Source organism: Carettochelys insculpta, chromosome 1, assembly GCF_033958435.1.
Source record: "Carettochelys insculpta isolate YL-2023 chromosome 1, ASM3395843v1, whole genome shotgun sequence".
Classification (NCBI taxonomy): Eukaryota; Metazoa; Chordata; order Testudines; family Carettochelyidae; genus Carettochelys; species Carettochelys insculpta.
The window spans coordinates 235,354,200-235,901,946 of NC_134137.1; the positions used below are offsets into that span (position 1 = coordinate 235,354,200).

Below are 547,747 nucleotides of genomic sequence, written 5' to 3' on the forward strand. Positions count from 1 at the left end.
AGAATCAACTCCCCCTCAGATATCTGCGTTTCCTTCCCCATCCGCGATTGCCCTCGGGGATATTGAAACGTCTGGGGGGATCTGTCCCTAGGAGTATGCCTATGGTGTCTATGCCCCGCGTGATAGGGGTGACCATGGCAACACGGGCGCTGTTCCGGAGATGGAGACCTGGACCACTCTGGAGGTGCATACCCCCTGCGTCTGGGGGAGCGAGATCGTCTGGGTGATTGAGATAATGGAGAGACTGATTTGTGGCAGTACTCCAGGGGTTCAAAGCCCAGGAAGGGCGATGGTGGTCCAAGCCATGGTGGTGCTGGCTGTAGGAACAGGGATGGGGGCTCAGGGTATACTGGAGGTGACCCCTGCCGCCTCGTTGGAGTCTGCAGCATAAGTGGAGGGCTTAGAGCGAATAGCCCCGCAGCCCTGTCTAGAGAAGGGCTGCGGTGCTGGGTTTTCTCTGCTGCCTTTCCCCTTTCCTGTGGGGCTGGCTCTGCCCCTTTCCGCATCGGGGATCTCGGCCCCGCTGCCTGCGCCGCGCTCGGCACGCTCCGCTGCGGTGCCGCGCGGGTGGTCTCCCCCGGTGCCTGCAGGCCGCATGCCTGCAAGCTCTGCACCGCCGGTTCCCCGGAGGTCGGTGCCCCTAGCTGCGGTGCCGCTGGTTCTGGCGCTTGCCCAGCCGCCGCCCTGCCCACGGTGCGGGGCGGCTGTTTGATTATCAGAGGCTCAGCCTCTGCCACGTGCGTCTCCGCGCTGCTGCGACTGCGGCTGGGGGCTATGCATTCCACCCGTCCCGCTCACTGTGGCTGCTGGCAGGGATCAGGTTGGTGAAAGCTTCCTCCGTTGTTGCGCTGATGGGGTTAGGGAAGCAGCTTTCCTTTTATGGGACCCTGCGGGTCCCTCCTGCTGAGGCTGCTCCGGCGCGTCTGGCTGGAGGACCTTGTCAAAGAGCAGCATTTTCTGCCGCATCTCTCTGTCCTTCCTTGCTCTGGCTGTGAGCTTTGCGCAGAAGGAGAATTTCTGTGCCCATCGGAGGCCGGCATCGCTTTGCGGCATGACTCACACTTTGAATCCTGAAGAGGACATTGTGGTGAGTCTTTGAGTTGTTAATAGGGTACTTAGCACCTTCTCTGTGCCTGTTCCCCTCTCGGACTCAGCCTGCCGTGGCAGGAGGCCTAATGGCCTTACGTCCCCGGGCCCCCGCTGCTCCGCTCGCTACTAAGGCTGTAAAACTTTACTTTTTACTCTTTTCTTTTTTTTTTGTTTTGAAAACAATAACAAGCTAAGCTAAGCTAAAGACTGAAAAAGAAGCTCTAAACACTTTAAAAACATTAAATACCTAACTCTGGCCGTAGCCTGAGCGGATTCCGTCTGCAGCCGATGGTGGTTAAAGAGGAACTGGCGGGGACTGGATCGCGCATGCAGCCGGGAGCGCGCAAGGGAGCGGCGCGTGCCAGCGTATGCGCGGTCCGGCAGAAACTGCTGAAAAGATCCAACCTGCGGCACCGGGGCGAGCCCGACACCTATCGTGGAGCACCCACGGGGACACTCGAGGAAGAATGTCATTTTTTCTTAAAACAGAAAAGAGGGAGGATTCTGTATCATAGCTCCCTATTGATACTAATGTAGGCGAGTTCTCGAGGGGAAGGAGAAAAAAATGAGTACGTCCTACTCAAACAAGTGGAGCACAGCAGAACATAAGTGTGCGGCTGAACCTTACTAAGGGCTTTTGCTTTCCACCCTGGACAAGGTGGCTCTTCTGATGAGCTCCATGTAGAAAAGGTTAGAAGAAACCCATGTTTAGCAGGGAAGAGAAGCAACAGGATAAGATGGGCCTTTGTCACCATCAGTTGATGGTTTTAATCACAAATTTATAACTTGCTAAGTGCTGTCTTATTTTGCTTTTAATACCAATTAGTCAGTGACATAGAAGCCTGTAAACAGAGAGCTTACTAGGAGAGAGTGTGGGACTTTAGGGCAGACATTCTGGTTTTGGTGTTTGCTGTTCCTTCTTTCATGTGTCCTTAGGCTGGCTGGAAGGCTATGACAGAGGCAGCAGTGGTAGTAACTCAAGCAATGGAATCGAAAATGAAGATGACTGGATGTGGAAGCTGGGGATGTTCATAATCCTGGAAGACCTGAAAAGAACTTTATGAAATGCCTCCTGATAGAGCAGATGGAAGAAAAAATACAGGGCTTGGCAGTGTAGGTAGAAACTATATAGTTGAGTTTCAAAGAATTTGAGCAGATGAGGGCAAGGGGAGATAGACAGGGGAAGTTAAAACTAGCAGAAGCCAGCTAAACTGAAGAACTCAGTGGGGAGACTGTTTAGTTGAGGAAAGTGGTTATTCAAAGCATGTGACTACAGGAACCAGGCAGAGGAGAAGACTGCCTAGTGATGGAGAAACAGGACTCAGGAGCAGGCTTCCTGAGTTGGATAATGAAAGGGAACAACAGCCTGTGACTGAAGGAGGGAGGGAAAGGAAGAAGAGCAAATGAAAATACTCAGAGCGCAGAAAATATGGGATGACATGGAGAAGATTACAAGGAAGAATAAAAGACAAGAGGACTTGCAGCCAGAAGGGACAGAAGAAAGGCCAGATAATTGCATCAGCATCAGGAACTGGTAGGTCTCCATAACTGGTGACCTTCTGCTAAAGCAGAGCAGCCTGTTACTAGGGCTAGAAAAATGTGTTGTCTGACAAAAGATAAGATACAGGATGTGGATCTCAGGCAGAAGAGGATCTGAACAGAAGCAAGAAAAAAATCCACCGATTCTTTCATGAGGGAGCATATGATACAGCTAGATTCTTGCTGCAAAGTGTCAAGAAATACTATGCTAAGCTAGGCGAGATGATTATGGTAATAGGAGCTTGGCTGATCTTGAGTGGGATTCTCCTCCCCAGTGCAGAGGAGGCCTCCCAGAAAACTAACAGAACCAAGACCATGCATCCTGGACCTATACAACCAAGGTAAGGGCAATCATGGCCTTACCCACCACCACCTTACCCCATTCAGTGGCTGCCATGGGAACCTGTGGGCAAGCTATTGACAAGGTATGATTTGATGCCAAGCATAACTCAACTATAGGTTAAAGATCTATTACAGGAATGGGTGGGTGAGGTTCTGTGGCCCCAACTAAATGATGGTCCCTTCTGATTTCAAGCTGGAGTCTATGCACAGCTTTTAACCTCTGAATATTCAAAATATGGACCATGTGTTTGCTATCAAGTGTTTGTAGTGTTTTGGGTCACAAGGGCTACGTCTACACGTGCACCCAACTTCGAAATAGCTTATTTCGATGTTGCGACATCGAAATAGGCTATTTCGATGAATAACGTCTACACGTCCTCCAGGGCTGGCAACGTCGATGTTCACCTTCGACGTTGCTCAGCCCAACATCGAAATAGGCACAGCGAGGGAACATCTACACGCCAAAGTAGCACACATCGAAATAAGGGAGCCAGGCACAGCTGCAGACAGGGTCACGGGGCGGACTCAACAGCAAGTCGCTCCCTTAAAGGGCCCCTCCCAGACACTTTCATTAAACAGTGCAAGATACACAGAGCCAACAACTAGTTGCAGACCCTGTATATGCAGCACGGACCCCCAGCTGCAGCAGCAGCAGCCAGAAGCCCTGGGCTAAGGGCTGCTGCCCACGGTGACCACAGAGCCCCGCAAGGGCTGGAGAGAGAGTATCTCTCAACCCCCCAGCTGATGGCCGCCATGGAGGACCCAGCAATTTCGACGTTGCGGGACGCGGATCGTCTACACGTCCCTACTTCGATGTTGAACGTCGAAGTAGGGCGCTATTCCCATCCCCTCATGGGGTTAGCGACTTCGACGTCTCGCCACCTAACGTCGATTTCAACTTCGAAATAGCGCCCAACACGTGTAGACGTGACAGGCGCTATTTCGAAGTTACTGCCGCTACTTCGAAGTAGCGTGCACGTGTAGACGCAGCTAAGTAGTGCTGGCTTCCTGATCGAGTAAATAAAGCCTACAGCAAACAAGCAGTCCTGTAACGAGCTTCTGTGGGCCTACAGAAACTCCCTACCAAACAAGTAAGAATTTTAACTATAAAATTCCAACTCAGTATCTCACTGTAAGCAAGTTAGGGTTCCTGCACTCACCCTCATTTCTTGCCCTCCCTCCTCTAAACCCCATCCCTGTAGCTGCTCTGTCCTTTTCTAATGCAAATCAGATTCATGTTCTCTACCACATTCTCACAAACCACGACTTGGTACAAGAGCAATACTCAGCCCTTTCACTCGAGCATCTTGTAGCTTCATTACATTCTGCCAGTCCAACAGCTCTCCTGTAACATGTGCAATTGCCTACTAGTGATTATAGCTAAAGAATGTTCTTTCTAGCCATCAGATTGATTTTAAAGCCCCATTCTAACAGACCTCCTTAGTATAATCCAACATTCAGTTAGGAAACTGGGAGAACTTTTTAATAGGACAGACCTGGAGCACCATGCCAATCCTGTTCATCTGTACAGAACAGACTTACATTTCAGTACACTAATGGTGGGAGTAGAAAGTGAGCCTGAGAAAGACAGCACAGAGCAAATCCCCACCATAGAATTTACTTGCTGCTGAGCAGCTAAGGGGAGGATGGGCGTTCCAAAAGTTTTAACCACCGCAGCAAAGTTAGGCCAGTGGTGGACACCTGAAATTCTCATCCTACTGCTCTACAGCAACTGGCAACTACTTGATAGCAACTTACTTACCTCTTACGTTTTCTGGTTTCCTTGATAGTGGTGTGATTTTTTTTTAAAGCAGAAACTTAAGTGGAATTCTGCCAGAGCTATTAGCACTCTGCAACCTCTGCAAACTTGTTTGACTTTAAAGTACTGCATCTTACCTGCCCACTCTGCACAGGGGAAGGCAGAAAGGGTCAAATTCTAATTAAAAGGGGAGAAAAGCTTAGGTTTTCCTCAGATCCCTTTATGCTTTTCTTTAAGAAACACAAACAGTTTTGAAGCATTCTTTTTATGAGGAAATGAAATGTTTTACAATCAAAAATAGGCCTGGGGCAGGTGTGATACAATCCTGCCCATTGAAACTTTGTCCCTCACACCCTCCTGAGGAGAGTGGAGAAGAAATACAAAATAGCAACTGAAAACAGAAAACTAAAAAAAAAAGTCTCTTAGCATGGGCTGGATCCTTAGCATTCTCGAAAACTCCTGTGCTGGGTCCATACGTAATGTCCCAGTCCTGGGGAGAGAGACTTCAGGGCTCCCACAATGAATACTTCACCTCATTCTCCAAACTCCTCAACTGAAGTGCTCTAATTAAACCCCCATCTACTAGTCCAATAGGGGTGGATCTGGAGTGAGTGGCCATCACAATGTTTACAGCATTCAAGTTGTACTACTAAAGGAGACAGTAAAGCAAAGCAACTGCTTCTGCCCTGAGCCTCCAGGGCTTGGTACCTGTAAGGATGGCTATTAAACCCAACTCAGAACCACAGTTTACGAGCATTAAGTGGAATGGGAGGTAGCACTTTTAGAGCTAATCCTTAGCTGTCCATCTCTCCTAACATTTGAAATTCACTAGTTTTCCTCTCCCAGCAACACAGATAAGCAAGGCAAGCTCCCAGCATCAGTACTGGCAGTTCCACTCCATGCATCAAATTCTGGTATGGTAAAAAACTCAAAAGAAAGAAATAACTGAGGATCTAACAGCCCCATTGTGGCTCCCCACCTCAAGTCTTGTCACTCCTAGGAGCCTCAGAGGTGGAAGGAAGTCATCTTTTTATCCCCCTTCTCAGAGTTGCATCTTCTCTGGTTCTCCAGGGGGGCAATAGTTTAAAAGAAAGTGAGATGCACTTGAGGAAGGAAAGAAAAATTTCAAGGCCCCAGGTGGGAGTTTTCTCCCCCACATAGCACCATTAAGAGACGAAGACGCAGGCTTCTGAGTGACAGTTTCGCTCTTTTGAACATTCTTTTCTTTAAGCAAGACCATGGGAAATCCCAAACACATGCCTCCAAGGCAGGTGGTTCTACAGGAGGTTGGAGGAAGAAGGGAGACTTCTGGTGCCAGAGTCATTAGGTCTCCTTGAGGATGTTGATCTTGGCACAGATCTTGAGGGCAGGTCCCAGCTTGATGTTCATGGCACTCATGAGGTGCTCCTCCTTCAGCAGCAGCAGAGCCTGGCCATCAATCTCCTGTGAGCGGAACTCCTCTGCGATCTCTTGGCACCCTGCCATTGGGGGACCAAGACAGAAGGCCATGTCAGACAGGTCTCTCTCTGACCCACATACTGGCACTCTATTAAAAATAAGCTCCTGCTCCCAGTTTCCCAGGCCACCATCCCACTCATGCACCCTGGCCTTACTCTCCTGGCAGGCTGCGGAGTACAAAGGGTCAGACTGCACTACCTGCCTCACCTCAGAGTCTGCTTCAATCAGAACCCCCAGAAATGAAGCAAGGAGAATGAGATGGTTATTCTGCTCTCCACATCCTGCACCCGTGGTTGTCAGAGAGGCTACTGGTGGCTCTTTGTGCCCCGGTGTGTCATACTTGGAGGGGAGGAGATGGCAATGGGCTTGTCCTCACCTTGCAGGGATGCAATGAACTCATACACCTCCTCTACACTCCAACGGCTAGGGTTGCTGGACAGGAAGTCTGGATTGATGCCATGTAGGTCTGGGGTAGGTGGGGCCATATTGGAGTTGGCCAGGTCTCGTTCTCCGTGACTGGTCCTCACTGATAGGGGCCCTGGGGATGTGGGGGACAGAGCCTCATCATAGCTAGAATTGTCAGAGCCTCGACTGGAGTCTTCCTGACCCTACAGATATCACAGAGAGGGGTAGAAGAGGGAAAAAAGATGGTTAAAAGAAATCCATGAGAAGCCTGGAGAAATCTGAGCAACTTGACAGAACAAGCAGCCCAAGCAAGTCTTAACAGCAATTTCTCTCACCCAGTTCATTCTCCACTTGCTTTGTAAACAAGGATAACTCATCCCAATGCAGTTACCTCTGAGATAAAATACACAGTTATTCAAATAGGCAGCGTCACACCATTGTCATGGGAGAGAAGTACTCAAATTCTGAGGAGGAGTAGACAGAGTAAAGTTGGGTTGGGACAGAACACCTGGTTCTGATCCAAAGTGTCATTGGATCTTTGCCTAAGACCCAGAAGCAGCCAAGACTTTGGATTTTATCTCAACCAGCAGCAAAGATAACTACAACACTGTGACAGGGACTGAGTACATCCATGGTACAAAAGACAACCATTCCTGCAACGCAATGCCCTGTTATGCCAGGCTCAAGATCTGGCAGGACAAAGGCAAAAGGACTGTTTCCTCACCCGATGCCGCTTGCCCTGGATCTTGGCTCGGGCAATCTCTGAGCTGCTGCGTCGTGGTCCACGTCGACGCACACGGGCATAGTTAGCTTCCTGGAATTCCTTCATCTTCTTCCTTTGCATCCGAAACTGATGGCTGCAGCTCACATTGTACCTGAGACGAAGAGGAGTTGATGAGCCATGAGGAAACAGTTCTGCTCATTCCTCTCCTCCCTCCCCTAGAGAGGGACAGGAGGTGGCACAGCAAACACATGCCCAAGACCAGGGATACTGACTCCTCTTTGTCAACAGCTTCCAAAGCCTGTTCCCCATCTTCTAGCCCCCCCACCCCTAGAAAGCAAGCAGTGTTGACTTTGGCACAAGCAACATTTTAAGGCCACAGCATCCTGGATTAACTCAGCAGCCGATGGACCAACTCAACCTCTCTCTCCATGAGGACAAAGCAACGTGCTGGATTGTGTCTTATCAGGTGGCAGCAGCTCTGGGCCTGATTTTCTCATGTCCCTCACCTCACTGCTCTCTCCACCCCCAAACACACACTCCAGCTCTGGGGTTCCAGAGCTCCTGGGACCAAGACAAGCCAGCAGAGTGCTATTAACAGGCTTTTAAGTGGATCTGACCAATGGTGAGAGGGTTCTTTCAGCGTCTAGGAACAATACTCTCACCATTCTTCCTGGGGGAGTCAAGAGAACTCTGTTTGATGCCTTGACCCACCTCCCCAGAGAATTAGTGGTGGAAAAATACTCAGCAATTACTAGCCACGTTACAGCACGCGGCACACAGAGCTCCCAACACGGCCAATTCAGTGGCCAGAAGGAGTGAGTATTGTATGTAACTAAGAGAAAGGAACATGCCCAGCTGTGGACAAAGTAACCATCAGTGGAGGAGGATAATGTCTGGCTGTTACCTTTTAGCACAGGTCATGGAGCAAAACCTCTTGGAGCCCCGGAACTGACTGGCTGGGGCATATTTCCCACAGTACTCGCACTTCAGCAGGTTTGTCTTCTTGTCCAGCTCTAGAGCAAGATCCTTTGTTACAACCAAAGAAAATCACTCAAACTCTCTCTCTCTCTCTCTCTCTCACGTCCCCATCCAATTATCACTAAGCAACTACAGCCATTTCTCTCAGGAAAGTCTACTGAGCTTTTAAGCTGTGCAAGAGTCTCCCTGAGGGATGAGATGGAAATCCCACTAGCTGAGCTATGGAGAACAAGGACTGGACAAAGACACAAGCAAAACAGGGAGGTTCACTCCTCTAATAATGCTTCTTAGAGGCTCCCTCTTCCCAAGCACAAACACACCTCTCCGCCACACAAACACACCTCTCCGCCACACCAAGACAGGGATTCCCTCAATTCACTCCTCCCCGCTGGTGCTGCACTGCACTGGAACCTTCACACTTCCAGCAGAAAGGCTCCAGATTGTCCATGTTAGGGCCGAGCAGAGCTCTCTAGTTAGTGTGTAAGTACTCTCCTCTCTCTCTCCCCACTCCCCCACCCCACTCAAAACTCAGGAGTAGATGACCCTGGATCCACGAGTTTGAGCTTCATGCTTCTATCGGCTCTCCACAAAAGAGAGAGCAGCAGTAATCACCAGCTGTGAAGTATGGGAAAACAGAAAGAAGAGAAGGCTGAAAAGCTGTTTTCCTGACATATAGGCTTCCTGGAGCTGGCCCTCACCCAGGGTTGCGCTGTCCTCTCCTGGGGAGTTGCTGGACTGGTTTTCACTCTGTCCTGAGGTGGCACTTCCTTGCAGTGACTTTTCAGACTCTTTCAGCAGCTGACAGCAGCCAACCTGCAAAGGGAGAAGGGAACTGGTAGTTGGGGAATGAGCCTCCTTGCCCTCAGCTCCAATCCTTCTCAGTGCCCAAGATGAGTCTCCACACACACCCAGAAGGGGAGACATTGAACTACACAGTGGCCACTCCTTTCCACCCCAGCCTGCCTGGGTCCAGTGCTTGCTCAGAAGCCAAATATCCTGATCATTTATATCCTGGCAGCATCACTGTGGAAGCTCTTCTTGGTCTTTAATTTTGCTAAGCCACTCACCTTGAATAAGTTGCAGCAGTGAGTTCCAAAGGGCAGTGACATACCACATGAAGCAGTATTTATCCTGGTTTAAATTTACAGCACTTTACTAACAGCAGTCCCCCTCTTCCCTGTACTATGAGGTCAGCATAGAGAAGGCTCCCCTTACGTTCCCTGCCCCCTTCATTGTTTCAGACACACCCGGGGAATAATCCACCTGTTCATCTTTGACTTCCATCCTTCCTCCTATCTATTCACCTCTAATCCCTCTGCCTCCTTCCCTGATAATCACACTATAGATCCTTCCCCTCCCGCTCTTCTGTCACTGCCTCCGGAAGGCAAAAGAGAGAGGAGTAAGAAGAAAACTTCTCCAGTAGTGGAAGAATACCAGACCCACAGACAGCAGTTTCTCCTTAGGACAGCTCTGATTCTTTCCCCTCTGGCTCTTACCGGGAATGGCTCTGCCCCTTCCTGGATGACAAAGCCTTCGATGATGTGTGTGAGGATCTGGGGTTTGACGATGGCCTGTGGGGGTTTGGAGTCTCCAGTCTGTCGCGACACCATTGCCAAGGTAGGGGAAGGGGAAGATGTGGTAGTGATGCAGGCTGCTTCACTTGTGGGGGCATTTGGAGTTGTGCTGGGGACAGGCTCAGACTTCTCTGGAAGAAGAAAACAATATAAGGAAGATGGGACTCACCGTAGTGGATCAGATCACTAGTCCATCCTCCCAGCTATCCTATACCAGTCCACACCTTTGGCCCCCCCAGTCCAGCATCCCACTTCACATTACTGACCCATCTAGCCTGGTGTCCTGTCCACCACCACACCCCTCTGCTTTACCACATCAGGCCACCACTGAGAGCAATGAGAGACCTTCTCTATCCACTCACCTCCAAGGCCGCTCTTCTCCTCCATGGTTTTGGGGCTTTCTGCCACAGGGGATGACTTGGCAGGCAGGAGTGCAGTAGCACTGGGTGACTCCTCCTTCTCCTCCTCTGACTCTGCTTTGCGCTTCACCGCCAAGGTCTGGGGCTTGTTCTGTGCAAGGGGAACAAGAACACGTAAGGAGAGAGATGCAACCCAAAGCACAGGGGAAGGAGAACACATATCAAAACTCAGAAAGAATACGGCCAGCATCTCCTCAACCCTCCAGCTCCAGCCTGGTTCCCTCCCATGGTCAATCCTTCATGGTCACCCTCCCCACTTGGATCTAGGCTGTCAGGCATTCCTTTTAGGGAACAAAAATGTTGCAACACTGACATCTCCATTGCTAACAGCACCATCTTGGTGCGCTCTACACCGCTCCCTCCTACATCAACCACATTAGTTTAGCACCACCACGGCACAGAGCTCACAACATCCCAGTTGTAGTGATGGGCCCCCTGAGGAGGAGGAGGAGGAATAGCAACCTTCTGCCGGTTTCCAATCAGGTTGGTTACTGGCCGGAGTCTGCTTCCATCAGTGAACAAGGACGGATACAGCGGTGGGGACTGCCTTGGGAAGGAACAAAGGACTCCAGCGTGTAGGAGCTATCATGGCAGCTCACTGCCTTAACAGTAGAGAAGCAGACAGAGTTTAGAAACAACAGGATCCAAGTCCATCTTTAGCTACCTTGGTGAAACCCAGAGGAAATCAGTGGCACTACAGTAGGGCTCAAAACAAGAGCTATGAGTGAAGTCCCTGTGAACACTGAGACAGGACCCACGCAACCTTATTAAGATAGCGAAAGATACTCATACTGCTTTCTTTGTGGGGCTGCTCTAAATACAGAAGTTCCCTGTCACAAGGGAATCCTCGAAGCCCACAGCTGGCTTTCTCTCAGAGGTTAATACAATATACCAAAGGGTCTCTGATCTGGAGAGACCCACATTTAGTGATGGGAGCTGTTTCTCTGGCCCATGCTCCCCTGGACTCTGCCAAGACTGACAACAAGAAGGCCACTTACTGCTATTCATGACAGGCACACGCCCCATTTGGGGAGGACTAAGACCTGCCAACTCATTTCATAAAGGCCAGTGACTGGCCTCTCAGAGAGAGAATGACCAGCCAAGGTCACTAACTCCTTGGCTGGATTGGAATCAGTGCTCTAGAAGGCAAAGGTTGCATATTCCATTCCCCAACTCATCGCACTGGCATGGGGTCAGAGTGAAAATGGTGCCCTAAAAGTGAATGTAAAGAACTCCCATCCTAGTCATCTGCCCACAGGCATCACTTACAGGTAACTGGACAGGCTGCATGTAGAAAGCTGCTGGCACCTGAGCCATGACTGGGGACGAGGCTGTGTTCTTCACCACATGAGCTGTGCCTTGAACTTGTGCCAAGCTGACCCCAGTAGTAAGTGAAGGGGCTTCCTGAGGAGAAGCTGTGGAAGAAGGAGTGTGGGATGATGGAGAAATGGCGTGGGCTTGGGAAACAGGCTGGACCATTGCCGGCATGCCCCGAGGGGCAGACGCTGCAGGGGTAATCTGAGCTAAGCCCAATGCCTGGGCTTGAGCGGAGCCCTGCTGCCGGCTCCCCACCACCTGCACTGGGATGTGCGGTGGGGGCTGCTGTGCAGCTGACATTTTCGCAGCACCAAGCTGTGGTGCTTTGATGGGGGCTGATGGTGGCTTGGACTGAATGGGAACCGGTGACTTGGTGGCTGGCTGACAGGGGCTGTCCGGCTGGAGCTGTAGGGGCTGAGGCTGTGACTGCAGCATGGGTTGGACCACAAGGGTCTGAGCCTGCTGCTGATTTTGCGGTGGCGAAGGCTGCTGCTGGGGTGGTGCAGCTTGCTGCTGCTGCTGCTGCTGTGCCAGAGGAGAAGCTTGCTGTTGCTGTTGCTGGGCTAGCTGGAGGTGGGTGGCAGTGTGGAGGAGCTGGGACTGGCGGTGCTGGAACTGCTGCTGGTGATGAATGGCAATCTGCTGCTGAATCACCACCTGCTTCTGCAAGTGAATCTGCTGCTGCTGCTGGATCAGCGAGTGAGGCTGGATCTGTGTGTACGTAGCTAGGGAGAAGAGGAGGAGAGTGCACAGCATTAACAATGAAGGTACAGCAGAGAGCAAAGGTAGTTGGACATGTGGGATACAGATCATGTCAATCTAGAGTGCTCGTTCCAACCCACTGTTCTACAAGCCACTACAACTAGCCCTGCTTTTGGTAGTTTCAGCAGAGAACCCAGGGACTGAAAAGGGTGAGAAAGACTGCCTGGGACCTGGGTGGGGAAGGACTTCCTTGGAGGAGTGTGTGGTGGAGGAAAGGTACTTGCGTGGGAAGCTCTTACTGCTGGGCTTTCAGAAGTCAGCCCTCGTGACAAAACTGAGTTAGGGTGCTAAACAGCAACAGCAGAGGGAAAAAAGGAGGAAGTAGAGGTAAAAGCTGGATCATCACTGACCTGAACTGATCAAGGTCTGGCTGGGCGCTGGCGTAGCTGTCCTGGTCAGATTCATGCCAACGGTTTGCTGTCCACTGTCTGTTTCAGCCTTCTTTGTTGCCGCTGCATTCTCTATCTCAGTCTGACTCCCCTGGCTCACTGTCACTGCCTGGGCAGCTGCTACTGGTAATGGCTGCACCACCCCCGTGCCTTTCCTCTGGCAGCTACCCCCAGGGCCAGCCGAGGTTGCCTGGGCAACCCCTGTAGTAGCCTGGCTCCCACTGCCTGCTGCCACACCCCCAGACACACCATTACTTCCTGTTGACCCTTGGCTCAGGTTCAGAGACTGGCTTGTGTTGCCAGAAGAGGCCTGTGCCACTGCCAAGGTCTGGCTGGCATTTGTGGCTTGTGGCAGGCCCGAAGCCTGGGAGTTTCCTGGCAGGGCTGCTTTCTGAGCAGAGTTTTGGAGTTGGGCATTCGTGACCGAAGTCTGCTGGCTCCTCACAGCCAAGTTCTGCACCTAGAAACACACACATATAAAACAACCCATTTGTTTAGATTACCATAACACACATTTATTTCCCTTTCATTTGACAGAGGAAAGCATGGAGCCTGTAAACACCATAAAAGCTCCACTTTGGCTCCATTAGTCACGTCCATAGGCTCTAGCCTCTTGCATTGGGAATTGGCTCATACTTCAGAGTAATGGGAATTGGCTCATACTTCAGAGTAATACTGAAGGTGGTGCATTATTAGAAGAGTCATCTCTTCATAGGAGACATTAATCTGAACTCCCTTCTGCCACAGCTCTGGTGGAAGTTAAAGATCTCATGGCACTTTCTGAACAGAACTTGAAAATAGTACCATTGTCTCAGAATAGCAGGTCCTAGCTGCATGAAAGGCATCGGACAGCCTCCATATGCATCTGCGCTGCCTCCAAGCTGTGGAGATCCACCTCAGTAGTGTATATAGCATGTTGGGATCCCTTTCAGAGTTCAGGCAGCATAAAAACAAGAGATTTTCTATCTTCTCTCCCAGGGCACTCCCCCAGGAGATCCAAATCATCTCTCACTCCTGCAGCCCTCTCTGAGCTCTCCAGTTTTCTTTGCACTTTGCCGCTGCCAATTCTTTGTATTTAGTCCCCCACTAATTGCAATGTTATCTGCAGCGTGATCATGATAGGCTTTACTCCAAAGATGCAGTAGATAAGACAGATGTGAAACAGCTGCACTGGGTCCGGAACTCAGGGGATCACAAAAAGCCTCTGGATATACCAAGAGCAGCTGGGGCAGGCAAGACAACTGAAAGGCAGAACCCTTGCTGCATGTCCTGACTGAATCATTTTATGGGCAAGCCCAGTCTCTGTGGACCAGTCAGTCCTTGGCCTTTTTAAGATGACTAATAAATAGGACACGCCATAATATTGGTAAAAACTCTTTCTTGTAGAGCTTTTGCCTCCTTAGGAACTGGACTATGAACCCACCTATTTGTTTCACTTGTGGTAAGTAATCATGAAGATGGAAATGACCCAACTAGTGGGTCACCCAGAAAACTAAGCAAGAAATGAATCTGGTCTCTAGAGGTGACAAATGAGTACACCAGCATGCAGGAGAGAGAGAATGGAGCCTGCAGGCCCCGACTGTCCACAGTGGGCTCACGAATACAGAAAGGCAGGCAGTGCACTGATAGCCGCCTACAAAGAAAGAGCTTGAACTGGAGAGAGAGATCCAAGAGTGGAGTAAGCATGCATGTGTAGGAGGGGTTGGGAGTGGGAACCCCAGGAGCGGAACATCACTGACCTGGTCTGTGTCTGTGTGGACCCCGGGAGACTGAGCTGGTGGCACCTCCTGCTGCACAGCGGCCACGGCCCCGTTAGGCATCAGGATGAGCTGGGAAGTAAGAGGCACATTGCGGCCCAAGGTCCGGTTCACCTGCAAAAGGTTCCCCAGCTGCGGCTGTGGGGATGGGTTGGGTGATGTGAAGGAGGAAGGAGTGGAGTGGGGAAGAGAAAGAAAGCGAACCACAAGCAAACATATTACAAGCAACATTGGGCTGGGATGTCACAGACTGCAAAATCCCCTACCCTCCCAGCACCATGATCAAGACGGCAGCCTCTGGAACTTGGAAACCAGAAACTGCTTCCTTAAGGAGCTCTCTTCCACCACATGCACAGCTGGACTGATTACCAAAGGGCTGTCCAGGGCTGGCTAAGTGCCCAGAATTTCACTTTTGCACATATGTTTAGGATTGCCTGAGAGTTAGGCATCTCTTTCAAATATACATCCAAGACCAAGAGTGGTTGAAAAGAAGGGAATTATAATATGAATCCTAGACTGGTTGAAAGGAGGGAGAGTTATTTTTTAGCTATATTACTGAACTCCAGAGTCCCTAAGAAGGGGGTTTAATTTTTCACATCTAGCCCCCCTGAGGACTGGGTTAGAGAACATTTTTTCAGACCCATCTCTGTACTCAGAATTGAAGAGAAAGGCAATCATTAATTCTGAATTATGAACCTGAACTGGGCAGTGGCTGAAGAGATTCATTTGTCAGTTAAATATCTGTTCCACAACTGGTCAAGAGGAAGACCTTTATTTTTGCATCTGATCCTGAGATTTGCTGAGAGGAAGGCAGTTATTTTTCACATATGTACACTACTCTAATAAGAAGTGCCATGGGATCTTCAACATCCATGCAAAGCACAGATAGACTGGCTCTTAAAGGTCTCATACACGGGCTCTCCCCTAAACGACAGAATACACTGAACTCAACACACCTACCTTGGAACACTGAATCAACGCTGATCAGAATCAAACCTGTGGACCCAAACGTAGGTCCTTCCAACGTGAAGTTTAAAATATATCAGACCATTCCCTATCCTGCTATATCAGTGACTGTGACTGGTCCAGAGACCGGGATTTATTTTGGTGGCCACATGACTGAGCACTGGATTGAGTAAGTGGGGGTATGGTGTGCACATATCTCTTACCCGGAGATACATCTGGGCCTGCGATTGATTGAGAGGCGGTGAGGTGGTGTTCCCCAGGAGCACAGACTGGGTAAGCGTGGTGGCGCTGGGGGAGCTCACACTCTGTGAGCGGCTGATTAGCTGGGCGGCTGATGTAGTGGCCAGATTGATCTTAAAACAGAGAAAACCCCCAAATCACACAGGAAGAGACAGGGATAAAAGAAATGAATCCCAGCCCACTCCCCTCTGCACACATATATACCCACACACAAAGGAGAAGAAACTGGCATTTTAAAGCCTGGCCTATCCCTGTTTCCAGCAACAGAACTGTACACATCAGAGACAGCATGACAGAAACTGACTTTTGGCACCATTATCCCCTCCCTTTGAGCAGCAGTATTATGAGGGAGGGGAGAAGAGAGGGGAAGCAATTGGTTTTGGACCCCACTGCAGTATGTCCTCAGAAGCTCACAGTAAAGTCCTTTTTCCAAGAGGCTCTGGAATCCTAAGCCAGCTGCAGTGTTGGACACTAAACCACCTGTATGTGGCCTCATCCAGGTACCATGAAACTCGCATATTGGCAGACATACACACTGCTTCTAATGGGATACAAAGTCTAACAAAGGAATTGGGGCCTTGCTCCAGACACTGCCAGCCTCTGACTAGTTTCCCCCAGTCTTCTGCTAGCCACCCCATTTCTACCCCTCCAATTATCTCTGCTTTTTGATCCCACGCCAACTCCTGACTTACTCCCAAACACCACTCTCCCTCTTCCCTACCAGGCATTCATCCACCTGCCTCCTGCTCACCCCACCTCCTCTTCTCTTCATCAGTGAAGTATGATCCCTTCTTCATCTTAATAAACTTGATTTCCACCATCACCATCACAAGAGATCACGTTTTACCTTTCCAGGTGAGACTACCTTCCCCACCAATGGATCTACATGATGCGTGCCCCAAACATGCACTACTGACAGTTTTATGTCATAGCCCGTGGTTTCCTGGCATCCCCAGTGTCTGTGTGCTCTGGCTTGCCTCAGTTCTGAAGGGAAGAGGAGAGGCAAGTAGGGAAAAGAGAAGTTACTTACTGAGGCTTGGGTGGTGGTGGTCTGTTGAGGTGTGCTGGTGTTGGGGGAGCTTGCCTGCCTGCTGGCTGCAATTGTAGCCTGTAAGAAAAATAAAGAGGGAATGAATGAAATAAAGCTTTTAATCCAATACTTTTTTTGCCAAAAAAGAATTCCCATTCCCAACACTTATAAGTATCTGCAGATTCCTTCCCTTCCATCCTATGACGACTCCTTCCCCAATCCAGAGAGCTGGAACACCATACCACACACTGCAACCCAAACTCTACCCCTTCAACCCACTCTTCTGACCACCCTCTTTTATCCCGCCCGGCCCCACCAGTATTAGCTGTGGATGTCTGTGTCAGAGTTTAGTACACGGGGGAGTTGAGACTGGCTTCTGTGGAGAGCAGAGTTCAAGCTGTGGTTCTGCAGTATTTGGCAATTATTATGCTGCTAAACTGTGTGCCTGGTGATGGAGGAAAAGGTAGAATGTTCTGTTTGGGTGACTGCACTTCTCATTTCTTTGCCTTTGTGGTTTTGGGTTGAATGTTTTGTGGATAGCAGCTTAGGTGCACAACTAATGTGTGTGTATACCCATCCACTTTCTAAGTTCTCCTCCCCACTTTATCAAGGCTAGGAAGCAGGGGTCCTCATAGTTCTACTGCAATTGAGGGAGAATTTATCTGTCAGTAAGTGCAGTAGCCTGTCAGCCACCACACACACAATGATTTGTCAGTTTGGAAAACCCTGACAGAAAAATGTAGCTGCCAGCAGAGAATATTGTGTGTCCAACAGCAAAAGAAATAAACATCCATTAAAAAAGAATATACTCCTAACTGCACCAGATTTTCTCAAGATACATCTCACTACTAAACTGTGTGCGGACAGATGCTGGTTTTTACAAAAGATCAGTCAAAGAAAAGTTGGATTGTTATGGATTGATTTTAGCCAGAAACAGATTGCTAACCTTTCCTATTAAAAAAATGATTGAAAAGAAACCAAGCAAATATTACAGAGAAAATGCAAAGGATAAAAAACCTGACTCCGAAATTTCACACTGAAAGGGCCATCTACATGCTCATAAAAAACCTGCAAGCTGCTGCCCATTTTGAGCCCATTTCAGAACGCACCCATGTCCACCGTTTCCACAATAACCTAATTCGTATTTAAAGGGAATGAGGGGCTGGTGAGGTGGCTCCCAGCAGTGTTTCCTATGGAGACCTGGAGGACCTATCCAAGTTCTCATTTTATCTGAAAATTAATTCCATCTCTCTCCAGAGCTCCCAGTTTCTAATTATTTGTATTACAATAATGCTTAGATACTGTAGTCATGGGCCAAGACATCACTGTGCGAGGTGTTGTACAAACAGAACAAAAAGTCTCCTTAAGGCTTACAATTCAAGTATCATCAGATTCCTTCCCTCCTGTCCCATGACAACTCACCTGTTGGACAGCTGCCAGACTGTGGAGCTGGGCGCTGTTGAGCTGCTGCTGGAGCATGAACTGATGGAAATACTGGGCTGCATTGGGCTGTCTCTGCAGTGCCTGAAGGGCCTAGAGTCAAAAAAAAAAGAAAAGAAAACAAACTCTAAAAACCCGACATTGCCACACAAAATGTGCCGATGGAGTGCAGTTAGAGAGAGAGACATGAGAATCTAAGAACTGCAACAAGGGAGAAAAGATTATCCCAAGACCCGAGGATGCAGTGGAGCCATCAAGCACAGGGTTTACTCTGTGAGCAGGATGTAGGACACTACAGTAGGTAGATGGTACAGCCAAAGTGGGATACATAATTCAGTGGACTACATATGTACTCCAGTTCATATTCTAGACATGATAAATGCCAGGAAGTTGGAAGTTAGCATACTAGACGAGGTGGACTAATGCTCTAACCCAGTACCACCAGAGTACCAGGCAGAAAAGTACTATGATTGTTCTAGTATAGCCAAAGGAGCTGGGACACTGAACTAAATGAACCAGTGACCTGTGCTGAGATTAGAGTTGTGCAATAATGTGATTTAATAGAGTAAAGGCTCCATGCTGTACAGAAAAGGTTGTTCCAGTACAAGTGGAAGCATGTACTGGACTGCATGGACTACATTTCTGGCCAGTCTTGGCAACCTTTATCTTCCTCAGCCTGAAACATACCAACTCCTCTGATCACCCTTCCGCCACAGGCGCACAAAGAACGAGTGATGCAGCAGCACCGTTCTCTCTGCACCTTCTTGTTCACCCAGCTAACTCGCAACAGTTAGCACCTCACCTGCACTGCCTGTCGCTCGTACAGAGACATCTGAGATATCTGAGGGCGAGTGCTTCCTCCAGAGCCTGTACTCCCATTGGTGGAGTTGGAGTTCTGTTCACTTTCAGTTTCCATGGTGACAAGTCCCAGGGATCTCAAACTGAAGAGACCGATTCAAGACCTAAATCAAAATAATTAGAAACCAAGTCAGACTAAGGAAAGAACCAAAGTTGTATTCTATTGCATTACTAATGGCTTTTTAACTTGAATATGCCAGTACTGAGTTCCCTTCAATTTTCTCCATCAGTCCCCTGCTACGCTAGTCCTCAGCCCCAGTTCAACTCTGTTGATGCCTCTCATTCCTGCCCTGGAGCACTGAGAGAAGAGAGTCTCAATTCACCCAGGCTGTGGCCACACTTGACCAAAACTTCAAAATGGCCATGGAAATCCCATGCAAATGGCCATTTTGAAGATCACTAATGAGTCACTGAATTGAATATTCAGTGCCTCATTAGCATTAGGACGCTTTGAAAGCGCTGCTTTCAAATGCGCACAGCTCAGCGCAGCTACCCGGGGGCTCTCAGTTGAGGGGAATAAGGGGATTTCGAAATGTGTAGGGTCCTTTCAAAAAGGACCCCCATGTAGCCGCACCGAGCTATGCATGTTCAAAAGCGGTGCTTTCAAAGCACCATGGCCGGAAGCGTCCTCATGCTAATGAGGCGCTGAATATTCAATTAGTAATCTTCGAAAGGCCATTAGCATGGCCGTTGTGAAGTTTATCTTAGTGTAGACACAGCGCCAGTGGCTAGGCCCACAGTTCAGAACCAAATGACACTGTACATGCAGCAGTCACTTAAGCTCTATCCAGGGAGGATATAAAAACTGATGATTTAAATCAAATAGATTTATTTTTAAAAGAAAATGTATTTACAAGTAAATGTGAAATTATGACAACTTATGTTAAGAGCTAAACCTACTACAATAAATTAGCATTTATTTAAATTATAAGTGCAGGCTGAACCTCTCTCTTCTGGCACCCTTGGGACCCGACCAGGGCCAGACAAGAGAATTTGCCACACCATGGGAGGTCAGTATCATCTAGCAGCATTACCAACACTTCCACTGCTTACTGGGCTCATAGAAGACATTGGCCATGTCTACACTAGCCTCAAACTTCAAAATGGCCATGTAAATGGCCATTTCGAAGTTTACTAATGAAACGCTGAAATACATATCAGCGCCTCATTAGCATACGGGTGGCCATGGCACTTCAAAATTGACGCAGCTCGCTGCCGCGCAGCTCGTCCAGACAGGGCTCCTTTTCGAAAGGACCCCACCTACTTCGAAGTCCCCTTATTCCTATGAGCAGATGGGAATAAGGGTACTTCGAAGTAGGCAGGGTCCTTTTGAAAAGGAGCCCCGTCTGGACGAGCTGCGCGGCGGCAACCCACGTCAATTTGGAAGTGCCGCAGCCACCCGCATGCTAATGAGGCACTGAATATGTATTTCAGCGCTTCATTAGTAAACTTCGAAATGGCCATTTGCATGGCCATTTTGAAGTTTGGGGTAGTGTGGACATAGCCATTTAGGGGTAAATTACAGCTAAATAACAGCACAGAACATGGAGAGCCAGGACTAGTGGCTGGAAACAAACTTTATGGGACCAGATGAAACTTGGCCACACCCATGATAAGGGTTGTCCAGCTAACTAAAATCATGCCAGGTTACAGATGTTGCCAGATGAGAGAGTGCCAGACTAGAGCAGTTCAACCTGTAGTACACATCTGCTGATTAAATTTTAAAGAAGTTCAATAAGTACAACTGGTGGAAGTCACTGGCTAAACATCTGAAAGAAGAATTTGTTGAACTGTAAGCCAGTTTTTCCTCAAACCAATGGTCCATTCAGACCAATGTCCCATTTTTCTGACAGCATCCAATGTTTCTTGATTCAAGGGAATGAAAAGTTACCGATTCCATCATCCAGTCCCAGCTTCCAGTAGAGGTTTAGAGATGCCCAGAGTATGGGATTTCATCCCCTAACAATCCCACTTAACTACTGATGGGCCTATGCCCCATGAACCTAATGCTTTTTAAATCCAGTTATAATTTTGATTCAATTAGTTCAGTTCAATGACTAGTTCACTAAAAGATATCAAAGTGACTAGGGCTATGCCTACACTAGCCCCAAACTTCAAAATGGCCATGCAACCATTTCGAAGTTTACTAATGAAGCGCTGAAATACATATTCAGTGCCTCATTAGCATGCGGGCGGCCACGGCACTTCCAAATTGATGCAGCTCGCTGCCGCGCAGCTTGTCCCGACGGGGCTTCTTTTTGAAAGGACCCCACCTACTTCGAAGTCCCCTTATTCCCATCTGCTCCTAGGAATAAGGGGACATCGAAGTAGGCAGGGTCCTTTCAAAAAGGAGCCCCGTTGGGACGAGCCACGCGGCAGCGAGCTGCGTCAATTTCGAATTGCTGCGGCCGCCCGCTTGCTAATGAGGCGCTGAATATGTATTTCAGCGCTTCATTAGTAAACTTCGAAATGGCCATTTACATGGCCATTTCGAAGTTAGAGGCTAGTGTAGACATGGCCTAGGAGTTGAAAAAACACAAAAGCTTGCCCTTCCTCTTCCAATATATGAATTTAAATTTGATGTGAGAGAATGAGATCTGCTAGTTGTAAAATCCTGAAAGACACAAGGACCAGAAATTACCAACTTATTTTATTTACAGCACCCAGGAGCTTTAACCATGGATGGTATGCAGTACTTCTTTTACTTAATAATCAATTTTAAATGAAAAACATGTTGTGATAAACTTTGCTTTTTATATATCCAACACATTGTAGATTGTTTTTGTTACATAAAATAAATTTAAAAATTGTAATTGAGCATTTAAATGGAATTCCAATTGCCATCTAAATAGGGCTTGACACAAATGAGTAAAAAAGTTAATCTAGTAAATAAATATGCCATTCACAATTGTCTAACAATCAAAATGGCAAAAATTAAGATTCTCAATATATGTACTACAGTAGAGGATAAAAACAAAGTTGAGGGGGCGCCACAAAAATCTCTGTTTAGTCACTGTTGTAGGCAGTGTTGTTGTGGCCGTGTTGGCCTCAGGATATTAGAGAGATAAGTGGTAAGGTAACATCTTTTGCTAGACCAACTTCTGCTTATTCATTACATCAGGAGAACTGTTTCTGGTTAAGGGAAGTGGGCCATGTAGGCAAATCATCACTGCTAAAAAGTGCCAGGAAGACTTTAATATCTGTGCCAAGCAGACAGGGCCTTCCCAATCAAATCCTACTGAAACCACAAAACTGGGAGCCCTGGATCACTGTGCAGTAGGTCTGAGAAACAGATAACGGTTCTCTGTGCTCCCATGCTGTCACGCAGGAGAGGGTTTACTATACAACAAAACCTGTATTTTTTTTCCTTTTACTTCACCGCTTGCACAACATTTGAGGAGTATATTTTAGGGCAGGGATGGCCAACCAGTTAGGGCTGAAGAGCCATGCAGATAGAGTGCAAAGAGCCATATGTTATATATTTATTTTTATCTCTCCAGATATAATATATAGCTATATAGCTAGCTAGATAAAAATAAATATATAATATGGGGCTCATTGCCCTCCCCCAGAGCGAGACACCTCCAGTCCTCCTCTGCCCCCCACTCTAACCTACTGCCTTCTCCCTCCCCGAAAACCAGGCACACCCCACACCCCCATTCTAACTCTGTGCAGCTCAGTGGATGACACTCCCAGCACACCACTCTGAGGAGGAGATGCATTTAATGGCTCAGAGAGCCGCAAGGGGCTTAAGAGCCATGGCCTGGACACCCCTGTTGTAGAGAATAAGTCTGCATGGACAGAGTGGAAAAGAACATAATCCAGTCTAAGATCATTTGACTCTCTGAATTCCATAGGCCAATCCCTTCAGTTCTCACTCAGCTATTAAATTGCTTACACTTGGTTGAATTTATTCCATAAGACTCAACTCTGCTCCCACTGATGTCAATAGAAGTTTTGCCACACAATATATGTTTGGCACAAAACTAAGAAAACCTAGGATGTCATGGATGTCACTATGTTGCACATCAGGGTAATCTAGAGCATCAAAACAAAAGCAGGAATATAATTGCTCTCAAAGAAGGAACCCACAGCAACTAAAAGAAAATCTTTATTGAGTGTTAGCCATCTGAGGTCTCCGGCAAACCATAAAACAATTCTGATTCTGTGGGTATGTCTGCACTAGGAAATTAGGTTGAATTTGTTAAGGTCCAGTTTTGTAGCACCTGATTTTGTAAACTTGAAGGTGCATTTCCACCCTGCACATGAAGTTGATGGAGTGCATCCCCATTAGAGTTGGCAGCTTTGACTTTGTTAGCAATGTACTGTGGTTAACTGTCCCACAGTTCCTGCTGCCCCTTGCATTGTGGGTAAAGCTCCCATAGCCTGAAAGGGGGGCGGGGGGAAACGTGCAGTGGGTGGTTCCAGGTGTGTCATCAGCCTCCCACAGTGCACTTATCCCCTCCCCATCCTCTTGGAAAGCAACAGCAAAGAGTTTACACCATTTTTAATGGGGTACCTGTGCACATGCCACTGCAAGGCTAGCACAGACCCTGTCCAGTGCCAAACTGTTGGAGTGAGTATTATGAGCACCTCACACATTGTGCTGTGGTATGTGCAGAATCTAAGCAGCTTTCAGAGCAATGAAGAATCTGAGGAGGACACAGATATACACAAATGTGAGACACTGGAGAGGAGGAATGGGGAGATGTTGGCTGCACTTGATGCTTTGTACACAGTGAAATGCCAGATCATGTGCCATGAAATAAGCTCAGGCTAGTGGAACACTGTTCTGTAGGTCTGAGACCATCAAAAGTGGCTACAAAACTTCCACATGAAACAACTGCAAATTGCTTTTCCCCCAGCCCTGGGGTGCAGAAACACCAGAATGAGACCTGCTCTGACAGTTCAAAAACGAGTGGCAACAGGCCTGTGGAAGCTTGCAACACCAGACAGATACCCATCAGTGAGCAATCAATTTGGAGTGATCAAACCTACAGTGGGGGCTGCTGTCATCCAGGTAACTAAGGCAATCATTACCCTTTTGCTATGAAAGACAGTGGCTCTGGGCAATGTGCAGGACATGTTGGATGGTTTTGCCACAATGGTCTTCCCTAACTGCAGCAGAGCGATAGATGAAACACGCATCCCTATCTTGGCAGAAGACCATGATGCCAGGGTACATAAACATCAATGGTTACTTCTCCATGGTGTTGCAGGTTCTGGAGGGATCATAAGAGCCATTTCACTGACATCCAATTGGGATGGTTCGGAAAGGTGCAGGACATGCACATCTTTAGGAACTCTCATTTGTTCAGAAAGCTGTGGAATGGAACTTTCTGCCCAGACAAGAAAATCACCACTGTAGACAAGGAGATGCCAATACTGATCATGGGAGATCCAGGCTACCCCTTGCTCCCTTGGCTCATGAAGTCATATGCAGGCAGCCTGGACTGCAGTAAGGAACGGTTCAACTACAGGATAAGAAAGTGCAGAATGGTAGTAGAATGTGCATCTGGCCATTGAAAAGCCTGGTTCAGAAGACCCCTGACCCAGTTACACCTCAACAAAAACAATATTTCCCTCATGGTGGCAGCCTGCTGTGTGCTCCACAAGTTATGAGAGAGCAAGGGGGAAAATTTCATACCAGGCTGGAGGACAAAGACAGATCACCTAACCACTAGGGCAATAAGGAGAGCAGAGCAAGAGGAATTGCTAATCAGGGAGGCTTTGTAAAACAGCTTTATGAATGTCTAGACAGCAACATGACCGTTATGTCTCTTAGTCTTAAGGAAGTGCCCCCCCCATGATGTGTGCTGGTCTGTAAATCCCCCTCACTCTCCTATGCAGCACAAGCAATAAAGAAACTTTTTGTGAGCTTAATTGTTTTTATTCATGGGATAGTAAAGGAGTTCATGGCACGGGCTTTGGAGGGGTGGGTAAGCAAGGCAAGAGACATTCTGCCATCAGAGGTGGGAGAATGTCAGCCTTCTGCTCTTGGAGTCGCTCCTGGGAGCGCAAAACTAGGTTGCCCTTGACTTCCCCCTGAATTCTGGAGTGTCGACGGGCCAGGATAGGGAACATGGTGAGATTTCATGTAATTCACCATGGGCTGCAGTAGACCTCTCTGCTCTTGTACCAGACACCTCAAGAGCTTGGTTTGCTGCCTCACTGGTTTCAACATCTCATTCTGGTTCTGGACTTCACCTTCTCTGAACACTCCCCAATGCTTCCGGATCCACCCTCCTCTCCTCCAGTATGGTTCTCCTCCATTTACTGAATTGTGCCCGGTCCATGCAGGCGGTTTGTATGTGTTCTAAGAACATATCTTCCCACATTCATTTTCCCCCCTCGGATTTGTGCCAGTCTAACAGATGGAGGGGTGGCTGGAGTGCTGGTCAACAAGCCCACTGTTAAGAACTCTGTAACAAAACATAAGTGAAGGCCAGACATTAGGGAGACACGTTTACTGTAGGTAAGTTTTACAACACGCAAAAGAATTTCATGAAGGAACATCTGTGGAACACAATATGGATGGACAAGTGCAAGGACAAATTTTGGCTTTTATACAAATTTTGGCTTTTATAAGTCTTCTATACTGCAGGTACTACACAGAGATCTTAGGGAGCCTGAGTGACTTGGTTTGCTTCCAGTCATGGTAAAGCACAGATGGGGGCATGCTTTCAAACCTGTGATTCTGAAAGCAGCTTCTGCAGCTGTGCATGCTACAAACAGCTGGGGGTGGGGGAGGAACACAGATTGGGGCAAGCTTTCAAACCTGAGAGTCTGAAAGCAGTTTCTGCAGCTGTGCATGCAGCAAACAGCTGGGGGGAAGGAGGGCCACAGCCCAGGGACTGTGGCAGTGACTGTCATCACATGTATGCCCTCCCCACTTTGCTGGGGCACTGAGCCTTTTCCTTCCCCCCAGTGGCCCAGGAAAAGGAAGGAAAGATTCTGGGAAGCATAGGGGGAGCGGGGAAGGGAAGAGGCATCATAGCGTAGCTTGTTTGATCAGGACTGTGGGGCTCTTCCAGTTGCTGAGGAATTTTCCTCCCTACTCTGCTTCAACAGTGAAAGCTTCCTTTCCCCGAGGAGCCCAGGGACTGTGGGGGCAAGGCATGGTGCTGTAGCTTGTGCTATCCAGCTTGAGTGGCTCTCACAGTTGCCACCTGTTCCTCCTCCCTGTTCTGCTGGGACAGTGAAGGTTATACTTCTGAGGCAGGTGGGATGGGAGACAGAGCATGGCAGTGCAGCTTGTGCTTTCCTCCTTGTGACTCCTTGTGGGGCTCTCACGGTCACCGCATGCTCCCCCACCACCTCTGTGACAGTGAAAGTTTCCCATCCTCCAGGAGCCCAGAAAAGGGAAGGGAGGGGGTGCTCTAGACATGGCAGAGCAGCCCATACTACAAAAATAGCTTTATGCTCCATCCCCTGCTTTTTCTAGCTTGCAAAGAGATATATCAGCTTGCTTAGAATAACAAACAACGATAAGGAATGGATGCGGATTGAATGTGGACAGAACCTGGTAGGTATGCTGCACTGCTCTGTGGTTGCTTGACAAGGAAAGGTGTCCTTTCGGGGAGGTCAGAATAAGGCAGGCCTCCTCAAAAGCCTCATGAAAACAATTAAAGAGTACCTTTCTGAGATATTTATGGAGACTTGCAGAAAGGATCATCACCCTGTCCCCTAACATGTTAACAATCTATTCAGGGTAGGGGTTGGGATGTATAGCTACAGTGCCCATCACAAATCACACCCAATCCCCTTAACCCAATTGTATCATGATTAAAAAAAGAGATCTCACCAGTGGTGCCCTCCCAGCCGTTAAGGTCCTGCTGCAAAACGTCCAGGGAAAAGGGATGAAATTCAAAGTTTAAAAAAGTTCCTGGCTGTCAGTGAGATCAGCTGCTCTACTTGTCTGCTGACTGTCATCCTCCTCTTCTTCTTGATCCACCATGCCTTCCCTTCTGTTGCCACAGGCTGCCTGAGAAATCTCTTGAGGGGTATCAGTGGACTGTTTAGAGACAGTGGTTGGTCCCCCCCTAGAATCCCATGTAGCTGCTCACAGAAGCTGCATGTCTATGGTAATTATCCAAAATGTCAGTTTGCTTCCTATATCTTCAGTACGCCCTCCTGAGTTCCTTTATTTTCATGTTACACTGCTGGGCATCCCTGGTGTATGCTTTTTCCACCATGCTCTGTGAGATCTTGGCATAGATTTCTGCATTTCTTTTGCTGCTTCATAGTTCTGCAAGCACAGCTTTGTCCCCTCACACAACAGTAAGGTCCTGGGTCTCCTGCACGGTCCATGCTAGAGCTCGTCTGTGATCCTGTGACTTAATGGCCAAACATGCTGCAGAGGTGAGCTATCTGTTCCACTCACCAGGCTGGCCAAACAGGAAAAGGAATTCAAACTTTCACAGGACATTTCCTGAACACCTTGAGAGCAGCAGACCTGAAAGTGGTGGCCAGAGTGGTCATATCAGGGCACCATGGGACACCTCCAGGAGGCCAAGGATGTCAAATTTGACAACGTTCTATCAGCAGTACCCTAAAGTCAACCATGCAAGCTTGATTTCAGTGTTACTTCTCGTGAAAAGCAGGAGTACAAAAGTCGACCTTACAAGCCCTTAATGTCAGTGAAATGGACCCTGTAATGCGGACCGATTGCTTAGGAAAATCAACCTAAGTCACCTAAATTCAACCTAATCTCCTAGTGTAGACCAAGTCAGAGTCGCACTCCCATGGCCACCCAGAGAGAACAACTGAGTACAGCCCCAAAGCAGAGAAAGATAAGTGAGGGAAAATTAACTGAAGTATGCTGGAGGTAGACAATGGGGAAAGTAAGTAAGATTACACAAATATTTAAAACCAAAGACAGCAATGCAGGAAGGAAATTTACACAAAAATCTGGTGCTACCTAAGAGTGGGACAGCAAAGCTAAAACATTAGCATGTGATCAGAATCAATTCACAGCAACAGGTAAATCAAACTTGGCCAATGGCAGACAAGAGGCTATCATTAGTAGCCTCTTTTGGAAATTTTAACAGTTGGGTTTAAAAAGAGTCAAAAGCTGAGATCCTGTAATTCATGTACACAACTCTCACTGACTTCTAAGCATACCCATATATATATTTGAACTGATATCTTTATCGGTAAGCCAAGTAAACCTAGTCCATCCCTGACAGGCAGAGCTCTGCAAATCCCAAGAATGTCCACTTCATATCCACAGATCATTTTTTGCAGATCATGGACTGGATGGTGATACACATTTTCTGTCTAGAGCCCTGAAATCTACATCTCTCTCTGCTTCACACCTGCACATCTCTGATCCACGTCCCATAAATATCAATGGATCATTTTGCAGACTGTAGCTCGGCTGTGGAACTGACAGGCATATGTCCACCCTGTTCTCACAAACATCCACTGACAGTGACTCTACCTTGAAAACCTATTCAAGAGCATAAACTATATGTTTGTAACTCTACGTGCAGAGACCCCTCACGCCGGTAAACCCCGTGTGTTTGCAGGGGTACAACCTTCAGCGCTGGAACCCGCAATCGCATCTGACCTGAGCAAACCTCCGCACAGACCCAGGGACTCTCTCACAGGGCAAGAGCAAACTGCTTCCAGGGGATTTAAAACAAGCGATCTCAGCCGTGCTGTATCGTCGGGGTTACCGCCCCCCTCAGTGCCGGCCGTGCCCCAGCCTGGCCGGCCGAGGGGCCCTTCCCTGGCAAGACAGTGGGACCCGGGACCCCGAACCCCCGTGGCTCTCGGGGGCCAACGCTCACCGCCGGGCCCGTGTGTCGGTGCCACGGCTCTGGCGAGTCGGGGCCGGAGACACAACGGGGCGGGAGCCGCGCACGGAGAGGCACCGCGGGGCTGTTACCTCGATACCCGCCCAGCGGCGCTCCGCTCTCATGGGCAGCGGCCGCCCCCGGGCAGGGCTCTCGGCGGCCGGTCTACCGGGGGTGCCGCAGCTCGGGCCCGGGCGGCCCCGCCTCCGCCGCCCGCCGAGTTTGGGGCGCCTCTTTTTTTTTTCCCCCGTTTTTTTTTTTTTCCTTTCTTTTGGCCTCCCGGGGCTGTCTGTTCTGCGTCGTCACTTCCCGCCGCACGGGGCCACTTCCGGGACATGTGACCCTCCCCCTCCAGTCCGGCCGCTCGCTGTATCCATGGAAACGAGAGCCCAGGCTGAGGCGGGCCCGACGTGGAGTGGGGGAGGAGCGTTCGTGCTGGGGCCGGGCGGGGCTTACACCTAGCGGTCCGCTCCTAGCAGTCCCGTCTAGGCCGAGCTGAGCCCCGCCCCCACACGCAGACGGACCCTCGCCATTGGCTGTCCGCCAGAGCTCTCAACGGCTGGTACCCGCCTCAGAATGGGCAGCCGTCGGGGGCAGAGTAACGCCCCGCCCACGCCGGGCCGAGCGTTGGTTCCGTTGGCTCTGACAGCTGCCTGTCAGCCCGGCACGCGCCCGTCCCCGGCAGTGTGGAAGGAACAGCGTTTGGGGGAAGGGAAAGGGGGAGTGCTGGGTGCCCGGCCCGTGCGCCGTCTGCTGCACGGGGGGCGGGGGCGTGGTCAGGGCTGCCCGCACAGCGTCCCACTGTCCCTTTGGGAAGTGTCTCGCCTTACCTCTTGTGCGCGCCACGGGGAGAGAGCTGAACAGTGTCATGGGGGGTGAGCGCTAGGGGGAAGCCCGTGTTACAGCCTCAGCCGGAGCGAAAGCCACACATTCAAAGCCCTGTTGTGGGGGCATTCATGTGAGGCCAGCAGCCCAAGGCGGGGAGGTGTGCTGCTGCGGGCTGAATAGGGACAGGGAGCCGCGTTAGCCTGTATTCTGCCCAAACAAACCCGCCCTCATGTAGCACTTGAAATATTAATAAAATAATTTATGAGGTGATGAGCTCTCGTGAGACAGACCCACTTCTTCAGATCATAGCCACACCAGAACAGACCCAATATTTAAAGGTTAACAATTTTTGGTTCTCTGTGCCTTAAATATTGAGTCTGTTGGGGTATGGCTGCGGTCTGAAGAAGTGGGACTGTCCCACAAAAGCTCACTGCCTAATGAATTATTTTGTTAGTCTTTAAAGTGCTGCTGGGCTGCCTTTCTGTTTTGGCAGAATATAGACTAACATGGCTATCTCTCTGTTACTGTTCAAAATGGGAGGTTATGCCAGCTCTGGATCTTGGTGCTCAACTGCTTCCCTCTTATCCCTATTCTGACTGCTCCTGCAGGCTCCCAAAGCAGGCGATTGTCACCTGTTAAGGCTTTCTTCAGACTGGGTCTAGGAACAAAAAAGTGAAAAACCACCCTGCTTGCCAGACCTATTAGCATAACACTGAACCCAAGAAAGAGCCAAAAAGTGGTGCTGAAGACATTTCACAGCCATGTGTCATCCCAGAGGAATACACAGGCAGTTTCAGAATTTGCTGACAAAAACAGTTGTGCATTATTAGTGTAATAAAGGGGTGGGGAACTATCTTTGGGCTGGGGCCACTGACTCAGAAAAAAATCAGGGCCACACCTCACTGACATGGCCCCTGACTCAAAAACAGAAAAAAAAAAAGTCTCTTCAGTCCCCTCACACACCAGCCCCAGAGCCTAGGTGGGCTAGCGTTAGTAGACTTTGTGGCCTCCCTTAGGCTCTGGGGTGAGGCCAAGTATGAGAGATTCATTGTAGGAAGGGGCTCCAAGAAGTGGGCTTAGGGTGCGGAAGCTGGGCAGAAGGAAGGGTGCAGGAGTGGACTGAGAATTGGTTATCTGGGAGGGTGGTATGGTGAAGAAGTGGGCTGTAGGTGGGTAACCTGGATGGAGTGGGATGCAGGACCAGGTTGGGGGTGAGGGGATTTAGGTGGAAGGTGGATGCAGGAGTGGCTGAGGGTGAGTGTCTGAGTGGGAGGGAGTGCAGGAGGGGACTGGAGATGGCGGGTAGAGGCTGCAGAAGCAGGCTTGGGGTTGTGGGTCTGGGCAGGAAGAAGGTCACCTGTGCTCATCTATGACCTTGGGACTCTATGTCCAGATGTGCTGCTGATGTGTGCTGTCAAGGTATGCTGTGTTGTTACTCCTTACTGAAATACAGGAGTACCAAAATTGACCTTAGGAGCCCTTAAAATCTGTAGAATGGACCATGGAGTGGGGAGTGACAGCTTAGAAAATCAACTAAGTTTGACCTAAACTACTAGTGTAGAACCAGTCATACTCAAAGATGTGAACTAAGATGGAAAGCAAGAAAACTAGATGCAGGGTTTCTTTGTTCAAAAGGAATACTCCAGGGGCAGACACACTGTGAAAGGGCTGAATAAAGCAATTTATGGAGAAATTTTGGAAGAACTAATATGCATAGTTGAACTAAACAGAAAACACAATAATTGGCTACATGCATTGAAATGTGGTGAATACCCAAGCAGAGGTGCAATTCTTCAGGAAACTCAAACCAAATAAATTAGGATTAAAAGGGCTGAAATGAGGAAAAGTGAAGTGTTTCAAGGAACATTTCTCAACTGTAATGGAGCCTCCAAACTGTAGAGTAGCTCCCCATTAGCCAAGACACTTAAAGCTAGTATTATATATATATTCCTGAAACATGACATCCAGTTCTAGGAGAAACAACTTATCCCAGTGCTACACACTCTCAGCAGCTGGCACTTCACAGAAGCAGCAGGGATGGAACTTACAGGCCTTGACCTAAGCTCCCGGTATGTTGCACAGCCATGTGGTCACTCAGCAGCGCTCAGGGTACCCAGCCCTGGTGGACCAGCAGAGGCTGTGTGACCATGCCCTCTGCCATCCCTAAGCAAGCCCATCCTGGACCTGCTGAGGAAAGGTGCCTATCCTGTGGCCTCAGCCCTAGAACTTCCACAGTGGAGAGAAATGTCTTTCCCGTACTCAGCCCAGGTACTTCTTTAGGGGGCAAGAGAGCTGCAGGGAGTCCTCTTTCCCACTGCAGGCCCGGGGCAGCCTGCACCCTGTACTGCTCATTCCCAGCTCCACCCCAGAGTTCGCACTTCCAGACAGAGCCCTCACACCCCTGACCCAAAGCCTCTGCTCCAACCCTGAGCCCCCTCTGACACATTGAACCCCTCAGTCCCAGCCCTGCATGGGAATTTTGTTATATGCATCAATATGGAGATGAGATAATGTGTCCCACCTCCTTACTAGTGCAGACAACCAATTTCATTCACACACATAGGGAAAAATTAGAGGGACTACTGGCCTGGGCCACTCAACCCAAAGCAGACCCCATTTCAAGTTAGCAGTACTTGGCAAAGCTGAGTGTTTCTGTTTCCATCCCGTAGTGGGCACAGAGCATCTACTCTCCCACAGTTCTGGTTTACAAGTAAAGAACTATCCTGCACTAGTCGCTAACTGGAAAGACGAGGGCTGTCAGGCACAACGGGGCTGAGCAGACCTCACCCCTGGCTGGCTGTGCAAGGAGAGCCCTAGCTGGATGGGACACACATTGGTAGGCCTGAGAAGTCTGTGATCTGGGGCTGAACAGGGATGAAGGAGTTGGGAACAGAGGCATCAGGAGCTGTTGGTCAGGTTGGCAAATTGGTTTATTTGTAATGAATGTTTCTCTTCCCTTGCTGCTGTTTTCTCTCTGTGGGGCCGTCCAGCCACCTCAGCCTGTGCAGGGGTCAAGCTTGTGGGATGCAGGAGGCTCAGCACACAACTCCATCCCTCACATGTTGCTCTGCTCAACTGCCCCTGAGAGGAGAAAAGGAGAGAGAATGGAGTGGGGGTGGAGGAGAGGATTGGTGCTCCTCCCCCAGGCTTGGGCCCAGTGCCAGCAACACACCCAGGGCTGGGAATGGAGCATCTCACTGCCAGAGCCCCAGGCAGGAGATTCCACGGCCCTGAGCTCTCCCCCACAGGGGCAGGGCCCTGCCTCTTCTGCCACCCACACAGAGCGTCCCAGCCTGGGGAGTCCCAGCACAGAATCCAGCACAGGCTGTGCCAGCCTACGGGCCGGCTGCCACGTCTGACTCTGCAGAGCAGGAGACAGCCCAGCTGGGAAGGACCTTTTGGCCGCTGGCTACTCAGTGCCATAGACATGCTGAGGCTCAGCTCAGCCATTTGCTTTGAGAGGTAGGGGCTGATCTGGGGAGCAGGTTCTCTCCCTGCCCCTTTGTTCCTATGGGACCCAGTGCAAGGTGGGGTGAATCCACGTACACAAGAGCTGTCAGTGCCCAGGAAAGTGAAGGGAGCTCCCTGCACTGGGACTGAGCAGCTACCATTGGTTCAGCACCTGAGGGAGGGCTAGGCAGGAGGGTGGTGCAGGAAGTGGTCTGGGGATATGGGATCTGGGTAATGGGGGTACACATGGCTGCATATCCTCCACCACTCCCAATCACCAGCAACCGCTGCTCCTATTGGCCACAATTCCAACCAATCAGAGGGGTGGGGAAAAAGCCTCCAGGCAGCACTGCCGTTTCCTCGGCTGTGAGGAGGGGGCATGACAGTGGCAGTGGCAGCACACAGAGCCACTTCTCTTGGCAGGCAGAGTCCATGGGCCAGGTGTGACCCCAGCTTGCCTGAGTCCAGCTCATGAGGCTCAGGGCTCCCCACCCCACAGCAAGGTGGACGCTGGGCAGGGAAGCCCTGGGCATTAGGTTACCCTCCACTGGCTTAGACCTTGTGGAGCACCTGCTGCTGGGAGACCCTCCACTCTGTCCCTCTGGCTCTCCTGACCTTTGTTTCTCTCATTCACTCTCTAACCCCCACTTTCAAGCACATGTGGCATCTCCAGGCCTAGCCAGAAGCAGGAAGCTCAGGCCCAGCTGCTGGGGAAAGAAGGTGTAGAGAACCTAAGCTTTTAGGACAGGCTAAGCGGCCTTGGGTTCTTATCTGATACAAGCCCAGACAGCCCGTCTCTGAAAAGTTCACAGAAACATGAGGCCCAGTGCGATGACGGGATCTTGTTGGGGCAGGCTGGGCTGGAGCCCTCAGCCTGCTCTGGAAGGGCCTCTCTCAAACCCCTGCAGTGACCCTGTTTCAGTAGGACTCACAAAGCAGAGGCAGAGGAGGGTGATGTGCAAAGTGAGGAATGAACATAGGACATCTGTCCCCAGCAAAAGGCCAACAGTGCAGGTGAGAAACCATGGAGCAGTGGGAAGAAGGCACCATCCTGGACTGCACAGGGGATGCACTGGCTGGAGATGAGCTCTCCCAGTGTGGGGAGCAAGTCTTGGGATGATGTGAGCAGGAAGAGAGGAAGAAATGGTTCTTCACACCCTACCTTTGCTGCAGGGGGTGCTGTACTCTGCAATGGCAAATTCACCTGGAAGCCACAAGGAAAGGGAGATGTGATCAGAACTCTTTGCACTTCCACCAGGCCCTCTGCAGAGACCTGGCTCCGTGCCAGAGAACTCAGGTGGTGGGGGGGACCCCCATCTCCAGGGGCATTGGGGGAACCTCAGCTGGGCTCCGTGGGAGGAGGACAAAGGTTAGCCCAAGGCTTCAGTGCAGCAGGCACCTCCAGCGGGTGTGGGCCAGGTGACCTATGGCTGATTGCACAGCTCATCTGACACACGGCCAGCACGGCTGCTGCTGGGCTCTGGGTTTGTCCCCACAGTTTCCTAGCTGGGGAGGTGGAGGAGTGAATGTACCTGCCCCAAGTCACACACAGAGCTGGGAGCTCAGGGCACGATCAGAACACAGGAACCTCCCAGATCCCTTTGGCACTAATGTACTTCAGTTGGCACCTTCCCTCTACAGCGTGGGATGGTCTGGAACCTCAGGCACTGCCATGTCATGAACATGAGGCCAGAGAAGGATGAGCCGTTGCCCACAATCCCTGTGTCCCCCACATTCTCACTGGGGAGGAGGGAGATGCTTATTTCCATATGCCAGTGGGCTCACTGTGGCACTCAATGAGACTGTTCTCCTCACAGCGACAGGCCAATGGGGGCTAATGTCCCCAGCCCTGCCCCCACACACACCCGTCTCATAGTAATCGTAGACCTTCACCAGTGCCGACTTCAGGCTCTGGACAGTGAGTCCTGCTCCACGGCAAAGAAGAAGCTCTGGGTAGTGTTGCTCACCTGGAGGGGAAACAGACAAGACTCAGAAGGTAACTCTCAGCTACCTCTCCCCATCCTCCCCCATCTCCCCATTCCTCACCCCACAGCCCGAGTGTCTGCCCCTTTGGCTGTAGGGCTTGGCAGAGGTCAGTCCCTCAGGGAGGATGGAGAAGCCCTGCCCACCCACTGCCTTGGGATCCATAGGCTCGGGGAGGAACAGAGCCATGGCTGTATATGTTGCAGGGAGCTATTAGTGCTCCACAGAAATGCTGGGGGTCAGCAGCATATGAGGGGGATACCTGGGTTTGTTTATCCCTGGCCTGGCCAATCCCCTCACCTTAGTGCCTCTATTAAAGGTCTGTCAGGGGGTGACTCTCCCCACCCCACCCCAGCCCCAGGTGGCCACTCACCTGTTCCATGTAGACCAGCATGTGGTTGGCACTCAGTTCTGTGCAGTGGATCGAGTTATGTCCTTCCAGCTGCCATAGGCCAAGAGAGAAGCAGAATGTTACCAATCTATCCTTCAAACAACCCTAGAGTCCTAAGGAATGGAATGCTGAAGCAATCCCATTACTGTTCACAATTAACTTGGGGATCTCCTCGAGGATGGGGATTGTCCCCAGGGACTGAAGAAGGCAAACGCAGAACCTATCCTTAAACAGAGGAACAAAGTGGACTCAGGAATTCAGAGACCAGTCAGGTTAACATTCATACTTGGAATGGTAGCAGAAGAATTTATTAAACAGTCAACCTGTCAGGACTTGGAATCTAACAGGATTAAGAGGTGTAATCAGTATGGATTTGTCAAGAACCAACGAGGCCAAACAAACCTCATGTTCTTCTCCGAGAGGTTTACTGGACTAGTGGATGTGGGGAAGCAGCAGTTATCATATATCTTGACTTTAATAGGCTTCTGACACAGACCCAGATTCTCATAAGAAAATCAGGGATACGTGATCTGGATGAAGTCACTGTCAGGTGGATGTACAAGTGATGGAAAGATCACACACAAAGGGTCATCATCAGTGGTTTGCTTCTACATTGGAAGGATGGATACAGATGGGTACCACTGTTGTTAGTCTAGGGTCTGGTACTATTCAATGTGACTATTTCACATGGATAATAAGGTACAGAGCATGTTTATAAAATCAGTGGATGACACCAAACTGTGAAGGGCTCTGAAAACATTGAAGAGGATTAGAATTCAAACCAAAATTGCTAAAATTAGAGAACTGGTCTGAAAACAACAAGATGATATTCGATATAGACAAGTACAAAGTACTGCACATGGGAAGGAAAAATTAATGCACAGCTACAAAGTTGGGGGAAGGGTAGGGTAATCATCAGTCCCAGTTTTACCAGGAGAGTCCCTAATTTAAACTGTCTCACAGGTGTCCCAACTTTTTTAAGGAAAAAATGGGTTAATTGTTCCCTATTTTACCAGGCTCCTGTTCCCCCGCACAGGGTATCTCAGGGCAGCAGCCTCTGCTGCAGGCAGCTGCCCATTTCCCTGTTGCCCCACACCTTGGGGCAGCAGATGCTGCTGCAGGGGAGCTCCTCTATGGGGCAGCTGCCCCTTTCCATGACACACCACAGCAGCAGCCCCCTCTGCCAGCGAGCTCCACCACAAGGTGGCTGCCTCATTTCCCATCATCCTGTGCCTTGGGGAGGCAGCTCCTGCTGTAGGGAAGCTCCTCTGTGGGGCAACTGCCACATTCCTGGCCTCCCCCTGCCAAGAGGCTCAGAGCCCCTGTTTTCAGCACACATACCCCACCAGGTGCTTGCGGAACCCCCAGTCTTCCACCCTCTCTTACTGGAAGGCTGTGGAGCCTCGATCTCCAGTTCCTTACCATGGGACAGTGGCCCCCATCACCAAGCCCTAACATGGGACAGCAGCCCCCCCTCCATGGAGACTGGTGTCCTGCATTTGCCACCCGAAGGAACTGTCTAGGGGATAATACCACTGACAAGAATCTTAGGGTCGCAGAGAATCACAAAAGTAATATGCCCACTATGTGATGCATTTGCAAAAAAAAGACTAATATCATCCTGGATTGTAAGACCAGAAGCGTCGTATGTAATTGTATAGCTCTACTTGTCACAGAAGGGTTCAGCTGGAGTACTGTGTCCACATCTGGGCACCACATTTTATGAAAAATATGTGGATAAATTGGAGATAGTCTAGCCAACAGCAACTAAAATGACAGAGGGCTTAGAAGACTTGCACTACAAGAAAAGATTAAAACACTGGGCATATTTAGTCTTGAGAAAAGAAGACTGAGAGGGGCCTGATACATAGCTGAGCACTCTTAAGGGAAGTTATGAAGATCATGGTCATCAGTTCTTCTCTAATCTCCAGACAAAGGAATGGGCTTAATTTGCTTAACAGGCTTCCGAGGGAGGCTGTGGCATTCCCACCACTGGAGGCTTGTAAGTACAATTTAGACAGACATCTATCAGGGATGGACCAGGTTGACATGGTCCTGCTTCTGCACAGAGGGCTGGACGTGATGACCTCTTCAGGTCTTTCTCAGTCCTGCACCTCTGTAACTCGTTGCTGGTGCTTCAAGGGAAGAGGCAGAATCCATACTATGGCCCCACACGCTTAGTGGCTTGAGATGGGAAGTGCCCCAATTTGAGACCTGTGGAGCTGGGATTTTATTAAGTCTGACTTGTCCCCTGAGGGGTTGACTGGAGCTGGGGGTGGGGCTCTGGGCACTGCATCTTTGCTTTTTACAGACTTCATTAATCTGCTGGGATCCCACACCAGGGCTACGTCTACACGTGCACCCAACTTCGAAATAGCTTATTTCGATGTTGCGACATCGAAATAGGCTATTTCGATGAATAACGTCTACACGTCCTCCAGGGCTGGCAACGTCGATGTTCAACTTCGACGTTGCTCAGCCCAACATCGAAATAGGCACAGCAAGGGAACGTCTACACGCCAAAGTAGCACACATCGAAATAAGGGAGCCAGGCACAGCTGCAGACAGGGTCACGGGGCGGACTCAACAGCAAGTCGCTCCCTTAAAGGGCCCCTCCCAGACACACTTTCATTAAACAGTGCAAGATACACAGAGCCAACAACTAGTTGCAGACCCTGTATATGCAGCACGGACCCCCAGCTGCAGCAGCAGCAGCCAGAAGCCCTGGGCTAAGGGCTGCTGCCCACGGTGACCACAGAGCCCCGCAAGGGCTGGAGAGAGAGTATCTCTCAACCCCCCAGCTGATGGCCGCCATGGAGGACCCCGCTATTTCGATGTTGCGGGACGCGGATCGTCTACACGTCCCTACTTCGATGTTGAACTTCGAAGTAGGGCGCTATTCCCATCCGCTCATGGGGTTAGCGACTTCGACGTCTCGCCGCCTAACGTCGATTTCAACTTCGAAATAGCGCCCAACACGTGTAGACGTGACGTGCGCTATTTCGAAGTTACTGCCGCTACTTCGAAGTAGCGTGCACGTGTAGACGCAGCCCAGGGCTCCAGAAGGGGCACCTCCCAGCTCCCATTGTCTAGGTTTCCCTAAAGAAATGAGAGGCCCAGGTGGGGGTGGGAGTTGCAGTAAGTGGGGGATGTTATACCTGGGGGAGCAGAGAGGAGCACGGGGAGAAGGGGGCTCCTCACTCGCTCTCCCCAGCACCCCAAAAGCCCAGCCTGACTTCCCCTGAGAGGAGGCCTGCCCCTGGCTGAGGACACTGTGAGATGCCTCCAGCCAGGCCCCCACCCCTGTGCATGACAGTTTATCAGGAAGTCACCGAGGGGGTGCTCGAGGACAAGGGCTGGGCTGGGCTGGGGAAGGAGTGGGGAATCAGGAGAGTCAGAAGGAGGAGATAGGATGAGAGAGACGGGAGGCAACTGAGGGGCTGGATACTGAAGAGGTGATGAGGGAGGGGCCAGTACAATGAAGGATTGGAGTTTGGAGCTGATTGAGGGACAGACATCCCTCTCCTTGGAGGACTGAAGACAAGGAGCTCTGAGGCTGGGGCCATACACAGAATAGGTTGTAACCTTCCTCACTGATGGCCTCACAGGGATGAATCCTGACAGCATCTTAACATCGACAATGACCATTTTGGACACAGAGCATTTCCCTGTGTAACTGGGAGACCATGTGGGAAACAAAGTTTAATACATCTGAGCATAGAGCTGATGCACCTCAACCCTGATCTGCAGCACCTCCCACCTGGCCTGGCTCAGGCTTGTCCAGTTCTGTTCTGGCTCCCTCTCTGCCACTACTTTTAATTCTTGCCCTGCAGCCCCTCTGCTATTCCAGTCCTGGGCTCTCCACACAGCTTTGCCAGTGCCCTTCAGTCCTGCCTCTGGAGCAGTGTAAATTGGCTAAAAGTGCCTCAAAACAAGGCTTCCCAGCCACTAACTAGTTTATTTAAAATATGCCCTTCAGGAGGTGGGGGGCAGGAAGGGAAGCAAATTAAATAAAGGTTTAAAAGTTTGATTTTTTAAAAAGTACAATCCATTTAGGCTACGTCTAAACTAGCACACTACCTCGAAATATCCTATTTCAACATAAGAACATCGAAATAGGCTACTTCGACGTGTATCGTCTACACATCCTCCAGGGCTGGTGCCATCGACGTTCAACATCGAAGTAGTGACAGAGAATGTCGAAAGGAGCCGCCCCGGAAGGAAATGCGTAGCGTCCACACACACAAGCATTCCCTGTCGAAATAAGGGGCCAGCAAAGCCCCAAGCTGCTCCCTTAAAGGGCCCCTCCCAGACATATTTGCCCTGCACAGCATGAGATCCACAGAGCCGACAACCGGTTGCAGACCCCGTGCACACAGCATGGACCCCCAGCTGCAGCAGCAGCAGCGACCAGAAGCCCTGGGCTAAGGGCTGCTGCACGCAGCAACCATAGAGCCCCGCAGGGGCTGGATAGAGCGTCTCTCAAGCCCTCAGCTGATGGCCACCATGGAGGACCCCACTATTTTGATGTAGTGGGACGCGGATCGTCTACACGCGCCCTACTTCAATGTTGAACGTCGTTGTAGGGTGCTATTCCCGTCTTCGGATAGGAATAGCGATTTCGACGTCTCGCCGCCTATTTCAACATCGAAATAGCGCATGGCACATGTAGACGCGACGCGTACTATTTTGACATTGTGCCAGCTACTTCGAAGTAGCCAGCTAGTGTAGACGCACCCTTAATTAAATATAATATGTGGTTGAGGTTTTGAAAACAAGTGTAAGGTCTGTGCCGTTAAAACTTTACATTAAAAGAGCATACTGAACTAACTTAGAAGAGGTGGTGTTTCTACATGATATTACTACTAGGGGGTCTTATTTGAATTTTACAGAACTTCTGGGGAAAAAAAACAGAATACTGGACGTGAAAGGCTACATCTTCACTAGAAAGTTTTGTCTACAAAACTGACTGAGCGTCTGCACAGAAAATGTGTTTTGTCGACAGAAACCATCAACAAAAAAGCTTTGTAGACACTCCAGGGGGCCCTTTGGTCAACAGAGCAGATCAAAAGATTTTTTATGTATGGATGCAATTTGTCAACAGATGTTTTGTCGGCACATTTCTTCCGACAGTAACTTCTGTAGACAGATGCTTCTAGTGTAGACATAGGCAAAGTGCTGTTGCTATAAACTTTTTAGCAGGTGCATAGTTCCAGTCACAAAGAACAGAGGGCCAGGTGAGGAACGTGCTGCACGCACAGAAGTCTTTGCAGCATCCAGGTGAAAAACTATATTTTTATTAAAAAAATAAATCTGTTCTATTGGGCTGCAATATCTGTCACTTCAGATCCAAACTGCTTTAGCGTTAGCATTGGAAAGTTATTTCAATGCACTAGCCCAGCTATTGAGCTCTTTTATATACACACTTTCACAGAATAGGACCTTAAAGTTAGGCTCCTAAACCCATATTTTGGCATTTAACGGTGAGTTTTGTGAAAGCACCAAATTAATGTAGGAGCACGAGTTTGGTTGAACTCAGACTGCAAATCCTGGTGAAAGAGGATGGCTGGGTCAAAGCATTCAGCTGCTTTGGTTGTTGCCAGTTTGCTCTGTGGGAGAGTGGTGATGGTTGTAGATGAATGATGGGTTGCAGGTCTGGTACTTTTGTGCCTGAGTCTGTGTTGCTTTCACACTATTGAAGCATTGACTTGTCCTCTTCTGCCTTAGAAAAACAAGCACAATCACTCTGACCATTTATAGGAGAAAAAATAAAGAATTGTTATCACAGAAAAGCAAAATTTGATTGACATTGAAAAGAACAATTGCAATTAAGAAAATACCACAATTTAAAGTAAAAAGCCAGTTTTAATTTTTGGAAAAATGCTGATTTGTGTCCACTTTTTCAGTGGCTCCCCTCGTCTCTGGGAATTCCTAGAGTTATTCATCCCAGCCGTAGGGCTGTTTGCAAAGGCCTGGCCCTGCAAGGGGATTTACCTGATGCTTATTGGCAATGTCAAAGGTCCTGTAAGGCTTAGGGCTGTCACACATCTGGGGGAACGTGCGCCTCCAGTGCAAATGGCTCTTTATCTATTATGGGGAGCACGTTGTATCTCGGGCTGGTCTGAAAGAGAATGCAGAGTTCTGCGTGTGTCTGTGCTCATCTCTGCTCTGCTTTTCTCCTGTCTCCTTCACTCTGCTCTGTTCCATTCTTTCTTTTATCTCGTCTCTCTCTCTTTCCAACTCCACACCCCTCTTTCTTATTTTCCCTTTCACTCCTTCATCTCCCCTTCCCAAGCCACCCCACCCTGGCATCTCCATGGAAAGAGATGGTCTCCCCCCAGCAGCAGCCTCTCCCCCTGTCCCAGTGCCCCTCACCTGCACGTAGACACACCCTTCTCTTGTCACCTCCATGCTGTAATCCCCTGGCACCTCTGGCAGTGCCACGCACTGGAGCAGAATACGGTTTGTGTGATCCACCTGGAACTGGGCCTGGAACTTGCTTGTGGATTGCAGGGTCACTGTGGAGGCTCCTCCGCTCTTGGCGTAGGTACAGGCTCCATACAGGGACAGTGACAGGGCCTGGAGTGCCACCACCGTGTCCTGCCAGAGAAGAGATGGGCCCAGGCACCCAAGGGGATGAGTTAGCCATTTCCATGGGCCTGGAGTCACTATCCTACCATTTCCTTCCACACAACAGTGTCCTGCTCTGGTGCGGAAGGCACATACAAAGATAGCTTTTCCCATTTTCACCCGATATCTCCCTGTGATTAGCGCAGGCCATGCTCCCTATTCCCTTGGGCCCAGCTCCCCCAAGGCATTTAGGTACCTATCACCCACTGAAAGCATCCAGGGATCTAAATCATAGAAGATTAGGGCTGGAAGAGACTTTAGGAGGACATCTAGTCCAACTCCTTGCTCAGAGCAGGACCTACACCAACTAAATCATTCCAGCCATGGCTTTGTCAAGCCTCATCTTACAAATTTCTGGGGCTGGAGATTCCACCACCTCTCAACCCACTCCAGTGCTTTAGTTTTTATATAAGTAGTTTTTACTAATATCCAATCTAGACCTCCCTCCACTGCAACTTCAGACCATTGCTTCTTGTTCTCCTCTCTGCCGCCACTGAGAACAGCCTCGCTCCATCCTCTTTGGAACTCTCCTTCAGGTAGCTGGAGGCTGCTATCAAATCCCCTTTCATCCTTCGCTTCTGAAGACTAAATAAATCCAGTTCCCTCAGCTCCCTAATCAGTTTTGTTGTCCTCCAGTGGACTCTCTTGAATCTGTCCACAGCCTTTCTGTGGCAGGGGAGCCAAAACTGGACACAGTACTTCAGATGCCACACCAGTGCTCAACAGAGGGGAGTAATCACTTGCCTCCATCTGCTGTGAATGGTCCATTAATGCAGCCCAATATGCCGTCAGCCTTCTTGACAACAAGAGCACACTGTTGACTCATATTCAGATTCTCATCTACAGTAATCCCCAGGTCCTTTTCCATACAGCTGCTGCCTATCCGGTCAGTCCTCTGCTAGTAGCAGCGCATGGGATTCTTCCATCCTAAGTGTAGGAATCTGATGTTGTCCCTTTTGAAACTCATCAAATATCTTTTGGTCCAATCCTCCAATTTGTGTAAGTCATTCCGGACCCCATTCCTCTCCTTCAGCTTATTTACCTCTCCCTCTAATGTCATCTGCAAACTTGCTAATGATACAAACCAAGCCATCATATAGATCATCAATGAAGACATTGAAAAGAAAATGGTCCCAGGACGGACCGCTGGGGCAGTCCATTTGAAACTAACCTGTGGCTCACAGAGGCTTTTGGCGAGGCAGCCAGGAGGTTTAACAATTGAGTATGAGAAAGTCTTATGAATCTTTGGGTACCAAGCTAACTGGGATAGTGGTGGAACATGGGGCGATGATTAGTCCTGTCTAAACAGGTCACTCCCAAAAATTCCAGCCTCCAAGCCCCAGCATGGCCAGCATCTGCTCCAAGGTGGAGGCAGCCCCAATGTTTGGTTGTCACTCAGGGTGGTGCTACCTCCTTCCAAGTATGAACAGCTATGCTGCTGGTGCTTCTCTGGAGAGCCTCAGCTCCTGAGCTGGATTGGCCAGGCTGGATGGGGTCAGTGCTGGGGGAGATGGGGGTTGGTATAGCACTTGTGGGGCTCAGGGGGACACATCTGCCCTCCATACACAGAAGCATCATTCATCCAGTCTCCATCTTCATTAACACCCCCAGGGCCTGTGGGGACCAGATGTAACTATGCTCCATGCTGTGACTATCCCATGATCTATTCTAAACTGTACAATGAGGGGACCCCCCAGGGCATCCTTTTCCTCCCCGCAGGTTACTTGTCTGCTTCCTGCCCTGTCTGCCTCCCATCCCCACCCTTGGTGCCTGTGGTTAGGGCAGGGAGCAGCTCACCTGGGTGAAGGAGAAGCCCCCACTGGGATTCCACTGCTTGATGATCCACTTTGCAATCTGTGCTGCAGCTGGCAGGTCGCTCTGGCACAGTGCCGGGTGCGTGGTGAGGTAAGCGAGGAGCACGTAAGACGTCATCTCCACTTCGGCAGAGGGAGCACGGGGGCGATAGAAGGGGAGATCCACCTCCGGCTGCTTCCCAGGCCTCTGCCAGTGAATGGAGCTGTCTGCAGTGGGACAGCAGGACAGAAGGAAATGCAGATGCTTAATTAATGCCATTTACAAAGGGTTTATTGATCTGCTCCTGGTGTAGGTGTGAGAACAGAGCCCATCCCCAGCCCTATGCTCATGGCATTATAAAAAGCTGACATCAAACCAGCCTTAGGGGAAGGGGACCCAGGCCAAACACTCCTGTCCGGTGATGCCCCCCTCTGCTTGCGGAGCTGTAAGGGATCTCCCAGCATCCGAAAGTGGGCCCCATTGATGCTTCTCTCCATGTAATGCCCCTTGGACCAAACCACCCTCTGCCTCTTCTGCCACTGCCTGAGCTCCTCCCAGACCCACTCCAGCATTGCTGCAGCCAGCAGAGCCTGCAAGGGGATGGAAGAAGCTACCTGCCACTGAGCTGCCTCCTCCCCCTGCAACAGGCTTCCTCCTTGAAACAAGCGACAAAGTCAGGGCATGGGAGGGCAGAAATGGGACCAGAAATTTCTTCCAGGCAAAGGGGGAGAGGAGTGAAGAGAGAGCCTGGAGCCAAAGCAGCCTGGAAAGGGAGAGGGCCTGGGGAGGAGGGAGAGGGCAGGAGAAACCAGGGATAAGAAAAGAAAAGGCACAGATGAGAGATCCTAGTGAGGAGGAGCAGACTGGGAGGAAGAGAATCTGCACACCCGGGTGGGGGGAGACTAAAAGAGGGTGAGAGGGCGGAAAGACACCTCTGAGACCCAGCCAACACACCAATTTTGTGCCACTACCTCTGAGCTGTGTCTACACGTGCACGCTACTTCGAAGTAGCGGCACTAACTTCGAAATAGCACCCGTCGCGGCTACACGCGTCGGGCGCTATTTTGAAGTTAACTTCGATGTTAGGCGGTGAGACGTCGAAGTCGCTAACCTCATGAGGGGATCGGAATAGCGCCCTACTTCGACGTTCAACGTCGAAGTAGGGACCATGTAGACGATCTGCGTCCCGCAACGTCGAAATTGCCAGGTCCTCCATGGCGGCCGTCAGCTGGGGGGTTGAGAGATGCTCTCTCTCCAGCCCCTGCGGGGCTCTATGGTCACCGTGGGCAGCAGCCCTTAGCCCAGGGCTTCTGGCTGCTGCTGCGGCAGCTGGGGATCCATGCTGCAGGCACAGGGTCTGCAACCAGTTGTAGGCTCTGTGTATCTTGTGTTGTTTAGTGCAACTGTGTCTGGGAGGGGCCCTTTAAGGGAGCGGCTTGCTGTTGAGTCCGCCCTGTGATCCTGTCTGCAGCTGTTCCTGGCACCCTTATTTCGATGTGTGCTACTTTGGCGTGTAGACGTACCCTCGCAGCGCCTATTTCGATGTGGTGCCGCGCAACGTCGAAGTTGAACGTCGACGTTGCCAGCCCTGGAGGACGTGTAGACGTTATTCATCGAAATAGCCTATTTCGATGTTGGCTTCACGTGTAGACGTAGCCCTGGTTTGGTTAGGGCTGTGATTTTCCTACTGGTACCTCTAGTCTGGGCATAGTTATACCGGCATAAAGGAGGCCTGTACTGGTAAAACCCCATGGGAACAGTTCTGCTGGGATAAACACCTTCACACGGCTATAACTGTGTCTACACGGGAAGAGTCGCACAACTTTAACTATATCGGTTCAGCTACAGTAGTACGACTTGTGTGTAGACAAGGCATTTGGGTTCATCGACACAGGCAAATGATCTGTGTGAGAAAAAAAATGCATTAAACAGCACTCGGGTAAAGGTGACATGGCAGCCAGCACAGGCAGGGACTGAAGGGCTTATACATGCATTTGCTGTTTGTGAAATTAGGTCATGGGGAGACCTCAGGTGAGCCACAGGCAGCCACGACCAGCTGCTTTTTTCCCCCCTGCCTCCAGGTCTCCTCCTCTTCACTCTGTCTTGGGACAAAACTTCTAGCTGACTCCAGGCGTACCCCAGTTGTTGTCTTTCAGTCTCAGTAGACTTTCTCCACATTGTCTGAGGTCTTCCTCTTTTGCATTTTCCTTGCGAGTTCCATGTGAGAGCTTGATGGACTATGCTGGATGATGGTATTCTGAGTGTGTGGCCTGGCCATCTCCACTTTCTTCTCTTGACTTCAGCATCAGTTGGTTCTTCTCCTGCTCTGTTCCAAAGCTCCTCTTTTGTGACAGTCTTACCATTTGATGTGGAGGATTATACCTCAGGCACCTTTTTATGAATATCTATAGGTTGACAATCGACTGGCTTATGAATAGGACAACAAATGACCACCAATGAGGCATTCAGTGGACACTGTTCAAAAAGCTAGAGCGCATTGATTTTGCTGATGATGTTGCCCTCCTTTCACGCCGACATGAAAACATGAAAGAGAAGGTCACAACACTAGACAACACTGCCTCAGTGAATGGACACAAGGGAAAGACCAAGACAATGACTCATCTTTAACAGCCTGTGAATTAATGCTTTTTCTAACACCTCACTCGCAGGAGGGCTATGGGTGTGGGGCTACCAGTGGAGGATAGAGAACCCAGGTTTCTGCTGTGATGGGAAAAGAACTAGGAATGTGTGTGTACTGGGACACTGAATAACAAGTCAAATGTGCACTGGGTCTAGGGATGGATGGAAGGGAGGGCCTTGCAGGAAGAGGTGCTTCTGTATGTGAGTGGATCCTGAGAGAACAATATGTGTGCTTGTGCATTAGCTCGTGCCTGGGGCAGGCTGCAGTGTGTGCGTGGGGAGAGAGATCTGAGGCGGCAAGCCAGCAGGACAGAATGCCTGTGCTTTTGTGGGCAGGGGAGAAAGGAGTATGACAGAACTTCTGGTGTGGGAGGCGAGAGAGAGATCTGGAGCACCTGGGACAAAGCAGCGCTGCAAGCAGGGAATGGGGAAGCTGGAGAGAGCTGCTGGCTGGCTGCGAGGGCCTGCAGGGTGAGGCCCTGAGATGAGGGCAGAACAGGGCTCTGGAGCCTCATGGGAAGCATTCCAGGGACAACAGACTGCAGCTGCCACGGAGCGAGGGGCTGGAGGGAGTTGCTGGTCCCCCGGAAGGGCAGCACACAGAGCATGGCACAGCTGTGGGGCAATGCCACTGAAGAGAGCACCACGGTCCTGGGAGTGGTGTGGGTCCCGAAATGAAAGCGAAGGCGCCACCACCGAACGGGGCATTGGCAAGCAGAGCTAACCCTCGGGGCAGCCAGCAGGAGGCGCCGCAGCAGTGAGTGAATCCCATCACAGCCGGGAAGAAAGGAGTGCGTGAGGGCTTTTGGTGTGGGAGGCAGGAGAGCGCTCGGGAGACCTGGGGAAGAAGGACGAGAGGAGGCGGAAAAGAAAGGGCAGGCCAGTTATCTCACGGTACAGAGAAGGGACACGTGGACGGAAGGGGACAGAGGACAAGCGACTAAGCTCTGGAGCACAGGGAGGGGCAAATGGCGGGAAGGCCGGCACAGGGGAAGGACAAACACAAGGGAGGTGAGTTGGATGCTGAAGGATGCACTCAATGCCCAGTGTAGAAGGGTGCGGACAGGACCTGCTGTGAGATGAGAAATAAGCCCGGCTGCCTCTCAGTCTTAGCTCATCATGGCAAATAAATAACACTGTCACGCCAGGTCCTGGTCCCTGCTCATCTCCCTGGCTGTGGTTCCCCGCCAAGTACCTGTGTCTAATTCCAACCACATGGTCACCTGTCAGACCAGTGGACTGGGATTCAGGGAAGGGCCCATCAGGAAATCTCACCCTCTTTCACAGCATCCTTGTCAAGCGAGTCCAGCAGGGCCCTGCGCTTCCCCTCCTTCCCCGCCAGGGCGAAGACGTAGGCCAGCAGCGCCCTGGTGTACACGTGGTGTCCTCCCTGCTCCGTGGCCGTCTCCAGACAGAACAGAGCATTACGGACCACAGGGTGCTGTGTGGGAGAGACGAGGGGGACAGGGGCGGTCTGGCTGCAGTTTTAAACCAAAGCCCCAGTGATGGGAAACTGCCTGAGCACGTGCTCGGCAGCCACAGCTCTTCCTGCTGCTCCACACCTTCTCCCCGTGTGGCGGGAACCTTTCCCACCAGCACAGCGAAAGCCGTGCTGCACAATTCCCCGCAAGCAGGTGCAGCTAAAAGCGGCACAGAGGGCACAGGGACGTCTGCCCTCAGTGCACCCCGCTTCTGCCCCTCTGGCCTAACTCTAACTGAACACAAGGCACTGGCACAAGTGGCCTTGTGTCAACCCCCTGCACTAAAACAGCTTTTTTGGCTGCTCACTGGTGACAGAACTTTCACCAGCATGACTGCTGGGCAGGGCCAGGTCTAGCTGCCGGAGGACAGAAATAGGTCCTTGACTGGGACCCATCTGGTGGGTGCCCAGGGGCTAAGTCTCATTTGCCCAGGTATTAAATACATGCACAATTCTGGGCTGTAGGCCTGCAAGAGAGGATCAAACCCCAAAGTTTTACATAAAGATCCTACAAAAGGATTCCCAGCAAGACAGAGCCGGTCTCCTGGCCTGGAACGGCAGCTGCTGGGAAATTCTAATTCTGGACTTGGACCTCAGGATAAAGTCTTTTCTGACTGGACTTCCCCAGGTTTAAAGGCCTCTCTCCTAAGATGGGAGTCTGCCAACTAGGGGCCCCAGGCATGGCTGTGCCTTGCGGGGCTGCAGGTACGTACAGTGATGGGCAGAGCGATCTCCAGCAGTGCGATGGTGATGTAGGCCGAGAGAGTGACCTCATCATCCACCCCGCCCTGCAGGGAAGCAGCGAGAGAGACATTAACCCTGAACCCCTCCCTTGCCCCTCCTGCCAGGGCGTATTGCTGCCCCCTTCTCCCCTCACGCTGGTGCCTTCCCTGTACCTGCCCTCTTCTCCCTTCCCCGGCGCAGGGTTACTCCATGCCGGGTGTGATACTTCCCCACCACTAAGTCCCACCTGCCCCATTGCCAACCCCCTGCCCAGCCCCCTGTGCTGAAGTGGCTGAGCTGCGCCCAGGCGGAGTGACAGGCGTTCTTGGTACCAAGGAGGCCCGTAGGGGTCCCATGAGGCCCAGGGGAGCCAGCTGGGTGGATACGTCACCTTCATGGAATTGTTCAGAGTGTCCCAGAGCTGCAGAAGCAGCCGTTTTCCTTCTGCTTGCCAGCGAGCCAGGTCAGAGCATCCTGGACGTGCCTCTCCTCAATGAAGATGTGGGATCGGGCCCGCGCGCAGGACTTGAGGACGAAGGCCGTCAGCCTGCAACAGAGAGCGGCTGCGGTGAGAGCTCCCTCCTGGCCCTGTGCGCTCTGGTGGGGACGGGGTCCCAGGGCACCACCAGCTGGCAGGGAAGCAGCAGGGCCCAGAGAGCTGGTAGCCATGGGGCAGGGGGCCATTCACTCACTCACCCACTCCCCGACATGCAGCAGAGTCTGGGCACAAGACCCAGAGGTTGTCTGACAGGGCACAGCAGCACTGCCCATTTTAGGGCAGGACGTGAGCCAGTTCCCTGCACTGATGGCAAATGGGCACCATGTGGGAGCTGTCCAGAGCCATCTCAGAATCCTCAGTGCCCAGGAAGGCCCAGGACACTGACTCTGCACTTTCTTATTGCAAAAGCCACAGCACAGCACCCCCTTGCATGGGTCAGAGATCAGTGCTCAGACGGAGAATGCTCCTGCCTGAGTCACCCGCCCTGCTATTTACATTGCTTGAATTTAATTATATGAGAATGCAATAAACCAACTGATTGAGGTACACGTGTGTGTGTTCTGAAGCTACACCTATAAAAATAATATTTGTGGGGAAAAGTGTGACAAAGCGCACTCTGCCGTGCTTATACTGTTAACCAAAAAAAAATCCCAACCACCAAAACTTTTTAAAATATATTAAACATACATGTTTTCTCCTGGTTCATGAAATGTGCAGCTCCATACACTTGTTCTCACTCAGTGAGGCTAGACACAACTTTGATTCTTTTATTCAAATTCAGTATGAATGCTTTCCAGTGCTTAGAATACAGGGCTTCTCACAGTAGCATAGGGACAGTCACTGGTGCTTTTGTATTTTTTGCTGAGAATGACCTAGAAATAATAATGATGATGATGAATGAAGATGTGATCACATTTACAGGTTGCTGTGTCTGGTTCGAGCACAGGTTAGGGGGTGGGTGGCCTCTAATTACCCTAGTGTATGGGGCCCCAACTTTTTTAATTGGTACTAAGCATTGGGGTGCCACCAGCTGTACCTCAATGCCAAGGCAACCCATACAGGTGCTTCAGCAGCTAGGCTTGTGCATGCTAGCCCTGGTGGGGTCCCCAGACCACTTAGACATGTGGTATGGGACAAACTCTATGCATAGCAGTGGCAGGAAAGGGGAAGGCTGCAGATGCCACAGGCACCTTTGACTTAACAGTTAACGTTCACAGTGAGCAATACTGATAAATGGTCAGGTATCTGAGGTATGCCAGTTGAGAATCAGGACTCTGCAGGCCCAGTGCCTGGGTGCCCTCTCCAGTCCAATCTTTACAGAAGGATATAGGATCCGGCAGTTTCCAGGCCAGGTTCACTTAGTGTCTCTCATTACAGCCATTGTGCACTGGCTCCCAGCCTGGCCATTGTTGCGCTCCCATAAACTTCTCACAGACCTGCACCCAGCTGTAACCTCCAGCAGTCAAGTCTGTTCCTCATTCAGCTCTTTGTACTGTTCCTGCGGACACCCCGCTGCCTCCATCTCTCTATAGCTTCTGGCTAGCCCAGCCGCTGCCACTTCCCAAACAGATCCTGGCCACTCCTCATGTCAGGTCCTTCTCCTGCACCTGGCCAGAAGAAAGGGAAGTGCAGTGTGGAGGTGGATGATGGGAATCACAGCCCTCTGCTTAGCAGATCCCTCACAAGAGAAATGTTCCATAGGAGAATGACACCAGCTCTAACCAATCGCTGGCTGGTCCAGGTGGGCCGCTCCTATTTACCGAGCACATTGACAGAGTGGGCGTACAGAAGACAGGAAAGCAGATCAGAGAGGATTTGGAAAGCGGGACAGACTTTGCTGGTTCATCACTTCATGATGTGACTTTGTTACAACAGGAGTTCTGGGGAATACAATGGATTTGAGCCAAGTGACCGAGCAGCCAGGCGCATATTTACAACTGAGGCATTGACTCGCTGCAGGGCCCTGGCCCACAGCACCTGACCTTGTTCTATCAGGAGGGACATGGGTAAACAACCAGGAGCCCCAGCAAGGACGTGCAGGCTGCCTTTGTGCCAGTTGCGTGGGCCAGGCACTGTGCAGAGGCTGCTGCAGCCCCTTCATTCCGGTGCCCACTCTGGCAGGGAGAGAGACCCACACACCCAGCAGAGGGCAATGAAAAAATGATTAGGTGACTGGAGCACATGACTTACGAGGAGCCCTTGAGGGATATGGTCTTTTTTAGTCTTTAGAGGAGTGAAGAGGGGTTTGCTAGCAGCCTTCAACTACCTGAAGGGGAGTTCCAGAGAGGATGGAGAGAGGCTGTTCTCAGTGGTGACAGATGGCAGAAGAAGCAATGATCTCAAGTTGCAGTGGGGAAGGTGTAGGTTGGATATTCGGAAAGGACTATTTCACCAGGAGGGTGGTGAAGCACTGGAATGTGCTTCCTAGAGAGGTGGTGGATTCTCCATCCCTCGAGGTTATTAAGTCCCAGCTTGACAAAGTCCTGGCTGGGATAAGTTAGTTAAGATTGGTCCTGTTTTAGACAGGGGGCTGGACTAGATGACCTCCTGAGGCCTCTTCCAGCCCTAGGATTCTATGACTCTATGAATCCTGAGCCAGGTCTCGCTGATGTTATGAAGACTGCCACACAAGAGAGTGGAAGAGGAGCCCTCCGGGTCAGGGAGGCCTCTGGGTAAAAGTGATGGGAGCAGGCAGAGCTGACTTGTGCAGAGATTCCCACGGGGCACCACCTGCCCTGGCCCCTCCCCACCCTGATTCATCCCCTTCCTGCCCTTGTCCCACCCTTCCCACCCCAATCCACCCATGCCTGTCCCCCTCCCACTCCTGCCCTGCCCAGCCCCCACTCTCTCCCTGCTCTTATTCTGCCCCCTCATCTGCTCCACTCCCACTCTCACCTTCTGATGGAAGCACTGCACCACATTTGCCGAGTGGAGGGGCAGTCCCCTCCCCTCCTCCAGAGTGGTCCAACAGCAGTGTGAGCTGAAAGCTTGTGCTGCTCGTGGGCGGTGCCACTGCTGGGGAGAGGGAGGAGCACCTCCACACTTCTCAGAAGCAGCGTTGATGCTGAATGTGCGCTGGGAGTGGGCAACACTGGGGGGTGCATGTGACCCCCCCCCATACCTCTCCCACGTGTCACCTCTGGGAGTAGAGACTCAAATCTGTGTGCTAGCCAGTTCCACTGGGATCATGTATATGCGAGGAAAGATCCCCACAAGAGCGGTACCATTTCCAGGTATATGTAGAGGATCATTCATAAATAATGGCACCTGATGCAGGTTTGTAAGCTACTTTCAGGATGAGAAGTCTGGCTACAGGCTGTGTTGCACTCAGTAAGACAAGTTCATCTACAAAAGAAGCAACCCAGGTACCATGTCAATCAAACCACTGCTGTATCCACCGCATAAATATCATCAGTCCTGTTAAGGGATATTTCCAACTCACAAATACCTTGAAAACCTAAAGTTTCCCTGAGAAAGATTTCCTTCTGCGAGTCCTAGACATGGCAGGAGGGTATCAGATTTTCTTTTAATATCAGTTTCTCCTCAGCAAAGACCCTGTGCGCTGTGGTGTGGTCCAAACACATGGCATTCCCACCTTATCTGACACAACACACCCAGCAAGTGCCTGTTGATCAACCAGCCCAAGCTTTGTTTGGATTTTTAATCATGGGGAAAATTTAAAAAAATAGATACAAAATCAAAAAAAAAAAAAAACCAAAATCCACCTTCCCTGGAACTTACACTCCCATATAGACGAGGAGCTGGTTTGTTCTGGGTTTCCACGTACCATGGTGCAACCTTTGTGAAGCTTGAAACATGGAAGTGGAAAGAGGTTCCAAACTAGCTCCAGGCATAAAGGGAAACAAGAAGGCTTTTTATAAACTTATTAGAAACAAGAGGAAGACCAGGGACAGGGTAGGGCCATTGCTCAGTGAGGAGGGAGAAACAGTAACAGGGCACTTGGAAATGGCAGAGATGCTTAATGACTTCTTTGTTTTGGTCTTCACTGAGAAGTCTGATGAAAGAGTGCCCAACATAGTGTATGCTAGTGGGAAAGGGGTAGGGTTAGAAGTTGAAATAAAAAAAGAGCAAGTTAAAAAACACTTAGGAAAATTAGATGTCTGCAAGTCACCAGGGCCTGATGAAATGCATCCTAGAATACTCAAGGAGCTGATAGAGGAGGTATCTGAGCCTTTAGCTATCATCTTTGGAAAATCCTGGGAGACAGGAGAGATTCCAGAAGACTGGAAAAGGGCAAATATAGTGCCCATCTATAAAAAAATGGAATAAGAATAACCCAGGAAACTACAGGCCAGTCAGCTTAACTTCAGTGCCAGGAAAGATAATGGGGCAAGTAATTAAAGAAATCATCTGCAAGCACTTTGAAGGTGGTAAGGTAATAGGAAACAGCCAGCATGGGTTTGTAAAGAATAAATCTTGTCAATCTAATCTGATAGCTTTCTTTGATAGGATAACGAGCCTTGTGGATAGGGGAGAAGCAGTAGATGTGGTATACCTAGACTTTAGTAAAGCATTTGTTACGGTCTCTCATGATATTCTTATCAAAAAACTAGGCAAATACAATTTAGATGAGGCTACTATAAGGTGGGTGCATAACTGGCTGGATAACCGTACCCAGAGAGTAGTTCTTAATGGTTCTCAATCCTGCTGGAAAAGTATAACAAGTGGGGTTCCGCAGGGGTCTGTGTTAGGACCGGTTCTGTTCCATGTCTTCATCAATGATTTAGATATTGGCATAGAAATTACGCTTATGAAGTTTGCAGATGATACCAAGTTGGGAGGGGTTGCAACTGCTTTGGCGGATCGGGTCATAATTCAAAATGATCTGGATAAATTGGAGAAATGGTCTGAGGTAAACATGATGAAGTTTAATTAGGACAAATGCAAAGTGCTCCACATGGGAAGGAACAATCAGTTTCACACATACAGAATGAGGAGAGACTGTCTAGGAACGACTACAGCAGAAAGGGATCTAGGGATTATAGTGGACCAAAAGCTAAACATGAGTCAACACTGTGATGCTGTTGCAAAAGAGGCAATCATGATTCTGGGATGCATTAACAGGTGTGTTGTGAACATGACAAGAGAAGTCATTCTTCCACTCTACTCTGCGCTGGTTAGGCCTCAGCTGGAGTATTGTGTCCAGTTCTGGGCACCACAGTTCAAAAAAGATGTGGAGAAACAAGAGAGGGTCCAGGAAAGAGCGACAAGAATGATTAAAGGTCTAGAGAATGTGACCTGCGAAGAAAGGCTGAAAGAATTGGGCTTGTTTAGTTTGGAAAAGAGAAGATTGAGGGGAGACATGATAGAGGTTTTCAGGTATCTAAAAGGGTGTCATAAGGAGGAAGGAGAAAACTTGTTCTTCTTGGCCTCTGAGGAGAGAACAAGAGGCAATGGACTTAAACTGCAGCAAGGGAGGTTTAGGTTGAACGTTAGGAAAAAGTTCCTAACTGTCAGGGTGGTCAAACAGTGGAATAAATTGCCAAGGGAGATTGTGGAATCTCCATCGCTGGAGATATTTAAGAACAGGTTAGATAGATGTCTATTAGGGATGGTTTAGATAGTACTTGGTCCTGCCATTGGGCCAGGGGGCTGGACTCGATGGCCTCTTGAGGTCCCTTCCAGTCCTAGTGTTCTATGATTCTATGATTATCAACACAAGTGACCTCCTGTAGTAATGCCATCAAGAGTCACCACATTTTTAGCCAATGTGACTATAGGCCATTCTATATTGACATGTAGTGTCCCAGGTCAGAACTTATAAATTGTCATTAGGGGGCTCCCAACCAATTGACAGGGGATGAGGGAATTCACTGCTGCAGTGAAACAGTAGTCCAAGCCCTGCCCCCACCTCTGGAGGTGCCTAAAACCTTTACCCCACCTCTGGGCCCCAAGGGTGCACAGCTGAATACACTAGCCTGGTGAGGTAGCTGCCTGCTGTCTGCTCAGTCAGACCTGCAGGCTGGTGGCATATGTTGCTCCATGGCCTCTGCCTGCCCTTGGGACATACTTGACTTTGAGTCCCAAGGGTTGATGTTCCACTGCATCCTCAGGCTAGCATCAACCAACCCTTTCCAAAGGTTTGCACATTCATGTATACAGGTGAACACAGGCCTGACTCCCTCCACAAAGTCTCCCCCACTTACACACTCCAGCTAGACCCCCACCTTCCAGCTCCTTCCAGCTGCCCTGGAGACCTCCTGTCTCAGGACTGTCTCAGCTGTCATTCCTCCAGGGCATGGCTGGTCACACTGGCACTATTTGCAGGGTGATTTTCCTGCCACTCTAAAAGGGCAGGGCTATTGCTGAGCAGTGACCAGTTCCATGCCCACAAACAGTGTCAGGTCCCTTTCCTTCTCTTATTGCCATTCCCAAGTTCTGCTCCCATGGACTGAAGAGGCCACCCCATGCAGAGCTCTTGCCCCAGTGAGGTCTGCTCCTAGGAGGCTCAGGATGACAGTTGCCTCCCCTTGCTGCTTAAACCCTTCTGCAGCTCATGCCGTCGCTAGGGTTGCCAGGTGTCTGGTTTTCGACTGGAGCTGCCTGATCAAAACAGAGCGCTGATAGGGAGATTAAAGGTCTGGTCATGTTGCAGCAGGGGCCAGCCCTAGGGGAAGCTCTTTGCCTGCCCTGGCTCTGTGCCGCTCCTGGAATGTGGCTTCCAGGTCCCTGCAGCTCCAGGGCTCCATGTGCTGCTCCCACCCTAAGTACCAGTTCCACAGCTCCTATTGGTCAGGAGCCACACCCAATGGAAGCTGTAGGGGAGGGGCACAAAAGCAGCTTGGACCAGCCAGAACCCGCCCATGTGCCTAATGGCTGCAGGAGTTAGGGTGCAGGAGGGGGGCTCAGGGCTGGGGTGCGGCGCACTTACTTGGCTGCAGCTCCGGGCAAGGGTTGTGTTGGGACAGAGCTTCTTGGCGCTCCCAGAGATGTGACTCCAGCCTGCAGGGGGTTGGCGGGTAAGGAGTGGCAGCGTGCAGAGCAGCCTCACCCCTCAACACACACACACAATCCCCCAGGAAGGGCTGGCCCAAAGCCTAGTGGCTTTAGTAGCGACAGCCCAGGGTCCCAGCATGAGTGGACTGCAGGGACTACTGCCCCTAAAACCCATCTTTTAATGGGGACACAGATGGGAGAAGCAGAGAGCAAACCGACCCATTGTTCACAAGAAGCAGGAGCAGGGGCGCCCGGAACTGTTCTTTTTGCCCCCACCCGCTTCTGTGAGGACAGTGCCAGCTACACTCTCACCCTCTTTCTTAACCTCGAACTCCTCCGGCTCTTCAGTGGAGGCAAGACAGGTCTATTGGACACCACCAGCAGCTCTAATTGGCTGCTCTTCCACGGGAGGTGGGCAAGTGGGGGAGGCAGCCAGTCAGGGATTTCCCCAGGCAGGGTTTGAAATACACAAAAGCTGGAAACTTGAGTCAGTCTGTGACAGGCTCTGGCTGGGGCCAAAACTGTGTCAATGGCCATGAAATTCTAGGCGTTGGCAGCTATGCTAGGAAGTCTGCAGTGGTGGAGCAGCAGCCCCTACTGTGGATCCCAGGATAAGGTGACTGAGGTGGCAGTGTCTACAGAAGGAGGAGGAGACATCTCCCTCCAGGGCTGGAGAAATCCAGGTGCAAAGGGGTAGCATAATTGCATACAACCTAAGGGAGGTGAGACCCAAGCAGGAGAGAAGCTAGAGACAGACCAATAGCTAAACATGCTGCATGACAACAGGTACAGACAGCTATTAGGTGTGGTTTAGTTTCCCTTTCGGACCTGGTGTCATGAGGAGGAAAAGGCTATTGCAGTAAAACGCTGCTGGAACAGAAGCTCCTCGCTGTATGGCGGAAGCCAAGGAGAGGCTCTTGATGATGTGACCATACCAGGTGGTCCCCAAAGGCCAGATAAAGCTGACTGCCTGTGCCCCTGGATCCTGATCCCCTCCCCTGCTGTTCTAGCCCTGGGCTCTCCTCACAGCTCTGCCACTGCCCCTCAGCCCTGCCCTGCAGCCCCTCTGCTATTCCAGCCCTGGGCTCCCCTCACAGCTCTGCCACTGCCCCTCAGCCCTGCCCTGCAGCCCCTCTGCTATTCCAGCCCTGGGCTCCCCACACAGCTCTGCCAGTGCCCCTCAGTCCTGCCCTGCAGCCCCTCTGCTATTCCAGCCCTGGGCTCCCCTCACAGCTCTGCCAGTGCCCCCAGTCCTGCCCTGCATCAGCTTCTGATGTTAGCTGGGTGTGTTAGGGTAGCCCAGCTTTGTAGAGAAAACTGTCATTAGAACAAATTGCAATTTTCTGGCTTTCGATAGAGCAATACATAACGGGACAGGTACCCCCGCCCCCAAACCACCAACGGGAGATTAGCCTTTGTTTACTGACTCTTCCCAGCAATGATGGATAGACTGTGGCCACTGAACTGCCTGTCATTCCAGAGGAGTTCCCTCAGAGCAGACTAAGATGTGCTGGTGACCCAGGAAGTTGTAGGAAGCTGGCCCTGCAAGTGTACTTGATCTACCTGATACGGCATTAAAAAGAAACCATTAGTAGCCCAGGCTGTGAATCTGGCAGCTTTTGCTGGTGCTATGCTTTAAAACAAAACTAGAACCTGGAGGATACAGACTTTGTCAGATGGCAGAACAAGGACCAATGGTCAGAAGTTGAAGAGGGAGAGGTGTAGGTTAGATATTAGGAAAAACTACTTCACCAGGCAGGTGGTGAAGCACTGGAATGAGTTGCCTAGAGAGGTGGTGGATTCTCCATCCCTTGAGGTTTTTAAGTCCCAGCTGGACAAGGTCCTGGCTGGGATGATTTAGGAGGGGTTGATCCTGCTTGAAGCAGGGGGCTGGACTAGATGACCTCCTGAGGTCCCTTCCAGCCCTATGATTCTGTGACTTTTGATTTGCATGAGGAAGAGAAGAGATGCTGAGACAAGAACCAGGAGACACCTGTTCTATAGGTGCACAGCACACAAGCCTTCTTCGTACAATTCATTTATTTTTCTTTTAAAACAGTAGGGATTGAACCAAAACCATGGAAACAAACTCCCCGGGGTTCTGGGCCAGTCAGGGTTGGCATCTGAACTCTGCAGGTCAGGCCTCTCCTTGACTTCTAAAAAATTTGGCCCAGAGGAAGAAACCAAGGCAAGGAAGAGATTACAGAGCTCCCTCTGCATCTTGAGGTGACCATTTTCTCCAGTTCTTCCTCCTTCTTACCACCTTTCTTCTAGCCGATGGATCCCACCTGGATGTGACCCCCAAGAGCTTTGCTCTCCTCTTTCTCTATCCTGACCCATTACTTTGGCTCTCCTGGGTTACAGTCCAGTTCCACACTTTTGCACCTCAAGCCCGGTTTCCCCCTGAGAAGATGGATGCAGATCACGTGAAGGAGAAACTGAGGGGGAACAGAAATGAGCCTTGCAGGAAAGGCTGGGAAGTTCTTCTGTCGGCGGTAATGCTCAGGTTGAGGAAAACAGGACCCAGAGCCAGGGGGTTCTACTGGGAATCTGCCTTGATATCTGAAGAACAAAGAATAAGAACATCCAAGATGCTGAATTAAAGGGCTCAGGGAATGAGATACTCTGTCTATACTAATACCTGTTGTGGGGGTGGGGGGTCCTAAACTGGGATGGTGTGGGACTGCATTTAAAGGGGGGTTGAAAATGAGGAATAGTTTTTCATCTCTAGGTGGCATGTTCAGACTAATCCAATAGCAAGGTCTCAGGGGCTTGGATGCAGGTCCCATAATCTCTCCATCACTGGCTGAAACTCAGGACTACCTCAGAGAGGACTGAATGGCTAAAGCAGGCAGGAATGAGATGTGCTACTTTTCACCACCAGGGTAAACATCACATGGGAAGATCGAGCAACAGGAGGTGCAGTGTTGTGTCCATTGTCCCCCAATAGTTCAGTGGCGGAGCAAAGAATAGTACACGCTTGCTGTACTGCTGTGTGACGTTATTGGATGTTTAAACTGAATAGGGAAGCCATTTCTGTCACCATTGTATACGGTGGCACCTATTTTTGCACCAGGCAGCTGAAGTGAGGTGTCTAATGAAAGCTGGTAATGCCTTGAGTCTGTTTATGCTACTGGTATGTCTGTGCCGTGTTTGTATGTCAAGTTATAGATATTGTCTCTATAGCTGTGTTAGAAATGTTTTAGTGATGAGTTTTACAACAGGAGGGATGATCACCTCCCCAGTCAGGATGACGGGCTAAACAAAGGCTCAGGCATTGAACACACATCTCAGGAATTTGGGACTTGTCCTCTGGAATGCAGCCCACCTAGTCAGGTGACCTGGGCTGAGCAATGGGATTGAGATCAGATGCCCGGACGTCCATTCCACATGCCATGTAAACGGACTGGGATGTGCTGGTGGAACCAGCGTCCAATGGCAGTTTGCCAAAATGGCACACCTGGGTCAGATGACCCTGACCCTCCAGTGCCTATGGGAATAAGAAAGAACTTTTTTCCCCTTCTTCATAAAAAAAAAACACCCTGTAAGATGGCCCTAGGAGTGATGATCTTGTTTCCAGTGTTCCAGTTCTCCTGTCCCCAGTCTCCACGAACTAAGTCTATGTGACCTGGGATCCCAACCCCTCACCCCCTCCACACACACATTGGGGTCTTTTTTCAGAGACTTTCAAGAAATCAGCATATAACACCGCTGGCCTGCATCAATAGCTGTAATTGATGTATATGATGTATCACTTTCACAATTTTTCTCTCACGCTATTCTTCCTTCCTTTTTTAATAAACCTTCAGGTTTTAGATTCTAAAGGATTTGCACCATGTGCTGTTTTGGGTAAGATCCAAGTCCCTGGGAATATGGCTGGACCCTTTGGGGCCTGGAAGAATCTGTATGGAGTTAATGATATAGATTTTATAACCTCCTACCTGAGAATAGGTGGGTGTTGAACTGGGCATTTTGAAGCAGCTGAAGAATCTGTGGGTTTGCTTGTGTGGCTTCTGGCCGGCCAGTGGAGCTGGCAGAGGTACTTTTGTGGCTGATTTGATTTGCCTTAGTGAGAAGGAAATCCCAGCCTGGGCTGTAAGCGGCCCAGCTGTGAGCAATATACCCTGGGCTGGTTCCCTCAGCTGTGTCCAGAACCCCAACATAGTAGATGCTGGTCCCCAGCTGGAACCCTCAATATACTACCCCCACAAGGGTGTATCCATGCCACACATACCTGAGCTGCAGGGGGTGTTGTACTCTGTAATGGCACCGTCACCTGTGTGAGAGAGAATTCACTGAGAAATGCAGGAGTGCACAAGACCACAAATTGGCTTCCTATTAGGGCAGCAATCCCTAGTGACTTCAGTTTCTTACCTTGTTCTCTTCAGTGCCTAGATGGCCGGGCAAGCATCTTTCCAGCATCTCTTGGGAAAGGAGAGTAAGCAATGGGCACTGGGGTGACTAGACATGAGACGCATAAACTTAAATTCTGCGTCCTGATTGGTCAGGGTTTGTGGGGTTAAAAGTCCTTTTAAATATATAGCTGGGGTAAAGTTCCATACCAATCTCATTAAACAAGAGCCTAATATTGCCAGGAGACCTGAGGAGCTGCAGATAATAGAGCAGATTAACAAATATGCTCCATTTGTATAGAGTCCCGAGCTGAGAGTCAAAGCAGCCCACAGATGCATTATGTGGTTTTCCCCACATCACAAAACCAACCTGATCAAGGCATTATGCAAGTCAAGTCTGGGAGACTCTGTGTGGGGTCTTGAGGTCTGGAATAGCAATGGGTCACAAGGCCAGCCTGAGGGGAAGGGGCAGAGCTGTGGGAGAGGGAGAAGAGGAGAGGTTGGTGACTTTTCCGTCTGACAGTGAGATCCTACCTGGCTGATAATAATCATAGACCATCACTGTTGCTGGCTTCAGGTTTTGCACTTCAGTCTCTTGTTTCACTGAGATGATGAAGCTGAGTGGAGACTTGTCCAGCTAGAGAAGGACAGCGAAGAGAATGGGGAAGATTATGATCATGCTCAAAGCATTCCCCATGGTATGGAATCACGGAACACTAGAACTGGAAGGGACCTCAAGAGGTCATCGAGTCCAGTCCCCTGCAGGACCAAACACCATCTAAACCATTCCCTGTAAGTGTCTATCTAACTTCCTCTTAAACATCTCCAGAGATGGAGATTCCACAACCTCCCTACATAATTTATTCCAGTGTTTAACCACCCTGACTGTTAGGAAGTTTTTCCTAATGTCTAATCTAAACCTCCCTTGCTGCAGTTTAAGCCCGTTGCTCTTTGTCCTATCTTCAGAGGCCAAGGAGAACAATTTTTCTCCCTCCTCCTTGTAACCCATTTTGAGGTACTTGAAAACTGTTATCATGTCCCCTCAAAGTCTTCTCTTTTCTAACCTAAACAAGCCCAGTTCTTTCAGTCTTCCCTCATAGCTCATGTTCTCTAGACCTTTAATCATTCTTGTTGCTCTTCTCTGGACCTTCTCCAATTTCTCCACATCTTTCTTGAAATGTGGTGCCCAGAACTGGACACAGTACTCCAACTGAGGCCTAATGAGCTCTGAGTAGAGTGGAAGAATGACTTCTTGTGTCTTGCTCACAACACACCTGTCAATGCATCCCAGAATCACGTTTGCTTTTTTGGCAACAGCATCACACTGTTGACTCATATTTAGCTTGTGGTCCACTATGACCTCCAAAGTCCCTTTCTGCAGTGCTCCTTCCTAGACAGTTGCTTCCCATTCTACATGTATGAAGCTGATTGCTTCTTCCCAAGTGGAGCACTATGCATTTGTCCTTATTAAACGTCATCCTGTTTACCTCCGACCATTTCTCCAATTTATCCAGATCATTTTGAATTATGACCCTATCCTCCAAAGCAGTTGCAACCCCTCCCAGCTTGGTATCATCTGCAAACTTAATAAATGTTCTCTGTATGCCAATGTCTAAACGGTTGATGAAGATATTGAATAGAACTGGTCCCAAACCAGATCCCTGTGGAACCTTACTTGTTACGCCCTTCCAGCGTGACTGCAAACCATTAATGACTACTCTCGCAGAACAGTTATTCAGCCAGTTACACACCCACCTTATAGTGGCCCATCTAAGTTGTATTTGCTTACTTTATTGATAAGATCATTTGAGATCATATCACATCCCTTCCCACCCTGAAATTCCCCCATCTCCTCAGTCTTATGTCTCCCATTCTGTCATTCCTGCACATCCTTAGCCCCAGCTGTAAGCTGTAGCCCTTAGCCCATCTCTCCCCCTCCCTCCGTGCACCCTGGTCGTCTCCCGTGAACCTGCCTGTTCCTTCTCAGACTGATAGAGCCCTACACAGCACTCACCTCCTCCACATAGATGTTGACCTGATCAGGTTGGATCTCCGTCTTCTTTACCACGGGTATCTTCTCCAGCTGCCAGGGAGCAGGAGAGAGGAGTGTAGTTTAACATGAGCTCATTGGGCTTCACTGTATTGTGAACTCACACGCCAGTGCGAATGAGTTGTCCATGGTGGTATATCCATGCAAAACTGCAGGGAGTGACATCACGCCCACGCCCAATGAGTCTCATTGACTAGGTCCATGGAGGGTGTCGCACTTGAGAGATGCAGCCCCACCCCACCCCCCGCCTGGCCTCCTATGAGTGTACTTCACTGTATTTCTTTGCTCTACTAAATAAACAAATTCTGCCTTATGGATGGGAGAGCAGGCTTTCCAGTACATGAGAGTTAAAATGTGGCTTCCCTTATTATGACAGTACTGGATTTACAAGGAGAACATAGGCTACAAGGCATGTGCCTCTGTCAGGCTTGGAACATACCCCCATAAAAATGCATCCCAGTTTGATCTATTCCAGCAGGAACATGCAAGAGAGGTTCCTGGTTTCCTCCTGGAGTAGCATGGAATGTCCTCTAGTGACTCCCTGGGACTCAGGTTTGCCTTCGGATGTTTCACTAGACATTGTGACATACTGCATGACAAGGCTGACTTCTTGAGATATATGCCTACGCTCCTTTGTACCATGGGTGGCACTCTCTCCACAAACAGTTCTGAAAGGCTGATGGTGGGAGCCATGCATGGAACATAGGGTCCCCATATACTGAGAGAAGGGCAGGTGGAATTGGGACATCTTACCTTTTTCACAGACTTCTTTATGGGGATGAATCCTGAAAGCATCTTAACCTCTATCAGGGCCATGTTGCTGGTTTCCCGATTGCCAACATAGCTAAAGGAAGATGGAAGAGGAGATGCAATGAGTGTCGGGGGGAGGACGTGTCTCTGCAGCAGTGCTGGGAGTGAATGATGAGTGGGAGATCTATAAAATCATGACTGGTGTGGAAAAAGTGAATAAGGAGAAGTTAGAGCTAGGGATCACCAAATGAAAGTAATGGGTAGCAGGTTTAAAACTAACAAAAGGAAGTTTTTCTTCATGCACTGCACTGTCGGCCTGCGGAACTCCTTGCCAGTGGAGGTTGTGAAGACCAAGACTTTAACGGGATTCAAAAAGAACTGGATAAATTCATGGTCCATCAATAGCTATTAGCTAGGATGGGTAGGAATGGTATCTCTAGCCTCTGTTCTTCAGAGGATGGAAATGGATGACCAGAGAGAGATTACTTGTCGATACCTTGTTCTGATCACTCCCTCTGGGGCATCTGGCGTTGGCCAGAGTCAGAAGACAGGATACATGGCTAGAAGGACGTTTGATCTGACCCATTCTGGCTGTTCTTATGTTCTCTCTATCTCCCAGTTCCATAGTAGGTGAAAAATGGAAACCTTGCACCAAACACAGACTGGTTCCACCCTGCATGAGAGCCACCTCATCCCTTCCAGGCAATGGAAGAAAGAGCAAGAAAACCCACCCTCCTGCTCTCTATCCTGCCTGGTCAGTGTGAGAGAGGCTTGCTATGCCATCTGCAGCCAGTGGTCTCAGGAGCATGGACATATGGACCAGAATATGCCTTATCCAGCTTTTTGCAGGTGGGGTGATCTGGACTTCCCTCTCCCTCCCTCCATGCCTGGACAGCAGTGACCTGCCTGTACACTCTGGGCTGCTACATCCCCTGCTCAAAGTGACCCATTACAAGTATGAGGCTCATTGCTCATGGCCCCATGAGCTGCTTTGTGCTGACTGAAATCTCTGGGAGATTACTTGAGAACCTGGGCAAGACGCAAGCTGCCCCTCCTCCTGAGTAAAAGGAAGTCTTCAGCTGTTGTCCCCTAGTTCCCTCCTCATCTTCCAGTTCTGGACACGTTACAAGGGCTGGTGATGTGACATGGGAAAGGAGGTGAAGAGGAGAAGGTCAGACCATGCCTGTCAGACCCCACTGCCATAGAGGTCCATTGGTAGCTTCTGGGGGGTTGCCAGCATGCTGGCCCCAGCACTGTGGCAGGGAAGGGAGCCAGGGAGAGAGCCTCAGGAAGCAGAGCAGGCAGGAGTCCCATACCTGACTTGCACGTGGAGGTCAAACCTTTTTCTGGCATCTTGGCTGCACTCCTCAGGTACCGTCTTCACATCCAGGAGAAAGGTTGCTTTGCTCTCTGGGGGAGGGATATTATAGCGCAGAGTGGTCTGGGGGAAAGAATTTGTCTATGTAGTGCCCAAGGGGCTTGCTATGTAAACAGACCCATCTGCCTCACATGCATCTAACCAGTTTGTCGCCAGCTGGTACCAGGCTGCCTCACACAAGAGTTTGTGTCCATACACAACATGGTCAACATATGGGTCCAAACACGTCCCTGGCACAAGACCTTTGACTTCAATAGCTACACCCAGGATAACCCTGTGGTGAAGCGGCTCATAAGCCCAGCTTTGCACAGCTGTCAGGCAGTAGCTGGGTGCTGAGATGATGGTGTACCAGGTATTGTTGCAGCCATATTGGTCCCAGGATATTTGAGACAAGATGGGTTAGCTTATGCCATGATAACATTTTTAGTCTTTTAGGCGCCACTGGAGTCCTTGTTGTTTTTAGTGAAACAAACTAACATAGCACCTCTGAAACCTGAGTTAATATCTGTTGCCAGATCAACTTCTGTTAGTAAGAGCGAGTCAGAGAAAGATACCTGGTCCTGTTCTACATTAGGAAATTAGACTGGAATACTTATACCGATCAGGAGTATGAAAAATTCACACCCCAGGAGCGAGGCAGGTAAACTGATTTATCCCCTGGTTTAGACAGTCCTACCTGGATGGGAGAATTCTCTTGTTGATATTGGCACTGAATCTTAGGGGAGAAGAATTACCTAGGCTGACGGGAAAACCTTTCCTGTCTGCGTAGGTAGCAACTCCACTGACATGCTACAGCAGTGCTGTTGTAGTGCTTTAAGTGTAGACAAGCCCTCAGAATGTCAGCTAAATACAAGGAGGAGCAAATAGTTTAGCATGAGTCGCTAAAACGTATTTCACAGGACCATTCCATGTGAAGCAGCCTGTTGACACCTCAGCCGTCAGGTACAGGAAAGGAAAAAAAAAAGTGGGAGGGATTAGTGTGTTATAAATGGTTGTAATAAGCCCTAAACCCAGTATTTTAATTCAATGTTTGTTTTTATCATCTAGCAAAGTTATGAATTTAAATTCCCTTGATCATGTTCTGAAAGTGTTGTACAAGTGAGGGCAAGGGCTGGTCTGATATAGAGTGATCACTTTGTCTACGTCTACACTACAGAGATCTTCTGAAAGAAACGCTTCCTGAAGAGCTCTTCCGAAGGAACTTCTTTCAAAAGAGTGTGTCCACACATGAAAAGGCAGATCAAAACAGTGATCTATTTCAAAAAACAGCGTCCACACAGCTCCTGCTCTTTCAAAAGACCGGGCCAGGGACTGAAAAATCAGGACCCATGAGAACTGCTCTTTCAAAAAAAAAGGGCCTGCGGAGCATCTACATACATTTTCTTTTGAAAGAAACTTTCAAAAGGGGGCTCTCTTCCTGAAATGGGAAAAGAAGAGTGATTTCAAAAGGAGCATCGCACTCTTTCAATTAACTCTCAAAAGAACACTTTTTGTGTGATGCTCCATGAGATCTTTCGAAACAGCCCCCACCTTTTGAAAAATCCTTTGAAAGAACTTGCTCGTGTAGATGCAGCCTTTGTGGAAAGTGTGTCCCACAGAAGAGAGTGTGTCTTGCCTTGTATCATTCTGTTTGAGAGTTCATCTGAAAGCCTGCTGATTGTCTGGGTTCGCCTGCATAATTGCTACTGGGGCTTTTAGTGCTCTGGATGAGGTACAGCACATGCTGTGATAACCGTACCTAAGATCTAGGGGTCTTGAAAGGTGAGTTGTGGAGGTTGCTGCACAACAAAAGATACTACCATCTCTGAGCATCTCAGGATTAGACAGCTCTCCTCCCTTCCCCCTCTCTCTATGGGATGACAGGGCCACACAGATGTTGTCAGCCCCAGCAGCTGTTACAAGGACTACTGGGACTTGATGCAAGAACCCCTGGGTGAAACTGTGTGGTCTGTGTTCTGCAGGAGGTTTATCACAGCTGCATAGACTTGAAGAGCAAAGAACTCCCTGTATGTACCCCTGCACTACATGATAGCCATGGAGGGGCTGACAGGGTTGACACATGCTCCTGTAGGAAATGCTGTTGTATGGAGGCGCTCATGCCAGGTGTTCACTGCAGCAATCTCCAGTGAGCAGACCAAAGCCCCCCCAAGGCTCATCTTCTGCTATAGATTGGGACAAAGGCAGATCCAGACTCAGACTAAAGGCAGACAGATACACAGAGTGAGTTAGACCAAATCCTGCTCCTCTGGAAGTTAATGGCAAAACTCCTATTGACTCCAAAGGGCCATCACTCACCTGCACATACACACAGCCGTTCCCGATGGCTTGCACCACGTACTCCCCTGGGACTTGACGTAGCGATGCCTGCTGCAGCACCAGCTGGTTCTTCTTATCCACGTGGAATTCCAGCTGGGAGCCCTGCTTGTGCTTCACGGTCACCTTCACCCCTTCTGCCTCGCGGTATGTCAGGGCTGCATACCTGGCCAAGGCCTGAAGGCCGATGACTGTGTCCTGGGAAGAGAGACAGACGCTCCACTCTGTGCCTCCCCTCTTTGCAATCAGGAGTCAACGCTTTGGACCAAGGGGGTCTGTGCGCTGCGGGGGCATGCGCAGAAGCATGCATGCTCTAGTGTGCAATGCAGTGAGTTTGCATCCTAAGGTTCCCACACCCAGTGCCCAGGCAAACAACTCCTACAACACCCAGGCTACCAGCTGCTGGATTCCTCCCCCAGCCCTCTTCACAACATGATCCTCACCATGGGTCGCCAGCATGGGGACTGATGTGCCAGTCCTCCACGTCCTGTGGGCTACTGGTATCCTACCCTTTTGGGCTTTATTGCCAGGTCAGGCTTACGGACCCTCATTCCCCCAGCACTCTGTGTCTCTCTCCATTACCGAGGGACCGGGGTGGTACCTGAGTGGAGGCAAAACCCCCGTAGGCGTTCCGTTGACTAGTGAGCCAGCGCACAATCTGGGAGGCGGATGCAGTTTCTGCAGCTGACACGTGTGGTTTGGAAATGTGAGCTAGGAGGACATAGGCCGCTGTCTCAACTGCTGCTAGAGAAGATTCCCTTTCCTTTTCAGAGGAGATCTCATGTCCTGCCAGGTACAAGTACCCTCCTGAGAGGGGAGAAGAGCAACGGAGCAGCCTGTACTTCCGTCAGAACAGCAGCTCACTACGGAGAAACTCACTACGTTCTGGAGCCATGAGGACTCTTTGCCCTGTGAGAGTCACCTCTCCGGCTGTGGAGCACTTACCACTGCAGGGACTATAACTCCTCCTGAATCCTTTTTTTATTATATTGCACATTGCTGGGCCTGGTTTCACTTCTCCCTTGAGAGCACCAATCCCTTCCTCTCCAGGGACATGCAGGTAGCTATCGCAGTCCCAAATCCACAACCAATTCCCGGTGATAGTGGCCTCTCAACAGAGGGTTGTCTGTATGTCAGACGCAGTTCTCCTCTGAACAGTGACAAAGTGAAAATGGCCCCTTCCCACACTAGCAGTAACAATAATGTTTTTTTACTCCCTCCCTCCATCAGCCCTGCAGAGCCTCTATGGCTCAGAAGGAGAAATCAGTACTCCAGCCCTTCTTGTGCATCGTCGGAATTGCTGAGGGACACAAACACACAGAAGACTAAGGAGCTGTCTTGGTGTCAGTGAAGGCACAATTTGTCTCACTGGATCATCATAGCAGATGGCAAGGTGGGAGAAGGAAAGAGCCCTGCTTGACTCTCAGAGCCTCAAGGGTCTCCACAGGGCTAGCCAGTTGAAACAAAAACTTTGAATACATAGTAACGCTTAGTCATGGCGAGAAAGACATCGTAACCTAAAATGTAAACCGTACAGTAACTGTTGAGAGCAGGCCATGCACTCTAAGAGAGACAAAACAAGAAAAAAGCTTTTACAGTGACCCATTTAGGTGAAAGCTGTGCAGACCTCACTACAGCAAACCTGAAAGCATAAAAATTGCAGAAGCTGGTAGCTCTCTGGGCTACATTGTGGCTTCAGGGTACATCTGAACCACAATTAAACATGCATGGCTTGCTTGGGTCAGCTGACTCAAGCTCTTGGGGCTATAATACTGTGGTGTAAATGTTTGGGCTTGGGCTGGAGCCCAGGCTCTGAGGTCCTCTCACCTTGTGGGGTCCTATCGCTCAGGCTGGCTGTTTCAAAGGAAAGCCCAGTCACCCAAAGCCCAGCTCTCCCTGGCTTCTAAGGAACACTTCAAGAATTTCATGTGGGTAAAATGAGAATATATGGAATCTGGTAACACCTGGTTTTAGACATGATTAACTGCAGGGTCTTTGGGGTCAGTAGCTATAGTCACACATCAGCCAAGACATGGAATTTGATTACAAACAAACAGAACCCACCAGAGATTTTAATCAGCCTATAGGTCCTTGTAGAAACACATCTCCAATCTGATTTTCATGTGGCCTTTGCTCAGGCGGATTGCAGAATGCTAAGGAGCTGACCCTGCGATGCGCAGAGTACCTGGTCGCCATCCACACTGATGGACATTGAGGGGCCTTTCTACCTTCTAACCTCCACCTTCAGATCCTGACATTTGCATTCAGACAAAGCTCTCACTGGCTTCACTGAGAATTTACCTGAGCGATGAGTAGGTAAAACTAAGTAAAGACAATAGGTCGTGGCCCCCCCAACTCTAGGTACTGTAATTTGTTTATTTATATTTATATGGAATATTTACCAAGGCAACCTAGCCTGCTGACAGGGGAGGTGGTGGGGGCAAAGATGGAATTGCCCCCAGACCCAGCATTTCAAATGAGCCTGGAGCTCTAGCCACTGCTGCAATAGCAGTAGAGGTGGCCTGAGCTCAAGGCCCCTTTGTAACATCGTGCAGTGCTGTGTTGAGGCTCTGTGTGTGGGGTGGGAGACTCACTGCCCTAAACTCCTCCCCTTACACCCATGACCCTGCCCCTTCTTGAAGCAGGGAGCCACCCTCCTTCCGCCTTGCCACAGGCCCTGGAGCAGCTACCAGTGCTGCTGATGGAAACCAATAATGTTCTTGCAGGAAAGATTTGTGACTATTTATTCCCAACGTGACGCAAGCCAAACAATCTTTCCAAGAAGTAGCAGAGGATTTTTTGAAGCTAAAACACCTCTGTACGACTCACAGTTTTCAGTGAGGTCTTTCAGTAAGAGGCTTTGACTTCAGCTGCTTGAGTGCCAACTGTAATAATTTTAATTAAGATAACAGAAACCACCAGAGAGTGAAATCCAGATAGGAAGAGGAAAAGGGTTTTGTTTTAGGACAGCAGTTGTTACATCTCTCAAATGTAGTGTAAGGTCTCTACAAATTAGCCAGGGTAGTGGCAGAAGCACTGAAAAGGTTGGATGGAACAGGCAGCACCCAGAGAGCTGTGGATTTCTCCTCTCACATCTGTTTTACTCTGGTGTAACTCATTGTTCTCGGTGGAGATCTGCACAGTTCACCTAATAGCAAATGAAGCTGAATGCACCCATCACTCTTTACCTATACAGTATATAGAAGCATGCCACATCCTGAAGTCTTTATTCAGTTCTTACCAGGTGGGATTTTCAAAAGCGCCTAATTAGGAATACAGAAGCCTAACTGAAATTTTCCAGTTTCTAGTTCTTACTCAGGCTGAATTCCCACTGACTTCACTTCAATGGTGGCGAAGGCGTTGCCTGACTAATAGCAGAACAAACTGAGTAAGGACCTCAGGGTCAGGCCCAGGATACCAAAGGAATTTGCCAGGGCTCAGAACTTGTCAGGATGAGGTTTTACCAACAGACAGAGTCATTTTCTCTGGCAACAAGTAGCTACCAAAAGAAGCCACCATACCAGATTTGCTGGCCTCTTGGTCTATCTTCTCCAGGAGCTGCTGCCTTGTCTCCATGTCCTTGGCCAGTGTGAAGACATAAGCCATCAAGGCCTGGGCATATGTGCTGTTGACATTGTGTGATGCCTTCTTGAGGCAGAGTAAAGCGTCATCCACCAGGCTACCCTTAGAAAGGAACATGAAGGTGGTTAGGACACTTACAGCTTTCAGCAGCTGTTCTCAGTCTCTCAGTTGTTCTAATGCCCTGGAAGGTTCTCCTCTCGTGACCCTAAATAGAGCTCAGAAACCAATGAACTAGAGCATCTCTCTCTTGAAGGTGGAATCTCCCATTTCGATAGAACACATGCTTTCACTCTCTCATTGAGCTAGCCCACCAAAAATAGCCGTGTAGCCTCGGGGCATGACCGGTCCCCAACTCCTTATCTAGCGTTTCAGATAAGATCATATGTGGAACATACACACAGTGTGGCCCAGGTCACAATGGGAACATGTCTATTTTTAGTACACTAACTTAATTGGAGCCAGGTATGTCTGCCTGAGCTGGGAGCCACCCCCAACTCCACTGTAGACATATCAAGAGACATGAAAGACAAAGAATTACCCTGGGTTTTTCTCAAGAAACACTGGTACAAGACTCAGGCCATGAGTCATCACTTGGGTACAGCATTCACATCAGGGGGCTATACACAGTAACACTACTAGAATAAGATGAAGTTCCTAAATAGAAATGACCTGATTTTTACAGGCACTGAGCACTCACTCTTCCCTTGGAAATCATTGAGAGTGATGGGAGTGCTGCAGGTTGGAAAATGGACCCTTTTTATTGAGCACCCGGACTTTTATCCCCTAGGTTTGGAAGTTCTGCTGGCTGTCTCTTCAATACTGAGTCACAGGGACAGACTTCCAAGCCAACATTAAAAGAGTTCCTGGTTTTGTATCTGCAGTCCTGCAGGCACACTTGAAGCCAGTTGCATATCTAAGAACCTGATTGCACCTACAAAACCAGACATTAGATGTTTCAGTTACAGCTGAAAGGGCACTCCACAGAACCACAGGTGCAAAACTATGCCTCTGATTATTTACACCATAATTTACAGGTGCAGGAATGAAGGCCAGTGCTCAACAATCTGGCCCACAGCCTATTAATTCCAGACTCCCAGTAATGTAGGATAACAACAGTTCCCATATTTAATTCAGGTATTTCCCCCAGAAGTGTGGGTCAGATATTACAGCTCGCACTGGGTAGGTGAGATGCCATTTGTATGTTATTTCCCAAGGACGTCTGACTCCCACACAGAGTCTTATTTCTCATGAGGACCCTGCTGTTTAATACGGATCAGGGGATTTCTTATGGCGAAAGCACGGGACTGTGAGATGGGCCACTGGAATCATTTCCTTTGCAGGTAACTTGTTGTACAATCTTGGGCAAGTCACATCCTTTCTCTCTGTGCTAATTTGCCATCTATATAAAGCAGCTTGTAGTTGCCTGATTGAGCTATGGTTCCTGAGACTGTGTAGACAGGTGCTTGAGATGCTTTGAGATATACAACGTGTTATCACTATAAAAGGATATTTCAGTCAAGTGACCCAGGCAAAAGAAGATCAAATTGTCTTGGTCTTCACAGTCCCATGGGGACAGTCAGCAGCTTTGTGGGGAAATGAGAACCCGGGACTTTGACTTTCACGCTAAATTCATGACGCATGGGATTGGCAGCTTCTACAAAGAGATGCTGCTCTTCTCTTCTGAATCACCAGCCCGTTGCTTTTTCCAGGACGGTGATGTACAAATAAGAAAGTGAAGTGGGAGTGGATTTCCCTCACCTGGGCCAACCAGTCCCTGCACCCTTGGGCTGTGGAAGGAGGGTAGGTAGAGGGTTCCCTCAAACTCTGTGAATGTTCAGGAGCTACTCACATTCTTCTCTGCGTGGAGCTCCAGCAGCGCAGCAGTGATGTAAGCCGTCAGTGAGATCTCGTCATCCACACCACCCTATGGGGCGCACAGAGAGGCAAGAGAAAGAGGCAAAACAGGAGCAAAGAGGGCATGCATCGCTCCCTCGCCACGTGGAAAATACTTGCAGGCATCCCACAGTATGAGAGACAGGGAGAGTTCTATCAGATTAATGGTGGTGCAGAGAGAACAATGAAAAGCGGCCTACACTGTGGCCAAATGTTCATTCTCTGCAAATTGGGCTACAGAAATTGTTACTTTGAGAGGTTAATGGCAGGCATTCAGAGGACACGTCTCAATATCAGGCCTTGATCTCCCTGCATTGGTCTTGGGGGTGCCAGAAAGGATTTGGCTCCAAAGATTCAAATGCTCCATCCACTGCAGCTTGGAGACTTGCTAGTCTCATAAACAATGGAGCTGAGGTTTAAACCTTCTGTCTCCATCTACTTTAGCCTCCTCAGCTCCCTCTCCCTGGCAGCAGAGCTGAAAGGATTTCCTCCTCTGTATGTGCCTGGCGCTGTCTATGCCAATTAGGATGAGTGAAGAAGCTAAAGCTCTGCTGAAGGGTTTGATGGAGTTGGTCTGATTTCCTTACCAGGGTGGGAAGGTTGTAAAAGTTCGATAAAACCTGGCAGATCAGGCCCATTTTGCCTTTATCATAGGACGTCTCCTCAGTCAAAATTCCACTGAAAAACCTCCGTACACATAGATAAGGGGTGGATGCTTTTCTGGGTGCCAGTAACCCATGTATAGTGGGGCTCGAGCCCCAGGTCTCCGTAAGTCTAATGCTAGCCCTGCGACTGCATTAAAACAGAGTCACGACCCACTTTGGGGTCCCCTTCCACAGTGTGAGAGCAGCTGTGGTAGACGTAACCTTGTGTTTGCAGTACTTCTGCTTGCTGTCAGTCCAGGCTTTTCTCATCCTCAAATATGCTTTCCCTAGTTTTCTTTGTAAACATATCTAAGTGTTCTGTGTTAAGTGGTGTGGAGAGCTGAGGTGGAGCTGATAAGCTGGGGTGGACTGTTTCTTTAGGAAAAGTCTACCTCTGAATTCTGCATGTGCCCAGTGGAACAGGGGCCGGTTACTCCAGGGGTATGTGCTGTGGACAGGTGTGTTCCTATCACTAACCTAAAGAGTGACTGTGAGCCCTGTGAAGCCTGAAGGGCCAAAGTGAGCCCCGCATTGCCAGTGGAGTTGGGAGCGGACTCATGCCAAGGGCAGGTAGTACCAAGGTGTTTCATGACCCTGGAATCCCTGGGAAGTATCCCAGCAATTTATGCCTTACAGGAGTTTTGCTTCCCCTGGGGTCTATGGGGAAAGGAGATTGGAGACATAGAGCTCTTTGTGGCTGCGTGCAGCAGGCCTACCTGAACCACCCGAGAGCAGGCAGCAAACTTCCTGCTCAGGTCTCCCCAGGGTCAAGGAACAAGTCAGGGCTGAGCCTGCAGACCCAGTCTGGCATTCAGGAAGCCAGGGAAAGTGGCAGTCACAGCTCCACAGTACTCAGAGAGGGAGAGTGGAGCTCAACTCAACAACTTTTTTCACAGAAAACTGGCCTGGAACCCAAACTGCTGAAACAATTGTGCACATTTTGTTATAAGCCATGCACAGTGAAGGCCAGCTACTGCTCCCAGTGAGATTGGCATGAATCTGCAGTAACTGACTTCACTGACATCAATGCCGGGATTCACACTCACGTGGGAGTAACCTGGTGTAAAACCCAGCTCTGCAGCTCAGGAAACAGCCTCGGCAAGGTAAAGCTGGCTTAGCACAAGGCCGATGTGCTGCTTCATTCCACCAATGCGCAGCCAGTTCTACTACAAATGCAGTTCTACTCCGAAAAATGGCTCCTCCTTTGACCAGCTGCTGGCCTTGTTGCCTTTTTCTGCTAGCCCCGTGGGACTAGCACAGCCCAATGAGAGCTGGATTCTATTCTGGCCTGTGCGTTACCGGCAGCATGCTTTTCGGAGTGTCCATCCTTCACAACCATACAAACGTAATGACAATAAGCTTTGAAGGTGTCCGGGAGAATGTGATGTGCCCTGAAGAACCTTTATGGTCAGTGATGATGTGAGTGAAGGAAAGAGGCCCGAGTCTCCAAGCCTAGGTTGGGCTTTCTGGAGCAGGAGTTAGAAAAAAGTACATTTGTAAACAGAGCCCGTTTGAGCTAGCTTTCCCCGAAATAGCAACGCCATTCTGCTAGTCATTCTTCACAGGCAATCCGCAAAGCAGCACGGGAGAGGATACTGACATTATAAGTCACTCACGTCAATGTCAGTTCACTGTAGCTTGCAAGGTGGTGAGAGGGTGCAGACAGCTGTTCTGTGGGAACTGCCAGCTCCTTCTCCACCACTATAATTTCTCCAGTGTCCATACCTTCAGGGCATTGTTGAAGAGCTTCCCCACACTCTGGAAGCAGCCGCTGGGCAGCTGGTTCTGCCCCAGCCAGTGGATAGCATCCTGCACGTGCTGCTTGTCAATGTATATGTAGGAGCTGGCCTGGCCGAAGGACCGAGCCACAAAAGCTGTCAGCCTGTGGACCGAGAGCAAAGGAGAGAGGATCTTTGTACCGTTGGCCTCAGAATCTGGAAGGCTCATGCCCCTGAGACTCCTGGCCCCCAGTGGGGCTGGACAGCAACAGTTCTGCTTGCTCACCAGGTGTTGCCCTCTGCATCACGCTTCCCAAAGGCGCTGTAGGAACCATTGTCGTGTTTGTAGAGCAGCTGGCGCTGGTAACCTAGGGAGACAGGAGGAATGGAATGGACTCTCAAGCCTGAGGACTTGCCGCACTCCTGAATGATAGCCCAGGTGTGGAATTCCACAGGACAGCTCCATACCTACCGAATGCAGCTTGTTCCCTACCTGATCCTATCCTGGCATGATCTGGATGGTCTGCGCCACTCCAGAGAGAGCATACAGCTGCTGGGCACTGCTGGAGGGGTGTCTGAGAGCTGCTTTGCAGCACCAGAGCAGTACAATAAGCTGGAGCATACCCCGGCATCTGACTCCATTGATTTTCAGAGGTATTTCTGTGGGCCTGATGGGTTTCATGTCCACTGAGTCCATTCTGTAGGACTCTTCCCTAAGGAATCCCTAATTAGCACTCTGAGCTGCATGAGAAGAATGGGCTCTAGTTACAGCAAGTGGAGATACATTGGAGGTGATGTGTTCAAACCCCTTCTATTCCTGGTCCAGCACAGCGCTTAATTTCCCTTCTACTAGATGTATTAGAAAGGAAGCATGTGTCAAGTTCTCAGATACAAATTGCTATCCTTTTTTTCTACTGTTGCCTCCTGCCTTGTGAAAGTGGCCTGGCTCCACTCTGCTCCCTCCCAACCCCTCCTCTATCTACAATCAACTGCTGGCTCCTGGGCAACTCCTCTCTTTCTCCAACAGGCCTCTCTCTGCTCCCGCAGCTGGAGAGCAGGAGGCCCAAAGCTGTTCGGCGGAGCAGGACATGAAGGCTGAGCTGGCTGCAATGCCGGACACGGCACATGCAGGTGAAAGAGCTGCTCTGAGGAGATGGAACATTAGTTTGAGAAGCATGACGGAGCTAAGAGTATGACATGAGGAAACGTGGGTTCGTGCCCAAGCCTTTGTATGAGTAAGGGGAGCTACTGCAGCATGGTGTAGGTTGTCTCGGTAATAGCAAGGCACTGAAGAGGGTGGGGGCTTGCCATGGGAACGGTCAGCAGTGAGGTGGGATCAGAGAACAGTGTGTGGGCTTCATTTTGCACCCTTCCCACCTACGTGAGTTGTGGCTATATTGGATGCTGGAGCCAGTTGGCCGAGGTGTGTTTGTGAGCGGGGATGGAGATGAGTTTGAGGAGCGTCACAGCGCTGTGACTGTAACATGAGAAGATCCAGCAGTGGGGAGAAATAACAGGTAAAGGGCTTGTCTGCACTTCTAGGATTAAAGTGCTGCCACAGCAGTGCTCGAATATCTCTGTGCGCTCATGGCACCATGATCAGCGCACTTCTTTCTTTATGTAAATCACCTCCATGAGGGGAGTAGCTAACAGCACTGACAGCCGACTTACGCTGGTGCCTTAAAGCACTGTAACTTGCTGCTCGGAGCCGGGGGTTTCACACCCCTGAATAAAGAAGTTACAGCTCAGTAAAGTGGCAGTAATACAGGAGCCCTTAGACGGAATCCTGTGATGAGGTTGGACTCAAACTAAGGAGCCGGCTGGGGCAGCTTTGAAGGCTACAGGTTGACCCTCTCTCATCCAGCACCCTTGGGACCTGACCAGTGCTGAATGAGAGCATTCACCAGACGACAGGAGGCCAATATTGTCTGACACATTACCAACATTTCCACTGCTTACTTGACTCTTGAAAGACATTTAGGGGTAAATTACAGTTAAATAACAGGACAGAACACTGAGAGCCAGGACTGGTGGCTGTAAGCAAACTTTATGGGACCACGGGAAACTTGGCCACATCCATGATAAGTGGTCATCTGGCCAACTAAAATCACGCCAGATTACGGAGTTTGCCAGCTGAGAGAGCTCTGGATTAGAGAGGTTCAACCTGTGCTATCCAGCCAGAGTGGGTGAGAAACCTCTGTTCGCAAACGTTCAGCACAAGTCATTAAGTACACCGATGGAATGGACGTGTGAGCCTTAGTGCACCTCTCTGAAGGTGTTTAAATCTGATTTTCCCCAAAGGGCTTGCTGAAGTAACCCTTGAGTGTGGGAGACCCGGTGAAATGAGCTAAGCTCTTGTTTGATTTCTAGCTGTGAGCAAAAAGTGTTGCCAGAACGTGGCAACATTCAGAAAAGCCAATTTTTTATTCTGATGGCTGTACCTCAGGAACGCCTTAGACACAAGGTCCCAAATTTAGATCACACCAAATCCCCATAGGGTTCATTGGGTTTCAAAGCAATCTGTCTATCTCTATGGATTTTAGAGCACTTGAAACAGTCAAGCTTTAAGCAGCAATCTGGCCTTAATCTCAGCTACTGAAGTTGTCATTCTGCTACAAGAATTGCTTGTTAAAAAGTCTTTCCTTCCCTAAGGCTCTCCTAATGCCACTCAAACCTGTCCTGCTATTTGTACCCTGGGATTCCCCACATAGCCCTGCCAGTGCCCCTCAGCCCTGCCCTGCAGCCCCTCTGCTATTCCAGCCCTGGGCTCCCCTCACAGCTCTGCCAGTGTCCCTCAGCTCTGTCCTGCAGCCCCTCTGCTATTCCAGCCCTGGGCTCCCTGCACAGCTCTGCCAGTGCCCTTCAGCCCTGCCCTGCAGCCCCTCTGCTATTCCAGCCCTGGGCTCCCCTCACAGCTCTGCCAGTGCCCCTCAGCCCTGCCCTGCAGCCCCCTGCTATTCCAGCCCTGGGCTCCCTGCACAGCTCTGCCAGTGCCCCTCAGCTGTGATGTAGGGAATCATCCTTATAACAGAAGAGAAGAAGGGGGATGCTGGAAGAATTTGTATAGCAGGGATGCTGAGAGCCATTGAGTCACACTGTGAACCCAGCATATAATGGAAACCAGTTTAAAATGGAAATGTTCTCCTGGTCCCAGCATCTATAGCATTGCTTACCAGTCTTCATGAACTCCGCTGCCTTGTCTCTGATGGCTGGGGTAAGCTGATTTGTGTTCTCCAAGTACTTGAGTACAAAGGTGTTTGGAGCAAACATGACCATGTTCTGTTCACCACAGCCAATGGGCAAACGGAGTAGCTGGTGTAAATTGTGTAAGGCTGTGCCCATAATATCCCCTGAGGATTGAGGATAGAGAGAAAACATGTGAGATCAGCTCTCTCCCCCAGTATTTCTCCTCCTGCTTCTAAACCACACAAGAAATCTGGATGTGCCCGGACATAACACCCCAGGACAGGGAGCTGATAATCTCTCTCCGTATGGAGCCGGAGCTGGTTGCTGACTTTCACGCAACATAAATAAGCACCAAAAATCAAGCCAGTCTCCTTTCAAAACAAGCCAATCCCTAAAAGAACCCCACCGCTCCATGTGACTAGGTCCCCCCAGTGTGCAGTTTGGGTCTGCGGTAGGGCACTGTGCACTCCTGTTTATCCCCTTGCCCTGCTTGCTAGAAACAAATGAAAAGAAGAAGAAAGAAAGAAGCAGCAGCAGCAAGCCCAGCCAAGCAAGGAGCTGCAAGCTAGCTCAAACAAGCCAATTAAGCCTGAAATAAGCCCAATTTCTGAGGTAGCTGTGGACACCACGGCCTGGAGAAATATAAGGGCCCCCAACTGCCACTGCTTTTGATGCCAGTTAGGGGCCTAAATACATTTGGAGCTCTCGGCCCACAGCCCTAGTAACAGACCAGTGGTCTGTGGTGAATTGCGTGAGAAGCAGGGAGGATTCCTGACTCACTGGGTACACTAAACTAACCTGCTGAGAGGCACTGAGCACCACGGCTGCACAGGCCTCCCGGGCACCCCAGCCCTAATCCCGGCCTCATGCAGAAGGAAGGTCTCAGGAGGGAGGTGGGCTGGAGCACAAGCCAGGCCTGCCCTCACCCTGCAGCAGCAACTTCTGTTCTGTGGGACCGGTCCCGGTCCTCTGCTCTGGGCGTTAGGATCTAGGAGCAGGCCACGCCTCGTGGAACAGGAGCTACCGTTGCAGGGTGAGTCACTGCGCAAACCACATGCCAGCCCCGGCCGCCACTGACCCAGGCAAGGAGAAGTGGGCTCCCCTGTTTCTGCACCCTACTTTTCACAATTTTTGTGAGTGCAGTTGAACTCATGAGCCCTCACTTGCCCCTGGATAAAGAAGTACACTGACTATGGGGCTCTTAGGGATTATTTATAAGGACATACTTAAATAACGGTCTCTTTTCTTTGGCTAAGCAAGGGGAGTGGGGAGATAAGAACCCTCTCAGTTATTTGCAGGGTGGCAATGATGAGGAGAGAGAGGATTCGTTTATGACAGGGGTTGCCAGAGACTGAAACCACGATAAAATGTGAACCAAGGGTGGAGTTCTCAGGCTTGCTTTCCAGAAATCTTCCCTAACGTTGAGATCTGTGGCATGGTCTTCCCCAGAAACTGCCTCTCCAAGTCCAACCGTCAGGGGTCCGTTTCATTCTATGGAGTTCCTCTGGAAGGCAATGGCTCCAGAAAAGGTTCCTGATGAAGCCATAAGCATCAGCCATGTCTGACTGAGGCTGACTGGTGCAGCATTAGCGCTAGATGCTGCATGAGCTCTTTCCCCCGGGGGCAAGGGAATGGGGAAAGGGACTTCACCAATGACAGAGACAGAGGCTCGGCCTGATCCTTCCAAGACTACTTCTGGCAGCTTCAGGGAAACTTCTTGAGTAACTGGATCCTCTGCAAGAGACAAGACCCAAGAATTAACAGTGTGGGAGATTGGTGAAAGCTAGAACCACGGACTCAGCACAGCAGGGGGAGGCACCACTCAGAGCATTTGAAGAAGTATGAGCTCAGACATGATACTGAGGGTCTTGTCCTGCCCTGTTAGCATGCACTGTGCGCATGAATGGCATACGCGTGTCCCCCCAGGGAGCTGCCATCACAGGACAGAGCATAACGGCAACATGGGCACGGCACTTGTGGCCTGCGGTGCCTCTGCCTCAGAAAGGGCCAGTGCTTTCAGTGTTTTCTGTCCAAACAGTTGCTTTCACTCTTTGGGGCCCTGAAACAACACGGAAGCCTCCATTACAAGCCAGAGCAATCGTGGGGCTAACCCATCCATACCTGTAGCACACAGGAAGATGTTGTGAGTCTCCTCTTTAAGGACACCACCGGCCTGTGGATGGAAAGAGAGTGGGAGTCTGAAAGGCGATGACACAAAGGCAGATGGCTGTTCCAGTGTTGGCCTGTCTGTGCCTGAAGGGGGACTACTGACTCATTCTCCTCCCTAACCTTGCATCCTGAGTGCCACTATATCTGTGCCCAAGGGGAACTAATCTCTCCCCGACACCTTGTTTTTGCTCCTAGACCCTGCTGTTCCCGTGCTGGCCTATTTGTGCTTGAGGACCTGATGTTCCACTGCAGCCCCACACCCCTCCCTGACCCTGGCGTCCCAGGGCAAGGCCTACCTGTTGGCTTTGAAGCCTGACTGACCTTGACACGCAGGGTTCGTATCACCGTGTCTGTCTGTCCTCGGGGAGGCGTCACAGCAATCTGATTGCCGCACAGCTCATGTGTCTCTTGTGCCTCCGTGCTTACGGAGACATTCACCTTTCCTAGGGAGGTGACAAAAAAGCATCGCTGAGGGATCAGAGCACAGACTGGAGAGGAGAAGGGGAGAGACACACACACGGGCAGACAGATGGACATTCAGATTCTCCGCTGTCCCCTGCTTCACTCTCAGCTGCCTCACCCAGTTTGGTGGCAGTCACATTCCAGGAGAAGGTCTTGGCTTCACTGCTGCAGAGGCAGCTGGTGTATTGGCAACCTGAGCAAGGTTCCACCTGGAGCTCCGGAGACTCAGCCAGGCTGGTGTGCACCTGAACAGGAGGGGAACAAACACACTGAGCACCTGGCAGCTGTCCAAAGGAGACACACCTCTGGTACTATATCAGTCTGCACAACGTGGACTAGATGTGCATGACCAGGGCACTTCAGAGTCTGGTATACTCAGTCCCTGGAACAAGGGTACTTGAGTACATCCTTGCCAGGGCACATGGGGGGTGACATGAGGGGGATGGTGAGCACTCACCTGAATACAGTCCTTCAGATAGTTGAAGACGGTGGCCTTTAGGGTGAAGGTCTCTTCCCGGACCACAGAGTAGGGCAGTGTCACATCCACAAAGAAGGGCTGGAAGACCCTGAACTTGGTCGTCTGAGAGAGTCCAAAACCACTATCCGCAACACAGAACATGTTGGCTTGCCACTCTGTGATGGTGTCAGGAGCAGTGGCCTGCAGAGATGTCGTCCCCTCTTCACTACAATGTGAACAGAGGCAGGAAATCTTTCAGCATCAGCACAGAATTTCAGCCAGTGCTCTGGGGAATGAGGCATGGAGCGTGGTTTCCAACCAGTGTTGGTTGGGACATTGCCTGATTTGGGGGCTAGGACTATGGAATACAAAACCTTTCATCTCTAGGGCACCATGTTTTTTTTTAAAGAAAAGTATTTCATATAAATCTCTTCATAAGCCCCAAAATAAAAGACAAGGAGCAGACACTGTGGAGGATGTGACTTGTTTCCCCCATTTTGAAGACTACTAGAGGGTCTAAACGTTTCAGTCAAATTTTGTGTGCCTGTTGTGTACATATGATTATGACAAATTGCTTGGGAAACATGGAAGACTTACTGGGGATAGATAGAAGGTTCCATTCCCTAAAGCAGGACATATAAATCACGAGGCAGAGTTTTTGCAGCAAAGGCTTCCCCTTAGCTCCTGTGCTGGGGGAGTATTTGAATCACATCATAAAGCATTACAAAGTGAGGCACAGCACTCTCCGGAGATGGCAGAGAGTTTAACGCTCAGAGACCACCAGTGATTTTCTTCCTGGGGGATCTGTCAGGGGCCACTTACCCAACGGGGACCAGATCCCAGATCCAGGTCTCTGGAAAATGCGTCCGTGGTTTTGTCTTTTCCTTTTCGGGGCTTGGTGCTGCACTAGCAATCGGTTGAGGAACAGGCAAGGGAATGACTGTGAGGAGTAAAAGGACGGGTTAGTAGCTGTATGAAGTGCTGTGTTTAGTGTCTGGGGGGAGATTAGCTCTTCAGTCACAGACAACCCAGCACTGGGTTATCAAGTTCTGATAGAGGGTATGGGTGTGCGAGGGCATCAGCCCCCCCAGACTCTCTGACATCAGAAGAATGGGTTCAGTGAGAAAAAGGAGGCATCAGAGGGAGATCGGCCTTCAGGAGCACTGAGTCTGGCATGCAGCCAACAGATTGAGAGCCGGTTTCAGGGCACGGAGTGCATAGGAGTAGAGTATTCCGTTACAGAGCTTAGAAGAGACAAGAGGGGTGAGGTGATATCTCTTACTGGACCAACTTCTGTTAAGGAGAGACCAGCTTTCAAATTTACACAGTGGTCTTTTTCAGGTCTGGAAAAGGCATGCTGTGTCACAGCTCCGTACAAGGTTGAACAGATAGTTTAGCAGAAGTAGTCAGCATATATTCCAAGGGACCATTTAATACGAAATGGCCTGCTAGCACCCCTCAAGTCATCAAACAAAAAGAGGGGCTAGCAGGTTATGAATTGCTGTAATAAACCATCAATCCATATCTTTATTAAGTCAATTATTTGTCCTGTCTATGTTATGAATTTACACTCCCAGGCTCATCTTTGGAAAAAGTGTTACGCAGTTTTCCTTTGAGGATGAGGACTGAAAGGAGTATTTGCTTTGCAAACAGTGTCTCCCACAAGCTTTTCTTACATTTTCCTGTGTGAATTAATTTGAGAGCCTAGGGATTGTCTGGTTTGACCCACATAGCTATTGAAAGAGCATTTCGGGCACTCAGTGAGATACACCACATGTGGCATGATAAGCGCATGTAGGACCCATGGATCTTGAAAGATGTGTTGTGAGGGGGGATATTGATCATTGTAGCAATGGATATGTGTCTGCAGGTTTTGCATCTCTTATTCTGGCAAGGTCTGGTGGTGCTTTGCGTTGTTGTGTCCTGGTCTGTGGGGAACTTCCTTCTGATTATGAACTTGGAGAAGCAGAAGAGTTATTCAAAGGCCATAAGCGAGGGTTCACAAAAGATTTCTTTAAGCAAGGAGTCCTGTGAGCATACAGGTTGTAGTCTGATGATACCTCCGTGTGTGACTGTGACTATCATTATCGTCATCAACAACCACTACCTCAGCACCTGTTGGTGTCTGATGCCGCTCTCACTATTTCTGTCCATCTTTCCCAGTCCAGTGCTGAGTGGCTCAGTTTCTGTAGACGAGCTCTGCACCAACCTACTACATCATCTACCCATTGTCTGTGGGGTCTGCCTCTCCTATTTGAACCATCCATTTTGCCAAATAGCGGGATCTTGATTTTTCATTCGTTGTTAATTCTGCAAATATGCCCGAATAGCTGTAACTTCCACTGTATAACCTTCTGCAGTAGGTTCTCTTTCGGCTGTATCTTCCTATATAACTCCTCATTGGTGACTTTCTGCATCCACCCTATTCTCAGGACCTTCCTGTAACAACTCCTCTTGAACGCCAATATTCTTCTCTTCAAATCTTTCATTAGCGCCCATGTTTCACATCCATACAATATGCTGCTGAATATACATTTTCAATACATTCAGCTTTGTTCCTAAGCTAATCACTTTGCTTTTCCAGATCTTGTCCTTCGCCTTTAAACTCGCTCTTGCTTTCCCTATTCTAGTCACTATTTCCTTCTTACAGTCTAGATCATACATTATGTTGCACCCCAGATACGTGAACTTCTCTAAATTCTCTAGTTCAATCCCACCTACACTGATCTTCCTTCCTATTTCCTTATCTCCAAATACCATTGTTTTTGTTTTATCGATGTACCAGTGTCTGATGGTCGGTGAAAATTAGGCAGTGTGGTAAGAGGGTGTTTGATTCTGTACTGAAGCAGATTCTCCTAGTATATTTGGATTCCTAGAATAATAGAAGATTAGGTTCAGAAGAGACCCTCAGGAAACCATCTACTCTAGCCCCCTGCTCAAAGCAGGACTAACTCAAACCAAATCATCCCAGCTTGGCCTTGAAAACCTTTAAGGATGGAGATTCCACAGTGTGCCTGGGCAGCCCATTCCAGTGCTTCACCATCTTTCTAGTGAAATAGTTTTTCCTAATATCCAATGTAGACTCCCCCTTCCCCACCCACTGCAACTTGAAACCATTGCTGTCATCTGTGACCACTGAGAACTGTCTTGGTCCATCCTCTCTGGAACTCCCTTCAGGTAGCTGAAGTCTTCTGTCAAATCCCCACTCATTCTTCTCTTCTGAAGACTAAATAAATCTAAATCCCTCAGTCTCTCCTCATAAGTCATGTGCCTCAGTTCCCTAAACATTTTTGCTGCCCTCCACTGGACTCTTGCCAATGCACACCTTTTTATAGTGGGGAGCCCAAAACTGGGTGCAATACTCCATATGTGACCAATACCAAATAGAGAGGAATTCCATGATTTAATCTTCTTCTCTGGTGGACAGTCTTTGTTTGGTGAAGGTGATTTTGATTGTGCTAAGGTGCATATCCTGGCCTTCCTTCTCAAAGCATATTCTGTGGTATCTGAGAACCCAGCTGTACATAATAAATTTCTTGGTGTTTTTGTGGTAGCAGTTGGACTTATGAAGGCTGATGTGGAGCTATGTGATTTTTTTTTACATATAGACTTGTGTGTAAGATGCCATTGTTGAAGCTGATCATGGTGTCCGGGAAGTCGATGCTGTTGTGGAATTATTTGATAGAAACTTGAATGAACAGTGGGTAGTTAATGAAGTTGCAGTGGAAGTTTATGAGAGTGTTTAAGCTGTTTGTTCAGAGGATGAAAATACTATCAATGTATCTCAGGCATATCATTGTCTGTGTGGTTCATTGTCAAAAATTCTTCTTCAAGTTCTCTCGCAAAGTGGCTGGCCTATTGCATGACCATCCTAGTACCTATGGCTATTTGCTTGGTTTGGACAGTGTTGTTGGATGTAAAATTACTGAATGAGAATGAGGTGGATGACTTTGGATTTGTGTTTGGGGGTGGATCTCTGAGCAGAACCCACTTTCTTGTAAATATTTGAGGTAGGCTGCCATGCTGTCATTGTGGGGCATGCTGGTATGTAGGGACTTGACGTCCACGGTGGCAAGTATGGTATTCTGAGGGATGGTATTAATGCTGCAGGCTTTCTGGAGGAAGTTGGCTATGTCCTGGAGGAAGGTGGCCCTTTCTGTGGTAAGTGGTTTGAGGATAGTTTCTGTTAAGTCCGGATATTCCATCAGTAAGGCTACGTCTACACTACAGAATTATTTTGAGACAATAGCTTTGCTAGTGTCTACACTATGCACACGCTATTTGGAAATAAATTCAAAATAGCGGGTGCATTATTTCAAAAACAGTAACCCTCCTTACAGGAGGAATAATGTGTAGCTCAAAACAGATATTAAGACACAAGATAGCGCTATTTCAAAGGAAGCCATAATGGTGCCTAGTGGCATTATTTCAGAACAGAACTATGTGTGCAGAAATGCTATTTTGAAGTAGCTGGGTGCTCTTTTGAAATACATTTTGTGTGTGGCTCTGTTATTTTGAAATAAGTTATTTCAAAATGCCTCTGTAGTGTAGCTGAAGCCTAGGAGCACCTTGGCCAGATATAATGGATCTGCGTCACATTCATACAGATTTGTTTATCTTTGTAAGCACATAGAAGGGATTTTCAGCCACCATCTTGTGGTTAGACTTCAGATACTGTATAGCTGTCCTCTTAATGGTGGAAACATTGCAGCAGATGTACATTGTTAAGTACTTCAGTCATTTTTCCCTGGAGCAATCAATGTCATGATCAAAAGTATGATTTTATCCAGTTAGATTATTCTTTTTTCTTATGCCTGTTGGTGGGAACATGGTAATTATGAGTAATTTCATCGCTGTCAAAAAGGAATTCTTTGAGGTGGATATGGTATCTCCATGTGTTAGTATGGCATCAAGTTCTGAGATGGGGCAAAAGTTCAGTCCCTTGGAGAGAATAAATAATTTATCTCTAGTTAAGGGCCATCTTGATAAATTGATGATGTTCAGGTAGTTTCCATGTCACGTGTATTGATGCCATGGTTTTACCCAGAGGCGGCGTTCTGCGAGTTATGGAGTAGTTGTAATTGGCTCCACTTTTTTGTGTGGATGGAGTTTTAGACTTCTGGTGGTGTTTACCACGTTTTAAGCTTCAGAATCCACAAGAGCAGGAATGGGTATATGTAACTGGCCTTGTGTGTTATAAATAGTTAATAAACATAGTTAGCTGGACTCTTCTTTGCCCCATGGCTCCTTCCTATTATATTTTTTGTGTATAAAACAAAGCCGCAATGCAGACAAAGTACTTCCCTCGGGCTACATCTACACTATGAGATAAATTCAACTTTTAATAAATTCAATTTTTAATCTTGTTCTTATGAATTCGAATTTAAGTGTCCACAAAACTTCTGTAAATTTGACCCTCTGTTTATCCACGTTGAGTTACAGTGTTCCCATTGCCTTATCCAAGTTCAACTGCATGAGCAATGCATTGTGGATACCTATCTCAGAGTGCCTTAGTCCCGGTTGCTTGTAGGTGTTTGTGGGTGTTCAATGTCACTGTCCCAGAAAGCAAAGCACTGTCCCAGAATTCAGAGCACTCAGTAACTTTGCAAAAATGAAGGGCAGATCACCCCATTGTCTCCATTACAGTGCTAGCGCAGTCATGGATCCTCAGATGCTTCAAGTCATTCATTGCACACACTGTTATCGCAACTTCATGAGCTGTCGTGCGATTTTTCTTTTGATTAAAAAGGGCGATGATGGTAGAGTATGATGATGATCATGAAGTTTCTGAAGAGGTAAATCCTTCTACTGCAGTCCAAGAAGTCACAACAGCTGGCTGCCCTTAATGCACTGCTGACAGCTGAGTGGCAGTTTTGGACTTGTGAGACCAGCACACACTGGTCAGATTCACAGGCTTCCTGTGACCTCCTTCCTGTGCACCTGGAGAGCAACAGAGAAGGAAGCAGCCATACCTGGTGGGTAACCGCGTAGCTTTGTGGGATACATACAGAATACTTCTAGGGGCTAATAAGTTCAATTTTAAGACATGGCACTTCCACACTGGCCTTTTTTCGAAGTTTTAAATTCAAACTTGATGCTGCACCCAGCCGCGTCTGATGATATTATGCTATCGATATTGGTGCTCCCTAATTCGAACTAATGACATTTACAGTGAAGACAGTAATATTGTAATATCAAGCTAACTTCCTTACATTTGAGTTTACCTCATAGTGTAGACGCAGCCTCAATCACAGACGGTGCAAGACTGCAGCAACAGGTTCAAAGAGAAGACAGGAGAGTGTAAGGTGGGGATTAGCCTCCCTCAGTAAGAGACATTCTGGCAGGAAGTGAGCAGAAGATTGCACTCAATTCTCACCATTATCATCATACTGGGTTCTGGTAGAAAACAACATTATTTTCTCAGAGGTTGGCCGGACACAGGATACTGGCTTCTTCACTTTGGTGTTGGTTAAAATTTTCATTCTCAGTTGCTTTAGAAAATGGAGAGAATGAAAAAGTGATCAAGGGGTAGGAAGGGAGAATAGGGAAAGAAAAAACAAATTGTAATTCATGAGACCCTGAAAGCTAAAGTGTTGTGAAATTCTGTATGTTCCTACAGAGTCCAAATCCCATGTTAGCAGGCCCAGGACAACGTGTGACAAAAGATTTGTGATCATTATTGGACCTGATTCTTCTCACTCATGGGAGTAAATCTCTACCAAAGTCAGTGGCAATCCTCAGGTTTTACCTGATAACAATGAGCTCACAATCAACTCCACTAAATCTATTAAAACCAATTAATGAACCAAATCAGCTTTACAGTGTTATAAATCTATTCCAAAGAGCATTCACCTTTACAATTGGTGTACCACACTTAAAAACAGGGACAGAAATAACCCAGCCTCTAGCTGTGCAGTCTGCCCAGCTCCTATTAGCTGTGGCAAACCCCAGCCTCACTTCTGCGGCTACTGGGGCTCTTCACCACCCGGTTTGGGGTATAACAGCCAAGGGAAGGAACTGAATATGCAGAGATCGACCCCTGAACTAGAACAGCCTTGGGCCTCTATCCAACTCAATCTGGCTTAAGATCAGTTAGACACAGGAAGTCATTAGCAAACCTCCCATTTCTCATTTTCTTTACAAATTCCCACACACGTTCAACACTAGAGATCAATGCAGGCCTAAGAGAAGTTTGGTGCAGGAGCACAGGAGATACCCACCTTAAATAAACTATAGACATCAGCCTCGCTTTGATACCAGGGAGCTCCCATTAAGGAGCGTCTTTTCCGAGCACCAGGAAGGTGGGGAGTGACAGGGGGCAGACAAGGATATGGCTCAAAGTCTTCCAAGCGATAAGCGAATCCTCGGCCGTCAATCATATAATCCTGTCCGTAGTGCGACCTGTACACCTGGATGGGGAAAAGGAGGGGACTGGACAGTTTAGTGTGTGTGCGTACAGGAACACGCATGTCCGAAACATTGCCCTCTACTGGTGAGGAGCAGAACAGCTCATCTTGTGTGTCACAGGCCCCATACTGATACAACCCTCTGGCAAGTCTCCTCTCCCTCAAGAACTTTTGTAGCAGGGGGATTCTAAATTCTATCCCTGCCAGCCCCATCAAATTTGAAGAAGCCACACTCCACGGCATAAAGCCGAAGAAAGCCCTAGGGACTGGCTGGCACCATTTTGTCACTCTCTAATACTTTGCCCATCACAAAAGTCTTTCGCACAAAGGCCTCCCAGAAGCATATGAGCATCAGTGACTTCAGTCTCACAACCCACACCATAGATTAAAAGGGAAACTGAGGCAGAGATGCACTGGCCAAAGGACCAAGGTGCCCCAGCTAATCAATGGCAAAACTTGGGCTAGAACCCAAGTTCTGGCTCCCAGCTGTGTGAGCGACCCATTAGCCCAGACTCCCTCACGGCAGAGAAACATGGTACAGGTGGAACAGCAGGAGCCGCCAGTCAGGTGAGCAGAGGATGAGCAACAAACCCACTCCCACACCCATTTCTTCCCTGGGAACTCTCCCACTGCTCCTTTGAACCTGCCTGTTCCATCTCTCTGTCTGCTCCTCCCACCCCTCCGTTCCAAGAATGGCCCCTGGAGCTGCCATTGTGGGCACCAGGATGAATCAGCCACCTGCCTGGCAAGGAGATGGAGGGAGGCAGAGGGCTGCAGGCAACCAGTGCATAATGAAAGGGGTCAGAAAAGCTGGGGGTGGCTGGGTTTACCCCCCTTGTGTGACGGCCCTGTTCCAGTGCATCAGAGCACACCTCTCACCTGCCACCTCCTGCAGGGTTAGTCTGGCCAGAGTGGGGCCCTTACTGCTTGGGACAGGGCAGGTTTACTCACACTCTCTGGTGTCATGAGACTGTCATCCTTCAGGCGGACGCTCTTGTCCACGGCCCGGACGGAGCACAGAGAGCCAGGGTCAGCCTTCAGGTTCAGACTGACCTTCGACCCAGGGAGGTCTTCCTTCTCTGAGAAGTCCAGTGTCACCTATGGGAGGAGAAAGGAGAAGTTTATCAAACGGAAGAAGGGTGGAAAACAGTGAGGGTATATGAGCAACAGGGAGAGAGAGAGAGACTGGGCGAGGAAGGAAGAATGGAAGGGAGACACTACAAGAAACACAGAAAGAAGGGCACAGGGATTGTTGAGGGTATGTCATCCCAGCCAGACTACCCCTCTGCCACACCATCGCATTTCCCCCCACATGCTGGGACCATACTCACCTTATGTTTGAAACACTTGCTGATCATGAACACATCCACATCGGCTGCCACCTCTCCATCGGCAAATATGGCGTAAAGCAAAAGATTGGCAGAGGGTGCAAGATCAGAGCTGATGGGCAGCGTCAATGAGAAGGAGCCCTTCAGTGCTGCATGAGTGAACACAAAGAGGAGGAAATACTTTTTTAGACCCACAGAAAGAACCTGTGGAACTTATTATTGCTGGATATTATAGAGGCAGAGGATTTCATAGTTCCTGCACATGGTGTGATGCTGGCAGACCAGTGACAGCTCATGCCAAGGCTATGGGTCCCTCTGAACACTGTCAAATGGACAGCTGGAAACTAGTCTGGCTTACCTTTGGGTTTGTGTCATTATACCGGATACTAGTCTTATAAGAATATGTTTAATAGTTTTGAGATTTTATGGTATGGTTTAGTCCTGCATTACACTATCTGCACTGCTTGGTATAGTGTTATATTGAATGTTTGCCTTGTAACACCTCCCTAATTCTGTAACTCACCAAACAGGGAAAGCAGCGCCAGCTGAGGTACAATGCTCACCCTGCTCACAGGATGGCCCACTGCAGGCACATGAGGCATTGTCTCGTGCCAAAGGACAGAGACCTTGTTGATGTCATTCCTTACTCTCTCCAGGAGGAGGAAACCTGTCCTGCGCATGAGCTCATCCCATCAGCTTGGATCGTGGGGTGAAGAGGATGAAAAATCCCTGACAAGGAGAAACCAGTCCTTTCGTGCCCTTTAGACTGAGAGGGGGCAAACATTACCAAGCACAAGCAGGAGATCCTGTTGCTGCTTGGCATGAGTCAGCCCTCGAAGGACATACACAGCTGCTTAATAGAGAAGACTAGAACACATTTGTGTGTGTACCCTTCCATTTTTAGCTTTGCAGATAACTCTCATTTTTTTCTTCATTAATATATTTTTAGTTTAGTTCATTTGTGATGGGATTAGCTACAGACACTGTCATTAGTTTGGGAGCTGAGCACAAGTGATCTGGAGTAGGGCCTGGGAGTAACCTGAATGTGGTATGATTTGGGGGCTAGGTGGCAAGACAGACTGGAGTACGTAAGGGGGCTATCGGTGACTATTCACATCTACTACTCGCTTCTTGAAGTCTAATTACAGAACACACAGCCAGTTCAGGTTTTCTGCCCTGCTTTTCGGCAGTCTGCCCTGAGGTTGGCACTTCCAGTTGTGGGCCATTTTCAGACTGCTTGACATATGGATTAGAACAGCCACTCCAGAGACTTTCTCTCTCTAAGCATCTGCCACTGGCCGGTCAAGGAATCATAGAAACATAGGATGAGAAGAAGTCATTTAGACTGTTGCCCAGCACTGAGGCAGGCCCAAGTATACCTAAGACCGTCCCTGACAGATGTTTGTTCAAAGGTGTTCTTACAAAACTCCAGTGTCAGGGAGGGTACCAGACTGGGCTGACCAAGACAGGAGGTGGGACACTGAACTAGACTGTCCATAACCTGGCATGGCAGCATCCTGCCTACCATGCTAAAATGACCCAGTGGCCTGATCCATTGTGAAGACTTCCATGGAGTTTATTGCAGGTGCACCTTGGGTTTTCTCACTTACGCTCATCTTGGCCAGTTGGCACCTGCTTCTGACCATTGAGAACAATCCTGCCTCTTGAGACAACCTGTGGAGGAAACAGAACAGCCTGTCAGGGGGCCAGGCTTCTGAGAAAGGAGAAAATACAGAGCAGGGAGCATGTGAGAGAAACAGTCAAATGTGCTTTATCTTTAAACTCTTAATGAGCAAGGGCACAGCTGTCTTACACAAGTCTTCTGAATGTGGGAAATCCTAGGCAAGGCCGCCAAGTCACTCACCTGGCAGCTATGCCTTCTGATACCACCCAGAGAGTCAGCCCAGACTGGCAACAGTCCCCTAAGCCTGCCTCAGGACATTCCTAGCCAGATGACATAGCTGTAAAATGCTGTGGGGCTGGGAGATTGGCAAGGGGGTTTCAGAGACGTGTTCCAGTCAGTGAGATGTCTACAAAGACAAGTATAGAGTGGAAACCACAAAGTGCACGTGTCTGTAGATGCCATTACTGTATAAAAACCTTGCAGTCTAACTGCCCCGGAAATTAGGGCTCACCAAGTAATAGAAATCCACATGATCTGCCCCAGGGCCCAGCTCATTCCGGTCCAGGATATAATCCACCCACACTTCCTGTTCCTGGTCACAGGGCAGCTCTTCTTCCACCTGCTGGATCTCCAGGAAGCTGTTGCTCTCAGAGTAGAAGGGTTTCAGCCAGTTGAAAGCCTCTTCTTCCACAATTGCAACGGTATAGAGATCCCCCTGGGTTATATTCACAATGGAGTATCTGCCCTTCAGAGCAAAAATGCAGGGCAGAATTACCCAGTGGAGGAGCTTACAAATGGAGTACCTGCTGGAAACATTCAGTGTAATTCCCAGAGTATATGTAAATGGCCCCACATAATCCACAGAGGCAGGAACAACAGCAGAACCCCCCAGCTGCTGAATTGACCTTTGGAACATATTAGCTTTTCTTTTTAGCTCTGCTTTCAACACTTTTGATTTCAGAGAAAACCAGACGTGAACTGCATGCAGTTTGCAATGCCTGCAGACAGCCAGAGAGGCATGAACTCTCCCATTCATTGCAAAAATGTGTTAACTCAGAAGCCTACAGGTAACTGTTACAGGGCAACATCGTTAACTATTGCATTGCATAAATATCCAACAAATATATTTGTCCCACAATCCCAGCTAGTCTCTTCCACAACCCCAGAGGTCAAAAGTCCCAGTCATCCATGCTCAGCTGCCCACATCACCCACTTTCTCTAACATCTATAATGCAATTATGTGTCCTCAGTACCTTAATCTGCAGCAGACTGAAAAATGGAAGTTATGAGGCACAGTAAAATGAATTTACTATGAAAAGTGTTATCCCTTTTAATCAAAGGAGATAGGAAAAAAAAGCCCTTGGACTCTTCTAGCATGTTCCAATTTAGAGCAGAAACTGGAGTCGGACTTTTCTTTGGTGCAGTGTTTTGTGTTTGCAAGGAATGTGCGAAGTCCTGTTTTCATGAACACAGGAGGAAGGTGAATCACAGGAGATACTTTACTTGCACATAGCCCCCAGCATCTCTCTCTAGAGCTCTCCAAGGGCCACCACACCAGGATCAGTCGAGGCTATGCCTGGAACTTCCTTCAACGCCTGTTTCTATCAGCTTTTCAGCACCGGTTCCTGCTTCTCTCTCCCCTACACATATCTCCCCAACTCCATGCCCCATAAAACCCATATAGTTATAATTCCTGGGTGAAGTAATAGATGTCTTTGTTTCGGGGGTGATTTGGTCCTTCATTTGTTTAGGTCATTATTATTTCTTCTTTGACCCCAAAACAAGGGTGGTCATTAATCTTACCAGCTTCAGCAAGGTTTAACCCCAGCCTATAACAAAGAATGACGTGAGTTGTATTATTCATCCTTGACACTTACTTCAAGCAAATCTACCATTTCCAAATATGGCCTGCACCAGCCCTGATGTTTACAGCTTTCTCCCGCAAGTTGTGGAGGAAACCACGGGGCCTTGCCCTGGAATCAAAGCCCAGTTTGCTGCAGAGCCGTGGTACTAGAAACAGGCTATGGGACATTCTCCTGGAAGACATTGTTTGCTGTCCGGGGAAACGGAATTGAGCTGGGGTGTCAGGGAAGGTTGTGTGGAACATTTCAGCTGTAGAGCACTGGTTCCAATACAGTTCCCAAACTACAGGGAATGGATAGCAATGAGAATCAAGCAAGGGGCTTTGGCCCATTTACCTCTGGGACACCAGTGCAAATCCAGTGACAGGTATGTAGGTGATAGGAAGATATTAAGATGTATTTATTCTAAGAGAAGCTTAGGAGCAATGAGAGAAAAGGCTATTGCCACAGTTACAGGTAGTGAAGGGCAGTAGGAGGCTGTGGTGTGCAATATAATTGTGCTTGAGGGGGTTCTCCTGCTCAAGGGAAGCATTTCCTTCATTGACACATTGGGCTGAATTGTAACAATGGAGCCACAAGTCTTCCCGGGCAAGGCAGGTGGGTAACAGGAAGGGCCCATTAAAGCTGCCAAGGCAGACAGGACAGAGCAACGTGCAGTTCTGGCTCCAGGTGGCCAAGGCTCCACAGCCTGCTTCCACCTCCTCTGTTCTGTCTCCAGGTCCCCTCTAGCTCTGACCCTGGTTTGGCCCCCCCGCGTGACTCACCCTCAGCGACACCAGAGTGTTGTTCCACTTTGCTGTGTCCAGTGCGAAATGGGCTTCACCCTTCTCATCTGTGATATAGGGCAGGTGCGTCTCCACATCATCCACATCCACAGTCAGGTAGACAGTGTGGTTTTGGATGGGAATACTATTGAGGGTGAAGCGCATCTGCAGAGCATAAAGGGAAATAAGCACCACCTCTACCACTCATCACTGTGCTGGGAGGGGGATGGGTTGGGCGATAAGCTACCCTCTACATGCTGGAAACTGGGTGAGTGCTGGTGCTGAATACTAACCCTTTCCATAAAGTGTTCAGCAGGTAAAAGGCAGGATATAGTGGTCCTGGTATCCACTGCTGAAACAATAGCAGCAGCTGTGCCACAGTAACAATGCGTGGGAGTTTAGGACAAGCAGGTAAAATAATGCAGCCAGCAGAGACCACTGGGTGGGAGTTTAAGGACAAGGAAGATAATTATTCTGGCAACAGAGCTTACAACACCATTTCCTTTGAATAACAACATAGGGTCGTCTTTGAAGAATAGAAGTGGTTTAGGGTTTCCATTTTACTTCTCATCTGAAACGCCAGAAGCCCATTTCTTCCTAGCCCACACTGTGGCATTAGATCAGTACTGACCCTGAGGGCAGAAAATCCTCTGCAGAGCCACTCACAGCACTCACTGCAACACCAATCCCTTTTCCACACTTGGGCATTGGGGTCAGAAGTGAATCTATGCATGTCCACTTTATATGTGCAGGTATCAGCGTCCATGGATACAAATTTTGGATCCATACAAGGCTCTACTAAGGGCTACACAGTAGCCTATGCTAGGCCTGAAGTGAACATGCAGAGACCTTTCTAAAAGTAACAGCAGCTCCAGCATGTATGTCCTTAGAGAGACAGAGTCATTGTTGTAGAGCATTGAGAAAAGCACCCAGAAGACCTCCAGAGAACAAAGAACCCATCTTCCAAAGTTAACTCTCCACACTTGGTGACTAAGCTGGGAGAGATGGCAGAATGGGATGGGAGCCAGAATTCCTCATAAAGGTGGACACAGAGGATCTGTTCCTCCAATGGTATGAGTCAGCATATTGCCACTGATGTCAATAGAGCTATATCAGTGTACACCTGCTGAGTATTTCCATACAGCTTTTTCCCAGCAATATTATTCTCTCCCCTCCACCATGCCTGCCGCCGGAGTATGAAGGGGTGGTGCTGCCTGCATAAGGGAAGGAGGAATTGTGTTACCTTTCCTGTGTATGGAAATCCAAGCTTGTAAAAGGGGTTGAGATTGACAAAGTTCACCTTCACTATCTTAGCAACGATAAAAATAGAGGCTGTTCCCATGTTTGTGGCTCCTGGTTTGAGAAGGGAGATAGTTAAATGCTGACACGTCTTAAGTATTCACCACTACAGGAGACAAAACACAAAAGGCAAATATACCCCCATAAAGCTGACAGTCTAAATGTCAGATACATAAGCCTGAACCGCATCCACAGGGACACTGAGATTTGAGCCCAGTACCTTCAGCACCAACCACTACTATTAGAGTTAAAAAAGCAGCTCTGTCACCTACAGATAAGTTGCTCTGGTCACCTCAACCAGCCATGACAGGGTGACTTTGTTATACCCTACAAAATCAGTTGATTACCAGCTCATAAGATGCACTGGGAGAGCTAAGGGACTGTGTTAGGTTAGTAAAACATATATCATGGTTAGTCCCCATGTCTTCCTTCCCATGGGCAGTTGGCCTACAGAGGACTTGTGACTGATGAAGGTTAGTGTCTGTAGACCATTCAGAAGAAGCAAGTCTTCAGGAGGGATTGGACTGAAGAGAGACTTAGGAAGCAGACAGACTGGGACTGGGACATTAGTCCAAGCACAGAGGACAGTGCAGAGAAAGGCAGGCAGATAGCGGAAGGGGGACATGAAGGGCTGAGAAAGAATAAAGAAGAAGATGCTGCCAGAGATGTTGGCTGGGTAGAGCTGTCTCAGGCTCTGAGGGCAGAGAAGGAAAGCTAGAGCTTGATACAGTTAGCAAGAGGCAGCTGATGGAGATTGGAAGCATGACATGCAATGGACGAGGAAGATCATTTTAGCACCAGCATTTGGGGCAGATTAAAGGAAAGCAGTGTTGGTGGTGGGGATGCCAGAGAGCAGAAGCAGGACAGCACTGTGCAAACAAGACTGTCTACTCCTTAGGACAGGAAATGATCAGAGGAACTGTGTTTAGGGATTAACAGTGGGGAAATGTCTGCTTAGTCTATGGCTAGCTACAGCTCTGTGGCTGATTGAGAGTTGTGTTTTAGAAACTAGCGGTCACTTCAGTGGCTGGTCAGTAACTGTTATTAGAGACTTTTTGGGGTAACAAAGAAATCTAGCGAGCAGGGACACTAGAAAGAGGAAATAAAATCTCTTATGGCACAAGACTAGTGAACCCTAAGAGACACCACAACTAAGGCACAAAGGGATTCAGCCCTTCTGAAGATACCAGACACTGGAAATGGTGGAGGCTCCACAAAGGACTGGCTCTAAGTTCTGAGGTTAAAAACAACTTGCACTGAAAATGGAGAACTGCGAGAGCAACCAAACACAAATACAGTCAGTCAAGGGTTTTATAGGGAAAAAGGAGCATAAGCCAAAGGCTGTGTCTCCCCTCTGCTCCCCACCCCCACACATATACAGCACCTGTTCCTTCTTCTTCCAGTTCTGCTGTAATGACCAAAAGGGGTGTGTAGGCAGTATTGTTTACTTCTATGTCATCCATATCGACTGTAAAAGTGGCACAACCTTCTTCGTCCGTCTGGGGATGGAGAGATGGATGGAGAGAGAGAAAGAAAAAGATATGTTTGGGAGGCTGTTGTTTATAGATACTGGGCGTTCTCATAAATCCTTCTGTTTGTCCCCAGCTGCTTAGAAACTATGTACATCTTATCAAAAACATGGTGGACTCCTGATTTAGGGAGAAGAGAAATGTTACTGATTGGCCAGGCACCAATGAGTGATATCCCTGACTGTAGACAAAAGGTATGGTTATTAGAGGAATCACAGACATCCCTAAAGAGAACTGGCTCCAGACACCATGCCCTGAGCTGTAAAACCACAAGCTTTGACAAATTGAGCTAAATGTTGGCTTTGGTCGAGAATCTTTCCTATTCTCTGCCTGTGGCACATAAAAATTTATTGTCTTAAGGCCAAAATACTTTGATTCTCTTACAGTAGTTGAGTTTAGGGTGCATGTGCTGGGTGGTGATGGTGGTGGCCTATGATATCCAAGGCTTCAGACTAAATGACCCATTGATCCCTTCTGGCCTTTGGAAATCCAAGACCCTCTCTGAGGGTATGGCCAGCCCCTCAGCTGCAGGGAACAAGGAAAAGAAGTGTGGTTATTTTGACCTGTGTTTAACATGCATCTCTTTGCTCGTTAGCCCTGCAGAGCCCGTGCAGCAGAGCTGGAATCCAACCTGCCTTGTGCCTCACTGGCAAAGTTGTTACTGGGTTCCAGTTGCAAAGGCTTTACTATGGTTGGGTTGTTAGCTCTGTGAAGACTCCACTGCCCTTTCAGGTCTCATCTTTGAGTGCTGACATTTAGAAAACCCTCTTTTGACTTGTTGACTGAGTGAGGAATGTCTGGAGCCAGTGGGAGAAGAATAATATGGAACAAATTGAACATTTAGGTCCATTGTGTATGGGGGTTGACTATGGACCAGAGTGGCAGATGGCCAAGATGGATCAATAATCTGCTTGGTTCTAGGAGGAACCAGACCAGTGGAATATCCACTTTACACCCATGGGTCTAGTAGATGGAACAACTAGCGGTCTGAGCTGGTCTGATGAGGAGTGAGCTGCAAGAGAGTAGTGGTGTGAGTCCCTGGGTGGGGATGGAGGAGCACTCCTGTGGGATAGGGTCACACAGTACAGAGGACTTTGCAAACAGAATGTCTGTGGTAGCTACCTGTTGATCCATTTACCTTCCTAATCCTGTCTCCCAAGAAATGAGACCTCACCCATGTCCAAGTACTCAGGCCAAGCCAGCCCATCACACTCCCCCCATCATTGGCTTTTATCAGCGAAGGGAGGCCTAAATGCTTTAATGTAGCAATTCAGGTGGGAAGATAGCTGGACAGATGGACTTATGATCTGATTGGGTATGCCAGGAAAAATAATAACAATCTGCATTGCTGGGCCAGGGCGCATTAGAAATGCCTGGATACACTAAATGGAGCAACATTCTGTTCTCACAGGTGCCTCAATTCCCTTTCCTCATCTGCTCACCTGGTTCTCATATGCCACAGTTATCATAGGCAATGTGATGTTTTCTTCTTCTTGTTCATTGAAAAACATCGGAGCCTGAGCCAAATTGACCTGAATTTTCCCCTGAACAGGCTTCCCATAGGTGTACCTGGATCAGAAGGACAGAAAACATGCAGAGGAGAGGAGCAAAAAGAGTAGAATGAAGGGCACCAACAACCCATCTCAAGGGAGTAGATGGGTATTAAAAGCATCTACCTCTTCAACCACTACCCTCAGACCTTTAAATAAGAAAGAGGCTCACAGATTTCTGCAGGACAGACACCCTGAAAACCACCTCACTTGCACTGCATCCACTTTAAATGGGATGAGTCTGTATGAAAAGCTCTCCTGCAAAGAATATCTCCACTGAGGCCTAGGCTTTGCCCTCTAGTCCTTCTAGCAGAGACCTTGGAATGATTTGCTGATGAAAATTCATTTTCTGCAAATAAAAAGAATTTCCTATGGAAAATTTTCCATTTTGCAAGAAAGTTTTGATTTCTTTCACTGGAAAGATATTTCCAGATCTGCGGTTCTCCCAGTTCCCACTCCATCCCCCCAGAGGCAGCCTTCCATGCATCCCACCTCCAGGGATACCTGCTAGGTGAACAGCTGCAGACCAGGATTATCGAGGTTTTCAAGCTTCTGTCTCATCAGCACCCCAGAAGCCTTGGGAGCCCTAGCTCCCAAGCTCCAAGCTGCCTGGCTCATTACGTGGTGGGCTGTCAGGGCTCAAGGCAGCTTGAGGAGCCTCGGAAACATTTCAAAATGGCCAAAATCAAATTTGGAAGCTCTTGTCTTGTGGCAAATTGAGATCGGTTTTGTTCTGTTTTGGAAAAATGGAGTACTCTTTAATCAGGTATTTGTCACAGAACAGGAATTCCAGGTTTCAAATACATCTATTCTGTGGCTCTTCAGATTTGCTTAATGATTCAGCGTTGGAGGAATCTGTCCCTTGCTGTGACTTTGGCCTCCACCATTAGAAGACAGAAGACACCACTAGAGGTCATTGTACTTCTTCAAGTACACAGGCAGCAGGAGGTAGCTCTATGATGTAGAGGGGTAGGACAGTGACAGAAGTGCCACTCACCTGCCACAAACTGTAAACTGAAATTCCTTCTCTGAAGTGGTGACCAGTGGTGGAACATTAAATCGCAGCTCAAACTTGGGCAACTCTGCAGAAGAGAGTTGGGGGAGGGAGGGCAGGTTGAGGTCCACAGCAGACTCTGTGAAATGCTAACTGGAGGGATGTGGAGAATAACCCACACTTCAGTAGGAATGGGTACCAACAGGCTATGAGTCCCACAGAGAGAGCAGTTGAGGGGTGGAGGGGAGCAGGAAGTCAGGACATAATGACTGAATTCCACCTAATCCCCAGGTGACTTGGATCCCTCCAGACTAGGGCAGCACCGACTGTGTGAAGTGAAGCTCTAGCCTGAATGAACATGGGGACTACGTTGCTGGAGAAGCTGCCCGTACAGGGTCAGTGTCCCCTCATGGAAGTTTTGGTGCTGGTACATATGTGTAGAGTTGGAGCCCAGGACTGAATGCACATTGGGGCTAAATTCCCCTCTCCTACCAGGATGGGACTGGAGGACCCCCAGGGAAGCAGTGGAGGTATGGGTGAGTGAAGTGCAGGATGGAAAGCACTGGGACTGGATGGGGGAGAGGACCTAAGTGGTGAAAACTAATTAATAGAAACAGGGACTCCACCAGGGAGGCTCCATTCCCATTACAGGTCCATTCTCCAGTGCCTAATGCTGTCTCACACTCCCTTCCAAGTCTCACCATACTCCTCCACCGAGAAGGTTGTCTCAGCCTCCTTAAGCAGATCCTCATCCACTTTGATGGTGTATTTCCCCAGGGCGGCTTCAGAGGCCAAGGCGAAGGACAGATCCACAATGCCTTGTCTTGGCTTCACATTCACCCACTGGCTAATCCGGTTCCCTCTGGGATCCTGTGGAGGAACACACATGCATAATCACATGTACCCAAGTGTGGCAGCTGTGAACAACTGGAGCCTCTCGGAAGCACATTCTCACACACACTGGGAATGAGCAAGGGCAGCAGCAGAGATTGCTGTCCCAGGCATTGCCCCAGTAGATGGGCTGCCTGAGGGTCACAGCCTAATTCATTTTGCTGATGAACAGGCTGTCTCAGGGATCATAACCTCACCTGAGTCTCCTCATCCTCTTTTATTATTGTTAATTGTGACAGCTGGATATCCCCTTCATTTGCTGTTGCTTTAAGTCATGCCTGTAATTTCACCCTGGACCACTAATCACTGATAATGCTGGAGGAGCAGGGCATTAGGGCAAGGTACAGCCACGATGCAGAAGTGTCATCTCTACAGTACCAATCTTGAGCATGGAGCACTTCTGCCTGATAGAACAGTGCAGAAAGCTCCCAGAGGGGTCCACTCCTGGTCACTCACCTGCAGCAGCACCAGGGGATACTGCAAATCACAAGAGAGAAACAGCATCACCGTTATGTCAAGAGCAACAACGTCCATGTAACACAGAATCACTAACACCCGGATATCAGCCCACCTCAGGAGAGCCTGTCCCTAAACTCAGACCCAAACTGTCCCCATTTCACTCCAAGGTCTCTGTTACAGATTGTTCCCATGGCAAAGGGAGATGCAGATGGTCGGGGGAGGTGATCCCCAGAGGTCTGCTCCACATTAAGTCGCAGGCCCTGTTGGGATCCTTGCGCGTACAAAAATGCCCTAATTGTAAACTCAGCTGTGAAATGATTCAATGTTAATCACGCAAACCAGAGAGTGAGACTGAAAATCAATTAACCACAATTGTATGTTGGAAATTTGGCCCAACTGGGGGACAGGATAATAGGAGGTGGGCTATTCCAGCCCCCACTTCTTCTGGGGGAGAAGAACTGGTGATGGGAGTGAGCTTCACCATGACGGCTGCCATTCTCACCATCCTCTGGGAGCCTGGACCTGCGTTCTCCTAATCTTGAGAGACACCCTAGCCAGACTGGGTCAGAAAGCAGAAACAGATGACACTGCTAACAGTCTGTCACACAAACACAAACCCTAACCTTGACCTCATTATGTATTCTTTTCCTTCACCACCTTATTTCATCTCTTTCCTACCCTCCCCACGTCTCCTTCTGCGTAATAAAGGTAGGTCTGCTCTACCTGACAAAACTCACAGCACTGAGTCACAGAGCACAGCCCAGCTGACTTGGGCTCAGAGGGCTCAGACTCAGGGACTAAACATAACAGTGTAGACATTTGGCTCAGGCTGAGGAACCCACCACTCCCAAAATAGGTTTTGAAAACCTGCGTTCCAGCCCAAGCCGTAAAGTCTACATTCCAGTTTTATAACCTCACAGCCCAAGCTCTGGAAGCCTGAATCAGCTGAGCCAGGCCAGTTGTGGCTGTGCCATAGGTCTTTTATTGCAGCACAAACGTAGCCTGAGAGTCTGTTTTAGCTGGGCAAGACTGTATGTTTTGTAACAGTACTGTAAGCCTGAGACAAGAAACAGGCAACCTAAAGCGATGCCCTAACCAGCCTGATACTGATAAAAGTTGCCAGTTCCTGGCATGACTGACAAACCTTTGTGCCAAGCTTGTGTGTTTTTTCATCAGTGAGGTGGCAAATGAAAATCAACCTCGGAGACATAAGCTACATTTTCTAACTTTGCTGAACTTTTCTCCTTCCTTCTTGTGTGTGTTTGTCTTCTTTGGCCTTAACAGCAGCAGCAGCAGCACCAGCTCATTTCAACTAACTTTTCCTTCCCCAAAAAGGAGCAGTTCTTGCCATCTTTGATGCTACCTAAAAGCCTGTCAGAAGGGTTGGGAGCTTCCTTCTAAAAACTCTCTGCAGCTAAAAGGAAAGAGAACAAGGGATATTGCTCAAATGAAAGCCTTACTTAGTACTTTACATTTCAAATGAGCTAACTTTCTGTTTCCGATATCTGTAGTGAAAGGTTAGTAGGGTTTTTAATTGTGCATTTGCCTTGGTAATCAGCAAGCTGATGTAAATGCCAAACCCTGAACCTTGTCTGATACTGATTATGCTAACACCATTGACTCTCTGGGCCCTTATTCCAGCTCAGTTAGTACACCCATATTATCACAGCCCTGCTCTCTGTTATTAGGGTGTCAAGAGAGGTGTCACCCACAAGTGTAATTCTGAGGGTATCAATCTGCTAATCTGCTGAGATTTGGCACACTCTGTACACTGATGGCACCTACTTCCAGAAAGCCAGAGGGCTACTCACCATTTTATCAATAGCCTTAAAATCCTCATCAAGGCTCACAATTCGAAACTTCACTGAAGGAATATAGAAAACAGCAATTTACTCACAGTGCTGCACACCCTTGGATAGCTCTGTGCCTCCCTTCCCATTTTCAGATGTCCTCTCCCTCGTATCCTCAGAGCTACTGGCCCTTTCCTGCACATCCCCCTGCAATTGCACACACCTGCCTGGGATGGTTAGACATAGTAGAGCCCTGGCAAACTCATCACATACCTCCTGGAATTTATTGTTTGTTTGTTCTAAAACAGCAGTTCCTGTTGGTGCTTCTCACTTGTCAGTCCGGTGCATTTAGACTATAACATTTTGTCTCTCGCTATGTGTTTGCCCAGCACCTACTATAAGGGACATCTTGTGTGGTGTTCTAGGTGCTGCTCTAACACAGACCACAGTAATACTCTGGCCAAAGCTCCAGGGGATGTCCCCTGACCTGAGTAGCCATGGCCTAAGAAATAGACACTCCACCACCACAATGGCCTCTAGCCCCACACTGGGGTCAGCACCGACTCAGAGGGGAGAAGACCTTATGGTGACACACCCACCTCTCCCCCCGCTGTACCTAGTAACTCAGGGACCTGTCTTGCCCTATCCTACGCAGCTTCTTGTGTCCAAGGATACCACCCTCCCCTCTATGGACAGTCCCCAGGTCCCCTCCTGCAAGCTGTACCTGTCGCTTGCCACTCGTACCTGTCTCTCCAGGTTTGTAGAAGGGCTTGTCTGTGTCTATAATGACCCTCTCAATCTGTTTTCTGATCAGCACCTTTTTGCGGCCCTCGTAGCTCACACTCTCCCCACTGCGGATCACTGCATGCACAGAGGCCACTTCATCTGCCTGAGAGATACAAACAAAACTAGCGCCTCAGTGGCAGGACTGAGAAGCCCAGGTCACTTTGATCAGGGAAGCTACTCTACCATCCCATCCAGGGCCAGTTGTAGTAGACAGGGTCTTCATCCCCATTACTATGATGTCTTGACATCCACCCCACCATAGGCTCTTTTCTCCTTCTCTTCTCCCACCCATACACAGTCCTGGGCTTCTCTTGTTCCCCCTTCCCCCCACCTTTGCACCTGCCTCTTATTATCTACGTTTTCATTTTCTATCCTCCTCCTTTTCCTGTCTCATCCCATCCTCCATATCATCACCTCCTTCCTCCCTTTAGCTGTGCTAGTCCAGGGGCTGGGGGACTGCAGCCCTCTGGTTTGTGGGAAAAGAGGGGGTTGAGAGATGCGTGACTTACTAGTCTATGAAACTGTGTTTCCTCAGGAACAAAGGCTGGCACCTGCAGAATGGAGGCAGGATGGGTGAGTTGAGGCAAGCGGAAAAAAGAAAACAAATACATCAGTGAGATTTTATTTCTCTCACACCAGAATGGCAAATGGTCACAGAGCTAAACAACCCCCATACTTCAGAGCACTGGCGATCAGGATCCAAATTCCATGGCTGGAGCCCATTTCTAGCCAGCCTAATACTACAAGGAACATTTAGGCTATGTCTACACCAGGCAAAGTAAGTCAGGCACAGATATGCAATTCTAGCCATGGCAATTGTGTAGCTAAAGGCGATGTATCCGCGCTCGGCTAAGTTGGGTATCTATATTGGGGAAGGTTGATGGGAAAGTTTCTCCCATAGATCTCCCTTACTCCTCGTGTCTCGTGAGGAGTACAGGGGTCAACTCTAAGGCCTGAAAGGTCACAGCACCATCTCCAGATCTGAAGAAGTTGGTCTGCCCCAAGGAAGCTTATCAGTTAATAAATTATTTTGTTAGCCTTTAAAGTGCTACACGGCTGCTGGTTTGTTTGTTAGGATCCAGACTAACACGGCTCCCTCTCTGTTACTATACAAATATTTTAGCAGTATAAATACCATAAAAGAAAAGGGCTGGTTTTCCTGGAGGGCTGAACTACGATTAAGTAGCATGAAACTGGGCAACCCAGTAACTTGTAGTTCAAATAATGGAAACCCATTCTAGTCTATTAAACCATTGGATGACCTGCCCAGGGGTGGTGGCGTGGACAGAACCTCTTTGGTTTAAGAACTCTAGGTAACACCACACACAGCAGAAAATGTAACAGTGTGTGCAGTAGGGGCACAGGGCTCATTTCCAGCGCTGAGGTAAGGGTATTGACTACAGAATCAGGCACAGTGCCTGAGCTCACCTTGAAGCTGATGCACTCAAAGATTCCAGGCTTCTCCACATCTTTGTTCACCAGTGTGTGATTCTGGGTTTTCATCTCCAAGGTGATAGAGAGGTGGACAGTCTCAGGGAAGGAGGTGAGGTGAGTACAAATCTTCTCATGGCCAGGAGAGTGAATGATGGCTGGGAAAACCACCATATAGTAACTAGGAGAAAGCCGGAGAAGAATATGGGATAAGAGAGGATGGCTAACTCAGCGTCTGAGGTGGGCAGTCAAGGGAAAAAGTCTCTCCTGCACCTATTGAGGTAGCCAGGATGGATCAGAGAGGTTTCACAGACCCAGACTGGGGAAACTTGTGGTGGAATTCCCTTCCCACTCCAAGAGGAATCAGCTTGCCCAGTATGGAATCAGAGCATGGCACAATACACCAGCATCAATCTATCGTACCAAAGAGATGGGTGTCTGATTTTGGGCAGGAGCAGTCTAGTCCAGTATGTGTAAACTTTTCCAGCTATAGCCACCCTACCATTCACAGAACGTGGCATGCTTTCACCTTCATTAATTGTAATCTGAAGTAATGCCTTACTTCTGTGCTGCTACTGGCAGCACCACTGCCTTCAGAAATGGGTGGCCAGAGAGAAGCAGCTGCTGGACAGAAAGTTCATGTTGTTTGCAAAGTGGGAAAACAATTATTTTTTAATCCAGATCCCATCCCCACAATACTCATTCTAATTTTATCCTGCTCCAGATGTTATGGCATGGGCTTCCAGTTTCTTCCTTCTCCACCAAAAAAACTCTTATGCCCCTCCCACATCTAGTTTACACACCACTGGTCTAGTTCTTTCCCCAGATCCTAATTTTAAAAAAGCCACTGGCTGTGTCTACACTAGCCCAAAACTTCAGGCCATGCAAATGGACATTTCGAAGTTTACTAATGAAGCGCTGAAATACATAATCAGCACCTCATTAGAATGCCGGCGGCCGCGGCACTTCGAAATTGGGGCGGCTTATCCAGACGAGGCTCCTTTTCGAAAGGACCCCGGCAACTTCGAAATCCCCTTATTCCTAACAGCAGATAGTTAATAAGGGGATTTCGAAGTTGCCGGGGTCCTTTCGAAAAGGAGCCCCATCTGAAAGAGACGTGGCAATATCAAAGTGCTGGGGCTGCCGGCATGTTAATGGGTGCTGAATATGTATTTCAGCACTTCATTAGTAAACTTCAAAATGGCCAGTTGCATGGCCATTTTGAAGTTTTGGGTCAGTGTAGATGTAGCCTAGCTGTTTTGAAATAGGAGCTATTCCTCGTGAAATGAGGTTTACCAATTTCTAAATAAAACGCCCACTAGTTCACATTTATTTTGAAATAGTGGTTGCATTGTGTAGATGCTAGATTAGTTATTTTGAAATAACACCTGTTATTTTGAAATAACTGTGCTGCGTAGACCTGCCCTAACACTTATTTTAAAGAGGGCTCCAGAGGTGATCTTGGCAATTACAGATTAGGCAAATTGGTTAAAACTATAGTAAAGAACAAAATTATCAGACACGTACAGGAACACAGTATGTTGGGGAAGAGTCAATATGGGTTTTGTAAGTGGAAATCATGCCTCACTAATCTATCAGAATGCTCTGAGAAACAGCAAGCATTTGGGCAAGATTGATCCAGTTGATAGAGGCTGCGTCTACATGAGCCCCTTCCTTTCGAAAGGGGCATGTAAATGATCGGGTTCAAAAGATGCTAATGAGGCGCTGCAATGAATATGCAGCACCTCATTAGCATAATGGCGGCCGCAGCGTGGAGATTTCAAAAGTGCAGCTTTTCGAATCGCGTGCCGCCCGTGGAGATTTCGAAAGGACACCCCCCCCCAGTTTTCAAAAGCCCTTCTTCCAATCTGGTGATCGGAAGAAGGGCTTTCGAAAACTGCGGGGTTCCTTTCAGAAGGTCCCATCTCCATGGGGGGAGCGCAATTCAAAAAGCCGCACTTTTGAATCGTCGTGGCCACCATTATGCTAATGAGGCACTGCATATTCATTGCAGCACCTCATTAGCATCTTTGAACCCGCTCATTAACATGCCCCTTTCGAAAGGAAGGGGCACATGTAGACACAGGGAAAGTGTATTTGGACTTCTTCTGAAAGTCTCTGACAAGGTCCCTGACCAAAGCCTTTTGAGCAAAGTAAGCTGTCATGAGAAAAGAGGGAAGGTCTTCTTATGGATCAGTAACTGGTTAAAAGATAAGAAACAAAGGGTAGGAATAAACTGTTAGTTTTCAGAATGGAGAAGAAAATGGAGCTGGATCACCCATGGATCTGTACTGGGATAAGCCTGCACAATGTATTTATAAATAATCTGAGAGACTCGCTGGGCCCCAAACCAGGTGATGTGGGGACCTGCTCTGCACTCCCAGAAAGGGAAGGATTAGGTTAGCCCTCTCCCTGCCCTTCAGCATCACCTTGAAAACACCCCGTGGGGTTCTGGAGCCATGCTGTATGTGGCTCCAGCAGTGATTTAACGCTCCTGGTACTGGGTGAACAGCAGCCCTGAACCCTTTTGGATCACTGAGCCCTAGGGAAGTTGCTCTCTTCACGCCCACCCCTGTCAGCAGGTCTGTCTGCAAATGGGCAAAAGATGTAACACTCAATATGCAGCAGCAGTGAAAAAACCTAACTGTGTGTTCAGAAGCATATGGAAAGGCATAGGCAATAAAACATCAAATATCATAATACCATGACATAAATGCACAATGCACTCCCACACCCGGAATACCATGCGCAGACCTGGTCACCTCGGCTCAAAAGAGAGATACTAGCATTGCAAAAGTTCAAAGGAAGGGCGAGGAAAATGACTGAGGAAATGGAACTGCCTCCATGTGAGGAAAGATTTAAAGGTCTGGGAGAGTTCAGCTCAGATAAGAGACAACTAAAGACAGATGTGCTGGAGGTCAATAAAATCACAAATGGTCTGAAAAAAGGGCACAAGTGAACCTAAGACTTCCTTTTCAGGGCCATGACCAGAGTGATGCAAGTGATGGAGCAGCCACCCAGGATGCAAAATTGCACAGGCAGAAAAATGATAAAAGCACCCAGGAGATGGTGCAAATACGCTTGCTAACCCCAGGCACTGAAATGCCTGATTACAGTTCTGCCCATTTTCATAGGTGCCAAGTATCCACAACTCCCATTATAGTCACGGGGAGCTGCAGGTGTTTGGCATCTCTGACAGTGAAATTCCCAGAAGCTCAGCACTGGGATTACAGCCAGTTCAGCCATCTCCCCTGCGCTCTCTGCGATGACACTCCTGTCTACAGAATCCCAACAAACAAAAGTGTAAAATCTTACGGCGTCAGAGTTGCTGGCGCTGCAAATGGGAGCAGAGCCAGGGCCCAGAGGAGAAATACTCCCTCCATTGCTTGATCTGTGGTGGGCTGCTGGTGAGAGCCACACTTACGTCTAGAGCAGCTGGTTCTCATGTCCACAGTCTGAGTCCTAAATATTGCCAGAGACTCCTAAGTCCACTTGGCACATGAGTTGCAGGGATCTCATCTCCCCTGGGCTAATGACACTGACAATATTTACAGGGCTCCACTAGGAACTTGGCAAAGGTCCCGGACCTTCTCCTACCCCGTTCTGCAGAGTGTCTGCAACCAAGTGCATACAAAGACTTTGGTAATGAGGAGCTGTAACACAGACTGAGCAGGTATCAGGGGAGTAACGTGTGTCTGGCATGGCACATGACTATAACATGCAGTGAGAGTTAAGGACCCATTTTAGTCCCTAACCATTGTTCTCAGCCCCACTGCAGGGGGAAAGCATTGTGAGCTCTGCCATTGTCTGTTCACCTCCACAGTGCTCCACCCTTCGCCCACCTCATCCCCACCTCCAGGAGATGCCACCTTTAGATCTGCTGCAGACTCTTTTCCTTCTCGCTTTACCCCTCTTCTCACATCTGGTCAGACTGGCCCTCTTGGTGGCTCACCAGATTGCTGCGAGGAGACAGCAGCTGCATCATTGGATGTTTTAACCCCCGCAGAGTCTGAACAGAAGCCCAGGTGCTATTGCATTTTAGGGCCCTTAGACACACTCTCTGGAAGAGATTTCTCCCTCCCCACTCCCCATGTTTGCTGTGGGAGTTTTTTTAATCTCGTTTCTCTGACGCAGCAAATCCAGCTGGCTCTGGAGATGGGACGTTGGACATGGCTGGGCAGAGTGGCCCAGCACTCTGAGGTACCACTGATCATCTCTCTCTCTCTCTCTCTCTCTCTCACCTGCCTGGCTGGCTGGGTCTTGCTCACGTGCTCAGGCTAGAACTGATCATCATACGTGGGTAATTGGTAAAGAATTTGCACCCAGGTCAGGCTGGCAGGGACTCAGGGTGTTTCCCCCCTTCCTTTGCCTTTGCAGAGTCTGGAAGCACCCTCAGCCCCCCCTATTCTCTGCCTGTAGCACAATAGTTTAGTCTTCTGTTGGCCTTGTGCACTTGGGTCTCATTTTGGTTGTTGGGTTTCATTTGTGGATGCTGGGTGATGTTGGGGGGTCTGTGGTGAGAAGAGGTCAGACTTGGTGATCTAATAGTCCCAACTGGCCTTGAAATCTGAGACTCAGTGATCTTCTGTGTAGCACCCTGTCCTGAGAGTGGGGAACATGTGGCCCTTCTGCCACCCCTGAACTCAATGCTGCCCCTCAGACTCCTCACAGCTTGAACAAACCCTTGTCCAGAATCCCGACCAAAGGTCTGAGCCTGCTGTGTTATCTCTTCCGCGGCCATGGCACTGCTGTAGTGCATAACACACGGACACGCTGAGTCAGATTCGAACACCATTGCTCTTCACTTATTCAATAAGACAAAGGAGAGTAGAGATAATTTAGAAAACAATACTTCTTCCCCTTGGGGAGCCCTGGGAGCACATTGTGTATTCAGGTAGGTGGGTCCCTTCTGCCTCATCTGGCTCCTGCACCTTCTTGCCTCAAATTGAACTGGTGGAAAATGGCCAGATTGTTGCCATCCTCCACACACAAATCTGCTCCAATCCTTTATAACCATCCAGTCTCAGCTATCAGGTCAGTTCCTGATCTGCCTCACCAGGTGTGCTGCCAGGTAGCTGTTACGACATGACCTTTCCCCTGACAACACAATTCTTCAGCGTAGAAGGGAGTCCGTTACCCAGCTTGTTGTATTTCAGTGCACTTAATGATCTTCTTTTCTCAGCCCTCTGCCACTGCCCTGTTGGGACCTCAGCCCAACATGGAAAGGAAGAGACAGCAGAGATGGTAAGGAACCTCCAGTCCAAAAGGCATGGCCACAGTTCTTCACCCATACATGAAGCCCCCCTGCACTAAACATGTAAGCAGGCTCCCAGTGAGCTCTGCCCTGACATCTAGTGATGAGCTGGGGAGAAAAACTTCAAGAGCAGGCTGTGTTTGCATGTGCACTTAGCTCCAATCCTTTAATAAACACACAAAAGTAGAGCTGCCTAGGTGAGCAGTAGACTGTAGATGGAGCTGCTTTACCAAAGTACTCAGTTTTGGCTGGTTGTGGGTTACAAGTCACATGGCATTTGAATGCAGGGGTAATTAAGTGTCCCTGTGTACAAGTACAAGGCAACAGAACTATATTCACATGCACGAATGCTTCGCTGAACCTCACTTGCTAAGTAGGGGGTGGAATTGTCAAAGTCCAGGGAGTTTGGGAGGTGTGCTGCCCACCAAGTTTTGGATACTATTTTTCTCTCTCTCACTCTCACACACACCATCCTGTTTAAAGACAACTGATCAGCCTCAATTGCATGTTCCTGTTTAGTGATTAGTAGAGCAGATAACACTGGTAAGCAGGGCTAGGGCTAAGCCTGAGCCCAGGTGTGGAGACTTTTGCAGTGAAAGGCAATACAGAGCCTATGCTAGCAGCGAGGTTCCCTGCTACTGCTGAGCTCACTAGCAGTTGGACTGAGTGGTAGAACCTCAGACGAGGCATTGAAGAAGTAGCAAGAAGCAGCAGTGGTAAGAGTGGCAGAGAGACTGAAGCTGCAGAGAAAAGAACAGAGCTGGGAGCCCTATGCAGAAGGCAGTAGCAAACAAAGCCTTGCTTGATCCCTGCCCACTCAGGCTTTGGGGGATGAATCCAAGTGAACACACCTGAGACTTCTCTGAGCAAGGGCAGACATCTGGGAGCGGGGCGTAAAGCTGGGAGAAATGAATGGAGTGTTAAAGAAATCTTTGAACTTGACTGTCAGAAGATGGGGCCCTGAGGCAGGGGACACTACCCAGTTTAGTGTGGGTCAGTCATTGTTCATGGTCACACGCTTTTGAATCATGGCTCTGGTGCATTTGCAGATTAAGGCCAACTCCCTTTTCCCTTTTAATCAACGCTGGTGTCTTTTGTTAGACAGACTCCGTGCTTGTGAGAGGGGAAGTGTTGCCTCTTAGAGGCAACCAGGAGCAGGGTTTAGTTGTCCCAGGGTATTGGATGAGGCTCAGGTCAGGCCTGGCTTCTGTGGCTAAGAACCACCCACCACTGGTTGCTACTGATGGCACATGGCAGAATGGCTACAAAGAGCATAATTCCTACATCATACCGGTCCCCTGGTCATCACACCAACCCATTGCCACTCACCTACCTAGACGAGCTGCACTGCTGCCTTACTCCGCCCAGCCATATGAACCACCCTCACTCCCAAGGTGCGGCAGCAGCTCCCGCCTACCCTTCCCTATCAGCCATGCTTTCAGCTATGCCGGGAGGGACACGGGTGGTGCTTAGTGTAGAATTAATAGCTAGGCTTTACTCTGACAGCATGTGCATGTGTGGTATCCACCCCTGCACCCGCAGTCTGACATAGCAGGCTCACACTGACCTTTACACCAGCTCAGAAGGGCTGATCAATACATGGGCTCAAAGCTCACTATGTCTGTGACCCTGAGGCATATCAGTACCCTGGCATCATTTTATGCAGACTCAGATGATTCTAGACTTAACACATCCCTCAATGGGTAGCTGAGCTACTGGGATAGGGTGGCCAGTTATCAGTCCTTGACCTGCTGCAGAACCCTTTTCCCTGCTCCCTTTCTCTTGTCAGTCACTCAACTAACAAGCTCTGGCCCAATAGGGAGCAGGTGAGAGTACAGGCGGTTCCTTCCTAGTCCGGCATGGTAAGGACCTAATAGGTCCCAAACAAGAGGATTTGCCAGAGCAAGGGAGATCAAGGACTTCTGCTAGGTGACTCCAGCCGACCGCTCCCCTGGGATTCCAGCCCTGACCCAGCCTCCCCCAGCCTACCAGGGGGCTCTGGCTCTGGTCCCATCCAGGTTGGCAACTGCCTCCAGCCCAGACTGTGACCTGCAACCTGCAGATGCCAGTCCAGCAGCCCCAGGCCCCTGGTCCTGGAACATCCATGGTCCTGCCGGATCACACATGTTGCCAGATGAGAGAGTACTAGATTTAAGAGGTGCAACCAAAGTAATAAGAAAGTAAATTCCCTTTTTCTTTCTGGTCAGAACAGGTCATCAGAGCTGCACAGAGAACCAGTTCTGGAATAGTGGGGGCATGGCAGAAGAGGGTTGGGGTTTCATTAAGACATACAATTTTAACCCCTCAGGATTTTGGTTTTACTTGTCTGAGATTTCACTTTTGTTAATTTTCCATAGAAAGAAAACTAGAATTGAACAAGTTCAGCTCTGGACTAAATCTACTAAAGTCAGCGAAGTCACCAGGGATGAATTTTCTCCACTGTTCATTTAATGAGCTCCTCATAAACATACCCTTAATAACATGATTGGAGCTCCCTCTGTGTCTCCTGCTGCCACGAATGGTGTTGCAAGGAAGTAACGAACATCTATGCACAGAAGCATTAGCAAACCCAACAAAAGCCCTGAAGCGAATGAGCCTAGGATGAGAGTTTGTAAATATTGTCCTAACAATGTCCTCCTGGTCACTTCCCAGTATCAGTCATATGCCACCTGATTTCTACCCTTTGGATTAAAAGCAAAAAGCCAGATACAATCACCATACCAGGGAATAACATAGGTGGGGCTTCTGTGGAGACTGAGAGCGAGGGAAGTGGAACAGCCAGTGAAGGAGAGGTGTAGAGCAGGAACACATCCCTGTAATCTGAGTCCACCAGCCCTCAGATATGAAGAGCTCTGCTCTCCTGTGGAGCTGTGTCCTCCTCCTGCCTCTCATAGCTGGAACCTCCGCAATGATGTAAGAGCCCTGGTTGTTTCATGTCTATATGCTGATTAGGGGGGGATGTGTGAGAATGGGGAATTCTATCGTGGCAGATGCCTGTTATGGGATTCCTGGGACTAAAGGGGTATTTCCATAGGGTATTTGGTCTACCCTGTTTCATTCAGACCTGGGCCTCTGTTTGCCTCATTACTCTGCTGATCTGTATTTTTACTGGCTTCCCACACCCTGGGAAACCTCACACAGGCAGCAGATCTGTGGGAAAATCACGTCAGTACCCCACAGGTGTCTGTATGTGTTTCAATCCGCCTTGCCGACATTCCAGGCACTTTATTGTGGTCCAGGACACATTTTATTTTGGGCTGTACTTTTCTTCCCAGAGCCACACATCACAACTTAAATCTTCAACTGGGACGCTTAGCTGGTGCGACTCAGAAAGTCTCTTAGCCAGCTTTAATAGGAACCAAAGCTTAGTTCTGCTTGCTTTTCATGGTTGTGTATTGTTATGCTTCTGGAGAGCCCCAAGAGGTGGAGGCCATTGTTTCTTCAGACTTCTGTGTAAATGTGAACATAAACACACCTCTGTTTGCTTTAGAGAAGAAAAAACTACATGTGTCTTGCGAGCATAGCCGAAAGCACTTGCCGTGTGTTGTCTGACATATTGGCCAGTCTAGCATTTCATGTGCCAAAAGCTGTCACCTTTTCTTCTGGCAGACTCCCCCACAGCCTGCTGCACCTCACTGTTTGATGGGGTTCTGCTGATCTTCAGTGGAAAAAAAATCCTTAATATAGACTAGCACAGTTTAAATACTTTCAGCTTTGACTAGTTGCCAGCTGTCCCTTCAGAGTGCTAATGTTCACACCATCAAAGCAGGATTCAGATCTACTGATGAAACATGCTTATGCTTGAGGAAAATGCCATGAGATCTGTGAATGACACAGGCAGCCAAGAGTAGGACACAAAGGGATTATGTGTTCCAGTGAAGCAATACAACAGTTCCAGTTTGCACATCTGCTTCCCACAACCCAGAAAAAGGAGCATGAACGGCAGCAGAACAAAACCCCAGTACAAACAGAAAACTAGCCCTTCGCGGTGCAGCTTGGTAGATCCTAGCAACTACTACAGACCAATTCATGAGGCTTCTGCCACACCAGTTATTAAGCCATAATGTAAAATCTGTCACACTCAAACTGACCAATCATCCAGCTGTTCATACACCTGGCAGCCAATAGCACTAGCTTGGGCCAGTATCCCTCCCACTGCCCCATATCAATCTATTGGCCCATCTAGTCTGTGCCCTTGGGAGACATGAAGGCTAAGAGAAGTGTCATCAAATCTGATGCTCCAACGTAAGCCTGAGTGTCAGAAAAAAGCATCCCTGTTTCACAGCAGAGGTCAACTGACCCATCATGTTCTGCCTGAATATTACATATCTTCTCTTGAAACATCAAGTTCCAGCAACTGCCAGAGACAGGTAATGAGCAGATGAACCTGTGGCCACAGCTGGTACAGTAGCTGGCAGAATCCTGGAGTAGATAGTTCAGAAGTTCCCAAATTATAGTCCAACATGCTCTTTTTGGGAGTCTGCATAGAGCTGGTTGCTCACATAGTGTTGGCTCTTCCTTTTCTGCTGCTAAATTGCATTAAAAGCCTATGGGTGCATCTATGCTCCCAGGAAGATCGATGCTCAAGAAGTTGATCTTCTAGGATTCAATATAGCGCCATTTAGTAGGAACACACTAAATTGAATGTTAAGGGCATCCCAGTCAACCGTGGTACTCCTCGTAGTTTTGAGGAATAAGGGAAGTCAGTGGGACAGTTTTCCCCATCATCCTCCCACTGTGCAGATGGAGGGGAAAGTTGACCTAAGGTACGCTGACTCCAGCTGTGCTATTCTGATAGCTGGAGCTGTGACTTTCTCCCCTAATGTAGACCTGGTGTAAGTGTAAGTGCACCGATTACTTTCTTTGTGCTATGGCTGTAGAATTGCCACCGGGATGTAGTGGGCTCTGACATGAGGGAGAAGGCAGCAGGCATGATGGTGAAGTAGAGCTCCCTGTCCAATGGTGAACTGGAGATCAGGTAAGTTTCTTTTTGTGAACTGTGGCCCAGTTTTAGGTGTGACATATAGAACAATGGCATGCAATATTGGTTGAATACCTATGGATGCTTTACGTATGTTTGTGTCCTACTGGGAGGGTTACCACAGCTCCTCCAGAAACTAAAAGTTGTGGGGGGTGATTAAGGTAAATCTCTGCAAGAGAGTTGCCACCCTCTGGAGTGGCTTTCATAGACTAGTTCAGGCTGGGTTTTCCAGACACTAGGAGACAAAGAAGGACATTTGGATATAAGAGGATGCACTTGAACTAACTCAGGGCCTTCTTTCTGGTCCCGAAAACAGGGACTTTTGTCCATGGAGAAGCATTGGAAAGAGTGTTGCTTACTAGCGCCCCATAAAGCTGATGGGTGACCTCTATTGAGCTGTTAGCTTGTCTATAGGAACTTAGATTGTTTCTATCTTTTCCCTGTAATGTTTTGTCTTTACAAATAAAGGTGCTTGCTTAGAAAGAATAGGGTGGTAACTTGTAAGTGCTGGTCCCTGGGGAGAAAGCCTAGCACTGGTGCTAGTCTGTAGGCAGACTGGCTTCTGGGTATATCATAGCTGGGGAGTTTCAAACCTCCCCCCCACAACCTCACCCCAGTCCACAAGGAGAGAGACAGGTCTCCACCCAAGAGAGGTGGTTCCTGGGAGCCGGAAATCTCAAGTGGGCTCTTTTGGGGGACCATGGAGGGGACCTACAGGTGCAGTTACTCTGATATCATAAAAGGTGGTTCCCATACAGCAGACAGTAGGATCTTGGGTTGCACAGTCCCATAGTAACATCCACTGTGACAGCGGGGCAGATACTTATCCAAATAAGTCCATAATGAAAGGCAACATGGTCCATAGCATAAGTAAGGCACAGGACTGGCACTCCGTAGACCTGTGTTGTATTCCAAGCTCTACTACCAATCTGCTGAGTGACCTTGAGCAAATTATAGAATCATAGCATTTGAAGAGATCACAGAAGGTCATTGAGTTCAACTGCCTGCTGAAACAGGACCAGTCCCAAATAAATTACACCAGTGAGGGTTTTGTTAAGCTGGGACTTAAGTCCTGCAGGGAAGGAGTCTGTTTTCATTGAAGCACAGTGTAGGAGATCGTTGCTAGTGAGGACAAGACAAGCAAAATTTATAGGACATGTAAAGAAGAAATTAGGATTTGAACACCTAGTAACGACGGGGAAATTAGATGGTAAACAGGGTAGGCAGCGAGACAAATTATGGGATAGTGTTACCTCCTGGTTACAGTGTGGAAGCACTGTAAAAATGCTAGAAAGCACTCAGAATAGACAAGTGGAGGGCCATGATCACCTACACCAGTTGGCATGGCACTTAAGGAAGGAAGGAAGGGAAGGAGATTCTACCGCCTCCCTAGGTAACCCCCTAAAGAGCTTCACCACTGTCTTAGTGTAGTACCCAGAGGCACTGAGACCTCATCTGGGGTGAGTAAAGTCTCTGCTCTACAGCCTTGGCTGAGAGCCAGCTGGCCTTTAGTTCATGTGGTAGAGTGCAGGGCTTTAGACCCTATGCTTACAGGTTCTATCCCTGGGGCCAGCAACCCAGGCCTGTTGGCATTACACTAGTGAAATAGATATTCCTAATATCTAACCTCAACCTCCCCTACAGCAACTTGAGACCATTGCTCCTCTCTCTCCATCCTTTTTGGAACCCCCCTTTAGGTAGTTGATGGCTGCTATCAAATTACCACTCAGTCTTCTCTTCTGCAAACTAAATAACCTCAAACCCCTCAGCCTCTCCTCACAGGACGTCTGCTCCAGCCCCCTAATCATTTTGGTTGCCCTCTGCTGGACCCTCTCCAGTGCCTCAATACCCTTTCTGTAATGGAGGGCCCAGAACTGGATGCAGTACTCCAGATGTGGGCTCACCAGTGCCAAATAAAGGGAAACAATCACTTCCCTAGATCTGCTAAAGAAGTGTTCTGACTAATGCACCCCAATAACCCATTAGCCTTCTTGGCTACAAGGGCACACTATTGCCTCAGATCCAGCTTCTCATCCACTGTCATCCCCAGGTCCTTTTCTGCCAAACCGCTGCTTAGCCAGTCGGTCCCCAGCCGGTAGCAGTGCTTGGAATTCCTCTGTCCTGAGTGCAGGACTCTGCACTTGTCCTTGTTGGACCTCATCAGATTTCTTTTGGCCCAGTCCTCCAATTTGTCTAGGTCTCCCTGGATCCTATCTCTACCATCACCTCTCCCCCTAGTTAAGCGTCGTCTGCAATTTGCTGAGGGTGCAATCCCATCCCCTCATCAAGGTTATTAATAAAGATGTTACACCAAACCAACCCCAGAACTGACCTTTGGGATACTCCGCTTGATACCAACCACCAACCAGACATTGAACCTGATGAGCTAGTCAGCTTTCTACCCACCCTACAATTAATTTATCTAATCCATACTTCTTTAACTTGCTGGCAATGGTACTGTGGGAGACTGTATCAAAAGATTTGCTAAAGCCAAGGTATATTACTTCCTCTGCCTTCCCCATAGCCACAGAGCCTGTTACCTTACCATAGAAACTAATCAGACTGATCAGATATGACTTGCCCTTGGTGAATCAATGTTGACTGTCCCTGATCCCTCTTGTCTTCTCTAAGTGCTTCAAAATGGATTCCTTGAGGATCCCTTCCATGATTTTTTCCAGAGATTGAGGTGAGGCTGGCTGGCCTATAGTTTCCCAGATTCTTCATCTCCCCTTTTTAAAAGATGGGCAATACATTTGTCTCTTTCCAGTTGTCCAGGATCTCCCCTGATCGCCATGAGTTTTCAAAGATAATAGCCAATGGTTCTGCAATCACATCAGCCAACTCTCTCAGCACCCTCAGATGCATTTGTTCTGCCCCCCTGGATTTATATCTGTCCAGCTTTTCTAAATAGTTCTTAACCTATTCTTTCCCCACTGAGGGCTGCCACCTCCTCCCCATACTGTGCTGCCCAATAGAACAGTCTGAGAACTGACCTAGTCTGTGAAAACAGAGGCAAAGAAAACACTGAATACTCCAGCTTATTCCACATTATCTGTCACTTGGTTACTTCCCTCATCCAGCAAGAATCCCACGCCTTCCCTGACCAACCTTATACAGCTGATGTGCCTGTAGAAACCTCTCTTGTTCCCTTTCACATCTCTTGTTAGGTGCAACTCCAGTTGTGCTTTGGCCTTCCTGATTACATCCCTGCATGCTCAAGCAATGTATTTATACAATTCCATAGCCATCTGTCCAAGTTTCCACTTCTTATAAGCTTCCTTTTTGTGTTTAAGCTCACCAAAGATTCTCTGTTAAGGCTAGTCATCTGCCAATTCGTTTTTTTTACTGCACGTTGCGGTGGTGTGTTCCTGTGCTTTTAGTAAGGTTTCTTTAAAATACAGCCAACTCTCCTTGACTGCTTTCCCTCTCATGTTAGCATCCCAGACAGCCCTGCCCTCCCATCAGTTCCCCGAGGGAGTCAAGGGCTGCTTTTCTGAAGCCCAGGGGTCTGTATTTTGCTACTCTCCTGGGTATGTGGAGAGAGAAGGGATCCTGGGGGATGTCCTGCTCACTCAGGGGGGAGATGTAGGTCACTCTTCCGCACTACAAGCCCTTCTCTATTTTGCTTCCATTTCCATTTGCCCTCTCACCCAATGTCAGGCTTGTCTGTTCAGATGGTAAGCTCTTTGGGGGAGGTATTGTCTCTTGCTGTAAGTTTGTAGAGGGCCTAACACAATGTCCCCCAAACATCCTAGGCACTACTGTAGTACAAAAAATGATAATAATTATCAGTGATCTAATCTGTCACTCAGGAAGTGGGATACTTGGAATGGATGGACAGAGGTCTGATGGAGAAGTATCGTAGCACTGTTATGCTGTGTGTGCTCTACGAGACATTTCTTCCCATTGAACACTAGTCTGAGATTAGGGCCTTTCTCTCTTATAGAAACTACGCAGTGGCAATACCAGCTCAGCTCTTCCACCCATCCTCAGAGACAGTCTGCATTCAGGTCAGCAGAGGTCAAGGAGGCCCAATCCAAGTGACAGTAACGCTACAAACCAAAACGAGGAATCAGATACTGTTCACGCGATCTATCTACCAGCCCAGCTTCTTTGACTGTGCCAGCTTCCAGGTGAGCAACAGAGAAACTATGCACCGGAGCTGCAATACAGTAGCATGGAATTGGGAGGATACCGACTAAGGTCTCCTACTGCTGGAGGAGGTGGGCGAGAAGTGTGCATGTGATACCTCAGCCTTCCACCTCATTCCTGGTTTGCAAGTACTGAGCTTCCTGCTCCTCCTAATAGCTGTACCAATGCCCATCAGTCCTGTCCTCCAGCCCCCAGCTATTCTGGTCCTGCATATCAGACGCCCCTTTGTCCTGCTTTGAAGCATTGTGGTTGTGTTGCAGTTGTCTCTCCCATCTCTAAGGTTGCTAAGCTCACTGCCTAATGTAAGGGGAATGAGAAGACCAGATGTTAGCACCCCAACCATCCTAATGAGAGAGGAATCCCAGGCAATCTGTAAACTCTGGCCCTCAGGCAGGATAGAGCTCCAAACAGCTTGGGGCTCAAGCTCTCAGACAGAGCGGAACACCATATAGTCGTTGTCCTACCTCTGGTGGGCAGCAGAAAAATGCAGGCCTTTGGCCTACTGGGGCAAGGCTGCCATACCAGAGATGGGCTTGGCAGCAGGGACATAGTGTGACCTGGGCCCACCTGCCTCCCCCATGTCCCAGCCCAGGTCCTAAAATTGGTGGAATGGGTCAGTGAGGAATCCAGCCACCACATGCTGACTGGGATTCAGGCAGCAATGCAGCCAAACAAGAGTAAGCTCAGCTTGGGCTACATCCCACTACTTCTGTGCTCGGTACCTTGGCTGCATGGATGTCCTCATCCTCCTCAGAGTAGGTAGCAACTGAAGTCCCAAAGCTCACTTAGGAACCCGGCTTCCCTGGGAGCGGCGTGCCCCTCAGCTCAACAGTAAAGTCAGAAGTCTGCTGTGAGCCAGATGCCTCTATCTTCCTCACTGTCTTGGCCCCAGCTGAGCTGGAGTTATACCGTCTGTCTGTCCTTCTAAATTCCAGTAGCAGGGGCAATTTTGGTCCTGTTCTGGCCACCTGGGTACTGGGAGGGCATGGGAGAGGTGATTGTGCAAAATTACCTGGTGACCCCTGAGTGACTGGCCACGCTTGGGCATGTTAGGGTGAATTGCATGGGCACTTGGACAACGTGGTGAGGTACATGGGATGGAGGCAGGCCCCAGAGACCCTTTTAAAATGTAGAGAAATATGCCTCAGCACAAAAGGGTGAAAACACTAACCCCAGGGCAAGAAATGAGGAACCAAGTGAAATGGGCAAGTCTAAAGCAGTAAGCACCGGAATTTACTGAGTTGCTTGTAGACTGCACTATCAGCAGTATGTGTTTTAGATAACCACTGGGAGTTAGAAAAACCCCAGGGGGGCTTCTCTTTCTGTTGGGCGTAATCCTATTCCTCCTGTTAGTAGTGTGGTGTAAGCCACCGCTATAACTACACCAGTTTCATACAAGCAAAATCAATCTCAATGGTGCAGGTCATCACCAAGAAGCAGCCCTCCTTTTTTCCTAGTTCAACACTTCACTCACCTCTCACCTCCACCCTTATTTAGGACTTGGAGCACAGTATATTTGCTCCTCAGTGAAGTCCCACCACCTCTGGGTGAGATGGAGGTCACAATGCCTCAATACAAGCCCATGCCTATTTGCTTCAAATCTTAATAAAAAAAATTATGTAATGAGTGCTGAGCTCTGGAATGAAACCAGCTGGTGCAAAATAAAATCCTCCTCACTATTGTTTTTATTACTGAAACCCTCCCGAGTTCTGCTCAATAGCTACAGTAGGTTTGTGGCTTCATCTACAGGTCCCATCTCCAGAGGGTGTTTCACAGGAGGTGGCCTTTGTTGAGATCAAAGGCTTTGGGAGTGGCTCAGAGTTTCAGGAGAGACAGAAGGTCCTGATCAAGCCTGTGATGAAGAAGACCTTTGTACAGACAGACAAGCCTGTGTACAAACCTGGACAGATAGGTATGTACAGGTGTGGTCAGGGGCTTGGGAGACAAAGCGGGAAATTTACTCTACCCTCATGGCGTGTCCACCATCTCCCTTGACTTGAAGCTAAGTAGAGCCTGGATCAAAAGCCAGGCAGATGCGCTCTCAATGCAGTCCACAATAGAGATGACTACCTCAGGTGCGCCAGAGCCATGCCTGCTCTGAAGATATTATGGAACCCACTCTGCCAGCTGCTGCTGTAGCACTTGTTCCCTCCATCAGGGCTAGCAATCACGAGAGTGCTGTTGTGGATAGCGCTTGTGTGTCTTACTGATGTGTGAGAACACATGACATGGAGATAGCAATGTAAGTGGTCTCCCTGTACTAGAGCCGCATAATTTGCTAGCACAGGCAGAGCTGCACCAGGTCCTGAGCCACAGCACCACCTTTCCCTAAAGCCCCGAGTGTAGGCATGATCCAAACGACATGGCACACCTCTAGCCTATCCCACCCTCTTCCCTGTAAGTGCTGTAAGGGGGACAAAGTAGGTCACTCCAGTATAGGGATAGCCTTTACTCTGAGCAACCTACCTATTGTGGTACTCTGCACCACTGAAGTGCCAGCAGGAACGGCAAATGGTGGCCTAGCAGATGTGATTAGTGCTCCCAGAGCAGCTCATACAGCTCGGAGCACTGGCTCTGTCCCTCCCAGGTTAGCTGCATGCAGGCAGGACAGCAGATGAGCTGGATCTTGGCTTTGCCACACCCTCCTTGGTAAGACACCTTGGTGTTCAGGAGCCTTCGTTATTAGTAGTTAATCACTCATTAATCATTTGCTTGATTCGCTTTCATACCATCCCTCTTTCTTTCCCTTGGTTTGCAGTCAAGGCACGGATTGTAACTTTGGATCAGAACTTTATTGCCAGCAATGAACCGGTAAGACCAGGAGGAAAGAAACCTTCACAAGCAAGAGACTGACCAGAGGCAGGGCCTAGGACCCCAAGGGCTGGTGATCTATACAGCCAAGAGGGCTGAATTGATCCATAACTCCAATCCTTTGCTCCTAGTGCAACGATTCCAGCCCCTCTTCAGGCATGACCAACTCAGCTGCTCTGAAGATATTAGGGGTCCCCCTCTTGTGGCTGTGAATCTGAGTTATTCAGAACGAGGAGTAATAACAAGGGAGATTTATGGATGTGTAGCAGATCTGAAAATTTGGGGATGGGAATTTATTTCAGCAGCATCTGACCAGTGGCCTCTTGTTTTCTTTCCGTAGCACCCCCTGGTAGAGCTGCAGGTAAGCTCTGTTATTCTGAGATGTTTTAATGGTCAAGTTTTACCTTGAGTTAACAGAGATGCTTTGGTGAGGAGGAAACGCAGAACCTATAAGGGGAAAGCCGCGAATGCCAAAATGCCCAGTGACAGCCCCTGATTTCTTTCCCTTGTCAGCTACATCTTTGCTGGGAGGGTCTGTATCTAGACATGTGTCATTCAGGCATCCCTTCTTGAACCATGTCAATGACTGGTGTTATTGAACAGCAGCCAACTGGTTGGCAAATTTCAAGAGTACCTTCATATTTTTAACAGTGATATCATGATATGTAAGATAAGTGAGGTGTAATCGGAAAGGTTATGATTTACTGAATATAATTATCCTCTTTATATTAATGTATATTTTTGTATCTGAAGTTAGGACTATTGACCAATTTATATCTGGAGAATGCTCACTAGGTAAAAGGCTCTCAGACTAGATGGCTGGCTTATCTCCCATGTGGAGGACACTACAAACAACCGCTAAGCAATGTTTGCTGTGACACTACCGGGACATGTGATCAGGTTCCTGATGCAGGTCTCCATCTTGGGATATCAGTTTTTTCCACTGACTGGCATAAGAACCATGCTTTAAAAAGATACCTGCCATAAGCACAATCTATATAAGGGGTGACACCATCAGATTCTTCACTGACTTCCCACCCAAAGGGACTCTTGGAAACCTGTAAGTAACAAAGACTAGGCAGTGTGCAGTGCTGGACCCAGGCTAAAGGGATTTTTAGCCTATGAATGGAAAACCTGGAGACTCTAAGCTGTAAGCAAGTGCACTTTGCCCCTGAAGAATGTGCAGCCCACTTGTCACTTAGGCTAAGAATTTACCATTGATATCTAATCTATATCGTGTATTAAGCTTGGTTTGTGTGTTTTGTTTATTTGCCAGTTGACCTGCTTTGATCAGTTTGCTACCCCTTAAAATCTGTCTTTTATGGTTAAGAAACTTTCTGCTTTGTCTAAAGCCAGTGCGTGGGAGTTATAACTCGGGGCAGATGGGGTTTTTTTTCTGTATTCCTCTGCACATTGAGGGAGCAGATGAATTTAATGAGCTTACTCTATACAATTCCACGTGCAGCACAAGATGTTATAATTTTGGATTTACGCTCTGGCAGGAGGGTTGTGCCTGAGTAGCTGGGAAGTTGCCTGGTTGGAACCTTCCCATGGGGGCTGGCATGGCATCTGTATGCAACTGGGTGTGTGCTGGGTGTCTCTATCTCTATCTGGGTTGGTGGAAGTGCAGGCTGGTCACAGCAGTTCAGTGTAAGAGAGGCCCCCAGGCTGGTGGGCCAGGGGGCTCATTGGTACCCCAGGTCCAGGTCCCTATACGTGCAGCTTCTTGTCTGGCATACTGTTTCGACCTGCACCGTACGGTGAGGGTAGGGGAAGGTTTGTGTTCCTTGAAGACTGAGGGGAGACATGATAGAGGTTTTCAGGTATCTAAAAGGGAGTCATAAGGAGGAAGGAGAAAACTTGTTCTTCTCGGCCTCTGAGGACAGAACAAGAGGCAATGGGCTTAAACTGCAGCAAGGGAGGTTTAGGTTGGACATTAGGAAAAAGTTCCTAACTGTCAGGGTGGTCAAACAGTGGAATAAATTGCCAAGGGAGGTTGTGGACTCTCCATCGCTGGAGATATTTAAGAACAGGTTAGATAGATGTCTATCAAGGACGGTTTAGACAGTACTTGGTCCTGTCATGAGGGCAGGGGGCTGGACTCGATGGCCTCGCGAGGTCCCCTCCAGTCCTAGTGTTCTATGATTCTTTTCTTCTGCCTGCAACCTGCATACCTCCAGCTTCCTCGTGGTTTCACTTTCACTCATTTTCCTGTTCTTCTGTCCCTATTTCCCTTCCCCAAAATAAGCAAACAGAGAATAACAACTGGTAACTGCTTTGACTGATCTTTAGCCACCACTCTTACAACTCACTAAAAATCACCACCCATGTATGGAGCACCCATCTCACTCAGAGCAACAAGCTGGGCATATGACCCTGTTCACTGTGCCACTGTGAGAGGTGCCTCCTGAGGTGCCATTTGGAACGGGAATCCCCAGGCATCAGTAATGTAGTCAATATTTCTAACTCAAAGACAAAAATGATTCATGCATACAAATAGTATAATCATTCAGGAAATCATAACCTTTCCCATGACACTTCCCCTGACTTATCTTGCACAATACATATTATTATGATGTAATAACAACAACAAGAACAACAACATCACTGTGAAGGGTAGAGAGTGTGGAGTCACATCATGTAGTTTTTACCCTGGAATATGTTGTGAAGTGGAGAATCGTGAACCATCCCCTACCTGAGTTTCCTTAAGAAAATAGGAAACTTTATTTAGCATGGAAAAAGAGTTTCAGAAATGAATACTTCAATAAGACATGCAATGGAAATTCCCTTTAGTAATTCTCAGATATTTTCCTTCTACTACCTGTTTTTGCATAGTATAGACAAAGTTTGGGACCCGACCACTTGAGCTAAAGGACCACACTTAGCTGTTAGCGACAAAAGGCTCATCATGCCAATTTAGAGCAGTTCTATTCCAGCCACCTGAGAGTTGCAGAGTATACAAATCCTGCATGTTACCTCAATGTTAACACCTACTAGCCAGTTCTTTATGCTACAGAATGTTTCCTCTGAAACGGTTTGAACATTTCTACACGTATGGTGTCGTAACTAACACTAGACTTTCAGTAAGCACAGGAACATCTGGCAACAGGAAGACAGCCACTTCCTTTCTTCCAGTTTAATCCATGTGCTTTCTAAATCAGAATCTGAGAGCCCCTTAGTTGCTGAGCTACATTATTGTACAAAGCATGTAAGACAGAGAACAACGCTATAATAAACTGGCTCTATGTACGTGTGTGGGAGTGAGTTGGAGGGAGACAATCATAACCTCTCTTGGATAGAACCAGAACTCATTTGTGTCATATGCCCTGCAGTGCTAGCAGCCAGTGGAGATTTTCGTTTAGCTCAGATAGTTGATACCAGGGCTCTTAGAGAAGAAAGATCCCTAGTGTTTCTGTGAAATTGCAAGGCCCCTGGTGTGCAGCATACTGACGACTGTTGTTGATAATAACCACCCCTTATTCCCATCTCTACAGGACCCCAAAAGGAATCGCATTGGACAGTGGTTGAATGTGACCCCACATCAAGGCATTGTGGATCTATCCTTCCCACTGGCTGCAGAAGCACCGTTAGGAGAATACACTATCAGTATACCTGGCCTTAAGAACACCTTCAGTGTAGAAGAATATGGTACGGGCCATTGTGGCAGGGGTTTGAAGGGAGCAGGGACTGGGTGTGTTTCTTACAGTCCCTTTGCCAGTGGAGTGGGACCTTCCAGGGGTGAGCAGTTAGCCATTTGGGTGCACTGGTGCCTAGTGATGTCTAAGCTGCCACGCTGAACCCACCATTAGTTCTCACCCTTCTTCACTCAGCCCCATGGCTTCATCCTGCCACTAATGGGGCCTACAGCTGTAACCTGCAGAAGACCCCCGCCCCCATCTCGGGAGCAGGAAGAGATATCTGTCTCCTTCTTGGCCCAATTTACTCTCTCCTCTGGCCTTTCTCAGACAGGCACTGCTTCCCCTCATGACACCTTCAGGGTGGACCTGAGAAAAGATGGGGATGTCTGTCCCATCACGTCTCCCCATCTATTGCCTGACACACACTGCTGTGGGATCCCCTTTGGTCCAGCTGGGAGGAGAGGGGAAAGAGGAACTTGTGCCCCAGGGCCCCTCAGTCTGGGGAGGGAAGGGAAGTCTTTTGAGTCAAACCCGCCAACTACTTCACTCTGCTTCTCTTGCCTCTCATAGTGCTGCCCAAATTCAGCGTGTCCATTCGCATGCCCCCTGTGATCACCATCTTGGAGGAGCAATTCCATTTGCAAGTCTGTGGCATGTGAGCTGAAGTTAACATGTTCCTTTGGCTAACGCTGTCTAGGGAAAAATTCTGAACCCCAGCGCCACTCAGAATTGAAGGCTAGAATAGTCCCTTGCAGACTCTCCCCCCAGGCAGCACCCCGCCTTTTGCCATTCCAGCAGGCAGTTCTTTGTCTGAATCGGGTAAGCCCTGAAATGCAGAGGTGATCCCCCACTGAAAGACATTCTGTGCAGCATTATCCCACCAAAGAACATGCTGGGGCAATGGAGTCAGTACTGCTGCAAGTGGAAGACCATCTCCGACCCAGCCACCCAGCTGACTCCCAGTAGCAGAGCACCACACTGGGGCATTGGGGTCAGTGCTGACTCATAGAGCAGCCACCGTCTGCTGGCTTTTTCCAGGCAGCTGTTGCATCATTGCTTTCCTACGAACCTGCTTTGGTCTGAGATACGAGAGTGCATGGCTGCCAGCCACAGCTTTTGGCCGATGTTTGCTCATCCAGCAAACCTGTTGATCTGAGATTCTCTGTGTCAATGGGTCTTGCTGTTCTCTTTCTCTCTCTCTTCTAAACCAGGTACACGTATGGGAAGCCAGTGCTGGGCAAAGTGCAGGCCACGGTGTGCCGCAAGCCACTACACTATAGCTGGAGCGTCTTCCGCTCAAACCAGGACATTTGTCAGGAATACTCTGGCCAGGTGAGCACAGGCTGTGGTGGTGCACGTTCAGTGCCTCTGCCAAAGGAACAGAAAGGGACACAGACTGGTGGGGGGGAGTGTCAGTGGAGAGGGAGAGATCTGGTGAAGGAGGAGGAGTGGGAGAAGCAGCATCTATTGAGCTGTGACATTCACAGCCTGGCGGGATTTCAAGGGAAATCCCCGAACTCACGTGTAGCTCCAGTGATCATCAGTTGTCGCCCCGATGAGGGACTTGGTCATCCAGGAACAGGAGAGTTCACCTGAGAGCCAGTGCCCAAAGATTTAATGACAAAGTAATACAAGAACGACCTGCGCCAATGCAAGCTCCACCCACCCGCCCACACGCTGCCCACACCCATGGTCCCTCTTGGCCTGGAGAAACCGTGGGTCATCCCCTCAGCTGCCATCAATTGATATGTGCTGAGTCACAGCAACTGAGGACATGGTCACATACCCTGGTGGGCACTTCGTCTTCAGTCTCTGTGATCCATGTACTTTTCGCTCTTGAGGGCGTGGACCACAGCCAGCTGTGACTCGTCACAAACTCCGCCCTCTAGAGCGAGCAAAATGATTGACTTTCACATTTTAGACATGCCCAGCACACGTTAAAGAACAATCCTGTCCCAGGGAAAGGAGCGATGCACTCAAGTGGCTGGTGCAGTGTCTGGCTACTGGCAACTCAGTGAACATGCAGGACATGAGCTAAGCATGTGGGCTTGTGGCTCCCAGTAGTCACCGGCCCACAATGAATCAAAATCCTGGGGCTGGTAGGGACCTCAAGAGGTCATTGAGTCCAGCCCCCTGCTTCAAGCAGGATCAACCCCCTACTAAGTCATCCCAGCCAGGACCTTGTGAAGCCAGGACTTAAAAACCTTGAAGGATGGAGATTCCACCACCTCTCTAGGCAACGCACTCCAGTGCTTCACCACCCTCCTGGTGAAACAATGTTTCCTAATATCTAACCTACACCTCTTGCTCTGTAATTTGAGACCATTGTTCCTTGTTCTGCCATCAACACCACTGAGAACAGACTCTCTCCATCCTCTTTAGAGCCCTCCCTTCAGGACGTTGAAGGCTGCTGTTAAATCACCTCTCACTCGTCTCTTCTGCAAACTAAATAAGCCCAAATCCCTCAGCCTCTCCTCATAGGTCACATGCTCCAGCCCCCCCAGTCATTTTCTTTGCTGGATCCTCTCCAATGCATTCCCATCCTTTCTATACTGGGGAGAGGGCTCAGAACTGGACACAATACTCCAGATGAGGCCTCACCAGTGCCAAATAGAGGGGAACAATAACTTATCTAGATCAGCTGGAAATGCTCCTCCTAATGCACCCCAATATGCTGTTAGCCTTCTTGGCTACAAGGGTGCATTGTTGGCTCATATCCAGCCTCTGATCCCTGTAATCCCCAGGTCTTTTTCTGTCATACTGCTTCTTAGACTGTCAGTCCCCAGCCTGTAACAATGTTTGGAATTCTTCCATCCCAAGTGCATGACTCTGCACTTTTCCTTGTTGAACCCCATCACACTTATTTTGGTCCAATCCTCCAATTTATCTAGGTCACTCTGGCCCCTATCCCTACCTTCAAACATATTTACCTGTCCCGCTAGCTTAGTGTAATCTGTAAATTTGCTGAGGGTGCAATCCCCTTGTCCATGTCACTAATAAAGATATTTAACAATACTAGCCCTAGAACCAATCCTTGGGGCTTGAAACTGACCACCAACCAGACATTGAGCCATTGATCACTACCAACTGGGCCCGACCATCTAGCCAGCTTTCCATCCATCTTACAGTCCATGTGTCCAATCCATACTTCCTTAACTTACAGACAAGAATGTTGTGAGAGACTGTATCAAAAGCTTTGCTAAAGTCAAGGTATATCACATTCATTGACTTCCCCATGTCCACAGTGCCAGTTACCCCATGATAAATGCAAATCAGACTGTTCAGGCATGACTTACTCTTGGTGAGTACTCTTGATCACTTTCCCCTCTTCCAAGTTCTTCACACAGAGGATAAGAGATTGTTAGTGTCCCATAATGAGGGTGTCTCTGTAATAGCCCAAGTGCCAGGGCTCCGACTTGGTTTCTGTTGGAGCCATCCTGGGATTGTTACATTTTTTGATTAATTGGGGTGCTCTCCTGTCTCCCAGACGAACAGGGATGGTTGCCTCACAGTGGTGGTGGACACCAAGGTCTATAAACTGACTCTTCAGAACAGTTACCAGTTCAGACTGGATGCTGTGGCTTCCCTGGCAGAAAGTGGAACAGGTACAAGAAGGATTCCAGACGTGGAGGAAGGGCCCTGCCTCTCCACTGATGGTCCCTTCACGTAATGTTTTTCCTCACCCTGTGTAGTCTCCCACAAGGCTCACCAGGGAACCAAGCTTGTTTCCATGAAAGCCATTGGGAGGTGCAACATTGACCCCATGGGGTGTCACATGTCTCAAAACCTGCAAAATGGAGAGGGTGTTTCTGCTTAGACAGAGGTGCTGGTTCTGTCATTGAAATGTGCGGGGAGCTAGGTCATCTCCAGGTGGGTTCTTTCATTGCTCAGTGTAATTTGGGATGGGTCATTCAGCACGATGGGGGTGGGAGCAAAGGATGGGTCAGGAGACCCAGGCTATTTTCAGCAGTTTTACAAAGTTCTGAGGCATTGGTCTTGCATTATTTGGGAGCCTGCAGCTCTGTTTCTCTCTCCTTTCCTCACACAAGGGCCACGTCTACACGTGCACGCTACTTCGAAGTAGCAGCGCCAACTTCGAAATAGCGCCCGTCACAGCTACACGTGTTGGGCGCTATTTCGAAGTTGAAATCGACGTTAGGCGGCGAGATGTCGAAGTCACTAACCCCATGAGGGGATGGGAATAGCGCCCTACTTCGAAGTTGAACGTCGAAGTAGGGCATGTGTAGATGATCCGCGTCCCGCACCATCGAAATAGCGGGGTCCGCCATGGCGGCCATCAGCTGAGGGGTTGAGAGACGCTCTCTCTCCAGCCCCTGCGGGGCTCTATGGTCACCGTGGGCAGCAGCCCTTAGCCCAGGGCTTCTGGCTGCTGCTGTGGCACCTGGGGATCCATGCTGCAGGCACAGGGTCTGCAACCAGTTGTCGGCTCTGTGGATCTTGTGTTGTTTAGTGCAACTGTGTCTGGGAGGGGCCCTTTAAGGGAGCGGCTTGCTGTTGAGTCCGCCCTGTGACCCTGTCTGCAGCTGTTCCTGGCACCCTTATTTCGATGTGTGCTACTTTGGTGTGTAGACGTTCCCTCGCAGCGCCTATTTCGATGTGGTGCTGCCCAACATTGAAGTTGAACGTCGACGTTGCCAGCCCTGGAGGACATGTAGACGTTATTCATCGAAATAGACTATTTCGATGTTGCTACATCGAAATAAGCTATTTCGATGTAGCGTGCACGTGTAGACGTAGCCAAGGAGTGCAGGATTACTCCCTACAGGCTGTTCTCTGGGGCTATGGGTGCTAGTTTGAAATAATTCTACCAATGAAGCATCACCCCTTCCCTTGGGGAGGCTCTTTCACCATCTCATAGACTCCCTCACTGTTAGGAAATGTTTCCTGATTATCCAGCCTAGACCGCTGTTTCCTATTTGCCCAGTTTCACCCCACTCCATCCTGTTTTCCCACTTTGAGTCCCACTGATGGACTCCACTTCCTCCTCCAGGCTTATGTCTGTCTGATCTGTGTCATTCTGCCAGCTCTACACAGACCAGGTCTGGCGCAAATGCCTCTCGGGTGGGAATGGAGAGGCCCATAGACCATCTCCTAAATCATGATATTGGGGGCATCTAATCTGCCTGCCTTCTCTCAGTCACATGATGTACACATCCAAGTTTTCTGTCCTCACAGGGTTGAATTTCAATGCCACTCAGAGCTGCCAAGTAACTTCGTCTATCACTACGCTTCAGTTTTTGGATAATAATATCTACTACCAGCCAGGAGCACCATACTATGGGAGGGTAAGTGAGCTCGGATGATACCAGGAAAGGAAGGGGAAAGTCCAACCTCAGGGGCTAAAGAAATGCAGTCGTCATGAGGTCCTTAGAAGGGGTCAACTTGCTCTGAGCTGCCCTCCTCCAGCTGCGTAGCCGCTCTTTGTCTCTTACACTTTCCGTCGGGGGGATGTTCAAGTCATTCCGTTCAGCACTGGTGGGGGTGGGTTAGAGGGTTTGTTCACAGAGTAGCACGTGGGGCTGTCAGCCAGAGTTGAAGACAGGAGAAGACCTTTTGGGGAGCATAACTCCCATTGCGGGGCTTGTTGCAGGATAATTCATTAACTGAGAGGAGTTGGCTGGTCAAGCCTACATGCTAATATGCTCTGCCTCCTTTCTCTCTTCTTGCAGCTGAAGCTCAACAGTGCCAATGGGGTGCCCTTGAAGGACAGAAAGGTTTTCCTCACCGTACACTTGCAGGGCAAAAGACAGACTGAAACCTACCTCACGGATGACACAGGGGTGGCCTCTTTCACTTTGGACACCTCACCGTGGAGGGACAGCGAAGAGGTTTTATTAGAGGTGACGCCCAACTTTTGAAGAATAATGTTTTGTATTTTTACTGGGCTGTAGAAGCATTATCACTGATTCCCACAGTAAGGCAGGCCAGCGTCATTAGTCCCATTATACAGAGGAGGAAACTGAGGAACAAAGCAGTAAAATGATTTGCTGGACGTTATTGAGGACGTCCATGGCAGAGCCAGTATTAGCACATGGTCATTCCTGTCTCCTCGTACCAGGTGCAGTTCCATAGGCCAAACTGTCCCTACAAGGGAAGGCAACACTAAAGCTATGGCTTGGGGTTTATCTCATGGGAGGCAGACACTACTCCTGATCCTGCAAAACAGTGATTTAAGAGCATCCAAGTGTGACTCCCTCTGGGCTGGCATGGAAGGGCTTGGTGGGAGCAGCCAGCTGAAGAGAGTCAAGGGAGCAGAACGATCCTGCATGAGAAGGGAAGAGCAGACACATGATAGAAGTATGTGAATGATGAATGGGCTTGAGGAGGCCCATGGGATGGTACAGTTTGTGCTGTTCAAGTAGCCACAGAACCAGGAGGCTCTAGGGATATAAGAGGCAGAATGCACAGAACACAGCAAAGGCGTTGCTTTTTCCTGGAGCTCAGACTGCGGCACCGGCTGCTGCAAAGTAAGACCGGAGGTAAGGGACTCCAGAGCTGTCAGTGAAGGAGAGCAAAGGTTGGCTTAGGGTTGCAGCTCTCTTTCAGGGCTCAGGAAACGAAGTGTTACTTTCAAGGAGCTGAGCCTAACTCCCACCGATTGCTGCGGGGACAAGGCACCTAAACATCTGCAACAAGCTGGTTCCTAACTGCGCTGCCCCTTGCTCCCCCCATGTGTAACAGGCAGTAATAATAATGCCTCATTTCTCCTGTCTTTTGGCTGTTTGGACTGGACTGTCTCTTATTCTCTGTAGGTTCAGTGCCCGGCACAATGGGGCCTGACCTTGGTTGGGGCCCTGCTGGGTGCTAGCAAAATACAAATAACAATACAGTATCCAGCAGGTAAGGACATTGGAAGAGATGCTGCCAGGAGAAAGGTTACCAGGGCCATCAGTCCTCATTCTATAGCTTGTAAAGGGGTCCCTAGCTGATGCTGCAGAAGTGCTGAGGTCAGCATTTGTCCTGGTGAGAGCTCACTGCCCAGAGATGCATTATGCAGGGCTCATACCTTCCCCACAAGCATCCAGCCTTGGCTTCTGCACACAGGACAGGAGTAGAAAGGCCATCAGTCTCATCCAGTAACTCAGGAAGCAGCATACTAGAGGTCAGCGGGGGGAACATCACGGCCATGGTGCTGGCCGTTGTGGCAGTAGGCCTGATACCACCCAGGTGAGGGGGGTCAGATTGTGTGTTATTGAACAGGGTTGTGTGGCAAAGGCCAGTCCTCTACAAGAGGGCATTGACAGACCCCCCAGCCCTCCTTCCAGGCCTGGTCAGGTGGGTCTATAGCCCTGGTACTTGAGACAGTGTGGAGCTCACCAGGTGGCAGCACAAGCCTGGGATGAGCAAGAACCTTTGAATCCCACCACTGCCTGTTCTCTGTTCCAGGCAAAGACCACGTCGGAGAGCCCCTGGTACAGCTTTACATGGGTGCTGCCATCTCACGGCACAGCCTCCCGCTCGCTGAGGCCCTTCTTTTCCTCCAGCAACAGCTCAGTGAAGATCCACCCCACACAGGACATGCCGTATTGTGGAGGGGTGCAGCAGGTCACAGTTAGCTATGACATCCTGACAACAGAACTGGGTGAGGGGACCGCCCAGGTGCAGTTCTACCACCTGGTGAGTACACAGAGTGGCAGTGACCAGCTGGGGAGGTGATTCCCTCCCCTGTGAACTTCCTAGCAACTGCCTCAGCAAGACTGGGAGATGTGAAATCTCAGCCAATTTGTGTGTGTTTCTTCTCAGGTCTTGGCCAGAGGATCCCTTGTTCTGCATGGTCAGAATATGGTCCCTCTTGATGCCCACTTAGGTAAGCTGCTCCTAGCTGCTCTTTGGGTAACACAATAGGGAGCGTAGAGAAAACGGTCTCCCCCTATGCTTGCTCAGTTATTTGGAGAAAGGGGGCAGAGATCAAAGAGCTGGACAGCAGCAAAAGAGAGCAGGGGTGGTGGCATAGAAGTATGTGCATGAACAGTAAGTTATGGATGTGCGCAGTGGCACATGGCGGCAGAGATAGCCCGTCTTTCTTGTTTCCTTTTCTCTCTTGTTTCCTGTGACCAGCTGGTGAGACGATGACCCTGTCAGATTTCATCTCACAGTCTAAGCATCCCAAGCCTGGTTCTCCTATTTGCTGGGAGACATCCAGAGTGATGTAGAAAGTAGTGGGGGTGGCCTCTCATGCTAAGTCTGTGCCAACCCCAGTACCTCAGAGTGGTGCTAGGAAGTGCTGTGCTGCAGGCAATAGGGTGGGAGGACTCAACCGGGGGGAGCTCTCCCCTCTGAAGTGGTATTGACTTAAGTGCCTCCATGTGGTTTGCCATGTGGCATAGCAATAAGTCTTCGAGGAGTGGTGCACAGCCTTGTACAGGAGGGAATTGAATTATGCTCAGCTGAATCATTAGCACTGCATAACTGCATGTTGTACATGCACAGCAGATGTCTTTGTAAACCTCCTTGGGTTTACACTTAACGGATGACCCCAGTGCAGGTTTGCATGAAACGCTCTGCACTGTGTAGTGAACCACTGAGTTCCTGAATTGCCCCAGCCTGGCAGAACAAGAGTGATCCTCCTCTGGTGATTTTCTCCACCTAAACTACTCGCTTTGCCTTGGGAAGTGTGCCTGTACCTGGTAGCTAGGAGGGCCACCAGTATGTTCCCAATTGCCTCAGGAGCAGAGTTCATCTACATCCCCACAGGAGGAAGCCCAGTCAGTCTGCAGGCTTCTGAAACCCTGCAGAACAGAAGCTTGCAAGCAGATTCCTGCTGGGACCATAAGCTCTGCAGGAGCAGGGCTCTCCCACAGTTGTGTGATGAAGTGGACATTTTCTGAAGCCTGCATACATACCTCAGCTTTCCCATACACTGCATTGTTACCTAGGGGTAAAAAGGTGCAGTGTGTTCTCAAGCCAGGCTAAGATCAGATGTGCCTGGGGCCCCATATCAATTGAGCTCTGATGAAGACAGTGGCAATCCAAATTGCCGGAACATGGACGCCTAGGAAGCAGCAATATGGAGTGACACGGATTCCCACCTCTCTGCCAGGGGGGCTGAGCTGCATCTCCCCAGCTCAGAATAAAAATTTGCAGAGGTTTGAGGAGGAAGTTAAGTGTTGGCTGCAGGAAGCAGTCAGGGCACAATGGAACTGGGACAAAAGCTCTGTGTTCTGTGCTCATCTGGATGGACTGTGGTGTAACTTTCTATCCTCTGTGCTAGCCAAGGACTTCCTATGCAGTCTTCCAGTGCACTAATAAACTCATCTGTTTTACAATGCTGGCGGAGGGTCACTGGCAACACTGACAGAGGAGGTGCACTGTTCCCTAAGACCGTTCCAGTCTCCTGCAGGCATCTGTCTCAGTCAAACACCCTGAACTGAGCTCATGGTGTGGAGCAGGAGTGCTGAAGGACCAGAGCCCCACCCTAAGGAGGTGGTGAGGCTGCATAACTCACCCTGGAGGAAAAGTGAGCTTGTAGAGAGTCTTGCAAACCAAAGGGCTCTTTCTAAAGCCTGCTCCAAATCAGAGGGTCATAGCATCCCTCCTGTGCATCTACAACACTTTGTAGAACTTACATTTTCAGGCAAGCAGCTGAAAACAGGAGGACAGCTCCCCTTCTACTTCTACTACAGGACTTTATCATATAAGTAAATGGCTGTCTACACACTATACCAATCGAGAGCATAACGGCTAAGGAGCTCCAGCATAGGAAATCCCTTCCGAGTCACAGCATGCTTGTGCTGCGCAGAATAGGAACAAGCACCTGTTACGTTGTGCCGCTCCTTCCCTAATTGGCAGCATCACTTCTGGGCCCTGCCGCCACGGCTGCTGAGATTGCAAACAGAACCTGACAATTTGTTCATGTACTGCAAGCTGACAGAGCTCCAAAGCTACTTCTGTGAAGAGTTAAGTTTCTTCACTTGTGTTTTCTTTCCCTGGTTAAACACATAGGCATTAAATACATAAAAAACAAAAACCAAACCTATGTTATATTAAGAAACACTAAGGTCACAAAGGATACCACTCAGAAGTTAGCAGGGGCAGAAGTTAAGGCTGCTCATATAAACTTAAACCTGCTCCCTGTGCATCTGACTTACAACAATTTTTATCCTGTCATTCACTAATACATCACATACTTCAACATACTATTCCAAGATGCACATATACAATCTCATACCATTTTCCCAATATCCTTCATTAGTGCCAGTCTGAAAACTTCAAAACTTGTATTCCTCCAAAGTCATGCCATTGGTCCCAATGGCTGTGTCTACACTAGCCAAAAACTTCGACATGGCCATGCAAATCGCCATTTCGAAGTTTACTAATGAAGCACTGAAATACATATTCAGCGCCTCATTAGCAAGCGGGCGGCCATGGCACTTCGAAATTGACACAGCTCGCCGCCGCGCTGCTTGTCCAGACGGGACTCCTTTTCGAAAGGACCCCACCTACTTCGAAGTCCCCTTATTCCTATCTATTCATAGGAATAAGGGGACTTCGAAGTAGGCGGGGTCCTTTCAAAAAGGAGCCCCATCTGGATGAGCTGCGCAGCGGCGAGCCGCATCAATTTAGAAGTGCCATGGCCGCCCGCATGCTAATGAGGCGCTGAATATGTATTTCAGTGCTTCATTAGTAAACTTCGAAATGGCCATTTGCACAGCCATTTCGAAGTTTTTGGCTAGTGTAGACATAGGCAATGTGTGTAAACTGACAGTCCAATTCTGTATATGTACTCTTTGAGGAAACATCTTGTGAAATACTACAAACACAAAGCCGGGTCTGCAAAGGGAATGTACCCTGTTATATGTATTCCACATGATGACTAGAAAATTATGAATAGTAAACCTCAGAGAGAAAAGAATTTTCCATAAAATAATAGGGCAATAACTTGATGTGGGACTCAGGGTGGATGACTATCACAAAAGTGTTCCAAGAATATTCACTAGGATTTTCAATTAATTAATATGAGCTATTCACTTGCCCCTTTTTGTGTTCACATCGTATTAATATCTGGACAAGCAGAAGCAATTTGAAACACATTTAACAAAATTTGTCATTACAAACATTTTTCCCACAGCAGAGCTCACAATATTAGTGACAGATTAGTTATACGTAAGTTACACATGGCATGTAAGTTACACTTCCAATCAAAACCAATCAAAGCTCTGACTGTGAATGTCTAATACTTCCAATGGATTGTCACAAATCCTGAGAAGCTGTTTGGAGTAACACATAAATTCTAAAAATTATGGTCTCTCCAAGAACAGAAAAAAGTGACACATGTTGAGTAAACTCTTTGCTATGAATTCCTTGCTCAGCCCTAACTGCAATCAGAATAAGTGCAGAGGGGCTGAAAAAATTAATAAAGGTTCTATAGATAACTTTGTTTGTAATAAAATTATATAAGGATATATTGCATTGTTTCAGAAATCATGTATGAACCTGTTATTAAAGACTGCATTAACATGTATGTGGAGTGAGGCAGATCTCATGCTTCTGCCAGTCACCTTGAGGGAACAGGTCAGGAAGGAAAGGTTCTTCTTCCCCACCACCCCCATGTATTTGTCCTGAGGAGTTTCTTCTTCCTCTGAAGACTCAGACATAGCCACAGCTGGAGGAGGAACATTGGATGGGCTAGGCTGATGCACTGAGGTGGCACCAAGCATTCTGTCTGTCACAGGTGCTTGGCTAGGGCTTGCTCACCAGCTGAAGAGCATACTGATGGCTGTATGTAGGGCCAGGCAGGAATTGTCCCTTGTTTATAATGACATTGATACTGGGTTTTTTTTTCCTTTCTCTGCAGCATGTGGGTACAGGCCACTTGCCAGGATCATCTGACTATATCTCAATAAGCCAGTGCCCCACCATTGTAGGGGCCTCAACACTGGTGCACCTAAGTCCCACCTATTCTCTGTCTGTGATGCAATAGTTTAGTCTCCTTAGTACTGTGATACTTGGGTTTAATTGATGGTGTTGGACTTGCTGTGCAGGTGGGCTCTGGTGCTTTGTGGCCTGAGGCATGCCAGAGGTCAGACTAGATGACCTTGTCATCCTTTCGCACCTTGAACTCTCTGCATACAACTGTAGTGCTGGCAATACCTGACTTTGGACACTCATGTGAACTTCATGGTTGATTCGGGTAGCTTCCTGACGGTGTATATTCAGGCATTCAAGGTAGCAGCATTGTAAGACTGAAGATTCCATGGGACAAGTCTAGCAGGGTTGTGACCTTTTTCACTAGCTAAGTGCTGAGGCCAGAGCTACAACCAAGATCAGAGCCATAACTGACTTCCCAGCATGGTATAAGTGTTCCTAAACTTCCCTCTTTCTTTTGGGACATGCAGCTCAATGTAAAGGGACCTTCAATGTCAGCCTTCCTGTCAATGCCATCTCACCATCAGCTACCATGTTTGTTTACGCTGTTTTCGACGAAGGCCGGGTGGCTGCCGACAGCACTGAGCTGAAGGTCCCCATGTGCTTCAGGAACAATGTAAGTTGGGAGTGCAGCCAGACTGGACAGGGAGATTGCGGGCTGGACAATTCATTACCCATCGCTTTCCTGGGGAAGAGCAGCTGGCCTCAGGGAAGGTCCATGCAGCTTCTCTCCTCTGAGATCTTCCTCCCTCCGTTTGCTGAGTGCTGTGGATCACTTCCCCTTGTGCCACTCTAGGTGAAGCTGTACTTCTCAGAGAACATGGTTCTTCCAGGATCAGCTGTCCATCTCCAAGTGGAGGCTGCTCCAGGCTCACTGTGCAGCATCCGTGCTGTGGATCAGAGTGTCCTCCTAATGAGGCCAGAGGCAGAGCTGACCAGGGCCAGTGTGAGTCACTCCAATGCTGGGAATGTTGAACAGCGCCCACATTAGAAATATCTCAGTTTTGCCGCTGGCTGCAGGTACTGGGGATCCTGGGGCAATAGACATAGTGGATATGTGACTAAGGATGTAGTGCAGCCTGATCAGACTGAAAAAACAGCTAAACCCAACCTTCACCCCATTCCAATGCCCAAGTCTGCTCCCATGGAGAAATCTTATAGAAGAAATGTCCCATTGAATGCAATCCAGCATCTGCACAGAGGTTACCATCCTCTGCTACTTTCCATAGGTCTTTAGAGAAACTGAACCTTACTCCTCTCAGCCTTATTAAATTATGTAGGACCTGGGCATTAGAGCACAGCCAGAGTTGGGCTCTAAAGATGGAAAACTACATATCCTGTTTCATTCAGGTGTCCCCAACCTGGGCTGGGTGGGAAACAATCCTTAAACAGGAAAGGCATCATCAATTTACAGCTCCCCTGAGCTATCCAATTTCCCATCACCCTCATACTGGGTAGGAACTGGTGCCATAGCAGTGAAAGTGTTTTGTATATTCTTCCCTGACCGGGCACTGGATTAGACCTAGTGGTGACAACTATGCATCCTATTCTGTGATCTCTTTGAGCCAAGCCTTTCCCTGGCATTGGCTTTGAGGAGTCAGTTATATCTGAATGCCTCTGTGGGGTCTGACCTTATGCTATGGCCTAGGAAAGATCAGCTTCTTGTGTTTTGTATTAAGGTGTCAGCTCTAATCTATGAACTGGCTGTGGCCATGGTTAACATAACCCAGTCCCTACATTTGGAGGGTTAACGTTTCCGGACTCCCCTCCTAATATTGTCTGTTTCCCCCTGCCTCTGTGTTTGTGTGTCTATCCCTGTCTCCAGATATACAGTATGTTCAGCTATCCCAAGGAGCACCCCAACATCATCAGAGACACTGACAGTGACCCCTGTGAGGGCCATAGGCATCACAGGCATCACAGGAGGAGTCCTGTGGCTTTTGGATCTCCAGAGACCTCCAGTTCCCCTTATTTGTTGAGAGAGACTACTACAGTGACTACTCCACCCTTCATGAATGGATACTATCACACCTATTCCTATTCTGTATCGCTTCCTGATCTGTATGAACTTCTGAAGGTAAAGTATCTTCCTAAACTCAACCAGTGCCCTAGCACCTCAGAAGTTCAGACTCTAGACTTCCAGATTTGGGACCTTTCTGGTCCCCAGACAGCTAGTCTCAAGGTCCCAGATCACTTGCCTCCAAATACTTACAACTTCAGATCCCCAGATTCCCAGGGCACTGGCTCCCATGCTCCTTGATTGAGATCACTGCAGTGCCACACGATCAGGTCCTTAATGCTCCAGACCCGTTGTTCCACTGACCTATTGGACCTTGGTTCTGTATTTCAATCTCCTCAGCCACTAGAATGCTGAGTGCCAGATCTTCAGCCATCTGATCAGGACAGGGAAGCAGGGAAGGCTGGGGAGTCAGAAGAGAGGAGGAGGAAGGTTGAGGAAAGGAGGTAGAGATGCAGGGGGAATAGAGTGGAAGAAGAGAGTTGAGGGGGAGCAATAAGAAGAAGGGATGGAATTAAGTTAAACAGATAAGGAAGAGTAATAATTGAAGGATGGCTCAAGTGAGAGAGCACAAATCTGAGGGGTCTGAGGGAAATGGATTACAAAGGTCAGGCTATTAAGAGGAACGTGTATGAGTTTATCCATGAGCCATTTCACTGAGCTGACTGCAATGAGAACAGTTTATCTGTGTATCTTAGGCATTATATGGCTGACAAGTGAAGGGGATTCTCCTCCATTTTGAGACATCAGAGTCTGGGCTTTAGTGCAGAAGGAGCGGAGTTCTAACCAATTGACTGTTGTAAATCTCTGAGTGGCCCTGGGATATAGTGGAGGAAAAGCCAGGACATCCTAGGAGGTCACTGTCAGTGATTGGGATGTAGGTGGTAACACCTAGTAGTTAGAGCAGGAGTCAGCCACCAGGAGTCAGAGCCCAGGCTCGAGGGTCAGGACCAAACTCAGAGATCAGAGCAGAGCATCAGATGGGGGTTACCCCAAGGGAGGCAAAGCAGGAACAAGATGGAATTCGAGGCTGGAGCAGGATGGGAATAGGGCTAGAGAGAAGCAGGCACCATCACAGCCATGGGAAATTGGCTTGAGCTGCTGCAGAGCCGCTGTTGCTGTTGAACCAAAGAGCCAGTCTGCTGGCTGCTGATCCCTCTCACCGAGCAGGCAGCCTGCCACAGGCCAGCTGTCCTGGTTAGGTTGCCCAGACACTGGCTCTGGTGCATGTCCTGTTTCCAGTCAGTCATGCTTCTGTTACCACACAAACGTAGCAGGTTTGTGCTGTGGGGAGGTTGGCTGTCCACCTGCTACTCCATCTAACCCTGGTGTTTCTCTCCTCTTCCTTTACACCCAGAACACAGGGCTGAAACTTTTAACCAACCTTAAAATCAAGTCTCCTGTTGAGTGCCGCACAGAGACCACTTACCAGGGAGTCCTCATGAGTATGTCTCATTTTGTCCTGATTGCCCATGAAAGTAATTAACTACTCCATAGGCCCTCAGAAGTAAGGAGGAGGCCTTGGATGTAGATCATGTGGGACTGTGTTTAGAGTGTTGGAGAGGGCTTCCAGCCATGGGCAGGTGGGTTCATGGGATGCGTGGGAGGGATGAGGTGAGTTTCTGGCAGTGAGGCTCTGCTTGGCTTGAGATGCATGTGCGTGGGGAATGGAAGGCTCTGGTAGCAGGGAGGAGTGTCACCTGGTGAGCACTGGCCCAGGGAGTAGAGTCTGAGAGAGGTGGCAGATGAAGGAAGGGTCTGGGGAATGCCTGGAAGGTGGGAAGGGGCCCAGTTCTCTAGAAAATAGAGAATAAGTCAGACCAGCACTTGGTGGGAGGCTGGGGTCCTTTGGGGCAAGCAGAACACTGAGCCACTGTAGCAAGGCAGGGTCCCTCCTGAGGGGGTGGGCGTGTGTCTGGGTGCTGTGAGAGGTGCAGGACGCTGGGTTAGGATGGGGAAAACAAGGTAGGAGGAGGTGGGGAGTGCTTTCAGGGGGTACCTGCTCATGGGAGAACGGCCTATGCAGAGATCCCAGTGGCAAGGTGGGGAGCTGACTGCACATCACAAGCACTCCAGGGTTCAAGGTGTGGTGCACCTAGCATGTACGTGGGATAGCACCATTAGCACTGCGAAGGGCAGCCACTTCCCTCTCCCCAGCGGAGTGTGCCCTTGGCCAAGTGGTGTCAGCCAGCACTGATGGACTGGTTTATGTACCTAGGCTTAGATATGGCGGTACCTGGGAGCCACTCCTTTGGCACCGAGGTGGACAGGAGTCAGAACAGTAATGTCCCAGAAGGCAATGTGAACACGCCGGCTCGTACCTGGTTCCCAGAGACCTTCCTGTGGAGTCTGGTCCCTATCAAGTAAGTAGCTGTCCTGCCCCAGGCTGAGACCTCTTCAGACCTCACAAGCCCCTCTGAGCAGGGGCTGACAGGACTTAGGCAGGAGCACAGGCAGAGACTGCTGCTGCTGCTATGTCTCTAGAGAAGAAGGGTGGCCTTGTGGCTGGGGGAGTGGCTGGGGCTCACGAGGTCTGAACTCGCTTCTCCTCTGTACCCTGGGGATAACGGCACTTCCCCCGTTGGGTCTGTTTGGATAGCGAGCACTTCAGGGCAGGGGTTGTTTCTGACTGGGTGCTTCCCCGCCCAGCACCGCAGGCCTGGCTGCTATCACTGAAATACCAAATCATCATTTGAGAATGAGGCTGCACTTCTCATCTGCACGTCTCCCAGCCAGCCAGCCTGAGCAAGGAGACTGCTCCTAGCCACCAATCTCAGCTGGACCCCTGACTGGAAGCAAGCTGTGTTTGCAAAATCTGTGCATGTGTCTCTCACTCAACATGCTTCCCTGTCTTTTGCACTAGCATTGTGCCTCCATGCCCCAATCCCAGGTTCCACACCCTCTGCACGTTTCTCAGCCTCCTATCCGCCTCCTCCTTCCCTCCACCTCTGTTTGGGCCCGCAGCTGCAGCCACACAGCCCAGGCCGAGCATCAGTTCAGTTTCTCTGTATTAAATCTTAAATAATACTCTTTGTACCTGATATCAGGTCTGTGGGAGTCTGGCCTGGACCACAGTCACGGCTATATGGTCCTTGCTGGGTGGGCTGTCCTTGCTGAGAACTGTCCTACTCCTAGTCTGCAGGTGGGGATGTCTACACTGGAACTGGAGTTGTAACTCCCAGACTGAAGAGACATACCTGTGCTAGCTCTGACTGAGCTAATGCAATAAAAATAGCCGTGTGTTCACAGTTAGGGATATTTTCCAAAAACTTTACCCCAGAGGCGTTATTTTTAAAACATCATAACTTCCTTTCTGATTGTCCACCCCCCACCACCAGGTCACCCAGAAACCCTCAGGCTGGGCTACAGCGTGTGAAGTTTCAGGGTAGGTGGTTCTTACAGGTGAAGTGAAGGAGCTGTTGACATTTGAGCACATCATGAAGCATTAGCCTCCACCTTGATTCCCAAGTGACAACTTACCCCATAACCCTATGTTCTCCCACACTCCGTGCATTGGCATCAATGGGGTGGTGAGGGGCTGTGGGCTGCTTGGTCACATTCTGAACAGTACCTCCCCCTTTCTCCCCAGTGGCTCAGGGGCTGCCGAGGTGCCACTTGTGGTGCCTGATGCAATCACTGACTGGAAAGCCATGACTTTCTGTACCTCAGAGCGCAGCGGTTTGGGACTCTCTGAGACTGTCAGCCTGCGGGTCTTCAAGCCCTTCTTTGTTGAGTTGTCCTTGCCCAATTCTGTGATCCGGGGGGAGTCATTCCCCCTAAAGGGCAAAGTCTTCAGCTACCTAACACAGTGCATAGGGGTAAGTGGCTTATCTGGGAAGGGGGGCAGGGGCAAAGCCTAACACCGCTTACCCTAGTGACAAGGTGTTACCTCAAGGAAGGGCAGGCCTCACCAACCACTTTGAAATAGGATTTCTACATATCCAGGCAGCTCTTCCCTATCCCACAGCACCCCAGTCTCCCCCCAGAGCCCCTCCCAGCAGGTCTGAGCCCCTCAGGAATTTCAGTGTCAGCTGGGGATGGGCTGCTCCCAGGTATGTGCCATACTAGGCGCTAACAACCCCAGACCTGAAACTAGGGGCCTAACACCTAGTTCAGAAATTTGAGGGGAACGGGCAGAAGCAAATCTCACCACAGTGCCCCTTTTGTCTCCCCCAGATCCAGCTCAGCCTAAAGGACTCTGGGGATTTTGAGTTTGTACAATCGAGTATCAAGTTCAAGGCGTGCCTGTGTCCAGATTTCGCAAAAACCTTCTTCTGGGATGTGAAGGCTACAAAACTGGGTAAGGAGGGGTGAGTGGCTGGAACTGCAGGACAGGGCTGAGGGGCACTGGCAGAGCTGTGAGGGGAGCCCAGGGCTGGAATAGCAGAGGGGCTGCAGGGCAGGGCTGAGGGGCACTGGCAGAACTGTGTGGGGAGCCCAGGGCTGGAATAGCAGAGGGGCTGCAGGGCAGGGCTGAGGGGCACTGGCAGAGCTGTGTGGGGAGCCCAGGGCTGGAATAGCAGAGGGGCTGCAGGGCAGGGCTGAGTGTCAAGGGTGAGAAGGAAAAATATCCAATGAGCAAATTCCAGTGCACGGTTTAGATGGTATAGCTCGATATATTTACATTTGGTTTTACAGGGGAAGTAAATTTCACCATCACTGCAGAGGCAATTGAACAAGAGGACATTTGCACAGAGAACGTGTCTGTTGTGCTAGAGACAGGAGGCAATGATACCGTGATTAAATCCCTCCTGGTCAAGGTCAGGTCCTGCTGTGGGGTCCTCTGAGGATGGTGGTGGAAAAACATTGTGTCAGTCACAGCCTTACTCTGAGCCATTATCTTACGGTGGGGAGTGGGGGGCAAAAAGGACCCCTAGTTAATCACTTTTGGAGCGGTCCAGGGCTGACCAATGTCTTGGGGTGAGGCTGACTAGGATCTTTTGGTGAGCGCAGATTACCCTATGCAGTCCCTGTGGATTGTTTTCTTACTGATACCTGCACACTATCTGAGGCATTTTGGAGGTCCCAGGAGTGTTACCGGGCGAGGTGTGCTGAGTACTTGGAGGTGCTTGTGTTGCTTTATTACCTACCAATATTTCCCCTTCTAAGCCTGTTTGCTGTCTCCTGCCAGGCAGAAGGACTCCCGGAGGAGAACACCCACACCTCCCTCTTGTGCCCAAAAGGTAGGAGAGGTGCCTGGATGGCACTAGGCGTGGGAGGGAGGTGGCTGATGTTGTACTGGACCCCTGTGTGCATGGGGATGGGAGGTGAAAACAGATAAAATGTGCTCTACCAGCAACCCCCCATGATACCAGGCTAGGCTGGGGAGCCCTGATGAGAAGGGATGGGCAGCAGCTGTGAGACCTTTGCTGTAATGAAACCATTGTCCTACAACAGAGCCTTTCATGGCTGCTGTTGCCACTGAGCAATCGAATAACAGTGTCACTTAGCCACTATGCTGCCCTGTCACTGATAGGTTGTTCCCCCATGCCGCAAAGGGTGTGTTTCTTCACTGCACTTAGGGTTGGCAGAACTCAAGTTAGTCAAACCCCTGGCTTTGTTAACCTGAGGTTTGAGCAGCTACTCTCACTTGTACCTAGGAGCTGTTGAATCCTGGCTCCCAACCAGGGGCTGCAGCACCTATGCTTCATTGTGCAGGCAAAAGTCCAACCTAAGTTCCCTCTAAGCTGTGCGGTTGGGCAGCTGCAAGGGCAGGCTATCAAGTACTGTGCACTTCAGGTGTCTTTCCTCGCCACTGCCATGCTGCTCCTGCGCCCTGCCTTGGAGCTGCTCCTGGGAGCCTTCTGCTGTCTGGGCGGAGAAGGCGGAATGGAAGGGGATGCTGATATTGGGCTGGACCCCTCACCCTGTACCCTATACGCACAGAACAATGGGGGCATAGGACAGTGCTCAGGATGGAAGGAGCTTGCTGGCAGCTGCTGCTGTGTCAGGACATCCCAACCTCTTTAAAAGGGCAGCGTACTTAAGGGCACAATGCTTCTCTCTCTCTTTCTCTCTCACACACATACACACAGCTTGTGTGTGTCTCTCTCACACACACACACTCTACCTTTCACATTTACCTCCCAAAACACACTTGTATAGGTTGTACCTCTCTTGTCCAACACCCTCAGGACCTGAGGGGTGCCGAACGAGAGAATCTGCCAGACCATGGGAAGTCGATATCGTCTGGCAGCTTTAGCAACACTTCCACTGCTTACTGGGCTCCTAGAAGACATTAGAGATAAATTACAGTTAAATAGCAGCACAGAAATCTGAGAGACAGGCCTGGTGGCTGTAAACAAATGTCATGGGACCATGGGAAACTTGGGCTACGCCCTTGATAAGTGGGCATCTGGCTAACTAATGTCATGCTGGATTATAAATATTGCCAGGCAAGAGATCAGATAAGAGATTAAAGAGGTTCAACCTGTATTATTGTTGTTCTTGTTACTTCTCGTAACTTCGTCCAAAGTGTGTTATTTTAATTTTTGACGAGTTTATTTCATATTTTTTATTACTCTTTTGCATAAATTTAATTTTTGAGTGGTGAATTCTAAAGACCCTAACTTGTCCTGTCTGGTGTAATTATCCTGGTGGCAACGTTTTTAAAATATATGTTATATCTAAGTTTTTGGTTTCTACTGGTGACACACATCTGCACATGATCTTGATATGGGGCACATAACATTCATTACATACTTGGATGGAAATATTAGAAGGAACACTGTTTGCCACCCTTCCACTGGACTTTCTAGCACGCTCCCCAAATGTGACTGCACTAGTCTGTTCCTCATCCAGCAATGTGAGAAACCTCGATCGTCCAGAGGACAGAGAAAGTCAGCTCACAGTATTGTGGGATTCTGTAGGCAGACTTCCAGCATATGAGTCCAATGGGGCTGTATCTACATTGAACCCTGGGCCCCAGTTTGACTCAAGATTAGACCCTCTATCCCTGTTGGATTCTGGGCCCCTGGCTCCGACACTGGGTTAACATGATTTACAAATCAGAGTGGAGTTAGACTTAAGACTAAGTTCAAACCTTGGCTTACATTGCAGTGTAGAATTATTCTTTCTGGCCATACCGTTCTGCCATTCTGTGGTGGTAAACCCCACCACAACTTCAGCCACACTATCAGGCCTTCGTGATAGCATGTTACAAGGCACCAACAAAACTATGTTTGCCTGCTATTGATACAGTGTATTTACCCTTGTGAGCATAACCAATGGCCCAGAAGACGGCAAACCCTCTATTTTCATCCCCACATTGATATGGCCCCAGGGAAGGGACGGAGCGCTCCCACACAGGCCTGTCAGTGTAACATACTGTAGTGTTCACCATTTTTTAAGTGGACAGTCACAGGGGATCATCAGTGTCCCCAGACTCTTTTGATTCCAGATGTCAGTTATTGGCACATTCATGGCCAGGGCTCCCACATCTCATTTGCACATTGAGGAGCGTGGTGTCATTGGGTTGCTTTGCATGGTTTGGGCTTCCATCTCCCTCCATTAGTCTGACAGGCCAGTGCTTTTTTCGTTGCAGGGAACACCATTTCAGAGACCATCACGCTCGCTGTGCCAGAGCAGGTGGTGCAAGGCTCAGAGAGAGCTCACATTTCTGCTCTAGGTGAGGAACTAATGTGTCTGTCTGTCTGTCTCAGCCACTGCTTCTTGGGGAACAAGATTCTCCATATAGGAGATGTACTCTTTCTAACACCATCTTCCTTCTTGTAATGGACATGAAGGAGCAAATTCATCCCTAGTGGAGCTCCACTTACTGTGATGATCTGCATGCATCGAATTGCATGAGCTAAAACGGGAAGATTTCTACCACTATAGTTCCCCTCTTGTTCTTTCTCCTGTCCTGAATCCCCTTAGGCAATCCAAGATTGTTCCTTGCAGGATCACTGCCCATCTTTTTCACACACATTTTGTGTATTTCAAACACACACATTTCTTTTGGAGGCATCTGAATGGGAGAAGCTCTATTATGAAACTGCTTCCTAAAAGAGCAGGTTAAAATGGACAGCAGGCTGCTCAACTAATTGTTTCATGTAAAGATTAATTAACCTGTGCAGCTCCATGCTGAGGGAGTTAGAGGAAATTGTCTTTGGAGGGTTAAAAAGTAGACCTCTGTGTCTGCAGCACTGTTAGCAAACACAGTAATGACCAGGGCTCTGAAACCTCAAGCTCTGGTAACTGAAGTGATTTCCACCTCAGAATCAATTCAAAATCACACACGCACCTGAAGTATTGCACAGCAAGGGGCATTGGGAGGAATTTATGCCTTCCTATGACTCATCCTGCGTTGACCCCTGTGACACTGGGCAGGTAGGATTTGTGGTCTGGCTCAGCACAGTATGAGGTGTGACACTGGACTTCTGGATGGGTCCTCAACCTGAAACAGTAATGATGCCTCCTATGGCCCTGGTTCTCCAGTTTCACCAGTGTTACCCTGACGTAACTCACTTGGCTTTAATGGCATGAGTCCTCATTCACAGCAGAGGAGAGAAGAGATGAATCAGGCTCGGTGTTCTTAGCTTATTTCACAGGCTATATCCTTCAAAAGGATTTTTCTGCACATCAATCTATAAAGCCCTTTGGCTTGGTTCTGTCTCATAGGAGACATCATGGGGACTGCACTGCAGAACATCGACAGCCTCCTGCGGATGTCCAGTGGATGTGGAGAGCAGAACATGGTGCGTTTTGCCCCCAATGTCTTCATCACACGGTACCTGGCAGAGACAGGACAGCTGACCCCCGAGATCAAACAGAAAGCTGCTGGCTTTCTGGAAAGCGGTGAGTGGGGCACGCGCTCTGAGTCGTCATTAAGGGCTTATCTATACCAGGAATGCTGCAGCAACACAGTTAGAGTTCTGCTGCTGTAGTGCTCGAATGTGGGTGCTACCTACACTAGTGGAAAAGATTCTCCCATTGACAGAGGCAACCCACCTCCCTGACAGTGACAGCCGGGCTAATGGAAGAATTCATCTGTCAACATGGGGCTGTTTACAGGGGGCCTATTAGGCCAGCTTGACTATGTTCTTGGGATGTGGACTTCTCAGACCCCAAAGCTATATGACTGTCTTAGTCTAAATTTCTTGGGTAGACCAGCTATACCACGATGAAGCTGAGAGGGGAGTCCTGCTCCTGGGTTCCAAGCTGGGAATCCAGTGTAATTCAACTGGTGTCACAAGAGTCATTCCAGATTGGAATTGGTGTAAATGAATGCAGAACCCAGCCTGCCATGCCTCCTTTATTCCACATCCACACAATGGGGACAATGCTTACACACATCCGCAGGTCCCTTTGGCTGACGTGCTCAGGTACAGGACGTGGAGCATTATTATCATAAAGGAGAACTGGGAGTGAGATTGCTTGCCCAAAGCGTGGGTTGGCTGCAAAACGTCTTCACTGTCTGTCTGGCTCTCCACAGGATACCAGCGACAGCTCCGGTATAAGCACACGGACGGCTCGTACAGTGCTTTTGGGGAAGGCCGTGGGCCAGGGAACACCTGGTAAGCAGAGAGCCCCAGAGCAGAAGCTGGGAGCTGGCATATTTTGGTTCAGAGATAGCAAAGAGGAAAGCTCTGGTCAGGGAAGCACAGCTTTAAGCATGGGGAACATGAGACAATTCAGAGATTCCACCAGTGTTCTGAGGCTGCTCTGAACGGGGCCGGGAAATCTCGCTCTGGAGCTGACATACTGCTTTGGGGATCTTGATATCTGGGTGTCCAAAGTCTGGCAGCCCAGGGTGAGATGCCAGCCTGTAAAAGCTTTACCCTGCTTTCCCAGGCTGTCTGGGCACAGCTACACTGCACGCTAAGCTAAGCCTGAGCCTGTGGGACCCAGGGTTGTGGACTTGGTGTTTTCAAAGTGGTGCTTAAGCGTCTATGATGCATTGCAAACCTGGGTTTGCAGTTAAGGTCCCTCAATCCAGATTGCACTACACAGACCTTCCCATTCAGGTCAGTAGCTGGGATTTCAGCCCTGCTGGCTCCACCCACACTTGGGCCCCGAGGTGAGAATAGCAGGGACTGGCAAGGAGAACTCTGAATTTTCAGACTCCCCAGAACGCCTGGGTGGGAGGGGGTGAATCTGAGCTCAGAGAGGAGTTTCAGATCTTTCTTACTTCACATGTGTTGCTTTTCTTTACCTCTCCTACTCTCCCAGTACGCTATCGGGGGCAGCCTGGTTTTTTAACCCTACGTCCAAAATACAAGGGGGAAACACCATGATGTTTGTGTATTTTTAGAAACCATTCTTCTGGTACTAATAACCCACTCATTCTCTGTTTCCCCTCCTCCCATCTCTTCCCTGGGTTCAGGCTGACCGCGCTGGTCCTCAAGACATTTAGCCAAGCCCGGCACTTCATCCACATAGACGAGCAGAACATAAAGGATGCTGCCAGGTCCCTGACCTTGAGCCAGACTCCTTCAGGTTGCTTCCAGAGCACAGGGAAGCTCTTCAATAATGCCTTGATGGTACAATGTGCCCTCAGCTGCTTTTCAGACTCCCCATTGGTGCCTTCGACTGTGTTCTCTGAGCTGTGTGTAGGGCATTAAGCTTAGCTAAACTGCAGGGAAGGCATGTCTCTGAATAGCCTGCCCTACGGAGCCAGGCTCCCCTCTCAACCAGGGCTGTGCTTGGTGGGGACCATGTTTATCTGGCATGTGAATGGAGAGCTGGGCCAAATTTTTGACTGAAACTTTTTTGGGTAACGTTGCAAATTGATCAGCACTGAAAGTGTTTGTGAATTTGTTTTGGTTTTCAGGAGTTGTTTTGCTGTGTTGGGAGGTGGGTGTCAAAACAGCTTCTTGTTTCAGCATTTCTTTTCGTTTGATTTTAAAATCAAGCAAGTGGTACAGGGCGGCTGAAAATTGAAATGAAACATTTTCTTCAAACAAAAACAAATATTTTTCCAAGTTTCAATTTGCAAAAAAGTTGCGTCCTCAGTTTGACCTAAAGTGAAGGCCTCCCAATGTTTTGGAACTGACTTTGCAAAAACTCCATTATTACCCTGTTCTATATGTCTGTGAAAATCCCCAGCTCCATGGGAAAGGGAATCTCCACAAATGTCCTGAAGTGACCCCCATCCCCAGCCAACCCTGCCCAGCAGCAACTGCCCCTGCTGCCAGACTGTCCTGTGACCTTTCAGCAAGCAGCCTCGTCTGCCTTCCCCAGGACTGGGTCTGACACACAGGGCAGAGTAAATGGCGCCTTGGCTGGGGTAGGTGCAGTGGTATTCATATAGGGAGGTGACTTGGGGAGAGCTGGGCTGGGGAAGCAGAAACTGGAAACCTCCCAGTGCTTGGCTCTCATTGCGTTTCCTTTCCTCTCCTCTGGCTTTGGGAATTCTAGGGTGCAGTGGAGGAAGGACTTGGGCTGAGTGCTGCTGTCACCACAGCCCTCATTTCCTCTGGGCTGCCACGGTCGGTGAGTATCAGCAGCAGGAAGCCGGTCTCTGCAAACAGTTGGGTCTGCACACTCACTGGTAGCATGAACTGCATGTGCTCCAGCTGCTCACTGACTCTGTCAATCAGAGACACATGCTGCCTGCTGCCCCCAGCAGTTACCTCGATAATATGTATTACCCCCGTGTTTGCATTCCAGGACCCCATCTTGCAGAAAGCGCTGAAATGCATAAAGGACCTAGTCAGTGCTGCTCCTGACAATTCCAACCTCTACAACCAGGCACTAGCAGCAAATGCCTTCGCGTTGGCTGGGGACGAGTTAATGAGGAAAAAAATAGTAAGCAGATTGGATCAATCAGCCATCCTAGCAGGTATGACAATCTGCAGGGCAGGGCTGAGGGGCACTAGCAGAGCTGTGGGAGGGGCCCAGAGCTGGAATAGCAGAGGGGCTGCAGGGCAGGGCTGAGGGGCACTGGCAGAGCTGTGAGGGGAGCCCAGGGCTGGAATAGCAGAGGGGCTGCAGGGCAGGGCTGAGGGGCACTGGCAGAGCTGTGAGGGAAGCAGGGCTGAGGGGCACTGGCAGAGCTGTGTGGGGAGCCCAGGGCTGGAATAGCAGAGGGGCTGCAGGGCAGGGCTGAGGGGCACTGGCAGAGCTGTGTGAGGAGCCCAGGGCTGGAATAGCAGAGGGGCTGCAGGGCAGGGCTGAGGGGCACTGGCAGAGCTGTGAGGGGAGCCCAGGGCTGGAATAGCAGAGGGGCTGCAGGGCAGGGCTGAGGGGCACTGGCAGAGCTGTGAGGGGAGCCCAGGGCTGGAATAGCAGAGGGGCTGCAGGGCAGGGCTGAGGGGCACTGGCAGAACTGTGAGGGGAGCCCAGGGCTGGAATAGCAGAGGGGCTGCAGGGCAGGACTGAAGGGCACTAGGAGAGCCATTTTCTGTTGGCCAAGCCCTCATTGTAGACAATACACAACCATGTGTCTTTCCCATTCACTTCCCCTCAGATGGACAAATGTACTGGACCCAACGGGCCAGACCAAAGGAGGGTTCTATGTACTGGGATCGGGCTCCCTCTGTTGATGTGGAGCTGACATCTAGCATTCTCATGGCTCATCTCCTGAAGCCAAACTTGTCCTCTTCTGACATTGGAAGAGCATCCCAGATTGTGAGCTGGCTCACTAAGCAGCAGAACCCCTATGGGGGCTTTGCCTCATCCCAGGTAACCTGCTGCTTCCCTCACAGGGTGAGAACCCAGTCTGGTCTGGGCGCATGGGAGAGCAATGGGCTATAAGCCATAAAGATGTCCTGAAGGGAACAAACCACCTAGCCTGGGAGGCTGTGTAGATCCACCTGCACTTGGGGGCTGGGAAGGTGAAATCCCAGGGCTGATGCCCTGGAGAACAGGGCTGGGAGGGTGAAATCTTTCTTTAGCTCATGTTGTGTGTTCTAGGGGAGGCCTCAATCTCTCCCCTTGCTGCTGTGTGAGAGATGGGGCAGAGGGAAGGTGGGAAGTTCACCAGACACGTGTGACTCCATTTCCCTCATCATATGTCTGTTGCCCAGGACACTGTGGTTGCCCTTGAAGCCTTAGCCCTGTATGCCATCAAGACCTACAGCAAAGACGGCACTGATCTCCGTGCTTCCATCTTCTCTGAGGGCTTCAGTCATGAGATCCAGGTGGACAACACAAACAGGCTCCTCCTGCAGACCATAGAGCTGCCAGCTATCCCCAGCAGCTATACAGTGCAGGCTCAGGGCCTTGGGTGCCTGTTCCTGCAGGTCAGTCTGGGCAAGTGACAGTGGTCCTCTCTGGGGAAAGGCCCACTGAGCCAGCCAGAGGTTCAGGAAGGAGACAACGAGCTTGCTCCCTGCTATTCAGCCTGCACTGGAGAGTAGGCAGCAGAGAACTGTCTTGCTCTGAGTCCCCTGGGCTAGGGGGGTGGGCTACCTGGACTCTCATGGGGGCTTTTCTGCCCCTCAGTAATGGTGGAGCCCCTCCCCACCAGACCAGAAGAGCTGCCTTCCTCCAGGACACCTGACGACCAGACACAGTGGGGCAGCTCAACCACCCAGACTGCCTTGTGCTCAGTATGGTCCTTTTCCCTTGACCATGTGAGACAGCAGGCAGCCTGGAGAGCACAGTTGGCTCTGGGACATCTGCTCCAGAACCGGGGCCCTCTGTCCATGTCTCCCTCTCTGTGTCTCCTGACAGACCACACTGCGATACAACATCCCTCTGCCAAGGAGAGACCTCACCTTTGCGCTGTCTGTGCTGACAGAGTGCCTCAGCCTCAATGCCACTCACTTTCCTGTCACCATTCGCAGCCGGTAGGAGACCACAGCTACCACTCGCCATCCCTGGGCACAGGCCCTTCAGGCTATGTTAGCCTCCTGCTCTGCAGTGCTCTCCAGCCAGCCAGGGTCCCCTCTCCCACTTCTCTTGGAAGGCCTTTTTGCTGCTTTCTAGGACAGGGGTCTCCCCTCCAAGCACAGTGGAAGTTACTAGCACCGGCAGAGCCTCATCTTATGGAATGGAGAGCAGCGCAGGTCACCCCCCGCCCGACTCTGGGTAGTGCTGATCATCCGCTGTATTCACTGAAACCAGCCGTGCTCAGCATCATGCAGGGTTGGGCCCTGAAACACTGTAATATGGTGAGACACGCACAACACAGGTTGAACCAGCTCGGACACTTACCTCAGACCTCCTCCATCCCACTCCCAGCTGCAAGTGACTTCCTGTGTCCTCCCCAGGCCTGGCGGGGTTCAAACTGCCGGCTTGTCAGTGGGAGGCTGAGAGATTCCTGATGTGAATCTCCAGCCCCAAACTGAAGCAATAAATAGCAGGAACTCTGGGTGAATGTGTCCACTTGTGACTTGGCACGGTCAGTAGATGAGGTGCTAAGGAGAGTATTTATGGCACTGCAGTTCTGGAGCAGGAGAGAGATGCCGGCAGCAGAATGCCTACAAAGAGAAGCAGATCTCTCTGTTTGGCTCCCAAAGGCCAAGCTGGAATTGGTGGATCACTGTCTTACAGAGTGACAATATTTTCTTCTATCCCTGGGCTCCTCTTGCAGCTATGTTGGCAATCGTGTGTCCACCAACATGGTGCTCATTGAGGTGAAGATGCTGTCTGGCTACAGCCCTGTGACAGAATCCCTGGAAGAGGTGAGCATGCACGCGGCTGCCTACAGCTCTCCATAGAGCCTTCATGCAGGGAAAGCTGGTGTGTACCTACAAGGGGGCCTACCTACAAAGCAGTAAGAAGAAATAATGGTGTGCATTCCAATGGGCAGATAAATACAGCTGTAGCTCTACTGGAGGTCACAGCATCCAGAGTCAATCACAGGGCTCAAGGAGTGGGATTCTGGTCACCAAGAACAACCTCACCCACCCCTTCCCCTGCTCTCCTGAACGTACCACTCTTGCAGCAAACAAGACTCCTTAGAGGTGGATGTTCTCTGCTGGAGGCTTCATTTGGGGTTGTTTTCTATTCTCAGTTACAGAAAATGCCTTTGGTGAAGAAAATTGAAAAAGAAGTTGACCAAGTCACCCTCTACCTGGAAGAGGTGAGTTAAACTCCAATGTTCCTTTAGCTGTAATAAAAACTGGGCGTCAAATAGTCCCTAATTTCAAATGCCAAACCTGAGACCCCTGTAACCTGATTCACAGAGATGCTAAGCACCAGCAGTGCCCACTGACTTCAGCTGGAATGGTGAATGCTCAGCACCGCTGAGAACCAGGTGCACCCAACTCAGTGTGGCTCATTGTTCCCCTCTATAACAGCAATGAAGTGAGTCTGTGCTCACGAAAAGCTCACGCTCAAAACTTTTCTGTTAGTCTATAAGGTGCCACAGGACCCTTCGTTGCTGTTACTGTTCCCCTCTAATGACTGGACCACGTACAGAATTTGAGTCTTTTGCTACGGTTGTGTTAGCTGACTGAAGCAGTAGAGGCTCATACTTTTAGATCCAAAGATGCCAGTTTCAGTCCCCACCAAACAATGCAACCAGAATATTGTTGACAACAAGACATGTTGCAATTTGAGACTTGGTTTTAGTAAGTGTTGAAGCCCTCGGATTGAGTGATCATGAGTTGATCCCATTTAAATGAAATAGAAGGATAATCAATACCAGGTGGTCAGCTGTGGGCTTTGAGCTCAAAGGGTGTTTTTTGGGAAATTAAGGGAATTAAAGGAGTCAGCAGGACTGACAAGCTTAAGGACTTACGTGGGGAGGAAGCCTGGAGTTTCTTCAAATGGTTTTTGTATAGTTATCTGACAGTTTTACAATCACAAATAAGAGAAAGAAACTTGTAGGGAAAGGCTGCAGACCCAGTTGGATGAACCTCAAAAAGGTTTTTACAAGTAAGCAGAGAGCTTATAGGGAATGGAAAAGGGGTTTGATCCGTAAATAAAGCTTCAGGTTGGCAGCTAGAAAATGTTGGCATAAAGTGAGAAAGTGAAGCTGAATTAGTTCTTACCAAGGAATTTTAAAAACTCTCCTCTTATTATTGATTTTGTTCCCTAAATAAAAAAAGAGAATAAAGAAGGAGGAGATCGGGCCATTATGTAGTGCGGATGGGAAGAAGATTAAAGCCAATCTATATATGGGCCCCAAAGCTAAATGAATACTATGCCTTGGTTTTCAGTAAGGGTGACAGTGTGGAACCTGGCTATGCAGGCAGGATGGCTGTTGCAAATGAAAGTCTGGAATAGACCCCCTGCTGGGGTCAGGAAGGGATGTTTTCTCACAGGGTATTTTAGGAGGGTTCCTTCCCCTACCCCCCACCAACCTTCCTCTTAAGCAGCAGGGCTGGCTGCAGGAGAGAGACAGGACTGAGGGGAGTATGGGCCAGGGCTCTGAGCACAGTCTCTCTCAGTTTGGCTAACTGGTTCTCTCTCACACGGTCAGGGTCTAACTCATTCCTATACACGGGCTTGGGAAGGTGTTTCTCCCCAGGTCAGACTGGCAGGGATCCTGCGTGATTTTCCTCCTTTCTCTACTGTGTTAGTCATACGTCCACATTATCTGGTTGTCTCTCACTTAGTCATTTCCCTGCCATTGCAGGGCCTCAGGGACTGGTGCTCCTTGGTCCTGCCTACTCACAGCCTGTGACACAAAGTCCGCTCTCCTGAGGGCTGTAATATTTTGGGCCCATTTCGGTTGGTTTAGTGAGTGGATGCTGGGTAGTGGTGGTGGCCTGGGATATCCTGCAGCTCAGATTGGGCAGTCTGAGCACAGGGTCCTTTCCGGCCTTAAATTCTGAGTCCCTTTGATTGTTGGACGTTATCTTTGCTTTACACCAATCCACACCATGTGATATGCTGCCAGACCAGCTTGCTCTGCTCCTTCATGCTGGTGCTAGCATTCTGAATGCACATTGCACTGATGGAAGTATCTGCAGGAGGAGTAAGCAGGAGATAATCAGGCTCCAGGTGTATAAAGACTGGCACAGGGGGCAGCATCCACAGTTCAAGCCCACGTTTGAACCTTTGCACATAGACAGGGGAGCTCTCCCATGGGATTCCAAGTGGGCTGAAGGGTGACCATAGCATGTAGTGAAAAGAGAAATCTGTAAATGGGACTAGGCTGCCAGCAGGCTGCCTCCCCTGAGGCTACTGCATGTCTGTGGTAGGTGACTTCTCCAGACAGAGGCTGGCTGAAGGGGAACATAGGGGATTATCACACAAGATCCTGGTTCTGGCTGTAACATCTGCCTTTGCATCCCTGCTCTTTAGCTGACTCGGGACTCCCAGGACTACACCCTTGTGATCCAGCAAGACATCCAAGTGCAGGACCTGAAGCCTGCCATTGTGAAGCTCTATGATTACTACATGCCAGGTGAGCGCAGAACTGGGGCTGTACCGCTTCTGCAGTCAGAGGCCTGATTCTGCAAGGTGCTGAGCACTCACAGCAACCACTGAAGTCAATGCCAGTTGTCACAGCTCAGCACCTCTCAGAATTAGACCCGTAACGCACAATTTATGGAGGCAGCTCAGAATCTCAGGCACCTGCAAATCACAGCTGGTGGAGAGAGCTGTCTGTTAGCTAATACCTGGCCAGTCCCTCTCTCAGCACTGTGCCCTGGGACAGGACTGCCACCTGCTGTACACTTACTTGCTAGTGTTCTGTGCTCTCAAGTGATCCTAGTAAACAGTTTGGGGACTCCAGCCGAGCAAGCACTAGGGCATAGCGAGAAGGGCGGGGGGTGGAGATTTACCTGCGGGACCCAAGGCTGCCGAATTTGCTCTTCCTGCAGATCCAGCTGAGTCCAGATCTTGTCAACATCAGGACGTGCTCTAAATGCCAGTGTTTTCACAATGGCTGGATTGACAGTGCCTCTGCTGGGGCCCTGGTCAAGGAGTACCTTACTGCCCCTGTATAAATCTATGGTACACCCACATCTTGAATACTGTGTACAGATGTGGTCTCTTCACCTTAAAAAAGATGTCCTGGCACTGGAAAAGGTTCAGAAAATGGCAACTAGAATGATTAGGGGCTTGGAACAGGTCCCCGTATGAGGAGAGGCTAAGCAGATTGGGACCTTTCAGTTTAGAAAAGAGGAGGCTGAGGGGGAACATGATAGAGGTATATAAAATTATGACAGGTGTGTAGAGGGTGAATAAGGAGAAGTTATTTACTTGTGCCCATAATACAAGAACTAGAGGACACCAAATGAAATTAGTGGGTAGCAGGTATAAAACTAATAAAAGAAACTTCTTCTTCACTCAGCACATAGTTAACCTGTGGAACTCCTTGCCAGAGGAGACTGTGAAGGCTAGGACTGTAACAGAATTTAAGAAAGAGCTAGATAAATTCATGGAGGTTAGGTCCGTAAAAGGCTATTAGCCAAGGGTCAGAATGATGTCCCTGGCCTCTGATTATCAGAGGCTGGAGATGGATGACAGGAGACAAATCGCTTGATCGTTGTCTTCAGTCCACCCCGTCTGGGGCACCTGGCACTGGCCACTGTCAGCAGACAGGCTACTGGGCTGGATGGACCTTTGGTCTGATCCAGTATGGCCGTTCTTACGTTCTTAAAGCAGCTTTTCTTTTGTGTGAGGAAATGTAGACAGAGAGGCCAGATGCATAATGATAAGTGGTATAGGTAACTATGAAAATAAAATAATATATGCCATCTGCCCTAGGATTTTCAAGAGGAGAGGAGCTAGGGACGACATCAGTGGCGTTGTTCTGGGACAACTCTGTGGCCACCAAGGATGTCAGCATTCTCACTATTTACTGCTCCAAAAGCTGAGGCTCTGGCCACTCATACTAAAGGAGAATCCCCAAAAGCTGTTACCAGTACAGGGCTTATGACACACAGATGAGCAGTTCTGAGTCTAGCCAGTCAAGGGTATTGTTGTGTTCTCTTGTTATCATGAGCCCGTGTGCTGGCATTGCATTGGGCTCTGCTTTCATGGCTTCTTTGCCTTTTTCAGAAGAAAATGCTGTATCAGACTATAGTGACCCCTGCCTGTGAGGTGAGTAGACGTTGTGTCCTCTCATGCTTTGTATGTGATTATCTGACACAGCCTGGCATGTCATTCAAGAAAAACACCAACCTGGGTACAAGTGTTATCAGTGAGAGGGGCCTGCTATGCAGCAGCGTACTGTTGGTGGGATCTAATTGGGATGGGAGACAGAACAGATCAACCATCCTCATCTAAATACGAAAGGAGGAATGAGGAACTGCAAAGCTGCAGTGCCACCTAGGGGGCACAGGAGTGATCACCCCCATCTGGACCTGTGGGCACTGATTGTCTGAGTAACACAGATAGTCATAGAATCATAAAATACTAGACCTGGAAGGGACCTCGACAGGTCATCGAGTCCAGTCGCTGCCCTCACGGCAGGACCAAGTGCATTCTAGACCACCCCCCAATAGGTGCCTATCTAACCTGCTCCAGTGATGGAGATTCCACAACCTCTCGAGGTAACTTATTCCAGTGTTCAACCACACTGACAGTTAGGTAATTCTTCCTAATGGCAGCCTAAACCTCCCCTGCTGCAGTTTAAGCTCATTGCTTCTTGTCCTATCCTCAGAGGCCAGGAACAACAATTTTTCTCCCTCCTCTTTGCAACACTCTTTTTGGTAGTTGTAAACTGCTATCGTGTCCCCTCTCAGTCGTCTCTTTTCTAAACTAACCCAGCCCAGTTCTTTCAGTCTTCCCTCCTCGCTCATGTTCTCTAGACCTTTAATCATTCTTGTTGCTCTTTTCTGGACCTTCAATTTCTCCCCATCCCTCTTGAAATGTGGTGCCCGGAACTGGACACAATACTCCAACTGAGGTCTAATCAGCGCAGAGTAGAGCAGAAGAATAACTTCTCACGTTTTGCTCACCACACTCCTATTAATTCATCCCAGAATCATGTTCACTTTTTTTTTTTTGGAGGGGGGCAGGGGGGCATCAGAACCACACTGTTGACTCATGTTTAGCATGTGGTCCACTATGACCCCAGATCCCTTTCTGCCATACTCCTTCCTAGACAGTCACTTCCCATTCTGTATGCATGAAATTGATTGTTCCTTCCTAAGTGGAGTATTTTGCATTTGTCCTTATTACACTTTTTCCTGTTTACCTCAGGCCATTGCTCCAGTTTGTCCAGATCATTTTGAAACGTAAGCCTATCCTCCAAAGCAGTTGCAACCCCTCCCAGCTTCGTATCATCGTCAAACTTAATAAGCGTTCTCTCTATGCCGATATCTAAGTCATTGATGAAGATATTGAACAGAACGGGTCCTAAAACAGGCCCTGTGGAACCCCACTTGTTATGCCCTTCCAGCATGATTGTGAACTGTTAATAACTACTCTCAGAGAATGAATATCCAGCCAACTATGTACCCGCCTTATAGTAGCCCCATCTAAGTTGTATTGGCCCACCTTATTGATAAGGAGATCATGCACGACTGTATCAGCTGCCTTACTAAAGTCTAGGTTTGCCACATCCGCTGCTTCTCCCTTGTCCACAAGACTTGCTTAATGTTGGGTCAGACAAATGGGTTTCAACTGTATTTAAGCAGAATGCTCTGGCCAGTGTTTGAAGGTGTAGTGTTGAGATTATTGCTCTGCAGGGCAGGGTCCGTATTGCTTATCTCCCTGAGCCATCCAGCTTCCCCCCGCCACACACACACACACTTAGGACTGGATGGAATTGGTGCTGAGTGGTGAAATGCTCTAGAGCCATCCTACAAGCCTGGAGTGCTCATGCCCGGGAGACTGTTGTGGCAAGGTGACCCTTTTGCCTTGGCTCAGGCCCTTTGCCACAGCCCCTCCAGCTTGAAGGACCAGACTCCAACTGCTCCTACTGTTCTGGTCAGGGCCAGCCTTCCTCCTCCTCCTTTCACTACCAGAGCTGTTGGCCTGGCTGGGGAGGGGAGCCCACCACTCCTTCCTCTACAGCCCTGTTAGACACTCTCCTCCTCCTCTCTAGCTATTTCTTATTTACCTCACAGTGCCTCTGACTCTCCACCTCTCACACATTCTCCTCCCCAGGGCCCTTTGCCTGGGTTGCTTTTATGTCCCTCAGCAGTCAGCTGAGCTGGTCCTTGTTAATTGCGTGCCTGCTGCCGCACCTTATTGCCTGCACCTGGGAGCTTAATTAACTCTTTGTGCTCTCCTAACCCAAGCTCTGCCCTGGGCTGCCATCCACCCTTCCCCCGGGGTCTGCTGGCCTGACCTTGTTATGCTGTGTTAGCCAGCCCGCCAGCCAGGTCATATGCCTCCTATTGTCATAACAGTGGCCCCAGACCCTCCAACCCTAGGGCTGAACAGAACTCAGAAGCAAGTTACTCTAGTGTTCAGGGGATCATTGTGAGTGTCCCCTGAGCCCCCGAATGGCTCCTGATCACACTCTTTAGCAGGGTTGCCAACTGTCTAATCACACAAAGCCACATCCTTTGCCTTGCCCTGTCCTGCCCCTTCCTCCTGAACTCTTGCTTCTGACCAGCACCTTCTCTGAGGCCACATAGACACTCACTCCACACCCACCCCTTCCTCCATCCCTCGCCCCCCTGCCACCCTCATGCACTTTCCTGGAGCCGCAGTAGGGGGTTGGCCAGCTGCTGGGGCTCGGGGCTGGGTCTGAGGAGCTTGGAGCATGGTGGGATGCGCTGAGCTGAGCCTGGGGACAGGGACAGGGGTGTAAGAGGGAGCTCGGGGCTGGGGTGAGGACCGGGATACAGGAGGAGGGGAGAGGGTGCAGCTCTTGCTGTGAGGTGGTTACCACAGTAGGCTCCTGGTCAGTGGAGCAGCAGGGCTAATGCGGGCTACCTGCCTGCCCTGGCCCCACGCAGCTCAAGAAGCCGCTGGCACAGTCCTGCTCAGTGGGAGCTCTGGAGTCAGGGCAGGGGCAGAGCACAGATCCTGCGGTCGTCCGCCAGGGCCACAGGGATGTGCCACCCTCTTCTGGGAGTCGTACAGAGCCAGGGCAGGCAGGGCACCCGGCTTAGCCCCGCTGCAACGCCAGACTTTTAGTGGCCTAAGTCTCCCCCATCTTGCTTTAGTAGCCTTTGGGAGGTGGAGCCTGATTCTGGGAAACTCACAGCAAAGCCAGCAGGGTTGCCAACCTTAGTACTTGTGAACAAATGCCTGTCTCGTTAGAGCCACCGGTTCCTTCTAGTGAGGCAGGGATGTGTACGAGCAGAGCACAGGACTTGGATTTTGGACCTGTAGGGTCTATTCTTGGTCTGCTGGCTGACCCTGGACTAGCCATTGAATCTGTTTGCCTTCATGCCCTCTTATGTGTAAAGGGGCAGTGGGGGTGGGCGGATACCTGTTGCTAAAGGCTGAGATGATATTCAGCTTATTCATGTGCGTAAAGCATGTCCCAAGTGTCAGACAAAACATGCTAGGGCCAGGGAGGGTTGCTGTGGTAATGACCTGCCTGCTGTCTGTATGCAACACTGCCCTCCTGCTGGAAGAACAAGCGTGGCCTTGAGCTTGCTGTCATAGGCCCCGGCTGGTAGTGTAGTGAGGTTCTCCTTTAGTGGTAGCCCAAGGCTTTGCCTAGGCTTTGGAAGCAGCAGGAGAAGATTGTTCTCCTTACTTGTGCTGTGGGTTGCTTGTAGGGTTGGGTTTTTTTCCTTTTTTTCTTCTTCTTTCTTACTTCCACCCAGGACACGTGGTAAGTCCTTTGCTTTCCTCTTCACAGGACTGGGAGAGATGCCCCTGCCCCAGGTTCCCAACAGTCCTTTGTCAGTCATGCTACGCTGATGGCAGATGCCATAGTGAGAGATAAAGCGTGACAGGAGTAATCAATGGCCTGATGCCACCTTCTGATCAGCCAGTAACTGTGTGGCTTAGAACATGCCAAACACTTTGCTAACACCACCCTGACTCGGCCTGGAATTCCTCAGTGCAACTGTTTTATCCACCTTTCAGGAGAAAGGCACGGGTACCAGCAGCTGAGCAAAAATTTTCAGGCGATGGCTTGGCGCTGATTATCCCCATTTGCTCTGTGCATTGTGTAACAGTGCAAAACGAGCCTCCAGACAGGTAGTAGGCACCAGGGCTGAGCAGGACTGGTGCTCTGAGGTGAAAACGGGAGAGGGGCCCGCCCTGTCCCCACACTACAGAACTAACGGCGGAGCTGCCTTGGCCGTGTTTGTTTAAAGCTGCTATCTGACTTTCACATGGACATGCTGATTATTCAGGATGGGCCCAGGCCTGGGGAGCGCAGTCAGCACCGCGCAGCCTTTGCCCTAGTAACTGTGAAGTCGGTCACTCAGACGCGGAACTGGGTCAGGCAATACCGCTGGGCAGTTCAACAGCTGCATTGACGACTCATGTGTGCTGTAGCCCCTCCCATGCATTACAAAGGGAAGCTAATGAATAACAGCCTCGGTGGGCATCCATCAGTGGCTAGAGGTGGGGGTTTAACTGAGAGACAGGGAGTTGCAGAAAAGTGGGACTGAGGGCCCCGGTGTTACACTCCACCCCATCCTACCCTGCCTCCAAGTGCAGCAGGAGCCTGTAATGAGCATGAGGCTGGGTGAGGCCGTGGGGGCAAAGGGAAGGCAGCAGAAGAACTTAGGAGCTCACACGAACTGGTCACATACCCTTGGGTGTCCCATCATTTTGCTGTGACCATCAAACCAACAGTGGAGGTCTAGCTTGCAATTGTTTTAATGCTTTTCCTTAGGCAAATCCCCAGATTAAATCGACTTGAGGCCAAAGACACCCTCCCCCGGAAGGAAAGTCGGAACTGTGAGCAGGGCAGGAAGCCATAGTCCTGTCTCCCCAGCCTGGGACTCTTCCACCAATCTCTCACAGGTTCCCCACAATGCAGCCCAGCCATTGCCTTCTCTACTTCACAGCAAGGAGGCTGCAGGGAGCTGGACGCCTCGCTTCCATCCAGCATCTCCCCCTGCACTGGAAGAGAGGGCAGGGCAATTACCCAGCAGTCGGGGGGCAGCAGCTCACCCCCAAACACTTGGAGCTTCTCTCCCCATTGATATCACCAGGGCAAGCAGCTGGGCTGCAGTGTCAGAGTAAGGAGAGACAGGCAGGATGAGTGTGATCTGGCATATCCCCTCATTTTGGCCTCAGTGGGCTTTGGTGCAGGCCTTGGCTTGGCCAGCAGTGAGTGGGCTCTGCAGCCCTGGGGCAGAGTTCTGGCTTAGATGGTGCAGGGCTTCTAGGAGGGGGCTCCACTTTATCCCTTCAGAGGCGACTTGACCAGAACCAGCTACAGCAGCCTGGTGTTCATAGTGGTTGCAGGAACCACCACGAAGTAGAGACCAATACCTCAGCCCCACTCCAAATGCCTGATCGCTCCTTCTCCTGCCAGATGAGGAGGCACCACCCCTGCTGCTGCTCCCTATTTAACCCAGGACAGGCAGGGCTCCTGCCTCCCCACAACTCCTCCCTCCCACCACAAGGGTTTCAACTCTCTTCCCAGCACCCCAGCTGTCAGCTCCCGTGCTGGGCCAGAGCTCACACCTACCTCAGCTGCAGACAGCATTGTAGTCAGCCAGGGCTCGCTCCTCTGCAAGGGGAAACAAAGCCAGAGTCACCCCCAGAGCGGAGTGCATGGAGTCCGACGCCCACTCCTGTCTGCCACAGCTTGGAGGCCAGAAAGAGCCTTGGCTCTCTGCCTGGCTGCCCAGCAGCGACTACAACCCACCTGGCTGGTAGTAGTCATAGACTTTGATGTTGGCTGGTTTCAGGCCCTTCACCTCCATCTCTTGTTCCAGGTGCAGGATGAAAGTCTGTGACTCATCACTTAGCTTGTGGTGGTAGGAAGCAGAGCAGCAGGGAAAGGGAGGGATGGAGAGAGAAGTTATGCGCTTGCCTTGATCAGCGCTTGACAGGGCTTTCTCCAGTTACAGAGCTCCAGGTCAGGACTTTAGAAAAGTAGCAACTACTAGAATTTGCAAACAACGGAAGGACGGGTTCTGCAAGCTTCCCCACTGCACGGCTCTGCCAGTGCCCCTCAGCCCTGCCCTGCAGCCACCTACGAGTCCAGCCATGGGCTCCCCACACAGCTCTGCCAGTACCCCCAGTCCTGCCCTGCAGCCCCTCTGCTATTCCAGCCCTGGGCTCCCCTCACAGCTCTGCCAGTGCCCCTCAGCCCTGCCCTGCAGCCCCTCTGCTATTCCAGCCCTGGGCTCCCCACACAGCTCTACCAGTGTCCCTCAGCCCTGCCCTGCAGCCCTTCTCCTATTCCAGCCCTGGGCTCCCTACACAGCTCTGCCACTGCCCCTCAGCCCTGTCCTGCAGCCCCTCTGCTATTCCAGCCCTGGGCTCCCTACACAGCTCTGCCAGTGCCCCTCAGCCCTGCCCTGCAGCCCCTCTGCTATTCCAGCCCTGGGCTCCCCACACAGCTCTGCCAGTGCCCCTCAGCCCTGTCCTGCAGCCCCTCTGCTATTCCAGCCCTGGGCTCCCTACACAGCTCTGCCAGTGCCCCTCAGCCCTGCCCTGCAGCCCCTCTGCTATTCCAGCCCTGGGCTCCCCACACAGCTCTGCCAGTGCCCCTCAGCCCTGCCCTGCAGCCCCTCTGCTATTCCAGCCCTGGGCTCCCCACACAGCTCTGCCAGTGCCCCTCAGCCCTGTCCTGCAGCCCCTCTGCTATTCCAGCCCTGGGCTCCCTACACAGCTCTGCCAGTGCCCCTCAGCCCTGTCCTGCAGCCCCTCTGCTATTCCAGCCCTGGGCTCCCCTCACAGCTCTGCCAGTGCCCCTCAGCTCTGCCCTGCAGCCCCTCTGCTATTCCAGCCCTGGGCTCCTCAAACAGCTGGCAAGACTCAACCCCTCACCATTCCCATTTCTTGTCCAAGTCAAAAGCTCTTGCTCAAATTTACCTTCTCCAGATAAATGAAGATTACATCAGGTTTCACCTCTATTTTCCTAATGAGGGGTCGCTGCTGCAGCTGAGACAGGAGACAAGAAACATTTCTGAGCTCCTCCATCTTCTCCACTCAGGGAAGGCAGTGTGGGAGCTCTACATATTCTGAGGGGTTCCCTTATGTGTCGTTCCCTTAGGCATCCCCTCATGGACCATCAATCCACCGAGGCCGGAAGGCACATCTGTGATCTCATCACACACCACACAACATTCCCAAAACATTGCCTTGCACAGGTCTTGATTTACACACTCTCAGCGATGGAGAACCCATCGGGCTTGCTGGCAACTTGTCCCAGGGGTTCATACCTGTCACTGTGATAAATGTGTGCTTTATTCATGGTAAATCCTGTAACTGCGGGGAGGAGCAGGGTCCTGGCCAGATGCTCTTCAAATGAGCTGGGACGGTCTCCCCCTCCCTGGAGCGTGGGGCCTGGATATGGTGTATGTGACTGACACAGCCTTGGGTCTCAGTCTGTAAATCCTCTCTGCAGCAGCTGGAGCAGTTTTGGGTCCACCCACCAGACTTGAGCTCTGGTGCACATTCAGGCCAGCTGCTGTTTGGTCTGACGCCTCACCCAGCTCATGAGCACTAGTACTGCTCCACACTCAGGGAGGAGAGGCTGCAGGTACCTGGTTGCTAGGTAGCCTGGCAGTAATCGGTGGAGAGGGATCGGTGATGGCCTAAGGAGGTCCAAAAGCTCCAAGTGTTACAGACAGCCATAGGGGCGGCTGAGTGAGGTGGAGCAGAGAGTGAACAGAGGGGCCCTCACAGCTCAGGGCCTCTGTCTGTAGAAACCCCTTCCCCTCTCAGCAAGGACAGACCTCACCACCTGACCTTCTCCCAGGCCCCCATTCCGCTCTCACTGTGCCTTACCGCAGTGCGGGAGCCCGACCCCAGGCTGAATCCAGACAGCAGGGAGACCTCCACAATCACCATGTTGGAAGTGACTCTGCTCCCGATGTAGCTGGGAGTAGGGGAGATGGTCAGGTTTTGAGCAGGGGCTGAATGAGGCTGTGGCACTTCCTCCCCATCAGTCCTCACCAGCTCTATCCCTCCTGTGCCCAGGGACTGGCTCCCAGCATCCTGGCAGAGAGATGAGGCCATGGCAGTGGAAGATGTGCATGGTAATGGGGTCACCCTGCTCTGAGCTGCCCCTCCCTCTTGGGTGTGTCTCAGACACTCTTTTCTCTGTACCTACCAGGTTCCTCCCCTAGGCGGTGAAAGCTGCTCTGTCCCACCCCCTTGATGGGTGCCTGGTCATGGCCTTCCTACTATCCCTTCCCCACACCAGTAGGCACCCCAGCCCTTTGGCTTGCCTTGTTCCCAGCTGCAAAGCTCTCTGAGTCCCCCAGCAGCCCAGTCCCCTGCCCAGCTCCGACACTCCCTGCTCCGCTCCAGCCAGCTGAGTGGTGCATACGCTGGGGACTCACCTCACATGGAAGCGAACAGTGAGGAAGCGCACCTTGCCCTTGGCACAGTCGATCGGCTGTACAGTGACACGCAGAGAGAAGGTCATGGAGACCCGTGGAGGAGGCTGATGGTACCTCAGCACAGTCTGCAAAGGAGCGAACGAAGGGAAAGCAACAGATTCGAACTGCCTTGTGGAGAGAAGTGGCTGAATTCTCTGTCCCCCTCACACATGCACACACCGCCAGCCTCCTGCTTGTCTCAGACACACTCCCAGTGTCTCACCTGGGCATAGATGCAGCCGCTGCCCTGGGCCTGCACCGAGAACTCCCCAGGGATTTCTGGCAGCACCGCTTGCTGCAGCAGCAGCCGGTTCCTGTGGGTGACCTGGAACTTCCTCTCAAAACTCCCCTTGGACTTCACTGTCACTGTCACCGGTGCCAGCGTGCTGAACGTCTGGGCTGCGTACTTAGCCAGTGCCTGCAGCGCGACCACTGTGTCCTGGCAAGGCAGAGACTGTCACTGCACTGTTTGTACAGAACACACGCAGGGCCCCGGGAGGGGTCTGCGTACCTGGGGGACTCCCCCTTCTAGCCTCTAAGTGCATCAGGGTCTGCACCCCGGGCGTGAGCTCTAGGAGTCAACCTCTCTGCCTGAGTGCAGGGGTGCTGCCTCAGGGAACTGTCCCCGTGATTCACATTCCCTGTACTTGAGTGCTGCAGGCCCCACTATGTTAGCACTGGGGTTCCTGGTGCCATCCCCCAAACATACCAACCGCCCCTTACCCCCGCAGGAGCTGCTCATCACCTGTGTGGAAGCAAACCCTCCATGGGAGTTCTGTTGCCTGGCCAGCCAGGCCACGATGCCAGCAGGAGTTGTGGTGTCCCTTGCGTTTATGCGTGGTTTGGAGAGGTGAGCCAGGAGCAAGTAGGCTGTCAGCTCAATGTCCACTGACTGAGTCTTGGGCCAGAAATCTGTGGCAGCCGGTGAGCTGGGTTTGAGGCTCCAGTGGATTTGGCCTCCTAGAGAAGTGGGGGAAAAAATCACACAGAAGTTATTTGGGGAAAATGTATCTCATGAGGTCCTAGAAACCAAAGACGGGGAAAGCTGTAGAGGAATTATCCCAGTCATCCCTGGGGACCCAGCCAGGATTCCTCCCTACAGACGATGCTCTGGGGATTTGTCCAGTCCTAAACCTCAGTGTGCTGAATGATGGGACCTCCACGCTTTCCCTTGAGGAGTGTTGTGCACTTCCATGTACTCCTCTGAGTTAGGAAGTGTTTCCTCATTGTTCAGCCTGAACGGTCTCTCTTTGCTCTCCTGCAGCCCGTGAGACCCACGACTCCCCACCTCCCTTCCCCACACACAATCCATTTCCATAGGTGGCAAGTTACATGGACCTGTGATGCCCAGGCACCAGAAATATTCCTCCTCCAGGGCCAACCTCTAACCAAGTTTCATGCTGGGTCTTTCCCCGAGCCCTGCCTGCTGCTCTCATGTACTCTCCTGCCCTCACACTCCTAGCCCAGAGTCTGAACCTGAGATCCCCTACTATACCCACGTTCCCTCCCAGAACCCACTCCTTCACCCTCCTGCACCCCCTCTTACTCCGTAATCCCCTGCCCCAGCCCAGAGCCTGCACCTAGTACCCAAGCTCCCTGCCAGAGTTTTCAGTGCGTGGGGAGAAGGAATTTGAATGGGGGAAGGGTGAGGGCTCTGAGCATGCTGGCACCACCAACATTTCTGCAGACCTGCCACCTTGTCCACTTCCTCTCCCTCCTTGAGGATCACACCCTTCACAAACAGTACACCACCTGTCACCATAGTCACTGTGACAGTACAAGCAGCCAGTGGGAGCCTGCCCCTGGAAGTGCTCCAGCATCCCTAAGAAGCCTACAGAATGAGACCTTTTGTCATCACGAGGATGGGGTTCCAAACACAGCTGGCCCTGGCTTCTCTCTGCCCCATGGACACCAGCGGGAGTTTTGCCATGTGCACATGTGAGCTGGGTTTCAGTGCTGCGCATGTCTGACGAGGTCTAGCTCCTTGATCTGGCGGGGCAATTAGTGCGCCTGGCTAAAGGTCACTAACGCAGCCTCCTTAGTCCCTGCCCAGTCCCTCGCAGAACAGCCCTCCCATTTGCACTGCTGTCAAACTCCCCTGCGCTTCCCCAGAGCAGCTCCTGCCAAATGGCCGGTCACCCTGCACTGTGCACACGCATGGTGCTTCTGCGCCTGGCACACCACGTCGCAGTTCCTGCTCCGCAGGGCTCCCCCTCTAACCCAGCACCTGATTTGATAGCCTGTTCGTCCAGCCTGTACAGCAGCTCCTGGGTCACCTCATAGTCCCCGGCCAGGGCAAAGGTGTAGGCCAGCATGGCTTCCGTGTAAACGTGGGTGACGTTGTGAACGGTGCGACTAAGGCAACGTAAAGCGGCCTGCACCATGCTGCCCTGTGGCGGGAGAAGACGCACACAAAGAGGTTATATGTCAGACAGCTGCTATCCCTTTTGCTGTGGCCTCACTAGGCCTCTGTACAAGCCTGGGGACAACTTCGCCGGCTTCAGTGGGCTGACATCGGGGTGAATGAGACCCCCTGAGGTGGCACTGGCACAGAAACTACAATGGCACAGCAACACCATGGGCCAGCATCTGACCTCTTTGAAATGGGCGTAATGCCACGGGCGCCAGTGGAGTTACTCCAGCTACAGCTGTGTAACGGAGGGCAGACGCGGCTCCGCTGACTGGCCTTTAGCTCTGTATCACAACAGCTCCACAATGTGCCTGGAGAGACACCAGGCCGCTTGCCTTACTGACGCCCGCTGCTCTGTCACACCATACCCACTACACTGATGAGCGCTTCCTCAAGACAGTGCCCTGCCACTGCCAGCAGTGGGACTCTCTCAGAGGGGTTTCAGCCCTGCCTGCTTCCCCCAGTAGCACCCAGATCAGGCCTTCGGGGAGGAAAGTGACAGATGGGGATGAGGCAGAGATGCTCACCTTCAGTGGCTGCCCCAGCTCTAGCAGTGCTGCAGTGATATAGGCTCCCAGAGAGATATCGTCATTCACGCCGCTCTGCGGGAGGCACAAGAACGCAGGGAGGTGGGAGAGTCAGGCGCAGGGCAGACACACAGCGAAAGTTAGCAAGCCGAGGTTATTCTAATGAGCATGTCCCCCATGGAAAGCCCTATTTGAAAGAGGCTTCTAGGCTTGGGGAGGTGAGTCCTTGGGAGTGTTCCCTGGGAGAATCCTAAACTGTCTCCCCCAGATCCTGGTGCCTGTAGGGCTGGTGAGAGGAATCCCAGGGATGATCTCCCAGGGTTCTCTGTGGTCACCACAAGTCTTTGCTGCCACAGTGTCTGCCCATGTGCGCTGAGTCCCCCAGCTTTCCTGAAAGGCTTGGCTGCCATTTACCTTCATGGAAGAGTGGAAGAGCCTCCCTTTGTTGGTGAAGCAGCCGCTGGGGAGCTGGTGAAGCTGCAGCCATTTCAGGGCATCTTGAATGATCTTGTCATCTATGAAGATGTATTTTTTTGCTTGTGCAAAACTCTTAACCACAAATGCCGTTAGCCTAGGAGTGGGGTTGGGGAGGAGAGATTGTGGGTAAATTCCTCTCCAACGTAAACCCTTTGATCTCAGCACCAAGGATGACTTTGGCCCACCTGATTCATACAGGCTTGAAAGTCAGAGGGAGAAGTTCCCCATCGGGGCCCGTCCAGGCCATCTTTGCAGGTCCAGCTCTGCATTGCCTCCTGCCAGCACACCGTCTAGCGTGTTATCTAGTCTCGTGTGAAAAGTTGTATGTGACCTTTCCTTTCCTTTCCTTTCCTGGGAATCACTTCCCACGTCTCACTACCCAGATGATTTCCTAATCTTTGGTCTATAGTCCCCCTTTTTTAGTTCCATCCCATTACCCGAAGGTAGCCCTCCAACAACCAAACCCTCTTCCTCCTCATGTCTTTCTGTTAGCTGGTGGCAGTTGTTGAAAGGGGTAGGGAGACAACTGTGGCATCACAGGGCCTAGCCAGGCCAATTCAGCAATTGACATTTCTTCTCCCCGCCACCTGATCATTTTGGTTTCTCTCTCTTCTCTGAGCTCTCTCCAGTCCATCAATGGTTGGGATGCCCAGAACTGTAGAGCGTTAGCAGTCCCCCTCCTGTCCGTGCCCCCTGTGGTGCAATGTCTCTGTGTTAGCCACCCAAAGCCATGCTGGCCATTGAGCAGGCATATCACATTGCCAACTAAAACAACAAAAAGTCCTGTGGCACCTTACAGACTAACCAGTTTCTCGGAGCACAGGCGTTCGTGGACAAAGCCCCACTTCATCAGATGTATGTCATTGCCAATATTGCATGTCATTGCCAGCACCGACAGCTGCTGCCTACTAGCTCTTGCACAGCGTCATGGCTCCCAGTGAAGGCATGTGTGTATCAGATGATTTTTTCCCCAGACAACTGTTCAGGCTGAGCATCAGAACCAAGAAAAGGCGTAAGCTCTTACCAGGTGTTCCCCTGTCTGTCACACTCCCCAAAAGCGCTGTAAGCACCGGTGCTGTGTTTATACCGCAGCTGCCTCTGGTACCCTAGGGAGAGGGGAAAGAAAACTCATATCAGGGAGGAGGCCAGTATTGAGAGTGGATGCAGGAGAGCAGAGGGGGTTACAGGCGTGGGGGGTGCCAGGCTGGGCACTAGTAGGTCTGGGCTCAGGGTACTTGCCATTGCGCAGGAATCCCGTTGCCTTCTCCCTGATCTCCTGGGTCAGCTGCCTGGTCTTTTCCAGATACTGCAGCACATAGATGATGGGAGCGAAAAGAACCATGTTCTGCTCCCCGCAGCCACTGGGCATCTGCACCAGCCGGTCCAGGTTCTGCAGTGCCAGCCCCATGATGTCACCTGATGAGGAAGGAAAAAAGAACCTTGAGTGCAACCTTACATGCTCCCGTGTGGCCAGTCATTGAAAACAACATGCGGAGCCCAGTCCTGCTCTGACAGCTCTGTCTTTAATTATGGGTTTGAGGGTTATGGCTGGTGGGGCTACAGAAGGGGAATCCTGGGATGTTATAGGAGTCTGGTGAATGTCTAACATGGGGAAAACAACACAGGGTGAAAACAGGTTTGCTACAGAGTGAACTGACTGGAAACCTTTGCCTCAATTCTCCAGTTCAAAAGAGCTGCTTTGAGTACTAATTACAATGTCCCTTCCTGCTTCTAAGAGGACCCTAAAGGGCTCTTTCTCTGGCTGTGCTGAGAGCTGACCTTGTTACACAGGAAGAGTAACACAGAAGTGTGCTTGCAGGGACTGAGATTTTATCGGTCTTTAAGGCAAGCGGGTAGTGCTAGTAGCTAAGTGGATGGGACACTATGGACATGGAAAATGTTGGAAATCAAAAGGGGCAACGCCTTGTTCTCTGCTATACCAACGGGCTTCCTCCAACTATGTCACTCACAGTCAGGAGCCCCAGGTTGCAGGCATGACTGCCTCCACCAGCCCAGGCCCTGTGGCAGGCCTGTGTGGGGTCACTAGGCAGCACAGTCTATGAAGGAATCCACCAGTCAGAGCCAGAGCAAATCTCAGGGTCTGGCTAAGTCCTGCAGAACCCCTTTATCTTCATTACAGTTGAGACCAGTCTTTTCCCCACCACAAAGCTATGCTAAAGTTGTCAACTCCGCAGTGCGGAACATGGCTGTGAGCATTAGCCTGGCTCCTACAGTCCTCTCTGTCACATGGCTGGACTTTTATATGGGGTATGGAAGCTATTTCATATGCCCAGTGTGGCCATGGGCCGCGCATATTGCGTGAGAGGCACCATGTGATATGTCAGATGAAAGCTGATGATGCCCTGAATCCATGTATGCTACTTGCACGTCTGTATCATGTCTGTAGGTAAAGTTATAGATTTCAGCTCTGCAGCTGGGTGAGAAATGTATCAGTGCTGAGGCTCACAATGGGAGGTGGGGCTCCACCCCAGCCAGGACAATAGACTGAGCAAAGGCCCAGCCGGCCAATACCCATTTTGTGATGGTGGGGTTTTCCTTCAGGGACTGCAAGGAATGGAAACTCAGCACAGTGACCCACCTGGTCGGGTGGTAAGCCAAGGCCTATGGAGAAGAATGGGATTTTCCCTCTGCATATGAAAAGCTGTAAGATGGGCCCTGGCCAGTACTTTCTTTGTTCTTCAGTGCTCATGAGCTAAGCCTGTCTGGACCGGGGGCCCATCCCTCAGCGGGATGATGTAGATTTAGCAGTGTCCATCTCGGATCTTTTGCCTTGTGGTCTCCAAGGGTTCAAGTCCCAGCTTGTGGACCCCAGTGGGCCGGACCTACAATGCTCCAATAACTGATTCTATGTAACCTGAAATGAACTTTTAGAGACCTCCAAGAATCAGCAAATAACATCACTGGCTTGCATCAGTAGTTATGACTGATGTATGTGAAGTATTGCTTTCACAATTCTTCTCTGTAGCCCTGTTCTTTCCTTTTTATTAATAAACCCTTAGATTTTAAGATCTAAGAATCTGGATTTTGTGTTGTTGTTTGGGTAAGATCCAAGTATATATTGACCAGGGGCTGGGGCTGGGACCTTTGGGGTCTGGAAGAATCTGTGTGGGTGTTTGATGACATAGGCTTAAAAGCCTCTCACCTGAAGTTGCGGGTTGTTGGTCTGGGCTGGTAGAACAACTGGGAAGTCTGTGGGTTTACTCGTATGGCTTCTGGCTGGCCAGTGGGGCTGGCAGAGGTGCTGTTGAGGCTGGTTGGATTTGCCTTAATAAGAAGGAAATCCCAGCCTGGGGCTCTAAGTAGCACAGGTTTTAAGCAGAGGTACCCTGGACTGATTTCCCTATCTGTGTTCAGAAACCCCATCCTATTACACTCTCCCAGCCAGCACTGGGCTTAGTATAGGCTTTGGTCTGGATCCTTTGAGGCAGCCTTTTCTTCCAAAGCCCTGCTCAGGGGGTGCCAGGGATCTTCTCCCAGGATGCTACCTTCAAAGTCAGTGTGCCAATGTAGAACTCTGAAACCACCTGATTGTAAAAGCTTGCCAAGAGTCAATAATAAACAAGCATTGAATCTTCTGAGGCTTTGCCTGTCACTACTGGGGTACGACTGCCCAGCTCTCAGCACCTGTTTGTCTGTAACAGGAATCAGTGAATTCACACAGAGGGGCAACTTACCCAAGACAGAGATGGTAGCTCTGGCTGATCCTTTCACTACATTAGCAGGGAGGGTGAGGGACACAGGGTCTTTGATTGTTTTTCCTGATGATCACATGTTCAAGAAATAGCATTAGAACTCAAGCTGTATGAAGCCAGCCCAGGAGACAAGATGGTAAGCAATACATCAGAGATATTCACACCTTGATATCTCCCCATTGTCCAGGCCAATGAAAGGCGGTCCCCTACACTACTCTCTCAAAAGTGCTGGCTATCCCAGTTTTAAAAATTACCCAGTGAGGGAGCATCCACCGTTCGTCTGGAGGGATTCTCCCAGCTTTGTTATTATCCTGTCTAACATATCTCCTTTTGCTCATCTTCAGCAGCTAGCCCCAGTTATTCCACCAGAGCCCTCCCAAGCAGCCCTTAGTTACTCGTTATGATCCCCTTAAAGCAGAGATCTATAACTGAAATAGCAAGAAGAGCTATTTATTCAAATTCAGTTACAAAATCAACACTTCAAGGGCCGCAATGCACGTGAATACGAGACGGTCCTTAATAAATAACATCAAACCATACTTTTTGTCACCCCTCTTTTAAGAACTATGCATGCTTGGTTGGGCTTCTTCCTGGGAAAACCCCAGAGTGCTGCATGGAGGGGATGGGGGGACTCAGTGGGATAGGGGGCAGATGTTCTGCCCTCTGAGTCAGCACTGGCCCCAGTGTCCCAGTGTGGTGGTAGGGAGCGCTATGCTAGAGGAAATCAGGCAGGACCACGTGGCTCAGCAGAAGGACCTCTCTGCCCAGGTTCTGCAGGAGACATACTGGAATGCCAATGGGAGAGATTATTTTTTGTCTTTGCCTGTACTGGCAAAACACCCTGAATGTCTTTGCATATTCTTCTGTCGGCCATCCCCTGCCCTGACCCAATGAATGCAGGGACAAGGCTCGTCCAGTGCAGCCCACTTACCTCTTCTAGGGCACAGCAGGCAGCTGTGAGCCTTCTCCACGAGCACACCTTCTGGCTGTGGGGGCAGAGACAGGGCATTGGAGGGGAGAAACAAGGTTACAAACAGCAACAGCATCCACGCGTGACTGCCCGTCTGAAGGGGCTGTGCCTGAGCAGTCAGGTGTTTTACCTCCATTAGCCTCGGGCTGGGGCCTCTCTCCATTTATCCCTACAGGGCTGGGCTGGAGCCAGCCACTACGAGGATCCTAGTGTTCCAGTCACAGCCCGATCAAGAGAGCAGAAGTAAGACCCCTAGAGGGAGGTGGCACCCTGGTCTGGGACCACACACAGGAGGTGGTGTCTGGTGGGGAATGGAGGCGTGAAGAGCACACAAGGGAAGGGGGCAGGGTGGTACGGGGAGTGGTGCGAGGGGAGGGGACAGGCAGGAGGGTGAGAGTAGCACCGAGGACAGCACTGACGAGCGCACAGACGTCGGAGTGCCAGCTCCAGCTGATGGCACGGGGTGAGAACTTTGTCCCCCACAGTCTCTCCACTCCTTCGGCCAGGGAGATGGGGTGACCCACAATCCCAAAGCCTCAGGGACAGAGGGAAGCCTGGCCTCATACTGACCCGCACAAGCAGGGGTTTGATCAGTGTGTCCTTCCGTGGCATTGCTGGGGGGAATGTTCTTCTGCCCCCACACTGAGGCGAGTTGTCCATCACCACCGTGCTCACTGTAACATTCACCATCCCTGTCAATCAAATTGATCAGGGGCCGTTTCACTCCTAGTGCCAGGCTGAGCCCATGTGCTCCAGCTGACATTCTGTGATGCAGAGCAGGCAGGGGCTGGAAGGCCTAGCAGGTCCTGATAATCTGAAGGCTCTGATTGGCCTGGATCAGCCTGCTGGTCTACTTAACTAATCAGGATCTCTGACTCCTGATGGGAGCGACTCAGTGATGTCACTCTAGAAGCGGTTCTGGAAGAACAGAGCTGTAAACCGGAAGCGCATGTTAATGCAGGTGGAAGGGGCAGACTCAAAAGCTCCTTGGAAATTGGAGATCCTTGTATTTGACAGTCGGGAGCCACTATGGCATCAACAATGCAAACTTGCTTGCCTGTACTGGTGGCCTCTCACTGCCCGGGAAAGCAAGTTTCTGCCCCACCCTGGAGATCTAAAAACCCCATCCCTCCAGCTGTTGGCCTCTGTGCTGAGACTGTCAGTGGATGGGGGAAGGCCATGAGTATCAAGCATGGTAGTATTTCTGTGCCTTGTACCACCAGCAACAAGACTCAGAGCCAGAGGTGAAAGGCTCCATATACCACCCTCCAATCTGTGTGTGCAGCCCAGCCTCTCTTCCACTCAGTCCTGCCCCTCCACCTCTCTTTCTGCCTTACCCACTGTTGTGGCAGTCACGTTCCATGTGAAGGTTCTGGATTCTTCAGCGCACAGACAGTGGCTGTACCTGCAGCTCCTGCACAGCTCCACCTGGAAATCTGGAGCTTTAGCCAGGGTCACCTGGATCTAAAGGAGTGACAGAGGAAGGCAAGTGATAAGCCCAGCCTTCGAAAGCACGGCTGCTGGATGTGGAGCTTCTGGGCCAGGCAGGGAGTGCTCTGTCGGGCGTGCTCCCACAGGGAGTGGCAGGGCACGCACCTGTATGCACTGCTGCAGGTAGTTGAAGACAGTGGCCTTTAAGGTGAAGGTCTCTCTCTGGACCACAGAGTGTGGCAGCATCATATCCACAAAGAAGGGCCGGAACGTCACAAGGCTCCTGGTGGGGGCGAGTCCAAAACCCAGCCCAGCCATGCAGAACATCCCAGCTTTCCATTCAGTGATGGCAGGAGGCACTGTGACTGGGATATCCTTCTTTCCAGTGGGACTGAGCAGGGGAGAACCATCACATAAAGCAATTTAACCCAGCACCTTTACCATGGGTGTAAAGCTTGAGTCCCAGGGTCAGTGTATGCAGTCACAATCTTGATTTTATGGAACAGCCAGTAGCCGTAATCCCAAGACACCACTCCAGCCCATCAATGCTTGCCCTCCTTAGGCATGAAAAAGAGGTGGAAAGAGAGAGACAATGTAGTGGGTCCATGCCTCAGGGACCCAGGACAGGGTGGTTCCATACTGTCTATTTTCCAAAGCTACGTTGAGACTTCAGATGCTATTTCGGGATACAGAGCAACGCCGTGGCTTTTCCCCACACTCGCAATAGCACTGCCATTTTGAGAGAGGTATGCCAGTTCTGCTACCCCTCGTCGGGAGGGAGTAACAGAACTTTCGGAATAGCTGCTTATTCCGAAATTTAATGCCATTTGGATGGCACAAAGTTCAGAATAAAGTATTTAGAAGTAATTTATGCAATGAAAAAACATACAGTCTAAACATAGCCCAAGGCTTTGTCCAGGCTCATTTTAAATGTAGTGAAAGCACTTCTACCTCCCCTTGGATAGACTCTTCTATAATCCAGCAGCTCCTCACTGTTAGATAGCTTTCCTGGTATGCTCCAGATTTGTGGGTTGCAACCCAAATGTATTAGCAATTGGAACTACACTTTGGATTCAGCTGGGGGTATCTACTGAGTTGAGAACTTGGTGCTGAACCAAGCAGAAGACAGCTAGAGTGGAGGTGTTGGGTCTTGATTCAAAAGGAATGCTAAGTAGGGCAAGATCTGCACCTTGCTCCCCAAGTTTGGAGGTGGATTTTGCTTTGGCATGTTACAAATATAGGAGTCAGGTACAGAATTCAGAGCCATGCTGGGGAGAGTCAGGTCCTCTCCACAAACGTCTGTGGGGATCTTTGGATTTGGTGTTTTGCTTCCTTTGCAGTGGGCCTAATCGTGTGATGCTGCCTGTGCAGAAAGCCCTTCTGTTTCAAAGAGGAATGACAAAGGAGATAACCCCTTGCTCTGGAACAAAGATACATGTTTGGTGTCAGCATAAATCTGCTCGCAAGGACCAACAGTGACTCTTTTGCTACATGTGGTATGCAGAGAGAAGAGACCTGCCACGGTGCTTATGAGCAAAGATAAAAACTGCATGTGTCTTGCTGGCTAAGGACAACGCAGAGGTGATAACTGTCTGTGACCTTGGAGCAGGTAGATTCTGGAGGCGATAGAGATAGTATAGGAAGAAATGTGAGGGAAACTGAGCAAAGCAAGAGAGTGTGGATGGAGATCAGGAAATATTCACTAACACTTAAGATCTACTGGCTGGAAGAAAACCTCCCACGTGGAGAAACTGAAACTGCACTGCTTGAATTACCATCAACCAGGATGAGGCAAAACCCTGGAAAATGTGTTGTGAGAAGAAGCTTGAATTAGGTGGGACAGTGGGGGAGCTGGAAAATTGGGTTTTTTAGAATTCTTAGGTCTGGCCTCTAATGCAAACACTGGGGACAAATCACACCTATGTAACAAGACAGGTCACGGTTTCTCTTCAGCTCCCACGGGATTCTTTCAAGTTCCAAGACTTACCCAACAGAGATCAAATCCCAGAGCCAGGTTTCAGGGAAATACTGCTGAACTCTCCTGGGGATAGTGGATTCTGGAGGAGCCTCTGAAACAAAGCACACAGATTCCCCATCAGGATCTGAGCAGGTTAGCCCCCTCAGACACAGACTGTCCAATAGCAGGACGGCCGGTTCAGCCGGCAGAGGGAGGAAGCCAGGGCTGACAGTCTGAGTGAAGGGCTAGTCTCGCACCAGAGATAAAAGATTCAGGTTAGAGCCATGCTTGGTCCTGGACACTGGCTCTCCGTTAGCCTCTGTCAGCTCCACCAAAGGAATGATCTGGCTTGTGACTTGGAGCTGCATCTGACTCTCAATGCCAAAGCGGAGAAGGAGCCTCCCGCTCTCTGACAAGTGGGTGCTGCCCCCATTAGGGGCAGTGGTGAGAGATGCCTGGCAGATGGGCTGTCCCAGGGAACGAGGGTCTGTCAGAAGATGCCCTTGGGACTGGGCAGAGGTGATGGGAGCGCCTATGGGAAAGGAGGGCAGCCTTGTCCTAGGGAGGCTGAGGCCTCGGAGAAGGGAGAGAAGGGGAGGATGGTCTCAGCAGTGGTTGCTTGTGCCATTCCTACCCATTAGCTCCAGGGCACTGCCAGGGGTCTGGGCTGGGCTGTCCTCCCTTTATGCTGGAGAGCCGCAAGTGCCAGTGTGGTCTGCCGGTGGCTCCTGCTGCCTCAGTGCACAGCTGGTTACGTCACTGCTCTCCTGCCATTTGCAGCCAACCGTGTTTGAATTGTGGGCCTGATCCAAAGGCCACTGAAGTGCCATCAGGGTCTTAACACAGTGAGGGAACATGGAGACAACTGCGCACCACCTAAGTCCCACCTCCTGACATCATGCCTCTCCACGGTGCTCCTCCCACAGTGGGTCTGTGATTTCGGTTTGTCCCAGATCAATGGGGTCTGTGCTCACGCTGCCTTGGTTTTGGGTGGCTCTTTCGCTGAGGGCTGACTGCTGGGTCCTGCCCCCACCTCCCTTGACTGCCCGCCTGAGCCTGAAGGAGCAGAAATTAAAACGTGGAGGAGAAAGGAAAGAGGGAAAGCGAAGGGTCTGTTCCGCAGCTTGGGGAAGAGGAAGGAAGTGGGGAAAAGAAGCGGCATGGGCCCACAGCTGTGAAAGTGTGCCATGGGAATAGCTGCAGAGGAAAGCTGTTCCCTTGGGAGGCAGGGAGAGAGTGTTGAGAATCACTCCACAGCCATGAAGCAGAGCAGGTCGGGTTAAGTAGGGCTGGATAGCTTAGTGTTCAGTGGGCTCTCCTTATATGCCCACGGTTGTGAGCTCAGTCCTTGAGGGTCCCTTTGTAAGGTCTGGAGCAAGCTGAGCTTCTTTTTTAAAATAGTCCGTCAGGGATGGTGATAGGTCCCACTGTGAGGGCAGGGGACTGGACTGGATGACTGCTCATGGTCCCTTCCAGTTTTATGAGATATGTGTATCTCTGCGTTTCAATTTATAAATCATTGCTCAGCACTTTTGATCTCAAAGCACTTTAGATCCAATAATGACTTCAATGACATGTTCCATCTGTAGTGCATTTGATTCCCCTGTGAAGCAGTGTGATACCATTATCTCCCTTTTACAGGTGGGAAAACTGAGGCACACAGCAGACCTGACTTGCTCAGGGCACGAAAGCAGGCAGGTGGCACAGAAGCAAAGAGAACCCATGTCTCTGTCCTAAGGGCTATGCACTGAGCCACTCCCCCTTCTGGGTTTTAGCCTCAGCCCTGGTTTTCTCTCAGTATCTATTGGCTAGGCACAGACAGGAATACCCACCCAGCAGCATTCAGGTGAGTTCAAATACAGTGTATGTGGGGTTTGCTCTTGGGATACTATACTTTCTGGGTCAGGCCAACAGCACTTCTCAGCCCCTGGAGTGCCCTATGTCCATCGCTGGCAATCACACCACAGGCTGGCAGTTCTCACCTGTGGGCTGAAACAGAGCCACTTGCATGGAACTGGTCGCTGAGGGGAGGGAATGTAGAAACTTACCCAGGGTGCCGATGGGCCTCAGTGGAGATGTTGTTGGCCTCTTGTCCATGGGATAATAGCACCAAGTTGGCTTCTTTATCATGAGGTTGGAAAAGACTTTCAGGCCCATGCTCTGTTAGGGATGAAAAGAGTGAAGGGCAGGAGAGCAGTGGCTGTGAGATAACAAGGCCAGATTCATCAGTCACAGGGCTCCAACCTGGGCCCAGGGACCAGCCCTGAGATGGGAGGCAGCTCCTGCTCTGCCCTTGCTCCGGGCGGGTGACACGCCACTGTAACCTGTTCTAAGCTGCAGCTAACTTACCCACTTGGGCCTTCCAGTTCTGGTGGCAGGCACATGGGGGCAGAGCTGCCACCTGCCCCCGTCTCAGCACGCTGGCCCGGAGCAGCCCATCCACGCTGTCATAGGAGTGGGTCCTTTGTGGCTGTTTAGAGGTCTGAGCCTCGTTGCCCATGATTCCCCTGCATGACTGTGCGGGAGCATGGCCCAGCCTTGCTCACTGTGACAAATCTATGGGCGCGGGGGCCTGCACTGCACACGGTGGGACAGCACCCAGCACTGAGTCACCCAGACAGCCTCCAGAACACCCCATCTGACTCTCAGCGCCAAGCACTGGCTGAAACCTCCAAGCCCCTCCCCTATTCAAAAGCAGGAGGCTGTAAGAATCCAAGTAGCCACTTAACGGTCAGTGACTCCAACCATCTGTCCGATGGGTTCACACTGCTCTGCACTGCACCCCTGACCAGAGGTGCCCACCTTGCCTCCTCGGCCCCTGCCAGCGAGGTTTTACTGCTTCACCATTGGGTGGGAGGGAGTAAGGAGGGAAAACGCTTCTCCCTGGAGGAAAGTGACCTGAGCAATCGGGAGCAATGATGAATCTGAGGAGCCTGCGGCAGCCTCCCAAGGGGGGAGGTGGAAGCCATACGCCGCTTGGGACACCAAAGCTGAGACGGGCAAAGCACAGGGTGACTAGATTGAAGAGAGAAGAGCTGCTGGGCCAGGGCACTCTCCCATTTGCATGTGTTTCCCCACGTGCCCCTTCCGCACTAATTCAGTGTGAAAGGATAAGAGACAATTACCCTGAGGAGGTTAAAGACGTCTGGTGGATAAGGATACCAAGGCCTCCACGACACCATTGGTAATAAAGGCAGACGTCGTCGACATGGATCTGGGTATTCCTCAACTTGGTGGGGGTACCCACGGCGCTGTATGGAAGGGAATAACTCATAGACCTAGAGATGCCAACAGAACGGAAAGACTCAGGCAGGGAGGAGCAGGTATCTCTCACCCTCACACCATCCCACAGACACTTGTAGCTCCCTGGCACAGAACCTGCACCCCACATTCATGCACACCCCAGAACCTCTTCCTCAGCTGCCCCACCAGTTCACAAGTCACTCTGCCTTTGTGCCTCCTCAGTCAGTCCCTGGTGCTCGGTGACCAGGGCTCTAAGGGACAGACAGTTACTCACGGTTTGGTTGCTCAGCTCTCTCTCTGGTTTCACGAGGACCATGCTCCTGTCCACTGCCCAAACTGCACACACCGAGCCAGCAGCTGCCTGAAGCTGGAGCTGGACTGTCGAGCCTGGGAGGGTTTCTTCTGCTGAGAAGCCCATCTTCACCTTGGTCAGTACACGGGGAAGGCAAGCAACAATGGGGGAGAAAAAGTGAGGTTAGATTTGTGGGATTTTTCACCCTCCTTTTTCCATCCCCGCACCCAGGTGGCAAACACTCCCTTCACCTCTTCCTCTGCTCACTGGCACTGTGTGCCCCTGAGCTGGCTGGCGGCAGGGCCAGTAGATCTTTCCTTTCAGCCTCACCCAGAGTTCTTAATGGGAAGGCCTGGGGGCTGGGTCTTTTCAGCAGAGATCACCCAGACTTCTGCTCTGCTCACTCTGCCCAAGGCTAGGCACAGACAGCAGAGCACTGATCCATGTACTAAGACCGTTGCTGACCCCCTTGTCACACCCTGCACTGTCCCAGAGAGGCATCTTCCCTCCTTTACCCCCAGGATTCACTGGCTCCCTTTGAAGTTCATTCTGAGGGCCCGAAGGAGGCGACAAATCGCAGGGACAGGCAGAGGCATGGTAAGTCCCAGGGCACAGACTGCGCCGCACAACTGACCACATGCATCCTGCTGCCTCACTCTCCTCTGCGATAGCAGGTGGTGGCCGTGGCCGAGTGCAGGAAACCAGATTAGAAGGTCCCTTTCTCCGAGGCAGGACAGTGGCGAGAGGGATGCTGCATTAAGCAGATTTATGGGCGGATGTGGTATGGGAAAATGAGGGAGACCAGACTAGATGGAGCTGGTGCCTTGCCCACACAGGATACTTTCATACAGACCAGTCACTACTGGCTGGAAGCTCTGTGCCCCTTGTGTAACACTGACAGACCCTGGCCATCTGCAAATGGAACTGAACTTGGGACCTCCAAAACTTAATGTGTGAACTGCATGAGCTAAGAGCCAGCTGGCTAGTGTCTAGGGCTGTAGAACAGACTCATTACCCTCTCCGTAAGTGGTCTTGGGGCCATGTGATGGGACATTACACCATACCCAGGCTGCAGGTGGGTTACATTTGCACCTGTTTTCTCCCCTCCGAAGGCTCTGGTTAGCTAAAGGTGCATCAGTCCCTCCTGGCTCTCCCTCCACACGCCCATCCCCAGTTTCAACCCTCCGTTGCAAGTCTCACCTGGTTTTTGAAGCACATGATGACATCGAACTGGATGCTGTCGGCAGCCACCCCTTTGCTGGGAAAGATGGCATACACCACTAAAGAGGGGGCCGGGGCAAAGTCGGAGGTGAATGTCAGAGGGATGGAAAAGGAGCCTTTCAGTGCTTGATGGAAAGAGAGAAAAAAAATATTTCCTTCACAAATTCAAGATCTCCTCCTGACCCAGCTGCCTCCCTGAATGTCTAATGCACCCATGACTGCGGTATCGGGGCATCTCTCTCTGTACCTCCACCTTCATTACCATGTTCCCCTCTCTGCTCCATCCTTCTCAGCTCCCTCCCCACACCAGGAGTCCATCCGCAGTTTCCTTTCTCCCAGCTGATAATGATTTCCTCCCACAAGCCTCTCTCTCACCTACGCTTATTGCCCATCTGCTCTAACTCAGCCAGGGAACCAGGTCACTCTGAACCAAAGGAGAAGAAACATCCCCCGTGGCCCCTGGGAGCCCTTCAGGCAGTGGCACCACCTCTCGATCAGCCACGGGGCCAGGTGTCAGAACTCACTGCTCAGCTTCCCGATCCGGATCTTCTTCTGGCCCCTGGCAACAATCCCAGCTTTCCCAGTGACCTGAGGGAAGAGGAAAACTAGATGAACCTGCACACCGTTATCCCCAGAATGCAGTCAGCCCCACCCACCCTTGCACCCCGGTATTGCACATACATTGCACCCTTGAGGGAACTGAGCCTCTAAGGTAAGTGTCTTTTCACCACTAGGATACTGGCTGATTCAGGGAGATCACAGAATGAGATGAAGACTCTTTCACCACAGGGAAGGTGGTTCCCCAGCTGAGGGGCAACAGGGGTTCCCCAGGTGAGGGGATGTGTTAAAGAACTGAGAGGGGAGAGGGACTTTCACCTCCAGAGAATAGGCTGTAATCCAGCCTGGATGAATTCTGACCAGAATCATTCCCACTGAGGCGGGGGCGGTGCTGTTTGGCAGCCTGTCTGAAAAAAACAACAAAGTCCTGTGGCACCCGTAGACTAAGAGATATTTTGGAGCATAAGCTACCCTGGGCAAACACCCTGTTCGTCAGATGCATGTAGTGGAGATTCCAGAGGCGGATCTAAATATACAGGGTTATGAAAAGAAGGGAGTCCCAGTCAAGAGGAAGGCCAGAGTTGACACTCAGGAGCACATTTAAAAGTAGCCATCCTGCAACAAAAAAACTTCAAAAACGGACTTCAAAGAGAAACTTCAGAGCTGCAATTCATTTGCAAATTTGACATCATCAACCAAAGATTGAACACAGACTGAGGGTGGCTGGCCAATTACAAAAGCAGTTTCTCCTCTCTTAGTGTTCACACCTCCACATCAGCTGCTGGAAGAGGGCCACATCCTCCCTGACTGAGTTGACCTCATCAACTCTGGCCTTCCTCTTGACTGGGACTCCCTTCTTTTCATGTGCCTGTATATTTAGACCTGCCTCTGGAATCTCCACTACATGCATCTGATGAAGCGGGTCTTTGCCCACGAAAGCTTATGCTCCAAAATATCTGTGAGTCTATAAGGTGCTACAGGACTTCTTGTTGTTTTTGCAGATACAGACTAACACGGCTACTCCTCTGATACTTGTCTGAAAGGAATTAGGAGTTCTCAGTCCAATTCCTAGTGAGAGAAGCATGCACGGCACAGAACTGCCATCCCCAGTGATGACCAGTGGCTCGTCCTCTGCAACCTGAGCACAGACCAAGGATGGAAGAAGCTTCACAGACTGGACTCCTCTTTCATCCATAGAGATGCCTCCAGGACCCAGCGGAGAGTTACATAGTGAAGTCTGAACTGCCATTCCATATACTGCACCCAGAGGTCTCCAAGTGCCCATCCATCTGGCACTTTCAGTGTCAAATTAAGTGGTGGGTACTGTGTTCCCTTACAGACATCAGCTTGGCAGCCCGTCCCAACATGGACTGCTTTACCGTGCCCCACACATGATTTCCCTACCGTGACTCACATAGTAGGCAAAATCCATGCGGCTGGCTGTTTCTCCCAGGTCTTTCCGACTGAGAGTGAATGTAACCTGGACATTCTGCTGCACCCCACAAGGCAATTTCCCTGGAAGTGGGTGTATCTTGAGGAAGCTCTTGGTTGTGACATGAAATGGCTGCAAGTGCTGGTAAGTGTTCACATAACCAACATTGATCTGCCCAGGTTCCTGCATGGGGTCTTCCAGTTTGAATCTTCCCTGGAATAAGAACCAAGAGACATAGAAATTAGGGATGCAGCCTGTATAGCCACATTTGTCTCCTCCTTCTCCTCAACTCATGTCAAGGCAGTGTGCAGTCTAGGGCATTGTTCGTGCCCAGTTACAAATGTCTCAAGAGAAAGGGCTTCCACCACTTCCCTTGGGAAAGGCTATTCCTAATAACTCTCTACTGCCAGAGCTGTGTGGGGAGCCCAGGGCTGGAATAGCAGATGGGCTGCAGGGCAGGGCTGAGGGGCACTGGCAGAGCTGTGTGGGGAGCCCAGGGCTGGAATAGCAGAGAGGCTGCAGGGCAGGACTCAGAGGTGTTGGCAAGGCTATTTTGTTCATCATGTTTATGAACACAAGTGCTGAATCTTGTGGATTTACCTCCAAAGAGACGGAAGAACTATTCCAGGCAGTTGTGTCCATGTTAAATGAAGCTCTCCCAGTGCCATCTGTGATGTACGTTTTGTTAAACCGTTGTCCCCTGTAGCTTATCACAATGTAAACTTTTGTGCTTTTCAACATGTCCCCACGATGATCCTGTAGCTTAATCTGGTTGCGCCACAGAAGGACATAAAAAGTAAAATCACTTTCTCCTTTAGTGTCCTACTCATCAGCAACCAGCCTGCGACTAACGCCCCTCGGCTACGTCTACACGTGCCCCAAACTTCGAAATGGCCATGCAAATGGCCATTTCGAAGTTTACTAATGAAGCGCTGAAATGCATATTCAGCGCTTCATTAGCATGCGGGCGGCAGCGGCGCTTCGAAATTGACGCTCCTTGCCGCCGTGCGGCGAGTCCAGACGGGGCTCCTTTTCGAAAGGACGCCACCTTCTTCGAAGTCCCTTTATTCCCATGAGCTCACGGGAATAAGGGGACTTCGAAGTAGGTGGCGTGCTTTCGAAAAGGAGCCCCGTCTGGACGCGCCACGCGGCGGCAAGGCGCGTCAATTTCGAAGCGCTGCTGCCACCCGCATGCTGATGAAGTGCTGAATATGCATTTCAGCGCTTCATTAGTAAACTTCGAAATGGCCATTTGCATGGCCATTTCGAAGTTTGGGGCACGTGTAGACACAGCCCCCCTGAGCACTGATTCCAGCCTAATCCCACAGCAGGGGCACTGGCTGACTCAGGGGAATTGGAGCTGGCTCTTTTCACTACTAGGACACTGGTTCCACTCTGAACCCACATCATGCCCAAGGGATATTAAGCTTGTCCACCTCTAAAGCCAAGTATTCAGCACCAGCCAGGTGGAGAGTGGTTGAAAATGGTCCACCCTGAGCTGTATGGTGGAAGGTTTCCTATTGCATCTGCTCATAGTGTTAATTAGCTCCTCTGTTTGACTCTCAGCAGACCTCAGAGATGAAATTGTGGAAGATGTAGATGAGGTGGGAAAATGCCCAACTCCTGAAGAGCACAAAGAGCAATAATAATAGCACAAGAAAACCTTGGGGTGAGGGGATACATGCCACACAGGAGACAATGCCTCTCGAACAGATGCTGAATGAACATCTCTACCAGCTTAGTGGGAGTACATCTAAGGCACAGCGAAGGCCCAGTGGTATGAGGGAGTTGGAGAGAAGCTGTATGCAGAGTGTTGGGGGACAAAAAGATCTTGTCAGCCTTCCCAGTCCCAAGGTGTTGGTCCAGTGCAAATTATTAGCCCCTCAGTTCACTTGCAAACTAGGTTAAGGTCAGACAGGGAGAGAATCACCTTCCCTCTATAGGGGACTCCAGGGAGGTAGTAATCATCCAGCATCTCAAATGTGGCTGTCACGGCCGTCCTGGAGATAAGGAATTGTCTGGAGGCGTTGATTCGCACTCCTGAGAGAAAGGGATTGATGGTGAGGGATGTGAACTCAGGAGTGAATCAGGGAATAACTCCACCTAGAGAAGAGCCCCTGGTTATTCAGCCTTCGTTCAATTTCATTTAATTATTCCTGTGTCCTTGCTGGGAACCAGCTGAATAATTCCTGGTTGGTGTCTGTACCCCTCAAAAACGTGGAGGCTGTTAGCCTGGCACGTTCCCCCAAAGCCATCAAACACACCTCTGTAAAATCCCTCCCTCACTTCACAGTGACCCACCACCCCATAGCGAAGCAACACTGCATTGGAGCAGAGCTCTCTGCAGGACACACGCAGAGCCCAGAATGCTCTCTGCCTCTCCTGATGCCTTGATGCAGCCCACTGGAAGGAATGGACGAAAAGAGGTTGAAGAACTCCTGATCCCCTCCTGCCCCATTGGCATCACCTGTCTGGACGTGCCTTCTATCTTAGCACCTTCCCTGTACCATGTGGTCCCACACGTCTCAGGCATCTGTGTTCACCTGTGCCATCTTCCACCACGGAGGCCACTGCCCTGAGCTTGCTGTCATACTCATGGGAGGCGAGGTTAAAGATGGCCATGCTCACAGAAGTGGAGAAGCAGCCCCTGCTGAGGATCTGGAAATGGAAAGGCCGCCTGCATTAGCTGTGTGGAAGGGCCATGGAGGCAGGAAGGAGTTACTGGGCCATGCACAACTGTACAACTATTTGTACAACTATTCTCCAGGCTACACATTGGACAGTGCTGCTGCCCTGTCTTGTTCCTTCCTTTCCGTGACACCTCTCTCTCTCCATTGCTCCCATCCTACCCTCTCATCTGCTCCAAGGTGGACAACCAGCTCACCTGTCTACTGGACTCTTCACAGATATTGGTCCCAAACTGTTGCAGGGGCCGCTTGCTTGGCCAAGCTTTCTGGCATATGGTCACCTGGATGGTGCCCTGCACTGCTCTTCCGTAGGTGTACCTGTGAAGAGCAGGGCAGTGGGGTATGAAAACCAGAAGAGAAACTCTAAGGGAAAAGAGAAATATTGTAGAGGTGCAGTGGCTTGAACAGTATGGTCCTCTATGGTTGCCTCTCTTCTGAGGATCCCAAACACACTGGGCAGTACCCTTATCCCCATTTGACAGTCTGTTCTTCAGGGTTTTTCCCAGTTTGATTTCAAATATCCCAAGTTGGAGCTTCTGCACTTCTTGTGGGGGGATGTCATAATCTAGGAACACAGTGATGGCAACGGTTTCCTCAGACCACACCTGAAACTCACCCCTTCCCTCCTTGCTTGCCCCATTCAGTACCTTCCTGAACAGTCTGTCCCTCTCCGTGGGGATTACACTCTCTACAAGCAGTGGAGTGCTCACACTTCCTTCTTCCCCCATGCTCCTTTGCCACTGCCATGACTCTACGGAAACCACATAATCCCCATGCTCAACACAGTCAGCAGAGTTTAAGCAACAAGAAGTGGTGTGGTCTTCCAAACGTGATGGGGTGTGTGCTTCACCCTCACCCTACTTCAGCTCTTTCCAGGCAGACATGGGCCTGTCTGCAGCCTAATGCAAGGCTCCCTTCTCCAAGTGAGGGCCACTCTCATACAGAACTTCCCCAGGGAAAGACAATAGCTTGGATCTTGCACTACCCAGTCAACCTCTTGACACCGGAAGGGGCACTCAGTGTTTGAGCCTTGTCCTTCCCCACTTTGTTCTTTTGATAAATTGAGGGGAGATGGGGGCGGACTGGAGAAGGGGTGTGTGACTGACCACTGATTAGCAGCTCCCTTCCCGCCAAGCAGTCTCCTCACCTGGCACACACATGGAGCAGGAAGGTTTTATCCAATGCATAAATCTGAGATGGTCCCTCAAAGAAAACCTCAAATTTTGGCAACACTGGAAGAAAAAGCCAGAGAAAGAAGATAAAAGGCAGGCTGCTGGGGCATGGCCTCAGAGAGGGATCCCACCAGGCTCTACAGAGAGATGTAAGCCAGGAGGGAATGAAAAGGAAGGAAGAGGAGCGAGTCCACAGGGTCACTGCTGGATCACAAGAACATAAGAACAGCCATACTGGATCAGACCAAAGGTCCATCCAGCCCAGTAGCCTGTCTGCCAACAGCAGCCAGTGCCAGGTGTCCAAAAGGGGGTGAATCAAAGACAACGATCAAGCAATTTGTCTCCTGTCATCCATCTCCAGCCTCTGATAATCAGAGGCCAGGGACATCATTCCTATCCTTGGCTAATAGCCTTTTATGGACGTAACCTCCATGAATTTATCTAGCTCTTTCTTAAATTCTGTTACAGTCCTAGCCTTCACAGTCTCCTCTGACAAGGAGTTCCACAGGTTAACTATGCGCTGAGTGAAGAAGAAGTTTCTTTTATTAGTTTTAAACCTGCTACCCATTAATTTCATTTGGTGTCCTCTAGTTCTTGTATTATGGACACAAGTAACTTCTCCTTATTCACCCTCTCCCCACCTGTCACAATTTTATATACCTCTGTCATGTCCCTCTCCCCCGTCTTCTCTTTTCTAAACCGAAAAGTCCCGATCTTTTTAGCCTCTCCTGAAATGGGACCTGTTCCAAGCCCCTAATCTTTTCAGTGGCCTTTTCTGAACCTTTTCCAGGGCCAGGATGTCTTTTTTCAGGTGAGGAGACCACATCTGTACACAGTATTCAAGATGTGGGAGTACCATAGATTTATATAGGGGCAGTAAGATACTCCTTGTCTTATTTTCTATCCCTTTTTTAATAATACCTAACATCCTATTTGCCTTTTTGACTGCCTGTGCACACTGCTTGGATGTTTTCAAGAAACTATCCATGATAACTCCAAGATCTCTTTCCTGATCTTATTGTAAGTGTAGTTGGGGTTATTTTTTCCAATGTGCATTACTTTACATTTACCCACATTACATTTTATTTGCCATTTTGTTGCCCAATCACTCAGTTTGATGAGATCTTTTTGAAGTTCTTCACAGTCTGCCTTTGTCTTAACTATCTTGAACAGTTTAGTGTCATCTGCAAACTTGGCCTCCTCACTGCTCACCCCCTTCTCCAGATCATTTATCAATAAATTGAACAGGGTTGGACCTAGGATTGACCCTTGGGGGACACCACTAGTTACCCATCTCCATTCGGAAAAGTTACCATTTATGCCAACCCTCTGTTTCCTGTCCTTTAACCAGTTCTCAGCCCATGAAAGGACCTTCTCTCTTATCCCTTGACAACTTAATTTACATAAGAGCCTTTGATGAGGCACCTTGTCAAGGCTTTCTGGAAATCTAAGTGTACTATATCCACTGGTTCTCCCCTGTCTGCATGTTTGTTAACCCCTTCAAAGAACTCTAACAGATCAGTAAGATACGATTTCCCTCTGCAGAAACCACGCTGACTTTTGCCCATCAAATTATTTTCTTCTACGAGCCTGACAATTCTATTCTTTAGTATTGGTTCAACTAATTTACCTGGAATTGACATTACACTTACCGGTCTGCAATTGCCAGGGTCACCTCTAGAGCCCATTTTAAATATTGGTGTCACATTAGCTATCTTCCATTCATTAGCTACAGAAGCTGATCTAAAGGACAAGCTACAAATTAGTGAATGAAAAGGTGCAGGAGGCTTTCCAGCACTGCTGTTGCACTATTCCAGGCCAGTTATTAGCTAGTTATCTTGTTGAAGTGACATTTCTCCTTGTCCTCTCTATGATTCCCCCATTGCATCACTGCTCAGATGAAAATACACTCTCACACATTTTTGGACATTAGAAATACAGTTGATTTCATCTCCTCAGATCCCCCACTCCATATTTTGTCGTACCGTACTCCTCCACGTTAAAGGTACTAGAAGCTTTTGTGCCAGCCACGTTGATGGTGTAAGTCCCCAGGGAAGGTTCATCAGCTAATTGGAAGGAGAGATCCACAATGTACTGCTTCGGTCGTACATCCAACCATTGACCAATCCGGTTACAATTGGGGTCCTGCTCTCAGAGATAGAGGTAAAAAACAATAGCCATTAGCACTGACCTACTTGTTTATTTAAAGAGCAATCTATCAATCCTAGTTGCAGTTGCTTAACATCTAAAATAGCCTGAGCTGTAGAACTCAAAGTTTAAGCCTGCTAGCTTCTTTTTCTCAACAAGATCTATCCAGCTGCAGGCCATACCCAAAAATCTCGAAAGGTTTCAAATTTCAGAAGTGCCTAAATCCCAGAACCCACAAAAGTTATAAAGGATTTAGTGTCTTTGTCCATTAGGTCCTAAAGAGGCCTAAAATAAAGTTCTACCTTAGTGTTGCCCTCAAATTTTAAAGCACCTAGACCTTAAAACATGTGAAGGTTTAAATGCTGGAGACCTCAAAGCTGCAGAATTCTGTTCCTTGCTATAGTTTAAAGGGAGACTATAAAGGGTCCTGGCTTCTAGAACATCCCACTTTATCTGCCAATGAAATTCAAGAATCAGCATAGATTGCTTGAAGCTCTAGAACTTATTCATTCATAAAAGATTGATCATCGGGTTCTGGGGTATCTGCTGTGGAAAGTACAGAAACACAACCGTGTCCAAATGGAATAAGTCTGATTCAGCACTCAAAGTATCTATGCAGGTGTAAGAGAACACCCATCACCATAGCATCCAGGTGTTTTGCAATACTTACCTGGAGTTCTACCACAGAGTACTGAAAAGTAAACAGACAGCAATATTAGAAAAGGTAATTATCCAGCAGACAGATATATAAGAAAAGCCACTGTCACCTAGTAAGTTATGTATGCCACAGCAGTTGTGCTATCCCCAAATATTGAAAAATGAGTCCAGCCCATCACCAAAAAAATCATAAGATTGATTTTAAAATTCATGAGATGTTTCAAAATAAGTGCTGGGTTCTCCTTCTTTGTCTTCTGGTTTCTGAGTCTTTGGTGTGCACGTGCTTCCCATTTGCAAGCTTTCCTCTGCAACCAGCAGAACTAGAAACTTACTGTTTAAATACAAAAAGAAAGCTGATGTTCTCCTACAACACCATTCCAGCAGCTGAAGCTTTGAGAGAAGCACTCAGAGCCCACAAGACTCGCAGAAAATCAGAAGAGCTGCCAACACTGCATCAGTAATGGGGACAGTACACTGAGGCTATGTCTACACAGCAGCCTTATTTTTAAAAAAGCCTATTCAGGAATAGCTATTCCAAAATAGGACTGCTGCAAACAAGAGAGTATTTTGAATAGTCTGCACATAGCGTTTTGGGAGTAAGGGAACTTTGAAGTAACGCGGGTACTTTGAAAGCACCGACAGCTACCCGGCTTGCCAGTGCTTCAAAGTTAGCAACTTTGTCATTCGCATGGCAAGAATTATGCTAATGAGGTGCTGCATATGCAGTGCAGCACCTCGTTGCTATTCACCAAGCAGTCTCATTTACATGCCCCCTTCAAAGGAGGAGGCTAGCGTAGACAAGACCGGAATGGTGCTTATTTTGAAATGGCGATTTTGAAGTAAGCACCATCCGGCATCTTAACAGCGCCTGTCTCAAAATGGTTAGGAGGTGTTATTTCAAAAACGGCAGCCCTCAGTGCAGGACGTATTGTGCCTATTTTGAATTTGAAATAGCTCCCATCCATTTTTAATAACAGTTTAGCAACTGCTGTTTTTGAAGGTAGGGTCTCTTAGACCTACTCAACAAACATGGGGAAGGGGAAAGAGGAGGGGAGGGGTGATACTGGAGTCAGGGAACTTCCCCTTGTCCTCTGGAATGCCCCTTACCTTGTTGTTAAGGGGAACAAACTGCTCATTCAGAGTCACAATCCTAAATTTCACTGAGAAGAGAAAAGAACATTGAAAGGGAAGTTATGAAAATGGACCATATTCAGAAATGGACTTCAGCCCTGCCCTGCAGCCCCTCTGCTATTCCAGCCCTGGGCTCCCCTCACAGCTCTGCCAGTGCCCCTCAGCCCTGCCCTGCAGCCCCTCTGCTATTCCAGCCCTGGGCTCCCCTCACAGCTCTGCCAGTGCCCCTCAGCCCTGCCCTGCAGCCCCTCTGCTATTCCAGCCCTGGGCTCCCCACACAGCTCTGCCAGTGCCCCTCAGCCCTGCCCTGCAGCCCCTCTGCTATTCCAGCCCTGGGCTCCCCTCACAGCTCTGCCAGTGCCCCTCAGCCCTGCCCTGCAGCCCCTCTGCTATTCCAGCCCTGGGCTCCCCTCACAGCTCTGCCAGTGCCCCTCAGCCCTGCCCTGCAGCCCCTCTGCTATTCCAGCCCTGGGCTCCCCTCACAGCTCTGCCAGTGCCCCTCAGCCCTGCCCTGCAGCCCCTCTGCTATTCCAGCCCTGGGCTCCCCTCACAGCTCTGCCAGACTCAGGAGATTCTATTTGTACTCCACCCCCAACATTTTTTGCCTCATTTCCTCTGACAATACGAGAGGTTTATGCATTGCAGCCTGTCCCATCTGTTGTAATTTCTTCTCAGTGAAGCATGTTAACAGACATGAGCTAAGCTCGTGCAGAGGCCTCCAAGGTCCTCCTTGTGAGTTGTGAACTAGAGTGGGATTCCTCCAACCCTTAGGCCATCTCGTGTCCCTGTGTGACAGTGAATTCCTGCCTAGACCATAGTATTTCCCATCACTGACTGTATGTATCTTCAGATTTTGTGCCTCCCATTAACTCCAGTGTGTCTCCTCTCAGTCCTGAGGCCCTGCATTGTGTCCTCCAGCCATGTGTGGCTGTCTCCCCACACGGTCCATCCTCCAGCGTGATATATCTTCCTTCCCACCTGTGTGCTCCCACCACTTGCGTGAGCACCCATAATATTCCCCAGCCCCTGTTGCTGACCACTAGGGCTGCCCATGCAGCTGATGCTTTGTGGGAGAGCCACCAACAGAGGGCGGAGCAGCTCAGGTTCAGACTGAGAAAGGACTGGTAAGCTCAGGCCCATCTGCTCATGTCACTGTTGTTTTCTCCAACAGGCAATCTGACCAAGTCCAGGGAGTCGGCCTGTGGGATATGCTCGCAGCTCTCACCTGTCTGCCCTGGGGTGTAAATGGGTTTGTCCGTCTGGATGAAGGTGCTGCTGTGACCCTTGCGGATCAGGACCTTCTTCTCCTCCTTCACATTGAAATAGCGGCCATTGGAGATGGCCAGCTGGATGGTGCAAACCTCCTGTCCTCCAGTGGGAGATGGGACCTGCACACGGGAAAGAGAGCCATTGTTCGCTCGCAGGCGAGCACTGGGAGATGGAAACGGAGCACGGTGCAATCTTCCGTGCCCCAAGGGCATCAAAGCAAAGATCGTCTCCCCTCCTCCCTGGAGTCTGAGGCTAACTAATTCCCTCTCTGCTGCAATGGACACCTTCCACCAACGCAACCCACTCTCTCAGCTGCCAGGGGGCTCCATCTGCTGGAGCAATGAACGGCGCCTTTGTTCTGCAACAGGGTTTGGTCTGTGGTGCCCTGCCAGATGCATGAACAGTGGAGATGTTACTGATGCAGAGAATCATAGAATTCTAGCGCTGGAAGAGACCTCAGGGGGTCATCTAATCCAGCCCCCTGCCTAAAGCAGGATCAACTCTAACTAAATCATCCCAGCCAGGATTTTGTCAAGCCGAGACTTAAAAACCTCAAAGGATGGAAATTCCACCACCTCTCCAGGCAACTCATTCCAATGCTTCACCTCCCACCTGGTGAAGTAGTTTTTCCTAATATCCAGCCTACACCTCCTGCTCTGTAACTTGAGACCATTGCTCCTTGTTCTGCCATCCGTCACTACTGAGAACAGCCTTTCTCCATTCTCCTTAGAGCCCCCCTTCAGGAAGTTGAAGGCTGCTATCAAATCCCCCCTCACTCTTCTCCTCTGCATGCTAAATAAACCCAGATCCCTCAGCCTCTCCTCATAGGTCATGTGCTCCAACCCCCTAAACATTCTTGTTGACCCTCCCACTGAACCTTCTCCAGCACATCCACATCCTTTCTGTTATGCGGGGCCCAGATGTAGAGAAGGTGTTTGTCCTGGTGCAGGAGCAGCCTGTGCGGTGCCTGTGCCCTTCCTGGTCTCACCAGTAGTCTGCATTTAATGAGATGGGGCAAGGCTCGCCCCAATCCTTAACAAGGCCTCACAGATCAGCACTCGTTGGCCCCCTCACTGGCCACCCCTGTGTAAAGCTCAGTAACTGAATGGCTCATGGGGACTGAAATCCCCTCTCACTCCTTGAGATGGCCTAGGAAAGAGGCACATGGGTGGTGCGCATGCTGTGTAGGAAGCACCAGGCTGTGCCTAACCAGAGATAACCAGAGAGACACTACTCTCCAGAGCTGCCAATTTAGCACATTTAAGGCCAAAAAACTCCCATCAAGACAGAAATCAGGGAGAGTCCAGAGAGAGGAGAATGCAAGGCAAGGCCTTTGGAGAGGTAAATGAGGAAACCCAATGGGAAAAACCCCAGATGGACAGAGCTTCCCTAACAGTCCAGCGTGCCAGGGGAAGGCAGCTGCTCCTAAGGTACCTATGCAGCATGTCAGAAACATTTCCCCTTGCCAAATGGGAATGTTATGAGGAGGCCAGGCAAACAAATGCCTGAAAGAGAGAAGAGATGGTGCAGACTGTCGTTTACCATCCTACTTGGCTTTGTTCCTGTCCTCCTCCTTTTTCACACCCCCCTCCGTCTCGCTTTCTCATTCTCTGTATACTTCTCTTTATTTCTAGTTCTCTGGTGAGAGAACCTCTGAGGTGACACAGCCTGGGAGCTGTCAGTAAGGGAGTCTGGCTCATCCCCGGGAGAGTTGCTCACCCAAAACTTGGAGCATTCCAAGACACTCTTGTTCCGGATGACCCTTCGAAAGAGGACAAGGCTACTCGATGCATGCACAAGAGTCAAGGCCACTCGAATGGGCTTCTCCACCCCTCTCAGGTCCAAGCACACTCTCTGGACAGATGGGAAGGTCAGTTCGGCTGGGATGATAATCAGGTATCTCCTGTAGGGAGCAAAAAGAACAGAAGAACAACACAGGTGATATTAAGAGACAAATTGGACTAATACTACAGGATCCATGTGACAACTTTTATGGGACTGGGGGAAAGTGACTGGTCCCATAGGAGAAGTGGGTGACAACGTGTATCAGATTGGCCAGGAGAGAGGGTAACAATGTCTGTAGGATCAGGGACTGGTGCTGGTGACTCCTGTAGGATCGTGAGAGGCATATGTGATACCTTGGATGGGATGAGGAGCAAGCAGATGATGGGAAGAAAGGAGGATCTCACCATGATCTCTGCATTCATTCTCTGAGGGGCCTCACCCGCCAGGCGTGAACGAGATCATGGGTGAGTGCAGGGAGCTCTTTGAGTTAGGGGTGGCAGGAGAGGTGATGAGCAACCCGTCCCCCCCTCCATCAAGAGATGGGTCACATTTTCCATGGGCCAAACTACACCTAGGTGTGAAATACAGATGGCAGGAATCCTTGGTGGAATTGGGGGATGGAGGAAAAAGAGTCCAGAGGCTATTCTCATCTCAAAGGGGAGACAAATTTAGGCAAATATTTTTGGGGATCAGTCCATAATCTTATAATCCCTCGGTGGGGTGGGAATGGGGGTGGCTGCAGAGGCAAAGCCTGTGAAAGGAGAATCAGACCTATGAGGAGTGCATTGTCAGGGAGGCTGGCAGATACCCCTGTGATTTCCAGGTTATCAAAACCAACCACCTGCTAAAGATGGAACTTACCCCCAACAAACCCAACAGATATGGTGGTGGAGAGGGAGGAAAAGGCTGTATGGCTTAGAAATGAGCATTCTATTCATTCTACTAATCCCCTTTTTAATCAAAAAGAGGCAATATCTATACATTCCCTTTCCTTCTTAAGTCTATTTTTAACCACAGAGCCACATCCAAAGGTCTGTAGTACTGGCTTACCCAGTCACTGGAAGTTTGGACACCAATGGGCATTTCTCTGAGCAAATAGATTGGGATATTTATCTGTCTCATGCCATCTTCCACCACAGGAGCTCAAAGCCCTTTGGAGACACACATGGACTTAGCTTCACAGCCCCCAGAGGTGGGTCACAGACTCAGGCAACCTGGAGTTGATGGCAGGGCAAAGAGATTGCAGCACCACTCGCATTTGGCCTGGCCTCTCCTCTGTCATGATGGGGGTGCCGTTCTGAGTGAATGGCTTTGTGGCCTGTCACACAGAGGACAGCACCACTTAGGACTGGCCCAGCCATATGGCCATCATGATGGGGGTCCACCTGTGCCAGAGGTCAGCAGATCTGTGACCCCATATGCCAGACTGCAGCTTCCAAAGCAGGGAGCAGGGCCCAGCCCTGTGGCCGCAGTGGGGAGAGTGCCAGGTGGGCTCCCTCAGAAAGCCCCGGCCTCCTGCCCAGAGCCTCCCTTCAACAGTAATGTTTTGGAAGAGGGGGCAGGTGTGGCTCTGCTTCAGGTGCTGTCCCCAAGCCCCCAGAAATCTCCATGCAGACCTGCCTGGTCTTTAGTGCCAGGAGAGACCACTGGATCACTGAGTCTGACCTGCATATCATAAGCAACTACCCAGCCACCCCTGCACTGAGCTCAATAACTTGGTTAGACGACAATATTACAGCTCTCAGGACACCGTTGTGTGCCAGTGTCAGACAAGAGGAGGGACCAAGACAGCACCGATGCCCAAGGCCCCCCAGAGGCAGGAATTGATTAGATGAGATATAGCCATATGGTCCTCACAGCCCTCATCCTAACTCCAACACTGATAACCCAGTCTGACTGATGGGAAACCAAGGCTATGCCTAGAGAAGAGACTCACCCAAGGATGCAGAGTCACTGGCCATGCTAGGGAACCAGCTCTCCAAACTCACAGTTTATGAGCTAACCACAAACTCAGGCTTAAGTCCCTCGGGAAAGGCAGCTCCCCCACCTCCAACTTGATCCTGCCCTGGGGACAGAGGGGAACTGCAGGCCCCACACAGCCCCTGGCCTCTCTGCTGAGACTGCCACCCAGGGCACCAGTCAGTGCCAGCAGTACTGCAGGGTTTACAACGTAGACACCTCTCCTGCTTAGAGCAGGATTGAGAGCCACCTGCTCAGGTCACACAGGTGTCACTGCTGTATCCTTTAGGGGCACATTACAGTAGCACCAATGAGGGTCCTGTCTCCCTCTCCTGGCACAGAGAAATCCCTTCCATATGGGACAAGGGAACCATCGCCACTGGGACCTCTCTCTCTGTTGGATTCCTAAAAACTGGAGCTGGAGACAATGTTCAGGTCTTCATCTGGATCCAAACAAGCCAAAGTTCTAGGGACACACAAATCTGGGGCCTTAGCTCCAACACTACACAGGTAAGGACCTCTGTGCTTCCAATCCAGAGCATCCCCAGAGCTCCAGAGCATTCCAACCTTGTGTCTGACTGGGACCCCTCTCCAGTACCTAGTTATTCTCCTAGAATCCTGTTCAGTGCAGTCTTCAGGGCCTTATGCGCTCTTAGTTCCCAATGTCCCAACTCCCAATGGTGCTCCCATCCCTTCCCTGAAGGGCTCTTCCACAGTCTCATAAGCCCAGCTGTTGCGTAATGTCTTCTGGTCAGCCAGATCTACTACACCATAACCCCTTCCCTTGTTCAGTTTCCTCCCCTTTACTGTTAGGCCCTCCCCCACTCAAGCTGCCAACCCCTTCCTCCTCCATGTTGTAACTTTCCATATCTAAGCAAGTATCTTTTTCTCTGGTATATTTCAGTGGGACTTTCCCAGTGTGGTAGGATTCCGCCCTATAAGATGGGGATTGTTAAGATGTCGCAAGCCACCCCAAGACTGTCCCTTCACAGAACAGCTGCTTCCCTCCTATGGCATTCTGGGCCCAATGACCCACTCCGTGTTACCTCTACTGATCAAGTATTTCAATATCTCTTACGGCTGTGCCACTGCCACCATGGTGTAGAACATGCAGCTTAGGACGATAGAAGCCCACATCTTCACGGGAGACACGTGGAGAGTGCAGGATGTGGCATGTGTCCCGATGGAGGCCAGGAAAGAAGAGATGCTGGTGATGAAGCTTGTTCCCTCACTTGGAGAACTACAGACCTCCCGTGTTTGTTTGTTTCTCCCCAGAGACAGGCAAGTGGAACAAGAGTTCCAGGGATCATCTATTTTTCTCTCACTCCTGTATTTATAGTCCTCCAGATCCGGGGTGTATCATACAGGATGCTACCCGGCCAATCCAAGTCTTTCTGGACTCCGTCCATTAGCCTCTGGCCCTCTGATTCCCATGTCCCCACACATCGATTAATGTCATCCAGATAAATTGGCTTTTCACCCCATTGAGCAGCTGCAGATTTCATGATTGCTAAGCTGACCCCACTTGCTGTTCCGCTTGCAACTTCTGTCCCATTGTTTTACCTTGAGATGGATCATCATGAGTCCCCTCTTGCATGCACACCTGGCTGCATTTCATAGCGAATGCTTCTGACCATACCACCCTTGAGGCTCATGACCTCAAGTGCCAAGATGTTTCAGGGCCTGCTTAGAATTTACGTGGTGAAGAAAATGGGTGGCTAAGTCATAGGTGCATCCTGAATTCTGGAACAAGGTGTTGCCTGCTTTCCCAATTTTGTACCAGTCTGGGGGATGAGACTAGAAGACAGGACAGAGCTCCCCGCACCCCCCGGCTAGATTACAAGTGTCCAGAGTCCATGAGCTCAAGTGTCATCTTGTCTGCCCAACACAACTAATACTTCTGCACACATCAAACTTGATTATGGAGCCAGACTGTATTGCTCTCTCTCAAGAAACAGTCAATTAGCGGAAAAAAATGCCACCGAGGAGAGCTGGGTATGGACCCTGGGCTGTAATGCAACAGAGCTCAGACACACTATCTTTTCCAGAGAAACTGACAAATTCCACCACATGTACTTGCCTAGACCAGTGTTTCTTGACTTTTTTTTTTTTTTATAAAGTGTCCCTTTTAAAAAAAATTATAAGTACCTTAGACTTCTCTCACATACCCCGAAGGGTACGCATATCACAGGTTGAGAAACAGTGTCCTAAGGTACTCTGAGGTCTTGAAACAAGGGCCATTCAACCTTTCCAGATTACTGGACCCCTTTCACGAGTCAGCGTTGTTTTGCATACCACCGAGTTACACCTCGCTTAAAAATGGCTTACCTACAAAACCATGCAAAAATATCACAGGAGACTACTACTTGAAAACTCTCTGACTTTCCACCATCTTGTCATCAAATAAACGAATTGGAATAAAAATATTGTACTTCCATTTCCGTATATGGCATATGAATCAGAAGAAACAAGTCATTGGCTGAATGAACTTTTAGATTTTATAATAATAATGGTAGTCCATTGATCTGATGATGACAAAAGAATTTAGATTGTACTGACTTTACTAGTGTTTTTATGTAACCTGTTGTAAAACCTGACAAGTATCTAGATGAGTTGATGTACCCCTGGAAGACCTCAGTGTCCACCCAAGGGTACATGTACCCCTGGCTGAGCAACACAGGGCTAAACTACTCCTCACTCCTCTCCAGGAGCCGGGAACAGAACCCAAGATCCCTGGTCCCCAATGCTTCCCTGCTGGGAAAGAAAGACATCTAACTGTCTGGCAAAATGTCACACACCCTTCTCTAGTAGCTGGCCACTACTGGGACATCTGTTTTGGGACTGAAGCCCAGGTCCCCAAAGGTATTTGGGCACTTAACTTCCATTCCATAGAGGCCTAAACACCCATGACAATCTGAGCCCGAATGTTTTAGGAGATGGTGAATGGCCTACAGAGCATTTCAGCTATGTCACCAGTTTGTACCCAGCCCACCACTGGAAGGTCGCTCCCATCTACTGGATGTTTGATGGCTACTTCATGAGTTTGGCAGGTCTCCACTCCAGTTCCCACACTGCACGTTCGCATCACCACACCAGGCAGATTGGCTAACTCAGCAGAGAGAGGCCTGCCTGTTACCCGTTAGGCAAATTGCTGCTCTCGGGGCACAGGGCTGCTGGCAGGGTGGTGTGTGTGGGAGACCTGCCTGGTAGACAAACAGAGGGCATTCGCTGCCAATGTGCTGCTCTCATCCATAGTTAATCTACACAGTTTTTAATATGAGATTATTACATGCAAATTACACCCTATGTGCAAATTAGCTTATTACATAAATTATTCGCTCAGTAACAACATCCTTAATTCCCCACCCCACCCGGCCCCAAAAGTTGGCAACATCATTTGGTATCACAGAAAATTACCATTGGATGAAACCTCAGGAGGTCAATTAATCCTACCCTCTGCTCAAAGCAGGTCCAGCCGCAACTAAACCAGAGAGCAAACACTTCGTGGTTGCCTTCAGCTGGCACGTTTGCTACAGAAATGGGCGTGCACCAGATCCCCAGCCCAAATACTCCCAAGCTTTGGGAAATTCCAGACCTTGAGAGATTCCAACCCTTGCAGTAGGATTGGTGCTATAGTTAGGTGGTGTGGCTTCCCGCTCACCCATGGTGAGAGGAAGGAATCTCGGTGAGCAAGTGTTTGCAACCAAACCTACTTTGACACCCTCACCCTCCTGCCCCCACCCCCAGAAGCCAGTCACCAGCACAGGATGCACAAAGGGGTGGCATCTATCACTCGGTTGGAGCTGAGATGCCCATGGAGGCAGATGGATTCAGCTCTCCCCAGCGGTGTACCCTGCTGTCAAGCCCAGCAACGTTCTGTCTGCTGAACAGCGGACTGCTGCTCCAGCCCTGCTAGGACTGCCATGGGCCACGTACACAAAGGAGGCACACAACACTCCAGTAACCCAGCTACACACCGAGGGGATAGGAGGATGTGGCTTTGGACTACCTGACCTGAGTCTGGCTACCTGAGGCAAAGTCAGTGTGCTTCAGTTGGGCTCCCTGTTGACCCAATGGTGGAGTGCTCTGCCACTGTCAGGGCCCTGGGTTGGGGTCCAGTGCAGTAGGGTGGGCCTGGACCCCACCTGTCACCAAGCTAGGTCACCTGGATTTGTTCATTGATCACCGGAGCAAGGACACCTAACCCCTGTGGTTTTTCTCTGGCTGTGCTGCAAGAGCTCAAGACCAATTAGCTGTTGGGTTTCCCCTGGCCCTATACATAGGTGTGCCCAGCCTCAGGCTGTGCTACCAGAACTCAGGACTGTCTTCAGACAGCCCTGACTTTGCATCAAGGGATCAGAGCTGAGTGACTTCTGGGTTTGCTGTCTTGTTGCCGAGGGACCAGAGCCCTTGACCCCTGGATTTGCGCCACTACATAATACCTGTACTGGCCAGGCAGGCTCCTGCCTGAAGGCCATAGACAATGACCTGCACAGCCTGTTAGACAGTAGGGACACTAACACCTATACTCCTTTTTCCTGACAGTGGGTGGAGCCCTGATGGAGGAGTGAGGCAGTAAGGGCTGGAGAGGTATGACCACCACACCACCTCAGGGGCCATCTCTACTTTGTGGGTCTGACTTGCCTTCCAAGCTGCTTCCAAAATATCTCTGTTTAAGAAAGGGTTCTAAGCATTGGGCAAAGCTTCTGAGCTGTGTCCACACGTCCCCCCTCCTTTTGGAGGGGGCATGTTAAAGAGGCACTTCAAAAATGCTAATGAGGTGCTGACATGAATATGCTGCTTTTGGAATGCTGCCACCCATGTAGATGGAGACCTTTTGAAATGACACCCTTCCCCAGGGCTTTGAAAGCACCTTCTTCCAATTTGGTTTAGGAAGAAGGTGCTTTCGAAGTCAGGCCAGTTCTTTCAAAAGTCTCCTGTCTACCTGGCGGGTGGCGTTCCAAAAGCAATAGTTTTCAATCGCATGCAACCGCCATTATGCTAATGAGGTGCTGCATATTCATGTCAGCGCCTCATTAGCATCTTCCGAAGTGCCTCGTTAACATGCCCTCTCCAAAAGGAGGGGGCACGTGTGGACACAGCTCTAGAATGTGCAGGGATTAGAGTACCCAAGCAGCAATATATCTGCAACTGTAGTCTGGGTAGCTGGTGGGTCTAAACTCGTATTTTAGCCTAATGACCATTTATTTTTGAAATGTGTCACAAAACTATCTGAAGCCACCAACTGAGTGAATGAGCCACTGGGAATATTTTTTTTCTTTTGAAATAGGATAGCGGAGGCTTCCACAAGACACGAAAACTGGCACATTTTTGCCCTGTTGCCCTAATATGTTCATAAAAGTCAAGATAGACAGAAGCCCACCAAGCTGTATGTCACTTTGCCCTGCTCTGAAACTCTGGGCCTGAGGAGTGAAGAAAAGGAGGCAAAAATACACTTGGATAAACAAAAGAGCAGGAACAGAATCTGTTTCCCCGGTGCTCACTCATGGCCCTCATCCAGGACTGGCAGTGCCTGGCTTACAACCCCAGCTAGTATTTTAGCATTTTCTTACAACAGACCCACACCACGGGAAAAGCTTGATCTCTCTCGAAGATACCAGCTAGTATGACACTAGTGCCCTAGAAATATTGTGGAGAAAGGTTCTCAAGAGCTGACTAAATAATGTGCATCCTGAGATCACTATCCACCATGCTGAACAATACTGCCTCATTGTTTCCTTGTGCTTCCCCATTGGCCTGCCAGTATCCAGCCATAGAATCATACAAGATTAGGACTGGAAGAGAACTCAGGTGGTCATCTAGCACAATCTCCTGCTCAAACCCTCTGACCAACCCCAGGCAAATCATCCCAGCAGCCTTAAAATCTCTAAGAGTGGAGATTCCACCACCTCCATAAGCAATGCCATTCCAGGGCTTCACTGTCCTCCTAGGGACATAGTTCTTCCTAATATCCAACTGAGACCTCCATGTGCAACTTGAGCCTATTGCTCCTCATTCTGCCTTCCATCACTACTCTGTCTACCCTCTTTCGACCCGCCCCCCCATTCAGGAAGTTGAAGGCTGCTATCAAATGCCCCCTCACTCTTCTCTTCTGTAGACTAAATAAGCCCAGTTCCCTTAGCCTCTCCTCTGGACTCTCTCCTATTTTTTCACTTTCTTCCTGTAGTGGATGTGGCCTCACCAGTCCCAAACAGAAGAGGATAATCACTTCTCTCAACCTGCTGACAAGGCTCCTATTAATTCGAGCAGTTCTGGTTACTTGTGTTTGAAGCCATGGATAATGCCTACATTACAACATTGCATGGACACATACATTGGCAATTTTACCTGGGTGGTTTTGCGGGAAGAGCAGTGAAATATTTTTAAATGTAAGCAAAAAGCAAAAAAGGAGAATCCCAGAGCATTGGATTTGCCTCTGCATTGTTCTCAGACTCTAGGGCTGAGTAAACAAGGGAATATGCACCTGGGCAAACAAAGGAGCAGGAACAGGATCAGGCAGAGCACTCCCTCTGGAGCTGAGCCAACCTCCATTCATTCCTTTCCTGGCCTTTATGATGTTCTTACCCCAGGACTCACAGTCCACAGCCCTTATTTGTTTGCATGCAGGGTGAAATCTGGGGCATAGTGGCTTGTGTCTGAGAGAATAGAAAGATTTTCAATTGTTGCTCCAACAGCATGTCCTGACAATGGATTTCTCCATTATGTTACAATTCTGACTTCAGAACACAGCAATCCCCCTTTGTTTACTTCATGGTGGGGATACAAGGAATGAAAATTTGATTCTAAAACTTTCCACCCAAAACTGGATTTTAAATCAGAAATCAGAACTGTAATCCCAACCCAAAACTACAACCCAGTATCTTTAGCTCAAAACTAGATCTTGGAGGCCCAGATTTTTAACCCAAGATCTGGACATCAAAACTTTCAACATAAAATTCATAGCCAGACTCTGAGCCTTTGACCCAACATCCCAATATAAAGCCTGACCCAAGATACCACACCCAGCACTCAAGTCTGGCAGTAGGCAGTTGGGGAAAGGGAAACAGAGAAAATCTGAGATGCAGGGAATGTGTCTTTGTGATGTGATACAGTCACAGAAGCCCCTTTCAGATGTTCTCTGGTGTGCCAATCTGGCCAATCACACCTGCCTTTTTGCTCTCTGGTCTCTCCCAGTCAAGGCACAGAGTTGGGGCTACCCCCACACAAAGAGCAAGGCAGACACTTTAACCACAGCTCTGGTAGGAAGTACTTCTAGGGCACAGCACTCAGGGAACCTATCCCCAAAAAGGGATCACAACCCCAAACAAATCTATCTTCCTCTCTGCAAAAAAGTTGCACCAAGAGGGCTCATTAGGTAAGCCCCACCACCACTTTATCTATGAAAGGGAGATTGCTGCAGTGATTGCCCTCCCCATGTAATAACAATTTACACTGGGATTGATTATAAACAAAAGAGTTTTATTAAGCAACATCATATTAATTGGTTATAAGTCAAAACATACAGATCAAAGTGAGTTATAAATAAAAGAAAAGAAAATGCATAGCTAGTTCTGTTCTACTACGAATCTACTTACATGTGAGCTGTTACCCTAAAAATCTGTTCTTGTATCAGGTGAAAGATTCAGATCAGAAAAGATCTTATCCTGACCTGAGTCTTCAGGATGCTGTAAAGCTCTTCTGTTTCTCTTTAGGGTGCGTCAGGCAATTTAAAAGGCAGACTGAAGACAAAGATGGAGGAGACTTCAAGGCCCTCTTTATACCTTTCCCCTATGCAAGGAATTTCATTGTTCTCTTTCTGTAAAAGTATACTCCAAGACCAAGATGGAGACTGCCACATTAGTGAATTGCCCGTCCCGACTCACTGGTCTGAACTTAGACAGCAAAGTTCTTCAGATGTGGATTGGCCTCCATTAAAGTCCCTCTGTCAGATGCTATTCCCTGGTGACCCATCCTCTCAAGAGGCCATCAAGTCCAGCCCCCTGCTTCAAGCAGAATCAACCCCAAATAAGTCATCCCAGCCATGATTATGTCAAGCTGGGACTTAAAAACCTCTAGGGATGGAGATTCCACCACCTCTCTAGGCAATGCATTCCAGTACTTCACCACTTGGCTGTTGAAATAGTTTTTCCTAATATCCAACCTACTCCTCTCCTTCTGTAACTTCAGACCATTGTTCCTTGTTCTGCCATCTGTCACCACAGAGAACAGCTTCTTTCTATCCTCTTTAGAGCATGCCTTCAGGAAGTTGAAGGCTGCTATAAAATCACCCCTCAGTCTTCTCTTCTGCAAACAAAATTAGCCCAAATCTCTCAGCCTCTCCTCATAGGTCATGCGCTTCGGCCCCTTAATCATTTTCGTTGCCTTCCTCTGAACCTGCTGTGGCACATCCACTTCCTTTGTATACTGGGGGGCCCAAAACTGAATGCACTACTCCAGATGTGGCCTCACCGGTGCCAAAGAGAGGGGAACAACAGCTTCTCTAGATCTGCTTGAAATGCTCCTCTTAATGCAGCCCAATATGCCATTGGCGTTCTTGGCCACAAGGACACACTGTTTACTCATGTCCAGCCTTTCATTTACCTTAATCACTAGGTCCCTTTCCACTGTACTGCTGCTTTGTCAGCCGGTCCCCAGCCTATAAAAGTGCTTGGAATTCTTCCATCTGAAGTGCAGGACTTTACACTTCTCCTTGTTGATCCGCATCAGATTTCTTTTAGCACAGTCCTTCAATGTATCCAGGTCACTCTGGATCCTATCTCTACCCTCCAATATATCTACCTACTCCTAGCTTGGTGTCATCCGCAACCTTGTGAGGGTGCAATCCAGTCCCTCATCCAGGTCATTAATAAAGAGGTTGAACAACTCTGGCCCCACAACCAAGCCTTGGGGCACCGCATTTGAAACTGACCACCATGCGGATATTGAGCCACTGACCACTACCCATTGGGCCCGACTGTCAAGCCATCTTTCTATCCATCTTATAGTCCATGGATCTAATCCATACTTCCTTAAGTTATGAGCAAGAATGTTGTGGGAGACTGTATCAAAAGCTTTGCTGAAGTCAAGGTATATCACATCCCCTGACTTCTCCATGTCCACAGAGCCTGTTACCTCAGCATAGAAGCTAATTAGTTTGGTCAAGCATGACTTGCCCTTGGTGAATCCATGTTGACCACTTTTGATCCCTTTTCCCTCTTCCACATGCTTCAAAATGGATTCCTTGAGGATCCCCTTCTATTATTTTCCCAGGTACTGAAGTAAGGCTGACCAGTCTATAGTTCCCTGGATTGTTCTTCTTTCTTTTTTTTAAAGATGGGCACGACATTTGCCTTTCTCCAATCACCTGGAATCTCTCCCAATCTCCAAGAGTCATCAAAGATGATGGCCAAAGGCTCGGCAATGACTTCTGCCAATTCCCTCACTACCCTTGGGTGCATTAAATCCAGACCCATGGATTTGTGTAAATCTAGTGTTTCTAAGTAGTTCTTAACTTGTTCTTTTCCCACTGAGAGCTGCCCTGCACTTTCCCATACTGCATTGTCTAGCACCCTAGTGTGGGAGCTGTCCTTGTCTGTGAAGACTGAGGCAAAAAAAACATTGAGTACTTCTTCTTTTCTTATATCATCTGTCACTAGGTTACCTTTTTCATCCAGTAACGGTCCCACATCTTTCTTGATAACATGCCTGTAGAAAGCCTTAATATTACCCTTTACATCCTTTGCCAGCTGCAGTTCCAATTGACAAAGGAAGACATGAGGGGAGAGGGGCTGCCTCTCCCCACACCTGGCCAGGGAACCCCAGTCCCCAGGGACATACCCAAAACCAGGGTTTGCATGAAGGAGGGACTTGCCCCATTCTACTTGCCTGCCTGGCACTGCAACCCAGGACCAGAGTCTGAGCACAGGTTCCAGCCTTGCTCGTCCTGCTTCCTGGCTGGAGCAGCAGGCAGGCAGATGGCGTGGAGCTAGCCTTTGATCCCACTCCCAAGCTGGCAGAGTGGGGTAAGCGCCAAGCCCTAATTCTGCTCCCCAGCTGGAGCATTCTGTGGAGTGGGATAATCACCCAGGCCCTGACCCTGCTGCTGGCAGCAGTGCAGAGCAGGCTGGTAGAGTGGGGCAGGTGCTGGGACACAAGAAGAGCCATGGGAGCTGCCGTGGTGAGCCTGGATGCAAAGTGGATAGGCTACGGTCCACTCAAACCCACTCATGGCGATACCCCTGCAATAGGAGGGACCTCCTGGTGATAGTAGGCCACAGGTGAGTGTGCTGTTAACTCATACTCTGGCTTTCCCTCAGTAAGTCTCCATATGCACAAACCCAGAATGCCTTCTGTTTGTGAACAAGGGGCAGAGGGGAGCTCCACCTGCAGCACCTTTCACTGGTTGTTCTGACCCATGAGGTGGGCAAATGGAGAAGGGAGCCAATCAGAAGGCTCCAATTAGCTAATAGACCAAAGCTTCTACACCCTTGCCATACTCTTTCAAGCACAGACAAAATTCTGCCAGTCATGAAAAAATCACAAGAGTTGGAAACACTGCAGTAGAAACCAGGAGTCCTCATTCCCAGCCCCTGCTGTAAGCTTCAGACAGGCCCACCTCCCTTACTGCATGTACAAAGCACAGTACTCAGAGCATTTCTGTTTGTAACACAGTAACTGCTGCAGATCACAGCTGATCAATCACAATATTTCTGGGAACATTTTAAGTATCAGTGTGCAAAATCCTGTGGGTTTTGGTGAAAATCAGATGTCCAGGAAAGCCTAATTGCCACCAAACTCACAGTTTGGTCACTGTTGATTCACGAATGAAGTACAGACCTCAGGGTTAGGATGTGGGTAGTTGGGGGATAGATTAGCTTCCTCTCCTTGAAGTAGCAAATGGGCAGTTGGAAGCTGTTCCAGCCATGTCCTCACCCACCCAATCCAGCCCTGCACCGCCTCTAGCCTTGCTTCCAGTCTGGCCAGCCCCCAAATCTGGTACCTCTCCCCAGCCAGGTGACCACCTCAGCCAAGCCCCTCTCCCCTTAACTCCAGCCACCACCACCCAGCTATGTGTCTTGACCCCCATCCAACCTCCTGAGCTGAAATGATTTTGGTGACATTGGAAAAGCCTGATTTAATGGGAAACAAGACTTTTCTGGGTGTTTTCTTTAATTACAATCAACAGAGTTCTGACCAGAGTTAGAAGGTCAGACACTCAGTCACAATGGGGGCAAGGGCACAGCTGTGTACAGCTTTGTTACATAAGCAACCAAATGTGTGACCTCCTAGTCATAACTGATGAAGAGATGGAATTCTGTGATAGAGGCAAGAGCTTGAGGGATGGGGGAAGCAGATGGAGGTGTGATGCCTTCTGAAGACACATGAGATCATATTTTCAGTGTGCAAAACACAGCTGAGCAGGGGATGGGGGAAGGTACAACACAGTCTGTTTCTGTATGCCGTGAATCCTTGGGTGAAGTTCTCTGGCCTGTGTATGATGGAGGCCAGGCTACGTGATCCCAGTAATCCCTTCTGGCCTTTGTCTCTATTGATCACAACTCGATGCATGACCAAGCCAGTTAGGAAGAAATCAAACCAGTTTGTTTTGGCCCATTTCTTCCTTTATCGTGGCCTTGGGACCTGGGGTCAGCAATGATTCAGAGCAGAGCAAACCCTTTCCAAGTAACTTGTATTTGTCCTGCCAGCACTGTGACTTTTCCCCTCACATCTTTGACCTGCACTCTGCTTATCTTGTGAAGTGATGAGATCTCAGCCATCACAGTGTAGCACAGTGACAGATGTTTACTCCAAGGGATGGCCAAGAAGTGTTCCATTCCAGTGTAGAATATGGAGCAGAGGTGCTGACTCCACGGGTGCTCTGGGACACAAGCATTCCTAGGAAAAAAAATAGTAGTTCCTGGCTCTCCTTCTGAGTTTTGTACCTGAGGTCTGATCACAGCACACACACTAGCCCCAGATGGAGCTTGGGTGTTGAATGTGATAATTTCCATGTTGTTCCCAGCTTCGGTCCTTTGGGCAGGGAGTTTGTTTACAAACACAGGCAGAGTGATTAAGATAACAAACGGCTTTCATTAAATTAAATTAAATTAAATTAAGGATTGTTAGACCCTGGAGTACACCTATCTTTTGATTTACAAACTTTTGACTTATGAATTTTTATTACCTTGAACAAAAGAAACGTATACCCTTTTTTCAATTTACAAACATATTTTCACTACAAAGAAGAACCAATCTTCATCCGAGCATCCACTTCATAAGTAACGAATGTGGAGGAATACAGAAGAATGCAGTGCAAGGCTGACTCATTTCCCTCAGTTGCCCAGCTCTTCCCAGTTGATTCATGCACTTTGTTGTGTTTGTATCATCTTAACTGTGAATGATATTATTCTTCAAATATCTTTGTCATTTGTAATCATCATGGAAAAAGACATGAAAAAGTTTCTTCAGCATCCGTCACTAACGACAAGAAACCAAGGAAAGCAATATCCATGGATCCCACACTTGAACTTATTAAAAGAATTGAACAGGGCCAGCATTTGAAAGACAATGAATTTGGCAACATCAACAGTGCATACGATCTTCGTGCAGGAAGAAAAGATAAAAGAAATTGCAGAAACCTATGTTGGTTGAGCTAAAAGTTGCATAGAATTACAAAGGCCGGGGATGCAATAATGGGGAAACTTGAAAGACTTTTAATACATTGGATCGACAGCCATAATGAATGCAACATGCCTTTGAGCTTCCTCATCATAAGGGAGAAAGTCCTGTCTTGTTTGAGGGCCTAAAGAAGAAAGCTGAGGAAGAGAGGCAAGTTGAGGCCACCAAAGTATCATTCAAAGCAAGTCACGGTTAGTTTGAGTGCTTTAAAGTATGTTCCATCATCATAGTCTGCATGTTACAGGTGAAGCAGCATCCACTCATATTCAGGCAGCTAACATTTTCCCAGCCGCATTGCAATGAATAATTGATGAAGGTGGATATTCTCTTTAATGTTGATGAAATGGGGCTTTTCTGGAAAAGAATGCCTTCTTGAACCTTTATTTCAAGGGATAAAACAAAAACAACAGGATTCAAGGCCTCAAAAGATCAACTGACATTACTTCTTGGTAAAAATTTTGAAGATGTGAAATTGAAGCCTCTCCTTGTTTACCATTCAGAAAATCTGAGGGTGCTTAAAGGCTTCATTGCCTGTGGTCTGGCATGCTAATTAAAAGACATGGGTGACAAAGCAGATTGTTGCTGATTATGTAACAAGTTACATCATTCTTCTCTAAATATTGTGCTGAAAATAAACTGGATAATAAATTTCTGCTGATCCTTGATAACATTCCCGGTCACCCTATCAATGTCAAAGTCTATGGGAATAACAATTCGAGAGGTGCCACCAAATACCACTTCCATCCTTCAGCCAATAGATCAAGGTGTCATTGCAACATTTAAAGCTTACTATCTGCAACTGGTGATAAGGGATCTCATATCTGTGTCAGATGGAGAAGACAAACCAACAGTTGTGGAAAAACTACAATGTCAAAATGGCTATTGAAAATATCACAAATGCGTGGAATAAAATTACTCCAAGTAGCCTGAACGGTGTTTGGAAAAAGCTGTTGCTGAAATTTGTTCATGATTTCTGTGGTTTTACGGGTGAAGTGAAATACATTCAGATTCAATTGTCAGCTCAAGTTGAATTCAGTGAGGTAGGCATAGGTGATGTTCAAGACCTGTTGTTATCACATGGTGAAGAATTGACTAACGAAGAATTAATTCAGCTGGATGCATGAAGGTTATCAGAAAAGGAGGAAGAATTGGATGAACCACAAAAAATGCTGGACACTAAAACATTCTCACAATTCCTCCGTGCATTGGAGGTAGCTACACAAATTCTTGACAACAACAGCTCAAACTCAGAAAGGAATTCAGCAGGAAAGTGACACGTTCATGAAGCTGTTCAATGCTATCAGGAGTTGTGTGACAGGAAAAAGAAGGCTGCAATTCTATCATTTTTTCAAGCCTCAACCTCAACACCTCCTCCTAAACCTTCATCACCATCAGCTGATCCTCAGCCCTCAACTTCAAAAGTTGAAAATAAAACCCCAATTAAGGAGTTTGAAGTCACTACAGAGCTGTTTCCAATGATGACACAGATGACCCCACGGAACTCATGTCAACACCACCTTCTTCACCACCATCTAAGAACTGACTAATGGTAATAAATGTCATAAAAAACAATAAAATGGCTCTGTTCTTATTTTTATGATTGTATAGTATTGTAACATGTGGGAAAAATACTGAGTGATTTTTTGGGAGTCGGGAGCCAGTCAGAATTTTTTACATTGAAATTAATGGGAATTTCATTTTCAGTTGATGAATTTTCACTTTATAATCAGTTTTCATGGAATGATTTATGTTCATAAATTGAGGGATAGGTGTATTGTGTCCAATTCTAGGCCTGTCCCCCACCTGTCCTGTTACAGAAGAGATGTGGACACGTTGGACAGAGGGTAACAAAAATGGTTAGGGTGATGGAACACATGTCTTATGAGGAGAGGCTGAGGGACTTGGGTGTATTTAGTCTACAGAAGAGAAGAGTGAGGGGGGATTTAATAGAACTACATGAAGGGCATTTCCAAAGAGGATGGAGAGAGGCTGTTCTCAGTAGTGACAGATGACAGAACAAGGAGCAATGGTCTCAAGTTGAAGTTGAGGAGGTCTACATTGGATATTAGGAAAACCGAGGGCTTTTATTCTGGCAGAAAGCAGCAGAACTGTGTTTCACCACCTTTTTTCCAGGGCTGCCATTTTTAAAAGGTGGCTGGGCAGCTCTGAGCCACATGTGGCTCTTTAAGCAGCCACTTACAGCTCGGACTGCTCCACCTCTGGTTCCCTGCCTGCCAGTGAAAGAGCAGGGCTCAATTTAATTGGTTTAACAGCTAGTGCCAGTCATTAAACCAATTAAATTGATCCCTGCTCTTTCAGAGTGGCAGGTCATGGGGCTGCCCCTGCCACACTGTACATGAGGGATCCGGAGGGCTGAGGGGAGCTGCGCAGCCATGCAGAATGGAACATGGCAGCCAGCGAAGGAGCATGTGGCACTCCTTTTGAAATGTAAGTGAATCCTGGGTTTGGAGTGGGGTGGCTGGAGGGGGTTAAAGGCTGAGGGCAGTCTGGGGCCTTAGGGGGAGAGTTCAAGGCTGGCAGTGTGGGGGCATGGGGTTAAAGGATAGCAGTGGGTTGGGGCCACAGGGGAAGGCAGGGGGTTAAGGCTGCAGTGGATTGGGGCCTTGGGACAGTGAGGGGTTAAAGCTGGGGGTGGGGGGATTAAGGCTGGCGACAGGTTGATGTTGCAGGGGGGCATGGGGTTAAAGCCTGGCCATGGGTTGGGGACACGGGGGGTAGGAGGTGAAAGTCTTGCAGAGGGTTGAGGCCTTGGCGGTTGCGGGGTTAAGGGTGCAGCAGGTTTGGGCCATGGGAGGGATAAAGCCTAGCCATGGGGAAGTGGAGGTGTTAAAGCCTGGCAATGAGGGGAGTGTGGGGGTTAAGGCTGGTGGTGGGTTGGGTTAGCGGGGGTAGTTAAGTCTGCAGTGGATTGGGGCCAGGGTTTGATGGGGGTTAAACATTTGATGGGGGTTAAGCATGGTGAGGCTATGGGGGTGACCATAGGGAGGAGTTAAGTCTGGGGGACAGAGTTCTGGCACCTGTTTTCCTAGAAAAAAAGCACTGGGAAAACCTATTTCATCAGGGGGGTGGTGAAGCACTGGCATGCGTTACCTAGGGTAATGGTGGAATCTCCTTCCCAAGAGGTCTTTAAGTCCCAGTTTGACAAAGCTCTGGCTGGAATGATTTAGTTGGGATTGTCCTGCTTCATAGTAGGGGGTTGGACTCAATGACCTCCTGAGGTCTCTTCCAACCCTATGATTCTATGACACACATGTTTTAACATAGCTAAATATAAATTTTTGTACATAGGAACAAAGAACATGTCCTACTTACAGGATGGGGACTCTATCCTGGGAAATGGTGACTGCAAAAGACTTGGGAGTTGTGATGGATAATCAGCTGAACATGAACTCCCCATGTAATGGCAATAAAAAGTTAATATGATCTTGGAATGCATGAACTGGGGAATCTCCAGGCAGAATAGAAAGGTGTGATGAGACAGCTGATAGAATATTGCGTCCAGTTCTGGTACTCACAGTTTAAGATAGTTGTTGATAAATTGAGGGAGATTCAAAGAAGAGCTACAAGAATGACTAAAGGATGAGAAAATATACCTTGTAGTGATAGACTCAAAAAAATCATCTATTAAAATTTAAAAAAGAGAAAATTAAGGGGCGACTCACCTATATTCTATAAATAGCTACAGGGGGCACAAATATTTAATAATAGACTCTTTGGCCTCACAGAGAAAAGTATAATATGCTTCAATTGCTGGAAGTTGAAGCTGGAAAAACAGACTGAATAGAAGATGTACATTTTTAACAGTGGGAGTAATGAACCATTAGAACAATTTTGCAAGGGTTTCCATCACTGACCATTTTTAAATCAAGACTGAATGCTTTTCTAAAAGATCTGCTCTCGGAATTGTTTCTGAGAAGTTCTTTGGCCTGGATTATACAACAGGTCAAACTAGTTGAACACAATCGTTCCCTTCTGCCAATGAATCTATAAAGTTATCAGTGGGAGAAGTGGATGTCAGAGACATACAAATAGAATCAGACTCCGCAAGTTATCCACAAATTTCCTTTGGGAGGACTGTTGTTATGGAGCTCAATCAAATACCACAGAGTCTGGCGTATGTGATTTCTCTTTTATTTTAATTCTTTTCAGACTGAAGAAAATCCTCAGGTTAAAATGATCAAAAAAATCAGACACCCAAAACATTCACCAGGAAATGGCTACTAGGGCAAGGAACATTAGTCTGAGCCTGTCCTTGCAATCCAATATGAAGCCTCATGGAGATCCCCCACCCACTCAGTGCGAGTGTCCCAGCCCCACACAGGTGGTGTTGTCGGAGCATCCCTTGCCCACTTGGCCCAACAAGGACAGCTCAGAAATCTTGCTTGACTGGGGCAGGGCCTGCTGCTGGGAGCACGACTGCTGTCCGCCATCGTCCTCCCCATATGCTGGAACAGAGATGGGGAGATTGCACAGAAGACAATTAGGGAGTAGCATGAATCAGAGAAAAAGTGAGAGTAAAGGAGCTTGAGATGGTGAGACTGAAAAGATGGTACTGAACATAGAGAGGAGACAGAGTGCAAGAAATTATAATACCACCCAAAACACCATCCAACCACTTTGACCTCCAAGTAGGAACCTTCTACAAACCAGTACAAAGAGAGAGACATGAGCTTTGCAGTGTAAGCAGAAGATGAACTCAGCTATTCACCCTCAGGGAGAAGTGAATTCCAGAGATACGGGCTTGCAATGAAAATGCCCCTCTCGTATAATCTACAGGAGCTCCAGCTCAGATGACTCTGCTGTCTCAGCAACAGCAGAACGGCCCTGGGAGAAGAGTGGGGCTCTCTGGGAGCCAGGTACCAAACCAAACCTCTCTGTGCCATGAGCTAGTATCACAAATTCTACCTGAGAGTGCCAGCTGGACAGCAGGGTAATTATGGAGAATCAATGTCTGCAATGACACACCACACAACATATGAATAAAAAAACAAAAAAGCAGTCAAGTAGCACTCTAAAGACTAACAAAATAGTTTATCATGTGATGAGCTTTCATGGGACAGACCCACTTCTTGAGACCATAGCCCTACCACAACAGTGCAAGGCACTACATTCAGCCGTTGATCTGAAGAAGTGGGTCTGTTCCACAAAAGCTCATCACCTAATACATTATTTTGTTAGTCTTTAAAGTGCTATAGGACTGCTGGTTTGTTTTCATACAACACATGGGCAGTCATGCTCTGTGCTAGCTGAAGCTCCCAGATGTCCCCCGTGCACAGCCCTGGGAGGAGCACGTTACAAAAGTCCAACACGTGGAAGCATGACCCCACTGCCCTCAGTAGTGTGGTGCTGGCCCCGGAAACCTGCCCTGTTGCTTGGGAAGTGCACTAAGGACTCCATTTCCCAACTCAGTAAGACAGAGGGGAGGGAGCCCCCGAGAGCTTGGGAGTTAGAGGCTTCCAGCACAGGGACACTGAGACGTTTCCTGGCAACAGAAGGGGCCACCGTGCCAACCTGGGGAGGGCGTTGTGTGAGAGGCTAGTGCTGGATGCACAGAAGGGGCAGAGGGGGTTGCTGACAGGCACGTCCATGGAGTTCATACCTACCTCAGCTGCAGATGGTGCTGTAGTTAGCCAGGGCCTGCTCCTCTGCACAGGGAGACAAGGAATCCAAGTTACACTGGCACAGAGACACACGCTCCCTGCCCACCCAGATGCCCCAGTGGCTCAGCAGCTCACCTGGCTGGTAGTAGTCATAGACTCTGATGTGTCCTGGCTTCAGGTTAATCACCTCAATCTGTTGTTCCAGCTGCAAGGCATACGTCTGCGTCGTATTGCTCAACTAGAGGGGCGGGGGAAAGGGGAAGAGAAGAAGCTTCACTGGTGAATTATTTATTTCATTACCTCCTTAAATTTGGCTCCAGAGATTGTGTTCACTCTGCCAGAGTCTGGGCAGGAATTTAGTAAGAATGAGGAACTCGGGAATTTAAATAGGGGATACCCATGAAAAAGGTTGACTTTTCAAGCTCATTAGTCCTGCCCTGTAATTCCAACCCTGGGCTCCCCACATGGCTCTGCCACTGCCCCTCAGCCCTGCCCTGCAGCCCCTCTGCTATTCCAGCCCCGGGCTCCCCACACAGCTCTGCCAGTGCCCCTCAGCCCTGCCCTGCAGCCCCTCTGCTATTCCAGCCCTGGGCTCCCCTCTCAGCTCTGCCACTGCCCCTCAGCCCTGCCCTGCAGCCCCTCTGCTATTCCAGCCCTGGGCTCCCCTCACAGCTCTGCCACTGCCCCTCAGCCCTGCCCTGCAGCCCCTCTGCTATTCCAGCCCTGGGCTCCCCCCACAGCTCTGCCACTGCCCCTCAGCCCTGCCCTGCAGCCCCTCTGCTATTCCAGCCCTGGGCTCCCCTCACAGCTCTTCCAGGGCCCCTCAGCCCTGCCCTGCAGCCCCTCTGCTATTCCAGCCCTGGGCTCCCCTCACAGCTCTGCCAGTGCCCCTCAGCCCTGCCCTGCAGCCCCTCTGCTATTCCAGCCCTGGGCTCCCCTCACAGCTCTGCCAGTTCCCCTCAGTTCTGACATGCTGCCTGCTGTTAATGTCCTGATCTTGGTCAGACCTACCTGGTCCAAGTAGATGGAGACACTGCTCTGGCTCACCTCTATTTTCCTCACCTGTGGACTGTTCTGCAACTAAGACAAGAGAGAAGATGAAAGGTAATGGATCAGTTGGAGGTCTGAGGGAGTGAGGATAAGAATTCCTGTTGATATGTTCCCCTCAGGCCTTGAGCTGCCCTGTTGCCGGGGCAGAGTTAGTGAACACACACCTGCTCTCTCCCCTCATTATGGCTGATCTTTTCAAATGGTTGCTCAGCTCCTGTGATAGGAGTTATGGGATTTGCCTGGGCCGTTGGGACAAAGCTCCTTCTCAAGACATGTCCTGCTCTGAGGTTTAAATATCTGAGTGGTCAGTGGGTCACTTCATTCAGGTAGAGCCCAGAAACCCCTGCCTATGAAGCTAATCTTCTCCCCACGGCTAAGGATGGATCCCATCAGCACTGGCTGGATGGGATCCCTTCCCCAGACCCCCATTCTGCTCTCACTGTGCCTTACCGCTGTGCGGGAGCCCGACCCCAGGCTGAATCCAGACAGCAGGGAGACCTCCACAATCACCATGTTGGAAGTGACTCTGCTCCCGATGTAGCTGGGACAAGGGGGGAGAAGAAGGATGCAGATGGTCAGAGACCCTGTGAACAGGGACTAAATGAGTCTATAAACTTCCCCCACCTCCTCCCTAACCCCTCATTCCTCCTCATGTAGGGACCAGGCCTGGGACAGTCCCTTGGGACCAGAGACAACACACATAAAAGGATGGGGAAACTGAACCTCCCACACCAAGCTGCCTGCTGCTTTGGAACGTGCCATCAGTGAGAGAGTGGGCAATCCACCCACAGAGCGGCTTGCACACTCCCATGCCCCGAGACCCCAGGCCCACTTGTCCTTTCCCCCTCCCACCTCCCCCTCATGAGGGCTCCCGGGAGGAAGTGAAGAGGCACTCATGAGTTGTGAGTGGCCAGCTGGGGAGAGGCAGGGGGTGAAAAGACATGTGCATGAGTGGTTGGATATATGTACGGAGGGCTTGGTTGGCTGGCTAGCCGGCAGCGGGTGTTGCGGGGGTGCAAGAGGCACCTGAGTGGTCAGCCAGCTGGCAGACAGGTAGAAGGGGTGGGGAGAGAAGCAGGTGCATGGGAAGAGGGTGGGGGTGAAGAGGCATGAGCAACAGGTGGGGCAGTCTTGGGAAGGTGGTGAATGGGCACAAGCAGCAGGCAAAGGGGGCAAGCAGGGTTGGGGTGGAGTCTGGGCAGGTATGCTGGGGAGGAAGAGGAAGCTGAGTGGGGCCACAATGCATGTGTGCACAGTTTGCCCAAATGGAGGAGTCACATACCACTGCTTGTTACAGGAGGGTGGTTAAGATAGTTGCCTGGCTCTGAACAGACCCAGCACCTCCTTCTCTCCCCCAGCACCTCCCTTCTCTGAATATCCCCCAGCCTCCTCCCATTCTAGGGGAGGAGATTAAAAGGGCACCTTTATCTCCTCTCTCCTCTCTACCAACAAGCATGTCAACTTCAACCACACTTCATGCCTACAACCCCCTCCCAGAAGCACCTGGTCCTTCCACCCTCTTCCATCACAGCTGCCAAATTCACCCTCTACCCTTTCCTCTCTGGAGTGCCTCCTTTCCAACCACTAAACCTAGCCAGTTCTCTGACTCTTCCTGCTGTGTTTCAGAGAGAGCCACACGCAAGTTGAGTGACACACACAGGGGAAATCTTGGGGTCACCTGACATGAATGTGAATGGTGATGACGCGCATGTCGCCCTTAGCACAGTCCATCAGATGTGTGGTGATGCGCAGAGAGAAGGTCACAGAGACCTGTGGGGGAGGCTCATTGTACCTCAGCACCATCTGCAGAGGAGAGAGAAAGGCCGGACAGAGTTTTCAGTTGCATCATCGTTTTGGAGATGAAGATGTAGTAGACTCCTAGATTGTAGAGTCAGAAGGGGCCATTGTGACCATCTCATCTGACATCCTGCATGACACAGGCCGTAGAACTTTACCCAGCAATTCCTCTAGCAGACATATAACTGCTGTTTGAATTACCGTACATCTTTCAGAGATGGCCACTTCGGATTGAAAGACTGCCAGCATTGGAGAATCCAACTCATTCACTGATAAACTGTTCCAGTGGTTAATCACTGTTGAAAATTTGCACCTGGCTTCTAGAGTGAATTTGACTAGCTTCAGCTTCCAGCTACTTGGTCTCATTACATGTTCGTCTGCTAGATAAGGGATTACTAGAAGTTGTTCCCCACTTGGGTATCTGCTTACTGTAATTAAGTCTCCTCTTTGCCTTCTCCAGGATAAATTAAATAGATTGAGCTTCTGTAGTCTTTGGAGGTACAGGAAGGATTTTTAGGCCTCAGGTCATTCTTAAAGCTCTTTTTTGAACCTGCTCCAATTTGTCAACGTTTTTTTAATGCTGATAAGATTTGGACCATTTTTACTCATGCCCAGCAGCTGCCCATATACTCACTGGTATGTCCTCATGGATCAGAGTGAATCCAGCTCATCCCATCTCACACCGGCTCTAATTACTGCACACACCCTTAAACTCCAGATACGACTACATAAATTACACATGGGTATTTGGGCTGGAACCCTGTTGCTTCCATCCCAGAAGCACAAGCCTCGAGCACAAGAGCTACAGGAGATCTTGCCTGGCATAGGAGGGCCTAGGGTGGTTCTTCTTTAGGTGCAAACGTCCCACCTAGACACCATCTCCAGCTCCCCTAGCACCGCATGTTTACCCATATTTTGTCACAGGGTCACTGTTGAGGTGCAGGGGTACTGCAGCAGGGAGGAGAATTGTAAGGAAAACTTCTGTTAGCCCTCCTTGTGTCTGAGCATCCTAACTGTTGAATAAGCAAAGGATATGACTCTCTTTGATGGTGACAAACTGCTTCCCCAATCAGGCCTTACCAGAGGGGCACCCACAGGGGCTATGTCCCTCCCCACGAAAGGAGCGTCTCACCTGGGTGTAGACGCAGCTGCTGCCCTGGGCCTGCACCAAGAACTCGCCAGGGATTTCTGGCAGCACCGTTTGCTGTAGCAGCAGCCGGTTCTGGTGGGTCACCTGGAACTTCCTCTCAAAGCTCCCCTTAGACTTCACTGTCACTGTCACCGGTGCCAATGTGCTGAATGTCCAGGCTGCGTACTTGGCCAGTGCCTGCAGCGCGACCACCGTGTCCTGTGTGTATGAGAGTCAGAAAGGGTGCTTGTTGGGGACAGATGTGGGAAACCCTCAGAACAGTGGCATCTCAGCAACTGAGGGCTCCAAAATCAAGGTTGTAATTCTGCACACCAGGGAGTTAGCTGCATTAGGCCCTCGTGACGTGACTGGATTTTTAAGTCTATTATGAAAGCCCTTTAGAACATAAGAACATAACATAAGAACATAAGAATGGCCATACTGGGTGAGACCAAAGGTCCATCCAGCCCAGCATCCCATCTGCCGACGGTGGCCAATGCCAGGTGCCCCAGAGAAGGAGAACAGAAGACAATGATCAAGTGATTTATCTCCTGCCATCCATCTCCTGCCCTTGTTCAGAAGGCTAGGGCACCATACTTTATCCCTGGCTAATAGCCATTTATGGACCTAACCTGCAAAAATTTATCAAGCTCTTTTTTAAACCCTAATAGAGTCCTGGCCTTCACAGCCTCCTCGGGCAAGGAGTTCCACAGGTTGACTGTGCGCTGCGTGAAGAAAAATTTCCTTTTATTAGTTTTGAACCTACTACCCATCAATTTCATTTGGTGTCCCCTAGTTCTTGTATTATGGGAAAAGGTAAATAATTTTTCTATATTCACTTTCTCCACACCATTCATGATTTTATATACCTCTATCATATCGCCCCTCAATCGCCTCTTTTCCAGACTGAAAAGTCCCAGTCTCTCTAGCCTCTCCCCATATGGGACCCGTTCCAAGCCCCTAATCATCTTAGTCGCCCTTTTCTGAACCTTTTCTAATGCCAATATATCTTTTTTGAGGTGAGGAGACCACGTCTGCACACAGTACTCAAGATGTGGGCGTACCATAGTTCTATATAGGGGAAGTATGATATCTTTTGTCTTATTATCTATCCCTTTTTTAATAATTCCTAACATCCTATTTGCCTTACTGACTGCCGCTGCACACTGCGTGGATGTCCTCAGAGAACTATCCACTTTCTGTAACCATTGCACATACTGGCATCAAATCTTGTGCCAGGTGGCCCAGTTTAGATGTCTGCTGAAAGCTGGTGATGCCCTGAATCTGTCTATGTTACTTGTATGTCTGTGCCAGGTTTGTATGAGAAGTTATCGATATTGGCTCTATGGCTGTATTGGAAATGTTTTAGTGATGAGCCTCGCAATAGGAGGTGACATCTCCTCCACAGCCAGGACTATGAACTAAAAGCAAAGGCTCAGACATCGAATACACATCTCAGAAATTTGGGACTTGTCAATGCAATGCAGCTGGTCAGGTGACACGGGCTGAGCAAAGGAATTGCAATCAGGTGCCCAGACATCCATTCCATATGCCATGTAAATGATTGGGGTGGGCTAGCAAAACCAGTGACCAATGGCATTTTGCCACAGCAGCTCACCTGGATCAGATGACATTGAACCTCCAGGGCCTATGGGAAGGAGAAAGGACTTTTTCCCTCCACTTGAAAAACTATAAGATGGCCCTAGAAGTGACCATCTGTGTTCTTTCAGTCCTCATGAGTTAAGCCTGTTGGATCTGAGGGCCCATCCCCCAAAAGAATACTTGCAAAGACTCTCAAGAATCAGCATACAACATCTCTGGCCTGAATCAATATCTGTAACTGATGTATGTAATGTACCACTGTAGCAATTTTTCTCTCTAACCCTGTTCTTTCTTTCTTTCTTCTAATAAACCTTTAGATTTTAGATCTGAAGGACTGGCAATCAGAATGCCGTTTTGGTTAGGATCCAAGTATATATTGACCTGGGACTGGGGATGGACCCTTTGGGGCCCAGAAGAATCTGTATGGATTTGGTGAAATAGGCTTTAAGAACCTCTCACCTGAGTATGGTCTGTTGGACTGGGCATTTTGACATAGCTGGGAAATCTGTGGGTTTGCTTGTGTGGCTTCTGGCTGGCCAGTGGGGCTGGTGATGTACTTTTGTGGCTGGTTTAATTTGCCTTAGTGAGAAGGAAATCCCAGCCTGCGGCTGTAAGTGTTTTAAGCAAAGATACCCTGGACTGATTTCCTTAGCTGTGACCTAGAAACCCCATCATATAGGAGCCCTACACTTCGAGGCATTCACACCCCAGAGCACTGATAACTGTCATACTCCCATCCGTGCAGCACAGAGACTCCCTACCCAGTGGGATCATGGCCCGTCACCTCCCCCGCAGTCAGGCCTGTGTTACCTGTGTGGAGGCAAAGCCACCATAAGCATTCTGCTGCTTGGTGAGCCAGGCCACAATGCCAGCCGCTATGGCAAGATCAGCCCCGGTGACATTCTTCTTGGAGAGCAGAGCCAGGAGTACGTAGGCTGTGAGCTCCACATCCACCGACTGGGGTTGTGACCACACACCTGCACCAGGTGGCTGGGATGGGGTCTGACTCCAGTGAATCTGCCCTCCTGGGAAAGGAGGCATAAGACAGGAGGCTGTTGGGGGAGAAATCCTCTGGCCAGGGGTTGGGGTAAGAGTTACTGTGGGGTAAATGTGACCCCATCATCCAAACCCATTGCTCTAGTCCCAATAGAGGTGGGAGGTTCCACAGCCAGGGTAGCACAGAGCCCTGAGACAGTACCTCTCAGCTGTCTGGGTTTCTGTGTGAAAAATGCATCGCTGCATATTACAATGGAAGGATCCATGTTCTTAGGTAAATACCTTGAACATCAAATGGCTGCAGTTATGCACACTGCTATGCACACCTAAACTACACACACTGACACACAAGGAAAATACCTCCTAACTCTACAGGGCCTCTGGCTACCCAGATTGCTGAAGAAGAAGAAGTTAATCACCTTGTGCAGCAACAATGGTTCTTGGAGATGGGAGTTCCCACGGGTGCTCCACTCTGGGTGTCGGTGCATCCTCACACCAGCGCTCGGAAATTCTTCCATAGCCATGGTTTCCTGCACCGTGCACGCACAGAAGGGCCTCCTAGTGCTCTATGTGGCGTGCAGGGCACAGGCTCCTCCATTCCTTCAGATAGAGAAGAACGCTCAAAAGCAGGGGAAGGAGGGAGGGAAGGAAGTGGAGCACCCACGAGGACACACATCTCAAAGAATCATCGTTACTACGCAAGGTGAGTAACTTCCTCTTCTCCTTCAAGTAGTGTCCCCATGGGTGCTCCACTTGGGGTGACTATAAAGCAGAAGTTGTAGAATGGAGGGGGGTTTCAGCTCAGTTACTACCACAGTAGACAACATAGGTTGGCGTACTTGGATAGAAGGTGCAATGGTCAAAAGAGAGTGTAGTGCTGAGCAAACATGTTAGTGGAAGACCATGTGGCCACCTTGCACATGTCCCTAAGGGGTACAGTCCTGAGGAAGGCGATAGCGGAACACACGGCCCAGGTTGTGTGGGCTATGATGGCACCCAGCAGCTCCTGACAGTGAAGTGCACAACGGGTGTGGAAACAGGAAGAAACCCACTTGGAAAGTTGTTGGGATGAGACAGGCAGACCTTTGGACAGCTCTGTGAAGGACAGGAAAAGCCGGGGAGACTTGCAGCATGGCTTCGTAGGGTCGATGTAGAAGGTCAATGCCCAGCAGACATCTAATGTGGGCCATGCCACATGTACAGGGTCAGAATGCGGCTTCGGAAAAAATGTAGGTAAGTGAATTGATTCATTAATGTGAAATGGCAAGGGAACCTTAGGTAGAAACTGGGGATGAGGTCGCAAGGTAACTCTGTCTTTGGTAAAAACAGTGTAGGGAGGCTCAGCCATTAGGGTGGCAAGCTCCCCGATGCGCCTGGCTGATGTGATTGCCATGAGGAACAAGACCTTCATAGACAGGTGAAGTCAGGAGCACATCGCCAAAGGCTCGAAGGGAGGCTTCATAAGGCAGTGAAGCACATGGTTAAGGTCCCATATAGGGACTGGGGGGCAGACTACGGAAAAGTGTTTGAAGGTCCATTAAAAAGTATTTGGTGATGGGGGCGGCAGGAAGGAAAACCCCTCTTTGGGTTGGTGAAACGCCACTATAATCACAGTGTGTACCCAGACTGTACTGAGGCTAAGGCCTGACACACAGGTGTAGTAGATAATCCAAAAGGATAGGCAAAGCTGCGGTATGAAGAGGTGTGGAATGATGGGAGTCCATCCAGTGACAAAATTGCTGCCATTTTCAAATGTAAGAGCTGCATGTATATTCCTGTCTGCTGTTGATGAGAGCTCTCTTCACTTCCTCAGAGCGTGTGGTTTTGGCATTGTGGATTCATGAAGCAGCCACACGTGAAGATGCAGCGTGAGGGAGTTGGGACGCAGAGTGCGGCCAAAGTCCTGAGACAGAAGGTCGTGGCAAGGAGGAAACGGATAAGGACCTGCTACTGACATCCGAAAGAGGTACGGGTACCAAGTTGGTCTGGGCCAAGCCGGGGCTACTGGGATAATCAGGGCTTGACCCTGTCTGATCTTGAGTAGCACCTTGTGAAATAGCGGAATGGAATGCATACAGCAGAGGGGCATTCCACGCAATGGTAAAGGTATCCCCAAAGGAGTGCCTCCCAAGCCCCACTCTGGAACAGTACTGGTGGCATTTTCTGTTGGTCCAGGTGGCAAACAGATCTATGTGACAGTAGCCGCACAGATGAAACACACAATTGAGGGTAAACACGTCGATTTCCCATTCATGATAGCTGGTGAACAAATGACTGAAAGCGTTGGCCATTACGTTGAGAACTCCAGGAAGATAGTAACAGAGAGGTAGGTGTGTTAGTCTGTCCTCCAACAAAACAAGCCAGCAGAAATGTAGCACTTTAAAGACTAACAAAATGATTTATTCAGTGATGAGCTTTCGTGGGACAGACCCACTCCTTCAGATCAATTTCATTTCCAATACAGACTGATTTATGTAAGTACAGAGGACTAAAATGAAAAAAAATTGCAATTAAAAACTGTCAAATCAAATAGGAAAGAAGGAAGAGAGTGAGGGGGGATGTTAATTATCCCATCTGAGATAATTATGAGCCTCAAAGGGCTTGTCTACACTAGCTCCCTACTTCGAAGGGAGGATGGTAAGTAGGGTGTCGGGCGATTATTGCTTCGAAGTGCTGGCTCACATCTAGCTGAGGCTCACCTGTCAGTGCTTTGAAGTGCCCAGGGTAGTTCCTTTACTCCTCAAAATTTTGGCCTGATCAGGGAAGGCCTGACCGGGGAAGCACTTTGTCACTGTCAAAGAGAGCTATATCCCTTGCTTACTCAACAGTTGGGATGCTCAGATGGAAGAGGGCTAACAGAAGCTTTCCTCTCCATCCTCCTCCCTGCTGTAGTACCCCTGCACCTCAATAGTGACCCTGTGACAAAATATGGGTAAACATGAGGTTGGTTGAGCTCACACAGGTGCTAGGGGAGCTGGAGATGGTGTCTAGGTGGGATGTTTGCTTCTAAAGAAGAACCACCCTAGGCCCTGCTATGCCAGGCAAGATTTCCTCTAGCACTTGTGCTAGAGGCTTGTGCTCCTGGGATGGAAGCATCAGGGTTTCAGGCCAAAATTCTGAGGAGTAAAGGGACTACCCCGGGCACTTCAAAGTACCGGCAGGTGAGCCACAGCTAGATACGAGCCAGCACTTTGAAGTTTAACATTTCGAAGTTGCCACAGGGGGGAATTAGCATAATGAAGTGCTGCATATGCACCACAGCACTTCATTAATAAACTCCCAACACCCTACTTACCATGCTCCCTTCAACGTAGGGAACTTGTGTAGACAAGCCCAAAGAAAGGGAAGCAGTCTTTGTAACGCATGAGGTAGTTGATGTCTCTGTTCATACCACGTTAATGTGTCAAATTTGAATATGTACTCTAACTCAGAAGTCTCATGCCCTAATCAGTTGTTAAATTCTCTGTGATGCAACACAGAGATTCTCAGGTGTTTAACAGAATGGTCCACTCCATTTAAGTGTTCACTGGCAGGCTTACGTGTATTGAGTTTCTTGATGTCTGCTCTGTGTCCATTTATTCTTTGCTGAAAGTTTTGCCCAGTCCGTCCAACGTACATAGTGTCGGGGCATTGTTGGCACATAATAGCATATATAATGTTGCTGGAATTGCATGAGAATGTGCCTTTTATCCTGTAACTAACCTGGTTAGGTCCAGTGATGATATCCCCAGAATAAATATGTGGACAAAGTTGGCAGTGGGTTTGTTGCAAGGAAAAGTTCCAGGATTTGTATTATTGTGATGTAGGCTGTGACTGCTCATGAGAATCTTTCTCAGGTTAGGAGGTTTCCAGGAAGATAGGCAGCTATGGGATTGATCCAGTTTCGAGTGCACCATTCCCACAGCCGTATGGCCTCCACAATGAATGAACCCCCACTTGGCAGTTGATGTAATACATGCAAGTGGGGTTGTCGACAAGGGTATTGCTAGAAATGGCGCATCAGACTCTTGAACATACCCTCAAAACTGCTGCTTGCGAGGTTGAGGGTGGGACATCTAGGACTGTTGCCTCTGGTATTGTCTGCCAGAACATCACTGTTGTGGTTTGTGCCTCTGGCGCTCCTCATATCAGGTTTATTGGTGGGACTGCTGGGACTGGTCCTGAGGGCATTAGTATGGTAAATTCCAAGCATATTTCAGAGGGGGACGTATAGATCCTGAGGGCACCTAGCATCATCCTGGAATCTTTCATTGAATGGAGGGTGCCACCCGTCTTGTCTGCAAAAAGATGTTGGTGGTCGAATGGCATATCTTCAACTTTCTGCTGTAGCTCCTTAGGTATCCCTGAGGGGATAAATGCGGTGCATGACAATTGCCGAAGCGGTGACGCATGCCACTGTGTCAGGTATGTCCAGGGCCGACTGCATGGCCGTGCTGGCAATAGTGTGGCCCTCTTTAACAATACTGGAGAGCTTCTGGTGTTGATGTTCAGGTAACGCTGGTATCAGCTCCTGAAGTTTATAATAATGTTGAAAATCATAGGCTGTTAACATGGCTGGGTATTTAGTGGCATGAAGGAGAATGGTGCCAGAGGAATACACTTTCTGGCCCACAATGTCGAGTTTATCTTGTGGGGTTGAGTGGAAAGACCATGTTTTGTTAGGGACTGCATCCACCACTAACGATTTGGGGGTAGGTGGGTGAACAGAAATTCAGTGTCTTTGAATGTTACAAAGTATTTCTGATCAGCCTGCTTACTGGTGGGGGCAATGGATGTTGGGGTTTGGCACAGGACTGTCGCTGGGTCCACAAGCCATGGGCAACACTACCCTGGAGGATGATGGGGGCTGTACTGTGTGCAGGAGCCAGTATTGTTTCACCGGAACTTCCTGAGTGCCCTTACCCAGTGACTGTGCTACTCAACGGAAAAGGTCCTAGAATGATTGAGCACCATCTGTTGAAGGAGGCGACAATGAGAGCACCACATCATCCAGTGAGGAAGAAGATGGGTGCAATGGGGAGGCTCCTTCCCCTTCAGATAGTGACTACTCGGTTCCATGGATGCACCAACAGTGGGAACGGTGCCATAGAAGGTCGTGGGGAAGGTGGACGCCATTCTGAGATGGATGACGGTGCCAACTGGATATGTCAGTGCTGTGATGCTTCATGCCAAGAGGTCCACTCTTGTTCCGGTTCTGAATAGTGATGAGCAAACCATGGAGGAGGTGGCAGATGGTACTGCACAGTAGCTGGTGTAGGCAAGGTATCCTGCCAGGGATGTACAGAGCTGGAATGCTGAGAGGAGAATATGCTGGCGCCATCGGCTCTGGCGCCTGGTGTTGGAGGCCTCGCTTTGGAGGCAAATGAAGACGCCGAGTGGGAGGAAAGGAACGGTGAAGCCAGCAACCTTGGAAATGATTGGTGATGATTAGGTGGTGCAACACAGAGCAACTGTTCAGTCAGTGCTGGAGTCGGCACCAGGCCTCTCACTGCCAGTTGCTGCAGCACAGAAGGCGTGGTAGATGCACTGTGCTTGTGGTGATGCCATGCTGTGTCTCATGGTGACCGAGAGCAGGGAGGGGTATCCACCCTGATCTTGCGCCAAGCCCCCTGTTGCAGGGAACATGAGCAGTGGTGCTTCCGAGTGGGCACAGATGCCAGAGGCAGAAACACTGGAATAGTCTGTTGCGCCTTAGCCGATGGTGGGCTTGCCAGTGCCACGGGCATTGCTTGTGCTGCCAGTGCCACTGGTGCCACAAAGTTGACACCGTGTGCTTAGTCTTCAGCATGGAACGTGCTCATTTGGTCGGTGCCAGCAGAGACAGTGCTGGGGAGCCCAGAATGGTTTTCCCTTCTGGTGTGGCCCATACAGATGGCACCGGAGGCCAGGAATGGGCATGAGGGGCACCAAGTACACCAACAGGAGACCCATTAGCCGCAGTGAGATGCTTGGAGTCCTCACCCCTGGGAGTCCTCACCCTCACAGCCTGAGCCAGTGGCTTCTCCAGGGCCTGTGGCCGCAGGGACTTCTCATACAAGAAAGTCTTGAGCTTGTTAGCCCAATCCTTGCAGGTTCTGGCTGTCAGGCTGGAACAATGGATGCATGATTGCGGCTGGTGGCCTTCTCCAAGGCACTTTACGCAGGACAAACAGCTGTTCAAAGCGAGCATGGCATTCTTGCATGTTGGGCACCACTTGAACCCCAGGGAGCCCAGCACAGCAGTGACACAGCACTTGAACACTAACAAACTACCTAAACAAGATTGTTTTTATATATAACATAGATCAAGGGTAAATAACTTGGACTAGGGAACAGCTAAGCAACTAGAACTAACAACTTTCAAACTCTCTTGCAGAGATGATGCTCTGTCTGCAGCCAAGGACAGTAGACAAGGAAATGAGGAGCTCACACTGTGCGCGCCAGAGAGCACAAGGAGGCACTTCTGTGCATGCACGGCACGGGAAACCACTGCTGTGGAAAAAACTCCAAGCTCCAGCGCAAAGACGCATTGACATCTAGAGTGAAGCACCCACGGGGACACTACTCGAAGAAGAAATGACCCCTTCACTACCTAGGGTGTAAGGAGGATGGCTACACAGACTGACAGATACAGTCTCTCGGCCCAGATCCAGCCACACAGGTTGATAACTACTATGATTCTTGTAGCTTGTTCCATACCCAGTTCCTCTGCCTGGCACATCACAGTCCTGCACACACAGCATCAGATCTTCAGAGGTCACATAGAACCTAGGTAACTGACTCCTCTCCACATGGGAGAGAACTCACCCACCATGTTATGGCCCAGCTACATCAGAGGACAGCCTCCCTTCCCTACTGGCCACTGATGGTCCCTAAGGACTGCTAAGGGAAGGGTGAGACTTTACCAAAAGTGACAGGCATTGCAGTTTCAGACATTTATATTTTTTATGATCTGTGCTTCCCTGTGCTTCACAGGACTGGATAAAAGAGCAAATGCATTAGACACTTTGCGTAGTGTCTACATGTGCAGCACTCCACAATTGCTGCATGCCTCTGAAAGGCCGTGTCTACACTAGCACAAATCTTTGAAATGGCCACACAAATGACCATTTCGAAGATTACTAATGAGGCGCTGAAATACATATTCAGCACCTCATTAGCATGCCGCCGGCCACGGCTCTTCAAAATTGTCACGTTTCACTGCTGCGTGGCTCGTCCAGACAAGGGCCCTTTTCAAAAGGACCCTGCCAACTTCAAAATCCCCTTATTCCTATCAGCAGATAGGGGATTTTGAAGTTGGCGGGGTCCTTTCGAAAAGGACCCTTGTCTGGATGAACCACACGGCCAGGAAACACGGCAATTTCAAAGAGCTGTGGCCAGCAGCATGCTAACGAGGCTCTGAATATGCATTTCAGCACCTCATTAGTAATCTTGGAAATGGCCATTTGCATGGCCATTTCAAAGATTTGTGCTAGCGTAGATGTAGCCAGAGAATTAAACTGTAAACCATGGGTGTCCAACTTTTTGGCTTGCCTGGGCCGCATTGAGTGAAGATAGTCTTGGGCCGCGTACAAAATATATAATATAGTTAATGTATATAAATCACATAATAATGTTAAAAGTTTACGATCTTGTGGGGCCGCATTATTAGCTGTCCAGGGCCCCATGCAGCCCGTGGGCTGCAGGTTGAACACGCCTGCTGTAAACCTTCTTGGTGCAGTTCTGGGAAAGAAGTGCCTTTAAGTACCTGGGAGTCCAAAGGGTCAGTTCTGTGCCCAGAGGGCTTTGCAGTCAGACAGCACATTCCAATGCTCAGAATGGGGTGCTAGATATAGGATCCGGGCTCTGAGAGTGCTTACGTGTCCTGAAATTTGGGGCAGTGGCTGGGCTCTTTTTAGGCTGTGTAAGCTTAAAATGCCCAAGGGATCTATGGGCCCAAAGGCCTGGATTCCCCTCACAGGCAGCTCAGGCGGAAAGGTACAGCCAGATCCACAGCACTCCTATTGTGAGGGCTGTGGCCCATTGTCAAAGAGCTCAGCTCCCAAAATGCTGGTTGCTCTTGAAAATTCGGACAAATGCTTTGGTGCATAACTGGAGCTGGGCTCTCTCAAAAATCTGGCCCATAATGTCCAGTCACAGCTCAGGTTGTGGGGCCCCGACACAGGCCCCAGGCAGGAGAAGGTGAGATGCAAGACACATTCTCCCTTGGCAAGCCCCAGCTCTGGGTGCCAGTCAACGCTGGGTAGTCCTGGTACCTGTTCTGATGGCCTTTTGGTCTAGTTTAGTGAGCAGCTCCTGTGTGCGTTGGGTGTCCTGGGCCACAGCGAAGGCGTAGGCCAGCAGTGCCTCTGTATAGGTGCTGGTAATGTTGGGGAGGGCACTAGTGAGGCAGCGCAAGGCCTTGTTCACCACGGTGCTCTGTGGGGATAAAGCACACACTGGCAATGGGCCCCCATGGGTGCACAGACATACAACCGGGCGCTCATGTGGGAGTACATCCACGCAGGCAGGCTGGCACACACGGAAGTACAAGTGCACAGCAAGGGCATATGCTGGCACCTGGGATGATCCTTACACTGCTCAGCCTGGGTACAGGAGGGAGTCCCTGCAAAAATAGCCACCCTCATTCAAGGTCAGCGCTTTGCACCTCTGCTGGGACTGTCCTGGGATGGTAGCATGATTACAGTCACAGGAGTCCATCCACGTGAGCTCACTGCTAGTGATGGGCAAGCGTCCCCCAGCAGTGCCCTCCCTGCGGAGCAGAGGAGTTCTCTCCCCACCCCAGCAGTGCCTTCCTCTTGTAGCGCTGCCAGCTCCTTCTCCTCTCCAGTGTCTGGCCCATGCCCAGCCCAGCAAAGCCGGCTGGGGAGAGATGTACTGGCACTGAGCTCTGGAGGACTCCGAGTGTCCAGCGAGCAGCAGCGGGTCAATGAAGGGCCTTAATACTCACATCCAGTGACTCCCCAGTCTCCAGAAGTGCTGCTGTGATGTAGGCAGCCAGGGGCACCTCCCCATCCACACCGCCCTGCAAGAAGCACAAACACCCAGAGCTGGAAGAGACTCACAAGCAGGACGGGAACCAGTGGCCCCCAATCCATCCCTGTAAATGTCCCTGAATTCCCTCCCTTCTCTGAACTGACCCCACCTTTTCTGTCCCCCACCCCCACCCCCCCACCATGACAGAGAGGGAGGAAGTGTCCAGGGAGGCAAGCTGAGTCAAGTCCCAGGTCTGCCTGTGGAGCTCTGCACAGGGCATGTAAGCTGCAATGGCCACACCATTACCTTCATGGCCGTATGGAAGAGCTTCCCCATGTTCCTGAAGCAGCCACTGGGCAACTGGTAAATCTGCAGCCAGCTCAGTGCATCCCGAATGTTCCTGTCATCTAGGAAGATGTATGGCCTAGCCTGGCCAAAGCACTTGGCCACGAATGCTGTCAGCCTGGCAGGGGAGAGAGAGCACGGCAGAGGGGGGCGAGGGCAGGGAGAGGAGCAGAGAGAGGGAGAGGACAGAGAGCGAGTAAATGAGAAACATGGATAAAAGAGAGAGGGAGAGGAGGGGTGAAGCAGGAAGTCTGTCTTTGCTCAGAGCTCCTCCCAAGCATTGTGCCATGTGCTCAGTTCCTTTCCTCTGCCCAGTTGCTGCCCTGTAGCCAGAGATGGCTGCACTCCCATGGCTGGTCTGAGGCACTGTGGCCTTGTCACGAAGTAGGAGGAGCACGTACAGTTACAGCATGGCACTTACAATCTTCCTCATGTGGCCCTGGGAAGAGTCCTGAGGGATCAGTGACCACCCAGCCCTCCGCCTCACAGTTCATAGCCTCCGGACTCCCAGACAGCAGGAAGGGAGAGGAGTACCACAGAACTTACCAGGTGTTACCTTCCTGGTCTACAGTACCAAATGCACTGTAGGAGCCATCATGGTGTTTAAAGTGCAGCTGCTGCTGGTACCCTAGAGAGAGAGATAGAAAACTACAGTGTCACCCATCCGTGCCAGGGAAAGGGTATTCGCAGAGTGGTCACTGAGTGGGGTGAAAGAAGTATGTAAAAGGTCACAAATATGTATATGGGTGCCAGAGAGAGGAACTGATTTGAACGGGGTGGGTACAGGAGAGCGGAGGGGGTTACAGGCGTGGGGGGTGCCAGGCTGGGCACTAGTAGATCTGGGCTCAGGGTACTTGCCTTTGCGCAGGAATCCCGTTGCCCTCTCCCTGATCTCCTGGGTCAGCTGCCCGGTCTTTTCCAGATACTGCAACACGTAGATGATGGGAGCGAAGAGCACCATGTTCTGCTCCCCGCAGCCACTGGGCATCTGCACCAGCCTGTCCAGGTTCTGCAATGCAGTCCCCATGATGTCACCTGATGGGGAAGACAAAGCAGAGAGGAGCCCAAAATCGTGCAAGAGAGAGAAATCCTGGCTGGCTGAGAAGCCAGAAGATTAGATCTCTTCCTGTTGGAATGTGCTATTATAGCATGGTGTTTGTGCCTCCTGCAGGGCGGTGTGGAAGGGGAGGTGCCCCTGGCTGCCTACTTCACCGCAGCACACCTGGAGACCGGGGAATCACTAAGCGTAAGTATTGGAGCCCATCCCCAGTGGAGTCACAGCCTGAAGTGTGGTTTTGTCAGTCTGTTAGCTTTGTCCATTGTTTCTTGCACTGGAGGGTGGAATCTTCCATTAAAGTGTATTCTTCTCCTTCGGAGGACTCCCCTGTTGCACGGGGCATTTCCACCTGGTAGAGTGTTCTGTTACAGGGAAGGTTTAGCTTTCACCCCAGCAAAGAGAATGTTTCATTACACTGGTGGTTATTTTGCCTTCCCTGTGCCCACATTCTCAGAGGAAAGGGCGTTTTATGTCCCCGAGAGAACATCCCATTGTGTGCGCGCGCGCGTGTGTGTGCAGAGTTATTTCACCTTTAATGCAATGTTCCTTCCCTCTCGGACAGAACACTCTTTTATAAGGAGGGTTCTCTCCCATCCCCCTGCTGGGCTGTTTCATTATAACAAGAGGTGGGTTCTCCTGGCCGAATGGTCCCTTGGGGTCCCTTCCCAGTGTTCAACATCTGAGTTGGCATCAGCATCTCCTAAGCCCAGTGTCTATTATCCAGACTTTACTGGAACCTCTCAGGACTGATAAACTGGGGAGAGGAGAAAGGGGGATCCAGGCCTTTCCTCCTGCAGTCCCCTGGGGTAGCAGCTGCTGCTTCTGGTCACTCTCAGAGGCTCCAACAAGCAGAAGTGCCTCTCACTTGTGGGTATTTTGTTGCACCTGGTCCATCCAGAACTAGGAAAAGCAGTCATGGGAAGTGGTAGAAAATGGCCTGGATTTTGTCAAATGTTGGGGATGGTTTGGGGGTTCAGGGTTTGCTGTTCTTCAGGATCATCCTCAGGGAGGGAGAGTCTGGATGACAGTCATCTCAGAGCCCTCTACCCATGGCGCTTAGGGTTGCCAGTTCTCCAGAAAAACCAGGAATTGAAGATTAATCTTTAACTAAAGACTATGTCATGTGATGAAACACCTAGGAATACATCCAGCCAAAACTGGCAACATGAGCTGCACCCGGGGCTGAATTCCTTACCCATGACAGAAACAGTGGCTCTGGCTGAACCTTTGACCACATTCCATGGCAGCTCCAGGGACACAGAATCCTGCGCTGGAGTTCCTGGAACCCAGATGTCAAACAGGAAGAGAATCTGAAAAAATGGCCTCCCATATCCTCAGAAAATTCTCCCCATAAAGCCAGTTCTGCTGCCACATCTCATGTTAACCTCCGGAAAACTTCCAGGCAGTCCCCAGATCCTATCTCTGTTCACCTTCCTATCCCCTCCATTCACTAGCCCTGTCTTCTCTCGTCCTCCAGTTTATCTCCCCACACCGTAGGTATGAGAGCCTTCTCCCTGCAGCCCCAACTGTCCAGAGCAACCTCTCTGTGTCTTCCTGCCTCAGTTACTCCATCACGTCTCACACCTCCTAGGCAAAGGTGTGCTTAGCCTATTTACCCATGTACCTATGGGTAAATACAAACCCCTAGATCTCTCTAACTCTGCTAATGGCCTCATCATAAACCAAGGAAAACAGAGATGGGAACCAATTTCTGAAATCCCTTCCAGGCCATCCTCCAGGGGCCAATGCTGACTGGATCAGTGTAGAGCTGTTTCTATGCTATGTCTAGTTTCCCTGGTACACTATCTTTCACCCTGGTACACTAGCACCAAGAACATCTATATTATACGCTCAGTCCCGCTTTTCTTATTCAGAGGAAGCATCCATCGCCTTCCAAATTGGAATGAACTTCTAGAGCTTGGCCAAGGTAATAGAACAGCAGATGTTATTGCTTTTTATAACTCTGGGAAGTCTTAGGAACTGGTTTGCAAAAGGCTTTAGAAAGGGTAAGTCAAGTGAAAGGGGGAAATTTGAGTCTGGATATGAGGAAGCGTTTCCTTGAAGTGAGCGTTCAAGCACACAGTGGAAAGGTGCCCCCCAGCAAAAGGGGTGACTGTCCCATTACTTCAATCATTTAAAGTTAGGAGTGGATAAAAGCATGAAGATCAAGGAACAATCCTGCACTAGGCCTTGCACAGGCAAGATGTGATCTTACCTATCTCCTTCAGCTAAAACACGAAGGCTGCTCCTTACCCCCCTCTACCCACCTGCATCTGCTTATGCTCCTTTTCGCCACATGAGCAGCCCACCTACCTCCTTTAGGGCAAAGCAGGGAGCTGTGAGCCTTCTCCACAAGAATTCCCTCTGGCTGTTGGGGTTGAGGGGACAGCAGCATTTGGGTCACAGAGGAGGTGAAAGGAGGAGAGACATAAGGTTACAAGTAGGTTATGGACCATATGTGTTTTCATATCGGGCTTTTGTGAGAAGCCCTCTGTCTCAGAGATCTGCCTGGTTGCACCATGCAACTTGAGAGCCTCACAGTTTCAGAAAGGGCTGATTCCACAGCCAGGAGCATCTGCAGTGGGGTCTACATGAGGGGATGTGTTGGCTACACCCATTATTCCAATATTTCAGCTAGGACATAGAGGAAGCAGAAACAATGGGCACAAGGCAAGCCCTGATGCCAGGGCATGGGAAGATGAGGCTGCCCCCCAGAAGGAGGAACAAATGGATCAAGACAGGTATAAAATAGAGGAAACCCCCTTTAGAGGCATGTTCTTTGATCCTTACTGGAGGGACCCAGCTGCACCCTGGCTCAAGCGTAGAGAGGCCAATTAGTCTCCCTAAATAAGAGGGGCAATTTCACTCTCCAAATTTCACCCCATTGCATACAGGGGATGATTTGCCTCCCTGTTAGAGACGAGAAAAGAACTAAGTCCAGCCCCAAACGCACCTGGACTAACAGGGGTTTGATCAGTGTATCTGTCCGTCCTCTTGCTGGTACAAATGGCACCTCCCCGCCACAGAGCTCTTGGGTGGTCAGTGCTTCTGTGCTAAGGGTGATGTTAACTAACCCTAAAAACAAGAGAGGACAGACTGTACAGCACCCACCCTCTATGGAAAACACCCTCTGGTTCTGCTATAGATGCCACCTAACACAGACAATGAATGGAACCAGTAGCCCACCCAAATCTTGCCAGTGCCTTTGATGCCTTACAGTTAAGAGGCCACATACTCCAGTTTTCTTATCCAATGCAATCTAACCCAAAGGCCAATAACTAGCACAATTGCTCCCTCCCTGGCTATTTCTCCCCCACCTCCCCAGCCCCCATTCTCCTCACCTAGTTGTTTAGATGTGATTCTCCAGTGAAATGTCTTGGCTTCATTGGCACACAGACAGCTGGTATAGATGCAGCCCTCACATGGCTCCAGCTGGAAGTTTGGGGACTCAGCCAGGGTCACTTTGATCTAAGGGGTAGCAGTGCGTATAAACAGTCCAGGCAATGATGAGGAACCTGCTATCCCCACTTGCTCCTCGAGCAAGTCTGGGACAAAGGTGACCTCTCACCCACCCAGATCCCCACTCCTTACAGAGCCTCCCACAGGACTCACCTTCATGCACTGCAGCAGGTAGTTGTAGACAGTGGCTTTCAGTGTGAAAGTTTCTCCCCGGATCACAGAGTACGGCAGTGTGGGCTCTACAAAGAAAGGCTTGAAGACCAGGAGGCTTGTGGTTGGGGAGAGTCCAAAGCCCACCTCAGATGTGCAGAATGCTCCAGCTTTCCATTCAGTGATGGGGTCAGGCACCATGAGTGGCATATCCCTAGTTCCGTTGCGACTGAGAGAAAAAAACATGAAGAGTTAAAATCCGTCACTAGAAGACACCATCTGGTCATGTCTCAAAAAGCCAAGAGCCTTTACTCCCAAACAGGGACCCAGCCCCTGGGCAAAGCCGGGGGCCCACCTCTGTTTTCCCAGAAGGGCTGAGGCCTTGGGTGGATGGAGCAGGACTGGGGAAGCCAGCCCTCAGCATCACGCAGACCATGCTGCGTCTTACCCCACCCCCAACCGCCAGCAAGTCCCGCTCCCAAAGCACCCCAACCATTGACTGCTATCAGAATAACCTGAACTATGGAGCCTTTGAAAACTGGACCCAAACCAATAACCCAGCTTTGTGGCTTGGGACCATCTCTGTGACTCACTCATACCATGGACAGAATCTGCAAAGACTCACCATACAGTTGTGTTACGTGTGTCAGTGCACAATTCCATCCCACAAAATACCAAAATACCCCCAACTTCCATTGAAGTCAATTTGAAGTCAATTGTAGCTGATCTTCAAATTTCTGTGGTCCCCAGCCAATCCTGTAGAGCTCAGAGCTGGAACGTTCACTGTTAAAATTTCTCACTGGAATAAATCTTGTGCCTGATTATTATGAGCCAGATTATCTTTAGTTAGGATAAGGGTACTTTGCCACTGGTGCTCACACCAAAAGAACAAGATTCTGCTACCCTCCAGAAAGATTTCCTTAGTAATGATGCCTGGCATTTTCCAGAGACAGCACTCAACTCCTGGAGATCTGAAAGCCTTCTTCAAACATAGGTGAATAATATTACTTCTGATTCACATGTGAGGAAACCAAGCAACAGATGCTGTTGCAAAAAAACAAACATGATCCTGGGATGCATCAACAGGTGTGTTGTGAACAAGACACAAGAAGTCATTCTTCCGCTCTACTCAGCGCTGGTTAGGCCTCAGTTGGAGTATTGTGTCCAGTTCTGGGCACTGCATTTCAAGAAAGATGTGGAGAAACTGGAAAGGGTCCAGAAAAGAGAAACAAGAATGATCAAAGGTCTAGAGAACATGACCTATGAAGAAAGGCTGAAAGAATTGGGCTTGTTTAGTTTGGAAAAAAGAAGATTAAGGGGTGACATGATAGTGGTTTTCAGGTATCTAAAAGGGTGTCATAAGGAGGAAGGAGAAAACTTGTTCTTCTCGGCCTCTGAGGATAGAACAAGAGGCAATGGGCTTAAACTGCACCAAGAGAGGTTTAGGTTGGACATTAGGAAAAATTTCCTAACTGTCAGGGTGGTCAAACACTAGAATAAATTGCCTAGGGAGGTTGTGGAATCTCCATCTTTGGAGATATTTAAGAACAGGTTAGATAAATGTCTATCAGGGATGGTCTAGACAGGACTTGGTCCTGCCATGAGGGCAGGGAGCTGGACTCAATGACCTCTCCGGGTCCCTTCCAGTCCTAGTGTTCAATGATTCTAACAGAGAGGCGATTTGACAGAGACAGTTAATGTAAGAGCCAAACAATGGAATCCAGGTCTTGGGACTCCCACTCCTTTGTCCTAGGAAGACAGTCGTTATGTGGGGGCATATCAGAGGCCTGACATGGCCTGTAGAGTCTATGCCAAGTTTACAACACATCGTAGTTGTGATTCTGCACTGAATGCGTGCAGCTGAGTTAGTCAAGATATTGTCATGTGGATGACATCACAATGGCTATTCAGACAATAATCTTATGCTTCACAACAAAGAGAAAATTACCTGTCAATAGATAAATAGATTTATATCTACAACAGAAGATGTTTTCTTTAACCCTAGTGAGTTAATTTTTGCTTGAGATGTGCACAATAAGAATATTATGTGGATTAAACACATAACAAAGATGCCTTATTTGAGGACAATGGGTGGACAGGATGGATTTAGAGGCACCTGCCACACAGCATGTAGGATGAGCAGAACCCAGACCCTATTTCTCAGTGATCTGAACCGAACCCAGACAAGGACAAAAAGGAGAAAAGCAAAAGAATTGTAGAAGTTTGCAACGTCTTTAAGATATTACCTCATGTACCGGAATACCACTAATCCCACCAGTTCTGCCAGTGGATTTTAGAATAAACAAAACAAAAAATCATTAATCAGAAAGGGTAGAATTTAAGGGATTATAAGAGAGACCAAATGGAACAAAGTAGGTTACCTTAGTAAACAGACAAAACCCGTAAATTGAGCTTAGTAACACCAGATAGATATTGTCTTCCCACTTGCTGTGATCTGGTCAAGCAGGTCTCTTTGTGCAGTGCTGTCTTTGAGAGGTTTCTCTTGTACAGTTCCTGAGGTGATCCTTGCCCTTATGCATTCCCTCAGTAAGCCAGTCACATTGTATTACCTTTTTACTGCTGTACCTGAAAGGCTGCTCGTGTGTGTTTTCAACCTTGCTGCATGTTTCAGTAATGCATATGTAGCCAAACTTCATACATCTGCATACACCAATAAAACACAGACTCCAACAAGCTATTAAAGCCTAGAAGACCTAAACTTTTTGAATGACACCTCACAAGACATATTTGTACCAAACTTCTCCAATTTATATGACAGTGGGGAGCACTGGGGTATCTGGGTGCCACAGGCTCATCCTCTTCCTCTGCTGAGGGAATAATGCATGACAGTTCCTTGAGGGCTACACCAGGCTGCTTTCAGTAGTGGGATAGTACAATACCCTTCTCGTACACCATACCAACACCATAATGATACAGCAAGTTTCTTTCTCTGCATTCACTTAGTTCCTGCCTCCTGGGAATGGATTCAAGATCTTATGATAATGAACAGCCAAAAAAAAGTGACTGCATGTTCAGCCCTGAAACACTATTATCATCACACTGACAGTTAAAGGACCCATAAAACACTCATCCCTCACTCTACGAGCACAACTGGTTCCCAACTTTGTGCTTGTAGGTGAAAACTCATAAGACGGACACTCAGTTACCACTAGAATACACGTAAAAATCTCTGATTGGTTCCTAGAGCTCGGGGAAGGAGCGGCAGCAGGTGGCGCTGCTTTTGGAAGGTAAGTGAACCTTGGGTTTTGGGAGGGAGGGAATTTAAAGGCTGGGGGCAGTTTATGGCCATGAGTGGGACAGAGGATTAAAACGTGGTGGCCGGTTGGTTCCGTGGGGCAGGTGAGGGGTTCAGGCTGCTGAAGGTTGGGTGTGTGGTCTGGCTGGGGGTGGGGTTGGGTGTCTGGCTGCAGCAGGTTAGGTCTACCGGGCTCGTGGGGAGAGAAAGCAGGTTCAGGGTGCTGCAGGGCCAGTCTGTGGGGCTGACGGGGGCGGGAGGTTAAGGTTGCCGCGGGTTGGGGCCAACACAGGGGTCAGGCTGCCGCGGGGCTGGTCTGCGGGGCCGGTCTGCAGGGCTGGTGGCTGGGAATGGGGTCAGGCTGCTGCAGGTAGGCATTGTGGGGCCGGTTGGGGGTCAGGCTGCCGTGGAGATGGCAGAGGGCAGGGGTCAGGCTACTCCAGGGCCAGGAGGAGGGGGTCAAGCTGCCATGGGGCTGGTGGAGGGTGGGGGTCAGACTGCCACAGGGCCGACAGAGGTGCGGGGTTCAGGCTGCTGTGGGGCCGGTGAAGGGGGCAGGAAGGCTGCCATGGGTTGGCGGAGGTGGGGCGGTCAGGCTGCTGTGGATAGGGGCTGCGGGGCCAGCGCGGGGGTCAGACTAGGGCAGGTTGGAGCCACGGGAAGGGAATTAGCCTCCTATTAGTGGGAGGAGTTCACTTGTAGAGTGAACTAAGGCAAGTAAATGTGTCCCTTATTTAAGCGAGCACTCGTAAGTGAAGTACTCATTTAACGAGGGATGAGTGTATATTCATCTCAGGATTTTTTAGGTGTGCAACTCAGCAATTTTCCCCACCCCGTAAAATATTAAAATCTGACTGGAACTTTGGCCATCCAGGATGGTGCAAGGGTGATCAAATGGGGATACCGCAAAGCTCTACTTACCCAAGGGAAGATAAATACCACAGCCAGGTCTCTGGGAAATACTTGCGAACTTTCTCCTCCACTGGAGGTGCAGGTGGAGATATGGTGGTCCCATGTGCAGTTGCTGTGAGACTCCCGGGGAATGCTGGAGGTGACCAAGACAGGTTACTCACCCTGTACAGTAACTGCACTTCATGACATGTTCCCCTGTGAGGGCTTAACTTCAGGCTGTACGTATGTCTCATCTGCCTTCAGCTGGAGATTTTCATTGTTTGTTCAGCTTGTTTGTGTGCCCTTCACAACCTACCGGAGCACCCACAGGACAAACATTTCAAAGAACTACAGTTACTGCACAGGGTGAATCACCTCTCTTCTTTCCTTGAGTTGTGCCACAATGGGTGCTCCCTTTCCGGTGACTCCTGAGCAGTATGCCACCAGACAGAGGGAGCCACATAGTGAGCCCAGAACTAAAGAAAGAACTGCCTTTCCATCAGTTGCATCAGCTCTAGAGACAAGGAATTTTAAATTGTTCTTACTCAGTTTTAGCCTCAGCTACTACCGCATTCTCGCTGATGATCACCATGTTAGATGTCCAATTTCTACTCACCTTTTTGGCAAAAACTGAAACAAAAAGGGAAATTTAGTACTTCCACCTTTCTTACATTTTCTTGTATTGTTTTTCTCCCCTCATTGGCTACGGTTACACTACAGTGATCTGTCTGCAGAAGTTATTGTTGGAACAGATGTTCTGACAAAACTTCTGTCGCCAAATCACATCTACACATAAAAGCAAATCAACCTTTTGATCTGCTCTGTCGACAAAAGGGCCCCTGGAGCATCTACACAGCTTTTTTGTCAACAGTTTCTGTTGTCAAAGTGTATTTTGTGTGTGCATGCTCCACAAATTTTGTCTACAAAACTTACTAATGTAACCCTAGCCATTAAGTAACGATGTCTTCCCCTGTCCTTAGTCTTTTTCTTATTTCCGGTGTATTTGTAGCATGTTCCCTTGCTACCCGTTATATATTTAGGTAGTTTGATCTCATTTTATGCCTTGGCTTTTATTTTGTTCCTACATGCTTGTGGAAGTTTTTTATATTCCTCTCTCATAATTAAATGTAGTTTCTGCTTTTCGTAGGCAGTCATTTTTTAAAATTTCAGATTATTGAAGATCTCGTGGTTAAGCGAGGGTGGTCTCATGCCGTATTTAACTATCTTTCCTACACAGTGGGATAGTTTATTCTTGTGCTGTTAAGAATGTCTCTTTTGAAAAACTCCCAACTTTCTTGAACTGTGACTTGTGCTCCATGGGATTTTATCAACTAACTCCATGAGTTTCTTTGGTCTGCTCTCTCAAAATCAATGACCTTTTCTGCTGTTTTCCGTCCTACTGTTCCTTAGAATCACAGATTCTAACATTTCATAATTACTTTCACTCAAGCTACCTTCCACTTTCAAATTCTCAACCAGTTCTTCCCTGCTTCTCAGAATCTAATCTAGAATAGCCTCTTTACTAGTGGCTTTAGCCATTTCCAAGATAAAAAATGTTCCCAAGAACCTGTGGCATAATCTGTGCTTGGCTGTATTATTTTCCCAATGGATATCCCAATCGTTGAAATCCCCCATCAGCACTGAGTCTTGTACTTTGATGACTTTGTTAGTTATTTTAAAAAATTCATCCACCTCTTCCTCCTGGTCAGCTAATCTGTAGTTGACTCCTATCATGACATCACCCTTTTTTGCCTTTTTATCATGACCCCAAGACTCTCAACAAGTTTTCTCTTCTTGGAGACAAGCCACTCCCATGGCAGTTTGAAACTGTTTCCTTTGGTCTGAGGGAAAGTGCTGAAGAAAAGAAATTAGTTTTGTATACTTCATGTATTTGCATTTCACTATGAGTGCCTGGTAAACCAAATTACTTTTGTAGGACTGGGAAGAACTCCACTGACAGGATGGTCAACTCTGTATGGAACTGCTGAGCAAAAAATGTTGAGCAACTTGTGGAGCAATGTTGACCCTCTTGAAATTGCCAAAAATCATCAGCCACTGACGGAAGGGGAAGCAATACGACCTCCTCAGCTAAGAAGATGAGACAGTAGTTTTGAGGTCAGCCTCTTTGTCTGCCTAGCCTCCTGTTCCTTAAATGTCTCCTTCTATTGTGTAATGGTATGGGGAAGGGAAGATGGTAATTCCCTATTGTCCTGTCACTGGACCTCAGGGCCCCAAAGAACTGTTGATGACAGCCAAAGTTGTTGCCACCAGCCATGATGTCTTCCACAAAATTGCTCACTCACTCTCCCTTCAGGTGTCAGAGAACGGGTTCGTCAATTTCCTCTCCCACCAGCTCTTTGAAGAGCCACGTGGGGGTGGAATTTATGACATTTCACAGTACACTTTGATGACCCCTGCACCAGCTGGGGGCTGAAGCAGCAAGGCTGCCTGAGTCCCAGCTGGCGCCTGGTCATCAATTCCCCCTCCCCACTGCTGTGGCTCTGCAAAGAGCAGGGACAGGGAAAATTGATCAATCACAGGTTAAAGGGGCTGGCAGGGAGGGGAACCTGCTCTCTGGAGCCACCTCCTCCCCGGCAAGTAATCACGTAATGATTGAAATTTTCAGCCATTCCTCCTATCATGGCAGGTATTCACACAAGGGAAAAAGTGCATGTGCCATGGGATTGTTCGTCGCATTGAAGTGTGCTGTGTTACTGAAAAGGTTGGGAACCCCTGATGTAAGTGATCATGAGTCTCTGCAGTGCTTTTTTTCTAGAAAAGATGGTGCTGCAACTCAAGCTCCAAACCACCCCCTCCTTGCCCCCAGACTTAACCTCCCACAGACCCCAACCACCCCCAGGATTAAACCCCACCCTGACAGCTCCAAACTGCCCGCCCACAGCCCCAAACCACCCCCAGGCTTAGCACCTCCCCCTGCAGCCCCAGCCCCACTCCCTGCTCTAAATTAATCCTTTCCCCCTCTCCCAGAACCAGGCACCCCCAACCACCCTTCCTTGCTCTAAATGGAGGCCCTCCCACTCTCTCAGAGTCAGGCACCTCCACAGCCAGGCACCCCAATCCTCCTCCCAGCTCTAAATCAATGCCCTTCCCCAGAACCAGCCACCTCCAGCCCCCCTCCCAGCTCTAAATGAATGTCCTCCCCCACTACCGGCACCCCCAGAACTAGGTATCACCAGCCCACCCCACCCCCACAATTCAACCCACCTCACCAGAGCTGCTGATGGAGCCGGGGATGAAGGTGTCACATCAGGCCTCTTAGGCCAGGCTGAACCACAGGTGCTGGGCCACGCTCTGAGGCTGCGCCCGGATGCACGCGCTAAGGCAGCATGTGCCACACTGGGCCACAGCTGCCAGGGCAGAGCTGGATAGCAGGAGTTGTGTGGCTCCCAGCTACACCCGCAGGAGCTGTGCAGGAGCTGAAGAAGTCTAACGGCTCCCAGCTAGAGCCACAGAAGCCCTGCTGGAGAAAGCCCTCCGCCACCGCCACGCTTGTCCCACCTCGTGGCGGGGCACCTACGTGGAGCGACAGGAGGGGCACCCCACAAGTGCAGCTCTTCTGAGTTTATTGGACAACACAGCCCCCTACGCAGCTTGGAGCCACCCAGCCTCTTTCCAAAACGGCAGTGCCAGGAAAAAGGTGCCAGAACGCCACTCCATGGCACTGCAGCAGAAAAAAAGCCCAAGTTTCTGTACCAAGAGGTTCTCACTGCCCATAAGCAGTGCAGGCTCCATTCATCTGTTATAGGTAAGTCCTTCAAGTAGCAGCCCTCTGTCTCTAGCCATAGACAACTCCATGGATTTGGATGAGCATCAAATGAGAGAGAGGCTTAGTTGCGTGACATATCAATGAGCCTGTCAGGGAAGGTACCAAATGTAAAGCTATGCCCAATGGTACATTCGTCTTTGTACAGAAGACATATCTTGTCTGGATGGTATCAAAGCTCTCTTGGAGCAAGGTTTGCTCTCAAACAAGCTATGGGGTTTCCTGGCCCTGCCATTACAGAAGGAACTCTTCACTTCTACAGCGTCTGGTTGCAAAATCAAAGCTTCTGATGTGGTTGACCTAGTTGGAGAGTGAAGTCGTTTGGAAGAAGACGCTGTAAGAAGAGAGTCAGAGCTTATTTTTCTGGAACCTCTAGACACCTTTAGCAATTTTCCCATCCTGGGAAAGGGTTGAGCCAATGCTGCAGACATACTATAACTGCCTACAGAATGCTGCACACTAGGCTTCTCCTATCTGGGCTGTGTGGTGGAGCAGAGGGAACCCCATCATTAGAACCTGCAACTTCATTTCCTGTTTGTTTCTTGCCTGTGATCTGAGGCCTAAACAGATGTTATGCTTCTGTGGTAACCGTGACTCTTCAAAGCAGAAGATCTACTTGGAATAGCCGTCACAAACTGGGATGGCCTCCCAGCAAGTGAGGCAGGATTTAAATCCCCCATGAACCAGACATGGCCTACCGAGGTAGGAAAACCTCCCATATGAAAGGGGAGAGGAGAAACGACCTAAGCAACAAACTAAGCTAAACTTGCTAATTGATAAACTAGAGTAAACTGAAAACTAGGTACAACATCTAGCCACAGCAGACATGCCAAAGCACCACCTCAGGCTGAGGCAGTTGAGGAGGAACTGAGGGCAGTTTGTCTGCTCCACACTGCACAGCTTCAGGACAGAGCATGAGGTCAAACAAACTCATTTATCAAAATCTCTGATCAAAGCCATGTGGGGCACACACACACCTAAAGTGGAACAGCCATAGGGACTCTACTTGACAAAGGCTCAGTTACTTTAGGAACCTTAGAACCATATTCAGGGTATATGAATACAAAATGTGGCTATCAGCTAATCTGATGACAGTTTGATGTGTTAAACAACAGCTAACTCACTGACCTTTCAGCAGGATGAGCCCCTCACTCCCAGACAGCTCAGAAAGCAAGTCTGGGGCAAAGCCACCCTTTTGCCTCCCTGTTCTCTTCCATCACTTGTAATCACATTGTGGACTGCTTACCTTGAATTCTATGCTTTCAGCAACAAGATTGATCCCTCTAGTGAGAAGTAATAAGAAGCAGAAAGGATAGTTATCAAGTGCTCACTTGTGAGAAATGTAGGTGTGGTTCGCATGGGAACTGTGCTCTCCAACTCAGTCGTTGTCGTGGTTGTCATAGCCATAGTAGTTAAGCACTTTCTTGGTTTCTTGATATGGGTGTTAGATATGATTTTCAAGCCCATTTCCTGAAGGAAGAAAGGAAGGAAGAGAATTATGAGAGTTTAGATATCAGAATCCATCCTTCTGCATTCATCTGCACTTTTTCCCTGAGGCTGCTCCTAATCCTTATAAAGCAAGGATCCAGTTCTCTCCCAGCCAAATGATATGAGTCCTTCACTTCTATTTAAGCAGGAATTACTCAAATCCCAACTCAGTGAGACTGTGGAGTTCCTAGAGTTGAAGTATCAGGCCTTACTCTACCAGTGCAAGTGTATTCTCCTTCAAATTCTATTGAGCTGATGGGGAAACAGCAATGTTCCTGCTGGAAATCCTCCATACATCTCGTGAACTGGTTCGACAACAGTCAACACAACTGCTTCCTATTGGCTACTAATGTCAGATGCTCTCAGCAAACTGCCCATTGAGGCATCAGTGCTGAACTGACCACCTAACTGCAGGCATTCTAAACCACTAGCCCACTGAGAACAAAGACCTAAAGTAAAACTCTTTCCTACTAACTGATAATGTTTGGACCCTTGAACTATCCAACCAAAGATATGTCAATGTGCACTGATTATATTTCCTATTGGTCACTAATATCAAGTAACTCATTCTTCTAATCAATGGAACATCAATGACTACTAGAGCTTTCTCATCATAATCTGTAACATAGCTATTGAGCAAGAATCAAAGATCATTACTCTGAACACCATAAACACATCAGGCTGCAGAGGTTCTGGGTACCAGCATAAGAAGTTATCTTCGGACACTTGGTGAGGGTATCCACCACGAAAAATATGTGGGAACAGCCCATAGATCTTGGGGAAAAGAAAGAAAAAAAATAGTCAGTGCAAAGGTTAACCAACCTACTCATTTCCCTACACACTAAAGATCTATCTAAATGGCTGTTCCATGCTATCGTGTATGGAAAACTTAGACCCAGCATATGAGGTAGACTCTAACAACAGGCTATCAATCACTCATCTCCATTTCTCCTATATTCTTCTCAGAGCAGCAATAGGGTCTGGTGCACTGAGCATGAGGCTGAGGGACAGGAACAAATTATGAATTATGACATTTGTTTACTAAAGAACGCTGCGACATCGCTAGTGATCATTTAACCATCAAGTGCTTTAGTGGTGCATTAAGACTGTCATCTGAATATCCAGCCAGACTACCTTAAGGACTTAGCAAAAGAAGGATCACGGTGGTATTCCGTCTGTCCCTTTGGGATTTACGGTAACAGTGATGATGACTGTGTGGCCTTGAGAAAGTCACTTCTGCTTCCTATATCTCACTTTTCTCCTCTGTACAGTAGGGATAATGCTACTATCTCCATTCATGAAGCATTCAGAGCTCCTCGGCTATCAAGATACAATTTAGTCTTCTTATCCTCTCCTTCTTCCTTTCACATAGGCAGAGTAACATGGAGTCATTTACCATGGAGTTGCTCAGTTCTTTCTCTGGCCTCATCAGTAGGACGCTCTGATCCACGGCTCGAACAGCACACAGGGATCCGGGAGCTGCCTGTAGCTGGAGACTGACCTCAGATCCAGGGAGGGCCTCATCCTCTGAGAACCCTATTTTCACCTTGATGGGCACAAAAGGAAAGAACATGAGATGGGAAGAGAGAAAGGCAGGGAAAGAGTATCCTGCACTCATCAGCCTGCAGGTCAGTAGAGCAGAAAGGACCCCCTCACAGTTCAGAGGAAGGTAGTCCTGAAAGATCCACCTCAAGTGGAGCCAGGTGCTTCAAGAGAGAATGAAGCAGCAACGGGAGCAGACAGCCCGCGAGCAAGAATTCTGAAGAGAACAACAACGGAGGAGTAAGGGAAAATGAGGAGAAATAACTTAACTACATATCACTGGATACAACCAGCGAGATGAGAGACACCTAAACAGAAGCACACCGCAGCGCAGCCTGCTGACAGCACGTCACTCCAGTGCTCTTCTCTCCATGCCATCCTTCCTCTGAATGCCAGGTCAAATTGAAAATGCTCAGGCTTCCTCTTCACACACCCCATGGGACTGGCCTAGTGTTCCTAAAGCAGCGTCGCTCAAGCTTTTGATTTTTCTTGCCTATCCCCTCAATTTCATCTCACTTAAAAACTACTGACATGCAAAATCAAACACAAAAACCAGAAGTGTCACAATACACTAGTACCGAAAAACATTTATTTCCTCATTTCTACAATATTCTTATAAATAAAGTTAGTGGGAATTTAACCGTTGCACTCACATTTCAGTGTACAGAATCTAGAGCACTATAAACAAGTCATTGTCTATATGAGGTTTTACTGTGTACTGACTTCACTGGTGCTTTTTATGTTGCCTGTGGTAAAACTAGGCAAATATATAGATGAGTTAATGTACCCCTGACAGACCTCTGCAAACCCCCCAGGGCATAACTACCTGTAGCTGAGAACCTCTGTCCTAAAGCACTTGCTCACCCTGCCTGATCATAGCACCCCATGACAGCTCAGTTCCTGTGGAACAATGGAGCTACCCGTCAGTCCTCAGGTGTGAGACTTGTGGGTGCAGGACATAGGCTCTCTCAGCTTGTGGTGGTTGAGGAACTTGATTCCAAAAGACATTAAAAGGGTCACAGATCTCAGATCTTTCTGAGCAGAGGGTAAAAGCCTCCTTGTCAGCTACTCTTCCCCTAAGGCCTCCTCAAGAACCACACACTGACAGATAGATCCAAGTCCCCACACTCCCTGTGACTCACTACCCCAGCCTCTGAGTTGCACATGGCCTCCCATATTTATCTATTCTTCACACCCTCATAATAACCTTGTTGCATTGTTTCCCCAGACACACACACCCATGAACCCACAGCCCGCAGCCACGAGTCCTACCTCATTTTTGAAGCACATGGAGACCTTGAAAGGGGCACTATCAGCTATGATTGCTCCAGTGGGGAAGATGACATAAACTACAATGGTGGGAGCTGGGGCATAGTCAGAGTTGAAGACCAGAGGGATGAAGAAGGTGCCTGTCATCACTGGATGGGGGAGGGGAGAGGGACAAAGAGAGAGGAAAAGAAGGGGATGTTTCCATTACCAAACATAGCAAGATCTGTCCCTTTTGCCATCACCCTTCCTGTGCCGTCTTGCCCCCTTTCTCTGGGCCCCTGTCACATGGAGTTGGGTTAGGCAGAACCAAGGAGATTCCAGAAAGGCCCATGAGACAATCAGTGTCCTCAGGGACTCCTCCTGCTTTGATATCCCAGAGAATCTCCCTGTCTCTAACCATCACCTGAGAGGGGCTCAGAGCAGCAGCTCATTGGACATCAGTCTTGCAAGCAGTGAGATTCCCAAAATTACCCTACAGGGCATATATACATCATGGGGCTGAAACTGAGGGGACACAGCAGAGCACAGAATGGCCACTGTGTAAAAGGTGCCCACACTTACTCTTAGATGATTTAACCAAGAAAGTCTTCTGACCTGACAGAACAATTCCCACTTTCCCAGTGACCTGAGGGAGGAGAGAGAAAGAGGCATTACAGAAGGGCCAGGAAATGCCAGAACTATGGTCCATAGTATGACAGTACTACACAGACCAGAATCTCTGCAGACGGTAAGCGGGATGCAGAGCCTTTCACCTTCCATGGCACCAGCTAAAATCAAGCTTCTGTGCAGAGAGAGCAAGGAGCTCAGGGAGATACAGAGACTGGGATATGAAAACTTATACGTGTCAGGCAATAGTTCTGATCTGCTCCATGCTGCTTTGTGAGCAAGAGTCCCTCCCATTTGACAGCTGACTGACGGACTCTATGAAATTATTTAAGTGGCCCTGTTCCTAACGGCCCAGTTGCTATGTTGAATAAAGAGAAATATTACATAAATGGCCACTACCCTGGGCAGCTCAGCACAGAGACCAAGGACTGGTTGGGCTCTGGATGTCAAGCTTCCCTCTCATCCCAATATAGGTAGATTCTCAAATGTAGAGCTGAGGAACATGAGCAGGGAGTGTGTGTGTGTGTGTGTGTAGCTGATGCTGCCATTCTCTGTTCTGTGCCAGCACAACCTCTAAGGGTTCCTGATCCAACATTTTTACTCCATCACTGTCACCCCCTCGCATTTCCCTAGCAACTCACATAATAGGAAAAATCCACACTCTTGTAGCCATGACTCAGGTCTTCCTGGTAAATTCTGAAGTCCACCTGCACCCTTTCGTTTTTGCCACAGGGCATTGTTCCTGGCACACGTATGATCCTGAGGAAGCTCTTGGCAGTGGTGTACAATGGCTGTATGAAGTGGTAGGCATTCTGGTAGTACACATGGACTGTCCCTGGCACGTATGCTAGGTCCTGAAGCTGGAATCTTCCCTGTCAGAAAATAAACAATGAGCTCTCTGGGTAAGTACATCAGATGAGAGAGATTCCGGGATTAGGGGGAGTCAAGATCCTAGACATGACCTACAGATCCTTGGTCAAATTCAACCCCATTGTAAATCCACAGTATTGAAAGGAGCTACACTACCTACTAACTTGCTCCCACATAACGAGGGAAGCTCACAGCTGGAACAGTAGCAGGTTGGGTTTGAGCAATTATGCGAGGAGTTGAGGACTACATAACAAAGATCCATAGTTTAGGAATAATGTATGCCAGAGGAGCTATTTGTTGGGATGCCAAGAACTGGAATATCTAGAGGTGGTGCAAATCCAAAGTGTGGTTCTTCATTAGAGCTGGCTGGGGCCAGACAAATGCAGAGCAATACCTGGTTCTGGAAAGCTGTGATAGTCCTTGACTCCACAAAAATTCTCCACTTACCTCCAACGAGATTGAAGTGCCATTCCAAGCATCTGTGTTCAGCTCAAAGGAAGCTCTCCCAGAGTCATCTGTGACATATGTCTGGTTAAACCGCAGCCTACTGTAGCTTACTATAAGGTAAACTTGTGTGTTATTCAGTGCATTGCCTTCGTGATCGACAATTTTAATCTGAGAACCACATGAAAGGAGAGGAATACAAATCAGTTTCATGAACACACACAATCTCCAGCTCCTTCTTAACCTGAATCACTACATCTGCCATGTGCAGAGTCAGCACACAGACTCATCCCAGTGTTGCTTGGGAGCCTGGCCTACGAAATTCCAAACTTCCACATTTGAAGTTTCTTTGAGGTCTACCTCTGAACCCCCCGGAGTCTTAGTCCCTGGGTCTTTTTTCTATTTATTTAGAGTAACTAACTTTATGGTACAGAGCTTTTTTATTTTACCCTTAAACCACAGATTGATGCCTCAGTCTTTACCCCGCCTGAACCAAATGTTTAGTCTGGGAATTATTCGGTTTCTATGGAGTCCCAGAGCTTGTGTTGATGGCAGAACAAGGTGAGGAGACACAGCTGGAAGAACATCATTTCTGCTGTAGTTTCTGGATGGTTAAGAATTACCTTCCCACTGTAGCTCTCTCCTGTGTAGTAATAAGGATTAACGTCCTCAAACGTGGCTGTCCCAGATGTCCTGGAGATGAAGAAGCTGCGGGAGGCATTGAACTGCACCTCTGAATGAAAGGGACAGAAGAGATGGGAAGGAGCAAGGGATGGAGGGAGACAGGGAACCAACAATCATCCTGTGGGGCAATTCCACTACAGAGTGGGCCCTTGGGTGACACAAACATGCAGACACTTTATATGCCCTCGTGAGATGGTGCTTAGAGGATCTTGGCTATCTGGTCTTCCCTCCTACTTATAGATGGCTATAGCTGTTGGTGACACACTGTGAGACCAGACCACAGTGGCTCTTTGGAAATACAGAACATGTCTTATGAGCTTCCAGTTTCAGTGCCTAACCAGTGAGATGGGACCATAGAACCTCCTTTGGGCTCTTAGAAGAACCAGTCCCAGAGCTTCCTGTGAGTCTGTACTTCAGTGTCCACAAAGGATTAAGAACAGAGCTCACAATCTTTGATGTCCCTGATAATACTTGTGTCTTTCCGATACTCTCTGAGGTTACCTGTGCCATCTTCTACCACTGTGGCCACTGCATCTATGTTGCTGCGGTACTCAGAGGAGATCCGGTTGAAGACAGACAGATTCACAGATGTGGAGAAGCAGCCCATCTTATCCATCTGAAGAAAAAGAGAGCCGGGTGATTGGTGCTGGGATAGCACAGCGCTGCAGGAGGGGACAGGGGTCATGAAATGATCATGTGTCAAAACAGAACCCCTGCTCCTAGGGAGCTCAGCCTGCTCACTGCTGCAAGGCACTTTGAGGGAGTGTCCACATTGCTCAAGCTAGCACGATAACTATTGCAGTGGGGCTGCAGACACACCAGTCTTGTTAGGGCACTATGTCAGCAGATGCACTTCGGAAGTTATTGAGGTAAAAGTCTCACTAAAATGTTGCTGTTGTAAGCACGTGGTGCTGAGCCTTTGTGTCTGTCTGCACCCCTGCACAACATGACATGGTGACAGCAGTGGCCAGATCTCAGCATCAGAGACAGAGAGCGAGGGAGAGATGGGCAGTCGGTTGTCTGGCAGTTTTGGGGGAGGAAAGAGTTGTCAGTGTTGAGGGTGTTCTTTTTGTGGCGAAAAGGCCTCTCTGAAAATGAATCTATTCAGTTGCTCCTCTTAAAAGGCTTCTTGGGCTTTCTGTTAATATGTGTTACCTTAACTCGAAAATGATTCAGTGGGAAAACTCCCATAAAACAGGAAAGGTTAAAAAAGAGAATCCACTAGGGATGAAGTGTCAAATAAGGCACAGCTGCCGAGATTATTAGCAAGAACAGTAAAGGCAAAAGGCAACAAGTTATGGGGCCAGCGGGAAACACAGGCATGGGTGAAATCAATTAAAAATAAGTAAGGCTGTCAGTCACAGTGAACTCATATGATTAACTCAAATTTAACTAGGCTTTACAAAGTTAATTGCACTTAATTGCTATTAAATGGCACTGTTAAATAATAATAGAATATCTTGAAAATTATTAATTTTCTATATTTCAAATATATTTATTTCAATACAACACAGACCACAAAGAGTGCAGTGCTTATTTTATATCAGTGGAGGGCAACCTGTGACCTGAGGGCTTTACACAGCCCTTTGGGTTTCTATATATGACCCATGAGACACTTTGTTTACTTTGCCCATGCCAGGGTTGCCAGATTCTGCTGATTTCCATCTGCATAGTATTTTCCTACCCCTATCACTAAAGTGACATGCATGTAAGACAAGGGCATGTGAAGTGAGGTGCATGTTGGTTGCACTCAATGCTGAGTGTGATAGCCATGCTCTCCCTTTGCATCCAATGGAAGTGCAACTACGTTTCAGTCACCTCTCCAATTCTAGGTACACACATGCAGTTGGCAAAACTATACAGTTGGAGATGCACATCTCCTAGAGATGGAAGGGACCTCAGGAGGTCATCTAGTCTAGTCCCCTGCTCTCTTGGCAGGACCAAGCATCATCCCTGACCTCTATTTGCCCCAATCCCTAAATGGCTTCCTCAAGGATGGAGCTCATAACCCTGAGTTTAGCAGGCCAATGCTCAAACCACTGAGCTATCCCACCCCCAAACTACCCTATCCCTGGAGAACATAGTGGTTATGACAGGAGGCCACACGTGAGAGGAGAGGAGGCCATTCATGCAGCCCACTCACTAGTGTAGATTGCACATTGCCAAGTTATACTATTATTTTTAATTATGAATATTTGCATTTTTGAAATGATTAACAAAAGAAACAGTATTTTTCAGTTCATCTCATACAAATGTTTAACAAACATGCTTGATCAACTGGATGAACAAGAAGTAGGAATGTTGAACTTATAGGCATGAAAGTTTTACATTGTTTTATTGAGTTGTAAATAGAGAAGTTACTCACCGTAGTAACGATGGTTCTTCGAGATGTGTCCCCGTGGGTGCTCCATGATAGGTATCGGGCTCGCCCCGGTGCCGCAGATAGAGAAGTTACTCACCGTAGTAACGGTGGTTCTTCGAGATGTGTCCCCGTGGGTGCTCCACAATAGGTGACGGGCTTGCCCGGCGCCGCAGATTGGATCTTCCAAGCAGTTTCTGCCAGACCGCGCATGCGCCGGCGCGCGCCACTCCCTTGCGCGCTCCTGGCCATGTGCGCGATCCGGTCACCGCCAGTTCCTCGACCAACCGCCTCGGGTGCCCCTGCAAAAAACTAACAGAGATCCGAAGCGGGGAGGATGGGCGGGTAGTGGAGCATCCACGGGGACACATCTCGAAGAACCACCGTTACTACGGTGAGTAACTTCTCTTTCTTCTTCGAGTGTCCCCGTGGGTGCTCCACAATAGGTGACTACCCAGCAGTAACCCAAGATAGGAGGTGGGTAATCGGATTATGTGCAGCTTGTCCCCGAGAGGACCGCTGCAGAGAGACGGGTATCCTCTTGGAATACCCTGTGAAGGGCGTAATGTTTGGCGAAGGTGTCGTAGGATGACCAGGTCGCCGTTCTGCAAATGTCTTTTAACGCAACGCCCTTGAAAAAGGCTGTTGATGCCGCCACCGCCCTGGTGGAATGAGCCCTGGGAGTGGCCGATAAAGGAGTCTTTTTGAGCTCGCAGCACATTTTTATGCAGGATACAATGTGCTTCGAGATTCTCTGCGAGGAGAGACCCTCTCCTTTCGATTTGGGAGCGAGGGAGACTAGGAGTCTATCCGTTTTCCGGAAGGACTTGGTCCTGTCTACGTAGAAGGCTAGTGCCCTCCTCACGGCCAGGAGGTGTAGGCGCACCTCTTCATTGGAGTTATGAGGCTTTGGATAAAACGAGGGTAGAACAATAGGTTCGTTGATGTGAAACTCGGAAGAAACTTTGGGAACAAAGGCTGGATGCAGCCGTATGGTTACCGCCTCCTTGGAAAAAACAGTGCAGGGTGGCGTTGCCATGACTGCCACGAGCTCGCTCACCCTACGAGCTGACGTAATTGCAAGAAGAAAGGTCGTCTTTATTGTAAGGAGGAGGAGGGGAACCGTGGCCAAGGGCTCGAACGGTGGTGCCATCAGCGTGGTAAGCACCAGGTCCAAGTTCCACGAAGGTGGAATCGGTTTCCGAGGGGGGTAGAGGTTTACCAACCCTTTGAGGAACCTGGTAACCATAGGGTGGGCGAACACCGTGTGCCCTTCCTCCTCATGTCTAAACGCCGAGATGGCGGCAAGGTGGACCTTTAACAAGGATAGCGAGAGTCCTCCTCTCTTGAGGTCCAGTAAGTACTCTAGAATTGTAGGTATAGGCACCGAAAGGGGGGCCAGCTGTTTGGTAGAACACCAAGCCGTGAAGCGAGTCCATTTTTGTTTGTAGGTCTTCCTAGTGGAAGTCCTCCTGCTACTTTCTAGGACTTGCTGTACTCCCACTGTGCATGTGCTCTCTAGGGAGCTGAGCCATGGATGAACCACGCTTGCAGTTGCAGGCTTTGGGGGTGCGGATGCACTATGGACCCCTGGGCTTGCGTGAGCAGATCCGGCGCCACCGGAAGAGGCATCGGTGGACGGTCCGACATGCACAGGAGTAGGGGGAACCATTGTTGGCGATCCCACGTTGGGACTATCAGGATCATCCGGGCCCTTTCCCTCCTGGCTTTTTGCAAAACTTTGTGGATCAGCACTGTGGGAGGAAACGCATAAAGCAGGGGGCCCCCCCACGGGATCGCAAACGCGTCCCCCAGGGACCCCCATCCCAGTCCTGCCCTGGAGCAGAATCGTGGGCACTGCTTGTTGTGCTGAGTGGCAAACAGATCTATTTGGGGAAAACCCCATGCGTGGAAAATCGGCCGTAGCAGATCGGGACAGATCTGCCACTCGTGTGTGAGCGCAAAACGCCTGCTCAGCTGGTCTGCCTTCACGTTGTGCGCACCCAGCAAGTATGAGGCTTTCAAGATTATATCGTGGGCGATGCACCAGTCCCATAAGCGGATTGCTTCCGCGCATAAGGCACGGGATCGAGCTCCTCCTTGCCTGTTTATATAAAACATGGTGGAGGTATTGTCTGTACTGATCCCGACGACTTTGCCTTGTATGTGGTCTCGAAAGTGTTTGCAGGCGTTGAACACTGCTCTGAGCTCCAGTACATTGATGTGTAGTGACTGTTCCGTGGGTGACCACAGTCCTTGAGTCACCTCTTCGCCCATGTGCGCTCCCCACCCTATGAGGGAGGCATCTGTAGTGAGAAAAACCGATATTTGCGGCTGGTGGAAGGGTACCCCTGTTAGCAAGTTCCTGGGGTTTACCCACCATTGCAGGGATTTGCGCACCCCGGCTGTGGGCGACACCACCCTGTGAACGGTGTGTACTGCCGGTTTGTATACCCTCGCCAGCCAGTGCTGCATGCTGCGCATGTGTAACCTGGCGTTCTGCACTACAAACGTCGCCGCTGCCACGTAGCCCAGCAGCTGCAAGCACGTCAAGACCGGCACCGTAGGGCTGAAGGTGATGACTTGCACGAGGGAACCGATGGCTCGAAAGAGAGCCTCTGGTAGGTATACTCTCGCTGTAACCGAGTTTATGCGAGCCCCTATGAACTCTATGTCCTGTGTGGGGTCTATTTGTGATTTTGCCAGATTGATAACCAGGCCAAGTGAGGAGAACGTGTTTGCTGTGACGCGTATCATGCGCAGAACCTCCCCTTTCGAGGTCCCTTTGAGCAGGCAGTCGTCCAGATACGGGAAAATAAATACCCCCTGTCTGTGCAGGTAGGCTGACACCACTGCCAAGGTCTTGGTGAAGACTCTGGGGGCCGAGGAGAGGCCAAACGGTAGGACCTTGTATTGGAAGTGTTCGTTGCCTACCATGAACCGGAGGAATCGCCGGTGAGCCGGATGGATGGTTATGTGGAAGTACGCGTCTTGTAAATCGAGGGCTGCGAACCAGTCTCCATCGTCCAGTGCTGTAAGGATGGAGGCGATCGTGGTCATCCGAAAACGTTGCTTGCGCAGGTACCTGTTGAGGCCGCGAAGGTCTAAGATGGGCCTCCAGCCTCCTGTCTTTTTCTCCGTGAGGAAATACCTGGAGTAGAACCCTTTCCCTTGCAGTTGCTCCGGCACTGTTTCCACTGCCCCTATGAGCATGAGATGGTCCACCTCCTGCCTGAGCCTCGCTACATGGGAGGCCTCCTGGAGGTGGGGCTTGGGTGGAGGTCGTGACGGTGGGAGCGACTGGAAGGGGATGGCATACCCCGTGGCTATGATCTCCAGCACCCATTTGTCTGTGGTGATCCTTTGCCACTGGTCGTAGAATGGTCGGAGGCGATGGTGGAATAGTCGCTTCGGATGACCTTGTGCGATGGTAGTGATGGCGCAGCCCTGGATCTGTATGTCAAACTTGTGGCCTTTGGCCCCGCCCCGAGGACGCCCGGCTCTGTTGTGAGCGTCGCCTGGGAGTTCTGTACTGCTGGTGCTGTTGATGTCGCCCTTGCTCGTAACCCCTGTGATACTGGGGGCGCTGTTGCTGGTACTGGTACCGCCTTTGCTGAGGGTAGTACCTTTTCTTTGTGTATGGAGGGGTGTAAATCCCCAGGGTCCTGAGTGTGGCTCTTGAATCTTTACTGGAATGAAGGACCGAGTCAGTTGATTCAGCAAACAGCTTCTGCGAGTCGAAGGGAAGGTCAACTATCTTCGCCTGCAGATCCCTCGGTATACCCGAGGTCTGGAGCCAGGACTCCCTTCGCATCACCACTGCGGTTGCTGTGGAACGTGCTGCTGTGTCCGCAACGTCCAAAGCAATCTGAACTCCCGTCCTCGCAGCCGCGTAGCCTTCTTGCACTATGGCCTTGAGGACCGGCTTTTTGTCCTCTGGAAGCGAGTCCATGAGGGAGGTTAACCTGGAATAGTTGTCAAAATTATGGTTCGTTAAGTGCGCTGCGTAATTTGCCATTCGCAACGTTAAAGTGGAGGAGGAGTAGACCTTTCTGCCGAACAGCTCTAGCTTCTTGGCATCTTTGTCTGTTCCCCCTGTCCTGAATTGAGATGTTCTTGATCTTTGTTGCGAGGACTCCACCACCAAGGAGTTTGGCTGTGGGTGGCTAAACAGGAACTCCATGCCCTTCGCCGGCACGAAGTATTTCTTATCCGCTCTCTTTTGGACAGGCGGAATAGTTGCAGGGGTCTGCCATATCGTAGTGGCGGACTCTAAGATCGCTTCATCAAGCGGTATTGCTACTCTGGAGGAGGCCGGAGGTCTCAAATTTTTGAGGAGCTTATGGTGTTTCTCTTGCACCTCTGCTGTCTGGATGCCTTGCGTGAAGGCCACCCTCTTAAACAGCTCCTGAAACTGTTTGAGATCGTCCGTAGGATGGACGTCCCCCAGGGCCGTAGCCTCGTCCGGGGAGGAGAGCGAGGAACCGCTGGGGTACGTCTCTCTGGACCCTTCCGGTTCCTGCTGGTGATGGTACACCCTCTCGCTGGAGGTTTGCGAGGGAAAATCTCGGGGTTCCATGACCAGTCCCCCCTGAGATGCTTGAGTCTCTGTCCCCGGTCGCAATTGCCCTCGGGGGTACGAGATAGTCTGTGGGGATCTTTCCCTAGTAGATAGCCGATGGTGTCTATGCCCCGCGTGGTAGGGGCGACCATGGCAGTATAGGCACTGTTCTTGGGAAGGTGACCTAGACCACTCCCTTGGTGTGTACCCTCTGCGTCTGGGGGAGGGAGATCGTCGAGACACTGGAGAGAGCGATTTCGCATAATAGTCCAGCGGTTCAAACCCCAGGAAGGGTGAAGGTGGTGCCAGTCATGGTGAGGCTGGTTGTAAAAATGGAGAAGGGGGCTCCGGGTAGGCTAGGGGGGACCCCGCCTTCCGGTTGGAGTCTGCAACATGAGCGGAGGGCTGTGAGAAAGCAGCTCCACAGCCCTGTCCGGAGACGGGCTGCAATGCCTCCTCTTGTGTGCAGCCTTCCCCCTCCCTGGAGGAGGTAACTCCGCCCCCTGACGCGCGGGGGATCCCGGCCCCGTCGGCACCGTGCTAGGCACGCTCGAAGGCGGTGCCGCACGTGCGGTGTCCTTCTGCGCCTGCAGGCTACGTGCCTGCACGCTCTGCACCGCTGGTTCCCTGGGGGTCGGTGCCACTGCCTGCAGTGCCGCCGGTACCGGCGCTTGTTTAGCCGCCGCCCTGCCTGCGGTGCGGGGCGGCTGGCTGATTATCGGAGGCTGAGCCGCTTCCACGTGGCTCTCCGTGCCGCCGCCGATCAGCTGTTGCTGTGGCTGGGGGCTGCTTGCTCCTCCCGTCCCGCTCACTGTTGCTGCCAGCAGGGATCGGGCTGGAGAGACTTTCCTCCGTTTTTGCGCTGATGGAGTGAGGGAGGCAGCTTTCCTTTTAAGGGCCCCGGAGGGTCCCTCCTGCTGCGGCCGCTCCGGCACGTCTGGCTGGAGGGCCTTATCAAGAAGCAGCATTTTAATCCGCATCTCCCTGTCTCTCCGTGCTCTGGTTGTTAATTTAGCACAGAAGGCGCATTTCTGTGCCACATGGGACTCCCCCAGGCACCTTATGCATAGACTGTGCCCATCGGACGCTGGCATCGCCTCTCGGCAGGACTCACATTTTTTAAAGCCTGAAGAGGACATTGTTGGTGAGTCTTTGAGTTTTTAAGCGGGTACTTAGCACCTTCTTTGTGCTGTTTTCCCCGTCCGATGGCCTGCCTCAGCAGGAGGGCTGATGGCCGTAGCTCCTGGCCTCCGGTGCTTGTTACTGGGACTGGACTGAAGCTGTCCCGCTCGCAGTTTGTTTGTTGTTGTTTTTTTGTTGTTTTTTTTTGCAAAATAACAACCGGCTAACTTGTAGTAGCCTAAGTACCTGAAAAAACTTCAAAGAAAAACAGATAAAGTCGTTGAATACGCTATTTGGCCTTAGCCTAGTCGGATTCCGTCTGCAGCCGACGGCGGTTAAGAGAAACTGGCGGGGACCGGATCGCGCACATGGCCAGGAGCGCGCAAGGGAGCGGCGCGTGCCGGCGCATGCGTGGTCCGGCAGAAACTGCTTGGAAGATCCGATCTGCGGCACCGGGCAAGCCCGTCACCTATTGTGGAGCACCCACGGGGACACTCGAAGAAGAACGGATCTTTCCAGCAGTTTCTGCCGGACCGCGCATGCGCTAGCGCATGCCGCTCCCTTGTGCATTCCCGGCCACGTGCGCGATCAGGTCCCTGCCAGTTCCTTGACCAACCGCCTCGGATGCTCCTGAAAAACACTAAACAGAGATCCGAAGCGGGGAGGATGGGCGGGTGGTGGAGCACCCATGGGGACACATCTTGAAGAACCATCGTTACTACAGTGAGTAACTTCTCTTTCTTCCTCGAGTGTCCCCGTGGGTGCTCCACAATAGGTGACTACCCAGCAGTAACCCAAGATAGGAGGTGGGTAATCGGGTTATGTGCAGCTTGCCCCTGAAAGGACTGCTGTCGAGAGATGGGTATCCTCTTGGAATACCCTGTGTAGGGCATAATGCTTGGCGAAGGTGTCATAGGATGACCATGTCGCCGCTCTGCAGATGTCTTTTAGCGCAATGCCCTTGAAAAAGGCTGTTGATGCCGCCACCGCCCTGGTGGAGTGAGCCCTAGGCGGGGCCAGTAAAGGAGTCTTTCTAAGTTCGTAGCACATTTTTATACAGGATACGATGTGCTTCGAGATTCTCTGCGAAGAGAGACCTTCTCCTTTTGATCTGGGAGCGAGAGAGACTAGGAGTCTATCCATTTTTCGGAAGGACTTAGTCCTGTCTATATAAGAAGCCAGCGTCCTCCTCACATCCAGGAGGTGTAGGTGCGCCTCTTTGTTGGAGTTATGAGGCTTTAGATAAAACGAGGGTAAGACTATAGGTTCGTTAATATGAAACTCTGAAGAAACTTTCGGAACAAAGGCTGGATGCAGCCGTAAGGTTACCGCCTCCTTTGAAAATACTGTGCAGGGTGGCGTTGCCATAACTGCCGTGAGCTCGCTCACCCTGAGAGCTGACGTGATTGCAAGAAGCAAGGTTGTCTTTATCGTAAGGAGACGGAGGTAAACGGTGGCTAAGAGTTCAAACGGTGGTCCCGTTAGCGCGTTAAGCACCAGGTCCAAGCTCCACGAAGGTGGAAGCGGTTTCCGAGGGGGGTACAGGTTTACCAGCCCCTTCAGGAACCTGGTAACCATGGGATGGGCGAACACCGTGGGCCCTTCCTCTTCATGTCGGAAAGCCGATATAGCGGCAAGGTGGACCTTCAACGAGGATAGGGAGAGTCCGCCTCTCTTGAGGTCCAGTAAGTATTCTAATATTACAGGTATAGGCACAGCAAGGGGAGCTAATTGCTTGGTAGAACACCATGCAGTGAATCGAGTCCATTTCTGCTTGTAGGTCTTCCTGGTGGAAGTCCTTCTGCTACTTTCTAGGACTTGTTGCACTCCCTCCGTACATGCGCTCTCTAGGGAGCTGAGCCATGGATTAACCATGCTTGCAGTCGCAGGCCTCCAGGGTGTGGGTGCACTATAGACCCCTGGGCTTGCGTGAGCAGGTCCGGCGCCACCGGAAGGGGCATCGGTGGGCGGTCCGACATGAGCAGGAGTAAGGGGAACCATTGCTGTCGATCCCAAGCTGGGACTACTAGGATCATGCGGGCTCTCTCTCTCCTGGCTTTCTGCAAGACTTTGTGGATCAGCACTGTGGGAGGAAATGCGTAGAGCAGGGGGCCCTTCCACGAGATCACGAATGCGTCCCCCAGGGACCCCCGTCCCAGTCCTGCCCTGGAGCAGTATTGTGGGCACTTCTTGTTGCGATGAGTGGCAAACAAGTCTATCTGGGGAAACCCCCATGCATGAAAAATTGGTCGTAGCAGATCGGAACGGATCTGCCACTCGTGTGTGAGTGCAAAGTGCCTGCTCAACTGGTCTGCCTGCACGTTGTGAGCGCCTGGTAAATACGAGGCTTTCAAAGTTATATTGTTGGCGATGCACCAGTTCCACAGGCGGACTGCTTCCGCACATAAGGCACGGGACCGAGCTCCTCCTTGTCAATTTATATAAAACATGGTGGAGGTATTGTCTGTACTGATCCCAACTACTTTGCCTTGTATATGGTCTCGAAAGTGTTTGCAGGCATTGAACACTGCTCTGAGCTCCAGTATATTTATGTGCAGTGACTGTTCCGTAGGGGATCACAGTCCCTGCGTCACCTTTTCGCCCATGTGTGCTCCCCACCCTATGTGGGAGGCGTCGGTGGTGAGAAAGATAGATATTTGTGGTTGATGAAAGGGTACCCCTGTTAGCATGTTCTTGAGGTTCACCCACCATTGCAGGGATATGCGCACCTCTGTCGTGGGCGACACCACCCTGCGGACGGTGTGTGCTGCCGGTTTGTAGACGCTCGCCAGCCAGTGCTGCATGCTGCGCATATGCAATCTGGCGTTCTGTACTACGAACGTTGCTGCTGCCATATGGTGTAGCAGCTGTAAGCACGTTAGAACCGGCACCGTGGGGCTGAAGGTGATAACTTGTATGAGGGAACCAATGGCGCGAAAGCGGGCATCTGGTAGATAAACCCTTGCTGTGATGGAGTTTATGCGTGCCCCTGTGAACTCTATGTCCTGTGCGGGGTCGATCTTTGGCTTCGCCAGGTTGATGACCAGGCCCAGAGAAGAGAACGTGCCTGCTGTAACGCGTATCATGCATAGTACCTCTTCCTTTGAGGCCCCTTTCAGTAGGCAGTCGTCCAGATATGGGAATACAAACACCCCCTGTCTGTGCAGGTAGGCTGACACCACTGCCAGGGTCTTGGTAAATACTCTGGGGGCCGAGGAGAGGCCAAACAGCAGAACCTTGTACTGGAAATGTTCTTTGCCGACCATAAACCGGAGAAAACGTCTGTGAGCCGGGTGGATTGTTATATGGAAATACACGTCTTGTAAGTCGAGGGCTGCGAACCAATCTCCATCGTCCAGTGCCGTAAGTATACAGGCGACTGTGATCATCCGAAAGCGTTGTTTGCGCAAGTACCGACTGAGGCCTCGAAGATCTAGGATGGGCCTCCAGCCTCCTGTTTTTTTCTCTGTAAGGAAGTATCTTGAATAGAACCCTTTCCCTTGGAGTTGCTCCGGCACTCTTTCCACAGCCCCTATAAGCATAAGATGGTCCACCTCCTGCTTGAGTCTCACTTCATGGGAGGCGTCCTTTAGATGGGGCCTGGGTGGAGGTCATGGCGGTGGGAGCAACTGGAAGGGGATCACGTAACCCATGGCTATGATCTCCAGTACCCATTTGTCTGTGGTGATCTTTTGCCACTGGGCGTAGAATGGTTGGAGGCGATGATGGAACATTAGCTTTGGATGACGTTGCGTGATGGTAGCGATAGTGCAGCCCTCGATCTGTCCGTCAAACTTGTTGCCTTTGGCCCTGCCCCGAGGATGCACGGCTCTGTTGGGAACGTCGCCTGGGAGTTCTGTACTGTTGGTGCTGTTGATGCCGCCCTTGCTCGCAGCCCCTTTGGTAGTGAGCACGCTGGGGTTGATACGGGTATCGTCTTTGCTGAGGGTAATACTTTTTCTTCCTGTATGGAGGGGTATAAATCCCCAAGGTTCTGAGAGTAGCCCTTGAGTCCTTACTGGAATGAAGGACCGAATCAGTTGATTCAGCAAACAACTTCTGTGTGTCAAAGGAGAGATCAATGATCTTCGCCTGCAGATCCCTCGGGATACCCGATGTCTGAAGCTAGGGTTCCCTGCACATGACCACTGCCTTAGCTGTTGAGCGTGCCGCCGTATCTGCTACGTCCAGGGCAATCTGAACTCCTGTCCTCGAGGCTGTGTAGCCTTCCTGCACGATGGCCTTCAGCACCGGCTTCTTATCCTCTGGAAGCGAGTCCATGAGGGAAGTCAGCCTGGAGTAATTGTCAAAGTTATGGTTCGCTAGGTGTGCTGCATAATTTGCCATTCTCAACAGTAGGGTAGAGGAGGAGTAGACCTTTCTGCCGAATAACTCTAGCTTCTTGGCATCTTTGTCCGTTCCCCCTGTCTTGTACTGAGAAGTTTTCGACCTCTGTTGAGACGATTCCACCACCAGAGAATTTGGTTGTGGGTGACTGAACAGGAACTCCATGCCCTTCGCCGGGACGAAGTATTTCTTATCCGCTCTCTTGTTTATAGGCGGAGCGGATGCAGGGGTCTGCCATATCGTGGTAGCAGACTCCATAATTGCTTCGTCGAGCGGAATAGCTATTTTGGAAGAGGCTGGAGGTCTCAGGTTTTTGAGGAGCTTATGGTGCTTCTCCTGCACCTCTGCTGTTTGGATGCCTTGCGTAAAGGCCACCCTTTTAAACAGCTCTTGGAACTGTTTGAGATCGTCCGGGGGGTGGACGTCCCCTGGGGCTGGAGCCTCGTTGGGGGAGGATAGAGAGGAACCACTAGGGTAAGCCTCTCTGGATCCCTCTGGGTCCTGTTGACGGTGATACATCTTCTCGCTGGAGGCTTGCGAGGGGAAATCTCAGGGTTCCAGAATCAACTCCCCCTGAGATATCTGCGTTTCCGTCCCCGTCCGTGATTGCCCTCGGGGATATTGAAACGTCTGGGGGGATCTGTCCCTGGGAGTATGCCTATGGTGTCTATGCCCCACGTGATAGGGGCGACCATGGCAACACGGGCACGGTTCCTGGGATGGAGACCTGGACCACTCTCGAGGCGCATACCCCCGGCGTCTGGGGGAGCGAGATCGTCTGGGTGGTTGAGACAATGGTGAGACTGATTTGTGATAGTACTCCAGGGGGTCAAATCCCAGAAAAGGCGAGGGTGGCCCGAGCCATGGTGATGCTGGCTGGAGGAACGGGGAGGGAGGCTCAGGGTAGACTGGGGGAGACCCCTGCCTCCTTGCTGGAGTTCGCAGCATAAGGGGAGGGCTTAGAGAGAGCAGCCCTGCAGCCCTGTCTGGAGAAGGGCTGCGGTGCCGGGTTTTCTCTACTGCCTTTCCCCTCCCCTGTGGGGCTAACTCCGCCCCTTTCCGCGCCGGGGATCTTGGGCCCGCTGTCAGCGCCGCGCTCGGCACGCCTCGCTGCGGTGCCACGCGGGTGGTCTCCCCCGGTGCCTGCAGGCCGCGTGCCTGCAAGCTCTGCACCATCGGCACCCCGGGGGTCTGTGCCGCTAGCTGCGGTGCCGCTAGTTCCGGCGCTTGCCTGGCCGCCGCTCTGCCTGTGGTGCGAGCCGGCTGTTTGATTATCGGAGGCTCAGCCTCTGCCACGTGCGCTTCCGCGCCGCCGCCACTCGTCTGTGATTGCGGCTGGGGGCTATGTGCTGCACCCGTCCCGCTCGCTGTGGCTGCCGGCAGGGATCAGGTTGGTGAGAGCTTCCTCCGTTTTTGCACTGATGGGGTGAGGGAAGTCGCCTTCCTTTTATGGGCCCCTGCGGGTCCCTCTTGTTGGGGCCGCTCCGGCATGTCTGGCTGGAGGGCCTTGTCAAAGACCAGCATTTTTAGCCGCATTTCTCTGTCCCTCCTTGCTCTAGCCGTGAGCTTTGCACAGAAGGAGCATTTTTGGGTGACGTGAGATTCCCCCAGGCACCTAATACACTGACTGTGCCCATCGGAGGCCAGCATAGCTTTGCGGCATGACTCACACTTCTTGAATCCTGAAGAGGACATTGCAGTGAGTCTTTGAGTTGTTAATAGGGTACTTAGCACCTTCTCTGTGCTTGTTCCCCCCTCGGACCCAGCCTGCCGCGGCAGGAGGCCTAATGGCCTTACGTCCCCGGGCCTCCGCTGCTCCTCTTGTTACTAAGGCTTTTATATACTTTTTTTTTTTTTTTTTTTTGCGATAAGAAAAATAACAAGCTAACTTAAAGACTGAAAGACTGAAAAGAAACTCTAAAAACACTTAAAACATTAAATACGCTGACTCTGGCTGCAGCCTGAGCAGATTCTGTCTGCAGCTGATGGCGGTAAAGAAGGAACTGGCAGGGACTGGATCGCGCACATGGCCGGGAGCTTGCAAGGGAGCGGCGTGCGCCGGCGCATGCGCGGTCCGGCAGAAACTGCTGGAAAGATCCGATCTGCAGCGCCAGGGTGAGCCCAACACCTATCATGGAGCACCCACGGGAACACTCGAGGAAGAACAATCGTTGTACCATGAAAGTGCAGCTCACAAATGTAGAATTATGTACCAAAAAGAACTGCATTAGAAAATTAACACTTCTTTTAACATGGGCCATCATAGAATCCTAGGGCTAGAAGGGACCTCAGGAGGTCATCTAGTCCAGTCCCCTGCTTCAAGCAGGATCAACCCCAAATAAGTCATCCCAGCCAGGACCCTGTCAAGCCGGGACTTAAAAATCTGGAGGGATGGAGAATCCACCACCTAGAGGCAATGCTTTCCAATGCTTCACCACCCTCCTGGTGAAGTAGTTTTTCCTAATATCTAACCTACACCTTTCCCTCTTCAGCTTCAGACCATTACTCCTTGTTCTGCCATTTGACACCACTGAAACAATTTCTCACCCTCCTCTTTAGAGAGCCCCTTAAGGAAGTTGAAGGCTGCTATTGAATCACCCCTAAGTCTTCTCTTCTGTAAACTAAACAAGCCCAAATCTCTCAGCCTATCCTCATAGGTCTTGTGCTCCAGCCCCTTACTCATTTTTGTTGCCCTCCACTGACTTGCTCCAGTACAGCCATATCCTGTTTATACTGGGGGGCCCGAACTGGACATGATATTCCACATGTGGCTTCACCAGCGCCAAATACAGGGCAAAAACTACTTCTCTAGATCTGCTCGAAATGCTCCTCCTAATGCACCCTAGTATGCTGTTAGCCATCTTGGCTACAAGGGCACACTGTTTACTCACATCCAGCCTTTCATCCACCATAACCCCTAGGTCCCTTTCCGTCGTACTGCTGCTGAGCCAGTCGGTCCCCAGCCTATAACAATGCTAAGACACATGCCCTCTCTACTGGTGGTTGAAGTAGGAGGGGACATATGAATCTTTAACACCTCCGACACATAAATATCTTGGAAGGCTAGCTACCACAGTGCTGTTCAAAAGCCTATTTTCACTGGCAGGTGACATTGCAAATAAAAACAGGGCAGCATTATTTCCTGCAAATGTAAACTAAGAGCAAGAAGTAAGGCTCATGAATTTGTAGGAGCTAAAGTTTTACATTGTTGTATTTTCTAATGCTGTTCATTTTTGTACACAATTTTACACTTGTAATTTGCACTTTCATGATAAAATGATTGCATGACAGCACTTGTATTAGGTGAATTGAAAAATATTATTTTGTTTATTTTTACAGTGCAAATATTTGTAATCAAAAGTAAACATAAATAGAACACTGTATACTTTTTCTATGTTGTAACTGAAGTCACCATTTAAAAATGCAGAAAGCCACGCAAATATTTACATAAATTATTCTCTATTACTTTAACAGCACAATTAATCATGTGATTTTAAAAGTCATGATTAATCACTCAATTAATTTTTAATTGCTAGAAAGACCTAAAAAGAGCACACCTTGCATTGTACCCCTTTCTCCTTGGCCACCTTATGCTGGATAAGGTTGTCACTCTGTGAGGCTCAGTTCTTGCTTAGTGGCTCACCCAGGCAAGGTTGCCAGACATCCTGGAATCTGCGGGGCAGTCATGAATTTCCAGGACAAGTTCTGCATCCTTCATTTACACAAAAATGTCCCACTGGACATTTTTGCATAAATGGGGGATGTGGGACTTGTTATGGAAATTCCCTGCCCCCCTTCCCCTGGCTCCCCACTGACCAGGGTTCTTGCAGCTGGGGCTGCTAGTGGGGCTTCATGTCCCACATATGCTGATTGAAAATCTGGCAACTCTACTCACCTGGTTGGTGTAGTATTGACAAAGAGGAGGTCGTTGGCTACCTTGGAAATACCACCAAGTCTTCTGGCACAGGCTCACATGGATCTTGCCCTGTACACCTTTCCCATAGGTGTATCTGTGTAAGAAAAACAGAAATTTCTGTTGGGTGGGTGTCTTTTAGTGTATCACCAGATCTGATTTATTTCACAGATATCCACAATGTATGATGTGTAGGAGAGGAAATAGCTCAGTGATTAGAGCACTGGCCTTGTAAGCCCTTGCAAGGGTTGTAAATTCAGTCCTTGACAGGGCCTTTCAAGGGTCTGGGACAGGTTAGATTAAAATAAAATCTGTCATGTTGACATATGTTAAGGTTACAGTCTTACGAGAGAGGTTTGCAATTTCCCCTCTCCCGCTCTTTGCAGTGTGTGTAGGAAAGGATCAGAACTGCTCAAGCAGCAAGGCTGCCTGAGTCCCAGCTAGCATGGGGGGGATCAGTTTCCCTACAGATCAGTTTTCTTACAGATGCTTTGCAAAGCCTCTGTGAGGGGAAACTGACCAACCTGGCACTAGGTGGGAATCAGGCAGCCTTGCTGCTTGAGCCCCCAGCTGACGTGGGGTCATCTAAGTGTGCTGTGAAATTTCATCAATTCCTCCCCCCACCCCACTTGGCTCTGTAAAGAGCTGGAGGGAAGGGAAATTAATGAAATTTCCATAGCACACTTAGACAGTTCTTGTGGCACACCAGTTGAAAATCACTGCTCTAATAGATGGGGGGCTTACTCATCCCAGGCTGGATTTTATTAGAATCTCCCTCCCCCCAAAATCAGCCACCTTACCTGGCACACACAAAGAGTGGGAAGGTTTTAGCCAAAGCATAAATCTGAGTTGGCCCCTCAAAAACCACTTCAAATTTTGGCAGCACTGGAAGGAAAGAAGCAGAGAGAAGGGAGGGAAAAGTCATGCCCCTGGTGAGTAGCAGGCCATTGAGACAATGCTCATGAGACGGGACTGTGATAGGGTTGGGGGTTCCACTTATTTCTTTTATGAAATGCCGGTGTAGTTCCACCCCAGCCTATTTCACCCTCTTGGTACTGGATCTGTGGCTCTGTAGGGGCCCAAATAACAATAATTGGGCCCAATAATGATGACAATGACAATAATAACGACCATGTCCCTCATCTTATAACAGATTTTTTTTAATGAGTGGAGAGGAAAAGAGGCTGCCACAGCTCTTAGTGTGCTTCTGTTATACCTCTGTAAGGAGATCAGGCAGAAAACACTGAGTTGTGAACTCTCTCCGTCAGCTCTCGGAAGGGAAGCATAGAACTTCAAATTTGCCCCCTACAAAAAACCAGTGCACTCAAATGACTGAGGAACATATATCCCATTGAAAGCTACTGGGACTTGTTCTCCTGTGTCACTTGGGCTCTTCTGAAAATCACCCTCCGAATATCCTTGTTACAGTCAGCCTGGGGATCAGCCAGCTCTGACAGAAAGCTCCAGTGCTGCTATTGTCCGGTCATAGCCTCTACAGTCTGTACCTCACCAGACTGAGACGTGTACTGAGCCAGGAGATCATAGAATCATCTCCTTCCTTAGCAATATCCAGGCACACCTTCTCATATCAGACCAGATTTGATGCCCTTCCTTTGCAGAGGTGATTGCCTTCCCTCTGAGGAAGCAATTCCCCATCCATCCACAGGAGATTTCTCATATCAGGTTGCAATTCTTCTCCCCAATTATGACCTGATCTCCAGACAAAATTCCCCATGCCCTATAGATGTCTTTCTCTTCAATCATACCATACTCCTCCACAGAGAAGCTGCTGTGTGCTTTGTCATTGGCCACGCTGATGATGTATGTCCCCAGCGGGGGCTCAGCAGCTAACTGGAAATAAAGATCTGCAATGCCTTCCTGTGGAGCCACATCCAGCCACTGGCCAATCCGGTTATTGTTAGGGTCCTATACCCACCGAAGAGAGGCATGGTTAATTGCTCCAGCATCTACATGATCCAGAATGCATACCATCAGCTATTTCAAGTGTTCTAGATTATATTACCTAGCAGGTTCTAAAGTGACCTTGACTTTGGAACACAAGTTCTAAAGCTTCTAGAATCAATTGTCACTTGGGCTTCATATAGCCTAGACAGTGCCTTTTGTGTAAAAAAGAAGAAGAGGTGGTACTCAGCTGGCTCCCTGCCCCAACCCGTGGCCAATACAATGGCTGTGGCTGCCCAGGTGCCAGTACTCAATACTGGTACAAAAAAAGCACTGAGCCTAGATATTCCACAAATCCTCAAGACTACATAGCCGTAGCTTCTAAGAGCAGTGATGCTCTGATCTAAAGAAAACATTGTTTTCTAAACTGTAATTATACTCATGTAAATCTCAAGTAACTCCAATTTGCACTGGTGTAACAGAGCAGAACGTGGTTCAAAGTTTCTAAAATACACAGGGAAACCCTGAGGGCATGTAAATTCTAGAACTCATTAGCTTCTAAAATTCAAAACATAGGCCTATAGCATCTACATAGCCAAGAATTTAAACAGATTGTTGCAACCCACACCAAAAAATGCCTTTGTTGTTTGTGTGGCACTCACCTGAAGGAACACCAGCGGGTACTGGGGAGGGAAAAAAAGCAGCAACATTAGCAGTATAAACAGTGCATTAGAAACACAAAGCTTCTCAAGGAGAGCAGTTTTACCAATGACCTGCAAGGTCAGCTCAGGGACAAACATACTAATTACGTATGGGTCACCAGAGAAGTAGAGACACTGGCACAAACCTTTACAGTGTGGCCTGAAGAGAGGAAGAGTGTAAAAGCCAGGTTGATAATCACCCTCTTTGTCCAAACAGTGTTCTCCTACACTCCCTCCCCTTCTGGCCCTAGTCTTTCGCCCCTATACCCAGGTCGGACAACCGATTTGCACATCAGGACTGTTACGGGCCACCACCAGAGTTTCCTCTGGCTTCACCCTGCCCAGACATAGTTCACTATCTTTTGGGTCCTAGCACATACGCTCATGCTCCACCTTCCCAGTGAAACGGCCAGTGACACACCCTCCATTAATCAGTGGCCTCAGGATCTCACCTTAGCCAGCGCACACCGGCCCTCACCCTCATTGCACCATGGGCTTTCATTCAAGCCTCTGACTGGCCCATGTGTTAGACTCCTTGGTCAGACTCTGCTATGAAATGTTCATCCATTAGAATGAGTCCCAGGTAAATTGTAGCCTGAAGAAGCTCTCACTAAAAAACAATCCATTCCTCACAGTACATTCAAAAGGAGGTAATGGGATATGCCTTAACAAACAAGTGCTCCCCTGCCATTCCCAGATGGGAGTCTGCATACACACAGCCAGTGGATGGAGTGAATAGATACTCATTAAGGAATCAGCATTTATAACATTTCTGTGTTGGTCGGCCGCCTTGCTGACACAATGCTCAGTAACTTGCTCCCTGCTAAGTAACTGGGCTCATTCCCACCTACCTTTAACACTAGGTTACCAGTTATTACGGCTCTTGGTCCTCTTCAGACTCTTGACAAACAAGGCCGATATATGAATTTAGGAACTAAGGAAGAGTCAGCACTTAGACGAGGATGGGGAAAGACTCAGATGGAAGGGATGGAACAGGGGATACTCCTTCACATCCTCTCATACATGTCTCACCGTGTCATTGTGTGGAATGAAATTCTCATTCATGGTCACAATTCTAAATTTCACTGAGAGGAGAAAAGAAAATTGAAACAATTTAAAAGATAGAGACCTACCAGCTATTTACCTCAGCCCTGCCCTGCATCCCCCTGCTATTTCAGCACTGGGCTACCCAACAGAGCTCCGCCAGTGCATCTCAGTCATCCCCCGCAGCCCCCCGCTCTCCCATTCCTTCAGTCCTGAACCGCAGCCGTCACTGCTTCACAATGCTACAATGCTATGGCCATTCACAGCAGGAGAGATGTGACGCAGGTCTTCTTGCTTCAAGAGCCCTGTTCCTATCCACCTGAACTAAAGGAGACTCTCCTTTGACTGTTACCAATATAGACCCTATGACATACCGGTGAGCAGTTTGTACTCTGGATAGAGGACAGTGAAGTTCACACATAAACTAGGCTGTACGTAAGGCAGCTTTGCCAGAGAAATTCCTGAGCTGGGTAAAATTGGCATGGTACACTGGGAACACATTGAGCTCTGGTGTTCCTGGCCCAGCGGAATGGCCTTTTGATATGCACCACTGTAATGATGTCCTATGCACCATTGTAATAATCTTCACATAAAATATGCCTTGTGAGGTATCATTTGAAAATGAACTACTACTTTGTTGGGAGCCCAAGAAGCAAATCACTGTGAGGCACTGCAAGGTGCAGGACACAGCTTCACTCTGCTGTGGCGTGCACCCTGAAATGTCATAGCCTTACTTGTCAGTTCAAGCCAGCATGGCAATTGAGAGGCAATTTTAATGTAAGCTGAAGGCTGAAATGGCCCCCAGGGATAGAGAAAAGGGTGCAACAATATTGGAAAATGACCCATACACCCTTCTCAACAGGATCTGCTCCAGGCTGTGTGCAGGCAGGAGGTGTATGTGAGGGGACAAACACAAATATGGGCACTGCCTGCTCTTGGCTGGAGCGCTTACCTTTCTGTCCTGGTTTGTAAACGGACTTGTCTGTCTGGATGAAAGTGCCACTGTTGACTCTGTGGATCAGGACCTTCTTCTCCTCATAAATATCAATCCTGCGGCCGGTGATGAACAGTTTGACGCTGGCAACCTCCTCTGTTCTGTTAGCTGGAAGCACAACCTGAATATCAAGAGAGAGGGAATAAGTTGCCCCTAGGTTAGCTCCCTGACACCCTGGGCTAGAGCTGGGGAGGGGAAAGGAGAACAGCTGAACCCTCCTGTGACAGACCTCCTCCCATGCTTTGTGAAAATGGGTTAGGAATATACATATGCATAATTGGGAGATACTTTGGACAAAATACCATTTTCATGTTATAATCCGCTGGATCTGTGTATCCTGTTTCTGTGCACGTAGCTTTCTTTAACGCGAAGTTAGAAATATGGCATGTATGTCTGCTTATAGTTTTAAATGTGCTAATGAAGGCCATTGCTGCTGCTCCAACCCTAATGACTGGGTGATCAGCTTAACAACTTGTAAACAGCCTAGTGTGTCCTCTAAGTTTAAGAGGTGGTTGGTATTAGAAAGACATGTAGCTATGCCACCTGCTACTGAAAGCCATTTTGACCTAGTGTTTTGTCCATGGGCTAAGATGTTGGAGAAAAACTGTTTCTTGCCCTATGGGGAAGTCTGTTTAAGCAACGGGAAGCTACCAGTCCTTTCTCCTCAGCCTCCTTTGGAATCTGCCTGACACACTGTAAGAAGAAAAAAAAATGAGCTATGAAAGGCTGTTGCCCCAGTCTGAGAAAAACAACAGCTTTGGTTTGAAGATTTCACTTGACATGAGAACAGCTTTTTAGGGTAAAACTCTATATGCCATGAGTCTCTTGGGAAGTTACAACTAGTTATGCATTTTTCTTTTATTTTAATATGAGAACTCATTTTTCATCTGTCTGTTTTTACTTATAACCACTTAAATCCTCTTGTTTTTGCTTAATAAAAGCTCTGTTGTTTGTATTCAAGCCCAGTGTAAGTAATTATTACCTGGGAGTGCTACCACAGTGCATATTTCCTTTTCCTTGATAAAGGGAGCTTATCTGATGAGCCCTCCCTATGCAAATCTTTTTGCAGAGAAAGACAGATGGGGTTTTATCCCTTTTGGGGGTTTGTTTCCTGGGTGCTGTGCCCTAGAACTGCATCCTCCCAGAGCTAAAATAAATCAGTGTCTGCATTGCTCTGCAGAGGGTAGTAACCCCAACTCTGTGCCTTGACTGGGGGAGATCCAAGGAAATGCCCCAGCAATACAGGGTCTTGAGGAGCTAACAGAGAGCAAGAAGGTGGGTGTCAGTGGAATAATCAGCACACCAGGGAACATCCCAACGGGTCTTCTGTGACAGCACTCACTCACACCTCCCTCACCCAGAGGCACATAGCTGAAAACTCTCTGCTCCCCAGATCCAGATTCAGCTAGGAACCTGCCAATCATGGGCTGCATCCATCCTCTTGCTGCCCAGGAGACCGCAATAGCACAGAGAGAAGGCAAATGATGCCTCTCAGCCCTGGCACATGAAAGGGTGGGGTGGGCAAAGGCCCCAAGAGCACATGAAATTAAGAGATGATAGAATAGGGAGAGAGAAAACTGCAGTGTAATCAGCAACCACTCCCATGGAGCTAGGTTTCCCTCACCCAAGCTCTCTGAAAAGATTCTCTCCTCTTGAGAATCAGCTATGACAATGCAACTTACAAATAGCACGCACACACATTCCCTTCTGGCTGCTGTCAGCAGCCTCTGTGCGAACTGGACTATTGGCTCTCAGTCCAGTTCCTAGCAGGACTAGTGCCCGCATCACACAATCAAGCACCAGCACACCTGACACTAGTGTTCCTTGTATGCTGCGTGTGAGGGCGGTCACCCCAAAGAGATTCAAATGTTGCCCAGTGCCCACAGCCGGCACCATGTATTCCTACTGGTTGTGCACAGCTGCACATGCCTTGGTGCATACAACTAAATGTATTTGATACATAGGTGGAAAAAATTAAGGGGAACATTGCTTGGCACTAACTGGCCTCCTCACTGTCTGTCTCAGGAATGAGGCCAGGGATGGAATGGGAGCGTGGAGATAGACCTGTCCTGCTTTATGCTGCAGTGGGTCCTTACAGGGCAGGGTGGAGAAACTTTAGTGGGAGCAGCGAGTGTGGGAAATGTGATTTGGGCATAACTACAGGGTACAGCCACAAGGGGCTGCCAAGCCACCTTTCCCTGCACTCTGGACCTTGAAGAGTGGGAAATGCTGGAGGACAACCAAGACCATTGGCAGGGAGAGGCTCACCTGGAAATTTCTGCACTCAAAGGTCTTTTTATTCATGATCTCCTTTTGAAACAAGACATCATGGCCCCCCGAGCGCTCCAGCAGCAGGGTCGCAAAGAGCTTCCTGGCATTATAGTTGATATGAACGCAGGCAGCTTGGAATGATGGGTAGTGGAGGTCTGCAGGGATCACCACCATATAATGTCTGAAGCAGGGAGAAAACAGCACAGCTGTGAATCAGTGAGGAGTCAGACACAAGAATGAGCATCCCTAGACACACACGCTGCCCAACAGCCGCGAGCGGGATGGTCACTTTCCAGGATGCAGTTAGATATAATTTCAGTGGGGACCCCAGACGGGATTAGTTGCCCCCTCACTCATAAGAAATGGCTCCTGCTAATTCAGGTTGGAGGTATCTATGCTAATTTTCTTATCTTTACTCCTGTCTTTTTCCTCCTGATTCCCCTAAACAACACCTCTCCCACCTTGGTGTTTATGTCCTCCAGAAACCTATAGCTTCCTTTGGCTGCAGTCAAGATGGCCCAATAATCTGCCCTAGTGTGGTAAGGGCAGAATGCCAGGCTCCACGTGTCAAGAGACGAGCCTGAGGCAGGATATATGACCTGAAGGACGAATGATCTGATCTAGTATGGGAGGTGAGATCCCAGACTCAGATCCCGTTGGTCTGACCTGACGTGAAGGAAAGCAGGATAGCAGACTAGATGAGAAAATGGTCCATCTGTTTAAGTTGTCCCCTTGATGAGTGGGATTGAAATGCAGTTATGGTATCACTCACAGTATGGGTGAAGTGGCTGTGATGTGCAGCAAGCAGCTGAAGGTGATGACTGTCCACATCCTCCCAGGAGACACATAGCATGTGGGGAGCAGAGGCTGAAATCTTCCTCTTCCTCCAAGGTCTCTGAAGCAGCTGCTTGGTAATTTCCTCTGGGGGCTGCCTGAGCAAAGTGACGGGAGGGGCACGGTCTTCCCTGCCCTTCTCTCTCTCCGTCTCTTTCCTGTGATTATACTCCTTATCACAAGGTGGGTGTACTGTACAGACGGCCCCTTAGCCAATGACAGCTTCCTGTGTTCTGTCCACCAACCAGTACACGGTGTTCCCCTCCAAAATCCCTACAGAAACATTTGACCAAACTGGCTTTTCCTGGATAAACAGCTTGAACATTGCTGCTCAGTGACCCGGGCCTGGTCCTGATCACCTGTCACTTGTATCCCTTTGTTCTGGCTGGAAATAGATTGCCCATTGTACTGCCTCCTGTGCAAGCTCCTCCTCGGAGCAAACAAGGCAATTATGCCATGCAATTCAGGCAGGGGAACGGGATGGCTCAGGAGAACCATTTCCTAGTGCCCTAGAAAGTCGGCCGACAAGCGGCTTTACCTTGCTCATGCGTTCGCAGGCTCAGGAGAGTGGGCCGAAAAGAACAAATGACCTTCTCTTCTTCAGGACCCCGGTCACGCTAGGCAAAAAGCACTGTAGCAAACCAGCACTGGGGTTGCCTTAACCTGCAGTGTCAGCACTGCCTCAGGAGCCCACACACAACAGCAGAGCCAGGCATTTTGCCAGGCTTGGTTGTGCCGGTTATTGGTAATGCCTAGGGTCAGGGACTGCGCTCAGGTCCAGCTGTCTTGATGCCAGTTAGCATATTGTAACTTTAGCACCCTTGTGCCCAAGACAGACTCTGCTCCGCAAGTAGCTCTGGCCCAGAGGAGGAGCACAACAGAGAAAGTCCCTTCCATCCCAGGGATGCCTTATCCAACCTCCCCCCACCCCCAAGTGAACACACACTCCAGAAGACTACAATAAAGGAGAAAAACAGCAGGGGAAATATACAGGGAGTGGTAAAGCAGGCTGGCATTCAACTCAAGGCCCCTTGCGCCCAGTGGTGTCACAGGCTGAAGGGGCAGGCAGCAAGCAATGTGCCTGCACACAGAGCTCAGGGGTCCTGGGCTGAGTTCCAAGAGACTCTTGGGTGCTCTTGGTCATTCTCCGTACCAGTAAACTCCCCCAACAAACCTCTCTAGTGCCCTCTTCTGCCACTTTCTGCAAAGCCACACAGACCAACAACCATAACTAGCTAACAGCTCCCTCCTTATCCCCAGCGCTAAGTCACAAGCCCCAACATTCACAGCCCCTTACAGATCTGGGCAGCAGGGATACTGGATCTATGCAGACCTTGTCCTGGGAATAAATACACTGAGCACTTTGGTCTCCAGTGGCTGCAGATTCACCAGCTACCCAGCAGAAACTCTGCCTCTGGGTCTACAGTGAAGAAGGGAGAATGCAACTTGACAAACAAAGCAGCAGGGACAGAGAGCTGACTAGGGAACAGAGGCATCCACGACTATCCACTTGTTCCTGAGTCACTTGCTCTCATCCTAATACCTAAACATGTCCTACTGAGCTATGGAGCAGAGTCTAGGTCCTGTTCATTAATACTAGCCACACATTCAGAGCTAGATCTTTAAAACTCCCGAAGTTGGGGTATGGCAAATCCCTTGTTTTGGTTCAGTCCAGTACTCAGACAGGAGCCAGCAGTTGTTCGGGAGCCAGGTCTGACATCTGCACAGACACTGAACTTTCAGATGTTTAGAATTGACCCACAGGTTGGTGGGCTGGGGGAAATCTCTTGCGTTTGCAGAGTCAGAGACTTTGAAAGCTCAGGCAAGAACCAGGCTTTTCCTCCCAAGCCAGGCTGTGGAGGCTGAACACCTCTGTAGTCCCTAGCATTGGGCTGCTCTGGAGTAGGGTTGTGACACATTGCAAAGGGTAGCACATGGAGGGAACGGAGAAGAGTTTTCACTGATGCTACCTTTGTTTTGGGTGAAGGTGTTATCGTACAGTCTGAGCTCTGAGTCTTTGGTATGAAGACTGAGGCTCATTCTCATTTGGTTGTAATAATTTCCCTCTGCTTTCATCTCCATTGCATCATGACAACAAAGTTACTTTATCTTGGGGAAGATGTGTTCTCCAGTTTCCATCTTTTCCAAGAAAAGGGCCTCCTTGCAGTCTGAGGGCTAGTACGGCCAGAACCAAATCTGCCCCTTTGCCTGAGATCCAAGATGCTTCTATAAAAGGAAGAAGCTACTTGTCTTGTGCAGTAATGATGATTCTTCAAGATGCATGTCCCTGTGGGTGTGCCACTTTAAACATCAGCGCATCCCTGCCCCAGAGATCAGAGATTTTAGGTAGCAGTGCTCAGTCAGGGCACACATGCACAATAGCTGTCTCACCGCACTGCTGGGGCCTTTTGTGGTGCCTATGACCCAACCATTTCGCTTCCTTCTCTCCCACAGAGCCTGATAGCAAGAACTCCAAAGAAGGGATGAGGAGGGTGAGTAGTGGCGATCTCACAGGGCCACACTTGAGGAACCATCATTACAGCACAAAAGCAGTAACAACATCTGCTTTGAGGAGCATCCCTGTGGGCGCTCCACTTTTGGTGTCTGTGAAGGAGTGCTCCACTGCGGATGGTAGGGGCTTTGGAATTATATGTGTAGTGGTTGAGAACACTGTAAAGGCCAACTGTGGTGTCTGACATAGAGCCTTAGGCGATGAGCAAAGGTGTGCTCTGATGCCCAGGTGGAAGCTCTACATATATCTACTAAGGGTACATTGTGTAGGAAGGGTATGGATGTAGCCCTAGCCTGGATCTCATGTGAAGCCCCAGGGAGGCTCTTTATTGGGCAGTTGATGGCAGGTGTGGCTACAGGTGGAAAACCACTCAGATCATCTCTGGGGCAACAATGCAAAACCCTTGGATTGTTCTGTTGAGGAGATGAACAGTCTTGATTTACAGAAGGGATTGGTTCTGTCTAAACAGAATGCTACGGCTCACCTGACATCTTGTGTGTGCAGGACAACCTCTTGTGAATCCCTGTCTGGTTTTGGATAAAACATGGGTAAGTGTGTAGTTTGGTTTACACGGAGGGAAGTGGCTACTTTCTGCAAAAATGTGGTTGTGGTCAGAGCATGATTTTGTCTTTAGTGAATAAGGAATATGGCAGTTTGGCCATCAGTGCACTTATTTCACTGACTCTGCTAGCTGACATGATGGCTGCCAAAAACATGGCCTTCACGGACATATGTTGAAGTAAGCAGGTCACTAATGACTCAAAAAGTGGGCTGTTCAGATATTTGAGCATATGAGTCAAGTCCCACGAAGCTACACATTGTCAAACTTCATGGTACCTGCCTGCATAACCAATACAAAATGTCTTGGATTAGCAAAGACTGGTGTCCCTTCTAGCTTATTGTGAAAGGCCATAATCGTTGCTAGACGTTCTCTTACTGAACCAAGGGTTAAGCCAGATTGTTTCATTATATTGTTTAATAGAGCTGGTAGCAGTGCCGTCTGTTTATTTTGTAGGCACCGTATCAAGAATCTCTTCCATTTCCAAAGGTATTTTGAGTGACATGTAGTCTGCTCTTTATTAATACCTACTCCACTCATTCTGAACAGTCTAGTTCTCCATGCTGGAGCTATGCTTTGAGGTGGAGCATCTTTGGATTCGGCTGAAGCGTTCAGCCTCTGTTCTGTGACAGAAGGTCTGTCTGCAAGGGAAGCGTTTGTGGACCACATATAACGAGAAGCCAGGGACCCAAAACAGCCTGGGCTAGGTAGAGGCAACCAGAACGATGTGTGATCTGTCAATCTGTGTCTTGTGAATGACTCGCAAAATTAGGGACATCAGCGGAGATGCATACTGGAGTTAAGATCACTTTGAGATGATTGGGCATTAGGCCCACTCCGGAACAGAAGGGTAGGCACTTGCAATTTATTGCTGATGCAAATAGATCTAATGGGGGGTAGCCCCATTTCTGGAATAGCATTTTGATGATACTGTCTGCATTTTCCATTTGTGCTCCTCTGTGAACTGTTTGCTTAGTGGGTCCATTCTTGTGTTCTGGCACCCCAGTGGGTAAAATACTGTGATATTTATGTTGCTGAAAATGCACCAGTTTCATCATTCCAGGGCTTCTGAGGACAGAGATTGAGAGTGAGCTCCTCCTTGTCAACGGACTTAGAACATGGGATGTTGCCAGTTAGTATGCAAATAGATTTGTTTTGTGTCGCTGGTAGGAAGTGATAGCATGTGTCGTATATTGCCCGGAGCTCTCAGGGTTGATGTGATGTTGGGTTTCTGTCACTGACCACTTGCCCCGTGTGGTATGATGAGCACCCTAACCTATCAGGGATGCCTGGCATGGTAATAACTGATGGAGGGTTCTGTTAAAAGTGGACCCCAGTATAGCCATTTTCTGGTTTTGTCCACCCTAGCAGTGATGTGATGGCCTTTGGGGGCCCTGTGACTCTTTTGTTTAGACTGTGTTTGCTAGTATATTCACAGTGCTTACTCATCCCTGAATAAAAGAACATATGGAGTGGGATATGCCTTGTTACAAATGCTGTGGCCACCATACGCCTCAGAAGCTGAAGGCAAGTGTAGCCTATAAGCATATATGTGTTGGGTATCTAGCTCGTAAGCCTATATTCAAGCCTGTCTATTCTCTTTCTTTGTTTTATTCTGTTTTAGCAGTAACGCACAGGTCATACCAGGATCACACTTCAAGGTGCTTTAGCACTTTTTAAAACATATTTAGGTAAGTGTGAACATATCTGAATTTCCAGACCTTTCAGCTTGGTTAGTTAAACTTCACAGGGACAAAAAGGACCAGTGTGCAGACACGGAATGCAGCATTTATCCGAAAAAGGGGCCAGTGTGTTGATGTAGAATGTGACATTTATTTTGTGTGATATCAGAATGTGCCAAAATCACAATGGTCATGTCGGACTGGTAATCCAGTTTAGTGTAAAGTAGAGGTAAGGGTCACCAAGGGTCATCAGGTGGTACATCTTGGCTGTTTACCTGCAGATGCCCATTTTAGGAGTTTGTCCATGAGGCTGTGAAGTGACATCTCATGCATATTCAAAGGTGGCGTCTTAGTTTAATCCCCAATCAGATGTGCATACCCTCAAAATCTTAAGGTTTGGAAGTCTGGTTTTGATTTTTACAGGCTGGGCCAAAGTGATACAAAGAGGCTTATAACATGAAGACAGATGTCTAAGGATTTTCTACAGATTTTCTACAGATTTCTTCTTTCTCCTGGTAATAGTCTTTCTTTAAATCTTGAAAGTTTCCTAGCTTTTTACGATGCTTGTCTTGTGTCAAGTGGAAATGGGAGTTGTTTGAAGCAGTGATCGACAGCTTCCACCATGAGGGAGCTGGACTGTGTGTGAGAATAAAAAGTCCATCGCTTTAGCTGGGATGAAGTATTTTTTTCAGCCCTTTTACTGATAGGTGGTGCTGATGCAGGTGTCTGCCACATGGTCATTGTCAGTTCCACTATGGCTTCATTCATGGGAAGAGCAATGTTGGCTCTGGCAGTAGCTGGAGCTGGAGAAGGAAGACATGGGGTGGTGGCAGGAGGTCTGGGGTGAGGTGGCCTGGGCCCTCCAGCCCCTCACCTAGGCTGTCGTCCAGCACCTGCTCCCACCACCCACCCACCTTCCCTGCCACCTCCCCTGCCATCTCGTCACCACCCTTGCTGCTCCTGACCTCACGGCCCTGCTCCCACCTGATGTCCCTCCAGCTGCCCTGGTGCAGTTGCTTACTGCCAGCGTGGGCCATGCTGGGTTGGCTCCCCCACCCCTCCCAGCCCCTGTCACCAAGCCTGTGGCCGCAGCACCCTCACCACAGTCCTACCTCCAAGTGGTCCCAGCCCTGTCCCATTTCCACCAGAGACCCTGGACCCAGGGTGGTGGGGGCTCCTGCAGCATGGGTCACAGCCCCCCACTGCTGTGGAAGACTGAGGCCCCCTGCCCCCTCCCACCTCCAGGTTCAGGTGCCCCCACTCCCCCCACCACATTGTACATAGTTCCTGCCATTCACCCCTGTAATATAGGCCTCCTCACTCATGTTGTTGTTCAAAGACTATTCATGTTGAGAGTTACGTTTATTTACAAACACTCCTGTGTCCCACGTGATAGGTGGGGGAGGGTTGTTGGGGGGCAGTGGTGAGGAGTGTTTGTATGTGGGCAATGGTGGGGCATATGTAGGGGGTGGATGGTGCCTGGGGAGGGTCATTGGGGCACCCCAGCAAAGGCGACCCTGAGGGCCTCCCTGACCCAGTTCACCTGACAGCATGGGGCATGGGCCGGCTGCTCATATGCGGCCACAGCCTCGACGACCCACCCCTGCATGAATTGCTCATGCTTGCCCTCCACAATATTATGGAGAGCACAGCACACACCCACCACTGCAGGCACATTCCAGAGGCTGACCTCCAGCCGCGTGAGGAGGCACCAAAAGTACCCCTTCAAGCAGCCAAAGGCTCCCTCCACTGTGCCCTAGGCCCAGTTCAGGCGCTCACTCAACCGCTCCTGGGTGGGTTTGGTTTGTCTCACATAGGGCCGCATGAGCCACGGGTGCAATGGGTAGGCAGCATGGTGGTGTTCCCAATGGGGCGGTCCCACGGGGAGACATAGCTCCCCTCCTGCATTCTGCAGCTCAGCCACAAGTTGCAAAACCTCCTGGCATTGTGGGCTCACCCAGACCATCCCATATAGACATCCATGAACCGGCCCTGGGCATCCCGAAGGGCCTGAGGACCACAGAGTGGTACCTCTTTCTATTGATATATTGCCCCACACTGTGATCCAGGGCCCGGACGTGGATCTGGGTCCCATCCAGGGCCCCCAAGCAGTCGGTGCCAGCAAATCCCTCCCTGGCAGCACCAAGGTCCCCAACTTGGATGACCCCCCGCAGGAGGATGGCATTGATAACCGGAATACCTGCATGGAACAGAGCACATGTGCCCTGTGAGTGCATGGCAGGGTGCCCCGGAGCTCCCGAACGCCGGCACCCACCCACATGCCCCTCCCCTGTCTCCGACGCTCCCCCTTGCCCAGGAGCCTCACCCCATGGTGGGTGTGTGACCCAAGCACCACTTACCTCCAGGAGGATGGCCCCAGTGGTGGCCTTGCCCACCCCAAACTGGTGGCCAACAGAGCAGTGGCTGTCTGGGGTGGCCAGCTTCCATATGGTGATCGCTCCCCTTTTCTCCACAGGGAGCTCAGGCCGCATCTGCATGTCCTGGTGCTGAAGGGTTGGGGCCAGCCAGTGGCATGGCTCCAGAAATGTCTCCTTCCTCATCCGGAGGTTCTGGAGCCATCACTCATCATCCCTCTTGAGCATCACCACCCGGTCCCACCACTCGGCTCTGGTGGGGTAGCATCACAAGCACCAGATGGCATAGGGAATGGGGCGCAGATGGTGCCCTGAAGTGAGGGGCTGCAGGACCAGGGCAAGGGGGTTGGCCCATGGAGAAGGTAGAGGACTGCGATGATAATCATGGCCAGCAGTCTGACCCAGTCGTCAGTGGCATCCCCATCGGGGAGCTGGAGAGGGGCCATGGGGGTCTGCGGGATCCTGGTTTTGCTCCTGGCACAGGGTCTGCAGTGCTGCGTCTTGCAGAGTAACCCTCGGTGTGTGCAGGGAGGGGGTATTTGGGAGGGGCCCTTTAAGGGAGCAGCTAGTTGCGGGGCCTGGAAGGGCTTGCAACCCCATCAGTGGTGTTTCCTGGCTCGTTCTTTTGAAAGGGTGCTTGTAGATTGTGTGGACACTCTCTTCTGAACAAGCGCCTCACTCTTTCAAAAGGACAGATCGGAAGGTCAATCAGCTTCAGGGTGCATGCGAGCACTTTCAAAACCCGATCTCCCAAAAGATGCCTTCCGGAAGATTGACTTTGGAAAGTGTGCTGGGGTGTAGACATGGTTTAGAAAGAGAAGTTACTCACCGTAGGAATGATGGTTCTTCGAGATGTGTCCCCGTGGGTGCTCCACCACCCGCCCATTCTCCCCGCTTTGGATCTCTGTTTAGTGTTTTTCTCGCTCCCAGGTCGAAAGGAGAGGGTCTCCCTTCACAGAGAATCTCAAAGCACATTGTGTCCTGTATAAAAATGTGCTACAAACTTCGAAAGATTCCTTTGCTGGCCCCGCCCAGGGCTCACTCCACCAGGGCGGTGGCGGCATCAACAGCCTTTTTCAAGGGCATCGCGTTAAAAGACATCTGTAGAGCGGCGACCTGGTCATCCTATGACACCTTCACCAAACATTATGCACTACATCGGGTATACCAAGAGGACACCCGTCTGTCGACAGCAGTCCTTTTGGGGTCAAGCTGCACATAAACCGATTACCCACCTCCTTACTTGGGCTACTGTTGGGTAGTCACCTATTGTGGAGCACCCACAGGGACACTCGTAGAAGAAAGAGAAGTTACTCACCGTAGTAACGATGGTTCTTCGAGATGTGTCCCCGTGGGTGCTCCACCACCCGCCCATCCTCCCCGCTTCGGATCTCTGTTTAGTGTTTTTCAGGAGCATCCGAGGCAGTTGGTCAAGGAACTGGCGGGGACCGGATCGCGCACGTGGCCGGGGACACGCAAGGGAGTGGCACGCGCCAGCGCATGCACGATCCAGGAGAAACTGCTGGAAAGTTTCCGATCTGCGGCGCTGGGCGAGCCCGACACCTATTGTGGAGCACCCACGGGGACACTCGTGGAAGAACGAGGTTTACCTATTTTGAAATAATTTCAAAATAGGGGTTGTGTTATGTTAGACACTAGCAAGGTTATTTTGAAATAAGGACTGTTATCTCTGAAATCTCCTCTATCCCCACCTCAGGCACTTCAGTTGTTCCCCTGCTTGGAGGTCTGATTTCCCGTCTGGCTGGGGTGGAAGCTCTGCTGTAGTGGGCTTCATATGCAGCCTATGGATCTTATGGAGACCACTGCATTGGGAAGGGTGGTGATGGACAGGGTCTTGATTGCCCATACCATTGCTGTATCTTCTGTAGCAATGAGGCTGGGCTCTGGCAGCCTCCCAGGCAGGTCTCCTCGCTGCTGGAGAGGAGCGTTGAGAGAAGAAATAGCTGCCCTGCACATCACCTTCCTCATTGCCATATACTGACTATGTGGTGAGAGATGCAGGGGTAGGTCCATTCTTTGGCCTGGGAAGCACCGGGTGCTGAGTAGAAGTGACTGCAGCACTGAGGAGCTGCTAAGTCTAAGTGTTAGTGTTGCTGTGGTGGGTGCTGCGTTCACATTGCTGTCAGCTTTCGCAGAGGTAGCTGTGCCATTGTGAGGGCAGTCCATCACTGCTGATGAATGAGTCCATGGCGCTGGCAGCAGTATGACTGTCAGAACCACTTCTGGCACCAGGTTCCACACTGAGGTCATCACTGCCTTGGAGGACACATGGCATCTCGACTCTGAATGAGTCCGTCGGGACTTGGCAGAGGTCTGCGAAGGGACAGCGCCCAGGATCTCGCAGGTGCTCTCTCTAGGTAAGCGTGGCACTGAGGCAAAGACCTCACTGGAGAAGAGAAGGTTACTCACCTGGTGCAGTACCTGAAGTCCTTCAAGAGGACTGTCCCTGTGGGAGCTCCACTTTAAGTGTCTTGCTCTTATAGTCAGAGATGCAGAGCCAGCAGTATCTTGGGGCGGGGCGGGGCGGGGCGGGGCGGCACACACACAGCAGCCATCTCATGCCCACTGCGAGCAGTTCATCAGTGTGTGACATCATCTGTTCCTCCCTTCATTCTCCACCCCAGAGAAACAGTGGGGAGGAGGGAGGATCATGGAGCACAACCAGGGACAAAAATCTCAAAGAACCTCAGTTACTGCACCAGCCAAGCGATCTTCTCTTCTTCCAGGGATACTACTGTGAGTGCTCTGCTGCACGTGACTATGGAGCAGTACCTCCACATGGAAGGAGGGGTTCCAGAACTTGTGTTTGTATAGTAAGGACTACGTAACGCCTGAACCGCGTGTCCTCTGAGGAACGTTGTCCTAGGGCATAGTGCTTGGTGAAGATATGGACAGAGGTCCATGAAGCTGCTCTACAGTGTCTGGAATTGGAAAGTTGTTGAGAAAGACCAGAGATGGGGACACTGCTCTGATTGAGTGAGGGCAGACAGAGAGAGGAGCCAGAATATTGATCTGGTCATAGCACAGGCGGATATAGTGTGATAGTCATTTAGAGAGTCTCTGAGTGGAGATGGAGTCACCTTTGCACTGTTCAGCCAATGACAGGAGAAGGTGAGGTGCTTTTCAAAATGTCTCTGTCCTTTCCAGATAAAAAGTAAGGGCTCTGAGAATGCGGAAAGTGTGGAGGGAAGCAGTCCTGGCATCAGCCTGGGGTTTCAGGAAAAATACCGGTAAGTATATAGCTTGGTTCAGGGGAAAGGAAGGAGACAAATTTTGATAGGAAATTTTGATGGGGTCTTAAAGGTGCCTTTTTCTTTTTGAAATATTGTGTGGAGGGTCTGCCATTAGGGAAGCTAATTCTCCTGCTCTCCTGGTGGTGGTGACTGCAATAAGGAAGCGCACCTTCACTGAGCAGTGCAGTAGCAAGCAAGTTGCCAGAGGTTCAGATGGTCTCCCCATGAGTGTACAGAGCACAAAGTGACAGTCCCGTATTAGCACAGGTTGTTTCCAACGGTGGGGAGGAGATACCGTTCACTCCACCTCAGAACTGTTTGGGAGCTGGATGTGCAAAGAGAGTGTTTTTGTTCACATTCTCTGGCATTGTGAAAACTGCACTCTGATGGGACTGTTGGCTAGGCCCTGTATTTTGAGGCCCAGTCAGTAGTCCAGAACTCGGGGCAGGAGAGCAGGATGGAGTGACAGGCTCTGGCAGCCACATCCCCTGCCCATTCCTCACAAATAAATTTTGGTATGCGCACTGAGGCCGATGTGGATGTACGCCGCCCGTAGAATACATGCTGCTGGCGATGGGCGCTCTGCCAGTCAGCTGGGCAGCACCTGAACCTCTCCTGGGTGGCTGCCCAAATGCTCAGCCTACAGGGAACACTGGATCTGAGTTTCCCTCAGGCAACGAACACAAGCTGCGTGGCCATCAAAGACAGGCTGCAAGAGTCACATCTCTTAAAACGGGGTGAGCCCAGAAAGGCACCTGTCAATATTTTCCCAGCTGGGAAGGGAGATGAATTATAGAAACTAGTTAAAGAAAACTCTATTCCTACCACTAAGCTAAGAAGCTAAAACCAAAAGGAATATTTTAAAACCAGCTAAGTCCAATTAAACGTCTAATACGCGAAAGGTACAATTTGAACAATACTTTTCTAGAGATTTTCAGACAGGCAGTGCTGCCACAGAGCACTGGCTGCAGCCAAGGATAGTTGAGAAGGAACTGAACGGGTCAGGTCATGAGCATGCTAGAGGATGTACCAATGGCACCGTGAGACAGCTCCTGTGCAAGAGCACCCTGACCGAGTACTGCGACCTAATCTCTCACTCTTCGGCACAGGGGTGCACCACCACCTGAAGTGGAGCTCTCATACAGACATAACTCAAAGAAGCACTACCAGTGTGGCTCTGCCATGCACTACTAAATGACCTCTTGTGGGGAGCACCAGATGCCAGCCCAGGTGTGAGCACCATGAATAGAGTGAGGCTGGACGTGCACCTGACAGAGCTCTCTGACCTTTCCATTCCTGCTCCTACTGTTCTGTTTGCCCAGCTGTGTTCTCTACTCAGACTCTAGGCAGTGTTCCGAGCCAGTGACTAAGGACAGCTCTCAGCTACAGCAGCGTAAGGCTGGAAACAATGCAGGGCAGTCAATGACTGACTGAATTATATCAGCATCACTGAGCACCTCAGTGTGGCCACTACCAAATGCCCCGGGGAGGGGTTCTCCCATCAGCGGAGGTATTCATCTCCCTGAGAGCTGGTATCTAGGTGAGTGCAAGAATACAACCTTGTGGTTGGCTGAACTACGAGGCTCAGAGGGGTGAATTTTTCATAACTCTCAGTGCTGTGGATAGGTTGACCTAACATTGTACTGTAAGCCTGGCCTAAGAGGCTCAGAGCTGGGTGGAGATGAGCAAGAATGCAGGACGTCTGTGTCATTTCTTTCTATAGATGGGTTTAGCAGGTTTCTTCCCTGTGACAGCTGCTGGACAGACAGCCCAGGGAGTGAAGTCTGCAAATCCCTATCGAGAATGTGAGCAAAACAAATACATACAAACTCTTAAAGGAAAATTTTAATTGAAAAAGAAAAAGGCAGAAGACAAGGAGATTCATGGTTAAGGTGGTATGTAAACATGAAGGGCAGTGGTGTATGGTGTTCAGTTCACATCTCTTTAATTTCTCTATGGTTAAAGGGGAAACAACAACACCGAGCTACTCTACCAAAGGAAATGTGTTTGTAAAGTGCTTTGAGCTCTTCAGATGGACTATGACAGAGAAGGGCGAATTATAACTATATTTTAAGAACCATATAGCTGAGAGTCTGAAAGTTCAGAGTGAAAGTCACTAACCAACCCAGACGTTAATTCTCTCTCCTACCCTCAATGCCTCCTTCTGCTGAAATGTGGAGCTCCTCTGCTCTTGTCTCCTTTGCCCTTCTCTCCCATCACAAAGTCCATCTTACTGTCTTCCAATGCCTGGTCCTCCCACACACATCACCCCCCTCTTCCCTCTCTGTGGAAAATCTTGTCAGCTTTAGCGAAGAAGAAAGCAACCAGCTCTTCCCTTCCTCCCTTATTTTGTTTAATATTAAGTGAAACAAAAATCATTTTTAAGAAAGAGACATGATGGTCTGGGGTGAATGGTATTTTTCTCTAGCCATAAAGTATATATGTATTTTAAATTTATGTTAGACTCCATGCAGAGTTTCATAGCTGCAGCATCCATAAATTTTCCATGGTCCCACAGTCTGGTATTTATAACTATGCTGCTGACATTCTTCAGCATCTCTCCACAATCCCCAGAGACAGCACTGGTACAAGCTCTCATATTATTAACCCTCACCTATGTGCCTCAGACACATTCTGCTCCAGCAGGAAGACAGGCATTCAGTATACATGACCAATTCAATCCACGACGGCCAGAAATGGTGGCGGGGGGGGTTGGAGGGAGGTGAGTAACCACTGCGCTACTAATTTCCAGACATAGTAGTTTTTTCACAGGTCACCAGCACTTGGCTCGAGCTTGTGTGGCCCAAAATAGCATAAAATCACCTCTACCTCATCTCTTTTAGGCTGTGCATTTTGTGCTGCACATCAAAAAGGTGCCAGAGAAAAGATGGCTATTTATCAGCTCTGATTCACTCCTCTCTGCATCCGGCTGCTGGGGTATCTGTCCCTCTCCTCTGCTCCAGCACACAGGGTGGAGGATGTCTGATGGAAGTTGTGCTCCCAGCAGCTGGCCCTACCCCAGCTCAGCAGGATTCCTGACCTGTCCTCCCTGGGCCCAAGGTCAAGTGGTGCACCGACAGCCCCACCTGAGACGTACTGGGTTATTGGCACTGGGTGAGTGGATAATGGCCACAAAATCCATGGTGGACTGCAGGTCTTACTGGAGATGGACCCGGTGATTCTTGCCCCAGACACCATTTCCTGATGAACTTTTGGGGTGTCTGATTATTTTTCATCATTTTAATCCGGGAATCTTCCCAAATCTGAAGAAAAATGAAAATAAAGGGGAACCACACAGACTTGCATGGTGGGGTATTTGACTGGGTGCCAGAAGAAATTTCGGGGGGGGGGGGGCTTTTCCTTAAGGGACAGAGTAGCTCATGCTACTGGTGTGTCCCCATCATTCACCTCCCTTTCACTTGGCACGTCCAACATTGAGGGGGTCTGTAAAAAAAGTAATAGCGTGCCCTTCTCTGGTCCCTTCCATCCAAGGGTCTCACAGCTCTTTGCAGATATGAGTAGCTTTTCCCCATTTTCTGACCTCGTGGTTATTAACTCTGCTTCTAACATGGGGAAACTACAATGCAGTTAAAAGTGACTCGCTCAAAGTTGGTGGCACAGCCCAGAGTAGATGTAGGGCTCTTGCCCCCCCCGTCACATGCTTTCTGTTATCACACATGGGCCGTGTCTACACGTGCCCCAAACTTCGAAATGGCCACACAAATGGCCATTTCGAAGTTTACTAATGAAGCGCTGAAATGCATATTCAGCGCTTCATTAGCATGCGGGCGGCAGCGGCGCTTCGAAATTGACACGGATTGCCGCCGCGCGTCTCGTCCAGACGGGGCTCCTTTTCGAAAGGACCCCGCCTACTTCGAAGTCCCCTTATTCCCATCAGCTCATGGTGCCTGATTACAGTGGAGTACCTCCAGCTTGACAGAGCTGGGACAGAGCCATGTAAGGAGAACAGGTTGGGAGAACAAAGCAGCAGAAGCAAGCATGTCAGAGGGCTCTCTCAGCTACAGTCCAGGCTCTCTATGTTCATGGCATGGACACCTGTGCTGGGAACTGGTACTCCCCAGCAGAGGAATGATTCACACAAGCAGTGTACTCCTTCCTTGCTCCCCTTCAAAGGAACAAAAAGAAGAGCAAGCAGCAGCTGGGTACACATGGCTGCTTCCGCTGCCTCCCAAAATGCCACCTTTGCAGCCTCCCTCCCTGGCCCTGCTTAAGGTTGCCAACTCTCCAGCCTGGAGAACATCTGCAGCATTTGTCTGGTCCATCCCATCCAAGTGCTGGCAGCCTATTCCTGCACAACCACAAAGCAGACTGCTCTGGGCAATCTGTTGTAGACTTTACACAGGACAGCACAGCATGGACCAGGATTTACTTAGCCCCAGCTACATTGCCACACTGCAGACATGACCACAATGTGAACAGCCCTATACTTCATTACTGAGGCTCAGAGCCTTGACTTGGGGACAGCAAGGTTGCCAGGTCTAGGGAGACAGCAAACAAGAGGCTAATAAGTGAGCAGGGACACAGCCCGGCACTAGCAATTCTCTTGGGAGGAACAGGATTGGGTTAGCCCCCACACACGCGCGTACCAGAAGGACACGCCAAACTCCACTTTTGTGTTAGCTCAATAGATATGTATTATATGAACAGAGCCCCAGGATGTGAGATTGACCACTCCTAGCAATCTAACCCTGCACCCACTATAATGCTCAGGAAGTGGTTCCTAGCCCTCTCGTTAGCTCTAACAATCCAGTGCCCAAACAGTAGTTACCCTGCATTCTCCCTTTCTATGCATCCCCCATGTGTCTCTCTTAGTAGCCTCCAACCCTCACTCTAAGAGAGCAATAAAGAGGGCAGCTGGCTCTGAACTGCCCCAGACACCCAGTGTGTTCGCTGGAGATTACCTTATGTGTGCCCCTCAACCCTCATCATGCTTTCTATAGAGAGACGTGAAGGTTTCTTCTGTTCAACCTAGAACCTCCTCCTTCCTCACCCCCTTCTGGAACAGATGAGCTGTTTAATTGATGCAGGGCGGAGATGCCCGTGAGCAGGGCAAAGAAGTTCTGAGCCAAGGGGGAAGAGAGTCTGAGTATGGTGGAAGAAGCAGGAATTCCTGGGAAGGAGGTGAGGGACAATGGGTCTATCTCACTGCCTGAAAGAATGAAAAAAAAGCAGGTTTATGTACATTTCCCAAGTGCCATTTTAATCCTGAAATATCATACAGCAATAAATGCAGCCACTTCTGCTCACCTCACTGGCATGGATCTGTATATTCCACTGTTGCCTGCTCATCTGTAACAAAATAAATAAATAAATAAATAAATAAAACAGAGAACTGCTTTCCGCACAAGGTACAACCTGGGGGGAAAGAAGAGAAGCCCAATCCCTCAAATAATCTACAACCCCCCCGCCAGGTCACAAAAGTTACAGCTGCACTCTGGTTGGCTGAACTTTGGTCAGTAAGTGGTACAGTGGAAGATGGAAAGAAAAGGAAGAGAAAGGAGGGCTTAATAATAGTTTAAAATTAATGTTAGTGTGGTGGGGAGGTTTCATTGGCATGCATTTGGGACAGATGCATCAAGCAAGTTGTCTCAAAAGTCTGCTAATGAAAACTTTATCCTTAACATTGCATGAGGTATTGTTTATGTGCCAGACATCAGAAAGTCTACTTCTGAAATCTCACAGAATTTTCAAAAATGTGGCTAGGGCTATTTTTTGTGTCCTTCTGCCTCTAAAACAAAGTATCTCAGTTACGATGAGTGACAGTCTCCCAACACTCCAGAGAAACACTAAAAACCAACTATGACCTAAAATAGGGAAAAAGGTCTAAGATCTCAAGACCTCCTGGAGCCCAGGGTGTGTTGGGTTCCACTTGGAAGCTGACTCTCCCTTTCCAATAGTATGAAGCTTCCCCTGTTTACTGCTGCTCAGCTCTGAGGTACAGAACTTTAAAGCAATGACATTTTTATAGTAGAAAACCTGCCACTGATCAATTTTACCATCCAAGCTTTCAGCACTGTACTTTATTGTATTTGTATTTTGGAGGGGAACTCTATGGGGAAGTTGAAGGGGAAGTGTTTTGCTTGCAAGGTGATCTTATTTTAAGAGGGCACTACAGTACATATGGAACAAATAAAACTATAATCCCTATGGTGCATCAAATATTCACAGCAGACGTGAAACTATTTCATGAGGCTTTTTACATTTTTTCATGCACACAATGGGACCCTTTTTGCTGAGAAATAAATGCACTGTGATCTTTGACTATTTTTGCCCTGAAAAGGATCTCTCTTGCAGTGGAAAAGAGCCACTGCTGAGCAAAAGGGAATTTACATTTCCTTCCTCCTGTTTTTGGGGAAAATTGGTATTAGATAGATTTTTTCATGAAATTCTGAAACTCAAAAGGCTGTGAAATCACCTGACGTGAAATAGCCACAATCTGCAAGCACCATTTCTTTGGCAAAAGTGCCAGAATTTGACTTGTATCATATCCTAACCCACCTGGCTGGTAGTAATCATAGACTTTGACCACTGCTGGCTTCAGATCCATCACTGGGATGCTTTGGCTCATGGTGAAGGAGTATGTCTGAGTCTCCTTATTCAGCTGGGAAAGAGAAAAAATAAGAGGTTGAAAGAAAGACAGCAAGGTCTGGTTTGGGCCAGAACCATGGAAACCCCTCCCACCTCCATCTAAACCCTGCCAGTCCCACTCAATCCTGATCTGGAGGCTTCCTGCCATTCTAGTCCTAGGCTCCTCACTCAGCTCTTGTAGATGAATTTCCTACCGATGCACCTGGAGTGCCTCCTCCCGTTACATTATCAGCAGCACAACAGAGACTAAACTTGGGGCGGGGAGTTGTTTAAATGTAGACAGACCCGGCTACTAAGGCAATGGTAAGATTCAGTGCCATTTTTTTGTTTAAAAAAAAAAAAAAAAAAAAAAAAAAGAGGAGCCGGTACTCAACCAGCTCCCCACCCTCCACTCCCCGCCCCCCCAAGTCCCATGTCTGGGGCTGCTGAGGTCCTGCTACTCCGTACTGGCAATTACCAGCACAAAAAGAAAAAAACACCAGTAAGAATTTACCTCTTGATTTCAGGAATGTTTATCTAGTTTTTTACGAATGGCATTAGAAACTGCGGTGACGTTTAATCCCTGAGCCTGGACTGCTGAAACAGTGGGACCTGTCCAGAAGTGACAAGCACATTCTCTGTCCTGCTCCTTCATCTAATTGTTCCTATTATGTTGGAGCCTACTGCTCTTATGCAGAAGCTTTGGTTCTTACAGAGATGTTTTCCAGGAAAAAAAAACAGTCTTCTACCACAATCTGAAGGTAGAGCTTTCCCTGATGCCAACAGCTGTTCCAAAGCCTAGTAGTCGTTGTTGAGAAAGCTCCTTTTCCCAGTTCTCTTGATTATACACGTTGCTTTGGTTAGCTGTCGTGGTAAGGATGAGCATAAGAAATGCAGGTTCTTGATGTAACAAAGCTCTTAAGGGGCCAAAATCAGATCAAGTCAGCATGAGAACCTTGAAATGGATACTGTAGCTGACAGCCAGCGTAACAGACTTTCTTCACTTCATCCTTCGTTTGGCGAGACTCAGGCACAGCGTGGGAGATTTTGGAGATGGGCTGGACAATTGCATGTGTCAGAGGGAAAGGTAAATAAAGGAGGCTCTGCAGTGAGCCAACCATTTCTCCCACTGGCTTTGATGCTGAGAGACAAAGGGCAGGTACCCAGTAAAAGCACAGTTCTTTTTCATGTCCATCTGGTGTTCCAGACAGAGCTACTCAGCTCCGACATAGTGAGATGGGCATTACTTGCTGCTCCCACTGGTCTGATGCTTGGCCGGGGGGCTGGAGGGTGGGGTGTCATGGCCTCAGCTGGTTTTCTCGCAAAGCAGGATAAAGGAGTCTTCAGAGCTAGATGGCCCGTCCCCATGCTGAGCTGCGTGGGTAGCAGCAGTACTGTGGGGGAGGCAGCCTGTGTTTACAAAACAGTTCTGAAACCTGTACAGCTACATCAGCTGAGATCTGACGATACAGCGAGACTCATGGAAAGGGGTTTGTCTGTCTCTGTCACTACCGTGGCATCAGTACACGTGCTTGCATTCAGCTGCAGCCAGTATTATTTGGAGCAGGTTCTCCCCCTCCACCGCAAATGGTACTCTAGCCCCCAGCCCTCCACCTCAACTCATCTAAGAGCTATGATGGCCAACGTGAGCAGTGTGGCTGTGACAGGAACGCAGGAATGCCAGGGGCCAATTGTCAAAGATGGCACACAGTGTTCCACCAGATTGGTGACCCCATCCCCGGGGAGGCACAGGGGCCAACGCTCTTCCTTGCAAAGGAGGGGGTTGGAAACATGCAGAGCACAGTAGGGCTAGTGACAATCATAGGGTCCCATGGAGCTGAGAGAGAAAGAGTTTCTGACATCGTTACAGAGGTAGACAGAAGCCCAGCCTATGACTGTCTCTAAGCCTGCTTCTGAGGGGCAACTGGATCCAGTGCGTGACTGAGTGGATCGCTGGGGTTGGGAGATGCTCTGAGAATGAGGTTCTGAACGAAGAGTTATTGAAGGAAGGGGTGAAACCCCAGCATTCAGGAACTCCTGCAGCTGGCCTGGCAGTCTATCGCTGATGCAGCAGGGTGGTGCGTACACCATACTGGGGCTGGCCCAGCTTAGCATGCTAAGGGAATGTGCACATGCGCGCGCACACACACACACAGACACACACACACGACTTACGGGGGTGAACTTTGCATGAGTCTGAGGACACTGTTAGCACAGTCATTCCTCCTGCTCCTCACCTGCCAGTCCTAGGAGTGACATGAGGTGAGTAGCCAGTAGAGTAATCTGAAAGAGTGTAGGGTTGGCAGTGTCTCAGATGCACAGGAGAATGGAAGACTTGTCTGAGATCAGCTCGTAGCCTCCAGTTTGAGCTCCCATTTAAACTGCATGGGACCCAACTCTCAGATCTGCTGTTGTGGGGCTACAGTCAACAACGTGTGTGTTTGTGTGGAAGCTACAAAGCTACCATCCTGTTCTGCACTGACCTGGTCCAGGTAAATGGTGAGATCTTCTGCCCCAATCTCCACTCTCTTCACAAACCGCTGCTGCAGGAGCTAGAGACAGGGAACTGCAGTATTAGAGTGTCCCCGCAACACCCAGATCACTCTCCCGTAAGCCTCACCCATGGAAGTGATATTCTAGGGGGCCCAGTGATGTGAAAAGGGTCCCACATCCTTTGGTCAGAATCTCAGCCAATAGCCCAGGGCATCTTACCCACCCAGCAGTGAATGTGAAACAAGCCATAAAGTCAAGGGGGTGAGTGTTTAAACTTTCATGGGGTCAGTGAGCAGCAGAAAGTACTCCCAGGAACAGACTTTCATCCTAGTGGCAAAGTTAACAGTAAGTGCCTGAATTCAGACCTCTGCCTACGCTGACTAGCCGTTTCAGCTGGCTCCCATGTAACACATGTATCTAATCACCAGGGAGGATGGGCCAATGGTTAAGGGAAGGGACTTACAAAGTAGTTGGTGCCCCGAACTGGGTAGAATCCAGACAGGAACTTCACCTTGATAATGACCATGTTGGAGGTGCCACGGCTCCCCACATAACTGGAGGTGAAAGGCAGAGGGTCATTTAGGTCGTGTTGGTGGGGCCATCCACCATAATTCTGCTCCTTACCCCATCCTGCTGCCCCTCTCTATTCCCTTCCTCTCTGTGGCTCCCCACTCTCACCTGACACGGATGCTGAGGGACAGGAAATGAGGGAGCGTTTGCTTCTCACATGTGTTCTTCCCTGTTTCCACGCTCAACGTGAAGGTCTCTGCATTCTTGGAGGGATGCACATTGTACCTCAGAACTGTCTGATGGGAAAGACACAAAATTACCCAAGGGTGTCATGCAGGACTGCAAGAGCCTCTTCCTTGCCACTGCCCCTGCAAGAGGATCCAGGGCTCGCCCGTGCTGGCTCTCACTCCTCTAATGTGGTGCTCCTGAGGTGGAGGGGAGGGGGGAAAAAAAGACAGTTACCTGTTTTGTGACCAGTGTGCCCTGAGAGGTGTTGCTCATTCCGAGTCTGCATTAGCTGTGTGCGCTCTCCAATGTTCCCGCTAACTTTTCACATCCATGGGCACAATAGATTTTGTTATGTGCAACGTGGCATGGGCAGATCTGCACCACCAGCAAGCTGTCAGCTGTGGGTGCTCTGCTAATCAGCTGGGCAGCATTTGACTCTCTCCTGGGTGGCTGCCCACATGCTCAGCTTACAGAAAATACTGGTGTTCACTACGTGCACCAATGCAAGAATTTTTTTTCCACTCAGCGGTACCTGTAGGAGAGTACTCCTGGCAAGTCCTGGAGCGGCACCTCCATGATGTGCTATAAGGGGTTCTGTGCACTCCACCTCCCCCAACCACCCTCAGATTCTACCTGCTGGAAACTCCAACAGTGGGGAAGGAGGGCAGGGTGTGGAACAGGCAGGAGCAACGCATCTCAAAGAGCACCTGGTTTTTAAGTGGTAACTGTTTTCTTCGAGAGCTTGCTCATAGCAATTCCCTGGTGGAGGACTCCAAGCAGTCCCCACAGAGAAGAATAGGTGTTCAAGGCAGTGCTGACCAAAGCACAGGTCTGCCAAACCCTGCATCAGCCCTAGCCTACGGAGTGATGGCATATGGAGAAGCGAGCACATGGACCGAGGACTAAGCCACAGCTCGGCAGGTTGTCCTGGATGGGCACATGCTCTTCACTTTCCAATCAAAGGGGAGGTCCTGCAGCCACTGCTGAGCCTCTGAGGAAAGACCAGGGAGGAGCAGCCAAGATGCTTGCTGTGTCAAGATGGTGGAGGTAATTTTCCATGCTGCTAATTCAGCCCTGTCTGAAGCTGCCTGGAGGGTCATTCTCACCACAACAGTGCCCCCATCCACAATGCACCAGAAGTCCTTTTTGAAGGGTCTAGGAGCACCCCCTCAAACTTGGCCATTCTCTGCCACATATTATCTTCATACTGGCCCAGGAGATCCTGGTGGTTCACCACCGTGAGCAGTAAACTGGATGAATAAACCTTATATCCAAATAAGTCCAGACACTGTCTTCATTTTTAGACATCACTCTGGGTTGCCCAGGAGTTTCCTTCTGGCAGGCTGCTTCAACCAATGAGGGAGTTGGCGGCAGGATGGTTGTAAAGGCATTTGTACCCTCTAGCAGGAACCAAGTACTTTTGCTCAGCCCTCTTAGACATAGGCACCAGGGAAAAGGGAGTCTGTCATGAAGGTGTGGTAATCTTCAGAAGCTTTTCAGAAAGGCGCTGTACTACCTCTTATGTATGAGCACTGAGGAACAGAGGACATTGAACAGGTTGTCCACAGGCTTCTCCAACTCCTTCACTTGGAGTCCCAGATTTGCTGCTACCAAATGCAGCAGTTGTTGATGAGTCTTTGAGTCCTCTAGTGTCACTGGGTGGAGGGGGAGGAGGGGCAAATCATCTTATCTGGGGATAAAGAGGATGAACCTGGTAGTGAGAGTTGCTCTGCATCCCCTGACGGTCTCGCCATACTATGCTTCATGGCTTCATGCACAGTGCACCATGGTCTACTCCATTCCAGGGTTTATCCTACAATGGGAGGCTGTGATACCAGTGCCAATGGTCCTTCTGACGTCCCTGCCACCAACTGGGTGGGCTTGGGAGGCTGTGAGAAACACCACAGGGGCCAAGGTAAGAGGCTGTAAGCTATTGGCCTTGAGGGGATGAGTGGGCCGGTGGTGCCAAAGACAGAGATAATGCTGTGTGTACTGAGGCATGGCCTGGCATCAGCAACCACTGCTCTGAACCTGACAGAGTGACCAGTAGGCTTCTGGAGACCAAGAGCCTGCTGGGCAATGACTCCACGTTCAGCAGTGTCAATCACTTCTTCTTGGAACTGAGCATTCTGATTGGGAGGAACCTCTAGTGCGAGAGGCCCGTAACAGGCATTGGGAGGTGGATCGGTGCTAGAGACCAGCTGTGTGATCGGCACTGTGATCGGGAACTGGAGTACCTCTGAAGTCCCAATGACTGCTCCATTTGGGAGGACTGCCATGGAGACCAACCGCAGGACTGGAGCAGTGGTCTCAGTTCCCAGAATGACTTCATGACCCGAGTGAAAGGAAGGACTGGTACTGCTCTCCTTGATGGTAGGCATGTGCCTCCATAGAACTATGCCATGGTACTGGTAGTGCGCACTCTGACCCCCATTGACAGGAAATCGAGGTCCAGGGATTGCTGTTGGCTATTGCAAGCCTGTTTCCCCAAGTCTGAGTGGTGTTGGCTCTGCACAGGTGAGTGGTGGTGGGATTTTCCTCTGGACTGCGAATAGGACTGCAGGGATGGTGTCCCAGGCATAAGGCCCAAATTTGGTTTCCCCTTTGAGTGGGGGACCACTAAAGCTGGTGTGAGTGGCACCAGTAAGACCATGATATCCTGCTCTGCCTACAGGACCTCCAGTGTGGATGGCACTTGTGCTGCCAGAAACCCTTCATCTGTCTATAGTGTCACAAACCTGGATAGGGTTTGGCTAGACTGCTCAAGCCACATCAATGCCTGGGAACCTGGCAGAAGAGCCAAGTTGCTCAACAAGGGTCATGACTCTGCTCCAGCACTTCCCTTTCCTTTAAGGGAAGTGGGAGATCTGCCCCTCAGGGATCTTGTAGACTCCTTCAAAGCCTGTGAGAGGGACCAGTGCCGGCTGGATGATGGCATGGGGCAACACTCTGTGCTGATGAGTGAAAACATGGTCCGGTATCAGGGCCAACGCTGACTCCATCAGGATAGGCCAAAGATAGGATAGGATGTCTGACTTGCATTTGTAAATCATTCATTGCAAGCATTAAATGGGAACACTACTCACTGACATGTCCTTCACCCAGACACCACATGCAGATGCTGTATAGGTCGCTGATGGGCATGGACACTTGCCTGGGTTGCAGGATTTACACCCGGGAGATCCATCTAGAACTATTTACATGAAGCGTAATGGAGAAATGGACCATTCAGCCAAATGATGCGAACAAGCTTGCACAGGGCAGCAGAACATTCCAGCCCCATCACTGGTGACAAGAAAAGACAAAGGATGTGAGGGAAGGGAGAAGAGTACCCCGTACACCACACCATGAAGGCACCACTTCAGGGCTCAACAGATGTGCTTCCATATGGGTACTATACAGGGGAAACTTCCAACACCAAGGCATGTGGCGCGCGCGCACACACACACACGCACGCAATCCTAATGCGGAAGGTACATGAGCACTCAAAGAAGAAAGATCCATATCCCATTCCACAATCCCTCCAGCCCTCCGACCTGGGGCTCTGTTAGAGCCAATGCACTGGAGATGAAAGTCTGAACATCCCATTCCCTGGTGGCTCTCAGATAGGCAGGGCCTCCTTCCATTACATCCTCCTGGCCTCTGTGACAAGAGCCATCACTCACCTGCACATACACACAGCCTGTGCCAGCTGCACTTATGGTGTAGTCTCCAGGAATGTCAGGGAGAGGCTGCTTCTGCAGCATCAGTCGGTTGGTGGCCTCCACGCGGAAGGACTGCTGGAACTTCTTGTCAGATTTCACAGTCACGGAGATGTTTCCAGATTTGATGAACGTCACTGCTCCATACCTAGCAAGAGCTTGGAGGGCAACTACAGTGTCCTGGAAGAAGAAAAGGAAAAGGAAAAGGCAGTTATGTCACAAATTGCTGATCTGCTTCTCAAGGCACTTGCAAAATGATTCCCTGCTGCCCTGCACCATCAGTGCTCAAGAACAGCAGGATCCTCCCCTCAAGATATTAACAATGAGAGTCAAGGCCCCAGCCCCACAGTGCAGAGGGATCTCTGGATTCACACACACACCGTGTCTGAGCACAGTAAAAATCTAGCACATAGAATCCCACTTCTCTCTGCCCCCAGGGGAGACCCCTAGTGTTCTCTCTGAACAGACATAGGGTCTGGCTCAGAGAAGCAGTTTGTTACCTGCGTGGAGGCAAAACCCCCATAGGCATTCTGTTGCCTGGCCAGCCATGCCACAATGCCAGTGGCAGAAGCCAACTCTTCCTTTGTCACTTTTTCTGCAGTGAGCAGAGCCAGCAACACGTAGGCTGTCAACTCGACATCAACAGACTGGGGCTGAGACCAGGTGTGGTCAGTGGCAGACTGCGCTGGTTTCCTGCTCCAGTGTATCTGTCCTCCTAGGGGAGAAGAAATGAGAACCTGAGACTCAGAACAGGATTTGCTTGGGGTCCGGGAGAGCAGTCCAGTTTGAATTTCATAGCTACATCCCGTCTCATTACAGGACATTGAAAAAAGTCTGTACACTGACTCTGGATAGGGAAATGACAGGAATGCTATTGTGTCAGTGTACTCAGTGATTCAGCCGCATTCTCTTATGTCACAACACATCACTGCCATGGTCCGATCACCTGTGCCTTCCAGCAGTCAGTGTGATATAAACAGCTCACATCATCATAGCCAGTTGATGAGTAGGAACAAGCAGAACTTAACACAAGTGTTACGTCTACACTAGCACACTACGTCGAAGTAGCCTATTTCGACGTAAGAACATCGAAATAGGCCACTTTGACACGTATCACAGAATCATAGGGCTGGAAGGGACCTCAGGAGGTCATATAGTCCAGCCCCCTGCTTCAAGCAGGATCAACCCCTACTAAGTCATCCCAGCCAGGACCTTGTCAAGCTGGGACTTAAAAACCTCAAGGGATGGAGAATCCACCACCTCTCTAGGCAACGCATTCCAATGCTTCACCACCCGCCTGGTGAAGAAGTTTTTTCTAATATCTAACCTACACCTTTCCCTCTTCAACTTCTGACTATTACTCCTTGTTCTGCCATCTGACACCACTGAGAACAATTTCTCACCCCCTCTTTAGAGCTTCCCTTCAGGAAGTTGAAGGCTGCTATTAAAATCACCTCTAAGTCTTCTCTTCTGTAAACTAAACAAGCCCAAATTCCTCAGCCTCTCCTCATAGGTCTTGTGCTCCAGACCCTTAATCATTTTTGTTGCACTTCACTGAACCTGCTCTAGCAAATCCACATCCTTTTTATACTGGGGGGCCCAAAACTGGACACAATATTCCAGATGTGGCCTCACCAGTGCCGAATAAAGAGGAATAACTACTTCCCTAAATATGCTCGAAATGCTCCTTCTAATGCACCCCAGTATGCCGTTAGCTTTCTTGGCTACAAGGGCACACTGTTTACTCATATCCAGCCTTTCATCCACCATAACCCCTAGGTCCCTTTCCATCGTACTGCTGCTGAGCCAGTCAGTCCCCAGCCTGTAACAATGTTTGGGATTCTTCTGCTCCAGGTGCAGGACTCTACACTTCTCCATACTGAACTGCATCAGATTTCTTTTGGCCCAGTCCTCCAATTTATCCAGGTCCCACTGGATTCTCTCTCTACCCTCCAACGTATGTATCTCTCCCCCTAGTTTTGTGTTATCTGCAAACTTGCTGAGGGTGCAACCCAGTCCCTCATCCAGATCATTAATAAAGATGTTGAATAACACTGGCCCCAGAACCGAGCCTTGCAGCACTCCGCTTGAAACAGACCGCCATCCAGATATTGAGCCATTGACCACTACCCGTTGGGCCCGACCATCAAGCCAGCTTTCTGTGCATCTTATAGTCCAAGGATCCAATCCATATTTCCTTAATTTATGGACAAGAATGTTGTGGGAGACCGTATCAAAAGCCTTGCTGAAGTCAAGGTATATCACATCCACTGACTTCCTCATGTCCACTGAGCTTGTTACGTCATCATAGATGCTGATCAGATTAGTCAGGCAGGACTTGCCCCTGGTGAATCGATGCTGGCTACTTTTGATCACTTTCCCCTCTTCCAAGTGCTTCAAAATGGATTCCTTGAGGATTCCCTCCATTATTTTCCCAGGGATTGAGGTAAGGCTGACGGGTCTATAGTTCCCTGGATTGTCCTTCTTTCCTTTTTTAAAGATGGGCACTACATTTGCCTTCTTCCAGTCATCCGGTATCTCCCCCGATTTCCAAGAGTCTTCAAGGATAATGGCCAAAGTTTCAGCAATGACCTCTGCCAATTCCCTCAGTACCCTTGGGTGCATTAGATCCAGACCCATGGACTTGTGCACATCTAGTTTTTCTGGATAGCTCAGAACTTGTTCCTTCCCCACAGATGGCTGCCCTCCACCTTCCCATAGTGCATCACCTAAGACCATCATTGGGAAGTTGACTTTGTCTGTGAAGACTGAGGCAAAAAAAGCATTGAGTACTTCAGCTTTTCCTGCATCATCTGTCACTAGGTTACCTCCCTCATCCAGTAATGGCCCCACACCTTCTCTGATAACCCATTTATTGTTCACATGCCTGTAGAAACCCTTCTTGTTACTCTTCACATCCCTTGCCAGCTGCAGTTCCAATTGTGCTTTCGCTATTGTCTACACATCCTCCACGGCTGGTGCCATTGATGTTCAACGTCGAAGTAACGATGGAGAACGTTAAAAGGAGCCGCCCCGGAAGGAAATGCGGAGTGTCCACACACATAAGTGCTCCCCGTCAAAATAAGGGGCCAGCAAAGCCCCGAGCCGCTCCCTTAAAGGGCCCCTCCCAGACACACTCGGCCTGCACAGCACGAGATCCACAGAGACAACAACCAGTTGCAGACCCCGTGCACACAGCATGGACCCCCAGCTGCAGCAGCAGCAGCCAGAAGCCCTGGGCTAAGGGCTGCTGCATGCGGTGACCATAGAGCCCCACAGGGGCTGGACAGAGCGTCTCTCAACCCCTCAGCTAATGGCCGCCATGGAGGACTCCGCTATTTCGACATAGTGGGATGCGGATCATCTACACACGTCCTACTTCATCGTTTAACATCGAAGTAAGGCGCTACTCCCATCTTCGGAAACAAATACGATTTCGACGTCTCGCCACCTAACATCGATTTCAACGTCGAAATAGCGCACAGTGTGCGTAGACGCAATGCATGCTATTTCGACGTTGTGCTGGCTACTTCGAAGTAGCCGGCTAGTGTAGACGCACCCAAGGAGACTAAACTAGGACAAAATTGGTGAAGTGAAAATCATCTCAAACTCAGATACTGTGTGTGACAGAACCAGCCAAATGGGGACAATGGACAGCAACTTACACAGGAGTTTGCAGGAATGACAGGCTTAATGAAAAAAAGAAGCCAGTGTCGTTTTGGATAGCACATTCACATGTGACAATCCCCCCAGCTTAGAGGGTGAAGGCTACACTATTACTGCTTTGGGCACCACTTCATAGGAGGAGTGTACTGACAAACCAGAAATGAGGGAGCTGGAGGCAGGCATTTATGATGAAACATTAAAAAGACCCCAGACCTACATTTTCAAGAGCAACCACTGATTTTGTGAGTCAACTCAGTTTGGGGCCTGATTTGAGACACCTGAAACTTAGAGAACACTTTTGAAAATGTAGACTTTACTCTGTATGGCTTTGTTAAGAGATGGAAGAGGAGATGCAGGGACTTAATAAGAGTCCCAGCGTACTAAGAAGGGGAGGAGTTACTTAAGTGGTGCAAGGGGATAAGACTGAAAAGGATGGAATGAAAAGGAAAGATATATTGTAATTATATCTCATACACATGAGAGAGAAACAGATGGCTCAATCTCTCAAGGAAGGGGACAGAAGCCACATCAACTGAGCAAAAGTCTAGAATGGGTGCAGCAAGGACCAATCTTCCCTGAACTTTTTCCATCAATAGTTTTCTTGATTACGTGAAAAGTATCTCAGTCCTAAGTGCTGGTGAAATTTGTGTTATAATCATGGGAAGTGCCGTGCTTAGAGTCAGGGAGCTTCCTGCCCCATGGTACCTGATTTGATGGCCTGTTGGTCCAACTTGGTGAGCAGTAACTGCCTTGTCACTGTGTCTCCAGCCAGTGAGTAGACATATGCCAGTAGCGCCTGGGTGTAGATATCAGTGGCACTGGAGGAAGCATTTCTGAGGCAGTCCAAACTGTTCTTCACCATTGGGTCCTAGAACAGGGAGAAACATGGAGTTCATCTCACACAGGAAATGGAGCAGAGAAAAATGTAAACAACCCCAGAGGGACCACATCCCCCATTGGTCATAAAGCTTGGTAGGTGGTGGCCATAAGCATTCACTGTGCATGACTAAGAAATGGCTGGGCCCATGGCAGTGCTAGAAATAAGATGAGTGGAGTGAGTGAGCGAGGGTGTGCTCAGGCAGCACTATACTCACATCAAGTGGCTTTCCTGCTTCCAGCAGTGCAGCAGTGATGTAAGCAGCTAGAGAGATGTCATCATTTATCCCACCCTGCAGATCAGTGAGAGAAAGAAGCTGATGAGGAATGAGCATCCCAGATGGCAACTGTCATCTGGCACCTTATGGCAGAATTTACCTGAGGCCACTGCCTGCAAACTGTTGGCATAATCTTTGTACAGAGTATGCCTTGGGAGGTACCCTTAGAAAAAAAAACTCAATTTTCTGTTTGTTATTGTCATGGTAAAATACATGTGACAACACTGTAGGTGAAGTTATAACATTTTCTCCATCTGACACTTTTAATCCATAGCCTTTCCAAAGCTGACATTGGAATAAATCTGTCCTGCACAAAGGAATGCAAGCTCTGCTTCAATCGCATTTAAGCAGAAAACGGAGTCACCAAAACAAGGATAGCCAAAGGCAGCTCCAACAGAAGAGGGGGAAAAAAACAGATGGAACAACTTCCCCTCCCTGCTGACTTTGTGTCTCCTGGTACCCAGCTGGAAATGTATTTTTCAAGAAGAGGACTGAAACTATTAAAAAGAGAAGCAAACACCCCAAACCTCACACCACCTCTCCATGTCCTCCTCATTCATGGTACCTGAAGTGACAAAACAGTTGTTGGGGTCGAGGAGAAGGGGTTCTGACCTCAGAAGTTTGATGAGTAAGACTGCTAGAATCACATAGTGAGAAAACTTTGCTCTGAATGTAATGTAGCTTGTTAATCACCGCCAGTTGCTTTCATCTTTATTTTCTTGTAATCATTTCTCACTTTTATGCATCACTACTTGTATCCACTTAAAATCTTTTTGTAGTTATTAAACTTGTTTTTTTTTAATCTAATTTAGTGTGTTTAGATTCAAGTGTTTGGGAAACTTCACTGGACTTGCAAGTTCTGTGCAATTATTACTATTAAAGAAATAATGGACTTTATATAAAATTTGTCTTGTCCAAAAGAGGTCTGGATAGCAGAGGACATACACTTCTGAGGGAGGCAAGTCTAGGCCTTGTGATGGGTTGAGGTTACCAAACTAGGTTATCCTGCACACACACATAGCTGGGAGTGGCTTTCATGCTGGAGGCTGTCATGAGCAGTCGAGGCTGGAGGCTACACCAGCAAAGGTCCTGCTGGCTGTTACCTTCATCGCTGTGTGGAGGAGTTTCCCCACATTGGCATAGCAGCCATTGGCCTGCTTGTTCCCTGCTATCCACTTCAAAGCATTCTCAATGTTTTTGTCATCTATGAAGATATGCTCCTTGGCTTGAATGAAGCACTTGGCCACGAATGCTGTCAGCCTGGGGGAGAGGAGGAGAAAGTCAGAGAGACAAAAGGGAGAGTCAGCACAGGGCGGGAGGGTGTGTATTGTGAGATACTGACAGAGCTGGGCTATAGATGGGGTGCTGGGTGCCAAAGACAGTGCCAGCACTGAAGGAGGCAATTACTGCACTGTTGAGGGAGACCGGGTACTCACCATGTGTTGCCTTCTTTATCACTTTGTCCAAAGGCACTGTAGGAGCCATCAGTGTGTTTATACTGAAGTTGCCTCTGGTAGCCTGGGCAGGAGAGAGGAAGAACACAGGAGACATGGAGGATCAAAATCATTCAGACCTGCTCCTGCAGCAGAAAGTGGCCAGCAATGGAACCAGATTACTCAGAACCAGGGGAATCATATGTGATCTCCTGAGCTCACTGTGTTATAGTTCAACCTCAGAACCACCTCAGAGCCAGGGAATTCATGGTGACTCCCTTGCCCCAAACCATCCACACCTCTGCTGAGCACAGAGGTCACGGGGGATATGTAGGATTAGGGAAAAACCTCAAAGAGAAAGAAAAACAACTTACCCGTTTGCAGGAAACCCACAGCTCTTGTCTTCAACTCCTCCCTCAGCTGCCCCGTCTTCCCCAGATACTGCAGCACGTAGATGATGGGGGCAAAGAGCACCATGTTCTGCTCCCCGCAGCCACTGGGCATCTGCACCAGCTGGTGCAGGTTCTGCAGTGCAGTCCCCATGATGTCACCTCAATAAATATAGGTTGACTAAGGTGACGCACCCAGGCAACTGAGCACATTTGTCTGATTAAATCCAGCTCCTCCCCCTGTCAGGCTGCTCCACATCTCATGCCAGTACTCAACCCCCAACACTGCCTGCACTCACCCACCCAGAGAGCTCACACCTTTTTTGCACCATCATCTGCACACTTCTACTCCATGCTTTCTTCTGAATTGTCTGCACCCATTCATTCCACACATCCCTTCCCTCTGCTTCCATCTAACCATGCCTGTATACTGCATTCCACACAAATATCCCAACATAACCTGTCCACTTATGACCCTTCCCATCCATATATCTTCCCTTCACATAGCCAAACCCGCAATTGTATGTACCCGCCTGGGTATAAGCCCTCATTCCTCCACACGTTCCTGCTGGAGCATTTGCCCTTTTTTTGCACCCTTCCCCCACCCCCATTCCATGCCAAAAGCCACACCCAGTCTGCTTACACCCGCAGGCACACATTGCTGTATACTGAAGCACTCACCAGACAGATTCCTTACCTAGCACAGACACTTGGGCCCTGGCTGAATCCAACACCACATTTTTGGGGAGCTGCAGGGATACGAAGTCAGAGGCAGAATTCCCTGACAATTATACACAGAGAAAGGAGTAAGACCACACAAGAGAGGGAGGAAGAGAGGAATAGAGAGAGAGACCCCATAGCTAGAATCTCAGTAAGATACTCTTAGCAGTAATGGGTCTCCAAGATCCTAAGAGCTCCTGGAAAATGGGCCAATAATTCCAGCAGGGAGAGAGGGAGAATAAAAATCCTGCAGGATCATGTACTGACCACCAGTACTCCCTCATTTCTTCCATCCATCTCTGGAATAGATTTTACTGTTATGTGGACCCAGGCATGCGAGGATGTGCATCACCACAGAAGCACATATTGCCAGCTGTGGGCACTGTGGACCCTCTGCTAATCAGCTGAGTGGCACTTGAATCACTCCTGGGTGGCTGCCCAAGCACTTAGCTTACAGGGAACAGTGCTGATCAGTGACTTTCAAGAGTGAGGAGAGGACAAGAAGCCAGTTCTGTTTTCCCCCTCCACATCTCCTCTCAGGGCCTTGCATGCAGAATCCATTTCAAGAGACACAGAATGCAGGGGAGAGAGACACATTCAGGAAGTGCAGGTCTTCATTCACACGGTCCAATGGAAAACCCCGCTTTTCTATCCCCTGCTGAAATCACAAGACACAGCAAGACCTATCCTTCTGGTAAGTGTTGGCCAGCTAGTGCTCTCTCCTCATATGCCTGTGGATGGGTGACTCTCTCCCACCAAACCCAAAACCATGTTGGCACTGTGATCCTTTCCCATGATCCAATGCAACCCATACCTTCTGTGCAAAGCAGAGAACTGTGAGACTTCTCCATCAGGACACCCTCCGGCTGGCAATAGAAACAGAAAGTCATTAACTCTGGGATCACACAGGTTACATCATGGATAGGAACAGACTGTCAATGCTCTGTCTGACTTGGAATAACAGGCTCAGTCCTAGTCCTGGGCACTTCAGTGCCCCCAAAAAAAACCGATAATCAGCTGGAGGGAATTCAGATGAGTGTAATAAATGATTAAGGGCTTCTAGACAGATTGGTTTCAAACAGATGAAATTAACTTGATCCGTTCAACTCAGGCAACTGACAACAGAGGATGGATATCACCATGGACAAGTCCCTGTGGAGTATTATCCCCACCACAGTGGAGGACCCGAGGATGGGGAAATGAGAGTGTAACTACATATTTAGAGTAACATGGAGATTTATGTTTCTAGCCGGATACAGAGGAAACATTTCCGAACAGGCAGAGATCTAGTGAGATGTCGAAGTGTCTCCCAAGGGATGAGGTAGAACAGCCATTGCTCGGGACATTCAAAACTAGGTTGAGCAAAGTCCTGGAGCAGAACAGGTTGTAGGAAGCCATCCTGCACTAGGCCTGAGGGGGTGAAAGAGCTTTCGTCACCTCCGAGGCTAGATCTGCACTAGAAGTGTGACAGCACCACAACTGCATCAGTGCAGCTGTGCCGCTGGAGAGCTTCTGGTGAAGGCGCTCTACGCCAATGGGAGAGAGCTGTCCTGTCAGGTCAGTTACTCCACTGCCCCCACAAGAGTTGGTAGATATGTCAGTGGGAGAAGCTCTCCTGCTAACCTAGCATGGTCTATACCAACATGTCCCTCAGGGGTGTGGATTATTCACACACCTAAGCAATGGAAGTTACACTAAACTCATCTCCAGTGTAGACAAGGTCTGAGTACCAGGAATCTCAGAAATTCAAGGCAGCAGTCAGATGGAATTGCTGGCAAGAGCATTGGTGATAAGTGAGGTTTGTCCCACAGTTCTCTGGATCAGCAGGCTTACCCGGACAAGGAGAGGCTTGATCAAGGTGTCACTATGGCCCTTACCGGGCACTGTCACTTTCCTACCACCACAGAGCTGTGTGCTGTGCAGCGCCGCTGTGGTGACAGCGAATTTCACCTCACCTGGAAATGAAACAAAAGAGAACAAGCTCTTCAGAGCTTCTTTTCCAAACCTGCCCTTCCAGGCAAATTGGCTCAATGCAAAGAAAACTGATGACATCTGTAGTTCTGTGCAAGCCCAGACAACAATGTAACAGGAATGCATTCTCTCACCAAAGGCTCAAAATGATGTCTCCCACTCTGTGCACACTTTTGCCTAAACAGGGGTATGGGACCATTATATTCTCAAGTATTAGGGATGGCAATGGAGTTCTAGACATGGAACAAGGGTCTCATCCAAGATAGCAGGAGGCTACTGGTTTTGTTAGATGCATGATCAAGGTACAACAGCATAGCAGGATCTGACTATTGGGAGCAAGAGTCTGAGCTGGTGACTCCTGTGTTCTCTCCCCATCTTCTCTGTTCTCCTTACCCAGTCTGGTAGCTGTGACATTCCAGTAATAAGTCTTGGCTTCATCACCACACAGACAGCTGGTGTAGTTACAGCCTGTACACAGCTTCACCTCGTACTCCTCTGACTTGGCCAACGTAATCTGGATCTGCACAAGAGACCAGTGAAGTGGGGTGGGGAGCAGTCAGGAACAGAAGTAAAAGACTGGGAGAAGCAGCACAGGAGCAAGGGAGAAAAGGGGCAATACACTTAAGCTTTCTCAGTTTCTTTTATAGGGAGTTTTAGTAACAGATGAAAAGTACAACAAAAAGTCTTGTGCCACCTTATAGGCTAACAGATATTTTGGAGCATGGGCTTTCGTGGGCAAAGACCCGCTTTGTCAGATGCATCTATGAGGTGCCACAAGACTTTTTGTTGTTCTCGAAGCTACAGACTAACACAACTACCTCTCTGATAGATGAAAAGTATTGGATCAGCAGAGCAAGCTCCCCTCGACCTCATCCAATCCCATTGATGTACCATTCCAGCTTCCTATTACTGGAGGTAAAACTTGCTCTGGATCTCATGGGATGAGCTCCTGTTCCATGGGAAATATGTAAGGGTAAAATCCAGGTGGTGCTCTTGACACTGATTCCTTATCCAGGATGGGCAGGGGAAGGCTCATCAGAGCAGGAGAGCTTCCTCACCCTTAGGCACTGTTTCAGGTAGTTGAAGACAGTAGCAGCCAGTGTAAATGATTCCCCGCGGATCACAGAGTAGGGTAAGGTCAGGTCCACAAAAAAAGGTTTGAAGGCTACCAGCGCCACCATAGGTGAGATCCCAAAGCCACTGCTCTCCGAAGTACAAAACATGCTGGCTTTCCATTCTGTGATGCTGTCAGGGAGAGTGACTGGGACCTGCTCGTTGCCTGAAGTGCTGAAGAGAAATCAGACCATGATATGGGGGAAGCAAAGTGGGATCCCTAATTGTCAGGAAAAGTTCTCTGACAATGGGTAGTGATAGTATGAGATCTCCAGTATCTCCGAGATGTCTAGGCATTAACCCTCCCAACACCACGTCATTGTCCCCACATTACAAATAGAGAAACTGAAGCATGGGGGGAGGAAGCAACTTGCCCAAGTCCTCCCAGTGACTCGGTACCTGGACCAGGAAAAGAACCCACAGGTCCCATCTTCTAACCCCACTGCCCTTCCTAAAACCCAGCAGATTAATATCGTAGATAGCCAGCCAGCCTGGCCTCCAAGGCCTGGGAGGTTTGGTGCAGAGAAGCACCTCCAAATGCTGCTTTTGCAAAGCCTTCCTGTACCTCACTTTTCTTTCAAGCCTCCCTGGGATTAAACATTAACAACCAAACTTACCTAACTGGGTACAGCTCCCAGAGCCAGGTCTCAGGGAAAAACTCGCGGACTTGGGACACACCGGATCTCCCCACTAATGGGGGCAAAGAATCCACTACGGACACTGGGGGTAGCCCTGTAAGTCAGATAATAGGCTGCTTACCCACAGAAAAGTCTGGCACTGGGACAAGAATCAAAGAGGTGAGAGGGGAAACCTCAGGGGGACATTAACACTTTATTCCTAGACAATTACAAGGATAAAGAGCAGAAACTGAACAGACCAGGACTACCAAACTAAACAAGGCACTCCTTACCCATTATCGTATTCTCCTTGTTGGGCCAGCTGGGATAGAAATGACAATCCAGGGGTCTCTTTATTTTGCCATTTGACAGAATTTTCAGTCCCATCTCCTGTGTTAAATCAGAGATGAGAAAAACAAAGTGTGAAAAAGGAAGTGGTTAAAGTAACTCTTGGTACTAACTCTCTACCTAGTGTGTCAATAGAAATATTCAACTACCTCGCTTTGTGCCCTCTGCTTGCTTTTGGGCACCATATCTCTTCCCTGGTGTCTCTCTCTCTCTGCACCTGTTCACAACAAGCTAGGACACGTTGGCAGACACTGGATTTCATGAACTCCTCTGTCATCTCACTTGCTTAGTCATCTCAGCAGCAGCAGAATTTCTACGAACCAATTTGGTTGTTCCAGACTCACTACAGCCTTCCTCTAGCACATTTGTGGTTGTATTGTGGAACTCCCAGGAGAAGATCCTATTCCATCCAGCTATAAATCTGATGCTTAAAAATAGGAGCTGTTGAAGCTGAACTCTTGAAAAAAAAATTGAGTTCAGCGAGCAAGCACGGATGTCTATGGCAAGAAGCCCGTGCGTCTCCTCCAAAATAAGTGACTTTGGAAAAAAGACCAGCAAGTAAATGGCCTGGCTCTAATGAAGCTGACAGAATGCCTTGGGAAGAAAAGCTAGGTTTGGCCTTAGCTGGACCTTGCAGAAGATGATGTAGGAGGCTCTGAGGTGAGCATACAAATCTCAAATGTCAGGAAGACCTGATGTGTGACCTTCCAGGAAAGGAGGAGACCAGGGAGCCAGAAGCTTGAAGGGAGGATCCACAAGTTGTGACAGAACCAGATTCAGGTCCCACAGAAGAACAGGGTCCTAGACGTGCAGGTAGAAGTGCTCTAGGGCTTTAAGGAATCTAGGCCATGATATCATGAGCAAACACCAACCCACCCCTGAACAGCGGGTGAAAGGCTGAGATGGACACTAGATGGATCTTGATCTAGAGCTCGAGATGAAGGAGGTTGTACAGAATAAACTGCAGCAAAAGCACACTCAGGATGAACACTAGCATCTGCAATCCAGCCGGTGAACTCTTTCTACTTGGCCAGACAGGTCGCTCTGCTGGAGGGCTTCCTACTTCCCAGCTAGACATCAGCCAAGCACTGCCGCTCCTGCATGTTCAGCCATACAGCAGCCAAGCCATCAGGTTTACCACCTCCAGACGGGGTTGCAGGAGACTGCCGTAGTTCTGGGACAACAGGTCCAACCTGAGTGTCAGCTGGAACAGGGTTACAACCACTATACCAGTGTTGGCATGGCCACACTGGCACTAAGAGGGGAACCCTCACTCTGTCCTGCTTGATCTTTGTGCAGCAACGGCACTGGAGGGAAGGCATGTGTCAGAGCCCCCAAGCATGGGAGCAGAAAGGCATCTGAGAGGGATCTCTATCCATGTCCGAAATTGAGGAGAAGATGTGGCATTACCTGTTCTGCCTGGAAGCAAAAATATCCACCCAGGGAGTTTCCCACCTGCAGAAGAGGGAATTGACCACCTCCAGGTGGAAGAAAACACGAGTGGCAAGACAAGTACATCCTGCTAAGGTCATCTGCCAAAGCATTCTTGGTCCCTGGAAGCTGATCAGCTACAAAATGGATTTTGTGCTGCAGAAACAAATCTGAGTCAGAGACCTTCCTGATAGAGGGACTATGACCCGGCTCCACCCTCCCTGTTATCTGGGCCTCACCCAACCTTTGAGGGAAAAAGGCTTGACAAGCTAGTTGAACTGCCCAGCAGTGTTGAGAGCAAGACACGAGAAGTCATTCTTCTGCTCTACTCTGCACTCATTAGGTCTCAGTTGGAGTATTGTGTCTAGTTTTGGGCACCACATTTCAAGAAAGATGTGGAGAAACTGGAGAAGGTCCAGAAAACAGCAACACGAATGATTAAAGGTCTAGAGAACACGAGCTATGAGGGAAGACTGAAAGAACTGGGCTTGTTTAGGTTAGAAAAGAGAAAACAGAGGGGACATGATAGCGGTTTTCAAGTACCTGAAAGACAGTTACAAAGAGAAGGGAGGAAAAATTGTTCTCCTTGGCCTCTGAGGATAGGACAAGGAACAATGGGCTTAAACTGCAGCAAGGGAGGTTTAGATTAGACATCGGGGGAACTTCCTAACTGTCAGGGTGGTTAAACACTTGAATAAGTTGCCTAGGGAGGTTGTGGAATCTCCATCATTGGAGATATTTAAGAGCATGTTAGACAGACACCTATCGAGGATGGTCTAGATGGTGTTTGGTCCTGCCAAGAGGGCAGGGAACTTGACTCTATGACCTCTTGAGGTCCCTTCCAATTCTAATGTACTATGATTCCCCCAACACTGACATGCAAGGAACGACTGCAACTGGACCAACAATCTTGAGTGCTGAAAGCACCCAGGTGGGCTTCCCATCCCATGTCTGATGTATCAGAAACTAGGGCAGGGTTGCAAAGCAAACTCCTTCCAGCACCAACAGGGGATCCTGCCACCAGATGAGGAACACCATCCAAAATCCTGACCACCCTGCCTATGCTGTGTCAGCTGGGAACATACACCAGCACTAGTTGAGTGGGAAGGGGTCTGAGGCAGAGATGCATGTGCTGGACCACATAAGTACATGCTGCCATGCAGCCCAAGAGTCTCAGGCCTGTGTGGGCAAAGATGAGGGGGCTTGGATTCACAGGCCCTCAAGAAGGTCCACCATGGGTTGGAACAGAGTCCCAGGGAGGAAGACCTGTGCCCAAGTGGAGTCAAGCATTGCTCCTATGAATTCTATGCATTGCACTGGGGTTAAAGTTGACTTTTTCTCATGTATTACCAACTCCATGGCAAGATGCCTCCATATCCGATCTGGAGACAAGCTCCTTTTCAAACAACCAGTTGAGATGTGGGTATATTTGAACTCCCTGACATCTGAGGTAAGCAACCACTGGCACTATGCATTTTGTGAATACTCATGGGAGCCAGGCTCAGAGGAGTGGAGCAGGATGGGGCCAGGTCATTCCACTTCCTGTGGTTGCAGTAAGTGGTGTGTAGGCAGGGACTGACTCTTGCTGCCAGTGCCAGACCCCCGCTATTTCTCCTGAGTTGTGTTGTTGGAGGGAAGTGGCTTGGGGAAAGGGGTGCAATGGGGGTGGGAGAGTTGGAAGGATTGGTTTGGTTCCCATCCTCCTAGGGATGGCCCTGTGCATGAGTCCTCTGAGACAAAGACAGATGGAGAGGAGACCTTCTGAGAGAGGATGTTCAACATTTAGGTGACCTATAGTACCAACACGATAGGGAGCAGCACCATGAATCTGCCGAGCAGGAGAAGACCTCAGAGATCTAGGCCTTCTGATTGCAGTGCTGGGTCCCCAGATTGCAGCGACAGAGATTTGCATCTGAAGTTCAGTGACCTGGGATGTTCAGTCTGTCTATGCCACGGCACCCTGCTGCCCCTTCCCCTTTGGTGCCAGAAGCAGAGCCATATCTGTCACATGGTGTGGCACCTACGGCTTTGTTCCTTAGGTGCAGGGACAGCTTCTTGCATTCAAGCCCCCCTTCTCCCACGCCCATCACTGGCTGGGAACCCTTACGCTACCTGGGATGGAGAGTGGTCTCCCTGGCTGGGCTGGTGGGCCTGACCTCCGGGGTTCTCCTATGAAGCCCAGTAGCAGGTGCATGGCCTCACACAGGTCTTTTGCCCAAGGCCCATGTGTCATTGGCTGTGAAGGGCTTCCCCCTCCCCAGCTACCTCTTCTTAGCACGGGCAAAAAAGAACGCTTCTGGGCCAAGGAAATGCTGGTGGTGCGCTGCACACCAAGGCCAACGTGCTGGGTGTGGATGTAGCGGTGAAGGGTGCTGGCCAGGGTTCCCGCTAATTTTTTCCCACCTATGGGTGGAATAAATTTTGTTCTGTGCCCCAAGGCATGTGCACCACCAGTAGAAACACACTGGGTGGCTGTGGGCACTCTGCTAATCAGCTGGGCGGCACCTCAGTCTCTCCTGGGCAGCTGCCGAAGTGCTCAGCTTAGTGGGAACACGGGTTCTGCTGCTGAATGAAGAGCAGCCCCCAGCAATAACACCCTCAAGTGGATATCTGGCTCCTTCTGAGTCCACAGGTGAAAGGTTTTACAGGTCTGGCACTGTCTTTCCTGTGGCTTTCTCACAGAAACTTAAGACAGCTGTTATGCAACAGGCTGATGAAAAATCAGCGACTCGCATGACACACACAGCTTAAAGCCAGGGCTGAGCCCCAACTAGTTGCCCTCACAAATGTTATTAACTACTGAGGAAGCTATGTACAGCAACTGCTAAACAAAGTCAGTGGACTGTCATCAGCTGCTGCTTTTATGAGGCAAAACAAGGTGCCCCAACGAACCACACTGGCAGGAAGAAGGAATGGAGAGGGCGTGGGACCAGCAGTGCCTGGTATACTCCCACATGGGAGTGCTGCTTGCAGGGCACCACTGCTGGCCCTATGGATGCTGCTAAGGCAGAAATTTCTGACAGTTGTTCAGGTGGCCACACACATGCAACATGGAAACATGAGCAAGCGCCTGAAAAAGTTCAGAACAGCCTTCTTCTGATAAAAACAAACAAAACCTTCACATGTTTTTTTGCAGCAGCTGGATGACTCAAAACTCACCACGTAACAATCCCACCTGCTTCAACAGCGATATGCGAAGGATTAATTATCTACAGGCCCAGGACAACATCTGGCCTGCAGATCTTCATTACTGATGATGACGCATGAGAAGGGGAGAACCAGCCCAACTACGCTTTCAATTCTGCAGGACAGCTTTACTCTCCACAGTCAGAGGGAATGACAGGGTGCAGTTTTAATGGAGACAACATGCAGAGCAGACGTGCACTTCCAGGCGCACCGCTTTATCTAACACAATTCTATTGAGCCCTGTCTCAGAATGGAGACAACTCCTCTTCACCTCACACTAAGGACAGGGTGGTGAAGAGTGTAAAGATACCCACCTTTAGGAAGCTAAAGAAATCAACTCCTTGATTAAACCAAGGTCCTGGCATGAAAGAACGGCTTCTGCGGTCCACCGGCACAGGGCTGAGGACAGGCACTGGAAATGGCCTTGGCACGTAGCAGTCATACTCATCAACTTGATAGGGGTAACCTCCATTTGAGAAATCAAACATCCCATACACCTGCAGAACCACACATGGCCCAAGAAAACAAAGGGCTGACAACAAGGCCAGAGACAGACACCCCTAACCTATCCCCAAACCCTTCCTCCACACAGGCACACCCATTCACCCCAGCTCCCGCCTCCATTATCATTCTCCATCCCTCAGCTCATTGCAGGGAGCCACTCACACTGCTATTGGAGAGCTCCACCTCTGCCCTCAGCAGTAGGACGCTCTGGTCCACAGCTCGGATGGCACACAGCGAGTTGGGAGCTGCCTTCAGCTGGAGATTCACAGTTGCCCCTGGTAGGTCCTGCTGCTGCGAGAACCCTAGGTTGACCTGGACAGATGGATTCCAAGAGAGGAAATCTCATAACATGAATGAGGCAGGAAAGAGGAAGGGCAAGAAAAGGGATGAATTAAAGAAAAAGAATCCCTCCGTCCAAGGGAAATGATAACGGTCTAGTAGTTGTTCCACCAGCACTTAAGCTCCATATTCTGTTTGTACATGCGGCATGCACTGAAATGGCTTCTCCTCCATGTTACCCACCTCCCCTCTTCCTGCATCTGTGCCAAGCCTCCTCAGGCCGGAGCCTCACCTGGTTCTTGAAGCACATGGAGACTTTGAACTGGACTTTGTCAGCAATGATTCCCCCATCAGGGAACATGGCATACACCACCAAGGAGGGGTTGGGAGCAAAGTGGAAGGTGATGGTGAGGGGGATGGAGAACGAGCCCAGCAGCCCTGGGAAGAGAGAAAGAGGTGAGAGTTTGTCAGTAGAATAAACAGTCTCCTCCTGCCCCCTCAGCCCCTCCCTTGGCCTTCCCTCTGCTTTTCAGCCCATTTCACACTGCCTCCCTCCGTGCCCCCCTCTGGGCTCAAAATTGTCTCTAGAGCCCAGAACTGCCAGGGGTTTGCTCTCCCATTTTGGGAGAGGAGACTGTGGACTTACCACCCTTTTTCCTGATGTCAACATGCTTCTGACCCCCCATAATGAGTCTCTTCTTCCCCGTCACCTAGGGGTGGAGGTGGAGGAGAAGGAGGAGAGAGAAATTTAAGGAGGTATCACAGCCCCCCAGATCCTAGATAACACTGATCAGAGGTTAACAGCCACAGGATGGGTGCAGTCACATGGGGGACAGTAGCTCAGGGAGAGAGGGGAGGGTTTCAGACAGAAAGGGAGGCAGGATGCGGGAAAGTTTTGGCAGCAGGTAAGGAGCTTGCATGTTCCAGAGAGAGGAGGCCCTATGTGACGACTGCACATTTTGCAGGCAGAGGGAGACTGGGGATGGTTTCTAGCAGTGGGGAGGTGAGCTGCACTGCATGTAATGGTTCAGAAACTGACAAGAGGGAAAGACAGATCATGCAGCCTTGGCAGAGTGCATTTCCCGACACAGGGGAAGAATCCAGTAGAAACTACGTATCAGTGAAGATTGAGAAGGCTTCCAGCAGCAAGGAAGGTGGAGCCACCAGGCACCACTATTTGTGAGAGTCAGGTGGGGGGACAGATTTGGTGGGGTGAAGGCAGAGGGAAGTGCACCAGCAGGAAAGAATCGGTTTGGGCACTTGCTAGGGAACTGTGAAGGAGACAGAAGTGGAGTTTGATATCTAATCACTTGGGAGAGGGAGGGGTCACCAACTAGGAGAGGCTAGGCTGTCTGGAGAAGCTGAGAGGGCAGAATGGTGGACAAGGAGCTGAGGAAAAGTATGTTCCTCTTCGGTGCTTCCAGGTCGCAGCAGGTGAGAGCTACAGCCATGACCCTCAATAGTATGGCGAGTCTAACCCCTTCTCTCCAAGACCCCCGCTGAGCAGCTCCCACATCTTCTGGGCCCATCCCCCATCCTGCCTGGACACTCACATAGAAGGAGAAGGGGATTTTACTGGCTTTGTCTCCCAGATCCATTTGGTTAATACGGTAATCCACATGGACCACATGCTCCTGGCCGCAGGGCAGTACACCCTGTGGCCGTTGGATTTTGAGGTAGCTCCTGGTGGTGCTGTAATATGGCTTCAGGGAGAGGTAAGCATTCAGGTAGTACCGACTGATCCCAGTAGGCTCATACACCAGATCCTGAAGCCTGAACCTTCCCTGGAAGAGAAATAAAGGTAATAGTAACAGCATTTCCCCAGAGGGCTGATAACATTCTGTCCCTGTGCATGTGTATATACTGCCCTCTGCCGGATGGAATCAGCATCACTCAAGTGTCACTCAGAACCTCTATCAAAATGAAAAGCAGTCAAGTAGCACTTTAAAGACTAGCAAACTAATTGATTAGGTGAACTTTTGTGGGACAGACCCACTTCTTCAGACCATAGCCAGACCAGAACAGACTGTTGGTCTGGCTATGGTCTGAAGAAGTAGGTCTGTCCCACGAAAGCTCACCTAATCAATTATTTTGCTAGTCTTTAAAGTGTTACTTGACTGCTTTTCGCTTTGATAGTGTATAGAGTAGCACGGCTCCCTCTCTGTTACTACTCAGAACCTCCAATATTTCCACACCTAACCAATTTTACTCCAGTGTAAGCACCAGAGGCCAGACCTTTAGAGCAGGAGGGCCCCTGTTCTGAGCATTCATGGATCTGTCAGAATCCCAGTGTGCTTCACAGCAAGTGGGCTGGATTCCAGAAGATTTATGATGGCGTTGGGTATGAAAATGTACCATAATCATCCGAAATAGCATGTAATTGTAACAGTCGTGCTTAATTTAGAGAGAGTGACTGGCTTCAGGCTATATGCCATTTGTAATAAGCCATTTGCCTGAAGTTAAGAAGAAACCTCCCCTATGGAAAGTTAGTGCATAGTTGACAATTATTGCATTTCTTACTTCCACTAAAGCCTTCAACCTCTTAAATCCAGTACTTTCTCATCAGGCAACATCCATGCTCCAACATGACCTGAGAGCCCTGGGGACCTTCACTGTTAGGGTGGGGCAGGGGCTGGGGCCAGAGCAGTGGCTGGCAGTCTGGCCCAGGCCAGAGCTGGAGTCCCTGCTGGGCCTGCTGCAGCGCAGAGGGGCCAGAGTCCCTGATGGACCCCCCCCACCAAGCCCCCACAGGGGGAGAAAGAGGGAAGCTGGAGAGCAAAAGCCAGCACGCCCCGGTGGCTGGGGAGCTGGCCAGGCAGCTGTGGGACTGGACAGCCAGTGGGAAGCCATGCAGCTAGGTAACTGGCCAGGGGACCTCGGGATCCAGTGTGGGAGCCACAGGGCTGGGAAACTGTGGTCCTGTGAACCAGCAAAAGGCTGGTTTGGGTCAGCTGACCAGGTAACCAGGGCTGGGGAGCCAGCCAGGAAGACAGCTGAGGAGCAGTGGGGCCACAGCTGTCAAGACAAGGAAACGGCAGCTGGAGCAGGGAAGCTGGCACCCACAGCTGGTCTGGGACCTGAAGGCCAGCATCCATGATGAGGGAACTGTAGGTGGTGTCGGGGCAGTGGCTGGCAGCCAGGAAGGGAGCCCCAAGCCCCAATGTATTGACTTCGCCTGGTCCAGCAAAATTCCTTGTCCGTGACCGCTCAGGTCCTGTGGGTGCTGGACCAGGGAGGTATAACCTGTATTAGCCAATGTCACAGACAGGATACTGGAATAGATGGTTCACAGCACTGATTTGTTAAGAGCCTAGGTGCATACATGTAGACTTTCCAAATTTTTCCAGGTGTATTAGGTATTCCCATAAGAAAACTGAAGAGGGAGCAGGCTGGCTTATTGGAGGCCTAAAAACACGGATGATTACCAGAAGGTATCTTGTTTCAACCATTTATTGATCTGTAGAGGGGGCTAGAGGCCTAGCAAGATCAGTTTTCATTGCTCATGGGTAGCTCGTAGCTGATGTTAATTCATCAGTATCTTTGGGTATGGTTATAGCATATCCTTGGGCTGGACATTAGATGGCTAATTGGGAATCTTTGAAAAATTAGGCTGTGGGTGTCCTGGAATCACTCATCCACTACTGCAGCAGCCTCTAGCGGGCAGGCAGGCATTTTGCACAGCGGCATTACAAGGGGAGGGGAATAAAGTCCTCCATGTGAAATGACAGGAAATTTTAGGAAGGCAAAAGTGACAGAGCTAAAGGAATCACATCTACCTCTGAGAAACCTTATTATATGGCAACAGCTCATCTGAGAATTACCCTCAGATCAAGGGCCTGAGAGATATAGAAAAGTGACTATCTAAAGCCGACTCGAAGGGGAACCATGTGGAGCTTAGACAATGTCTGACATCTTTGTCACCTCTGTGATCCTTCACTGGAATGGCCCACACATGAGGCTACCACTGACAGCTCACCTCCAGAAAGGCCTCATTTCTGTTCCAGGTAGCTGTGTCCAGAGTGAAAGTAGCCACCCCACTGCCATCGGTGGTGAGATTTTGGTGGAACTTGTTGTTCCCCGTATTAATAACCAAGAAAACGATCTGATTCTTCAGTGCAGAGCCATCTCGGTCCAGGGCTTTAATCTGAAGGGAGACAATGGGAGAATCATGCATATATCCAACCAGCAAAGCTTACTTTTGAGGAGAGACTGAGCATGGTGGGGAACCTCAGAGAGGCTCAGTGAAGATAAGGAAGTTCACAGCAGGCTGGCCCCTCCCAAGCGGGGCAGGGATATAGAATCGACAGAAGTAACTTCTAGGGAAAAATTAAAAATGGAAATTTCTATGAGGTGGTGGCTCAGGCTTCTCTTTGTTTGTCACCCCCGGTGGTGAAATGTAAAGCGTGGTACTTTGGCTGCCCATGTAGAGTTTACCTTCCCACTGTAGGGGTACCCTGGGTGATAGTAGCTGTCTGAATCCTCAAATCTCATTGACCCAGCTAGCTCCGACATGAACGCAACATGGGTAGCATTTGCCTCCACACCTATGGCAGAAAGACAGAATGCACAAAGAGCCAGTGAAGTAACACAGTTGTTTGTCACATGTTGTCACGGAAATTTTGGGACTACCCCTCCCATGTAACCATGAAGCAAGAGAGAGGGGCAAACCAGAAACCCCTCTCCCCTACCCCCCACACCCATCTGTGATCCCCTGTGACTGCCTGTGAATGAGTGCCCAGGCTAAAGACTCCACTCTGACTTGCAGAGCAGTCTGCTGTTTTTTATAAGGGGGGAAAAAAGACAATTTCATGGTCCATCAGTGGAACAGTCCATAATCCCAACGGTGTCTATAAAGCAGGGCTAATCGTGGGAGATGGCGCAAGCTACAGTGACCAGTAGGGAAGGCCAAGCCCATGCCTGCATACATCACAATAACACTTCCTCCACCTCCTCCACCAGCTTTGTTGAAGGACGAGGAAAGCAACAAACTCCCTCACATGCATACACTGCGCCTTGAAGATTTACCTGTTCCAGCTTCCACCAAAGTGGCTGCCACTTTTATACTGGGGCTATGTCCAGGACTGCCAGGGCTGAAGAACGCCAAGTCCACAGAGGCTGAGAAACACCCAGTCTTATCGGTCTGGAAAAGCAGCAATGAGAATTGAGGACAGTTGCTGGCCACTTATTCACAGAACAAAGAACAGCCACCCTGTGATTGTGTCAGCACCCAGACACAGGCTTTGCAGCACGTGGATGGGAGACTTGCAGAGTGCTGCCAAGGGTGGAGAAGACACCCGCAGGTACCACTGTCCCCAAGGCAGTAGTAGTAAGGAAAATGCTCTCAAATGGTTTCAGGGTTACCAGGCAGCTCAGTGTTTTGAGAAATACTCAGTGCTCCTGATGGAATTTCTCCTTCTCTAGCGCCATCTTTTGTGCTGCCATTTTCACTTTCCCTATATGCCCCTACACCTCTGTTAGGCCCTTTCCCACTTCCCTCCTCACCTTGCCTGTGACATTCTGGCATATGTCCGTGGGTTTGGACCCCATCCCATCTACATACCAGGTATATGCTGTCCGACACAAAGAAACTTGGACTGTACCCAGGACAGGCTTTCCGTATGTGTACCTGCAAGAGAAGGTAAACAGGAAATAAAATATCCACAACCTATGTCTGCTTCTGCCTTCTTCATCTGCATCTTGGTGTACGTGCCTGCTATTCCAGCCCTGGGCTCCCCACACAGCTCTGCCAGTGCCCCTCAGCCCTGCCCTGCAGCCCCTCTGCTATTCCAGCCCTGGGCTCCCCACACAGCTCTGCCAGTGCCCCTCAGCCCTGCCCTGCAGCCCCTCTGCTATTCCAGCCCTGGGCTCCCCACACAGCTCTGCCAGTGCCCCTCAGCCCTGCCCTGCAGCCCCTCTGCTATTCCAGCCCTGGGCTCCCCACACAGCTCTATAGATGCAACCCCAGTTTGACTCCTGGCTTCTTTCCACCTCATCCCTGCACTTAAACTGGGAAAGACACTTCATGACACAAAGGTATTTTGGTGAAGTTGCAGAATGGACAGACTTCCACATGGAAGAGAAGCTGAAAGCTTCAGTGAATGTTTTCACCTTTTCTTTGAACCCCCTGCCTACAACTCAGATCCCCCCTAGAACACAATGCTAACTGCCCTCCCATTCCAAGAGCCCTGCGAAACGTACTTGCCACAAACTTTCAGTGGAAAAGCTGCATCTGATGTGAAGATCTGAGTTGGTTCAGTCACAACCAGTTTGAATTTGGGAAGCACTGAAGAAGGAGATGCAAGAAGTTAAGAAAGGAAGGTTGGTTGGCTGTCGGTCACCTGGCTCAGGGAGCTGTGTGTGTTGTGGGGATGAACCACGCTAGAGAAAGCAGTCTCCTGAACAGAAGTGTGCATGGGGAGGAGGAATACTCTTTAGAGGAAGTGTTCACTTGTACAGGCTGTACAAGGTCATATAGGGAAAGGGCTTCCCCAGGCTGGGACTCCCCTGAGACTCTCAGTTAGTGGTGTGCTCCTGCTGCCTCCCAGACCCCACACCAATCTCTCCGCCATACCGTATTCCTCCACGCGGAAGGTTCTGTAGGTCTGCCTGCCGTCCACAATAATGGTGTATGTTCCCAGGGATGGTTCGGCTGCCAGCTGAAAGGACAACTGCACAATGCCTCTCTCTGGTTTCACGTTGAGCCACTGGCCAATTCGGTTACTGTCCGGATCCTGATTCCACGGATAGAAACAGAATTAAAACTAGGGTTGCCACACCTCCGGAATCATGCCCTATCTTCCAGCGGCAACCTCAGCTAAACTGGGAGGTTTTGGATACCAACAGGCCGGTGCAGCAGCAGAGCATGAGCAGGCTTCCCTGCACAATTTCACTCTGTGCCACTCCCACAAGTGGCCAGCTCCCTCCCCCTGCTCCCTGGGGACGAGATCGCCGGGTGCTGCCTCCATGCAGAGTACTGACTCCGCAGCTCCCATAGGCCAGGCACTGTGGCTGGTGGGAGCAGTGGCGGTGGTGCCTGCAGGCAGCAGAGCATAGAAACCTCCTGGGCCCTCCCACCTAGGAGAAGCAGAGAGTCTTGTGCGGAGGGAAGGTAGCTTTGGAAGCCACCACTTGGGGTAAGTGCTTCCCCCTTCCTGTACCCCAGTCCCCTGTCCCAGCTTAGACCCTGCCTGCCACACCCAAGTTTCCGCTCAGTCTTCACCCCACACTCCTCTTCTACACCAGCTCCCTGCCCCAGCCAGGTGAATGTGTGCAGGGAGTGGGCAAGCAAGAGACAGAGGGCATGCAGTGGTGCTGATAACACCAAGGATGCAGGTTCGTTCCCCGTATGGGCCACAGCTTCTTTTTCAGGGGCTGGACTCAGTGACCTCCTAAGGCCCCTTCCAGCCCTTGGAATCTATGAGTGAGCAGGAGTAGGACAGGGCGTGGCGAGCCCTAGGGCTGGGCAAACAGTGCCTTCTTCCAGGGAACAATAGCCAGGGAGATGCTGCAGGGGGCTTGGACATCCCCTCACCAGCTACAGCTGGTGCAGCACAGTCCAGTGCCATGTGGCAAGAACAGCTGATTCCTTGCACTTGAGCAGGGCAGGAGTCCCCTGCCATCCCCACAACCCTTGCGGTGTCCCAGCTCTGCGCTCTGCCACTGCCAGCTGGCTCTTCCCTGCTCCATCTCCTCACACCTGCTTTCTGTGGATGGCCTGAATGAAGCCAAGCCACCATGGAAGGTGGGAACTGGGAACTGCGGGTCTTCTCCCAGTTGGGAAGGGGCTGCATACTCCATGCAGCGGGAGAGGAGGGAGAGAAATCAGTAAGTCCTAGGGGGTCCTGACCTGTTGCCCCCAACCTCTCCTCTCAGCACTCTCCAGGGGAGCTGCAGTGGCTGAGAAGGCAGGAACTCTACCCTGTGCTCCCAGCCCCCTCCCAGGGCTCTTTCTTGTGCTCCCACTTCCCAGGGGAGCCCTCCCTGTGCACTCCCAGCTCCACCAGTTTTCAAGAGATCCCTCCTTATCTCCCCCCCAGTACACCCCAGCTTCACAGGGGAGCTCTCGCGCTGCCCCATCTCCCAGGGAACCCCTCCCTGCAGCTGGCCCTGACCAGCAGCAATGCCTTGGCACTCCATGCATCCAAGTGAGTTTCCCAGTGAGGTTGCGAGGGTCAGGGATGAAGCGGGCACAGGGCGGTGTTGGGGGTGCGGAGCAGAGGGACAGGGTTAGAGGAGTGGTAGGAGGCTAGGACAAAGGCAGGACTGTGCAGGGGTTGGCAGTAAAGGGGGAACAACACAGGAGGCAAGCATGGCTTAGTGGCAAAAGGGGCACAGGGGTTATAACACACACATGTATCTCGCAGAGCTGGAAGGGACCTTGGAAGGTCATTGAGCCCAGTCCCCTACCCTCTTGGCAGGACCAAGCACCATCCCTAACAGATTTTTTTTTTTAAATTTATTAGCCCCAGATCCCTAAGTGGCCCCCCTCAAGGACTGAGCTCACAACCCCGGGGAAATAGGGGTCAGAGCGCTGACAGGGCCACGAGTGCCAAAATACACGTTCGCCCAGGCCCCCATTTTCCCTGGCTCTAGGCAAGCGTCATAGGGTTGCAAATTGAAACTGAAATGTATCCTGTCTCCCATGCAGCCAGCCCTGGGAGTGACAGAAGTGGGAGTGCTGTAAAGGCTAGGCCCAGCACCCCAAAGGTCGATGGTGCTCTGCATGGTCATAGGAGACCAGGGTTCCAGACCCTCTCGTAGGGCCTGTACAGGCTGTGAGGACTGCAGAGGCTGAACTCTGCACCCTCCAGAGGTCATTCCCTGCACTTCTGGGTGGGAGCTTTTCTGGTGCCCGGAGGAGCTAAAATTACTGCTCTGGGTGCCCTAGGAGTTAGCACTGTTCTGTAACATGGGTGACTTGAATTTGATTCCCTGATCTGGTCCCCTGCTCTCTCTTGGCTGGCAAGGAGAGAAGAAGCTGTGGAAGCTGGACTTGGTGACCCCAAGGGATTAGTGCTCTGCACGGCAGTGGGGGACACCAAAGCTGGATTGTTTGGAGCTGTTGAAGAAGCCAGGATCAGTACGCCTGGGTGTTAGCAATCCCTGCTGCTGTGTGGGAGACCCTATTTTTAGTCTCATGCTCCAGTGGTGGGAAGCTGGCAATAGCAATGGAGCACCTCCTGTGGGTTACTGCAGTGTAGTGCTGTGCAGGAGAGCCTAGTTCCTCTGCATCATTCCCACTGCTTTCAGCTGGGGAGAAAAAGGCCAGCTGTCTGACAGGGGTGGGTGATCTACACTGTCACATAGGAGACCTGGGAGAGTCACAGTCTTGCTCACTCATTTTTATGTGGAGGAGAAGGAACAGAAGACAGAGGCATCTCAGGGTGCATACGGGGTCACTCACCTTCAGCTCCACCAGCGGGTACTGAAAGAGAAAACCAGACAACACTCCCATCAGTGATCTCTGCACGTCCATGGGGGAAACAGAAACAGCTGTGTGGGCAGGATTCCCTCCACCCTGAACTGGGGCCAAAACCACGCCTTCTCTTAACTCCACTAGTGTCAGATTGTGCTCAGGGGCTGTTAATTCATAGCAGGAGCATCTGAGAGCCATCCCTGCTGTTGCCATGAAGTTCTGTGGGACAACAGTGTGCAACACAGCCACATCTGTCACGGCAAGCATTTTAATACAGCCGCATGCCTGATGCTCTCACATGGCCGGGAAGAATCCAGATAGCAATCCCCACCCACTTTTCAAAGCTTCCAAACATTGTGTTAACATCTCTCTCAGCCCCCAGGAGAGGTTGTAGGTGGAAGAGCCCTGTTCAATAGCAACGCTTTCCCTGATTTTGTTTTATGCTAATAGGTCTTTAAACAGTTTCCCAGTTAGCTTCAGGGAAAGTGATTGTGCCACAGCTTGAAGAGTTTCCCTGTATTGCTCTTGCTGGACCATAGACAGGAGTCTCTCTAAGATAATGGCTCCCCAGCAGACACCTCTCTTGGGCAAGACACATCTCTCTTTTCCTGAGCAGATTATTTGCAGGCTGAACAGTTCCCTTCCTACACTGGTATATGCCCAGCAAAGTCAGACCCGTTGTGCCTTCTGTAATTAACACAGTTGATCTGCTAGAGACTTTTTTCTAAGCTAGCAAGTTATGCTGAAAGCATTGCAGAGAAAAACACATTGAACGCAGAAGATCCTAGAAGCAAACCAGAGGTCACCCTCAACTCCAGCCCTTCAAACCCCTATCCAGAAATCTTCCTGTAATTAAGCTTATAACACCCTTTGCTCAGCACAAGGGCCAATTCTTATGGAGCCTTTGGTAGGCCCACCTCCTTTCAACTCATCCCTATGGTTTGGGGTCCCCTTGGACAGGAGGACCTGTCCATCTGCTGTAGCAGAAAGAAGGCCTTGAGTCATAAAACTGGAGTTTAAACTATTCACAAATCCTTGGTCTGCTGGTCTCTGCATAATCCAGTTTGAACTAGCGTATGTGAGCCTCTGCAGATCAGGTGGTGCTTCTCTGGAGGTGTTACAACATGAGTGAATTTGCCTAATCACCTCCACTGTTCCCAGCTGGACGAGTTGTATTTACCACTAAGCTAGGGGGAGAGGTAGGTATGTTGGAGGGTAGGGATAGGGCCCAGAGCAACCTAGACAAATTGGATGACTGGCCCAAAAGAAATCTGAGAAGGTTCAACAAGTACAGAGTCTTGCACTTGGCCCAGAAGAATCCCAAGCATTGTTACAGGCTGGGGACTGACCAGCTAAGTAGCCATGCAGCAGAAAAGGACCCGGGGAATACAGTGGATGAGAGGCTGGATATGAGTCAGTGTGCCCTTTGAGCCAAGAAGGCTGAAGGCCTATTGGGGTGCATTAGGAGAAGCATTTCCATCAGATCTAGAGATGTTATTATTCCCCTTCATTCAGCACTAATGAGGCCACATCTGGTGTATTGTGTCCAGTTCTGGGCCGCCAGTATAGAAAGGAGGTGGATGCATTGGAGGGGTTCAGCGGAGGGCAATGAAAATGATTAAGGGGCTGGAACACATGACCTATGAGGAGAGGCTGAAAGATTTAGGTTTATTTAGTTTGCAGAAGAGAAGAGTGAGGGGAGATTTGATAGCAGCCTTCAACTTCCTGAAGTGGCGGCTCTAAAGAGGATAGAGAGAGACTTGTTCTCGGTAGCGATGGACAGATATTACAGAACACCACCACATACATCATTTTGATTTCCTGGAGCTCTCCATGCCTTGGAAGAAAGTGATGGCCAGGGTGGAGTAAGCAGCTCAGTGCTGGCAGCTCTCAGAAGTCAGCAGTTTTGTTTGGATTTGGGCCAGGGCTGGGTTACAACCGAAAGGCTGCTTGAAGAAGGGAGCTGGGATTTCTCCTTTGGTTAAATGGAAACTCTTGCAGCTGCTGAGAGACACCAGATTGGTAGCTCCAGAGGCAGACACTTTCTGTCCCCAGGGCAGGAGCAAAAGAAAGAAGGTGGTGGTGTGTGGGAGAACCTACCTCTTCATTCAGCGGCATGAAACTGCTGTTCAGAGTGACAATTCGAAACCTCACTGCAATAGAAACAAATAAAATGCAGTTAGAGGAATCTTCATGTGAAGATCCAAGCCTGTCTCCCCAGTCCAGGCTGCATACACAGGATTGAGGCATCATTTCAGCATGTTCCCTGAAGCCTCACAGTCTGAAGCATTAAATATTTAAGGATATTACAGGCTTTGAAAAAAGGGATGGAGAATAAAAGAAAATGTAGCAAGAAGAAAGAACTCACCAAGTAACTTTAGGAAGTGCAGTGTGGGGCTGTGTTTAGGACATAGGGTCTCAACCAGGGTCTAAAAAAGTACATTTCAAGGGGTCCATCGAAGACCAAGCCTCAGCCTTGGCTGGCAGGGCTCAGGACCAAACGTCAACTTTACATGACAAGGCTTGTTGGGGGAGTGTCACCTCCACCCCTGATTCACCTCAACGGAACACCCATCCTGCCTGGTTTGGGAAGAGGGTGAAACTCAAAAATGCTGCATTGCAGAAGAGAGAGATCTTGCCTGCCATCAAAAGGGTTTGCCTCACAGCCACTGACTCCATGAATCATGGCAGCACCTAGCCAAAGAGACACACCACTGCTCTGCCCTGCTACATCAGCACTTCAGGGAGCACAGCCAATGAAAGACAGAAAGCTTGGGAAGGCCATGACCCCATCTGTTCCCTCACATATTTCACCTCCGTTTGGGGATCTACAGGTTTGTCTATTGGACTTTAAGGGGTCCCAATATTAAAGAAAAAAAATCGAGACACTGGTCTGATGTTTCTACTTGGTTTTACATAGTTCTGAAAAGATGAAGCTGAAAGGCAAAAAGGGTTTTCTACACCTTTCTAGGAATAATTATTATATATATATATATATATATATATATATATATATATATATATATATATAAAAACAAAAACCACACATATATACCTAATGACATCTGCATATGCACACACCCCCCGCCCCCCCCGACAGACAATCTCCCAGGGCAGATCCCTTCTTACCCAACTGTCCTGGCATATAGATGGGCTTGTCAGCCTGCACAAAAGTGCTGTTGCTTGCCCTCTGGATCAGGACTTGTTTCTTCTCAACTATCTTACTTCGACCCCCATGTCCAGACAGCTGAATGGTAGCAACTTCCTCCATGCCACGCGAAGGAGGCGGGACCTGGGGTAAACAGGAATCAAAGAATCAGGGAATCATAGAACACTAGCACTGGAAGGGACCTCGAGAGGCCATCGAGTCCAGCCCCCTGCCCCAATGGCAAGACCAAGTACTGTCTAAACCATCCCTGACAGACATCTATCTAACCTGTTCTTACATATCTCCAGCGATGGAGATTATACAACCTCCCTTGGCAATTTATTCCACTGTTTGACCACCCTATTAGTTAGGAACTTTTTCCTAATGTCCAGCCTAAACCTCCCTTGCTGCAGTTTAAGTCCATTGCCTCTTGTTCTGTCCTCAGAGGCCAAGAAGAACAAGTTTTCTCCCTCCTCCTTATGACACCCTTTTAGATACCTGAAAACTGCTAACATGTCTCCCCTCAATCTTCTCTTTTCCAAACTAAACAAGCCCAATTCTTTCAGCCTTTCTTCATAGGTCACATTCTCAAGACCTTTAATCATTCTTGTCGCTCTTTTCTGGACCCTCTCTAATTTCTCCACATCTTTCTTGAACTGCGGTGCCCAGAACTGGACACAATACTCCAGCTGAGGCCTAACCAGCGCAGAGAAGAGTGGAAGAATGACTTCTCCTGTCTTGTTCACAACACACCTGTTAATGCATCCCAGAATCATGACTGCCTCTTTTGCAACAGCATCACAGTGTTGACTCATATTTAGCTTTTGGTCCACTATAATCCCTAGATCCCTTTCTGCTGTAGTCGTTCCTAGACAGTCTCTCCCCATTCTGTATGTGTGAAACTGATTGTTCCTTCCCAAGTGGAGCACTTTGCATTTGTCCTTATTAAACTTCATCCTGTTTACCTCAGACCATTTCTCCAGATCATTTTGAATTATGACCCGATCCGCCAAAGCAGTTGCAACCCCTCCCAGCTCGGTATCATCTGCAAACATAATAAGCATAATTTCTATGCCAATATCTAAATCATTGATGAAGACATTGAACAGAACCGGTCCTAACACAGACCCCTGCGGAACCCCACTTGTTATACTTTTCCAGCAGGATTGAGAACCATTAAGAACTACTCTCTGGGTACGGTTATCCAGCCAGTTATGTACCCACCTTATAGTAGCCTCATCTAAATTGTATTTGCCTAGTTTTTTTTTGTTTTTTTTTTTTTTTTTTAAAAAGAATATCATGCGAGACCGTATCAAATGCTTTACTAAAGTCTAGGTATACCACATATACCACTTCTCCCCATCCACAAGGCTCGTTATCCTATCAAAGAAAGCTATCAGATTAGTTTGACATGATTTGTTCTTTACAAACCCATGCTGGCTGTTTCCTATTACCTTACCACCTTCCAAGTGCTTGCAGATGATTTCTTTAATTACCTGCTCCATTATCTTTCCTGGCACTGAAGTTAAGCTGACTGGCCTGTAGTTTCCTGGGTTCTTCTTATTCCCCTTTTTATAGATGGGAACTATATTTGTATTTGGAAGTATTAGTGGAGTTGGGCACAAGCCGTGGAGGAGGATGTTGATGTACCAGCCATCCATCACATTGCCCACTAGTGAGCAGTGCACAGAGTACTTGAGGAATCTACTTCTGCAGCCAGCTGACGGACTCCTCCCTTAGCTGAAGGAGCTCCAAGAATACACGAGAGTGGGAGTTATGCTGATTGTGACTGTTGGGTGCTACACAGGAGTTTGTTACATACCATGAGAGTGTTAATAAGCTGGTGAGCGGGCTCCAAATTTCTCCCCCAGGTTGTTGTGGGGTCACTAGTATTTACTGATTCAAAGACACGCTCAGTGAGCATCTCACCAGGGCCATTAGTTGTTTAGTGTTTGTCATCATTTAATGGCCAGAACAAGACAGTAATTGTCAACCTGTGGGTCCTTCACCAAGCATCAAAATCAACAGACACCTAAGCAGTGCTAAGTACTAGAGTGGGTAGGAAGAGGGGAAAGGACATGCTCCAGGCAGCCAAGATCCACCCTGCCAGGGTCATCACATGCTGCCTTCCTTCCAGAGACCATTATACAGTACTTCAGTTACTCTGCATTAATGAGTGGGACACCAGAGACAGCAACAGGCTCATTGTTTAGTGGCTGGCACAGCAGAGAGCGCAGTCACAGGTGCAAACTAGTACCTTTTCTCCCTCTCTTGTGTTTCCAGGGGCAGTAGAGTTCTAGTCATGTGGAGGTTTCTTTTTCCCCCCTACTGGTGAGAAGCCACTGGGTGAACACATGACCATAACCCATGGCCCAGCATTCTAATGAATTACCTCTACCCAGATTTTGCCTATACTAAGCTGCTTTGCAGAACATGTGAACTGAAGTGGGAAGTATGAGGACATGGGCTGGCACTGGAATGTAGCCTGGGGCAGGAAGAGCTTCCAGTTACTGCATCACAAAAGCCTTTCCATGGTGGGGGGTGGGGGGGTCATCGTGTTACTGAACTTGCTCATTAGCCACACCTGGGGGTAGAGCAGGTGTGTGCACTGCCCCGTACAACTTTGCAGGGCCTGCAAGAAGACTTAATACACCCTAATTTTGGGGCCTACCACCCAGCAACAGAGAGAAAACGTGCACAAAATTGGTTCATTCGGCTCCTCCTTGCCTCCCACACATGCCATGGGTGCACGTGTGTGCAGCAGCACAGAGAGAAATGTCAGGCATCGCAGGGTTGAAGAAAACATGTGGGTTCAGCTAGTCCTACCCTGCTGTACTCGCAGCCAATGCCAGGCCTGCAGGGAGGAGAAAAGGGAGCCTGGCCCAGTCAGGAGCTCTCTGTGTGCCTGCCTGCCAGCAAAGCCACAAGAGGCAAGTTTTCCCCTGCCAAGGTGAGTCTGAAGAGGAGTCCCAACCGTGGGGAACCTGGACTAGCAGTGCCCCACTCAAAATTAAAGGGCTTACAAAGGAAGTAGCTCAGGACAACAGGTCAAGAACCCTCATGGTTGGGCGCAAGTCCCAGCTCCATTGTTTAGGGGTGAGAGTGACTCAGGACTCTGAGCCAGGACGTGAGGGGAAAAAGAAGGAATCAGGTTCCCCTAGATTTTATGGCCAGTACTCTAGGCCAGGGGTAGCCAACCTGTGGCTCTCAAGCCACATGCGGCTCTTTGATCAGTGAAATGTACCTCCTCCTCAGAGTCTTGCGCTCGGAGTGCTTACTGCCACTCTGTGCGCCTGCCCCAGTTCCTGGAGGTGGGAGCACATGGCAGTGACAGCTCCAGTGAGTCCCAGGCCTTGGGTTAGAGTGGGGAGGCTGGGGGTGGCAGGCTCTGGGTGAGAGGTGGGGGGGAATTGTGTTAGAACAGAAGACTGGGGGTGCCTGGCTCCGGGAGAGGGCATCGAGCCACGTTTATTTTTAATATATTTGTATAGATATAATACATGGCTCTCTGCACTCTATCCACACGTATTTTGGCTCTTAGCCTCTAACTGATTGGCTATCCCTGCTCTAGCCACTAGCCTTCCCAGTCACTATCAGAAAGCATATCCAGTGGGGTCCTGCAGAGCTCAGTCCTACATCCAGTTTTGTTCACTATCTTCAGTGATTTAGAAAAAGACAGAGAGCCTGCTCAGAGCCATCTCAAGTGCATTAGCCAAGCAGTGAAGAAGCTCCACAGGCAAGCCTAGCTCGAACCACTGCCATGTGAGAGTCACAGAGACAGACACTTACAGGGAAGGTGAAGCATTTCAGCTGTCCTTTGTTCCAGATGAACCTATCCACCAGTTTGTAGTTCTTGACCTGGGTTTCTAGGATGATATTGAGTACCATGGAGTTGCTCACATCACTTAAGTCCATGCAGGCCTTTGCTGTGGAGGGATAGCTCAGCCGTGCTGGTAGCACAAACACATAGTTCCTTGAGCAGGGAGAGAGAAAGAATCAGAGGTAAGGCTTTACCTGTGTGTTGTTTTTCAAAACATACCCAAAGACCCAGGGAATCAAGTTCTCTGACTGGCCAATGAACTGTACCAATATGACTTCATCAACCTAAGTGGCTGCTCCTGAAGTTAGAGTCGCTTTATGCAGAAGCTTCCCTCCCTGCCAGGGATGACAAGCTGTGCTTCTCTCCCAGCAACGTCTCTTGGTTTCTTGGGTTTCACCACTTCCTGGGGATCTACAGGAGGTGGTGGAGTACAACCCAGACTGCAGCAATGCCTTCTGGCAGCATCCACAAGGGCTGTGTCTACACTTGCATTCCTCTTTCAAAAGGAGCATGCAAATGAGGGAAATCAAAATGCAAATGAGGTGCAGATTTACATATCTGGCACCTCATTTGCATATTTTTATTTCAAAATAGCTTCTTTTGAAAGAAGAATACCAGTGTAGATGCTGGTCTTTCGAAAGTAAACCCCATCTTCAAAAGAATCCTTCTTCCCATAAAAAAGGGAAGGATTCTTTCAAAGATGGGGTTTACTTTCAAAAGAGCAGCATCTACACTGGTTTCCTTCTTTCAAAAGAAGCTATTTCGAAATAAGAATATGCAAATGAGGTGCCAGATACATAAATCTGCACCTCATTTGCATTTTCGAGTTCACTCATTTGCACACCTCTTTTGAAAGAAGAATGCAGGTGTAAACACAGCCAAGGAGACACACCCATCCCTCATTGGAGGAGTATTGGGAAGTCTCTACTATCATTCAGACAGAGTTGAGGCTGCCTTAATCAGCATTGGTTTCTGCTTTCCAATCAAAGCAGCCCTTTAGCAGATTCTGTTGCCCTCTGACATAAGTCTCCCTGTCTACTGATCTTGTCACCCTGTGCAACACTTTCTGTAGGGTGGCTGTACCTTAGTCAATTATCTCTATGCACCTGTCTCCCATTCTCACAGCCCACAATGGGCAGTCAGTCACAAGGGCCAGAGAGACAGAAGGACAGGAAGCCAAATGAAAGGAGAACTAGGTCCAGCTGGTACCCACTCCCCATAATTCTTTGCTGAAGAAATTACCTGCCCTTCGTATCTCCCTAGTAACAGGCAATGATGTCACAAAGGATAACTTGTTTTCTTACACAAATAGATGTTGGGGCTTAGAAGGGGGTTGCATCAATATGAAAACTCTCCTCTACTGTGGAGACGTAAAGAACAAGGGAAGGGAGAGAAACACACCTCATTCCTCTCCAACCATATGTCATTCCTGGTCCCTCCGAGTCTTGTCCGCTTCCTGACTGTCAGTTGATCTTCCCTCTTCCCACCCACCACCCTTCATCATCATGCCCATCCCTAACTAATCACCCTCAAGCATGTCTCAGCCACCTTGCTCCTACTTTACATCGTCTCTTCTTCCCAACAACCTACGCCCTCAATCTACCCTGGGCATTTGCAATTTCTTAGATAGCAAAGTGCCTTCTGCTTCCAGTAGCAGCAGCTTGCTTCTCCCTCCCAGCCTCCCACCCCTTCCTTCTCCACGCCACAGTCAAAGAACTGGAGCCAGTCCCTAACCACACAGTTACTTACGGAACAGGATCTTCCATTATCGCAATTTGGAGAAGCGGCGCCAGGGCACTGAGCAGAAGGAGCCACATCTCTGCAGGGGCCTGTCACAAGGGATCTCCCCCAAGTGAGCAAACTGGAATTTGGGGTGAGGGGGGGAGAAGAGCTAGAGAGTGAGTTGCTTTCTTGCTAGCTCTCTGTTTCTGTGGTACCAGTCTTATATCCCCATTCTGTCAGGGGTGTGACTCCTTGCCCAGTCACCTATGGGAGACAATCCACCAATCAGGGGCTGTACAAAGGAGGGGTGAGTGAGCTCAGCTTTAATTCATGAGGAAAGCTGATCCTGGAATGGAGATAAATGTACATTGAGCAACACTGGTAGCAGAGAACTGGCTGAGTTCCTATTCCTAATCAACCTACAGAAAAGAATACCCAGCTTCACCAACGTAGCCAAAACTCCCTGTAGTAGGGGATTAAAACCTTAAATACAAATGAGAACAGGAACCACCCTCGGTAACATCACTCCCATGTTACAGCTTCCTAAGCAATGATGCAAACAACCTTGCCTCATACCAAACAATGCTGAAAGTACTTGGCCAACACCTGAAGCACCAATATATGAATCACCTGTAATGAAAAATAAAGAACAGTTAAAAAGCCAAGCTGCTACAGATTTCTGCAGAGAATGAGACTATTGGGGTTACATTTATGCTAGTGAACAGCATAGCCAGAACTCATCTCTAGTGCAACTCAACCAATGGAAAACTATAGCTGCTAAAATCCATAGTATAAGCAGAATTCAGGCATTTTTGCCCTTATCAGCTTGGAACAGAGCTGAATGACCTACAGCCAAACTCTGTCTAAGAGACATTTAGCCACATTCTGTCTGCACTACATCTTCCATTCCATCAGTGCTTTTACTGCTGGGATTGCCTTGGAGAGGTATGGGTACATTTTCTAGTACAGAAAGAACTTAGTAGACTGCCTATAACTCCTTTATGCCCTGTCCAGCTGACAGCTAGGATCTACCACTTAGGAAGCACACAGCTGGCAGAAACTAGGCAAGCAAAAAAAAAAAACAAAAAACCAGAGCTCCAAGAGACAACAGACTGAATTAAAGCACAGTTGTTTTTTCCAAGCCATACTGGTTTTTGAGATACGATGGGACATAAACTCATTGGAAAAGTGAGATCATCCTGAGATTAGTCTAAAATCTTCCAACCACCTTAACCCTCAGGCTGGGCTTGATATATTTTCCTTGAAAGTCTAAGTTCATAATTGTGGCAAGAGGATCATAATTCTGGGTTGGGAGCAGTTAGGTTGTTGCAAGAAAATCTAATGGCAAGTCTGCCTCTGCTGTACATAATACATCTGTACTATATGTGACACGTCTGCTCTAAAATTAACCTGCATGCCTTTAAGAACAAGCCAAGGGTAATATAATGAAGGAGGACAGGATTATGTACACAATATCTAGCTCTCAACCAGCTGACCAGGTGACAAATCGAACCAAGGGAAAGTACCAACTGGAATGGCTCAGCCCAAATGAGAGAAATTGCAAAAGAATTTGCATAAAAACATGTGCAATTAAGAAACACTACCACTGTTCAAAGAGCTCTGTTCTGCAGCTGATTGACAGAATAGAATGTACTCATTCAATATTTTATTTAAGTTCAGGAACTAAATATCAAATGATATTGTTATTGCTGTAGCCAGGTTAAATCTCCTGCTTCCATGGCATTGGCATAAAAATTGGCTGCAATCGTCTGGAAATTGAAGGTTTCAGATTAACATACTGTTTGCATCCCTTACTTTGTATACTTTCTATATGTTTTTATATCTACTCACATAGCTTATGTTCTTTGGCCCAGCCACCAGGAAGCTTCCCTTTCATTGCAGTTTGCTCACATCCAATTAATTCAATGGGGAATGTAAATGGCTTCCCAAATAAAAACCCTACCCCTAAGCCTTCCACCATGGGTATTCTATGTCAGCAAAATCTTCTCTTCCTCCTCTCATCATGATGGGACCAAGTAAAGGTCTTAAAGAAAAGGGAGAGGTCTCCATTCTAAATCAAGATGGGGCAGATAGCCAGTAATCTCACTGCACGTGCCAGTCAAGAAGAAGTCACAGTTCTCAAAGTAAACTTGAAAATGGGCCATACCTGTTGCTGAATAACACTAATTATAGCCAGGTTCCTGCCCAGATTGATAAAACATTCAAACAGGGACAAGTGGCTCTGGTTCAGGTTAGAAAGAGTTCAGTTGTTACTGTTGTAAAGTATGACTGTTTTGAAAGGCACCAGCAATTTTCATGAAGTCCTGGCACACAAGCCCAGTGCTTGCAAAGATCTCTCTTCATTCACTATCTTGTTTTATTTGTTCTTTTTCCTTCAGTCTCCCTCTCTGTCCTCTCTTCAGCCAGAAATCAAAGACTAACCACCTGTAGCCTTACAGAAATGTGGCCTGCTTCCCTTCTGAACCAGTACGTCCCAGTAAAAGGTTTCTTTTCTCCCACAGCTCTAAACCTCCTGAGCTATCCCCTCAACCTATGCTGACAAATGGTGAAATTTGTCCTTCTCTATATATGTTGTTTGATTTCAAATCCCAGATTAGTTCTGAAATTCTTAGCATAGCCTTCAAAAATGCTTGTGAAGTCTAACTTGTGATTTCCTTTGCTTCAATTTGCTTACATGGATTTGGTATTCAGATTCCTGGAAAACTAAACCAACTTATGAAGTCACACATTCTTTCCATCCCAGGGGTCCTATGAAGGATTGTTTCCTGTATGCTAGGACTATTTTCAGTCCTAGTTTTTATAATTTAAGCAATAGTGTTTCCACAATGCAGCTTGCTAAGATTATTCCACAATGTTAAGCTCTGACAGGCTCTCAAGTCTAGAAAGTGCAGTTCCAGGTCAAAGGGCATTGGAGAAATGTGTAAGGAGCCCAAGGATAGAATAACGGTGGGGTGAGGGGCACTGGCAGAGCTGTGAGGGGAGCCCAGGGCTGGAATAGCAGAGGGGCTGCAGGGCAGGGCTTAGGGGCACTGGCAGAGCTGTGTGAGGAGCCCAGGGCTGGAATAGCAGAGGGGCTGCAGGGCAGGGCTGAGTAGTGCAAGCAGGACAATGTGAGAATATGTGAAGCAATATTCTTGGCTCTCAGCTAACATGGAGGAGGGAAAAGAAATGTTTAGAGAGGACTACACTGAAAATGAACAAAGGGGGCAAATTTCAGGATAGATTTTAGGAAATTCTTGCTCATAGGAAGATTTAGCTTTATTAGGCAGTAGATCCTCTCCACAAAGAAACTCTGTAGCTTGGGACATTTAAAGCAAGGACTGGATGAAGCCCTGGAGAGGAGTGTAGGAAACAAACCTGTGCCAGCTAGGAGGGAAAGAGATGGAGAAAGAGGAAGCGGTGATCTAATTCATTTCTACCTCTCTGTAATTACTGAGTGTCAGCGTACCTTTAGAAAGAAAGATGGGTGAGATAATATCTTTGATTGCGCTAATTTCTACTGGAGAAATAGAAACGCTTTCGAACATTGAGTTTCTTCTTCAGTCCACGGCTTTGAGGATATTATGGAGAAATGATGGATCTCTGAGGGCCAAATCTAACGATTTCAGGCCTAGACAATGCAGTATGGGAAGGTGGGGGGCAGCCATTTGTGGGGAAAAAAGAAGTTCTGAGCTATCTAGAAAAACTAGATGTACACAAATCCATGGGTCTGGATTTAATGCACCCAAGGGTACTGAGGGAATTGGCAGATGTCATTGCTGAACCTTTGGCCATTATCTTTGAAGACTCTTGGAAACTGGGGGAGATACCGGATGACTGGAAAAAGGCAACCGTAGTACCCATTTTAAAAAAGGAAAGGACAATCCGGGAACTATAGACCGGTCAGCCTTACCTCAATTCCTGCAAAAATAAGGGAGGGGATCCTCAAGGAATCTGTTTTGGAGCACTTGGAAGAGGGGAAAGTGATCAAAAGTAGCCAACATGGATTCACCAGGGGCAAGTCCTGCATGACCAATCTGATTAGCTTCTCTGACAAGGTAACAGGCTCTGTGGACATGGGGAAGTCAGTGGATGTGATATACCTTTACTTCAGCAAAGCTTTTGATATGGTCTCCCACAACATTCTTGTCCATAAGTTAAGGAAATATGGATTGGATCCTTGGACTATTACATGGATAGAAAACTGGCTTGACGGTCGGGGCCAGCGGGTAGTGATCAGTGGCTCAATATCTGGATGGCGGTCAGTTTCAAGTGGAGTGCTACAAGGCTCGGTTCAGGGGCCAATGTTGTTCAACATCTTTATTAATGACCTGGATGAGGGACTGGGTTGCACCCTCGGCAAGCTTGCAGATGACACAAAACTAGGGGGAGAGATAGATACGTTGGAGGGTAGAGAGAGAGCCCAGAGTGACCTGGATAAATTGGAGGACTGGGCCAAAAGAAATCTGATGCAGTTCAACAAGGAGAAGTGTAGAGTCCTGCACCTGGGGTGGAAGAATCCCAAGCATTGTTATAGGCTGAGGACCAACTGGCTCAGCAGCAGTACGACAAAAAGGGACCTAGGGGTTATGGTGGATGAAAGGCTGGATATTAGTAAACAGTGTGCCCTTGTGGCCAAGAAGGCTGACAGCATATTAGGGTGCATTAGGAGGAGTATTTCGAGCAGATCTAGAGAAGTAGTGGTTCCTCTCTTCGGCACTGGTGAGACCACATCTGGAATATTGTGTCCAGTTTTGCCCCCCACCCCCGCCCCGTGATAGAGAGGATGTGGATGTGCTGGAGCAGGTTCATTGGAGGGCAACAAAATGATTAAGGGGCTGGAGCACAAGACCTATGAGGATAGGCTGAGAGATTTGGGCTTGTTTAGTTTACAAAAGAGAAGACTTAGGGGTGATTTCATAGCAGCCTTCAACTTCCTGAAGGGGAGCTCTAAAGAGGAGGGTGAGAAATTGTTCTCAGTGGTGTCAGATGGCAGAACAAGGAGCAATGGTCTGAAGTTAAAGAGGGAGAGGTGTAGGTTAGATATTAGGAAAAACTACTTCACAAGGAGGGTGGTGAAGCATTGGAATACGTTGCCTAGAGAGGTGGTGGATTCTCCGTCCCTTGAGGTTTTTAAGTCCCAGCTTGACAATGTCCTGGCTGGGACGACTTAGTGGGGTTGATCCTGCTTGAAGCACGGGGCTGGACTAGATGACCTCCGGAGGTCCCTCCCAGCCCTATGATTATATGATTCTAAGAGACACAATCCACCTTCAATGGCTCCATAGAATCATAGAACACTAGGACTGGAAGGGACTTCGAGAGGCCATCGAGTCCAGCCCCCTGCCCCAATGGCAAGACCAAGTACTGTCTAAACCATCCCTGATAGACATCTATCTAACCTGTTCTTAAATATCTCCAGCAATGGAGATTCCACAACCTCCCTTGGCAATTTATTCCACTGTTTGACCACCCTGACAGTTAGGAACTTTTTCCTAATGTCCAACCTAAACCTCCTTCCTCCTTATGACTCCCTTTTAGATACCTGAAAACCGCTATCATGTCTCCCCTCCATCTTCTCTTTTCCAAACTAAACAAGCCCAATTCTTTCAGCCTTTCTTCATAAGTCACATTCTCTAGACCTTTAATCATTCTTGTCACTCTTTTCTGGACCCTCTCTAGTTTCTCCACATCCTTCTTGAACTGCGGTGCCCAGAACTGGACACAATACTCCAGCTGAGGCCTAACCAGCGCAGAGTAGAGCGGAAGAACGACTTCTCTTGTCTTGTTCACAACACACCTGTTAATGCATCCCAGAATCACGTTTGCTTTTTTGCAACAGCATCACACTGTTGACTCATATTTAGCTTGTGGTCCACTATAACCCCTAGATCCCTTTCTGCTGTAGTCGCTCCTAGACAGTCTCTCCCCATTCTGTATGTGTGAAACTGATTGTTCCTTCCCAAGTGGAGCACTTTGCAGTTGTCCTTATTAAACTTCATCCTGTTTACCTCAGACCATTTCTCCAATTTATCCAGATCATTTTGAATTATGACCCGATCCTCCAAAGTAGTTGCAACCCCTCCCAACTTGGTATCATCTGCAAACTTAATAAGCGTACTTTCTATGCCAATATCTAAATCATTGATGAAGACATTGAACAGAACTGACTGGTGATAGGAGGCCTCACTCACAAAAAGTAGATAAAAGGAAAGACCTCATAGGTACAAAACCCATGGAGGCACAAGGTTTGCAAACCTGTTCTTCTGCATTCTGAAATGCAGGATCTAGAATGAATTTTGAACCACTTTTGCTTTAACACCTCACTTCGTCCCACAGGAGGTTCATTTATAAAATATTTTTTCCTAAATGGAAGTATCTGTTCTGTTAGGCTTCACTGGTGCAAGTGAATGACTCTAACCACTATTCTGCCATTGGAATTGCTCTCACCCTGTTCTACTTTTCACCCTCTTTTTTTCTATTAAAATTTATCCCTCTCCCACTCTCCTTATTTCAGCCTTTGTTTTCCCAAATTTCCCTCTCTGCCCCTGTTCTCACCATTGCTCCTAAGCAGAACATGAGCTCAATAAACTAACATTTAAAGATAAATGTTAAAACTCATAAAGTTCAAGCATGTTACTAATGCATATAAGTTGTTCACATATATTCACACAAATCATATTAGTAGATATTATGTGGGTGGTACTAATGTGAGTGTATGCATGTTGGGTAATAACGCTAAATGGTACTACGCTTATTCTTGATCATTTATGCTAAGACATGTATCCACTGTACCCTAGAACAAGAATAGATCAGCACTCGCTTAGACATACATATAACCAGCATTTTTTTGGTGCCAGTATGAGCCAATACTGAGTACCAGCACCTCGGCAGCCCAAGACATGGGAACCTCAGCCAGACGGTGGGGGGGGGGTCCTTGGAAGCCCCAGCCATGGGAACCCTGTCCAGAATGTGGGGAGTGGGGAGCTGACTTACCAAAAAAGCATTGCGTATAAGTAAGTATAAAGAAACCCTTAGGCAAATCAAGAAACTGTCAAAGGCAGATGGATGTGAAGAAAAGGTACAATGTGGAAAGGAAATAATGTCAGGGTAGAAGTGCTTTGTTTTAGGGAGTATTCTCATGCCTTTCAACATTACAAATGTATTCAGAACAAAAGATGGGAAAGTACAGGGAGGCACCAAAGACAAAACAGGGACAGGCTGAACTTCAAATGACGTGAAATGTGCTTTGTAATTTGTAAATAGCTCAAAGATGGCTAATTTAATGGCCAGTTTGAGAAGCACACTGTCTGTTCAAGGTGAACTGAACATTCAAGAAAAATTCACTTCCTGGGATGGATTGTTGATGTATTAACTCCTTCCTTCCTTTATTATATTGCTTTATCTATAGGCAGTGCATTTGGCTGAGCCTGATTTTTGCTCTCTTGAACGTTCTTAACAACGACTGAAACCACAGTCAATTAGTTGGCGATACCGTTGTCAACAAGTGGATTCATAATGAGGCAAAAACTCACTTGACAAAGATCCAACTGGACGAAAGATGTATAAATTAAAGCTGTGCCATTAACCTGGGTGAGATGGCAGTTACAGGTAGCTTGTTTTCACATGCTTCTCTTTCCTTGCTTGGGTGATGCAATGCTACACAGTTCTCACCTCTCTCTTGCTGGATTGCATAATGAAGTTATCAGTCTTTGGGGCAGAGAATTAACCTCTGTGAGCTGGGATCTGGTCCAACTAGAGAAGCCAACTGACTAACAGGTTGGTTTGGTTTTCAGAGATGGCGGCTGGAGCATCATCCTAGTTTAACTGGTATTACTGTCTTCCATAAATGCAAGAGCTCATACCACCTGAGATGTTCTGACCCTCCTCCATCTCCCCAGGAAATACCAGAGGGAATATGAAATCAGATAGTTAACCCCAGGATGGCCTAACACAGATGGGGCAGAAGGGAGGTTGGCAAATACAGGAAGTATGAAAATGGACCCCCTACTCTGGGCTCAAACTCCTGTAGACCTCAGCTGCACTAATTTGTGTATTGGCTGAAGCAGCATGACCATGTCGCCATCTAGTTGTTATGTCCTGTGCAGATAAATGGGGGCATGGCCCAGTAAGCTTAGTTGGAGACAAAAAGCACTCAGGTACTAGAGAAGGGGGTGCATTTCAAACACCTGGAAACTAATTCTTCACCTCCTGCATAGCAGAAGAGATTCCCCATACAGTTTAATTTGGGGTGCTGTTCTTCACTTCCTCCCCCAGCCTTGCTTAGGTTATAACGAATGTCTTGCTCTGCACCCCAGAGATAGCTGCATTATAGGGTTGAGTATGATCCCTGGATTGTAGAACTGGTCAAATACAAGAGAAAAAAAATCTCCAAGTGTTCACTCAAATTTAAGCCACCAATTTGGCTTTGTCATGGCTCGGGCTGTCCGGTGTTTGCTTTCCATGCAAGTCAGAGCAAATGAGTTTATTTGCCTCAGTGCTCACAATGGAACATGCACATCAGAAATGATATATGTGGTAAAGCTGCATCATCACTTCTGTTTAAAGGGACTCTTTTTAAGTCCTCTAAAATCAACATGCTTACTCAGGTTTCTGGAAACATATTGTGCCCCAGGAGGGATAGAAGCTTATTCTGGGAAGCATCTCTTTGTAGGGACTAAATTGAGGAATGTTTCCACTTCACTAGGTGAGTTGTGCGAGTGGAGGGTTTACAGCTGCCCAGTAGGACTTCACTAAACAAGTTATCACACTGCATCTCAAGCTGATTCAACCAAGGAGTTTCCACACTGTGAGATGGAGAGACTTCCAGTTTGGGTGCTGCAACTGGCCAGGGGCCTCTGTTATGAGGTCTGTGAACAGAGGGAGGGCTACTACTAGGTTCAGCAACATGGTGAACCAAAACTGTCTAGGCCATGACAGACATGAGCTGCAGCATTGGTTCTGATTGGAGCAGAAAGAGAATTACTCACTTCGTGCAGTAATGATGCTTCTTCAAGATACGTGTCCCTATACGTGCTCCACAGTAGGTGCTGGGCCTGCCCAGCCCCATGGATCAGAGACTTTTCTTAGCAGCATACAGTGGGGGCTGTACATATGCACTCATAGTGCATGCTGTTTGTGGCACTGGGAATCACGCGCACAGCCCCTGCTTTCCTCAGTTACTTCATGGACAGCCTAACTATGCATATTACACCAAATAGAGGGGAGGTGGGTGGTTTGTGGAGCTCCCACAGGGGGGCTCATCTCAAACAACCATTGTTACTGCATGAACTGAGAAACTTCTCTTTCTTCTTCGTGTGATGTCCCAATGCGGGCTACGTGGTAGGCTACACAGTAGGTAGAGCAGTACCCCCTAATTAGATGGTGGGTTTTGAGTTGGTGCAACTACTGAAGACAGTAATGTTTTAGGTACTGCCATAGCTTTGTCTGAATGTGACTATATTGCAGTGTGTCATGAATGTGTGGTTAGAGGACCATGTGACATATGTCCTGTAATGGCACTCCCTTTAGAAAGGCTGTAGATGTCACCACGGATCTTGTAGAATGGGCTCTAGGTGTTGAGGGGAGAGGTCTATTTCAGATAGAAATACATTGCACTATACATGCTGATATGAGTCTAGATATACATTGGGATGAAAGAGACAATCCCTTTGACCTCTTGGTGATGAATAAAAATAGTCTTTGTGACTTTCTAAATGACCAAGTTCTGTCTATCTAGAAGGATACCACACTTCTGACATCTAGTGTATGTAATTGGATTTCTGTATGAGAGGCATGGGGTTTTGGATAAAAAGTGGGGAGAACTATAGGTTCACTGATATGAAATTGGAAACATACTTTTGAAAGAAAGGAGGGGTGGGATCATAGAACTATTTTGTGTTGGGAAAAATGTATATGGTGGAGAGTCAGTCAAAGCAGCTCTCTCTCTTACTCTACAAGCTGATGTTATAGCAACTAGAAACCAAGTTTTCATTGTTAACATGGCTAACATGGCATGTGGCCATTGATTCAAATGGTTGGCCAATCAAGGTATGAAGGACCAGTTCCAAGTCCCAAGCAGGAGGTATAGGTTTACGTGGTGGCTTAATGTTTTGTAGGTCTTTCCAGAAACCTCTTCGCAAATGGATGAATACTGAGAAGCCTTCTAAGGGTGGGTGGAAGGTTGTTATTGCAGACAGATGGATTCAGAGTGAAGAAAGTGACAGGTGAGTATCCTTTCTGTGAAGAATATAGTCCAGAAATATGTGCAACGGAGCTTTTGAGAGTTGTACACCCATTTCAGAATATCAGGCCAAAAAGCGGTTCCACTAAGAAAGGTAGGTCTTACGTGTTTCTCATTTGCTTTGTAACATCACGTTTCTCACTTGTTGTGGGTAGTTGTGTGTGTCCTCTGGGAGCCACACAGAAACTGAGCCTTCAGATGAAGGACAGGTGGTCTGGATGGAGTGTTGAACCCCTATTCTGAGAAAGTAGCTCCAGATGTCTGGGAAGCAGGTAAGGAGGATGAAGAGATAGGTGAGAGAGTAAGGGAAACCAGATCTGTTTGGGTCAAGCCAGAGCTATGAGGATGATTCGTGCTCCATCTGTTTGGGTGTTCTTGAGGACTCTGGCAATCAGTGGAATGGGTGGAAAGGTATACAGGAGGTGAGTATTCCAGGAGAAGAAAAATATATCCCCCAGAGATTTGCAGCCTTTGCCTACTCTCGAGCAAAAATGATTGCTTGTTGAGTTTTGTTGCATTGTGAAGAGCTCTATATCTGGGTGACCCCATGTCTGAAAGAGGTGTCAGGTCACTTTGTGACTGTCTAAGGAGAAATGACAACTGAGGGAGTCTGCAAGTGTAATTGTTCATGCCTGGCAGATACATTGTCGTAATGACAATGTTGTGTGCAATACACCACTTCCATAATTTTATGGCCTCTACACAGAGCAACTGTGACCAGGGACCCTCCTGGTGATTGATATAAAACATTGTCATGGTACTGTCCATAAAGATCTGGATAGTTGTGTTTTGAATATTCAGTACAAAATGTTTGCAAGCAATGAAGACAGCTCATAGTTCGTGTAGCTTGATAGGTAGCCTCGGTTTGCCTTTGGTCCATTGACTTTGGACCTGGTACTGCTGACAATGCTGAGGAGCAATGCATCTGTTGTAATTTGTTGGGCTGGTTGAGCACAATGAAATGGGACCCCTACTAGGACGCCCACTAGAATGTTTTGTTCTTGAGGCCACCAGTGTAGGAGATGCAATGACCCTTGGAGGAATCGTCACTTGTCTGTGTATATGACATCTGGCAGGGGTATATACTGACGCCAGCCAAAGTTGGAGGCAGCAGAAGTGTAGTCGAGCATTGGGGGCCATGTAAGTGGTGCCATCATATGGCCAACGAGATAAAGGCAGGCAAGAACAAGTATTGTAGGACTGAGAACAAGCTGCAATATGAGGCTTCTTATAGCGCCATAATGTTGTAACAGTAGGTAAGCAGGAGTGGCTGTAGAGTCAAGATGAGCTCCTATGAAATCAATGATCATGGCTATATTGATGACAAAGCCTACCAATTGTAGAAGATGTCTCATAGACTGTACCATAGCTCTTGTGGTGTCTTAAGAAAGTCCCCAAAGAAGACAGTTGTTGAGATTCAGGAATATAGTCATACTTTCCCTCTGGTGCAAGGATTTTGGTAAATAGCATGGGAGCAGTTGAAGCACAAAAGGGGAGGACACTATACCGATAATGCTCTGACATGAGGATAAAGAGTAGGAAATGCTTGTGAGCAGGGCGAATGGTAATGTTGAAATAGGCATCTTGAAGGTTGAGGGCTGCCAACCTGTCCCCCTCATCCACTGCAGGAAATATAGAGGACAGAGTGGTCATCCTGAAATGCTATTTGCCAATATATTAGTTTAACTGCCAGAGATCTAGGATAGGTCTCAAACCACGTTTTCTTCTCTGTTGGGAAGTAGTTTGAACAAAATCCTTTAACTTGATGTTGTTTTGGGATTTCTATGGCTCCAATTTCAAGGAGGTGCTCCACTTCCAGATGCAGTCGGTTCTCATGAGAGGAGTCCCTGAAAAGGGACAAGGAGGAGGAGACGTTGGGGGAATAAAGAGTAGAGGAATAGTATATCCTTGGGCAATGATGTCTAAAACCCAACTGTCTGTGGTTATGGATGCCCACTGGTGAGTAAAAGGGTCATAGACAGTGACAGAATATTTGGGAAATCTGGTGCGCTGGAGAGTGTGGGAAGTTCAATGGTTTGACAAGCCCTCAACTACATTTTCAGACCTGCTGTCTGGAGGCAGGTGGTGCCACTGCACAATTATTTGGGGGCAATGTGCCTCTGATTTTGCGGTCAGGTAATGTTATGTTGATACGGCCTGTTGGATTGTCTCATGAATGATTGAGCTTTATATCTGTGATACGGGGTTTATCTCCTTTTGTGTTGTGAGGGACTTTACCTTCCCAAAGTGTACAAAGTAGTGTGTGTATCTTAGCTGGAGTGCAAGATCTCATCAGTATTTGCTGTCAGGAGCCTGATCTTATCAAATGGTAAGTCCTCTACTTTTGTCTGGAATTCTTTGGGGACGCCTGCTACTTGCAGCCAGGAGGACCTTCTCATGACAATGGCTGTAGCTATGGCCCTGGCTGCAATGTCAGCTAAGTCTATTGCCATTTGCAGTGCTGTTTTAGATGCAGTGTAACCTTCTTGAACTATAGACTTAAGGATAGGTCTCTTGTCTTCAGGAAGATAACAAATCAACTGAGTGAATTTGGAATAATTATGTAAGTCATGGTTAGCTAGAAGGGCCATGTAGTTATCTATGTGTAATTCAAGTGTATAAGATGAATATATCTTTTTCCCAAATAATTCTAAGTGTTTATGCTCCTCGTCAGGAAGGTTACTTCTATATTGTGGTGTTGTTGCCTTATGGTTGGCGGCATCTACCACAAGAGAGTTGGGCTGTGGATTTATGAATAGAAAATCCATGCCCTTTGCCATGACAAAATACTTTCTATCAGCCCATTTGTTCATAGGTGTAGCCATGGCTGGATTTTGCCAGACTTCATCTGTTGCCTCCAAAATAGCTTCATTGAGCAGTGGGGCTACTCTGGCCAAGGTATATCTCTTGGCTATATGCCACCCTTTTAAAAAGATGTTAAAATTGTTTTGTGTCATTGGGAGAAGGATGGTCCATGGGGTTGATCGAAAATTTAGCTGCTGGTGAATCCAGAGGCAGCTGTGATTCAAGATCATCCAACATGTGAGTATCAAGTACATCTGCCTCCCTCATGGTGTGAGGAGACAGATACAACTGAAAATAGCTGGTGTTGTGCCATGACTGGGTATATCCTTGAGTGATCACCAATGGGCTCACAGTTGTGTCAGGGTGATTGGTGTAACTGAGATCTAGAATAATGAGACCCACGTGGATGTTCCCTGTAGCACCAGTGGTGATAATATGGGCAGTAATGCGGTGTGGGCTGCACTCAGTGATGAGTGCTGTGAGGAGAAAACACTTCTGTGGTCATGGCACCTGCTAGCTCTAAAGAAGTCCAGTGATGTGAAGGCATGTGAAAACTGATTAGCAGGTCTAGGTGAATGAGATCAATGTGTGGCAGTATCGTGAGGGCGAGGTGACTGATGAGATCTCAATACCCCTATTGAGAATGGTGACCACCCGCATTATCATTATGTTGATAGGATGGTATAGGAGATAGTGAATGATACCTTGGTATTGGTGATCTTACAGTGGCATGTGGGCTGTGGTCCTGTGAAGGAACGCTGTTGGATTTTGTCCTACCTTTCCATAGAGCCAAGGACCATCCCAGTAAAGTACAGGACGATGACTGCATAAGGGCTTGTTGTTGCTGATCCGCTGGTGCTGAGGGACAGCATGGCACCATGGGCTGTTCTGGCACCAGGAGTAGTGCTTGTGCAGTTGGTGCCGTTTGAGCACTCAGCACAGCAGCTGCTGCTTGGTCTGCTGGTGCCAGTGATACAGATCACACACCCACCTGCGGCGCTGTCAGTGCCAGTGAGGCAGGGACTGGAGATGTTTTATGCAAAGCACGGCTTTTGCGAGAAGAGCTCAAGGCAGCTTTAGGCTTTTGTTTGCCCGCTGTGCCTGGCTTATCTCCCATGCTCACCCTAGAGAGAAGGGAGTGTGAGGGGGAAGGCTTGAATCTCAACTTTGCCCTCGCTGAGGAGGCAGTGGAGTCCCTCTCAGAAGGAATACTCTCCACATTACTTTGCCCATCCAGTGCCAGCTCGAGCCTTATCAAAGAGGATCATTTTTAAACATCGCTCCCTGTCTTTCCTGGCTCAAGATGTTAGGCTCTTCCACTGAGAGCACTTCTGTAGAATGTGAGCCTCTCCAAGGCAATGTGTACACTCAGAGCGGCCGTCTGAGGCAGGCACAGGGTCATGGCATTTAGAACATTTCTTAAATCCTGGTGAGGCAGACATAGTGGATATCACAGCGTTTCTTATTCCTTTTTCCTTTTTTTTATTTTAAGTATCTATGTAGACTAAAAGAAATGACAAAGAAACTACTAACTATAAACATAAATTTTCCTATTCTACAGGACTGAGGAGAGAGAGGTTGAGCTCCATTTGTAGCCAAGGGCAGAGATGAAGGAACTGAGGAGAGCAGGGGCTGCATACCTGATACGTGGTAACACGACCGGCATGCACTGAGATCACTCAAGCACAGCCCCTGCTGTATGCTGCTAAGAAAAGTTTCTGATCTGTGGCGCTAAGTAAGCCCAACACCTACCAAGAAGCACCAACAGGAACATCACTCAGAGAAGAATTTCCTACTGCTGTCCTTCTTATTGTGCCAAGTCATAAAGAGGTTCATGTGGGGATGATCCCTCCTGTGGAAAACGGAGAGGGCAATGTCAATCCTTAGGAATGGCTCAGGAGTATTGAAAGAGCCACTGAGATGATTGTCAAGGTTGTTTTGTGCCTCCTGACAGGTATGCAGCTTGCAGCTGTACGGGATGGGCTATGCAGAAGCTCTGAAGTCAGAGAGCTTCCTGGCGGAGGAGAGAGGATCAAGCACTACTGTATCTGTTTACATGGAATGTCAGAGTAGTCTTGTCCATCAGCACCAAGGCACACTTGCCTTGCAACTGGGGCTGAAACACCTGACGACTGTGGCGAATGGCTCTGAGCTCTCTGACACTGACGCGCAGCACTAGTACTAGCTGAGACCATAAGCCCTGGGTCCTAATATTGCCCAGGTACACTACCCAAGCATGTCTGATGCACTTCTGACCAGAGATGGTGAGATCTGACAAAGGGTCATGGCATTTAGAACGCTTCTTAAATCCTGGTGAGGCAAACAGAGCGGATATCGCAGGGCTTTTTATTCCTTCTTCTTTTTCTTTTTTTTTAAAGTATCTAAGTCGACTAACTAAAGAAGTAATGAAGAAACTACTATCTATAAACCTAAATTGTCCTATTCTACAGGACAGAGAGGTCGAGCTCCATCTGTAGCTGTGGGCGGCAATGAAGGAACTAAGGAGACCAGGGGCTGCATGAGTGATTCCCAGTGAAACAACTGGCACACACTGCCATTACGCATGTGCAGCTCCAAACTGCCTGCATAAACTACCTGCAGCTGAAGCCACCAGTTGAGGGACTGAAGAAAACAGGGTGACCATCCTGTCCAGAGACTCACCAGTTGAAGGATTCACAGGAAATAAGGTGACTATCCTGTCCAGAGAGTCCCAGGAGGGCCTGAACACTGTCACTAGCCAGGCCTGTAGCGGGGCAAAGGTGCAACCTCTCTTGAGTGCAGGTTGCCATGTGGCCAAAAGTCTCATGCAGTTTCACATCGTAGTTGCAGGAAACTGCTGGAGTCTGTTGATGTTGTTTGCCATGGCCTTGACCCATGACACAGGCAGGAAGGCTGTTGTCGCTGTGGAATCTGGGAGAGTTCCGATGAGCTCCATCCTTTACGTCGGGACCAGCATGGATTTGGTTGTGTCCCAGGTTGGTAAAAGTGGTTAGTACCAGTGTGTCATGCTCCAGAACATGGGTCAACAACCCCTGGCACAGGAGCCAAGTGTGGCAAGCGAGCTGACTTTCAGCAGCACACAAGGTGGGAGCTCAGCACTGCCCCTCCTCCCTCATGCGGCCAGGAGCTTGCTCAAAGCCATGGCGCCTGCAGGTTCACAAAAGTCCAGCTAATGCTGCCAACCACCACCTAAACAGTAACGCTCTGCATCTTCATGTATTTATTAATGCAGCTGTTGTAAATAGAACTATTAGTGACTTTAAAAAGTATCACTGGCACTCAAACTGTACATAGAGGTCAAAAGGTCAAATTTCAGCACTCTGCCTTGGAAAGGTTGCTGACCCTTGCTCCAGAACCTACTCCCCAGACTTGCCCTTGATGAGCCAGTCATCCAGGTCAGGGTAGGCCTGTCCCCTGCATTTGTGCAGGTAGGCTGCCACCACAGCCATACACAGTGGGAACACTCGTGTGGGAGACACTGAGCGGTAACACATGAACTGATAATGTAAGCCTCTGTCTACAAATCTGAGGAAACGTCTGTGTGCGAGAATAATTCATGTATGAAAGTACGCATCCAGGGATGGAATAATGGAGATCATTTGAAATATGAGCTTTTTAATGAATGCATTCAAGTTTCACAGGTCAAGGATGGGCCTTATATGACTCTTGGTTTTGGCAATAAGGAAATATCAAGAGTAGAAATACCTACCCCTAACTCCTGAGGAACCTTCCCTAGTGCCCTTAGTGTGATGAACGATTACATCTCCTGGATAAGCAGTTGCTCATGAAAAGGGTATCTGAAGAGGGATGAGAAAGGTGGGTTGGAATGAGGGAGGTACAAGGTGAGATAGAATAGCTCACCCCTACAATGCTCAAGACCCAGCAATCTGCAGTAATCTGGGCTCAGGGATAGTAGAAGTGAGATAGGTGGTTCACAACATGGCAGTAAATCTAGGAGGTAGACTGGTGCTTCATCTCAGGGTACACCTTCAAAAGCAGGGCTTGGTGCTTAGGGGCTATTTAGAGAAGCGATGGGCAACCTAAGCTAGGGCTGTATGACTGGCCCTCCTTCTTCTCAGTGGGCTGCAAGATTGTCATAACCAAGATGATCTTCCAGGAAAAGGGTAGTGTTGATAACTGTATATTGGGAGCTAGAATTTGAGGGGTGGGCCCATTGGACCATAGCAGCACTATAATCAGATGCAGAGGGAGCACACGGTTCTCACAATCAATGATGTGTGCAATTGGAACATACATTGTGTGCCTCTGCTTTGTGTGTGTGTGTGGGGGGGGGGGGGGGGGGGGGGGGGGGGGGGGGAGAAAACTACATGGATGGAAACCAGTGGAATCTGGCAACCCTGAATGGGGGCAATGAGCCAGAGTGCCAGGAAGGAGAGGGCAAGACAGTGGCATGAAGGGGAGTTACTTGGGGCACAAGTACAGACTCACCCCTTAGGATACCTTGATGAGTGTGAAAATGGTCTAACCATCAGTGCTTCCGAGAGCCACAGGCCCTGGGACATGGTGCGGGAGTGGGGCTGACTCCATGCCTCAGAAAGGATGGGACCTAGGGTATTCAGCCATGCACACTGATGGGACGGTGGTGCTATGCCCCCCCGCCCCCTCCCCCCAGCCATGCACAGCCAAAGCTGCACTGTCGCAGCAATTCGAAGGGTGCTCAGAGCACCAGCCACTGCCACTACTTTGGCAGTGGTGGTAGTTGGAGCTACTGGGTTCCCTTGAAAGTCCAGGTCTGGGAGCAACTGCCCTCTTTGCCCCCTGCCCCCATTGGTGAGCCTGCCAACCATAGATGGCCCTCAGGCCATGAGTTTCAGATCCTTGGTCCAACATTTATATTATCTCCCCCTGCCTGTACCTGGGCCCATCAATCCTTTCATGTGTTTGTGCTCATGGTAACCATGAGAAGAAGAATGACTTCAGGAAGAACTGTGATACAGAGAGAATAAGTGACTCACCAAAGTGGAGATGGGAAGTGCGTGGCAACACAGGGACTTGAACCAGGATATCCAGTGTCCCACCTTGGCACTATCTCAGATCTTCCTTCATATGGGAGGTTCTCTTCCTAAAGTGGTACAAGCCAGGATAGACTACACTAAGCCCTGAAAATGTAATTGGATTAAGCTGTAATATTTTTAAGCCTTCACTGCCACTCATAGGAGTAAGAGTCTTCATGACATTTTATGTTAGCAAAAAGCCTTAGTCTAGTAGATACAGTACAATAAAGACAGTCCTTTTGCAACATAACTTATTTAGTTCAGGGGACTGGTATAAGCTATATCGGCAGTTGTACAGTTGAATTTGAAATACATGTCTGAAAAGCAGTATATAATAGCTAAGTATTGGTACCGCACAAATAAAAGTGTGAGGAGGAAAAAATTAAAACTCCCCATATTTTGAGAAGTGAATTTTATGTGGAATCCAGAATCTGTTGTCTTACAATGGAATGCACTAAGCAGCTTAACTATAGGCAGTACTACTTGGCCTTCAAGGAAGTCAGTAAGAGAAAAGGCTTTAGTAAAAGTGTAATTTTAGCTCCTGGAGCACATACCTAACCTTGCTCAGATGTATAGTTCCAATGGACCTATTTATGTCAGTGAAGTTACATGTTTGCATAAGTATTTGCAGGATCAGGAATTACATTTCCAATATTTTCTTGGGTTGTGTTGTTTTTTTTCGTTCGTTTGTTTTTGTGTACAGCAGTTTTGTAACATTCAAATGAGACAACCTGTCAATAGTGGCATATTTTAAAATATCCAACACTTATATTTTAGTTTATTCCACCTGTTACCTACACGTACAATGCCACACTTCTTTAAATTAACCTCAACTTGATTTATATCAGTAAGTCAAACAAAATAAACAAATGATTTAAATCACTCCACCCTGCCTGCCAGGTCATTACTAAAATATAAATGTTACACGATACTATTGTATGTTTGTAGGGACACTGATATCAAAGTTACTTTGAAACTAATATCATTTATAAAGCAACTTTACACATCTAGTTTCACTAGCCTCTTTTGCCTCCTTTCCAATCCACCAAAAAAAAAAAAAAAAAAAAATCAAAAATTTCACAAACCAATGTATTTGTTTATGCTATTGCAGTATTTATTATACTAAAAGTATTTTATAAAATGAATATCTTTCGTGGTATTGTTTGGAAAATGAGATTCAATGAGATCAATTTTATTTTGGTTTTTGGCCAATTTTACTTAGCTTTTCTCTATGCTGCAATGTTTAGGTAGCGCACAATGCTAGGATACATTCTAATAGATTTGGGGGTTTTCTACTTTCAATTTCAACTGATTTAACCACCTTTCCCGAAAGCAAAACAAATGTATCTTCATATGAGCTATCAAAGCAGTTTAACTCTATATTTAGGCTCAAATTACAGTTTTTAAAATGTCTCTTCCACAAGTATAAGGAGGAAACAGCTCCAGAAAATGTCTGAAAGAGGAACAAAACGTATTTTACTGGATGCCAGCAGGGGGAGACTGAGCCTCAGATAATCATCCTTTCACTGGAGTGAAGCTATTTGAACAAAATCCTCTATGCTGTAACTGCACTGGAATCAGCTGACTTATTCCAGGGATAAATACAGCTCATTAAGATGCGACAATCTGAGTCTTTTTTCTAACCCAAATCCTATATTAAACACAATGGCTACATCTATACAAGAGGTTTTTTCCAGCAAAACTGGGCTTTTGTCAGAAAAACACACATTGTCTACACACAAAATGTGTTTTGTCGATGGTCTGTTGACAAAACTTGGCACATCTGCCAGCAGCATTATACATCTCTCCATTCAGGTATAACACCTTTCTCGACAGTTTCCTGTCAACAAAACAGCCATGTAGATGCTCTGGGGCCCTTTTGTCGACAGAGAGGGCTTCCAATTCACCAGGCAGCCCTGTCTGCAGAGCTTCCAGTCAGTTGTTCTGTCAAAAGAGGGCTGGGCAGTCTGACTGCTCTGTCGACAGTGCTCTTTCAATCTACTTTTATGCGTAGATGCAATCTGTGGATGGAAGTTTTGCCAGAAAATCTCTTCCAGCACTCACTTCTGTCGACAGATGCTTCTCGTGTAGATGTAGTCAATTACAATAGTAAGGGCAAAGACACAAGTTTTGTGAATTGCCTGCGACTTGGGATACTTCTGCTTTTGAATGGCTAACCTGAGCATTCTTTGGTCTTTTTTCTTTTTTCCTTTTGGTCTTTGGTCATTCCATTTTAATGGAATGGGGAATTCTGTTAATGACCTAAAGGTATGTGTGTTACTGAAGAAGAATTATCGCACCATTCTGGAAAGGGAAACAGCCGAGCCGGCTTTTATATTCAAATTCGGCACATTAACACATAGTTTAAATCGTGATGGGAACTTTCTGAGTCACTATAGGGGCTCGTCTGCATACTTGGCTCAGTCTAAACAAAAAGCAGTCAAGTAGCACTTTAAAGACTAGCAAAATAGTTTATTAGGTGAGCTTTCGTGGGACAGACCCACTTCTTCAGACCATAGCCAGACCAGAACAGACTCAATATTTAAGACACGGAGAACCAAAAACAGTAAGCAAGGAGGACAAATCAGAAAAATCAGAATCACCTTGATTATCTTTTTCTGATTTGTCCTCCTTGCTTACTGTTTTTGGTTCTCCGTGTCTTAAATATTGAGTCTGTTCTGGTCTGGCTATGGTCTGAAGAAGTGGGTCTGTCCCACGAAAGCTCACCTAACAAACTATTTTGCTAGTCTTTAAAGTGCTACTTGACTGCTTTTTGTTTTGATAGTGTATAGACTAGCACGGCTTCCTCTCTGTTACTATTCTTTGGTCTGGTATTCAGAGGGGCTAAGCATTCTCTGCTCCAGCTAATATGAATGGATATTCAGCATCTTCAACCAAATCAGGTTGTGGGTGTCTCAAGCTGAGGACCCGCACTTAGAGATAACTGAAGAAAATAGATTCTCCTTTCAGCTCTGCAGACACAGTGACAATGCTAGTTAAACAACAACAAAAAGTCCTGTGGCACCTTATAGACTTACCCACGAAAGCTCATGCTCCAAAATATCTGTTAGTCTATAAGGTGCCACAGGACTTCTTGTTGTTCTCAAAGATACAAACTAACACAGCTACCTCTCTGATACTTGTCACAATGCTAGTTAAAGTGACAGCAAATGCTTTTAATAATTTTTTTTCTGCGGAAATAAATATGTTGCTTTCAGGATGCAAATGCATCCTTTCCCACTCATACAGCTCTGCAATGCACCTCCATGCCCAAGTGCTGAGTGGGAAGGAGGGTATAACCAGAGCAGTGGGCAGAGTGCAGCAGTTTTTGGGCTGGTTGCATGTGCCAGAGAAGAGTGAGTAGAAGGCAGACCCTCGGGTGAGAGCGTAGAGTAGGTGGCAGAGCCTCAAGAAGCTGAGCTGGAGCAATGAATTCCGGTTTCCAAGAAAGGACTGTGATGTGCTCCAACCCACTCTGGCATTGACTAGAGAAGTTATTATTCCCCTCTACTTGGCACCAGTGAGCCCACATCTGGAATATTGCATCCACTTCTGGATCCCCCATTACAGAAAAGATGTGGATGCATTGGGGTGGGTCCAACAGAGGGCAAGAAAATGATTAGGGGGCTGGAGCACACGACCTATGAGGAGAGGCTAAGGGATTTGGGCTTATTTAGTTTGCAGAAGAAAAAAGTGAGGGGTGATTTGTTGTCAGCCTTCAACTTCCGGAAAGGAGGATCTAAAGAGGATGGAAAGAGGCTGTTCTCAGTAGCAATGGATGGCAGAACAAGGAGCAATGGTCTGAAGTTACAAAGGGAGAGGTGTAGGCTGGATATCAGGAAGAACTATTTCACCAGGAGAGTGGTAAAGCACTGGAATGAGTTACATAGAGAGGCTGTGGAATCTTCATCCCTTGAGGTTCTTCCTGGCTGGGATGATTTTGTTAGGTTTGATTCTGCTTTAGACAGGGGGCGGACTAGATGATCTCCTGAGGTCCCTTCTGGCCCTAGGATTCTATGACTTAAGGCAGATGTCCACTTTGCCCAGGGCCTCAAGCTCTCACATACTGTAAGCTCTCAGACTTGTAAAACACTTGTTCTGTAAAATGAGCATTGTGACCTAGAGACCCCATGGACATGGATGGTGGGTAGCATGGGGTAGGCATGGGAGGCTAAGGCTCCCCTGAACCAATCAATGACCCTCCTCCCTGTTGTGCCCAGAGATTCTACCCTCCCACCTCATCTAGCTGAGGCTGGCAGGGGCTCAGCTCTGGCCAATAGCCCCAGTATTTGGTCCACCAGCTGTCAGGGACAGCCCAAGGTGGTATTGGGGCCACCTGGGGGAGGGGAAGGAGGCAGGGGGCAGGCTGCCATGGGCTGGAGCCTAGGGAGGAAGGAGGTGGCAGCTCAGTCTGGCACTGATAGAAGGGCTGGCTAGGGCTCCCTGAGCTGCTCGAGGCAAGAGAGCAGGGTCTCAGATGGAAGCGAGCAAGGCTAGGGTTCACCTACTGCCCAGGTCCTTGGTTCCAACTGGCAGGTGCACAGGGGAAATGCAGGGATTTATGGGACCCCCAGGTCAGATAAGTGTTCACAAAGGGTAGCACGTAAGGGCTATACTGAGAACCAGTGGCAGTCATCATTGTGAAATGGATGTGTAAGTAATACGTAAAGACTTATGTATCAATACTGAAAATGATGAGTCAAGGTCTTAGGAGTTAAAGTAGTTCATTAAGAGGTAACATGTCCAAAGTATCAGAGAGGTAGCTGTGTTACTCTGTATCTTCGAGAACAAGAAGTCCTGTGGCACCTTATAGACTAACAGATATTTTGGAGCATAAGCGTTAATGGGCAACGACCAGCTTCATCAGATGCTGGTTGCATGTGCCAGAGAAGAGTGAGTAGAAGGCAGACCCTTGGATGAGCGGGTGGAGTAGGGGGCAGAGCCTCAAGAAGCTGAGCTGGAGCAAGAAATTCCAGTTTCCAGGAATGGACTGTGATGTGCTCCAACCCATTCTGACATTGACTAGAGAAGTTACTATTCCCCTGTATTTGGCACTAGTGAGGCCACATCTGAAATACTGCATCCACTTCTGGGTCCCCCAGTACAGAAAGGATGCGGATGCCTTGGAGTGGGTCCAACAGAGGGCAAGAAAATGACTAATTCATCAGATGAAGTGGGTCTTTGCCCACAAAAGCTTATGCTCCAAAATATCTGTTAGTCTAGAAGGTGCCACAGGACTTCTTATATGTCCAAAGTGTTCCTTTCAGGGAGGAAGTAGACAGCCATTTCCCTGTCACTCCATTCAGATATTGTGTATTGTTTGCCTCACACTGTAACTTGAGCAACTGCAAAATCTACAAGATGAAAAAGCAGCAGGGAGGGCCCTGTTTATTACTGAAGACAAATGATCATGGGGTGAATAAGGAAACAAAGAATCCTTCACCAGGGAGGCAATCCAACAGCACAGTTGCCTCCAGAAACAAGTGACTTTGCTGTAAAACACTGCAAGGATTTTTGGTGAGCAATATTTTACAAGACATTAGAGTATCTTATTGACTTAATTCCAGGCTTCAAAATGCACAGTATGACTTTGTTTCACCCGTAACCATCAGTGTCTGGTTCTTCCAGTTCCTACTGCTTCAACCTCTCTTTGATAAATAAACTTATACATGATGTCACTGTAAATGTATCCAAGTGCTACATGTTAAGCAAAGTGGTGATCTGAGGCAAAACTGAAGTTTAACTGGGAACTGGTGGGCACAGACAAGACTTCCTCTGGCTATAGGAAGGTGCCTCAGGGCCCCAAATACCTCCAGGAAGCTACTTTGTTGTTTTAGAGCTAGCTCCTCAGCAACAAAGTGCTAATGAAGGTCAAATTAGCTTGGCTTCTTTGTGGAGACAGACAGGGAACCAATCCAAGTAATTTGGAAAGGTGAGCTCAATCACACAGAGACCCTCTCTGCTAGGAGCTAGGTTAAGGCTCCCAGAGATTAATGGTGATCATTCATCTTAACTAGCTATGGATCAGGCAGGTCTTTCTCTTGCCACTACACCCATTCACTTCAAAAGATCAGCAAGGGCAGGGAGTGAGAAACAGAAAAAATGACTTGATTTAGTCTCTGTGGATGCTCCTCATAGGATCTGTCTAAACCTGCATTTAAAATACCACTTTGCCTCTCACCCTTGATTTCCACCCACAGACAGTAAAGTGCTTCTTGAACTCTGCGGAGTTAAGGGTCACAAAAACCTGGCAGGGGGTACATTCCTAGTTCCTCCATCTATAAAGTTGCAAGCCTGAGGCACAGGATGTCATGTGGCATGCCTCAGCTCACACAGTTAAGTCACAGCAGGGTAACCATGTTAGTCTGTAGCTTCGCAAACAACAAGCAGTCCCATGACACTGAAAAGGCTATGAAATTTATTAGGTAATGAGCTTTCATGGGCAAGACCCACTTCTTATACAGTAACAGAGAGGAAGCCGTACTGGTCTACACACTAACAAAAAGCAGTCAAGTAGCACTTTAAAGACTAGCAAAATAGTTTGTTAGGTGAGCTTTTGTGGGACAGACCCACTTCTTCAGACCATAGCCAGACCAGAACAGACTCAATAGTTATATTATATTAAATATTAAATATTAAGTCTTAAATATTGAGTCTGTTCTGGTCTGGCTATGGTCTGAAGAAGTGGGTCTGTCCCACGAGAGCTCACCTAATAAACTATTTTGCTAGTCTTTAAAGTGCTACTTGACTGCTTTTTGTTATCTTATACAGTAAGTCAGTGACCAGGCCAGGAAAAGAACACAGTAGTCCAAGTCTTGTGGCACTCCCATCTAGCCACTAGATCACCAATCCTGACCTACACACCCACCCAATTTATTCTCTAGAATACTAACAAGTAAATGCACTTTAGAGCTGTCTGATATGTTTGAAACACAGGACCATTTGTTTCCCCCCTCCCGCCCCAGAACAGAGCACCTTGTTAGAGTTGCTATCATAGCGATTAACATCAGAGATGGAAGAGTGGAGCAAGCATCTCTTTTCATCACACCTGTTTCAGAGTACTGCAAGAAAATGAACCCAGACAAAAAGGGTTTTTATAAAACTGAACTGCACCCAAGAACAACAGCAGTGGAACAAAGTAGGGAGTGGCTACAATTGCTTTTCCTGAACAAGTTCTACTCAGCACCATTCACAGGTCAGAATGAGCAACCATACACTCAAAATTATCCACATATTACAGCAGAAGGAAACAAAGGCAGGTGCTTGGGAACTTGGCCATGATCTGATAAGGCAGCTGCAAATCTTGAAAGATGACACTGTTGTTCCGACTCCATAATCCCTGTTTAAATAGACGTCTTCTGATTTACAGACTGAACATCTCTAAACCAGAACATCTGTAATCCAGCATGATTTTAGTTAGCCAGACAACCACTTACCAAAGGTGTGGTCATGTTTTCCATCATCATACTGTTTGTTCACAGCCACCAGTCCTGGCTCTCCATGTTGTGTGCTGTTATTTTGCTGTAATTTTCCCCTAAAATGTCTTTTAAGAGCCCAGTAAGAAGGGGTTGATGCTGCTAGACCAGGGATCGGCAACCCCCTGCATGCATGCCAAAGTTCCCAACAGCATTACAGGGGAGCTGAGCTCTGCCCATCTTCCTCCTCAAGCAGTGGGGGAGCAGAGAGGGATGAGCCCTGACTCTAAACTGGTGGATGGACATACAAAGCACCTGCACCTGACTTCCTGCCTGCTCCATTTGGAACAGAGTCCACACCTGTGCTCAGGCCTGTGAAGCTCAGGTAAGTGGCTCAGGGCAGAGAGGGGGGAGCTTTTACGGGGGGCACCTTCAGAGCTGCCAGCAGGATAGAGGGGGAGTGAGTCTGGGGGCAGCTGCAGGGCTGCCAGCTAAGCTCCCTGCCTCAGGCCGACTCTCTCCCCTGGGCCAGCTGGGGGTCCTCCTGGCTGCAGGGCTGCCGGCCAGGCGCCCTAGCCACATCTGGAGTCCCTGGTGTAGGTCACACAACTGGGGCTGGGCTCCCCACAATGGGCTTCCCAACCCCAGCCAGACACCCAGTAGTGGGGCTCCCTGACCTGGCTCCCTTCTATGGGGCTCCCCAGAGTGGGCTGCAAGTGGGGCTCCCTGCCACCAGCAGGTCTCCGCTGTGCTTTCCACAGTTAGAGCTCTCTGGTCCAGCAACATCCATTGTCCTGCCAGACAAAGGGCACTGCCAGAGGAGAGCATGCCAGACCTGAGAGTTTTAACCTGTACTTTAACAGTGTTCCCTATGTTTCACACTTCCCTACTCCTTGCTGACTCAGTCCAGTTTGCAAACAGTGAGGGCGTGGAGGCAAAGAGGGACCTTGCTGAGATGGGGTGGGGGCTGGTTCTGCAACCGCACATGGGCTCTGGGCCTGCACTGCCCACCCCCCTCACTCCCACTGAGTCCCCTCCTGGAGTCTGAGGGCATCTCTTGCATCTGTCTCCCCGCTCACCATTCTCCTTTCCCCTCTGCATAGACAGGTCGGGTCAGGGATCTCTCATGTACCCCCACTTCTCCCCTGGGCAGATGGGAGGCAGCCGGAGGGGTTACGGGAGAGATCCTGGGGCACGTCACCTTCCCCAGTCAGACGAAGGATGTTGCCAGACCAGAGAATCCAGGAAAAGAGTGGTTCAGCCTATATTAAAATCCAGGACATTTTTAGATATTTACAACACCAGACCAGATGGAGATGTAAGGACAGAAACAGTAACCTTTGCATCTTAACTTATTAATGAAACTCTTATGAAGTGGTCTATCAGTGTCTTTAAAAAGTAGCAACAGCACTCAGACCATACATAGGGGTCAAAAGGTCACATTTCAGCACTGTGCCGTGGAAAGGTTGCTGGCCCCTGTGCTAGACAGTATTTACCTCCTGTGGTCTGGCAAATTCTCTCATTCAGTACCAGTCAGGTCCCAAAGGTGTTGGACCAGAAGTTCAACCTGTAGCTACGAAAACAGAGCCAAAAATGGCGCAGCAAAGGTGTTGTGGGGAGAAGAGTTGGGAAATGACGCAGAGAAGCAGCCAAGGTGACAGAACAAAAGGCACTGGAGGAAACTGATCCAGAGAAAGAAAGGGCAGCAGTAAAAGCACAACTGCCTGCTTAATGTCATACACAGCTGGGAATGAAGGCTAGCCAAATCAAGAGGTTTTCCAAAGCTTGTACTAACAAGATCACCATCTCCACTCGACCCCCTTACATGAAATTAGTTTTGTTTTTGACAAGACCTCCAATGAAGAGCTGTTGAGATTCAGGAGTGCGGCAGAACAGTTTATACAGGGCTTTTCCGATATCACAGCATGGGCCACAATATGTAGTTCCCTCACCAACCAAAAGGAAGAATGCAAAGGAATACAAACAAGATGGGGAAAACAACACACATTTAATCTAACACAGAGCAGCATAACTCTTGAACTACAGCTGACCAGTTCCTTCTGGGAGTGGGCAGATGAAAATTTGAGCACCGAGTAGCAAGGAAAGAAAGGATGGAGAGATCACCAGGGAATCTCCAGCTTTTTTCAGCACTGATGCAGTGTTCTAACCTCCCTTAATTCACTCCATTTTTGGCAATGGATCTAGACAGCTCCATTTCCATTTACTAGCTGCTGTTGCACTTGGGCTTCACATTCTTACAAGGGAATGTTTAATGTCTAAACAATAAACCTGGTTTTCCATTAGAAAAAAGGACAATAGGCCTTTTGGGGAAGTAATTTGAATATCAAAGAGTGGCTGTTAATAGCCATTGAATAGCAAATATGAGTAAGCCACGGTGATTTGGAAAGTGGTAGAAAAGCAGGCAGCTGAAACCAGACTGGAGACAAGAAGTAAGGCTAGAGGGTAAGATAACTTAAAAAATAGGGTAAGTCACAGAGAAATTCGAAGAAAGTTGTAATTGGCTCAAACTGGCCACTATGCTACTAGGGTGGCAGCCATTCTTGATATTTGTATTTGAGGTGTTTATTTGGGAATTATGTTCCCAGACAAATAGCTGCAGACACTAGTTTAGTGACCGCATCATATTAAATCACATTCCTCGCATCTACTGACATTGAATTAATACATAGAAACCAAGAATAAAAAGTACAAATAACCCTGGACGTCAAAATTGTACAGCGGTAGGCTGTGATGATTGCTATTGCCAAGTTGCATTCTAAAACCACACCAGAAATTATTTTAGTATGTATTGCACAAGGTTCTTGGTAAAGTCAGAACTGGCTACAGATTTTCATCCCCCACCAAAAAGGTCATTCACTGACTGCAGGTAAAACTTGGGGGGGTGTGATATCTAGGGCAGTGTTTTTCGACCTTTTTCATTTCCAAAGCCCTAAAAAATTTCAAACAGAAGTGCAGACCCTGATGGAAAGCTTAGTCTGCAGACTGAAAACCACTGATCTAAGGGACAGCCATGTAATGAAAAGCATTACTGATTCAATAAGGGCACTCTTTACCAAATCTGTAAGTGTAATATTGGTGCTAGATGCACTGTACAATTGCAGCAGCCATCTTTGGATGAATCACAAAACACAGCCCAAAGATCCTGTGATTCTTTTTCCCAGGTCCTTCTTCCCACGTCAACTAGCACATGTTAACAGCCTTGTGCGGACAAAGTAAGTTGTAGTATTCATCACAGAGAAGCATGATGCTATCTCAAAGGCCCAAGCATTATCTCTAGTGGTCCTATATATAATTTAACAATGATTCAATTTAAGGACAAGTCTGCTAATAAAGCTCTTTTAGTTGTTTAGTTCTATAATTCCCTGATATTGCGATATCCTACGGACAGGCATTCAGTATGTATATAATCAGCCAGTGAAACAGCCTATTTTTCAAACAAAATGAATGATTCACATATCAACCAAGTACTTAATTTTTTATGAATCCTGTGAAGTTCTTGGCTTCAACAGCCCAAATTGTACTTTGCAACTTTAACTAGTTGGACAATGCAGTTTGTCTGCTTGCCTAGTGGTGCTTTTTGCATGATATGTTACTATTTTGGTATTCCCTAAACTGCTTCAAGGAGTTAATTTTAACTTCAAAAGCTTTTTTATATATTTATTTATTTATTTCAGATCTTGAACAGGCCTTGCCTCTCATGTCATCCTAGAACAGCTCCTATAAGCGAAGGCACTTAAGTTTGGCTCTTGTTTGCATGTCCAGAAGTTCTCAGCAAATTTTGTCAACCCTTACAGTGTTTTGCAAAGCCTTCTGCAGTCTTTGCTCTGGCTCTCAAAGAGGCCATGTGAAACTGAATTTCTTGGGGGTGTGAAACAAAAGTTCTTGTCTTTTAACAGGAGGACAAAGTGTTCATTGTGTTTGTGTCAATTTAGATTTCTTGTAAGTTTGTTTCAGTCTTTGTAACACACATTCATAAGGCTTTCCAAAGGCAAATTATAAATTAAGCGTTAGTCAAAGATTACCTTTCTTCTTATATGATGTTTTTTACTCCTATCTTGCAGTTCCGTACCATGGTGACACATGCAAAATTTATACATGAAACATCTCAGGTTCTTTTTTCCCACACATTCCCAACTGTCACATGAAATAGATATTGTAATAAATATATGGCTACCTAGGACATCATTGTTGTATTTCACTGTAGCTCCTTGGAATTTCATAACAGCTGAGGTAAAAGTTAGAAGCACAGCCTCCAATCTAAATCATTAAAAATATTTCCATTTCGGCTCAGCAATAAGTGAGGTATGACACATAGCTGAGTAGTTCTGACTCCATTTAGTCAGGAAAAAGGTGCATGCATACACACTCTGCCTTAGGCCATTATAATGTTTTGTATTATGGTTTTGATGATTTTCCTTTTAAAACTGTTGGAATAAAAAAGACAATGAAACAAAGTATTTAAGTGATGTATCTTATCTGAATTTATAGCAGAGATCTGATAACTGAAAACCTGATGTTTTGTTTCTAGAACTTTTGGCAAAGTAAAATCATCACAACTGTACCCCATGCCCACTCCATAAATTATTTTGGCATCCTTCTGAATCAAATGTGCTGGGGAAAATACATTTATTTATAGAATAGAGTATTTGAGTTATCTGCATGTTTTTGTCTTCACCATACTAATGCTATGAGGTCACCACATTTTTATGTCAGCTGACACATTAAGAAATTGATCACAAAAGAGGAAGAGAAAAATAGGTTTGCAGAGAACCAGCTACTGAAAATAACTTCAGACTTTTGTGAGTTACAATCCATAATACTTTAATTTGGTTTTTCCATGTTACAAAGGCAGCATCATGTCATCTCATTTCAAATTCTGGCTGTCGCCCCACACCTACGCAGTTGTGTTCTCCCCTCTCTTCATCATCAAGAGAGTAATGGTGAGAGAAAAGGTGAGAGGAAGATCTTTTTCTTGCTGCTTCACAAAACCTAGAGAAATAAAGCACAGAAAATCAGTCTGGTTTGTGAGAATTTACAGTCAGAAAGAAATTCAAACAGGCATCACACAAACCACCACCACTACTGGCGTTTCAGCAGACATGCCAAGGACTAAATAGGCCATGTAAATCAAACTCCCCTCTTGATCATAAGGAAGATCCCTCCAGCTCAGAAGGTGAGGTGCAGTGGAAGCTGTGAGCCCTCAGGGAGAAAGTGTGGCCACTGGTGCCTGTGTGTTACCTGTCCTGTGGATAGAGGATTTCAGTCTCTGTGGATGTTGATCCTCCACCTTTCACCAGCATTACATTCCTGCAGAAAGACTTCATATGGAGAAATTTGTGTAAAAAATTTAGTAGGGTCAAACTGCAATCTCTCTCTTTCCAGCTCTTCCACTGACAAAGCCTCAGAAACTGCCACATGGAAGACAAATATTTCTGGCATTCAGGGAGGGGTACAAAGCCTCCTATAGCAGACAGTGATTTTGGGCTACTGCTCCCATGTTACCCCACAGATGGGCAGAAACGTAATTAGAAAGCTGGTGTGGGTTTGATCATACATGCATTTGTCAGATGGATGGGGCCATATCATGTTCTCACTCCCCTGAAGAAATTTAGGCAATTTGTCTTGAGTGTCTTCCTAATGCAACTAAAGCGCAATCTGTGTGCGTAAAATACAACAGCAGCAAAAGGCCACTACCTGTGGGAGTGGAAACTGAGTGACGCACACTATGCTACACCAAAGTGCTGACAAACTTTGCACAAGGACACTGGGGGAACTCAGTCTTATAAAAATGGAAATGAAGTATTTAAGATGTAAGCAGAACCACAGCTGTCTTCCCATTCCATACCACAGATATTCTGCCATCACAAACCATCTTGACCTCTATCCTATAACTACATTAAGGCACTGAAAAGTGGAGCTAGTGTACACACAAAGTACTACCCATTCTCTCTGTCAGATGAAATTTAGGTTTCCAGTTCATGGAGCTGTGCTCCACCGCACTTCCTGTTTATTTACCTAGGTAATAAGAATACAAAAATACATCTTCTTCAGCTTCTCCCAAGAATCTAAGTGCTTTAAAGACATGAGTGAATTAATCTTCACAACATCCTCATGATGGAGTGTAGTATCCTTAACTTCCCCCATGCTTCTTTTGTGAATACTAGAGGAAGCTGACTACTGAAATTGACTGAATCCCCCAAGGTGACACAAATTTGCAGCAAGGGCAGGAACAGAACTCAGGATTTCTAACTCTAGTGGAAGTGATTTAACCACAAATAGCATTCTTCTCCCTGTAAAACTCAAAATTGCCATACAGTTTACTAGAGATGCCACAGATAATACAAAGAGTTCACACTGATGGACTCGGAACTAAAAATCCCTCTGAATACTGACTATACATGTTTTTCTGATACCATAAAACATTATCTATTACCAACTAGATTCTATTAGCCACCTACCCACAAAATATAGGTCCCATCATAATGCCCTCATTCCAGCCAAGGATTTAACATTGTTATACAAATGCAGCAAACCTTTAAGTGAAATAATGATAAAGGGCCACAGTAAAACAAATAATTAAAAAAACTGGATGTTAGAAAGGCACTACCAGTTGCTGTGGCAATTGTATTAGTGCTCTGCAAATTCAAAGAACAATGTTTGTAGTTTGCCCCAAAACAGAACTTCTCCTGCCATCATAGTAGGCATAGTATAAGTATGCAGGCAGACTGAGTAAAATTTGGGCCCAAACATCACCTCTTTCTTTGAGGAATAAGTATGGTCATTCACAGTTGGGAGGGCGGGGGGAGAAGTGAGTCTCAATCACAGTATTTGAATGGGGTATGCCTAGACTAATGTAAAAGGTGTATTTTTAAAACTTTAGCTAAAATATTTTATATCTCTAGAGTAGACTAGGCTAGGTGTATTTTAATAAGGCATTAAAATCCACCCTGGGAGTTCACCTTAACCAACTAAAATTTTAAAATACATGTCCATTCTACAGATATTTAAAATATCAGTGCTCCTCGCCATGGAACTCGTTTGTAAAAGGTGAATGATCTATATGCTCTTAAACAAAAAGAGAGTACATTTTAGCTAACTTTAGAAAAAGAAAAATCTTTTTCTCTTAGTCTAGCCAAGCCTTAAAACTGAATTCATTTATATGTGTTGGTCGGGCAACTGTTCAGTCTATTCCTCCCCAAAACAGATTGCATGTCTCAGCAGCAAAGGGCTTTCTGCAGCCAGCCATTCTTTAGTAAGACATGTCCACAACTACATCAGGAAGCTATAAAAAGCCAGTCACAAAGGTTGCAGTTATTGAAGGCAGGGAGCACTTTCAACTTCCCCGTTCCTTCTGTTTCTCTTCCTTCCTTACTAAACAGCAGGTTTGAGCCTCTCCTGGAAGTATCGCTGAGTGAAGGAACGAAATCAGATTGTATGAAACCTGCATTTTATTTTACAAGCAAAATTACTGCTTGCCAAAAATGCAGTCAGGTTCCCCCTCCTCCTCTCCACTTTGCTCCCTATGGGAAAGAAATTCCAAAAAGTGGGAATGGGCAATGAAGTGACAAAACCATTGCTCTCCCACCCCCAGTTGCTTTGGTTTTAGAAGCAGTGACAAAGGGAAGAGAAACCTCTGCATATCCCAGTCATGCTATTTCTATCTCTGATAGACAGCAACTTGCCACCAAATCAGAAATGGGCAATACCACCAAACAGACACAAGGGACAAAACCCATATCTATCTTTTTATGAAATCTTCTCCAGGGCAAAATGTTTAGTTTGCTGAGCCTTCTCCACACAGTAGCTTGTCACTGTCATTTGTATATTTTGGCAACACTTGCATTGCTTGTCATATCATTACCGAGTTTTGATTTGATTTCCTAACCAAAACTGTCCCCACTCCCTCTCTGTCACCCCACCCAGCCTCTTGTGTTTTTATTCGACCTCGTATAGAGAAGAGGAAAAAAGAGGGCTTCTGAAGAGAACAAAAGGAAAATAGAGAAATATCCTGACAATGCCCTGCCTCAGCACAATGTAAATGCCACTCTTTGTCCCTGCCTAATCCACAGTGGCCAGTGGTTGGGGGCAGGGGAATCACCGAAGCAGTTCCCATTTTTATGTATGCACCTTCTCTCCCTACCACTCAATTAAAAGAAACACAAGCCATTCCATTTCTTTCTTGGATCTCTCTACTAATAGGAAGGGGACTGTAGTAAACACTGCACTCTCTGCTCTGAGCTGCATCTGGTGGAAAAAGCAAACTGGACAGATGTTGACGTGCAAAATAGGGGGAAAAATATTAATCTAATCCCCATGTCTCTTGCAGCTCAGAAGTCTTAGCTGAACACCTAAAATGGCTACCACAAGCCTTGACTTTGTGAGCTAGGCTCACAGTTCTATACTCACTTCTCTCAAAAAATACCACCAAGAGCAGCTGAAAACAGATTTTGAAGAATTGGCCTCACATGCCCTTCCCCCACCTACATTCCTTCCCAAAGCATGCATTCCCTCTTGCACCCATTCTCTTCCCCACCCAGGGCCCGCACCCAAACTTCATTCCAGGGTCTGCAATCTCTCCCACACACTAACCTGCTGCTTCGACCCTGTGCCTGCACCCTGCCCCCTCAGCACATATTCCCCCCTGCACCCTATCCCCCTGCTTCAGCCTGATGAACATGAGGATGGGGAACAGCCTGCTAGGGAGGAAGAGGGGATGGACAGAGTGGGGGCAGGACCTCAGAAGGGACAGGACAGGAACAGGGCTTCAAGGGTTGAGCAGGAGGTTTTGGGTGTTCCTGAAAAAAATGTAAATCAAAATGGGGTTCCTCAGGTTGCTAAAGTTTGACAACTGCTGCCCTCTAGTGCACAGATTTCCCAGGGATTGCCATTTCATAAACTGGGGGTCCAGACCCAAAAAACAGATGTGGTGACTTACAAGGACGTTGTAGGTGAGTCATGATATTACCACCTAAACTTCTGATCTACCATCAGAGCTGAGTAACTGGGAGAGTGGCAGCAGCTGGTCAGACACCCAGCCCAGAAGGCAGTGAAGGATGGCAATGCTCTTACTTCACCACTGCTGTAGGTGGTGGCACTGCCTTCAGAGCTGGGCTCCTGGTCAACAACCACTGCTCTCTCCAGCCACACAGCTCTGAAGGAAGCAAGACTGCCCTCAGCAGTGAAGAAATAAAGGTGAAAATAATGCAATACCACAACCCTCTTATGGGCCAGGGTCCCCTACAATTACAAAACCATGGTATTTGAACATCTGAAATCTCAAAAATTATAATTGTTAAAATCCCATGACCATGAAATATACTAGAATGGACTGTGAATTTGGTAGGACCCTAGTTTTAATACTGGCAAACATTTTTGATTAGGGGACTGACAATACTTCTCAGATGGATCAGCCCTCCTCACCCCCTCTCAGTTTTCCTACTTCACTCACCGTCAAAGTAAAACACTGACATTTTACTATGAGAAACATGGCTACATTTTTAACCAGAATATCCTTCTGTCTCTGTGAACAGAAGCTGTGTCGGCTTGTACACCAGGCCCATCCTCAAGTCCACTGCAACATTCAAGTTTTCCTCCTCAGTCGCATGAAAGCTAAAAACCCTTTTCCACAGGGGATGGATATGGGTATGTTTCTTGTTTTCTTCCTCTCAATGAACAGTAGGAAAGTTCCAGGGCTGAACAGGTTCTATTTTACCATCTTGACTCTTCTACTACTGAAACATTCACCACTGCTTCTGACTCTGCTTGCCTGCACTACCACAATCTGCTGTATTTACAGTCAGGTGACTGAAGTGACAAGAACCTTCTCCTCTACAAATCCCTCCACACAGAACAGCATTTGTATATCACTCCACTGAACAGAACTCTTTTCAAATCTCTACTCAAAGCACTTTTCTGATCTGCACCTGGACCTTAGCTTCTTGTGCCCTCTGCAATGACCTTGGGTCAAATCCTGCTTATTTCCCATACAATATGTACTCCAGATAGTTTTAATGGGACTGCTCAGATTAAAGTAAAAGAGTAAAGCAAATCAGAAGCTACCCTTAGTATTTAACCAATGGTAATAGTTAACTGTAAAGTAAACAGTGAGTGTCTTACTAAAGAAAAAAACTACAACTCTGTATTATTCATTGTATTCACATTCAAGTAACATTTCTGCCATATCAATGCAGGGCCTCCAGGACCTCAAGAACCAGCTTTTGAACTTGAAGGCATTCTGGTTAGATAGGCAACTGAACAGACTGTCTTGCCAATTAGCAACAGAGCTATTTTAGAAGGCAGGCTACACATTTTACAATACAGTGAGCTATGCTATACATATATACACAAAGAGTTCATTATAGACAAAGGGTCATATATTTTCTTGCTTCTAAGGTCTGAGCACATTGCACACACCAGGCTCTTTGCTTCCCTTCATTCCCCACATGCTCTTTGTGTGACTCACTATACCACCTCTATTTCCGGGACACCATGTAACCCTCTCTAGCTCCTCCCTTTATGCTATGGACAAGACATGCCCCCTCATTCTTCTTCCTACCCCTCCCCCCCCACACACACTCATTTATTCTCTTTCAGCCTGGAAGGGAGCAGCCAGAAACGTGGATGTCATGAGTTTGGGTATGTCCTACACTGCATAGCTGACACTGGCACAGGTGTACTGCTAAAGCCTGGCTGCTGTAAGGCATGAAGCGTAGCTGCTCTCTGTGGGCTGGAGAGAGCTCTCCTGGTGACAACATAACCTCCAATAAGGAGCTTATCTGTGGGAGAGCAAGTCATGCCAACAAATTGCTTGTAGTTGGAAAAACTTTTGGCAATGAGGGATGTGTTTCTTTCACATCTCTGAGCAACAAAGGTTTCACAGACAAAAGTACAGTGTGGACACAGCCTTAGACCTCGTTTTGCATGGCCAACGAATAGATAGTTTTCAATAAGTATCTTTCACCTTTGTCTTCATGAAGGCCATACAATAATCTTTCCACTGTATTTCTAGAGTGTCTACACAGTATTCTAAGTATCACATGCAGTAACTAACATTTGCATAGTAATACAGTAATGGATTTCAAAATGGCCTTTGCTCCTCCTCGGTCAATAGCTTTGGGAGTGTTTTCATTGTATTCATTCCTTGTATTTTGTTATTATTCAAATCTTTTTTGATATTCTATAAAAACAGTGTTTTAAAATGAATTCTATCACGGATTATTATTATTCTGAAGAATTTTCACATTTCAGCTTGTAAGCAGTTTATCTTTTTGCATTTCACTTACCAACTTGACTTGGACAGTATCTTTTATTGGACCAACTTCTGTTGGTGGAAAGAACAAGCTTTCAAGCTACATAGAGCTCTTTTTGACGTCTGGAGAAGGTAACCAGAGTGTTCTCGTTAAATACAAGATGAGACAAACTATTACACATAAGTGTTTGTCAAAGGTTGTAGCACACCATTTTATTCAAAGTGGACAATTAACACCACCTCATAGGACAAATGAAGAAGTAGGCAGAAGGCTATGTTAAAATTGTTATAATGAGCCATAAAAACAGCATGTCTGTTATGTCCATAGTTTCTGTGTGTCCATAAAGTTACAAACATAGCTTTTCAGGCTCATCTTCTGAAGATCCTTTGCAGGTTTCTTCTGAGGATTCATATCCTGAGACCAAAAGGGCTACTACAACATTAAAACTTATAAGCTAGTTTCACTTTATGCTTGACACACACCAATGCAACGTTAAAGAGAGTAGTGTAAGACCCAGGGGGCCCTTAAAAAATATCATGGATGTCAGGGATTTTTAAACATCTCTGGGCATAATCGTCCCCGTGGGCCAGGGAGTACAAGCCTTTGGCTATATAAAATCAGTGCAGGCACATGAAAAATCCAAAGTGTCACAGGCTGCCATTTAGCAGCAGCACCAATGGTCACTCTTTGTCAGTTGGTTTCCCCGGTAACCTGAACTCATGAATTATTCATAATCATGTACCTGAATTCTAGGCCTCTGATTGGGCAGAGGTGAGACTTTCTGGCACCTTCTAAGCCCCAGAGGACCTAACTGAAAACAGGTAGATAAATTTTGGTATGGTAATCAGGTCATGAATTATGTATTAACTCTGTCTATATAAGTCAGGCTGGTCCCAGCATTCTCGGGCCCTTGGGTGACGCAGACAAGGTCTCTGTGCCCCTGCAAAGGGAAGTGTTGGCTGCCTCGAGCAGTGTCCACTGTTCCCTCAGGCCAGCTCCAAGGAGCGAAGACACCTGCGGCAGCGCCGGCGCTCCCTAGCAGGGCTCTCCAGCAGCGCCTCCAAAGAACTCTGCCAGAGAGCAACAAGCGGCCTCAGCGGGGACGTGGCTGGGTGGCGAACTGGCCCGCCGCTTCGCGGTGGGTACTGCATACCCAGCCACTGAACCCTGAGGTCACCGCCACTTCTGCGGCATCACCACTCCCGCCGCCATCTTGCCTGCGCTCTCTAGCGGCTTCTCACCTGATTGGACAATCACCTGGATTTGACACACATACCGCATTTGACAATACACGCTGCTTCTTCAGGACACGTAAACTCTACCCTCTAACACTGAAAGGGATGCTTACCTGGGACATCGGGGCCCCCAGTGGGGGAGCAGGGGGTCGCGCCCCTGCAGTGCGCTTGGCCTGACGAGGCTAACGCAGGACCCGAGGGCCTGACCCTCAGGGCCGGGCCTGAAAGCCCAGGCATCAATATCATATTTCACATTCAATTATTACTTGGCACATTTAATTGTTATTAGTTAGTATTGTTATTAGTATATTCAAAGTTAAGTCAGCAAGATGAAGGCAAAAGCCTCCCTTTATCACCCATTTACCCATTCCTATTGGGGTTTACCCCTGCTTAATTACCTATTCCTATTGGGGTTTATCCCCTGCTTAATTACCCGTTCCTATTGGGGTTTGTCCCCTGCCTAACTACTCATTCCTACTGGGGTCCAACCCTTGCCTAATTATTCATTCCTATTGGGGGCCTGCCCCTGCTTAACGTTTATCAACAGTTTAACAATAACTTTGCCTTTTGCTTTGCGGTACAATAAAATATTTAAAGAAGTCAGCTCCAAGAAACAATATAATAACAATGTTTAAAGTAAGTTTTTTAGTTACTGTTACAGTTTAGTTTAAATAGTCTGTTGTCATTAATGTTTAGGTTTCAATAAAGAAAAACAGTTACTTTGTTTTTAACTCACACTCCCCTGTCCTGGTCTCATTCTCTCTGCCAGCCCCTTCCCTCTGGGTGACTTAGGTGTGACCTGATGCCTGCTGGGGTGGCACTCTCCAGCGTGGGATCGTAGCTGGGTCTGATTGGTTCCTGGGACCAGAGGAGGGCTTTGATCCTTCTGGTTTGGGATGCGTTTAAACATCGGCTATCTGTCCTGCTTTCTCCTAGTCCCGACAATGGAAAATATTTCTACTTACATTAGACTTTGGAAAAAAAATTTTTTTTTGAAGAAAATAATGCACTGAACTGGCTACTGCATCCACCACTGCCGTTCACTGGCAGGAATCAAAATGGCTTAAGTGCATGTCAAACTCTATGCAGCTAGCAGCATCTGTCCTACAGTTCAAGTGGCTGAGACCTCTGCATTTACTAAAGGAGGAGCTTCACTGTTGCTGTGAAATTTTGAGTGGCCACGCTGTGCAGCAAAGTAACAGCTGTCATGTCCTAAGTTTTAACATCAACTATGAAAACTAGTATGTTCAGTTAGTTGGCTGCTACAAAATACATAATTAATTCTCCCCACATACATAAACTAAATGGATGCAAAACCATCAGAATACTATGGAGAGAGCACTTGAGATTAAATAGATGACAGATTTTAACGTACAAAGTAAAGTATTTTGGGAGAAGAAATGCTAAGTAGTTTACCCAGCAGTGTTTATTTGCTTATTAAAGATTCAGAAAGGGATTACATATTCACACAAAGGCTACATCTACACGAGAAGCATCTGTTGACAGAAGTGACTGATTTCGTGGCAAAACTTCTGTCAATAGGTTGCGTCTACACAGAAGCAGATCAAAAGAGCAATCTGCTCTGCTGACAGAGAGCAGCCAGACTGCCTTGCTCTCTCGACAGGATGGTTGACCGGAAGTTCTGCAAACAGGGTTACCCATTGAACTGGAAGCCCTGTCTGTCAACAAAAGGGCCCTGGAGTGTCCACACAGCTGTTCTGTCGACAGGAACCCCATCAAGAAAGGTGTTATACCTGAATGCAGAGAGGTATAATGCTGCCAGGAGATGTGCCAAGTTTTGTCAACAAAGCACATTTTGCATGTGGACCACTCCATGGGTTTTTCTGACAAAAGTCCAGTTTTGCCAGAAAAACCCTCTCATGTAGGCATAGCCAAAGTGAATAGAATACAAAGTACTTACAGACTGAATCTCTCATCTGGCACCCTTGGGACCTGAGTGGAGCCAGACAAGAGAATATTCCAGGCCACTGAAGGTAAATATTGTCTAGCACATTACCAACACTTTCACTGTTTCCTGGACTTTTAGAAGACATTTAGGGGTAAATTGCTGCTAAATAACAGCACAGAATCCTGAGAGCCAGGACTGGTGGCTGTAAACAAATTTTACGGAACCACAGGAAACTTGGCTACAGTCATAATAAGTGGTCATCCAGCTAACCAAAATCATACCAGATTATGGATGTTGTCAGATGAGAGTCTCAGATTAGAGAGGATTAAACTGTATAAACACTGTCTGAGAAACCTGAGCCTTCAGGGCTGATCTCTGGCTGGGGGACAGAAAGAAATTTTCTCCACAGTATAGCATTTGACAAGTAGTAGTACTATGAGGGCTTATGTGTCCCTCTGAGCTGTTGCGTTAGTGCATGTCAAACTGAGCTGAAACTAAGATGCTGAATTGTCAGATGACACTACTCAAAAAGGGGCAATGTGTCCATTCTATTATGACAATTCCTATGACAGGGAAGAATTGAGTAAAATCACACTCACCATTCATGGTGACAGTTCAAGGATTCTGCCTCTCTCCTCTGTTCCACTTACTTCAGTTAACGTTTTGCAAATCCATCTTTCCTTGAGTGTACGTTTCGTAGGTCCCAGCCACATTAGTTTCTTCTTCTGCTACTGCCACCTACCACTTTTATTATTCTGTTGCAGCAGAAGGGCATACAGAAGAAGTTCTTGTTGAGCACTCACACAATCAAAGGACAGGGATTCCTTTGTATAAGCTGCCCAGACTTATTCAAGTTTCTCCAATATCCTTCCCTCACCCAACACCCTTTGCAAAGCACTGGACACAAGCAAGATGAATATCAGACCGTTCCAACAACAAGGTAGGAGTAGGAGACTATAGGAGTGAAACGTTAGCTTCAGTGGAATGCAACAGATTCTCTTCTACCTTTTCCACCAATTACTGTTTACACACACTACAGGGCTTGCAATTTTCTACCATCAAGAAAACTTTGAAGAAATATATTAGCCATGGGTCTGAGCCGCCAAGTCTAGAGCATGAGTTAAGATATAGTTAACTTAAGAGTAAAGAGGCGGGGAGAATAGGGAATAGAAGAAGGGTTCAAACCTATCTTTAAAGAATATTAGAATTCTACAGATCTTTCCCCAAAACAGAAGACACCCAGTCACATGCCTGAAAGAGTTACACTGTGTCTTACAGCAGCTGATTCACAAAAATATACACAAATAAAGGAAAAGGCCTGCCCAATGGTGAGACGAGAGAAGTGGGTGTGTCTGAAAGGAAAAAAGCATTGGAAATGTGAGTAAAACAGGTCTATGCAATTTTCTTGCATGTAAAATTAAAGGCACAAATTCTATACTCTGTTATACTAGTGAAAATCTCTTTACTTCACAGATACTTCAGATTAGCATAACAGAGCAAAATCTGGCTCTAATATTATTCTCTGGTCTTGTTTTGAAGCTGTGATTTATAAAGTATTGCTGCTCACACAAGCCCTGTTCTTTTCAAGAGCACAGAGGAAACAAATTGAGAAGCTCACAAGCAGAATTTTAACTCCTAAAAGGTCAGAATTATTTACACATCCAAAAGTTCTTCAAAAGAAGGGCAAGAATATCTAGAAATAAATTATACAAAGGAGCATTTATATATGTCAGTCTGAAGCATCATACTCGCACTGCCTAGAAACTCACTTTGGCACCCACTTCACCTCTGCCTCCAACTGTTTAACAAGGAGCTGCCTACCCCACAAGAGATTTGACAGGTTACATTTTCATCCTATGCAATTTGAGACATTAGTGGGATGGGAGCTGCCACAGAAGGGCAAATTATTTTTTGGGGCTCGGATATTATAACTAGGGGGGCACTAGAAATGCCAGAAACAGACAAAAATCAGCAGAGGTTGCTCTCTTTACCTGAAGTATTCTCCCATTTGTCACATCCCCCATATCTGCAAAATTTTAACTCTAATCAAACCTTTTTAATACTAGTGTTTCATACCTTTCAACTCCTAATTGATGCTGCTAAACTTTGTGCTCATTGCGCACCTGGGAAGCGCCATACCCCTGTAAAGACTTAAGCCAAAATACCATACCAGAGGGAAAAATTAGAAGTATAGAGATACAAATATGGTCCGAGCTGTGCAGTTAAACACCATCCCCCAGTTGTTCTGACACAACAGTGGTATTTCACCCCCGCTCACACTGGCTCACCTGAACACAAGGGAAAAACCCTGAAAAGTTTCTTATAACGTAGACTATATGAGCTTCAGGAATAAAAAGGAAAGTAATATTTGCTCTCTAAGCCTCATTACAGATATATCCTTTGAGACGCTTCATCAAACTAGTGGATGGATGGGAAAAATGGAAGAAAGGCAAACATGAGGGTTTTTTAAAAAATAAAAAAGAGCAGAAATAGTGAATTTACCTGCCAACAGGTCTGTTTTGGATGCCACCAAACTGCTGCATTTACTGTTTTACCAGCTTGCATTACTGGGGAGAAAAGTTTAGGAAGGAACATTCTCAAGGACTTTTCATAATCTCTCACTCTCGCCATCAGAAAGAGGAGAAGGGAAGTTTTTCTCTGGGTTGTTTGGCTTTTTTGGCTCCTGAAAAGTTTTGCAAAGAACAGTAAGAAAGTGCGAACTGTTAGAACATATCTTTTCTTATAATAAATAATAATAATAATAATAATAATAATACACACAAAAAAGGAACAATTTCAGTTAAACAAAATGTCAATGTCCACCCAAAACTCACAGTTCAGTTCAGATGCTGGTTTAAATAAATGAACAAAGAAAAAACAAAAACAACAAAAACAAAACCCGAACATTTCAAATGAAAACTGGAATACAAGAGGTTTGGAGGCTACCAACAGTGAGCTACGATCTGCCATGGGAACACTCTCCAAGGCCAAGAGACGCAACAGAAGATAAAAAAACAAAAAGAAAAGGCAGAAAACATTTGGTTATAAACCCTGCAGTATGCTAACATTTTAAAGGAGGTCCTAGAACAGTGAAAAATTAAAATGAAGGAAAAAAAAAAACACAGTAGCAGCAGAGGTTACCTGTCTGAGCACCTACAATTCCATAGAGAGAACGGGAGTGGGTCGTGAGTCTCACACCAGCCATATAGCCCATAAACCTTCTCAAAAAGAGTGAGCCATGAGAAAGATATTGTATACATGGGTTGCTTTCATAAAGTCTCTCTAAGCCCTTGAGGCCCCTTCCACATTTAACCAACTAGGGCTTTTTGTATTTGAGGTAGATGAGAGGAGGGTTAAGAGTTACTGATTTCATGTGTTGGATTTAAAAGTCCAGTGAAACATCTGAAGAAATGTCCTCTCTTTCTGGCCAACATACAGAGTAGTTCCAGAGGTGTTTCCTGGGCAGATATCACACATGAAAGGTTGCAAAAGTGGAGCAAAGAGAAAAAAGCCATCAGAGCATAACCACATAACTTGAAGGGGGTGGAACACCAGAAATAAACAAACAGTCCATATGTCTACAGTGTCACTATTCCATCAAGTGCTACAGATGAGGCATTGTAGCATTCCAGAAAGGGATGATTTTATAACACACCAAAGAATTAATAATAGTAATAACAACAACAATAATAATAAATATAAGGCTTAACAATACACAAAAGCCATACAGACAGTTTAGAATTAATCATGGAAGCCAAGGAATTTTAAACATGTGATCAAATAGCACACCAGACAAATTCACAAAGCCCCCCACACTCCCTCCAAAGAAAAATCACTGTTAAATAAAATAACAAATTCCATCAAGTTTAATTTATGAAACTTCCTTTTGAAAATCAAAATGTCTGCTTGGCTAACACAATTTCCCTCCCCTCCCTTTAAAAAAAAAATACAGATATATTAATTCATGCACTGTGATTTTCTGTACCAGCCCTCAAAAACAAAACACCTCAGTGTATCTTGATAAATCATCATTTCCAATATAAGCTTCCAAAACAGAAAATGATGAGTACTGTTAGCTATATTAAGGCAGGGAGTATGGAAAGTTCTCTTTAGGATATGGAACTGAAGTGTGCAGTGCATAGAGCTGAGCTGTACAGCTTTCAGATGTCATTGGAGGCATCTCTTGGTTAGCACAGGCTTGATTTTTAAAGCTGTGTATCACAGGCATACTTATGAAACATTTTTTCTTCCCCACATCTCACTAACCATGGGGAAATGGATATATTGTGGGGAGGAACACACAAGAATGATTTGAACGGGCAAAGCCCTGAATCCTCAGCAAGGCCTTCCATGAGCAATATGAATTATTGTGTAAAAGTTTCACTCCCGTTCCTACTCCATTAAACAAGTACCACCCAAAGACTTTTCTCCAATCTTGGGGGCGGGGGGGAGCACCACCCACCCAAGAGGATCTCATCACAAGGGAGCCAGTTACAACATGATACCCTTCAGGCCATTTGCTTGTGTATTTCAGAATAAAAGCATATGTACCACTTCACAAATTTATATTACTCTAAAGGGTGGGTAGGAAAGTCAAAAGGTGAACTGCATTACAAAAGTTTTTGCTGCCACAGCCTCTTTCCCCCAAACAATGAGGGGACTCGAGACAGCTCAGATCATATAGCTGTTACCAACCACGTTCGAAGAGAAGTTATATTTACTAATTGTGACATTAGTGCAGAGGCCCTTACTGATTACTTCCAGCTAGCATGGAGATGACTTGTCCACCCTCCCTCTCTTATATCCTCCGGTGCTCACAGCATGTATATTACAAAGCGGAGCTGGAAACTGCAGGTTCAATCGGGGGTCTCAAAAGGGAATGCAGAATGCTATTTTTAAAACTGCTCCTCAGTACTCAGATGATAAGAGACGACTCTGTGAGGAAGAGATTTCCCACCCAGTAACTAGGAAAGGTAGGAAACAACCTATGCTGGTGTGTTTAGATTCTTTATAGAAGTGAAAACCTTTGTTGTCTTTTGTTATAACTTGTCACTTGGAAGCTCAGGAGATGATCTTGATTGTTGAAACTTCTTTTGCTGCTGGATCAGCTGGACAACTCCATCAGCTAACATCAACAATCAACCTTTCACTTGTTTTTAATAATAGTATTTAATTCTACAAAAAACCCTCATTTTATTACATTCCTTTTTAAATTTAAAAAAGCTGTACAAATAAGTATGATCAAACCTCCATGAAAGCAGGTTAATACTGTTCTGTTTATTGCCTCTTGAAGTCTCTCTCCGCAGTGTCCATGAGTTGTGTTCATTTAATCCAAATGACAGTAAAACAGCAGAGCATCGGCGAGGTGAGGAGGGGCCACAGGAGTGGGAAGCGCAGAGCCTCAGAGGATACATGGGACATGCTCCTTTAAAGTATCCATATAACAGCAGCATTGCACACATACAACACCCCCCTCCAAACGCTCTTTTCACAAAACCATTTTTCAGTTGCATGTTTTACTTTTTTCCCCCCCTAAAAAGAGGTGCATATATCTATAGGTATCTATCTATATATATAGTTCCAGTGCTTTAGGAACCCAGGAAGGGAAGGAACAAGCAGGAGGTGAAGAGGAGGAAGATGGGGACTTAAAAACAGACCTAACACTGCTGTTTTGGTTTTTTGTTTCCCAAAACTACTCAAGTTAAATGAGAAAATGCACAGCCAGAGACTAAGGAAAGAAAATTAGCCTGAAAAAATGAAAATGAATAGCCCAAAACCAAAAAGAAATAAAACAAAAAACACACACATACACAGGATCCAGGAACCATCCATTCATTGTTTGTGGCTTTTTATAACTTTATTCTAGCTGAGCCTTACTTTGTTTAAATCTGCTGCACAGTTTTCCAAAGCCAAGAACCATATATTTTTCCGCGGATCCCTGCTTTGGAGCTCAGCTGACAGAGTTTAGTTTTAATGCGGAAAACACAAACCTAGTAATATAGTGATAATGAACAAACTTCAGCTTGACCCTAAATGTCCTGAAAGTTTCCATCAACCTTTTCCCTCCTCCACACCCTACCCATTTCCCTGTTCCCCCAACCCCCATGACAAAAATAAAAGAATAATTTACAGGCTTCAAGTCAGTGTTTTGTTAAATAGTTTGTGGTAGTTTCACTTTGGCCACTGTTAAAGATGCAGGCAGAGAGAAAGGTGTGTTGGACTAGTATGTATTAAAAAAAAAAAATGGAACATTAACAGAGCATCGTGCTCTCAAAAAGACTAAAACACTAACAAATACAAGTCAATGCACATTTGTTTTAAACTAGTGTAATTCTTTTTCACATTGAATAAACATTATTTTGTACACCAAACATTACAATGCTGTTTATCTCCTCCAATCGTGCAAAAAATAGTTAAAACATGCCACTTCTGCCGTGAATGAGAAAATGACAGATTTCACTACACACTCACAGCCAAGATTTAAAATGATTAAAAAAAAACAAAAAACATAGATTTAACAAAAATCCCTCCTCAAAAGCTTTATAAACAAATATGCATACAAAGCTGCCAGTTAATACTGATATGGCAGAAGTTGCAGGTTTGTACTGAAAGCTCAAGTTTCTGATCTGTACCCCATCTCTTAAGGCCAGATACTGCAAGGTCATAATGGGCTGATTTTAAGAGAGGTTGAACTTTTCACAGCTCCCACTTACGTGAATGAGAATTGCAGATGCTAAGCATTTTTGAAATATCAGAGCTTTAATTCCCTCAGCTCTCTCGGAAGCTAAAGGCACTCAAGCAATTCACAAGATCAGGTTCTTAAACAAGTAGAAGAGAGTTCACAGCTGCTTTTGGAGAATTGCAAGATAGCATTATAAACCCAAAAGCGTGAACTGCACTGTAATACTTCCCCATGGACACGCATATTCCACAATAAACTCGGGGTCACAGTTGCACATAAATAAAATCCCCATGTGGTTCTGAATTAGATATTACCAACTCGAGATGGGCTGCCATAAAATTAAACCAATCATGTGTTATGCAGAATTAAAAATTAAGGAGCACCATATCAGAGAATATGCGCCTTTTAATCTCACTCTTTTGACTAATTTCCTTCCAACCCCCCCGCATCTCCCTGAGCTTCTCTGTTAAACAGCATTGCAAGTTGGTTTGAAAAAAATTTACAGGAGTTTAGTTGGTCATGTATTTACAAGTGGCATCATTCCACAAGGAGTTTGATCTCATTGGCTAATAGCTGGTTCATGTTGAATAAAGCCCCCGGGAGCTTGGTGAGCAACTCTCTCTCCGTGGTCTCAGGGTCGCTGTCGACAGAGCTGGAGCTAGCACTCATATTGTCGACAGCGGCGCTAGCTGGAGGGCCCAGCTCTGGCTCGCTAGTCTCGCTGGCCGTGGACACCACAGAGAGCAAGGACATACGCCGCGTCAAGCGACCGGGGGGAAGGAGAGAAGCGGCATAATCCGCTATGATACCAGCTACATCTAGATTACAAGCCTTGTCAAAGGCAATGAAACCTACATTTGCATTGGCCTCGCAGACGTAGAACGAGCCATCATCTTTCATCAGCAGGTCGATGCCACACACATCCATCCCCAGGATGTTTGACACCTGGACTGCCAGCTGCTTGCCTTGTTCACTCAGTGAGCACATCATCCCTACACCACCTGGCAAAAGTAAAAATAAGGATCAGCCATCAAGGTGTAATCTGGTCAACTGTCCTCTACTGAGCATAACAGAACGATAGATCAGTTCTTGGATAAGAAACATCCAAGGCAAATTCAGAGTGCTACAGGGAAGGATATGACCACTTTTGGTCAGGAACAGTATCAAAACGTATTTTAAATGTAAGGGTGTTAAAGTTGATCTGCAAATTATAAAAAAGTCACGCGTGCTTTGCTTCTTTGTTCTGCTAGAATGTGGTCTGATATGGTGTCATTCCTCTGTTATCCCCTACCTGAGCACTGCTTGCTTCTCCTAATAGCTACTCAGATCTTTCCTACCCTAAAGGCTACAGTAACTGAAGAATTAGTGATCTGACATCACAAAAGAAAAGTTTGAATGCTAAGCAGCTGAGAGGAAAATGGATTTTTAATTTTTCTTGTTAACCATTTAAGCCAGGGCTATTTTTAAAAATTTGACAGAACTATACTGGTCAGGGATGCTAAAAATTCAGCTTCCTGAGTTAGTCTGAACCATCCTCTTCTGTGGATGTAGGAAGCATCTATGCTATGGCCTGGTCTACACTAGGGAACAAAGTCAATCGCAGATACACAATTCTAGCTACTCCATTAGTTTAGCGAGAATCTACGTATAAGGATGGACTTTGGTCCCTATTGAAGATTGGGGCTCTTCGGGCTCATGCCAATGTCCCTTACTCCATGCTATCGGGTGGAGTACCAGGGTAGATGGCGGAGCCCAGAGAGATCGATTTTGCCGTGTCTTCATGGACGTGACAAAAATCAAACTCTGGAGGATTGAATGCAGCATGTCAAACACACAGTAATTATAGACATGCCCTCTGACACCATAAAAAGCACAATGGCAGTGCTGTAGCTGTGCCACTATAGTGCAAACAATGCCTTATTTAATTCATATACCTACTGCGTATTTGAAAGAAAAGGCATATGTTGTGAACATCTCACCCTTTAAGTCAAGTTGTGCGCTCTCAATACATATGTCTAAGCACGTCAAGAAACCTTTGAAAGACCAGTGAGGACCAGACATAGCATTACAAATATTGCTAAGATCTAAAGTAATAAATAAATACATAAGTAAATAAAATAAAAAAATAAAATAAAATAAAATAAAATAAAATAAAAACAACACATTTTTAAGGCCATCTTTTGCTCAGCATAAGGCAGTCTCTCCAACCTACTTGCAAAAAAAAAAAAGGGAGCCGGGGGGAGTTGCTCCTGACCCACATTTTAGAAATCTTTTACAGACTTCTTAACTCTAGTGTGCAAGTTGTAGGTTGGAGAACAGTTATTCTGATTCCCTAAAATTCCCCTTGCAGTATCAGTTGTATACAGTGTTCTTAATTTCCTGTACGAAATATTCCCTAGCACTCGTTTCATTTTAAAATAGCTGCCACAGAATCACTATATTTCAGTGGTGGCAGTGTAAGTGTTCAAAAATGTATCTAGATTTCAGACATGAATGTGCACATGTTTTGCTACGCTCTTTGGGATATCTTTGCCACTGGCTTTAATGAGAACTTTGGATGCTCTGCATCTTAGGTAGTATTAAGCCATAGAGCATTCTATCTGAGACATCTTTCCTCAAGCCATCGCTCTGAAGTTGGGTCAGAGCCCCTAGTATCTGTTACAATAAAAATTCCACAATCTGCCAAACATTTGTGATCTCCCATAACATTTGGGAAACTGGTTGAACTGCATGTGAAAAAGGAGGTAAAAATGTGGTCCAGCCAGAGCCAACCTTCTCCCAACAGGATTTCCCAGATACAGTATTGTCAGAGGAGGACCTTTCCCCACCATTTTGAGGGCTCTAGGAGCCATATGCCTTTTAGAAAGAAACTGCACCAAGGAACCAGCTAGATACTGAAACCAGTCCAGCAGCTGAAGAACACACTTTAAGCAGGGGCTGACAGACACTGATCTCAGGTAGCTCTCCCCAGTTCTCACTCTGTGCAATCTCTTCCTTGTGCAGACAGGTTTGCTTCAACACCTCACCTTCTACTTTCAGGTCGTTCCATCTAGCTTAAGCCCTTTAACACAACCCAACTAAAAGAATTTAAACTAACAAAGACCAAAAACACCATGGCATTAACATGACTTTTACCACCATTGCATCATTCACTCTGCTTGCGGATTCTTTTCTTTCACAACATGTTCTCTTTTTACACTAAACTCTGTGGCAAGCACTGTATCATTCTATGTTTATGCAGTTCCTAGAACAAGGGGGTCCCATTCTCAGGTGGCCCCTAGGCATTACTGTAAAAACCATCAATAAAAGAAAAATAAAATGCAAAACTTTTCATTTAAATTGGGGTTGTCACTCATCTCCCACTGGGCTTCACAAATTCCAACCAAGACCTCAAACAGTGCCACTCCTACCAAGTGAGCAGTTGCTCTGCATCCTCCCATCTGTTGAGCAGCGCAGCATGGTCCCCACTACTCGGCCGCCTACCACGATGACACGCACATCCTTGCCATGGGACTCCTTGACGTATTTCTGGAACAGGTAAGGGGCCTCATGACGAATTAAATGGCTCAGGTCTGCCAAATGGTGCTTATCTCGTGCCAGGAACACAGCTTTACCTTTTCCAAAAGAAAACATTAATGGTGAGGGACTGGTGAAAGAGGGCAAGAGCCACTAAACTTCAGGGGTGACAGGCTTGTAGAAATTTTGGTGGTGTCCAGAACAGCCAGTGCCCCCACCCATCCCCAACGCGCCCCCCCCCCATGCACACACCTGCCTAAGCCTCTAGGAAGGAGTTTGGGCGGGAGAAGAGTGCAGGCTCTAGGAGGGAGTCTGAGTGCAGAAAGGGTGATGGCTCAAGATCTGGAAAGGAGTCAGAGCTGGGAACAGGCTCCGGGCTGCGGAAGTGAGTGGGGTACAGGAGAGGGGAAGGGGCAAGAATGGATGCAGGGGAAGGGTTGAGCCACTTACCTGAGGCACCCCCCTCTGACACTGGCTCACAGGCAGGCAGTCCATGATTGGGGGTGGCCTCTGAGTGCTGCTGCTTGCAGGCATCACCTCTGTGGTCTCCATTAGCTGCAGGGGCAGCACACAAAGACCACCCCCACCCCCCACATAGGGACCACAGGGACATGCTGTTACCACACATGGAAAAAACAGGAAGCCACTCTAGGCTGCTGCACAACCAATGGTAGTGAGCGTCCCTGGGCCCTTCTACATTGGCCAGCAGAGGTAGGAGTGGCTGGGGGATGCACTAGAGATAGCACACAGGGGAAACAAGAGGGCCAGGGAGAAACCTGGCTCTGAACTTAGCTGGAGCTAGGCCCCAGGTCAGCAATATTCCTGGAGCCCAGGCACCATGGGCCCATACAATTCACGGCCCCTGCTACACCTGTCTTGTGTTACAGATAGAGCACATGATGAATCTCAAAAAATACGACCTATCTTCATGATCTGGATATATTTTATACCCCTTTGCACATTCTCCTGAGTAGATCAGTACCCAACTGCTTTACTGCTGCTGAATGTACAAACTACTCAGACAGTCAGGGTTTTTAGGTCGAAAAAGCCCTTTAATAGAGAAGCTGGGTCTTGTAATTTTGACCCCTTTTGGGAGAGGGGCCTGAAGAGAGAAGAGGAAAAGAAACACAAACTATGAGAGAGTAATATACATGCAACCAATAGCACAACTTCTCCCCTCTTTCAGGCAAAAAACAGTAACTTCAGGGTATAAAAAGCCTTCATGCATGGATACTAATCGAACTGCTATGAAACAACTTTAGAACTCTACCTGGATACACTGTAGGAAATATCATATGGCACTAGTCCACTATGTAAAATCCTCATTAAAATACATGAGTAAAATAGCACCCTGTACACAAAACATCTCAGTACCGAGATAAAAGACATCTCAGGAAACACAAGGGCTCAGAGAGAAATACAGATGTGACAGACTCTGACAGAGCTGATAAAACGAGATAACTTCAACAGCTTATTCCATCAAACATAAGAAACTGTGGAGTATATGGACAGCTGGTGAAAGAAGACCAACTCGATTCTTTTAAAATCCAATCCCTCTTGCCAATGAGCTACTCTCAAAAGACTTGTTTCAGCCAACATTTTTACTCCACATCTTATTACCTCAGTTTACTTCACACAAACTCCCTGTCCCACCACATAGCCCCCAGTGCCAGTGGAAACCACTTCTGGAACAAACTCCACTGCTCTGCAAGTCATTTCCTCTCCTTCATCAGCCTTAGCTCTTGTTCTCCTCTTCTGTTGACAGCCTATGTATTATGTAGCACATCAGATTTACATTTTGCAATAAGGCACTGTCAATTATACTGCAGTTATGAATTACAAAATCCCATGGTAAACTGCCGTGTTTAACAAAGGAAATGGGGGGGGAAAAGCAGAAGGAAAACAAGATGAAACACTGTGCTGGGAGCACCACTACAGCAGACTCCACTCCTTCAGAGCTGATGGTCCGAGTAGCACCATATTCCTATATAGCATGGAATTGCTAAAGCCAGCAAACAGGTTCAGTACACTCCACTGCTTCCGAAGGATGTAAAATGATGCCATCTACTCAGTCCCAAATAGCACTTAAGCTTATTTTCCTTGTGCTGCTTCTTATGCCCTACCTCCTCCCTCTTCCAACTACTGTGCTCCAAAATGGGGATAGAAAAAAAAAAACAAGGACTCAGAAGAGAATAGGAAATGGCCAATTTCAGTGGAATTATGCAGTACCAGATAAAAAACTGTACGTTCATTTGCACTAATGCAAACTGCACTGCAAATGGCCTTAGTAATTTAATTTATTCACTATACAAAACACATAAGCCATGGTTTTCTAAAATATCATTTGCTCTCTGCTGTTCTGTATTTAACTTTCAAGTACTCGGGAGAAGCGTGTCACCTAGGAATCCAAGCCACGGAAAAAGACAGTTACCTTTTTCTGCAACTGGTGTTCTTCATGTCCATTCAAGATCGGTGTGTGTGCTCACCACATGCACAAGCACCAGAAGATTCTCCTTCAGCTGGATCCATAGGGAGCCAAGTGCAGTGGCCCATGGAGTAGTGCATACATGCCATACTATATAGGGTACTGCCAGATCCCCTCCACCTTGAGTCCCCTCTTGCCAGGAAGTCCAACAATGGGGAAGGAAGGCAGGATGTTGAATGAACCTGAGCATCATATATCAAAGAGCACCATTTATGAGAAAAACAACTGTTTTTTCTTCTACGAGTACTTGCTTATGTCCATTCAAGCTAGGTGACTAAGCAGTATCTTTGGAGGTGAATAGGAGTTTAAGAAAATGTTCATTGTAACACAGCTCAGCCAAACTCAGCATCATCCCCGGCCTGCTGCATGATGGTGCAGTGAGGTGTGAACACATTAACTGAGGACCACACATTGCAGTCTTGCAGGTATCCTTGATTTGGATATGATCCAAGAAGACTACCAAAGCAGCCTGCACCCTGGTCAGGTGCACTCTCACAAACAGTGACAGTTGCACTCCTGCCCACTCATAGCACATCTGGATGCAAGAGGTTTTTGTTATAGGTCCTTTGTGCAGACACCGGGAGACTTTTCATCCTTTCAGCAGATGCAATGAACAACTGGAATGACCTACAAAAGAGCTTCATCTCATCTAGGTAAAAGGTGATAGCTCTCCTGACTTCTTCATGGAAGCACTTTTACTTATTGTCTTATACAGTTTTGGGCAAAGACCAGCAGGAAGATGTCTTAACCCATGTGGAAGCCACCTTGGGAAGGAGGACTGAGCAGGACCACAGCTGCATTTTATCTTCACAGAAAACAGTATATGGCAGTTCCAAAGTCACGGCACACAGTTTGTAAACTCTCCTGGCCAACACTGTTACCAAAAAGGGAACGTGAGTGGGAATATGGGGCCATAGGCTTGAAGGGCAACCCCCTTAACTAAGAGGGGACCAGGTTACACTCCCACTGAGGGCCTGTGGCTCAAACCTGCAGGAAGTCTCTCAAGGTCCTTTAAGAACGTGAGCATCATGCTGTGCGAAAACACTAATTGGCTTTGAATTGGCACGTGGAAAGCCAAAATTGCAGACAAATGTACCTTGTTTGAAGAATAAGCTAGACTCTGATGCTTCAGATGGAGTAAAGGTGTCCAAATTAGCCTGTAAGGGGGCCTCTGCAGTTCACACTGAGAATATAGTCCATTTTGTCAGATACATCAATTTTTCAGCTTTCCAAGAGAACTCACTACACTTCTGAGAAGGAAAGCTTCTCTAGTTTCAGCCAGGAAGCAGCCACATGGGGAAGTGGAGGGATGCGAGGATGGGATGCAACAGATGACTATGATCCCAGGACAGTGGTTTGGGTGGACAGGCAAGGGCCATTGCAGGAGCACTGCCATGTTCATCAGAGTTCTGAACCAACAAGTAATGGGACTAGAACCCCTAGTTCCTGTATGGAGATGGAGCATCCTCCACTGCCTCCACCTGCTGCAACTTCTCAACTTTCTGCATGAGCAGATTCTTGCGAGAAGGGTTCCTGAGCAAGGACATGGTGTGGGTGGGGTGGAAGGAATGGCAGGTGAGTGTGATGTAGTGGGGGATAAGGGTGTGGCTCACAGAGGGTGTGGGGCTCCTGCTGAAGGTAACCTAGGCAACCAGGTGACACCTCTGGACTGCAGACAAAGGAAGAGGTGGAGCCTGAGGGGTTTGAATTGGAACTGGGAGTTGAGAAGAGGGAGTCTGGGCTGGGGGAGAGAGAGAGAGAGAGAGACAAAGGAGAGGGCAAGACCCCGGCTCCGGAGGCCCCTTGAGGTCTCCTCTCCCCAACGTGGATTGGACTGGCTGTCTTTGCCTGCTGACTCTTCTGTATGACGCTGTGCCCTGTCGGCTAATAAACCCGCTGTTCTCCTGCTGAGTGAGAGTCACTCCTACCTGCAGGTGGGGTGCAGAACTTGTGGATCCCCAAACCCCATCACAGTGAGTTGCAGGGTACCGCCTTGCTGCATCATGCTGAGGATCCAATGGTACATAGTTATGGAGCACCAGGCAGGGAGGAAAGGGTGTAAATTGTTGGCAATTAAAAGGGGAGGTTCTGGTGAATGGAGTGGCATATCACCCTTGGGCACATCCTCAAAAAGGGCATTTGCCTGCAGGCTTGCAATGGGTGGAACCTGAATGAGAAGGAGCTGGGGAAATTTTGTCTAGCCTGCTCCTACAGCCCGTGGATTTGCCCTGCATTGGCTCACATTGGGGATGAGATTCCTGGGGCTGTGGAGGCTGGGGCTTGTATTTTTTGCACACCACACTGGGGATGTACAATCCAGTTCCTTTCAGGTAGTATGCGAACCTTTCAACCCATGCAGCTTAGAGTCAGTCTGGTCAGCAAACAGAGTGATCACTGAAGGGAAAATCTTGAACTGACTGCTGCACCTCCACAGAGAGATGCAAGAAGAGAAGCCAGGTTGTCCTGTAAAGAGAGATTGCAGTCACCCTGGAATGAGCTACATACTCTGCCACATTCAATGCCACCTGGAGCACCACTCCTTTTTGGAAGTCTCAGCAAGGACTCAGATTTGGACATTGCCTGCCACATACTAACATTGTAGAGGGTTATCCAGGAATGGTGGGTTCGCTACTCAGAGAGAAACACTAGAGGATGTATAAAGATTGCAGATTAACAAGTCAAGCTGCTTATAGTCTTTATTCCTTGTGTAGGTACCTGATTGAGCTGTGGCAGTTCACCACTTTCACAATTAGCGAATTAGGGCCTGAGTGGGTATACAAATACTCATGCCGCTTGAGGGAGATGAAGTATTTATGTTCTTCCCTTTTGGAGACATGAGGAAGGGTGTCTGCCACAGAGTTTTCATGATATTCATGACCCCATTCTGGCTGGGGCTACCTGACTGAGAACCCTAAAGAGGGTATCAGTGGGTTCCTCCAGCACCTGAGCATGGAGATTTAAGTTGTAAGCCACCCATTTTAAAAAGTCTTGCTGTGCCTTCACATTGCCCTGAGGGATTACAGGTGGAGGCTCCATATGGCCTCATCTGGGGATGAGGAGGGGGATGTTTGCTCCAACTGCCCCTCCTCAGGTAAGTGGGGGGCAGGAGGTTGCTCTGATATCTCTGGCACAATTGGTGAGGTGGCAGACTGAGGGCAGAAGGCCTCTGGTGCCAGGACCTGTTTCTAAAAGGAGGCTGACAGCACCTCTGATGCCATGGCTACTGAGCGGGGCATCCAGTGTTGCATAGGGACCTCCTCTCATGGGTTGCATGGAAATCAGTGCATGGGTTCAGGTTCCATCTGCAGCATGGTTAACGAGGGTACATACATCAATACAGAAGCCTGGGCCAGCAGTAGACAGCAAGGCTTAGATGCACAGCTCATTGATTTGATGCTGCCCAGAGACCATGATGGGGGTACGTGGGCACTCTTCACAGAATGGTTACTGACCCCACCTTGTCAAGGCTGATCAACAGAGGAGAGTCTAGACTGGCATTCTAGAGACTAATAGTGCTCAGGTGATCTGTGCCATATGCAGGTAGGTATCTAATAGCAAACAGTGGACGACCAGTGCTGAGACCTGGAGTAATACCATGAAGAACGCTGTGCTACTTTGAGGCATGTTTTGGGAAAGATGGTGCCGGCGAACAGCACTGATGAGCAATGCTCCCTCTAATGTCTTCCATCCATGTGTGGAGGTTTTCCACCCAGTGCAGAATACATTTTTATGCGCACCCAGGCATCTGCGAATTTACACCACCAGCAGAAATACAAAACTTTGTGTGGGTGCTATGCTAATCAGCTGATTAACGCTTAAATTTCTCCCAAACAGCCACACAAGCTTACAGTTTATAGGGGACACTGGTGATGAGGAGAGTGGTGCCAGCAGATGGATTACCTGCCCTTGAGCTGTGGCTGGACTCTGGAAGTACCAGCCCCTTATATGTCGCACGTGCCAGGGGGCACATGCCTCAGAAGACCTATGCCCAGCTACCTGCAAGTCCTTCCACACCACCTGCAGAACATGCCAGGCTGCGAACCATCTGTCTGCTGGTCATTTTCTGCTGTCATGGTACCCCTCTAAAGCAGGAATGCTGCCCAATAAGGAATGGAAGTAGCAGAGCACAGGATTTCCTCTAGGGTGGGAATTGGTTGCCACTGGTGTAAGTAGCACCAGCATCAATATAATGTCCTGGGCCGCTTGAAGAAACTGTGGGGTGGACGGCATGTGTAGTTGAGCACTGCTATCCAGACTAGGTGCTGAGGAACAGGGTGGACTACTCCTCGCTGAGAAGGGGACTTAAAGGTTGATGTGACTGCCTGAGCAGTGTGCAGCAGCCTCCTTGCTGTCCCTTGTCCTTACATGACCCCGGAGACCTGCACTTGCCCGCTTTCTTAGGTCCCTTAGCCAGATCCAAGGATGAGGATCAGTGCCGGCCCTGGGGATGCTGTCCGCAGTGCACTGCGCACCAAAGCACTGGCACTTGGCATTGAGTGAGGAATGCTGCTCCTGCAGGAAAAGGGCCGACTCCATGAGGAAAACTTTTAAGCCAACACCTCTCTCCTTCTTAGTTTGTGGCAGGAAAGATTCACAGATTCACAACCTGTCACTGATACAAGATTCTCTCCCAAGCAGCATAAGCACTCACTATAAGAGTCACCAGTGGGCACAGACCTGTGGCAATAAACACACAACAACCTGCAGGTTGGGGGTAGGGAAGGAAGGATTATTTACAAATGAACACCGATCAAATAAAAGCAAAGCAAGAGCAGGGCTTTTGCATAGCAGTTCCAATCACTGATATTGGCACCAAGAAGAAAGAGTGGAGAGAGTCCGGCAACTCCCTATATAGTGTGACATGTGCGTGCCACCCACGGGAGGCCCCTACGGATACTACTGAGGGAAAAAATCTTCCAGTACTGGTGTATGTGCTGAGTACGCACACCTATTCTCAATGGATATGAAGAAGCACTTGAAGAAGAACAACACTGTACAAAGACAAATGTCAAAGTTTGCTTTAAAGTACCCCTTATAAACAGGGGTTTCTACAAGCCCAGGATGAGGAAGAAAAAGAAACTGGATAGCTGTCAAGTATACTACCTGATTCTATTCAGTAGATCTAATCAGCGGAATACAATGCCGTGTCAAGTTAAATTCTGGGTCCCACATATTCCACAAATATAGAATTCACCCTTTGCTACGTAATCAGAATATAAAGCTCTGGCTACATAAAAAACTTTCAGCTCTTCAACTAAAATCTGTTTTTCAAATTAATTTAGTTAAACTGGTGCAGACCTGTTGTGTGGAAACATACTGGTTTATACCTATTGTCGTTTGATAATATGTCTTCATTTGATAATTTAACATTAAGAAACTGATTTAACATTTGACATTTAAATTACAAATTGAGGCTCCTATTCAGTTACTGGAACCTACTGCAGAATTTGCACTCTCACAGAATCAAAAATCTTGCTTTGGAATTCACCTCCACCGTGCTTAAACTAAAATCTGACTACTGACAAAGTCAAGCAAAAAGAAAAGAGATATTAGGTTCACTGAACTGAGACATGGTCTCTAAAGCCCATTTAGAAATTTCCCCTTAATTCCACTACTACGGCAAGTTCTGAGGCCTTTCTCCACCTTTGTGCCTATGATACTTAATCATACGCGACAGAAACCTGCTATTCCCGTCCTGGCTCCTCACACAGTTAGCATCATAGAATCCTAGGGCTGGAAGGGACCTCAGGAGGTCATTGCATCCAGAGTCCTCTCTAAAGCAGGATCAACTCTAACTAAATCATCCCAGCCAGGACTTTGTCAAACCAGGGCTTAAAAATCTCTAGGGATGGAGATTCCACCACCTCTCTAGGCAATGCATTCCAGTGCTTCAACCTTCTGTTGAAATAGTTTTTCCTACAATTCAACCTACACCTCTCCTTCTGTAATTTTACACCATTGCTCCTTGTTCTGTTATCTATCACTACTGAGAACAGACTCCCTCCAGCCTCTTTAGAGCCCCCCTTCAGGAAGTTGAAGGCTTTTATTAAATCACCCCTCACTCTTCTCTTCTGCAAACTAAATAAGCCCAGATCCCTCAGCCTCTCCTCATAGGTCACGTGCTCCAGTCCCCTAATCATTTTCATTGCCCTCCACTGGACCCACTCCAACGCATCTAAATCCTTTCTATACTGGAGGGAGCAGTACTGGATGCACTACTCCAGATGTGACCTCACCAGTGTCCAATACAGGGGCAAAACAACTTCTCTAGATCTAATGGAAATGCTCCTCCTAATGCACCCCAATATGCCATTAGCCTTCTTGGCTCCAAGGGCACACTATTGACTCATATCCAGCCTCTTACCCACTGTAATCCTCAGGTCCTTTTCTGCTGCACTGCTACTTAGCCAGTCGGCTCCCAGCCTATAACAATGCTTGGGATTCTTCCATCCCAAGTGCAAGACTCTGCACTTGTCCTTGTTGTACCTCCTCAGATTTCTTTTGGTTCAATCTTCCAATTTGTCAAGGTTGCTCTGGACCCTGTCCATACCCTCCAATGTACCTACCTCTCACCCTAGGTTAGTGTTATCTGCAAATTTGCTGAAGATGCAATCCATCCCCTCATTCAGGTCATTCAGAAAGATGTTAAACAATACTGGCCCCCAAACTGATCCCTGTAGCACTACACTTGAAACCAACTGCCAACCTGTTAATTGATTGCTACCTGTTGGGCCCAACCATCTAGCCAGCTTTCTATCCACCTTACAGCCCATGTATCCAATCCATATTTCCTTAACTTATGGGCAAGAATATTGTGGGAATCTGAATCAAAAGCTTTGCTAAAATCAAGGTATATCACATCCATTAACTTCCCCATGTCCACAGATCTAGTTACCTCATCATAGAAGCTAATCAGATTGGTCAAGCATGACTTGCCCTGGTTGAACCCATGCTGACTTCATCACTTTCCCCTCTTCCAAGTGTGTCAAAATGGATTTCTTGAGGATCCCCTCCATGATTTTTCTGGGGACTGAGGTAAGTCTGACTGACCTATAGTTCCCTGAATTCTCTCTTTCCTTTTTCTGCCAATTCACCACATGCAGGACCCCCGTACTTTCTATTCTGTAAGTTTCCAGATTCATTAAAAACTGCCTCCCAAGTTACCTCCCAGTCTATTCAACGCTCAGGCCTGGTCTAGGCTACCACTGGAGAGTGATCTAAGTTATGCAATATCAGCTATATGACTAGTGTAGCTGAAGTCCACATACTTAGATCTATTTAATGCAGTGTGTTCACTGTGGTGTGTCCAGAGCAAACACTCTCTCATTGACAGGAAAGTGATCAGCAGTCCATTTATCATGCCTTTATTACAAACAATAAACTGACCCCCGCCCCCACACTGGATCAACTGCTGCCTCTTGATCCAGACAGCGCTGTAGACATACCCTGAGAAGCAATTCAGACATTGGAAATATTTAGACAGAATGAAATAAAAGTCTAACCACTGGCATAAAGCCTCTTCAAATCCTTTCCCTTCAGCACATATAGAACCCTGGAATGTGGGTCACTACCATGCGCCTCTTCTCCTCACCCCTGCACCCACCTCGGTGACCCCGTGTGTTCTTCACCACCATGGGGAACTCCAGCACCTCCGCCTCATCAATCATTTTGGCAAAGTTCTCATGACCCCCTGGCAAAAAAAGAGAACCAATAAATGTTACATGTGACCAATTTGATACTACCAATATAATCTATGTGACTACTGGATACAGAATACACCCTTTCCACCTCTGACCTTAAAAAGCAGCATCATAAAACAAAGGATTATAGAACATAGGTCATTCAGAAGTGTCAGCTCTTTTCTGCTCCCTACTCCCTCTCCATGTTTATCAACTTCCACCCACCTACCTTCTGTCTGGGAACCAACAGGAAGATCCTCTGGAGACACAGCTCCACCCTGGCTCTGTGTAACGGGGGGGACAAGATGCAAGACAGAGACCAGTACCCTCCAAATCCTCTTCCATTCTACCTTCCCAGATCTGAATTCCCTACATCTCTGCCAGACTCCCAACTCCCAGATTAATGTTTTTAGCCTTCCATCGCAATGCATCTATAAAGCCACCAGAAGAGTAGTTTTAAATGTTTTTCATCTAGTAAAGAGAAAAGTTACTCACCTTTGTGCAGTAACGATGGTTCTTCAAAATGTGTGTTCCCCATGAGTGCTCCATGGTAGGTGTTAACTTGCCCAGAACCATGGGACAGAGACTTTTCATAGCAGCTTCTAGTGGTGGCTGCACCTATGCAATCGCAGCGCACGCTGGTCGCATCACCGGGATTGTGCTCGCAGCCCCTGCTCTCCTCAGTTACTTCATGGACCACCTAACTAAGCATACTGCATCAAGTAGAGGGCAGGTGGGTGGGTCATGGAGCACCCATGGGGGGCACGTCTCAAAGAACCATCATTACTGCACAAAGTGAGTAACTTCTCTTTCTGCTTCAAGTGCTGTCCCTATGGGTGCTCCACAGTAGGCAACTGTAAAGCAGTACCCCCTAATTGGACGGTGGATTATGAGTCAGTGCAACTACCAAAGACAGTTCTGCTTTAGCTACTTCCCTGTCTTTGTCTGCATGTGACTGTATTGCATAGTGTGTCATGAACGTGTGGTCAGAGAACTACGTGGCTGCACGACATATGTCCTGTTGTGGCACTCCCTTTAGGAAGGATGTCGATGGCACTACTCATCTCATACAGTGAGTTCTCAGAGTTAACAGAAGAGGTTTATTTCAGATAGAATAGCATTGTGCTATGCATGAAGGTATGAGTCTAGACACACGTTGGGATGAAAGAGGCAATCCCTTCAATCTTTCAGCAATAGATAAGAACAGCCTTTGAGATTTTTTCTGAATCACGGTGTCCTGTCTATACAGAAGGATATCGCACTTTTGACATCTAGTTTGTGCAGTTTGGCTTCCATATGAGAAGCATGAGGCTTAGGGTAAAAAGGTAGGAAGGACAATAGGTTCACTGATGTGGAATTGGGAGTGTAGTTTTCGTAGAAAGGAGGGATGGGGCTGTAGAACCACTTTGTGTTTATGGAAAATTGTGTATGTTGGAGAGTCAGTCAAAGCAGCGATCTTGCTTACTCTTCGAGCTGATGTTCTAGACGCTAGAAACAGAGTTTTCGCTCTTAACATAGCTAGTGAACATGTGGCCATTGACTCGAACGGTGGTCCCATTAAGGTATGAAGGTCAAGTTCCAAGCCCCAAGCAGGAGGTATAAGTTTACATGGAGGCATGATATTTTGTAGGCCTTTCCAGAACCTCTTCATAATTGGAGGGGGCAGGGGGGGAATACCGAGAAGCCTTCTGAAGGTGGGCAAAAGATTGTTATGGCAGACAGATGGATTCGAAGTGAGGAAATGACAGGTGAGTATCTTTAGGCAAAGGATGTAGTCTAGAATCGTATGTAATGGGACTTTCATAGGTTGTACGCCCCTTTCCAAACACCAGTTCAAGAAACACTTCCACTTAGAGAGATAAGTGTTACATGTTTCTCATTTCCTATGTAACAGCACATCTCTCACTTGTTGGACGTAATGCTGCTTATCCTCTGGGAGACACACAGAAACTTGGCTGTCAGGTGTAGGGTATGCAGTCTGGGGTGAAGCATGGAACCCTTGTTCCAAGAGTGTAGGCCTAGATGTCTGGGAAGCAGGTAAGGAGGATGAAGAGATACATGAGAGAGTAAGGGAAACCAGAGGTGTCTGGCCCATGCTGAAGCCATGAGAATGATTTGTGCTCAGTCTGTCCGGATTTTCCTGAGGACTCTGGCAAAGAGAGGAATACAGGGAGGTGAGTATGCCAGGAGAGGAGAAAGGCATCCCCTGGAGATGTGTGGCCTTTGCCAGCTCTTGGACAATACTGGTAGCATTTGGAATTTTGTGGTGTTCCAAGGAGATCTATGGCTGGGTGACCCCATTTCTAAAAGAGGTGTCAGGTCACTTTGTGAAGGAGCTCCCATTCATGATCCACGGAGAAGTGATGAATCAGGGAGCCTGCAAGCTTAATGTTCGTGCCTGGCAGGTGTGATGTTAAGGAGGATAACGTGTGCGCAACACACCAGTTCCATAATTTTATGGCCTCTACACAAAGCAGTTGTGAGCAGGCCCCTCTCTGATGATTGATATAAAACATCATCGTGGTATTGTCCAGAAGGATGCAAAAGGTCCTCTGTTGAATAGTGGGGAGAAAAATACATGCACGTATTGAAGACGGCCTGTAATTTGAGAAGATTGATATATAGTCTCTGTTTGTGCTTGATCCATCAACAATGGACACGGTACTGGTGGCAATGTGCTCCACAGCCGTGGAGCAACACATCTGCTCTAATTTGTTGGGCTGGTTGAGTGTGATGAAATGGGACCACTACTAGAATATTTTCTTCTTGGGGCCATCAGCATACAGATGCGATGATCTTTGGAGGGATCGTCACTTGTCTGTGTATATGACATCTGGCGGGGTATATATTGATGCCAGCCAATGCTGAAGGTAGCAGAAATGTAGTCGAGCACTGGGGACTACATAAGTGGTGGGCACAATATGGTTAGGAGACAAAGGCAGGTAAGAACAGATACTGAAGGATGACAACAAGCTGCAATATGAGGGTCCTTATATTGTCATAAAGTGACGATAGGTAAGCACGACTGTCTGTGGAGTTGCGATGATCTCGTATGAAATCAATCGTGGTAGGTTCCAGGGTTGATTTGGCTATAGTGATGAATCATAGAATCACAGAATACTAGGACTAGAAGGGACCTCGAGAGGTCATCGATTCCAGCCCCCTGCCCCAATGGCAGGACCAAGTACTGTCTGGACCATCCGATAAACATTTATCTAACCTGTTCTTAAATATCTCTAGAGATGGAGATTCCACAACCTCCATAGGCAATTTATTCCAATATTTGACCACCCTGACAATTAGAAACCTTTTCCTCATGTCCAACCTAAACCTCCCTTGCTGCAGTTTAAGCTCATTGCTTCTTGTTCTATCCTCAGAGGCCAAGAAGAACAAAATTTTCTCCCTCCTCCTTATGATGCCCTTTTAGATACCTGAAAACCGCCATCATGTTCCCCCCTCAATCTTCTCTTTTCCAAACTAAACAAGACCAATTCTTTCAGCCTTTCTTCATAAGTCATGTTCGAGACCTTTGATCATTCTTGTGGATCTTTTCCGGACCCTTCCCAATTTCTCCACACCTTTCTTGAAATGTGGTACCCAGAACTGGATGTAATACTGCAACTGAGGCCTAATCAGCATAGAGTAGAGCAGAAGAATGACTTCTTGCATGTTGCTCACAACACACCTGTTAACGCATCCCAGAATCATGTTTGCCTTCCCCTCCCCACGCCCAACAGCATCACACTGTGGACTCATATTTAGTTTGTGGTTCACTATAACCCCTAGATCCCTTTCTGCCATACTCCTTCCTAGACAGTTGCTTCCCATTCTGTATGCGTGAAACTGAGTGTTCCTTCATAAGAGGAGCACTTTGCATTTGTCTTTATTAAACTTCTTCTTGTTTACCTCAGGCCATTTCTCCAATTTGTCCAGATCATTTTGAATTATGACCCTATCCTCCAAGGCAGTTGCAACACCTGCCAGCTTGGTATCATCTGCAAACTTAATAAGCATACTTTCTATGTCAATTTCTAAATCATTGATGAAGATATTGAACAGAACCGGTCCCAAAACAGACCCCTGTCGGACCCTGACTTGTTATACCTTTCCAGCAGGATTGGGTACCATTAATGACTACTCACTGAGTACAGTTATCCAGCCAGTTTTGCACCCACCTTACAGTAGCCCCATCTAAGTTGTATTTGCCTAAGTTATTGATAAGACTATCATGCAAGACCATATAAAATATCTTACTAAAGTCTAGGAATACCACATCCACCGCTTCTCCCTTATCCACAAGGCTCATTAGCCTATCGAAGAGAGCTATCAGACTAGTTTGACATGATTTGTTCTTTGCAAATCTATGCTGGCTATTCCCTATCACCTTACCACCGTCCAAGTGTTTGCAGATGATCTCCTTAATTACTTGCTCCATTACCTTTCCTGGCACAGAAGTTAAACTGACTGGTCTGTAGTTTGCTGTGTTGTTCTTATTCCCCTTTTTATAGGGGGGCACTATATTTGCCCTTTTCCAGTCTTCCAGAATTTCTCGTCTCCCAAGATTTTCCAAAGATGATAGCTAAAGGCTCAGATACCTCCTCTATCAGCTCCTTGAGTATTCTAGGATGCATTTCATCAGGCCCTTGTGACACGCAGACATCTAACTTTTCTAAGTGATTTTTAACTTGTTCTTTTTTTTTTAAATCTTCTAAACCTATCCCTTTTCCCATTAGCATTCACTATGCTTGACATTCCTTCTTCACACTTCTTGGTGAAGACGAAAATAAAGTAGTCATCATGCATTTCTGCCATTTCCAAGTTTCCTGTTATTGTTTCTCCTTCTTCATTGAGCAATGAGCCTACCCTATCCTTGGTCTTCCTCTTGCTAGGAGTCCCATTGATTATTGGAGGTGTCTTGTAGACTGTACCATAGCTTTTGTAGTGTCTTGAGAAGAACCCCAAAGAAGACAGTCATCGAGATATGGGAATATAGTGCTATGCTTCTGTCTGAAGTGTGCAGCTGCTGGTGCAAGAATTTTGGTAAATACCCTGGGGGCAGTTGAAAGCCCAAAGGGGAGGACTCTGTACCAATAATGCTCTGAAATGAGGACAAAGCGTAAGAACCATCTGTGAGCAGGGTGGATGGTGAAATAGGCATCTTGAAGTCTGAGGGCTGCAAACCAGTCCCCCTCATCCAGTGCAGGGATTACAGAGGATAGTGTGGTCATCTTGAAATGCTATTTGCAAATATATTTGTTTAATCACTGGGGAGCTAACATGGGTCTCCAATCCCACATTTTCTTCTCTGTTAGGAAGAAGTTTGAATAAAATCCTTTCCCTTAATGTTGTTTTGGAACTTCTATGGCTCCAATTTGAAGTAGGTGCTGTACTTCGAGACCAGATAATCAAGGATGATCAAGAAAATGTGGAGAAAATCCCACCTGACAGGGACTTTGCTTCCTCCTCTGGGAGAACTAAGGTAAAATCCAAGTCTTCCCCATAATGCTCCCTTCTAGCTAGGCTGAGCATGGGTAATAAACCAAGCACATCAGGCATACAAAAGCCCTAAAGCTGCCTCAGTCTCCTCACATAAAATCTGCACTGTGCATAAAGCGGGGCGATCTTCTACCTCAGCCTCACCAACAGTACTGCAGATGGTGCCTTTGTCATTGGCACCAGTAGCCTTGTTGAAGAGGAGCATTTTTAAATGTAGCTCCCTGTGCCTTCTGGTTTGAGCGGTAAGGTTCTTACATTGAGAGCACTTCTGCGGGATATGTATCTCTCTGAGGTTGTGCATATACTTGGAATGGCCACCTGAGGCATGCATGGGTTTGCAGCATTTAGAGCATTTCTTGAACCCCAGTGAGACAGACACAATGAAACCAAGAATTCATTGTTCAGTTTCTTCGTCTTTCTATTCCTTGTTTTTTTCTTTTCCTTGTTTTTTTCTTTTCCTTGTTTTGAGTGGAGTCTCAGTGAATGATGTACAATACAGATAACGCTAATGTCTAAAGAAGTAAATCCTGGCTAAGAAGGTGTGTTTGTTTTTGATGTCTAAATAAGTTAACTAAGAAATTCATGAAAAAAACCCACAAAGTCTAAACCTAATTCTTTCTATTCTGTAGGGCTGAGCAGAGAGAGGAGTGGAGTTCTGTCCACAGGCTAGGGCAACGACGAAGGAACTGAGGATAGCAGGGGGCTGCACGCGTGATCCCAGTGACAAGACCATCACACGCTGCAAAACACACATGCACAGCCCCCACTAGATGCTACTATGCAAAGTCTCTGTCCCGTGGTGCTGGGCAAGCCAAAAGCTACTGTGGAGGACCCACAGAGACAGCACTTGAAGAAGAACAGCCTAGCATCTGAGCTCAATTCCCCTTCATTAAGAGTGCTTATCGTAGTGTGGGGAACACAAGGGATGGGTGAGAGGGAGAGCCCCCTTTCAGACGTGCAGAAAAAGAGAGAACTCAAGTGCTGGTCATGGCTTAAAAATCAGCAGCAACTCCTTCTGCCCTGGATTTTGCTGCTAATGATAGAATATGAGCAGCTCAACATCTGCTTTTCTTAGCAATGACATCCTTTATAAGCTAACTACCACTTAAACAGAAGAACAGCAACCCTTGGCCCAATATATTATGCAGACACTACACATGTATAATACAGAAAGCTGTGTAAGATGGAAAACGCACTTTGATTACCTCTCATGTCTTAGGCCTTCCTTTCCCAAAAGAACAACATACACCTCCCCTGTCGCAACTGTTGGGGCAGCTGAGTCTTTTAAAATCATCTTTTAAAATTATATATATAATCTCACATTAGTTCCTGTATCAGTCAGACCTAATTCATGGATCAGTTCTCTGTCCAGGAGGCTTTTTGTGACAGATACACCAATAGGTTCTAATAAAGGTATCTGCAGAGACAATAAGGTTCCCCCTTTCCTTGACAGAAAGGAAAGCTAAGGAGGAATCTTCAATTCTTAAATGTATTACAGTTAAACAAGATTCCACACTAGATCAGATCACAAATTTATTTAGCACAGTATTCTGTCTCACAGTGGTTAGTACCAAACACTCGAGGAAGGTGCAGTAAAACCACTTGTAGACAAGAACTGAATAATCATTCTACAGAAGTAGTTATCCTCCTAATCACAGGCAATTTTTGGTAATAAAGCACTATGACTTGCAACCATTATAGCTGTGGATGTACTTGATTATATACATTTCTAATCCTTTTTCAAATACAGCTAAATTCTTGACCTCAGTAATATCCTGTGACACCAAGTTTCACAAATTACCATATGTTTCAAGCAATTTCGACTGAAGATCTCCAAGTATTTTAGGTAATATTTTTCACAATACCCCACATTACAAATGAGGAAAGTGAAGCATAGTGTCTAAATGAGATGCCCATGTTGTCAGAGCAAAGTCCAAAATAGAACAAACAGTCCAAGTCCCAGTCCCCAATCTAGCCACTATGCAACAGTCTTCTCAGGCTGTCACAAACTTCATCCAAACATAAGAGCCTTTCTGAACTTGACAAATGTCCAACTGCTTAAGTATACTGCTCTGTTAACCCAGCAGCTTACCATAGGAGAAGGTGTCTGGGAGAGGCACACCATGACCAGCCAGCTCCTGGAAAGTCCAGAACTTGTTGACGCAGTTGAGGATGGCTTGGGGCCGATTCATTAACCGGCAGCCCATCTTCTCCAAATGGCGAAGCACCGTAATGTCACTGTCACTCTGGACCCAGGGTGTTGGCACACGTACAACCACCACCTGTGGATAGGCAGTAATGAGCTCCCCATTCACCCGGAGACCTGCAGAAGAGAATGAACGAAAAGCCATTCTAACACATTCCAAGAGCTCAAAAACAAGACAGATGGATAAACAAAGCATAGAACTAATTATTACACCAGATCATATCATCAATACATCCGTATGCTAAGTCTAATGGATGTGTAACGCCGAAAGTTTAAATGGCAGCACATAACTCTTATAATTCACCTGGTCAGCTGTGCCATTTTGTACAAAGGCAAAAAGAACCTGCCTGTCCCCCTTGATATATTTAAAATGATGGATGGACAATCTTAGACTAGCCCATAGAATGATTAATTTTTAGAGATGGGGAAATACCAATCTAATCCAACAAGCCATGTGTCTGAAGGGATGAGATGGAAGGGAAATCTGGAGTGAAACAAGCTGCAGGAAAGTAATTATGGTGGCATTGCTTTTGGAAAATGTCAAGTCTCCTGAGCCTGGCAAATGACAGCGAGAGCCCAGAAGTCATTCTGACCATCCTGTCAGGTCAATAAAGTGAAAAGTGATAGAAACCCATAACTCTGTGAAATTAACTGAGATGATGGCACTTGATATTGGCATCATAAAATGTTGAAGCAAGAAAGAAGAGATAGGAAGAGAGATGACAGTGCACTTAGATTTCATAAAGAGTGGAAGCCAGCTGGACCAATTCAAATCTGGACAATACATATTTGGCAACTCTCTACATAATGGAAACGGTATTTATTCTACTGGCACCAATCCACAGTTTGTTTCACCTTGCTTTTGGGAAGTATCTGAATTAAAGCTTTAAGCTGGAGATGAGTCTTTTCTGCTCCTCTTCTGCTCATATCTAAGCTAAACTTCAGATAATGCCTTTAATAGAAAGGAAAAGCCACCTCTGCCCTGCAAGGCAGGGAAAAGAAAGTTGCCCTCCCCACCTTACATGCCCACAGAACCTTTTTCTGGAAAGAACAGAAACAGAGCCCTTCCCAGTATAGATCTCTTTCCCCAAACCCCTCTCCTACAGAGAAAGAGAGAGAAAACACAAGGGGAAGGCTGCTCTGGCAGCTCACCTCATTAGCACCAAGCACTGCCGCATTGCAGCTGATATGTCTTGCGTATTTAAGCAAGCAGGCTTTACACACACACACACACACACACACACACCATTTTACAGTGCTTTCTAACACAAAATTAAAAACAAACACTGCAAAAAACCCAAGCAGGATGTGAGTATCAGGGAGAGGGCTATCATCTCCTTCAACGTGAAGAGGAACTCTGATTTGGCAAGCCTGGAGCTTTGATGTTGTCAGAGCAATTAGACAGTAGGATTCTCTGTTAGTCACACTCTTCCATATCTAAAATCTCCATTCACACACACTTTTTTGCCATCCTACTTGCATGCATGTATTCACAAACATGTAAGTTGTGTAACAGATTATGTTACCGGGGATTACATGAGAGCCCTACAGTAGCTATTGTATGGTTTTGTGTTCTGAAGTGGATTTATTCAGTTTTCTAATGAAAAAAAAAAAAAAACCCTCATCTCTCTGGATCCATTTTGACACATTTTTCTTAACATTAAATTACATTAAAATTCAGCAGGTTTTGGCTGCAACAATTTACAAAAGGAAGCAGCAAGCTGAAGGAGAAGTTTAAACCACCTCCAATATCTTCCCAAATATTTTGGGCTAGACTGAACTGTTACAACTGGTATAAATCCAGTCAGACCATCAACTCCCATGGAGAGACACTACAATTACAATGATGTAACCAAGAAGATAATCTGGCTCTTTGTCTAGATTCAGATCTGATCTGTTCTCTTCAGAGCAAAAAGCAGTTTCTCTCCCTTTAGAGAAGAGAGTTTAAAAACAAAGAGGAGAGAGGCATTCCATGAAATGTATAATTTGAGTCACTGCTACTGACACGCACCATAAAAATTAGTTGCAGTCTCCCAGCAACGGAATACTGCAATGAGAGGCAGCTCCATTAAGGTAAACAGGAGAGCCAGATCCTGCCATTTTGAAAAATAAGCTTTTATTTAACATTGGCCTTGAGATGCTGTCATTTGTATCCAAATACACATTCAGGAGAGCTGAATGCACTGATAAGTAGATTTATAAAGCCAATCATTAAGTACTGGGGCATGCAGTAATATGTTTATATTTGTGGACAATTAGCTTTTCATAGAATAAATCAATACATATGATATGAAATAAAAACTATAGTTTCTGGTAACTTTAGGAAGTGACTGAATAGGTTGAGAATTTTGGCAAAAGGCATACAGAGTGCCTCACCTCTAAGGTACTGATACCATCCCGGCCTCCGTGCAGAAGTAGTAAGTCACCTTCCAGGCTAGTCAGCAGCATACATGAAATGAACTAGTTTTAGACCAGCATTTAAAAGGCATCTGTCCATATTTAAAAAAAACAAACAAAGTAAGAATGACTGACTAGTTATCCCGGTGACAGTGGCAGTCCACAAATGAATGGGCCAGGTAGACATAGCTACCCACCCATGCCCCTCCCTATCAAGTTTAGGCATAAAGAGAGGAGGGAAGCTTGATTTGACATTTCCTGTATGTCACTGGTATTCACCTGAGGCCTCTTACTAGCAAAAATATTCACTTTAATGGGAGGAAGCAATTCCTGTATGTGTAACCATTATAAAGTACTTTGGAATTCTTTGGCAAATGGAGTTCCTAAGACTATCCCAGCTTGAACATCAACACGAAAAACAACAATCTTATATTTAAATAGGGTTTTACGCTCAATAATACAGCCATTTCTTAGCCTTCCTCTGAAAGGCAGATGGCTCCACAATAAAATGTGGCAGTGCTAACTTTAATTCGCTGTATCCACATGATGCTATAAGAGGAATTTTAGCAATGCACAGTGTAATTACTTGAGATGGAATAGTGCCAGGATACTTTACTCTTTGGGGAGAAAAGCCACAGAACTTCATGTCTCTCTCTCCCACTCATCTTAAGGATGATCCCTCAAAACAATATATGATAACTAAGAAGCACTCCCTGGCTGCATTTACACTAGCAAGTTCCTTTGAAAGATCTTTTGAAAGAAGGGGGCTCTTTCGAAAGAGACCATGGAGCATCTACATGCAAAAAGTGTTCTTTCAAAAGTTAAACCAGAAGAATGTGGTACTCCTTTGAAAATCACTCTTCCCTTCCCGTTTCAGGAAGAGCACCCCCTTTCGAAAGCTTCTTTTGAAAGAAAATGTGTGTAGATGCTCCGCGGGCCCCCTTTTTTTGGTTTTGGAAAGAGCAGTCCTCATGGCACCTGATTTTTTGAAAGAGTGAGGGTTGTGTGGATGCTCTCTTTCGAATGAGCAAATCTCTGTTTTGATCTGCCTTTTTGTGGGTGGACAAACTCTTTCCAAAGAAGTTCTTTAGGAAGAGTTCTTCCAGAAGAGCTTCTTTCGAACAATCTCTATAGTGTAGATGTAGCCCTTAAGTCACCAGTACCCTCATTTAAGAGTCAACCCTAGTTTGATGGTGAGATGGAAGGAGATTTAGAGCCCTGCAAATCCATGGATATCCACTTTTTATGAGTTCATGGATGTGGGTGCAAATAGCAATTTTGTGTCTGCACAGGGCTTTACAGATTCCTCTCAACAAACTGGACTGATGACCTTTTTACGTATTTCTCTAGGAAAGAATGCTTTCTCCCCACCTCTGCACACCAGAGTTCTCTCTACCAATTTCATTATGACAATCCAACCATTAACCACCTTTTCTGCCATTTGTAAGACAGGAAACATTTAAAGAGTAAAGGCTACATTATAAAGAAGATACATCAAATGTTACAACTTGAGCCATCCCCCCACTTCGTTCCAAGCTCAACAATTATCATTAGTGTTTCAGCCACGTAGCCATCTGTCTTTTTCATGCTTCTGAGACTATTAGGTTAAGAACAAAGATACATTTTTGCACTGCTGGCATTACAGACCACAAAAAAAAGATCGATCTTTTCCTGGATACCATGTCCAGGTCTGATCATCATGTTAATTCAAGCACCAGTAGTACTGATAGTACCCAACCTTCTCCCCCAGATAATTTACAAACTCTACAAGAATCACTTCTCAGTAGCTGTTCAGATTTGACAACATAACACTTTCATTCCTAAATTGTTATGAAGAATTGTGTTTTCAGCATTTTAGGGAGACAGAAAGCTATTTAGAAAAATGGTACAAAACTCCCATGACTCTGTTTACTAACAGGCCAAGCCAGTGACAGATGCAGAAGAAGATCCACATTCCTGCAGACCTTGTGGCACCACTGATGAGCCAATCATCCAGGTTATGGTAGCTCCACACCCTTTGGTGTCTGAGGTGCACAGTCACCACTGTCATGCATTTGGTGAACACCCAAGGGGACGCAGCAAGACTGAATGGGAGAACAGTGAACTGGTATCAGTTGGCACCTACCACAAACCACAGGAGGAGTCCATAACCTTTTAATGTCACAATACGGAAATACATATTCTTGAGAATCTCCTGGATCCAGGGAGGGGATGATAGAGGCCAGGAAAACCATATGGAATTTGAACCTCACTAGGTAGCAGTTCAATAGCGAAGGACCAGAATGGGTTGGAGCCCACCCTTGGCTTTGCGACTAAAAATCAGCATGAATAGAGGCCTTTGTTCTGTTACCAATGCAGAACCTTCTTCACTGCTCGTATCTGGAGCAATGTGGACTGACAGGAGGACTCTTTTGTGAGAAAGGTCCCTGAAGAGGGCCAGAGATGGATAGTGAGGGGGGTGGAAGAAAACTGTAGAGTATAGCCCTGCCACATCATGCTGAGGACCCACTGGTCCATAGCTACGGAGCACCATGAAGGGAGGAAAAGGTGCAAATGGTGGGAGAAGAGCACAGAAGGATGTGGCGATCAGAGGTACTTCTTCCTTGATGGTAACCTCAAAAGGGGCACTTAGAGACAACCTTAGGACAGGAGGAGCCCAAATAAGCAGAAGAGTGAGGTTTGGACCATCTCCTCCTGAACCCCTTACATTTGTCCTGCCCTGTGTCCCGATGGGACTGGGAAGGCTGAGCAGGAGGAGTCTAAGGCTCAAACTTCCTGTGCGTTCGCTCTGCCTTTTACAGCCTCTGCATGTGGAGGGCAATGTGGGAATCTTTCAAGCCATGCAGCTTAGCATCTGTCTCCTCTGCAAACATAGCTGACTCACTGAAGGTGAATGAACCTTTCGATAGAGGCCAGAGAGGAGCAACCAGGAAGGTACTGACACCATTGTCTGAGCTGCCCAAGCTGCCATATCTCCTTCTGCCAGTGTATGAAATGTCTCCTGCAAGTCCTCCAGGATAGAAGGCTGGAACTTTGCGATAGCCTGCCACATGCCCATCTCACAGCAGACTACGAGAGCTTGGCGATTTGCCACCCAGACCTGAAGGTAGGAAGATGAATAAATTTTACCCCTGAATAAATCTAGTCTCTTTGGTCCTTTATTTTTCAGGATTGCCCTGAGCTCGCCCTGCCTCTCACAGTAGCTGACAGCCTGCACTACCAACAAGTGGGAAACTAGATAGAAATAGATGTACTTGTGTCCCATAGCAAGAAAAAGATAAAGTTCCACCCACTTATCAAATGCCCTCCTCCGTTCCTCCCATTTCCACAGGACAGTAGCAAGCTTGGCCACCCCATGTGGAGTATAAGGTCACCCTGACCATGGCTGCCTGTCCCAGCATCTCAGAAAGGGTATCCTCAAGTTCAAGTTCCTCCAGCTGAAGGTTCAGGTTGGTGGCAACACACCTGAGGATTTTTTGGTGGGCCTTCGAACTGTTCAAGAGACCACCAGAGGTGGCCCTTGTGATGGTCTTATCCGGCAAGGAAGGAGGCAAAGACCTGCACCAGGGGACATCTTTGGGTCCCAGGGAGGCAAATGGCTGTGCTTCTTCCTCCTGTTCCACCTGTGGGGTGGGAGGCCTTGAGGCTTCTAGTGCCACAGGGCATTTAGCAGAGGTGACTGACATTGCCATAGATATGCTGGCTACCAAGCACATTACCTGGGACAGCACAGGATGCCATTGGGATGGCCAGGCCTACGGCCACTGAGAAAGTCTGAGAATCTGTCTGTGGTACCAAAGGTGTTGGACAAGGTACTCGAACAAAAGACATCGAGACTTAGTCCAAGGCCAGGTTCACAGAGCAGAAGCTGCCGAGGAACCACAAATGAGGGCTGGTGTCAGTGTGGTACTGCACACTGGCCACTGATGCTGAACCCAGGATACGGAGGAGCGATGAGAATGGTCTCCTGGGGAACTTTTGGTGTGGGCATCAGCGGCTGGCCAACTCAGCAGGATGAGGACTGGCAGCTTCATGGAAGGGCAGTGCCACAAAGCAAATCATAACAACCAACCCTTCTGCTCCTTGTGGACAGAACTGGGAACAGTACCAGTGTGGTTAATGGTGCCATGCTAGTAAATCTACCCATCAAACAGCACTCGGACCGCAGAAAGTACTGGTTCCAAGAATAACATCCTTGCGAGGGACATATGCCTCAGGAGTTCTGGACTGAAGTCCCAGGGAGCTGTGCACAATCTCCTCTGTGGTCCTACATCCCACTTGGGACTGAGCTGGGCTGCAGGCTCCATGACCCTCACCATGTGTAGGTGAGATCTTAGATGGGAGGGAATAACTCCTCTCTAGAAATCAGAGTAGTGCCGTGGCCAGCTTTCCTTTATGGTAATGTCCCCGGTTACAGGAGTAGGTAGCACCAAGATGTCCTCCAGCATTGATGACACCCACACCTATCCAGTACTGCTCTGAGAAGGAGCTGGATAGCAACAGGGGGAGCCATTCTCCAAAGGGGCCTGAGGGGTCTGCTATGCCACAGCAGAAGGATCAACTGAAGCTGACGCCTTGTGCTTATCCTTCTTAGGCCCTGGAGACTTACCCCTGCCTTGCCAGGGCTTGCAAAGAGCCAGCAACTGGTGCTCGGAGGCAAACAGCACTGTGCAGGCACTGTGCACTGGTGCTCAGCGCTAAGTCAAAATGTTCAAGCATCAGCGCTAAGGTAGATTCTATTATGAGAGCAAAGTGAAATGTCCCTCGTTTTTGGTACAAGACTTAGACTGCCAAATGAAGTATTTATCACTAATGTGTGCTCCTCCTAAGCACTGCAAACAGTCACAGTAGGGGTCACTCACTGGCATGAGCCATTTACAACTTGGACAAGACTTGAAGACCAGGAAACAGCACATTTCCCAACCAGTGACTTAAGTTCCTACAGGAGTTACACTATTTAATAACAAAACAAAAAGCAGTCCTGTAGCACCTTAAAAGACTAACGAAATAATTTATTAGGTTACGTGCTTTCGCGTGACAGACCCACTTGTTCTGTCCTATCTAGCTGATTCATCGATTTCATTTTTTTCTATCTTTTTGTTAAATTCTCTTCGTCTCAGTTATTTAACAGAATTTTCCAGATCTAAAGGAGCAGATTATTTTTTTGTTAGTCTTTAAAGTGCTACAGGATGGCTTTTCTATTTTGTGAAGATACAGACAAACACAGCTACCTCTCTGTGACTATCTGGTAATAGTAAACTAGCTAACAATTTGGGTTTTTTGTTTTGTTTTGCTTGTTCTTGTTGTTGTTTTTTTTCGGTAAGGAAAAGTCAAAGTCAATGTCAACAATTGGGAAACAGTGACAGCTAACACTGAGGTGAACAGGTTCCAAGCACGTCCTCCTCCACACAGAGTGGTAGGAGTCAGACTCTGACTCCAAGGTCTCAGAGAATGAAGACCACAGAGGAGCTGAGCTTTGGGGCTCCCACCAGACCCCACACTCCCAGCCCACACCTGCACCCTCCCTCCTGCCAAGACCCCACACATAATCCTGCTCCCCACACCTAACCCCTCATTTTAGTCCTGTCCCAGGCCCCCAGAAGAATTAATCTGGCCTGGGGGAAGCCCTGAACTTTAGTCCCCTCTCAGCCCCTACCCCTGCTTCTCACTCTCATATGGCCCCCAACTAATTTTTTGTGGGTCGGGTTCTCCATCCCTGCTTTAAGAATTCTAGGGCAGGACTCATGACAAACTTTACAGTGATCCTTTTGGTGACCCAAAACCAGCACCATATACACAAACAGTGCGGATCATTTTTTGGGATGAGTTTCACACATACCACAGTTTTTAAATCCTCTGGACCACACAGCATGCCATGGCTCCAGAGAGTCAGAACGAAGTAGAGACACCTCAACAACTTTAATTCTTTACTGCTAAGATAAACTATGTACAAACACCTGGAGTTGAACGTGCTTGCTAAAGCAAGGGCTGCAGGAAATTTCAACCTATGGGCACTCGCAGTAGGAAAGAACTGGGGAGTGGCAGTTCAGCAGGGACCTATATTGAGTGCCATAATGGCATGACTCCTGGGGGGTGCTCAGATGGACTTGACAGATGCTGCTATGGAAAAAAAATCTTCTGGCTACGTGCTTGTATGAGCACACATCCCTGATTGGAACTGACAAGAACAAGCACTCAAAGGACTGGATTTTGCCCCTGATTTTTAGAGTTGCTATGTAAAGCACTTTAACATAACTTTTCAAAGGGTGCCTGTAATTTGAAGTGACTCAGGTGATGATTTTTTTTTTTTTTTGAAGTCCCTCTTATATGGTGTATATTTATCTGGACACTATCAAGCACTGGGCCCTTTTTGTCAATTTTGATTCATAAATTGAGAACCACCATAGAAAGCTTACCCCCAATAATGAAAATCCAGGTCTTAAAGTCCACAGGACAGAGAAGAGAAGATACATTTATGCCTGGTAAAATGAATAGTCCAAGTTCTCAGTGTTCACAGCCTGGTTTTCTTTTGCTTTTTCCTCTCTCCCCTTAAGAGCTGTCTAAAGAACATATCTTTCACAGATTCCTGAGCAAAACACAAAGGGCAAAAGGTGAAAAAAATAGCAAGTGAACTTGCTATTAGGAACATGATGCTAACTACATATTAGTTAGAATTTAAGGGACCACATAAGTGTATTACTTATTGATAAATATTTTCTGGATTTATTTCCATCTATCTTGAATAACTCCCTTTCCACCTTTTCCCAAAAAAAAAATCTCATTTCTCATTAATTGCTCAAGAATCTTCTCATCTGCCACTCCTCTCATCTGGAAGACCCTCAATCTATCAACTCAAGAGCACCAGAACTTGTCTCAATTCTCTTCTAAATCTCTTTTCTCCCCTTCCCATGCCTCTTCCACATAAGCTCTGTCTACACTTGCATTCTTCTTTTGAAAGAGACATGCAAATAAAGGAAATCAAAAATGCAAATAAGCCACTTATTTACATATTTGGTGCCTCATTTGCATATGCTTCTTTCAGAAGGCATTCTTTTGAAAGAAAAAAAGCAGCGTAGATGTGGCTCTTTCGGAAGTAAAGAGCCCTTCTTCCTGAAACAAAATAGGAAGGAGGGCTCTTTTGAAGATGGACTTTACTTTCAAAAGAGCTCCATCTACACTGCTTTTTTTCTTTCAAAAGAAGCTCTTTTAAATATGCAAATGAGGCACTAGATATGTAAATCTACGCCACATTTGCATTTTTGATTTTCTTCATTTGCATGCATCTTTGGAAAGAGGAATGCAAGTGTAGACACAGCTATAATCTTTAATGCTGGATGATCTAGTTTGATTTCTCTTTCCATATCAACCCATCTTTTTACTTCTAAAGGTTACCACATGGAGCAATGCCATTTTTAGTTCATCTTGCACCTGAGATCTCCACATTCACCAGCACTCCTAAAAGCTTTATAAACAAGGCCTTAACAAAATTGTGGTCCATTCTGGTATATGTCATGGTTATAAGATTTTTAAAAAATCTGAAGTTTCAGTTTCAGATATTTAAGTCTGAAATTCTACCATGTTGTAACTGTGCACATCCTGACCCAAAAGAGGTTCATGGCAGGGAAGGAGGTCACATGGCAATACCGCAGCTCCATATAGTAGCCATTCGTACTTCTGAGCTGCTGCTGCTGCTGGCAGTGCTGGGCATTTGGAGAGCAGCAGCTGCTGGCCAGTTCCCCATTCTGAAGGCTGCAATGCCACCAGCAGCCATACAGAAGTGAAAGTGACATGTTATGGTATTGCCATCCTTACCGTAGGTGCCATAGTTTTAAAGGTGACAATACCACAGCATATCACTCTTACTTCTGTGCTGCTGCTGGTGGCAGTGCTGTCTTGGGCTCCCAAACAACAGTGATAGCACTTCAGCAGACAAGAAGGTTCCCAGAGCTGGTTCTGGCCCAGCTTCAGGAGCTCTTGCAGGGGAAGGTGGCTGATCCCTCCTCAGCCTGGCCAGGATTAACAGCTGGAGCCTTACTACTGCATTGCTTATGGCACAAAAGTAAGAGCGATAATCCCACACCATGTCACTTTCATTCCTGTACTGCTGCTCATGGAATTGTAGCCTTCAAACTGGGGCAGCTGGCTAAAAGCTGCTGCTCTCTGGATGCCCAGCTCTGAAGGCAGCAGTGCTACCAGCAACAGCACAGAAGTAAGGACAACATAGGGAGGGTTAGCTCCAGGCCTATAGCTTGGGGCTTCAATGGACATTGGGATGACTGTGTGGAGCAAAGCAGAGGGAGTTACCCCAGCATACCCTTACCATAGGACATTTAAGGTCAGCCTTGCCACCCTCTAGCAAGGTGATAGCCAGCTTCATTTCTGTGCTGCTGCTGGAGTTTTTCTTTGAAGCTGGTCACCTGGTAAGAAGTTGCTGTTCCCAGTCACCCAGCTCTGAAGGCAGTACAGAAGTAAGGATGGCAATATGGCAACACCCCTACAATAGCCTGATTTCATGCAGAAACTAGATTTCACCATTCATGATGCATTTTCCAGGGTCAGGAATTTTGGTAGGACCTTATTTATAAAGCACTAGGAAAGCACTTCTATAATGTGAAGGCTCAAATAAAATTATAACTATAAAGTGATTGTTATTAGTTCCATACTCCTCCTTTAAAGTAGGATAGGAGGTAAGAGAAAAAAAGTGAGGAAAAAAAAATGAAACAGCAGAGGCTTCAATTACAATTTGAAATCTATCAATTCAACCTGGTGAGAAAATCTTGACAAAAGACCTTTCTCAGTTTAGCTGCCACTCCGTCCTGACAGGAGAGCAGGAGCCTGGCTGCAAGAGTTCCCTTTTCTACCCTGGCTCTTTGGCAGTGGCAGTTCTCTGCACCTTCTCATCAGGAAACCAAGATGCCGCGACAGGCTTATTAAAAAAATCCATGGGTGGAACATTATGGGAAGAAAAAAGGTAACAAAGTTTGTATTTTTTTAAGCCCTCTGAATAGAGGTTCATTTCAGACATGAGGAGAAATCAGATGCCCATACTCTGCCCTGCATTCATACCAATAAAATCATTAATTTGATAACTGATAAGAGCAGGGAATCAGCAACCCCCCACCACGCACACCACTGTTGGCACTTGAGCCGATTTTAAATGGCACATGGCAGGAGCTCAGCCCTGCCTCTCCTCCCTCCCACATGCAGCGAAGGAGGGGACTGGAGGACAGGGCTGGGACCAGAGCCCCTGCTGCAAGGGCCCCCACCGTGGTTTGGGGCTGTGGCCAGAGACCCCCATGGAGCCCTGCAGAACCTGCCACAGACTGGTTTCTCTCCCCCTCCCCTCTAGGCTGGGGGGGCAGCTGTATGGGTTGTGGCCGGGGGCGGGGGGGTACGAGTAAGCTGGGGCTGGGTGTTTGGGAGTTGGGTGGGAGGAAGGGTGCAGGAGCAGGCTGGGGTTTGGGGATTTGGGTGGGGGTTCAGGAGCAGGCTGGAGGTGAAAGGTCTGGGTGGAAGGGAGAGTGCAGGAACCTGCTTGAGAGTGGGGGTCTGGGCAGGAGGGGACATTGGAGCAGGGTGAGGTGGCAGGAGCAACCTGCGTGAAGAGGGGGCACTTAACTCCCTGAAGCATTGTCACTGCCCTCTCCCCCAGCTGGTGGTAGCTCCCTGCCCAGGGCCTGCAGCAGCTCTGCCAGAGCTCCCCACCCATGGCTGGCAACAACTCTTCATCTATGGCTGCAGAAGCTCCACTGCCCAGGGCTGCCAGGGGCTCCACTCCCAGCCTGTGGGGCTGCCTGCCAGACCAGCTAACACCATGGATGTTGCTGGACCAGAGAATCCGGGATAAGAAACACCCAACCTGTTTTAAAATCCCAGCCATTTTTTTGATATTTAAAAAACCTGTCCGGATGGAGATTTATAGACAGAAATGGTAAAGCTCTGCATCTTAACTTACTAATGAAGCTATAATAAGTAGTACTATTAGTGACTTTAAAAAGTATCACTGGCACTCGGACCATACTTAGGTCAAATTTCAGCACTCCACCTCAGAAAGGTTGCTGACCCCTGTGATAGAGTTGCACTTCTGATTTAAAATTCCAGCCATAAAAAGAATTAAGTGACAATCTTGGAGTCAGAGCAATTTCTGGGTGTTTTTTTTCTACCTGTGTGGTAAAAGGACCCAAATAAAAAAATGCATGGATTGTTTTGAGTTTAAGGCATGCTGCAGACACAAAAGTTAAGTTAGATAGCCTCCTCTCCCCCCGCCACATCCCGCGCCCCATGATTTCTACAGCAGCAATAAAAATGGGATTGTCAATTAAAAATATTTCCATCCTAAAATAAATATTCTTGTTACAGTTACAGAAAAAAAATACAATAAAACAAACAAACATCCTATTTGTACTATCAGTAGTTATAATGCTCCAGAACACATTTAAATATAGTTGGTTCTTAACAGCACAGAGGTTTAACCTTGTGATCCACAGGGTGGGAACAATAGCCCTGAAAGCCTGTACCAGTAAACACATATTTCTAATAAATTTGTGTTTTACATAATTCCATATGAAACTATAACAAAACAAAAAATCAAATGCCAAATTACAAATAACAAAGCCACTTTGGAAACCATTCCACTTTGGCTAGTGCTACAAATCAGTGGCTGGGGGGGAGGGAGGGGTGTTAGGATGTATTTTAATTAACTTCTCAAATTGACAAATCAGAACTAGCTACAAAAGCAACTGAATTAACAATAGTTCTAAAGTATTTAGGTGAAAAAGCATATAATTTCTTGACTCAGCCCTGAACTCAAGTCTGAAAAAAGAATGCTTTTAGTATTGAGGTTGATTTAAATCTGTTGAATTTAAATTTTTCAAGCAAGTTAAAGTACCTACTGTCCAGGAAATGTTTGGATTCTTTGATTATAATGAAATCAAGGTTTTAACAGTTCAAATTAATGCGTGTGTCTGCATGCAAAGGGAATCTTTTTAAAGAAGATATTATGGAGAAGTTCCTGAATTTAAAAAAATAATCTGCTTTTACAAAGCACTTTGTAACCAATTAATCATTTTGATAGGTTCTTCTTGTCTACCTTATGTCCAACTAAAGGTCTTTACAAATGGAAAGTTTATTTCAATTAGGAGAAATATTCAAACACACAAATGGGATTTAGGCAACCAGCTGCAATTGACTTTCAATTATGGCTTTTTGTGCCTTTGAAAATCTACCTCCATCAAGAGTATTTACAGAGATTCTCCATCAACTTGTACGAATAAACCTAAGAACAGCATTTTAAAAGTCCTGAAAAATTAGAGTTTTGCAATGTTGTTGTAGCCGTGCTGGCTCCACAACAGAGGTATGTCAATTTATATTGTATAGGAGTTTGTTTTTAAGCAATTTTCAAACTTTCTTGAAATAGGCTTTAGCAAAGAACTATAAAAACTTCAAATGGAACACAATTAGACTTGAAGTCAAGATTAATCTATTCTGACTGGCTCCACTGCTTGGGGTCCTGCTGATCATTCCAGTGCCTTACAGTCCAAGTACTGTCCCCAGTTCCTGTGGAATATAGTTTCAAAATCTTGAAGTATGAAGAGGTGTCAGATTGAGATCCAGCTACTCCAGAAAAGGATTTTGTAATTTATTAGTCAGATTTCTGCAAATGGGGAGCCGGTAAAGCTTGTAAAGAAAACAAAGTCACATCAGCCTTTCTTGCCTGTAGGCTTACTATTGTGTGCCACATTAAGTTCTACCTTCATCAAGCAATCACATACAAAAACCAAGAGAAACAAGCTGGATTGATCTAACCTGATAATGAAAATAAAGGTAAGCATCACCTAAATTAGATCTTTGCCTGAAAGGAAAAGGTGTTATCTTCTTGGATGTATAAAGGTGAAACATACTAGTCCTCATTAGAGAGGGGCAGTAACCAAATGTAGGTGTCTGGCACAAGACAGACATTACGCAACTTTAATTATCAGTGATTCAACACCTTCAGTCATTGGTTAGGTCGTACAACTGGCAAATTCTTGAAAGTATTCCCCCACCACTGTCATCACTATTCTTCCTGGATCAATCCAGAAACAACGGCTCTCTGTTTGTTCAGATCTCTTTTGAGCATCTTAGGTGATAGCAGTGCCTACCTCAGTGAAGAAGTGCCATCTAGATAAGTGCCATTTATGTCTATGGAGAGAACAGCGAGATTTAAACAACTCCACAAAAAAGGAGTTTGGGGTTATCAAGTCTGTGGGCTTTATGTGATAAGAAAGAGCAGAACCAACATACTGTTGCCCTGCTTGGCTCCTCACTACAGTACATGCATTTCATCATTACTGTATAACCAGAATCAAAGAGATTTAGCATTATATGCCCGGAAGACTTTTGCACTCTCCAACGTCAGAATAAGTTTACCAATCAGCAATAGCAAGGCTGTATCAATACTGGGTATTGTTCCAAAAACCTAACTGTTTGGAACCAGGTGACAAATAGATGGTTTTGTAGTTTGGAAACCACAACTTCCTCAACTGAAAATTGCAGGTTAAAGATTGGTTCAACAATTGATAAAGTTACTGAGGTTAAGCACAGTCTTCTTCACTGCAAGATGAACAACTGAATTTTTAAGGTGCCTGTCATCTTTGAAGAAAGCAGTGAACATCTCTACTATAATGGATACCAGGCTCTGTAAACTGCTTATATTCAAGGAGTTATTTCAACTGGCTCTGAACTCACAGAATCATAGGCTATGTCTAAATTTCAGGCTTCTGTCGGGAGCCCGAATTTCTCCCAACAGAAGTCTGCCACTCTGGGAGCCTTCTGCCAACATCTTGGTCATCCTCATTTAAGAAGAAAGAAGGGAGGTGTCCGCAAAAGGTCTTTTCCTGACATGTGGCCCTTAGTGGACGGCCCAAATGTCAGAAAAGTCTCTCCCAACAGAACTGTCAACAGGAGATTCGCAAATGCTTTGCGCAATTTGCATATCTTCTGTCAACAATTCTCTGCAATCTAGACATAGCCATAGAATACTGGAACTGGAAGGAAACTCAAGATATCATTGAGTATAGCCCACCGCACTCACAGCAGTACCTAACACCATCTAGATCATCCCTGAAAGTTGTTTATCTAACTTGTTCTTCAATACTTCCAATGATGGAGATTCCATAACCTCAATAAACAATCTATTCCAGTGCTTAACCACCCTGACAGTCAGGCAGGATTTTTTTCCCCTAATCTCCAACCTAAATAAACCTTGCTACAATTTAAGCTCATTCCTTCTTGTCCTATCATCAGAAGTTAAGGAGGACAATTTGTCTGTCTCCTCCTTATTACAATCCTTTAGGTATATACTAAAGTGCTCTACAGCACCTTCCATATGATTATCTCAAAGCACTAACTTAGAAACCTTCCCACTCACATAACAGTACTCACACACACAAAAAATTCAGTTCCACAGATTTTCAGCTTCTGCTCTTTCCAGACCCCTTCACTACGGAAAGCCTAATGAGCAGCAATAAATATTGGAGCACATATAAGAAATATTTTCCTTTATTAATAGGGATATTTCAAGTACTGGTTGAAGGAAGTTCTGCAGTCTGGACAGACAAACTACTTCCTCAATACTTCTCCCACTGCTGCCTCAAAGAGTTTTCAGCATTGTGCGATGAAGTTAGAGACATAAATATGGCTAACCTAAATAAAATCCTAGAAGAGCAATCTTCCTAAATAGCAATGCCCCTGTCAGTTTGTATATTTCAAAAACCACTAATGTTGGAAAGCCAGACAGAGAATATGTTCCCTGTCAAAGTAAAAAAAAACATAAATCAAGCTGTTTAGAGGGTTTTCTCAAGTGGGAGAAAATTAAGAAAATATTCCAGAAACAGAGAAGAATAGGGACCTCCCTCTCACTCCAACCAGAGTGAATCTCAACCCTGCTCACCCACTGGCAAAAAGCCTTCCCAAACCCAAAATGTGCACCATATGAAATTCTTCTTGCTATTGTTGGAAACCTTGACAATTTTCATAACATCCCCTGTGATCTCCTACCTGCTGCCAAAAAAACTCCTTATATCTCAGATAACTTACCTCATTATTGCTTGAAAAATCCACCTAATTTCTCAATAAGTACTTCCCACATGATCCTTTCGTTCTAGTGTCAACATTCCTCTCAGATTCCATCAGCTGCACATTCCCTAGAGTCTGCTTTCCAATTGCTGGAAACACTTGTCTTAGGACACACTTCCATACTACCTGAAACATTCACCAGTGTCCAAATGCCTCCTTCCCTGATTACCCACTGTTAGAAAGCCTTCCCAAGTTAACATCTTCAGCTCCACATTCAAGAATTAAGAGACAATCTACACACAAACTTGCACCAAAATAAACAAATTGATTTTATTTCACATTTTATTTCAGTGCAAGTCCGTGAGTCTGTGCATAACCCCTTGTTTGAGTAACTGACAAAGTGGATTCCAGCCCACAAAAGCTTATGCCCAAATAAATTTATTAGTCTTTAAGGTGCCACAAGACTTTTTTTTTTTTTTTATATAAAGTGTTACTCTGACACAAGTGTGGGTGAAGACTTAAAACTTAAGAAGCCATTGCAGTCTCTCTCCCCAGTTAAGCATCATGTTCCACTGCTCTTTTTTTTGGTGAAGTAAAGAAAAAATGGTTACTCATGTACACCAGAACAGTTATTCAAGACACATGAACATTCCCCTCCAGGCATACGTATGCCTGATACACCTGAGTCAGACACTTTTTACAGCGGTGTCATTAAGGTGATCCATGCACTCCTGTCCTCTTTGTGCTTTCAGATGAGAACCTAAAAGGAGAAGGTCTATCACATTCTTCTCCAATCCTCTGCACTGCTGTATGTAATAATGTCCCAAGTAATAGGAGGGAAGCAGAGTTAGGAATGTGCATGTGAACAACAATTATTATACAAGTAACTTTTTCTTTTCCTTCAAACAACTATCCTTACCAGTAAAGGGATTTCAGACCTTCTGAACAGCGATTGTAATGCTATCTTCCCAAATTTGGCATCGTCGTGAGGGACTTAAGAATGGTGTTATTCCTGAAAAAGGTATGCACAGACTAACAGAATGCTACTTTGCAGATACAGATTGAACCTGTCTAGTCCAGTGCCCTCAAGACCTAACCAGTGCAGAACCACAGGAGTTAATATCGTCTAGCAACTTTACCAACACTTCCACTGCTTACTGAGCTCTTAGAAGACAGTGAGAGGTAAATTAGAACTAAATAACAACATCAAAGAATACTGAGAGCCAGGACTTGGCCACACCCATGATAAGTGACTCTCCAGCTAACTAAAATCATGCCGGACCCCACATGTTGTTTGCCCAGTGTACTGGACTAGAAAGGTTCAACCTGTATCTGCTACCAGGATACTGCTCAGAAATGCTGATGTAGTTGACTTTGCCCTAGTGGAGAGAGACTTTATTCTAGGTGGTGCAGAGACTTCAGCAAAATAGTTGCAGATCTCAATGCAGCTGGAAATCCAACATGAAATTCTCTGAGCTGACACCGATTGGCCTGTAACTCACACTATAGGCTACAAAAGAGCCATATGTGTGTGCACGCGTGCGTTTTGCAAATAAAACACAAAAGGTCTACAAACACCCATGTTGTGAAATCCTCTCTCAATCTTTGGAAGAATGGAGTTTAGGATAAAGACTGGAAAACAAATAGTTCAAATAGAAAGTTTTTGCCTCCTTAGGTCATGAACTTAGCATGTGGCCTAAGGGAAACCTGACTTTATGGAAAACTGTGAAAGAAAAGTCAGCCAGGAGAGCTTCAAGTGATCAGTCTCTCCTTGTGTAAGTGACAGTCACAAAAACTCCATCTTCACTGGCAGTATATAGACAGTAGATTGTCACCACAGGCTGGAAAGAAATCACAGCACTTGAGGGGACTACGTTGATACACCATATAGGTACAGGATTATTAAGTATTGAGTACACCCTTCATGAACTGAGAAATCACAGTGTGAGAGAAGCCAGCTACTGGTGGATGTAGTGCAAATATGGAAGCCAGATGGACATTCAACAGAACTAACTGAAAGAAGATGATTTCAAGTACTATAGACAGCCCAGCAGATGTCTAACCTGGGTGTGATAGAGCAGTAAATGTTGAAATTGCACTCAAAGTTGAAAATCTCTTCCACTTTGCTGTGTATGTGGCTCTAGTGAATTCTTTTTTATTGCTCACCAAGTTAGCCTGTACATCTCAGGAGTAAAACGCCTCATGAAAATTTCATCACAGACCTTCCCAGGTGTGATCTGAAAAGGATTCATAGACAGGAGATCTTGAATGAGTGGTCAAGCAATCTGCATCCGGAAGGAGAGCTAATGTAGGTCTGTAGATCAAAACAGTCTTGGCCACATGCACTCATGCTGGTTTGTTACTTTTTGGTTTTCTGACTACCTACTATGTCAAGAGAATACACACAGAAAATGACGTGAGCCAGGGAGAAGGAAAGTATTTGTGGTGACAGAACCCATGCTTCAGTCTGCCCTGGAGCAAAGTTTCCTGCATTTGCTCAGATTGCTTTTAAACAAATCGATTATTAGGTACCCTCAGTGATGGAGAACCTGAAGGAGAACATCCTTTCTGACTGAGAACATCTCTATGAAATCCCTGCTGAAAGAATCTACAATTTTCTTCCTTCCTTTGGAAGGCGGAGAACCTTTAAAGGAGACACTGTTTGTTTCTTATGCACAGATTCCACAAGAGGATAGTTCCCTGTCATAGCTGAAAATATTATGTTCAGATAAAACATAGGAGTAGTGTTGTCCATAAGAACTTGGTGTAACCTGGCTCTTAACATTTAAATATCTTATCTTGCAGGCCTAACCAACAGCTTGAAGTTCCAGGAAAATTTATGTGAAACAAAACTTTCTCAAGTGATCAAAGTCTTTGAACCTGAAGTTAAACAAGATGACCTCCCAGCCTCTGACAGATACATCCATTGCTAGAATTATAGTCATTTGTGGGGACAAAAGTGGAATTCCTTTTCACACGTTCCACAGATCCTACAACCAATCTGGAGAACTAAAGCAAAAATCACATGTCCATGGATGGCTGGGAGAACAGTACACCAAATGGAAATGGGCCTTCACACAGTTAAGGTGAAATCAAGTATGTGGAGTTACATATGTGCATAAGGTCAAGAACCAGAGACACTGTAGGCATCCATGTAGTGATACTGCTATGCTGTACTTCGAGCTTTCTCAAAGAAAGGTCTACAGACTAAAATCCTTCTCCTGTAAGGTAAGACAGTGATCATGGAGTCAAGCTCTTTACCAGTGAAATTATGTGATGTGCTGGTTGTAATTCTGATTTGTCCAAATTCTGTTTCACACTCAACAACTGTCCAATGACACACAGACTGTTTTGGGACTCCACTGCTTGATGCTCTGTGAACTAACCAATTTTCCACAGAAGAAAATATTTGAACTATTAAGCAGCACCAACTTTTACCACTTGGTGAAGGCCCATGAGGTTGATAACAGTCTGAAGGCAAGTATTGCATATAGGCAATGGAATTTAAATGCTATGAATCAAAGGTGCTCTTAACTACATGGAAATATGAATCTTGCAAAGTGAGGGCAGCACAACAATCTCCAATTTATAAAGAAGGGATAATAGAGGTGAAATGTCCATCCTGAAGTTGATTTTTGTGATTAAAAATGTTAGCTTTCTTAACTCTAGAACAGGGCAAAGACCACCAGATATCTTCAGGACTAGGGAGTACTGAAATCAGAAATATTTCCCTTTGTGTTGATAAGGAACTTCCTCTATACAACTTGAAGTGATATAATCTCATGAGATTAGCTACCGAGAAGGGATGAAGATGATGAACCGGAAAAAGGAAGAGGAGCACAGGAGAATGTACCCCTCTGTAGTGAGCACCCATGTGTCTGATGTGATTTTTTTTGCTAAGCACGCTTCCCAAAGGGAGAAGATATAATATGCTTGAGGTCTTCAACTGAACAGTCAAAATGGCTGCTTGGAGATTGGAGTATTCTGGCAAAAAGCGCTTGCTGGAAACAAAGGTGGTTGGAGACATGGAGGAGCTCTTCAACTTACATTCAAGGAATCCTTGCATCCTCTGCTGGAAGAAGTGTCTATGGTACCAGCATGGTATAAAGAGTTTCCTCTCTGTAACTGGAATGTAAAATCCTAGACCACATCTACATGGGCAGCCTCTGTCGACAGAAGTTGCTGTTGACACAGAACCCTCAGCAGTACCTCTGTCAACAGACAGCATCTACACACAAGTGTCTCAAAAGAGCAAGCCACTCTGTCGACAGAGAGCAGCCAGGCTGCCATGCCCTCTCTCAACAGAGCAGCTAACCAAAAGCTCTGCAAACAGGGCTGCCCAGGGAACCAAAAGCCCTCTCTGTCAACAGAAATGTCTACACAGGCACTCTGTCAACAAAACACTGTTGACAGAGGCGTTATACCTGATCGGGGAGAGATATAACATTGTCAACAAAACTCAGCTGTTTAGCCGGCAAACTCTCAACAGTGCACTTTAACCGTGTAGATGCTCGTTGAGTTTTGTCAACAATAGCCCAGTTTTGTCGACAGAGGCTGCTTGTGCAGACGTAGCCCTAGTGAACACAAGTTGTATGGGAGTGAAGTGTTCCAGGCTGCGCAGAGCATCATCTGTTTTGTTGAAAAGTAGTATAGCTCCTTCACGGGATGCATCTTCTGTTATCTTCAACACGTTCTTCAAAAACACCTGAAGCCAAGAAGAGTAGTATCTCCTGGATATCATAGTATCCATTGAATAAGAGGTCATACAAGCAGCCTCAATAGCCACTTGAAGAGATGAACAGTCCATGAGCTGCCCCCTTTAGAGCAGAAACTGTTCTTTCCATTCTTCTTGTAATCGTCAGTAAACTAAGAAATTGAACACAAATTAATAAAAATATATTTAGACGAGAGAAACCAACAGTTATTCCACCATTACTCTTCAAATGAGATAGGCTAATCCTTTTAGCCATAGAAACCCAGGCTCTTGAATTTCTTGGTTTGGGGTATGCACACCAAAAGAACAAATATTCAATGATTCAAATGTACACTGCACGCGGACTTGGTACTTATCATAGGACTCACGCCTTAGAGAAAACAGCTCTCACAGCCACAGGCTACAAAGTGATAAGCGTAGACTGGCTGGAATTAAGAATTTGGATTCCAAGAAAGAGAAAACAAACCAAATGGACATCAACTTTCTCTAGCCCAGGTAAGATGTGCCTGTTTTCCATGCAAAAGTTACACGATACACTGCAGTGCTGCAGCAGCTGCACACACAGGGTCTCATGCCAGAACTATGAAGAAAACAAGTGATACCAAGACTACTGCTCTCATTCCCAGCTAACTGCAAGATCTTTCAACTAAAATATCACATATACAAAAGGTCAATAATTAAGAACTGGATACAAACTGATTATGTTACAAAAAACAAAACCCCTCCATGGCATTACACTTGAATGCAATTCTAAAAACTGTGATTAGAAAACCAAACACTGTTGCTACAAGCCAAAGATAGCAAATTAAAGCAATTATAAGAAACTCTGCTGTCCAAACTTCTGGTTTTGAAAATTACTCAACCTCTGAAGATACCATATTCAAAATAAGAGCACGCACTGCAGTCAGTTTTCACATTTGAAAGCGTGGTCTTGAGTTTAGTTAATACTACACAGTAATACTTAAGCTTCCCCAGCCAGCATACCTTAGTCCAGCACAGAAGACACCAGCTCTCCAAAAAGCTTATTTTAATGTATTTTTCTAATAACCTCCCTCATTTGGCATTTTGGGTGCAACCCACTGCCAGTCTTAGCACTGCAATGTCAAAGCTCTTGACAGTACATACAGAAACTATGGTATTTAACACTGTTTAGCTTCATATTCACAGTACCTGACTCACCAAGAATCACACCCTAGACCAATTCCCTGTAGAATTCCATACATTCAGTCATGCAGACTGCGTCCACGATACTAAATATCCTTATGCTCTTCTCCTCTAGGTGTTTGTCAGCACTTTTTATATCTTAGAAGAGTGAAGGCAACAAAAAGGAAGCATGGCAGGGAGTATATTTTAGAAATTACTTGGAAAGGGCACTAAATGAATATGACACGAGACCACATCTCTCTTCAAAACAGATTTTACCATCTTCTTTTCCCTTATGTTTACAGATCCCCATTCACTGCACTAGCCCAGAATCCATTTTGTAAATACAGGCTGGTAAGTCAAGCTATCCTTCATTCTCCCAGCCATGCAACCTTTCCCTGAGCAGAAAACCCATTCTTCAGCATAACGAGTGACTCATGTTTCCAGGTAGTACAGCTCTGTGCAAATGTAACTGCTATAAAGCCTCAGCTGCACACATCGTATTAGCACAGTCTGTCATCATTTGGTTACTCTATGGTAGGTCCTCATTTCAATGCCCACTGCTAATACTTCCCCCATACTTACATATTCACCGTAAAGCTAGGCCATGCTGGTGGTGCCTTCCACATTACACCACTTTCAAGGCAGTCTCTAAGGACCTCAAAAACCTAATAGCTTGTTTGATATTTAAACACACATGCAAAATATATACAGATACTACAGAAATATATTCAAAGAATACAAAAAGCCCAAAATAGAAAGTGGCAGAATTAAGGTTGCCTGTGCAAACTTCATGCAGCCTCCTCAAGCACATGCATTATCATCTTAACTACAGAATCAGAAACTATTTTTTTCATATCACCTGTCCTCATTAAGTGAAAGAACAAAATGTGCTCAGAGGGAAAAAAATCACTATTGCACAGACAAGTAAACTTGTGTATTAGGCCCCTTGTTACATTTGTTGCAGAAGTTGGAAGCTACATAGTGAACTTCTGCAGGCTGTTGTGAAAACAAACTCATTAATGTTTGTGAAACATTCAGATACTGAAATGATCGGTGCAATAGAAAAGCCCATGAATAAGTTAATAATTTTGTCACCCAAACTGGGGTTGCTGTAAATAAACCATAGGGTCACACACCAAACAATGAGAATAAAAACTACTGAACAACCTCTTAAGCAGCAAGTAATAGCCAATTCTGTCCCTGTGTTTCTGTGGAAAAATATTTGATTACCTAATTAAAGACTATTTCAATACATACACACCAAACCAAATTAAGTTGGACAAACTGCTTTTATTCTGTCAATTCTTAACTACTGAGGGCTTGATCTTGCAGTCTTAGTATTCTTTTAATTTTGTTTTGTGCGTTATTAAAAGCAAACGGAAAACAGCTACCAAAAACAAAACAAAACAAAGATTACTAACTTTTTTCTGTAACTGTTACTCTTCAAAATGTGCTGTTCAACTGCACTGCACTGTAGGTATGTGCACATCTTGTGCACAGTTGCTGGAGATTTTTCATTTACACCTCCATTGTAGAGGTGTGAATGCCCTCTTTGGCCTCTGCATGCAGGTATAAAGGGCAGAGCCATCTTCACCCCCTTAATTCCTTCATATCAGAAAGACTTAGAGGGGGAAAGAAGAGAAGATTGTGGAACAGACATGTACAACCCATCTTGAACAGTTATAGCAAAAAATTTAATAAACCTTTCTTCGAATGACTGCCCATGTCCATTCCACTGTAGGTTACCCACAAGCAGTTTGAACTTGAAGTGGGCCGTTGTCTTCTTGAAGAAGGATTTGTATGCCCATTTGTCCAAATCTGGTGCTATCTCTAGACAGAAAAGAGATGACAGTGGGCTTGTCTACACTAGCTCCCTACTTCACAGGGAGCACGGTAAGTAAGGTGTCGGGAGATTATTAATGAAGTGCCGTGCTGCATATGCAGCACTTCATTAAGCTAGTTCTCCCCCACAGCATCTTCAAAGTGTTAGACTTCGAAGTGCCGGCTTGCATGTAGCCGCAGCTAACTGCCAGTACTTCGAAGTACCTGGGCAACTTTGAAGTACCGGCAGGTTAGTCGTGGCTACATAGAAGCCAGCACTTTTAAATTTAACACTTTGAAGTTGCTGTGGGGGAGAATTAGCTTAATGAAGTGCTGCATACGCAGCACGGCACTTCATTAACAATCTCCCAACATCTTAGTTACCATGCTCCCTTCCAAGTACGGAGCTAACGTAGACAAGCCCAGTGAGAGGTAAATGTATGCATTGATTACCAAATTGTGGCCTTACAAATATCTGAGAAGGGCACACAAGAATTCTGCCCCTTGGTATACAAACCAAACAGATGTCCCAAAGCCCCCTATCATTTTATGTAGCTTAGACCACCAACAGACCAAACACCTTGGGTCTGAAAGGGATATATGTGAGCTCCCTAGCCTAGATCTGATGCATCGGTTTCCAGGGTGAGTATCATTTGGAGGAGCAAATGGGGGACTTGTATACAAACATTCAACAGTTCTATTCACCAGCCAGGAAAGGAAAGAACTGAGGAGGCACTTGAACCCTTAAGTCCATATGATGATGGTCTAGTGAATGAACCAAGGCTAGCCAGCATTGTAGTTTTGTGAGATGCAGCCTGACAAGCTGCACCAATTTAAATGTATGCTGCCACGTGCCTTTGAAATGTAAGACAGACAGTTTCGTGCTGTGGTGACAGGATGCCTCTTTAGATCTAGAGCAATGACTCGTATTATTTGGAACCTCAATCTCGGCAAGAAAGCCTTGTGCTTTGTAGTGTCCAAGACCACTCTAATACTCTTTTGCCCTGAGTATTGGAGAAATCTTTCCTGACTGATTAGGAGCCCCAGTGCATGACAGTGGACTATCTACTTGCCATGCTGGACAGTACATCAAAACACGCATCTTCTCAATAGTCAGTCATTTCGTTAAGTGAATACATGGACTCCTGACTTTCGAAGGAACTCCTCAATCACAGGCATGCATTTTGTGAATAAGTGAGAGGCTACTACCAGGCCAAAAGACAGCACTGTGAACTGACACTGGGATCCAGCGACCATGAATCTGAGAAATTGGGGCGGGAGGGAGGGGTGCTTCTGGTGAATCTCCATGTGAAAATAAGCATATTTTAAATTAAGGGCAACATAACAGTCCCTGTGATCTATGGAAGGGATAATATAAGCTAGAGTGATCAGTATAAATTAAAATTTTCTGTCGGGACTTGTTTAGCTTAGATCTAAAATAGAATTGAGGAACTCTCGCCCCTACCCCACCCCGCACTTTCCTTTCAGTATTAGAAGCTATCAGGAATAAAATCCCTTCTGCCTAGGCAACACCAAAACTTCCTCTGTGGCCCACACAAGACACAGCCACTGGACCTCCTGAAGCAGCATGTTCTCATAAGAGTGGTATCAGAAGAGAAATGGGGAAGAGGTTGTGTGAAAAGGAGAAAGAGAAACAATCTGATGTATCCCTGTTCCACTGCACTTAGCATCTGTGATGATGCAGTGTCAGCCACTTAGGAAAGGGGATGGGCAGCTGGCAAAACAGTGGAATGGAAAAGGATGGTACATTCTGGGGACAGGTAGATTTTCCCAGGATGCACTGGCAACTACAGAACAGGAGGGAAGCAGATGATGCCTCTTGTAAGTTTTGCCTCTCTCTCGGGACGGGTTCTAGGTACCAGGAATGAAAGGTGGAAATAAGTTTGTGCTGCTACAGATGGAAGACCTTTCTTTTTGAGACTGATGCATAAACCCCTGGAGACTTTAAGGTCACCCTTGAATCCTCATGCTTACACAGCCCCTTGTCAGGCTTTTCAAAAAAGAGGGTACTCCAGACAAGAGCTTGGAAGATTTGTTGAACATCTGAGGGAAGACTTGACAACAATAGCCAAAAGAAGTGCTGCACAGTAATGGCGAAAGCCTAAGGCCTGGTCTATACTACACGGGTCAATGTAAGCTGCTTTATGCTGACCAATCCAGTTGCAGAAATGTAGACATTTACAAGCAAATCACACCAGGCACAGGGAACTGAAAAGCTACCCTAGTGACATACACAGAGAAAGAGAACATGAGAGACCATGCTTAATGGGATTATGAACGCCTCTGGACCAGAAGACACAGAGCACAGAGCGTAGAGGATTTCTCTTTCTGAAAATGCATATGGACACAGCAAGCAGGGGAGCAGCCCAGGAGAATGAGCACAGCACACAGCAGGAGATGCTGGGGATTCAGCAGGAGCAAACATGTTAAGGCATCTGGCTGGCCATCAGGAGAAATACCATGAGGCTAGACCCCCAATGCACAACTGCATCCCGACATTGCCGTATACCACACTTTCCTTCCACTCAACCCTGTGGAACCTCCTACAAAATGAGACCTGCACATACAACGATGTGAGACAGACAAGGCTACTGTACTATAAAAGACAAGATAAATGTGGTTTTCCCCTACCAGTTTTACTTCATTGTGTCTGCAAGGCAAAATTTTATTTGTAATCTGTAAGTTTCAATATGTCTGTTCAAAAAAGTCCATGTCTTGGGAATGAATTCTTTTTTTATTATTTAAAACAGAGGGGGAGGGGAGATGAGAAAAATGAGGCAACAGAAAGGATATGCTGGAGAAAAAAAAAAGACCAGGAGTAAGATTCACTCTATTCAAAGACGTAATATTGAGAAGTAGCACATGTTAATGTGAGTTATTACTGAAACTGATTTTCAAACCTTCCCTTTGATATAGTGCTCCACGCTGAACTCTTCTTATAGCCCTGGTATCTAGCTGCTCCTCCACACCCTTCCTCTGCAAAAACTTCTCTTCCTTTGCCTCACATATATTATGAAGCACACAGCAGACAGCTATAACCATGGAAATATTCCTCTCACGGAAGACTAATGTAATAAGTTAATTGTGTCAGCAACCCCTTAAATGACCAAAGGCACATTTGATCACCATTCTACATATGTTAAGCCTACTATTCAACCAATATTTGCTGCTGTCCAGTCTATGGCTTCATGAGCCATGGGAGAAAGGTGTAGGCTGAGTCTCCCAGGATCACTATGGGCAGTTCAACGTCACCAATGGTCATTTTGCATTCCAGAAAGTTTCTGTTTGCAACTTTGTGAACAAATCTGTGTCCTTAAAGATGCATGCATTTTCCCTGCTCATCCCACATCAAAAACAATAAAACATCCCCAGTGCCCCTCCAGCATTTGCAATAGCATTGAAAAAAGCATCCCTGTTTTGTGTACTCTCTGTCAAGACAGTTTAGTGCCAAGATAGAGGAGATGCATATCCCTATAACCCCGCCACGGTCAGTGAACCCTGCCGGTCAAAACGATCCTATCTCCTGAACATTGCCCAGAGTCACAATCCCTCTTAGTCAAAGGCAATTAGTGGCCCTGCATATGTGGATCACAATAGCCCCCACAGTGGATTTACCAACTCCAAACAGATTCCCTGCTGACAAGGGGCAGTCAAGCATTTTAAGGTTTCACACGATCAACCGAGCAATGATACTTCCCACTACGCCACAGCAGATTTAATTTTCATATCACTAAGCTGCAGGGCTAGGGACAGCTCTACACCACAACTCCTAGAATAGAGCTTTGTTCTCTAGCCACTGATCATCATCCATTAACTGCATAATAATACAATCCCACCAGTCAGTGCTTGCTACTTGGGTCCAAAAATGTTGCTTCACTATGTTCAGCTGCTGTATTACTGCCGACAACTACCATGAATTGTTTTGTTTTATGGTTTCCAACAGAGCTGATTGAAGGACATTGTAACATTCCACGCAGCAGCTCCCCTTGAAGCTCTGAATTACTGCAGGGTAAGGTGTGTGGCATTTGTGATGCTCACAACAACAGTGCACATGCCTCTCAGGATATGGCAGATGCATACCTATTAAAGCCTTTTGAGAGGAAAAAAAAGGGTGTAAAACTATTATGGGTTATAATTGAAAGTGGAGGGGAGGGAAGGAGAAAATTGCAACATCAAATGCTGAAACCATTTTCCCCACTCCTCCTATGAGCATGTTTGGGAAAGTCTTGCAGTGCTGTGTAGGACCCACAATTCCCTGTGGTAAACTGTAGTGTCAGATAGCTACCCACAGTGCACTGTTCTCTGCACTGATGCAAGCAGTTAGTAAGGACATGCTCCACTATCGCACGGAGTGTGGTGGGGATATGAATTATCAAATTAATTACCATGACAGCTGGATGTTGGCACTTTAAGTCAATTTAAGTTTACAGCCATAGGGGTCACAGCATCCAGACTTGCCTGCAAGGTTGTTCTGGCAACTAACCTGCCCTGCTCCACCACAGCAGTGAGCTCTTGCTTTAGCTCACCCTGAAATCTGTCCTTATATTCAAAAGTCATTATCCCAAAGGCTAAAGTTGCACCAATCCAGTGGAGTCTGCTGGTTTGTGATTCTAAGATGCAAACCTCCTGTGAAATAAAGCTTCCTTCCATACAGATGCAGCTTCTTTGCATCTTTCCTTTTTGGTGTTGAGGCCTGGTATTCCTGTTACTCTTTTTCCATTAGCAAAAAAGACTTCCAGGGAGCCTGGAGGACAAGTATAAAACATTTGAAACTCTGCAAAGAGATGCAACATGTTCTTTCTACCCTTTTTAAAGAGAGAAACAAGAGGGTGTCTGTGATAGTGCCCTGATGGCCTAATTAACAGGGAAAGGTAAGAGAGAGTGTCCAACCAAAGCTAAAATGCCCATGACCCTGTGAGACTTTTCCTGTACTACTTCCAGACTGGAAATCCACAGCTGCAGTAATTCTCCACAACAAATCCTCACAAGCTCATCAAGAAAGGGAGAAGCAGACTGTTATTACCATCTCATCAGCAGATGAAAAAGAAGCCAAAAGGTTGTTAAGATAGACCCTCTTTTGTCTCCACTACAAGAGAATCCACAGCACAAAGCTCCAGTGCAGGTTACCAGACCCAGGTAGGCGGTGACCCAGTTGCAGATGCTCCCAATACCTACCCAAAGGAGAATGTTAGGAAGGGAAGGAAACTAAGGTGCTCTAGATTGGGTAGCAAAGGCCCCAGGATTTCAGAAGAGTCACTGGTATGGAAGAAAGATGCAGTTATGTCTGGGTCATTTGGTCCTTGAAATTTTGAGACTGTGACTAATACCATGATGGGCAGCTAACCCACAAAGGCCATGCAATATATCCAGGCCAAGATATGCGCCAACCTCAGCGTTTGATGAAGAGTACATCTCCTCTGATGAAGGGCAAATAGACCACTTCAGTACCAGAAAGATCAATTTGAGCCGGAGATGGTGGTAGTAGGGAAATAATTACTTGCTTCCATTTAGAAAGAACCCTTTTGAGAGATGTGTTAGCTGTTGCAGCCACTGGTAAAAAATAAAGCAACAGAGCTATAGCCAGAACTAAAGAAGCATGTACATTAGATTTTGGTACCAGGTGGGAGTCTTGAATAGCCGGGGAAACCAGTACCAACAAGTTCTATAGTTCCTCAACTACCTTATGAGCTTCATGTGTAGATGGCACCAGAAAATGCTCTTGGCTACCAATGATAAACACCTGCCTCTCAACTCTGTCAGATCATGAGAAGCACTCTTTCATGCAGCCTGAGTACCACTGAAAACAAAGGAAAGCATCCCTACTTTCTGCTCCTGGGCCCAATCCCAACCAAGCTGCACAGTCCTAGAGCTGCAATAACAAGCAAAGGCCTCCTCAGTCTAGGGCAGGAGCATCTTCTGTGCAGATGGATATTCAGGAAGTTTGCCTGTAAAGCTCTAGCAAGTCTCTTCTAAGCATGTGCACAAACTATGACTTTTCAAAGGCTGTATTTTCACAGGGACAACAACAAAAAAGTATATATGCCACAGAGTCCAACACCTTGCCAAATTTCAAATTCCTGCTGTAAAGGGCACTAACGCTGCTCAAAGAAAAGGATGTCAGAGCTTTTTAGTACAAGCAAAACAGCTTAATTTTCATAGCCACATTCACTAATGAAATTTTCCCAAAGGGAAAGGGAGATCAATCTGGATCATGGCAAATATCAGATCAAGAGGTTAAATTTTAACAAAATTACAAGCAACTGAAAACAGCATCTTACAATGGGAAGTGACCTGCAACCATAACAAACCTATAATATACAGGTGTCATGGAGTCCACTAAGCCATAAAGAGCAGAAACCGAAATAGAATCCAGGACATCTAAGCTCAAACTAAGCAAAGGTTCAGTTTGGATCAGTGTCCCTCCAGTACAGGGTGTAGAAGGAACAGTACCCTACTCCTTTTTTAGAAGCATGGGAGGAGAAGGAGATGGACTTAATCTCATCAGCCTCACCTCTTATTCGGGAGAGAGAGAAGAGATAGCAGTGTTGGGTTTAGAGCATCTTATGCTTTTAAATTCTCAATGACTAAAATGAGACACTTTAGTAAGCACCCTGATTTTCAAAATAACAAGCATATTAGGCTTCCAATGCTGAACATCATTAAAAATTGTCACTTACACAGGATGTCAAAATATGACTATTCATATTTAGAAGTAAAATGGCTTGAGTCATGAGAGAAAATATTCTGTTCTCACCTCTGCCACTTACTCACTTTATGAGATTGGGCAAATTCCATAATTTCTCTGTACCTTATTTTCTGCATTTAAAAATGGAAATATAGCAGATGTGTTACAAGGGCATCGGGAGATTAATCAATTAACACTGCAAAGAAGCTTTGAGACCTTTGAAATTGAAAGTGTTATATAAATGTGGAACATTGGGGCTATAAACTGAAAAAATGTTATGATTTTCAGCTTCCAAAAAGCCCCACAGGCCTCTTCTACTGACAGAACACAAAGACTCTACAACACCTGATTTTACACTTCTGTTCAACACACATAGTCAGTGCCACCACCTACCAAGTTAGAATAGAGTTTGAACTGATTCTCCCAATTTATTCAGCCTGACAGGAGCTGTACGTGTTTACTTTCTTCCAAGTGTCATTCAGAAGGGATAGATTAGATCCAGTAGCCCCTGTCTGGAGTCCTCATGGTCCTACGACACCTGTCTCAGGAAAGGTCCTACAAGCTGCCTACAGCAGCTGTGTGCGACACAGCCAAAAAGAAAAGTTGCAGGGAACAGCCAATGAGCGCCCAGCAGGCTCATACATAGAGTTGCAAAGTCAGAGTGAGTTTAGTCTGCTTGCCCAGACTAAGGAGCATTCCTTCAAAACATGTGCTGATTCTTCAGGCTGCAAAAACTAAGTCCAGTAGTTGCTGGCAAGGACAGAAAAGCAAAGGAAAAGCTTCTGGTTGGCTTTCAGGACTCAATTAAGATATGGTACTGGGAAGTTACCCCGGTAAAAGCAGTTATTTAAGAGTACATGGCACATAGCAGCTTCTTAAAGGGTCCATGGACTGGGACTCAAAGTTCAGGGGGCACCTGGTCCCTTAAAACCCTACTCAGTCATTGGGGAAATGGCTATGAGTGAAGGGAATTTATAGAAGCATAGGGAAGGAACTATAGGTGTACCTGCTATGGCTGAACAGAGATTGATACTGAGGTCAGAGGATTAAAGGGAAGGCAAAGAGACTCCAAGGAGGAAGCTCCGGTGGTACTGCTCCATCCCAAACAGGACCCTTCACACATCTCAGTCAGCTATGGTTACTGAGATAGGCCCTGATTATTAAACTGAGACCACAGCCAGGAAAGCATTACAGAGACACTGGAGAGACAGACTATAATTGTCCTCGTTGAGCAAAGGATTGAGCCCGGGAAAGAATGCAGAACATTTCGGACTTATGCACCAGAAAGGGTTCATTGGTTGGTTTGTACGTGAACTGTGTGAGAACTGACCAGACACCTGATGCACTGAAGACCTGACTGACAAATGCAAGCAGGGAACAGGGAGCCCTGAGAAGGGGAGTAAAACAGAAGGAGGGTGTGCTTACAAGAGGAAGGTGCCATGCCATTAGAAATAAAGTCTAACTGGCTATAATCCAGACCCATAATGTTCTCTTTTGTGGTCAAATACTAAGTCGATTGATGATTATCTGTTTTAAACAGTTTTAAGGGCTAGTTGTAAATAACTAATTTGAATGCTCCATGTTTATGTGGTCAGGCACACTATTTGCATCCCAAAGTTCATGAGTTGCTAGCTAGCAATTTTTTTAATGTATATTTTAAACTTGTGTTATTTACCTCTCTGAGGGTACATCTGAGCCATAACTCTCATCTCTGAGAAGTCACAGAAAACAAGAGAGAGATTCCAGAAGAGTGGAAAAGGGCAAATATAGTGCCCATCTACAAAAGGGAAATAAGCACAACCCAGGAAATATAGATCACTCAGCTTGTGTGCCAGGAAAGATGGAGCAAATAATTAAGGAATCCATCTGCAAATATCTGGAAGATAAAAAGGTGATAAACAGTCAGAATGGGATTTGTCAAGAACAAATCATGTTAAACCTCTCCCCAATAGCTTTCCTTGATAGAATAACAAGCCTTGTGGATAAAGGTAGACATTGTACACCTACACTTCAGTAAAGCATTTGCTAGTGTCTCATGACCTTATCAATAAATTAGGAAAATACAATGAAGATGGGACTACTATAAAGGTGGGTGCATAAGTGGTTGGATAACTGTTCAAGAGTTTACAGTCATGCATACCCAATCTACATGGGGTTCCCCCAGTTCTGTTCAATATCTTCATCAATGATTCAGATAATGACATGGAGTATGCTTATAAAGTTTGCAGATGATACCTAGCTGGGAGAGATTGCAACGTGTTTTGAAGGATAGGGTCATAATTCAAAATGGTATGAATAAAATGGAAAAGTGAGCTGAGGCAAATGCAAAGTACTCCTCTTAGGAAAGAAAAATCAGTTTCATACGTACAAAATGTGAAGTAACTATCTTGGAAGGAGTACTGCAAAAAGGGATCTAGAGGTCATAGAGAACCACAAAGTAAATATAAGTCAGCAAGGAGATACTGTTGCAAAAAAAGCAAGCATTCTTGGGTGCTTTACCAGAAGTGTCGTAAGCAAGACACAAGATGCAATTTTCCGCTCTGCTTTGTGCTGGTTAGGCCTCAAATGGAGTATTGTGTCCAGTTCTGGGCACCACTTTTCAAGAAAGATGTGGAGAAACTGGAGAAGGTCCAGAGCAGAGCAACAAAAATGATTAAAGGTCTAGGAAACATGACCTATGAGGGATGTCAGAAAGAATCGGGTTTGTTCAGTTCGGAAAAAAACACCGAGTGGCGACATAACATAATGAGAAGAGAAGGTATTACAAGGAGGAGGGAGACAAATTATTCTCCTTAACCTCTGAGGATAGCACAAGAAGCAATGGACTTAAACTGAAGCAAGGGAGGTTCAGATTAGACTATTAGGAAAAAATTCCTGTCAGGGTGGTTAACTACTGAAATAAATTGCCTAGGGAAACTGCGGAATCTCAGTCATTGGTGACATTTAACAGCAAGTTAGATAAACATCTGTGCTTGTACTGCCATATGTGCACTGAACTACACTTGATGACCTCCCAAGATCCTTTCCAGTTCCAGTATTCTATGATTCTTACACTTGACCAGATTTCCTGTGCTCAAGTGAATAATCAGGGCATTTTGTCACTCCTCCAGAGTGAACAACCTTACCGGTAAAGCATTTGGAGCTATGCAGACATCAAATTTGAACAGACTGATCTCAGAGATTTACACCAATGGCTAAGCAGAAAAAGGAAGGAACACTGCAGCTTTGCCAGTGGCATTCACTATTATCTCCATTTGTCAAATTGTTAAATAAACATTCTTTATTCAGAATTAAGATTAGGTATGCAACTCAACTCAATTGAAAACACACATCCTCCTTCTGTGATGTCCCTGCAAAAATACTGTAAGGAATCTTTTTGCTCCAAGTCCAAAGTTCTATGGTACTGAACCAACAAGGCAAGAAAAGAGACTACCAGATGATTAATTACAAATCCTTTCCAACTCAAATTCCTAAAACCCTAGATACCATCAGAAAAATAGAAAATGGCTACATAACCATCTCAGCTGGCCCATGTCACCTGACTGGGGCTCAAACTATAAGGTTGTTTAATCGCAGTGTAGACATTCAGGCTCAGACTGCAGGTTGAGCTCTCAGACCTCCTGAAGGGGCACATCAGACATATTTTGAATTCCCCTACCCTGCGCTGCATGAAAGCAAGATCAATTCAAAGACAAAGAAAACTACTTAACTGTGGCTGGTGGATCTTCAAGATGAGGTCCCCATCCAAACTCCAGAGAGAGTAATATATACGCTATATATTCAGAACTAGAAATTTTAGATTAGTAGTATTCATTGGTCCCCACGTGCACCCTTGCTCCTCCTAATGATTTCAACCTAGGGAATAAAGGGTGGAGCAGACTGCCCACCCAGTCAGTTCCTTCATCAATGCAAATCAATCAAATCCCCAGATTTTGCAGAACCTCCATGTACAGATAAATAACCTCTTCTTCCCTATTGTATTATAACTAAGGGTGATTGAAAACTAGTACCTTTTTAACCAGAAGTTGTGGGGAAGTGATGGAACAGTAGAACAGAGGAAAATCAGAAAAAAAAAAAAAGAGGCACCTGTTACAGAGTCTTGTAACTATGCATTACAGGAACAGAAGGCAAGTGATAAATGCCATACATTCCCCCCCGCCCCCGCTACATTTGTACATGAGTGGCTTGGCATGAAGCACCTGCCTTAGTTGATGCTTACACTCTTGTGGAATAGATGTTTAAAGGACAACTTCAGCCTTGTCCTCCTGACATTGATGAGGTCCCAGTAGGAAGCAATGGATTGAATGAGAAGATACATCCACATTAAGTCCTTCCATACATCGAACAACCAATGGGGCAAATGACAACCGAGCACACTTCCAACGGGGACTGGAAAACACCAGTGAAGCATCTTGACAGAGCTGAGAGCAAGTCCCAATGCCTTCTGGGACAAGAAAGAATCCATGAGAAGAGGAATGCCTATAGTTTTATCAAGGCCTCTGCATTGAGCACAGAAGGCAAAGCTTCCAATTTGGCTTGCTACAACCACTTTATGGATTGCTTCTCCTGCTACCCAAGAGGACATCTCACACCATGAGGAGCATTCTTACAGTAGCAAAGATGCCTATCCAAAAAACAGGTTCTCAGGTGAAGCATCTCCAAATCAGAATGTCTGATCCCACCATTGTATTGCCTGTGCAGTTCCAGGAACACCAGTAGCAGGAAAAGGGGAAACTGACTTGAATATGAAGCAGCTGAGATGAGTGACATTTAAGACTTGTCTCTACCCTCCCTTTTTCTTGAGTATCAGGAAGTAAGAGAAGTAAAACTTGAAAGGCTGTGGGCACAGGGTCTATTGCCCCTCTCTGTAAGAAGGAGTCCAACTGTAGGACAAGAATACTATCGTAAAAGAAATCTCAGAAGCAGGATAGAGGATGTAGATAAGACAGCATCATGAAGCTGATAGTGTCACCAGGACAAATGACATTCAGGACATACTTTTTATTGCACTTGCCTGGTAGAAACAGATCAAGGCAACCATCAAAGAACAGTAGGGTGCAACCTAGTTGGTAGCTCTCTCATTGTACTCAAATATTGTTTATATGAAGGTTCATCACATGGTATTGAGAATTGCAGGCAGGCCAGGTGGACAGGGCTGTTGAGTATCTTAACACTTGTGAGGAGGCTCACAGGAACACTAACAGTAAAACTGAGGGGCTCTGTATAACTAAGCAGGAGGTGGCAAATAAAATTTGCTTTTGGGTACTGGTGGAAAAAATGCCTAGTAATTGCAGAGTTGATCTAAAGTCTTTCAGTGCAGTGAATCATCAGTCTTCCAGTTGAAGAGATGAAGAGATTTATTAAAAAATGGGGAGACTCAATTGTGTTTTCCATCTCCTTTGAGAAACCAGAGGAATGTAACCAGGAATCCCTCTTCATGACTATTCTTGTGGCACAGTGCTCACAGACACATACACATACACAGAAGCTACTGAAGCCTTAAGTGTCATCCTCGCAACTGGCCATAATCCAAAACGTCATATTTTCCCCAATATTATCAGGTAATTAGAGAGGTGGGACTGAAGGCTGGCTAATCATATAACTTATGACCCAGACCCTTTTGTCAGTCAGAGTACAATGTTGGTACTGCTACCTGACCCACTCAATAGCAGCTTGAACAAACAGGTAATTGGTTGGAGGATGGGAAAACAAAAACTGATTTCACCAGTACATACGACCGTGTAGATATTTTCAGAGTGGATGCATAAGTCGCTGAGGTATGTCAGACTGTATGGCTGGTTGAATAGTTCGTTAGCACTGTTCATTAGCAGTCACACTCTGGCTTGGACCAATGTATGCAGATAGTGCAATAACTGATGCTGGCTGTACCCTGCACCTCATCCAGTGGAATGTGGAGGGCCTGAGGCACCCTTCTTAACAATGCCTGGAAACTGCAGTAGATCTGGGGAGGGTGGGGGGAAAGGAGGGAAGAGACAAGGACACTAACTCCTCCAGAGGTGAGGAGGGAAACCATTCCAGCTTTGGCAGTACAACACCCAGAGACAACGAGGAAAGAGCTCTGGATCCAGCAGTCAAAAGTTGGGCCAAGTGTTTGCAAACTCCAACCTTGGTTAATAATATCTATTCAATGAGAGGCAGTTCCAAAAGTAAAATCAAGGGCCAAGATACCCAGTGTGGCCAATCAGGTGGATCCCGCACTTGCTGTGAAGGTCTCCATGGAGCTGGGTACCACTGGTTCCTGTGCTGAGGAAAGAAACATATCGCCATTGAGCTGGCAGAGCCTTCTGATATTCTTGCTGTCATTACCGGAATGGTGGACCACACGCATCCTCTGAGCTCTCCAATGCTGAAAAGTCAGATCCTTGTTCAAAGGGCAAAGCTAAGTGAATTGACTGGGGAGCACTCAGGGACATGACCTGAAGGTGGCACATCCAAGGCTAGAAATCAGTCTCTTTGGAGGCAAATGCGCCAGAAGTTATAGGGACCTGATCCAGGGGAAGCAATTCAAGAGGGCCAGACATTGGCATTAGTTTCTGCAGGGTCAGCAGGATGTATTCCACACACAGAAATGGAGCTGGAACAAGCACAGCACTCTCTCTCTGAGCTAATGATTCCTGTGGCTTCATTGGTACCAATGAAGAGAGCATGAGGCTCAATAACAAGGATGAGTCAATAAGGCATTCTATGTAATTTCTTGTCATGTTTGTGGAACATGATGTTTCTCCGTGAACAAAACTCATGGAAAATGCATTGTCTCTTTTGGGCTATGAGGAAGACTTACTGACATGCTTCTGATCTTACTTCCTTGCCTCACAGCTAAGCCCTGGTATGTAGGACTGGTATGTATGTAGTACCTGTAGGACTGGTACTAGTGGAACTGTTGTATTGGAGCTCTGAGATAGGAAGCACATTCCTTGACTACTCCACTCAGGTCAACAGAATGCATGGCAGATGTGTAAAACCCCCAATGGAATACAGCATTGACCATCTCTCAAAGACCGCCATTAGCTTGGTCCAGAACTTGATCTAGAGAAGGATGCCTGCCAATTTTTCTTGCCTTCTTATTGCAGCAACCAGATGAGTCCATTTGTCCCTTGCATCCTACCTCCTGTTACAATGGACCAAACCACTGATCCATGTAGTCCAGTATCCATTCTCCTGCTATGGCCAGTACTTTCAGCAAATGGGAAAAAAATCCGTAACACACCTGGATATACTGTGTAATACTATATAATTAGGTGCTGGAGAGTAGGTATATGAAGAGGGAAGTGAGTTTCTGTACACAAGTAACCAGCTGAAGCACAAGATTTAATTAGCTCTCAACTTGCCTTCAAAAAGAACACTCTCCAATCAGTCAGTGGCTCTGGAGTTTAGGGGTCAAATTCACAACTGGGGCAACGCCACTCAATTCAAAGGAGTTAAACCAGGGATTAATTTCATTTTAGGAATGTAAAACATACAGTTACAGATCAAACACACACTTTAGATTTCCCCATTCATTCTGATGATTTGCACATTATAACAACATGTATGGCTTCTCTCTCCGGGTCTGTACTCTGGGTTGAGTCAGAGACCATTCCTACACTATGGCTGAAAAAGTTCTAGTAATGATAGTAATCCAACATAGTTTTCTTAACCACTGATGACTACATTTCTCTCTCCATCCTCAGGTAACATTAATAAATTTTGCCTACCATGATTTTTATAGTTTCTTCTATCTAAGCTCAATATGCTGTGTGAATATTAAAAAGGGCACTGTCAAGTCTTTAAAAAAAAAAACAAAAAACCCTGTCTTAAAACGTTGTACATGCTGTTATCGTTTGAAATACCCATCTTAAAAAGAGAACTAAATACAGGAAAAGCTATGTATTAGTTTGCTTACTTAATATATTTGACAGCAGTCTAGTCAGTTTCACTGTTTCCCTAGTAATCGGTTTCACCCATTTATGCCGGTTTCATACAGTAATGCGAAAAATAAAGGAAAACATTATTATAAAGGCAAAACAACTGACAGTGATGCAGGAGAGGGTGCCAGCTCCAACTTCTTTGAAATTAAGATAACGATCCTTTTAAACCTCATACCAACCTTTGAGGTCAGTCAGTATTTTAACCCCATTTTACTTAGGGGGAGATCAAAGTACCAAAAGGTGAAATGACCTGTCCACAGTTAAAACAGTGAGTGAGTGGAAGCACTAGAAGTAGAACCCAGATCTCCTAATGCCCGCCCAGCCCTGTGCTTGAAACACTAAGGCCATGTCTACATAGCAGGTGATGTTCCAGGATACTGCGGTATCTCAAAACAATTTTGGAGGTAATAGGCACACTATTTCAACATCCCTGTACACCTCATCACAGGAGGAGTACAGGGATGCCTCGAAACAACACTTCATTTCAGCTTGTGCCACTATCTAGACAGCAACAGATGCCAAAATAGCCTATTTCAAAATATACTCAAAATAAGCTCTTCGATTAACAAACTGCATAGTTTATTTCGAAGTTAGGATGTCAAGTAAGCATAGTGTAAATGGCCTTGTTCCTCCATACTGCACCTAACCAAGATATCCTAATATCCAGCATTCCCCACACACTAATAAAGTTGTGTGTTATTCATGAATAATTATTATTTATGATCTCTAGCACTGCTCTATGGAAAGTAACAATAAGCCCAGGATACTTGCTGCTGTTCTCTGCAGGTACTCATGGTAGTTGTCTTCTGATCAAATCTAGTGAGGTGCTTAAATTCAACCCTCTGCATGTGATGTGGATAAGCACCCTTGATCCAAGTTTGATCCACTTTGCCACAAGATTGTTTCCCCAACATAGGTCATCCCTTGGATTCCCTGCAGTATTCCCAAAATCCATACATGTTCTTCAACATTTTCAAACACAGAACCTCCGAGCAGATCTCTAGCTGCAGCTTCCTTAGGTTCTGACTTTCTTGCTCAGTAGTCTAAAAGGTGACCAAAACAAAAATAGCCATACTCCTATAAGCATTTCCAAGGTCAAATATGAAGAAACAGCTACCCACTCAGAGATTCTTAACCTTCTACCTAATTTAACTGAATCATGCACAGATAATACTCCGAAGTGAGGCCAGTACCACTTACTGATGAAATACTGCTGAGATCCACTGTAATGACTGAAAAACTGTCATATCTATGCACACTTTTAGCCTTCATTATGTGGAATTAGCCCCCAAAGAATAGCACATCAGTGAGCTCCAGTGTTTGCAAGTAAGGTTCAACATGGGAAAGTTTACATTCAATGCCATGATGATGAAAGGACGACGAGAAACACTAGTGTTTGCTGCTTCTTGTGGCAGCTATAAAAATGTACCTGATATAGTAACAGAAGCATTTGAATTGCAGCTTTAGATGACAGGACCTGAATGGCAAAAGTTGCTGCTTTTACATAATCTCATGCATCTATACAGCAACTACTCTTATAAACCCCACTACTCGTCCACTTTTACCAAGCAGTGACATTGATCCCTGGGGTTAACCTGAATCAATCTGGTAAATCCTTAGAAAGTCAGAGTAGAGGGAAGAAAAGACAGTTAAAGTGTGGTTACTACTAAAAGGTAAACTGAAATTGCTCTTTTATTTGTCAAGACCCAAGTCAATAGGTATAAGTGCCTTTCACATTGGCTCATATAACAAACAGCAAAACATCCTGTGCTCCACCGCACTGTTTTACAAATTACACAATTTTCAGATATTGTCATTAGGAAAACAAATATTAGGATTCATTAGGTAACCAAACAAATGAAACAATTTTGAATGTAATTTGTAAATGTTGGTACTGTCAGCAGAGAAACCAAGGTTTGAATAAAACAGAGATTAACCTGGCTTTTCCTCCTTGAAAAGGCCCTAACTGGTTAAACCTGAGGCATAATGGAAGGAGGACAAGACCAAAGCAATCTTGCACCTTTGCTCTTTCCTGCTCATGGAATAAAGACTATGGCAGCACTAACAGGCACCCATCCCAGCACTTTTCACAAGCACTAAAATTCCCTAAATTCTAGTCACTGTTGGGTATTTTGAGTTCAGAGCACTTTCCTCTCCAGCCTCCATTGTGGAATTACATCATCAAGGAGACTGACAGCTGCAACAGCAGCAGGAGATATGCCATTTCTGCAGTGCTGAATACGGCTAGCCAAAGCTATTGGCTTCTGTTTCATCATTCCCATTTTGTAGGGAAAGCTCTCAAACAGAGCTGTACAACTAGTACCCTAAAGATGCTGAAGGGAGCAGTAGAAAGATATCCGGACATAGAGCTGACTGAAAAAGAGGCAGAGAAATGAAAGCACTTCAGTAGATTTAATGGCGGCTCTCCGAGGGATTCAGTAATGGGTACCGTGTTCACAACACAAGAAAGTGCCTGTCCACCAACAATAACCCAGCGTCCACCCCCACTTTATGTTCTTGTACTGAGAAGGATGACGGTCCTCCTTTAATCATCATTGTTCCTTCCAGTTCTCTCAACCAGAAGATATGCCCCAATATCCTACTCTCCTTGCCTGCTACCACAGGAACATGGCAAGACAGGACCTCAACTACTTGTTTCCAACACAAGGGCTGAATCAGTAATAAGGTGAAGATTGCATGGAAAGAAATTAATCAGATCCCAAGATGTGGTAAAGAGGTAGGTCAGGGTAGACTGCATCCTTCCTGGTTGCAGCTGCCTTGGATCAGCATCTCCTATTTAGTGTGGGGACAAGCCACGCTAAGTAACCCAATATATCGGCTTCATTAATATCCCCATTTCAAAATACAGAAACAAAAACCCTGATCCAGTTCCCAGATATCATCCGCCTGACAACAAACAAGCCAGCTTGGGTCTTTTCCCTTACCCCCAAACTGCTACTCTCCCTTCCTATAATCCCTTATCCAGCTTCTCATTTCATTTTTGCATCCCCAGTTCTGGGGGAGCCCAGAAGATCCTCTAAAAGACTACAGTCTTAGTTTTATGACCAAATAGTTTCAGGACATACCACTTCAATTCAACAGCTCGAACAACTGATAAACTCATGAAAGAGTCTCTCTGTTTTACGTCACAACCAACCTCCTCTCTCCTTCAATATCAGAGGAAAAAAAAAGGAACTGGTACCCACTCCTCTCCATCTGCTGATAATTAGAGTAAAGAATTCAAAAATGTTTAGCTGTTCATGAACAATTTTGGTGGAAGGGGTATTCACAGTTCTTCGGTGATTCTCTCACCCGTACCTAGACCTCTACACCATTTCTTAAAAAAGTTATGCAAGACCTACACCCCAGCAAGGAATAAAAAGCTGCTCAATTCTGTATGATAGCCATGGGGCTATATATTTTTACCTATCTCGCTCTTCCACTCAAAGTAAAAATTTACCCTGTAGTCTATTCTCCAAGGCTTTGTTTAATTTTAAATGTCCCAGCCAACAGAAAAACAGATGGATTGGGCATGAGTAATGTTCCACCATAAACTACAGGATAATCTTCCCAACAGTAAACAGAACACTTACTGGCAGTCTGCAACACCTTAAAGGCAAACAAATGTATTTGATCATTAGCTCTCATGAGTAAAACCCACTTCCTCAGATGAAAAATAATTTTATGAAATTCTTTCATCTGAGGAAGCGGGATTTATCCACAAAAGCTCATGACCTAACAAATTTGTTGGTCTCTAAGATGTCATAGGATTGCTTGTTATTTTGACACTATAGACTAACCAGGCTACACCTCTGAGAACTCTTACTACATTTTCTGGTATCCAGACTAAAGTCACACACCTTTGTTCAATTTTATCCCATTTACTTCTGGTCATATTTAGCTGAACAAAGCAACTGCCATACCACATCAGATCATTAGTCCACCTAATTTAATAACACAGTGACCTATCTTTAACAATGCCCAGCAGCAGATGTTTCCATGTCAGATACAAGACCCCCAAAGTTGGCAGTTATGGAGTACATAGCCCCTAAGGAAAAGTCCTCAACTACTTCCTTTAGGATTTGGGTTATGTCCCAACTAATGGAAAGTTTCTACTCCTTCCAAGCTTAAAAAATTTTGAGGAGCAAAAAGGCCCTTCGATGTGACTGCAGCTACACGCATGCTGGTACTTCAAAGTCTGACACTTCGAAGTTGCCGCAGGGGAGAACTAGCCGAATGAAGTGCTGCGTATTCACCGCAGCACCTCTTTAGTAATCTCCCGTCACCCTGATTAACATGCCCCCTTTAAAGTTGAGGGCAAGTGTAGACCCAGCCTTAGCGTGCCATTTCTCATAAAACAAGAACAATGGTGAACAGAAGGACCCAGCCTACTTTCTCTGTAGTATTCATTATTTTGTATGACTATTATACTCTGTGTTATTCACTTATTTTCTAAGGTAAACAGTCTCAGTCTTTTTAATCTCATCATATGAGAGGATTTGTTTCCTTGCTGATGATCATTTTTCCCTCTGAACCTCTGCTATTTCTGTCATATTTTTGAGACAGGATGACAACAACTGTACCTGTAACCAAGCCAAAGGAAAATGTATCTTAATTCTTGCATTTCCTAACATATGGCTTCTTGACTTTTCAAACATTTTTTATATGTAATGCCTTAATCTTTTAACCAAAAAGGCAAAAAACTCAGTTGTAACCACCACTTTCCCCAAACCATGTTATCGCAGCATTCAAATCCTACACCTCCAACCATGCATTAGACATCTACGATTTGTACTTAAGTCTGAGCTGGCAGAAACAGTAGATCAGTATCCTCTGTGGACAAGTCACTTAAGAAGAAACAAGATTATATTTGCAGGGTGTTAGAACATAAGCATGGCTACACTGGATCGATCTATGCCTCTCTCATTGGTGCCTAACACTGATAGTTTTTTTGACTGCTGTCGCATATTGGACATTTTCGGAAAACCATACACGATGAGTCCAAGATCTCTTTGCTGAGTGGTAACACCTAATTTAGACCCCATCATTTCTTATGTATAGTTAAGATGTTTTCCACTGCTCTTTATTTTGGACTTATCAATATTGAATTTCATCTGTCATTTTGCAATCCGGTCATATAAAACCCCTTTTTAACTCTCATAGTAGGTCTGCTTTGGACTTAACTATCTTGAGTAATTTTGAATCATCTGAAAATTTTGCCACCTCACTGTTTACCCCTTTTTCCAGATCATTTACAAATAAGTTGAACAGCAGTGGTCCCCATACAGATCCTTGGGCAACCCACTACTTACCTGTGTCCATTCTAAATTCTAACCATTTATTCCTGCCCTTCATTTCCTATCTTTTAACCAATTACTGGTCCAGGAGACAACCTTTTCTCTTAACCCAGGACAACTTACTTTGATTAAAAGCCTTTAGTGAGGGAGCCTGTCAAAGACATTCTGAAAATTCAAGTTCCCTAATATAACTGAATCGCCTTTGCCCATGTTTGTTTGATACCCTCCAAGAATTCAAACAAACTAGTGAGGAATGGGATTTTGCTTTACTAAAGCTTTGTTGGTTCTTCCTCGACATATCACGTTTGTATTTGTATCTGATAATTCTGTTCCTTACTACAGTCCCAATTGGTGCACCTGGTACTGGCGTTAGGCTTTCATGTTGGTAACTGCCAGGATCACCTCTGGAGCCCATTTTTTTTAAAAAAAAAAAAAAAAAAAAAGTTACATTAGCTGTCTTGCAGTCATTTGGTACACAGGATGATGTAAGTGTTAGTTTACATACTCAATTACCGATTCTGCAATTTTCTATTTGAGTTCTTTCAAAACTCTTGGGTGAGTACCATTTAGCCCTGTTGACTTGATATTTAATATTTAATCCAAAATCTCTTCTAGTTACACCTTAATTTAGTAGAGATCCTCAGATGTTTCACCTAAAAAGTATGACTCCAGCATAGGAATCTCTCCCACAATAATCCACATAAAGACCACTTCAAAGAATATGTTTCACTTCTCTGTAACAGTCTGGTATTCCTTGAGTTCTTTTTTAGCACCTCAGTCATCCAGTGGCCTCACTGATTGTCTGGTATGCTTTCTGCTCCTGATGTTCTTAACACAAATTTTGCTTTCAGTTCGTGCGCTCAGTTTCAGTTGCTCTTCAAATTCTTGCTTGACCTGTCTAATTTTATTTTGCATTTGACTTGCCAGAATTTATCATCATTTCTGTTTTTCTTAACAGGTTTTATTTCCAATTTTCAAAGAACATATTTTTGCCCCAATTGCCTCTCTTTTACTTTGTTGTTTAGTTATGGTAACCTGTTTTAACCCTTTAAAAAATGTGGGGCATACATTTAATTTGAGCTTCTATCATGTTTTTTTTTTTAATTTTCCATCCAATTTCCATGCATTTTACTCTTCTGACTGTTCTTTTTAATGCTGATATAACTACCTTCCTCATTTTTGTGTAGTTCACCATTTTGAAGTTAAATACTATTTGGTGGACTTCTGTGTGATTTTTCTACCCACAAAAATCCTAATTTAATTACATTAAGGTCACAATTACCAAGCAATTAAGCTATATTCATCTCCTGGATCAGATCCTGTGTGTGATCCAGAACTCAATGAAGAATTGCTTCTCTACTCATGGATTCCAAGACTACCTGCTCCAAAAAGAATTCACTAATATTATTTAGATCAGGGGGTCAGCAACCTTTACGAGGCAAAGCGCCAAAATTTGACCTTTTCATGTCTATGTTTGGTCAGTGTGCCGGTAAAAGTATTACCAGTCCCAATACCAATATTGAAGTCGCTAACAGTCCTACTTACAACAACGTCATTAATAAGTAATTTAAATACAAAGCTTTACTGTTTAGATGGTGGCTGGTAGCAGTAACCGGTCTTTTGTTAATCCATACACAGCATGGCTTTGGGCAAGCTCCTGACTGCATAGAAGAGGACAGGTGGATGAGCTCCCACCTTGTGTCCTGACGAAAATTTGACATACGTGCCAGGAGTTGCTGACCCCTGATCTAGACATTTTATTCCTGTACCCACTCCGAGATGACATGCACCCAACCAATATGATGACAGCTGAAATCCCCCATTATTACTGAGTTTTCTATTTTTGTAATCTATTCTTCCTGAGCATTACACAATTACCATGGCCAGTGGTATATTTCTACTGCTATACTCTTATTACTAAAGCGCAGAATTTCTATCTATAGAAATTCTATGGTAAAATTTGGTTAATTTAAATTTTTTATATTTGACTGTGCTTTCTTGCATATATACTTCCCCATCTCTACAACCTATACAGTCATTCCCATATATTTTATACTCTAGTACTACCATGTCCCATTGATTATCATCATTCCACCAAGTTTCTGTGATACCTATTATATCAATAGCCTTATTTAACAACAGGCACTCAAGTTCACCTATCTTAGTATTTGGACTTCCAGCAGTTGTATATGAGTATGTCTAAAATTTGTCAATATTTAGTTTTCTGCTTTTATATGATCTAACTGAATAGGCTCTTTCATTTGACTCTATCTTCAGCTCCCTACCTGTACTTTATATCCTAATACAGAGAACAGAATAGAAATTGATAGACTTGCCCCATCTTACAGGCGTATTAGCTGATACTGAAAAGCCATGTGAAAGTGAATTGAGTTTGGGTTTGCCATATTAAAGATGGATTCCATTTCCAGCAGCCAGAATGCCCTTTTCTAGCTTCCCAGTGGAGTATGATCCCATGCTCATTAACAGTTCCATGCTCTTCACAATCTCTGTACAGCAGTTGGTATCAGAGATAAATATAGGATTCATTTCTTTTGGATCTATTCCAATGCACTCTCCCCTAATCCAAAAGGTATTTTGATGGGACAGAAGATGGTGAAAGCAACAGCGGAAGACAACAGATTCATTTGCCTGTGTCCCATCTTCTTCTGTATATAAGTGCAAATATGCGAATAAAAACCTGGAAGGACAGGGGAAGAGAAGACTGGGAGGAAGAATGTGGTTCAACCAAAGATAAGAATGAAGAAAAAGGAGGCAGGCTAACTAGACAATGCTAGCCCTAAACAAATTTATATTCCCATCCCTCCTGAAATTTTATATTTCTCCTTTTAACAAATATCAATTTTAACTATGGTATTTTGTATCACTAAGGAGAAAAAATAAAATAAAAATATTAAAAAAACTGAGTGACATAATATATTTCCCCCTTTTTCTATCCTTCAACATCTGCACCTATAGTTGTGCAGTTACTTTAGACTGGCACAGGGACAACAGGGAAGCATACTCAGCACATTTAGAATGTTACGAAATTTTAATAACATTCTCTCAAACTCTGTGGAGTACAGCTCATCTTACACAACATGTTAATCTACAACATACAAATACCAAATATGAACACATTTCATGGGGAAAAACACAAAACACCCCTTTGACCTCAGGAAAATTTCACACTCCTGATACAAAGCTCAGAACTACAGAACTCTTAAAGTTAGAAAGACTGTGATAATCGAACTGCTACACTTTGTATGTGTCAATATTTCTCTTCTTGTAATGGTGACATTATATTTTCATTATTATTTTTATATCCCATTCTTTATATCCTGACATCCTGCTTTTCTTTTGTTCGCTAATGAACGTAGTCACATATTGTCCATACCAACACCAAGAATTTATTCCCAAACTGTTACCGATAATTCAGAACCCGACTAAGTGTAACAGTAGTTCAAATTATTTTGATGTGCACTACTTTGCGTTTGATAAACCTGAATTTCATCTGCCATTGTGTAATCCACTCATCTAATCTTTTGGTTGTCTTCAGTCTCAATGAACCTAAGTAATTGTACATTGTTGAAACTGTATTTCTTCACTACTCACTTCTTCTTCCAGCTGCCTCTTCATTTTGGCATTTATACTCATAATATTTGAAGAGGACACATCTTTTAACTAAGCTATAGATATCCAGCTATTTTAATCTTAATATAAAATCAATCCTTCCAACGCCACGACCACTCATATTACTCTTCTCCGAAATTCCCTTTCAGTTTGTGTGCTTGGCTCTCTACCCATAGAGATATTGATATGTTACCCTCACAGCTTTCCCTAAGCACGAGTAATCAACTTACAAATCCCACACAAAATTAAATAAAGTCAATTTTCTTTAACCAGCTGTCTTGGAGGCAGTTAATTTTGTATTAGTTCATCATCATCTCCTGGAGAGAACCTTGTCATAAAGTAAGGCTGCAGTGCCCAAGATCAACCCTCTGGCTCTAAAATAGCTTCTCTCCCATCATTCTGCAGAGGGAGAACAAAACTTATCCAACTGCAAGTCAACAGTTCCTATTTAATGATCAAATGCCAAGAGCAGCGCATTTGGATGAAATATTAATTTAGATTAGATGTACTGATCCTGACACACATCCATTTCATTGTCACAAAGTTTAGCTATTGCTGTATTACAATCTCTTTCTCAGATCCCTCCCCAGCCCAACCTCCGACCTCAACCTCATCCTCACCCAAGTTTCCATGCTCAATGGTCAGTACCACTTCATCCATCACCAACGCCCGAAAGTCTAGTTCCTCTTCACAGCACTTGGCCTTGAGCGCCCTCAGAATCTCCTGCTGAGGATAGTCTTCCCTGATACGACGATCTGTTAAGAACCACAGCCTGGGAGCAACTGAGCTGCACATCTTGTTGTATTAGTCTTGCAACCTCTGGATCGCCTTTCAATGGAACTCTAGGTAAGGGAGAAGATAAGAAATCAGAGTACAAAGTTTTCTCTTCCTAAGCTTCCCTTTACCTCTCAAACCTCTTCCTTGTCCTTGGTCCAGAGGGAAGATAAAAAATGTATTTGTATAGCATACCCTACCCAAGGATCTCAAGATGCAATTCATATCTTATGGACATTAATTAAGATGCGTGTCTCCCTTGTGTCAATAGTTAATATTATCCCAATTTACAGATGGAAAAACAAGCATACAGTAATGCAGTAACCTGACCAAGGCAATAGGTAGAGTCTATGGAAGAATTGGGACTCAGCTCTGAATCACAGTTCTGTTGTTGAGTTGCAAGACCATCCTCCTTCATACACAGAAAATATCAGGGGATTCATACCCACTCCCACAAGTGCTGCAAAGTACTGAATTTGAACATTTTTGGTGGAATTTATCCCACCAAATGACCAGTAAGACCATATGGATTTGCATTGTTGCTGTTCCCCATGCTTTGAATACTTACAGGACATCAGTCTCTAGTGACCTTTTACCACCTGCTAACATTAAAACCAGTAAAGGAATTAAGAAAAAGAATGATATGCCACTGAAAAAAAAATCTACTTGTACAGTGTGTAAGCATGAGGAAGTAACAAGTAAGTACCAGAATTGCTGAGCATGAGGAAGTAACGAGTAAGCACCACAATTCAGAATTCACTCCTCTCCTGAGCAGTTAGTTACATTGACATAAGTTATTAGCATACACCAAGCCATAGTCTGCTGCCTACAGCATTAGCTTTTCAGTAGTCGAACACGCTTTCCAGAACTCCTACAACAAACTAACCCCCACCACCCAGATCTAACAGGCACAGGTTAAAACAATGCTGCATGTGCAATAAACATTTTCCACAGCGTCTATGGGAACACCAATTCCAAAACACTCGTGCATGAGGAAGGAGAAACAAATGTTTAAACATCTTCAGATCTGGAGTGGCTAAAAAGCCTTTGCACTGAAAGCCACAATCGCCAAACTAGAAACAATCAGAAGCTCAGCAAACTTAGCTGATCAAAAGTTACAACAAAAAAAAAAAAAAATCATCAAGGACAACAGCTAACTCAAGTCAGTTAAACGATCCCTGCAATGATGGAACACAATAGAAGAGCCAGCCCAACTTTTAGCTCTAGCCCTGCAGCACTGGTCATGCTAGGCTTCACTCTAGCAACTCCACAAGAGCTCCTTTCCCCTTCACTTGCAGTCTTCCTCAGCGTACATCTCCACACCGGAAAAACAGGCTTGCAGCTGTCACACAGGAGTTCAGTTGCTTTGTACATATCCCGATTGTCACCTTGCTCCATGCAACAGCTTAGTGGAACACACCTATCTGGCTGCAAATCATAAGCTTTTATTCACTAATCATGAAGAGAAGGTGGAAATCTAGGACTCTAAAAACTGTCTATCTTTAGAGTCCTAGAAACCAGAAGTCCTTGGTTTACAAAAAATTCCTACCCCCATAAAAGAGTTCAGTCTCCATAGACTATTCACTCCTTTTCCTCCTGACTAGTGACAGCCAACAAAGGGGACAACTGTGCTGTTCTATTTTTTGTTTTTGATGTGAAGAGTTTTCCTTTAGAAGATAAACTGTGAATCCAGTAATTCATTTTATACAACACAAGCTGAACAACTGTCAAGACTAACTCCCTTAGGTAGTACTGACAAATGGCTGAATTAGAATCAGTCATCTAGTGAAGAAGTCTATTGTTCCATAGGCTTTTTCCTCAGTGCCACTGACACAAGAGTCTTCCGCATTTATAACAAAAAACGACCACCACACTTAAGTTCTTCCCAGCAGGAATGCTGAATGAAATTCCAGATGTTTCACAACATTAGGACTCTATGTCATTTAGCTTCCTTAGTGGTCTGGCTTGTGATCTGCGGTTATGGTATATTCCCACTGTCTACAGAATGGTCTGGAACACAAGATATTGGAGAAGATCTCTCACATTAACTCTTTCCTAGTTTTTGAGTTAGATTCTGATCTGTTACATCCAAAGTAACTCCAGAGGTACTAAATGGAGAGCAGAATCCAATCTTATTTTAATAGATCTCCAAATCTATTTGATCCCTGCCAGCTCAGACTTTGGGCTATAACAGCAATCAAATCTTACTGGGAACACTGGGGGGATGCGGATTTGGTCATCCTAGGGAGCAGGTGACCAGGAAAATACCACCAACCAGGCTTTAGTATACACTCTCTTCAACCTTCTCTTTGGTATATTATTGGGGAGAGGAAGGGTATTTTACTTTCCACAAAATCATCTTAGACTAGCCACTACTGCACTATACTTTTAAAAGAACTGATGCCTGTTTCATGATGGCAATTTCTGCAAATGTTTAGGAGGCCACACCTTAACACAGTGGGATCAACAGCTACAAGACTGGCAAAGAAACTTTGAGAGACTGTCATAAATAGCAGTAAGGAAGACAGCTAGCCCATTATTATTATGGCAATGTCAGAAAGGAGATAAAGTAGGACAGTTAACAAAATGCCATCCATCATACAGTGGTGAAAAAGACTTATGGCTGATTTCACAGTTATTGTGCAAGGACAGCAGAGCGATAATTGACCACATTATGGAACCAGAAATGTTCCTTATGTCATGCTGGAAAAAAAAAAAGTGTGTGGGGTGGGGGGACATTTTAAACTGAATTACAAAAAGCAGCTAATTCTATCTTCTGTGCATAATATCAAGGCAATCAGCAGGGAAGAAGAAACTTACAACAGTTATGCATTAAGAGTAAAGCCAATAGGATATAAATAGATAAGACTTACAAAAAATATAGGTCTGACCATTTATCGTATCATATTACTTACTAATAAAATGAAATAAAAACAATTAATCTGTCTCTACGGCTCAACAGGATGTCCAGGAGCAGAATCCCTTTATTCCAGAAATAAGAATTATTTGCAATTTTATAAGAACATCATCTACAAACATGACTACTTCAAGGGCTTTAGAGAAAACCAAAGAAGACAAAAACAATAAAATAAAATAAAGTCCATGGTATCCTGAACAGCAAGCATGCAATCCATCCATCACTCTTGCATGTCCTCTGCCCTTCCCATACACATTACACCATTTTAAAACACTGTGAACACGTGAATCTAAAGCACACCTCTTTGAAAGCATAAGCAGTGAATTCATAGTGTTCTTCCCCATCCCCATTTGATATTTGTAGAGCCCACTGCAGTCCAAGGAATACATTACGCATATTGTGTAGTAAACAGACTGCAGAAAGGTAGAAAATAAATCATCTTCTTTTCGCACCCCCGCTTTAAATTCCTTCTCACTATGCCCTCTCTCTTGCAGATAGCCAAACACTCTATTGGATCTTCTGACTAAATACCCTACTACTTTGATCTGTTCAATCTCCTCTGTTCAACTAAGTAATCTTAGTTGAAGATACCAGCAGCCCTTCTCACACGATCCCCCAGACACAGACATCTCAGCCCCCTCTCTTTTCTCATCTCTCCAGGCTTGCAAGGAGGTGATAATATTCTTCACTCATACACCCCAGATCCTGATCTCCAGCCAGGAAATCTACTCCCTTGCTTTCCTGCCTTAAAAACATGGAATTGGTCAACATTAACCTCCATCCACACACTTGATCTGCAAACACGATATACCCATCTAATTTCAGACTCAGCAATTACACGCCTCTCTAGTGTGTACATGAGGTATAAATTTCACTCTGCTTTCTGTGAGGACAGCATGCCTCTGCCCTTACTCCCCTGCAGAGTTGTTTGGGTGTGTGACATAAACCTCCCCGCCACCCCCCATGTATATAGCCACTTCTCATCTCCCTTCCCCCACCCTGTTCTCAATCTCTCTGCATGCCTCTCTTGTAGCAGTGGGGGAGGGGGAAGAGCACCGAATGAATGAATATGGTGTAACTTACCAGAGGTTTGAGGAGAAGGGAGTAGAAGATGCAGGGATGTCAATGACTGGTGCTTCTTTCAGCGCCCCCAGTAACTAGTGCTTCAGTCCTGGCTCTCCCAGTGAGGTGAAATTTTGCTGGTAACCTTCCTTCCTTGATGCCCCCTGAGTAGAGGGTGCCAATGAAGTCCTCTCAATGCCTCTCTGATTTGCACTCCAGGGGAGGGAGCAGTGTCTTGTCTGTGCCCCCGAGGCCAGGAAAGGAGGATGAGGATTATGTTGCCCTAGTACTACAACGGGTGATGGCTGGCTTGTGCCCCAGAAACCGAGGTGTGTTGGGGAAGGGGGTGGGGTATTAAAGGTGATTCCCAGCTCCTCCTCCCCCCTTGGGGGAGAGGAGGGTAGGGAAGAGAAGACAGGATATTGAGGTAGAGCTGTGGCTCCCTTTGCAAAATAGATTCAGTCCAACAAGCCCCCTGCTTCTTTGCTTCCTCAGAACTGAACCCCTAACTGAGTCTGGAATCACCAATACCTATGGAAAGAAAGACATGTTAAACATTAAAAAACCCCAGCCTCAAAGAGTATTTCAGCAAATGAGATTGCAACCTGGAGAAAATGACTGACATGAAACAGGAAGGAAAAGCAGTAAAAAAAAAAAAATCAGATTTTGGGAAGACTAACTTTTAAGCAAATAATTTACATAAAACATGAAATCAGAAGTCTTAATAGGAAACTAATTATGTTACATGTGGGTAACTGTGCATTTAAGGACAGAAAAGTCAATATCTATCAATACAGGCAGAAAATTCTATGATTTAATAGAATAAAATTTTATTCTAGATACATCATCAATACCACATTTTGAACCCAATCAAGACAAAAATTATAAAAATAACAGAACCATGTTTAAGGTCAGAAGCATGCTCATGTGAATGAAATCACAGTGCCATAAGGGTGAGTGGCTTCTAAACAGAAGCCAATAACAAAAATATCAAATTCATTTCTTAAAGATGTTTGCTGATATGATGTAGTAAATGTAAATATGAGAATATGAATGACTATATCACAAGTTAATTACCCTTGGCACTATATACCATAAGGGTGTGATTACAAAAGTTAATGATATAAAAAGCAATATTAAAAATCAAAAAAGACAAAAGAGAAACCCAGTTTAAAGGGCTTTGTTATACAAGTCTGGGATACACATACACATCAGAACCATACAAGAACACACCCTTGCATTTTTGCACACATTTATATACAGAAAGGTTTTAACAGCCATTTACACGCTGATGCTGATGAGCGTGAATATATGCAGACGCCTGCAAGCACGCATGTGTTAATGCAGATATTAAGGTACACACAACACCACACACACCACACAAAATTATCAGAGCACAGGAGTCTGGGGTTGAGGATACAGCACGATTTCAAGTGCAAGCCAGAAGAAACGCGTTTTTTAAAGTCACAAACCTGGCCGCTGCTTCTGTCCTCCCGAGAAGAATTGTGTGTGATGGTGGGAAAGTTGGGGATGGAGGGTTTAAAATTCTCCCCTTCTCCGCCAGGGACTGGGCAAAATATACATATGGGAACCAACTAAACCAGTGAAAACCCAAGGGGAAGGGGTGGAGAGGAAAAAGGGATAATCGCGAAAAAATTACCCCGATTATCTCAGCCACAGGAAAAGAGGCTCCCGAGCCTGCCCCCAGCAACGGCTATCCCCAGCAGCCCCCCAAATTACTCGCACGGCTGAGGAAAGCGACTCTACCCTCCCCACACATCCCCCTCTGGCTAGCAGTGGAGCTCCCCGCCACACACGCCCGTCTCCCCCCACCCGCTAGAAACCGGGCTGGAAATAACAGCCGCCCCCCAGAACCCCCCGGCCAAGCCCGCACTCCAGGCTGGGGGAAGGCGCACGGGGGCCCGGCTGCTGGAGGCGCCCAGTGGAGACTCGCCCCCCGCGAGTAGAAGTCGCTGAGCGGCGCTAGAAAACGGGGTGACGGCCGCCCCTTCCCCGCCCTCGCCCTCGGGCGCCTTCCCCCTTGGACAGGGAGAGGAGGCAGCGCCGACTCGGCTGTTCCCGGCCCAGCCCCCGCCCCCTGCGGATGCTCCAGCCGCAGAGCCGCCGCCGCCGCCAGCGCCCGCGCCCGCCCCTGTCCGAGTGAGCCAACCCAGTCCGGCCCAGGGGGAGTGCGCGCGGCGCCCAACGCTGACATACGAAAGGGGGCGGGCAGGGGGGCACGAGGCTCAGGCAGGGGACAGCAGCGGGCGGGGGCACGAGCACGCGCGCTGGCCAAGACGCCCTCTCAGCGCGCGAGCCGCCCGCCGCTGCCTCAGTAGGCGCGCGAGGACAGGCCGGGGTCCGCCTCCCCCACCTCCGGCCGGCGCTGCCTCCAACAGCCCGCGAGCCACAGTGCGCCAGATCAACGCCGCGCGGGGCCAGAGCGCTGGTAACCGTTGGTGCGTGCCGCGCCCGCTCCGCCCCTCCCGGCCCCTCCTCTCTCACCCGCGGCAGCCCCGTGTTCTTCAAGGCCACCCCGCGTGCCCGGCGCAGGCCTGTGCGGAGGGTGTGTCACTCCGCACTCCAGCGTGCACGCGCTGTGCATGTGGCGCCCACCTCCACCCAGGCCTCTTCCCCTCTGGGACACACTGAGCCCACGGCACTCCCCGCCCACCGCCCTGATGCCGCTGCCCGGACATATGACAGGCACGATACATTCGTGGCACCCCAATACCCCGGCCATCATGAGCCCAGCGCTGACACACCCTCCAGGCTGACGTGAGCAAAACACACAGAGACACCATTGTCTGACACAGTAAATAGTGATGGCAGTAAATGCTTCTGACATAGGCGGCACAACAGCCAACCAGTGTTGTCTGTGAGCTGAGTGCTTGGGCAGCCTCCCAGGAGAGATTCAGATGCTACCCAGCTGATCCGCAGAGGGCACACAGGCCAACATGTGTTTCTAATGGTGGTGCACAGCCACGCATGCCGCGGTGCAGACAATAAAATGTATTCCAGATATGGATGAAAAAATGCTTCCCCTCACACCCACACATAAAATACAGGTAATTTTCTACCCTATATCCACTCCACATACAACACACCTAACAGTCTACGCGTAGCCATATCCCACAACATGAATACCCCAGACTGCCTTTGCCACCACGTGCCACACCTAATGCATCAGCTGTCTTTTGTCCCTACATATGTCACACTCCCACTGGCACCCACCTGTACCCCCAACATACTCTCCCAGGCCCATCCACACAAATGTAACATCCCTTTCTAATACCTTTCATCCCATGTGTGAGGCATGCTATTCACACATACTGTCCTTCATTCCCTAACGGTGTGACACACCCATGTACTGCTGGATGGGGCCAAAGCATCTCTTTCTATCCTTAGCTGACTTACACCTGAAGCATCCAATATACCACACTGCATCACAATAAGCATCAGAGGGGCAGCGGTTTTATTCCGTATCTTCACAAATGGCAGTAACAAGGTGCTATAGGATTGCTATGATATACTTAACTGCCCACTCGTGTCTAACATCTGACACACTATCAAAATCATGACATCTACCACACAACTGCATGTTCCCACAGAAATAACATTCCTACTAATCTACCTGTGGGCACCCTTGCAGATGACACTGTTATATGGGTGCCCTTATTCACCACAAATCTGATATGCTCAATTTACCACACTTTCTTCTCATGTGATATTCTGAGCCCACCATTCTGTATGTATAATATCCTCAACCTGTGGCTTCTAAGATATGCCCAATCATCTCCTTGCTCTACCAAAGATGTAACATGCCTAACCTGCCATCCACCAAATATTTGACACGCCCAACCTGCCATCCCTAGTATTCACAAATGTGACAAAACTACCTCCATGTCTTGTCCTCAATATGTGTTACACCCAAATAGCTATACTGCTATGCATGTAACACACCCAACCTGCTTCTCTCCACCTCCCAAGCATGTGACAGACCCATCAGCCAAATCCCCTGTCCTTTCATATGAATGACTGGTGCCTGTAAAACCCCCACCTACAGTCAGCATACACGATTGTACACTGATTATAGACCCATTCCAGCTGTGAATCCTTCAGTCACAAAGATCATACTCCATACACAAGACCCCATGTGCTCTGTGGCTTGAAGAACCCATTTTCTGCAGCTGCAGCCATGGGCAGAAAGGGCAGAACCATATGCGGGGCAGGAAGGACCACATATCCTCCCAAATGCCAGGGAAGGGAGGGGCTAGGGCCAGCAGTTGACAGGGCCGGAGTATCTCCTTCTACCCATGCTGCCCAGTTGCTGCACTCTCCCAGGTAGCCTTTGGCATAATGGGATGAGAAGAGTAGAGGTTGGGAGCCCTGCTGCCTGGGATACTGCCCAGCACACTGCAGTGCAGGGAGGGGAGGGAACTCTCCTAGGCAGCCTCCTGCTAAGCTGCCTGGGATACTGCTTGCAGCCTGGTGCAGTGCAGCTGAGCAGACACACACCCCCAAACCCAAGGTAACATAGAGTGAGGAAGGGACAGAGTGGGGAAAGCCTGCGGGCCCCAATCTAGAGGTGGCACAAGGGCTGCCCTGACAGGGTAGGAGTGCAAAAAGAGACAGCTGCCCGAGGACCCTGCAGCAACCATGGCAGCAGCAACAGCCAGAGTCCTGGGACATTTATAATTGCCATTGGAGCCCTGGGCAGCACTGATGGCTGGCTGAGGGACACATGGCACGTTCGGGGAGGTGGGGGCTGAGGGTAGGCTGCCTCTAGCCCGGCTCCTTCTGTGTGAGGCAATGCGCTTTCTGGGGGCACAGAGCTAACTCTCCCCTCCTCCCCGGACACACACACATACACACACACTGCTTCGCCTGGTAAAGCTTTTGCCAGCCCTGGGTAGCATAGAGAAGAGTCAGGTGGGGGTGGGAAGGTCATGTGACCATTGCCCCCTTGGTGTCCATCCCCATTAGTTGTCTATTACAGCAACTCCCATATTGTCTGGCAGAAATACCTAAACTCTGTGGCGATTGTTGAACCACATCTAATGGGCTGTTATCCAGAATGACATTGGGTCACTGAGTGAACACAACAGTTTTCTTCATGTTTATGTCAAGGGAAAACAACTTGCAGGCTCTGGACAGGGAATCCATCAGTGACTGTAGCGTGTAGTGACCCAATGTCATTCTGGATAACAGCCCATTAGGTGTGGTTCAACAATTCTGTTACCTTGGATCTACTGTCACCACAAACCTATCCATGGACAAAGAACTGAACATCAGAATGGGGAAGGCAGATACCATTTTTGGCAGACTTACGAAACGAGCATGGAACAATCCTAAAATGACAGTGAAAACAAAGATATTAATCTACCAGGAATGTGTATTGAGTATCCTGCTATATGGTTCTGAAGCATGGACCACCTACTCAAATCAGGAGAAAAAATTGAACAGCTTCCATCTTTGCTGCCTCTGCAGAATTATGACTACCAACTGGCAAGCTGAAGTTTCAAATGCAGATATCCTGTCAAGTTCTGTCATACCCAGCCTCATGGCGATCCTCAAGGGCAGACGACTACTTTGGCTTGGTCATGTGTAAAGAATGGGTGATGAACATCTTCCCAAAGAAATCCTCTTGGTGAACTGTCACATGGGTTGAGAACAAGAGAAAGACCAAAGCTAAGATTCAAGGATACATGCAAAAAACACCATGAAAAATTCAACATTGATCCAGAATCCTGGGAATCTACATCATCAGATCAAAATACCTGGTGACGATGTCTATGACAGGGCACATCATCCTTGGACAATATACGTGCAAGCCATGCAAAAGAACTTCATCTTAGAAGAAAAAGCTCTCAGACTCAAGAATTCAGAAGTAGACTGACGTGGTTATTGCAATCGACCATGCAAATCCAATATTGGACGGATAAGCCATGAGAGAAGTTGCAGACTCAAACACTGACCATAAATCCTCACCGCTGCTGCTAACCACCACTTCTCGAGATGAAAAGGGTGCCATATATACATGTAATGCTCTTTATTCCTAGGTCCTCCCTTCTGCCCTGCCTCCCTTGGCCAGATATTTGGCTATAGTTAAAAATACTCACTGATGCAATCATTCATGATTATTTTCAACATTAATTTTTGAGTGTGATTATTTGCTGGGCTCTCCAAAACAGCCTGGTCCACTCCCCAACACTTAACTCCGATGCTGTTGTCCAAGTAGTCAGGCTCAGAACCTCCTTCTAAATGTGTGCCATAGAAGAGGGAAACTTAGGTGACTTCAATTCAGTGGCTATCTCCTTAGTTTTCCAGGCTTCACCTGAAAAACTGTTCTTTTGACAGCCCAGGTCACAGCATATACTTTCACTTCCCCTCTTCCATGGCTGCAAATTGGATGCCAGTGGCACAGCATCCTTCTGCCTTGCTCCATTTAGCAGTACAGGAAAGCTGCCCTCCATAACCCATTTAATTCATGGGTGCAGGGAAAACTGAAGAGCAAGAGACAGCTGCAGGCAAGTCCCAGCAGGGTAGGGAGACACAGAACAATAACAACAAAAATGTAGGGCACCTGCCTACAACAAAATGGCAAAATATGTGACAAAAATGCTGAATTCTGAAGCATCTTGGAAAATCAGAGTTAATGATTGCATTGAATCAGTGATCCAGGCATTCAAGAATGCCTCAGGTGCCATCCCAGCACTTTTTGGAGGAGCTGGAACAACATTCATGCTTTGGATAAATTTAAAGTAAACTAACAATTATTGGTTACTTATTTTACTCTGTATGTCACAGTATGCATACTCAGCATCTCTGTAATGAAATTGTGCATTCTGGCACATCTTTTTGTAGGAGTTAAGCAATGCACTGAGGTTTCATCTCTGAGAGCTATCATTTCATTCTGTTTGCAATCTATGAGCCAGTTGGAACAGGACAAAATAATTATAGCACTCTATACTGGTTATAGTTTAGAATCCTCAGAGTTACAAACACTGAAAATGGAGGTTGTATGTAACTCTACAAATTTCATAACTTTGAACAAAACATTATGGCTATTCTTTCAGAACTTTATAATTCATCATCATCAACAACAACCATGGGCTCAGCGCCCCTTGGTGTCTGATGTCTCTCTCACTATTTTCTTCCATCTTTCCCTGTCCAGTGTGGAGTGGCTTAGTTTCTGTAGACTATCTCTGCACCAATCTACTATATCATCTACCCATTCTCTGTGGGGTCTGCCTCTCCTATTCGAACCATCCTTTATGATGAATACCAGGATCTTTATTTTTCATTTGTCATTAATTCTGCAAATATGCCCATATAGCTGTAACTTGCATTGTATAACCTCTTTTGGCTGTTATCTTCCTATGTAATTCCTAGTTAGTGACCTTCTGCATCCATCTTATTCTCAGGATCTTTCTATAACAACTCCTCTCAAACGCCAATATTCTTCTCTTTGAATCTTTCGTTGTCACCCATGTCTCACATCCATACAACTTACTGCTAAATACACACGTTTTCAAGATGCTCAGCTTCATTCATAAGCTAATCACTTTACTTTTCCAGATCTTGTCCATCGCCTTCAAACTCGCTCTTGCTTTCGCTATTCTAGTTGCTATTTCCTTCTTACAGTCTAGATCATACACGATGTTGCTCCCCGGATATGTGACTTCTCTACATTCTGTAGTTCAATCCCATCTATACTGATTCTCATTCATATTTTCTTATCTCCAAATACCATTGTTTTTGTTTTATCAGTGTTCATAATCAGTCCGTACCCCTTCCCTTCCTCATTTAGCACCTACGCCATTTTCACTAGCTTCTCCTCATCTTTCTCAGTCATAACTATATCATCTGTGAACCTCAAGGTGTTAAATCTTTTCCCATGCACAGATATCCCTTCTACCTATTCCTTGGTGTTGTCCATTGCTCTCTCTAGATGCGTGATAAAGCTACTTGGCCATATCAGATCTCCTTGTCTTGTACCTCTACTCATTCTAAACCAAGTTCCCAACTCCCCGCATGTTTTCACCGCTACCTCCACATTGTCACCAATATCCTTCAACAACTGTATCAGTCTGCTATTCACTCCATACAACTCCAACACCGCTCAAGTCACTTTCTGATCTATACTGTCAAATGCTTTCTGAAAATTAATGAAGCAAGTGTAGATATTCTTGTTCTTTCATTGAGCTTTCTCTGCTATCAATCTTAGTGCCAATATCTACTGTATGATAATTCTATCTTTCCTGAATCCCACTTGCTTGTCCACTAGATGTTCTTCTATCTGGGATCTTAGTCTCTCTGTCAGTATCATCATCAGCACCTTGCCTAGATGACTTGTTAGGGCAATCGTTCTGTAAGTTTATAATTGAAAAATGACTTAATACATCTTTGAAGCTTTACTATGTGAAATAAATCCCATGTCCCATGTTTAACTGAATGCTGAATGGTATTTCCTTTCGGGCTAGGGATGTTGTCTCTGCTGCTGCCTGAATATGTACTTCTGATTCCAAATGAGGTGTGTGGTGGAACAGTCTGTTCATAACTCTGGTGTTTGTAAATCTGAGATTCTACTGTATTGGTATAACTGTCGCAATATAATAATACTGGTAAATTTTCCCATGTAGACAAGCCCTATGGTAGGCATCACTACATTAGTTCATTCTTATTTCACATTTTTGAAGTTGCCTGGACAATCCTAATGGACAAGTTCAGTAAATTGAAGCTGAGCAACAGGAGCAGAATTTTGTTCCAAGCAGTGGGGAAATCATGGAGTATGTTGTGTTTTATCCATATTTATGCAAATTTGCTTATGGGTAGTATGAAAAGGAGGAAGGAGCTCTGAATATAGTGTGGAGAAAACACAGTAAACTCTTTCATATCTGGCACCCCTGGGATAGGGAGGTTGCCCAATATTCAAATATTCTGGATAATGGAGACGTTATACCTAGCAAGGCATAACGCTAAAGAAAAACAAGATTAGATATGCAGAAACAAACAAAAATGTATTCAGATTACTTTATTTACCAACAACAGTAGTATTGTATATTATAAACTTACACTGTATTTGCTGTATTTATTTGTATTTACTTTCACTATACTGTACTGATTGGTAAAACTTAACCAAAATTTACTTTTGGTTAAAATACTGGTTATTGGAGAGTTCTGGATGATCGAATGCCAGCTATGAAAGAGTTTACTGTTGTGTGGTGAGCCCAAAGCTGCTGAGCTGCCTCTCAAGCCTCAACCTGGTCCTCTGACCTCAGGTGAGAGCCCAGGTCTGGGAGTTACTGCTGAACATCACCCACAAGCTGTGTTCTAGTACTGAACTTGTGCACTTCCTTCCACCCCCTCCCTGCCTGTCTCTCTGGAGTAGCCTTAAAATGGAAGTCCTCATATTCTGTTGTTTTGCTGCTGGACTCGAGGTACCCTGAACTCTCTCACACACATTCCTTCACTGTTGGACTTACTGCCTTGCTCTGGTGCTGCTGGAACCAGCTGAGGGAGTATGAATGATAGCCTGTCCTCAGTGTTCCACTATGTGGGAGCTAAGCCCCTGTCTAGAGAGAGTCTAAGTGTCTTTCCACTGTTTGTCAGGATGGTAGGTCAGAGGTTCCCCTCTGTTAATCCAGTTCCCCAGCACATGGCAGTAGATGAAAAGATGGCATTCAGTCCTTACTCCTGTGAGGTCAGCAGCTGAGCTGGGTGGGGGTGTGCAGGTAAACAAAGCTTTTTAGGCTGATGAATCATAGAATCCTAGAATCCTAAGGGGTGGAAGGGACCTTTAGAGGTTATCTAGTCCAGCCTCCTGCCTAAAGCAGGATCAGCACTAACTATATCATCCCAGCCAGGACTATGTCAAGATGGGACTTAAAAACTCTATGGATGGAGATTCTCCCACCTCTATTGGTAATGTATTCCAGTACTACACCACCCTCCTGCGAGAATAGTTTTTCCTACTATCCGACCTACAAAATAAAATATATATGGAACCGGTCCTTGGGGCACTCCACTTGAAACCAACTGCCAATTAGAGGTAGAGCCATTGATCATTACCCATTGGGCCTGACCATTTCTCTCAGCAACTACAGGACCAATCCCAAAACAAAGAAATGGTGATGATTCAAACAGAAAGTTTGATGGTATCATTGGCCCTCTGCGCTAATGCAGCTGAGGACAATGTCAGTTTTACCATTCAGGCAATCCATATAAGATTATTGACTTTAATTGGACAAATGCTGAATAATAAATACTGGATATCACTGCACAGTAAGAATCATTGCCACCTTCCCTTTTGCTTTTTCCCTTGCTCAGCAGAGGTTAGGAGCAAGGTATGGTATAATTCCCAAAACGTATCATGCAAGGACTGTTCCAGACCTCTGTGTATCTGAAATAAGATTTCATGGTTGCTTTCTTGAAAAATGTTTTGAGAGTAAGCTAACTAAAAGTGCAAGACAGCACTTTGGTTTTGATGCCCAGCCTAGTCCCAAATTGAAAAGGTGGAATTAGTATGTCAGAAGACTTCATATATGAACTCTTCACTGTGCATATGATTGGATGCGTGTTATTTTGAGAGGAAATGTGATAGAAAACTCTCTTCTGTACATTCTTCCAAGCACCGATACAAATGATGGAACAGTTATTGGAAATACATTAATGCTTTGTTTTCTGTTCACTAGTCCTTTTCATACCTATCCGTATTATGGTGAATGCATTTGGGTTTTATTTTTTCACAAGTATTTGCCCAAAGGTTTATGTCAATACATATCAATCTATGAATTGCTTGTGAAATGTTTACCTTAACTATTCAGTTGGTCACCTAAGTAACACAGCACTATTTGTGCCTGCCTGGATGACTGAATAATAAATAAGAAATGATGACGATTACTCATTGCTGAGTATAATCATCTTCCACAGGAGCTGTGGATCCTCAGCTGGCTCAAGTTCTATTTACAGTGAGGACAGATGTTTCCAGGTGCAGCAGGTGGCTGAGGACCATGGCTGAATCTCTCCTTCTCCTGTACTTCTTTGCCCTTCTCAGCTTCTGGGCAGGCAAGTTCAAAATGTGGGTGAACATTGCATAGGACTTCTCTCCATTTTGAGCAGTCCTGGGTGAGTGTATACCCAGTGCAAGTGACAACATTGCATTTCTCTGGTCTGTCCTTCAGCAAGCCCTTACAAATGTGTAATGCTGACAGACCCAGGTTGCTGGCAGCAGGGATAGATCCTGCAAGCATAGGGCCTAAAGCCCTGCACACTACCATGTGAGCTAAAGGACAGCTGGCTCTCAACCAAGGTTGTAGAGCAGAGACTTCACTCACCACAGATAAGGTCTCAGTACCCTCTGGGTACTACAAATGCTTCTGTTGTTTTCCTTCATTATGGTCCCCATTTTTCAGTTGAGAGAACAAGATTTGTTTTGGGAGGCGATGGTCTGGCATCTGGACAACGTGACCAGTTCAGTGAAATTGCTGACAGATGCAAGATCTTGTGGAGGCAGCTTTGGTGATGCCTCTCAAGGACTTTCAAGTAACGTTTGTAGGTTGTCCAGGTTTCAGACCCATGCCACAATGTTGGGAGAATAATTGCTTGATAAGCAAGAAGCTTTGTGTCTGTTCGAATATTGTGATCTTCAGAAACCCTGTGCAGTAAATGAGCAAAGTCTTCGCTGGCACAACTCTGACAGTGTTAGATTTTGGCATCAATATCTGCCTTGATGAGAGAGAGTTTCCAAAGCAGAGGAAATGGTCAACATTCTACGGTACTTCTCCATTGATTTAAATATCAGAGAGTCCTGGGGTTGGGGTCAGACCCACATCAGTGGGGCAGGGGCTGTGGCCAGAGCAGTGGCTGGCAGCCTGGCCTGGGCCAGAGCTGGAGCCTCCACTGGTCATGTTGCAGTACAGAGGTGAGGGGGGCAGAGCCCCCACAGCAGTGTGGAGCTGGGGCCAGAGAACCTGCCTGATGGAGTCCCATGACAGCCCCAGGAAGCCTGGAGACCCTGGGGAGCAGGGGGCTGGGGCTGTCTGGGGCGGAAGCACTGGATCTCTCCTGGTCCAGCAAAGTCTGTCATTCAGGACTCTGGCAGGTCCTGAATGACAGAACTTGCCAGACCAGGGAGGTGCAACCTGTAGCTGGAGCTTGCAATACATCATTTGGAGAGGACTAATGGAGCACTTTGGTCCTTTTGATGTTGAGTGTAAGACTAAGACATGTATAAGCATCAGCAAACACATTCAGGATAGTGTGAAGAGGTTTTGCAGAGTGGGTAAAAACTGCATTGTCAGAAGAAATTGAAGGCAAGGCAAAGGTTCCTGTTCACATATGAATGCCTATGTTTACTTGTAAGCCTGGGGACTCTGGCAGAGGAGAGAGGGCAATCATTTCTGGCTTGCTTTCAATCAGAAAACAGACATTTCAACAATGTTTCACTTAAAGGAAATTGTGGATTGTGTGAAATGGTAAAAAACCATCCCGGCTTTCACACAACTGCATTTTTTGGGTAATACTGACTGTGATCATTTCAGTTCAGAATAAACCGTTATAAAGTAACAGAAAACAGGGAGATAACTGCTTATACGGAAGACACCAAACAAAGGAATGTGCAGGGATTCTGGATCGGGTTGACTCAGCTCCAAAACTACCACAGCCCCGTACCAGTACATGAGACATATGACAACCCCGACCAGTTGCCCATGCTTCCTGGTTACAATAAACTCAATTAGTCACCGAGCATCCTCAGTCAGGGCTATGATGACACTCAATTCAGTAACTTTGTCTCCAGTGTACGTGACCCAACCAGCCTGTTATTCTGTGCCCACATTTGTAAAACACCATCCAATTCCCACCTCTCCTGGGAGAAACCCAAACCATTTCCCTGCATTCCTTATGCACACAATAACCCCACTCCCAACCCTGTACCCTCTGCTCCCTCCCCAAACCACCTCCGCAAGTTTATGATAGAACTTCTCCAGCCAGGAACTGCATGGGTGTGACAAACCTACTGTGTTGGCTTTTACGCATGCCAGCCTATGGCTAAGAGTGTGCCAACTGCACACCATTATGTATCACCAAGGACATTGCTTGGTCCTGGGGAGTGGAGGAGCAAAAGAAATCAGTGGCAAGAGAGAATGGCAGAGGGAAATTGCTCAGAAGTCTGGAGACAGGGAGGTGAATGGGGGAGTTGCAGAATGGGAAGAAAGGTTGAGACTGGCACTTCAGTTCTATGCTCTGCAACCCACTGACAGGTGAATTCATGTGGTGCTCCCATATTCTTATGGTTATGGGTGGGCCTGTCAAGTGAGTGTGTGTAATTACTTGGATGGCTAATGTGAGTGTGTAGGCATGTGTGACTCTCAGTACAGCAAGGCGATCTAAAAACAGCATCCATTTCAGAATATTTACTCGGGATAAGCTTTAAACAGCAACCTGGTTTTAACCTTCACTAGAGCAGGGCTCTTGCCCTACTATAGCCAGGCGGTGTGAGCAGGCGTCTGTCCGTGACCGAACGGATGGGGGGTGCCAGTGTGCAGGAGCACATGCTGTTGAGTATGTCAGCGCACGGGCTGTGAGCGTGCATGAGGCTGTGGGACTGGGTGTGTTATTATGGGGGTGCATTAGCATGGCTGCCAGCGTGTGGTCGCATGGGAATGCTGACGGAGGGTCGTGCTGTGCACTGAGCTTGGTAGTGGGACTACTCGACTCTATCTGTGTCCTTGCACGGGTGCGGCAGCGTGCAAGCGGATTGCTCATGTGCATTGTGTTGAGTGTGCGCAGCTAAATCCTCCATACTCCTCCCCTGCAGCAAGAGCGGTAGCGCCCACTGCAGCCGTGTCAGTCTGCAGCCTTCCCATCACCCAGTGCCAGCCGGCTAGAACCGGCCCCCGCAGCAAGGGCTCTGCAGTCAGAGGCAGCGTGGATACGCGCCCGCTTCGCCTTCCCCCTCCCGCCCTCCTCTGAGCTCGGCGCACGCTGAGCACAGTCGCTGGCTTAGCTCACGAAATGTTTCGGCGCTGCTCAGACACGCAGACAGGGCGGGGGAGGGGGGAGCACGAGATCGGCTGAAGCAGGGGGAGAAGGAGGGAGGCGGGGGAGAGAGGAACTGGAAAAGGTGCTGCTGATTTATATTTATTTACATCTATCTGGGGGCTGTGCCTGTTTCTCCCCCTGCCAGAGCTGGGGACATTGAGGGTGCAGAGCTGCGTGCAGCTGCGCTCAGGGGCGTGCGTGGGGAGGGCCCCACAGCCCATCTGTTAAGCCTGGGAAGGGAGCGGGTTCCCAGGAAGGAGAGGAGCTGGTCGGTGTAAACTAGAAATGATGGGGTGACACTGAGCCCAGGGGAACAGTCTCCCAAGAAAAAGTAACAGGGAGCTGTGCTAGTCTACACACTATCAAAACAACAAGCAGTCAAGTAGCACTTTAAACACTAGCAAAATGGTTTATTAGGTGAGCTTTCGTGGCACAGACCCACTTCTTCAGACCAGAGCCAGACGAGAACAGACTCAATATTTAAGGCACAGAGAACCAAAAACGGTAATCAAGGAAAAAGTCGTGCAAGTTCCACCGCTCGTGTCATGTAAAAGTAGGGCTAGTTGGACAAAGCCCTGGACAATAACTAGTCCTGCACTGGTCCCCAGAGGAAGGGGCTGGGTGGGACTTACCCTGTCTGATTGTGCCTCTGGGGGAGGTCAGGGTGGAGGGAGGACACAACACCCTTTGCTTGGCTGGTAACATTTCAAGAGACTGGAAGATTGCGACTCCATAAGTTTGTACATTACGGAAGGGGAACGAGATAAACAAACAAGCGGAGTTACAGATAGACCCATAACAGATAGAATTGGAGAATCATGGAGCTAGATCAACTGTTCCCAAACTGCCTCACTGTGAAGATGGGGGAATGTGTCACAGGAGACACCAAATATATAGGTGTGCTTGTTTGTTTGTTTTTGTTTGTTTTGGAAGGGGTCTGGCTGTCAGCTCCAGATGTCTGGGTCACCCACAGAAGAGCTGTCTATGCATATCCAGGAGGCAGGGATAAAAGGAATAGCTGGAGCCCCACCACCCAGACTTGGGTTCTCCTTTCTCCTTCCCCCCTGAACCTTACAACCAGAGAGGACAGGGAGCCCGCTGTCAGTGCAGAAGTAAGGATGGTAGTGGGATGCAAAGTCTGCTATGAAAAGTAATACTGATGAGCGATGCTCCTCACATTGCCACCCTTTTATTCTGTACACTGCTGGCACAGCGTTGCCTTCAGAGCTGGGTGCCCAGCCAGCAACTGTTGCTCTCCATACTGCCTTCAGATCCGGGTGGAGGTTTATGGACTGGGGGTGGGGGATAAATGACTAGAAACACAAAGACGCAGGGGTGGGAGGTAATCACATAAGTCTGATAACCACTGATATAGATCAGGGGTCAGGAGCCCACAGCCTATGGTCCACATCTGTACTGTGGCTTGCCTGGATCTGGACCCCGAGGCTCAGGGCTCCCCTCCCCAGCATCCGACCTGTGGGGCTGGTGTGCAAGGGGAATGAATGGAGTGTCTTTTTTTTTTCATTTGGGGACCACATCAGTGAGGGGGTGAGGGTTTGTTTTTTTGTTTGCTTTTGGTTATCACTTGTGTGGCCCCCAACCGATTTGTCTATGGGTCAGTGACTCCCAACCCATAAAAGGTGCCTCATCCCTGCTCTATCATCTGCTTTGTCCTTTTCTTTTCAGTTTTCTGAATCCTCATCTTTCTTCCTCCTCTTCTGTCTTTTCCCTCTCTCATTTCCTGTTTCTTTCTTGTTTTCTTTCTCAATTTCTGTTTTGTGAAAATTCCTTCTTTCTGTCTCTTTTATTCTTGTCCTCTTTTTCTCTCTTTGACTAGTTTGGTCTGGCCCTCTGTCTCTTTCCCTCATTGCCCATCGCTGAATGTTGATGGCATTTTAAAAGTGGGTGGGCACAGCTTGATGCAGGTGGTTGGTGTTGTCTTTGAGGCAGAAATGGAAAAGGAATTATAAACATTTGTCCTGTGAGTTAAAGAGCTTTATAGAGCATGTTAAAAAGCCCCTGCAGGTTATCGCATTTCCTATATTTTACAACTGGTATTATAACAATTGAACTACACAATGAATTGGATGGGGGAGGGGTGGCTTTTGAGACTAAACTCATTGCAGGGAATGATCACTCTATTGGATTCCCTTAAAACTGGCTCCTGGCAACAGAAAGTGTGGTTTTCTTTTCAGTGCCCTTTGCCAGCACTAAACAGATGGAGGAGATTGGGAGGAGACAGAGGGTGTCTCTAGCTTCATCTATTCCATGAGGGGGCATCTTCACTGACACAAGCAGTGATTAGGAGGTTGATTGGGGTCTGGGATGACTCTGTGCCCTGTTCTTCAGCTGCAGCTAGTGCAGGAATGAGGGAATGTAGATGCGGCGCAGAGTGGGCAGAAGTAGGTCACTGCAGCTGGCAGCTATAGTTGGTGCAGTGTGATGTCGGCAAAGGATGGCGGGTGGTGGGGAGGGAACGCTCAGAGCAGGGAATGTGGGGGAAGCATCTGAAACAGAAGAAATGCAATTGTGTCAGTGGCTGGGAGGAGTTGCAGGGGCCGGACAGACTCCTGCAGGCTGATTGCATGAATACCAGACACACCCCGATCTCCTTCCAGTCCTTCCCCCCGCCCCTTCACAATCTGCATTTCCCACAGTATGCCTGTGGGAGATGCATGTTTGAGAGAAAGTAGAAGAAATTCTGTATTTGTTTCTCCACTGCCTTGCAACCTGGGTTGTTATTTTTATCTGGGCCAAGTGAGTACAAAAAGGTGTGTATATGTAAGATGTCACCTGCTGTAGGCAGTGAAGAATCAGGCCTGGGGGCAGAGAAAGAAATTGATGGGAAGGAATGAGAGTAAAATTAAGGGATGGAAAAGTATGGATGTAAGAAATCACAGAGAAAGGCTGATGAAGAAAGGATAATGAAAAAGATGGAATACAAGATATTAAAGGAACAGAAAAGGAGACAGTGGAAAAGACAGACATGGAAGGGAATCTGGTGGGTGTGAGTAAGAAACAGATGGAGAAAACAGAGAAAAGAACAAAGGCAGAAGGAAAAGATAAGAAGAAATGGCTGAAAGGAGATGTGCTAGGCAAAAAATGCTAATGCACTCTTAATTGTAATCACTGCTGTGTATGTGTGGAGGGGAAGGGGTTGATCTGGAATTCTAAATGCGCCCAGCAAAAGGAGTATGTTCTCATTGCCTCTGCCAGAATTCATGAGGGCATAGAGCTTTTTTGCCCTTCGCTCCAGCCCAAGCCAGCTCTACCTGCTTCAAAGATAATCACTAGTTCTGGCCTTAAAGAGCTCCTCAAGATGTTGCAGTCCTGGGAATCCTACCCAAAATTCTTCCAGTACCCCTCAATCTTGACCCAAAGCACCCCTTGCTAATCAAGTCCCGCCTCAATTTACCAGGTCTTCCAATGCATTTCACACTTTACCTGCAGCAAGCCCTGTTACTTTATCATTCTACCCCTTACTTCAATCCTCAGCAGCTCTGCTCATGCACTCCCGGTGTAACTGGAGCACCTCCTGCTGGTCCTTCACTGAGACCACTAGTTCTGCTGATGCACCGTGACTGGCCAAAAATCATATTATAACCTTATTTTCTAGTGCAGTTAAAATATGTTTCAATATACTCTGCATTTTGCATCCATTGACCTTTGTATGTTTCTGTGTTTGTGCCATCAGCCTGACAGCTACAATTTCAGAAAGAGAAATGGAAAGAGCTCTAGTACTATAGTGTATCCTTGTATGATTGTTGTACAGCACATAAAAATGCACTCATTTCTCTTTATTGTTCTCTCTCTTCCCTTGCCCCCACAGCAATCTCCAGCCCCTGCCAGAGCTCATTCTGCCTTGTGCCACTTTTGGCTCCATCTTTCAGACCTCTGCTCTCCGGCTCAGCCAAAGTCAGAGTGGTGCAGCAGTCTGCAGACACACACACCCTCCCAAACATCTCCACCCCCTCTCCTCTTGTGCTCATTCCCACTGCCCTGACGCTGGCCATGTTTCTCCTCCTCTCCTCCCTGCAGTGATCCCAGCCCATACTGCAGTGTAATCCATCACTAGCGGCCAAGCTCTGTGTGTTGAGTGGAGGGGGAGACCCTGACTCTGAATGGGGTTAGGGTGGGCATGGAATGTAATCGTCTCCTTTGCTAAATAGGGAGAAAGAACTCTTGCAGTACAGACCCTTCTGGAACAGAAGCCTCCTGCCCCATTCCTAGATACTTTATTTAGTCAGTTAGTTCCTCTGTTTCTTTGAAAATAAGGTCACTGCCAACATTCCAGTGAAGGTGACAGAAAGGAAACCAAGGAGACAGATAGAAAGCAAGAGAGATACAAAAAGACACACACAGAAAGAGAAAACATAAGAGCACAGAAAAGAGAGAGGGAAAAAGGCACATCCAAGAAAGGGAAGAGGAAGAGAGGAAGAAAAACTGGGGGAGGGGAGAGAGAAAAAAGATAGAGAAAGGAACAATATAGGAAGAAACAAGTGAAAGACAGAAGAGGACTCAAGTGGCAGAAGGAAAGGGAATGGACAGGCCATGTATAGGTAAATGATAGGGGAATGGATTGATGGAAGGAGATAATCTGAAGTTTAACATTTTTTAACAAGCAAAACAAATTTTCCAAAGGGTACGTCGATATTTTCCATAGCCACATTTATGTGGGATTAAAATGAGTTTTAATTCTAAATACCGTAAACCCTCGATTTTATGGACCCTGATTTAGCGAACTTCAGGAACAATGGACGTCCTCCTCCCTCCCCCTGTTGCTTCCAAAATCCACTTAATCAGTGCCTATAAAATCCTAAATCCCGGCCCCCCACCCTCCCCAAAAAAGCTTCCAGCCACCACTTCCCGTTGCTGAATCCTCCACCACAGCCCGAACTGCCGCCGCAGCTGTCACATGCTCCTCCCATCAGAGCTGGGGCACATAGGCAAGCAGACCACGCGCATATGTGCCCCACCCTGCTGGGAGCAGTGCATGGTGGTTTCAGCGGCAGTGTGAGCTCTGCACTGGGCAGCTTCAGCCCCACGGCAGGACTGCTCCAGCCCCGTGGCGGGGTTGCTCTGGCCTTGTGGCCAGTTTGCTCCGACCACGCAGTGGTAACCGCCTGTCCACGTGGCTGGTCCAGCAGCTCTAGCCGTGGCAGTGGGCTCCGGCGGCTCCTCCAGCAGTGGCAGTTCCAGTGAGTCAGGGGCTTTTGGTGGGGAAGGAGGGACTGGGGCTGGGGGAGCCTAGTGGGGGCGGGGGCAGTAAACCCTCATACTGAATGGGCTTTCGGGTTTAACAGACACCTGTCCACCCATTAGTCCATTAAATAGAGGGTTTACTGTAATGAAAAAACTATGGATGAGAATATTCTCAGAAAATACAAATGATATTTTCTCCAAAGTTCCCCTCCTCGCTCTTGTGACATACTGGGGCACTTCAAAGACCACTGCGGTGGTAGATAAAACAGATAAATGATTAAAGTATCAGTCAGACTTAGCCTTGACAACACTGGCTTTGTAACCAGTTCACCTCAGTTTTGAACTGGGGTGAATTACACAACAGTAGACCCCTGACTTACGCATTGGTTGCGTTCCTGGGCAGCCAAGCATAAGTCACATTTCATGGGTGGGACCAGGTAGGGGAGGTTCCTTGCTGCCTTTGAGTCCCCTAGTGCTGGCTGTGAGTGGCAGGGAGCCCGGAGCCAGGCGCAGCAGCGCTGGTCAGTTTCCTGGCTCCCAAGAGTGGTGGGCAACTGGGAGCCCTGTGCAGCAGCACCAGTCACTTTCCTGGCTCCCTGCCACTTGCTGGAGCCTGGAAACTGACCAGCAAAGCAGTGCGGGTCACTTTCCCAGCTCCTGTAAGCAGAGGAGAGGCAGGAGCCACAATGCCTCCTGGTTCCTGGGTCCTGCAAGCAGAGGGAAGGCGAGAGCCAGGCTGCCGCCTGATTCCCAGCTCCCCGCCACTCACGATTTCGACTTGCATTATTGCAAGAAACACATAAGTTGAAGTCATGTAAGTCGGGGTCTACTGTATAGCAAACCCTTAGCATATGTGGATATATGTTATACACCAAATCCAGGAAGTGGTTAAAAGCTGCTATACATTGAGTAGGAACACACATGAGATTAGGATTGGAGATAAAATCCTTTTTCAGGAAGAAAAGTGTCCCAGGAAGGAAGGAAGTGGAAGCACTCAAGAGCTGCGTCTACACGTGCACGCTACTTCGAAGTAGCGGCAGTAACTTCGAAATAGCGCCCGTCACGTCTACACGTGTTGGGCACTATTTCGAAGTTGAAATCGACGTTAGGCGGCGAGACGTCGAAGTCGCTAACCCCATGAGGGGATGGGAATAGCGCCCTACTTCGACGTTCAACGTCGAAGTAGGGACCGTGTAGACGATCCGCGTCCCGCAACGTCGAAATTGTGGGGTCCTCCATGGCGGCCATCAGCTGGGGGGTTGAGAGACGCTGTCTCTCCAGCCCGTGCTGGGCTCTATGGTCACCGTGTGCAGCAGCCCTTAGCCCAGGGCTTCTGGCTGCTGCTGCTGCAGCAGGGGATTCATGCTGCATGTACAGGGTCTGCAACTCCTTGTCGGCTCTGTGGATCTTGTGGTGTTTAGTGCAAGTGTGTCTGGGAGGGGCCCTTTAAGGGAGTAGCTGGCTGTTGAGTCCGCCGTGTGACCCTGTCTGCAGCTGTGCCTGGCACCCTTATTTCGATGTGTGCTACTGTGGCGTGTAGACGTTCCCTCGCTGCCCCTATTTTGATGTGGTGCTGCGCAATGTCGATGTTGAACATCGACGTTGCCAGCCCTGGAGGACGTGTAGACGTTATTCATCGAAATAGCCTATTTCGATGTCGCCACATCGAAATAGGCTACTTCGATGTAGGCTTCACGTGTAGACGTAGCCAAGCAGAGAGAAAAGGAGGAAAAAACCCACTGACATAATTTCCTCTGTCTCACTGAGGGGAGAGCAGAGGTTATATGTAAGATTCTCAAAACACTTGCCCAAACCTGGGGGCCTTGCATCCATGTGAGAAAGAAGGATACTTGTTTCTGTTTTCAGACTGACTCCTCATATGGCGTTCAGAGCCGCAGGAGTAAGGAGATGAATGCATGTTGGCTGAACTCTCTCAACCTTCCTTCTGGGCCCCTGCAAGGCTCGTCCACCCTGTCGGAACTGGTCTTGATGAAGCAGAAGTCCAGGTGGAGAGAGTTCTACAGGATGCCATTCCAGTGAAGATTTCACCATCAACTGCTAAACAGAAATTCCCTGAATTTTGGGAATCTAAATTCCATAGCTGTCCCCCATCTTTCATTCATCGAACTGCAGTGGACACAAACCTATATCCAAACCCCCCAAATTTCACATCTGATTTTGAACTCTGTGGTTATCCCCATATCTACTGCCAGCATCTGTCACAATAGGGGAATGACTCAAGAGGTGGTGTCAGAGCTCAGGTAATCATTGAGCCTATAAAATGCTGTCTGGCTTCCAGGAATATTTTTCTGACTTGCTCTGACTCAGATGAACACTGTTACATTATTGAAATGATACATTGAAACATGTTACAGCAACTCATTAATATCTCATTGCTGAGACTTAGTAACCAGGCATTAAGTTACAAGTATATGTGAACCCCAGGGAGATGCAGTGATAGAATGAAATAGGTTGGCTTTTAGATGTCTTCCCAAATGCATTACAGACTTCATACTCAGGTATCACTCACCCACCTCCTGAAAAGCAGTGTTCTCTGAAGTGGAAACCATCATGAGAGTTTTAACTGCTTGGGGGCAGTTGGTTTTGTTTTTCAGCCAATGTATTACACTGCCGTAATACAGCTTCCCTAGCAACATGCTGTGACATTAGGATCAGAAATTACTCTGAGGGACGAGCACTCCTTGCGGAGCTGTTCATGTTGCTTCTTGACATGCAAAACCCCATGGAACTATACTGAAGTTTTGGGGGGTCTGAACATCCCATTATTCAGAGGGGAGAGTTTCATTATGGCACCACACCCCCTAGCATTATATTGGATGATAGGGGTCAGCAGTTTTCGCCTTTGAGTCACCTGTATCACTATGTGCAGCCACAAGATTAACTTGGAGGTCGTCCAGATCTACTTTGCTGGGGTAGGATGGCCACAGTCAACTGAGAGATAGACAGACATTGAGGGAGATTTTTGGGTCTCCTGAAGATGATCCAGTCCCTGCAATCTCAAGGTTAATGGAGGACTGTGAAGAAAAATTAGATTCTTCTTCCCCAGAAACCTCCCAGCCAGAGAGGTGCAGCACTAGATCATTCAGAATCAGAGGGAGATTTAAAGGAAGAGTCATGACGAATAAATTGACCAGGACTTCTGCATGCCTAGGTACAGAGAACCCTAGGGCTGAAGGTATGTGAAATGTAGTCATAGTGAACTATGGTGTGCTGAGAGCTGCAGCTCCCTCCAGTGTCCATTAGTTGGAAGCCCAACAGATGTTTTAGAGCGTAAGCTTTCATGGGCAAATAAATGGACACAAATCAGACAATCAGGAACAGTAACATACAAAACCCTGTAGCGGAACACTTCAAGCTCCCTGGACACTCAGTAACAGATTTAAAAGTAGCCATCCAACAACAAATAAACTTCAAAACCAGACTCCAAAGCAGTGGTTCCCAAACTTTTTGGCATCCCGCCCCCCTTTTGATTTTTGAGAAACCCTCATGCCCCCCTCACCTCTTCTCTACCATTATCCAACAAAAATTCAATTCATACTTTAAAATAAACACAAAAAACTAGATATAAAAATGTTATTAATAATTAAAAATAAGCACAAATATCTTTCCTTGGACCATTGCGGGTGCCTGGGGCAGTCCCAGCTTGCCAGCTCCTGAGCCCTGTGCCAACCTCCAGACCTGGCCACACAGCCACCCACCTGACTGAGATCTGTGCTGTCAGAGCCACCCGCCTAAGCCCTTTCCCTCCCACAAAGCGAAGCACCACCAGCTCCCCATCTAATCCAGTCCTCCTCCTTCTCCACCCACAACCTGCACTCACTCACCTTTGCAGAAGACAGCCAGCTCCACATGGGTCTTCATTGGCTGCCTGCTTTTTATAGCAGCTGTGCCGGCTCATTTACATAAAATGACAGGGGCTGAGAGCTGGAAGCAAAGGCCGGCTCTTTCTTTGGGTGGAAGAAATAATGGGGGGAGCTGGGTTGCCTCGTGCTCCCCTGGAATGTCTTCATGCCCCCCCGGGGGGCACACCACCCAATTTGGGAAACCAAGCTCCTAAGGGAAACTGCAGAGCTGCAATTCATTTATAAATTTGACACCATCAACCAAGGATTGAACAGTGACTGGGAGTGCTTGACCAATTACAAAAACAGTTTCTCAGCTCTTGATGTTCACACCTCCACAATAGCTACTGATAATGGACCATATCCTGCCTGACTGAATAAACCTTTCAACTCTGGCACTCCCCTTGACTGAGACCCCCTCTTTAAACCCTCTTCTGGAACCCCCCACTCGTGCATCTCTCGAAGCAGGTCTTTATCCATGAAAGCTTATGATCTAAAATATCTATTAGTCTATAAGGTGCCACAGGACATCTTGTTGATTTTGAAGATACAGACTAACTCAGCTACCTCTCTGAGACTTGTCATTAATTCTATATTGGTTTTATTTACATTTATATTATTTATAAAATATTTAATTGCCTCCAGAATATTCACAATGAATAGCAATACGTTCGTTGGCACTGAAGGTTAAACCTATGCTAACTAATATCACAAAGTCATTTTTCATCAACCCCCCCAAACCCACAGCTCCACACTGTCAGGGGCTGTTTCACCTGCACATCTACCAATTATAATATAAGCCATCATGTGGCAGCAATGCCCCAGTGCAATTTACATTGGCCAAACTGGACAGTCTCTATGTAAAAGAATAAATAGGCACAAATCTGACATCAGGAACAGTAACATACAAAAACTAGGGAAACACTTCAATCTCCCTGGCTGCTCTGTAACAGCCATCCAACAACAGAAAAACTTAAAAACCAACTCCAAAGAGAAACTGCAGAACTGCAATTCATTTGCAAATTTGACACCATCAACCAAGGACTGAACACACACTGGGAGAGGTTGGCCAATTGCAAAAGCAGTTTTTCCTCTCTTCATGTTCACACCTCCACATTAGCTACTGATAATGGGCCAGCTCCTCCCTGACTGACCAGACCTGATCTCTCCTCTCCTGATCTTCACAACTCCACATTAACTGCTGATAATGGGGCACATCCTCCAAGGCTGAACAGACCTTTCAACTCTGGCCCTCCCTTTGACTGAGACTCCCTCTTTAAACCCTCCACTGGAACCCCCCACTCATGCATCTGACAAAGCGGGTCTTTGCCCACAAAAGCTTATGCTCCAAAATATCTGTTAGTCTATAAGGTGCCACAGGTCTTCTTGTTGCTTTGGAAGATACAGACTAACTTGGCTACCTCTCTGAGACTTAATTCTATACTGGTTTTATTTACATTTGTATTATTTATAAAATATTTAATTGCCTCCAGAATATTCACAATGAATAGCAATACGTTCATTGGCATTGAAGGCTAAATCTACGCTAACTAATATCACAAAGTCATATTTCATCAACCCCCAAGTTCCCAGCTCCTCTGGTTCAGCAAATGAGCCTTGCAAACTTCCTGAAATTCAAAAATTTCAGGCCCTGTTGGACCAAGTTGGAGGGTGGTGTGGAGAGAAGGAACCTGAATTCAAGCTGATGATCCCTCCTTAGAATAACCTGCCCATGACTCCCCAAAGGTTTCAAATTGTGGGTTATTAACCTAAGTGCCATGTCTGATGTCTGCTAATCTGGGAAACCCAGTCAGAAGATAGGTAGTTTTTTAGTTATGAGAGACTCGAACAACAAAAGGCATTTAGCCATCAAAATCAACCAGCCTGAATGTTTTACATGGCACATAGGTGTAATATTGTCCTTATGGGAAATGTATTCCGTGCCATCTGAAGTTTCTAAATTCTTTTCAGGAACTTAATCTGTAGGAGTATATCTACACAACAGATTTATTTCAAAAGAAGCTATTCCAGAATAAGCCAACCACTATTTCAAAATTATTTTGAAATAGCTGTTGTGTTGTGTAGGCCACTTCTACACATGCACAATCTTCTGGAAGAGTATCCTCTGGAAGACAGCTTCTGGTGGATCAGCTTCCAGAAGATCGCATCCACAGGGTAAAATGCAGTTCGAAAGAGAGGGCCCTTCTTCCAGAAGATCACCTCTATACAAGCACAGACACTTTTCTGGAAGAGCAGGGCGGGAAATGCCACGGGCGGGGTCACGTGGCTGAAGAGCTCTTCTGGGGCTGCCAGCCACGTGGCCCATTAAAGGGCCTCTCCCAAACAGCTCCTCCCTGCACAAGCTGCTGAGGCCTGCCATGCTGCTTGCAGCGAGGCTGAGCCAGTCCCTGGTGCTGACATCCCCAACCACCAGTCGTGGACCCCCAGCAGCTGCAGAACAGCAGGGTTGCCCTGACCCAGCTGCTGGCCATCCTTCTGTCCACCCTCCTCAGCCTCCTCTGGAGATGGAGACCAAGGCCCATAGGTCCTGACCCCACACTGCCCCTGTCAGGGCCTTCCTAGGCTGTCCTGCACATCTGGACCCATGCCACCAACACCAACTGGTGGGACAGGGCAGTCTTCGGGGAGTGGCATGAGTGCTGGCTGCAGAATCTCTGGATGATTAAGGAGACCTTTCCGGAGATCTGCAGCTGGCTCACCCCCATGCACCGACGCCAGCACATCTGGATGAGGCCTGCCTTTTCTGTGGAGAAGCGCATAGCCATCAGCATCTGTAAACTGTCCACCCCAGACAGCTACCGGTCCATCGGGCAGCAGTTTGGGGTTGGCACATCCACCATCGGGGCTGTTGTCCTAAAGGTAAGTCCTGCTCTGGGCCCCGGCCTTGCTGGTGGATGTGCCAACCCCAAACTGCTACCCAATGGACTGGTAGCTGGGAGAGGGGACCTGTGAGCACAGGGGACCTTTGGGGGCCAGGGAGGTGAGGGCCTGGGCTGGGGGTGGGTAGGCCTAGCCCCAGGGGACCAACACATGGCCACTGCCAGAGGGGTGCTCCAGTGGGGAGGCAGGGCTGAGGGCCCTGTAGACAGAGGGGTGGGGAGCGGGCAGGGTTTTAAAAGCAGCTGGACCCAGAGACGCTGTGGCAGGAAGCTCAGAGTATAGAGGCAGGCAGCGCATGCTGAGCTGCCAACCACGCTCCCCCAAAGCCCTGCGTCACCCACCGAGCCCCGACACCTAAAAATGGCCAGCAGGCCAGCACCCCATGCCCCCCCGGGCAGCCCCCGGGAGCTAGCCGAGGGCACCCAGGACCCCAAACGGACTCCAAAATGGAGGGCCCCATCCTGGACCAAGCCGGAACTCCAGGACCTCCTGGGGCTCCGGTGGGACAAAGAGGTGCTGTGGGGCACAACCAGGTGTCGACGGAATGCACCCGCCTTTGCGCACCTCACCCATGGTCTGGCTGCCCGAGGCCACCCTTCCCAGACCTCCGAGCAGGTCCAGTGTAAGGTAAAAGAGTTGTGGCAGGGCTACATGAGGGCCTGGGACAGCACCTGCTGGTCTGGCCAAGCCCCAGCCAGCCGTCCCTACTTCAGGCAGCTGCGGGACCTCCTGGCAGGAGATGACGCCTCCCCACCCCGCAGCACCATGGAGACAGCTGCATCAGAGCCCCCTGCCACGCCGGAGGGGGAGGTGAGTCCCGCCACAGTGTCCAGCAGCCAGGATGTTGACGTCCCATCTGGCGAGGAATACTCAGAAGATTCACTCATAATCAAGCTGCCCTCTGCCACCAGTAGCCAGGCCACCTCCAGCCGGGTATTGCCCAACCTTTTTGAGGCCACCTCAGGTATGCGCATGTCATGGCACATCCTGGGGGAGAGCACACCTGGGCCCCCATGCAACAGCCCAACCCCAGATGGCCTATCCCGGAACACAGCCCGGGGCTATGGCTGTGCCTGCAGGCGACATCCAGCACCCTCCTCCATGGAGAGCTCCACAAGCCCCACGAGCATGCTGGGGGGCCCTTGGGTGGTACAACTGCGCCCAGCCCACCACCTTCCCAGGCAGGGACTTCCCCATGTCCAAAAAACCCACCCCACACAGCCTCCAGCCCATTCCCCGGGGGGGCCCACCATGCACAACACCACTGCCAAGCCATCGTGCTGCATGGGCCAGCATGCCGGGGACATGGGATACTGCACGGGGTCATCCCCAGGACATGCCCATCCCTTGGGTCTGGGGTGGCCGTAGCCACCAAGGGGGGCTGGGGCCATGGCACCCAGGGTCCAGGTGTGCCTCTGAACCCCCTCCCGCTCCCCACAACCCCTCTTACAGCAGCTCCATCTGAGGGGTGGGAGATCTGGATGAAGAGCCTGGGGCCCACCAGACCTGTCCAGGCTGGAGGGCCCACCAGTCCCTCAGCAAGGCCTGAATCAGCCCCAGCACCCATGGCACAGTGGCCACATGTCTGTAGGACCCAATGCCAGGGCCATGACGAGGAGGCCGCAGCCTAAACAGCCACCATCTGGCACCACAATGCACTGGCGGAGAGGCAGCTGGCCCTGGACGAGGCCAAACTGAACCGGTGGTGGGACATGTGCGGGGAGGTGGTAGGGATGTTCTGCACCATCTGTGGGGCCCTCGCCAAACTGTCCTCAGCTGCCCGGGCCTGCCAGCCATCCCCCAAGCTGCACCCAGATGATCCCATCCCCCCAGCTGCCCTCCCCATAGCTCCCACCCACCAGCCATGCCCCCAGCTGCTCCAACCCCAGCCAATGCCCCTGAATCTTTAGCGGCACTACTGCCCCCAGGTCTGTCTGTGGCTGCCCTTAGGAGCCTGAGGCCCTTGCTCATGGCCACAGAGGGCCCCCCCCACTCCAAGAATCCTCCCCCCTTACTGAGGCTGAGCCTGTGGCTGACTGCCCCTACCTCCCAGTGCTCCCGGCCCCAGCAGCACTCCGATGGGGACTGTGTACCCAGGGCAGGAGGGGCACCCGTGGGTGCTGGGGTTCATGGCTCTCCACCCCATCCCTTGACCAGGGCCCCCTCCATTCCTGTCCCAGTGCCCATCCAAGTTGTTATGCTGCAGGCACCCACAACCTGGGGGACATTCTCCACCCCTCACATCGAGGCACATGAGGAGGCATCTAAACCTTGCCTAAAAGTGGCCAAAAGCACACTTGAGGGGATACTGGGCCTGTGGGAGCCGGGCATTGAATAGCTCCTGGGAGCAGGTGAGGCACCCCATGTATTGGCACATCAGCCAGGGCTACAGAGGGTAGGCTAGGTCACCCATGAGGCAGAGCAGCATGATGAGCTGCCCGATGACACGCTCCCACTGGGGGATGTAGGTTCCAGCCTCCATCCAGCGGAACAGGACAGAGTTGCAGATGATGTATGAATTGTGTGCCCTGGCCGGCCACCCCACAAAGATGTCAGTGAACCTCCCCCATGAGTCCACTGCTTGGAGCATGATGGAGTGGTACCCCTTGCGGTTCACATAGTGGCTGCCACTGTGGTCCAGGGCCCTGATGGGTATGTGCATCCCATTGATTGTCCTGAAGCATTGGACAACCTGACAACCATGTCCAGGTCCCTGATGCACACCAGCCTCCACACCAGCACGTCGCTGATGGCTCTCGCGACCTGCAGGGGATAGAGGGCAGGCACATTTGTGGGTGTGCTTTTAAAGCAGCTGGACCCAGAGACCATAGATCCCCGCTGGGGCTTCCTGCAGCATCTCTGCGCTCCAGCTGGCTGCCACCATAGTGGACCACTTCTTCCAAAAGAAGTGGTCCACAAGTATCTACACGTGCTTTTTTCTGGAAGAAGGCTCTCTTCCTCCTTTGGGAGCAGAGTACAGACTCCAGAAGATGCGTCGTGTTCTTCCAGTTTTCTTCGGGAAGTGCGCCTTTCATATGTAGACACTCCACAGATCTTCAGCCGCCGCTCTTCTGGAGGATCATGGATGTGTCGAAGTGGCCTAGATGTTAGTATAGTTATTTCATACTAAGGGTTGTTATTTCAAAATAACTTTGCTGCCCGAGTCTTAGCTAGTGGCTCAAATGCTTTGCAAATCAGCTGTGGGAGGGAAATTGATGACCCCATGCTAGCTTGGACTCAGGCAGCCTTGCTTCTTGAGCCCCCAGCTGGCGCAGGGGTCATCTAAGTGTGTGTGAAATTTCATCAATTCCCTCCCCTCTTGGCTCTACAAGGAGCTGTAAGGGAGGGGAAATTGATGAAATTTCCACAGCACATTTAGCGAGTTCTCCCAGCACGCCTGTGCGCTGCAGCACGCCAGTTGTAAACTGCTGCTCTAGGGGATGGGGGTCATGTCTTAGCTCCCTCTGGTTTGCAAAACGTTGGAATTTTTAAGGAAAAGCTGTTTAAACAGGGTCAGGTTATAATGTGAAAGAGAGTGCTGTGTGACCATTCTTCCCCTTTCTATTTCTATCCTTTACATCTGTCCTTCCATTCCTACTCTTTCTTTCTGTACCTTCTTCATATCCCTAACAGTAATGCAGTGCAGAAGGGTGCATTCTTCCCAGACATTCTGATCCCTGCTGTCTCTCCCTTCTATACACAGTCCAGTTCCCCAGGGGGAGCCCCCTCCCATGGCCCGTTTTGCCAAAGGCACTAGAGAAGGGAGGATGCTTAGCTTTCTAGTTCCTGGCTCATGGACGCAGGGTGATGTCATCATTTAATCTGCCAGCTGATTCTCTGGCTGCCAGGCACTCCATCTGTCAGCTTTCCATGAAAATCATGCATCTTAGTTCTGAGCTTTTTCTCTCCTCTCCTTTGTTTTCTTGATTCTGTGTTCTCTTTTCCTGGGACCTTCTTGTGCTCCCTTCTGGTAACATATACATGCCCATCTAGGACTACACAGTTGTCCCCTTCAACTGCATCCCTTATGCTCCAAAAGCCCAGGAGCTGACCATGTAAGCTAAAGGAGACTCTCCATTAGCTGTTACCAATATAAGGTATATGACACAATGTGCAGGAGAGTCCTGTTTTCAACAGAGGTCAATGATATACGTAGAATGCATCTAGTTTTAGGTTGTAACAGATAAATATTGATAATCTACCCCCCAACATTATAAATAGGTGTTCACCCCTTAAAGCTGGAAATGGGTAGTAAATTCATGTTGACATCACTCTTTTCCCAGGATGATTTGTGTATGTAGTTGATATCCCTGATCCCTGGCTTGTAACTAAAGGCTTGTCTGTGCATCGTAGTAATGCGGCCTTTGCAGGAATCTGATTTCTAAAGTACTGTAACATGCTGCACATTTTGTTGGGCTGGATAGCATCTTCTTGGTGCACGCTAAAATTTTCTAATGTTCTTTAATGCAGTGCTGTTTGAAACACCAGTATGTGTATATACAAAGAGAAAGCTAAGAAAACACTGATTTTAGGACGTTTGTAAAGAATAGCTTTTAAAAAGCCCTGAAGATGAAATTGCCCCCCCAACAGAATCCTGTACATGTCCATCTAGCCAGTTTATTACTATTTATATGATGTCCCCACCCATTCCTCTTGTGCTAAATTATGTTCTTTGAATGATTTTGAATTCCTCCTCATAAATTCATCACTAGCTGCAGCACAGTCATGGAGCCAGAACTCAGAATCGGGACATATATCTGGAATTCTAAAGTCTTGTGGGATATTATTGGAAAATAAAGTCTCACTATAATTCCCTCTGAAAATGAAGCAAATTGCATTAATGAAGAATACAAGCAGGTCCCCAAATATTTCTAGAAATGGAAACAAGTGTTGCATTTGGGTGTATTCAGGGGTGAGGAAAAGAGAGGAGAAAGAAAAAGGAGTGAGACAAATGGGGGCAATGTACCCAGAAAGAGTTACAGAGGGAAGGAAAGAGAAATGTAGTCAGAAAGAGATACAAAAGGAGATTTACACAGAGGAGGGAGGTTTTGGGCAGAGAGAGAGACTTTTTAAACACTTTTTGTCACATCTGTGCAGAAAGCAGGGCTGAAAATAACTTAGATCTTTTACAGATATTCTTGTATTACACCCCTCTGTGGAGAGACTCAGAGCAGCGGGATAGGAGGAGTGTGATACCGCAGTACCTGTAAGAAATATAAGTATAGGGTGGAGTGTGGGGGCTCCAGGTAGAGTACTGAGGTGGGGGGGTCTCAGGGTGGGAGGGCAAAGGGTGGGAATGTGGAAGGGCCCAGGTGTCAGAGCAAGAGCTTGGGAGTGGTGGGCTCAGGGCAAGAGGCTGAGTGTATGGGCAGTACAGGAGTCAGGATGGGGAAATAGATGGTTCAGGAGTCAGAGCTGGGGAGTTTGGGGGGTTCAGCAGTCAGGGCATGGGGCAAAGAGTGTGGGAGACTTAGGGCAAAGAGATGGGAGGGTGGGTTAGGGCTGCTGGGGAGTGGAGTTGAGCTGAAGCTGCACATAGGAGACGGTTGAACCAGGGCGGGGGGGTTGAACCAGAGCCACATGTGGGGGTAAGGAGCCAGAGCCATGTTTGAGGGGACAGCCAGGCCCCTGGGGGTCTGAACTGGGGCCGTGGGCAGGTTGAACCTGAGCCACGCATGGAGGGTTTGAACCAGGGCTGGGAGGTTGAGCCAGGGCCACATGCAGGGGCTTTGAACCAGGGCCTGGGGGTGAGCTAGAGCTGAGTGCAGAGGGGAGAGTTGAGCTAGAGCCACACATGGGGGTGGTGAGCTAGAGCCAGGCTCGGATGGAGAGCCGGGCCGCTGGTGTCTGACCCAGGGCCGTGGGCAGGTGCAACCTGGGCAGGGTGGGGTTGGGGTTGAACTGGAGCCTCACAGGGGGGGTTTGAAACGGGACTCAGGGGGGTTGAACCCAGGGGGGTTGAACTGGAGCCATGCTTGTGGAGGGTTGAGCTGGGACTGAGGCGGGGTTTGAGCTGAAACTGCCCGCAGGAGTGGAGAGCCAGGCCACAGGGGGTTTGAACCAGGGAGGAGGGGTTGAACTGGAGCCATGCACGAGGGGTAGTGAGAGCTGGAACCAGAGCTGGGCACGGGGGAGCAGGGTGAGTGGAGCTTGTGCAGGTGGTGAGGGGCGCTGGGGGTGCAGGTTGACTTGGCGCTGTGTGGACCGAGAGGAGGTTGATCAGGGCTGTGCGTGGTGGGGGGAGGTTGAACCAGGGCCAGGTAGGGCTGCGGGGGTTAAGCCAGGGCCGGGGGAGCGGGGTTTTGAGTTGTGCTTAACTCACATTAACTCAAACTTGCGCATTTTGAGCGTTTACTGTACTTCAAGAGCCACAATGCACATGAATACAAGGCGGTCGTTAGTAAATAACACCAAAGCTTACTGTTTGTCACCCCTAACTTAAGAACAGCGCACGCACAGTGATTTGTACCAGTTGGAAAGTTTAAGTTACTTTCATCCCTGGGCTGGAGAGCAAATGAGGACAAGGAAAATGCTGCGCTTGGTTCACATCAACCCTCCAATGCTCCCCACCATTCCCAGGCTCGAGCCCTCTTGGCCCACACACCCAGCACCCCATCCCCAGGCTTAACCCCTCTCAGCCCCAAACCTGCAACCCCCATCCCAGGATTACGCCTCTCAGCCTCATGCCCCAGGATTAACCTGTCTCAGACAACGAGGTCTGCACACTGCTGCTGCTCCTCCACAACCACCGCCTCCTCTTCCTTCTCAGCCCAGCTGAGTGACTCCAGCAGGGGCAGACTCAGCCGCTCCTCCCCACAGCTCTCCTGCTCACCTCCCTCACCTGCAGTGCAGGTGGTTCCCTGCCCTGCTGCCACTGAGAAAATGGAAGTAAATTTAATTGGTTTAATGGCTGGATCCCTCCCGCACCCCTGCTGGCCGTTAAACCAATTAAATTTAGTTCCATTATTTCAGCACGGTAGGGCAGGGAGCCACAGAGGAGTCAGGGGCAGCAGCACCCAGAGCCACAAATGACTCCTTAAAGAGCTGCACACAGCCCTGGAGTCACAGGTTGCCGACCTCTGCCCCGGGGGGAGTGAACAGAACAGGTAATCCCTCTCTTGACATCCATTTCCAGCTGCTGACAGGCAGAAGCTAGGGACACCATTCCTGCCCATCCTGGCTAATAGCCATCGATGGACCTAACTTCCATGAATTTATCTAGTTCTTTTTGGATCCCTGTTAAAATCCTGGTCTGCACACCCGTCTCTGCCAAAGAGTTCCACAGGCCTACTGTGTGCTGTGTGAAGAAAAACTTCCTTTTCTTAGTTTTAACCCTGCTACCCATTACTTTCATTTGGTGACCCCGAGGTCCTTTGTTATGGGAACAAGTAAATAACTTTTCCTTATTCACTTTTTCTGTACTTATCATGATTTTATAGACCTCTCTCATATATATCCCCCTTTACTCTCCTATTTCCTAAGGTATAAAGTCTGTGTTTTTAATTTTTTTTCTTATGGCTCTCATTCCAAACCCCTAATCATTTTCTAAGCCTTTTCCAGTGCCAATGTATCTCTTTTGAGATGAGGGAACCACATTTGTATTCAGTATTCAAGATGTGGGCATACCATGGATTTATATAGAGACAATAGGCTATTCTCCATCTTATTCTCAATCCCTTTTTTAATGATTCCTAACATTCCGTTTGCTTTTTTGACTGTCACTGCACATGTTTTCAGAGAACTATCCACAATGACTCCAAGATCTCTCCTGAGTGGTTATAGTTAAATTAGCCCCTGTCATTTTGGATGTAGTATTAGGATTATTTTTTCCAATGTGCATTACTTTATATTTATAATTAATTTCATTTCTCATTTTTGCCCAATTAGTTAGTTTTGTCAGATCTTTTTGAAGCTTTTCACAGCCTGCTTTGTTCTTAACTACTGTGAACAATTTAGTATAAGCTGTAAATTTTGTCACCTCACTGTTTGCCCCTTTCTCCACAGCAAATCTGGTTGCTGACCTATGTAACTTTGATCTCATCCACAATTATTTCCAATGTGGGGACAATTTATACCTCCAGATTAGCAGCACAGCTATGGGCACTCACATGGCCTCACAGTATGCTGACAGTTGTATGGCTGACTTAGAACAACAAATCCTCAGCTCTTGTCCCCTGGCACCCCTCCTTTACTCACGTTACATCGATGACATCTTTATCATTTGGACCCATGGTAAACAGACTCTGGAAGAATTCCACAGAGATTTTAACAGCCTGCATCCTACCGTTAATCTCAGCCTTGACCATTCCACATGAGAGATACATTTCCTGGACACCACAGTACAAATCACTGATGGCCACATGGACATCACTCTCTGCCGGAAACCCACTGACTGCAACACTTACCTATATGCCTCCAGCTTCCACCCAGCACACACCACACAATCCATCATTTATAGTCAAGCGCTTAGATACAATCGCATCTATTCTGATTCTACTGACAGAGACCGAAAACTTCAGGACCTGTAGCAAACATTCGTAAAACTTAATTACCCACCAGGAGAAGTTAAAAAAAATATATTGTGACAGGGCCAGATGAATACCTGTAGCCCCCAGCTCAAACCCCTGCAACGCATCATTAAAAATCTACAGCCTATTCTAGATCATGATGCTACACTCTGGAAGGCCCTAGGTTACAGGCTTGTTCTCTCCTATAGACAACCTCCTAACATAAGAAAGATTCTCACTAGCAATCACAGGCTACACCACGGTAATACTAATCCTGGAACTTTTCCTTGCAACAAACCCCGCTGCCAACTTTGTCCACATATTTGTTCTGGGGATACCATCACTGGACCTAAACACATTACTTACAAGATTGGGGCCCATTCTCTAGCACCTTGACAGATATTATATATGCCACCATGTGCCAGCAATGCCCCTATACAATGTACATTGGACAGAATGAGCAAACACAATTCCTCTGCAACTTTTTCATAACTCCTTCCAACTCAAAATATCACATCCCAGTAAAGTATCCAGTGCATTTATGCCAGTTTGGCTCCACAACACTGTTCCCTGTAAACTATGTACTTGTGAGGCTGCTCAGAAGAAATTAAAATGCCGTCCAGCTGGCTAGGAGAGCAACCACAGCGAGGTTCTTCGTTTCTGCTGGTGAGGCACATTCACACATGCCTCAGTGCACATAAAAATGTATTCTACACATGGATGGAAGGAGTCCACACATGGATGGGAAAGATTAGAGCAGCAGTTCCCAACCTTTTCCAGACAGGGACCCATGCTGACAATTGGGAAGACTTGGTGACCCAAGGCGATTCAAAACCGTGTGTGTGTGTGTAACTAGCTCATTTTGCATCTGAGGCAAGAATATAAAATTGTGCCCCTTGTGTTTATATATTCATAAGAGTTATTTCACAGAAAAAGGGAAATATGTTCATAAAATAATAACACTACATTTACTATAATTAGCCCGAGTTGCAGTGGGGGAAAAACACTCATCCCCTAACTGCTCCCGCCAGCTTAAACCCCACACTCATGGGATAGAGAAGTCACACTCAGAGCCTGGAGGGGTCGTTCAGGGGCAGAAGGGGGCTAGAGGAGACTCACTCAGGGGCTGGGAGAGTCAGACTCAGGCTAGAGAGGGCTAGGAGGGGCTAGGAAGTTGCTCGGGCTAGAAGGGGCTAGGGGAGTCACACTGGGGAGCTAGAAGTCACTCAGGGGCTAAGGGTGTCTCAATCAGGGGCTAGGAGTCACTCACAGGCCTGGGGGGGAGCTAGGGGAGGCACAGGGACCCCTCTGGCTGGAAGCCAGCTGGGGTGCAGTGCCCCAGCAGGCGGCACCAGCTGTGGGAACCCTGCTGGGGTCTGCGTGGACCACATCTCCTGCAGCAGCTGTAAGCCAGGGAGCTGATCAGCTCTGCCCTCCCTCCTTCCCAACCACTGACTCAGACCCCGACCTTAGCTGAGCTGAGCGCTACTCCTCAGGTATGCAGTTCTCTGCCCTGCAGGTGAAATGATTCTCAATTTAATTAATTGGTTTAACTGCCTGACTGCTCTTAATCCAATTAAGAAGTTGAGACACACTTCAGGAGTGTGAATGGTTTCTTAATAGCCACCTGTGGACCTGCCCAGCCCAGCCCTGGGTCCCGACCCATAGGCTGGGAAACCCTGGGTCAGAGGGAGCATTGCTCCACAGTAGTGTCCATGGCAAAGCTGGGAGGTGGGAAATTACTCAGATCCCCAGAAGCACTGTTGCTCTTCCCATGTATGTGAGCTAAGGAAGCCTGCTCAAAAGAATGCTGGCACTCAGTCAAAACCTGGGCATCACACATGTGAGTAATAAGCACAATCATATCCCCTGCATGAAAGAAACAAAGACTTGCACTAGAGAGCAAACTTGAACAGGGACAGAAAAGTCAGAAATACATGTTACAAAAGCTCTAACATTGCAAAAGCTTCATGTCTAATTTCATGAAGTCTCCTGATCTCCACAGGGTCTCAGAGCATTTGGCCCAGGAGCATCTGCAAGTGGACAATCATCGGCTCTTCATTTTTCTTTTCCAAGCCAAAGCAAAACTGAGTTGGTGCATCCATTTAAGAAAGGCCCTGAAATCAGGCCCTTGAGAGCACTACACCTGGAACTTTGCGATCCAACAGATACTGCAATATTTCAAACTTCCAGACAACCCAATATGATAGCTGACGTGACAGGCTTTTTCAAGTTCCACAATCCCTGTAGCTGCTTGTAGCCAACCAGGCTCGGGTTCCCCAGAAACGAGGCTGCACCCAGAAGGCGAGTGATATATTTGGTTTATTGAAAGCGCGTGACACCCGTGACGGGATCCCCGGAGACGCCGCAGTCACCCGTGGGGGAAAACCCGACGCGTCGGAGCTTCGCTCAGGGAGAGGCTCTGTAACAGGCCTCCTAACACTAGCTGATAAAGCTGAGCTCATTAACATAAGATTGCCTAAAATTGCCTATGCATTCCTCATCACTATCTCTTGTGGCCTACTGCCAGCGTAGCCTTGAAGTCTTGGCAAGCACCCCTTGTTCTGCAGTAGTTCCCATGGCAGTTATTTTGCAGGTTTTCACCTTGCACAGACCGGTCTGTTTAGATTCTCCTGAGGATTCGCAGAGGGGTCGGACTGCACTGTCGACCGTTACAATGTCTTCTCGCACCCTACACTGCTCCATACTCAAGCTTCAGTCCAGGGTTTTCTGCTATGTGCCTTGCTGACAAACCATTTAATACTAATTTTACCCATTTTCTTCCATTGCCTCAAGGAGAAAAAACATCCTTTGAGGCAAGCCAGACTACCCCAAAATAACAGAAAGCCTCCCAAAAGTGAACATATTGTAGTAGGTGAGTGTTCAAAGACCAGTATGGATGATGGTCTCTTCTTTCTATGGAAGACAACAGAAATAGGACAAAACCCATGAATGGTCGTCCCAGTAGGGGCAATGCAATCACCATATGGAAGCTTGCCACCCCCAACAGCTAACAGTTGGTGGGCAACCAGTTTGGTCTGGGGAAGTACTCTTGGGCTGCAGTCCCTGTGGAGAGGGGAGAGGGTGTCCTGGAAAAGAGGGACCCTCGGGAAAGGGTCTGGTGGGAGTGAGGGGTGGAGTGGGATGGAGGGAAACCCCATCCCCAAGGGGCTGTGACATCCCACCCTCATGCACCCCTGCTACTGGGGGGGCAGCCTCATAGGGGGTGGCTCTTGGGGTGTTTGGGAGGGAGGGGATAGGAGAGGGACGGGCACCTCCCAAGGGCTCAGGAACCACAGCTCTCATTCTCTGTTTTGTGAGTTTGTTTGTCTCCTTCTACTGGTTGTGAGGGTCATATGTGCAATCCTGCTGCAGAGTGTCATCCACCTGGGAGTCTCAGTCCCAAATGTGGCTTGATTTGCTGCCCTGGGGTTCCCAAACTATGCCAGAGCCATTTATGGAACCCACATCCTGATCCATGCACCGGAGCATTGTGTGGCCCAGTGTACTAATAGGAAGGGCTACTTTTCTAGGGTGCTACAAGCCCTGGTCAACCACGGTGGACAGTTCACGGACATTGTTTTTGGGTGATCACGCAGGGTGCACGATGCCCATGTGTTTCATAATTCCAGTCTATGCAGGAGGCTGGAGGTAGGCACAGTCGCCCCCTCACCATGAACTAGCACTTGGGGATGTGCAGATGCCATTGTGCATCATGGGGGATGTGGCTTACCCTTTCATGCCGTGGCTGATGAACACTGGACACCTCAACCCCAGCAGATACCAATTTAATGCCCACCTGAACTGCTCCAGGATGCAGGTCGAGTATGCCTTCAGCTGCCTCAAGGTGTTTCACGTGCCCGCTGGCCTGCCTTGTTGCGGGGGACCACAACATCCCCAAGGTTGTTGTGGCATGTTGTGTCCTCCACAACTTTGTGGAGAAGAAGGAGGAGGCCTTCCTGCTGGGTGGGGAAGAGGGGAGGCAAACACCATCTTTGAGGGGTGAGCCTTTGAGTAGCTGAGGACAGCTGCCACCTGCCAGGCCCATTAGGCCGGGAGCTCATCCAGGAGGCCCTGAGGGAGAAGATCTATCAGGGACCCCAGTAACTCTCCCTAGGGCCTTCCCAATAGGGGCCTCTGGCTTGAAGCCCTATCCCTTCCCCATCACAACACCTCCCTTCACCTCTTCCCTGACCTCAGAATGAAGACACCTATTTGACTTCCAACAAAGTGACATATGTCTTTATGTTTCATTAACAACAGCTGGGCAGGGGCAAGGTGAGCTCAGAACCTGGTGGGAAAGGGGCTTGGAGTGGCACTGGGGCTGGCTAGGTGTGCCACCTCAGGTGCAGGGACCTCATCAGGGTTGTGCAGTTCCAGGGTCCATAGTGGGGAGGGCAGGACGGGAGGCTGGAGCAGGGTCAAGGACAGCAGGGGGAGGGGACATAGGCATCACTTGGGAAGGGGACATGAGCATTGCTGGGGGGGCAGGAGGGTGATAGGTAGGAGGGATGACAGCAGGGGGGTGTGCCAGCACCTCACGCATGATGGCGCAAATGCTATTGCACCACTGCATGGGCTGGGCCCAGGCGCCGTTCTGCCACTCCTAGTCCTCACAGACCTTCCGGGCCGGGGTCTGCTGCACGTTGCGCGAGATGCTGACATGCTGGCGCAGGAGGTCTGCCTGGACCCTGGCATGCTTTTGGGTCCCCCAGGCTCTGGCGGCTCGCACTGGTGGTGTGACTGGTCTGGCTGTGCCGAATACAAGGAGGGAGACGTGATCGGTCATCCATGCAGACCCTGTCCCTGAGGCTGAGCCCTCCCCTGTGAGCAGAACCCAATGCTCCTTGGGGCAGAGGAGGGAGATGTCCTGGGAGCAAAGCCATGTGTGGCCCACACACTGGGCTCTGCCTCACAGGGTCCCCAAGGTGCCTATGGGACCATGCTGCCCGCTTCTGCTCCCCGCCCCTAGGTGATGGATGAGCAGGTAAGGGAAGTGTCCAGCCCCAGAGGGGCCTGGCCCTCCCTGGGGCCCACTCACGTACCTGCTGCTCACAGCACTGCCTGCAGGAGCATGTGCTGCCCAAGTGCTGTGTGGCGCACTCCTTGATGCTTGTGGGGTCTTGCCTGCATCCTTGTGGCTACCCTGCTTGCAGCTGCGGCAGGTGCTGCGGGGGCCCCTCCACTCCACGGGGCCAGACAGGTGCGTGGACTCCAACGAGCCGGGCAGGAGGAGGCCACCCACGCTCGGTGGCTGCCGGCTGAGTCCGTGTGGCACACACTCACCTGCAGGTGGTTCCGTGTGCCAGGACAGCTGCACAACATCCAGCCCGAGCGGCGCTCGCCCCCCACCCTCCTGGCGCCCGCCTCCCCCGCCCCGTGTGTGTGACAAACTGAGAGCGCTCACCTGATGATCCACCCCTGCGTTGGACAATGCCTGGGACATGTCCTGCCTGATAGGCACCAGTTCCAGGGAAGGGGTGGCAGTGCCTGTGTCCTCCGCTGCCGCCTCCTCCTCCTCCTCCATCATGAGCTCTGGCCGGGCAATGACAGGGGTCTGGAGCCCGGAGTCCACCATGACTGGTGGGGATGACTTCCCGCCCCCCGCCCCTGCCACCCCCAGGAGATGGTGCAGCTCCAGGTAGCAGGGGGAGGCGTGGGGTCCTGCCCCTGAGTGCAAGCTGTGCTCTCTGGCCCGGAGGTATCCCTGACGGAGCTCTTTCACCTTACTCCAGACCTGTTCCAAGGTGCAGGGTGGGTATGTGTGTGCTGCCAGGGACTCGGCCATGCGCCCATAGATGTCAGCGTTGTGGTGCTTTGAGCAGAGATCCTGCAGTGTCCCCTCCTCACCCCACAGCTCGAGGAGAGAGTGGATCTCCGCTCTGGACCAGGAGGGAGCCCGTCTCCTGGTCCCCCTGGATGGGTCCTGGGACCCCTGGCGCTGCTCCTTGCGAGGGTAAGGAGGAACTTGGGGGGCATGTGGCTCTGCCATGAGTGAGCAGGCCTGTGGCAAGGAGAGCTACGTGACCAGGTGCTGCTCCCAGGCCGGCTTCCTGCCACGAGGCTTGTCCAGGATGCCTTCAGCTTTAAGAGGGGCTGGAAGACGGGAACTATAGTGCTGGGATTAGTTTGGATGGGGTGTCCACCAGGACACCTGTTTTATTTCCTGGAGGCATCTTCTTTTGAAAGTAGCTCTTCCACTCCATCCACCCACACCTTTTCCCAAAAGAGCTCTTCCGAAGAGGCGTTCTTCCTCCTACAAAGCGAAGTACGGCTGTCGGAAAAACCCTCCGTTCTTTCGATTTACTTTCCAGAGAACACACTTGCAGTGTGGCTGTAACTCACACTTTGTTGGAGAAACTCTGCAGCCAGTCAACAAATCGTCTCTCTTAGCAAGGCAAAAAGGCCTAATGGCCAGGGTCAATGCATTCACCCCTGTTTGCTGGGCTGCAAGGCTTGGGGATGAACGTCACTGAATCCACCACTTTTAGCAGGGCAGTGTGGTACAGGAGCCAGAGTCAATAGGTTCATCCCTCTTAGCAGTGCAGTAGGACCTAATGGCCAAATTCACTCCAGTTTGCAGTGCTATAAGGGCTGGTCACACAAGTCCATGGATTCATCCCTGTCTGCAGGGCAATAGTAGGGAGAGGGATACCAAATGCAGAAAGTAAGTAATGGCCACGCACAGAGAGGGGCCTGGACCCTCCCTTCTCACTGGGCCCCAGCCAAGGGCCCCGGTAGTGGCAGGCCCAGAAGCCGATGAGTCAGTGAGGGCAGGGGAAGGGTCTGGTCTGATTAAAACGTGTTGGCTCAATATTCTGGTTCAATAACTGGGCCACTGTTTGTTTGCCCTGTGCTACTTCCTACCATATTTCTTGCTGCTGTGGTCTGGGCAACTCAGCTGTTTCTGACTCTGGGCTCTGTGGGTCGTTTGGCCTCTGCCTGGCTTGCAGCATCTCCATCTCCCATGACCTCTGGCTTCAGCCAATCCTTTTCTGGAGCAAGCTCCAGGCATTTTTCCTCTCCAGCAGTCATCCCTAACTAAAATAGCCTTTCTGTTCAAATTCAAACCAGCTACCCTTTGGAGCTGTGTCTGGCTGTCCCCGCTCTGGGTTTTGTGTAGATTCCCAGGGGGCCTTCTTTCCTGGGACCCTGCTCCCCTTGCAATTCCACACTGCTGGTGGGGTCTGGCCCCTAAACAGGAGCAACCTGCAGTGGAGGGCTAATTGGAGGGCAACATCACTAGCTGTTGATGCCCCGAGTTCAGGTGCCTTGGTCCTAAGTATCAGCAAGGCTGGACCCCCCAGCCCATGCTGCCTCTGTACCCCAATCCCTCCTGCTCACTGCTGTGCAGACCAGCAGCTACCTGAGAGAGCCTCGCTCAGCTGCCAGGGGCTGTGGTTGAGTGAGTCATAAATGGGCTTGGAGGGAGGTTCCAGCTCACTCTCCCCTGGTCACCAGCACCTGAGCCCAGGCCAAGAGCGGAAGCTGCCTCCCCAGTCAGACTCTCAGACAGCTGTCAGCCCAGAGCAGCATCCCAACAGTTTGAAGGGGCTGATTCCATATGTTCCACTCCTGGCCTCATGCTTTCTGCTGCCTGCTGGTGGATGCTGAGCACCCACTATTCTTTTTTCCATGGTTACTCCAGCCCTGGAGCACCCCGGGGTTGGCGTCTATGGCTTCAAGAGGGCCACTCGCTCCTGAATCAGTATTGCTGTTCCTCCAGCGGGTGAGCCATTTGCTGTTGCAGCTGGCCGCTCTCTGCTGCAGTAGTTGTCCCTGTTGTTACAGTTCTTGACCTGCCTGCTGTTGTTGTCTCTATTACGCATTTAAGGAGTTAGTCTGCATCCATGGTCACCCCTGTGCTGGTTTTTTTGGTCAGTGCACCCTCATTCTGTTGGGTCTGGGTCAGTGCCTGTGTTCACTACCACTTGTCAGGGGCTTCACTGTTTTAGCTCCAGCAGTATTGCCTAGTGGCAAGAGTCTGTGACCCTGTTGCCTACCAGCAATAGCATATAACTGGGAACCTGGACCCTGCTGCTCCATCACGTGCAACCCCAGGCACCATGGTTGGCCAGCTGGATGTGTGGCCTGGGGTGTAGATACCTGCAAGTCTGGTTCCTGAGGTCATGTCCAGTGTCCTCACTAATCTTTTCCATCCATGTGCAGAATAAATTTTATGTGCACTGAGGCACATGTGAATATGCACCACTGACAGAAATACAAAAATCTAGCTGTGCGCGCTCTGCTTATCAGCTGGGCAGCATTTCAGTTTCTCCAAAGCAGCCACCCAAGTTCACAGCTTACAGGGAACACCCGTCACTTCCTACCACATTGTCAGCCCCCTCCAGCGTCACAACAAGCAAAGGCTTACAAACTCAGAAAGGGAAGGGTATCTCCATTGACCAGGCTCTGAAAGCACCTCTTAAGTCATGGCCTCCTAGCCCTAGTCTCCAAAGGGGCTTTCAGTGGCTCTGCAGGGGAATCGGATCCACACCATGTGGCATGCCTGTGGCGTCCCTTCAAGAACTACCTGCTCTGCCTGACCTGGGCCATCCCCCTTTGAGGTCTGCCTCCATTGTGCACATGCCCAGCAGATGTGGCCAGACATGATCTTCTGGGCCCAGAGCTGCTTTTTACCCTTGTTTCTCTTTTATGGGTCTTATAAGACCATCACAGACTCCTACAATGTACTCAGAGGCAACTAACGTGTGTGTGGTCATATTCTCTGATCCTATACTTCAGGGAAACCTTTAAAACTTTGTAAACTTTGTTTAGCACAGAATCATAGAATTACAGAAGTGGAAGGGATCTCAAGAAGTCAGTCCAGTGCCCTGCATTTAAGGAAGGATAAAGTATTATCCAGATCATCCCTGATAGATGTTTGTCTCACCTGCTCTTAAAAATCTCCAGTGATGGAGATTCCACAACCTCCCTTGACAATTTATTCCAGCACTTAACCACCCTAATGTACAATCTAATGTACATTTTCCTGATGTGCAAACTAAATCTCCATTGCTGCAATATAAGTCCATTGCTTCTTGTCTTATCATCAGAAGTTAACAGGAACATTTTTCTTCCTCCTCCTTGTGTACTTGAAATCCATTACCATGACGTCTCTCAGTTTTCTCTTTATCAGACTAAACAAACTCAGTTTTTAACATCTTCCCTCATACATCATGTTTCCTAGAAGTTTAATAATTTCTGTTGCCTGCTTCTAGACTTTCTTCAAATATTTCCTGAAAAGTGGCACCCAAAATTGGATACTTCCAGTTGAGAGCTAATCAGTACACAGTGTACAGGGGAAGAATTATTTGTTGTACGTTGCTTAGAATACTCCTGTTAATACATCCCAGAATGATGTTTGCTTTTTTTGCAGCAGTGTCACACTGTTGACTTATATTTAGCTTCTGATCCACTATGACTCCCAGATCCCTTTCTACAGTACTTCTTCCTAGATAGTCACTTCCTTTTTCCTGTGTGCGACTGATTGTACCTTCATAAATGGAATGCTTTGCATTTGTCTTTATTGTATTTATTCCATTTCTCCAGTTTGTCCAGATCATTTTGAATTTTAATCCTATCCCCCAAAGCACTTGCAACCCCTCCCAGCTTGGTATTGTCCACAGACTTTATATGTTTACTCTCCAAGTCATTATCTAAATCACTGATGAAGATATTGAACAAAACCAGACCCACAACTTATATTTGCAACCCCTTTTAGTATGCCCTTCTACCTTGACTGTGAACCAACTGACAACTACTCTCTAGGAACCGTTTTCATGTGCTGTTCCACCTAGTTTGTTTATGAGCAGGTCATGTGAGACAATATCTAAAGCCTTACTAAAGTCAAGTTATACCTCATCTACCTCTTCCACCCTATCCACAAAGCTTGTTATCCAATCAAAGAAAGCTGTTTGATTGGTTATATGTGATTTGTTCTTGACACATCCTTGTTTTTACTTATCTTAATATTGTTTAGGTAGCTGAAAATTGACTGCTCAATTACTTGTTCCATTATTTTTCCAGGTACTGAAATTAAGACAACTGGTCTCTACATCCCTGGATTTTCCTTATTTCCCTTTTTATAGACTGGAACTATTTTTGCTGTTTTTCATTCCTTTGGAATTTCTCCCATCTTTTACAACTTGTTGAAGCTAATTGCTCGTAACTCAGCTATCGCCTTAATCACCTTCTTGAGTATTCTAGGATGTATTTCATCAGGGCCTAGTGACTTATGCACAGAGCATAGCCTGAAGGTGCCAGAGTGAGGAACACTCTGAGGAGGACATGGACATAGATGTATGTGAAACACTGGGGTGGGCAATTGAGAGATACTGACTGCATTCAGTGCTGTTTACAAAGCGGAGTGCTGGTTCTGGTCCCATGAAACAAGCTCAGACTGGTGGGACTACATAGTTCTGCTAGTATGGGATGATCAGCAGTGACTACAAAACTTTTGCATGCATACCACTTTCACAGAACCTTGCAAATTAGTTTCCCCTGCTCTGAAGCATAGCAATACCAGAATGAGGCCTGCCCAAACAGTGCAGAAGTGAGTGGCAATAGCCCTGTGGAAGCTTGCAATGCCAGGAAGAATGGGGAATCAATTCAGAGTGTGTAAATCTACCGTGATCCAAGTAACCAATTTAATTAATTCCCTGCTGCTATGAAGGACAGTGACTCTGGGAAAGGTGCAGGACATAGTGGACCATTTTGCCCTGATGGGGTTCCCTGACAGCAGCAGGGTGATAGACTGAGCAGGCATCTCTACCGTGGCACCTGACCAACTTGCCACGAAGTACATAAACTGCCAGGGGTACTTCTGAATGGTGTTGCAGGCACAGGTGGTCCACAAGGGCTGTTTCACCAACATCAGTGTTGAATGGTAGGGAAAGGTGCATGGCATGTGCATTTTTAGGAACTCTGGTCTGTTCAGAAAGCTGCAGGATAGAACTTTCTTCCCAGAACAGAAAATTGTCATTGATGGCATGGAGATAACAGCAGTTATCCTTGGAGACCCAGCTTGCACTTTGCTCCCATGGCTCATGAAGCCATATACAGACAGCCTGGACTGCAGTAAGAAGCAGTTCAACTACACGTTGAACAAATGCAGAATGGTAGTAGAATGTGCTTTTGGCTGCTTAAAGGCCAGGTTCAGGAGTTTACTGACTCAGTTAGATCTCAGTGAAAGCAACATTCCCCTTGCAGTGGCAGCCTGCTGTGTGCTCCATGATATCTGAGAGAAAAATACAGGGGAGAAATTTCATGCCAGGATGAAGGGTTCAAGCAGATCACCTTCCCACTACTTACGAGCAGCCAGATACCAGGGCAATAAGGAGGGCACAGTGAGGGACACTGCTAATCAGAGAGGCTTTGAAAAACAGCTTTGTGAATGACCAGACAGTGATATGACAGTCATATTTGTTGCTGTTATTGAGGTTCCACCTGTATTATGTGTGCTGGCCTATAAACTATGCAAATCTCCCCCCCATTACCACTTGTGCAACACAACCAATAAGACACTCTCACCCAGAACTTATGCATTTTTATTTGGGGAACTAAAGGAAGCACACTGTAAAAGGAGTTCAGAGGCAGGAACTTTGAATGGGGGTAGAGCAAAAGCAAGAGGCGTTTTGCAAATACAGGAGTGGAAATGTCTGCCTTCTGTTCTTGGAGGCAGCCGGGGGTGTTGGTTGGAAGCCTGCCCCCGCTGCATGCATTCTGGGGAAGCTGGGAGGCGAGGCTATGGAACATGGTGAGAAAGGCATGTAGGTCAGCATGGGGTGGAGGGGGGTCTCAGTGCTTCTCTACAAGGTGCCTCAGCAGCTCTATTTGCTGCCCCCTGCACTTAACTTCTTGTCCTGGGTTTGGGCTTTTTGTTCCCTGTGCACTCTCTTCTCCTTATCTATTCTCCTCTCCTTCAGCTTTGATCTCCTCCATTCAGTTAAGTGTGCACTGTCCACCTGGGTGTATTGCATGTGCTCAGGGAACATGTCTTCCTGAGTCCATTTTCACCTTTGGGTCTGTGCTAGTTTAACAGCTGGAGGTGCTGGGGGAGTGGTACAAAGGCTAGATGTTGTGCCTGTAACAGAAAAAGTGAAGGACAGACATTAGGGAGAGGCATTCACTATAGCTCAGACACATTCAAGAATGCAGAAAGTAATTTCATGAGCACCTGTGGAAAACAATAGGCATGTGTTTTATAACAGGACAAGGCTATGGTTTTAAGCGGCCATTATGCAGCAGGTACAACACAGAGATCTTAAGGATGCTGATTGACTCAGTTTGCTGCCACGCATGATAAGGAACAGACTGGGGCATGCTGTAAAACTATGTGCAGGACATAGTGAATGGAATGTGGATGGAATCTGGATGGAAATAGCAGATCCTGCAGCTCTGCAAGCTTCTTCCTTTGTGAAAGGGGAGATGGCATGGTGGCAGGCCAGGGCAGTGCAGGGCTAGAGCTCTGACAGTTACCACCTGCTTCTCCCCTCCCGTTGCTGGGACAGTGCAGCTTTACCTTCTCACGGAGGTCTGGGGAGGGGAGATGGATTGTCTCAGTGGTATAGGTTACATAGAGCTTCCCCAGTTTCACCTAAGTTGCTGTGCACGATATCAGTCTTCTCTGAATGCACGATGATATGGAACAGAAGCTGACTGATAACGTCCAGAAACCTGGACGTGATGCTGCACTGCTTGGTGCTGCAGTGACACTAGATCACTTACGCTGGCTTGGCATGGAAAGGTGCTCTACCACAGAGATCAAAATAAGGCAGGCATTCCTCGAAACCTTGTGAGAAGGATTAAAGACTATCTTTCTGAGAGCTTTAGGGATATATGCACGGAGGTTTCCCATTCCATCGCCAGACATGTTAACAAATTGTTCTAGGAAGCCCTGGTTGTGTAGGTACAGCACATACCTACAGATCACAGATGCGGACCACACCCAATTGCCTGAAGCCACTTGTAGTGTGATTACAAATGAGAACTCACCAGAGCTGTGTCTACACGTGCATGCTACTTCGAAGTAGCGGCACTAACTTCGAAATAGCGCCCGTCGCGGCTACACGCGTCAGGCGCTATTTCGAAGTTAACTTCGACGTTAGGCGGCGAGACGTCGAAGTCGCTAACCTCATGAGGGGATCGGAATAGCGCCCTACTTCGACGTTCAACGTCGAAGTAGGGCCCGTGTAGACGATCCGCGTCCCGCAACGTCGAAATTGTGGGGTCCTCCATGGCAGCCATCAGCTGGGGGGTTGAGAGACGCTGTCTCTCCAGCCCGTGTGGGGCTCTATGGTCACCGTGTGCAGCAGCCCTTAGCCCAGGGCTTCTGGCTGCTGCTGCTGCAGCGGGGGATTCATGCTGCATGCACAGGGTCTGCAACTCGTTGTCGGCTCTGTGTATCTTGTGCTGTTTAGTGCAAGTGTGTCTGGGAGGGGCCCTTTAAGGGAGCGGCTGGCTGTTGAGTCCGCCCTGTGAGCCTGTCTGCAGCTGTGCCTGGCACCCTTATTTCGATGTGTGCTACTGTGGCGTGTAGACGTTCCCTCGCTGCGCCTATTTCGATGTGGTGCTGCACAACGTCAATGTTGAACATCGACGTTGGCAGCCCTGGAGGACATGTAGACGTTATTCATCGAAATAGCCTATTTCGATGTCGCCACATCGAAATAGGCTACTTCGATGTAGGCTTCACGTGTAGACGTAGCCCAGAAGTGCCCTCCTTGCCATCTGGGTCTGGCAGCAATGGCTACGTCTACACGTGCAGCCAACATCGAAATAGCTTATTTCGATGTTGCGACATCGAAATAGGCTATTTCGATGAATAACGTCTACACGTCCTCCAGGGCCGGCAACGTCGATGTTCAACTTCGACGTTGCTCAGCCCAACATCGAAATAGGCGCAGCGAGGGAACGTCTACACGTCAAAGTAGCACACATCGAAATAGGGATGCCATGCACAGCTGCAGACAGCGTCACAGGGCGGACTCAACAGCCAGCCGCTCCCTTAAAGGGCCCCTCCCAGACACAGTTGCACTAAACAACACAAGATACACAGAGCTGACAACTGGTTGCAGACCCTGTGCCTGCAGCATAGATCCCCAGCTGCCGCAGAAGCAGCCAGAAGCCCTGGGCTAAGGGCTGCTGCCCACGGTGACCATAGAGCCCCGCAGGGGCTGGAGAGAGAGCATCTCTCAACCCCCCAGCTGATGGCCGCCATGGAGGACCCAGCAATTTCGACGTTGCGGGACGCGGATCGTCTACACGGTCCCTACTTCGACGTTGAATGTCGAAGTAGGGCGCTATTCCTATCTCCTCATGAGGTTAGCGACTTCGACGTCTCGCCGCCTAACTTCGAAGTTAACTTCGAAATAGCGCCCGACGCGTGTAGACGCGACGGGCGCTATTTCGAAGTTGGTGCCGCTACTTCGAAGTAGCGTGCACGTGTAGACGCAGATAATAAGTCCTGAGGGGAGGGTGTTGGCTCCAAAGTTAAAAACAAGTCTTGGCTGTTGATGAGATCAGCTGCTCCATTCACTTGCTCACCATTCTCCTCCTCCTCTTCATCATCAATACTGTCCTCTCCACTGTTGCCAGAGGCTGCCTGAGGAATCTCATGGGCGGTATCCACGGATAGCTTGGGACAATATTTGGGTCTCCCCCTAGAATCCTATGCAGCCGCTCATAGAAGTGGTATGTTGTAGTGATGACCCAGAACATCCATTTGTATCCCTTGTCTTCTGGTATGCCTTCCTGGGCTCCTTTCTTTTTATGCAGCACTGCTGCGTGTCCCTGGTGTATCCTTTTTCCACTGTGGCCTATGAGGTCTTAGCATGTATGTCTGCATTTCTTTTGCTGCTTCGTAGTTCTGCCAGCACAGCTTTGGGGCCATGCACCCCCAGCAATAAGGTCCTGGATTTCCTGTATTCTCTGTGCTGGAGCTCTTCTGCGACCCTGGGAATTCATGGCCAGATGTGCTGCTGAGGTGTGCTGCCTGCTCTGCTCGCCATGCTGGCCAAACAAAAAAATGAAATTAAAACTTTCCTTGTCTGTTTCCTGCACACTTGGAAAGCAGCAGAGCTGAAAGTGGTGGCCAGAGTGGTCACATTGGGGCACTGTGGGTTACCTGCAGGAGGCCAAAAACATGGAATTTCACAGCGCTCCATCTGCACTACCCTAAAATCAACCATGGGAGGTTGAATTTCTCGTTACTCCTCATGAAAAGCAGGCTTACAAAAACTGACCTTCGGACTCCTTAAAGTTGGCAGAGCGGACATGGTAGTGTGAACTGATTCTTAAGAAAATTGGCCTAATGGGGTTAAGTTCAACCTAAAATCCTAGTGTAGACCATGCCTGAAATCTGGAGTTTTTAAAATAGCAGTTAAACATTTGTTATGGATATCCAGATGAGTCCTGGCAGTGCTGCAAGGCAGAGAGAATAGTGGGAAGATGGAGACAGAGACTAAGGCTATGGCTACATTTACTGCAATATAACTTCATGTGGTTCAGTGGTGTGAAAAAGGTGGTTAGAGTATTGGCCTTGTAAACCCAGGGTTGGGAGATCAGTCCTTGAGAGGGCCTTCCAAGGGTCTGGGGCAGGTTAGATTTAATTTAAAAAAAAAATCTGCAGGAATGGTGATAGTTCCTCCCATGATGGCAGGGGACTGGACTTGATGACCTCTCAAGGTCCCTTCCAGCTCTATGAGATATGTGATATGATACACTCTGCCGAGTGACATCATTTACCCAACCTAAGGCTCTGTGTCAGACAGCATTATGTCAGCAGGAGAGACATTCTAGCACTGCTCGTGGGGCCTGAAACATTAAGCTGAGGGGGGAGCGCTCTCCTATTGGCTTAAAGCAGTTACACGACAGAGCTTACAGAGGCGCCCTTGCATGGCTGCAGCTCCACTGCTGGGAATTTGCTAACGGAGCCATCCCCTAAATGGGGTAAAAGCAAGCGGCTCAGTGAGGAAAAACCAGTATGACAGAGGAGAGAAGAGAACGGAGACGAGGTAGAGGGAGATTTTGCACTGGACAGCAGAGTGAAACAGGACACACGTGTATGATGTAGAGACTGGGAATCCATCTCTGGCGCTCGCCCATCCAGAGGGAACAGGAGGAGCTGGCTCTCTTTGGATCATAATAAACTGGAATGAGGGTGTGGGCTGCTTCTCATCGCTCCCCTCCCTTTCATTCCATCCGCATTATAACACCAAATCCTGCTACTTCTCTCTGGTTTTTTTCTTCAAATTGTATTTAGAAAACGACCAAAAGTGGAACGTTTTCTGGGAGTGGCTGTGTGTGTGTGTGTTATGCTCCAGCCAAAGCAGGGGACCAGCCAAAGGGGGAAGAGACAGCGTCTGCAGCCGAAGAGAGTGGAGATCATGGACAACAGTGAGTGAAGGGGATTCTCTCTCTTTCCCCAGCAGCCCCACAAAATAAGTTCCAGAGAGAAGTGGGAGGAGGGGATCAGGTTGGGAAGGTTTTCTAAGGATTCTAGGTAATAACATGAGCAAACAGGTGAGAAAGAAGAGGGGAGTGGATGGATGCTGGGGGTGACTGGGAGAGAGAATGAATGGAGGGAGAAAGACAATGATTTGTGAGGTGGGGAGGGTGGAAGGAGAAAGAAAGAAGCAGACAGGATGCTGATTGGGTATGTACGGGGAAGGAGCTGGAGAAAGGCAGTGACAGAGCAGGAGGGAGATGGAGGGAGGGAGAGGGAAAAGGAGTGTGTCTGGGAGGAGGATTTGCAATCAGTGGGTGAACACGTCTGGCCCCAGGGGGAAGGTCTTCCTGTCCCAGGTGGGGCTTGTGCCAGACTGCCATCTGACCTCTCTTTTTCACTTTGCAGGGATGATGACTTTTGGCGCCCACACACTGCTGTGCATCATAGCTCTCTCCGTCTTCCCAGCTGGTGAGTCACCGCCCCAGAGAGGCCACATCAGGGCTCTCTCCTGCTTTCTGCCCCTTCTGAGGTTTGGGATCGCTCGTCACTGAGAAGAGGAGAAAGGCATTCACAGAAACAGAGAGTCGCACAGAAGGAAAAAGGTGGAGATGGGGGGTGCAGGAGACGATGCTGGAGGGAAGTTTGAGGAGCAGTGATCAGTGCCCATATGTTCCCTTTCTCCTCAGCCACATGAACAGAAGCACAAGCAGAGGGGAAATAGATGTATGCACACTCTTCCCCTAGTTCTGTATGGCTGGTGGGATGCATGGAAACAGGCAGAAATGACCGTGCAGAGGGGAAGGAGTCCGTGAACAGGTCCTCTAAATATTATCAGCCTCCTTTCACGCTGGTGCAAATCCAGAGTGGCCCCTTGGAGTCAATGAGTTGCACAGGCATGCCATACACGTATGGGAAAGGTGGCTTTGGAGCAAAGTTTAGAAAAGGGTATAGCTGTAGTGTATACTCTGTAGGTAGCTTGATGTATTCTCAGAGGGATCTGATAGGTGGCAGCATGTAGTTGGAACCCCTCCCCCGCCAGACACTGCCTGGGGGGCTGTTTCAGACCTAGTTTGCAGAGTACTTCTAATTGGCTCCATGGACCTGGCTCTGGCACAGTGGTGAAAAACAGCTGTCAGTCTTCGAGGACTGATACTTCCTGCTGGTTGTTTCTCATCCCAGGCCTTTTGGGCTTTCCAGAGGCTTTTCTTACCAGGCAGTGCTTTTTCTGAAGGAAAAAAAAAAAAGAAGAAATGGTGCTCACCTGGCTCCCTGCCCCTGTCCACTGTCAATCGCAAGGCTGGGGCTGCTGAGGTTCCAGTACTCAGTACCAGCAAGTACCGGCACAAAGAAAGCACTGCTGCCAGTTAAGATCAGGATTCCAAGCTTCTCTTTGCCTGCTGCTTCATGTCTGTCTATACTTTGCATTTCTTTAGCATAAATTCAGGTGGGGTTAAGTTTCCAGATGACACTAAAATCAGAGAAGATGGCACCAAACTGGAAAGAGCGGAGAAGAGAACAATGGATGGAACAATGAATATCTGAATGGATAGAGAGGGCTGAACCCAGAGAAAGAGAGAACCAGGGGATAGGTATTGAATACGGGATATAGCTGCATCCTCCCCATTAAAGCACGTTCATTCCATTCTCCCACCATTAGAGATGAGCCCGTGTTGAAATGGTTGGCTCCAGAGTGGGACATCCCCATTATTCAGTGGCTGCTTGGATCTTCCATGTTTCTGTTCCTACTAGTACTTTTCTCCATAAGCAGATGTGAGTTGGCAACTTGCAGAGCCGGGAGGAGAGGCAGCTGTGGCACAATCTTGATCACAAGGGTGACCTGCAAAGTGAAAAAATAAAGAGATTGTGTCCTTTTTGGTGTTTTCTGATGCAGAAATGTGAGTTAAAAGGGTTTTTTCCTCATTTTCTTTTCACTTTTCCCCCCTCAGGCTAGATCTACACTAAAAAGTTAGGTGGCCTCAGCTACATTGCACATGGGGTATGAAAAAGCCACACCGCAGGTGGCATAGTTAAGCTGACCTAATCCCTTCTGTGGGCAGCACTAGAGCTACAGAAGAATTCTTCCACTGGTCTAGCTACCACTTCTCAAAGATATGCATTACATAAGCCAATGGCATAACCCCTGCTATCCCCATTAGGCAATGTTTATGCTGAAGCTTTACAGTAGTGCCATTGTAGCAAGAGTCATTGAAACATTTGAAGCATAGACAAGCCTTAGAAATGTCAGGAATGTCCAGGTTGGTGTCTGTTTGTATTGTTGAATGGCTAATTGCAGATCTAGATCAGGAGTGGTGCTTTTTCACCCTCCTAGGGGACAAGAGTGATGCATTTTTAACAATGAGTGCTTTCCTCCTAAGTGTTCATTAGGAGTTTGAATTAAATAGACATTAGTACTATCAAACAAATTAAACAGCCTGATAGGAAATCCTTCTCCCACCTAGCTGATGGAATTTATAATCATGCCAATTTTCTAGTTGTCTTGAAGTCTTCTGTGGTGGCTGGGAAGAATAGAGAAGAAGTGAATTGCTAATGCAGAAAATAAGCAGACTTTTTAAAAAAGTTCAGCATTTCAAACCTTCCTTCTTCATCAAAAGGAAATAAAGAGGACACATCCCCATTTTTCCTGCTTTGCATGTTATCATTAAGAGGTGGGCCAGAGTAGGAACAGCTTTGAAAAACAGTGGGTTCCCATACCTGGATGATATGTGTATTGCCTGGCACTTCCTGGACCAGTGATAAGTGAAGGTGGCCAGCTGCACAGCCATTGCTGGGGACTCTGCTGGGACAGGATATAGAGGGTGCTGAGTACAACTCTTGAAATGTGGTAGATCTGGATTAAGCCTGTGGGCCCAGTTCTCTCCATGCAGGATAAAAGTCACTGCTATTGAAATAAGAGGTAAATAAATGGTGCTTGATTCTGTAGCTCTTGCTCATACAAAGCTCCCAGTGACCTCAGGGATGACTTTGGTGGAATGAGAGCAGAAAGCTCAAGGACTTAGTATACAGGAGCATAGTTTAACGGAGCCAAGAGGGTATACTACCCCGTGGGTAGTTCATATATCAGTCCTAGTTCTAATTTGCTTGGCACTATCCTTTATCACCAGCCTTTTCCTAGCACTGCTTTCTTTTCCTACCACAGTTATGCAGATGTTTTCCTCCTTCCTTGTTTAGCGGAAAATATTTTCCTACTTCTAGCTGTTTGAAGAAGCAGCTTTCTTGCCATTGGCAATTTGAAAGCGAACAGTATATCTCAGTTTCCTCCGTCACACTGGCTCTACAGGTGACCTCAATTGCTCTGTCTGTCTCTTTTTCACATTATAGTATAGCTGAACGTATATGATCTTCCAGCCTATGGTCAGGGAACGTGTGGTGTGCCATAACAGAGGGGAGAGATTGGGGATGAGAACTCTAGCTGAGTGGTCACATGGAAAAAGACTAGATCTTAAGGTGTTGTGGAGGAAGGAATTCCAATATATACTTACATTGTGTGGTCATGCAGAGCAAGAGGTGGGGAAGAACCAGAGACCTGACTGTGTTTGTGTTGAATAAATCAGCTTTGTACATACCAAGCTGCAAAGTACATTAGGTTCTTCAAGAATTCATTCTTACTTATTATGGTGATTAGAGTTGTTGTCTGGGCATGAGGAGACCTGCCTTCCTTACTGTGCCAGTGATTAGCTCCGTGATCTTGATTAAGCTCTCAGTGCCTCAGTTTCCTTTTTTATATAATAGGTAGAGTGATACTTACCCTACCTCAGAGGAGGATGGTGAAGCTAAATATACTAATGTTTGTAAAATGCAACACAGGCTGCAAATGGTGCTGCAGAAAGGCAAAGTCTAGGAACAAATCTGTGTCTCCTTTCAACTCATCAGCTGTTACCACTGTGTCTGTGGAGCAATGTATGGTAGCAGTGTGGTTAGAACTAGATACTTTAAGTCCAGTGGAGGGCCATGATCTTCTGTACATACATTAGATAGTTCCTGACAGTATTTTTATTAATTATAATGTTATAGACTCCACTTTATGGAAATCCCTCCTTTTGTCCTTTTCCCACTCTCCCCTCTCTTGCTTTATCTTGCAGACTGGTTTCTACCTGTGATCAATTGTCAAGAAGCCCCTACAGGTAAGTCTTGCTGTCCACTGCATGTGTGTGTGTGTGTGTGTGTGTACATGAATGTATACAGGGCTGAAAGAAAACCAAGGTGCTAATTCCTATGCTGTAGAATGGTGCAAGGAGGTATTAAGATTTTGGGGGCATTCTCCTTTGTGTGTGGCCTAAAATATGCACAGCCGTCATTCAAGGCTGTTAAAAATGGGTTGGGACTTTGTGCAGGGAAGTCCTGAATAATCATATTCTATCTCTCTGCTATTCAGTTCTTCATTTCCTAGCCTCAGCTGTTGTGTAGTGCAGTTCTGAGATGTTAAAGAGCTGTCATGTTCCACCCCAGACATGGCAGTTTTTATACTTTGTATTGCGCTAGTACTCACCGTCCCCATTTGGGATCGACAGCCCATTGCACTACATGTATTCACGCACAGAGTAAGAGACAGTCCCTGCCCCAAACAACTTTCAATATAATTTAAGCCAAGACGAGGGACTGGAGAAGACAGAATGAGGCTAAGACTAACTGGGTGCACATTTAGCCCATTTTGAGTCATATGCATATATTTGTACGTATATATAGGTGTTTGTATGTGTATTTGTATGCATATGTACACACATATACAAACAAATTCATCTCATCAATCCCCAGAAACTCCCCAGTCAGTACTATGCTGCAATTTACTAGAAGCATCCTTGATAAAGGTGGTTCTCAAATTTTAAGGCAAACAGGGTAATGGCTTTTTGGAGTAGCTGTAGAAGGGGCATTCCATGCGGAGAGAGTAGCATGGAAGAAAGCTCAAACATGTCTGAGGGAGGAGCACCTAAAATGGATGGCTCAGGCTGGCATTGCTGGCAAAGTACAGGGAGGCAATGCAGTAAGGGAAAAATCCACATAAAATGGCAGAGGTAGAATTCTGAAGGATCTCTAAAGATGAAGACATGAACCTGAAGGGGGACTGATGCCATGAAAATGACAAGCAAAGCCCTTTGCAGCTGGGTTTTGAATGGACTGGAGAGGGGTTGGATGGGTATCAGGGAATCTAGAGATGTCAGCATTGGAGGTGAGAACTCTAGATGAGTGGACAGATGGAAAAAGACTAGATCTTAAGATGTTGGGGAGGAAGGAATTCCAATATACATACAATGTGTAGTCATGCAGAGCAAGAGGTGGAGCAGAACCAGAGACGTGACTGTGTTTCAGTGTTGAGTAAATCAGCTCTGTATGTACCGATCTGCAGAGCACATTAGAGGTTTCATGATTTCATTATATTTATTATGGTTCTGAGTGCATGTATTTCTTTGTATGCACAGGGATTGTTTGTGAATTGATGCTTTACAGCACAGGATCATGAGAGACAAGGAAGATCCTGGGATCTGAGACCTTAATTCTGAGTCACTCTCTAACAGTGGGAAATTAGGAAGGGGGTTTCGCCCATGAAAGCTCATGATCTAATACATTTGTTGGTCCCTAAGGTGCCACAGGACTGCTTGTAATTTGTGACTCTACAGACTAACACAGCTACCCCTCCGAGACTACTTTCTGCTTCTTTAGTGGTGCCCAAGTGTGGACAAGGAACTTGGCAGGAAGGGGAGCATGGTCCAGGGTTGAGAACTGGACATTAGGTCAGGAGGCCAGGATTCTGTTCCTGGCTTTACCACTAACCCACTGTGTAGTTTTGGGCAAGTCACATTATCTCAATGTGCCTCAGTTTTCCTATCTGTAAAATGAGATTATGCTAGTTACCCACATCCAAGGAGCCATGGGAGGGTAAATGAGTTAATGTTTGCACAGTACTCTGAAAATGCAAGATGCCACATGACATACCTCCCCTCTCAGAGGCAGGACCTTCCCTTAACCAGCCATCTCTTAATCACCTCCCAGCTCCACTCCCACTACACAGGCTACCCTCACAGTCATCTTGGGAGCTGTGGTCGTTGCAGAATGTGGCCATAGGGCACAAGCTGGGGAAGCACTTTACACCCACACTGCTCTTGCTCTGCTGTACACCCGTCTGCAATAGGGGCTAGGTTCCACCCATTTCAACTCCCCAACTGTACATCTCAAAGGTGAGTGCTGCAAGAACCAGGGCAGGGCAGCTCTTTGTGGCTGAAGTCTCTCTCTCCAGCCTGGCCACCCAAAATGGGCCAGAGCTGAGAAATTCGGATCCAGAGTTCAGTAGAGGCTTATATTTGGGGTTTGTTGATGACCCACCTCTGCTTTTCCAGCATCCTTTACAATACAACCCTGGAGTTCCCTACCATGCTGGGGTTCTCTCTGCACAGGGAGGCTAGGCTGGGGGGAGGCTTCCTGGTCTATGGGAAATGGCTGCTTTATACTTGCATTGTACTTGCATTAACCTCTTGATACTCTGGGGTGGGTGCATCATAAGAAGCAGTGAAATGTAAAGCAGCTGTGGTGGCTGTAGGAGAGATTTCCTGTGCAATAGAAGAGTATGTGGAAATATTCACTGACACATCTGAGCAGCACTGTGACTCAGCTTACATGTATGTTTGCTGACAGTGGCCATTTTAGGGTACCCCCAGGGACAGAGGTGTGGAAAATGGGGAGGACTAGTAATAAGCGGGATGTAAGGGTGGTGAAGGGAGAAGAAGGAAACAGAGGTGCAAATATTAATTTCTTTAGGACTATCCCCCGATGTAGACTCTAGCCAATCCTAAGATAATGGAGGCAGCAAAAGCAGCGCCCTGGTTGGGGGATGTATGGAGGCCTCTCCTCCAAGACGTGTGGCCAGAGCAAGATTAGTAGCAATTCAGGTTCTGCACACAAAGTACATTGCTATGAGAGCCTAGGCTGGCCGGTGAGAGGCCCAAGTCCCAGGAGGGTTGGACATATGTGGGCAGAGGAGGACTGCGTATATTTACTAGACAGTCTCACATTATCTTACGGGTCCATCATGGCAACTATTATCATCTAGTCCACTTTGGGTTACCAGGTGTCCAGTTTTCCACTGGTATTCCTGGTTGAAAGGGTCCCTGGTGGCTCCAGGCAGCACTGCTGACCAGGCTGTTAAGAGTCCAGTCAGTGGTGTAGCAGGGCTAAGGCCAGCTCCATCCCTGCCCCAGCTCCTCACAATTCCCAGAAATGGCCAGTATGACGCAGTAGCCCCTAGGCAGAGCGATGATCAGGGAAGACCTGAGCACTGCCCCCGCCCTCAGCACTGGCTCTGCAGCTCCCACTGGCCAAGAATAGTGATCACTGGGAGCTTCAGGGTGGCACCTGTGGGTCCGGGCAGCACACAGAGCTCCCTAGTCCCTCCGCCCAGAGACCAAACATGCCAACTGCTTCTGTGAGCTGCCTGAGGTAAGCACCTCGCAGCTGGAGCCCATGCCACAATCCCCCTCCCACATCCCAACCCTCTGGCCCAGGTCAGAACCCCCTCCTGAACCCTAACACCCTCCCCGACACCACACTCCACCCCCCTGCCACAGCCCTGAGCCCCCACCTGCTCCCAAACTCCCTCCGGGACCCTGCAGCCCACCCTGCGCCCTAACTTCCTCCATAAGCTTGCATCCCAGATCCAGCCCTGAGCCCCCTCCCAGAGCCTGCACCTCACTCACACTCTTGCACCCAACCCACTGCCGTACCCCTGAGCCCCCTCCTGCACCCAAACCCCACATCCCTGGCCCAACCCCAGACTCTGCAGCCTCTTCTCCCACCCCCTAGCTCCCTGGCCCAGCCCAGCCCCTCTCTTCTGACCCCTCCCTGGAGCCCGTGTCCCCATCTGGTTCCCTGTACCGTACGCCAACCCTGTGCCCCAGCTCAGTGGAAGTGAGTGAAGGTGGCAGAGAGCAAGTAACGGTGAGGGATAGAGGGAGGAGGATAGACTGAGCTGGAGGCTGAGCCTTGGGAATAGGGGAGACAGGAGTGTTGTGTTTTGTGCAGTTAGAAAGCTGACAACCCCTACGCCCACAGTGGTTAATTAAGCCTGAGTGTAAACCGGGAAAAGCCATGACAGCAGGGCCCTGGCTCTGGACTGCCTATTCAAAGGAGACAACAAGGTGTCCTGTGGCACCTTATAGACTAACCGACATTTTGGAGCATAAGCTGTTGGGGGCAAAGACCTGCTTCATCAGATACATGCGTCTGACGAAGCGGGTCTCTGCCCACGAAAGCTCACGCTCCAAAATATCGGTTAGTCTCTAAGGTGCCACAGGACTTCTTGTTGTTCTGGAAGATACAGACTGACTTGACTACCCCCCCGATACTATTCAAAGAAGGTCAGGAAGAGTCCTTCCCTCATCACCTTGGGGCCACCTTCTTCCCCCACATCATTTCCTAAGGTCCTGGAACCGAAGAAAACTTACAGCACGGTCATAGTGAAAAGCCCACCGTTAACACCAATACTAATGATACAACAGCCTAATGAAGAGCAGGCTGGAAACTAACAGTTTCTGGCTGTGATTATCCACCCACACTCAGTGCTCGATTTGTGCTGGGGTGAGCCCCAGCACCTCTAGGCATGACAAGCAGGTCATAGACCTGGCAACAGTCACACCAGTTACAAAAGAGAAAAAAAATCACTTGCGCCCCAGCACATCGCTGTTTACAAATGCAGCAGTGTTTGTGCCACCTAGATAGTACGGCAAGGAGCACGTCAGACGTGCTACAGAAAGGCTGGAAGTCAGGCTGTCTGCGCTCCAAGCCAGGTGTGTGATCACAGGCTTATGTACGTGTACACGTGAGCTCAACGAAAGCAAGTGCTGGAGTAGGCAGTGGTGTAGCTGTGGTAGCACAGGCAGAGACAGCAAAGCTTAGTTGTGCCAAGCACAAACACACCAGAAACCCATGGGTACACACTCAGCATGCCTAGCCCCTACCAGCATGTTGCTGCCTATACTACTGCAGCTGCACTAGGATTGAGCTTGAATATGTGCACACGAGCTGGGAATTGCAGCCCTAGCTTGTATTGTAGACATAGCCGCAGTGAGAACAGCGGATAGCTAGAAGGTGCTGGGTGCGAATTAGTTGTGAGGCAGTTCTGGAGGGAAATTTAGGGTTCAGCTTTTCACCATTAATAAATTAGGTTCAAATGGGGCATAAGGACTCAATTGGATGGACTATTATTGGATCTAAATGTAGTTCTTTTAGTGCTCATCATATGTAATCTAACATACATGTTTCAGGGCTGGAATAGCAGAGGGGCTGCAGGGCAGGGCTGAGGGGCACTGGCAGAGCTGTGAGGGGAGCCCAGGGCTGGAATAGCAGAGGGGCTGCAGGGCAGGGCTGAGGGGCACTGGCAGAGCTGTGGGGGGAGCCCAGGGCTGGAATAGCAGAGGGGCTGCAGGGCAGGGCTGAGGGGCACTGGCAGAGCCATGTGGGGAGCCCAGGGCTGGAACAGCAGAGGGGCTGCAGGGCAGGGCTGAGGGGCACTGGCAGAGCTGTGAGGGGAGCCCAGGGCTGGAATAGCAGAGGGGCTGCAGGGCAGGGCTGAGGGGCACTAGCAGAGCCGTGAGGAGAGCCCAGGGCTGGAATAGAAGGGGGCTGAAGGGCAGGACTGAGGGGCACTGGCAGAACTGAGAGGAGGCTCAAAAACTCAAACTGGAACTTTCAGAACATTTTTCTCTTTTTTCAGCTGAGCCTTATGCAGAACCTGTCACTAATGACTTTAATAAAACAGAGAGGAAGCCGTGCTAGTCGATACACTATCAAAACAAAAAGCAGTGAAGTAGCACTTTAAAGACTAGCAAAATAGTTTATTAGGTGAGCTTGCGTGGGACAGACCCACTTCTTCAGACCATAGCCAGACCAGAACAGACTCAATATTTATATTATATTAAATATTAAATATTAAGTCTTAAATATTGAGTTTGTTCTGGTCTGGCTATGGTCTGAAGAAGTGGGTCTGTCCCACAAGAGCTCACCTAATAAACTATTTTGCTAGACTTCAAAGTGCTACTTCACTGCTTTTTGTTTTGATAATGACTTTAAGTTTATCCTTTTGACACTAGAGGGACTACTCTTCCTTTTCCTGCTGATCCCTATGCCCAGGTGTATAGCTACTTGAAATCCCACTTCACCTCATACTCAGGCTATGTCTATAGTACAAGATAAATTTGAATTCATTAATATCGATTTCATAATGCTGGATTTTATAAATTCAAATTTGACTATCCTCATCTCCCCACATGCTTCTCACAAAGTTGACTTACTGCTGCCACAGTCAATCGGCAAACATGTACTGTTGCAGCAGTGCATTGTGAAAGCCTATCCCACAGGTCCTTCAGCCTCGTACCATTCTGGGCACGTTCGCTGGTATCTGACATCATCTTCCCACGCTGCATCGCCCTCATTCCCCTCCCATGGTAAGCAAACGTCCATTTTTCCAGTCAGAAGGAAGGAAACTTAGGGCATCCACAGAGATGGCAAAGATAACAGAAGTCTCTTTCTTCTGTAAAGTATGGGAGGGGTAGCCGTGTTAGTCTGGATCTAACCAGCAACTATACACCGCACCACAGTCACTCTAACTCAGGGACCCGTCCATGCAACAAACCTCGTTGCCAGCTCTGCCCACATATCTACACCAGGAGCACCATTACAGGACCTAACCAGATCAGCCACACCATCGTGGGTTCATTCAGCTGCACATCTACCAATATAATTTATGCCATCATGTGCCAGCAATGCCCCTCTGCTATATACATCGGACAAACTGGACAGTCTCTACGTAAAAGAATAAACGCACACAAATCAGATATCAGAAATGGCAATGTACAAAAACCCATAGGAGAGCACTTCAATCTCCCAGGCCACACAGTAGCAGACTTAAAAGTAGCTATCCTGCAGCAAAACAATTTCAGGACCAGACTCCAAAGAGAAATTGCTGAGCTACAATTCATCTGCACATTCGACGCCCTCAGCTCAGGCTTCAACAAAGACTGTGAATGGCTGGCTAAATACAAAAGCAGCTTCCCCTCCCTCGGTGTTCACACCTCCAGATCAACTGCTGGTAGTAAGCCTCACCCTTCCTGACAGAGCTCATCTTGTTATCCCCACCCTTGCTCTGGCTTATTTATACCTGGCCCTGCAGCTTTCCAAGACCAGCATCTGATGAAGTGGGTCTGTGCTCACGAAAGCTCATGCTCAAAACTTTTCTGTTCGTCTATAAGGTGCCACAGGACCCTTCGTTGCTGTTTCTTCTGTAACTGAATTATTGAGGATTTTATAAAAAATCGGCAGGTGTGTGTCTTCTCAACTGGCCATCCATTGACTCTCCCCCCTCCCTTGATTGCATCTGATCCCTGAAAATAAGAGAGAGACAAAGAAAAGCTTGAAGAAAGAGCTGATAGTCAAGTTTTTGAAAAAAGAGACTTTCTGAGGGGAGGGTGTCATGTGACTGGATTTTTGTATTGGGTCTAGAAGCTATTTTAATGCCCAGTGTGGCTATTGGCCCCAAATATTGTGCTGGGGGGCAGACGTGTGAGGTGTCTAATGAAAGCTAATCATGCTCTGAATCTATGTACGCTACTTACAGTCTGTATCATGTCTGTAGGTAAAGTTATAGATTTTAGCTATGTAGCTGTGCTAGAAAATGTTTCAGTGCTAACCTTCATAATAGGAGGTGGGAACTCAGCCCCAGCCAGGATATTGGGCTGAACAATAGGGTGGAAACCAGATGCTCAGATGCTGAATCCACATTCCAGATGCTTAGGACATGTCAATGGGATGCTGCCCACTGGTCAAGTGACCTGGGGTGAGGCAAAGGAAGAGGTCCATATCAGAAATTTGAGACTGTCTCTGCTGGGATTCATCCAGTAGTCGTTTGCCACAGCAGTCCACCTGAGTCAGGTGGAGGTGGACACTCAAGGGCCTATGGGAAGAAGAAAGAGCTTTGTCCCTGGACAGCAAAAGAACGCAAGAGAAGAGAGAGCCACGCTGTGGACTCAGAAGTGTCCATCTTGGATCCTTTGTCTTTTGGTCTTCATGGGTCCATGTGCCAAGAGGCCAGATCTACAATGCTTTGATAACGGAAACTTTGTAACCTGAAATGAACTTTCAGGTTACAAAAATCAGCAAATAATATTGCTGGTTTGCTTCATTAGTTATGACTGATGTATGTGAAGTATTGCTTTAACAATTCTTCTCTCTAATCCTGTTCTTTCTTTTTTATTAATAAATGTTTAGATATTTAGATCTAAAGAATTGGTGAGTGTATTGTTTAGATAAGATCCAAGCATATATTGACTGGGGTCTGGGGCTGGGCCCATTGAGGCATGGAAGAATCTGTGTGGAGTTCGGTTAACAGGCTTAAGAGCCCTCACCCTAATTTGGGGGTTGTTGGCCAGGGCTGGTACAGCAGCTGAGAAGTCTGTGGATTTGCTTGTGTGGCTTCTCAGGCGCTCATACAAACATGAGCCCACAGCTACAGGCTTCCTGGTCTCGCGTTGAAATTCATGGTCTTCCTGTTACCTAATTCCTGCACACCTGAGCCGTGTCTACACGTGCACGCTACTTCGAAGTAGCGGCACTAACTTCGAAATAGCGCCCGTCACGGCTACACGTGTTGGGCGCTATTTTGATGTTAACATCGACGTTAGGCGGTGAGATGTCGAAGCCGCTAACCCCATGAGGGGATGGGAATAGCGCCCTACTTCGAAGTTGAACATCGACGTAGGGCACGTGTAGACGATCCGCGTCCCGCAACATCGAAATAGCGGGGTCCGCCATGGTGGCCATCAGCTGAGGGGTTGAGAGAAGCTCTCTCTCCAGCCCCTGCAGGTCTCTATGGTCACCATGTGCAGCAGCCCTTAGCCCAGGGCTTCTGGCTGCTGCTGCGGCAGCTGGGGATCCATGCTGCAGGCACAGGGTCTGCAACCAGTTGTCGGCTCTGTGTATCTTGTGTTGTTTAATGCAAGTGTGTCTGGGAGGGGCCCTTTAAGGGAGTGGCTTGCTGTCGAGTCCGCCCTGTGACCCTGTCTGCAGCTGTGCCTGGCACCCTTATTTCGATGTGTGCTACTGTGGCGTGTAGACGTTCCCTCACAGCGCCTATTTCGATGTGGTGCCGCGCAACGTCGAAGTTGAACGTCGACGTTGCCGGCCCTGGAGGACGTGTAGACATTATTCTTCGAAATACCCTATTTCGATGTCGCTACATCGAAATAAGCTACTTCGATGTAGGCTTCACGTGTAGACGTAGCTCTGGACAGCAGCGGCCAGAGTGGAGCAGTGAGGGACATTGTGGGTTACATACGGGGCACCTCTGGATGCTAATACATTCAATTTCAAAACGTGACGCTTCCCCGCTGGCCTTTAATCAAACTTTTAAATTTGAAAGTGAGGCTACACCCGGCCGGTTCCGACAGTATTTTAATATCAATATTAGTGCTCCATAAATCAAGCTAATGATATTTACAGTCAAGACAGTCACGTGGTAACTGCCTTAAATTCGAATTTATCTCATAGTGTAGATGTAGCCGCAGAGTCCCACTATCTCCACTGCCCCTAACGCCAGCCGTAATTCACCAGAAATTCCTTTTCTTTACACACTTGGTTTTTGTCAACAGGTCTGGCTGATACTGAAGACACAGGAGCAGATGAACAAGGTGTGTACCACCGCTATACTAATACAAATGAGGCACTGTCTTTTGAAGGAGACATTAACCTGATCTCCCTTCCGGCTGGTCTCTGAATGGGTATCTAAGGCTGACATCCCAAGGCAGGGTTCCATCAAGGGTGTGGAGGAGCTTCACTATTAGACGGGATGCAAGCTTCCTTCTGCCCCATCTCTGGGGTTCCACAAGGCATTTATGGGGCAAAGGCTACTGCTTTGTTAAAGGAGCTGCTGTCCCTTGGGTAAGACATTCCCTCAGGTCTTTCCTTTACACTCAAGGGTTATTTACTGCCTATTTGGAAGCATAGCAAATAATCCACAATTCACAAATCTTTTGTTTTCTAGTTCCGGCTCACAGTGTAAAACCAACAGAGATACCAGGTATGCTTAGTTTGGAGATTCAAAGTATGGGACGTGGAGCTTTCACCTTTAGGGCACCATTTCCTATCCAGGCACAGGTTAGTAGGAACGTGCAAATTGCCAGGTGGGATTAGACCTGACCTGACCAGATCCATTTGGGCAGTACTAGATGCTTCAGAGGGAGATGCATGAACTGGTCATTGTCAGAAGACAGGGTACTGGGTTAGACAGACCATGGATCTGACCCAGAATGGCCGTTCCTATGTTCAGGTAACCCCATTCTGGACAGTTATGGAATAATTGGCACCTGGGGCAGTTTCTTCATGACCCCACTAGAAGAGTGGTTGAGTATGAGGCTTTATATCATTTATAAATCTGTATTTTAAATAATAGATTGCTGATGAAATTATTTGTATGAAGTTCCACTTAGTCTAACCTCTGCATAATATTCCGTGTCAGTGGGCTGCACAGATTTATAGTACACTTACTGCATTTTGTCTTGCTTTTGTGAAACAGAAATGCTTTCTCTTCATCCCATTTATCTTTTACTATGACCCCTCTGCAATGGTCTCTCTTCTGTAAGCAGTCACAGTACCCCAAGGATGTCAGGAAATGGGGTGTGGAACCTTTCATCTCTTGAGCACTGGGTATAATCCAGGTTCAGTTTGGAGGCTTTAGCAAAACAAAGTGAGGCTTGCAGTCCAGTACCTAGTGAACTCGTATCCACAGCACAGCCACCACCAGCATTCATTTGCACCTGTGTGTGTTTCCAGAATGCCGTGAGGAGCAGTTCCCTTGCACTCGCCTATACTCCGTTCACAAACCAGTGAAGCAATGTATCAGATACCTGTGTGTTACCAGGTAAGAAGCCTGCAATCCCCAGGAGAAAAGCCAAGTCACTATCACAAGGAGCATGTCTAGCTCAGAAAGTGTGTTCCCTATGGAGATCTGAGGGTTCTATCCCACTTTCTAATCCCTACAAGGGAAGAGAAGAGGGTGAAATGAATCCTAGGAGAGTAATTTAGGGTTTTTATTAATGCAGTGCAATATGTAATCTATTTGTGACTCTCTGAAGTTGTAAAATATTCTGTGAGCTATTACTTATTATTTCATTTGTGTATTGAACCAAATCTTGAAGTCCCCACACAGGCAAAATGCCTGATTGACATCAAGTCCTTAGTAGGGACTGAGAGGAACTCAGGATCAGTCTCCTTATTTACATGATTATTGCCTCCCTTACTTTTTGTTCTCATGAATCTCAGTCTCTCTCCATCTCTCTCCCACCCTTGACATGATTCTGGTGCTATTCATCCCCGCAGTGTGCGTCGCATATACATAATAAACAAAGAGGTGTGCTCTCGCTTGGTCTGCAAGGAGGATGAAGTCATGCAAGGTGAGTGATAACTGGGCTGGGTGGATGAACACCAGGGCAGAGCTCTGCGGGGAAGGTGTGCTTTTCGTCATATGCGAAATTGTACAAGCCCTGCTGAGTAACATGTCCCTCTGGGGGAACGAGTGGTTGACAGGGCAGTGGTACAACAGCTTCCCTTCAAAGACGTTGGTGCTCAACTTCCAGCCCCCTTGGGCTCCCCTCAGTACCTTCTTGTTGACAAGAGTGGCTGTACCATCTTAAAAGGTGGCATCATAGGAGAATCTGCACCCACCTCTACTATAAACTTCTGGGCCTTTTACCTCTCTCCTCGGGGGAGGTATTTCCTCCAGGCTCTCTCACATGCAGGCACACAGACTACTCCATGAACAGAGCCCATTTCCCCAAGATCACACTCCCCAGCCCTCAGCCCTAAGCCCTCTCCTGCAGGCACTCTGAACCTCTCATTTCTGGTCCCGCACTGGAGCCCTCAACCCCTCCCACAGCCCAATCCCTGGCTCCAGACCAGTGAAGGTGGGGCTGCAGGGAAGAGGCGGGGCAGGGAGCAGGGCAAGAGTGTCCATTTTGTGCAGTTAGAAAGATGGGTGCTACCTACCTGCTGCTGCTTCAATTTCCCCAGTGAACCAGCCTGTACAGTGTGAGACTCCATGACCCTCCCCTTTTGAGAGCCTGGCGTATTAAAGTTCAAAGTCTTGTCATTGCTGAGGCTTTCCGCTAGCAGGGCCTTGTTCTCTCTCCCAGGCCCGCCAAGCTGCTGTACTGCGGTACTCAGCCTAGGCCCTCTCCACAGAACTTTTCCCGCCATTCATCTCTTTAATGGAGCAGTCACTCACAGTCTCCTTTCTGGCTGAGCTCAGCCTGCCCTTAAATCCCCCAGCTGGCCTTGTTCGCCCTCACATGCTCCCCATCATATGAACTTTGTATTCATTCCCTCCTCCTGCAGAGATGGGCTAAGTCTGACCCAAATGAGGCTGGTGCCCACCCCTCTGACAAGCCTAATTCTGCCATTTGCACACATGAGCTGCAGCGTGTAAATGTATATACTGCACTTCATGCATGTAACTGCTTACTTTAGCATTCACGGCCAATAATACGGTGTTTAAATTAGTGCTAAAGGGACAGGCATAGCCCTGGTGTAAAAGGGTGTAGCTCCACCTAAGACAGTTGTCATTGCATTGACTTACAGCAGGTCTGGATTTGACCCGATGGGCTTGTCTACGTGGCAGGCCACAGCATGGCAGTATACCCAGTGCATCAGCTAGCTATGCAGTAATGTGCAGCCGCGCAGATAAAATCCCAGAGTGCAGCTTAGCATACATACTAGCATCCCACTGGCTTGAGCAGCATCTTGACACACAGACAAGCCTGAAGTGTGAGTTATACCCAGATACACCCAGAAAAATGATCCTCTCACTTCCAATCTCTGTTGCCTGGTCCATCTGCTGATTTGACTAAGACCTGTTTACGCACACTACTCATACAAATTCAGACCTGAAGTTCCACAAAGCTCTGTAGAAACACTGGGAAAGGATCAGTTACATAGAAAATGAAATAGTTGAAGCAGGTTCTAGCAAAGGGTTTTAAAGATCTTGGTTTCACCTGGAACTTTCATGTTGTTTCCTGATTAATAGGTTAGACTCTACAAATCCTGGACAAGTCTTTTCTCAAAGGCAAATGGGAAATCTTGTGCAATTCCTCTGAGTTTAAGAGAGCAGCTTCTGACTTACACTGGTGTAAATAAGAGCAGAATCCAGCCCAGTCTTTGTCCAGGCTAAATTCCCAGTAACTTCTGTGTGAATTGTCCCTGCAAATGGCCAGAATAAATTCTGACCGAAGGCTTCAAAATTTGAATCTCTGTCATATTGAAATCAATGTTCATCACCAGTTTATATGAACAATGTGAAGGTTGTATTGATAATTGTTCACGCAATGAACTGAGTTTGAATGAAGCTCTAATCCTCCATCCAATGTCTCTCTTCTTTGTCTCCAGAGGAGATCTGCCGCCAGCTGGCTGGCCTCCCCCCTCGACGCATGCGCCGCTCCGGTCAGCCCCGAGGCCCTCCTTGCCAGTGGGCCAAGAACAAGGAGCTGAATAAGCCTGATGCTCTGTGAGCTACAAACAGTAGGAGAGTGAGGGGGAAAGGGAGGAGGAGAATCATTACCAACCCACCATCTACAACCCAAGACAAGCCCTACTGGCCCTCCTGAAAACCAGCTCCCCCCCACCCCCCTCAGATGCTGCAGTGCATGGGATCCCCTCTCTGCTAGGGGGCTGCTGTCTTATCCAAAAGGTGCTCATTTTTTATCCCATACTTGATCTCACAGGCTGTGATCAGCCCCTTTCCCAGCAGTTTTTATAACCGCACCATTCCCCTGCTGCCACCCCCCAGAGACAGATGAGGTAGGGACAGAATGTAGGTATCCTGCTGTGTACAAACCCTTAGAGAGTGCCAGACCGGGTTACCACAGCACTCCTTGGATGGAGGGACGCTGACCGTCCTGCAATACCATACAACTCAATAAATTCTAGGCTGCTGGGCCCAGCACTTAAGATCTCCCAGCCCCCAGTGGTCTAGGACCCTCCGGACTAGCACTCTAGTGACTTTTCAAAAGAGGCCAAAAGAAGGGATCAAATCTGTGCTTCTTGCAGGGCATCAGAGTAAAAGTCCTTAGAGCATCACATCCCAGTCTCTGGGGACTGAGACACAAGTTTATTACCTGGAAGGCTAATGCTAGTCCCTTGGAGACTCCATGCCCCATCTCTACGTTGCTCTCAGTGCCTGGCAGTGCCAGAGAAAAGACGAGTCAGGGACTGCAAATTAAACCTGTAGACAACCCCCATCTACAATCCAAGATGAGACAATCTAAGACTGTGCATGGGCAGTAGTTCCATTGTAACCGTCTCTAAGAAGTTTTGAATCCCTTTGTTACAAGCCATCTGCTTCAGCTATAGGAACAAGTATCTACTGAAGAACCTTTAGTTAGCAGGACAATCTATTTTTCACAATACGAACATAGGACTTATCAAGGATGTCTGCCTCCTCTCCTACCTTCTCTGCTCCTCCCAGTTCTGTCCCACACCCAGGGCACCCACAGAGAAAGTATCATTGCAAAAAGTCCAAGCAAATGTCAGTTACAGGCAGAGTCAGTCTGGCAAGTTGAGCTCCTGTGATGGGGCAGGGTAAAGCTGAAGCATTGGCACATCACGGAGGTGGGCTGCAAACTTGGTACCTCCTCCTGCGGGACATGGAATGTTTGGGTCTTTCAGGCAAAGAGCTGGTTTGTCTGGGGAGTAACATGGGGGAATTTTGGTTTAACCCAGGTTTGTACACATGAGCTAGGATGTCACACCACTGTAAAATTTTCTGTGGAATTCCTAATCTACCCCAGCGGCTCCAGGAGCCCTCGCAGCAGGCAGGAAATGCCTGTGTTGGGCTGGCATGTGGGAAAAGAGTTAGAACAAACTGGTGGGCACAGGCTGGGGGCCCAGGATTTTCTGCTGCTTCTGTGGCGGTGCCCCCTGCACGATGCAAGGGACTGCAAGCGCTATGGCCAGAGGGGTAGGCACACATAAACAGAGAAGCCAGCCGCGTGGAAGGGATTTCATTCCCCTAGCGCTGGGTTGTCCCATTGTGGTCTGGGGCAGGGTGGGAGAATATGTGTGAAACATACTTACACTTATACAGCACTCCACCCTGGCTGGGGGCTGTTTCGCAGGCACCCTTTCCCTTTTATTTTATAGGTGCCTTAAGCCCCCTCAACAGTCTCTGTTGTGGCTAGCACCACTCCTTCCTCATGGTCTGTCTGCACTGCAGACTGCATCCACAGGACAGCGATCCATCAAGCGGGGTTATTTTATGAAGGCTGGTATCAATGCCCTCCCGTCAACTCCAGTGCTCCACCTCAACGAGAAGTGCCAGGGGCTTCGATAGAAGAGCATCTCCAGTCAGCACACTGCCGTAAGGAGGTCTAAGGGCATCAACTTCAGCTACATTATTCATGTAGCTGAAGTTACGTAATGTAGATCAATCCCGTAGTGTAGTCCCGTCCCATCTGGCTTTCTGTCAAACAAAATTCACACAGATTTGTGGTCATGTCTAGGTTGCAGGCTTCTGTCAGGAACCCTGAGGTCTCCTGACAGAAGTCTGCCATCCCAGTCATCTTTGGTTCATGAGGAAAAAGGGAGGTGTCAGCAGAGGGGTTTTCCTGACATTTGGCCCTCTGTGGGTAGGCCAAATGTCAGGAAAACCTCTCCCGACAGAACTGGTGGCAGGAGACACACAAACATTTTGCACAGTTTGTGTATCTTTTGCCGACAGTTCTCTTCAATCTAGCCATAGCCTCTGAGTCCTTCATCACAAAATAACTGAAATAGTCCTCCACTGAGTCCCCACTATAAAGTCAAAATCATAAGCCCAGCCGCATCTGGCACAGCTGTTCCCCTCTCACTCAACAAGAGCCCTACTACCATCTTTCGTAATGAAATACCTGATTCCCCTCAGGCGAGGCCCATCGCGTCGTCAGGATTGTGTTTATCCCAGGCTCACCAGCTAATGGGCAAGCCACCCTGTTTCAATACAGACGGCTCATAGTCATTGCAGCAGTGCAACTTAACTGTGCAACAGGGTCAGCTGGGGCCACTCAATTAGGTAGTTAATCTCTCTACAGGTAGGGGTGGGGACGAGTGTCTCTAACAAAAGTATATAGGGCACTATATATAACTATAAAGGAAGGACAGTGTGCTAAGGCATTTGGTTCCCCACTTCCTGATGTATCAGGCATAATTCTGCTTTGTAAGAGGAGCATAATAAAGGGGCAGAGGTGGCTAGATACAGGAGTTCTGCTATATATGGGCAAAGTTGCCCTACATAAAAGCCTCTTCCTATCAGATGAATGTCTGGTTTGTAGTGGGAGAAGTTGTGTTACATCTCACGTAGGGGAAGGCATCCCAGTGTAGAGGCAGGGGTTGAATTTTTTTCTCTACAGACCCACTATTTAGGGAAACAAGTTCCAAGGTAGACAGGGAATTTACCCATCCCTGGGAACTACAGGGACATAGTTTTCCTATACAGAGGGCAGACTTTATATAAATAGAAACTTGCTTCATAGGGGACAGTGTTCTCCCTATGTAAAGGAGGAGTTTATATAGAAAGTAGATGCTTGCTACATCAGGGAGAGGTGACTTAAAGTTAGGATCCTGCTCCTATTGAAGTCAATGGCAAAATTCCCATTGACTTCTATGGTGCAGGAGCAGGGCTTTAGAAAGAGTCTTTTCAATTGGAGAAGAATAGGAGGAAGTTAAAAGGAGCTCTTGGGAATGGAAGTAACCCACATCTCCTCCCTGAATATCAAGTTGAATGTAAACGTATATAGATATATAAATATATTATATAGTTACTGTACAGTGTATCTAAATCTCATGTTCACACAGTTTGGGGAAATTCATTAGAAACCTTTGCTATTGCTTAAATCTCACACTTGCATGAAGAGATTGTAAGTGGAATTCCCCTGGGAAAACACTGTCTAAACATTATAGTCTATATAATGCACACCAGAACATTAAAAGAAAGTGTTATTTCTGATTTGTCTCGGCAACTCTTGTGTTCAGACTTATTTGTCTCTGCTTTTCACTTTGTTTCACCCTAACCTGCAGCCAGTTCTGGGCCTCCAGTACAACTCTGCCCAGGTAGCTCAGCATTTCTCTGCCCCACAGCACCTCTTGCTGTGCCACTTTTGGGGTCTCTGCGCTTGTCTGCTGACATCCCTCAATTCTGATGTGCAGCACTCCCAGTCCTGGGCTTCCTACACAGCTTTACAACTGCACCTCACGGCCTTGTAGCATGCCAGTATTTTATCTAGAATGTCTTATAATCTCTTCAGGGAATTTGTTTTCCCAAGTGCTTAGCGAATTTATCTAGCGTATTTGTTGTGACCACTGAGGAGTGGAATAACTCATCTGCTTTCTAAGATTTCACACTGAGAAAATAATTTCTAGTTAAGAAACCACCCTGCTTTAGAGATGAAAATGTACCACTAGCCAGTTGGATACGGGATGGGAATGGAATATACTTTTTCACAACCCAAGCAGAACCTACTGACCCATAAGAACTCAGAAATACGGGTAACTCAGATAATTGCACTACCTAAGAATAAGATTTTTGTACAAGAAATAAATGGCTGTCCAGTGCATTCCAGATAAGAATTATGATGAATTCTCATTTTCCTAATGTCTGATTGTTCCATAAACTCATCTGGGACTAAATGTGACAGTCATAAAAATGGAGTTTCAGAGCCTGTGAGATTTCAGGCTCACATATTCATTTGTTTAGACAGAGCTTTTGGAAATGCAAGAAAGGCCTATGACCCAACTAGTCCAATATGCTGTGGCCAGTGATGGATGGTTCAGAGTATTGTGTAAGACAGGGATGAGCAAACTTTTTAAGTTGGGCCCTGCTTTTCATCCTTGCAATTTGTAGCCTCTCACAACCTGTCTAATGTAATCCCAAACCAATGGAAATTTTGGTTATGTTCATTTGAAAAAAAAATCAGCATGTGTGAGAAAATAAGTGTAGAATGTAAAAACTTTAGTAATCAGTATAGCAATGTGAATGCACTCTATTTTTAGCGCACTACCTTGGTCAGAACTGACATGGATATGTGTCTTCAGGTTGGACTTCAGCCCTTCAGCCTGAAGCATAGACATACTATGTTTCTGGGCACTCCCTGTTCCCAAGCTCCCTGTCTACAATGGACCTTCACCTGAGCTGGGGAATTGCGTTTAAACACAGTTCCAGCTAGCAGTGTTTCCCAGGAGGCTTGGCTGACCAGAAGGAATGGGGCCAGATTCATATTTAAAATATGTTCTAGAGTTGGTAGCTGATTATTCCCAGGCACTTCTAACTGAGGCTTGAAATGAGAATGTACAGCATTCCTCATGAGTCAGCTTCCTGGCTTTTCAGATTCTTCTCCTGATGTCAATACCACTGCCTCATCAGCCCCAGGGACAACAAATTAAAAACTGCGACCCCATGAACAGTGGCATGCGATTCCAGTGTGATGCAGTTGCAGCACTTCTGCCAGCTGAGCCCTCCAAAATCACCACTGAGCCGCTCGCTGGGAGGAAGGCAGAAGAATGAAAGCTGAGAACTGTCTGGAGGCCAAGTTGCTGTGAAATGGGGCGGGGAGAACTCTGAGTCTCTTATGCCCATTTTCTGTCTTTTACTCCTCCTCAGAAATGGTAGAGAAATCACTGGGGAGAAGAGGAGACTAGGTCAGGGCCTGGACAGGGAACTGCATATAGCCAATCCCTCCCCCTATTGCTTTTCTAACTGTGTACAAACTGTGTTTCACGACTCACCGCCCCAGAGCGCGCCTGGTGGTAAAACCTCTTCCCTGGCTCCTGATGTCTGGGTCTCAGGCCAGGTCACATTTACATTCTCCCCCTTTGCAGGGTGACAGAGCCAATTAGCCCAAGTCCAAAACCAGCACCAAAACAAAAGCACCTACCTGGCTGCCCAAGATAGGGTTGTCAGCAGTCCTGTATGACAAGGGATGGCCCTTGTTTAAATAGAAGTTGGCCGGTCCTGCACTAAGTCCATACGGGATGCCTTTATCCCATACTTCAACAGCAGGGGCCAGTACTCACAGGTCATCCTTCTACTCTCCTCCCAACACCAGCCCTTCACTGCTGCACAGGGACAGCAGATGGGGCCTTGCTCAAGGACCAGGGTTGGCAGGGGTGTTCAAAGATACACCCCTAAGCACTGGTCCCTGCTGGACAGAGCCCCCTGCTGGCTGCAGCCCTTGGGTGTGACCCTGTCGGCTTTCCCTGTGCCAGCTCTGCCTGGCAGCATAAGAGTACAGGGCCGTGTGTCTAGGAGCTGCACTGAAGGGCCAGGATCAGGAAGGGGTTCTGTCTGGCAGCAGGTTCAGTACCTCCCCTCTCACAGAGGCTCTGCTAATGTCCCTAGCAGGGTGCACACCACTGCAGCCAGCAAAGACCAGCAACTGCAGCTTCCAACTTGGCTCCTGGTGACAGGGTGACTAGATAGCAAGCATGAAAAATCAGGATGGAGTGAGAGGTAATAGCCACCTGCCTGAACGTCACAACTGTCCGTATAAAACCAGGAATCTGGTCACCCCATTTGGCACCTGTACAGAATCTGAACAGGAGTCATACCAGTGGCTGGCCCAGCACCTAAGGTCCTGGGTTCTTTCCCGCACCCAGAGCTGGAGAGTGAGAACCCTAGGAGACAATGGGGGTGAGGGGAGGAAAGGGACTTGCCATGAGAGGTTCAAGTCAAGACTGGGGACGTCTGAGGTTTGTCCTGTATTTTTCAAATACGATGTTGGATACATAAGCTGTGAGATGTATGGGGGTGTCCCCAGGTAAGTGTGGCGGTCCCTACCCACCTCCTCTGTGCATCCCACCCTCTCCAGAGCCTCCTCCTACCACCCACCCTGTTCCCAAATTCCATCTCCCTCTCCGCACCCCCTACTGCTTCCCAGAGCCTTCACCCAGGGATCCCATGCCCTGCCCGAGGCCAAAGCCAGTGCCCAGATTCTATGCTGGATCCTTCCTCCCAGACCCCTACCTGCATCCCAGTCCCCAAACTCCCTTCCAGAGCCTGCACCCCAGATCCCTACTTCCACTCAAGCCTCACCAGAGCTCCACCCCGACCCCTCGGCTCCCCAACTCCCTCCCAGAGCCTGCACCTCTACCCCAGCCAAACTCCCTCTCAGAGCCTTAGGCGGGCGGTATGGGGCAAGAGCTTGACTGGAGGTGTGGGAGGGCTCTGGGTATTCTGGACATCCCCAAAACTTTTTCAAATCTGCTGCTCCTGATTGCTAACTCCTATACCCAGGTCTCTGGCAGGCCCAGCCTTCTTATACAGTTGCTATCCCTAGCTAGGCCTCTTTGCCCACCTGGGAGCAGCCTGCCCACTCTTCTCCCCTCTCAGGCACACACTGCGGGGCTTTCCTCACGCTAAGACCAGCACCCCATCAAACGAGGTGGAGTTAATTTAAACACGAGGCCTGTTGGCCCTTAGGGAACCAGGCTGCCCTGTTACTGCCCTCTGGTTCTAACGCATCGTGGCTGACAACATGGCAGTGATCTATCCATTGCGAGGACAAGAAGGTCACAATGCCTGAGGCGGTGTCTGCTTCATCTCAGCATGGTCATACATCTGCACTGTTTGGGACAGGACTGCCTACAGCAGGTCTTCCAGAGACCATCCGCAAATGCAGCACAGTCACTGGGGGCAGCGCTGTCAGGGGATTTCCAAACACAAACCAGGTGTGTGGTGGAACAGTTGAACCAGGGCACCTGAAACCCAGTGGTTTCCTCTCCAGTGGAAGAAACCATTGTACAGGGCCCTGGCGAGGCTGGACCTGAGAAGTGAAGCCAGTGGCTACCACCCACAGCTGTAAAACAGCCAGAGTGGCCATCTGGCTATCAAGGAACGGACAATCACTCCAATGAAAGCACAAGGCATTGCTGATTTGTAATGCACACCCCCTGCAGTGTTTATGTGTGGTGGGACAGAATTATTTGGCTTCTTGCTTGGCTATTGTGTAACACAGCAATTGCACTGGCTAGTGCAACTGACGAAGAAGCAGGAGATCAGGGTTCCAGTCGTGGCTTTGGGACATGGGACAAGTCCTTTCATCTCTCTGTGTCTGTTTCCCTTCACACCCTATGTTTGCCTTATCTATTTAGACTACACAGAATGAGTTTGGGACTCTTACTGTGTGTTTTTACAGCACCTAACACAAAGAGCTGTGGTAGAGACCTCTAGATCATGCTTTAAGACAAATAATTAATACTAATGAACATCATGATAGTACCAGCCTGACTAACTGTGACTGTGTCTACACTTGCATTCCTCTTTCGAAAGCGGAATGCAAATAAAGGAACTCAAGAATGCAAATGAGGCGCTGATTTATGTATATCATGCTTAATTTGCATACTATCTTTTCAGAAGAGATTCTTCTGAAAGAACAAGAGCAGAGTAGACGGGGGCTCTTTTGAAAATAAACCCCATCTTTGAAAGAGCCCTTCTTTCCATTTTGTTTCAGGAAGAAGGGTTCTTTCGAAGATGGGGTTTATTTTTGAAAGAGCCTTATCTACACTGCTTTCTTTCTTTCAAAAGAGTCTCTTCCAAATAGAGATTATGCAAATGAAGCATTAGATATGTAAATCAGTGCCTCATTTGCCTTTTCAATTTCCCTCACTTGCATTCCTCTTTTGAAAGCAGATTGCAAATGTAGATGCAGACTGTTTATGGTCATATCTCCCTCTAGTGCAGCACTTCTTAAACTGTGGGTTGCAACCCAAAGGGGGAGACAATCCCACTTTAGTGGGGACCCCACATCTGGCATTTGACTTGCTGGGGTCTGGGGCTGAAGCACAAGCCCAAGATTCACTAATCAGGGTTGAAGTCAAAGAGCTTCAGCCCATATGATGGGGCTTGGGCTTCTGTCCCCCCCCACCCTCACGGCCCGAGGCAGCAGGGCTTAGGTTTGGTCTTTGCCCCACCCCTCCCCCAGTTCAGGGAGGCAGGGGTTTGGGTGGGCTCAGGATTCTGACCCTCCCTTCTGAGGTCATGTAATAATTTTGGTTGTCAGAAGGCAGCCACAGAGCAGCGAAGTTTGAGACTCCCTGCTATCGTGGCTGTGCCACCCAGAATTTGAATTTGCCGGCTATAGCCACACAACGATTCCTATAGATGAAATGAGAGGGCTTGCGTGGAATGCTCTACCTCATGAGAGGCCATGGGTATGCAGACAGAGGACCATTACAATAGACTAAAACCAGGTATGTTCCTTATTGATACAGGTCACAGGCCACCAGGCACCAAACAAAGGGCACATCTCACAACAGAGGGAAGCTGGTCACTCTCCAAAGGCCTGGGGTGCAACAATAAGGCATAACCAAAAGCATTCTGTGTTCCAGGCTTCCTATGAAAGTATTCACAGCTCCTCTCTTTCACCTCCAGCAGCACAGACAAGGTCAGACTGTGTTAGAAAACACTACTGAGAACACGGTATAAAACTCACTCCTGTCTCCAGCTGAGCTATCAGGTAAGTTTTCCCACTGGTCACCGAGAAAGTAGAGCAAAAGTCATCGACTATCAACATGGATTAATCACATTACAAACAAGAACTACGCCCCCCACCAACCTCACACCATAGCCAGAGGGCCTGCTTCTGGCCCCTAGCTTCCTTCCTGTATTTCACACCACAGAGGAGGGGAAGCAAAAGAGGCTTTGAGCCAACTCTGTGCAACCTCTTGGAGGCGATTGACATGTCTGGCATAAGTTACTTCAGCCCTGGGGGTTCCCCACAGCTCCTTGTCTAGTTTTGCAGGGGTCTGCTCTGCAACCCTGCATGGCTGTAGGGCTGGTACTACTGCTCCTTCTACCTCCAGCATTCCCTTTAGTGAAGAGTTTCCCACCTGTGGGTCACAACCCAAATATGGGTCACAATTATATTTAAAAAGGGTCCTGGGCTGGGCTGGGTGGCTCCCCAGATGGCTCTTAAGAAGCCATTCACATTGAAATAGTACTCAATTGGCTTAACAGCTGTCAGACAGTTAAACCAATCAATTAAACTAAGTACCATTTCAGCCCTGCAGGGCAGGCAACTGCCCACCTGTGCATGAAAAAAGTATAGGGCAGACAGCTAGGGAGCCAAAGGAGCAGTGTCCGGCTCAGGCGAGGTAAGGGGGAGGAAGGTCGGGGAAGTTGGCGGTTGGCAGGCTTAAGCCTGGGACTGGAGGCTGAGAGGCGGTCAGGGCTCCATGCTCCTGCCAGCTTCCAGCCGGTGGTACCCCTTGCACACAGCTAGCACAGCCAGTCCAGGACTCCATGGGTCAGGGGTGCCCCCAGCACCTGGCATTGCTGGCCAGGGCTCCGCGTCCCAGCTGGCTTCCAGCTGCAGGGGTTGGGATCCCCCACACATGCGGCCAGGGTTCCTGTGGCTGGCAGTGTGGGCCCAGGCCTCTGTGACCCAACCGGCTTCCAACCACAGGGGCTGGGGTTCCCCTCCTCCCCCTCAGCACCCGGCCAGGGGTCCAGTGGCTGGCACTGCTGTCTGGGGCTCCTCATTTCAGCCAGCTTCCAGCCACAGGGGTCGGGGTCCTTGTGCCTCCCTTAGTTCCCTCCAGCTCCAGAGTGACTCCTAGCCTCCCAATGTGACTCCCTTAGCCCCCTCTAGCCCCCGAGTGTGAATCCCCAAGCCCCTGAGTGTGAGGTTTAACCCATGGAGACCAGTCTGGGGATGTGTGTCTTTCTACCACCACAACTCTGACTAATTATAGTAAATGTAGTGTTATTATTTTATTAATGTATTTCCCCTTTTCTATTAAATAACTACTATGAATATATAAACATGAGGGGCACAAATTATATTCTTGCCTCACGTACAAAATTAGCTAGTTACGGCACTGCCCTTCTTCTCCCCCTCCAACCCTCCACCACCACCCGTTTTTTGAATTGCCTTGGGTCACCAAGTCTTCCTGAATTGTCAGAATGGGTTCCCGTCTGGAAAAGGTTAGGAACCGCTGCTTTAGTGGGAGGCTTCTAAGTAGGCCGTCCTAGGGCCAAAAGCACCATGTGTTTTGTGTATTGGAGGAATTCTCCTCTAGGCTGTTGCAGCTTCCTTTAAGTCCATCTCAGGTGATGAACCTGAGTTCCATACATTATGGATGTCTGCTGACAGGATAGTCTTTTTGTCATGGAGTAGGGGGTCACCAGGCCCTGCACTCCATCTGCAGTCAGGCGTGACTGTCCTTCAGCTGGTTGAAGAGAGGGCTTATTAGTCAACAGAGACACAACATAGTACAGTCTTGTCAGCACAGGAGCCAGAGGCAGTCAGTACAATCCATTTTTGGGTAGAGGGGCCCAGAGGGGGTCCCTGAGCCGGTGCCCTTGTCCTGGCCCTGGCCCTCCTTCCCCCCTCTCTAGCCAGATAAGACTGACGGCCACCCAACCACCCAGTTCCAGTTCAAACTAGCCAGGCCCCTTCTCCTTCCTTTGTGCTGTTTCCCAGGGAACAAAGGTGTTACCTGTTGGCAAAGGTCAGGAACTCCCATTGTCCACCAGTGAGAGGTCATCACACTGAAACTCCTATTACAAGTATGCACTGATACTGTGCCTAGGAAAACTTAGAGAAACTGAGGCCCCCACCTGGTGTTGCTACAGGGCACCAGGAAACATATGCAACCTAACCAGGGGAACAAAATTCTCACACACCTCACTTCATCACACCTTTGTACTTTCCTGTCCTAGAGTGGCAATAGGGCTTGATGGAACAATACGGATTTTCACTTTTCAAATCTGAAATCTCTTATGGTCTTTCTTGCCCATACCAGCTCTGTTTTTTAAACTCTCTTATAATTATAGGCCAGACAATCAGAGGACCCAGTGCTCCTCCACGGCCTATGCACATCTTTCACATCAAGATTAGAAGCCTAGTCCATCAGCCCTGGCCTACAGAGGTCATTCCTCTCAGTCATCACAACAACTTTACACTACACAGCATGCTGGTATATCAGCATTTTCAGTGTGGGGGATAAAGCAAAGAATGGTATATGTTGGAGGGCTGGAGAGGCTGCCTGATTAGCGAATCAGTGAATCACATCTTAAAAGCCAAGAAGACCTTGTCACCCATCCCTCTGGTGAGACTATATAACCCTTTGCCATGGCTATAGATGTAGAGGCCACACCACTCTCTGTACACAGCATGGGTTTTCACATTTCCTTCTCTTATGTCCCCACAGATATATGTCCTGGTCTCTTCCTGAATGCTATTGCCCTACTCCTCCAATTCATTACCTGCTGGAATCATACCACTCCATAAGTGACTCCAAATATTTTCCATTGGCAAATTTCGTTACCTACCATGGTCTAAGCATTAGAGTTTCCTTAAAAGGCAAGTTGGGTAGAACTTAGCCCCTAGTGGTTGATGAGCTGAGAGGTGACATGGCAAAGGTGGAAGGCTGAGAAAAGAATGGATTTGTTTCTCTGTTCCACTAGTGGGTTTTTAACAAGACACATTGAAAGAACAGAGAGAGAAAGAAGAGAGACAAGATGGGGCCTTCTGAACAGAGGATGCCCATAACATCCTCTCCAGACTCTCTATAAAGAAGACTCCAGGAAGTGAGGTTATTGCATGCTTAAAAGTCTAATTCCCCTACATTGGTATTCAAGTTTCCCATAAACAGTCTGAGCCAGACCATGCTGCTTGTGTGTGCTTGTGTGTGTGTGGAGGTATCAGGAGGAAGCCCTGGTGACAGAAGGACTGGTTTGTTGTAAAGTTCCATTCCTCAGGCTAAGGAGGGCAATGAGAGAGAGACAGTGGCTGGGTGGAATGTTTCATTCCCCAGTTTTCTGGGACAAGAAAACAAGAAATTGAACTTTCTGACCAAAATTTTTCTCAATGAAATCACATTCAGCAGTACTTCACCCCAGGATTTCATTTTTCACTTTTTATTAAAACACCCACACCGAAATAGACTATTCTGACAACTATCTCCGCCAAACACCCACATCACATGTTGCTGTGAGGGAGGAATGAGGTTTTGATTGGAATTTTTCAGCCCTCAGTATAACCACTGGATATGGGATGGAAAAATATTTATGGTGAGAATCTTTCATTTCTCATTTGGGGTGTGATGAATAAACAGTGGTCAATGATATCTCATGATAATACTAATACCTAGCTCTTATATAATTCATTGGATCCCACATATCTCAAAGTGCTTTTAAAAGGAGTCCAGTGTCATTATCTCCATTTGGACAAGGAGGCAAAGAGAGGTGACCTGACTTGCTCAAGGTGGGCTCAGCAGGCCAGTGTCAGAAATGGGACTGAAACCCAGATCAAGTGTACTGGCCACTGAATGGTTTTGTATTTTATTTTGATTAGATTTGTGTGTGTGTGTGTGTGTATTGTGTTAATTTACAGAACTTGCATCCTAACATGGATATTATGTATCTTCTGGTGAGAGTCCCTTAAAGATTCCAAGAGTATTGGAAGTCATTGTTTTCCTGTCTCGCTCTCTCATTTTCTCTTTCTTCTCACCTCCCTAGGTGCAATCATAGAATCCTAGAAATGTTGGACTGGAAGGGACCTTCAGAGTTATTTAGTCCAGCCTCCACAGTGAGGAAGGATTAGGTAAACCTAGACCATCCTTGACAGGTGTTTGTGCAGCCTGTTCTCACAAACCTCCAACGATGGGGATTCACAACCGTCACAACTCTCTGATGATGTTACCATTCCTGCTGAAATATCCATCCCAGGACAAGTTATGTGTACATCTAGACCAAGGCATGATCATCATTAGCTTCACTGTCACCCAAGAGACCAGTATGGAGGCTCCTGGATGGCTACTCACAGCCAGTTCCTGTGTACCACATCTCTCTCAATTACACTGGGAGCTGGGTTACCTCCAACATCACTGTGCCTGAGGTAAAGCTGCTCTTGGGGTTCAGTCCAGCCTAACAGCCTGCTCATTGGGAAGGAGAAAACAGCCAGGGAGATTCATGGAGGGTGGAAGGAGGTGGGACAGAATCATCCTAGGCTGAGGGTGTGACATTACTGGATTTTTAAATTAAATATGAAAGTCATTTTTGTCACCATGGCTACGTCTACACGTGCACCCAACTTCGAAATAGCTTATTTCGATGTTGCGACATCGAAATAGGCTATTTCGATGAATAACGTCTACACGTCCTCCAGGGCTGGCAACGTCGATGTTCAACTTCGACGTTGCTCAGCCCAACATCGAAATAGGCACAGCGAGGGAACGTCTACACGCCAAAGTAGCACACATCGAAATAAGGGAGCCAGGCACAGCTGCAGACAGGGTCACGGGGCGGACTCAACAGCAAGTCGCTCCCTTAAAGGGCCCCTCCCAGACACACTTTCATTAAACAGTGCAAGATACACAGAGCCAACAACTAGTTGCAGACCCTGTATATGCAGCACAGACCCCCAGCTGCAGCAGCAGCAGCCAGAAGCCCTGGGCTAAGGGCTGCTGCCCACGGTGACCACAGAGCCCCGCAAGGGCTGGAGAGAGAGTATCTCTCAACCCCCCAGCTGATGGCCGCCATGGAGGACCCCGCTATTTCGATGTTGCGGGACGCGGATCGTCTACACGTCCCTACTTCGATGTTGAACGTCGAAGTAGGGCGCTATTCCCATCTGCTCATGGGGTTAGCGACTTCGACGTCTCGCCGCCTAACGTCGATTTCAACTTCGAAATAGCGCCCAACACGTGTAGACGTGACGGGCGCTATTTCGAAGTTACTGCCGCTACTTCGAAGTAGCGTGCACGTGTAGACGCAGCCCATTGTATATAGTGGCACCAAATCTTGTGCCAGGTCTCTCAAGTCAGGCATCTAATGAAAGCTGGTACGGCCCTTAATCTGTTTATGCTACCTGTATAGCTGTGCCACGTTTGTATGTTAAGTTGTAGATATTGGCTTTATACCGTATCTAGAAATATTTTCGTGCTGAGCTTCACAATCAGAGGTAGAACCATCTCCCCAGTCAGGTGACAGGGGCTAAATGAAGGGACAGATGCCCAGACATTGAATACACATCTCAGGAATTTGGGACTTGTGATTTGGGATGCAGTCAATAGCAACATGCCACAGCAGCCCACCTGGTCAGGTGATATTGCAGTGCCTATGGGAGAAGAAAGGAGTTTTTCCCTCCACATGGCCTGGCAGTGACCATCTTGGTTCTTTCAGTCCTCATGAACTAAGCCTGTCTGGCCTGAGGAGCAGCCCATCCCTCAAAAGGATGTACTTTCAGAGACTTTCAAGAAATCCACATATAACACTGCAGGCCTGCAGCGATAGCTGTTATTGATGTATGTAATCTGTGTGGAGCTGGTAAAATAGGTTTTAGCAACCTCTCACCTGAGTAACAGAGGGTTTGCTGGCTCTGGGCTTGTGCAGCAGCTGGAGAATCTGTGGGTTTGCTTGTGTGGCTTCTGATTGGCCAGTGGGGCTGGCCCAGGTACTTTTGTGGCTGGTTTGATTTGCCTTCGTGAGAAGGAAATGCTAGCCTGGGCTGTAAGTGGTCCAGTTTTAAGCAATATGTCCTGGGTTGGTTCCTTCAGGTGTGCCCAGAACCCTGGCGGGCGTGGGAGAGAACAGTCCTAGGGCAGGGGACGCATTTCACCCCAAACCAACCCAAAAGAAAACGTCCCATTTGATCTCATGGGGACGAGTTTCCAGGGAGTACAAGCAGAGCATTGGGTGAGCGTTGTTGCTCCCAATCTCCACCAGCAGCCTCTGTGAAGAAAGTGGAAACTGGAATGAGGGTCTTGCCATCTACCTGGCCTGGGCTAGTGCTGGAACAGGGCAGTAGCTTTGGTCCCATGGAGGAAATTAATTGCAGGAGGTGGAAGATTTGAAAACCTCAGGAAATGCACCATGTTTGATAGCAGGAGGCACTGTAAGATGCAGTAACGCTGATGAGCTCATGGCTACTCTATTCCCACTGTCTCCCTGCCAGAGCATGGACTATTACAGGGACTATTGCTGTAGGATATCTCAGCTGCCCTGCTTCCAGTGGAAGGCATTACGAAAGATGCCCTAAGAATATGGGCTGGGCCGGGCTCATACCCTCTTCCAGCATGGAGCATGGATCTCTGTAAGAAACACTGTGGCAAGAAACTGTACCATCTTCAGAAACCTGGACAGTGTAAGCTCATAACTCAGTCTGCCTCTCCCTTATTGTGGAGAGGACAGACACAAACCTTTGTGAACTGAGCTGAGGTTTCCCAAACACTGCAACCGAAGCACACAATTTTAGGTAAAAGATAAAAGAGGTTTATTAGCTTCAGAAAAATAGATTTTAAGTGACAAGTAGCATGCATAGAGATCAAAGTTTGTTACCCAAGAAACCAAAATGAATTTGCAGTCTGAGTTCTATGAACTATTTGAATCAAGCAATGTCTCACCCTGACAGATGATACACACAGGTTCCTCACCACACAGCCTGGGACTCCTTTCCAGCCTGGGACCCACCTCCACTAGTTCAAAGTTGTCATTCAGATGTTCCACCAGATGAGGGGCTGTGAGGGGAGAGAGCCCAAGTGATGATGTCACTTTTCCTCTTTCATGTGTTCTTCCAGCCTGCTGCAAACATCATTCACTGCCACATGGGGGTCGGTCAGTCCCCCTTGGTCAAGCACTCTCCATTGTATATGTGCTCCATTTCGAATCTTTCTAAATTCTTGGCCCCTCTAGTACCATGTGTTAGTGAGTGCAACAGTGCACTAAAAGGCACCGCATTTCATACGAAATCTGTGCCCAAGACAAGGGCACAGATGCTCTGTGGGAAGGAGATGGGTGAGGAGTGCTAGAGACTGAGGTCCTGTGCACAGCCCTGGGAATTAGCAGTAAAGAAACAGCCATGAGTGAATTGCAGCAGTGCAGCTCCCCCAGCAAACACCTCAGTTCTCAGAGCAGGGATGATCTTTTAGCTTTGATTGCTGACTCTGCATTTTTCTTACTGTAAATGAGACATGCCATCAACCGCATGTTGCAGCAGCGTGCTGGTGAAGACACGTAGGATAGTCGCTACGTTCTGCCTGGGCTCCAACCACTTCCTCCACACCTGTGCATAGTGGACAAATAACTCTATAGCCCTCATTTCCCACCTCCAGCCACCCGCTCTGCTTCTTCCTTCCAGCCTGGCATGTGAGATACATGGGCAGTGCCATGTGAGGAGCTCAGCCCAGGAATAGCAGAGGGGCTGCAGGGCAGGGCTGAGGGGCACTGGCAGATCTGTGTGGGGAGCCCAGGGCTGGAATAGCAGAGGGGCTGCAGGGCAGGGCTGAGGGGCACTGGCAGAGCTGTGAGGGGAGCCCAGGGCTGGAATAGCAGAGGGGCTGCAGGGCAGGGCTGAGGGGCACTGGCAGATCTGTGTGGGGAGCCCAGGGCTGGAATAGCAGAGGGGCTGCAGGGCAGGGCTGAGGGGCACTGGCAGAGCTGTGAGGGGAGCCCAGGGCTGGAATAGCAGAGGGGCTGCAGGGCAGAGCTGAGGGGCACTGGCAGAGCTGTGAGGGGAGCCCAGGGCTGGAACAGCAGAGGGGCTGCAGGGCAGGGCTGAGGGGCACTGGCAGAGCTGTGAGGGGAGCCCAGGGCTGGAATAGCAGAGGGGCTGCAGGGCAGGGCTGAGGGGCACTGGCAGAGCTGTGAGGGGAGCCCAGGGCTGGAATAGCAGAGGGGCTGCAGGGCAGGGCTGAGGGGCACTGGCAGAGCTGTGGGGGGAGCCCAGGGCTGGAATAGCAGAGGGGCTGCAGGGCAGGGCTGAGGGGCACTGGCAGAGCTGTGAGGGGAGCCCAGGGCTGGAATAGCAGAGGGGCTGCAGGGCAGGGCTGAGGGGCACTGGCAGAGCTATGTGAGGAGCCCAGGACTGGAATAGCTGAGGGGCTGCAGGGCAGAGGGACATTGGCAGAGCTGGTGGGGGAAAATCTGTACCTCTCCCTACTCTCCTGTATCTAATTCTAGCAAGACACTCGGAGTACCGAAGAAATACACTTAGTGCAACTAGCAGGTTATTTATGTACTCATGTTTAGTAGTGAAAAGACCTTTTCCCTGCTGTTCTTGGCTTGAGGTCTGGGTGCAAAGTCATTGCCTCGTGGTTTCAGCTTCTGCTCTTATTGATAGAGAAAGTTTTTCTGCTTCTCTGAGGTTTTCACTTGAGGGGAGGGGAAGCAGGTGGTGGCTTTTAGCTATCAGCCAAAAAATTAACCAACTGGAGCCACTGGCGCTTGATTTAAATGATTTCTGAGCAAGATGTGAATGGAAAAAAACAAATAGGTATTTATATCTGTACACACAGATCACACAACTTCCTGTTGACTAAGCAGGCAGCCTGCTCGCTGCTGTGGGCTGGCTAATTGCTTTTAAATATTTATTAAATGTCATCTCTGATTTCTCTGCCTTTTGCTGTCTGAATCGTTAAGGATAAATAAAGTTTGGTGGCTTCCCCTGAGGCTCCTCTTCTCTGCTTGTCTCATTGTGCATTTGGAATGTGCCTTGTTCTAAGTTCAGGCCCCAGTGCAGGGTTTTGATCGAGATCCCATTACAAATTGGAATGGTGCCCTTTGTTCATCAACAGTCTCCTGACTCAACCTCATCCACCAAACTGCTCGCAGCCTCCTCTCCACCAGCTTTGGGAGGAAAGAAAGAGTCTTGCAATGCACCGTGATGGTCAACAAGCTGCAACAGAGAAACAGACACAGAGGAGTCTTCTCTGGAACTGACCCGTCACGAGCCCAGTCCCATTTTAATCAAATAATTATGACTGGAACACAGGGAAGAGATATGTTGGGGATAATAAATAATTTACAATGGTAATAATCTTTTCCATTTCTCTAGCATCTCCACCCAAACAGATCCCAAAGCACATCTATACTGAAGATTACAGAGGGGATTATAATGGTGAGAGCACCGGTCTGTGAGTCCTGGTTGTGCTGCTGATTCATTCAGTGATGTTGGACAAGCCTTGCCATGGCCTTGTGACTCAGTAGCCTCGTGTATAATATGGGAAAGATGACTCCCATTCTGAGAGAAGGCTGTGAAACATAATTAAATGTTTATAAGGGATGTTAGATCCATCGGCACTGAGTCTGGGGGCGCTCTGCAGCTGGACCACCCTGGAAAGAATTAGCACGTGTTTCTCATACACTGGCAACCAACCCCCTCCTGCCTGCCAGTGGCCCTGCCAGTCAGCGCCTTCTCTCTCCAAGTGCCTATCACTCCCAGCAGTCAGCTGTTTCCCTTTGTACAGAAGGCTCCGGGCTGAGGGAGGAGTGGGGAAGGGGCACACTCAGGGGAGCAGGCAGAAGAGCGGGGGAAGAGGCATGGTGGTGGCAGGAAGAAGTTGGGGGTGGGTGAGGACTTGAGGGAAGGGGTGGAGAGGGAACAGGGCCTGGTGCAGAGCAGGGATCAAAAGAGGCGGAAGATGGATTGGGTCACGTTGAGCTGGGGTGTGAGGTGGAGTGGTGGGGTTGAGCAACCCCTGAGCCCAGAGGAAGCTGGTGTGTAATGTCTAGCTCCTCTGATGAAATTTTCTTTCTCTCTTTCTTTCTCATGCTGTGCTTCTCTCTCCCTCCTGCTCCCTGGCTCCACACAAAGCAGGTAGAACCTGCCCTCCTTTTAGGGAGCTGGAATAATATGTTAAATCTGAGAACACGTCCCTTTGGAGCAGGGAGGTGAAGAATCTGGTTAAATATCATATGAAATACAACATTTGTTAAACCTTCAGGCAAATACTTGCACTGAGCCTTTGTTTAAACAGATGGCTAGGCTGACAGATAAAGTTCTTGGACTTCTTTCAGTGCGGAAAATTTGATGGACGCCCTTGGCTATGGAAATTAAGAACCAGAAAAGGAATGAAACTGCAACTTTCTTAATTTATCTGATGATGTATGGCAGGGATGTTCCTGTGAGGTAGCAATTTCTGTGGAGCTTAATGCACTTTGTTAACGTCCTCTGTGATGATTTTCCTGTATTAACTCCTTCACAGTTAAAAGGCACCAAATTTAAATAGGAAAATTAAAAATTGAGTGCACTGATGCACTCACTAACACACGGTACTATAGGGGCCTAGAATTTGGAAAGACTCAAAATGAAAATATATACATGAATAATAAGAATGGCCCCAACCATTCTGTTAGAGAGGATAGGTATTCATAAGGCATCTGAACCCTTACACTTTGGGAAATCTATCAAACACAGAGGCTAAGGGAATCAGCTGGTATGAATTGTTGTAACTCCTGAAATCAATGAGAACAACAAGAAGTCCTGTGACACCTTATAGACTAACAGATATTTTGGAGCATGAGCTTTTGCTCATGGAAGCTTATGCTCCAAAATATTTGTTAGTCTATAACGTGCCGCGGGACTTCTTGTTGTTCTCAGAGATACAGACTAACACGGCTGCCTCTCTGATTCCTGAAATCAATGGCATGCATGACAATTCACTCTAACTGTAAATCTGCCCTTATTCAACTGGAGTCAGGAAGAATCTTCCCCAGAAGGGGGTTTCTGGCCCCTTCTTCTCAAGCATTTGGCATTAGCCATAGGGCACAAGGCTAGATGGACTTTGGATCTGTTCCAGTATGGCAATGCCCATGTGCCGTACGTTTTTGCATGAACGGGTTTCATATGACCTTGTCAGTCATTCTGAAACTCAACTAAATAAGTACAGAAAATGAATGAAGTGCAGAAAAGTGGAACACGTCCCCGATACCGTAAAAAACAACCACAGCCCGTCCCAGCAGACCCTGCCTCCCTCATTGTGTCCTGGTGCCGATAATGCATCCACTTCTTTGGGTGGCTGTTTGTACAACATGGAACACAGTTGCCTGTGAGCAAAGAGAGACAGAGATGTGTGGGAAATCTCCCCATTTCCTACACGGCACTCATCCTGAGCTGAACTACTCTGACAGGTCTCAGCTTTCTGTGCCTTCCCTAGCATGAGGCACAATCCTCCAAGGTGCTGAGCCCCTCCTGTGAGCAGTGGCCATTGCAGGGGCTCGTCCTCAACACCCAGGAATAAGTTGGATGCCTTTGGGGCAGGGGTCTGTCTGTAAAGCACAATGTGAACAATTATGCTGCTGGAGCATAAATGGCTGGCTTATAATGAAAAGCTTTATACACCTTCAGCGTAAGACGTAAAACTGGGGCTCTTGGTCTCTTCTGCAGCGGGGGCAGACTCCTGCTGCAGCAACTGCACCCACACGTTGTAAACAGGAGGCTCATTAAAGACCCCATGCGGTTTCCTACAAAAGATTGCACAGTTCTCAGTCTCTCTCATTATTTCTCTCTCAGATTTGCTCAGCACCAGCCACATACCAGTTAAGCATCAAATAGACTGACCATTACTGAGCCTTACGTTTTCCCTTTCTAAATCCTCCCCCTGCATTTTCAGTTGAAGACAGTTTTCCTCTCCATTTTCTGTACCGACCTGCTGCGTATGCTTTTAAGCAGCTGCTGTGTCCCACCTGTTGAAAAGCACACCACAACCCCGCACAGCAGGTTCTGCAGTGGATGATGCAACTGGTAACAGCAATGTAGGTGACAGTAATTATCAGATTTTTCCTATGTTCTTCTTGTGCAAGGATTCCAGGAAGTGTACAGACATTAATGAAAAACCTTCACAATCCTTATGTGAAGTTGGTCAGCATTATTATCCCCACTGTACAGATGGAGCAACTGAGACACACCGTGATTAAAGTGCAGACCATCAAAGGTATTTGGGTGCCCAACACCTATTGAAATCAATGAATTAGGTGCCAACACACCTTTTGAGAATATGAGCCTAAGTGACTTTCCCTAGGATCAAATAATGAATCAGTGCAAAGCTAGGAAAGAACTCAGTAATCTTAGCTCCCAGTCCCCTGTTCCCAGTCCCCCTTGTATTTTATTATTGATATTAATTTAGAAATATATCTTAGAACTAAGAGGGGACCACTGAAAGATGCAGGGGATAGAAAGAAATAGCCAATCAGGGCTAAGCATCTTTTAGAACTGAAGTCCCTTTACGTTTTAACCCTTTCCTCACTGGTTCCTGTTTCTCCAAAGAGCTCTCTAACTCCTCCCCTACACAAAGTAGACTGAAAGTTAGTGGGAGATGATGGGTGGAGGCGTAAAATGGGGGAGGGGAATACAAGGCAGTTCTCATCTCTGTACACTAAGTCAGAGGACCACTCACACAGAGCCAGTGAGCAGGGTGACTCAGAGGACCTCACTGTGACCCCCCCCCCATCTGAAAAGAGACCCCACCATGGCCACAGACAGGTAAAAGGTGCCCCCACCTCTCCCTCCTCTCAAGCCTCCTCTCAGGGCTTGTCTCTTGGTATGAATCTGCTCTGCACAGCTGCTCGCCGTCCCCCTCCATTTCTCCATCTGACTCAGTTCCCCAACTCTCCCCGCATCTCTTTCGCTCACCCTCCAGCTGTGTCTCTCTTTTTTCTCACTCTCTCTCTCTCTGTCCCTCACTACATATTTATCTATCTATCTATCTCTTTGTGTCATTTCCCCCTTCTTTGTCTAGCCTACACTTTTCAGATCTTTCTTTCTTTCTTTCTACAATAGAGAAAGAGAGCAGAGGGTAAACATTCAGGTGCTTCTGTGATCTATATGGCCATCTGTTTGTCTCTTGCTAAAAATTTCTGTCTCTTTCTCTCTCTGATGTTCATATACTTGCTTCTGGGTACAGATGATGCCAGATTACTGTAGTTGTATTTGCACTGCAGTTATACCGTGACCAACCACTCGCATGCAGTTGCATGTCACTCTCCCATGCAAGAACCTGCTCTGTGATTTTTAACATTGGGGGAGCATGTTTATATTAGAGGATATTCTCAAAATCTAACCACTTTCTTTAATGACTGAACATATGCACAACTCAGATGGTATCCCCTCTAACTATGCAGTAGCTTACGGGGAGCAAATTTGTTCCTAGCTGTACAGTGTGAACCTACTCGGTTGGTTTAATGTTCTAATACCTTCCCGGGATTGATTTGTTGATAGCCAACTACCAAGCATGATTTTAAGTCCTTACAACAGATGAACTCCCAATGGAGTCAAAACCAGAGAAGGAACACATCCTGAACTGGAATTAGCCCTAGACCTGATTGAAATGTTTTGAGTCACACGGTGAAAACATTACCTTTTTAAACCAGAAATATGCATGAAAATGGTGTTGTTTTTTTCTGTATTTCCCCTTTTTTTTCCCGACGGCATTGAAGAATGCTAATTTGAGCATTATTTTGCTTATTTGGTTTACAGTTGTGTCCTTTCTCCCAATGCAATGCCTGTTTTTTGTGACAAAAGTGTTGAAAAAGACTTTTAAAAAGAGGGGAAGGCAGCAGAAAAAATGAAAAATAAAGCATTTGAAAGTGAAAATGTTCACAAAAAATTAAAAAAAAATGAAAAATTCTCCCTGGTCCAATCCCATGGAATGAAAATGCTTCAGAACAGTTACATCTATCAGGATTCCCCTCTCCTGCCCCATTTTGTTTCACCAGCTGCAGCTAAGATCTCAGTGTTTGTCTCTGAATGTTATATTGCTCCTTTGCCCGTAACAGCATAAATTGTTCCACTGTAACACGCTGAGGTCAGTCAGACTGAAGAGCAACAGGGGCGCCCCCTTTCTGTCCCCTGTACAAGGGAGATATTGCCACACATCCCGTCCCCTCCCCACCTGCGGTAAGCCGCATTTGAAAGTGAGAGTGGACCATTGGCCAATAGGTACATGCTTTGTGGACTAACGCCAGAGTCGCTTCTGTGGGTTGGTGGGCAGGTGGGGCAGTTCAAGGCTGGGTTGCAATGGGGATAAAGCAGTACTAGCCAAAGGGGGACCCTAAACGGGTATATTTTTCCTTCTTCCAATGTGTATTAAAAAAACAAAGAGGGGGACCCCTATCTAGCTTGGGGGCTCTTCGTAACTGCTTAGTCTGGTTCTGCCTAACATTGGCTCTAGACGTGACTGTTTCAAGTGCACAAGATATGTGTGAATCAAAGCAAGGGCAATAAGGAAGAGTCTATGAGGTGGGAGAGGAGGGTGGGGAGAGACAGACCGACAGAGAAATGGAAAGTCAGAAGGACACACTAAGAAATGGAGTGAGAGAAAACAGAGAAATCGAAACAGGGAGATGTGAGTGATTGGCTCATTTGTGCGGTACCTCTGACCAGTCTAGTGTGCTAAGCAGAGTTGGTCTGCAGCAGGGCTTAGATGGGAGAGCTCTAGGAAAAGGACAGATGCTGCAGGGAATGGCTCAGCAGGGGATCTCTCTCTCTCCCATCTTACTAAGTGTAATGCCACAGTGTGCTAAGGTGGGCTACGTTGCAGGCAATATTGTTTATTCAGAAAGGGCGATCTGTCCTCTGTGTGAATGCAAATGCTCCGGCATGTGAAGGAACGCTGTGGCATCCAAAGCAGAGGATTGCCTTTTGCACTAACCAAATAATTCCATTAGCTGGTAGCAGCAGTAGGCTCTTAACCCTGATGTAGAGCATCCACAAGAAGACATGACATACCTTATTCAGGGTGTTGCCTGTGTCTATGAGCTCAAGTCTATAAAGTAGAGATAGGGTGAAAGAGGATATGTATATAATGCCCTTTTTCTGTACTTTTAAGATTTGGAATACGGGATGCATGTGTGTGTGAGGGATGTGTGTATCTGTGTGGGAATGAGGGCTGTGTGTGTAAATGTGCATGAGGGAGGCATATGCGTGTGTTGTAGGAAGTCTCCCACAACAACCTTGCTCACTAGTTAAGGAAGTATGGATTGGATATGTGAACTATAAGATGGATAGAAAGCTGGCTTGATGGCTGGGCCCAACTGATAGCAATCAATGGTTCTATGTCTGGTTGATGGTCAGTTTCAAGTGGAGCGCCTGAAGGATCAGTTCTAGGGCTGGTATTGTTCGACATCTTTATTAATGACCTGGATGAGGGGATGGA

General features: G+C 48.0%; 10 protein-coding genes and 1 long non-coding RNA gene across 22 annotated transcripts; 2 read left to right on the forward strand and 9 right to left on the reverse strand.

The window, feature by feature from the left end:
* Positions 1-4,954: 4,954 nt before the first annotated feature.
* On the reverse strand, positions 4,955-29,152 carry PHC1 (polyhomeotic homolog 1). Of its 5 annotated transcripts, XM_075002306.1 has the most exons (17): positions 28,939-29,152; positions 26,851-27,597; positions 25,254-25,468; positions 18,991-19,150; positions 18,171-18,281; positions 16,749-16,826; positions 15,682-15,831; positions 14,495-14,650; positions 12,717-13,215; positions 11,557-12,329; positions 10,231-10,378; positions 9,791-9,999; positions 8,993-9,107; positions 8,221-8,329; positions 7,317-7,467; positions 6,564-6,795; positions 4,955-6,207 (listed from the first exon to the last, which is right to left on the reverse strand). In XM_075002306.1, exons 4-17 carry the CDS (start codon positions 19,102-19,104, stop codon positions 6,053-6,055), a joined length of 3,000 nt encoding a protein of 999 aa, XP_074858407.1. In that variant the 5' UTR covers positions 19,105-19,150; positions 25,254-25,468; positions 26,851-27,597; positions 28,939-29,152; the 3' UTR covers positions 4,955-6,052. The 5 variants fall into 5 exon arrangements, with proteins under 5 accessions (XP_074858407.1, XP_074858416.1, XP_074858399.1 ...); XM_075002315.1 differs by lacking the exon at positions 25,254-25,468; XM_075002298.1 differs by lacking the exons at positions 25,254-25,468; positions 26,851-27,597.
* On the reverse strand, positions 28,837-108,271 carry LOC142014147 (alpha-2-macroglobulin-like protein 1). The gene is made up of 46 exons (XM_074996268.1): positions 108,204-108,271; positions 104,886-105,069; positions 103,967-104,008; positions 103,416-103,560; positions 102,693-102,745; positions 100,879-100,899; positions 100,233-100,401; positions 99,535-99,619; positions 98,430-98,556; positions 96,843-96,957; positions 95,403-95,512; positions 94,160-94,324; positions 92,045-92,278; positions 91,520-91,583; positions 89,913-90,058; positions 89,533-89,679; positions 88,396-88,584; positions 87,552-87,666; positions 81,998-82,115; positions 81,176-81,401; positions 80,837-80,963; positions 80,578-80,699; positions 80,209-80,260; positions 79,738-79,821; positions 78,075-78,251; positions 75,188-75,269; positions 74,909-75,065; positions 72,496-72,570; positions 70,586-70,748; positions 67,666-67,871; positions 67,047-67,262; positions 64,690-64,814; positions 63,377-63,467; positions 62,588-62,656; positions 61,108-61,210; positions 60,456-60,497; positions 56,157-56,227; positions 48,756-48,830; positions 47,838-48,003; positions 43,926-44,149; positions 41,874-42,098; positions 35,645-35,723; positions 34,990-35,091; positions 34,287-34,328; positions 29,677-29,728; positions 28,837-29,011 (listed from the first exon to the last, which is right to left on the reverse strand). Exons 1-46 carry the CDS (start codon positions 108,269-108,271, stop codon positions 28,837-28,839), a joined length of 5,625 nt encoding a protein of 1,874 aa, XP_074852369.1.
* Positions 108,272-144,232: 35,961 nt separating this feature from the next.
* Positions 144,233-154,493, reverse strand: LOC142017487 (uncharacterized). The gene is made up of 3 exons (XR_012646539.1): positions 154,453-154,493; positions 145,740-145,855; positions 144,233-144,410 (listed from the first exon to the last, which is right to left on the reverse strand). It is a non-coding gene; the product is annotated as an uncharacterized LOC142017487 (long non-coding RNA).
* Positions 148,250-159,709, forward strand: LOC142017481 (alpha-2-macroglobulin-like protein 1). Its single transcript, XM_075002383.1, has 13 exons — positions 148,250-148,426; positions 149,064-149,145; positions 149,955-150,111; positions 150,989-151,063; positions 151,241-151,412; positions 152,040-152,254; positions 152,599-152,814; positions 153,248-153,363; positions 154,110-154,200; positions 154,533-154,601; positions 156,773-156,875; positions 158,477-158,518; positions 159,623-159,709. The coding sequence occupies exons 1-12, from the start codon at positions 148,258-148,260 to the stop codon at positions 158,515-158,517; spliced, it is 1,506 nt and encodes a 501-aa protein (XP_074858484.1). The 5' UTR covers positions 148,250-148,257; the 3' UTR covers position 158,518; positions 159,623-159,709.
* Positions 159,710-163,154: 3,445 nt separating this feature from the next.
* On the reverse strand, positions 163,155-187,704 carry LOC142017477 (alpha-2-macroglobulin-like protein 1). The gene is made up of 28 exons (XM_075002370.1): positions 187,626-187,704; positions 187,013-187,122; positions 185,683-185,850; positions 185,065-185,295; positions 183,617-183,680; positions 183,072-183,217; positions 181,854-182,003; positions 181,462-181,614; positions 180,385-180,496; positions 178,367-178,448; positions 176,545-176,770; positions 176,286-176,412; positions 175,519-175,640; positions 174,910-174,964; positions 173,961-174,044; positions 171,505-171,681; positions 171,290-171,371; positions 170,203-170,359; positions 169,789-169,863; positions 169,079-169,241; positions 167,597-167,811; positions 167,075-167,290; positions 166,813-166,937; positions 166,256-166,346; positions 165,338-165,406; positions 164,163-164,265; positions 163,983-164,024; positions 163,155-163,403 (listed from the first exon to the last, which is right to left on the reverse strand). The coding sequence occupies exons 1-27, from the start codon at positions 187,702-187,704 to the stop codon at positions 163,984-163,986; spliced, it is 3,423 nt and encodes a 1,140-aa protein (XP_074858471.1). The 3' UTR covers positions 163,155-163,403; position 163,983.
* A 223-nt stretch (positions 187,705-187,927) lies between these two features.
* On the reverse strand, positions 187,928-196,393 carry LOC142014195 (alpha-2-macroglobulin-like protein 1). The gene is made up of 8 exons (XM_074996404.1): positions 196,371-196,393; positions 195,866-196,049; positions 194,103-194,265; positions 192,854-192,906; positions 191,760-191,780; positions 190,927-191,086; positions 188,917-189,001; positions 187,928-188,087 (listed from the first exon to the last, which is right to left on the reverse strand). Exons 1-8 carry the CDS (start codon positions 196,391-196,393, stop codon positions 187,928-187,930), a joined length of 849 nt encoding a protein of 282 aa, XP_074852505.1.
* An 18,447-nt stretch (positions 196,394-214,840) lies between these two features.
* On the reverse strand, positions 214,841-275,608 carry LOC142017466 (alpha-2-macroglobulin-like protein 1). Its single transcript, XM_075002343.1, has 36 exons — positions 275,550-275,608; positions 274,775-274,958; positions 272,465-272,627; positions 271,501-271,553; positions 270,430-270,450; positions 269,632-269,791; positions 268,666-268,750; positions 267,848-267,962; positions 252,065-252,179; positions 251,503-251,612; positions 250,883-251,050; positions 250,207-250,437; positions 249,521-249,584; positions 248,963-249,108; positions 247,545-247,694; positions 246,806-246,922; positions 245,992-246,130; positions 240,907-241,030; positions 236,733-236,958; positions 236,462-236,588; positions 236,074-236,195; positions 235,434-235,488; positions 234,316-234,399; positions 232,922-233,098; positions 232,610-232,691; positions 232,025-232,181; positions 231,693-231,767; positions 230,998-231,160; positions 222,578-222,792; positions 220,169-220,384; positions 218,918-219,042; positions 217,690-217,780; positions 217,201-217,269; positions 216,325-216,427; positions 216,193-216,234; positions 214,841-215,034 (listed from the first exon to the last, which is right to left on the reverse strand). The coding sequence occupies exons 1-35, from the start codon at positions 275,606-275,608 to the stop codon at positions 216,194-216,196; spliced, it is 4,332 nt and encodes a 1,443-aa protein (XP_074858444.1). The 3' UTR covers positions 214,841-215,034; position 216,193.
* A 14,692-nt stretch (positions 275,609-290,300) lies between these two features.
* A2ML1 (alpha-2-macroglobulin like 1) lies at positions 290,301-321,448 on the reverse strand. Its single transcript, XM_075002357.1, has 28 exons — positions 321,350-321,448; positions 320,759-320,868; positions 320,301-320,468; positions 317,878-318,108; positions 316,971-317,034; positions 316,617-316,762; positions 316,208-316,357; positions 315,856-316,038; positions 310,870-310,966; positions 310,577-310,691; positions 309,905-310,133; positions 309,240-309,366; positions 308,709-308,830; positions 307,690-307,741; positions 306,853-306,936; positions 306,141-306,317; positions 305,770-305,851; positions 305,437-305,593; positions 304,274-304,348; positions 303,885-304,047; positions 300,014-300,228; positions 299,478-299,693; positions 295,753-295,880; positions 295,538-295,628; positions 295,065-295,133; positions 292,513-292,615; positions 291,262-291,303; positions 290,301-291,163 (listed from the first exon to the last, which is right to left on the reverse strand). The coding sequence occupies exons 2-27, from the start codon at positions 320,834-320,836 to the stop codon at positions 291,263-291,265; spliced, it is 3,363 nt and encodes a 1,120-aa protein (XP_074858458.1). The 5' UTR covers positions 320,837-320,868; positions 321,350-321,448; the 3' UTR covers positions 290,301-291,163; position 291,262.
* Positions 321,449-321,787: 339 nt separating this feature from the next.
* Positions 321,788-332,763, reverse strand: LOC142014241 (alpha-2-macroglobulin-like protein 1). Its single transcript, XM_074996538.1, has 7 exons — positions 332,677-332,763; positions 328,869-329,031; positions 327,840-327,892; positions 325,728-325,748; positions 322,896-323,055; positions 322,523-322,607; positions 321,788-321,950 (listed from the first exon to the last, which is right to left on the reverse strand). The coding sequence occupies exons 2-7, from the start codon at positions 329,008-329,010 to the stop codon at positions 321,788-321,790; spliced, it is 624 nt and encodes a 207-aa protein (XP_074852639.1). The 5' UTR covers positions 329,011-329,031; positions 332,677-332,763.
* Positions 332,764-352,489: 19,726 nt separating this feature from the next.
* On the reverse strand, positions 352,490-456,576 carry RIMKLB (ribosomal modification protein rimK like family member B). 8 transcript variants are annotated; one of them, XR_012646543.1, is made up of 12 exons: positions 456,305-456,576; positions 454,854-455,363; positions 450,700-450,921; positions 402,272-402,502; positions 394,608-394,694; positions 384,414-384,617; positions 381,859-382,004; positions 376,824-377,004; positions 374,921-375,076; positions 371,211-371,299; positions 365,167-365,246; positions 364,724-364,917 (listed from the first exon to the last, which is right to left on the reverse strand). XR_012646543.1 is itself a non-coding variant. In XM_075002401.1 (7 exons), the coding sequence occupies exons 3-7, from the start codon at positions 450,872-450,874 to the stop codon at positions 381,541-381,543; spliced, it is 1,161 nt and encodes a 386-aa protein (XP_074858502.1). In that variant the 5' UTR covers positions 450,875-450,921; positions 454,854-455,363; positions 456,305-456,576; the 3' UTR covers positions 376,863-381,540. The 8 variants fall into 8 exon arrangements, 1 of the variants encoding a protein (XP_074858502.1); XR_012646544.1 differs by having other exon boundaries at positions 371,211-371,591; XR_012646542.1 differs by having other exon boundaries at positions 371,211-372,247.
* A 48,619-nt stretch (positions 456,577-505,195) lies between these two features.
* MFAP5 (microfibril associated protein 5) lies at positions 505,196-527,080 on the forward strand. Its single transcript, XM_074983638.1, has 8 exons — positions 505,196-505,749; positions 506,207-506,269; positions 509,902-509,943; positions 519,448-519,486; positions 519,840-519,875; positions 520,628-520,715; positions 521,174-521,247; positions 523,235-527,080. The coding sequence occupies exons 1-8, from the start codon at positions 505,668-505,670 to the stop codon at positions 523,354-523,356; spliced, it is 546 nt and encodes a 181-aa protein (XP_074839739.1). The 5' UTR covers positions 505,196-505,667; the 3' UTR covers positions 523,357-527,080.
* The last annotated feature ends 20,667 nt before the right edge of the window (positions 527,081-547,747 follow it).

Excerpts from the sequence above, each read along its gene's own strand:
- PHC1 (XM_075002298.1), bottom strand. The coding sequence starts at position 19,104 with ATGGAAACTGAAAGTGAACAGAACTCCAACTCCACCAATGGGAGTACA. Across the intron at positions 12,330-12,716 it reads CCAGACCTTGATCAGTTCAG|CTACGTACACACAGATCCAG; the intron begins GTCAGTGATGAT and ends TCTTCTCCCTAG. Across the intron at positions 9,108-9,790 it reads AAGGGGCAGAGCCATTCCCG|GTTGGCTGCTGTCAGCTGCT; the intron begins GTAAGAGCCAGA and ends CTCCCTTTGCAG.
- LOC142014147 (XM_074996268.1), bottom strand. The coding sequence starts at position 108,271 with ATGGAGGGAGTATTTCTCCTCTGGGCCCTGGCTCTGCTCCCATTTGCA. Across the intron at positions 80,700-80,836 it reads TGTGACTGCCACCAAACTGG|GAAAGGTGAATGTCTCCGTA; the intron begins GTGAGGCAGCTG and ends TCACCTCCCTAG. Across the intron at positions 44,150-47,837 it reads CAAGGATGCTGTGAAAGAGG|ACAGCTCCATTCACTGGCAG; the intron begins GTGAGATTTCCT and ends GTCCCACTGCAG.
- LOC142017481 (XM_075002383.1), top strand. The coding sequence starts at position 148,258 with ATGGGGACTGCACTGCAGAACATCGACAGCCTCCTGCGGATGTCCAGT. Across the intron at positions 151,064-151,240 it reads CCTCTGGGCTGCCACGGTCG|GACCCCATCTTGCAGAAAGC; the intron begins GTGAGTATCAGC and ends TTTGCATTCCAG. Across the intron at positions 156,876-158,476 it reads CTATGATTACTACATGCCAG|AAGAAAATGCTGTATCAGAC; the intron begins GTGAGCGCAGAA and ends TGCCTTTTTCAG.
- LOC142017477 (XM_075002370.1), bottom strand. The coding sequence starts at position 187,704 with ATGGCCATCTTTAACCTCGCCTCCCATGAGTATGACAGCAAGCTCAGG. Across the intron at positions 183,218-183,616 it reads CCGGATCGGGAAGCTGAGCA|CACTGAAAGGCTCCTTTTCC; the intron begins GTGAGTTCTGAC and ends CTTTCCATCAAG. Across the intron at positions 166,938-167,074 it reads GCGGCTGCATCTATGCCCAG|ACTGTGCTGAGGTACCATCA; the intron begins GTGAGACACTGG and ends GCTCCTTTGCAG.
- LOC142014195 (XM_074996404.1), bottom strand. The coding sequence starts at position 196,393 with ATGATCTCGTTCACGCCTGGCGG. Across the intron at positions 194,266-195,865 it reads TGGAATGCTCCAAGTTTTGG|GTCCCATCTCCCACTGGAGG; the intron begins GTGAGCAACTCT and ends TCCCGTGTGCAG. Across the intron at positions 191,781-192,853 it reads TTGTTCCCCTTAACAACAAG|TACTCTGTGGTAGAACTCCA; the intron begins GTAAGGGGCATT and ends TTTACTTTTCAG.
- LOC142017466 (XM_075002343.1), bottom strand. The coding sequence starts at position 275,608 with ATGTGGACAGTCATCACCTTCAGCTGCTTGCTGCACATCACAGCCACT. Across the intron at positions 246,923-247,544 it reads AAGAACTGAGCAACTCCATG|ATCTATGGGCTGTTCCCACA; the intron begins GTAAATGACTCC and ends CTTTTCCCCAAG. Across the intron at positions 217,270-217,689 it reads GGTCGGGCTCCCGCACAGCG|TTGCAGAACAGTCCACAGGT; the intron begins GTAAGGCACAGT and ends CTCTTGTCTTAG.
- A2ML1 (XM_075002357.1), bottom strand. The coding sequence starts at position 320,836 with ATGTCGGAGCTAGCTGGGTCAATGAGATTTGAGGATTCAGACAGCTAC. Across the intron at positions 320,469-320,758 it reads GGTACCCCTACAGTGGGAAG|ATTAAAGCCCTGGACCGAGA; the intron begins GTAAACTCTACA and ends GTCTCCCTTCAG. Across the intron at positions 310,692-310,869 it reads CAAGGAGAATACGATAATGG|GGCTACCCCCAGTGTCCGTA; the intron begins GTAAGGAGTGCC and ends TCTGACTTACAG.
- LOC142014241 (XM_074996538.1), bottom strand. The coding sequence starts at position 329,010 with ATGGAGGAAGTTGCTACCATTCAGCTGTCTGGACATGGGGGTCGAAGT. Across the intron at positions 325,749-327,839 it reads TCATGCCGCTGAATGAAGAG|TACCCGCTGGTGGAGCTGAA; the intron begins GTAGGTTCTCCC and ends TTTCTCTTTCAG. Across the intron at positions 322,608-322,895 it reads CTTCCGCGTGGAGGAATACG|TGCTTCCCAAATTCAAACTG; the intron begins GTATGGCGGAGA and ends CTCCTTCTTCAG.
- RIMKLB (XM_075002401.1), bottom strand. The coding sequence starts at position 450,874 with ATGTGCAGCTCAGTTGCTCCCAGGCTGTGGTTCTTAACAGATCGTCGT. Across the intron at positions 394,695-402,271 it reads CCCAGACACCTTCTCCTATG|GGGGTCATGAGAACTTTGCC; the intron begins GTAAGCTGCTGG and ends TTTTTTTGCCAG. Across the intron at positions 384,618-394,607 it reads GAACACACGGGGTCACCGAG|GTAAAGCTGTGTTCCTGGCA; the intron begins GTGGGTGCAGGG and ends CTTTTGGAAAAG.
- MFAP5 (XM_074983638.1), top strand. The coding sequence starts at position 505,668 with ATGCTCCAGCCAAAGCAGGGGACCAGCCAAAGGGGGAAGAGACAGCGT. Across the intron at positions 506,270-509,901 it reads TCTCTCCGTCTTCCCAGCTG|ACTGGTTTCTACCTGTGATC; the intron begins GTGAGTCACCGC and ends TTTATCTTGCAG. Across the intron at positions 520,716-521,173 it reads AGATACCTGTGTGTTACCAG|TGTGCGTCGCATATACATAA; the intron begins GTAAGAAGCCTG and ends TCATCCCCGCAG.